The 576716-nt window shown below is 43.5% G+C and overlaps 5 protein-coding genes, 1 long non-coding RNA gene and 1 pseudogene across 17 annotated transcripts; 2 read left to right on the top strand and 5 right to left on the bottom strand.

Annotated features, from left to right (window-relative positions):
- Window positions 1–61734: 61734 nt before the first annotated feature.
- Oxsm (3-oxoacyl-ACP synthase, mitochondrial) lies at window positions 61735–64836 on the bottom strand. Of its 2 annotated transcripts, none has more exons than XM_048421457.3 (3): window positions 64523–64836; window positions 62971–63982; window positions 61735–62219 (listed from the first exon to the last, which is right to left on the bottom strand). In XM_048421457.3, the coding sequence occupies exons 2-3, from the start codon at window positions 63945–63947 to the stop codon at window positions 61817–61819; spliced, it is 1380 nt and encodes a 459-aa protein (XP_048277414.3). In that variant the 5' UTR covers window positions 63948–63982; window positions 64523–64836; the 3' UTR covers window positions 61735–61816. The 2 variants fall into 2 exon arrangements, with proteins under 2 accessions (XP_048277414.3, XP_048277413.3); XM_048421456.3 differs by having other exon boundaries at window positions 64497–64835.
- Window positions 64837–76127: 11291 nt separating this feature from the next.
- Window positions 76128–124183, top strand: Ngly1 (N-glycanase 1). Of its 5 annotated transcripts, none has more exons than XM_048421449.3 (12): window positions 76131–76312; window positions 81342–81456; window positions 89134–89244; window positions 97992–98157; window positions 101780–102002; window positions 105166–105287; window positions 106649–106794; window positions 108106–108216; window positions 110486–110650; window positions 115288–115473; window positions 122956–123133; window positions 123509–124183. In XM_048421449.3, exons 1-12 carry the CDS (start codon window positions 76182–76184, stop codon window positions 123682–123684), a joined length of 1830 nt encoding a protein of 609 aa, XP_048277406.2. In that variant the 5' UTR covers window positions 76131–76181; the 3' UTR covers window positions 123685–124183. The 5 variants fall into 5 exon arrangements, with proteins under 5 accessions (XP_085544028.1, XP_048277410.2, XP_048277406.2 ...); XM_048421447.3 differs by having other exon boundaries at window positions 89134–89370; XM_085687902.2 differs by lacking the exon at window positions 122956–123133 and having other exon boundaries at window positions 76128–76312; window positions 89134–89370.
- Window positions 124184–164859: 40676 nt separating this feature from the next.
- Top2b (DNA topoisomerase II beta) lies at window positions 164860–226449 on the top strand. Its single transcript, XM_048420959.3, has 36 exons — window positions 164860–165451; window positions 181175–181330; window positions 182692–182782; window positions 184225–184288; window positions 188224–188369; window positions 188892–188989; window positions 189610–189822; window positions 191508–191681; window positions 194060–194161; window positions 194244–194381; window positions 196116–196254; window positions 196874–197031; window positions 197168–197293; window positions 198281–198391; window positions 198479–198584; window positions 199479–199588; window positions 199913–200005; window positions 200094–200208; window positions 201797–201918; window positions 202119–202267; window positions 202782–203013; window positions 204816–204950; window positions 206053–206253; window positions 206874–207069; window positions 207209–207300; window positions 210174–210329; window positions 210505–210588; window positions 213591–213785; window positions 215582–215726; window positions 215950–216111; window positions 218125–218326; window positions 219197–219276; window positions 220934–221044; window positions 224164–224289; window positions 225027–225121; window positions 225961–226449. Exons 1-36 carry the CDS (start codon window positions 165404–165406, stop codon window positions 226126–226128), a joined length of 4839 nt encoding a protein of 1612 aa, XP_048276916.3. The 5' UTR covers window positions 164860–165403; the 3' UTR covers window positions 226129–226449.
- A 52-nt stretch (window positions 226450–226501) lies between these two features.
- Window positions 226502–564673, bottom strand: Rarb (retinoic acid receptor beta). Of its 7 annotated transcripts, none has more exons than XM_085687898.2 (8): window positions 564222–564673; window positions 341235–341383; window positions 300396–300537; window positions 237340–237500; window positions 231856–232032; window positions 230557–230761; window positions 229656–229814; window positions 226502–227901 (listed from the first exon to the last, which is right to left on the bottom strand). In XM_085687898.2, the coding sequence occupies exons 1-8, from the start codon at window positions 564397–564399 to the stop codon at window positions 227705–227707; spliced, it is 1368 nt and encodes a 455-aa protein (XP_085544024.1). In that variant the 5' UTR covers window positions 564400–564673; the 3' UTR covers window positions 226502–227704. The 7 variants fall into 7 exon arrangements, with proteins under 7 accessions (XP_085544024.1, XP_048276922.1, XP_048276920.1 ...); XM_048420965.3 differs by lacking the exon at window positions 564222–564673 and adding an exon at window positions 363673–364380 and having other exon boundaries at window positions 230557–230623; XM_048420963.3 differs by lacking the exon at window positions 564222–564673 and adding an exon at window positions 363673–364378.
- LOC125391586 (macrophage migration inhibitory factor) lies at window positions 237711–238696 on the bottom strand. Its single transcript, XM_048420969.3, has one exon. It carries the CDS (start codon window positions 238637–238639, stop codon window positions 238334–238336), a length of 306 nt encoding a protein of 101 aa, XP_048276926.1. The 5' UTR covers window positions 238640–238696; the 3' UTR covers window positions 237711–238333.
- LOC148122073 (small ribosomal subunit protein uS5 pseudogene) lies at window positions 371735–372647 on the bottom strand (annotated as a pseudogene).
- On the bottom strand, window positions 380641–381102 carry LOC146894892 (uncharacterized). The gene is made up of 2 exons (XR_015001311.2): window positions 380946–381102; window positions 380641–380844 (listed from the first exon to the last, which is right to left on the bottom strand). It is a non-coding gene; the product is annotated as an uncharacterized LOC146894892 (long non-coding RNA).
- Window positions 564674–576716: the final 12043 nt, after the last annotated feature.

Raw genomic sequence — 576716 nt, 5'->3', positions numbered from 1 at the left:
TGTTACCCCATTATTCTTATCTACGTTAGCCACATGGGCTCATTACCTTTCTCAGTGTGACAGCTTACATGTTGCCTCTTCCGTGGTCTGCACAGGAATGCTGAGGGAGCTCTGCTTCCAGAATACTCCCAGTCTCTTTGCTCCACCCCTACTTCCTGTCTGGCTTTCCCGCCTATACTGCCTGCCTGGCCAATCAGCGTTTTATTAAAATGATTGACAGAATACAGACAATTCTCCCGTATCATTTCCCTCTTTTTTTTTTTAAACAAAAGAAAATACCCATAGTCCATTTGTTGGGAATGTGGGCGTAGTATTTCAGGCTACTTCCTGCTGGTTGTGGGCGCTGATAATCTTATGGGGACCTAAAGAATATTTAGAATTATCATCAAGTCCTGACTGGAGTATCCTGTGAGTCTTGATCATCTCAGGCAGCAGTCTTGAATCTGTTCTGGATGTAGAACTCAGACATCTGGGCCATCTGTTCCTGTCGGAGATTTCTCAGGTGGCCTTCCTTGATCATATTGGATTTTTCTTAACTCAGAATGAATCCACAACCTCTCATTTTCTGTGGAAACAATAGCAAAATCTCTTCTCCAAAGTAACAAACCTTTTGACTTCATTTTTGAAGTCAAGGTATTTTCAAAATACCTATCTTGGGTTAGTTCAGCAGTATCTATAAACAACAGTCCTTTAGCAGCTGTTGCTCCTTCCTTAGCATTTAAACAATTTAAAGAGAGCATAATAGCATACAGTATCAAGATTCTCTGTGTATTTTCCATCTTTATGTAGCTTTATTTTAACCTCTATTTCTTTTATTTTTACTTTTACTTTTTGAGACTGGTTCTCTGTATATCTTTGTCCTGGAATAACTCTGTAGACCAGGCTGTCTTTGAACTCACAGAGATCCTCCTGTCTTTGCCTCCCCAGTGCTGGGATTAAAGGTGTATGCTACCACACCTTGAACTCACAGAGATCTGTCTCTGCCTCCCAGGCATTGGGATTAAAGGCGTGTACTACCACATCTTGAGGTCATAGAGGTCAATCTACCTCTACCCCTTGAAGTCATAGAGGTCAATATGCCTCTGCCTCCCAGGCATTGGGATTAAAGGTGTGTACCACCACACCCAACTACTCTCTTTCTTTCCTTTTAACTTTAAGAACTTTAACTTTTAGCCTGCATATACACATTGTAAACCATTTAGAGGTTTTCTTCATCTTTGAATCTCTCTTTACTGTTTATCTCTCTTTTTCTGACCACATGAGCCTTTAATTTACAAAGCAATATGGGAAGCCGTGGCTTTGACAGCTAGATCCAGCTCATTCCTTAGCTTTCCAGACTCATAGCTGAGATACCAGCCATAGCTGTGTTCATTGCCACAACTTGTCGTGTTTCAAGGTCCTTGCTAGCAAGCAAGCTGCATCATTCTGCTCACAGACCATACTCAGTCGGACTGCCTGCCTGCAAGAGTCAGAGTTTGTCCTGGCAGGACAGCCCAGAAAGCCGGCACTTCAAAACAGCACAGCTTTTTTCCTGCTACGACCGAAAAGCATGCGCTCAGCTCTCCACCAACAGCATCCAAGTGTTTCGTGGCAGGACCTCCCAATGAGCTGCAAGGTTTTGCAGCCAAGGCTGAGTCAAGAAGCCTCTCCTAGATGAGAGCACTTGCCCGCCTCTAGCAAGCAGAGCAGAACCGAAAAACTGCTGCCACCAAGAAAACATACCCCACTCTATTCTTTCCCAAACTCTCCCAGGCCTTCCGTGGACTCACCTATCCACGTCTGGGCGCCATATGTAACATGAGGGCCGGCTTGTTGGGGTTTCCGTCCCGCCCGGTACCCCAACAGCCAGCAAATCCCAAAGAGAAATTACACACAGGACTCCATAAGGTTATAAACTGATTGGCTCATTAGGTCAGGCTACTTATTAGCTCTTATAACTTATGTTACCCCATTATTCTTATCTACGTTAGCCACATGGGCTCATTACCTTTCTCAGTGTGACAGCTTACATGTTGCCTCTTCCGTGGTCTGCACAGGAATGCTGAGGGAGCTCTGCTTCCAGAATACTCCCAGTCTCTTTGCTCCACCCCTACTTCCTGTCTGGCTTTCCCGCCTATACTGCCTGCCTGGCCAATCAGCGTTTTATTAAAATGATTGACAGAATACAGACAATTCTCCCGTATCAAACCCACAAGTAATTAAGCATTTTTGTATTAATTTTCCCACCATAACATCTTCACCCCAAAGCTATGATTCTTTTATATTTGATTAACAAGGTTTTCAGCAAGCCAAGGCTATTCCAGCCAGTTCCTTTTGTGCTGGCAGGCAGCTGTTTGCAGTTACAATGTAGCCAATTTCTATTTTACTTCTATTCTAGAAAAGCTCTAAACAAGTGGCAGGCCGACCATCTATTTTCTTTTACACACAAAGGGTCATTTAATTTCCTCTCAGAGCTTTGTTTTTTTCAAGGTGCACACCGGGGCCAGTAATTAATTCCATAAGCTCCATGTCCAAGGAACTCAGACCTAACCCTGGGTGTAGGGACATAGCTGCTTTCTTAGATCATGAGCCTATTTTCCCACAGGCAGAATTCACGGGTCTGTAATGCATGAAACCTCCTTGGTCTTATTTTTCATCTTCTGCAAATCTCATATCTAACAAAGGGGAAGGAGACTTCTAGCCTATTTTTGCCTTTTTGTGTCTCTTATTGGAGCAATTGGCAGAATAACTTAAACCATTTCCCTAATCATCTTTACTGTCTTACCCTGTATCTTTTTTTCTTTTTTATTCTTTTTTAATGGATTTTATTGAGCTATACTTTTTTCTCTGCTGTCCTCCCCTTCAACCTTTCCCATGATCCTCATGCTCCCAATTTACTCAGATCTTGTCTTTTTCTACTTCCCATGTAGATTAGATCCATGTATGTCTCTATAGGGCCCTTATTGTTGTCTAGGTTCTCTGGGATTGTGAATTGTAAGCTGGTTTTCTTTGCTTTATTTCTAAAAACCACTTATGAGTGAGTATATATGATATTTGCCTTTCTGGATCTGTGTTACCTCGCTCAATATGATGCTTCAGATCCATTCATTCGCCTGCAAATTACAAAATGTCATTATTTTTCTCTTCTGTGTAGTACTTTATTATGTAAATGTATCACATTTTCTTTATCCATTCTTTGGTTGAGAGGCATTTAAATTGTTTCCAGGTTCTGGCTATTACAAATAATGCTGTTATGAACATAGTTGAGCACACATCCTTGCGGTATGGTTGAGCATCCTTTGGGTATATACCCAAAAGTGGTATTGCTGGGTCTTGAGAAAGGTTGTTTTCTAATTTTCTGAGAAATCACCATACTGACATCCAAAGGGGCTGTACCAGTTTGCACTCCCACTAGCAATGTAGGAGCTTTCTTTCCCTTTACCCTACAACCTCTCCAGCATAAGTTGTCATCAATGCTTTTTATCTTGGTCATTCTTGCTGGTGGAATCTCAAAGTTGTTTTGATTTGCATTTCTCTGATGACTAAGAATGTTGAACATTTCCTTCAGTGTCTTTCATCCAGTTCAAATTCTGTTGAGAGTTCTATGTTTAGGTCTCTACCCCATTTTTTATTGGATTATTTGTCCTTTTGATGACCAATTTCTTGAGTTCTTTGTATATTTTAGAGATCAGACCTCTGTTCCATGTGGAGTTGGTGAAGACCTTTTCCCATTCTGTAGGCTATCATTTTGTCTTGTTGACGATGTCCTTTGCTTTAAAGAAGCTTTTCAGTTTCAGGAGGTCGCATTTATTAATTGTTTCTCTCAGTGTCTGTGCTACTGGGCTTATATTTAGGAAGTGGTCTCCTGTGCTAATGCATTCAAGTGTACTTCCCACTTTCTCTTCTATGAGGTTCAGTGTGATTGGCTTTATGTTGAGGTCTCTCAACCATTTGGAGTTGAGTTTTGTGCATGGTGATAGATATGAATCTATTTTCATTCTTCTGTATGTTGATATTCAATTATGCCAGCACCATTTTCTGAATATGCTTTCTTTGTTCCATTTTATAGTTTTTATTTATTTGTCAAAAATCAGGTGTTTGTAGGTGTGTGGATTGATACCTGGATCTTCAATTTGTTTCCATTGGTCCTCTTGTTTGGTTTTATGTCAATACCAGGCTATTTTTAGTACTATAGTTCTGTAGTAGAGTTTGAAGTCAGGGACTGTGGTGCCTCCAGAAGTTCTTTAATTGTACAGGATAGTATGGGCTACCCTGGGTTTTTTGCTTTTCAACTTGTATTGAGTATCATTCTTTCAAGGTCTGTAAAGAATTTTGCTGGGATTTTGCTGGGCATTGCATTGAATATGTAGATTGCTTTTAGTAAGATTGTCATTTTTACTATGTTAATTCTATCTACTCAAGAATATAGGAGATCTTTCCACTTTTTGGTTTCTTCTTCAATTTCTTTCTTCAAAGATTTAAAGTTCTTGTCATACAGGTCTTCCACTTGTTTGGTTAGAGTTACTCCAAGATATTTTAAGCTATTTGTGGCTACTGTGAAGGATGATGTTTCTCTGATTTCTTTCTCAGCCCATTTATCATCTGTGTAAACAAGAGCTACTGATTATTTTTTTTTAGTTAATAGTGTACCTTGCCTCATTACTGAAAGTGTTTATGAGTTGTAGAAGTTCCTTGGTAGAATTTTTGGGGTCACTTATGTAAACTATCATATCATCAGCAAATAGTGAGAGTTTGACTTCTTTTTTTCCAATTTGTATCCCATTGATCTACTTTTGTTGTCTTATTGTTCTAGCTAGGACCTTAAAAACTATATTGAATAGATATGGATAGAGTGGACAACCTTGTCTTGCTCCTGATTTCAGTGGAATCGCTGTGAGTTTCTCTCCATTTAGTTTGATGTTGACTGTTGGCTTTTTGTATATTGCCTTAATTATGTTTAGGTATGTTCCTTATATCCCTGCTCTCTCCAAGACCTTCATCATAAAGGGATGTTGTATTTTGTCAAAAGCTTTTTAAGCATCTAATGAGATGATCAAGTGATTTTTATTTTTCAGTTTGTTTATGTGGTGGATTGCATTGACAGATTTTCGTATGTTGAACCATCCCTGCATCTCTGGGTCAAAGTCAAATTGATCATGGTGGATAATGTGTTCTTGGATTCAATTTTCCAGTATTTTATTGAGTATTTTTGCATCAATGTTCACGAGTAAGATTGGTCTGTAATTCTCTTTTGGAATAATGTCTTTATGTGGTTTGGGTTTCAGGGTGATTGTAGCCTCATAAAAAGAATTTGGCAATGTTCCTTTTGTTTCTATTGTGTGGAACAATTTGAGAATTGGTATTCATTCTTCTTTGAAAATCTTGTAGAATTCTGAGCTGAAACCATCTGGTCCTGGGCTTTTTTGGGTTAGGAGACTTTTGATGACTGCTTCTATTTCTTTAGCAGTTATATGTCTATTTAATTTACTTATCTGATCTTGATTTAACTTTGGTAAGTGATATTTATCCAGAAACTTGTCCATCTCCTTTAAGTTTAGTGGAGTACAGGTTTTCAAAATATAACCTGATAATTCTCTGTACTTCCTTTGTGTCTGTTGTTATGTCTCCCTTTTCATTTCTGATTTTGTTAATTTGGATATCCTCTCTCTGTCTTTTGGTTAATTTGGATAAAGGTTTGTCTATTATTTTGATTTTCTGGAAGAACCAACTCTTGGTCTCATTGATCTTTGTATTGTTTTCTTTATTTCTATTTCGCTGATTTCAGCTCTCAATTTGATTCCTTCCTGCCATCTAGTTCTCTTAGGTGAGTTTGCTTCTTTTTGTTCTAAAGTTTTCAAATCTTCCGTTAATTCATTAGTGTGGGATTTTTCCAACTTCGTTATATAGGCATTTAGTACTATGAACTTTCCTCTTAACACTGCTTTCATTGTGTCCCATAAATTTGGGTATGTTGTGTGGGGTTTTTTTATTGAATTTTACAAAGTCTTTAATTTCTCCTTTTATTTCTTTCTTGACCCATTGATGCTTCAGGTGAGCATTGTTTAATTTCCATGTATTTGTGGACTTTCTGGAATTAGTGTTGCTGTTGAATTCTAGTTTTAAGCCATGATGATCTGATAAAATACATGAGGTTACTCCAATTTTTTGTATCTATTGAGGTTTGTTTTGTTACTGAGTATGTGGTCAGTTTTTAAGTAGATTCCATGAGGTGCTAAGAAGAAGACATATTCTTTTCTGTTTGGATGGAATATTCTATAGATGTCTGTTAAGTCCACTTGAGTCATAACATGTTAGTTCCCTTATTTCTCTGTTAATTTTTGGTCTGACTGACCTGTCCAGTGGTGAGAGTGGAGTGTTGAAGACTCCCACTATTAGTGTGTGGGGTTTAATGTATGATTTAAGCTTTAGAAGTGTTTATTTTACAGATGAGGGTGCCCTTGTATTCAGGGCATAGATGCTCAGAATTGAGATTTCCTCTTGATGGATTTTTTCCTATGACTAACATGAAATGCCCTTCTTTGTCTCTTTTGATTGATTTTAGTTTGAAGTCTATTTTGTTAGATATTAGGATAGCTCCACCAGCTTATTGCTTAGGTCTATTTGATTGGAAAATTTTTTTCCAACCCTTTACTCTGAGGCGATGTCTGTCTTTGAGGTTGAGGTGTATTTCTTGTATGCAACAGAAGAATGGATTCTGTTTTTGTATCCAATCTGTTAGCCTGTGACTTTTTATAGGTGAGTTAAGTCCACTTACATTAAGAGATATTAATGACCAGGGATTGCTATCTCCTGTTAATTTAGTTATTGTTGCTGGTGATGTTATTTTGTATTTTTTTTCCTTTCTTTGGGATTTGCTGCCGTGAGATCATCAATTGTCTGCGTTTTTGTAGATATAGCCAACTTCCTTAGGTTGGAGTCTTCCTTCTAGTACTTTGTATAGGGCTGGGTTTGTGGCTAGGTATTGGTTAAATCTGGTTTTGTTATGAAATATCTTGTTCTGTCCTTCTATGGTGATTGAAAGTATTGCTGGGTATTGTAGTCTGAGCTGGCATCTGTTGTCTCTTAATGTCTTCATAACACTTGACCAAGACCTTCTGGCTTTCATTGTGTCCACTGAGAAGTCAGGTGTAATTCTGATAGATCTACCTTTATATGTTACTTGGCCTTTTCCTTTGCAGCTCTTAACATTCATTCTTTATTCTGTATGTTTAATGTTTTGATTATTATATGGCAAGGGTACTGTTTTAAATCCAGTCTATTTGGTGTTCTGTAACCTTCTTATATATTCATAGGCATATCTTTCTTTTGGTTCGGGAAGTTTTCTTCTATGATTTTGTTAAATATATTTTCTGTGCTTTTGAGATGAAGCACTTCTTCTCCTTCCTCTACGCCTATTATTCTTAGGTTTGGCCTTCTCGTTGTGTCTCATATTTCCTGGATATTTTGTATTAAGCCTTTGTTAGATTTAATGTTTTCTTTAACTGATGAGTCTATTTCTTCTATTGTATCTTCAGTGCTTGAGATTCTCTCTTCAATCTCTTGTATTCTGCTATTTATGCTTGCATTTGTGGTTCCTGATCGTTTTCTCATGATTTCTATTTTTATAATTCCCTAGGTTTGTGTTTTCTTTATTGTCTCTTTCAATTTACAAGTCTTGAATAGTTTCTTCTACATGTTTGATTTCTTTCTCATGGTTTTCTTTAAGGGATTTGTTGATGTCTTCCAAATTTTTGTTTGTCTTTTTCTTAGAGGGAATTTTTCATTTCCCCTTTAAGGGCCTCAAACCTTATCCTACAGTTATTTTTAGGTCATTTTCTTCTGCTTCACCTATATTTGGTTGTTCAAGTCCTGCTCTTGTCAAGTCACTAGTTTTCACTGGTGTCCTGTTGTTCTTTGTGGTGTTGCATGTGTTCTTACCTTGTCTACCCATCTTTTTCTCTAATTGGTATAGTTGGGGCTGTCTGTGACTCTGGTGATCAATCTTATAGGTGCCAGTGAATGCAAGGTTCAGATGGTTGTTCCTCATGGTGCCATCAGGGCCCTGGTTCCAGTCACCCTGTTGGTCAATACATGTTTCTGGAGGTCCCACAGTGTTCCCGGGGTTTGCTCTGCTCCTGTGGAGTTCACTGTCTCAGGCCTGCTCTGGCCTAGGTAGCTGGCTCAGATCTGTTTCCCTAAATGTCCCTGGTCTGGGTCCACTCCTGCAGAGGTCCCTGACTTGGGCTTGGTCCCAGAAAGAACTCTGGCCTCGGGTCTACTCCCTCAAGGTCCCAGACTCAGGTGCACCCAGACCCACAGAGGTCCTGGCTCAGGCCTACTCCCTCAGCAGTCCCAGACTCATACCCAGACCTGCAGAGATCTCTGGTTCCTGCCTACTCCCTTGGAGGTCCCAGACTCACCAACCACCTTATCTTTAAGGCTAACTCAGAAAGTCCAATTTAATCATAATCTAACTAGTTATCATTGGTCTTATAAAAATAACCTTTATGATTGGCTAGTAAATAACGCAGTGAGGAGTGGGATTTTTCCATGAAACAGTCGCAAACACACAGTGGGATCCATGACAGTGGGGTCACATCATGCTCTCACCATGTCAAGTACAACAGAAACACCGCAGCAGCTAGCAGGAGGAAGTACCGCAGAATCAGGGGTTACTCTGGGAACAATCCTCCCGGGGCTTTGCCTCTCCTGGATGGACCCATTACAGCTGTTATCTGGCAGACTGTATTCCATCAGCTCCTTCACTGGCTGCAGGCCCTCTGGCTTAGCCACCGGGACAACCTCCTCATGCAAGAAATCAAGGCAGGAGAATCATGACTCTAAGTCTAGTCTGGCCTACATAGCAAGACCATGCCTCGAAAAGAAGTCTATCTTGAATTTCAGGCACCTGTAAGGACTACTGCTTTAAATTGAAGTTGTATGGTTACACAAGGGAACCACTGTCTTAGTTAAAATTTCTACTAGGCTAAGCTCTCCCGCCTGCCACCCCAGCTTCCATCCAGGTACAAATTCCTATATTTCTCCCTTCCCCCTGGGGCCATAAAATTTCCCCAGCTCAGTTGCCTTGCGCGCTGGGCCTGGGCTGTAGGTGCTTCCCGGCAGGAGGCAGTTCCTGTGTCTTAAAAGTCTGCCTGAGGACAGGTGGGCTCGGTGTCAGCTCAGCGACATTCCGGATCAGCAAGAGGCCCTGACTTCTAGCAGAGGGCCATCGGAGGGAACCTTCATCTGGCGATGGATGGAGATAGAGACAGAGACCCACATTGGAACACTGGACTTAACTCCCTAGGTCCAAACGAGAAGCAGAAGGAAAGAGAACGTGAGCAAAGAAGGCAAGACCAAAGGAAACCTTCATCCTACGATGGATGGCGATACAGACGGAGACCCACATTGGAGTACCGGACTGAGCCCCCCAAGGTCCAAATGAGGAGCAGAAGGAGGAAGAACATGAAAAAGGAAATCAGGACCGTGAGGGGTGCGATCACCCATTGATACAAGGGGACTGATCTAATGAGAGTTCAGCAAGGCCAGTTGGACTGGGACTGAACGAGGACGTGATCCAACCAGATTCTCTGAATGTGGCCAGATTCTCTGAATGTGGCTGGCCTGGAGTCTTTCTGAAAAGCCATTGACAATGACATTGGAACTTGTTTCCTCTGCATATTCTGGATTTTTGGGATCCAGTCTGTTTGGATTCTCACCTTCCTGGACCTGGAGGGAGGGGGGAGGAACTTGAACTTCCCACAGGGCAGGAAACCCTGACTGCTCTTAGGGATGGAGAGGGAGGAGGAGAGGGAGTGAGGGGAGTGGGAGGGTGTTGGAGGTGGGGCGGAAATGGAAACTTTTATAATTTAATAAACTTTGAAAAAAAAATTCTACTATTGTGATAAAACATCTCAACCAAAAGCAACTTGGAGAGAAAAAGGGTTATTTATGATTAAAACTCTCCGGTCACAGTCCATTCTGAGGAAAGTTAGGGCAGGAGTCTTCAAGCTGAAGAGGGACGCTGAAACAGAAGCCATGGAGGAGTGCTGCCTACTGGCCTGTCCCTCACAGCATGCTCAGCCTGTTTTTTAAGAAAGACTTATTTATTTTATGACTATGAGTGCTCTATCTGCATGTACAACTTTATGCCAGAAGAGGGCATCAGAGACTTTGGGAGCCACCATGAGGTTGCTGGGACATGAACTCAGGACCTCAGGAAGAGCAGCCAGTACTTTTAACCACTACGTCATTTCTCCAGCCCCAAAATTGTATTGTTTCCTTCTTATCATTATTTTTTTATTTTATGTTCATTGGTGTTTTTGCCTGCATGTAGGTCCATGTGCGAGTGTCAGAGCCTTGGGTGTCTGTAACTGGATTTACAGACAGTTGTGAGCTGTCATGTGGTGCTGGGAAACGAACCCAGATTCTCTGGAAGAACATTCAGTGCTCTTAACCACTGAGCCGTCTCTCTAGGCCCCATCAGTGTTTTTGTTTTTACACAACCTGGGACCATCTACTCAGAAATGGTACTGCCCCGGGCCCTTCTACATCAATCATTAATTAAGACAATACCTCACAGACATGACTACAGGCCAAACTCAATTAAGATTCCCTCACCCCAGATATATCTAGGTTTGTGTCAAGTTGACCAGATTGAAAAAAATGCATTACAAAAAATTATTAACAATGCAAACAGAATAAGAATATTAATTGTGATATGCATATGAATTTTTATAAGAATTAGCAAATAATAACTTCGCACATCATGCTCCATTCCATTGAAGTTCTAATTGACTTTGGGGGAAGTCATTACTGGAAGAGCAGGCCTCCCCCTACCAGCTCAGGTGTGGCTGGCTGGAGTCTACCAGAGGAATCCCTGCACTCTGTGTCACCAGGCTTCACAAGACACTGCAATGGGAACACCAAGACCTGCGATTACTTCGCATGATCCCCTAGGGATGTAATAAATAGTTGATCACGTTCCTGTTTCACTCACTGGAACTTAATTCTGCACTAATGACCAGGAGTTATGCAGATTTCACAAATTAGTGTCACAGTCCCCACAGGTCCTCTCCCCTTACTTATGACATCAGTCAGACATCAGGGCTCACGAGGCACTGGCCCTTCTGAACTATCAGCGATAAACTGGGGGTTTTCTATGAATTCTTCAGGGTTGTTAATATTCTAGTTCAACTTCCAAAACTCAGAAAGCATTATACGTGCAATTACAGTTCTGCTACAAGAGACACGGGTCAGGGCCAGGCCCCTCTCCCTACCCCCCGCCCCCCAAAAAGGAAAGAGGCATAGGGCAAGGATTCTAAAGTCCTCAACTGCCAGGAAGCTCCAAATATCCAGAGCTGTAGTTGGATTTTAGTATGTAGGCAGGATTGAGTAAACCACTAACCATCTGATCAACTTGGTTTTGCCTTCTTGGGTATGTGCACCCAAAACGAATACAGGCCAGATCAGTTTTCCTAACCTCAGACTAGGATGTACTGAAATACATCTGAATGGACATGGCCCAATTTGATGTTCATTAAAGGAGAACCTTACTCCACTGTTTGGAGTTGAGGGTATGTGCAGCTCAATGCAGTGGGTGTCCCGTTGCTAACACGTGGCTGGGTACCTTGCTCAGGGTAGGGTGTGTATATGCAAGTAAGAGTCTCAAGCTGCCAAGAGCATTATTACTAAAAAGGGACGTGAGGCTAGCCTCGGGCAAGTGGAGTCCAAGGTGGCTGAGCTATTCCTTATCCTTGCTCTGACATCACAGAAGAAAGGACCAAAAGAGTGAAGCCCAGAGGACGGGAGGAATCCTGGGAGATGCTGTCTTCTGTATGTGACATGGCTGCTGCTCTCGTCAAATCTCAGCAACTGTGGTCACCAGCACAAGCCGGAGGCAGTCAACATTTCAGCAGGTGTGAAAGAAGCTTTTCCAAGGCCCCACCCCCTCTGAGGAGCTAGTGTAGCTAGCTGCTGGGTCGAGTAGAGTCATTCTTTGGAGGTGGTAGGTTTCACATGTTTCACTACTGGTACCCTAACTGGACTCTGAGATGTAAAGGCAGAAAACAGGACGTGAGGGTAGAAGGGGGGGGGGGTGTTGAGGGAGCCTAGGAGGGATTGGAGATAGATATGATTATAACACTATACATACAGGTATGAAGTACTTTAAGAATAAATAAAAAACATTTAAAAGATCTTCAGTTGGCAGCCTCTTGGCTCCATGGGCCAAGAGCTCTCAAGTGGGCAGAGCAGAAGGATTAGCAAAGATCACAGAGAAAATGTCATGAAACAGCAAAAGTGGAGGACACTGAGGACCTAGTATAGCCTCCAAAATTGCCCACACCCTGTCCCTGCTTCCTCCAGGTAGTTTCCAGACTCTCTCAGAACAGCACTGCAAGCTGCAGATCAAGCATGCAACATAGAAGTGGGTTGGGAGGGCAGCTATCATTCCAACCATAACGATGCCAAAACAAAAATATTGCCCTGTGTCTCCTGCAACCTGAAATTTCCAGGAGTGTAATTGGGCTCGAGTAGGAAAAAAATCCTAATCTAATATCAAAGAAGAAACATGAAATAAAAATTAATACGTCATCGTAAAGAAGAAATTAAAATCTGCACAGAGATTAAATAATACAAAATATATACTCGATTTGTGGTTGGCGAGATGACTCAGGGTCTAAGAGTACTTGGTGGCTACTACCCCAGAAGACTCAAGTCCAATTCCCAACACCCACATAGGTTCACAGTCATCTGTAACTCCAGATCCAGGGGACCTGACACCCTCTTCTGGCCTCTGTTCGTACTGCATGCATGTGGTGTGCAGACATGCATACAGGCAAAACACCTACACACAGAAAATAAATATAAATAAGATCTAAGACACAACTAAAAAAAAAGAGATTTGCTAAATAAATTTATGGGAAAATGATATGCAACTTATTTGTCCATCCAACCACAGTGTTTGTTCTTGCCTCCTCCTCCTCCTCCTCTTCCTCTCTCCCCTCTCTTTTTCTCCCTCCTCTCTCTCTATTTCTCTCTCACCCTTGTCTTGACCCTCTTTCCAGTAGTAACCAGGTTTATAGAGAGTGTTACATAATGTGCAAGGAAGGATATATAAACTATTACTTGATTTTTTTCTCTTTCTTACTTTTATGGTTCTGGAACCCAAGGCCTTGTACATGCTGAGAAACTGTTCCACCACCGAGCTACACTCCAGGTCAGTGTTACACAATTTCTACTACTTAATTAGTTTAAAAGTATAAAAAAAGTTCAAACATGTCTTCTCTTTGATAGAACATTCATACTTTTGGGCTATATAGTCTAAGACAAAGTCTGACCTAAGAACTATGAAAATTAACTTTATATGCCTATAAAAACAGAATACCTAATGAGCCATTCTTTCATTAAAAACTCTTTGCAGTCGTGAAAATGTTTGCTACAACAGAACCTGAATATTCTGAATAATTAAGCTAAATGAGCAAATTGTGTGTTGTTTGTCTTTACAAGTCTACACACATGTGCCACAAGTAAGCTTGTACACACCCACACTTAAAAGGCCTACGCTAGGGCAGAAGCCGTGGTCTTCTTGGAACCGTAGGAACCCTCTTTGTGCGTGTGCACTGTTCTCTGCTCTTCTGTTTGTATAACTTAAATCACACTAGCGTCTGAAAGCAGTTGCTTTTGAGTTAAAATGTGCACATCCAGGAAGGGGCCCTAACCCACCTTGTCTGTGCGCAGTTGTTCCGCTCCTACCAGCAGAGAGCATAAGAAGCACAGACCAGCCTGGAAGACTGGAGGCTAACGCTGCCATCCTCACGATTTTGCAGAATCATCCTAAGTAGTCTTCCCCAACAAAACACAAAATACGTCTCTAATCGAAATGATTAGCTTTACATGGCAAGCCTCTCACAATGCAATTAAGACAGCATTAAGGGCTTGCAAAGGCACCAGCAAAAACCATAACAACAGCATGAAATGCACAATAAAGAGATGGAACACAAGAAGCAAAGCCATCTCATTAAAAACCCGGGATTAAGGTTGGAACTGTCTAGGAGCTCATCAAAAGCTCTTCTTTCCCCCAGTAGTAATTTTAATTTGAGGATGCCAACATCAAGAAGGCTTGATTTTTCCCTCCTTCACCGAGCTGTTTTCACTTGGGCACCTCTGAGGCCAGGGAGAGTAATCTGCTAGGAAGGGTGCAAATGGCAAGAGGCAATGTATTTCTGCAACACTCACAAGAAATAAAGCTAAGTAGATAGTGTGCATATCATTTAAATATGCATTTCTTGTGAACATAGTAGAAGTAGAGGCAGGTTTAAGCAAAGCTGGCCCCTCTCTTCCCACTCAAGCCTGAGTCTCAAATATTTCTCCTACATCATGCCAAAGTAGAAAAAAAATCCTACCACTGAGCTATGCCCTTAAAGTGTGTACTTCACCAAGAGTCATTATTGAAAAGCAGTACTTGCTGGACCACACTCAGCTTCATCACTGATTGTCAGTCCGAAGGACGGACTTGGCATGCCAGAGCAGAGACCACACCAGGGACATTTGAAGAGGTCATATGGGAAGTAAAGACTCACAAGAGCAGCTGCTTTTTGCCAGTTCCGTATGTGTGCTCAGACAATGAATACAGTCATCAAGTTCAAAGTACTCTCCATGTTTCCAAATCAGGAAAGTGAACCCTTCATTTAACCTTGTTAAATTATAGTTGACAGTAGGTCACTGGTTGCCTCCACTGGGCTGCTTCCTCGATCAGTCACATGGTGGGGCTCTGTTTGGGATCTCTGGTGCTCTGATCCCAGGCTCAGAGTCTCAGCAACCAACAGCTTGTAATAGGATCCACAGATAAACCTTGCTTCTCTGACCCCATAGGTTATGATGCTCTTGATACTCAGCAGATACCTCATCCAGGCAAACACCGTCACCTGGGCAGAGCCTTTGTCACTGTGGGTGTGCTTCAAGGGCAGCTCAATATACCTCCACACTACCAGTTATCATGTCTGTTAGAGACTGTGGGCTTCGGCCTCCCAAATACCATATGTTGAGGCACCACTCCCACCCCCAGTGTAATAAAATAAAGCGTTGGGGGCTTAGAAGTGGGGGTGTAGATGAGGACTTGAGAGTGAAGCTCCATTGGAGATCCATGCCCTTTAGATGAGAGAGGGGTCTAGGGAAACAACTCTGTGGGCAGAACTTGCTTTGCCAGCGTGGTGACCTAAGAATGAATTTCCAGAACACACATATAAAAGACTAGGTCTATGGCTTGCATCTGGTCAAATCTGTAATTCTAGGAACAGCAAGATGGGAGAAAAACCTGCCCAAGTGCAAAATTCCAGGGTAAGTGAGGGGGCACACCAACACCTCTGGTGTTGTCCTCTGACATCTGCATACAGCACACATTCACACTCAAATGCGCGCACACACACACACACACACACACACACACACACACACACAGCATCTATGGACTTCCAGGTCTCCAGAATAGTAGACTAAATGGTAGACTAAATGGTCTACTAAATGGTAGACTAAATGGTAGATTTGCTACTTAAACCCCCCAGGCTGTGGCATTTTGTTAGAGTTGTCCGTGATCCCTCAGATTAAAAACTGATACAGAGAAGAATGGGGCTACTATAAAAAAAAAAAGTGTAGATACGGAAGCATTTTTGGAACATGGCGATAAGCATGGGCTCATGAAGCAAAGAGAAATTCCTGCAGAAATGCGAGTGGCAAGAACAGTCCTGATGAGGCCCAGGATGGAAAGCGGCAAGCTTGCAGCCATGGAGAAAGGATGATTCTTGTTGTAAATGGCAGGGAACTTGACCAAGCTGTGATCACACTGTGATAGGCAGAGCTGGCAAGTGAGGCACTGGGGTCTTTAGGTGTGGATATCTCTAAGCAAAGAGTTGAAGAACTGATTTGGCTCCTAGAAATTATTTAAAGAAAAAAAACCTCCAAGACAAGTCTTAAACAAAAAAGAATCATGTCTTTAAAAAAATTATTTAAAGCACTGCCAGACTGTCGTTATGGGACAAAGAGTAAGATGCTCAGAAGAGAACGGCCATCGATGAGGAGATTGATGTCGGTGTAGACCACAGGTGAACCCAACCAAGTGAAGCTGCAGGTGAAGTGGAATTACAAAAGTGGAAATACCACCAGGGTCACAAAAGCAACAGGACATGAGGAAGAAAGTTGTGAGCATGTGTATTCTGTAGACTTGTGAGGGCACACCAGTAAAGCTGTCAACAGGACAACAACACCCAAAGATCCAAATCTACTGGAACCTTCAACATGGACTTACTCTGCCATGTAGGCCACTCAGCTGGAGCAAGAGTGTTCAGCAGCTCAAGCTAGGACCCTTTACATTTGCAAAGCCTTCTGCTCCATTCTCTCATTTGTTCTTTTCCGTCTAATATCTTACCGTTTAACGTCTCTGTCACAGCAAAGAACTCTGCTACAGCAGGGACAGAGCGAGGCCAGCCAGGTCAGCAAGCCCTAACTGCCATCCAGCTGCCAGTGGCTGAGCTGCAGAAGTCACCTGAGATCTGTGCATCCTCCCAAGAGCAGTCTGCATCCGCTGGATGGGAGATTCAGAGCAGACGTAGAGACCTGGAGCCAGACAGACAGACAATATTTGCCAATAGGTGCTGCAAAGGATATGCGGGACCTAATCTATATGCCAATGTTTGTGTCGGGATCATTTCAGTAGTGGCGGTCAAGGTCAAGTGCAGATTCTTGGCCTCTTCCAAAGAATTGAAAATAAGAACTCATAGAGATTTTCAAAAGTAGCAAGGTAACTAGCTCAAAGCTATACACATCAGAGAGAGATGTGGTTTAAGACCCACAGCAAACCACTGCCAGGGAGTGAGGGTACTCAGAGACCTGCCAGTGAGCAAGCGAGTGAACAGTGAGCAAGTGAGTGCAGACACTCAAGGACGTGCTAGTGAGCAAGTGAATGAGGGAGGATACTCAAGCACCTGTCAGTCAGCGAGTGAGGACATTCAAGCACCTGTCAGTCAGCAAGCAAGGATACTCAAGCACCTGTCAGTCAGCAAGTACTCAAAGACCCAGTTATTGTTTGGTACTTCCTCTTAGAGCTTCAAGAGGAGAAGCTGGTTCTAAAGAGTATGGTTTGGGTGGTTTTGGGTTTTGATTGACAGACTAAGAACATAATCATTTTCTACTGTGTATGCATGTCCGTTCCAATAATTCATCTGATTTTAATGATATGCATCCCCAGGTATACATAGGCATCAAATAATAAACACAGGGCTCCCCCTAAATGTTATTTGAGAGCTCACAGAGTCTGAACCTACAGCCAAAAAGCCTGAATGGGACTGATGTAGGCCCTTTGCATATATGATACTGTTGTGTAGTTTGATCTTCTTGTGGGACTCCTAACAGTAGGATCAGGGACTGTCTCTGATTTTTTTTAAATTGATTTTATTGAACTATATTTTTTTCTCCACCCCCTCCTCCATTTCATCTCCACTTCTACCCTTTCCCATAATCCCCACACTCCCAGTTTACTCAGGAGATCTTGTTTTCTTCTACTTCCCATGTAGATTAGATCTATGTATGTCTCTCTTAGGGTCCTCTTTTTTGTCTAGGTTTTCTGAGGTTGTAAATTGTGGGTTGGTCTTTGATTTATGTCTAAAAGTCACTTACGAGTGGGTACATATATATTTGTCTTTCTGGGTCTGGTTTACCTCACTCAATATGATGTTTTCTAGATCCATCCATTTGCCTGTGAATTTCAAGACGTCATTATTTTCCACGGCTGTGTAGTACTCCATGGTGTACATGTACCACATTTTCCTTATCCATTCTTTGGTTGAGGGTATTTAGATTGTTTCCAGATTCTGATTATTACAAATAACGCTGTTATGAACATAGTTGAGCACACGTCCTTGTTATGGGTATATACCAAAAATGGTATTGCTGGGTCTTGAGGAAGGCTGCCTCCTAATTTTCTGAGAAATTACCGTACTGATATCCAAAGGGACTGTACCAGTTTGCACTCCCATCAGCAATGCAGGAGTGTTCCCTTTACCCCACAACCTCTCCAGCATAAGTTGTCATCAGTGTTTTTGATTTTGGCCATTCTTGCAGGTGTAAGGTAGAATCTCAAAGTTGTTTTGATTTGCATTTCTCTTTCCTTAAGTGTCTTTCATCCATTTTAGGTTCACTTGTTGAGAGTTCTCTGTTTAGGTGTCTACCCCATTTTTTATTGAAGTATTTATCCTTTAGATGACCAGTTTTTGAGTTCTTTGTATATCCTAAAGATCAACCCTCTGTACAGTGTGGGGTTGGTGACAATCTTTTCCCATTCTGTAGGCTGCCCTTTTGTCTTGTTGACCATGTCCTTTGCTTTACAGAAGCTTCTCAGTTTCAGAAGATTCCATTTATTAATTGTTGCTCTCAGTGTCTGTGCTACTTGGGTTATACTTAGGATGTGATCTCCTGTGCTGGTGTGTTCAAGTGTACTTCCCACTTTCTCTTCTATGAGGTTAGGGGATACATAAAAACTTCTGGATGCAGATGCTGAATCTGAAGTGTAGCAGTCATGAAAATGAAAACCAGGGATGCCAGAGCGGGGAGTTATCGTGAGATTTCACAAAGCTAGAACTGCTTCTGGGCTGCCTGGCATGGGCCTTCCTTGGGTTTCCTGTCACTTGCAAGGGAAGAGACTTGTAGCTTGTAAGACCCACCACTTGGCACACACTATGTCCATACAAGCACTATGCCTCACTAACCCCTTGTTGACTTACCAATTTGTAACATGAGGGCCTGTTTGTTGGGGTTTCTATCCTGCCCAGTTCTCACAGTCATTAGGTCCCAAAGAAAGTCACACAGAGGTCTCCATAAGTTATAAACTGATTGGCCCATTAGCTCAGGCTTCTTATTAACTCTTATAGCTTATATTAACCCATTATTCTTATCTATGTTAGTCACATGGCTCGGTACCTTTTTCAGCAGGGTAAGTCACATCTTGCTTCTTCTGTGGTCTAGGCAAGACTGCGGAGGAATGGGCTTCCTTCTTCCCAGAATTCTCCTGTTCTCTCTGATCTGCCTCTACTTCCTGTCTGGTTGTCCCACCTATACTTCCTGCCTGGCTATTGGTCAATCAGCATTTATTTAAAACATAATTCACAGATACAGAATTGTTCCACACCACCGATTTTGTGAAAAGCACTGTATATTATTATTTTAGCCCCTATTTTCCTTGATCAAATCCATAGTCAGCCCATGAAAAGGAATAAGGACCTACAAATGGCTTGGGTCTCTTGCTGCCCAGCTGCTGGTGCTGACTCAATGTCATCAGTTATTTTACTGTTGCTGTGATGAACACCATGACTAACAGCAACCAGAGAAGAAAGAGTTTCCTCTGGCTTCTGGTTTCAGAGGGAGAAGAGTCCGTGATGGTGGAGAGATATAGCAGCAAGTGGCAGGCATGATGACGGGAATGGAAAACTGAGAGCTTGCATCTTCAAACTGCAAGCAGGAAGTAGAGAGAGCAAACTGCAGGTAGGGCCAGGCAATACCCCCAGTGACAAAACCGCCTCAAGCAAGGTCACACCTCCTAACCATTCCCAGCACCACCAACTTGGTACCACGTGTTCAAATATGTAAGTTTATGGGGGAGTTTTCTATTCAAACCAGCGTGCCTGTGTTCTATTCTTTCTCCATATCAAAAGTGTGTCCATGTTCTTTCCTTTGAGGGTATCATCACATAAAGATGAAAAGAATCCAATAAAATGTTTTTGACACTTTTTTAATATCTCCTATTCAAAGAAGAAAAAGATACACTGTGAGGTATGTAAGGCTTTCATAAACATACAGTATCTTATTTGAAAGTTTGGGTCTAGAGGAGCCAAGAGGTAAATGGCAGGTCTATAATTATCCCTCTACAGTCAGTAAACTTCAAATTGCTGTCTGCTCCCAAAAGCAAAGAAATTTTTAAAGTATTTTGTTTTGAAATTTCAGGTATTACATATTCATTAATTTGCTGTGCCATGGAGTTCTAGACACAGAAGGTATCTTGTGGTAATGTTTATATAGTCGGTCTGGTTGGGATTAAAGAAGGCCAGTGCAACAAGTCGGCTCCCCAAGCTCAGCCAGGCTGGGAGGCTCCAGGAAGCTCTTCACAGACTGCATGATATTGACTCTACTTATCTCCTGATCAATACCTTCTTCTTAGTTATGTTTTCTATTAACTTATTGATTTGTATGCCTGTTAGACAAGGATTCAGGTCATAAAAGTTATAGAAGCACACAATCAGGCACGAGGGAAAACGAGGCATGGCTCTGTACCTCAGGAGGAGAAAGTAGACAGACAGACGTGCAGACATACCATGAAAAATTTCAAACCAAGAACAGCCACCAGGAAGATGACCCAGCCAGTAAAGGCACTTGTTACCAAGCCAGAACACTGAGTTGGATCCCCAGGACCAACGTGGTAGAAGGGGAGACCCAATTGTCGTGGGTTGTCCTCTGACTTCCAAATGTGCACTGTGGCACATACATGTGCACACACATGTGCGCACACACACAGATGCTTATATAAATAAAATTAAAAATACAAGCTGTCTAACAGAAGTAAACACGGGCTGCCTGAGGAATTCCAGAGGACAATTCAATTAAGCATAAAAAGGAGTCCAAGGGCCGTCTTTCTGAGAAAGCAGCTTTGGAACTATCTTCAACAGTCCACACACATCACCTGTTCACTGTAACTACAGATTAAAGCCTGGTCCATCGCCTGCCAGCTGGGCACCCGCAATAGCTTGTCAGTAGACATCCCTGCAGTGTGCCTTCCCATGGTGGCGACTGGACTAGGCTTCTGAAATTGGCATGATGAGGTCATCCCTCCAATGACTTGAAAGTCTTCTTCAACATGTCCATAAAACAACAAGATCAGGTAGGATAGCTGGGAGTGTGGCTCAACTCAGTACAAAGTGCTTTTCCAGCACACATCAGGTCCTGGTTTGATCCCAGCATCTCACACACACACACACACACACACACACACACACACACTTGTGATCTGGTAGCTGCCTATCTATTAAGACTTGTTTCTACTGCCTCCACCACCTCCAGCTTTATTCTCTCCATCCACACATTCTTCCTACACACCAAGCAATCTGCCTGAGGCCTTTGGACTCCCTACTCTGACTGCCTGGGGATATTCTAATGGCTAATTCATCTCCTGTGGTTCTCTACTCAGGAGTCCCCTCCTCTGAGTGGTGACAGAACCATCTAAAATAATTCTCCCATCCTTGTAAACTACCCCTTGCTTTCATTTCTCCTTCTTCTTCTCAGGCTCTAGTATGGAGAGCTTGGTATGTTGTTTATCCTTCCTCCGTCTTTCCTCTTTAAAGTAAATCCCATAAAGGCGACATGTTGTTCACTTCCCTGGTGTGCACAGAGCCTTCAGCAATCCCTGTGGTCCATGGACACTCAGTAAACAGATAAGCAAACCCATCTATGTTCTCAAAAAAGGGAAGGAAAGAACAGCATCCAGGCTGAAGGCCTTCACTCCCTTTCTGATTGTGATAAAAATCTATTATAGCTAAGGACACAGCAAAAGAAAGATCAGCTTTGACGCACATGCAGAGGGCAGGAGAATACTTGTCTGGAAGGCTTGGAAAATATTGTCAAAACTGAAGCCATTACACAAAAAGACTTTAAATTCTGCAAGAACTAAGCAAATTCACAGCCAGGGTCCATCTGAACACATACCTTACACCACCACCATTGTAGGGTCCTGCTCTAAAAAAAAGGCCAGACGGAAGAAAACCTGTCTGGTCAGGGATGGGGGTTTTTCTGATAATAAGGTACTTTGGAACTGTTGGGACCTGAAATATGTACCTGCAGTAGGAAGGGATGAAAAATTTTTCCTGTACAGAGGTAGGCAATAACTTAGTGAAAGTACACACATGCATATGTCTGTGTGTGCCTGTGTGTGTTTGTAATAAATTTACACATATATAATAAATTTCTAAATACATAAACACAATCTGCTAGGTCTATATAATGTATATATGTGTGTATATGTATGTATATGTATACAAATATACAAGTAACATGTGTGTGTGTGTTCAGGACTCACCATTTGGCATTGGGTAGTCAGTGTGCTCTTCCCTGGAGAAGACTGTCCCCCACTCTCAGCACCCATTGGTTTCCAGGCCTTATGAGGTCACCCATTTCCACATTAGCATGTTTAGTGGTGTCATCCTTGTTCATTTCTTGTTTGGGTGCCGTGGTATTTGTTATATTGAATATGCTCCTATTTCTGTTTACAATATTTATATACCTAGGCAAAGTTATTTTTGTCAGATTGTATGCATGCATGTTTATACCTCTGCTTAAGACATTTTGTATACTTATGCAATTTTAGGATATATTTATCATATTGCAATATGCATTCCTACCTCTGATCAAGATACTTATACACTGTTTACATTTTGAAGTCATCATCCTCATTTGCTCAGCAGACTTTTAAGGATTATCTAATATTCTAATATGAAGTTTTAGTCTTTATGTTATATAGGTACTAAAAATTATAGGTCAATACTCATCCATGTTTGTCATACTTATAGTTAGACTAATCAGGTTCTTTTAGATACATAGAGTTTGTATTCTGCAGAGATAGACAATCTTTAACCACTTCAAAGAATGATAGAACATGGCATTTAAATAACTTAGGTTTCTATTGACATGAGACACAATTGCTCCTGGAAGAACCAATCTGTTCCTGAGAAAATGTTGGGTACCAAAGATACTCCACTTGGAGCTTGTTTTCTTCTTGGCAAAACTGGCCTTTGGGCAAAGAACTGCCCATGCCTCCACCACTGACAAAATCATGGTGTCTAGACCGAACTAACAGAATACAAGAAAAAAGACTGCCAAACCTTGCCAAGACAGGATAAGACGGTTTTAAAACTTTTTCCTGCCTCTGAAAATGGTCTGTCAGTTACTACAGGCCTTAGCCAAAGTTGGCTGCTCCAACATTGCAAATTAGACTTTGGGTGATTTCCCAGGTAGCCAGTTGTCTCTGTCATTTATTGCACATTTTGGAAGTTGCTTGATTGCACTTCCTGTTTACTCAAGTAATATTATCTCCCTTCTCAGGTCTTTGATGGGGTTGAAGACTAGATAGTCGTAGTTACTTTCCTCTCATGACTTAGCCAAGTAATTATAATATAAGACTTAGACTGCTTAGGATAAAATAATTATTGAAATATTTAGCATATGTTTCTTGCTTAGTATTGTTTATGCTGGTTGTCATTCTAATTTTTATACTTGATATCTGTTCTTATTGAATATAGGTTTGTATTGGGTTTGGAACACTCTTATTTAGACAAAAGGGGAGGTGCTGTGGGAAATCCTTCAGCCAATAGCCTTTAAGATACTGGCACACTCTGGGCATGGCCACATGTACTTTAAAAACAAATGTGGAAACATGCACACTGTCTCAGCTGCTGGGTTTGGCTCCTGTTCCCCATTTGTGCAGAGGACTCTGAGTCTACCCCGAAGTAAAGAACCCTTTATTGTGCTCAATTCTGAACTAGTGTGGGACTACTTTATTGCATTCATCTACCTTTATGCAGTCATATTGGTGAGTCTTCATGGGTGTAGATTTGCTGACATCTCAAGAAGACACTATCTCACACAAAACCTCTGTTTGGCTTTCTACCCCTTCTTCCATAATAATCCCTGAGTCTTGGGTTCATGAGTTGGTGTGTGTGTGTGTGTGTGTGTGTGTGTGTGTATACACACACACACACATATACATTATATAGACAGAAACATATGTACATATGTAGACATATACATGTATAAAATCAGGCTCCACAACCTACATTTTGTTTTTCAGTTGTTGTTTTCTGCAATGGTTTCTGTCTGTTGCAGAGAGAAATTTCTTTGATGAGGGGTGAGAACTACACTTATCTGTGGTTATAAGGACAAACATATAGAATGCACTTAGGAATTATGTTGGTCTTATAAAGCAGTGCTTATAGATTCTCCTCTAAGATTCATGACTTCAACAACCCTGTGTGGTTGACTAGGTTCCCAGGACCAGGCAGGATTTCCCTCTTACTGAGAGGCCTTAAGTCAAGTTACAGAGCTGTGGCTACCACCACAGTGGGTGCCACTACTGCCCCCTTAGGGTTGTTCGCGGTGCTGGTCATCGTTGTGTTTCCTAGGTATCATAGCTGGTAGTATTATTGGTTGATTCTCCCCTTGGAATCTTGCATTTAGGCTCAATGAAAGCTTGTCCTAATAAGGGAGACTAGGTAAGAGTCCCTTGAAAGGCAGTTAACCTATAATCCTACTCTATATTCAAGGGGTGGAGGGCACACAGATTACATTGTGGTTTTTTATTATTAAAGTTTGTTTGTTTGAATTTGTTGCCTGCCTTTAAATGATAAAACATTTCACATCAGAAATCATAGTTTCTTTTATCACTTGCACATGTGAAAGAGCTCGAACCCATGGCCGTCATCTGGCTATGGTTCTCAGCTGAGGAGCGCTCTGCACGGTCAGGTGCTTACCGCGGTTCTTCATCATCTCAGGTGGTATCTTCCTTGGCTCTCTGATGCTGAAAAACAAGACTGAGATGTTTCTAAAGATAAGAGGTGCTGTGGTTTTTACTTGAAGCATACTCCAGGGACCAAATGTTAAAGGTGATGGTCCCCATTAGGCAGGTAAGAAGATAGCTAAAATATTGGATAGGAGATATAAGAAGAGAAAAGCATTCCTTTGTCCCGAAATCCAGTCAAAACAGACAATAAGAACTCCACTGTTATCGCCAGCTGCTTAAGCCTTCCTCTCTTCCAATACGTAAACTGGCATTTCCTAGAAATCCCACGAGAAATCCCACTCATAGGAACATACATATAGCCAACCACCTTGGGCAGCCCTAGTGGTTTCTTAGCTGACCAGATTTTAGCCCAGTCAAGGCCTCTCCAGAGCCAAGAAGCTTTAATAAATATCCAGCACCAAAGAAAAAAACTGGGGTAGAGGACAGATGGGTCACCCGAACCCCACTGAGCAATGAAGTTTCTGAAGTCTTATATTCAGCTGCCACCAGAATACATAAGATGTTTCTCTGGCTTTGAGAAGACCTCCTTCATCCTCTTGGCTATGTCTCACTTTCTTCTGAGTGTCTTTCTCTTAATCCTCATGGTTAAGACTATTTTAAAATTTCTTTAATAAAAATCTCCCACACAGATTCAGATACTGGCTAGTCCTAACTTTTTTCAGTGTCAAAGCCATGAATCCCCATTCAGACTTAGTAGCGGGCCCTAAATCTCTGGGGAAGATTCTGGCTTCTGAGCGTCACAGCTTGGAATTGTTTCTCTGCACCCTCACCCCTGACAACAAGCTCACAGTTGTGGGGGTCAGAAGCTGACAATCAGGTGGACTTAGGAGGTAGGCCTCCAAAGGTGGCCTAATTATGTGGGCGATATGATACATATTTATTAGCCTGGACATTCAGACTCAACGCAACTGTTGCAAGGAACCGCTTGTTCATCCTGGCCACCTAGAACCAAAATAATCACACAGAAACTGTATTAATTAAATCACCGCTTGGTCCATTAGCTCTAGCTTCTTATCAGCTAACTCTTACATCTTAATTTAACCCATTTCTATTAATCTGTATATCACTGTGAGGTTGTGGCCTACCAACAAAGTTTCAGCACATCTATCTCTGGTGGTGGATCCATGGTGTCTCTCTGACTCCACCCTTCCTTCTCCCAGCATTCAGTCCAGTCGTCCCCGCCTACCTAAGTTCTGCCCTATCAACAGGTCAAGGCAGTTTCTTTATTCATTAATGGTAATCACAGCACACAAAGGGGATTTCCACATCACACAACTGAACAGGAAGTCAGAGGGGGAAGTTGAAGATTCCATATGGAGGGAAGGGAGTCAATGGAACACTTCTTGAAGATTTTGCATGGCCAGAAAGGAAGCCAGGGCTGCTGTTTTATAACAATTCACTTTACCAGATGCTAAGAAGTGGGAGGATGTATGATGCCACTCTGGGATTTCATTATCTTCTGCTAGTTTCCAACCCCTGCTGCCATCCCCACACTGAGCAGCCCCTCGGTACACAGACCATACCCAAACAATAACAGATATTTTAGTTTTCCATTTATTTTACCTGTCCATATTTAAAATTTGATTCCTGGCTTTAAACTTAGTCATTTCCTCCAGAGACAGAGGAATGATCGAAAAAATTTAAAAAAAAAAATGTCCCAAGTAGTTATAAAGGATCACAAACTATTAGATTGACACATATCATTGCAGAGTGTAGAATACGAGCTTGGAAGTTGTAGCATGATGGGCCAGCTTGTTGGGGTATCTGTCTCACCCAGTACCCCACAGCCTGCAAGTCCCAAAGAAAATTACACAGAGTCTACATTAGGTTATAAACTGATTGGCCCAGGCTTCTTGTTAACTCTTGTAACTTATATTAACCCATTATTCTCATCTGTGTTAGCCATATGGCTTGGTACCTTTTTCAGCTGTCAGCTCACATGTTCCGTCTTCGGTGGCCTGGGCAGGAATGGTGGAGGGAGCTTCCTGCTTCCCAGAATACTCCCAGTCTCTTTGCTCCACCCCTCTTCCTGTTTGGCTTTCCCGCCTATACTGCCTGCCTGGCCAATCAGCGTTTTATTAAAATATGATTGACAGAATACAGACAATTCTCCCACATCAGGAAGTCACCTAATCTGCTTCATTGCTAGAGAAGCGAGGGGGGAAGTCCAGAGTTCTTGAAGCAGATCGGGGTAAGACTTCCTGATGCACAGATAGGATCTGTGTCCCCACCTGAATGCTGTGACCCCCCCATCTATGGCTCAGTCATCATCACAGTGTGGTGTTCAGTGCTGTGGCCTCTCAATGACTCCCACTCTTAATGTTTCCAAGGGACTTTAAGCCTAAATATTAGCAAAAATACCCATTTCTTCTCTTTAATGTTTTTATTGAGCTTTACATTGTTTTCCACTTCCCTCTCTTCCGCACCTCTCCCCTTCTATCCTTTTCAATGACATCCAAACCCCCAATTTACTCAGATCTTGTCTTTTTCACCTTCCTATGTAGATCCATGTATGTCTCTCTTAGGGTCTCTTTGCTGTCTAGGTTCTCTGGGGTTGAGGCCTGTAGGCTGGTTTTTCTTTGCTTTGTGTCTAAAAGTCTCTTATGAGTGAATACATATTATATTTGTCTTTATGAGTCTGGGTTACCTCACTCAATATTGTTTTTCTAGATCCATCCATTTGCTTGCAAATTTCAAGATGTCATTATTTTTTACTGCTGTGTAGTACTCAATTGTGTAAATGTACCACATTTTCTTTACCCATTCTTCAATTGAGGGGCATCTAGGTTGTTTCCAGGCTCTGGATATTACAAATAAAGCTGCTGTGAACATAGTTGAGCAAATATCCTTATGGTATGATTGAGCATCCTTTGGGTATATACCCAAAAGTGGTATTGCTGGGTCTTGAGGAAGGCTGTTTCCTAATTTTCTGAGAAATCGCCATACTGATTTCCAAAGCGGCTGTACATGTTTGCATTCCCCCAGCAATGGAGGAGTGTTCTCCTTACCCCACATCCTCTCCAGCATAAGCTGTCATCAGTGTTTTTGATCTTGGCCATTCTGAGAGGTGTAAGATGGAATCTCAGAGTTTTAATTTGTACTTCTCTAATGGCTAAGGATGTTGAGCATTTCCTTAAGTGTCTTTCAGCCCTTTGAGATTTCTCTGTTGAGAGTTGTCTGTTTAGGTCTGTACCCCATTTTTTATTGGATTGTTTGTGGTTTTTTTTTGATGACCAATTTTTTGAGTTCTTTGTGTATTTTGGAGATCAGACAGCCCTCTATCGAATGTGGGGTTGGTAAAGATCTTTCCCCAAACTATAGGCTACCAAAAACAAAACAAACAACAAACATTTCTAATAATTTAATAACAAATGAGAAAAAATATCTCTGGAATATATGAGGCAGGTATATATTTGTAGAATAGAGAACAGAGCACAGCAAATTCTCACCATGACGGACCAGATGGTAAATATTTCAAGCTCCATTGACCACGCAAACTTTATCCAAACCAAAGCCAGCAGTGAACAAAATTAAATAAAAGGGTATTACCATGTCCCAATAAAACTATATGAGTTGCATTGAAAGGTAGATTTCATATTATTTTAGTGCCATAAAATACTACTCTTTTCTCTCTCTCTCTCTCTCTCTCTCTCTCTCTCTCTCTCTCTCTCTCTCTCTCTGAACAACTTTTCAGTGTGGTTTTCAACATAAAAAGCATTCCTACTTTACTATCCTCACAAAGTGGGAATAGAGCAGGATTTGGCCATGGGCCATGCTTGTGGATCTCTGGTCCCACACTGTGAGGGAATAAGAGGGAAAGGCAGACCTGGTCCCCAGAGTGCTTAAGGAGAAATATACAACCCCCTGTGCCAACTACTCTAGCCCAACTTTCTAACTTCAGTGTTGACTTGTCTGGCAGAATTGTCATGGTTGTCCCCTTTCTCAGGGCCTTCCCTGTGATCCTGTGGCAAACAGGGGGCAAATGTCCATGATGCTTTCCTAATCCGTTCATTCTTTATGCAAGTTATAATCATATCAGCAGAAGAAATTTTTACTCCAAGTTTTTACTTCAATAAATACAATGAAGTAAAAAAAATTTTAAAAAATGTTTTATATACAGGCTATGGAGTTTTATAGGCCCTTAAAGAATGAAGTCATACCATTTGCAGGAAAATGGGCAGAATTGTGTTAAATGAAATGAGCTGGACTCAGAAGGACAAACATTACATGCAGGTACTGCACCTAGCTTTAGAAGGTTGTTTATGTACTATGATGGTAGAGGAAGACCTGTGTAGAGGAAGATGAGGAGAGCAGGAATAGATGATGGGGAAACAGAAACAAAGAGCAAGTGCAGTTCTATGCACAAATGTCAAATTCAGAACCACCGTGTGTATGCTAATTCAGGAAAATAGTATAAATAGAAAATATTTAACATTTTTATTACTCTTCGTCTTTTTCATCTACTTGCAAGCTTTTATGGAATTGGCTTTGTAATGTACATATTGTGTGTTTTATATTCAGTTTTTTCATGTAATAAATCTTGGTGTTCTATTACTAAATAGGGCTCGTGAGGAGTTGCTTTGCAGTGCTAAGATTTGAACCAAAGGTCTCATGTATGCTAGGTAAACACTCTTTTACTGAGCCAGGACCTATCCATGCTGATCTTGAACTCACTGTCCTCCTGCCTCAGCCTCCTGAGTGCAGGGATGCCAGATGCCTGCTACCACACCCAGCCTCATGGTGAAGAATTAAAATGCTTTTCTCATTCCCTAGGCATTCAGACACATTCTTATCACCTACTGCGGGGAAGGATGCTACAGTGCAGGCTTTATTCTCTTTTCTATTTCTAAAGATATTCCCAGATGTAAGGTTAGCGATAAAGGGACAGCAACACTAATTATCAATAAACTCGGGAAATTTCTTTCTAATTTACACCAAAGCCACCAGCCAAAGCAGAGTTCTCATTAGCACAGAGATGAGAGTGTAAGGCATAGAGCAGCCTGGGTCCATCACGGACACCAGGACTTCTTGGAGAAAGTAATTTCTCCTTTAGGCTTCAATATCCTCACCTGTCAGAAAGGGAAATGATACAGACATTCTATATGAGACATAAGAGAGATGAGCTATACCACAGTGTTCACAGGAAGTACCCTCCAGACACTAGAGAGGACACGGTGTTGGAACGATGAGGAGACTCCGTTGTGTGAGAGACTCGATGAGGAGACTCCGTTGTGTGAGAGACTCAGAGCGTCTCATCTTGCCTGATGTGTGATTGGCTGGAGAGCATTTCTGATACAGCTGCAGCCATTTATCTTTGAGGGTACATGAGGATATCCTGGGACTTTTAATATAGCAATATTCCCTCCTTGCTTACTCATTTCAAAATAATGTATTATTTAATTGATTTAGTGAGTGTGCATGCGTGGTGTGTGTGCATGCATGTGTATCCACATGAGCATGACATAGCATGAGTGTGAAGATCAGAGAACAGTTTTCAAGAGTCTATTTTCTGCTCCCACCATGCCAGTTCCAGTTCAGCCATGCCGGTTCCTGTTCCTCCATGCCCATTCCAGTTCTGCCATGCCATTTCCAGTTCCACCATGCCAGTTCCGGTTCAGCCACGCAGGTTCCTGTTCCTCCATGCCCATTCTTGTTCCACTATGCCCATTCCAGTTCTGCCATGCTGTTTCCGGTTCCACCATGCTGGTTCTGGTTCTGCCATGCTGGTCTTAGGGACCTTTACCCAGTATGACATCTGATGTCTGCTTGCTGTTTCACTCTTAAGGATATTCTGTTTGCATACTGAATTATGCTGAGCATCAGCCAGCTCTGTCCTCTAGACAAGAGGACCATATTGTATGGCTTTAATTTGCTCTGAAAGCCAAAGTTCAAGTTTTTTCTTTTTTATTTTGTTATTTAAGCAAGTCAGAGCTTGAGCACAAGTATGTGGTTTGTCTTAGTTAGGGTTTCTAATGCTGCAATGAAACATCAGATCAAAATGTTGGGGAGGAAAGGGTTTATTCGGCTTACACCTCCACATCATTGTTTATCATTGAAGGAAGTCAGGACCCAAACTCAAGAATGGCAGGAACCTGACGGTAGGCCCTGATGCAGAGACCATGGAAGAGAACTGCTTACTGACTTGCTCTCCATGGTTTTCTCAACCTGCTTTCTTAAAGAACCCAAGGACCACCAGCCCAGGGTTGGCATCATTCACAATAGACTGAGCCTTCATCCATCAATAGCTATTTAAGAAAATGACTTACAGTTGAATCTTACAGAAACATTTTCTCAAGTCAGGCTCCCTCTTCAGATAACTCTAGCTTGTATGTCAAGTTGACCTAAGACTAGCCAACAGGTTTCCAGCCCTCACACCGCTGAGTCAGCAAGTCTGCTACAGCAGTGATTCCTCCCACCAAGGTGTCTACATAGTCACTTAAAGCAGGGTGGGATGGTTCTGCATTTGCTTTCCTTTCTATCCATCCTCTTTTATCAACACCCTAAAACTCAAGGTTAACAGAATCAGGGCTTCTAACCTGAAAGGCTGGACACCAACAACTCCTGTATAGAATCATCGTTTCCTCTTTGTTTCTTCTTGTAGAAAAGGATTATCTTTAAGGAAAGTCAAGATATTTAGAACTAACAAGAGGCTTCTTAGAACTAGTGACATTCACAGTTCTAGACCTCCCCATAGCACATAAGTTTTTGCGCTCTGTGCTCCTGAGACCCATGAGTGCTAGTGGCATTGGCAGTTCCAGAGAGCAGTAGTTTTTGTATTAAGTTCATTTCCCAATTCTGCAATCATAGTCTCTAGTAAACACTAGAGAACATTTGTTGAACAAATGTCTGTACTTGAGTCTACAAGAGGTGCTAAAAATTACATGTCTGATACTCACTAACTCTTATGATTCCTATTTTGTTCCTCTCCATAACTGACAATTCCATTTGGGGAATAAAATGAGAGACTTTAGCCCTTGAGTAGCTGGCATTTCATTGACTCATGCTCCCAGTAGCTGTGCGAGCAAATACAGCACTGTAAAAGTAGCACAGTGCGCAAGCAGGGAACACTACCTCGCTCCTCGTGAACATCTCTTGGTGGAGAGCTGTACAACTTCCAAGAGCAACACAGGGAAATTTCCACATTTTTCAAGAATGTAATTGCCATTTTACATAGATTTTGCTAGTAATATTCTTAATAAGTAGGCAGGATTGCACCTTTTGAAGCATTCTGAGTCTGTGCCACACAGAGTTTAAGAATTCCAGTTTTATTTTTCCAAGTTTGAAAGAATAAGGACAAAATCAGGTCTACCTGATGACTTAAAAGCATAGTTAGAAATACAGATTTGTGTTGCCAATACAACAAAGAAACATTTACTCTTAAATATTTTAAAAAATAATCAGGATTCAGTGAGCACATTTCTACCAAAAGGGAGAACTCAAGGTTCTGAAAGTCCTATTAACCACCAAGGCTTTGGCTCCATCATGTGGTCATTTGGATTATTTTACTTTGTTTTTTCCTATGTTTCTTATGGTATCATTTAGAAATTTAAAAGTGCATGTACCTAAGATTTACAACATAATGTTTCTCATCTTTGCATATACTATGAAATGATTACTGCCATCAAGCTAACTAGCATATGCATCATCTCTCATAGTAACCCTTGAATGGGACAGTAAACCTTACGTTAACAGTCTTGAAGCTGGAGAGAAAGCTCATCAGTTAAGAGCACTTGCTCTTACAGAAGATCCAGTCTCAGTTCCTAACTCCCACACTGGGCATCTCACAACTGCCTATATAACTCCAGATCTGGGGGATCTAATACTCACTTCAGGATTTACATGTATATAAACTCACACAGACACACATATAATACGTCATAATAAAAAAGACTGACACTCTTAAGTACACTATACATTATTGTTACCTGCGGTCACCAAGCTGCACATGAAGGTTCCAGAGCACACTCATAACTAAAGCTTTGGTCCTTGATAAGATCTTCCCGCAGGTTCATATGTTTAAATACCTGATCCCACAGGCAAAGGTTGGGGAAGTTTAGTCATCTTTGGGCGATGAGGCATGGCTGAAGGAAGTGCTCTGCTGGGACATAGGCCTTTCAAGGGACCAGGATGCAGACTTGTAGTAAAGTGATTGCCTGGTGTACACAAAGCCCTGAGCTTGATCCGTACCATCATCATCCCAATAATTAATGAATAGAATTCCAATGTCATTTGTCACAAGACTTGGGAGGTATTTATTTATGTATGTGTTTGTTTGTTTGTGAGAGCCATAAAAGGCTCTGAATAGCCAAAGCAGTCTTGAACAAAATCAATAAAACTGGAAGCCTAGAATCTGACTTCAAGATACACTAGAAAGTTAGGGTGATCAAAAAAGCATGGTATTGGTATTAAAAATAGATATTCAGGGATCTGGCAAAACAGCTGTCAGTAAAAATGCTGCCAATCCTGAAGACCTGAGTTTGATCCTCAGGACCCGCACAATGGAAGAAGAGAACATTGTCTTCTGAGATCCACCACTGTGTACATGCACACACATGCACAGGAGTGTGTGTGTGCGCGCACACACACACGTAAATAAAGACAGATATACAGACAAACAGCACAGAACAAAGTGTCCAAAAATAACCCCAAACATATAGTCAACCAATTTTAAAACAAGGAGTCAAGAGCCCAGAAAGAAGAAAGGACTTGTCTTCAGCAATGGAACCAGAGGAAGACAGCAAAGAACATGAAATTAGACTTGTTTCTCATAAATCACAAATACTGACTCAAAACACATTATCTAAATTTAGAATCAAAACCTATAAAACTGTATTAGGAAAACACAGAGTCCATCAGGATGCTAACTTGGCTAAAGGTATTTTTTTAAAATAATGATGTTCTTTGACAATTTCATACATATATGTGTATGTGAATATATAATATTTATATATAATGCCTTCTGATTACGTTTCCTTTCTACTATGTCTTGTTTCCCTTCAATTTCTATCACCCACTCCACTAGTCACTTTCTCAAATTCATGACATTGAGTTTTACCAGGGCCATCTTGTGACCATTGGATTGGAACCTCTCTACAGGTGCCCAGTAGGGGCATCAGTGGGTCCACAGCTGGATGTAATGCTTCCCTCCTTACTGAATATATCCACTGTTCAGTAGTGATGTTACCACTGACTGCTCCAAACCACTCCTCCACCCAGGTTGATCAGCAGGCCCCTTCTTGTACAGATCCAATACAGGCACTTGCTGTGAATTTGTGATTGCAATGGCTGTATCTTGCTCAGAAGATGAGATTCTTCAGGTCTTCCTCCTATCTTCTGGCTCATACATTTGTTCTCTCCTTTCATCCCTGATGTTCTCTGAACTTTGGAGGGGATTACTACAGATGTCTTAATTAGGGATGGACACTCGGTCATCTCTTATTTTCAACACTTTGTACAACCATGAGTCTGTATTCACAACCCTTCATGGGGAGAAGCTTCCCTGGCTAAAGTTGGGAGTAGGACTTGCCTATAAATGTAAAATTTATGTATATACAAATATTTAGCAGGCAGTTTAACTCTAAGTAAATTCATCTAAGAAATAGCAATTAATTCCCCTAGGCCTCTGATTTCCTTAGTTATATGCTTTTGACCAGCACTAGATATGCATTCCCTTGTGGAATGTGTCTTCATTCCAGAGACCACAGTTATCACCTTAACCATAGTGCCACTATTGCATGAGAAGGCATACCTTGCCTGACCAGTTACAACTAGGTGAGATGATTGTTGTTTCTCTCTCCCAGCAGGCTGTATGGTACCTTCTAGCAAGAGTCCTCTTCCTAAAAGTTCCATAACCCTCCCATACAGTCCCACCAACTGGGCACTAAGTGTTAAAGGGCATAAGCCTATGGGGGATATTTCTCATTCAAGACACATTAAGAAATTACCATCGTCATATTGATAATTATGTTCTGGATAGCTTGTAGTTGCTTTGCTCCTTTCTCTTCCTTCTGCTTGACTGAGACAGGGTCCTACTCTGTAGTCCATCCAGGCTGGCCTGCTACTCACTGTTGTCCTCTGGCCTCCAACTCGTGGTAATGTTCCTGTGGAATATTCTTTGCACTCTGTGACTATATGCCACTGTGATTGGTTTAATAAAAAAACTAAACTGCCAGTAGCCAGGCAAGATTTTCAGGGCAGAGAGAATGATGGGAAAAAGAAGGGCAGAGCCAAGGGATATCCACTGGACAAGGCCTGGGCCAGTGACCTCCACAGGACCAGGACCAGGCCAGCGACCTCCACAAGACTGAGCCCAAGCCAAGGACATCCATGGGACCAGGCCCAAGCCAGCAGCAACCTCTGCTGGAGTAGGTTCAAACCAGAGACCTCCATGGAACTAGTCCCAAGTCAGTGACTTGTGTAGGACCACGATCAGGACCAGACCAGAAACCTCTGTGGGAACAGGCATGAGACAGGGACACCCGCAGAGGCAGGCCCACATCAGCAACCTCTGCCAAAGCAGGCTTGAGACAGCAACCTCTGTGGGACTGGGACCAAGCCAATTACCTCCACAGGCCCAGGCCCAGGCCAGCAACATTTGCAGGAGCAAGCCCAAGCCATGGATATCCATGGGAACATGCCCAAGCCAGTGACTTCCATGGGAGCAAGCCCAAGTCAACCACCTCTGCAGGAGCAGGCCTAAGCCAACCACTTCCACAGGAACAGGACCAAGCAAGTGACTTCATCCATGGGAGCAGGCCCAACAGACCTCTGGGATTGTACAGTGACCTCCAGGAATGCCAAGTTACCTCTGGTTTGACTGAAACTGTGGCCCCAACTCTACCACGAGGAATAACCATCTGAACCTTGGATTTACTGGCACCTGGAAGAGTGATCAACAGACAAGAACCCCAACTAAACCAATCAGAGGAAAAGATGAGTAGACAAGGTAAGAAGACACTCAACACCATAAAGAGCAACATGACACCAACAAAAACTAGTGACTCAAAAACAGCAAGATTTGAACACCCCAATACAGATGAAGCTGAAAAAAATGACCCAAAAAACAACTATAGGAGAATGTTTGAGGCTGTTAACGAGGAAATGAAAAGTTTTCTCAAAGAAATGGAGGAAAAGACAAAAAACTGGAAGAAATCAACAAATCCCTTAAACAAAACCAAAAAAAAAGCAACCAAAGAGGTGAAAGAAATGATTCAAGACTTGAAAACTGAAATAAAGACAATAAAGAAAATACAAACTGAGAGAATTCTGGAAATGTAAAACATGGGAAAATGATCAGGAACCACAAGTGCAAGCATAAACAGCAGAATACAAAAGATGGAAGACAGAATCTCAAGCATTGAAGAAGATACAATAGAGGAAATGGACTAATCAGTCAAAGAAAACATTAAATCTAACAAAAGCTTAGCCCAAAATATCCAGGAAATATGGGAAAATATGAAAAGAATAATAGGGATAGAAGAAGGAGAAGAAGGAAGAAGTTCAACTCAAAGGCACAGAAAACATATTCAACAAAATCATAGAAGAAAACTTTTCCTGATGTAGGAAGTCCGTCTGTATTTCTGTTGCTTTCATTGGTTAAATAAAGAGACTGCCTTGGCCTTTTAATAGGACAGAAAATTAGGTGGATAGAGTAGACAGAACAGAATACTGGGAAGAAGGCAATGAGACAGATGCCATGAAGCTCCAGCCTGAGATGGATGTGGGTTAGAATCTTCCTGGTAAGCCACGACATTGTGGTGATTTACAGATTATTAGAAATGGATTAATTAAGATGTGAGAGTTAGCCAAGAAGAGGCTAGATATAATGGGCCAGGCAGTAATTAAATGAATACAGTTTCCATGTAATTATTTCAGGTAAAGCTAGCCAGGAGCCGGGTGGTGGGACACAGTCCGCCACTCCTTTTACATTTTCCAACCTAAAGAAAGATATGCATATGAAGATGCAAGAAGCTTACAGAACACCAAGTAGACAGGACCAAAAACAAACAAAAAAAAAGTCCCCTCACCACATAATAATCAAAACACTAAACATACAGAATAAAAAAGAATATTAAGAGCTGCCAAGGAAAAAGGACTCATGCAAAATGAGGTAAGAAGCCATTAGCCATGTGACAGCAAGTAAATATATAGAAATGGGTTCATTTAAGTTGTAAGAGTTACTAAAAAATAAGTCTAAGCTATCAGTCAAGCATTTACAATAAATAATAAGTCTGTGTGTGGTTATTTGGGAACTGGCAGTTCCTACAAAAAAAAACTCCACCTACATTTTCCTATGTAAATTTTCCAAGTATTTCTATTACTAATACAAGTCACTGCACCTGGCTTTCTCTCATATTGCTCTTTATTAAGATTTGTTTTTATCCATACCTTTTTGTATTGCATAGATTTTTCTCTTAATAGTTATCAAGAGGTTTGTATAAAAATTTTATACTTATAATAGCCTGTTTTATGACAATTATAATTTCAATAGCATCCAAAATTTGTATCTTTTTTACTCACTCCATATACCACATTCGTAAAATCATTTTTAATATTATGTATATATTAGTAACTTCTTATGGTCATATTTAATCTTTTTAAGCTTAGCTATTAATACATTTAAGTAAAAACCTACTGGCAATATAGTGTAGAATTTTTCTGAAAGGGTAATACATGAAATCAGAGCTGGATGTGGGGGCACACCCCTTTAATCCTAGCACTTGGGAAGGAGAGGCAGGAGGGGCTCTATGAGTTCAGGGCCAGCTTGGTCTATGTAGTGATTTCCAGGACAGCCAGGGCTACATACAGAGATCCTGTCTCAAAATTACCAGAAAGAAGAAAAGAAGCCAGAGTTTACAGAGAAAGAGTTAGATTTGATCACTTACTTTTAATGAAAAATAAACAAACTTGTTTCCAGGGGATAACAAATTCCCCATGGAACTCTGTGGTATCAGAAGTCCAAAACCAAAACCATTTTCATGCCTTACAGACTATGATGAACCGAAGCCACTTTAAGAACATACTTAGACTATGTCTTCTAGGGATCTTTGCAGTGAGCCAGCTCATCTCACTGCAGAAGAAACAAGGTTTGCTGAGCTGTCTGGCGTGTGCGCTGGGAACAAAACTCAGGTCTTCTGTGAGATGAGCACACTCTCAACCACTGACCTGCGTCTCTCCCTCCCACCCGCTGCAGCTTCTCACGCTGCAGCCCTTTCTGGAGACGAAGCATTGGCAAGGGTGCTGGACCCCACCAGGCGCTTGCTGGCTGTTGCCTGGTGGGCAGCTGCAGCATCCAGGTTGAGGGGCCTCTCCTCAGAACCCTTATCTGCCTGCTCCACACCCTAAGTCCCCTCCAGCCACCCGCTTTCCTGCTTTAGTCCCTGACGACCGAACTCAGGGTTGTTTCATTCATAGTCGCTGCCCTTCTCCACAACCTGTTTTCCTCTTCTGCCATGAAAGGCTTCGGGGCAATTTATGATCACAAACACCAGAGGTGTCTTCTCGCAGTCTCCTGGGATGCTCATACCCATCATACCCTCCTGTTCAGTTTGGCTCTGTGGAATCAAAAGACGAAATATTGTGCGTGACATTTCTTTGTTTAAAAAAAATTATCTATTGAACCAGCTCTTGAGAATCCTCCACTGCTAAGCTTAGAAACATTTCACAGCATGAGATTAAAATCCTGCTGTTTCTGCCAATTTTGTGTCTTCGTGAGGGTTATTTGTCTAAGAAAGAAAGGCCTTGCTCTCTGTATCTACAGTGCTTGAAGAGCATTTCTCTAAAAGTTGAGAAAACAAAACAGGAACCGGATAGAAAGCCTCGGGAGTTGCAATAGTCTAGGCCCAGAATGAGCCTTGTCTTTGTCTGAAGCAGCACAGCCCACGGCCTGCTTCAAGAATTGACCAAAGGGAGGTTTGCTATCTAAAAACTGTGCTTCCATTTGGTGCTCTCAGTCCTGTGCTGGGCAGCCCTGGCAGCTGGAACCCCGCCCCCCTCTCCTGGCACACATCCAGGAGTGCTTGCCTACATCCCAGCTGGTGGCACACGAAACAGTTTGACTAGAAGAGACTGCCTTTGTCAAGCAGGTGCGATCCGGCGCCGGGCATTTTCCACGCGATGAACTCCCAGCTCCCGGCTTCACCCGTCTTGATTAACTGACGAGGCTAACCTTCATTGTTTCCGAGCAAAAGCTTTCTATTCAAAGCATGTCTTCCGGCAGAAGGAGCTGTCAGGCTCGGAGCAATCACGGTGACCAGAGATTTCTTTACTGTAAAGTGTGGCAGCTGCCGGGGTTGTATAGAAAGTACACCGTGACCCGGGGGCTAAGTGAATATCTTTAATAGCTGCTCTGCCACGATTGATGTAAAAAGAATAAATACACAATTGAGAAAATTATAGGTAGTCAGATTCAATTATTTAATTAGCCTAGCCAGTCTGGGTGCACTGATTATTTTGTCCTTAGCATGTCGGCTTTCAAGTCTCTTGAACGGTTATTGTTCACCTGCAAGAACGTGAATATAACTTGCCTTCTCTGAAGCTCATGATGGAAAAGCGTTGGGGGCTTCCGGGATTGAACCTGGCACCTCTCATATGCCAAGCATGTGCTTTGCTACTGAGCCATACACTCAGCCTTGCTGTCACTGCGACCCCATTAGGAGCTGGGCAGCAGAAGTTCGTGTGGGTCATCAGAGGGAGCCTGCATGAATGAACTCATGGAGTCCTGCGAGAAGGGAAAGTTGCTGCTAGGCAGCTTGGCACTTCCCCCACTCTCACCCATGTTCGCTCCTGGCACATGCCACCTGTCTGCTTCTCCATCATCACAAAGCAGCATGCAAGCCTGGCTACGTGGGTCCCTGGTCTTGGAAGAGCCAGCCTCCTGGACCATACCTAAAATAAACTTGTTCCGTTAAAATCAGTCTCAGATGTTTCCTTAAAACAACACAAAATCAACTAAGAGTATTTATCCTCCGACTGTGTCTGTACACAGGGTTTCTTTCCTGCTTGCTTGCTTTTTCTTTTTCTTTTCCCTCTTCCCTCCCTGCCTTCTTCCTTTCCTTCCTTCTTTCTTTCCTTCCTTTCATTTTTAAAGATAATGTCTTACGGTGTAGTGCCAGGTGGTTAAGAACTTGCTATGTAGACCAGTGCCTGCCTCTTCCTCCCAAATGCCAGACTAAAAGCGTATTCCCTGCCTGGCTACACACTGGTGTTCTAAGTTTAAGTCTATATTTATACGCTGTGTCCTCTTGCAGCCAATGATGTGACATACCCACACACACATATATCCACATATATGTACATGAATATATACATGCAAGCACACATGCACATACAAACACTCACATACATACATACAGGTTTGCTGGTGAGTGATTGCTAGCCACTGACCCTTCGGAGTGAGTCTGAATAGACTGCACATTGGGTTGTGCTGATTAAAACACCTGCCATCATCCTCATTTCCCTGATTCTCTCCTGCTGAGGTTTTAGGATGTGGGTATCCACTCCAGTTGTGGTTTCCTCTCAAGCGTGCTCATTTCCATGAAGGGGATTTGTGCCCAGGCTCAATTCCTTCGCAGCCATACTCTAAATCCTTCTAGCCTGTGCCCCGGATTCGCCTTTCTTTCTTAGTTGCACTTGTTTCTGGCTCCCTGCTACCCTCCCTTTCCTACACCATCAGCCTGTGTGTCCTCATTCACCTCCAGCATGCTCCCAAGGACCGCAACAGCGGCCAGCGGCTGCACTTCCTCTGGACACTCTTCACCGTCTGCGCTCTTCAGCTCTCTTCTCTGTTCCACCGGTGCTGGATGCCGCTTGCATTTTAAATCTTCTTCTATCCCAGAATCCTAAAATAAGTACATAGATAGATAGATAGATAGATAGATAGATAGATAGATAGATAGATAGATAGATAGATCTTATTACTCTTTGATAGAGTGTATTCCACTGCATTTTGTTTTGTTTTGTTTTTTTCTTTTGAGGCTTTCTGAAAGTAGAGCAGTTGTTTGATTTTTTTTATTTGTTTTACATTTTGTTTGGTTTGTTTTTTAGACAAGGTCTCACTCTGTAGCCCAAGCTGGTTTAGGATTCATAATCATTCTGTCTCAGTCTCTGGAGTTCTAGGATTATAGGTGTGTACCACCAAGCCCAGATCATTATATTTTTAATGACTTATTGATACTATTTATATATTATGGAAGGGGACCTTTTGCTACAACATATAAAGTAATTCCTTCTGTTCAACTATTTTTTCACAACGTAAGTTCTTCATTTTTCTCTTGTCAAAAATCTCTTCTAAGTTCAGAATTGTGCAAATATGCTGCTTCTGGGTTTCGTTTGTAACTGAGAAAGCCACTGACATCATCTATCTGCAGGTTCTTGGGGGTTAAACTTTGGCTCTCAGTGGAGACAACATGGAATCCAGGCTTGTGTATTTTCATTTGGAATGGTTTTGCCTTTTTTGTGGTCTTGTTGTTGTTTGTTGGTTTTATTTTTGTTTGGTTTGGTTTTGAGACCAACTCTCACTACGTAGTCCTGTCTGACCTGGAGCTTGCTTTGTGGAGCAGGCTGGTCTCACACTCACAGAAATCCAGCCGTTCTTGAGTGCTGAAATTAAAGTTGTGCACAACCATAACCAGCCACTTCGGTTTATCCTTTCCTAGCATTACATCACAGTCAACTTAACTAACACACGGGAAACCGCTCAACAACTGTGTGCGCGTTGCCAGAGGAATAGAAAATAAATGAGTGATTTCCAGAGGGTTTGCAGGACAGTGGCAAATAGTTCATGCATATGAAACTTCCCTGTAGGGTGATGTTAAAAATCTTCAGGAAATTTGAATAGAGCAAAGGCTACTGACTTTCGTGCTTTAAGTTATTAGTTAGGTTAGTGTCATGTGAAGTGTGAGTGTGTGTGTGTGTGTGTGAATGTGGTATATGTATAGGTGTGTTTGTGGTGCATGTGTGTATATGTGGTATATGTATGTGTGTATGTGGTATATGTATGTGTGTATGTAGTGTGTCTGTGGTATATGTATATGTGTGTATGTGGTATATTTATGTGTGTGTATATGGTGTGTGTGTGTATGGTATATATGTGTGTGTATGTGGTGTGTGTGTGTGTGTGTGTGTGTGTGCTGGTCAGGTGAAGGAATCACTACCTCTACCTACTGGTGGTAGTTGAGACACAATTTGGAGAGTACCCAGGAAGTCACAGCACCATAGAAACAACAGAAGGTGTCATAGTCAGGATTCCTGACCTTTTCTGCAGAGAAAGCCCCTTCCACCATGTTCCTGTGTGTGTCACTCTCTGACTGGACTCCAGCTAGAAGCGGACAGAGGGATTGCACTGACTGGGGAAAGTTGCAGGGGCTTCAGGACCTGGGACCTTTTCCCTCCCCAGAGCTCATTTGGAGATTCTGCCACATGGTGTCACTGCTTAGTTTACTTAGGCACAAATTAAGCAGTTTTTGAGCACCTACTATGTGCCTGTTACTATTACTAATACGGACATTTAGGACACTTTCAGGAACAAAACTGACCAAGGATGCCGCCCTTTTGGAGCTTGTCTCTGCAGAGGGTAACAAGTGAAAAAGGAACAAACACCAGAAGGAAGCAAACGTCATATTATGGTATAGGGTCAAATGTCCTTCCCACGTCTTCCTTGCTGAGAGAGAGAAAGTGAGGCTGGAAACCAGTTGGGTACTAGGTTATCAACATATGGCTGTGTGTCTGGCATAACAGACAGGAGAGATTTGGTGACTGGTTTTAATCAGGGGATTGCAGGTGGCTCGGTGGCAGGACACCTGCCTGGCATGTGAGAGTCCCTGAGTGCCGTCCCTATTTCAAGGAGGAGAGGAGCAAGGATGGATGACAGCTAGGATGGAGGAATAAGAAAGTCTGAAGTCATGAAGACTGGTAAGAAAGGTTGAGGGCACCTGCTGTATGACGGACACTGCAACATCTGCCGGGGATCAGAGAGGAGCTGAGCCAAGGATGGTGGCAGCTGAGCCCCTCAGTGAGACCCCTGGGGAAGCTGGACATGGTCAAAGGAATAGGATCATAGGACCCAGTGGCTACAGAAGCAGGAGACTAGGCCAAATGTCTGGAAGGGTCAAGAGAAGAAGAAAGCAATGGGTTTGAGAAGGGCAAGGAGGACAGAGTTGACAGTCTCCACCCTTTCCTTTGTGACTCTCTCAAGGGGACATGAGGATACAAAGCATGCGCACTAACCAATCAGTGAGGTCTGGGATTAGCTATAAATTTCAAGAAAAAAAAATGTATTGAATATGACATGACACTCAGGCCTGTTTAATTTACAGGAACTAATCACCTCGTTTTAAAACCTAAAATGACCTTGAAGTCTAAAGAGAACAAATTTCTATTGGTTTTACATAAACGTTATTATGGTCCCACGACTGTAGGCCTGAATAGTGAGGTCAAAGACTATGGAGAAACAGGGAATTGGCAAATAAGAGTTTTAGGAGGTACAGCATCATGACCCTAAACCTAGGGAGAATAATCTCATTGAAGTCAGAAACTGCCTCACCTAGTACTTGGAAGGATTGAAGAGGCTGCTGGAAACACAAGCAAACCAGCCATCCCTTGAACCAACTCACACGCAGAAAGATAAACATAATGAAAACAAATGGAAGGGTTTTTCCTCTGTTCTAAGTAACTGAGAGTTTCTATTTGATGTCTGTAAAGTGAAAAACTAATTACTCATCTTGCTTTTCATTACTGAAACAGTTTTCAGACATAAAATCAAAGCCGAGATAAATGCAAATGATCAAGTTGGGAACCAGATCCAGAAACTATCTAGTAAGTGGTGCTTGTTTATCTTCCCCTCTGACTGTCACCTAATTATAATGACACATTGTGTCACCTCGGTGCAGTCACATGTGTTCCCTTGAGAATCCACAGGAGAATTTAAACCCTCAAATGGATAGATCAGGGCTAGAAAAGGGGCTCAGTCAGCAGAGTACTTGCCTAAAATACCTAAAGTATAGGTTTTAAGCCGTAGCACTGCATAAACCAAGCATATGCTTATAATCCCAGCACCGGGGAGGTGGAGATAGGGAGGGGCAGAAGTTCAAGGTCATCCTCAGTGAGTAGTGAGTTCAAGACCAGCCTGAACTACATGACACCCTGTATAAAAAACTGAAGAAAGAAAAAGAAGACAAGTCAATACTTCACACTAATTTAAAAAGCAGTTAAGCTCTATTCCACCGTACACATTGTCCCCATAACTTTTGAGGAATAGTAACAGGCCGTACTAGTGTAGGAACATGACTGAGCATCCATACCTTGCCATGTCCCCTCCAATGTCTGTAGGTGGCACAGCAAAACCTGATCTGGTCCAATCAGCTCAGCTGAAGCAGTCCTGTCCCTGCTCCTTGGCGGGTCTGTGCTTCTCACGGCACCCGCAGCTTGCCCAAAGGAAAATTGCTCATCTGAACTCATCCTGACATCCACTGATTTCTGGCATCCCATTGGCCCGAGCAAGATAGCTGAGACAGTGTAGACATGGCAGCCAACCCACAGTGGGAGAGCATCCCCACAGCCTTTAGGGCAACCATTATATCCACATTGGAGAATCCACCCAAAGAAATATTTCAACAAGATATATATCATGCGTACCATATGAAAAACCTAGAACCTAGGGAAATTCATATACTTAGGAGACAGGGTCTCGTGTATCTCAGGCTAGCCTTAAGTTTGCTGTGTAGCTGAGGATGTCCTTGAATTTCTGTTCTTCCTGTCTCTGTGTTTCAAGTGCTGGAATTACAAGCTTTTATTGATGTGTCTGGTCTATGTCATGCTGGGGATTAAAACCAAGGCCTGCTAGGCAAATACTCTACCTGATCTACACCTCCAACATCCAAATCCGTCTTTCCTTTTCCTTTTTTCTCCCACAGGATCTCATTGTACAGCTTGGGCTAAACTGAAGCTCAGTATGTATTTTTGAGTTTCAAATATGTGTCCCTTGTCATCTGATTTTTTTAAAATGTGCATTATTATCAAAAAAAGGATCAGTTGTCAAGATCTGAGATTAAGTAAAGATATTTAATAAAGCAAAGAAAGACTGTGGTGTTTTGAATGAGACTGGCCCACATAGGCTCATCTGCGTGAATATGTGGTGCCCAGTTTGTGGAACTGTTTAGGAAGGATTGGGAGGTGTGGCCTTGTTGGAGGAGTTTTACCACTGCAGATAGATTTTGAGATTTGAAAAGCCCATGCCAAGCGCAAGCCCCGTATTCATTCTCACCCCCCTCTTTCTGTGTGTGTGTGTGTGTGTGTGTGTGTGTGTGTGTGTGCAACTGCCTGCAAATGAGGATTACAAAGCTCTCCACTACTCCAGTGTCATTGCCTGTCTGTTCCCCACCATGCTGATCATGGATAAACCTTCTAAAAATATTTTAAAATAATAATAATAATAACTTTAAAAGGGAGGAAAAAAGATCCTGAGGTTGAGCTGGGTCTAGTGGTACAATACTGTAATCCCAGCTACACGAGAAACTGAGGCAGGTGAGTGCACCTTTAAGACCTGCTGGGGGAAATTTATTAAGACCATGCCTCCACAGTACAAGGTAAAAGCAAAAGAAGGGCTTGGGCCAACTCAGTGACAGGGAAGCTGCCTAGCATGTCTGAATTCTCAACTTCAATCCCTAGTAAAAACATCAAGAAAGAATACTAGAAGTGTATTATTATATATAAAAGACAAAGTTAAAATTAATCTTAAACTTAATTTCTACTGAACTATTTAAAACAAAGGTTTAATGTTATATTCTGAACTTTTTCATGTACCTTTTTTTGATTTATTTTATTTGTTTCTGCTTATATGAATGTGTGTGTCTATGTACAAGTATGTGCTTGTATGAATGTGTGTGTGTCTATGTGTGGGTATGTGCATGTATGAATGTGTATGCCTATGTGCAGGTATGTGCATGTGTGATCATATTTATCCCTACCCATTCCATTCATTTTTTCTTCCCTTCTGTTACTCACATTCAATTCCCCAGGGAGATTTTCTTCCTCTTCTTCTTCTTCTTCTTCTTCTTCTTCTTCTTCTTCTTCTTCTTCTTCTTCTTCTTCTTCTTCTTCTTCTTCTTCTTCTTCTTCTCTCTCTCTCTCTCTCTCCTCTCTCTCTCTCTCCTCTCTCTCTCCTCTCTCTCTCTCTCTCTCTCTCTCTCTTTCTCAATCTCTCCTTCTCTGATTCACAAAAGAAAAAAGTCTGGTTTTCTGACTCATTTCCCTTCATATGAGGATCTAGGAATGACATGATCACATTCTTCTTTATGGCTGAACAAAACTCCTTATTTTCTTTTTTTAATTAAATTTTTTCATTATTTTACATACCAACCACGGTTTCCCCTCCTTCCCCTCTTCCCATTTCCTCTCCCTATCTCCCATCTACTGCACCCCTCCCCATCCACTCCTCCTCATTTAGAAAGGAGCAGGCCTCCCATGGGAGTCAACAAAGCTTGGCATATCAAGCTGAAGCAGCACCAAGCTCCTCCCCCTGCATCAAAGCTGGGCAAGGCATTCCAGCATGGAAAACAAGTTCCCAAAAGCCAGCCCATGTGCTGGGGACAGGTCCAGATCCCACTGCTAGGAGTCCTGCAAACAGACGAAGCTACACAACTGTTGCCCACATACAGAGGGCCTACATCGGTCCCATGCAGTCTCCCTAGTTGTTGGTCCAGAGTCCATGAGCTCCTAATAGCTTGTTCGGCTGTCTCTGTGGGTTCCCCCATCATGATCTTGACTCCCCCTACCCCCACCACTCATACAATCCTCCTCCCTCTCTTCAACTGGACTCCCAGAGTTTAGTCCAGTGCTTGGCTGTGGATTTCTGCATTTGCTTCCATCAGTTAGTGGATGCACGCTCTCTGATGACAATTAGGGTAGTCAGTAATCTGACTACAGGAGAAGGCCAGTTCAAGCACCCTTTGCACTATGCTAGGAGTCTTAACAGGGGTCATCCTTGGGGATTCCTAGGAGTTTCCTCGGTACCAGGCTTCTCCCTAACCCCCAAATGGTCTCCTCTATCAAGGTATCTCTTTCATTGCTCTCCCCAGTGTGCTGACCCCAACTCTTTATCCATTCATTTGCTTATGGACACCCAGGCTGCTCCCACAGTGTGGCCATTATGAATATGCAGAACAAACATGGGCGTCCAGGCATCCCTATAGCATGCTGAGTTAGCAACCTTCAGAAATAAACCAGCGTGACAGAGCTGAATTACCGGAAAGTTGTTTTTCAGTTTTTTGAGGGCTCTCATCTGCATGGCTGGACTAATTTGCCTTCCCACCAGGAGTAAGTGTTTGCTTCCTGCCCCATCCTCACTACTGTTTCTTATTTGCTTTCTTGATGATTGCCTTTCTGACTGCAATGAAAAGGAATCTCAGTGTTTAAATTTGCGTTTCTCTGATGACTAAGGATGCTGAACATGTTTTGATATGCTTATTATCCAGCTGTAGCTCATTAAAAAAACTTACCACATTTATTTATGAGGAGAGAAATACAGACTTGTGCTGTGGCACACGAGAAGGTCAGAGGACATCTTGTGGAAATTAATTCTCTCCTTCCAATAAGTGGATCCTGGGGTCAAACAGAGGTCATCTGGTTTAGCCACAAGCACCCTTCCTATGCCACTGAGCCATCTCATCCACACTCATATACTTTCTAAATTCAATGACTAGTCCTTTTTCCCAAAGCAGCCTTACACTGGGGAAATTTACAAGCCAGTGTCACTCGGGAAAGAATGCATTATTCTCCCTTTGCCCTATTGAAGAGCCTTTCTGGAAGTCTACCCCCTGGTCAGGCCCAAGTGACTAATTCACCTGTTCAGTGCTTCCATGGTAATGAGGTGACACCCAAGAACATCTGTGCCCTCTAAAAGAAACATGAAGCAAGGAAGAAGCCTGGGGAGCATTCCTTTATGCTGCGTGAATATAGGTCATTGTGGTTGGTTTAATAATAAAGAAGCTGACTGGATAATAGCCGAACAGGATAAGGTTAGGTGGGAGAACCAAACTGAGAATACTGGGAGAAAGAAGGGCAGAGTCTGGACTTGCCAGCACAGACAGAGGGAAGCAAGATGGGTGTGCTGTAGAGAAAAAGTACCAAGTCACGTGACAAAACATAGATTAAGAAATACAGGTTAATCCTATACAATAAAGAAACCGCTGGAGGCTTCACAATCCCTGACTTCAAATTCTATTACAGAGCTACAGTACTGAAAACAGTCTGATGTTGGCATAAAAACAGACAGGAGGTACAATGGAGCCAAATCGAAGATGCAGCTATTAATTCACACACCTGTGGACACCTGATTTTTGACAAAGGAGCAAAAAATATAAAATGGAAAAAAAAGCATCTTCAACAAATGGTGATGGCAAAACTGGATATCAACATGTAGAAGAATGAAAATAAATCCATTATCTATCACCTTGCACAAAACTCAAGTTCAAATGGATCAAAGACCTCAGCATAAAGCCAACCACACTGAACCTCATAGAAGAGAAAGTGGGAAGTACACTTGAACACATTGGCACAGGAGACCACTACCTAGATAAACCCACCAGTGTTGTAGGAAGCTGTTTGTTTGTTTCCCTGCCACCATGACCCTAAATAATCACACAAAAACTATATTATTTGCAATACCATTTGGCCAATGTCTTAAGCATATTGCTAACTAGCTCTTACATCTAGAATTAGTCTATTTCTAGTATTTTATATTTTACCAAAAGGCTCATAGCCTATCGGCAAGGTTCTGGCTGGTGGCTTGCATCTTCTCCTCTGGAGGCTCCAAGGCATCTCCCTGACTCCACCTCATTTCTCCCAGCATTCGGTTTAGTTTTCCCTGCCTAGTTCTGTTCTGTCCCTCTATAGGCTCAAAGCAGTTTCTTTATTGATTAACCAATAAAAGCAACACGTATACAGAACACAGTAACACAGACATTGAGAGAAACAATTAGTAAATGGGACCTCCTGAAACTGAAAAGCTTCTGTAAAGCAAAGGACACAGTCAACAATATAAATCGACAGCCTATAGAATGGGAAAAGATCTTCACTAACCCCACATCATACAGAGGTCTGATCTCCAAAATATACAAAGAACTCAAAAAATTGGTCATTAAAAGAACAAATAATACAATTTTAAAAATGGAGTACAAATCTAAACAGAGAACTCTCAACAGAGGAATCTAAAATGGATAATAGACACTTAAGAAAATGTTCAACATCCTTAGCCATCAGAGAAATGCAAATCAAAACAACTCTGAGATTCCATCTTATGCCTGTAAGAATAGCCAAGATCAAAAACACTGATGACAACTTATGCTAGAGAAGATGTGGAGTAAAAGGAACACTCCTGCATTGCTGGTGGGGATGCAAGCTGGTACAGCCCTTTTTAGATACTAGTATGGTGGTTTCTCGAACAAATTAAGAAACAACCTACCTCAAGACCCAGAAATACCCAAAAGATGCTCAATCATACTACAAGGACATGTGCTCAACTATGTTCACAGCAGCTATGTTTGCCATAGCCAGAACCTGGAAACAACCTAAATGTTCCTCAACTGAAGAATGGATAAGGCAAATGTGGTACATTTACACAATGGAGTACTACACAGTAGAAAAATATAACGACATCTTAAAATTTGCAAGCAAATGGATAGATCTAGAAAACATCATATTGAGTGAGGTAACCCACACCCAGAAAGACAATTATCAAATGTACTCACTCATAAGTGGTTTTTAGACATAAAGCAAAGAAAAACAGCTTACAAATCACAATCCCAGAGAACCTAGACAACAATGAGGACCCTAAGAGAGACATACATTGACCTAATCTACATGGGAGGTAGAAAAAGACAAGATCTCCTGAGTAAATTGGAAGCAAGGGGACCTTGGAAGAGAGTAGAAGTGGGGAGGGGAGAAAAATAGAGGGGAGAAAAGAAAAATGTACAGCTCAATAAAATCAATTTTAAAAAAGAGGTACAGGTTAATTGAAATATAAGAGTTAGCTAGTAATCAGTCGAGCATTTATAGTTAATATAAGCCTTAGTGCGTTTATTTGGGAGCTGTTGGCAGGACAGAAACTTCTGCCTACATAAGCCAACTGAGAGGGCTTTTCAAACAGATAGGTAAATTGATAAGCATGCACGGAAACAGAGTGAAGTATCCTCTTGTACCCTATTTTATACAGAGATTATTGATGGACTTAAACCAGCTTCATGATGGCGGTCATACAGACACCCAGAGGTGTGAAAACAAACCACTAGAATTTAGTTGTAAGCAGAAAAATACTGATATCAGAACATGAAACCACAGAAGTATTATAGTGGAATTGTGGAATTAAGGAAAGGGGCCCATTCCCCTGATACATAAGGTTATGTTTTTCCCAAACTCCCAAAGGTCTCACATTTAACTCTGCTGAACAAAATTTTGAAATGGGGATCACCACTCTTAGCTCTTTGTATTCCTATTTTATATTATATGTCAGTGCTGACAGAAGAAAGCAGAGAAGGAAATTAGAACCTTGATATTGGGCTTTTTACCTCTCTGCTAGATTTTGATCCCTTTATAACATATTTCCAGAAATACACAACAGTGCCAAATGTCTTTCTCTATCTCGAGGTGGTTTCCCCGTATATTAGCTGTCAGAGAGAAATTATTGTGCCTCCCACATGGAGACTAAAATTCCAAACAATGGTTACTGACAAATTTCTCTGTTGTTTCCTGATTCCACAAAGAAAATGGATTTTCCAGCCAGCTAAAATTAAATACAATTATTGCAGAAATCGAAATGTATCAGGCAGCTTTAACAGAAAGCACAGTGTGCGTTCTTGCCTTGTTATTGCACCAGTAATCATATTCTCCAAAATCAATTACAATAATATAACCTTCCTAAAAACTGACAGCCCACTGAATATGCACAGTGTAGGAACATCAGGGGACGCGGATGGAAATGTGTGTGCTGAATGCTGAGAGGAGACATCCAGGGATAGAATATTCAGGCTCTGGGAAGGTGATGCAGGCCCAGGCAGACAAAGAGAGAAGTCCCAGGCATTTAATTAGTATTTCTGACAAGTCCCACCCTGCCGCAGGAAGACTTCCAGGCTTGAAACAGGCAACATGTGTTGCATCTCATGCCTCTACAGGACCCTAATCAAGGTATCTGTCTGAGCTCACTCCCGTCATAGCCACCTTGTCGGTTCCCTAAAGATTGACTAGCCGGCAATGGGTTAGCAGGGACAAGACAAAGGCCTCAGCTCTGTCCCATATTGCCTTCTTACCTCTCAGAAGGCAGACATGGCTATTCCTACTGCAATATCAAAGAGGACAAATGCACACAAGGTCGCTTCATGTTGAAGATGGAAAATGATGTCCGCCACAGGCATTGCGTGCCACTAGCCAACTAGTCTAGTTGTCCTCGACTCGGGAGGCAGAAAAAAGGACTCGCTGCTTCATAAAAGATGTTTTATAGTTATATTTTGAAGCTCTTAAATACAGAGGCAGAAAACTAACGTATTATTACAGCAATAGATCTCACAACAAAGGAAAAGGCCTGGTTGCCATTAGGTGCCGTTGATCTACTCGGCACATATGTGGAGATCATGTTCTTTGTTCTTGTTGTTTAGCTTTTATTTTAGATACAGAATCTCCCAGTGTATCCCAACCCCCTAGTACACTCCTAGTTCAGTCTCCTCAGAGCCAGAGAGCACAGAACTTTACGACTACGTTAGGCTGGGGCCCGTGTTCTTACTGAGGTTTTGCCTACTATAGTCCTATTTTGCAAGCTGTCACATTCTTAATGGCAAATGCGGTAAAGGATGTGGAAGAGAATATGAGGAAGATGCTGTATATGTTTGCAGGACTTTATTGTCCCCCGGCCTTCATCCATCATATGTTCAGAGTCTTTGGTACAGCCTTAAAGGGTGGCCTCAAGTAGTCAAACGTCCCTGCCCCTTGACTCTCAATGGATCTTGCTTTGGTCATGGGTAACCCACCAGGAAAGGACTAAATTTGCGTGTTGAGTCTACATTTTTGCGTTGAAGTCACTGTGAGAAAAACAGACCTCTAAGAACTGTGTCAATTCTGTGTCCTCAGGCTGAAGCAGAAGCAGCCTGGTCAGCCAATGAACCTGTGAGTCAGAAACCGATGTCCCTGGTATGTAACCCAGGTTGTGTATTCATTGCCTAGGAATGTCGGCCTAAAGCAGAAGAGAGAATGAAAGGAACAAGAGCCCAGGAATCCAGCAATCAGGAACCAATCACTTCTTTCACTGGAATTCGTTTAACACATGAATTTTCTAGAAGGAGGCAGTCTTTTGCTCCTCTGAGCAGGCCGAGTTTGGGTCCCAGAATTTCTCTCCTCAGTCACGCTCTAACTGTGGGTGTTTCTTGTTTGATGGAGGATGCTGGTATGGTCACTCCCTGGAAGAGAGCTTCACACTCTACTCCTGTTAGTGTAACAGGATGCATTGGTGTTTGTTCAGAAAGAGTTTCATAGCCCCCATCAGTGAAATGAAGATTAATATGCTAGAAAAAAATCAGTGTTTCATTTTGTTTGTAGACTGCGATATTTTTATTCAAAGAGTAATGGAAAAACTAATTGAGAACATTTAAGAGCTACAAAGCAGTATCTAAACACTAAATAGTTACTGAGAGGAGACTGTGCAGCATCCCTGTTTTGTCATGCGAGGAACAGCTCATAATAACCCTCATTAAACATTCTAATTATCATTCTGATCCTTGGTTCCCTCAGTCACACAGTAAAGATGATTCTAAATGGAAACAATTTAGAAGAAAAAAAATCAGAAGGTATCATTTATCTGGGTAAATCAGATAAAATGTCTTGACAATTTGGACAAAAAAAAAAAAGACTGATTCTATATGAATACTTTTTCAATGACCCCCAAAAGTTTTCTGCTCCCTAAAACAGACACTGACTCCTGTATTTGCCCTGGAGACAGTCAGCATCCTCCTACACTAACCCTGCATTATATCTCTTAAGAGTCTATCTAGTCAACAGAAAAATAATTGAGACAAGCAATATGGGGTGAGCCTTGTTAAACAGCTCTGGTCAGGGTGAGGTCATTGTCTGAGCTCTAACTCTGCAAGGTGATCCAAAGAAGTCCTTAGCGATCACTCAGGGTGCTGCTTCTGCTTTGGGGTACAGCCTCACCCTCCTATGTCACTACCCCTCGTCTGGGGGTAATTTTCCTATGAGACTCCGATCCCCTTGAAGTTCAAGGTTCAGGACCATGACTGACACTGTGCCTCCAGCCTTGAAGCGGGACAGGATAGGCAAGGTAGACACTCCTTGAGTAGTTAGCATGCCTGACAGAGGTGTCAGACTTCTTCCAGACTTTAGTCACCTAGTGAGTCCAGGTGAGTCAAGGTTTTGTAGCAAAACCTGTGCTTGCATGCCGCTTTAAAAGTCTCTTTGTCTTGGTGTGGGGTGGGGGGTACTTCTGGGGCCTGTGTGCTCTGCACCATTGTGTATCCATCCCCCAAATGATAATCTAAGAACAACACTTTATCATTAAAACACTCTGATGTCTTCTCTGAATGCATTTCTAATCAAACTCCTCTCTCTTGCTTTTAACCAACAGACAATTTCTAAAGAAATCTCTGTAAGGAGAAAAACGGAAGATGCGGTGCAATACTGGCCTGGGGAAACCATCAGCATTCAAGTCTGTTCATCTCAAGTGCACCAGGCAAATGAAACAGGCACACACCTGAGTCGTGACTTCACCCATCATGTGTGCAAAGGGTTCCCCATACTGGAAGCCTAAGCAGAGTCTTTACATAGACATTTAAAAACAAAACATCAGCTAGAACGAACCCAGAGATCACCTCACCCTCACCGCTGACCTGCTAGTGGTGGTGGGGCTTTCTTGCCTTTTGTCCCTTCGGGAAGGATTCCCCAAGTTCCTGTGTTATTTTGTTCAATGCCTCACACTGATTATTTTGGGCCAATTTTTTTTGAAGACTAGACAGGCACTTTTTACTTTAGCAAACCATTCTCCTTGTAGGGCTTTATAACCCGAGCCATAATGAGTCCCAAAGACAACTGAATAATAATTAATAATAATAACAAAAAAAGTTATATAAATATACAAAAATAACATTAAAACATGTTATGAACTTAATAGCCAATTTCCCAGAGATGAAAATGTCTGTGAGGAGGATTACGTGTGCTGCATTGACAGGCACTTACCGGAGCCTCAAGACCGTTGTTGGGCATTATTATTATTTATTATTATTTTAAGTGTTTTGAGAGGATCTCACTCTGTATCCCAGGATAGCCTGGAACTCTATATGTAGCTCATGATAATTTCAAGTTCACACCATGCCTCCTTTCTCAGTCTCTGCATTACTGGAATTACAGGAAGGTGCCACTTTGCCCAGCTGGTTGGACAGGAACCATTCAACTCATTTCAGAGCTGAGAATAGGAACTTAGATCTGTTGGAGGAAGGCCCGCTTGTTGGTTCCTGGCCACCTGGCTCGCTTAGACCCGAAATAATCACACAGAAACTGTGTGATTATTAAATTAATTAAATTACTGCTTGGCCCATTAGCTCAAGCTTCTTATTGGCTAACTCCCATATTAATTTAATCCATCTCTAGTAATCTGTGTATTGCCATGTGGCAATGGCTTACCGGCAAAGTTTTGGCATGCCTGACTCTGGCGGCGGCTCTATAGCATCTCTCTGACTCTGTCCTTCTTCCTCCTAGCATTCAGCTTAGTTTTCCATGCCTACCTAAGTTCTACCCTGCTATAGGTCCAAAGCAGTTTCTTTATTCATTAAATAAAAGCAACACAAGGCCAAAGGACCTCACACACCATAGACCCAGATCGACTGAGTCCTAACTTTTCCCCTTTCTCCGGATGCCACTCTCAACAGCAAGACTACTTGTGGTCAGGTAGTCTCCACGTCTATCTTTAACAGAGGATGGCCGCACAGAACAAAGCATCGCAGAGTCAAAGGCAGCTCTCACGGCCTGTTCAGTCGACACTGCTCAGACAAAATGGCTTCAGCAATGTGCTGAGCTCAGTAATTAGAAATCTCCAACCCCTTCACTATCTGAATCCATTTCTAGCCAAACTTTCCTCTCATGCGGGGGACCTAAAGACATTTTTAAAAATCTTGAGAGAAAAGACTAGAATGGCCTGTACAAAGCGTGAGTAGTTCAACCCCACCTGTGTTCCCCAGGCAGCTATGCGGGGGTGGAAGCGAAGAGAGTAAGGGCTGAGGCAGCTCTACTGTGCTGCACCATTCCAACTCCTTTCTGTAAGGTTTGTTTTTTTCTGTATTCAAATATGCATACATTTAGGTATGAAAGCGTATATTTTTATCTGTAAATGGTAATGGGTCTTTCCTTTAAGGTTTTAGGGTGATCTTTAAAATTGTAAATGAAGACATAAGTAAAACCTGGAGAAATCAAAATACCTCTATCTACGGATCCCTTTAATGTGGAGGGGGGCGGGGCTGGGATTTGGCTAAGATGGCTGACAAATTCTAATTTCATCATTAGTATCTACAAAAACAAAATAGCCATATTGTGCCCTTACTAAGTGAACACAGAGACACTCAGTGAAGTTCTTCCATTTCTTCATACAACTCAGAGCAGGGTCCTGAAGAGCTCTCCTCCTCCCTGTAAGTCTAAGACCGCTCCTGGTGAGGAGGCTCAGTCTTGTTCTTCAGGAGGGTGATGTGTTCCTGACATCAAGAGTTTGCTCCTCGACTTCCATAAGGCCCCTTTGAGCTCCTGATCTGTCACTGATCTGTCATTGACCATCCAGATTCCTAAACTGGTCTCTGAAGTGCACATCTGTAAGCCTGGCTCTTGGAGGTTACGATCAGCCTGGACCATATAGCATGAACCCTGTCTCAAAATACAAAAATGTAAAGGGACTTCAGATTCTTTATCCATCAAATGGAGACAACATCGCAAAGGACATAACTACTTTGTGGTCTAAATGAAGCCCGCCAGCATTTGGGAGAACAGGCCCAAGAGGCACAGCTCCCCGTCACCCTCAGCAGCAAGCATATCTTCCCACCTCAATCCCGTAACCAAGATATGCCCCCAGAAACATCTTCACGGGCTGACCCAATTCAAAGATGGAAGAAAACAAAAATCAAAATCAAATAAACAACAACAACAAAAAAAACAAAAAAAAAAAAAAAAAACAGGAAATTTGGAGCAGAAAGTGAAAGCAATCAATTGTTGAATCCTGATTTAACGTTTGGAATAGTTCTCGCGGGAAGTCAGGTTGAAAGCAGAAGGCAGCGCTGCTGAAGTCACTCTGGGTGGGCTGGCAAGGCACCAGTGAGGGAAGATACTCAACAGGCAAAGCTGCACTGGGGATTACTTCGTGTAGCGTTACTTTTCGTGGTTCTAACAGAAACACCACGACCAGCAGCAACTTAAGTAGAGTTTATTTTAGCTTATTGTTCCAAAGAGGGGTCCATGGTGACAGGGGAACCATGACATCCAGTGGATGTTTGAGGTTTGAACCAGGAAGAGACAATCAGGGAAGAGGTTAGAGCGAAAGAGATAAAATTCCCGCGTAAGCAGCTGAACTGTCTATCGAGAGATAATATCCCAACTCTGCAGCTGGAATGCTTCCTCCTTGACCTTTGTTATCTCCCTGCATCAAAGGTCATCTAGGATGAAGAGATGAAGTAATGAGGCAGAGGAAGTTAAAAAAGTGTGGATCAGAAAAGGGGAGAGCCAGGGTACTATAAAAGACCAGCCCAGAGTTCACTTGATGCTCTACAGCTGAGAGGCTACCTTTCCTAGCATGGTACTTTTTTGCTTCAGTAAACACCCACTTTCATCTTTTCTGAATCTTTAGGGATGTCATTTCTGAGCATTCAGTTCTTTGTTGGACTCTGAGAAGAACAGGGACCCCTGGGCAGCTGACCTGTAGCCCTGATCCCTTCCTTCCACTTCAACGGAAACAGCTGGTGCAGAAAGCTGAGAGGTCACCGCTTCACCATTTGCAGAGAACAGATAGCAAAGCGGAAGAGGGACAAGGCTATAGACTCTCAAAGCCCACCTCCAGTGACCTGCCTCCTCCAGCAAGACTATCCCTCCTAATGGTTCCTAACCCAAACAGCATCACCAACTGGAGATCAGGTGTCCAAATGCATGGCCTGTGGAGTATATTTCTCTTTCAAACCATCACACTTTGGTAGCAAGAGTATCCCCCAAACTGAAAATGTATAAAGAAGTCCTAGCTTTTAGTTACGGGTCTAGGAAGTATGGACTGGAATGAGAGAGTATTTTGATTAGGGCCATATGAGTGGACCTTTTAAGAGAGAGGCCTTCTGAGTCACTTTACACTCACCAGAAGCACCTGCACAGTAGAGGCAATTACTGCCAATTCACATTAATCGACCTTACTCACTAGCTGTGCAGAACCTCACACAAAATACACCCAGCTAGCAAAAGTGGTGGAAGTGGACCCAACACTATCCAAGTGGCCTATTTGCATAGCTTGTGTTATGCCCTCATGTCTGAACTCCAGTGTCTTGTGACACATACTCAAGACAGAGACCCTCAGAACTGTCACACAGATCCCATACCTATGACCAATAATAAACACATAGAACTGAGTAGGCAGGATCTGAACCACATTAGAATTACAGGCAGGCCAGTCGCCTGGCATCTGTGTGGATGCTGGGAGTCTAAACTCTGGTCCTCCCACTTGTGCATGAAAAAGATAGAGGACAAACACCAATGAATGATTCACGTTACTTAGGAATGCAAAGCTGGTTACAGCACCAAGGCGGCCACCATGGCCCACCAAAAATGATGGCTGAGGGTGACTGATGTTACCATCTAGGGGTTTGGATTGGGTTTTCTCCCCCAGTTAAGAATTAAAAGGGGCATTGGCACAGGAGACCACTTCCTAAATATAACCCCAGCAGCACAGACACTGAGAGAAACAATTAATAAATGAGACCTCCTGAAACTGAAAAGCTTCTGTAAAGCAAAGGACACAGTCAACAAGACAAAAACAACAGCCTACAGAATGGGAAAAGATCTTCACTAACCCCACATCACACAGAGGTCTGATCTCCAAAATGTGCAAAAAACTCAAGAAATTGGACACCAAAAGAACACATAACTCAATTAAAAAAAAAAAAAGAAGAAGTACAGACCTAAACAGAGAACTCTCAACAGAGGAATCTAAAATGACTGAAAGACACTTAAGGAAATGTTCAACATCCTTAGTCATCAGAGAAATGCAAATCAAAACAACTCTGAGATTCCATCTTACATCTGTAAGAATGGCCAAGATCAAAAACCCTGATGACAATATATGCTGGAGAGGCTGTGGGGGAAAAGGAACACTTCTGCATGTAAAACTCTAGGATAACTCTGTAGCCATTTCTGACAACTCTTCTGAGCAGTAGTGTTCCTTCCTCCTCTGGGAACCAAGGACCTAACAACTACACATGCACGTACTGAAATGTTGGGAACTTTCCATCTCCCTGAATCCTTGTGAGTGTACTCCAAATAGAGCTTCGTTCCTGAAATTGGGACAAGATAACCCACAGATATCCACAGTTGTTTTGACTCTCAGATGTTTCCTCTTACCTCATCTGATCTGGTAACTGCTCTCCAGCCAATTATTGGTAATAGCCCTTTAAATAAGTCAATCATATAGTTAAAGAACAACCCCCAGACTCCCCACTTGTTTCTGTGGCTTTTTGCTTTAAAAGTAGCCTGTACCAGCCATTCAGGGTTTTTCTGGCTTCTCGAATGTAGAAAGACCCTGTCATGACAGAATTAATAAAATCCTCATGCTTTTACACCAACTGTGGTGTGAGAGATGGTCTCTTGGGGCAACTCCTCCTGGCAGTTGGACTTCAGGGTCTAACATGCATTGCTGGTGGGAATGCAAGGTGGTACAGTCCCTTTGGATGTCAGTGTGGCAATTTCTCAAAAAATTGGAAAACAACCTTCCTCAAGACCCAGTAATACCACTTTGGGGTATATATCCAAAGGATGCTCAATTGTGCCATAAGGACATGTACTCAACTATGTTCATAGCAGCTTTGTTTGTCATAGCCAGAACCTGGAAACAACCTAAATGCCCCTTGACCGAAGAATGGATAAGGAAAATGTGGCACATTTACACAATGGAGTACTACACAGCAGAAAAAAAAACAACATCTTGAATTTTGCAGGAAAATGGATGGAGCTAGAAAACATTATTTTGAGTGAGGTAACCCAGACACAGGAAGATAATTATCACATGTACTCACTCATAGGTGGTTTTTAAATATAAAGCAAAAAAAAAAGCCTACAAACCACAATCCCAGAGAACTTAGACAACAATGAGGACACTAAGAGACTTACATAGATCTAATCTACACGGGAGGTAGAAAAAGACAAGATCTACTGAGTAAATTGGTATCATGGGGACCTCGAAGGAGGGTGGAAAGGGGGAGGGGAGAGGCAGGGAGGGGAGCAGAGAAAAATGTAGAGCTCAATAAAAATCAATTAAAAAAATAGAGACCTCAAATTCTCTGACAAAAAAAAAAAAGTTGGATGTGGGGGCAGACACCTACAACCCCAGGAATGGGAAGGCAGAAACAAGTAGAAAAAAGGAAAGAAAAAAAAAAAGAATTAAAAGGGAATTTTTTGAGCATGACATACAGCAGAAGGGAAAATTCTCAAATGCAGCAGACAAAATCAGCTGAAGAAGAAAGGCTTTCATTAGGGGTGAGGAAATCCTTGCACACAACAGCAAGCACACAGAAAGGTCCCTTTGCAAAGCAAGGGGTGGATCTGGGAATCTGAAAACCCAGCCTCTCCTCAAGGGCTAGAGATTTTTATGGGACTTGAGATGACTTCCTTTTCTAACTTAGCATAGGTCAGCTTGAACAAAGAGGGTACTTTTCTGTCCTGGAGAGTGGACACGGCATAACAGAAGAACCCTGGGATGCCTTCTTCTAACAGGTCACAAAGCAGTTCTAGATGTGATGTAAATGCCCGTTTTGACTGAAACACTATTTACAGATATGCAAGCGCATTTATCAAAACTCCTCTCACTACACTGAGAACAGATTTGCCCGCCCCTTAGAACTGGTTTCACAAAGCACCGTTGATGTACTTTGGAACGCAAATGAGTCACCATATCCTGTTTACCTTCCCAACACCCTTCTGGCTCGATTCCCTTCAAGGACTCAAGCTTTCTTGGGGCCCACACCTCTCTCTACAGCCAGTGAGATTTCTGAAACCAATCGTGGTAACGAACCCCTATCGCATCGTTTCCTCTTATATTAAAGATACAGTCTGAGAAGCAAAATCACCGAGGTGGGGGCTTCCTCTATGGATCAGGCACTACCCAACTATGAGAAAGGCCTAAGCGGTTTCTGAACTGCAGCTTGTGACCAGCTGCCTGCTGGTGCAGGAAGTTTGCAACACAGCAGGTGCAGGGAACAGAAGACAACTGGAAAGTTCCAGAAGCCAACCAGAACCCACAGACACTGAGGAACTGAAACCATGACAAGTTCTTGTTTTTCCATTTTCATGGGAAGGGCCCGAGCTATGAAAGTGGGAGGAGAAAACCAACTCCACAAAGTTGTCCTCTGACCACCACTGTGGCACAGGTGCCCACAGACATGACCCCCTACCCCTACACAGATTTTGGAAACCAAGGACAAGGGGCTGGGGAGATGGCTCAACAGGGAAGAGACAGCTGCTCTTGTAGAGGATTTGGCTCTAGGCACCTGTGTGGTGACTCACAACCATCCTTAACAGAGGTGCCAGGGGATCTGATGCTTTGTTTTGGACTCCTGGTGCACCAGGCTCACACATGGTGCGCGTACATATATGCAGGGAAAACATTAATACACGTTATTTTAAAACTCTAAAAAACATTAAAACAAGGGCAAAGTTTTAAGTAACATGCAGGAGCCGGGCGGTGGTGGCGCAGGCCTTTAATCCCAGCACTCGGGAGGCAGAGGCAGGCGAATCCCTGTGAGTTCGAGGCCAGCCTGGTCTACAAGAGCTAGTTCCAGGACAGGTACCAAAAACTACAGAGAAACCCTGTCTCGAAAAATCAAAAAAACAAAACAAAACAAAAAAGAAAAAAAAAAAGAAATGTTAAGTAACATGCAGGAAAGGCACTCATTTCTGCAGAAGGGCAGAAAAACATTTATCCTCTTGACTCCCTCAGTGCGTGAGCCACTGCGAAGGCAGAGCCCGAGAAAAGGCAGTTTGTTTGGGGATGACTTGTGGGATAGGAATAAAAACCATAAAAACTGACTGGGCACAGAGTAGTGGTTAAAGGTGTCTGAGCTGGGGCATGAAGCTCCATGTTACTGCGAGCCTGAGAGTCTGCATGGAAGTGGAGTTCTCGCTCTCCAGTAGAAGGCAGCCTGCCAAACGCTTCCACTATCCGGGCTGGGTGTCATCTCTGGGGAACTTGCTCCTCTGGCTTGAGAGAACTCCCCAAGGCAGGAAGTAGAGGGCCCACTGGCTCTTAGAGCTGGAAGCTCGTAGAACCCTGCCACAGCACAAAGGGAGACTGAGGAAAGGGGGCCTCATTTACCGAGAGTTTCTTTTCAAAAGATCTTTGTCTATTCTTCACAGCACAAATACACCCAGAATAAAAAATGTCAAACCAGTTTCACTTCCTCCTTCTGAGAAATGAACACTTGAGAGTTTGGAGAAATTCCATTAACAACACCTAAATCGATGAAGAGTTCATCACTAATTGACAACTGTCCTCAGAGGATGCTGACTGATGACACACCATCCTACATGTATCATATCCTTCCTATATCCTATACAAAATGGTGTCCCTGGAGTTACAACATGCAGCAACACAGCCTTGCTTGGAGGAGTTGCTCTAAATAAATTCCCGAAAAGGACAGGAGTGGAGGAAATAGCACCAAAAGTTATTTGATTCAGAGCATTAGGAAAATACAAATCAACAGTTCACGTATACAGGCTATTTTGTCCCCCAGAAAACATAAGGCAATGTCTAGAGACAAATCTGGCTGTCACTAGTTGCCACAGAAATCTCACAGGAGATGTCAAGTTGCTGTAAAGAGCCACAAGGCACTGGGCAGCCCCTTCCCTAGCAAAAATTACACTATTACAAACACCAATTGTGTTAAAGACATTTGATCATTGATATTAAACATGTATGTGCATATCGTTTATACATTTATGACAATTAAAAGCCAATGTTCACATGCCCGCAATACAAAGTGTTGCGTTAGTACCACCAAACCCAAAGGAATTGGTGAGTCCAATACGCCGACCCTCGGTTTTCCATTCCTGCGCCTCCAGTGGAACGTAATTGAGATCAAATTCTGGCTCTGTACAATCCAGGTTTAAAGTCGGTGGTAGTTTTTGATGATAACAAGCCAGTGCGGTAAAAGCTGCCTCAGCCGCCCCTGCAGCCCCCAGCAGATGCCCGGTGGCTCCCTTTGTGGAGGATACAGCAAGGGCACCGGCGTGATCTCCAAAGAGCCTCTTGATGGCTCTGTTTTCAGCAGCATCACCCAGTGGTGTGGAGGTGGCGTGTGCGTTGACATAGGATATCTGTTCAGGCAACACACCTGCATCTTTTACAGCAGCAGCCATGCATCTAGGAAGAAAAGAAAATTATCAAATGAAGTTAATTTTAACAGGATATCGTTCACCTGAGGAGCTTGTGTGAAAGAAATAGAGGTTTCCATGTACACCGGGTAAGCTCCATCCTGAGTGTCATAGCAGAGACCCTATGATCCACGAAGCCAAAAATAGCTAGTATTTGCCTTTACAGGAAATCCCGTGAACTCCTGGCAGATTTAATTAGACAAAACATAGCATGGTCTAAGCTAAGAAAGTAACATATTATCTCAGACTGTTTTCAAAGTACAGTCTTTAGTCTAGAGCTGGCTAGAAATGTAGACTTCTGAGTGTCTACCTAGATCCACGGTCAGAATCCACAGGCAGCACACTAGCAAGACTTCAGGGCGATGCAGCGGAGAAATGCTGCTCTGTAAGGAACAGAACTCAGTCAGACACACCTAGCAGGCTTCGTCTGTATTCTCCAGGTCTGCTAAGGATTCAAGGGGAGACTGAGGAGGGAGCAGAACGATTGCCAAGCAGAAAGGGGGACACAGGGAGTCAGCAAAGACACAGCTCTACTGGATTTGACTAAAATTAATTCAATTTTTGTTTAAAGATGTTTGAATGTTTTCAAACATTTCAAGCAAAGAATTTTTTAAAAAAATACATTCAGTCTAAGATAGAAAATATACATATTATACACCACAACCAGGAAACTTTTTTTTTAATTTGAAGTTCTAGTAGTGTCTTATAGGAAAAAAAAATTCTGAACAGAACGTCTTTACCTGAAGGCACCTTCTCCTTCAGCATCAGGGGCTGTTATGTGACCAGCATCCCCTGACAGTCCATAGCCCAGAACTTCTGCATAGATCCGGGCACCTCTCTGAAGAGCATGCTCATGTTCTTCTAGCACCAGCACAGCAGCGCCCTCACCCATGACAAAACCATCTCTCTCTGGATGAAACGGTCGGCAGGCCAGCTTGGGATCCGGGTTTGTGCTCAGAGCCCGGGCTCTAGAAAACCCAGCAAGAGATAATGGACTAATGCAAGCATCTGTGCCCCCAGCCACCATCACATCTGCATCACCGTGGGCTATAAATCTGAAGGAGTCTCCCACTGCATGCGCTCCTGTTGTGCAGGCTGTGGACACTGCGTGATTGGGGCCTTTGAGTTTATAGCGAATGCTGACCTGTCCCGCAGCCATATTGATCAGAATCTTAGGGACAAAGAACGGGCTGACTTTATTATAACCTTTGATCTGAAACATCAAAGCCGTTTCGGAAACAACTTCAAGAGGAACCATGCCCATGCCAATGGCAACACCAGTAGCCACCTGATCTGCTTCTAACTTCGGATGCCAGCCGGAGTCTTTCAGGGCCAACTCTGCTGCCCCGATGGCCATGATGGTGGGAGATGACATGGACTTCGTGTCCGATTTGGACACAAAGTTCTGTTCATTGAACTGGCCTTCCTCAGTACCTCTTGGCACATAAGCAGCCACACTGCAAGGAATACTCTTGTACTCTTCACCAACTACAGAAACAATCCCACTTTCTCCTCGGAGAAGCCGATCCCAAACTAGCTGAGTGCCAACACCAAGTGGGGTCACCAGCCCGATGCCTGTGATGACAACTCGCCTACGCAACGTGGCTGCTGGCAGAGCTCCAGAAGACTGGCGTTTGCTTATTAACCAACAGCATGACGCTGGATGTGGAGGAGAGACTGCGGCTTTTAGAAATTTTTGTAAGCCGTTGGATAACATGGTTGAAATTCACAAGATCAGAAACACATTTATTCCTGGAACAGACCACAAGAGACAGAAAGGGCCATTTAAACAACGGAAGGGTCTAACGATTACCCTAGATGTGCTTGCCGTCATGTGCAAACGGTCGCAGAGAAATGCCACCGTCGTTTGGACACAAATTTCGTGTTTAAACTACGAGGGACCTCAAACAGCCAACTGATAGCCAGCTCACTAGTTCTCAGGAAAATTGGACAAGGAAAGCCTCGAGGCCAGCCCACTCTGATCCGATTGCTGCGGGCATCCGTCTTTGGGCTCACCGAGGATTACTGTACGGTGTGGGCTGAGTCTACGTGGCACTCCCACGGCTATCGCGGACCTATTCTAGGAGGCGCCCTCTACCTACTTCCGGAGGCCCCGCCACAGCCCGCGCAGCCGTGGCAGGCAGGCGGACCGGCAGTACAAGGGGTCAGGATTAGGAACTCTCAGGGCTCCACGAGCACGCCACGCCCCCACCCCCACCCTGAAGCCCGGGTGCACTCCACCGCCAGGGCCAACCGCGGCCGCTACCTGAAACAAGACCTGCCGGCGCCCACCTTATGCGCATGTGCACACTGGCCCACAGATGCATTTCCGCCCGGATACGGGCGCCTGGTGTCAGAGGTCGGACAAGCCCAGGACTTCCGCCGGGCTCCGGGGTTGTGAGCTCGCCTCTCAGCTGCCTCTAGTTGAGACACAGCGATGACACACAGATGTGTCGGTGTTGCCAGAAAAGGGATGGAGTCATTTCCTCGGGACACTCCGAGGAAGACAAAAACGCTGTAGCCTCAGTCAGGCCTCCCCGGTATCTGGGAGGAAAGCAGCGAATAGAACTCATGAAACCGAGGTCGTTTGAACAGATCATCCAAATGCCACGCAGCCACTGAAAACAATGCTGCGGGTGACTGTTTCGTAATGTGCAAAGACGCCGAGAGTATTTGTTAGCAGGCGTCAGTTGCAAAACAGAATATAGCGCTTTCAGATTTAAAGGTCTGCAAAGAAACTGGGCATGATGGTACACGTCTGCAATTTCAGCGCTTGAGAGATAGAGGATCAGGAACTTAATCCTCATCTGTGTACCCAGTTCAAAGCCAGCCTAGGCTACCTCCCTGACGACCCTGTCTTTAAAATCAAAACCTGAAGTCTATTTGTGATGGGCAGTGGTTGTAGTGTCCCGGCTCCATTTTTTTTCCTTGCCCTTATTTACATAGTAAACAAATAGTGTATAGTAAGTAAATAATGCTTCTGTAAAAATAAAACTTTTTATTGATGATTTATGGCGGGAAGTGACTGGAATATGCCCAATATCTGACGTGGAAACAAGAAAAATACGTTTATTTCTGAACTTATGAAAGTTTAACTTACTCCTTCAGAGCGGACTGTGAATCTGTAATGGGAAAGTACAACACGCAGCAACACAGCAAGGTGGTGTTTATTAACTAGTTGCTGAAATCTGTCCCAGGTGTGAGCTTTGGTTTTTCTTCTTCAGATGACGGACTGACCGTGCCATCTGCACCTGAATCTTTTACTCATGCTGGTGTCCTTGTGGGTGATACCTCTTGTGGCCATTGTGGTCACATATACTCAACCGTAGAAAAGAATTTGGGTCAAATTTATCTTTTTCCTCATTAGTCCTGGGTATGGTTTGTTTGAAAATCTGCTTTGTCTATAATAATGTTTAAGGAATCCAAGTTTGTTCTTAATCTCAGGAAACTCCACTTGCTTAGTAAGATCTCCCTGCAGTGAAAATAATGTTACTCCCTCCTGTCCCTTTGGCAATCTGTATGTAACGCTGTCCAATTGCAGGCAGCCTCGGGTCTCAGAAGGGCTGGGGTATGTAGACTGTGGAACTCCGGCTATGCAGCCGTGGAGAAGTTATGCCCTCTTCCATGCTGCAGTGGAACTTGCTGGTGGTGCAGATGTTTTGGGGCCTCCCACACTCCTGTAAGCAACTCCTCAGCCATGCTCTCTAAGTAGCCAAATTAACTTATAGGTACTCCAAGGTGGACTTTGAGGAGTCCTGCTTTGATTTATTGCTCCTGCCCTGTATTTGTTTACATCCTCCCAGGGAAAGATTCTCCAAGCAATGCATACACACATAAGTGATATAAGACTATGATCTCTACTTGTGTTTCTTTCTCTGATCATTTTATTTCATCTGGAAAGGGGTAAAGAGTTTATAAAATCTGAATAGCTGTATGTGAGTTAGTACTGTATTTCTTGTTAAAATATCATGGTATAGCAAACACCAATCTTCAAACTGGTATTCAAATTCGTATTCAAATTGCTTGTCGTAGCCTCCTTTAAAAGTTCTCTTGTTCAAAGCTTCATTTCCAAATACAGTTCCCAAGTAAATAAACTTTTTGTCCAACAAGTCGGTCTTCCCAATGCTTGTAATATTGGAACACAAAGAAGACAAGGTGGTTGGTGCTACCTCATAAACTCAGGAAATGCTTCCAACAAGTGGGCCTTGATTTCAAGCTATGAACTTAATGAATGCATGGCTAGTACCTGGGTGGAAATATGTATTCAGTAGGCACAAGACACCTGGTCCATATGGCCAGTGTCAAATTTGAGAAGTTAGGCTCACTAGAGCTATAGGACATGAATTCCATTTCCAGAACTAACTCTCTCTCTCCTCTCTCCTCTCTCTCTCTCTCTCTCTCTCTCTCTCTCTCTCTCTCTCTCTCTCTCTCTCTTTCTCTCTCTCTCTCTCTCTCGGCTTTGGTTTTGGGAGACGGGGTTTCACTGTGTAACCCTGGCTGTCCTGGAACCCTTCCTGTAGAGACCAAGCTAGTCTTGAACTCACAGAGGTCCGCCTGCCTCCCAAGTGTTAGGATTAAGGGGTATGCCACCAGGGCTCATAAAGGTTGGTCTTATGGTTTAGATAAAATGCTGTGGTTCCCCTGAGGGCCAGCAGCAGGCTACGAGGGGCAGCTGGGTCCTACCACCCGAGGCCTCTGTGGTTCCCAGGTGGGAGGGAGGCAGCGAGTGAGAGACCTCAGCAGATCAGTGGAGCAGCTAGTCCCAAGAGGAGTCATGGCAAGTGACCTGAGACAGATAGGCATGCCATGCAGAGGGTTTGGGTGTAGTTTATTATGTGGGTCATGGAAGGAAAGGAAAGGGGTAGAGAGGGGGAAAGTGGGGGAGCAGAGGAGGACACCACAGCCACCTCTTCTGAAGAGAGACCTCTTCCAAAGAGAGGTTAGGGTTAGGATTAACCTCTCTTAAAGGGACAACGTCTCTTAAAGGGACAGGACAGACTATTACATTCCCATCTCTTTTTTATAATCAAAAAAAAAGGCAGAAGGTTAGGCACAACAGGTTAAAGGAATTGGGACAGTGGATTCTCAAGCCTGCTTCCTGCTTATTCGTGGGTGTCGTCTTGGGGGGGCAGAACCTGAGAAAACTGGATGCTGGTCACATCCTAGGGTAGCTGGTCTCTTTGCTCCTGTCCAGTGCTTATGGTATGGGAATATAATGGTCTGTCCTGTTCCTTTATGAGACAAGCCCTGACCACTCCCCCCACCCTTCTGCCAAGGCAAGAGGATCTTCCTTCCCCTTCCAACCTACAGGCTCTCTCTCTGTCCAGTCTCTCTTCAAAAGAGGTAGTTGCATCCTCCATTCCTGCCCCCAACTCCCCACTCTCTGTTCTCTCTCTCTCTCTCTCTCTCTCTCTCTCTCTCTCTCTCTCTCTCTCTCTCCTTCTTCCCTTTCCTTCCATAACCCATTGAATAAACTATACCCAAACCCTCTCTCTGCATGGCGTGCCTATCTGTCTCAGATCAACCGCCGTGGCTCCTCGTGGAACCAGCTGACCCGCTGACCGGCCAAGGTCTCTCACTCGCTGCCTCCCACCCACCTGGGACCCACAGAGGCCTTGGTGGTGGGACCTGGCTGCCCTCATGGCCTGCTGCCACCCCTTGAAGAACTGTGCTGTTTTATCTAAACCATTACAGTTAGTCTCACAACCATTTCCATACACTTATAGAGGAAAGAGCCAACTACCAGAACTTTTCCTCTGATCTCCAAATGCCATGGCAAGGGCATGTGTATGTATGTACTTCACACACACACACACACACACACACACACAAATAATTTTAAAGCATTTTAAAATAAAAACTTGAGGAGCTGGAGAAATGATGCCGAGGCAAAGGGCTTATAGTTCAAGAGGGTTAATGTCTATAATTGTGGGGGCAGCAGGCAGCAGGCAGCAAGCATGGTGGCTGGAACAAGAAGCTGAGAGCTCACATCCTTCACCGTGAGCACGAAGCCAAGAAAGCACACTGAAAGTAGGACAAGGATATATATAACGCCAAAGCCCAACCCCGGTGAGTTCTTCTTCCAGGAAGCTGTATTTCCTAATGTTCCCACACTGCTACTGATGGGAACCCGGGAGTTCAAATACTGGAGCCTACGGGGAACATTTTTCATTCAGTCCACTATGTCTCGCTCCCTGGTCTTCATAGGCTCGTGGCCATGTGATGCAAAGTGCATTTAGTGCAACTTCAGAAGTCCATGGAGTCTCTCAGTCTCAACACTGTTTGAAAGCCTACAGTCTCTTCTAAGATGCAAAGCGTCTCAGAATGTAACTGTCTGTAACATCAAAAGGTAAATCACATATTTCCAACATATGACACAGAATTTAAATTACTGTCCCAAAAGGATGGGAGTGGAACATAGTAAGAAAATCCTGGACCAAAGCAAGAACAGAACAGCAGGACAAACACCAAATCCTGTAGCTCTGCATTTTCTATCAAGTGCTTAGATAGCTCCAACTTTCCAGCCTGTAGCACACACCTCTCTCCTGGGCTGGTCCCTGCTCCTTATATGCAGCTCTCCTTGGCAGATTTCTCACGGTGTTGACATCTCCAAAGTCTTGTGTCCACTGCAACCAAGCTTCCCTGTCACAGCTCCACACACGGGGGACTTCATGCAGGGACACTCTGGCACGTGCTGCCTGGTCTCAGAGGCGCTCTGAAGCCACAGAGGGAGGATGTATGACCCCCTCACTGTTGTCTCCTTCATATCTAAAGCCAGCACCATGGGACAACACAGCCACGTACTGCTACAAGCTTAGGGTGGGGCCCTTGGATCACATGAGCATCAGTGCTTTTTTATTCAGCTGCTTTCTAAGATCAGAAGATTGTTATGGTAAAAATAAAACAGTGCAGGTCCCCAAGTGGTTGCAGTGGGCAGTTGCACAAGACCTCTCTCTTCTCTTCTCTCTTCTCTTCTCTTCTCTTCTCTTCTCTTCTCTTCTCTTCTCTTCTCTTCTCTTCTCTTCTCTCTCTCTCTCTCTCTCTCTCTCTCTCTCTCTCTCTCTCTCTCTCCTCTTCCCCTTCTCGCTGTACCCCCTTTCCCTTTCCCTTCCATAACTCACTAAATAAAATAAATGCCTCTCTGCATGGCATGCCTAGTAGGTCTCTGTCTCTCACCCACCATGTGGCTCCCTGCCTGGGACCCGCTGACCCTCTTGGCCCTGTGGGCTATTCTGGGAACTGGGAACTGCAGCGTTTTACCACCAAGCTCCTCATGGCCTCTGTGGCCTCTGCTGCAGCCACTTGGGGAAAGGCACCGTTTTATTTTTACCATCACAAAGATGCCTTAGGTTGACTTTTACACATTGGAGGCTTGGCTAGGTGGTGGTCTTACACAGATCACCTTTTTCCTTTGTTCTAGGGCAGAACAAGCTTCTCCTCAAACATGCTAATCTTCCTCTCTCCAGCAAATGACTTGGTTGCAGCATTCCCCTTCCTAGAGCTCCATTCTCTGTATGTTTCATTTTGTTTTCTGGTCTAAATCTCCAAATTCTTTCCACAACACCCCATCTACCAATCGCAAACCAACATAGCCAAGTTCATCACAACAATAGCCTACTCTTAGTACCAATTTCTATTGTTTTTCTTAACAGTCTATAATAAGTTAGCAGCTTTCATAAGATTAGAACTTTACATTCTATAATTGTTTTGAATTGAAGCCAATAAAGAAACTGAATTAGTCATTCTGAGGATAAAAACAGAACAAGTTTGTATCCAGCTGTTAATGCTGTCTCCTGGAAAGGCAAAAAAAAAAAAAAAAAATGGTCACAGGGCGAAATGGGAATAGGAGGGAGCCTAGGAGCTACCATGGCCCTTGATAAGTTCTAAGGCACCACAGCCACAAGTTCCTTTTTGTCAGAGATAAGGAGGGCAACACACTTTTTAGGCAGTAAGAACTTTCTGTAAGCAACCTGAGGGAATGGGAGCTTTGTCTGAATACCTGGCCTGGTGAAAAGGACTTTGTAGTTTTATCTCTGTTAAGTATGAGCCTTAGAAAACAATTTTTTAGTTGAAGTTTCCCTTAGTATCAATAAAAAAAATATGACTCAGTATATTCAAATAAATTAAACCCAACAAAGTTAGCAAAGACAAGGAGGTTAAGCATGCAGTTTTTAAGCCTGAATAGACCTTGAACAAGGAAATGCATTTTTTAAAAACATTAGCTAATATTTTTAATGCTTTGACCTTTCAATATCATTTTTTACATTGTGATCCTCCCATTACAAAATTTTTCCCATTGTTATTTTACAATTGCAATTTTACCTATGTTATGAATCTTAGTTCAAACATCTGACATGCAGGTGGTCCCAGACTACCCCTGTACAACCCACAAAAGATTGAGATTCATAGGCTTGGGTGCTGTTCCAAGCCCTCTGTCAAACTGCCTAGGTCATTGTCTTCCATATTACAAGAAATGAACATTTCCATTTCTGGTTAGTTTTTGGTACTTACGGCTGTGACCCTAATTTTTATTTTTAACCTTTTAAGTTCAAATATTAACAATAAAACATTTTATAACCACAGCCTTATAAATTTAAGAATTTTTTAAATTTTTAAAAAATTAAAATCTCAGGGCTGGAGAGATGGCTCAGTGGTTAAGAGCACTGATTGTTCTTTCAGAGGTCCTGAGTTCAATTCCCAGCAACCACATGGTGGCTCACACCACCTGTAATAAGATCTGGTGCCAACTTCTGGCCTGCAGGAACACATGGAGGCAGAACATTGTATACATAATAAATAAATCTAAAAAAAATTAAAATCTCTTAAATGTCTTCCTGCAATATCAAAAATAAAGTTCCTCTTTGGCCCCACCCTCAACAGCACATACATAGCCTATTTTTTAGATCTCTGCCTGCTCCATTTCACTGTAGCTGGTGCTTTTGGTGACTATCACCTAGCACTGGTTCATTCTTGTAACTCCACAATCTTTGGCACTCTAGTCCTGCCATACATTTGTAAACCTCAGCTGTTTCCTATGATCCCTTTATGTCTGTATAACCATTATCACCTGGGTGACACTTAAGTTAACAAAGTCCAGCTGGCAGAGCAAGATACATTTTTGAGTATAAAAACATTGAGGTGCAGCTTTAATACTTTAAATCATATTTACATATATTTAATACATATTAAATCTTGTTTTCGGAATGGGACATGAGTCATCATGCAAAAATCTACCCTAGTCCAAACTATCTTAGAGATCTGTTGCTGCCTCCTATTTAGGCCCACTCCACGTGGTCACCTTTACTTAAGATGGTGTTGAAATCATCTGGCATCCATTTGTTTTCTAGCAAAATAGCAATCTAAAATCCAAAATGGAATTATGCCTTATGACTTCTTTAAAATTACCCATGCATAGATTTTAAGTTATCAGTTCCCAGTGTTACTAATTAACTTTTAACTAGTTTTATTTTAATTTTAACAGATTTTTGATCATTCTAACAAAATAAACCTAAAAATGTGAAGGTAAAGAATGTTCACATGAACCAAGTTCAAATTTTTTGATTGTTCTGCTTTGTTTTCTTCTCCTAGTCATTGTGTCAGGGGCTCAGACAGACAGGGTGACAGAGGAAACTGTTAAATAAGCATGGGTCTAGAGAAGGAAGGGTCATAATCCAACTCTAGAGCCAGCTTTTCAATAAAGAACGGACCAAAAAGGCATCTGAACTTTTGCTAACCCAAATCCAGGAACCAGAGCTTAGAGATAAATTCTGAAGTGAGGCCCATAATGTGGCCACAGCAGTGATGGGTGACAGAGACAGCAAAAACACCCAAACCATTTCTGTCTCAGCTCCATGCTTGCAAGAAAACTTATACAGACAAACTTTTCAACAAAACAAGCATATTCAGTATTTTCGGGTATGAGAAACCACAACTCACGTCCCCTTCTGACCTTCTATAACTTTTTTGTTTTGTTTTTCAAGATAGGGTTTTGTTGTAGCTTTGGAGCCTATCCTGGAACTCGCTCTGTAGACCAGGCTGGCCTCAAACTCACAGAGATCCGCCTGCCTCTGCCTCCTGAGTGCTAGGATTAAAGGCCTGTGTCACCACTACCCGGCCCTTCTGTAACTTTTTATATACCTTTAATCCATGTTTTCTCTCTTCATTCTTTCAGTCTCCTGCTTTCTCCCTCACTTTCCAGACAACATACCTAAGTCCTTCTTGCTTCTTAGACAATATAAAAAACTCTTACCAAAGTCTTTTTTATGTTTTCCCTCAGTGGTATATAATATATTGTATGGCTACAATATTTTAAACAACAGAAACATGCATATACTATAATAAAATAACTTTAAATTTACATCAAAATCCTGTACCAGCGTGAAACATCTGAGACTAACAGTAGATTTTTTTCATACCAATAGTAATTTGTTACCAGCCCCTCTAAATGATGACATATATTTATAACCCATCAGATCTTAATGACCAAAGCAGCTCTGGTGGAGGGAAGTCTGGTTATAGTGTCATAACACAGTCACTAAAGCTTAATACCTATAGTCAGTGACTGACTCATTACTCTTTGCTGCAGAGCCAAACCTTGGCCAGGTTTGGCCAGAAATCGAGACCCGCGGCCCTCAGGGCAGGCTGAGGAAACCCAACCATCGGCATGGGATGGGTGGGGCAGGGTGGCATGCAGCAGAGGAAAACTTGTAAAGGCGAAGGGGGTGCAGTCAGATTAGGCATAAGGAAAGGCTTAACCCGTGGGAGGGGTCATCGACTCGGTCGATGAGACCCTGGTAGGTCACAATGAAATGAATCTGGTCTGGGTTTCCTGTGCGAGGCCAGAAAACAATGTCCTCAACCTTAGGAAAAGTCAAATGCAGGTGTAAAGATCCCAGGGGCTGGCCCACGTTGAAAGAGGACCATTTGGAAGAACAGAAAATGACCCATGGTCTGTCCGTCAAGTCAGTCATCAACACAGATGCAAAGATAGAATACACAAGACCAACAAACAGAACAGTTAGACAGAGGGTCCAAAACAGACTCCCACTGGTACCAGACAGTTTGGTTTGTGGAGAGCCCAGAGATTTGGCCTCAACAAGATCAAAAACCATACTAATGGGACAGGAACCATTCAATAAGGCTACCTGATCACCAGAGACTTCAGATTCAGAGTTACAGACGGGCCCCACTGGATCCCTGATGGGATGGCCTCAGATGAAAGACCCCCATTCAGACGAGGAAAGGGGATATCTCTTGATTCCCCCAGGTTGGCCCTCTAGCACATCCACTGGGGCAAACTGACCTGTTCAGATTCAGATTCAGACAAAAAAAAAATGGAAGACAGATAGACAGGACTTAGAACACAGATAGACTTATTGCAGTCTATCAGAATAAACCTTCGGGGTTGGTGGTCCTGATGGGGATCTCTGGGGATCCCGGACGAGCCCCCAGTTGTTATGTCCAGTCTATGGAGACCCCAAAAGATCACCAGAGAGACCAATTCACTGAAATGCAAAAGCAAGGTCTATCATGTGTAAATTTTCAAGCCAGCAGGGACCTGTCAGCACAGCAGTGAGAAAAGGTACCCTGTCCTCCTAGAGGGCATTATTTAAAGGTAAAACCCAGAAAAGTTACATTAGCAGAGTGTAGGGTGATGGGTTCAATCCTGATTGGCTCGTGTCTAGGGACTTTTCACAAATTTTATTTTTGAACCTTGCTTGTTGCTTGTCAAGTTTTCTTATTGGCTGACCTTCTATGGACACCTGTGCTTTCCAGATGGCTACCCTGTTACTTTTGCCCCTAGCCATTTCTGAGGACTAGAATGTTTTACAGGAAATAATTTACACAAGACACAAGATGGAAGCAGAGGACAAAATGGAGGAACTTTGATTCTTCGCTACCTTCTTTTTAATAAATAAATAAATAAATAAAGTCAGAATAGTCACTATCAGTCCTTCAGTTGACCTTAGGACCTAAGCAATGGATAATCCAGAAGTCCCTAAATTCCATATCCTTCTGCCTGTACCTATTTCATAGTGGGGTAGGGGTGGAGACAGAGTTTCTCTGTGTATCCCTGGCTGTCCTGGAAATCGCTCTGCAGACCAAGGTGGTCTGGAACTCAGTGCTCCGCCTGCCTCTACCTCCTGAGTGCAGGGATTAATGGCATTTGCCACCACCACCTGGCCTGACTGTACCTTTAACACACTGGGATTCCAAGTATCAGTCAGCACCCTCAAGGGGAACATAAGACTCTTGCAGTTGGGCCACAAGTCTGATTATTGCTTTGTTGTGCGCCAGAAAAAAAATAATTCGTGGTTCCCCACTGAAAATTTTAAACAGTGAATATATTCTTTGTTGAAAATAATAGATATGTAATGTTCTTTGACTATACTCAGCCCATTATCTTCTCTCATATCCCCTTTAGCTCTCTCTCTGCCTCCTACTGCCCCCTTCTTTCATGTCTTTTGTCACTGGTGGTGGTGGTGGTGGTGGTGGTGTGTATGTGTTATGTATGTTGACAAGATCTGGTGTAGCCCAGGCTGGTGCCAAGTTTACTATGAAACCAAGGTTAACCATCAACTTTTGATTCTTCTGCCTCTACTTTCAGGTTCTGGGATTTGTCATCATGCCCAGCTGAACCCACATTCTTGAAGTTGGCACACAAACCTAATTGCTAAAACTTGAGGTATATTTGACAAATGAATATTCAGAAGTTCTAGAAGAATTCTTAGGAGAAATTGCCCAGAAATACTTTTTTATAAAACACTAAAAAGCAACAGATAATAGGTGTCAAGAAGTTAGGTGAGTAAATATCTTTAAAACACAAGGCTGAGAAATACTTGCTAGCCAAGCCTTGTGCTTCATGAATGTAACTCCAGCTATTCAAGGAGGGTAGAGTACAGAAAGTTCCAGGTCTTATTTGACTGTGAATTGACGTCAAGTCCACCCTTAGTGACATGTCAACCTTAAAAAGTAATAAAGTCAGGTAGTGGTGGCCCAAACCTTTAATCCCAGCACCTAAGAGGCAGAGTCAGGTAGATGTCTGAGATTGACAGAAGCCTGCAGAGTGAGTTCCAGAAAAAAAAAAAGAAAAAAAGAAATATATATATAGGTGCTGGGAATTGAAGCCCAGTCCTCTGGAAGAGCAGTCAGTGCATAAATCACAAAGCCATCTCTGCAGCCCCGGAAATCATTTTCTGAGATAAAGAATATTGGTATGTATTATATATATATATATATGGTATATATGTCTGTATTCGTCAAAAGATGCAGCGTGTGTATTAACTTTGTTCTCATTTTATTCTATTACTCTATATATGCGTTTTTATGTGGGTCACATGATAAACTGAATCCCCAACTCCTTAATAGGATACAATATGCTGTTTAAAAATGCTCCTTACAGCGGAATCATACCTTGTGAGTGAGGGCTTCAGATGATGTTCATCAATCTAATTCGGAAAAGAATACACAAATCGGAAACCAGGCAGAGTTCAGAGCCATGCTTTTGTTCTTGAAGCCATGCGCCTGTAAACACAGTTTAAGGAGGAACTTCCGCGAATTCAAGGGTTTGAGGCCACCCTAGGTCACAAGCCAAACCCACGCCCCCCAAAAAAAACCCAAAAACTTGTTCTTCCTTCTGAGTCTTTTCTTCCATAAACAGCATTCATCTGAAGTGAAGAGAAGGCTGTAAAAATATCTATGGGCCCCTTCCCCGCATGCCCACTAGTCGCAGCCTTCTTCTTCAGTGGTGGGCTCCCTTGTGCCAACGATCAGAACCGCCTCTCGGTACCTAGCCCCGCCCCTGGCCCCGCCCAGAATTCCCCTGTCCTCGGAGACGCCCCGCCCCGCCCCGCCCCGCCCCCTGGCCTCAGGCCTCTGCGGCGGCCTAGGCGCTCAGCGCTTGCTCAGTGCCGGCCGCGGCGCGCGAGGTGGCGTCGGCCGCGGCTCAGCCATGGCGTCTGCTGCACTGGGCAGCTCGTCGAGCCCGGCGTCCCCGGCCGTGGCCGAGCTCTGCCAGAACACCCCGGAGACCTTTCTGGAGGCCTCCAAGCTGCTGCTCACCTACGCCGACAACATCCTGAGGTGCAGCCGGGGCCCTCGAGCACGGAGGGCCGCAGGCGGGCGGGGCCGCCGGCACTCGGGCCTGAGGCGGGGCGGGCAGGGCGACGTGGGCTCGCCAAGGTTGTCACTGCAGGATCCCCAGCTCTGTGACCCAGCCCGAGTGCGGGCTAAACGTTCACGCCGCGTTTGGTGGTTGAAACCTTTGTAGTTTAAAGTTACGAACTTCCGATGGATTTCTGGGCTTTACTTCCACCCCATTCCGTAAGAGTTTTGAAGGCAACCACGCCGGAGAAGTCGCGTCCCGTTCAGAGGGCAGCACTCTCCGCGGCTGCTCCGCACGGGGTCGGCGCTAGAAGTTGGAGTCAGCCCCTGCTGCAGCTCTTTGGGGAAAGGCGTGCGGGAGCGGGGCGGTCGGTGGAGGTTAAGGAGGTTGAGGTGCTGACTGACGTCACGCCCCCGGGCGCCGGCTCTCCCAAGTTCACGGCCGCGAAGTCCCTAGGAATTCTCAGCTTCACGGCTGGACGTGTCCTGTGGCCCAGTTTCAGGGGATGAGTTGGAAAGGGTTGGTTTGAGACGGGGTGCTGTCCTATATAGCCCAGGCTGGCATGGGACTTGCTCTGTGACCCGGAACTCATGCCAGTCCCGGTCTCGACTTTCCAAGTGCTCAGATGACAGGTGTGAGCCGCCCTAGGTAACATTAGTGATTTGAAAGTCAATCGGAGAGAGAACGTCGGTGATTATATGCCATATGTCATGCAGCATTAAGCCTGCTCACAGCTATGTAACTGTGACCTGCATGACCATCACCACCCTCCTCTGTGACACCTCAGCTTAAACTCTTCCGCTGTGACACCTCAGTTTAAACTCTTCTACCCTGCCATCTCCCAACACCTCAGAGTACAAGATGCCCATGGACTGAAGGAATGCATAGGGTGACATGATTCTCGGGGACCTACGGCAGAGATCGCCTCCTGAATTCCTAAGTCCCCGACCCCACCCCTTGTACGGAAAAGAGAGGTGGATTAGCGAAGAAGGTTCTACTTTCAGTTCCCTTAATCCAAAGTTGCTGCCATCAGAGAGTGCTTGAAGGCCTGCGGTGTGTGGGGACAATGATTGTCATCTGAGCCGGCATCATGAATGTTTACTAAACTTCTAAAAAGAAACTGGGGTTCATTTTACAGCCTTCGCTGTGGCTTGTAGTTCTGATCTTGAGCTTTTATCTAAAAAGGAAATTAGGAGTTGCTAACTCAAATGCTTCAGACTGATGTGAGAAATTGCTCTCTTCGTTTGTTGTCAACAATAGTGACCTTGTGTTCTTAAAATTCAAAGTCTGGCTCGATTGGGCGTGGTATCCCTTTCTCCACCTCCAGTGGCTTCCTAGCTCTTCTGGGCCCTGGTCATACTTCTCTCATTTGACCAGAGAAAAATCAGGTTTCTGTTTCCATGGCTTTTTTTTTTAATCCACTAGCAGCAAGGTGAAAGCACTTTTGAAAGCATATTGTCCCACCACCTCTGACCTCAGAGTCTCATGATAGTTTATAGAATGGAATTGCAAATAAAAATTTCGTTAGCACATTTTTAAACTGATACTTGTTGCTGTAGTCTCCAGTGACATAATCCTTTTAAATTTCTGCTCGTGATGTGTACTATATCCCCAGCAGTCATACATCTAATTAAACTACAGAAAAAAACAGTGAGCTAATTTGTATGCAAAAGACTCCCCCCCCCTTTTCAGATAAGGTGAGCTTGCTATCTACTTTCCCAAAAGCAAAACAGAACAACTCTGTATCAGTTTCACTGATGTCACAGGTGGGCTGTTGGCTAATTTGATTCGTGTGCCCAGCTTTGGCCTGGAATTTGACATGTTATCTGAGAGTGATCTTAAGCTACTTACCCTCCTACCTACACCTCTAGATTACAGGCGTGAGCTGTCACACTTGGTGTGATGAGCTGCTAGAGACCGAAACCACAGCCTCCTGAGTGCTAGGCGAGCACACTACCATCTGAGTGTTTTCCCAGCCCTTCATTCATTCATTCTTTGAATTTGATAGTCCACTAATTTTGTTTACAAAACAGAGACAGTTATTATTGACTCTGCTGGAAGAACCAAGACTCAAAAGTAGTTTCTTTGTTCAAAGAATACTAATATATTTGGGAGAAAGACCGGTATGGAAAACAGCTTATAGCATAACATCAAAGACCAATTCCAAGATAGCGTTTATGTTTCTGTAGTTATACTTGGATGTTAGGAGATATTGGGGAGACCCAACATGAGATAGTAAAGAATGGAGGTTTGACCAGGTAGGACCAGTTGATGGAGTAGCAGAGAACATTTCTGTGAGGTGATGGGCAAAGGGAGCTCATGGTTTCTGGAGGAATAGCATTAGAAGAAACAGGTGTTAACTGTAGTTGTGAAGTCATTTTGTAATCATCGCCATAAATGCCGATGGAATGGAGACAGACATTGACAGCAGTTCCCAATTTTCAGTGACTGCGTAAGAAGCAATTGAAGACAGACTAATAAAGCTGACTTCTAATTTTTTAATGTATTTGCCATTGACACATAGAGAAATTGAATGTGAGTCTTGAGGGCTGGTGAGTTTGTTGGCAGCTTGTGTGGTGAAGTATGTTTAGACTTTATACCACAACAGTAAGTTTTAATTCTCGTCCACTTTTTAAAAGTGTAACCATAGGCAATTTATATATAATTTTTAAGTTTGAGTTTCCTTACTTATAAAGGGAAGAAAAAATTCTATTCTAGGATTATGTCATAGAATAGAAATAAAGGACTTGGCCCACAGATAGCTACTACTGAGGTTATTATAATTATTACTATTTCTGTTAATTGGTTTACTAGTTTGGTGGGCTTTTTGATTGGCTTTGTTCTTTGGAATTTCATGGAATTTCATACATGTTTGTAGTGCACCGTTTACTCTTCCTTCCCTTCCCTGTCACCACCACCTCTGTTGTACAAGTCCTTTCCCCACATTCATGGATTTTTGTTTGTTTTTTCTTGTGTCTCACTGGTGGGTTTTTGGTCGGTCGGTTGGTCGGTTGGTTTTTGAGAGTTGTTTTTGTTGTATTTTTGAGACAGTTTCATTGTGTGGCCAGAGGTAGCATGTTGAGATTACAGGCATACACCACTGTACTTTTGTAAGTGTGCAATGTTTGGTTGGATGGTAGAGGTGAGGCAGTGATAGTTCCTGTATCCTTTAAGGCCCAGACCCTGCTTCCAAAAAACCAGGGGGAAGGGGAGTATGTGACTTTTCTTACCTGATTCAAATACAAAAGCAAATGTTATTTTTCTGAAAATTAAATAGCTTGGTAGATAACCACGAGAGTAAAACAACTAGGAAGACAAAATGTTTTCAAAGTTTCTCTTGAGCAAGTACAAGGAATTCTGCTGCCTTCTCAAGATTCCATTCTTTTAAAGTCATCAGAAACCAGCCATTCAGAAAATGGTCCAAGAAAAGATACAAGATAATTGCTAGCAAGTGAAGTAAATATTACAACTTGTAAAAATATTTAATAGATAATAGAGGTGTTGAGGGGTGGGAACCATCAAAGTGTGACAACAAACGCAGAAAAATCTGCAGAGAAAATTAAGTTGTTGAAGAATCAAGCAAAAATTAAGGTCGGTGCCCACGGTGCAATTGATGTGGCAGGACCAACTCTTAGGCTTAGTCTATGCTTAAACTCATGCAGGTTTCCTTAGCATTTTTAATTTTTTAAAAGAAGCATGTGGGTTGCGCATGCATAACTTCTTTAAGCAACTTGGAGGCTGAGACAAGGAGAATTTTGAGTTTGAGGACTGCTGGGTGAAGCAAAGCAAAAAGAAAATAAAGAGTCTGGGAACTAGATATGACCATCATTGCTAGACTCTTTTTATAATGCAATAAAAACCATTAAGAAATACATGATGATCATATAGAGCTCTAGATGATATTGGGAAGGTTAAAATTGCTGTGTTTTAAAACTAGGATATACAATTGTGGCACTGACATGTCTGTCCCCTTGTGGCATATATCATGAAAAGTCACAGTTATCTGCAGTGAGCATTGATAAATGTTGGGGTCACTTTATAATTTAATTTTTGTTTGTTTAAATGATATGACATAGATCGCAAGGTTGCTGAGCATTCTGTGGTGCGTAAGGAATCTCCCCTCAGCTGTGGTCTGAATGTTGTGGTATCAAGATTGAGAAACCCTGGCCTAATACATAGAATAAATGCAGAGAAGATAAACTGCCCTTAGCTTTGATCAGTCTATGTGTGCTTCTGAAATCATACGTGAATTTTTTTTAAAACTTCCAGTTCTTTGTGAACCTACAACTTTTGTAGAATATAGTGGAAATCTCATGGTATTGTCAAACTCTTATAAATAAGTCCTTGACCACTCATCTTGCATGGACGAGAGTTTGTAGACCACATTAATGCATGATAGTTGAGCAGTACTGCTTCAGCTTTGTCCTTAAATATTCGTGTTTTCCTTTTATTACCTCACTTCCTACACTAAAAATATGTTTTGAACTGAGGTAGAAACATAGTAAAAACAGTCTTGCTTCAGGGAGAAAAGGAAGCTAAGTGACCATTAAGTTTCCTGCTGTAAGCAAAGCTTCTTTAGCCTGGTTTCAGTTCACAAAGGCTTCTTAATCACCATTTTTGTGCTGAGAACCATTCTAGTGATGGGATCCCTCAGAACAGGCAAAATTCTCTACTTTCTGCCTGGAACTACTGTTGATTATTTTCTTTTAGAAACTTAAAAGACTCAAAAGGTATTTAATTATAACAGCACAGAATTAAAATGTCACTCAGTTTCCTATGGCAGCATTAATACTGTCATCCATTAAGTTGGCCAATTGAAGTGGTACAGAGGTAAAAATCATAAAATTGAACTGCTTGTCTGGACTGCTCACTCTTTAAAGTTGGAACCTATACTGCCTTGTAGGAGTGCAGCTGATCCGAAACGTGGAACGAAACATATATAAACTCTTAAAAAGATAAGTTGCCACATATTATCTATTATATTCTCTTTATTTTATTTTTTATCAGAAACCCCAATGATGAAAAATACAGATCCATCCGTATTGGAAACACAGCTTTTTCTACTAGACTCTTGCCGGTCAGAGGAGCTGTTGAGTGTTTGTTTGAAATGGGCTTTGAAGAGGTAAGTGTTTAAGGCTTTCTTCCCCTTCTGCATGTGCAAAACAATCAGCAGTGCCGGTGAATAGTTGTTTGAATGAAGTATTACTTTTAATTAATTGATCATTTTGAAAATGTGTAGAATTTTTTTTAATCTGTTAGACATTTTAAAAATATAATGAAGTCAGGATATAAATGTAACAAGCTTCCTGAGTTAGGAAATCTTACAAGTCTCAATGATTTAGAATAAAGAGGGTTGAATAATGTGACCCCTTCTGTCTTGTCACAAGCACTGGCTCTGTGAGTGTGCAGTGGATCCTAGGGATCATTGTAGTCTCCAGTAGGAAGTAGTAAATGTGAAACAAATCCAGAAAAGACGAGTTTACTTGCCCCACAGAATGATTTTCTTCCTCTGACAGGAATCTCAAGCTCTTTTACCATTTTATTTCACAAGAAGAGTTTGGTGTTTCCATCCCCTCAAACCTTGTGGCAGAGATAACACAATACACATAGTTATCAGAATTGTGAATGTTAGCCAAGCATGCTGGCATATCCAGTAGTCTTATCTACTGAGGGGGAAACAGACTGGAAGATCATGAGCTCAGGGCAGCCTGGATTACATACTCAGACTCTGTCTCTAAAAGACAGACAGACAGAGGATTCGGAATCTTCTATGATCCCCTATGTGATATGTAGGATTTTTTAAAAATATTTATTTATTATGTATCCAATATTCTGTCTGTGTATATGCCTGCAGGCCAGAAGAGTGCACCAGACCTCATTACAGATGGTTGTGAGCCACCATGTGGTTGCTGGGAATTGAACTCAGGACCTTTGGAGGAACAGGCAATGCTCTTAACCACTGAGCCATCTCTCCAGCCCGATATGTAGGATTTTGGAAGTTGAGCAGGACTACAGGGCCAGTGGCAGTCTAAGGCAGCATCGTAGACATTGTTAACGAAGTGGGATGTAGTTTTCTTCCTGTCTGCCCTTCCTAACCGAGTTCTACAGTACACCGCGAGGATGCAGCTGTGATTATAGCCCCACCTCACCGAGAGCTTAAGTTCTAATATGTTAGAGAGCATGAAAGCGGATACAAGTGTGAAGGAGAAAAGACAGTGCTGTGCTCACAGCAGATAGAGTTGCAGTCACTGTGGCAGTCACTGACCAGGGAAGGCCTCTGAGGAGGCAAAGGTGAGAGACAAGAAACCACTCAGTGCCTGAAACTCAGTTCACACAGAGGATTGGCTTGCGCTAAGGGCTTCTAGCTATGGTAGCTGTGACACAGAAAATAGCTTTAGGGATCAACAGACCAGGCTTACACAGAGACCAGGGAAAGACTTGAGTGAGAGAGGAAGCTGCAAAGGTTAATCTTGATTATCGATTTGATTAGATTGATAAACACCTGGGGAGTTTAGTAAAACACATCTATCTCTTATCTATGGGAGTATTTCCAGAGACAATTCAGGACTTTTGTCACTAAATGAATGGTTGAATCCCTCCCTGGAGGGATTAATTAGAAGGGGTAGAACTATGGAGGTGGGGCCTCAGTGAAGGAAGTAGACCTCTAGGAACACAGCTGTGGAAGCTGTCTCTCCCCCTGGCCTCTTCCTATTGCTGCTTTGGTATACTCTTTCTTCCTAGAGAGGCCTCTCCCTCCACATGGTCCCACTGTCTTGATATTCTCTCTAGCCTTAGGCCCGGAAACATGTTGCCAAGTGACAGGACTGAACCCGCTGAACCTGAGCCAAAATAAGTCCGTACTCCTAAATTGTTTGTCAGATATTCTGTCACAGAGATGAGAAGTGGAACTAATATTGAGGCCATATTTTAAGAAGGGAAGAATATTTTCATATATGTTAGTTATTGCAAAGAGAATATTCTAGATAATCTGGAATGCAGGCAAGGGATGGTACAGGAAAAGTAGTTGAGCTTGTTAAACCAGTCTAAGAATGCCTGGCAGGAGTTCTGTGAATAGTGGAAGAGCCTTTATCTGCTCCATCTCTGGCGTTTCTAGCTCCTAGAGGATTGCTACTGCAGCGCAGATAGTAGGCTAGAAACATTTCTTGAGTTAAGCACTGGTGGTAGAGAGATGAGGGCTAGATGCATTCAGGAATTATGTGTGTATACCTGTGTAGAGGAACCAATAGGTCTTGATGAATTAGAAGTCTGTACAAGGGAAAAGGAAGAAATTGGGGATATCTCGGTTTAGATTTCAGACACTAAGTCGATAGGAGTACCACTAAATGAGATGGGAAAAACTTGGAAAATGACAGCTTTTAAGGAAGAAAGCACTGCTCAACTTTTGGACAGGTCTAACTACTTTGCTATTAAATACTGTCTAAGTAGAAATATTAGTAAGTTGAATAAGGTAAGTCCACAACTCAAAAGAGATCAGGCCAGGATTATAAAGCATGGTATCATCTGATTACAGATTTTAAAAAAAAGACATCTGAATGTAGAGAATTTCAAACTATAAAGGGAGAGAAATGAGATCATTGCTGATTTTGTACAAGGAAATGAAGACTTAAAATTAGGCAGGCAATTACAAAAGCTTAGTAATTGACATGTAGAAGCTGTATCGGTTTCTCATTGTTGAAGTGTCACAGGTTCAAGGGAATCATATTTATCTTTCACTTAGCAAATATTTGTGTGCTAGGTAGGGTAACCCTCTGACCAAGGACTGTATTAGTTTTGGCCCTAAATGTCCCACACCCAAAGAAATGCATCAATGTCAGGCATTCATCGTGGTTGGGTCTCTTCCATGCCAGATAACAAACTACTCTGAAACTTGGAATAGTATTTGATGTAAATGGAGTCACACTGTTCTATTAAAGTGAAATTATAGTTGCTTTCTGCCAGTCTTTAGACTTCACACTTCAGGACAGATCTGAAGTAACTGTTTCATCATTGTGACTGAGTTGTAAGATGGACTAATATAGCTGATCACATTAGGAGTTTTGATAGGCTTTCAAGTTGAAAGGTACATCTGATGTTTACCCTGAAATTTGCAAATGTATATTAAAATCCTGAAAATTATGAGTGAGGTTGAGGAAGACTGGGATCCAAACATCTTTTTGACCCTGCAGTTTAGTGTTCTTAGCTGGAAGTCAGATCTATCCTCCACCTGCATTCTTTTTCTCATCTTGGTAGGGATGAAGCATAGTTAATCTGACAGATTTGTTCGGTTTTCTGAAACACAGTTCTGGTCTTTAATTGTCCTAGGCTCGATTTGCTAAACAATCCTGCAGTGAGAATAGTCTTGGGAAAAATGTTTTGATAAGCACGTTTGTTCAATCTTAGAATTCTTCATTTCTTAAAATGTTCTTGAATCTGTTACATATAGCCTGTCATTTTGACCTTTTGTGAAAATATGCTATGGATTAAAGATTTTTTTAATAACATACTGGCCGGGGCTGGAGAGATGGCTCAGTGGTTAAGAGCATTGCCTGCTCTTCCAAAGGTCCTGAGTTCAATTCCCTGCAACCACATGGTGGCTCACAACCATCTGTAATGAGGTCTGGTGCCCTCTTCTGGACTGCAGACATACACACAGACAGAATATTGTATACATAATAAATAAATAAATATTTTAAAAAAATAACATACTGGCCATAGGTATCATTTTTAGGATTGGGTAGAACCACACTTCTGTCCTCTTGGGACTCTGAGGTGTGGACTGAGATGTAGATCAGCTACCTGGATGCTCCATGTAATATTCATTAAAAAATGCTGGTGTGCCCCCAGCAGACTTGCAGAGCAGCCGCTAGTCCGGCAGAGACAGCTGTGGGTCCCTGCAAGATCCCCAGAGGCCATGTGAACAGGCGGTGAGCTCACAGAGCAGCGGGAGTGAGTCCTGGGAGAGCAGCTGGCTGTGGGCAGGCAGGCACATAGGAGGCAGGCAGGAGACAGAGACAAATGCTGGCGTGCCCCCCCCCCAGCACCCTGCCTGAGATTCCCGGGGTTGTTCCCTGGGAGAGATGGCAGCCAGTCTCAGGAGGGACAGCAGGCAACGGGCTCTGGGAGCAGCCAGTGCAGCAAGCAGACACATGGCAGGTGAGCAGGAGACAGAGACATGAACATGTAGAATGAGATTGAAATATTTCTTCAGGGGGTTATGGAGGAAAAGGGTGGGGGGGGGCAGAAAGAGAAAGGGAGAAGGAGAAGGAGAGAGAAAGACAGAGAGAAAGGGAAAGGGAAAGACAGAAACGTGTGCACACGCCAAGAGAGAGAACAGAAAGAGGCCAAGATGGCGATGAGAGGTCAGAAGTCGCTGGGAGTGGGCGTGGCTTGTCCCTTAAAGGGACCAGAGATCAAAAGGAATAACATTATGCATAACAAAATATATACCAGTTCCCTGTTGGCCACAGAGTTCAGTTTTAGTTCCATTCCCCCAAAGACTACCTTCTGCATTTGCATTACTGCCTCACGAATACCAAGTCACCAGAAGGCTCCATTTGTGGGAACCAGATGGTACTTATAGATGTGAAGCATTTCCCCTTTTTTAAAACTTTCGTTATTTGAATTTTCTTGTTTGTTTTCTTTAACAACCTGTCCTGAAACTCAATGTGGCATCCAGAGTGGCCTCAAACTTGTGATTTTGCTGCTTTGGCTTCCCCAGCACTAGGATTACAGACAGATTTTTGTTTTTTATTGACATGTACTATTTTGTACATTTCTGTGAGATCCTGTGTGATATCTTGATATATGTATATACATGAGGTAAGGATCAAATCAAAGTAATTGGCATGTCCATCATGGTGAGTACATTCCAAATCCTGCTTGGAGATAGAACCGCACAGTTGTAACTACATGCACTCTGCTATACCCAAAACATACCAGAACGTTCTCCAGTTGTAGCACTGTGTCCATCTTCTCATACTTATCCCTCTCCCCGTCTCTAGTTTTCACTGTTCTTCACTGCCTTTCTAAAGTTGAGAAGGGTGAGCCATCTCTGTTGTAGATGTTCTGTTTGCTTGTCGCCTTCCAACTAATTGCAGAAGCTTGTAGGCTTTGGTTTCTGTCAGACTAGGATGGGATCAGTCCTACCTAACAAAGCAATTGAGGTCATTGCAGTTTGAATCCATGATTGAGCAATTATTGGGTAGCACAAGTTAGGTTATTCAACTTTTCTGAGCCTTTGTATTTTCATATAAAATGTATGTAAATGGTAAAATTACAGCCTTTCAGATGGTTCTGAAAATTATTGGAGAGAATGTACATGAAATTCTTGCACAGTACCTAGACGGCATTAACACCATGAATGGTAGAAATTAATTTTCACAGGTAATGTGTTTAATACATGAGCATCATGGACATTTGAAAACGGATTCTGTATAATGAAGTTTTCTGTTGTTATTAATTCCAGCAGCTTCCCATTACCAGGGAAGTAGTTGTTTTCAGTTATTTTAATGAATTATCTGCAGGTATCTTAAGGTTACTGTCGTTGTGACCAAACACTGTTACCAAAAGCAACTTGAAGAAAGGGTTTATTTTGCTGACACTTCCATATCACAATTCATGATTGTTGGGGCTAGAACTCAAACAGGACAGGAACCTAGAGGCAGGAGCTGATGCTAAGGCATGGAAAAGTAGAGTTTACTGGCTTACTCTTTCTTGTTTGCTAAACCAGCTTAGAATTCAAGACCACAAGCCCTGAGGCGTCCCCACCAACAATGAACTGGGTCCTCCCCCATCAATCACTAATTGATAGAGTGCTTTTCAGGCTTGCCTAAGGCAGTCTTATGGAGGTATTTTCTAAATTGGGGTTCCCCACATTCAGATGACTCTAGCTTTTGTCCAGTTGACATAAAACTATCCAGCATAAGGTATGGCTACTGTGTGTGATGACAATCTTTAATCACATTACAGTTGGTAGAATTACTGTTTGATTTTCACCGCCTACATACAGAAGCTCACAAAGGCCTCTAACTCTAGTCCTATGAGATCCAATGACATCTTCAGGTCTTTGTGTGTACATGCACATACCACATACACAGATACATATATGCTTAAAAATTAAGTACATCTTTAAAAAATAATCTATAATGCCAGGCATGATGGTATGTTCATTCAGTCAAGAGGCAGAGGCAGACAAATCTCCCTGAATTCGAGGCCCATCCAAGCTACATAATGAGTTCTAGAGTAGTCAGGACTACACAATGAGACCCTGAATTAAAAAAAAAAGAAAGGAATGAATGAATAAATAAATAAATCTATAGTTTTGTACCAAAGATGTCGCTTGAAGGTAGAGAACTTGCCTAGTGTGTGCAAGACCCCTAGCATTACAAAAAAATTACATCCACATTTTCACATTAACTGTCAGTATATACTTTCAACTGTTCTTGGAAAATAGTGGACCAAAACACACTTCTGATATAACTATTTTCTAAAGACTTGGGTTTAGAAATTGTCATGTAACTTTTATAAAAAAAAGTTTTAGTAATAATTGTACAGTTATTATTATTATTATTGTATTCAGTTTTCTAAATGAGGTCAAGGTAAATGACATATCTATCCCTCAGGTGATATTTCTTTGGGAACATTGAAAATGCTATTCACTGTTTTGAGATAACCTGTTCATTGTTGTCAACCATATTTATCTTATGATATGTTACATAGCTTCTCAGTTGTTTTGTGTGATACCTTCCTGATCTTTCTGTTGTGTTTAAAACAAATCAAAACAAACACATCTATCCTGGCGACTGAACCTTGTTCCTCATAAATGCTAGGCAACCAATGTATCTCACTAACCTGTATCTCCAGATTTTTTTTAACTATATTATGAGACCATCTCACTAGCTTGCCCAGGTCTTCATTGATCTTGGGATTCTGCTTCTCAGTGTCCTGAGTAGCTGGGATTACAGACCTCAGCCTCCTGACTCCTTTTGTATGACAGTTTTTCTACTGTCATTACTTTGTATAGAATTTAATAGAAACTTACAGTATTTCATTTTATTGCAGAGAAATTAGGGCTATGCATTTGCACTCTTACCATATTCTAAAGTGTTGTTTTTCTAAAGCTCTCCTAAGGCCAGGGTTGTAGTTCATTTGGTAGAGTACTGCTTGCTATGCAGGCATGAAGCCATAGGTTCAAGCCCCAGCACGGCATTGACCGGACTTGGAGGTACGCATCTGTAATCCCAGCACTTAGGAAATAGAAAGAGGAGGATCAGGAAGTTCAAGGTCATCCTTGACTAGAAAGTAAATTCAAGGCTGACCTGGAATATAGGAGACCTGCCACAAAAAATAAAGTAAAATAAATAAAGGTCCCTTGAACTACATTCAATAATGCTAAGCTTTATATACTAACAAGGAAACACATTTTCTTAATTTTATTTAAAAACTATTATCTTTGTTGAGATTTGATACATTTAAGGCTGCAGAGATGGTGCCATGGTTAAGAACATTGTATACTCTTCAAGAGGAACCGACACCACATGGCAGCTCAAAAACATCTATCACTCCAATTCCAGTGGGCCCAATACCCTCTTTGTGGTTTCCTGGGTACTAGGCACATGCAGAGTGCACAAGACACATATGTGCAGTCAAAATACCCATACATATAAAAATTTAAAGAATACTTTAAATATATATATATATATATATATAATACATTCAATAGTATTGGCTTTACTGTGTATAAGAATGACTGTCAGTTTAAAGCAGAAGTTAAGATTTTTCTCAATTCTGAAAATTCCAGGGAGAAACACATCTTATCTTTCCTAAAAAAGCCTCAGTGGAGCAGCTGCAGAAAATCCGTGACCTGATTGCCTTAGAGAGAAGCAGCAGATTGGATGGGCCAAATAAGAAGGTGGGATTGTCTCAGCAACCTGCTGCTGTCAAGTTTCCTTCACAACAGTCAGAGGAGGCCTCTGGATTAACACAGCACTCAGGAAACCAACCAGGGCAGCTGCCAAGCCTACCTCCTGCTCCAATGGTAGTATTGTGACACAGCATTCCTTTACTTCCTGTCAGTGTTGAAACAACAAAAAAGAATTATTTCTAAAGTTGTTTCTCAAATGTTCTTGGCTTTAGAGCTCTAATTTTCTCAAATTTGTTAAGCCTTTTGAAAATCGTCAAAGTTATAGCAGATGTGGGGAAAATGACTACCATGTATTTTCCTCCTTCCATCAATCCCTTGCTGTTGTAGCCCAGGCTGACCTTCAACCTATGGTTCTCCCACTTCAGCCTCTTGAGTGCTAGGACTGTAGCTGTGTATAACCATGCCCAGCTACATACTTTTGAAACAAGTTTTATTATTTACAAGTATATCTGCTTTCTTGGTACTTACAGCAGCTACACAAGTGAGCATGTCTTTAACCTCAAACAAATAAACTTGCTGACCCGGTGTGTATTATGGCCATTAGATTAGTTGATTGTCTCTATTGTGTTTACACTGGTAATGTAAATTTTACCTGCTGCCAGTCTCCATGGGGATTATTAATTCTCTTTGTCCAACCATTAACATCTTAAATGAAAAATGGGCTTCTTTAGGTTTAAATGATAATTTATAGCAAGTTTTTTTTCTGTCCCGCCAGCCAGCTTCTGAATAGTGGCATGGAGACTTATTATTAATTATGAAGCCTGGTCTTTAGCTTAGGTTTGTCTCCACTAGCTCTGACAAATTAAACCATTTATATTAATCTATGTTCTGTCATGTGGTGTTATCTCTCTTTCATCTTGCACTTTCTGTTTCTTCTCCATCTGGCTGGTGACTCCACCCTTCTTCTTCCCAGAGTCCTCTGTGTCCCCTGAAGTCCTGCCTAACCTCTTCCTAGCTATTGGCCATTCAGCTTTTATTACACTAATCACAGCAATACTTTTCACACAGTATACAAATATCCCACAACAATAATCTATTAACAAACTGATTGTATTAAAGTCAGTGAAATTTGATTATTAACATGAAGAATTGAAGTCAGTATTTTTTTATGTCTTAGCAGGCACTATTATCAAATTTAAATGACCCCATTTAATGGCTGTTGTGTTTCCTGAGGAGGCATAAAGAAATGAGTATGCACTTCAGAGAGGGCCTTAGCAGCAGATGAGTCCATCCCAGTCCAGCTTGGTGAACTAGTGAGTCTCTTGAGCTTATTTATAGGCTTATAAATGATGCCTAAAAAGCTGCATCATTAAAAAGTTGCACCTTAGCATGGATCATGGGTGAGCTCCTCCCAGAAGCTGCATGGGTGGAGTCTGCTCTTCAGTTGTTTTCACTAAATATACTCTGGTCATTCCTGGTGGCACATGCAGCTGGGTTGGGACATAAGAACGAGGGAGAAGCTAGAATCTCAGGTAAGGATCTGTGTTAGCAACTTCCCTATTGCTTTGATAAAACACCATGTCTAAGGCAACTTTATGAAAAGGGTGTTTATTTAGAGCTTATGGTTAAAGAGTGCTAGGGTCCATAGTGACAAGGGACAGCATTGCAGCAGGTGGAGACATGGAGGCTAGAGCAGCAGCTGATGGCACATCTTGACCTATAAACAGGAAGCAGAGAGAGCGTTATCTGGAAATAGTATGTAGCTTTTGATACCTCAGAGCTTGCCCCCAGTGACACACTTCCTCCAGCAAGGCCACACCCCCTAAGGCCTTAAACAGTGCCAACAACTGGGGACCAAATATTCAAATGTCCAAGACTTATAGGTGATGACATCTCATTGAGACTACCACAGGTTCCCTTCCCACACTTTCCTTCTATGAAGGACTAGCTCAGTCTCCTGAGTGCTGGTCATCCTAGCTGCTTTGACTTTGAGATGACAGTGGATGTCATACCTGGAGGACAGTATTCTTTAACAATAGGGAATACTTGGTTTGCAAAAATTTCTTTTGATGTGAAGGTTATTAGATATTCAAATTTTCACTGTCAGAATTTTTTGTGATATTTTTACAGTTATTTTATGAGTAACTAGTTTAAACTCATATCCACATATTATAATTTTAGTGGACTACCTTGTCATTATTCTCCATACAGTAGAAATTTACATAATTAATTCTTAAATCCACCCATTATCTTCTCATATTGGCTAATTCCAGACATTTTCAACTCTTCTCTTCTTGGTAGTCAGATGATTGAGAGTCTTTTCTGACACACCTGGAAGGCCCCACACTGCTCCTTTGAAAATAAAGAATGCAGGTGGTAGGTTCTGGCCAGCTAAGACACAGATGTGATCTGTCCTTACTTGTAACCCATGTTGAGTAGTTCCCTGACTTTTTTCATGAAAGCTTTAACTCCTCTATCCATACTCATTTATGTCTCCTTTGATTTACAAATCTGTAAGTCAAAGTAGTTGTTTCCCTTTTCATAGCTTCACACATTTAATTGGTTTATAGTAATAATCCCAGCCAGTGCTTATGATGGTTCTCAGAAATGTAATTGTCAGACCATCAGTTGTGATCATTTTGATATCAAGACTATTATTATATGGAGAAGAAAGGTAAACTGAGACTGTTAAAACTAAACATTATAAATCATATGTGTATAATATTTAAATTTTTCATGTTGAAAATTATGAACTCAATTTTTCATATTTAAAAATTATGTAATTTTAAAGCCTGGAAAACCGCACACGCCTATCTTAACCATAATTTTCTGTAAGTGGTAAGATTGTGGGTGATGAATTTTTTTACACCTCTTAGTAGTTCATGATCTTTCGGGGGACAATGTGTAGTTTATGCTTACTTTTTTGTTAGAAATGTTTATTGAATTCCAAAATGAATTAAAAGCATCACTTAAAATTTATTATTAAATAGAATGTTCATTCTTAAAAATAGGCTCCCATCTAGAAGTCACAAATATAAAGGATGGTATGAAAAGTGGAAAAGAGCTGGTGGACTTGGGGGTCTTTGATTCTTTGCTAGAGGAGTGAGCTTGCTTATCCAGCATCATGGATTTGACAGGATCGGGAGCTTTATACTTTCCTATAAAGAGTCTTAAATAGCTCATATCAGAAACTAAAATAATTGGAAGTATGAAAAGTGGAGAAAAGCCTTTTTAGTCTCAAACAGATTTCATATTTTAAACTTCCATTTGCACGCCAAATAACTTTTTCTGTCAGGCAATTAACTGCTGCCTGTGTAGCATTAGTATGTGGTTACCCAGCTGCCATAATTGCCCTGCAATCAACAGCCTTCTATTTTTATGGCTTAAGACCCCCTCCTTGGACCAATGAATATGTAACGAAATAAGGCCAAAAAAAACCCTTTATTGTTCAAGATTATTTGAATGCCACTAAAACTACAATGAATGAGGTAATTTCCATATAGAAAAGGAATAAATTGAAAATAAAAATACTCTAAATGAGTTCTTAACTCTCTCACTAAATTAAAACTGCATTCAAGAGAAAGACACAACTTTAAGTGCATCATTAATAAGAATTCTTTCTACTAAAAATGGATAGTTTTGTTTTTCCATCAGTTTTGATTTGTAACAATTTCTGTTTATGTCAGTAATATTGATGTTCTAACACCTCATGTCTTAGAGCTCACCTGTGTCTGCTTCCTTCTTGATCTCTTTTCTCAGGAAGGCATCCTGGTGTCCTGGTGTCCTGTATACCTTTCTCTAGGCCACTCTCTCCCATGTTACACTGGCCTCATAAACACATCTCTGAACAGAATCCCATCTTTAACAGACCATTATCAGAACTTTCCTCTAAACTGTTTTAAAACAAGTCAGCACACAATCTCCCTTGAGTCATGCATGGCCTGGATTTCTTGCTACTCCTTCCCCATCCTTACCACTGTCTCTCCATTTCTCGTGCACTTGTCTTACACATCTCCATCCTTTAATTATGTACCATCAGTAAGATACTGCAAGCACATAGTCTAAATATATCTTTGTTTTATTCATGAGTATTGTACGGTGTACATTATGTAACAATGCAAAGATAACTCATTTAATTCTAAACATGGTTAACAGTATATTGTTTATTTTCTAACTATGCACATAAATAAGTCTACATTTTACATGATACTAATAATTTTTAATTTGGGGCATAACCTTATTAGATATTTTGGTTTTTATTGTTACATTATAATGCAGCTTTTCCTAGTGAATATGTGAAGAAGTGAATGATTCCATGCTTTAAGTGTTCTGGCTTCTCATTTTTTCCTTGTCCACGTGGATTAGCTTTAATACCCATAGTTATTACAAATAATATTACAGATATTGTTAAGCCAGGGATGAACCTTAGTTAAAACCAGAGCTCAGAAGGCAGAGGCAATCAAATCTCTGAGTTTTAGGCCAGTCTAGTTTACAGATCAGGTTCTAGTACAGCCAGGGTTAAACAGAGAGATTCTGTCTTGAAAAGCAAAAACCTCCATACCTGTAAATGCCTTAGCTAGGAGCATTTAAAATTCTTATCACTGGAACACATCATATATACAGGAAGGAGCATACCACTCTTCTATGTTCTGCCATTTTTTCTTCACTAAGTAGTTTCTCCAGTTCATGAGGAATAATCTGTGATGTTAATTAAATTAATTAAAAGTGAGACCACTTTTAATCTAAACCCAAATCTCAACTAGTGATAGCTTAAACTATCATTAACCCGTAAAGTGGTAGTTCTAGCATTTTATTCCTCATTGACCATTTGGTACAATTTCATTGGTACCTACAGTTAGCCCACTTTGGGCACCACTGGACAGTTTGGTCACTTGTAACCTATTTCCTATCCCAGGCTGTTCTAACTCAGATCTACAGTCCCTGTTCTGCTACATTTATTCAGCTTTTGTTTGCTTGCTTTGTTTTAGCCCAGCTCCTGAGTATTCCAGGCTGGCCTTCGAACTGTGTAGCCAAGAGTAACATTGAACTCAGTGAGCTGCCTGTCTCCACCTCCCAAGGGTTAGTACTGTAGGTCTATGACACCACACCTGGCTGCAAGGGGCTTTTCTCAGCTCGTTTTGACTTGATCTCTCACTTCCTGGGTCATTTCTTACTGTAAGTGGTTTCGCTGCTTATCTAGCTACTCATTTAAAACCCACAGATCATTTCTGTTTTTCTCCTGCCTTCTGCTGTCCACAGTGGGTTGACTCTTTTCATATCAATTAGTTTAATCAAGTCAGTCCCCCACAGATGCATGAAAGACCACCACAGTGTAGACAGTCCCTTATTGAGATGCTTCCCAGGCAAGTCTAGGTTGTATCTAGTTGATAAAGTTAGCAATCACATCTTCCAACTGGAGTGACATTTTCCTTTCCCTTTGCCAGCTTAACTTCACATTTTCCCACAAATGTCATGTCTTTAGGACGGTCTCATTTTAGAGTCTTAGTTGTATAAGCCTCATTTCACACTCCATCATACCTTTTGGATAGGGTCTTATGTTTCCCATACTGCCCTGGAAGTCACTAGGTGGTCTTCAGCTCCTGATCCTCTTGAGTACTGAGATTACTGGCATGCCTCACCACACCCAGTTTGATATATGCTATACAAACACTGTATCAACTGAGCTATACCCCAGCCTCCTTTGGTACTTAAGAATAAATTGTTTAACTTACCATTATATTCCTAGTGTCCTAGTAAATAGACAGTCAGTAAACATCATTGGATTCCTGTGTGCCCATAAACTACTTGATCTTTGAGGACAGTGGCCTTGTTTGCTTTAATCTTAATTATTTTTCCAGTGTCTAATTCTTTCACAGGCAGATATTTGTTGATTCACTGGTTGATCTGTTAATACATGATTTTTTTCTTTTCTTCAGTATTTTTCCTTCCATTTATCTTCCTCTTCTTTCTCACCCCCCCCCTTTTGTGATACTGAGGATTGTACCTAGGCCTCATATGTGCTAGGCACTGGACTCTATATCCCCAGCTCTCTCTTTACCTGTTAAAAATGTTGAGACAGGGTCTCAATTAGTCATCCAGGCTGGCCTTAAACCTAATGGTTCTCTGACCTGAGCCTCCACAGTAGCTGGGTGTAGTTGGGCACCAATCTGTAAAAGGAATGGCAGGCCGCTTCCTGCCACCCGCCCAGCTAGCTTTACCCGAAATAATTACACGGAAACTGTATTCTTTTTAAACACTGCCTGGCCCATTACTTTCAGCCTCTTATTGGCTAATTCTCACATCTTGCTTTAACCCATATTTAGAAGTCTCTGTAGCACCACGAGGTGATGGCTTACCGGGAAAGATCCTAACGTGTGTCTGTCTTGGAGAGGAGAGTCATGGCGACTGCCTCACTGCCTTCTTCCTCCCAGCATTCTGTTCTGTTTACTCTGCCTACCTAATTTTTTTTCCTATCAAAGGGCCAAGGCAGTTTTGTTATTAACCAATGAAAGTAACACATAGACAGATGACCGTCCTCCATCAGCTGGGATGCAGGCCTCTGCCCTTGAGCTTGATTACAGTTTCTTGTGCACGTATCCTAGTGCTTAATACAGTGCCTGGCATACTATATTTGGTATGGTTTACCAATCTAGTCACGTTTACTATGATTGCTCTCGGAACTTTTGTTGGCGGTAATATCTTGTTATGAAACACCTGCCTCCTAATTAATGGTCTCTGTGTTGCGACATTTTATAAAGTATATTAATTTGACCCTTCTACATGATTTGGTTTGATTGGGTATAAATTCCATGTACCTACTCATTTTTTCATGAGAATTTTAAAACATGTGCTTCATGTGCTTTCAACAAAATATCTGCTACCACACCATACACATTTAATTTTCCTTACTGCTTAAAGGGCCATTAGGATTTTGTTCTTTTACCTACTAATATGCAGTGTTGCAGTCTCATTTAGTTTGTTTTTATTCATCCTCGATCATCAGATATGTGAAATTTGCTTCTTTTCTTTGAGATGTTTCTTTTTTTTTCCCCCATTGCTTGTATTCTTTTCTAAAATTTCTTTCAGATTTGGAAACTTCCTGGTTTGTATCTGGTCCTTTTATGCCTTACTCTTAGAAAATGTCTTAGTCTTCTTCTTCTTCTTTTTTTTTTTTAAAGACAGGGTTTCTTTGTGGCTTTGGAGCCTGTCCTGGAACTAGCTCTTGTAGACCAGGCTAGTCTCAAACTCACAGAGATCCACCTGCCTCTGCCTCCCAAGTGCTGGGATTAAAGGTGTGCGCCACCACCACCAGGCTCTTAGTCAGTCTTCTAATTGATACATTTATGTATTGTTTGATTATACCATTACCACCTTTCCTCAGTGTTTAAATTTTTATTCCAAAAATCTGTACTAGAGCCTTTTGAATACAGATGGCTCCCACTTTCCAGTGTTCAGCTTGAGTTTTCTCCTTTCCAGTGATATGAGAGACGTGCAGTACAAGTCTAGTGGAAACCACCCCGGAGTGTAAGTGAGCTCGGTGTTTTCCTGTGCTGGAGATACATAGCAGACACTCCCTAGTAACAATAGACAAGGATAGTAAGCTGCAACTCTACCAGCCTCAGCATCCTGAGGCCCACAGAGTACTGTGTCATCAAGCTTTGATCCATAGAGGGTCTAAATGCTTTTTCACTCAAGATATTGCTGACCTGTGATAGATTTTCCAGGCTCTCACCTCATTGGAGGAGTGTCTGTATGATATATGCTCTAGTCTTGGAAGACATGCTTCTTTTCAGACTCTGCTGTGTTTTCTATTGTTACTGTAGGATTTGCTTTCTGATACTAATTTTTGTTTTTGTTTTTTTATTTTTTTGAGACAGGGTCTCTCTGTAGCTTTGGGGCCTGTCCTGAAACTCACTTTGTAGACTAGGCTGGCCTCGAACTCACAGAGATCCTCCTGTCTCTACCTCCTGAGTGCTGAGATTAAAAGTGTGTACCACTACTGCCTGGACTGATACTAATTCTAACACACATTTCCCCTTTGTGGTTCATGCCAGTTTTATAGACCCTGCCACACCTGGCAGAGCCTAGGAACCTGCCAGCTGTCTTTGTTTCCAGCATCTGTAATGAGGGCAAGACATGCTACCATTGGGATATACTTAGACACCTGGTATGGACTTGATGACTAACCTTTCTGTTGGGACTCTAAGCATGCAATGTCACTACCAAGAGGCAGGCTTCTTTGGTGATGAGATGACAAGGAGGGAGAAATACTGTTCTTCCTGCAGACCCTGCCCATCTACATCCTTTCCTGCTGTGTAGTGTTTTGGCTCCTCACACAGTACAATTATTTTGGAAACTTTTTCACATTTTTCTGTCAACACTTAGGCAGCTGAGCATACTGTTTGGTGTTTTTCTCTTAGCCTATACATATACCTTTCCTCTTTGGGTATGTGCTGACATTCTTGATCTCACAAAATCATGCCTCCTTTGTAATGCTGTATGTTACACGAGTTCTCAGATGTGTTGCTCAGAGCCCTGTCTTGAATCATATGTTCATCAGAACATATGGATTACAAATTCAACAGCGAATTCATAGGACCCTGTGTGGACAGTGGAAAATAGACTGATACAAATGTAGCTGTCTCTTAATATTAATATTATAAAGGCATCCATCTAATTGGGGTTTTTGTTGTTGTTGTTGTTGACTCCATATCGTATCATAGAGCCACAGTGGCTTTTTTCTGTTACTTTTATAGCATTTCAGAAAAGCTAATTTTAGTGTTTTTTCTTCTTAGGTTGTTGGTGATTCAACCATCTTAAAAGTTCTGCAGTCCAACATTCAACATGTGCAGATCTATGAAAATCCTGTCCTTCAGGAAAAAGCATTGACGTGTATCCCAGTCAATGAACTAAAGAGAAAATCTCAAGAAAAGTTATTCAAAGCTCGAAAGCTAGATAAAGGTAGTGGCTTCCATAATGATTTATTGCTAATTGTGCATCATTATTGAATAATAGTACCTTTAGCTATGTATGCACACTAGGAATAGATAATGATACATATATAGATTTTTAAGAAGTATAACAATAATGGACATATCTTTGCTTTTTTAAAAAAATATATTGTGGTTACAGTAATGTAGAAAATAGCCCATCCTACCTTTTTAAGTATGCGGCTCTTGCTCTTTAGTACGTTAACCTTTACCACCACCCTTCTTTTTGTCATATAAAATGGGAAGTGTACCCATTAAATGGTTATACTCTGCACTTCCCTACTCCCAGCTGCCATAATCATTGTTCTGCTCTATGGTTCTGACTGCTCTGTTGAGTGTAAGTTGTGGTTGACTTACTTGGTTTAGTGTGATTTTCCCTAGGACTCGTTCGTGTTGAAAATACTGCAGAATTGTCTTCTGTTGTGAGATAGATGATGAGCCATTGTGTGAACATCTGTGTCTTGCCTGTGTAGTCATCTGTTAGTAGACACTTGCGTTGTTTCATGTTTAACTCTTGTGCCACTGTGAACATGCGTGAACAGATAGCTCTTTGAGACCTGTTTTTAATTATTTGGTGTTTTAACACAAAAGTGCTAATATTCTAATTCTAATTGTTTTGAGGATTTGCTAAACTTTTCCTCAGTGGCTGTACCATTTTCCTTCCCCTCAATAGAACACAGGATTTCAGTTTGTCTTCGCTAGCAACTACTCAACTAAATGTTTATATTTATATGTAATTATATAGGGGTAAATAGAGGTAAAGTAGCAGCTCATTTTAGTTTTGGTGTGCCTTTCCAATTTTTTCATGGGTATTTGTACATCTTCCTCGAACAAATGTTATTTAACATTTCTCTGAAAAATATTTTTTAACTTGAATATGCATTTTCATTTTAATATTGGTATATAAATGTTTGTGGGTAAGGTAGAACTTTATGAATTATATAGCAAGTCTTAAATAACACTTTTATGTTTTGTATTGTCTTTTTACTATGATGCAGGTTGAACCCAGTGTCTTAACATATGTTAGACAAGTAGTCCAACCTGGAACTACCCCACTGATTTAGTTTTTTAAAATAGGGTCTCAGTGTATAGCTCATACTGACACTGACTTCATGCTCTTACTGCCTCTGCCTCCCAAGTGCTGGAATTACTGGCATGTTCCACTATGTCTGGCGTCAGTGAGTCTAGCAGAATTGATCCCTAAAGGTAGACACAGGTTCATTTTTGTTATTATATATTACTTATTGATACAGAATAATTTTATAACAGTTGCTTTTGTATAAGCTCAGGTTGCTGCTTACACTGAGCAACCTCTCTACCTCAGTTTCTTTATTTGGAAATAAGAATACTTGAAAGAATAAAGGAGTGAGTACATTTAAACAGCCCAGAAAGTGGTTTTGACCTTTATAATCATTTGTTAACATTAATGGTGTCAGAATTTTAGTTGTTAATTTTTTGCAACTATAGGGTTTTTGCTTTTTTATGTAATTGATTTTTATCCAATTATCTTATTGCTCAGTACTATGTTTTTTAGGGCACTTTATTAGTTTGGGGGAAAGTGGTTACCCTGCTTTCTAATGAACATTTTTAGTACTCTCTCTGAAATACCACTCACCTGCATACACTTCAGGACCTTCTGCAGTGGTCTCATCTCTTCTGTGCAGAGTGAGAGTGCCATCATTCATTTCACTCTTCTACGTAATGTGATTATTCAGCATGTTGCTTTTTTGTTAGAAAAAGAATAGGAAAAATAATTTCTTCAACCTTAGTCTGCCCTTTCCTTGATGCTCTTCATTTCTTGATGTAAAACTAAGTTTCTGGCCTGTATCATTTTCTTTTTTTTCTATTCTGAAAGATGAGACACCTATTGAAGAGTTTTGAGTAACGTGATCTACACGCCCCTCTCCATAGCATCCCCCAGGACTGAGGGTAGAACCTAGGGCCTCCAGCAAGCTAGACAGGTTGACTACACTGCATCTTAGCTCAGGCTTTTTTCCAGGGAGAATGCCATTATAGGTAGAGACAAAGCTCAGGAAGATGCTGACAGTTCTTGTACTTCTCAGTTTATTTAGACTGGGACTGTGTCATGAATGTTCTACTGGAGAACTTCCACACTGTTCAGGAAAAGTTAGGATTTTCTCCCAGTCAGTCCTTGCCCCTCCATATGGTATGGCTCTTCAAAATTTGTTCTTCCAAATAGTTCTGTGAAAAAATAGTTTAAATTTGTGTGAGGGTTATGAATTTATCTCGCATATATTCAGTTTTTTTGATAGTTTTCATTTATATATCACTGGCATCTTGTTAGGTCTCTGCAAAATGCTGTAATACACATTCATTTCATCTCCACACTTTTCTGTGGGTGGACACTGGGAATGCTGTCTGATTTTCTTTGTGCTGAGTGCAGCTCACTGAAGTACTCATAAAACATGCCTCCTGGTCCTTGGACAAGCTCACCCTTGCCAGTGTCCACTCTGACCTTCACACGAGTGCACTGGGGCACACCACTCACACACTTCAGTAAATATAGTTTGTTTTGTTTTCTGAGGCAGGGTTTGTCTGTATAGCCCAGCTGTCCTGGAACTCACTGTGTTGACCAAACTGACCTTGAACTCAGATCTCTGTCTGCCTCTGCCTCCCAAGTCCTGGGTTTAAAAGTGTGTGCTACCACTGCCCAGCTGAATAAATGTAATTTTTAAAAATAGGTATGATAGGAGGTAGTACTTTATTGATAACTTGGGCAGGATATTTTGTGTCGTGCTCACTTGCTGGGGCTCTTTTGTATGTTGTAGATATGATTGTGTTTATGTGTTCTAGGATGTGTGTCCATGGGTAAATTCTGTTGCACAGTGAAACAGTGATTAAAAGCAATAAAAGTAGTTGCTGGAGAGACTCTCTGCTTTTTCAGAGGGCCTGAACTTGATTACTGGTACCCACAGGGTACCTTCTGTTAGTCCAGTCCCCTGGGATCTGATGCCTTTTCCAAGGGCACCAGGCATGCCTTGGTATACATACATATATGTAGGTAAAACACCCATACACATAAATAATTTATTAAAAAGTTGGTAGCATGATGTTTAAAGTATCTGGTATTTTGAATTCTACCTGTGACTTTGTTTTTACTGTTAAATGTTTACCTATGTATATTCCTAACTAATTTAATACAGCCAGTATTAATATTTTGTTTGATGGTGCTAGTGATAAAAACCTGGACCTCCACATATCAGTCAGGTGCTCCATCACAAAGCTTATCTCCAGCCCTAATGTAGCCATTTTTTTAAAATATTTTTCATTCTATTCCCTTGTGTTTTATGGATCGATTCCAAATTGACCCTAGTTCCTTGATACACCATAATGCTCTGCTCACCTGCATAGGTAGCACAGAGACAGCAGTGGTCACATCCTCTGTTCTTCCTGTCAAATCACGCAGGTTACTGTGTGTTAAACCTGTTCACAGCAGCTGACATTGTTTCTTGTGAAAGCTTTTATCATCTTACTCTATCATTTATTTCTGTTCCCAATTCAAGCATAAATATATAGTAGTTTTAATGTTCTCTCGGAGTTAAACATTAACTGATTCTCTCCTAACTTCCAAGGTACTAATGTAAGTGATGAAGACTTCCTTCTACTGGAGCTCCTACACTGGTTTAAAGAGGAGTTTTTCCGCTGGGTGAATAACATTGTGTGCAGCAAATGCGGTGGAGAGACTAGATCTAGAGATGAAGCATTGCTGCCCAATGATGATGAGCTGAAGTGGGGTGCAAACAACGTAGAGGATCATTACTGTGATGCATGCCAGTTGAGCAACCGGTTCCCAAGGTGGGTACCTGTGAAGTGATGTTAGAGGATCTCTCAGTGGGATGGTTGGCAGGAATTTATTATTAAATTAGCTTTTAATCTCCATTTTAACTGGACTTGATATTTCTTTAGGACAGAGGTCTACAGACTAGACTTGAAAGGAAAAGTATGGGCTCAGGACACCCAAGGCCAAGTTTTCAGCACAAAGGAGATTTATTTGCCCCAGAGGGACAGGGGACAGGGAATACGAGTCAAATACAGGAAATTGAGGACAAGGGGAAAGGGGAAGGGACACAGAGGGTAGGAAACAACAAAGGACTGCCTCTGGATAGAGAGGAGACATATGTGGCCCATAGGAAAATGGCAGTTTATAAAGGTGCCAGGGGAAACCCCATGTTACGATGAGATGTTTAATTTTAATAGGCATGTCAATTAGGTGAGCCAAAGCAGGCTTTTTTGATTGCTGAACCACGATAGTCGGCCTTAGGAGGAGCAGTGACCAGAAAAGGGAATCTTGGTGACTACTTTTAGAAATGTAATCTAATGGCTTTTAGCAAGGCAGAGGGAATTGGAAGTAGGGCAAAGCCTGCCAGAGCCACGTTTGAGTAGGCTAGTGTCCCTTGTAGTCAGGCAGACTAGACCCAACCATATCTACATTGTCTAGTTCTGTTAGAACACAGTCACACTGACTTACCTGATACTGTGGCAGTTCTCAAGCCACGATAGAGTTGTTGAGAACTGATGACCATAAGACCCTCCAGAATATTCCGTCTCCTTTTCTCTGTCCTCTCTGTCTGTCATGTATGTGTGTCTGTGTTTTTTGTAATCCAGACTGAACTAAAACTTCTGGTTTTCCTGCCTCTACCTGTTGAGTGGTGGAATTGCAGACATGTATCACTATACCCGGTTTATCAATGCTTTGTGTATGCTAGTCAGGCACTTTGCCAACTGAGCTGATCTCCAGCCCTTACTATCTCCTTTTAAATTTCTAAATGTATTTATAGCTTTTTAATTCTGAAAGTGTTATTGATAGTGGTATACAGTGACAATAATAATAATAGTGATACCATTGATGATTATGATAATACAGTGTTGTCTTTATTTAATCATCAGATATGGGGTAAAAGTAACTTATAAAGGCAGAAATTTGTTTTGATTAGGACTTTCCCTGTCCCAGTCTTTCATATTGACTCAATCTCTGCATTTTTGTTTTGTTTTGTTATGTTTTTCTTGTTTGGTTGATTGGTTTGGTTTTCTGAGACTGAGTCTTTCTGTGTAGCTCAAAAATGATCCTCTTACATGCCAAGAGAATACATGTGTGCACCACTAGGCCTGTTTTAAAATTGGGAAATTAAAATTTTCAATTCACTTTTTGACTTATAAGCCTTTTATTAGATTTTCTTTCTTGTGGGGAGGGTGGGCATTTGAGACAGGGTCTTTCTATATAGCTCTGGCTGTCCTGGAACTAGTTTTGTTGACAAGACTGGCCTTGAACTTGTGGAGATCTGCCTTCCAAGTGCTGGGATTAAAGGCGTGTGCTACCACCACCCTGCTTGTTAGATATTTTTAGTAGGCAATACTTAGGAAGTTTAGTTCTGTTGCCCACTAGAAAGCCTGTTCTTTTGGGACTATAGGACTCAGTTTTGTCCAATTTGGAACCCACCCCTACATTATACATAAAACAATATAATACCCAGTGGTTATCTAAAACCAGTTTGTTTGTTTTTTTTAATCTCTCTCTCTCTCTCTCTCTCTCTCTCTTTCTCTCTTTTTAACACAGCCCCTTTACATGAACATACATAGTTAAATCCCTCTCGGTTTTGTTGTTGTTGTTTTGTTTTTTGTTTTTTGTTTTTAGTATGGAGTGGTAATGGCTAGCATATTTATGTGAAGTTTATTTTCTAACTATTTTCCTGCTTTACTTGTAGATGTTATTTATGCAAGGTTGAATTAATAAATATGTTTTGGGGGTGTTGTGTTTTGTTTAGTTTATATTGTATCAGAACTAGAACTCAGGGCCTTGGTGTTGCTGGTGCAATGCTTTCCTATTGATCTAGCTCTTGATATAATCCATTTGACTTGGCCCAAGACCAGAATCCTTAAATTCTTCATTATACTTTAATGTAAACTTACATCTCTTTTCAGTTACGGAATCCTAAATCCATTTAACTTAGCTTAAGCAAAGCATGGGCTCAACTAGCTTGTCATTGCAGATCTAGTATTTCAGTCATGGCACCACTTCCTCTTCCTCCCAGGCCTGGGACTGACCTTTCTGCTCAGCCAGAGCACTGGGCACAGACCAGCAGAGCCTTTCTCAGTGCAGAGTGAGAAATCTCAGTGCCGTCCACTGTTTCAGTCTAGTTTTATACGTGAGTGCTGGATCCAAACTCCGGTCCTTATGCTTATGCAAGAAGTGTTCTTAGCCACTGAGCCATCTCTCCAAACCCTAATCCTCACAGTCCTACTTTTGGTTTTGGTTTTTAGAAACAGGGTCTCGTGAAGCACAGGCTGGCCTTGAACTCTGTATGCAGCCAAGAGTGACTCTGAATTTCTAATCCTCCTCCTTCTTCCTCCCAAAAGCTGGGATAGCAGTTTTACAATACCATGTCATCTATCAATTGAGCTAAATCCCTGGCCCTGCCCCAAGCTAAAATCTGTTGAGTAGCATTTAAAGCTAATTACATTTTAAATACAATAAGCTAACTTTCTTGAAAGAGAACTATAGAATATCTTCATCATATTTCTTAGAAAACCTGCCCATCTAAATCTTATTTTTCAAAATCATTGAGGTGAAAACTGCCCTCTCCACCCATCCACCTATGTCTTAGCTGTTACATGGCTTTGGCTTGTATTGCTTATTGATCCTGAGCATGGTGGTATGGATATTGCTAATTGGGGTGCTTACCTTCTTTGAAGAAGTAGCACCCATTTTTAATTAAGACTTAAACTGACTGCATATAGTGAAATTATTTGTGTTCATCCCTTGCTCAGAACTCTGCTCACTGAAAATAATTCCACTATTTAGCATGGTTCACAAAGACTAGCACAGTGCCTCATATAGGCTAGATGCTTTCATCAGTATTTTAAAACAAGAAACTAAGAGTCATATTTAGCGTACAGGTGATATAAATTCTTTTAGAGCAGGATTTTAAATTGTTGTCTTTGTTGTTGTTTTTTAAACCAGATATAACAACCCTGAGAAACTTTTGGAAACAAGATGTGGACGCTGTGGCGAGTGGGCCAATTGTTTTACGCTGTGTTGCCGTGCATTAGGGTTTGAAGCTCGCTATGTGTGGGATTACACAGGTACAGCATGTGGTAGGAGAGAGGAAGAGGCAAGATAGGAGAAGGGTCTATAGACTTGGAATTCAGATTAATGATCTACACCCCTCATTTCTTATATCAGCCTAAGTTTTCTATTCACCGTCTGTCCTATTTTGGGTGTCTATTGCTGTGAAGAGACACCATGACCACAGCAACTGTAATAAAGAAAGCATTTAACTGGGGCTGGTTTACAGTTTCAGAGGTTTGGTCCGTTATCCTCATAGGGAGAAGCATGGTGGCATGCAGGCACACATGGTGCTGAAGAAGGAGCTGAGAGTTCTACATCTTGACCCATAGGCAGCAAAAGGAGACTGTGAGCCACACTGGGTGTAGCTTGAGCATGTAAGACCTCAACCCCTCCTCCATCAAGGCCTCACCACCTAGTAGTAGTACTCCCTGTGGGCTAAGCATCAAACACATGAGTCTATGGGAGCCATTCCTATTCAAACCACCACATCTTCCTTAAAGTAAGAGCAATACCAACCTTAAAAGCATTCTCAAGGCTCCATAAGATGTTTGTAACACAGATACCCCTTTCCTGGGAGCTAGACTCTATCCCTCTAATCTTTTAGCATGACATTCATGGTAGCCCTGTTCTGCATGGATGGAATGTGTGTTATAATGTGCTGTAGAGCTCATTTTTAAAGAGGTTGCTGCAGGTGACATGGCCTATATTGCAGTCTACACAAACACTCCGAAGAAAGACTTGGTATTTGACTTGGTCTTCATTTAGAAGTGACTATTGTATCTGATTGCTTTCTCTGTTTCAGGGTTTTCCTTGTTTCCACTGTTGTTTTAGAATCCATGAAACTTTCAGCTAATAATAGTCTTCTCTCAGAATCAAATGTAGAACCTCAAGCAGAGTATGGTTGCACATTCCTGTAGTCCCACATTCAACAGAGGCTGTGGCAGGAAGACTGAAGCCAGCCTGGGTATCCACTTACCTATTGATGAGACGCTATTTCAAAATCAAATATAAACCATAAATAGCCGGCTCTCCTGTTAGGTCTCCTGGGTCCAGAGAGAGACTGTAGTGTCAGAAGTCTCATTTATCCCTCGCAGTCTGCTAGTTTTGAGGCTTTGCTCAGAGTGTTGCCTGCTTTAGAGCCACAGCACACATTACTTCTAGTTAAGACTTCAACTGAGAACATTTTAAAGAATTTCAGATAAAAATATCCTACAAATGTATGCATCACAAAATGTTCTCGCTAATTAAAGTTTAAATAATATAAATTAGCTTGTTATGTGATTCCTAGAGAATTACATACAGTTATCAGAAGCCATTCTTGTTTTATCAACTTAACTTCTATTTCTTTTTTCTTCCTCTTGCCCCACATGAATAGACCATGTTTGGACAGAAGTCTATTCTCCTGCTCAGCAACGGTGGCTGCACTGTGACGCGTGTGAAGACGTCTGTGACAAACCTCTCCTTTATGAAATAGGATGGGGCAAAAAGCTTTCCTATATCATAGCATTCTCTAAAGATGAGGTAGGACATAAGAGAAAGAATTCCAAAATATAAAGTTATTTTAAAGTGTGTTCGACATACAGGTCACATACATTTGCCGTGTGCTGTTGAATATGTGTCATTTGTATACACCATAAACTCATGGTAATCAGTGTCTTCCGCTGTGGGTGGTACTAAGGAATGTTTGTATCCTTGTACCTACAGATGGACATTGCATGGATTTTATTTATTTATTTGTTTATTTGTTTGTTTACTGCCTAGGAATGGAATGGCTGGATCATTTGTCAAATTATTTTGCAAAGGGGTGGCATTATTTTATTTTCTTATCAGCAGTACATGAGACCTCCCCGTTTCTCCACACCTTTGCCAAGGTCTAGTGTGGTTTCACTTTTAAATTTACCCTGTCAGTGAGAGCATAGTTGTCCTTTCCTGAGGGCACAGTATGTTGGAGCTTGTGCTAGCTGTTCATTTTTCAAACCTATGTCTCCTTTGCTGATTTTCCCATTATGTATTTTGTTCTCATATGAGTTTTAAAATTTATTTTTATGTTCTTATGTAAGTTGTTTTATTTTTTAGAACTATGTGTTACAAAGATTTGCCTGGTGTATTCTAAATGATTTGAAGAGAAAAGATCATAAGTCAAGTTTAGCATGTTTTCATACAGAGTTTGCTTTTCATGTTGTATCTAAGAAAGTTTTGCCTACCTCATGACAATAATTTTCTCCTGTTTTCTTTTTAGAGCTTTTATATTTTTAGTTTTACATCTTAATGTAAAACTCTGGTCCAGTTGGAGTTAATTCTATTGAGATTTATTTTGAGCATCTAGATAATGAATTGTTCTGGCTCAGAGTGCTAAAAGATTGGACAGTTTCCTTCAGTTGTCCTTGCCATGTAATAATAGAATCAGGAGGGTGAAGCTTGCTTTGTTTAATTCTGAAGTGGCATCAGCTTTAAACAGAACCCTAGCATTCTGAAAGCTTTATCCCAGTGTGTTTGGCTGAAAACGTTACAGCGTATTCTCTGCAATGCTTTTCATTTTCATTGTTTACCCTGTCAGTGAGACAGCTGAGGTTGACCTTGAACTTGTGTTCCTCCCTCAACCTCCTGAGTGCTGGATTATAGTTGTAACCCTCCATACTCATCTTTATTTATTTTTTTTATTTTTTATTTTTTATTTTTAATTGAGCAGTTCAGCCCTGGTTCTAAAATTCTAACAAAGAAGAGGTTTTCTTTGAGTTGCATGGAAGAATTTATTGCATTGTAGCTATTTTTTTAAAAAAATAAAGGATCGGTGTGATTTTGTTAAATACTCTGTTCTGTGATTGGTTCCAGGTAGTTGATGTCACCTGGCGATACTCTTGTAAACATAATGAGGTGATATCCAGGAGGACCAAGGTTAAAGAAGAGTTACTTCGAGAAACCATTAATAGGCTTAATAAGCAGGTACGTGGTGGCTGTCATTTTACAGAGGACATTTGAATCATCAGAAATAGCCAGTTTTAATTCTTTATTTATTTGTTGAGACAAGGTCTCATGTAACTTTGACCTCAAGTGCTAGGCTAATCTGAGCAACACCAGTGCCTAGTTTTTAGAATTTTCTTTTATTCTTTGACAATTTCATGCAGTATATTTTGATCATGTTCACCATTCCACCACTGTTCCCAGATCCATGCTACTTCCATACCTACCCACCCAACTTCTTATCCTCTTTTTTATTTTTTGTGTAATTTGTGCTGCCCAAATACTCTTGCATTTGAGGCCTGGCCTGCCTGGAGCTTGATCTGCCTGGAGTCACACCCTTAAGAAAACCAACTTTCCTTTCCCAGGAGCCCCTTAACAAGTGGTGGGCACACCCACCTCCCTGCCTCCTTCCTGGGGTTTTATCAGACATGAGTTTTCACAGCAAGTCTTGGGCATCTGGCCACAACTACTATGAGTTCTGTATATGCCCTGCTGTGTCTCTGCTGACAGTCACTCATCCACAGTTGATCCCCAAGGCTTGAGGGGAAGGGTGTGCTATAGATGTCCCTCCCACTGAGTGCTGAGAACTCTGCAGTCTCTGCATGTTTCTATATGCAGAGGATGGAACCCAAGGCAAACAGTTTACCACCTGAGCTGTCTCCAGCCCCCACTGAAATTCCTAGAGCACTGGCATCTTTAGTAAGACTACCTTAATAGACCAGTGTGTCTGTCTATTCATGGAAATTTGGAAAGTTCATTCAAGTATTATGGGTGTTTTATGTTAAATGTCACATTGCTTCTCAGAGTTCAATAACACAGAATTTCAGCATTTGTGTATTTGCATGAAAAGGATGTGGTTGTGGGCTATGAGATAGCTCAGTGCGTAAAGTGCTCTAGGTTGAGATCCCCAGAACCCATGTAAACTACAACATGGTAGCTTGTACCTGTAACCCCGGCATTTAGCAGTTACCCACAGGTAGGTCCCAGGGTAGCTAGTCTAGTTATGATGGTGAGATTCAGGTTTATTAGAGGTCCTGTCTCAAAAGTAAGATCGAAAAAGATAGAAGACGATACCTGATGTTAACCTCTGGCTTCTACACATGCACACATGATAGGCACACATATACACACGCATATACCACACACACTACACATATTTGCAGTATGTCATTGCTGGGTCTGTTGGTAAATGCTTGTAATCTAGCAACCCTAGCTGTTGGGAGGCTGAGGCAAGAGGATAGTAAATTCCAGGCTAACCTGAACTACATAGTGTGACCCTATCTGAAGAAACAAAAAAATTTTGTTTAGTTATTAAACTGTATCTTCAATATAATGGCGCTCTTGTATTTGTGTAGAAATTTATATATAAATGTACCCACGTGTTCATGTATGAAAATTTCTGAAGTAAAGTATGGAATGGTTATAGTGATTGCTGAGGAAGGGAAGATTGCAGAGTCATTTTATAACCCTTTGGTAGGTGTGTATGCAGCTTTGTCATACCTTAAAAACAACTGATTTTGCTTTGCCTGGCAAGGAAAATGAAGCCATACACTTTCATCTGACTCTTGATTGGCATGTGTGGCAAGGCCTCAGTCTGATTCAGACTCACCTTTCAGTCTCATGAGGAGTTTTTAGAGACCCTGACCTGGAAATCTAAGAACCTGACTTTTTGCATTAGGTTTGATTTCCCCACTTTGACTCTGCTAGGAATTCTGTCTTGCATCTCAGAGCCTCAGCCCACATTTTATGCCTGTTTCTCAGCCTCTTCCCATGCTGCTTAATAACGGGCTAGTTGCTGGGTGGGGAAAGGGGTACAGTATGGTCCTTCTCATTGTCGCCCTGAATCTTCTTGCATCCTGTCTCCTTGGTAGCTTTCTATTTTATACACCGAATCCATCTCCCCTCATCTCTGTGTGTGTGCATGTGGGTGACCAGGAGCTCATGTCTCAATAGCTTTCTTAGCAAGGCCATTGCAATAACACACGCTAGTTCATCAGAACCAGAACACAAAATGCTACCTTAACTACATTTTAAAGCCACAGTAATCCAGGTCATGAATTGTTGAAAATAGGTGTTAAATCATTTCACAAAATAAAATACATAAAATGAGGTTTTCATTATTTTTGAATTTTCTAAGTAGTTTATAAGCACAATTGATTGCATCTTTCAAGACCTCTGAAAATATCAGTGTTTTTATTTTGCTTAGAGGTAGACTTCTGTATTTCCCTAAACCCTGATTTACTAATTACAGAGGCAGCTATCATTGTCAGAAAACAGAAGAAAAGAACTTCTTCAGAGGATAATTGTGGAACTTGTTGAATTTATATCTCCCAAAACCCCCCAACCTGGAGAACTTGGTGGAAGGGTGTCTGGGTCATTGGCTTGGAGAGTGGCCCGAGGTGAAGCGGGTCTAGAGGTACGTGCTCCAGTCAGATAAGCCAACGCACCTTCTTGCTGTACTGCAGTCATGGCTTTCAGAAAACCGACTTGTCAAGAGAACAGAATAATTTTCTTTCTGGGAGGTTTTTTGAGGGGAAAATAGGAGTAGGTTTACAATATGAAACAAGATTTAAATCTCACTTTCTCGCCAGGCGGTGGTGGCGCTTGCCTTTAATCCCAGCACTCGGGAGGCAGAGGCAGGCGGATCTTTGTAAGATTGAGGCCAGCCTGGTCTACAAGAACTAGCTCCAGGACAGGCTCTAAAACTACAGAGAAACCCCAGTCTTGGGAAAACAATAAATAAATAAATAAATAAATAATTAAATCAATCAATCAATCTATCTCATTTTCTCTTCCATTTAAAAGTAAAACTAGACAATTACTATAGTCCATTGCTTTAGTGACTAAGGCTTTCAGCATCTTCCTTCTATATCCTGTAAGAATTTGTAAGTAGCTGTTCCTGTTAACACTGACCTGTGGCCCTGGACACTAGGCAGGCTGAAGCAGGAGAGCTGCAGTACAATGTGGCCATGCAGTGAGACTCAACAACATGAAAGGGGGAAAGAAGGGCTAGAGTGCAGCTCGGCAGTCGCGTATTTGCCAAGCATGTGCACGTGTGAGGCACTAGTTCAGCCCTCAGTTCTGCAGGGAGGGTTGTTATCATGTGCTTCCTCTCTGGAAATGGAAGGAATAACACAGGGACTGATTTGTGTACCTTAACTCTCGAGTTAGGACCGAGGTGAAAGTCTGTGCACCGTGGTCTGTAGCAACCACTGAAACAGTGTGCAGATCACGCCTTCCCTAGGGAGCTGCAAGTAGCACTGCTAGATCATCCAGCACATACGTGATCCAGGAAGCTGCAGAGTGAAAGCCCTGGACAGGAAAATGATCCCTCACATATTGTTACCAGACACCTTAGCAATCCCAAACAAATTAAAGCTTTATGTTTTCTTTATGTAAATACGCCATTGTTGTAACCCATTTTTCCTATGTCCTAAAAGAGTGAATTATCCCCAATAAATTTTGTGTTTGATTTTCAGTTTATCTCATCATCCACAGTAGGCTGTTAGTAATATTGGTTTAGCTGTAGAATCACAACAGCCAAGCTCAACAAATAGTTCCGATCTCTGCTGACACAGTACAAGTTAGGAGCCTGAATCTAGATGAAGCTATTAAAGAGAACGCATTTAACTCACAGCTGTGTTCAGCCAAAAGCGTGGACATTATTTAGGTCTTCATTTCCTTTTCATCTTTGGGGTGAGTGTGTTTCCTTACATGGGTGTACACTGATTAAACTTTAAAAATATGAACTGGGTCAGAACAAGATCATTTTCCCCTTTTGAAAACTTTGAGAATTTCTCAGTTGATGGAGACCATCTTAGTGTTGTAGATTTAAAAAGAAACCACTGGCTCCCATTTTACAAATGAGTGTTCTAAAAGTGAGCAGAAAGGGGTGTTATTCTAAAAGTGAGCAGAAAGGGGTGTTAATCCTCAAGATATTTGGAGCTTAATCTCACAGTCATTTGGAGCAAGAGGAAAATATTACTGTATTGTTTTCTGGAAGGAAAGTTTTATGTTAACAGAGTTTTATGCAGGCTAGGAGTGATGGAACATGCCTGTAGTTCCAGCCCTAGGGAGGCCGAGACAGGAGGATCACAAATTTGAGACCAGCCTGATCTCAATTTTTTTATGAAATATTAATCTTACTACATGTTGCTTTGCTTCTTTGCATACATGATACATTCAGTAATGTATGCATTCCTTTCACTTTGACATTACTTATCCTTTATAAGAGAAAGCTTTAGATTGTGTTAGCATTCTGAAATACCTTTGAGAAAGCAGAGAAGAGAATGTGGCTTTGTAGAATTGCTTGTCTCAGTCTCAAGGTGCTGAGTCCCCAATACCAAAAAAGAGGGAAGAGAGATAGAGGAAGGGAGAAATTAGGAAGAGAATTGAGAATGTTAAAATAGAACTTATTAAAATCAAATTCTAAAAAATAATTTTATTTACCTTTTGACAACACAATATGAAGGTTCTGCTAGAGAATTATATTCTCTTTCATATATTAACTGATAACAATTTCTGCTATTTTATTTGAGATTAAGGTCTTACAGTGTAGATCAGGTTGGCTCAAATTTGCTATTCTCCTGCCTCAGTTTTTCCAAGTACTATGATTATGTTTGAACCACTACACCCCACTTAGTGCTACTATTTTACATTAACAGTAATACACACACATTATTATAATAGATATTTTACAGTGTTTATTGTTTCTTTTACCTGTTTTTACTTTTTAATACCAAGAACCTAAAGTTTAACCCAAAATTATACTCAGTATCTGGTGTGGGAGAATTGTCTGTATTCTGTCAATCATATTTTAATAAAATGCTGATTGGCCAGCCAGGAAGTATAGGCGGGAAAGCCAGACAGGAAGTAGGGGTGGAGCAAAGAGACTGGGAGTATTCTGGAAGCAGAAACTCCCTCTGCCACTCCTTGCCCAGACCACCGAAGAGGCAGCATGTAACTTGCCCAGCTGAGAAAGGTACGGAGCCATGTGGCTAATGTAGATAAGGATAATGGGGTAACATAAGTTATAAGAGCTAATAAGTAACCTGACCTAATGGGCCAATCAGTTTATAACCTAATGTAGACTCCGTGTGATTTTCTTTGATATTTGCTGGCTGTGGGGTACCGGGTAGGACGGAAACCCAACAAGCCGGCCCTCATGGTACAAGTATCTGTAGGAGTAATGAATAATATATCAAGATACTGACACAGATTACTGGTTCTCTACAGTGGCTGCTTTTGCCTTCTGGTGGCCCTTGGCAATATCTGCAGGCAGTTAGGGTGCAACATTTTGGAGAAGGCATGCTCCCCAGGACAGTGCCCATTACAAAAATCACTGTACTGAGAGTACAGGACAAGCCACACATCAAGATACATACAGACACAGAAGAAACATATCTGCTCTTCCAGATGTTTGAAGTATCTACTGATTGGAAGTAGAAAAGACTATTTTATTTTTAAATCAAACCTTGGTTTCCTTTGAATGAGAACATCAAATTTGTCTGAAATTTTAAGCTAAAACAGACTTTTATAGTAATTTTTACATGAGAAAAACACCTCTTAGACAAATTCCTAACTTATTGTATCAATAAAGTACATTTTAGTGAAATGGCTTAAGCTTGAGGCCTAAAGGATGAGAAAGAGTCATAAATGTGGAGATTCTAGACAGGGTGGCATGGGTCAGGGTCCTAAGGCAAGAATCCACCATCCTTTCTGAAGAACTGAGAGGAGAGCAATGTGGTGAGATACAGGCAAAGGATAGAAAAACCCTGAGACCTCATTGACAGGCAGCGACTGGTCACCCACAGCCTGCAAGCCTTGGAGAAGAGTTTGAAGTACTATGTGAAAAGTTTCTGTATCCGATAAACCTCTCTGCAGACTTAGTAATCCGAACCAGACCAAATCATACAGAATTAGAAAAACCCAGGTTTAATGGATACCAACACTGAAACTTATGAATGACTTTCCAGGTCCCCAGAGAGGAGGAGTCTTGGGGTAGAACTTCCACTTAAACATTTCAGACTCTTTGGATATATGGATGCCAGGGACTGAGGTGAAGCTTCCATCCGAACAGTCCAGGCTCTTTGGATATATAGACACCAAGGGCTAAGGTGAAGCCTTCACCCAAATATTCCAGACTCTTTGGGTACATGGATGCCAGGGACTGGAGTGACGCTTCCACCCAAACACTGGAGTAAGTGAAGTGAAGTATCCCAGTTGGGCATAGGGCACAAGCCTGTCTTAGTATTTGAGATGAGTAGGCAAGAGTATGGTGAGTTCAAGACCAGCCTTGGGCACATAGTATAAGACCCGGTCTCAAAATAAAATTTTAAAAAGGAAGAGAAAGACTATTGGTTAAAGAGAAGGGGGGGGAGGAGAGAGATCAGAGAGAGAGATGCATCCTACTTCATGCTTTTAGGTCGTCTGTGTAGAGCACAGATAGATAGAAAAGGTGAGAGTGTAAAGATGGTGGGGAGATTTGGTATCAGAGTCACAGACAGAGGTGGAGGAGTGGAGATGAGAAAAATGCATGAGCTTAGATAGATGTATTAGCTTTCCATTGCTAGGGAGAACCATCGTGACCAAGGTAACGTACAAATGGCAGCAGACGGGGGTGTGGCACTCAAGCAACAGTTGAGAGCTCACATCTTGATCCACACGGAGGAAGCAGAAAGGTCACTAGGATGGCAGGAGGCTTTTGAAGACTCAAGCTGCCCCCTTGACACACCTCCTCTAATAATGCTAATCCCTCCCAAATAGTTTTACCACAGGAGACCAAGTATTCAAACCCGAGTCTATGGGAGCCATTCTCATTCAAGCCCACCACCATAGATGATGAAAATTAAATTCCAACTCATGCTTTTTTCTGCAATGTCTTGTGCTATATCAGTATTGTACTCATTATATGTAAACTGTAAAATCTTTTCTGAGTTTTCTCTGGTGTAACACACTTGTCCTTTTCAATTTGAGTGTGCCTTTTATATAGCATCTCTTCTTTTTGTTTTCATGTCTCCATAGTGTTGAATATTGCATTTCTATTTTTTCAAGAGAAAGGAAACCCTGTTCATCCCTTCTGAAAACGAGAAGATCTCTAAGCAGTTTCACCTCCGCTATGATATTGTAAAGGACCGGTACATCCGAGTTTCCAACAACAATGAATACATCTCCGGATGGGAAAATGGTGTGTGGAAAATGGAATCCATATTCAGAAAAGTTGAAACAGACTGGAACATGGTAATTTAATGCATGAAACTGTTTAAAATATGTGTTATTATTTAAACAGATATACATTGCCTTAATTTTCCAGTTATATATAATGTGAAAGCTGATATAATTGCTTTTGGTAATTCTTTAAGTGGGAAAATAAAATCCTGTTCCCAACATTTTATCAAAATGCATTAGGGATTCTTGCACTTTTATCAGGGATCCTTCTTCCTGAACCAAAAATGGGTTTGGGATTGTTACACTTGTAATTTCACAAATATTTTTACTTAGCTAAAGAAATGGCGTAAAACCAAACAATAAAGCTTAGAATTTCAAGGTGTGCATGACCATAATGATTATGTAGTTGGTAGAAGATGGACATCTTCTGGAAAATTGTCTTTATCCTAAATCTCCTAAGCAGAAAGCAGAATGGAATTGAAATTATCATTACTCAGGAACTAGTTTGTACTTGCTGAACTGAAGAAGGCTCATGTTTCTCCCTAGCCAGCAGTGTTGCTAGGGAAAATAATAGTAGAGAAAATGATGGTATGTGGCAGAAGGTGCGGTGTGCTGAGAAGCAGGGCAGCTCTGGCACACTTCTCTTTTGTCTTCCACACTTGTGTGTTCATCTGCAGTTGCTGAGTGCCTGTTATATAGACCAGGCCTGCTTTCAGCTAGATGAATGAGCATGAGTCCCTTCTCTTACCATCTAACAGGGAAAACATAAACAGCCATCTTAACTACCATGCAGCATGCTATAATAAGGATGTCAGTGCATCGCTATGGAAACGCTGAGGTAATTAGCTATGGCTGTGGGAGTTGGGCAGATCTCCACAGAGCAGGCAGTATTTGAGCTGGACACTGAAAGATGAGTAGGTGTTCACCAAAGAGCAGGCACATATAGCCTGTTTTGATACGTGAATCAAAAGATAACACTATAGTCAGAAAGGGTACATTGTATGTGCAGTTAAGAGATGTGAATGGAGTGCAAAGGTCATTAAACAAAAAGCAGACGTGTCTAGTTGAGACATGCTTTGATTAGTGTAGAGTAGAAAACACTTTATGTTGAGTGAATGTGTTTCTGGCTATAGAATTTAAATCCTATAAAAATGTGTTAAATCAATAAAAAGTACTAGAATTGTGGAGAGAAAGGAGGAAGCTAGAGAGGGAGAGAGACTCAGAATAGTAATTGTCATTAAACCCTGTCTTTCCCATTTCGAGCCATCAGCCATCTTTAGTTGTTTCCCAGCTCTGTTGAATGGTAAGCAGCTCCCAGCACTCCTTTATTCAGTGATGTCCCACACAGCGTGTAACCTGTTTCTTACCTCTTAAGGCCATGTGCTTGTGCGAGATTTTCTAGCCTCCAAATACGTTGTTCAATAATATCTAAATTGGAAGGAACATAGAAATCAATACAAGATGAGTGCACCCTTTGAGAAGTATGTGAGTCAGTCCTTCACCTTTAAAAACAAGGTTATGGCTGCCTAGTTCATCTCTATGTCTGCCATGGTCCTTTCAAGTACGTGCTGTTTTCTCTGCTAGAGAAATGTTTTCCAAATTTCAGTAGTACCTGAATTAAGTGTTCTTACAGAAGTCACTCTGGCTGTTTCTCCAGCCTCCTCTTGCTCGGTGCTCTGCTTTGCAACTACTCTGTTTTTCTGACTTCTCCTCAGAACCTCAGCCACCCTGCCCTTTCTCCTCCTCCTCAGAACATCAACTACTCTATCCTTCCGCCTTCTCCTCAGAACCTCAACTACCCTGCCCTTTGCTGTCTCCTCAGAGCCTCATTTCCTTTCTGACTGACTTATTGTCCTCAGAGCTTGCTTAATGTCCAGGCCCAGCTAACTGGGACTTTCACGGTTTGTAGATTCTTTTCACTATGTGCTGTGCATCTTGTCTTCACATTTATTCAGCAGCTGTGTGTAAGAATTGACTTGTCTCTCTTAGAGCAGTAGCATCTTCAAGGTCTCCATTTCCCATTTCTTGCCATACTCAAGTATCTGATGGCTAATACATAGTCAGTGTTTACTGCAGCCTGGTGAGTGTCAGAAAGAGTGATTGAATATGTGGGCTGAATCTGCAGCCTTGAGTGCACCTGTTATCCTTTCTCTTTATCCCTGTAGTGCTCGGTGTGCACATGCTCACAAACTTTCCATCGATTTACACCTCAAGCTCAACTTCTAAATGTTTTTCCTGTCACTATACTCACTTGTGTCCAGAATAATTTTTCGTTTAGTCACTTTACACACATACAGGTTGAAAAAAGTGGTTAGCATTCAGGGCAAAATGAACAAAGAAACAGGCCTCAAGGGGCCTGTGACTGTGCTGGCTAGTTTATGTCAACTTGACACAAGCTAACATCCTCCAGGAGGAAGAAACCTCAGTTAAGAAAATGCCTCCATAAGATCAGGCTGTACACAAGCCATAGGGCATTTCTTAATACATGATTGATGAGGGAGGGCACAACCCATTGTGGATGTGGCCATCCTTTGGCTGGTGGTCTTGGGTTCTATAAGAAAGCAGACTGAGCAAGCCATAGGGACCAAGCCAGCTAGCAGCTCCGCTCCATGTCCTCTGCATCCGCTCCTGCCTCCAGGTTCCTGCCCCTGGTGAGTGCCTGCCCTTGCTGCTTTTGATGATGAACTGTTCTATAGGCCTGTGAACAAAATAAAGCCTTTCCTCCCCGAGGTCTTTTGGTTGTGGTGTTTCATCACAGCAATAGTAACTTCTAAGACCATGACCTAGTGTAAAAAGGATATGTGGACTAGCAATTGATTGATAGCATAAGTACTAAAAGAATACAAATCTCAGCTGTTGAAAAAGAGAAGATTTTTTAAAAAGCCACTAACTTCCTGATTCAGAAATAAGATGTGGGTAGGCTTTTGTAAGAAAACAAATGGAGAGTTTCTCAGCTTCAGGACACGATATGAAGCAGAGTTTAGGATCATGGAAATAGTGACTAGGGACGTACAGAGGTGGAAACATGGTGTGCTCAGGGAACAGTGTATGGAGAGGAATATGCAGAGCAGTGGGGAATGAAATTGGAGGAGCAGAGCTCAAATTACCGTGCAGTTATTTAGTCAGGAAGTATGGGGTGCTCAGGCAGGTGATACCATGATTGTACTAGTACCCCAAAGAAGTAACTCCAGAAGCTAGGGGTGGGATGAGTCAGAAATAGCACAGAAGGATTTAAATACAGAGCAACTGAAAGTGGATTCATTTCAGCAGTAAAATAGAATAACCAAAATTAGGATTCATGAGCAATACCAGTGTGCCAGTAGTGAATTAAGGTCCCATGAAGTCCAACCACTCTGCAGGGCATCTGTGGGAAGAGTGCCCACAGGGTGCCTGTGGAATGAGTGGAGAGCTTAGAGTGAACCTCAGCGGTCCAAGCTGAAGTTCTTCAACCCTCACTAAAAGCCAGAAAGTCTCAGCAAATGTTCTCAGTTCTGAAATCTCACCCATTGGTGTAGTTGGTGTCATGTACTTCACCCACAGGCTGTACATGGCTTGGTGTACTGGTGTACTTTCAGATGCCGAAAAGGCTGGGATGGGTTGCTGGAGGAAAAGCTCCTTGGTTTCCAGTTTTACTGGAGATCCTGCTGAGGTCAGAGAGTAGCATGTACCCCTTCAGTACACCCAGAAAGTACATATTAACATGTCCACTGGAAATGAAGCCTGTACATATAGGCAGAAACTGGTGTGTGAGGTAGGATGTTGACGACAACCTACAGGGCCACTGCTCCTGTAGAGGATGCAGGTTCAATTCCTGTCACGTCAAGTGGCTCCCAACTGTCTATAACTCCAGCCCCAGGGGGTTGGAATCCCTCTTCTGATCTCCACTGTCACAGCACTTACCACACACACACACACACACACACACACACACACACACACTATTTGGGAGCTTAGAGAATATTTTTTTCTCCTAGATAAGTTAGAGTTACTTGTCCTGCTAGTGTTCATTATTCATAGACATGACCATAATCAAAGGTCTTTCTATAAATCCTATATATTTAGTTTGGTACTTCAGGTTACCAAACTAAATATTCTTACCACATCCAAAAGTATCATTTCATCATTTAATTGGGTAAAAATACCATGGACAGAATATAGTGTATGAAAAAGAAATAAGAATTAGTATAAATAGGGTTTAGTTCTTTTCCATACTATACTACTTTAGTGTAAACACCCTTTTGTTTGCTCACAGTGTGTTGGGATTTTTTTAAAGCATTGATGAATTATAAATATAAACCCTAATGATTTTTAAGTTTTTGTGTTCTTAGAAGCTGCTACCTTTAAGACTAAAAATTAAATTTATAACCAAGCAGTTCTTTCAGGCATATTCACAGCTTTTATAATTCCTAAGTTACAACCAGAGCTATAATTGTGACCCAGAGCCACACAATTCAATTGAGGTGGTTTTTAGTGAGCTAGTGATTTGAGATTAACTTGACTGTCGATGACTGTATATGAGGCCCATCCATTAGACGAAACATGGACTTAGAAGTGTTTACTGAGATAGAAATGTCCATTTTTGTCTTCACTGCTTTCTCCTAGACTTAGTTCTTTCTGGGCACCTTTCTTCTGGTAGCCCCTTTGTTTGGCTTCTCTTTCTTAAATAACAGTCTTTAGTAGCCAGTCCCTTACACGAGCATTCAGGCTGTGACTGATCCTTAGATGGAGACCCAGTAGTTTAAATGGGTGAGACCAGTGACTCCCAGGGAGCACAGCACCGCCCCAGGGTCCCAGGGTCCCAGGGTCCCAGGGTCCCAGGGTCCCAGGGTCCCAGGGTCCCAGGGTCCCAGGGTCCCAGGGTCCCAGGGTCCCAGCTTCTCCTTACAAATAGCTACAGGAAAAACATAGAGTGGGAAATTGTGAACACCAGAGGGTGCTATAGTGAGGTAGTCCTGAACTTACATGAATTTGACAGCTCCACACATCTGAGCTTATGAACAGCAAACAATGGTTGACTATACATATCCTGGGGCAGGGTTGAGGCAGGATCTTGCTGTCTGGCTGTGGCTGACCTGAAACTTGCTGTGGAGATTAGACTGACCTGAAATGCAGAGATCTGCCTGTCTGTGCTGCGCAGGTGCCTGTGGCAGTGAGCCCAGAAGGGGGAAATCAGATCTTCTGCAGATAGAGACACCAGAAGTCGTGAGCCACCTAATGTCAGCGCTAGAAATGGAATTCAGGTCCTCTCTAAGAACAAAACATTCTCTTAACAGCTAAGTCGTCTCTCCAACCCCCATGACCATCTTCTTAGAGAAAGATTGTTCAATAGATATATTATCTCTAATTTACTAATTCTGATAACATTTCACATTAATGAGTATTGTCCTCGCTAGGGTTTCTATTGGTATGATAAAACATTACCAAAAGCAGCTTGAGGAGGAAAGGGGGTTCCATCTGACACCTTTGTAGTCCTGAGGGGAGTCAGGCAGGAACTCAAGCAAAGGTCATGGGAGCAGCTGCGGGGGGGGGGGGCTGCCTGCGTCTTCCTCCTCATGACTAGTTCAGTTTGCTCTCTTATACAGTAAAGACCACCAGGCGTGGGCCCTCCCACATTATCTAATCAAGACCATACTCCATAGACTTGCCTTCATGCATATATATGTAACCAGTTTATTTTGTAGTGTTAACGAAATGTGCTCCCCTTTAAGCAAGTGAATTTATCTAGCATTCATATTTTTTCATTAGAATAAACTTAAATTGCTAAAAATAAAAAGTGAACTGCTTTTCTGATTTTCAGATGAGATGTGTTTCTCAATACTTGATTTTTCTAGTATTTATTTTTTTAAAAAAACTGGCACTGTATTTATATATGCTGTTTTCTATTCTACCATGTTCTAGTCACTAGTAGCCTGGAGTATCTGGCACTAAGATTCTAACTGAGTTTTGTATTCACCTTACTCAGGTGAATACAAAATACCTCATCTATAATGTACCCCAAGTACAGCTTCACTTTCCAGACACTTTGTTGCAGAATAAAGTTTTCATCACTAGCCATAGCTTCTGTATGTTTTCAGATTTGTGTTCTTGAATTTTTTCCTACAAACACAGTTTAGAAACACTATCTCACCATACTAGGCAGCATTAGCTTCTGGTAAGTTATTGTTTTCAATCCCTTCCACATTAATGTGAACCATACTTATACTGTTGAATATGAACTAAGAGCTATAGATCCACATGTTTTTCTTTATATTCTACTTTCTTCTGCCATTTGGAATAATCAGGAAGGGTAATTTTCTCAATTAAGATTCCCTCTTCCCAAATATATCTACCCACAAGTAGATATCAACCCACACAAGTATATTTAACCTGGAGAAAAATAGAGTAAGTAGAATAATAGTAGTTTATTTCACCCAATTACAGAGACTAGAATACAAAATAGTACTTACATATAGTAAGACGCTGCCACAGTAGGTGTGACTCATATGGTCCTGTCAGCCATTTGCCCCATATTTACAAAGCATCAGTTATGTGTTTCTAAATGAACCAGTCAAATTTGAATATCTGCCCATTTGTGTGTATTATATAATTACATATTAATACTTGATAATTACTTCATGTTTATTAGAAGTCTCTCCTCATGAGTCCAGAGCCTGTAACCCCAGAGCACTTTTGATGTGGTTATATCAGACAGAAGCCTAGGAAACTACTACACTGGAGTGAGGAAAGGCTGGCAAGTCCGGGCGTGATGAGATTGTGAAGGATTTGGATGCTGAAAGTTTAGATTTAAGGCAAGAGCCTGGGACCTGAGATACATGCTAGACTGGGCAGATGTCAAGGAGGAAGTGAGACTTGAGAGAGGCTAGGACAGAGCAGTGGAGGCACAGCCAGATGCAAGTGTTGTCCTGTCTGGCTAGTGCAGCACAGTGAGTGAGTACTGGGCCAATAGAGGGAGACTCTTAGGCTCATGCCCAGGGAGTGTGGGTCAGCCTACAGAGGCCGAGGTATAGATGTGAGTCTCGTGACACACACAGAGGGCTCCTGTGGCAAGATAGACTGGAAACAGCCAGTGACCTGGGCTCCTTACACCGTGACTCTTTAAGGTGGGAAGGAGCGCTGCTTGTGAGCGAACAGGGCAGACCTGTGTGTCACCTTGACAGCTCTTAGTGGTGGCTGAGCAGATGTCATGTCCATGGAGAGACTGTGGCCTCACTGTAGGAAAGTAGGCCTGAAAATCCTGACTGAGGAGTTGAGTCCGAACTCATCAGTCATTTGTAAGGAGAATTCATACTCATCATGGCTCCTCTTGATGCTTCCTTTAGAAAATGAACTTCTAGAGAGACTGTAGTTGAGGGGACACATGTACTGTGATAACTTTCTGCATACCAAAAGATGCCACAGGAAATATTGCTGATGGTGACGGAAAAGGCGGTGACAGTCTTTTTAGTCAGGAAAATTTCATTTTTAATGATTGTGTGTTCATGAAGTGATGAGACTTTAGTTTTCTACAGTGTTTGATTTCTTCTGAAAATCCCTCCCACTTGCCCTGACTTTTAGGTGTATTTGGCCCGAAAAGAAGGATCATCTTTTGCGTATATTTCCTGGAAGTTTGAGTGTGGGTCAGCTGGCCTGAAAATAGACAACGTTTCTGTCAGAACGAGTAGCCAGAGCTTTGAGAGTGGATCCGTGAGGTGGAAACTGCGGTCTGACGCAGCTCAAGTCAACCTGCTGGGAGGTGGGTGCAAGGGTGCTCAACACCTCTGGGCTGCGTGCATTTGGCTGAGATGTGCCAACAGTTGCTCACATTGCTATGGTAAAATATTTCATCTCATTTTGTGTTAGACAGATTGATGGGTGCGTGTGTGTGTGTGTGCTTGAGTGCATTTGTGTGTGTGTGTGTGTGTGTGTGTGTGTGTGTGTGTGTGTGGTGAAACAAATGCAGGAAGAAAAAATAATTTCTTTGTTCCAAAGGATAAATTTCTTCTGTAAAGAAAAATATCTGCTTTTAAAGGGTTAAACTGTGTCAGTCCTATAAGAAGTGTGCTTCAAACCTCTCAATGCTTTTCAGATTACCAAAACTCAAATGCAAATTCTTTTTTCCCTCCAACAGATAAAAATATTCGTTCCTATAATGACTTTTCTGGTGCCACAGAAGTCACATTGGAAGCAGAGTTAAGCAGAGGAGATGGAGAAGTTGCTTGGCAACATACCCAGCTGTTTAGGCAAAGCTTAAGTGACCATGGAGAAAATGGCCTGGAGATAATTATAGAATTCAGTGACCTCTGAAAACCTGAACTTCAGGGAAAAGCTGGCCACAGTCAGGGACTGGCCATGGCCTCCAGTTGGGTGTTAGCTCAATGCGCGTCTAGTTGGCAGTTCACTGCCCTGTCTAACAGGTTTCTTTTGCTGGCTATACATCCTGTAATCCTCATTAAAATGTATCTTCATAGTGTGGACCATAAGAAATCTTCAATTAAAAACTCACTTCTAGCTGTGACTAAACTTTGGTGTAAGATATTTGGCATAGAGTAACCATATGAAATTCTAATCTAACCATGGTTGGTAGACTTGTAAGAGAAAATAATGGGATTCGTGATTAAAGCTGCTCATGACTTGTAAAATCTGGGGCTGCTAGCCACTTAATGTTTTCTGATTAGATTTCCCCAAAACTCTTGATTTTGAATAAATATGAAAGTCAAGTATCTCTTAAGTTATATGCATGAAGGTTTTTATGATTGTAAATGTATGGACAGTTAAAAAATAAAGCAGATTATTTTGTCTTATACCTTTCAGTGCTTATCTTGACTAAAAACAGGCTTTTCTGGGTATGATGAACATTAAAAACTACCTCAGTATACACAGGTTCTGAAAACATTTAACACAACTTAAATTCAAAGACACATTGCAAATTCCATAATGTATGGGAACTTGGTAGGTTTGAGTTATAAGCTACCTCATTGAATAAAGTATTCTTGACTTTGAAACTGCATTCTTTGAGAAAGGTAAGTAATGTCAATGAGATCTGGCCACTAGACAGAAAGCAGATCACATGTGAGACATGCCTTGGTATACTATGGAGTAGCTCACCACAATTTAAGTTCTGTGAATCTGTTTCTAGTTATACGTTTTAATGCCAATTCAGTAAAAATATTAGAATCATGGAAAGAGTAGCAATTGTCATTAAACCTTATCTCTCCTATTTAAATCAGCATATTTAGCTATTTACCAACTCTTAAATTATAGGCCAATTTTTGAGAATTACTCCCTTGCTAAAAACTTACATTTCTCTTTTTCTCATAAATACGTTCTAGCATGACCCTATGTAAAACAATCAGATAAACTGAATAAAGGAAGATGAAGAAAGAATACAAGGCTACACTTGGCTACATGAGACTCTGTCTTTAAAATCATCTGCCTTGTTTAGTTTTTTTTAATAGCTTATGTATCCGAACTTGTTGATATGTCTTGAATATTAATCTTATGGAACTCTTAGACTTGGAATTATTCATAGCAGCCGAAATGGCTAGGCACCTGCAGCTGGAGAGACTGGACAGAAGCTGTGACTTGGTTAGAGCATGAGCTCCGCTGAGCCTCAGCCTTCAACGCTGAGATCCGGAAACCTCCAGGTCTGTAGCAGAGTGAGGAAGGAGCAAGGGCAGTTGGACATTTGGAGATTGATCTCAGGGCCATGCATATGCTAGGGAAGTGCTTTAACTCCGAGCTGCCCCCGAGGTTCCACACTGAAATGTCTCCCGTGAGAGTTTCAATGCAGAGAGACCAATATACACTAATATATATCTTAATTGTTGAGGGATGGTATGGAAATCTGAGAAAATTCTCAGTTTGTGAAGGTACAGCAGTAAGGGAGCTGGTGAGCTAGGCAAGCGGGCTGACAGTCCAACCTCGCTCATAATCCAGGCGCTCACAGAGGGCACACTTCACAGAGTAGTTATGCTCTTGCATAGTAACCCTCTCCTGTATAGCTGCAGAATGCATGAGAGGGGTCCAGGAATAACACCAGGCCAAGTCTCTGATCCTACTTCTGATAGTTTGACCTTTTGCTCTGGTGGTCATTGCTCATAAGACTGTAAATCCCACATCTCCCCCCAACCAGTTGCACTGACTGCTTTCTCTGCAGTGCAGTGTTATTAATTTTTTTTAAAAAAAAGATGTATTTATTATGTATACAGTATTCTCAGTATTCCGTCTGCATGTATGTATGCCTGCAGGCCAGAAGAGGGCACCAGATCTTATTACAGATGGTTGTGAGCCACTGTGCGGTTGCTGGGAATCAAACTCAGGACCTTTGGAAGAGCAGGCAGTGCTCTTAACCACTGAGCTATCTCTCCAGCCCCCTTTTGGTGTTTTGTTAAATATTGTGTCCTCAAAGCAAGTTAGATCAGTTTACAAGGACAGAAATGCCTCTAACTGAGAGACACCTAGAGAAATGTTTCACCTTGCCGTGGAATTTTGAGATCCACAAGATTAGAGATGGTTTAGCTTGGACTTGTCATTTTCTCACAACAAAAAACCACAAGACCAAAAAAGAAAAAGAAAAAAAACCTCAAGACCAAAGAAGTTAAATGACTTGTCCAAAGAGTTCAGTAAATGGCAATACAAACAAGATTCTGTCCCAATCCCTTATTCCCAGAATGTAAAGCTACAGACTCAAGAGTTTATGGGTGCCATTTTTTAAAAATATTTATTCATTTATTATGCATACAATATCTGCCTACATGTGTGCCTGCAGGCCAGAGAGGGCACCAGACCTCATTACAGATGGTTGTAAGCCACCATATGGTTGCTGATAATTGAACTCAAGACCTTTGGAAGAGCAGGCAATGCTCTTAACCACTGAGCCATCTCTCCAGCCCCCTATGGGTACCATTTTATGGATGTTTCTGGAATGCTTTAATAGCAGTAGTGACTGGGAAAGGTACAATTGTTCTTAGAACCTCTGACTTCTCTATAAGTTATTCTAAATTCTAAGGGTCTGTAATAATAGAAGTGTTGTGGTTTTCCTTAGGTTCTGAGGAAATCTCACAAGCTAATATATTCAGGTGTGCCTTTCTTAAATATTTTGGAGAAAAATGGAGACTAAGCAAATAAGACTATGCAAGTTCCAGCTGATTTATTACACATAGTTGTTTCCTCTAAATTTGCCAGAACTGCTTCATCAACGCTAGATAGCAGGGCTGTCCTATCCCAGTGTATAGACATCAACTGAAAGGCGAAGTGGAAGCTAACTGCAACAAGTGAGAGCTTACTATCTTTCTTCATTTGTTCTCCCCTCCCCAGCCTTCGTTGTTTTGAGACAGGTGCTCAGTTGAGACAGTTTGAGACTGCCCATGCCAGTCTCAAACTCAGTGCAATCCTCCTGCTTCAGACTCTCAAGTGCTAGGATTACAGAGACAAACCACCAAACCCAGCCTTTTGGTTGTCTAAAGACTTGTTTAGCCATCTGCAGTTTCTAACTAACAGGCAATTCACAAGTCAGCCAGAAGGAGTTCCAGAAAGCTAAATTGCTACTGTATGGCCTGGCAGCGCATGGCACAGAAACACACTGGATTGCTCTCACACCAGCTTACCAGTTTTAAAGTTATTTTAACTTAATTCAAACAAGGTAGTCCTAGATCTCAAAAGTGCTGTGTCTACCCCCAACTCTACCCCATTACTTGAAGTGACTGAGAAGATTCCTGATGTGTTATCCCAGGATTTGCTGCGGGCCTTCACCTGTGTACACACAGATCAGTTTTCATGTGTGTGGGGTTTTTCTCTCTCTAAATGGACGTGCACCCTCTTAGTGCTGTTTTAGAAATATGTCCATTTCCAGTCTCATTTGACAGCACAGTATTTTGTAATTTATACATGGCCCTTTATTTGCAGAGTTCCATTTTCCCTTTTTATTATTGCTAGCATTACTATGTAGAACATTCTCCATGTTTCACATAGAACGTGTGCAAAGATATATGCATTCAAAATGTTGGTGACTACACTCTTAGCAATGGTGTTAAAGTACAGCTCTGGCCTCCTTTTTTTGCAAAAGCTAAATTGCGGCAGTGGCAGCCAGCCAGTATAGCCTGCCTCCTCAATCCCGTGCTCTTGTTCCCCCTTCCGCACAAAATTAGAGCTGGCTCTCACATCCCATCAGCTGATGAAAGCAATCACGTGGTTTTCTGAGGCTTGTCATGAAAGGCCTTGACTCTCTTGGATTGCTGACTCTGGAGAAACCAGTCTCTGTGACACTGGAACAATCTAGCCAACTCAGGAAAAGGTGAAGCCTCACTCCAACAGCCAGGACGAACTAGCCATCAGAGTGGCTCGGAGACGGCAGCCTCCTGAGATCAAGCTGCCCAGATCGGAGCCGGCTCACTCAGGACCAGGACTGCTACATTCCTGGTGTGTGTCAGAGCCTCAAGCATCAATGAATGACCTTAAGGCACATGGAGTGATTATGTTTTGCAGAAATACATAGCGAAAATAGCAGTGCTATTTTTTACATTTCTGGAGGATGGAAAATACCTAGTTTTAATTTATATTTCTACGTTTAATTGTGAGGTTGGTTTTTCAGATTCCACTTTCCTTAGCTATTTTTGCTTACTGCTTAACTTCCTGTTTATGTTTCTTAATAAAATTGCATGCTAATATTAAGAATACAGTGAAGCCAGGCAGTGGTGGTTTGCATCTTTAATCCCAGCACTCAAGAGACAGAAGCAGACGGATCTCTGTGCATTTGAGGCCAACCCGATCTACAAAGAGAGATCCCAGGATGGGCTCCAAAGCTGCACAGAGAAACCTTGTCTCGAAAAAACAAACAAACAAAAAAACAACAACAATAAAAAGAGAATGTTGTGCTTTTAATAACATATGGACTCAGGTGCACACACTAACATCGTCACCTGTTCTGGTGTGTGAGTTCATTGTTCAGATATTTTGTGTTTAACATCGGGGTTCCTCACAGTTCCCTTCCTGCTTGTCCTCTTGTGGACAACCTGGTGATGGCGATGCCCACTGTGCCCTTGAAAACATTGGAGCTTTCTTGTGCTCTCTCTGCAGAGAGAGCAACCTCTGTTTCTGCATCCTGGTGCCTTGTTTGTCCCAATTCTCTTCCATGTTCGAGGCTTTTCTTTTACAGTTAGGGAGCAAGCTGATCCTATCAGCAGCCAGCCTGGGCTTCAGAACCCCTTTGCAGCTTTCCTTGGCACTGCTTCCCCAGGGGATGGTGGGCTGCAGCTGCTTTCCATGGGCAGAGACCACTTGGAAGACTTTACCTCACTCACCTGCATGAACGTTCCTTTGTCTCAAGGATTTTCTCTTTTCCCCTGGAGTTCTTTCTTACATAAAACATTTACATAATTCCAAAAAATGTCCAGATGAACGTCCAGAATTTGCCTTCTCACCATGGGTAACCATATGTATTCCTTTGAATGTCTTCCTTTTTTCTTTTTCTTCTCTCCTTTGAAAATGTAAGCAAAAACCACTTCTTGATTCGCTACAGCTATTATAAAATACTGTAAGGGTCTCACCTTGCCTTTCTGTTTTGCTTTGTCGGGGTTTAAGACAGGGTCTCAGTGATAGCCAAAGCTAGCCTTGAACTCTGGCCCCTTCTGCCTAAGCTCCCAAAGTTCCAGGAGTTTACTTTCTGTACATCTGCTCCACAACTCCCCCATTCATATTTCCCCCAACTTACTCCGTAAGAATTTCTTCCTGTTCCTACAGCGGGTCACAGCGGGGTTTTGTCTCCAGTCTTTTCAACAGAGACTTTAGCAGGAAATCTGGATTTGGGGTGGATATTGGGAAATGCGGTGGGGTGCCCACTGTGTCTGTACTCATACTTCCTGTGCAGGTGCAGCGGGCAAAGCCTCTCTAGAGTGGGGTGTTTGGAGACCCCAATCCCCATACAACACCCACGGCAGTGAAGTCTCCTGCCAATCACTGCTCACTGACATGTTTTAAGAACTCATGTTTTTAAATATTCTGATTCTGTGTAGATCAAGTGGAAAAATCGAAGCTAAATCAAAAATACATTTCACATTTTTAATCATTAATTCATTGATTTGTGTGTGTGTGTGTGTGTGTGTGTGTGTGTGTGTGTGTGTGTGTGTGTGTGTGTGTGTAGAGTCCTATATAAAAGTTACTTGCCTAGGAGTGCTCTGCCCTACAGGAATGTTCCCTGTATATGGATGTGTTTATATTTCAGACATTTAATATAACTGCCCTGTATTATGAGTTGCTTAAAGCAAGATAATTTGACATGCTGAGTAACCTGAGAAGAGGCAGAAAGCTGCATTACATGTGGTTAGGATCCGTGAATAGGTTGCTTTAGTTTCTGGTAATCATTATTCCTATCAAGCCCGGAATGTAGACTGTGTAGGAATAGCTATCTCTATAGCACACATCTTTCCTCTACTCCTCGCAATCACCGATGAAACAAATGTACTCTGTTCTTCTTGCCGTCTCCAAATTCATACTGGGAGTGGCTCTCAGCATGTTTTGTAAGGAATGTTCCCAGTGCATTTTGGGAAATGCTCTCTGTGGAATTGATCATCCAAATCATCATTAGAAGCTGGCCATGGTGACACATACTTGTAATTCCAGTACCCAGGAACTCAGGATTGTAACAGGACCAAGGCACCAGGCCAGTCTAGCTCCATAGAAAGACCCTATTTTTAAAAGGAACTCATTACTATCCTCAGATGTTAATCCTAGATACCCTTGCTATTATTTAGTAGCCTACTATTAAGAACACAAGAAAGTACAAATAATACAACTAAGGACAGCAAAGTATGAGACAATGTACTCTCCTCTCAAGAGTAGATAGACCTTGGGGCTGGAGAGACGACTCTGTGGTTAAAGAGTTCATCCTGCTCTTTTCCAGAACCTGGCTTTGGTTCCCGGCAACCATATTGACATGCTGAGCTCGCAACTGCCCATCCCTCCAGCTCCAAGGGACCTGACACCCTCTTCTATCCTCCATGAGTCTATGCACACAGAGCAATATTCACCCCTGCACACATAAATAAATAATAAATCATTAAGTAATATAAACCCTTTCTTTCATCTGCTTCATCATCTAATTAAAAACAGCAGTACCAAAGCCTCTTTAGACCCTCTTGTTCCCATCTTCTCTTCTACAGAGGTGCTTCTCAGTATCTCTTTGGTACCCAGGTAGCTTGGTTCTCCCTTCTCCAAAAGCACCTGCCTTCAGAAATTTAGTTTGTTTACTCTGCAGTCTCTTGCTGTGCACCGCAACTGCTAACACGCTACAGATGTGAACATCTGCAAGTCTGTGTAAATGGCAGGAAACATCACACGTGGTGCTCTGCAAGCTGCTGTCCCAGTCATTTAGTGAGTTCTTGACACAAAATTTGTCCCTCATCATCACACATCATCCTATCATGTAAGGGTACCCACCTTGTTTCTTTCTTGGCACCCTGATGTGTTCATCAGAAAACACCACACACTGGAAGCCATCCTCTCTGTAAGGTGTGTTCATAAAGAATGGTGTGCTGAAAGCTCTTGAAGATGACCAAGAGAGGGACAATGCGTGTGACTGCAGAGATCTTACGGTTTGGGAAATATTTGGGCTTCGGAAAAGTAAATGTTTGGAAAGGAAGGCATTTTTCTCATACTGAATGCTTGAGTGGAGAGACACTGTCATCTGAAATGTTGTAGTGTCACTTGCAGATGTAAAAGAGTCAAAAAGCAAAGAGAGGCTTTGATCCCCCTTAGTAAACACAGCCAGCAAAGAACTTATGCGTCTTGTAAACTCGAATTTGAAGCATTAAATGCTGAAGCGGAATGATGGCAGGGCTTTGGCACATGAATGGCGAGGTAGCTGAGCTCCAGAGCTTTATGGCTGAGGAAATGAAGCCACGCTTTCCCTTGGATCCAGACCCTCTCACAGCACCAGAGGCGTTAGCACTGACTGGAGCTGTGGCCCGTGGTTCCAGCATTTCCTTAATAAAATACTGTTTTCTGGATGTACCAAGCCGCAGAGGAGCTGCCCAAAGACACGGTGAGAGCCGTGTCTGCCCTTCTTTAGAGGCAGGGGTGTGGGCATCTTGCTCTGTAGCCTTGTCCACCTGGCACTCACAATTCTCCTGCCTCAGACTCCCAACCAGGCTTCTGCTCTCCAGATAAATTGGAGCAACTGAGCCCCCAGTTAGATGAGCCGCACCCTTTACCCTCTTTCCCTCCATGTTCCATAGAATCCTGTGGTGCTGTGCTCACAGGGTCATAAAAAGGAAGCATGATTCTTATAACTAGAAATATCTGATTTCTCAAACTCTTCAAATGATAAACCATGAGTTTTAAAAAGTTTATTATTTATGGAAGCTTAATTTTTGCTTTATGAGTGTAAGTTAATTTTTTCTCAGATTGAATGCAGAGTTGTGTTTAAGCCTTGTTTTTTGATAAAAGCATAATTTTTGTTCCACCCACTGCAGAATGAGTTGCATAAAGATTAAATTATACTTCTATTTATGAAATAATTCCTTCCGTGAACTGTTGGTGAATGTTTTACAATAAGAATTCATAAATAGAATCAGGAAGGAAAGAAATTACAAAATGTGCATTTGATATTTCTGCTACTTACATTTCTTTTTCCTGAAGCTTAGAGCCTGGGATCTTTCGGCATATCAGATCATAGGATGAGGACTGCATCCCACCATAGGGCCAGGACTGCTCTCATCATAGAATGAGGATTGCATCTCACCAGGAGGCACTGAAAGGGTAGACCTATGGGCCACACAGGTGATTTTATGTCAAAATTCTTAGCCTCGGGCTTCTTCCACCTTTCCTGAGACAGGATCTCACTGTGTGGCACTGCACACACCAGGCTATGTGACCTGCAAGCTTCCAGGATCTCTGTCTCCTCCACCCATCTTGCCACAGAAATACTGGTTTTGCACATGTGGTTGTGCACACAGTTTTAAGTGTGTTCTGGATATTCACACTCAGGTTCTCACACTTGCTTAGCATTTTCTAGCCTCTTGATCCTTTTTTTTTTCCTGGCGGACTCTCATTCTTTAGCCCAGGCTATCCTGGAGCTCTGCGTGTGCCCATCCTCCTGCCTGAGCCTTCAAGTGCTGGGATTCCAGATGTGAGCTACAATGCCCTGACTCTAGTGCGCTCCCCTTTTCAAGAAAGAAGCTAGGCCATAAAAAAGCTAGCCATTTCTAGACTCATAGCTAATATTTGGGATATTACAGTGGTTACAGTGATTACATTTCTTATTTTACCAATGTGTTTTGCCTGTAGAATTTCCCATGATGTTTTGGAGGTCTTTGCTTGTTTGTTGGTTCTTATGAAAAAGGAGTGATTTCAGCTTTCTCTAGTTCCTTCTCTAGGACCAAGCTTACAGAGAATATGGGGAAAGCAAGGGCTGCTCTTGAGTCAGGGCCCACTTCTCTTTTGTTTATTTGATTCGTGCATTCACTCTGAAGCTACTGTGCAGAAACACAGGTGGTTAACCCCCTAACTTGAAGCTATCATACCTGGCCAAGACACCATCCCATGTCAGCTAGCCACTTGGATAATGTGATTATGTGGCTAGTTTACTACGTTGTTTGTGCCAGATTTTCTGCTACAGAACAAATGGCAAGAGAAGAAAATACTTTTTGAGAAATTGAGACGACCTAGAACAGTCCCGAGACAATGTTGTTAACAGTCCAGTTTCCTGCACTAGCAATACCCGGAGATGTCACCATTATGTTTTACTGTCAGCAGGGTACTGAAAGCCTTCCTCTCTCCTGTCAGGCCTGGACACCTCCCACATGTCCTGTGTAGGACCCTACACTGTAAGAGCTGCTCCCTCTCAGAGCAGAGCTAAGATAGACGGGGTGGGAACTGTGTAAGCAGAAGGTCTGGGCTGCTTAACTGAGTCTTACAGTTTGAAGTGAAAGCTGCTGAGGCTTGTGATTCACGTGCAGGGGATGCAGGGATGCCCTCTACATTCTAATCTCAAATCCAGTGCAGGGGATACAGGGATGCCCTTTGCATTCTAACCTCAAATTCAGTGCAGGGGATGCAGGGATGCCCTTTGCATCTCATCTAAGCATGCAATGAATGGCATCTGGCTCTCCTCCTAGCACCGTTTGCTTATTCCATGGATGAATGAAATACCTTGAGAATTGGAAAGGCCTTCCATCGTCTGTGACAGACTTGTTCAGCATTGCAGGGTGGCTGTGAGTTTTCAGGGACGCGGAACTGTACGTCTGATGGCTAAGTGCAGTGGTGCCCCAGTGCTGCCAGCTGATGTATGAAAATGTAGCTATAGAGACTTCAGTCTGCAGAGCTCAGAGAGCCACCAGAGACTGTGGCAGATGGTGATTAACTCAACCCTTCCCTCCCTGTGCAAGGCATGGGTGGGCCCCTCTCTCTCACCCATGGAGGCAGCATGTACCTGTATCACCTGTACAGATATAGACAGCATTGCCTACATATTAACGACATGAATAGACATTAACGACCCCAGCTTTCTGTAATAGACAATATACCTTGCTATTCATAATTAGCAGGAGGTGTGTTAATTAAGAGATTGCCTGTTCCCAGAAAGCCTTAGCTAACGATTAGTAGGTACTGTGAGGGGGAAAATCACACAGCAGATGAGTGACCGTCAGGAAGGCATCCCACACCAACGCCAAGGCTAAGCTGCGATGCGTCCTCTTTCCGCCTTCTTTCTCTTCATTCACATTGGCCCTGAAACCTTCTCCATTCCTTCCTGTTCATTCTTAAAACATCACTGTCTTCACCCTTTCCTTTCTAATCCCACAGCACAGAATTTGGCTTCTGCAGCTGGTGTCTCACTTTCCAGAACATTCTCCATAGCACTGGAAAGTGCTTCATCTTTGAGAATCTGCTGAATCGTATCTAAGTCCTCAGCTCAAGCACATCCACTGCTCTTCACAGCTTACGTCCTGATTCTGTTCCTGGCACAGAGTTGTCGCCAACTGGTGAATGCTGGATGGACCAGCTCAGACAACTTTCCAATCCATTTCAGGTTGTACCGGTGATTCCTACCAGTGAACTTTTAGTCATAGAAACTGATGACCATTTAAAGTACCAGGGCCTGCATGGTATTGACAGTGAAATAGCTAAAGAGATTAACACTGAAGCTACACTTCTTCCTAGTGAAGAATTTGGAGTCACCACTTGGACCTCATTGAAGCCTTGGTCACCGTACCAGTATCGCTCAAGTGGAGGCGCGAATTTCAACAGTCCTCACTTGAACGACAACGTGTTCTACTTCCCTGTGCAAACTCAACCTGCCTTACTGATTTATGTTTTAGGTTCATCCAATGTGCCTGTCTTCTGTTGCACACATAAAGGATTATAATGTTGGGCTTGGGGTTAATGGATGGATGTTTGCAAGTCAGCTGAATATGTGAGTGTGTGGATTTCAGCCATCATAATAGTTACTGCTGGTGTGCCAAAAATACCCGACAACAGTCACTGAAGGAGGGGAAGGTTCCTTTGGGCAGACTGTCTGGGGACTCAGTTTATCATGACAGGGAAGATCTAGGGACAGGAGTATGAGGTGGCTGGTGACATTGTGTGCATAGTTTGAACGATGGGCATGAATGCCCATGCTCAGATGGCCTTTTGATATTTTCCTTTTTACTCAATGTGAATCATAACCTATAAACTAGCACCTCCCACATTCAGGTTCTCTTACAGACACGCCCAGAGGATAAATGACAATGAAATTAGCCATCCTATGGTGGCCTTACTGAGAATGGCTTCCATATGCTCAAATGTTTGAATATTTGGTCCTCAGTTGGTGAGACCGTTTGGAAAGGATTAGGGGCTGTGACTTTGTGGAAGGAGGTGTGTCATTGGAGGTGGGCTTTGGAACTTCAAAATCCTATTCAGTAAGCAAACACTCTCTGCCTGATTTTGTGGGTAGATATATGAGCTCTCAGCTACTCTCCAGTGCCATGGTTGCCTTCCAGCTGCCATGCTCCGCTCATGATGCTCATGGCCTCTGATCCTCTGAAACCATAAGCGTCAAATAAGCCTTTCCTCTGTAAGTGGCCTTAGTCATGGTGTCTTATCACAGCAATAGAAAAGTAACTAAAACACATCATAACCACTTATGCCTAAAAAGAAATCTAGATCCAGCATTGAAGTTTGCACTAGGGTTGGGGGCTGTCTTCCATGGGCCCTTTAGTGGTTTTCAAAGTTGAGACAATTTAGCCTTAAGCAAAGCATCAAAGAATCTTAGAATAATCATTTGACCCAGATAAAAATGGTACACATCACAAAAGCTTGCAAGTTGGGTAAAATCTGTGAACTGATTAAAACAGCCCCTGCGGATCCCATGTATGGAGTCCTCTCACAACCCTGGCTGATATCCCACTCTGCTAAGTGACAGGGTAGGGAACAGAACCCTAACTGTCAGCTGACAACGCAGCTCTGTTTTTCTGTCTTCCTGGATGACACTGACCAGTCACTGAAAACACGGGAAATGAAGTTGATTCGGTGTTTCCGGCTAGTATTAGATGGCTCTAGGAGATTGACTCTATATGCATATTCCTTTGATCCCTAGCTCAGAACTCTTGCAGCTTTTCTGATTTCACACGCTGTCTTTCCTAATTGTAGGGTGAGTGTCAAGCTGCCCATATGCCAAGTCCTGGGGAAGATGTGGGAAGTCAGCTTCTGCTTCAAAGTTATTTAAAACACTCTTAATTCTTTTGAGCTATAGCCGGCTATTTTGGCCTGCAAGCTCAGTGTAACATTTCTCTCCCCGTTCTAGAGTGGCGCGGCTACTGGATAAACTCCCCTTGTGCTGTTGGAACACTGGAGACTAATTATATGTGTAGATGGTTGCAAGCCAAAGTCGACTTGTTTCTCAAGAGTTTTGCCTCCAGCCAGCGTGATGATACTAGACAGTTCTCACTCTCAGGCACAAGACAATACCTGTGGTGGAGCCTGCCAAGGCCCCGCGGTAGCCACAGAACAAGTTTTTCACGCCCAGGTGCAATCAGCAGATCGGGTGAGGCAGGAGCTGATGCAGGGACTTTTGATGCCCGACAGTGGGAATTATCTTTAAAAGACATCTTAAATGCAGCTCGGTTTGGTTTCAAACTCCCTGAGTAGCCCAGACTGACCTCAGCCTTGCAAGTGCAGGGATCAGAGGTATATGTTATCATGCCTGGCTAATATTTAAAATATTTTAAGAATTATCTTTCCATGACAAGCACCGACCCGTCATGCAGTATTCTTTTCTGCTTTGTCTCAGTCTTATTAGCTGCTGCTATTTGGCTTCGAGAATGTCAGAAACTTGTGTGTCTATGTTCATCCGATTTGGTTTCTAAAGAACATCAAATGGGGTCATCTGAGGTAGAGGCAGCAGTGACTTCTGGAGGATTGACAGTCATTTTGGGGGTTCTTATTCTAAGCTAATTAGAACCTTGCACGGTGATTATGCGCCTATAATTCCAGCACTCAAAAGAGGCAGGAAGACTGCTACAAGTCTTGCCAAGGATTTAGATATTATATGCTGAGCCATCTCTCTTGCTCCATAGGCAGGCAGGCAATTGCATATACATAAACTTTTTAAAACATTTTAAAAACTTTTAAAAAAGGAAAACAATGAGTATTCTGACATTCACAAATACACACCCTAGTTTGTTGATGATTCTTGCTTCATAAGTCTGTTTATCTGCCTATCTGCGCGCGTGCGCTCGCGCACACACACACACACACATGCTAAGACAGTGTCTCAAAAAGGTTTGGGAGAAAATGGTTCAGTCATTGATTGTTCCTGTAGAGGCTCTGTTGTGTTCCCCATGCACACAGTGGGGCTCACAGACGTCCATAATTCCAGCTCTAAGAGCTCTCTGGCCTCCGCAGGCACTGCATGCATACATGTGGATCACTGGCATACAGGTAGGAAAAATGCATGTGTATATAAATTTTAAAAACTTTTTAAAAAGGAAAATGAGTAGCTCTGACATTCATACACACCCGAGTTTGTTGATGATTCTTACTTCATAATTCTGCTGTGGGGCCAGAGAGATGGCTCAGTGGTTAGAGCGCTCGCTGTTCTTTCAGAAGACCCAAGTTCCCAAGATGTTGGGGACTGCAGCCCCTCAGACCCTGAACTTTCTATGACCCCTTGCCTGCCGGGGTAAACAACTTGTTTTCCTATGCTTGCAGCTGCTCTGGGCACAAGACCCTTACGAGTTCCTGATGGCAGGGGAGTAGTTTCTGGTGGGCTTGTAGCTGAAAAATCCTGAGAGCTAAGGTATGGCCATTAGTCAAGGACAGCCCTATATAAGCTGCCCTGGGACACAATAAAATTGGCATTCTTGTTTCAAGGATGACCTCTCTCTTTCTCTCTCTTTCTCTCCCTCTCCCTCTCTCTCCTCTCCTTCCCCCTCCCTCCTTCTCCTCTCTCCCCCTTCTCTTTCCCCCTCTCTGTCCCCCCTCCTTCCTCCTCTCTTCTATCTCCAACCCCTTGCCCAACTCGCGAACTCTCCCATGGTGCAAGCGCCACACCAAGACCTTTGGTGATCACAACCACCTGTAAGCCCAGCTCCAGGAGATCCCAAGCCCTCTTCTGGCCTCCACAAGCACCCATACACACATGTGTAAAAAATTGATCTAAAAAAGTTCTCTTTTAAAATTATTTTTATTGTTATTTTATTTGATCGAGAGGGACACACTGGCCACAGTGGATGCACTGAGGTTAGAGAATAACAGTGTGGAACTGGTTCTCTTCATCCACCTTTCTGAGGTTCCAGGGATCAAAGTCAAGTAATCAGGCTTGTGTGGCAAACACCTTTGCCCATCCCGCTGGTCTTTAGGTCTATTTTATAGTCCGATCATTGACACAGTTAAAAGGGGAGGGCTGGAAAGTGCAGATTTGGTCAAAGACTGGTTCTGTTACATCCTCGTTGGGTTAATGTCTGTTTGTACAGACATAGAAAAGGAATAATGTAGTACCTATTGAGTTGTTAGGAAGATTAAATAGAAATATAAGATAAAAATCACAGGGCTTTGTTGTGCAAAAGCTTTCAGGCAGTCATGGGTAAAGCTGTAGTCATTAGCAGAATTTAAATTTAAAGCTAGAGAAAGGGTTACTGTGTTAGCAACTAAAATGAATTGCTGTGGAGTAGCATAGGAAAGTCGTCTTATTTAAAACAGAGAACAAACATTTTTAATGCTCAGTTCTTGGAAATCAGCCCAGTCGAGTTCCAAAATGTCAAATATCACACAATGAAATTAGCTTTGACTTTGGAAGAAAAGGTTTTCGCAAGCTGGAGAAGCGGTTGGCTTGGAGTTTTTCCGAGGCAGAGTCTGCGGCAGTTAATGTTAATTGTGTGCTTGATAAAATCTGTAGCCACCTGGGAGACACGTATGCGTGGGACTCTCTTGATTACTTTAATGTGGGAAACCCTGCATGGTGAGTGCCAGTGTCTGGTTATGCAGAGGAGGGGTTGTGCAGCAGCATTCCTTGCTCTCCACTTCCTGAGTGTGCACACCACGTGACTGGCTGTAGTCTGGACCTCCCAGTCACCAGGAGCTCTAGCCTTGAACTGTGAGCTAAGGTAAATGTTTCCTTTCTCCCTTGAGTTGCTTTTATCCTGGTAGTTTATCATGGCATCAGGAAGAGAAATTAAGACAGGGTCTCGCTCTGTAGCTCAGGCTGGCGTTGGCCTTGAATTCCCAGCAGTCCTCCTGCCTCAGCCCCTGAGAGTGCTAGGATTGTAGGCATGAGCCACGGTGTCAAGCTAGAGAAGTCTCTGGTCAGAAGAAAGACAGTGAAGAGAATGGTGCCATTGTCACACTGACGGTTTGACATCTGCCCATAATTTAGAACAAACAATACAGAGGCAACTCTAAATTCTTCAGAACCTTTTTATGGGCCTCATCTTGGGGCTCCTGCATACTAAACAGATGGAAAAGCCAAGGCACAAGCCGAACCACAGGCCTTGTGTTACATAAGCTCTCAGCAGGTTGGGAACTGAAATTAGTTCATTTAGTTTATGGAAGCATCTGCTGAGTCCATACCAATCCTAAAGTTTGAAGCTAAGCACCAGGCCACCACCCCCACCTTCCAACACCACACACAGAAAACGCCTCTGTGGAAGGATTTAAGATATCCTCTCTGCTGTGCCAATGGGGACCGGGCTCCTTGGCAACCCAGAGCTGAGTGTTGCCCTGCTATACCTGCCTGTGAACACATGTTCAGTTACTCTCTGCCATTCAGCAAGAGGCCTCTTGCATAGGGCTACGGGTTCTCTTCCTGCCCACCAGAACCTCCCAGAAGTTTCTAGATCCAGAAGGATTCTCTTTGATACCAAAGAAGGACCTCTGAGATTCCCCCAGAAATTTGGGTTTCCTCACACTGGAATCTCAGCTGAATGCTGACACCAATACTGTCACCCTGGTAGCCTCAGTATGACAGAAGCTAAAGTATCTTGCCAGGGTTCAGTGATAGTCTGTGGTCACTGATCTCTTGCATAATTATGGTCTTTAAGGTCCAGGAAACAAGCTTTGCAGCCTAGGTCTGAAAGGCTCAAGCTAGCATAGCTGAAGAAACGTGGAAACAAGGCATTGAGAGTGTGGTGATATCACGTGGAGGGCTGAAACATTGCGGGTCCGGGGGGAATCTTAACACTAGCCGTTTGCCATTCTCCCTTTCTGGTCTGATCGACCCTTGTGACTGTCCTATGGTGTTAGCTTAGGCCACTGATTTTCGCCCACCCAAAGCTTAGGATGTCGGCAGAGAACATCCGAAATAACCCGCTTTGCTGTGCTATTCTGACCCGATATTCCCATACATCTTCTTGGAAAGAGCCTGTAAAATAAAAGCTTATGAAACTGTTTCTCCATTGGAACATGTTTGGGGTGACCTGAAATCTGTGTTCCTGGGCCATGGTTACTCCTATCTGGCTCCAGATTGAACCCTCTCTCCTTCCCCTAGAGCTGCGCCTTTCTCTGACAGCGTGAACAGGGGCTTAGGGTTGGGATCAGGAAGCACAGCTTCATCCGCACTCGCTTTTCTTTTTTCTTTTTGTGCGGCATTCACCGTGTTGTGAAGAACAGAGCCTTAAGCTGGACATGGTGATGCGACACAAGAAATCCTCGCACTCCGGAGGCTGAGGCAGGAGAATTGGCACAAGTTCAAGACCAACCTGGACCCCAATACGAGATTTTATTCAATGGAGGAGGGGAAAAAAGGGGAGATGAAGAAAGGGGGGAAGAGGGAAGAGAGAGGAGGGAGAGAGAAAGAGGAGGAAAGAAAGAACAGAGCCCATGAATGCATAAAAATGAAGCTGAGGTTTTAAGAACTCAGCTCATAAGTGAGTCTTATTACTTTTCCTCAAACCATAATAAATTACCGGATTTCTCTCCCAATATCCAAACAGCTAATAGCTGTGTTGAACAGTGTTCTCTTCCCTCTAAAGAGAAATTCTAATTAACTGGAGCGTTTCATTCACCCTCAGCGATTTCCAGACGGGGCCGTGTTCCAGTGGGTCTTGGTTGTTCTGACGTCCTTTGTGAGCCTCATAAAAACTCGCTTGGATAGGAATCTTCCCTGAGCTCAGTTCTGCTCTGTTTTGCATTCCTGCTGGTCCCTAGGGAGTGCTCCAGCTTGGCTCTGGGTCTGGCGCGCAGCTGGAAAAAGAATGTGGCTTGTGGGAGGAGGGGCTTTGCCTGCTAGTTGAGGCTGTCCGAAGCCTGTGCCCCACACTAGGTAGGGTCTGTACAGGCTTAGGTTTAATGTCTTGATTGGTGGTTCTCAAGGGAGTCATCGAAGTTGGACTTGTGAGGGACCTTATTTTGTTTAGAGGGAGTTACAAAGACAACCCATTTCTTGGGATACCTTTCGTTTCTTTCCCCACCCCCACTCCCACCCCCGCTTGAGTTTCAGTTTAGTTGGAGAATGTATTTTTTCCATCATTGTTAGCACACCTACCCGGCAGCTTCCATTGTAGTGTCAGGCAGGGTTTCCCTAGGATGTGCCCTTTGAATGGGATTTCAGACAGCATGTGAGGGGCCACTGCTGGGGCTCTCAACTGTATCACATCTTCTTCCTTCTCTGCAGGTCTCTCAGTTCAGTCACGGCCCCACTTCTCAGCCTGGACTCGCAAATCTCCCAGGGTCCCTCCCTCCTGGAGGTCTGCTTTCCTGTGTGTTAGCTAGAAGCCCCGTGCTGGCATTGCAAGCAGCCCCCTCCCCACCTCCACAACAACCCTTGCCCTGAATTCCATATCCATCTCCTGCCTTTAAAAGTAGTCCCGCGATCAGATGCCCCAGGGTGGAATTTGTCTAGGTCTTTCTCAAGACCCTGTTTCCTCACACCCAAGGATCCTTGTGGTAGGAACTAAAAACTGGAGACCAGGCAGGGTTTTTTGTTTTTGTTTTTGCCTCTTCCTAGCATCCCGGTTTGCCAGAGCCAGAGCCACAAGGATTCCAGGCGGTGTCCCTGTGCCTTGTGCTTTGGTGGCCAGGAACTTCTTGCACTTCCCAGCTGGATGTACAAAGAAAGGTTTCAGGATAGAACACGTTCTTTGGTTATTAGGCAACATTAACATTCCAGCCCTGGGCCGTGGATAAACAGTTCTTTAGATAGATAATGCCTGGGTGTACTCTTTTCTTTATATGCACTGGGATGTTTTTGAAGTTTCAGGAATAACCAGTTTTCCTGGAGGATTCTCTGGCCTAAACTTCCCAAACTTTCCACCCCACCCCACACAGAGCAGGTGAACAATTTTTGCTATTAGTTAAGACATTAATTATCACGATGTATACCTTTGGAAAGGAAGTTGATTTCTTTTGCAATTGATATAAAAGAAATGTGTTCAAACAGGAACATGTTGTGTTGAAGTTGTGTTCGTATAGGAACACAACTGTTCACTTCTCAGGGTTAGGTGGTGAGGCAGCCAGCAGAAGGAGGGCCTTCGAGCTGGGGAACTAGCTCTGTCTGCTCTGGGACTCGCCCTTACACACATCACAGGGCTTTGGAGCACACAGGGCCCAGACCTGGTCAACTTGCAAGTCTTGCCATTCCCTGTATGAAATGACGGCTACGGTGTGGTTTTTGTCCTTGGGACTTCATCAGAAGCCATAGGCATGCCTGCTATAGCCCTGGAACTAGAAGACTCCCGGCTCACAAGCTAGTGCCAGTCTTACCTTAAGACCTTAGTGATTTGGATTCTAATCAAATTTTAAATATTGCATTATTTTCTGTAGTTGGAAATTTTATTTTATAATTATAGCACTATAGACAGTCAGTGATTGCTAACTAGGACTTCAAGAATAATGGTATTGGGCCAGCACAGTGATGTTGAGGAGTCCAGGATTACAAGATAGAAATAAAGTGTTCAGCAGGGCGGTGGTGGCACACACCTTTAAGCCCAGCACTCGGGAGGCAGAGGCAGCAGATCTCTGTGAGTTTGAGGCCAGCCTGGTATACAAAAGCGAGTTCTAGGACAGGTTCCATAAAGCTACAGAGAAATCTTGTCTTGAAAAACCAAAATAGATAGATAGATAGATAGATAGATAGATAGATAGATAGATAGATAGATAGATAGTCCAGTCCAGGAATATAGAAATAAAAAGCTGTAAGCCCAAACACATTTTGGGGGAAAAAATAAAACTGGCAGCCACTGTTAACTTTTTACAAACACTTTCTGCCTTAAGAGCAGACATCCTGGCAGCCTCTGTGTACAGAGATAAACTTTTAACTATTGTCTCCCACCTCCCAGCTTCCCAGCTAGGCAGGTACTGCAGACGAAGACTAGCTTCTAACTCTTGCCTCTGTGGGACCCTCTGCTGTATACCCTTCATTTTTAACTGTCCCACTATGTGACCTTGCATTCTTCCAGGGACAGTGACAGCCATAGGTTTTCGCGAACATCCTAAGCTAGCAATCTAACGTCCTATAACCAAAAGTTGTAAACCTTAAGATGTAATGTGACTTTAAGGCTGACCTCCAGGATGTAAAAGCTCTTTGACCCACTCCTGGTGCTTGATTTTCCTATAAGAGAAGGCCCAACTCCAGCCCCCACTGCCATAGCTACAGAAGTCTGATCTCTGTGGCTACAGCTATAGCTGAGAAACTTTGTGTGCCCCATGATGATTTTTTTTTCTTTTTCTGGAATAAAGCTTGCTTCTGGTTTAATAGACTTTGGTAGTCTGTCCCCCATCATTGCACAACCCTGGACCCCACAGTGCAAGGGAAAGTAGGACTCAAGTTCAAGGCCAGCCTGGGCCACAAAGTGAGAGCTTCTCACAAAATATAAAAATCCTAATAGAAAATTAATTTTGTCTTTAAGCCGTATTTAGAGACTAATTTTTTTAAAGATAACGAGAGTTGCCAGGGTCACAGACTTTCCAATCTTTGGCCTTTGGGTAAGTCGAGCTTACCCAGGAGCACCAGGTCAGAGCTTGCCCCTTGTTCAAAATTCAGGTGCTCCACGAGCTGTAAAAACAGTTCCTCAGAGAATCCTTGAGCCTTTGCACCTGGCATCTCCTGCCTCCTAGGCCTTGCCCTCTGTCATCTCTGGGCTGCCCCTCACATTTCTGGGGCCATCCCTGCAGTCCCCTGCGTTGGCCTTGCTTGATCGTCCCTCATCCTGGAACCCCTGCCCCCACCCTGCCTCTACACTGTGCCTCCTTCTCCTCCAGGTCTATACCCAAGTGGCAGCTATCAAAATGGGGACTTTTCTTACCCTGCCATAGAAGAGTATACCTCCCTGCTTTCTAGATCCCACTACTTTCTTACAACCACCTAACACAATTTCTTAGTTATTGTTTCCGCTCCCACCCCCCATCCCTAGGCAGTCAATTACTCCTGCATCTCCAGCCCTAGAACAAGCACCTGTCAGGTGCTTGCTGGTAAATGAAGAAATCCAGAAATCAGTCTGGGACACCTGGTAGTGAGAGGAGCTGCCTGCAAGGTCCTTGGTCATGTGGCTGTATCCAAGAAGCTGGGCAGGAGCTGGGAATCCGCTTGATCTGCAGCGGAACAGAGGAGGTCGGGGAGTGAGGGGTGACCCAGGAGGCCAAGGTAGCCTCAACACCCAGAAAGAGGAAGTGTCTTGTGATGGAAACATGGAAGGAAACATAGAAGGAAACATGGAATGGAAACAGCAAGAGTCTAGGAGAACATCCTGAGCTGAACTACAAAGAAGACTGGCAGAGAGAGGGGCAGCCAGTGTGACAGAACAGAGAACGAGAAACCTGGGAGGCTGACTAAAAGATGAGAGAGAGAGAGAGAGAGAGAGAGAGAGAGAGAGAGAGAGAGAGACCAGAAGTAGCTGAGGCCGCGGCAGAGGTATATTCAAATGAAAAGGAAAAAATGGCATTTCCTGACAGCTAAAGCTGAGGGGACCAAGATGGATGGACACGAACATCAGAGCAACCATCTTTGCTGTTGCTGAGAATCCGGGGCCAAGTGGGCATGGGTAAGAGAAAGTGTGGCGATACCCCTTGTGGCAAGTCTTTAATGCTTTTACATTAATTTGTTTTCTAGTACAAAGAGGCAGGGGCACTACCTGAGGAGAGGGAACATAGCAATGAACTCCCAAACAAGGGGCAGTAGGTGACAAGGGCATTCTAAGAAGCAAGTCATATGAAGTCACGTGATACCTAGGGGTCGGCTTCAGGCTGGTGCCAACAGGTGCCTCTTGGCTGCACCTGGAGACCCTGTTCCTTTGTGGTTGCTGTTAGTGTCAACTGGTTTCAACCTACAGGGGAATCACCTGCAAAACTGGTTAAGGGAGCTTCTGACTCCAGGCCTGAGCTGCCTGTCCTTGTTTCCTTGCAGGTCCTGGGCACACTGTGAAGCTGGGGAGTCTTTGCTGGTTTTTTGATTTTTTCCCAAAGGCCTGGGATGGAGTCAGATCTGGAATTTTGACAGTTGTTCAATTTAAATTTGAAGGGAAGGAGGGGAAAGGGCTCAAAGGAACAGCGGAGGCAAGGCTCTCAGTCTGAGCAGGATGGAGTTGAGGGCCTAGCTAGGTGGGTGGTCAGAGCGCCTGATGAGAACACACGGGAAAGGGGTGCATTCAAATTCCTCCCCCTTCTTTCTTCTTGACTTTAATAGCTCCTCTTTCTCTCATCTTTGCTTGAATGTGACTCTTCCACTGGCCAGAGAGTTTGTGTTGGGATTTGGACAGCCCTGAAGGCACGGCTGAGCGACATCGCCACGGGCATTATCCGGAAAGGCTGCCGCTGTAGCCCTCAGTGCAGCAAAGGAAGCCCATCATCTCTCGGATGTTTTCCTTTGGAACTGGGCGTCCCCCACTTTAGAAGCGGCCCGGTGTAGGAGGAACTCGGAGTACGCAGCATCTAATTACATCTGACCCTGCTCCTTGGTAGGTCGCTATTTACAATTTCCTAAAAGTGACTCGGGGTGACTGGATGACCAGCAGATGTGACCGGGTCTCTGTTCAGAGAGCAATGAGAGCAAAAATTCACCTTGTTTTCAATACCGGGGCCCCACAATAGGGCCCCATGCATAGGAGGTAAGAACTTTCCACTTCCGCACCCTCAAACCTTTGTTTTCAGAGTTTTAAAATTTAGGATCAATTGGAAATTTAATGTGAATTCTAGTTCTGCCTTGAGAACATATATATGTATGTATGTATACATATTTATTTACCTATTAAAACCTGGTATAGATGAGATGATTCAGCAGGTAAGGGCACTTGTTGCCAAGGCCAAGAACCTAAATTCAAGCCCCAGAAATCACATGATGGAAGGGGAGAATCAACTCCACAAAGTTGGCCTCTGATGACCACACATGCGTGGCACAAGTGCACACACAATAGATAAATGTTTTAAGGGGAAAAAAAGCCAAATAGGGAAGTAGAAAAAGACAAGCTCTCCTGAGTAGATTGGGAGCATGGGGTCCTTGGGAGAGGGTTGAAAAGGAGGGGAGAGGCAGGAAGGGGAGCAGAGAAAAATGGAGAGCTCAATAAAAATCAATTTAAAAAACCCAAATAATTGGGGTTGGGGATTTAGCTCAGTGGTAGAGCACTTGCCTAGCAAGCGCAAGGCCCTGGGTTCGGTCCTCAGCTTCAGAAAAAAACAAAACAAAACAAAAAAAACCCCCAAATAATTATATGTAGAAAAATGCTAAAATCGATAGTATTAGCAGTAACTACCAACCAACAATGAAACTGAACAGTATAGTTACCACTTAAAATAATTTTTTGAAAGTATTTTGAACATGAAAAGCATGCAGAATAGACAATATAATCAATCCAGAATAATTCCTTCATATTCACCAGACTTCAGCCTAGCGGGTGCTCAGTCAATGTTTGTTGAATGAATAAATGATTCTCATTTATTTTTAAATACATTTTAAAAATGTCCTTGGAGTCAAGGACAAAGCCTTAAATCTGACTTCTTTCCCAGGATGCCACTACAAATATGGTTACGTGACTTGAATCAGTGAATACTCATAGACTGGTTGATCTTTTTTGTCTCTCTTGGCCAAGTCTCTCCATCCTTCTCTTTAAGCTTAACCCCAGCCCTTGGCTCCATTTACTCTAGTTTCATATTTGTCCTAGTGGGGATTACCTTCGAGCATGATCTTGACACACTTCTGAGAAGCAAAAGTAATTTTGGATGTGGCCTTTCATCAGACCTCAACAAACTTTATTATATAGTTCCCAAGTTCAGTGTTTGAATTAAAGATAGGAAGAAGATTGCTTAAAGTTCAGATTTTCCAGTTAGAATGAGTCATATTTTATATTGTAAAATAGTCAAGCCTAGTTTCTCTTCCTTTTATTTAGATTTATTTTATTTTAAATACTGTGTACAGTGTCTCTTGTGTGGGTATATGCACGTGAATGCAGGTGCCCTTGGAGGCCAGAAGATGGCGACAGATTGCCTGGAACTGGAGTTGTAAGCCACTTAGTGTCGGTGCTGAGAGCTCAGATTCTCTGCTGTAACAGGGGGACCTGTTACCACGTCTCCAACCCTAGTAATATTCCTGGCCTCAATTTTAAGAGTCTCCTTCCTGTGGGTTCCAGAGTCATTTTCCCCCAAGGCATTGCATGCAGAAACCATGAACATCTTGCTTTATATTTCTTGCCCCAGTTTTCTATTTCACCTTGGGGGCTCCAGGGCTGCTTGCTTTGGAGTTGTCTGGGGGTACATCCTGTGTGTCTGTCTGTCCTCCGCAGCAGAGTGAAGAGGCAGCTTGGTGCCCACACCTGTTGAGGCTTTAGCTGCTTCCTAGACTAACATGACTGACTTGGGCCTCTCTTGTCTTAGCTCTTGTCTTCAGGACTGCTCTCTCGTGCTCTCTCTCTCTCTCTCTCTCTCTCTCTCTCTCTCTCTCTCCTTCCCTCCCTCCCTCCCTCCCTCCCCCCTCTCCTTCCTGAATCCCATCTTACTCTCTATTGTTGATGTTTATTAGGTGTTTGTTGATGTTGTTGTTTGCTTTATTTTTGAGACAGGATCTCCCTGTGTAGCTCTGGCTGTCCAGGAGGAATTCACTAGACCAGGCTAGCCTTGAACTCTCAGAGATCCGGCTGTGTCTGCTACCCACATGCTGGGACTAAAGGTATATGCCACCTTTAGTGCACCTGACTCTTCATTGCAGCACCTGTCTGCGTGAGCAGGTGTCCCATTGCTTCTGCTCTGTCTGCCAACTACTGATTAATCACTCCTACTCCTACGGGGTGTTCTCCACTGGGGTCTCAGGAGACACAATCCCCTAAGATTTTGGAAAGCAGTGCTTCATGTGAACCACATTGTAGGTCAGGACTGCCCACAGAAGCCTACGTCTGAGACTGTGGGTCATGAGCACATTACTTTTTGAGAACAGTTGGTACAACTTTATATTCCCAGGCAAGCTCCCTAGCTCTCCATGGGTTCCTCCGGAAGAAACATCCTGCTGGCTACAGGTGGGGACCTACACTGCTGAGTCGAAGGGGACTGACTGGATTGAGAGACGTTTCATCTGCCATACAATCCACACATTTAGAATTTATGGAGTGTAGCTGAGCAGCCTTTACCACACTGTGCTCAGAAGTTTCCACCAGGACAATGAGACCCTAATTTCCACACCAGTCTCCAATTTTCCTGTCGGAGTCCATTGGAGATGCTTCCTACAGATGCAGACACGTGGTCCTGTTTTCCTCACTTTTCTTCCTGTCGGAGTCCATTGGGACTGTTTCCTACAGGTGTAGACATGTGGTATGTGACTCGCTTCTTTCATTTTCAATGCTGTTCTTCGTCCTTTTATGTCCAGCTGTGGCCATGGTTCTTTATGCCTCAGTTAGTCAGTGATATTTTGCTGCAGATCCAGATTCACTGTATAGAATACGTTCCATTCCACCTTTGTCAGTTGTGCGTCTGAGTTGTTTCCATCTTGTGGAAACTGCTTTTTTTTTTTAGTTGTTTGAGCATATGTCTAGGAAGTGGTTTACAGAGTCAAATGGTAATCCTATGCTTGAATATTATTGAGCCCTTTCCTCAGGTTTCTATTAGCCATTTGCATAGCATCTATGCAGAGATGTTATTCAACTCCTTTACCCATTTTTATTTTTTAAGTTTTAAGTTGAGTTGTCTTTTTATTGTGAATGGTAAGATATGTATATACATACGTGTACATATATGTATATATACACATACATACATATACATAAACACACACACATACTTAAGATTTTTATTGTTTTGATGAAACACCATGACCAAAAAGCAAGTTGGGGAATGTAGTTGGAATTTCCTTTGGACTGCCAACCAGCTCACAAATAAGGATATAGAGACTTATTATTAATTGTGAATGCTCAGCCTTAGGGATTATACTTGTCCCACTAGCTCTTTTAAGTTAATTTAACATGTTTCTATTCATCTATAATTTGCCTCAGGGCTTTTTACCTTTCTTTCATTCTGTATGTCCTACTTTCCTGTTTCCTCTGTGTCTAGCTAGCTGGTCCCTGGCATCTCTCTGGCATCTCTTTTTCTTTCTCTCTTTTTTTTTCCCAGCCTAAATTCCTCCTACTACTTACTCTCCCCACCCAGACGTCCTGCCTCTACCTCCTCCTTCACTATTGACTGCTCAACTTTTTATTAGGCCAATCAGGTGCCTTAGGCAGGCAAGGTAAAATGGCAACACTTCTTTACACAGTTAAACAAAAATTATCATGGCCACTTCTATCTGTGGTTGATTTGAAAACAAAAGTGTGACTAACTTTAAGATTCCTTGAGCTAGGGTCATTTGAGATTTATATAAATTTTAGGATCAACTAATTTCTGCAAAGATGACAGCTGCCATCCCGCTGGCTTGGGTTGTGTCAATCAGTGTGGGGAGCAGGGTTCTCCTGTCAGTTTTATCTTCAGGTCCCCAAGCATGGGAGTCACTTCATTCATTTAAATCCTTTAAATGTCACTCAGCATCATGTTGCAGTTTCCACTGTGCAAGTTTTACATTTCTGTTGTTATGTTTATCCTCAGGTGTTTCATTCCTTTGCAGTGCTGCTGTAAGTGGAGCTGATCTCTTCTCTTCACCTTCTATCATTCAGAGTTTTTACTTCTCTGGTGAACAGAGAACTCCGCTGCTGCAGGGAGGTGTGGATGGCGGTTTGTGAGCCAGCATTTTGGGTTTTTTTGTTTGTTTGTTTGTCTGCTTGCTTTGATTTGGTTTGGTTTCCAAGATAGGTTTCCTCTGTGTAACAGCCCTAGCTGTCCTGGAACTTGCCCTGTGGACCAGGCTGGCCTCAAACTCACAGAGCTCCTTCTGCCCCTGCCTCCTGAGTGCTGGCGTTCAAGGTGTGTGCCACCTCTGCCTTGTGTGCCTGCATTTCTACCAATATATTTCTTGAGAGTCTATGTAGAGAAGAATGTTCTGTGGTTGAAGAATTTTAGAAAACGCTGTGCACTCTATTTATTATACCCATGAACAGACAGAAGAGCTTAGAAGGCAGGTAGGACTTTGGAGGCTGAAATCCTGGTAAAATCCAGGCCTCCAAGTGTTTCACAATGCTTAGTTCTGAATGCAGATGAGCATCAGATCCTTCTTAAGATATGACAAGATACACAGTTTATGAGGTCGAGGTCTCGTCACATTCTTCCTGGAGTAGATGTTTATGGCTGGTCATAACATCTGTCATTATATGTGCACTAAATACCACTAAAATTATTTTATGTAGCATTCAAATTGAACCAGTAAAACACTATGACGTCCGCCTCGCCAGCAAGGAAGATGCAACACCAGACTCTTCTCACTGCGGTTTTATTCAGGACCTTTGAACAACTTTCTCACCCTCTCGCACCTCTCGCACCTCTCGCCCAGGGCAGAGCCAGCCTACAGCTTAAATAACCTCTGGGTAGCCAACCCCAGCAAGCCACGTGGGTAATGCAGATAGGTCCAGCAACGTGGAAGCAAGCCAGATAGCGTTAGCCATATATGGAGTTGTTCACACCTGAGAGCACTCACCGTTGGGAAGGTGGAAGGTGGAAACCAGCGCCACCTTTAAGGCATGGCATCACGCAGCTCTCTACAAAACACTACTTTTTATAGAAGTTTTTCAATAAAAAGTCAAGTGTCTTAAATGGGAGTTTCCTAGCTAAATATTTTAACAATATTCTATAATAGTAGAAGTCAAATATTTAGAAGTAGAGAAAATGGGTTTGGGGGGATCCATTAGAAGACAAAGTGTACAGTAAAGTGCGGCGCGCATCCTGACCAGCAGGAATGAACGCCACTAAAAAACGAGAATTCCTTCCCTGGTCACGTCTTTATTTGGAGCATTCCCTTGAGGAAAATTGGGGGAAGGGAAGATAGAGCAGGGACGAGAGAAAGCTTAGAGAGAGCAAGTAGAGTCCCGAGGCAGCTGCTTTTAAACGGTGGAGAGGCTTGAATGCTGTCCTGATTGGTTAATGCCATTCTGCTGGACTGAGCATGTGCAAGCAAGGGTGCAGGCAAGGGTGCTCAGCCCCACGCAGCCAAGCCAGGTATACCTCCAAACTGCAGGACCACCTGTGCCTCCAGGTGGCTCCCAACAGTAAAGGAAGGAACATCACCAATGAAAGTAGCTACACCTCTATTAAAAACGGCTCTTACCTGAGCGAGAGGAGATGCATCCAATGGTCTTCACAGCATCCAATGGTCTTTATAGTATCCGGAGGTCCTCATAGCATCTGACGGTCCTCACAGCATCCAATGGTGCTTATAGCATCATCACTTTATAAACTATACAGTGTAGTATGTGCATAGCTCAGGTGTAAGTACAGGAACATGGCACCTACAGCTCCCTGTTTCATAGTGCTCCCTGTGTCCCTGAGAGCTGTGTTTGGACTCTGAGGTCAGCTCACAGTACAGAGTGGGCTGGAGAACACGGTCATGCCAGTCTGAGCTACCCCTCAAACTGGGTCCAACAACCAAACAAGTTTCTTTCCGCTGGTGCTCCATATCATGTCTGCTCCACAGGGCTCGTCCTGGCTCCCGTGGCTCCCGTCTCAAACACGGAACAGCTGGCAAAGCCACCTTTCTGGAAGTAGTATATTACACGAGAAAAAAAAAAAGCAAGCAAGGGAGGACTTGACTGCTGCTAGGAGTTGAGGATGGAAGAGATTGGCACAGCCAAAGCTGTGTTCTATAGGGTCACAGGAACTGGGGGGAGGGAAGCCTAGCGCCTGGACTGGAAAAGTAGAGTAGGGGACAGGGTAGGCCCGACATACTCTGTAACAGGTAGGGACTGAAGGCTGCAGAAAGAACCTGGCAGCCAGATCCACTTTGATATGTTAATGGACACATCAGCTAGCCACTTGTCCTGGGTTTGAGCCCTAACATTGATCCAACAGTACCTATAAGGCTATTTGCAGGTTTTCTGTGCTTCTAAGACATGCAACCGGCATCACTTGTAGCTGCAGAATGTTTGGGACTTTGTGGGGACCCAGGGAGAAGGTGTGGAACTCAGTTGCCGCTGGGTGACTTTCCCCAGAACTCTCACTATTTCATTTCCTGCACAGGATCCTGAAGTGCCACTTTTGAGGCAGGCACAGCACCAGTCTTGTTATTTTTTTCTTCTTGTCTATTTTGGTGTTTCCTTTGCTGGGGTGGTAGGAAGCTGGGGGAGGGGTAAGAGAAGAAAGTTTTTATAGGGACACTGTGGGGACACCTGGAGAACATCAGGACATTCTGGTCCAGCAGCAGGGCTGTTTGTCTGCGTCATTCACACTCCAGAAGTCTTTCTTTCTGATTGGAGATAACGTTCCAGTAACTATTTATGTGAAAATAGAATTTTAAACATTATATTAGGGGTTGTGGCATTGCTATTTTTATTCTTGACTCTCTCACAATTTGAGAGCATTAGCCAATGATTTGCGGACCTGTTTTAAACTCATGAAGATTTAATATATATATTCCAGCCCATGGTAGAACCAGGGAGCAGCAGAAAAGAAACCAAATCAACTTGATGCAAGTCTACAGTCTCAGCCTCTCTCTCTCTCTCTCTCTCTCTCTCTCTCTCTCTCTCTCTCTCTCTCTCTCTCTGTGTGTGTGTGTGTATGGGTGGGTGGGTGGGTGCTCCAGCTGATTCCCCCTGCACAGGAGTTGCTCAGCTCTGGCTCCCTTCAAGGGAGGGACATACTTCAAGTGATTCCCTACGAGTTTGACTTTTGTTCTATGACCTCTCATGAGGACACTCTAACAAGAGGGGCCAGTACCAAAATGACTTTTTAAGCAACCAAAGGCAATTTTGAAATGTCTAAAATCAAGCGAGGGGGGAACTAGTCATTCTCTTTCTCTCTCCCCCACCCTCACTCTTTTTCTTCCTTTCCTTTCTTCTCTCTCTTTCTTCTCCTCCCTGGATTGTTAAATTCTGGAGCCTACTGGTAAACAGTAGCTTCACTGCTCTCCTTCCTTCTGTTGAAAGAGCATGGTGGTGGCTCTGCCTTCAGAAGCTAGCAATGTGGATAAAATATGAAATGTTTGTTGTAAAATTATAGAAAAGATTCCCAGAATAAGTTATGAAAAGTCAAGTCACTCATTCCAGTCATATTTCTCAAATTGTCAATCTTACTTTTGAATAGTGGTGGAAGTCAAGACATCATTGAACTACTTGGCTGGAACAGAACATCAAAGTCAGGGCCTAATGTACCCAGAGGAAGGAACTAGAGACTTGGAGAAATTATACCTGTTACAAGGATTAATTCTCAAACTTGTTGGGGCTGAGAAATTAAAAATACCTGCGAAAATTAGCATTTAATGCTAATACTTGGGAAACAGGCAGAATTCTGTGAATCTGAGGCCAGTCTGGTCTACATAGTGCGTTCCAGACCAGCTGTGGCTACGTAGTTAAGTCCTTGTTTTTAAAAAAATGAGAAACACACACACACACACACACACACACACACACACAGGGAGGGAGGGAGGGAGAGAGAGAGAGAGAGAATACAGCATGAGTAAGTAAAATGGGAAGTGGCTGCATTGAGAATTGAGAGCCCTGTGCTAAGAATTCCCTAGTGAAAGTCATGTCTAGGGAACCCAGCGTCTGAGTTCTTGCCACTCCCTCTCGGAGGCCTTTGGAAGGCATGCCTCAGTTACTGCAGAGTCTGACTTCTTCCCCTTCCCCTTCCTGCTGGTCTCCTTGTTCCTCCCAAATTGTTTGACTCTCACTGGGTATAGGAGTATGTACATATACATAAAATTTAGACTTTACATATGGAGGGGAAACATGCACTATCTGTCTCTTCGCCCCGCCACAATTCTCTCTTGTTGTCTTGTTCCCCTTCCTTTTAGTCTTTCTCTTTCCCCATAATTCCTTCTAATCTCATGTCACATATGTAGAATTTCACAGCGCAGATTTCATGTGTGAGAACAAGCTGAAATGTTTGTCTTTCTGGGTCTAGTTTATTTCACTCAAAACATACCTCCAGTTTCATCCATTTTCCTGCAAATAACATGATTTTCCTTTTCCTTCTCCACATAGCCATCCTCCACATAGTCCTCCTCCTCCACGTAGTCCTCCTCCTCCACGTAATCCTCCTCCTCCACATGGTCCTCCTTCACATGTGATCCTCCTTCTTCACACATAGTCCTCCTCCTCCCCACATAGTCCTCCTCCACATGGTCCTCCTCCTTCCTGTAGTCCTCCTCCACGTAATCCTCCTCCACATAGTCCTCTTCCTCCATGTTGTCCTCCTCCTCCACACGTAGTCCTCCTTCATGTATTCCTACTCCTTCTTCCCCTCTTTTTTTTTTTTTTTGAGACAGGGTCAGCTTTTGAGTGTTGAAATTACAAGAAGCTTGGACTTCTGAGAAATGACAAAACCACACTGTAATGCCTTTTCACTCCACTCAGAACAAACACTATTTAGAAAAAACATGCTATAGATGATCTGGGCAACAGAGAAACCCTGATATAAATGAACACACACACACACTCTCTCTTTCTTGCTCTCGCTCTCTCTCCCCAGGTCTTTTTTTATGTTTAATTTTTGTTTTGTTTTGTGCTTTTTTAATAAATTCTAGACATTACTCTTTAATCAGATGATAAGGAACAACTACTTTTAAGTAGTTTTGTGAAAGACTCATTTACTGCTAACAAGAAGAGATAGTAATTGACCAGATGTCTCATTTTTCCTATAATAAAAGACACATGGTAGCCAGCCTGACTTACTTTCTAAGAATTGGTACCTGATCTTATTGGCAGGAGATGGTATATATTATGTATTAGTTAATATATATGCATGATATCTATTAGATAATATAGCATATATTAGTAAGAAATACCATGGGGAACTCTAAATGCAGCTGAGACATGGCAGTGCTTACAAATTCTTCAGTTGTTCCCCCACTTTTTCTTTTGTTCTTGTTTGATTTTGATAGACAGAAAAGAATCCTTAAGGTGGCCCAACCCTGCTTGATCTGGCTGAGATTCTTTTGCCATCGCAGTCCTGTTCCTCAGTTCTGCGTTCCCTCCGGCTCGGCCTCCTGTGTGCTGTCGGATAGTTTCGGGGTGCTAGTGCATTCCATCCTCAGAACTCAATGCCTTTCCCATTGCTGCCTCCTCCACTTTCCCCAGATGCAATTATATATTTTAGCAACTGGCTATTTCCTTTCTTCTCTTCCATGTGCTTCTGAAGAGGTGTGCTCTGTCTGTAGTTAATTCTTTGTAGCACCTGCTAACCCACCTGACACAGAAGGTGTTTAATAAATATTGGTAGAATGAGTTACATGTGACAACAGATGCCAAAGGATTTATGTATGTTAAATATCTGACAGGCAGCAAATAATAGAAGCAGCGCTGTAATTGTGCTTTGCTCCCTCTGATGTTTCGTCTGTTTATCTGGTCGAATGTCTACCCTGCCTTGGGCATTAAATACAGAGCATGAGGGGCCAGCAGTGAGCCCCTTCGTTCAGTAGAGCTGAGTATCCATTGATGATGCTAACATTATCTGTGGGTTGTTTCAAAATTCCTTAGAGTTTTCTGTTTGGCCCAAACCATTTATCATAAAGGCCCTTTTCTGATGTGACCCTTTTGAAAGCCTGAAATAGCTCTTGGTCTTCACTCTGTTAGAAGCAACTGATCACATTAGAGTGATTGTAGTGTTTGTTTACTTTTATTCTTAGCCAAAATATTGGTGTTCACTGTCCCATATGGTCTCCTTAAGGTGGTCGCTAGTGCCTCTTTGTATTAATTTGGAAAACAAATGAAAAAGAAATTAAAAAGAGACATGTCTGCTGAACCTACAGTGCAACTGGTCACCTGGCTGGAACACTGGGCAGGTCACCCTTCCAGCCTCAGTTTTCTTGTCTATAAAGTCCATTATTAGAATGACAAGGCCTTCATCAGATCCTTTTACAGGGTTGAAAATAGAGGTGACTCTCTCTGGTGATGGAAGGGAAGGCGCTTTGTCTTGTAAGGGGCAGCATGCCTGAAGACACTGTTTGCACAGGAGGAGCGTGCCTGTGGAAGCTGTTGCTATGATACTGACTCCTGGCAGGTAGAGAGCAAGAATGCTAATAGCATCTCGAAATGCACACACGTGTGTAATGAAGCATCCATCTCCAAGCCTAGCAGTCCTCCTGCCTGGGAGTCTGCTCCTGGACCGAGAAGCTGGCTCAGAGCCAAGTGGTTATCGTGCCCCATGGTCACTGCAGATAAGCCAAGGGCAGATGTGTTGGCTGGGCAAGACCTCAGAGGTTGTGGCTAAAACAAGTAAAGGAACTGTCTGAGTAGAACTTAAGATGCTGTTAATGACTGGTTCCGTGTGTGTGTGTGTGTGTGTACGTTTGCATGCACATGCTTCCATACACGTAATACCCTGGAAAGACTTAAGCCCTATGGCAGGAGAGCGGTGGGGAAATGCGTGCTGAAGGACCATTTGTAGGTCTTACCTGACACAATCCTCTTTTGTAAGGGTTTTATAATCAAAAGTCATGATGTAATTTTGAGAACTTTGAGAAACAAATTCCTAATCCAAGCTGGCCTTAGCGGCACATGTCTGAGATACTGAGACAGGAGGAGCATTGTCAGGTCCCTCTCAGTCTGTACTACATAGTGAGTTCCTGATCAGCTTGGACCTCGTAGAGAGATGATGTGACAGTAAGTACCGCTGCCACTGAACAATCCTCTAACAGATCACCTCAAACCCAGCCAGAGTCCTGTTCAAATTGCTCTCTGTAGGGATTAAAGTCAGTCAGCAGGAAAGGTGCCAACACCATGCCAAGAAATCATAACAGTTTTGACCATTGAAACTTCATGTATTTCTATATTTTTCCTTTTGAAATTTGAGATTTAGGAGGTGAAGGTATGCTGCTAAACATAGCAGATAATCAGCTTTATTATGGCTCTCCCGCGGAGGGATGTGGGAGCTTTCATGGGTCCTACAGTTGTAGGCTGTGCTTACTCAAGGCCTCTGCTCGTATCATTCTGTACTCATCAAAAGGAAAACAAGTGAACGAGAGCTTTCTGCCACCTCTGATTCTGCTCGACCCTTCTGATTGGAGCTTGGGAAGCTCCATTTTTCACACTCTCTTGGCAAGTGTTTTTGTTGTGATTTGTGTTGATTTCTTTTGAGATAGGGTCTCCTGTATCCTAACTTGTTAGGTAGCCACCAAGGATGACCTTGAAGTTCTAATCCTCCTGCCTTTACTTCCAGGGTGCTGGGATTGTAGGTGCAGGTCACCGTGACTGATTTCTGAGGCAACATTTTTAAAATAAACATTTTTCTTTTCTTTTTAAAGAATGTTATTTATTTTAGGTGAATGGATATTTTGTCTGCATGGATATCTGTGCACCACATAAGTGTCTGGTGCCCGGAGAGACCAGAAGAAGGCATTGGATCCCCTGCAACTAGATTTACAGTTGTGAGCTGCCATGTGGGATCTGGTAATCAAACCCAGGTCCTCTGGAGAAATAGCCAAGCCAGTTATCCAGTCCCTGAAGCATTTCTCTATTGCTAACTGGGAGGGGGGGTCTCAAGTCAGCACCAGCGTATTTAAAAAATGTAGCAGTTACATAAAGAAGTATAGAATGTAGGAATGTTCATCAGGACGATTTAGGGTACACACACTCATGTCATCTCCCAGTCTGGCAAATAGAAATGACCACATGTAGCATGATTAATAAAAACCCAGAGGCAGACATTGGAGTTCAACCTGAATACCAGAAAAGCAAAGCAGCCAGCCACTGGCTCTTACCTCTACCTCAGTCTGAAAATGGCAATCCTGCCTCCAGGAATCCTCAGAATGAGACCATCTTAGAGTTGTCTCCTCCTGTTTTATATTCCCCCCCCCCCAGTGCTGGGATTAAAGGCATTCACTGCCTGTTTTCTACAGCAAGCTAGTGTGGTCATTGGAATTAAAGGTGTGTGCCACCACTGCCTTATTGGTAAGGTTGACCAGTTCAACTGTTTAACTCTCTGATCTTCAGGCAAGCTTTATTTATTAAAATGTAAATGAAGTATCAGTACAGCCACAGTCAAGCCTACATCCACAGGTGCTCGTATCTGACTTCTATTAGTGTACATTAATTTTGCATTCTTTAAATTTTGTGTAAGTGGCATCTTACAGTGTGTGCCCCTTTCTGTTTGTCTTCTTTAGGATGCTGTTTGAGATTCACAGTGTGTTTGACCATCAGTCATTGCTAGCACTAAGCAGGACTCTACTGCATGCACAGACAAGTCTATTCTGTTAGCAGTGTCCACTGGGGTTGGCTTCTAGATTGGGGCCCCTGAGAATTCTGCAGCTTGTGCCATCTAGAGTGTGTCTTCTGGTACTTGTAAGGAGATATTTTTCTTCGTATACATATAAGAGTGGAGCTTCTGGTTTACAGGATGTGTGGATGTTCTAAACGTATAAACTAAGAATGTTCTGATAGCAGATAAAATACACAATAGCACTGGTTCCGCAAGTCTTTTCTCTAAGGCATATTTCAGGATGTTAGTAGATACTTCTGGAGAGAGCGTCACTGTGAAGTTTGTGCAGCTAGTACTGAACATTGTGTTCAAGAAGAACTTGTACCCTGCAGGATTCCTAAGAAACTTAAAACACAACCAGGCATTCTGGATCTTTATCCATGAGAACTATGGAGCAGTGTGCAGGTTTCTGCAACACAAATTTTAAAATGCACAGGGATACATCTTGGATATCTAGGGAACCAAAGCATCATTTGCAAAATGCTGGAAAGGAAGAAGCAAAAATGTACGATATAAAGTAGATTATAAGCCAGTCATCTCTGGGTGACTAAACACATTAAAAATATTTTATGCTGCTTTAAATAGCTTCTGTGCATTAGAAGCCATATGAAATGTGCATATATATGTATATATACATATATATGTATGTATGTATGTATGTATGTTGTCCCATCATTCGACTGCCATCCCCGACAGCATTTGAAAGCAGCGTCTGAAGAAACCTGTATCTTTAGAATAAGGACATATGGTTTGCATGGATGATCGCCTGTTACAGAACATTGGATCTTGATCCTCAGGCTCTCTTTCATGTTTTGGACTTCAGAAGGCAATTACTATATTTTATTATAATGCAAAACAAAGTAGATACATGTTGACTTCAAAGCTGATCAGTCAGTGATACAAACTGTACCTCCTTGTCACCAGAGTTTAACAATAATCAACACAGAGGCTTTGCAGAGGGCCAATGGTAAAGATTAAGGATGATCTCCTGGGGTTCCAAGTTCCCAGCATGCCGGCAAATTTTCTCTATTGCTAGGTATGCTGGCCAACCAGGCTTTATGGCAGACGGGTACGACTTGGCGTGGGAGAGACTCAGGTTTGAATTTTCATAGCCATTACTTAAACAGTTCTGGGACCTCCTACCGTTTATTTCTTGACTACAGTAACATTGATTATACCATCTGTATCTTTGGCTGACCCGTATGACAGAACCTGGCCCACCCTGCACCATCTGGGGGATAAGGAGCACCTCACAAAGTGAAGGGTGAGCACTATGTTGTTGCCATGCCAAGGTCTCCCCTTTCTGTGCTCTAGTCTCTCTCCTGGTGCTGGAATTTTCCTTTTTCTTTCATTGCTCACAAAATCCTATTTCTTATTCCCAAAGAGAAACCAATGCTGTCCCCAACCCCACCATGGCCAGCCTGTCTGGAACCTGCTGTGTTGACAAGGTTGGCCTCAAACTTACAGTGATCTTCTTCTCTGCCAACTGAGTGCTGGGATTGCAGGCGTGTACCACCATGCGTGTACCCATTTAATCAATTCTTGGTAGCATGTTAATCAACAGTTAAGGAATTGTTACCCTCTCTAGTATTCAACAAAGAATGCTCCCCACATACCAAAGATTTAAGATGCTGAAAAGCAAATGTCAAATGGTTAAGTGTGAGCACAGGCGTAGGCAAGAAGGAAACCAATGCTTCATTGTGCGGCTTGACCAGACACTGCACACTGACAACGTGCCAGACGCTTGTTTGGTTATGCAGCAACATAGAGTGGGGGATTTACTAGGCAGGCTGGCTTTGTTTTTCTGTTTTCCCCAAACACTTAAAACAGGAATGTGTTCCTTAGAGAACCACTCTTCTTTAGACTTCTGCATCATCTTGCTTTCTGACAAGCTTCTCAAAGCAAAGAGGAAAGCTGCTAGACAGGATAATACATATATGAAATATCAAGGCTAATCCAACAGTTTTGTAAAGAAGAGCTTGTTTTTGTTGTTGCTAATTGATGCCCTGGAAGCTGGTGTGCGTCAGCGCTTTGATAATCAATTACCACCTCTAACGACATTCAAGTTCTCTTCCCTGGTTTATCTAAGAAGTCCTCTGACTTAGAGGCTTTTCACCTGAATATTTTCTAGTATAGGCGTTTCTAACCCATCCTGAGCTGCTCCTCTCAGCTAAAACATCTTTACAGATTGCAGAACAAAAGCAACATGGCAGCTCCAGCTTTGGGATTTCTTAATCCAGAAATGGGACCAGACAAGCGGGAACGTCGCAGCTACCTTGTTTTCTTCAGAGTACCTGGGAGGGGCCGATGTTGTAGGACTTCAAATGTAGCGGACCAGCAGGCATGCCAGTGGTGGGCATCAGTCTGTGAAGGGCGGGCTGATGACGGTACCTCGGTGTTCTCAACGGGTCTTTTCAGGACAAAGTGGTTGTTCTGAGAAAGTCCAGTCTATTAGACTCCATTGCAAGGAACAGAACAGCTTTAAGTCAGACATAAGCTAATTGCATTTTTCTACATTATTTAATTCAGGAGAGCAGTTAAGAGCCCTTAATCATTATTGATTTATATCAAGGAAAATTAAATGAAGATGTTCCTTCTGTCTATACAAGTAATTAGAACCTTAGCAGGGGATCAGAACAGTTTACTGGACTCAAACCAATAAAGCCAAATTCCGTCAAAACAAAAATAAACATCCGGTGTTCATTACAGGTAAGAACCTAAAGACATTTAGACTTTTTGTTTGTTTTTCTTCTTTTACTTTCTAGTGGTGATGACACTCAGAAATGTGGTAATCACTGATGTCTTCAGTTGTCCACAACACACACACACACACACACACACACACACACACACACACACACTGAGAAGTTAAATAGTCTGACAATCAGAGTTAATCTACAATAGTTCTTATGGACAGACTACAAAAATAAAAGGCTATATTTAGAGACCCTTTCTTCCCTCTCAGGATTCCGTTTTAGGAAGTCCACCAAACTAGTTACATTTAAAGGTTGCATTGTAACCGAAGTAACTCTCTAATTAGTATACCACATGCCAGACATTGTAACTTTTCTTCTCCAGTAACTTTGTATATACTCAGTATCCAACGATTAACATAATGGCGACAGCATGGGGTTTGGGGAAGCTGTAGCCGCTCTAAACACTTGGTTACGGAAACATCAGGACTTGCATCTAATCTCAACACCGGAGCAATACATGGTTTCAGTAGAACTCTGTCCTATAGACCACTATAGTTTTCAAAAACTATTTTCTATATTTTATGGATTGATTAAATTAACAACTATGTATAAAGTTTAGTGATAGGTGTGGCTTTATGGGGTAGATCAGCAAATAAGCAAGTACAAAATTGCCTTTGGATCTAAAATCATTGGGTCAAAATTATAATGCCCAGTCAATATATATATATATATATATACATATATATATACACATATATATATATAAATAATAAAATGATATAAACTCAATGGGGGAGCTATTTTTATTGTTTAACTTTCAATGTCCCAAGTACTTAACAGAGCAGGCACTCAATAGGCTGGGCCTAGAAGTCTAGCACTCTGGAGATGGAGGCAGGAGGATCCTAAGTGTAACCGTCAGCTTACATAGCGAGACACTGTATCAAAACAAAAGCCACATAGCCCAAATAACACTTAAAGTTGCGCATGGTTTCTGAGAAAGGTCATTCAATAAAGGTCTTATTTGTACAGTTATGAACACAACTTTGACTTCTAAAGTTTATCACTATGGCACATGGATTGCTACTGAATTTAAGTTGTCTCTAAATGTAGTGTGTGTACATATGCAAGAACGACATAGTGAAACGAAAGGACAAATCAAGCCAGGTGTGGTAGCACAGGCCTGTAACACCACTTAATGTGGGACTCTGATGTAGGAGAATGGAAAGTTCAAGATCAGCTTGGGCCACTTAGGGAGACTGTCTCAAAGTAAAAAGTAAAAATAATGAAACAAAAGAAAAAAGACTAGGACTATAGGTCCGGGGTAAGTGCATTTAACTTAGCATGAACGAAGCACCATCATCATCATCATGATCATTAAACAGACTGTTACTGGATTAGAACCCTCCACACTCCTATTCATACATTACTTGATATTACTTGGTGTTAATTCTTCAAGGAAACTCTGTGGTCGAGTTGTGAGCAACCAATTTTATTATAAACGCAAGTCTGTTAGACACTTAGTCTTTTAGCTTTGGGGTTTAGCCATTTGTTCCAAATCTCTGCTTTAAAATGCTCATGTTCTCATTTAACAGTGTGTATTAACTAACAGTTCCTTTAGGTCAGTGTTTTCATTTTTTAAAAATTTTATGTATATGACTGTTTTATGTGCATGTATATCTGTGTACCACTTGGATGCCTGGTGCCCAAGAAGGCCAGAAGAGGTCATTGGCTCTTACAGATTGTCTTGAACTATCATGTGGGTACTGGGAACTGACTCAGGGTCCTTTGCAGGAGGAACAAATGCTCTTAACCTCTGAGCTATCTCTCCAGCCTCTACGTTAGTGTTTTTAAAGAATAAACTAACATTAGAGAATTTTATGTACTCATAGAAGGGTTTAGTAGTGCCTCAGGTCAGGGAAACTCGAAGATGGACATAAATTTTACTAATTAACTATTTGGATTTTGAGTTCAAAATCTGATGTGTAAGAGTTTCAAAAAAGAGACAGCAGCTGGATATTGTGATAATACATGTAATCCCAGCTTTTGAGAGGCTCAGACAAGGTCAACCTAAGCTACATAGAGACTTTCTTTCAAAATCAAAGAAAGAGACTATATATAGCTTGGCTTCTATATAAAGCATACATATATTTATTTTTAAATACTCAACCTTTAAAATCATTGCTGTCAAAGATCAGTTATTTGGGCTCTTAGGGATGTAAAGCCACAGTCCGTAAGAGTAAAAATCCACAGTAAGGAAGGCCCAAAGCTGGCCTTGGGAAAGTTCACTAACACAGTCAGGGCGCTTCATTGTCAGGTTGAGAGCCCAGCTCAGACTTTGGCCGGCAATTTATAAGCTGGACCGCCAAATTCAAGTTAAAGAAAGGCTTTAGTGTTCTGACCCGCACTCCCCAAATAAACCGAAATTCCAGTCTCAAGAGAGCTAATTAAGAACTACATTTAAATTATTCCCGTGTTTCAGAGTTCACCCCATTTGGTTTGAGAATGTGGCTGAGAGGTGCGACCCCAGCCATTTTTGTTCTCCCTCAAGGGAACCGCTCAGCTGCCAGAGAGACTCACAGAAACACCGGCACACAAAGCTGTAAATCTTCGGTGTCTCTTGTTAGTCATTCTTGGAAGACTGACCTCTGAGGCTGTCGTCACTTTAAACCCATTGCCACGCCTGGCACAGCACGGGAGGAGTACCCACGGACAACTTGTTGAATGCAATTCCATCTACAGGCTGGGTGAAGTCAAGCGCTCCTCCATCTGCCAAAGGCTTTGGTGCAGCTAATTCTGTTCTTAGAAAGCTTCCACACCAATCAATCTATTCCTCAGGGTGTATCTGAAAATACCTCTGAAGTTCTAAAAGATATATCGTGCCCTCTTAGGAGTGGTGATGGTGCAGTTCTTGACAGATGAAAGTGACAAAGACCTGTTTGCATTGTTCACAGGAAGGTCAGTAGTAGCCCGGAAAGGGAACCCTGACCTGCTCGCGTTCCTACCCTGGATCGGGCACCCTTATCTCTCAAGTTCTCTAAACGCTGACTCTGAGGACTGACCGTCGTGTTTCGGCACGGGCAGATGAAGGACAGGGGGGACTGCCTAGTGGGTGATGCTTTGCACAACAGCAATCTGGGACATGGGGGGCCTAGTCCGGCTGCAAGGAGCGTTGCCAGTCCCATCTGCATGCAGCTTGCAAGCTTACTGGGGCGGGGGGGTAGTGCAGTCCCTGGGGACGCCTAAGGCTTCCTGCCTCCCTACCCCCACCCTCGGCGGTTTCCCGGCAGGTCTGCAGGACACAGCCCGGAGGGTTCCCCAGCCCTCGGAGCAGGACTCCTGGCTCCGGTGGCCGCCCCGGAATGACCCTTGACAGCCGCCCGCTCTCTCTTCAGACGGAAACCCCATTCGCTCTTTTCTCTTTTTCACACACACTCTCACACGCAAACAAAAAAACCCAAGTCTGCCTCGCAGTTGCTACCCGCAATGACGTTTTCCCCTCGGGTCCCGCCCCTCTGGGGGCCTGGGAATTTTGGATTGGCTGACGGGCTGCGGTTCCAAGGCCGTGATTGGACAGTCTCCGGTTGACTGACAGCCGGGTGGCCGCCGCGCCCTCCCCCTCCCGGAGCGCGCCTGTGTGTGCGGTGTTATGCCGGACTAGAGGGAGGCGACTCCGGCGGCTCTGTTTATTGTCCCTCTCGGCCTGCGCTTCCGAGGACCGGGGTCGGGCGCCGTTTGGACGGCTTTCGAGGCGGTGGCGGCCTCCGAGGCGGTGGCGGCGGCGAGCGCAGCGAGGACTCCGCGGCCTCGGTTGGCGTGAGGAGAAGCAGCGCCTCCGTCGCGTCCGGGGGCTCCTCAGGCTCGCGCCTCCCAGGCGGCCCGCGCCAGCCGCTGCAGACCCTCGCCGCCGCCTCCTCGGTCGCCATCCCCTCCGCGTGGACCCCGGGAGGCCGCGCCGCGCAGCCCCGCCAGCCCCTCCTCGCCCTCGGCCGGCCGAGCTCTAGGCCCGGGCGCCGCGCTCGAGTTTGAGGGCGGCGGACGGCGCGGCCTCCTCAGCGGCTTCGGCCCGCCATGGGGCGCGGCTAGGAGCGCGGAGCGCGGCGCGCAGCGGTCGGTGCGAGCGGCGGGCCTGGGCGGCCCCGGAGCGCGAGCAGCAGCCCCTGGCGTGCGCGGGAGGCGCTGCCATGGCCAAGACCAGCCTCGCGGGTGCTGATGGGGCGCTGACCTGGGTGGTGAGTGCGGCGGGCGCGGGTCGGCGCATTGTTCGTGGGCCCCGGGAGCTGCGGGGCGGGGGTAGAGAGCGCGGCGGGCTCCCTGGCGGGCCCTGCCTGCCTTTTTCTCTCTGCTTCTGGTCTCCACCGGGGGAGGGGGGCAGGCTGCTGGAGAGGGCTCGCCTGAAACTTCAGGGTGCACACAGAGACGTGGGGGACCCCCCGATCGCGCGGGCCTCCATAAGCACAGCGCTAGAAAATAGTGCAGAACCCGGGCCCTGTGCAAGTGCCAAATGCTACGGCTTCCGGAGGCCTGTCCCGGAGGGACGTGAACTTGAATGGCCACCGCGGTGCGCACCTCCCCGAGGACAGCCTCATTCCACAGCCAGAGGGTATTTGGGATGACTTTGACAGCAGGTTAGAGACCGCAGCTGGTCCATCTGCCGGTGGGGATTACTAAAAGAAGAGCTTTACTTACGTCAGCTTTGCGAGTACAACGTGTGGGGGCCGAGGGATGTCCCCAAGAGGCGAAGGGGTGCTGGAGCCTGAACTTGGAGGATTGCGGGAGGAGCTCGGTTCCCGGTGGGAAGGGGGAGCAGCAAGTGCAGCAGAAACAGTTAGAGCAGGGTTCCCAGACAGATCGATAACTCCAGCCTTTCACTTACTCAGCACTGAGTTCAGACCAGGGTCACGTCCCAAACAAAACGCCGCGCTTAGCCCAATGGGGGGCGGGGGGAGTAGCCGGGACAGAAAATTGACAGATTTTAGAGACTTTAACACACTCCTTCCCGAAGATTCCAGTTCCCCGCCTTTTGAATACACCAAGGAACTTTCGTATTGGTTGACATTTTTGTTCCTTGTTTTCTTTGTTTGGCTGAGGTTTAGATGAGCCTTGAATAGCCGTCTTGCCTGTTATTGAGTGTTGCTTGTAAAAAGGGTGTTCTAATGGGCAGCCGGACAACAACTTAACTGTTTGCATTACTGTGGCCAAGGTTTTTTGCAGATTAATTTATCTGCAAATCTCTGGAAATATGTGCATTATTACTAGATAAGGAGGTATGAGAGTATGACTGGAGAAGGAAAGTTAATAACTTAGTGGGTATGTGTTCATGGGAAGAAAGAGTGAAGTGGCTCCACCTTGCCTCTGTTACTAAAACCAAACACATGAACACGGAGTGTGATCATGTGCTAATGTCCCCCGTAATTGTGGAAGCACTGAGATCTGAGTGGGCTTGTCTGTGATTTGGTTCCACAGTGACAAGTGTTTTTACTTTATTATTTTATGTGTAATGGTGTTTTGCCAGCTTGTATGTCTGTGCACTACTTGCATGCCTTTTGCTTAGAGAGGCCAGAAGAGGGCATCAATATTCAGGGACTGCAGCTACAGATGGTTGTAAGCCACCCTGGACCTCTGGAACCCAGGTCCTCTGGAAGAGCAGCCAGTGTTAAATTCTGTCACTTGGCAAACATTTTATGCCACAGTTGGGTTGTTTGTTTTTATTGCTTATGGTAGCAATATTTTAATTTGGCTATTATTAACTTTATAATAATGGTACACTTTTTCCTTAATGTTTAATGGAAAAACTTTGATTTTCAAAAGAAATAGAACAAACCTTGAGTAGTTTCATTCAAAATTAGAAAAATTTATTTGAAATTAAAATAGACTTATTGGTTTAATTTGCTATAAAATAGATTATGGGATTGCAGTAAAATAAAAATTTGGTCTTAATAAAGTATATTTTTTTGTTGGATTAGTTTGTTGAAAAGACAATCACATTAGAAGTCCTCTTTCAGGTTTGGTGCTTGCTTTATATTAATAATGTGAGCATCTTTATGTCTGTAATAAACCTTGTAGGCTGCTTTAATTTCTTGTGTGTGTATAAGAGAGAGGAGAGTATATATGCCCACCCACTTACCTAGAAGGGCTTTGAACTTGTGATCCTCTTTCCTGAGCTTCCTGCCTGCTGAGATCACACATGTGACTGTCCTTCAGGGCCTGGCTGGTTTTCTTCACTGGGGGAGGATGCAGTGAGTTGATAAGGGCTTTGATAGAGGTTCAGAGCACGTCTGCAATACATATTGTAGGTGAGACTTTTTCAGGGAACTTAATCTTTCTATCCCGTTTCCTTAATCAGTGCATTGAGAATTCAGAGTTTGAATATACCACAGTGATGAATTAATGTTTGTTACTGGCACAGTTTAAGAAAGTCACACTCTGGAATGATAGTTTACTGTTGACTTTACATGAGATGTTTTAGCTAGGTGAAAAATTAAATTTTCACTATGGTAGTTTGGAGGCTTATTGCAGTGGCATGTGTTCACCTCAGTGAAACTAGTCTTATGTTGCCACCTGTTTGTGGATAATACAAAAATGGAGTTAATCCAGCTATATTCTGCTGAGCAAGGAGTTGCTGTGTAGCCTTAGGTCATTGTGTATTGATGTGAACTGTCTTGTGATGAAATATTGCCTTTCAGAGCCAGAAACAACACAACAGAGTGGCTTTTAACACTCATTAATTTTTACTTATAATAGTTCATTTGATTTGATTTTGGTTTACAGTTAGCTGAAATTTTAATAATTTAAAAGAAATATATTATAACTGTTTGAAGTTAAAATTGACAGATAGTGAAGGTTTTATTTTATTTTTTAATCTAAAGCAATCAGTCAAGTTTCTTGAACTTTTAGCTTGCAAAACTTGATTAATAGAGCATGCTAGTCTTTCATTCTGATAATCTTTTTATCGGGTTATAGCAAATGCTTGTGAAAATACTAGAATATAAATTTATGACTACTATGTCTTTTCAATGAATACTCCAGCTTGATAGATTAAATAATATAATGAGGGAACATGGAAGGGCTTGGGGGAGGGGAAGAAAGGAGGAAAGAATGTAATTTTGTTTTAATTAAAAATAAAATAAAAATGTTATAATAGCTAAAATGACAAAATATATAAAAGTGTGGTAGACCGAATATTATAGTATTCTGTATATAATAGTATACTATGCATCTATCATCAGGCTTCAGTAAAATTCAACTCAGGGTCACCCACCTTTCTCGTCATTACTTTGAAATAACAAATCCTAGAATTATAATAATTTATCTATAAACTTTATGTTTATCTGTGAAAGTTGTTTGTTTTTTAAAAAATATATCTACAACATAGTTTCTTTAAAAATATATAAAATATATCTGTTCAATTGGAACCTCCGGCTCTCCCTTACATGATCCAAAAAGTCCCATTCTTATAAGACATTTTATTATAATGCCCTTGTTATTATATGATTTTGATAAAAAGGTAAATAAGAAATTAAAACTTAGGACCACAACTAAACGCCAGAGACTAAGGTGTTCCTATCCTATGATGCGGTGAAAGACGATGACTTAAGCACTATAATATATCACATACATTTTCACTGTAGCTGTTTTTAAAAATATGCTTTTTAAGATTATAATTACAACATTTCTTTTTTCCCTCTCCTCCTGCCAAGCTTTCACATGTACCTCCCCTTGCTCTATTTCAAATTCATAGCCTTTTTTTAAATTGTTACATATATGTGTGTATGTATGGATATGTGTGTATTCCTGACTATATAAATAGTCTGCTCAATCCATATAATGTTTCTTGTATGTACATGTTTTCAGGTCTGTTTGGTGTTGGATAACCAGCTAGTTGATGTGTTCTTCCCTTGGGAAGATTGTTTCTACCATTTCAGCATTCTTTCATTGTCTGTAGTTTTTTGTCTGGGGTTGAGGCCTCCAGAGTTTATCTCCTTTCATGTTAGTTAACATTCCTGTACATGTCAGCTTTGCTCAGGTCATGTCTAGGCAGCCTTGTTGGTGAGACTTCATGAAGATAGCTTCTGAGAGTCCCAGGAGACATGGTAGCACAGCAAGCTTCCTATTTCTCTGACTCTTAACAATCTCTCTGCTGTCCTACAGTAGTCCCTGAGCCTTAGGTGCAGGACTTGTATTGCTGATGAATCAGTTGGGATTGAGCTCCACAATTCTGCATTTTGATCAGTTGTAGTTTACTGTCTGTGGCTATTTCTGAAAAAATTATATTTATCAATTGACTGTGTATATTTGTGCATGGATACACATACCACAGCGCCTGTGTGGAAGTCAGAGGACAGCCTTTGGGAGTTGGTTCTTTTCTTCAACCATGTGAATCCTGGGATCAAACTTTTAACCACTGACCATCTTGCTGGTCCATATTATGGATTACTAATTAAAGAAACATCACTGTATTTAAGCAGTTTAAAATTTGCTAACTGGGTCATTAATGCAAGTCTATGTTCATTTTCTGTGTGTCCTATCCATTGAGGTTAGTTTTCTACCGTTCCCATATGTAGATGATCTCTTACTGTTTCCTTTACACATTGATGTTTCATCTCGTCGGAAATGTCTGTTTTCCTCTTCACTAGCAGTCTCAATCTTTTATTATTTATTTATTTTATTTTTTCAAGACAGGGTTGCTTTGGTAGCCTTGGCTATCTTAGAACTAGCTCTATAGACCTGACTGGCCTCGAACTCACAGAGATCTGCTTGCCTCTGCCTTCTAGTGCTGGGACGAAAGGTGCGCACCACTGCCATCCTCTGGCTGGCAGTCTAAATCTTAATTGCTCTTTAAGGCTAGTGTAGAGTCTCATCAAACTTATTTTTCAGTTCATGCTTTTAAAAATAGTTTTAATTTATAATTTTAAAAAATTGAACTTTTGTTATTTTTTCATAAAACATAAGTTTTTAGGGGATGTTCATGTATGATAGTTTTATCTTAACAATAACATACACTTCTGAATTCAGAGACCATGTGTTTTCCTTGTTTATATCCTTTGTCATGTTTAGCAAAGGTCTGCATACATATCTACCCTCAGTTATTATTGATGAAATGGCTATTCATAGGATACCTTCCTGAATCTATCATTCGTACATCACTTGTAGGTAGCAATGTTCCTCATCCAATTCCCCAGTAGCGGTAACTTCACAGTATTTAGAAGTCCTTCTTGTAATGTGAGGAGAAGTAAGATTGGTCTCCTGTGGTTTCAGGTCTGTTAAATACTTAGATGCTGAGAGTTGTATTCTACTAAATGTAATTTTTAAAAGCAAGCCTTTTGTGTATCTTTTTAAGACCTGACTACAAACTGGACCCCCATTTTAAAAAAAAAAGCTGTTATTCTTGTTTGTCAAGAAGGAAATGAGAATAGAGAATAAGTCAGAAGCTGATAGGCACATGGCAGAGGCAGTTGTGGGCTGGGAATCATAATGGCAGCATCTACTTGATGGAGCTTTTATGTAAGTATTGGAATGTCCCAGATACATCTCTAACCCTGTGATAAGTGTCTTCATGCCTTTTATCATAGTGAAAGCTTGGTTTGCCCTTTGGTTTGGGAGGGTGTTTCTGAAGGAAATGTGTAGATAGGAGTTTTCAGTGTGTGTTTGTTGAAGCTAATTTCCTGTTCTTCATGCCTTCAGCAACAGTGTTAAAACTGGTCAAGCTGCTGGGCACATCTCCTTCTAGAGATAGAGGTGGTGTTGATAACCACGGGAGAAAGCCTTATCTCTCCTGTAACTGCTCCCTGCTTGGCCAAGGGGATTTGTACTTACATCTTCTTGTGAGCATAGGACCATCCCATTAATTAACTGAGGGGCTATTTCTTTCTCCAAGCCTCTAGATTTTGATTTTTAGTGGCCTGACCAGTAATCTCTAGAGTTAAGTTTCTGCTAGTCTCCAGAAACTAAATGAGACTTTTCTTGGAGATTCCTATTAGAAAAGCTTGTAGATGTTTTGTGGGAACCTCCAGTGTTGAGGCTCATGAGCCAATGGATATTGCTCATACATTGCTGAAAACTGGAACATAAAAGACAAGTTGACTGAAATGTTACTTTCTGCTTTCTCCTTTGCCAAGACTGCCAGTGTTATTTGTATTTTTGTTTTTACTTACTTTTATCCAGATCGTAATGAGCCTCTAGTTTAATTTTATTTTCACATGCATGAATTAATAAGCTTTTAACACTTCTGAATTCATTGGAGAGAATTAGAAAATATATCAAAAGTAAAAATAAAATGACCCACATTTGTACTTTCTATAGATAAATTTTCTTGGCATTCTGTTGGGTATATATATGTCCATATTCTCTGCTATGCATGTGTATATTTATATAATTTTTCTGACAAAATAGACTCTTATTCTTTTGTAACTTTGCTCAACAAACATTATAGTTGTTTTTATGTGAATGTGTCTGTGCCTTTATGTACACATGTGGTTGCAGTGCTTTGGAGACTAAATGAGGTTGTCAGATCCCTGGCACTAGAGTTACAGATGGTTATGATATGGTGCTGAGAGCTGGACCTAGGTCCTGTGTAAGAACAGCAATTCTTCTTAACAAGTTCTGCCATCTAACCCTGGAACTTGCTTTGTATCCCAGGCTGGCCTTTAATTTGTGGCAATCCTCCTGCTTCTGGCTCCCAAGTGTTGTGAATTCAGGTATATACCACCATGCTCAACTTAATAGTGTAGTTAGATAATCCATTAAACAACTTAAAAATACTCAGTTATCTTAAATTTATGTGATGTCCATAGTGATAGAAGTTTTATTTTAAGATTTTGTTTTATTTCCATGTATATGACTGTGTTCTGAGTAACACAGTATCCGGCTGTCTGTAGCACAGTGAGTGGTTCTTAATCTTCCTAACATCGTTACCCTGTAATACACTTCCTCTCATTGTGGGAACCCCCAACCATAACATCATTTTCACTGTTACTTCATAACTTTAATTTTCCTACTATTATGAATTGTAAATATTTGATATGCAATGCCATTGAAAGGGTTGTTTGACCCCCAAGGGGGTCACGACCCACAAGTTGAGCCTGCTGTTGTAAAGGCTAGGCGATGATGTCAGATCCCTTGACGCTGGAGTTTCAGGTGGTTATGATGCACCTGACATGGAAGCTCAACTTGGGTCCCTTTAAAGAGTAGCACATATTCTTTTTGTTTCTTTCTCGTATTTATTATTTATTTATTTATTTATTCATTTAAAATAGATTCTTCTCTCATACAACACATCTTGACCACAGTTTTTCCTCCCTCTACTCCTCCCAGCTCTCTTCCTCCTCTCTTCTTCACCCCCCCTTCCGTTTCCTCTCCAGAAAAGAGCAGGCCTCCCAGAAATGGCAATCAAACAGGACAAAACGTGATACAATAAGATAAGGCAAAAATCCTCATATCGAGACTAGACAAGGCAACCCAATAGGAAAAAGTCCCAAAGTAAGCAAAAGAGTGAAAGATACCCCCACTTCCACTGTTAGGAGTCTCACAAAAATGTCAATCTAACAGCTCTAACATACATGCAGAGGGTTCTGGTGCAGACCCATGCAGGCCCTGTGCTTAGTGCTTCCGTCTCTGTGAGCCTGTATGAACCCTGCTTAGTTGATTTGGTGGGCCATGTTCTCTGTAGCACATTTTCTTGATTGCTTTGTTATCTCTCCCCCTTGTAGACATGCTTAGATTCTTTTTTTTTCTGTATGATCAAGCATGACTTAAGTTTTTCCCCCAAATTCAGTAGTTGATTGTAGACTATCTAATGGTTGGCATATAATTTTAGCTGTCCCTTAGAAAACCTTTCTGTGGCATAAGTTGTGATGTTTCTTATTTCAGTTTCAGTCACATCCATTTTGAAACAACTCAGTTTAGCTAAAGTGTATTTGTTCCTTTGTGCTGCTGTGTTGGGATGCCTGATGAAAACCTGAGACTGTGGGGGGCATTTCAGATTCAAACCATGACAAAACCCCTGGTTTTCTTAGATTCATGGCCATCTTACAAAGCAAAGTATACTCAATCCATCTTCTAACATTTCTCAAAAGCCTAGTGAGTCTCTACTTAGTCAATCTCTTTGACCCCTTATAAGATAAAAATGTTACCAACATCAATATACGATAGCAAACAGTTGATATTATTGTTCCAAAAATGAAGAACAAAAGAGTACTAAGAAAAGGCCATACCAGTCAGCACAGCTCCACAGGACAAATGCTGAGTCTTGGAACCCCACATATAGCAGCACAGGCCCATAGTTGTGTGATGTAAGCTCCGTGGACTTGAGAGGACCCACTTTTATGTCCTAGCCATTTGAAGCCCATATGGGTTACTTAGTACCTGTAGTTTTTCTTGGGGTCTCTATTTCAAGAGAAGCAATATTGTCACAGATAGTCTTCTATGGGTTATCTCCTGCAGAGAATCCAACCCTGTCAGACACTGCCTGGTCCCATAGGCTTTTCTCAAATTCTTGGTGGAAAATTGTGTGATTTTTGTAATTCCAGAATTCTGAATATCTGCAAAAACAGAATCATTCTGATAATGCTAAGCTCTTGTGGTCATTTTAGACATAAACTGTACCTTTTGGACCATAACTTCAGTGGCCTTTGAGTCCCTGGACAGCTGCACCTGAGAAACAATTCCTAGATGGCCCGATTGGCCAGAGCACACTTGATTTTATTTTATTTTTTTTTAAGGGAAGTCTTTTAAATGACTTTGTAGTTTTATATTTTGGAGTCTATGGTGGGTGAAGTTTTGCCAACAATTCTTTTTTATTTAAAAAAAAAGATTTATTTATTGTGTATACAACATTCAGCCTCCATGTATGCCACCTACTCTCATTACTGATGGTTGTGAGTCACCATGTGGTTGCTGGGAATTGAACTCAGGACCCCTGTAAGAGCAGTCAGTGATCTTAACTTCTGAGCCACCTCTCCAGGTCCCTTGCCAACAATTCTTAAATGCTTTAAAGTCCCTTTATTGTTGTCCTAGTGTGTAAACTGCTTAGCGTCATTGGAACAGTTCTGATCTCTTTGACTGTCATGGCCTCTCACTCTGCTAATGCTCTTTTTCTGGCCCAAACACTCTCCTCCCCTATGCTCTACTAGCCTGGCCAATAACAATGCGACATCCCAAGTTTTTCTGCATTCTTTAAATTTCCTCTGCTAAATTATTAGTATATTAAATTCATCCTCATTCAGATTTCCAGGGTACAGCAAAATATACAGAAATTCATTGCCAAATGTACAGAAATGGTTTCTAGCCGATTCCCAGTAGAGTCCTTGTTGGCACCTTGGTTTCAGGCTTCACTGTCTGTTATTCTGATCTTTTCCAGCTCCTACTGGAAGTGACCATTAACCTCTGCTGAGAGCATTTTGGGATTTTTCTGATCACATATCAAACCTCTTGCAATTTGCTCCCATAAACCAGTTCTGAAGGACTAAACCAACTTCAGGTTTAGGCACAGCAATGACTGCTTCTTTGTTACCAATTTTTGAAATTAGCTACTTTTACATAGCTATGACTTAAATACCTGGCAAACAACTTCAAAGAGGAGACTTATTTTGGTTTATGGTTTCAAGGAATTTCAGTCTCTTGTAGCAGGGAAGATTATAGCGTGTGTGGCAGAGTCATTCACATAAGGGCTGAGGATAGTACCAAGAGCAAGTGTAACCTTCAATGGCCTACTTTACTGACCTGTTTATGCAGGCTAGTACCCACCTCCTCGAGGTTCTGACCCTCCCAAAATAATACCACCAGCTTAGGAACAGTTATTGAAAATGAGCCCGTGCGGGACATTGCACATTTAAATCACAAAAAGCATTTGTTAATTTTGTTGCTCTTAAAAAGCAAAACAACAAAACTCTTGCTTTCATTGACTTTAAGAACTTAAAAAAAATCTTTCCTCTGAGACAGCAAATGACATGATTTCTTGTACATATGTTACACTGGGCAACAACTGAGAACAGAGCTAGTCTAGGCTGTCCCAGGTACAGGGCAGAGAACCAACAGCGGGACTGTTTTGGTTGTAAACAAGGCAGGTCTCTCAGAAGTGGTCTTGGTGACCAGATGGCAGTGAAGCACCAGATACAGTGAGACACATTATCACTAACAGCTGCCTATGCCAGCACCTCTGCCGCTGGCATTCTTTATTTCTTCTCCTGTAGCCAGCGTGCTACACAGCTAGATAACCTGAGCCTTTGGCTGATCTTTCTTCTCTGGAGCTTTAGGTGGTGCGTTCACTGTATATAATGTATAGTTGATGATTTTTTTTTTTTTAGCAAGCATTCACTTTTTCCACTAATAAGGCTGAGGGACTCAAATATTATTATTTCCTGTCGAGTTTAGATTTAGTTCATTGCATAGTTTCTTAATGTACACAATATAAATATATTATTTATATTGATTTAGCATCTTCGTTTTTAAAAATTTAAATGTGCTATTATTACTTTATCTTGAGCCTATAAGTTTTGATGCTTTTTTGCTTTTATTTATTCTCATATATTTTCTAAATTATCTTGTGATTTCTTTTTTGACTTTTTAATAGTTTAATGAGTACATTGTTTAATTTCTACTGTTTGGGAACTTTCTGTTTCCCTTCTATTTATTTCTAGTTTCATTCTATTATAGACAGAGAGGATGTACATCTTCAATCTTTTTCAGTTTGTTGAGACTTATTTTATGAGTTAACAACTGGTTTGTGTCAAAGAATGCTTTCTGTACACTTGAAAAAATGTGTCTTCTGTATATGTCTGCTAGGTTTGTCTTGTGCTTCAAGTTCTTTGTTTTCACATTGACCTTTGGTCTGGTTGTCCTGTCCACAGTTGAATATGGAGGGGAGGAGTTCCTTATCACGATATTGCTGCCTATCTCTCCCTTTAGCTCTCTTGATGTTTGCTTTATACATTTGTTTACTCCAGTGTTAGGAATATGTCCATTTATAGCAATGATATCTTCCTGGTGAAGTATCTTTTGTCTTTTGTCACAGTTTTGTTCACACTTAGTCTGTTTGGTATAATGTATCTATGATACCCTGCTTTCTTTGGACATATCCCCACCGTCTCTCCTGGAGCCCATGTGTTCTAAAGTGTATTTCTGCGAGCACTACGTAGTTGGATTTAAAAAACAACAAATCCATATATGCTCATATATGCTCATATATTGGCTCATATATGCTTTAACAATCATTAAGCTCATTAATACTTAAGGAAGTTATTGATACAAAAGGATTTACTGTTGGAATTTTAATTTTTATTTATATCTTGTAGTTCTTTTGTTTATCTTTTCTTCCTTGCTGTCATCTTTTGTGAAGTTATGCTTTCTCTTCTCATCTTCTGTTTTCTCAATATTTTCTTTATTGTTATTGCTGTAATTACATAAAATAGCTTAAAGGGGTAACATTCAATTTTAAATTGATTTTAGCTTGACAAGTTTCATATAAAAGCTAAATGCGTACTCCTGCTACCCAGTTTATTAAACCACAAGGTTTTATTAAGTTATCAGCAATTAATCAAAAGACATAGACTAGAGCAAAATTGGGATGATAAGTGCTTAGAGATAAAACCAGGCAAGACACTGTAGCACAAGTTATGATTTTTTAGTGCTGCATACTATTAACATAAATTTACAACTACTTTTATACTTTTGTTTTTAAACATTTATACCATATTTTAAAGTAATTATGATCTTACATTAATGTTGAAAGTTCTATATTTGTCTCTGTATTTGCTGTTACTAGGAAGGGTCATATTTTCATATGACCTTTGCTTCATTTTGATGGGTTTTCATCAATGACTTTGCTCAGCTTTTATTTATTTTCTTCTTTATAACCTAAAGATTAGAAAAAGTTATTTTAAAAAAAAAATGAATGTAGGGCAGTTTTGCCAGATATTTTTGGTTAGGTTTTTATGTATCACCTCACTTTTTTTGTTCTAGTATGTATCTCTTGATAACCCAATGAAACACTCTAGTATATGAATAATTTGTTTTCTTGTATTGCTGTCAAGATTCTCTCCTTTGTGACTTTTTCTCCTATGATTTTGGGAATTGAACTCATGGCCTCCTGGATGGGCCTGTAGCCCTGTCCATGACTTTGAAAGCTTGGTTATAGTCTTCGGAGAGGTTCCTTTAGGCTGTACTTGTTTGAATTTTGTGAGCTTCCTAATTTTGTCCATTTTCTATTCTCACGTTTGGAAAGTTCTTCCCATTTTATCTTCTTCTTCTCTCCTTCCTCCTCCCCTTCCTTCTCCTCCCTTCTTCTTTTCCTAATCTTCTCCTTCTTTCTTCACATCCTCCTCCTTTCTTTTTGACTTTTTTTTTGAGACCAGGTTCCTCTGTGTAGTTGAGTGTAGTTCCTTGGCTGTTCTTGAATTCTTTCTGTAGACCAAACTGGCCTAGAACTCACAGAGATCCGTCTGCCTCTGCTTCCCATCTACCGGGATTAAAGTCATTTACCACCACTGCCTGACTTATTTTTATCTTTTTACTTGAGATGTTTTGTAGCATATATTCTGTTTGATTGATGGTAGCCCACAAGTAATTCAAGGTCTTTTAATTCTTCTTTATTTTTTCCCCCCTTTGGGTTTCTTTGCCTTTGAAATTTCTGTCTTTATATTTTCTGTTTTTTTTTTTTTCTCTTGATATTGACCAGGTCTGTTGCTGAGTATTTGTGTATTTTTAGTTACTGTATCCTTTAGTTTCAGAAATAATGTTTGAGTCTTTTCATTGACTGTTTATCTCATTTTTGCTTATTATTTTATTGATTTTTTTGTTTAGTTGTGCATCTGTACAGGTTCCTTGAGCATCATCTTATTTCCATTCCTCCCTTTCCTTTATCCTTTCTTTACCATTCTTTCTCTCCCTCCTCTCCTCCCCTCTCTTCTCCTCTCCTCCCCTCCCCTCCCTTTCCCTTCCTGAGACAGAATCTCCAGCCTAGTCTGACCTTTATTTGTAGCAGTCCTCCTGCCTTAACTTATCAAGTGCTAGGATTACAGATGGAAGCACTCCATTTTCTAAGGGGCAAGCTTTGGAGATTTAATTTGTCCCTTGATTATCTTTTCTTTGTCTTTCCTTTTCTCAGGGGCTTTAGCATATCAAAGCTCAGCTTCCTCTTCTTCAGGTTGTATTCTGGATAGTTTCTCTAGCTAGTTAGTTCATCTAGAGAATCAGGGAACTTTGCAAACCTTTCCCAGGGATATGACCTCTGGCCTTGTTCACTGATGAAGTATGTGTGTATCTATATTTAGGGCAGTCTGTGGTTACCTCCTCTGCCCTCCTGGGTCATCCCGTACACATTGTAGTAAGCTATGGTACTAGAGCTCCACCTAATGTATATTCTTAGAACTACGGACTCTGGGTGCTGAACCAAATTATTTTGATTTCCTTTGTTCTCAGTGGCTCCCGATTTAGCAACTGTTCTTGCCAATGCTTGTTTAGATTCAAGCAAGATAGCAAATGGTCCCTCTGGTAGCATTTCTACTTTCCCTTTGGAGGTCCACTTAGGGAAAGAACTTGTATTTCCTCTCTGTTCTGCCTTGCTGAGGAAGGGTCGTGGCCTTGGATGAGGTTTTGGGTTCTCCTGAGGGAGTTTCTTAACCAGTTTCTGGATTTCTTACAAGGATGAATGGTTCATATATTGCAGTTAAATCTCTGTTTCTGTGGGGAAAGGAGGTTTGGAGTTTCCTAATTTTCAATCTTGTTGACATTATGCTATGTGTTCTGGTTTTTAAAGTGTTGTCTTTGCAAGAATGACAGTTCTTTGAACTTGAAAAAGATATGGTAGATTCAGATCACATCTTTTTCTCTTCTAGCCATTTTGGAGAAATGCCAATTATTTGTTAGAAAGGTGCAGGAATGTGGTTCAGTTGTTGAAAATGGCATAAGGCAGGTCTTTATTCACATCTCCAGATTCAGTTCAGTTCAGTAAAAACTCTTAAGGTGAATTTTGAAATCTAAATTTAGTAGACACTAACTTCCGATTGAGTTAATCCTGAAAATATTTTCTTTACAATGATGTTTGTTTTAGAGAAGTAAACTTGATGGGAAAGATTTGTGTGCTTGTTGTAAGTCTGTAATCTTTATGTCAGTAACCACATACTTTGACTATTCCTTCTAAGTTATTGGTAGAAAAATCACCTTCCTTTCATTGGATAGGTCTGCCATTTTAAAGTACATAGACAATGATTTTATTATGATCATTGTTCTAACTATTCTGAGAACCTGTGTTAGTTATTACTTCTCCCATTGCGGTGATAAAATACCTGATAAAGCAACGTGAAGAAGAAAGGGTTTATTTTGGTGTACAGTTGAAGGGTTTAGTTGATTAAACCAATTTGTTTTATGCTGTAAAAAAAATGGATGAGAATGTTTGCAGGGAGAAGTTAGTTGAAATTAGGACAGAATGGGGTTACTTTGGACAGTTCAGAGGGGAAGACATGGCATGAGGGTGGCTCTAACTGTGGTACAGGGAACACCAGGGAGCTGCGTCCACATCCGGCAGGCATAGAGATGAGTGCTGGTGTTCTCCTTGCTTCCTCCTTTTATTCTTTGTATTTTATGCATACTGCTGACTTCCAGGGTAGTCTTTTTCCATCTTTGTTAAACTGTTTTTTAAAACAGTTTCATAAATACACCCACAAGTTTTGTCTTCTAGGTTATTCCACATCCTATCAAATTGACAAGATTAACCAACACAGTTCTCATTTTAAAAATAGGTTACTTCTATAAACATCACAATAGCAGAGAACATTATTACAAAATTAGGAACTAGTATTTTAAAAATATAGTTTATCTTTCTGATTAGCTATTTCATCATAAAACTCTGGGCAGAAATAGAATATGAAAACCGTATGGAATAACTACTTTTATTTGTACAAAGCTATTTTTAACTGAGCACTATTAATGGATAAACATATAAATGAAAGAAAATATGACTAGTAAAAATCAGTAAAATTAGTTGTACTTGAAACATTATTAAGTGCCTTTAATATTATATAAAATGTAAGGCCTTGTAGTTGCAGTTGATATTTGAACTTCCTTGTTTTTTCTGTTTGATATATGTATATAAGTCTTATATATATATAAGTCTTATTTTTGTTTAGGTTACTCAAAAGGCATGCATTTTGATTTTTAAGCATATATGATGTCATTTTAAAGAAGTAATTTAAAACATGGTATTATATTTATGTTAAGAACTGAAAATAACCATATTAATCCCTTTATTATTGAGATGCCATGTTAGTCAGCATTACAGAATTTAGAAGGAAATGTTCTCTTACTGTGAGGAAGACAGGGGAGTCTTTCGGCGTGGAAGTTTGATTTATTTCTCCGCTGTTGTAGAAATGGTTACCATTACCATTACCTAGCTTTAGATCCTTGGACCTGGCAGAGGAATGAATCAGTAGGCACCTCATTATTGGGTCACTGTGAGCTGAAACTGTCATGATCTACTAAGATGAGCAACTTGAGAACTTTATAAAAACCATGCTAGTCTTGGCTGTATTGTACTTTTTTTTTTTTTTTTTTGAGACAGAGTTTCTCTGTGTAACAGCCCTGACTGTCTTGGAACTCATGTTGTAGATTAGGCTAGCCTTGCACTCACAGAGATCCACCTGCCTCCTGTATTTATTAACTACATAGGCTGTTTTGGGTGATCCTCAGAGCCACTCAGATTTTATTATGGTACTGTAACCTGTCTGCAACCCGAATCCTTTGGGAAGTCTTGAGGAACACAAAACATTAACTTGATATCTTAGAGACATGGGGCCCTGTCTTACTGATTATTGTAAGGCAGTCTGTACGGTAACAGGGATATTTAGGACATGAATTTCAGTAACTGAACGATGGATGTCATGCTCCCATACACGTTTTAGTTTGCCCTTTGGTAGGGTATGTAGATTTGATATTTTCATTAATTTTAGACTCTTTTTGATCAGAACAATGCTGCAAAAAAGGAAGAGTTGGAAACAGCAAACAAAAATGATTCTTCAAAGAAGTTGTCTGTTGAGAGAGTGTACCAGAAGAAGACCCAACTTGAACATATTCTCCTCCGTCCTGATACATACATTGGATCCGTAGAACCATTGACTCAGGTAATCTCTTTCTAAAATTGATTGCGATTAGAGAATATGTATATCTTCTTTTCAATGTTTCAATAAAATTGTGGTTATGTAGTTTTCAAACCTGTGATTTTATGTCTCTTTGATCATGATTAAGAAGGGAGAGAGGAGCTAAGAATGTAACTCACAATGCACAGGGCCCTGGGCCTGAAACTCATACCAGAAAATAAACAAAACAAAATAAAATGAACTCTGAGAGATACCTAGGAGAAGTGGAAATCTGTTCATTACTTTATGGAGAGAAGTACATCAGGATACAGAAGTGTAAAATAAAATGGTTCCATAAGAATATTTTTTGTTTTGTTTTTTGAGACAGGGTTTCTCAGTGTTACCGCCCTCACTGTCCTGCAACTAGCTCTGTAGACCAGACTGGCCCATACTCACAGATCCCCCTGCCTCTGCCTCCCCAGTGATGGGATTAAAGGCATGTAATAGCATGCCCAGCTGCCATAAGAATTTTTTGAAAGTTCAATACAGTGTGTATCGTGGTTTATTTTAATAGTGGTACCTTCTAGAATTGACTTATTTATGTTTACCGTAGGCTTGGTTTACATATATTATTCTGTTTGATTCTAACAATTTTGGGAAGCCCAAAGTCAGACTTCATTATTATACTCTGTGTTACTTAGTCTACAGAATAAACATAAATCATGAAACAAAAATATAAAGTAAATAGATGTTTTTCATACTTTTGAACTTATGTAAGTACTGTCTCTAGTGGTTCTGTGTTCTGGACAGAAGAGAGAAATCTCTAGGCCTTAGGAATTTGATTTGGGGGTCACCATTTGCTGTAGAATGGTTAGAATTAGGACTTCTAACCTATGCTTTCTGAAACTGTCAGAGAAACTGAAATCAGAGGTGTTTTGTTTGGCATTGGGGACTGAATCCAGGGCCTTATCCATGGCTAAATAAAAACTATTACTGAGGTATTATAAAGTTAAAGCTGACTTTATATGTGAATGAAATACAAACAATACAAAATGAAAAAGTTTTCAGTTTTAGTTAAGTTCATTGTGACTACTAATCTTGACTTTAGCTGGAGTTATACATGCTCCACTTTGAATGTCTGTTTTAAACAGAGAACATGACAATATGGATTTTTGTTCTCTTCTTTTGTTGAGATGGTTTCACTTTGCAGTTCCGGCTAGCATTTAACTCACATATAGCCCAGATTGGCCTTGAATTGTGACAATTCTCTTTACTCAGCTTCATATTAGTGCTGAGATTACAGACCTGAACCACTATACCTTGTTGACAATATGGATTTACCGTATGTAAATTGGAGTTAGGGATTTATGGAGTAAAACATATTTTGAATTGTTTTCTTAACACAGTTGATGTGGGTATATGATGAAGATGTAGGAATGAACTGCAGAGAGGTGACCTTTGTTCCAGGCTTATACAAGATCTTTGATGAAATTTTGGGTGAGTACTTCCTTAGGATGTAATGCATGTTTTCTATAGTGACAGTGTATTGGCTCTATACATCTCAAGCAAATTTTGCAACATAATTTTAAAAAGTATTTTGCTGTTTTTTTGTATTTAATATATGTATGTTCTTTAGAAAATTGATGCTCCACTGTAATAGTTTTGTATTTTTTTGCTGGAAGCTTTCTGCTGCTGTTTGTTCTTGTGTGAACTAGAGTGTTGCATTTGTAGTCCTGCAGAGAACTGTACTCTCGTGTATGCCCTCATCTGGGGCTTATTATCATTACGGTTACTTAGGGAACTTGTTACATATGAGGACCACAGGGCTTATCTTGGCAGATTGTGTGAACTGGGGTTTGGACTTGTAAATTCAGTTTTTCCTCACCTACTGATCAGGTATTTCTGTTGGGCAGCTTAGTTTAGTAGCCTCCGTTCCCTTCCAAATCCTTGAATTAATACAATTAAAATGAAGTAGCTATGCCTTAGTGACTTGGGCCGTATTTATACTTTGTAAAAGTGTTTAGCTTTGGACTTTATAGAAATTCTCTGTTCAGCTCATTAATATAGCTTGAAGTTTCTTAGACTGTGGTTACGTGGATCTCTGAACTTCTTCCTTGGGGAAAGTAATGGGGCAGACCTGGTCATGCTTTGCATTCATACACTGGCCTCTAGCTGGATGCTGCTATTTTAGCTTTATTGCATGATCTTTTAATGTGGAAACTGAATGTGCTCATTTCTTTCTTTCTTTCTTTTTTAAAGATTTATTTATTATGTATACAGTGTTCTGCCTGCATATATGCCTGCAGGCCAGAAGAGAGCACCAGATCTCATTAGAGATAGTTGTGAGCCACCATGTGGCTGCCAGGAATTGAACTCAGGACCTTAGGGAGAGCAGGCAGTGCTTTTTTAACCACTGAGCTATCTCTCCAGCCCCATAATTTCTTAAGATACTAATTTTACAAAGGAAAAAAATATAATTAGTTTAAGATTTAGAATTTTGAATCATAAGGTCATTAAAAAAACTAGATAGCCAGTTTAATCTGCATATAAATTAAGTAGTTTATTGAAGGAGATTAAGATAAAGTAACTATCTTTTGTCACCAAGATGTAAAGTAAACGATATGTTTTACTTTTAAATTTGGATTAGGGCTTATATTTAGATGTTGTTCCTTTTTAATATTTGTAATCAATAAACATCCCCCTTGCCTTATATGTGTGTGTGTGTGCATGCATGTGTTTCCTGTAACATAACAGTATTTGAAATTACTAAGTTAAACTTAGTTTTATTTAGAAAACAATATTTTTGTAGTTGAAGTTAATAATTTTCAACCGTCACTACTTACAAATGCTATTATTAAATTGGGATGCACATATAGTTGTATTTATAAGTTTATCTTACCTGTATGCCTTACTACTCATTGTGATGTTTAATCTTGTAGTCAATGCTGCCGACAATAAGCAGAGGGACAAGAACATGACCTGTATCAAGGTTTCTATTGATCCGTAAGTATGTTCCAAATTTGATTTCTTTTGTGCTAAGTTGTTTTATTCAGGTAATCCCCAATTTACCATCAACTGTGTATTATGCACAGCTCTAAGGCTGTATTTCCCTGTTCTTTTGGACTTTATTATTTTGTTTCTTTTCTGTCCTTCATGCTCATTCACTCAGAAAGTATTTCCTTGACCAATTTTCTTTCATGCATTGATTCCGTCTTGTTAGAGTGGTATCCATCTTTTCTTCTTACTTTCTTTCCTCAGGACGCCAGGCTGAGATTGTTAGTGATATTCTGCGGAAATCATGAGATAAATTTATTTTTCATGACTAGAATTCTGCTCTTTCCATTATATATGACTTAGTTAATAAATGGAGTACTGTTGGGTGTTAGAGAATGCCTACCAGTGTTTGGCTAGTTAGGTTTCACTGTGGTGACCGTGTTTGTGAAGATGTGTGTGGAAGGAGTGGGGTGAGAACATGAAATAGTTTTCATAGAAACTTTTGTTTTGTATTGTCTTTTATCGGCATGCTTTTGTGAAAGCTTTATGCCTTTTAAAGTCAGTAGTAATTTAGCCATTTAAGTTTTCTTTATAGTCTTATTGTCAGTAATTTAATTTCTGAGGGCATGGGTAAGATTAATGTAAAACTATATAACATATAGTTTAGTATAACTATAAAACAAGAAATTAGTATTTCATTGCACCATGAAATTAATTGCAAAATATAAAAACTATTTCCCTATATTTATGCTATTAAAGTTTGTGGGTTTTATTTTATCATATTTTTTTGTTTGGATCATTTTTACTAATATATTCTTGAGATTGTGTATAGTTAGATATACAGGTACTTGTAAGTTAAGAATTACACAGATGTTCTTCAAGGAAATTTTAGCTAACATGATTCCTTTTCTCCTTTGTTTAGGAAATTGTCAGTTAATTATAATGAATAAGCAATATATTTTTCCTGAAGAGAGCTAGTAGGGAGTGATGCATATTGAATGTTTAATTATATGTAAACTTATGCAAAATTCAGAACTAAATGATTCAGGTATAAAACTAAGGAAAAGGGGCTTTTTAAAAACATATTTTGTTTATTTGTTTTGGTCTTTTGAGTTAGGTTCTGTCTGTAGGATAGTCCAGACTGGCCTCAAATTTATGATCTTTTTACCTTAGAATTGTGCTAATGTCCTCAGTTCTTATATGGTTTTTTTTAATTAATTAATTTATTTATTAAAAATTTCCACCTCTTCCCCGCCTCCCTTTTCCCTCCTCCTCCCCACCTCCCCCTTTCTCTCTAGTCTTAAGAGCAGTCAGGGTTCCCTGCCCCATGGGAAGTCCAAGGTCCTCCCCCCTCCATACAGGTATATAAAGGTGAGCATCCAAACAAACCAGGCTCCCACAAAAGTCAGTTCATGCAGAATAAAAACCCAGTGCCATTGTCCTTGGCTTCTCAGTCAGCCTTCATTGCCAGCCACATTCAGAGTGTCCATTTTGATCACATGCTCCATCACTCCCAGTCCAGCTGGCCTTGGTGAGTTCCCATTAGATCAGTCCCACCGTCTCAGTGGGTGGACGAACCCCTCGTGATCCTGACTTCCTTGCTCACGTTCTCCCTCCTTCTGCTCCTCATTTGGACCTAGGGAGCTAAGTCCAGTGTTCCAATGTGGGTCTCTGTCTCTATCTCCATCCATCGCCAGATGAAGGTTCTATGGTGATACTTATGTGGATTTTTGATGGACATAGTTGCTATCATGTAGTTATTTTATATTAATTCTAGTTATTTAAAGTCAGCAGTGTTGTACTTAAAAAATGCCTTTAGTAATCTCAACAAAGTGAGAAAAGAAGGGAGCTGTACAATAAAAAACTCTGTAGACTAGTTAAGGGTGTGTGCAGGTTATTTACCAACTTACTATGTTTTCTGCAGAGAAATTGTCTTTTATAACAATTTTTACTAATTTTTATAAGATTATTTTATGTATATGAATACATCTTTATGCCAAAAGAGGGCATCAGATTCCACTACAGATGGTTGTGAGCCACCATGTAGTTGCTGGGTATTGAACTCAGGACCTCTGGCAGAGCAGCCAGTGCTCTTAACCACTGAACCATCTTTCCAATCTTGTTTTTTATTAATTTTTTAGTTAGGCACAAACTATTGGATTTTACTGTGACATTTTTAATACATGTATATCATTATAACTTGCTTATATTTACCTTCTCTCCTCTACTGTTCTGATTCTCTCTCTCTCTGTGTGGCATGTGTGTATGTGTGCTTAAATTTAGACTTTGCGCATGACCGAAGACATACATTTTATCTTCCTCCCATTATTTGATGCCTAAAATGTCTTTCTTTTTAACTCACTTATAATCCACAAATATTCTTGTGTAGACATGAGTGAGACATTTGCATAAATTTATTTGAATTTTTAGTGATAAATGTCAGATTTTATTTATAATCACCTTATTCTAATTACCTCTTGTAGAAAATTCTTAACTACTTCAAATAAAAAGGGTTAAGGGCATACTTTTCACTTTTTGATTTTTATTTTGTTTATAAATCGTTGATATAAGTTACACAGTCATTTCTCATTTAGCCTTTTCTCTAAATTCTGGATTTAGCATATATTTAAAGTTTGTAACAAGCATTTGTTACAAGTTGCAAAGTCTTATATATTTGTTTTGTATTTTAACCATAACATTTTGACTTTTATGAATTTCCTATTATTAGGTTATTTTTTAGACTACACATACCGTATAAAACTAATGCTTTTATTAAAGTGAATGTTTTTTCGGAGTTACAATTTTGTTTAAGTTTCTAATTTAAGAAGTCATAAAGCAGAATTTGAGAGAGGGAAATGTGCTGTTTATTAAGTGATCACATTTTCTCTCATTGCCTATCTTTGAGATTCTTTCTATTGTACTTAACATTTTTATATGGCACTTTTATTTTTGAACTTTCCTTTGTGCATATGTACCTGTGAATGTCCTGTAGGAAGGAGAAACTGTCCCACTTAGCTTTTGTTCTGGTTCCCCAAAATATTCTGTGGTGGAAAGAATAAAATGTCAGTTGTAAATAGCATAGAAATGAATGAGCAGTAAGACATGCCCATGCCAATAGTGTGGCAGCTATTCTAGAAGTTAGAGAATTCAGTACAACCTACAGGAGAATTTAAAGCTTATTATATATTAGATGGCTAGTATTAAAATAATTCATTTGCTGGCATCTGTCTGATTAAAAACCAAACAAACAGGATTAGTACTGTAGCTCAGTATAAGCTTAAAATGTGTGGGTTCTGCGGGTTTGTACTCTAGCACCAGAACAAAAATGTGGGGAGCACATTGGCCAGAGTTCTGATTCTTCTTTCAAGCTGGTGATTCTTTATGTATTTGGAGCTGAAAGCCTAAAATGCTTTCAAGTAATAGAGCATATGTGCTAAAATATACCTTTTTGTGAATTCAACTGTTTTCAGTAGAGATACTATCAGTGAAAGTACCATTTTGTAATCATATTACTGAATATAGGAAGTACCAAACTTAAAGTTTTTGAAATTATGATGATTGATGACAAATAATCATATTGATTATAAACGATATATGCTTAGCAGGCAAGAACAATTGAAAGTTTTTTTTTTTAAAGATCTGTAATTTTCCATTTTTGCCTGTTTACACCACACTTTTTACATTGCCTCCTTTTACTCTTTTCTTGGAGATGGAGAAAGGTTTCTTCTAGGAAAGTTTTTGGTATTATCTTGCAGATCTCACTGAGCCTAACATTGGTTGTGTCTCTAGTACTGAAGTACATGTCCTCATCAATATAATACCAGTGTTTTCTAGTTGATAGTGACTTACATCTTGGTTGTAAACAACTTTATTTTGTAGTTCAATGATTTTTGTGAAAATTAACATTTGATTTTAAGTTCTAAATTTTGCTTATGTATTTACAGTGAATCTAATATTATAAGCATTTGGAATAATGGGAAAGGCATTCCAGTAGTAGAACACAAAGTAGAGAAAGTTTATGTTCCTGCTTTGATCTTTGGACAGCTTTTAACATCGAGTAATTATGATGATGATGAGAAAAAAGTTACAGGTAAAGTCTAAATGAAACTTTAATGATAAGTATCTTTTTCTTAACATACAGTTTCCAAATTCCCATTTCTTAAAGCATCTCATATAAGGAAACCTGTGAAAAAGACTCAGGAATAAGGTACTTTGGAAATACATTGTTGCCTCAGTAGGGTGATAGCTTCTTTTAAGCCCAAGGCTCCAAGAAGTTGATATAAATGAAGTGACTTTGTTAGAAGTTCTGATTTCATACTCACCTAGACTTACTGTGTCAGAAGATACTTAACTTATTTTTCTTAAATTATAAGAGTAGCAAATCATAAGTCTTTAATGATACTATGTTGTATGCTGTATAGTACCTATCGTATTACTAAATCCTAATATTTCTTTAGTATAAAAACCCTAAACATAGGACTTCCAGTCATAGTTAGAAAGTGACACAACAAGTAGCAGTGTTTTCTGGTAGGCTTGCCCTGTGATAGGTCAGTCAATAAACTTCCTTTAACATAACGTGAACTAAAGTTTTCATATCTAACTTGTTTTACAGGGGGCCGTAATGGTTATGGTGCAAAACTTTGTAATATTTTTAGTACAAAGTTTACAGTAGAAACGGCTTGCAAAGAATACAAACATAGTTTTAAGCAGGTATGATAGTAATATGTCCATTTTCTCATTTCTTTAAAAATGTTTTATTGTTTTGCTTAGATAATAAAAGTTTAAATATTTTTAAAAATTAAATTAAAAAAACAAAAATTGGTTTGGTTTTTAAAAGTATTAAGTCAATCACCAAAGAGATACCAGAATTCCTAGATTTTATATAGCTTCTCTATCATTCTCTTAAGGCAGGGTGCTTTATTTAACAGATGCAACCACTTAAAGAATGCTTGAGAAATTCCTTGTTGAGTTATGTTTCCTATGTAAGAAATGTTGGTAGGTCTTTGGAAAAGTATTTCGAATTTTACATAAACTAAAATAATTTTATTAGATAAACATGTCTGTTTGCTTTTATAAAAGTCCATGGGGGCACATTGAATGTAGAAGATGCTTCGGTGCCTTTGTATAAAAGCTGTGCAGTTTATTTTCATTACCAACCTGGTATAAATATAACATTTACAATTCTTGACTTTAGTACTAATCTGTTTCAAGGTATTTTGTTGTTGTGAGGGTGGAAAATATAAATGTTGTAGTAAATGAGTGTTTTGTGAGCTGAGTCTGTGTTATAAAGGTTGGACACGTTAAAGAAATACTTATATGTTCTCTTAAAGACATGGATGAATAATATGATGAAGACTTCTGAAGCCAAAATTAAACATTTTGATGGTGAAGATTATACATGTATAACATTCCAACCAGATCTATCCAAGTTTAAGATGGAAAAGCTTGACAAAGACATTGTGGCCCTCATGACTAGAAGAGCATATGATTTGGCTGGTTCATGTAAAGGGGTCAAGGTCATGTTCAATGGAAAGAAGTTGCCTGTAAGTGTCATTTGTAATGAAACTTAAGTGTTATTTTGTAGACTTGTAGATAGTTGTATCTTGTTTTCCAAATCTTGTCTGATTGTTGATTTATGTAATCTATTAGCAGTCATCTTGCTAGATAATTTCTATTTCTTGCATGTGTTCTTTCCTTCTGTCCGTCCTATGATCATTTTAAAAAGTCTGTTTTAATAGATTTAATGATAATGTATAATTTAATACCTTTAAATTTTTTTTTTTTAGTAATTTCCATAGGGTTTGTGGTCACATGTTATTTAATAGTTCACATATAGCTAAAGACTTTATAAGTCTTTAACCTCAGGTCATCTCTTCCACTCCTTGTGTCCTTGAAACTAGACTGAATTTGGAGGTCAGCGGATAATCTCAGCTTTTGACTTCACCTTCCAACATGTTTGAGACAAAGCCTCGTTGTTGTTCTCACCACTGCCCTGTGCTGCAAATGCCAGGCTTGTTGGCTGTCATTTTCTGGGGTTCTCGTGCCTGTGCCCCATTTCTCTGTAGGAGTACTGGATTGCAAATATGCCTTGCTGTGCTTGGCTTGGTGTTGGTTCTGGGGATCTGACTCAGGTACTTTACTCACTGAGCTGTCTCTCAAGCCTAAGACATTTCACTTTACTTACACAGCCTGTAAGCACCGTGTGGAGAGGAAAGGAGGCAGAAGAAATAGATTTGTGTGGCTCTCAGTTCTGACACACACACAGACACAGACTCACACGTGCTTGTGCATATGTTTTTGTTGTTGTTGCTTGTTTTGGTGATCTAGTTATGCTGAGTTGCCCAGGCTTACCTGTGACTCCTGGGTTCAAGCAGTCTTCTTGCTTCATCCTCCAGAGTACTTCCAATTGCACACATGTGCCATTTTGCTCAGTTTAAACTTCTTGATTTAATCTTACACCTCTGCACAAGGATTTTCTTTAACCTTTCTTCTAGAACAGTTGACAATGAATTCCCTGCTATTATATGAGAAAATTCTGATTTTTCCCTTCTCTTTCAAATGATATTTTTTCAAAAGAATTATGGGTTGATAGTGGATTTTGTTCGGCATATAAAGATGCCACTCAATTTTTGCTTGACATGGGTTATGATTACAAGACTGTTGTGATGTATTTGTGTTCTTCTCTTGGTAAGGTTAACATACTTCTTTTTCTTCTGTCTGTTGTGAGGATTTTATATATCTAATATGTATGTGTGTGTGAGAATCTGAGTGTGTGTGGGGGTGGTTTAGTATGTGATTTTATTTATCCTGTGAGACATTCTTTGAGCACCTTGACTTTGTTGTTTTTGTTGTTATTGGTGTTACAAATTTTGAAAACTTCTAGGCATGACTGCTTAAACTTTCTGAGCCATTCTTTCTCTTTCCTCTGGTGTACTGGCTATGCTGGCTTTATCACACTTAAAGCTTGGGCTAATTTGTTTTTTTAGTTTGTTTAGTTTCTGTTGCCTTGCCTTTGACTTTATTAGCTTTCCCCCTACCAATGATCTCTGTCAGTGACATTTCTTATGTCTGTGAATGCTCTACAAACGGGTCGAGAAGGAAGTGTATGATGACTTGTATCTTGGGTAAAAACTGCTATAAATGAGAATAGAAGTAAGAGAAGTAACTAATGGCATGTATTTATACTGTTGACCTGTGAGTGACTACTCATTGTTTTATAAATTAATAGGTAAATGGATTTCGCAGCTACGTAGACCTTTATGTGAAAGACAAATTGGATGAAACTGGGGTAGCCCTCAAAGTTATCCATGAACTTGCAAATGAAAGATGGGATGTTTGCCTCACCTTGAGTGAGAAAGGGTTCCAGCAGATCAGCTTTGTGAATAGTATTGCAACTACAAAAGTAAGTGCCAGGTTCTTGGTTTCCAAGTCATCGGTGAAACAATACACTAAATAATAAAAGAAAAGAAAATGTCTGGCTTTGTTATGTTAAATTTGATTCATGAAAATTAAAGTTATTTTTATCAAATTTTTGCAAATTATTTAAATATACATTGAGAAGTTAATATGCTTAGTGCTTATTATTGAACATATTTTCTGAAATTTAAATTGATAAGATTTGTTATTTTGTATTCTGAATTGAGAGTATGATAGAAAATAATAGGAGATGAGCTTCTTGGGAGGTCAGCTTGTAGAAAATGTTATTTGCTAGTCTTAGGAACTTGAACCTTCTTCTATAGGCTTTGGATTTCAAAATCAAATAAAATTCTTCTTACCTAAAAGCATTTATTGTCTGTGGATGTAGCATAGTGGTAGAGTGCTTACCTAGCTTGTTAGAGGCTCTGACTTTAATCCACAGCTCTTCAAAGAAAAAAAAAATGAATGAATGGCTAAGCTAAAGGGGTTACCACTGAGTAAAACACTCAGTCATGCAAGCAAATACTGCAGGCTAGTTTAAAGCACTGATTTATGACTCTTGTTTAGGTTTTATCTTTTAATGTTTTAATAGTTTCTTAAATAATTTAATATCACTTGTTTTAGTCAACACAGATTTAACCCAGTAATGATTTTATTCTGTTAGACAATGATTTTAAACTTTATTTAAAAGTCCCCCCTAACCATCACATAGACTACAACTCTGTGGAGCACTAATGCCACTAGGGGCCTCTGTTTTTCCTAACTTTCTTTTCTACAAGTTATGGCATGTGACTTTGTTTCCTATCCTCAAATATCTCTATACCTCATTTCCAAGTTCTAGGGGAGAAGGAATAGTGTTAAGCCAATTACCATCTTTTGGTCAGGATATAATAGCTCTCCTAGAAGGACCACCCAGCTGGTAATTGCCGACATCTCATTGATTGGAACTGAGTCACATGATTTCTGTGTCTTTTTAAAAACTGGGGTGAAATAGAATAAATAGAATACTCTTGCATACAACAAAAAACAGCCAAAAAGAAAACCTTAAGCAGTATCTTCAGAGATATCCCAGGTTAAATATATTGTAGTATTAGGGGACAGGATGGTATTCCTGAAAATTAGGAAGCTACATGGAGTTCTCTTTGCCTGTACCTTATCCTATATATGTTATCAGATCCCCCGGGAGCTGGAGCTTTGTGAGCTACTGAGATGGATGCTAGGATACACACTCAGTGAGTCAGCTCTCCAGCATCGTGGTGGTGGAGTTTTGTTTTTCAAGATTTTCGAAATGTTACTTAATATGGATGAGTCTTGTATTTGCACGTATGTATGTACACCACCTGTGTGCCTGCTACCCACAGAGGGTGTTAGAGCCCCTGAAACTGGAGTTACAGGCCACCATGTGCATGAGTTCTATCTCTGTTGTTGCTCAATATTTTTTTAAATCAAAAACATATTTTTCTTTATATAATATATTCTGATTGCAGTTCCCCTCCGTACTTCCCAACTCCTCCCAGATTCTCCTATCTCCCCTCCCATCCTAATGTACGTTCTTTTCTTTCTTATTAAAAAACAGACTTCTAAATAATAATAATAATAAAATAGAAATAAGCAAACTGGAGTAGGACAAAACAAACAGAAGGAGCCAAAGAAATAGCAAAAGAAACATAGATGCTGAGACACACTCATTTGCACACATAGAAATCTCATAAAAACACGAAACTGGAGACCATAATATATATGCAAAAGGTCTATAAGATAAAAATAAGAAAGAACCTTCAAAATGTCATTGAGTTTGTTTTGTGTTGATCATCTATTGTTAGACATAGAGCCTACCTTAAGAGTGGTTTATATACATAGTGAGACTCTTTTGGGAAAAACTGTAATAAATAATAATACTTTTTGTTAATAGTAGACAATAAAATATGTTCCTGAGTTTTATGAACCATCTTATTCAATTCTCAAACTCTGAGTGGAACACAGGATTACCTGATTTTACAGATGGATAGATAGCTCAGGGGAATTTGAAAGTCTGAGGCAGCCTTTGAGGGACTGAGCCATTCATTAATCAATATGTGGTCTCTCTGCCAACTCTGAGTGATGCTAATTACATTGTTGTAAATTCACTTGCTTCTCAGATAATCAGAGAACTGATTTTGAGTATTAGAAAATGCTCTAGATCTGGTGTTAGAGGAAAAGATTACAGAAGATAGTTTATTGACATTGTGACCTAAAATATCCTTTTAAATCCTCACTATCATTTTCAGACTAATAGTCCTCAAGAAAACAGTTATACTGAGACTACTAAGTTGTTGGATCCTTTAGCTATAGAAGATTTTGTATTCTGTGCTTTTCCCTCTGCAGGGTGGACGGCATGTGGACTATGTAGTAGATCAAGTTGTTGGTAAACTGATTGAAGTAGTTAAGAAAAAGAACAAAGCTGGTGTATCAGTAAAGCCATTTCAAGTAAGTGATGCTTTATGTGTTCCATTGAGTTACCACATCATACTTGTTTTGATATTGAACATTTTTGTTGTGTTTTTCACAGGTTAAAAACCACATATGGGTTTTTATTAATTGTCTTATTGAAAATCCAACCTTTGATTCTCAAACTAAGGAAAACATGACTCTGCAGCCCAAAAGTTTTGGGTCCAAATGCCAACTGTCAGAAAAGTTTTTTAAAGCAGTAAGTATTATTTTTCCAGAGTTATTGAGAACAGAACAGATAGGGTTTTTTTTTTTGATTTGTTTTATTTGTAACCAAAGTCTCTTTTATCATAGTAACTGTAGGTTAAGCATGCTTAAACTATGTGTTGATATACTTCATTCTGCTAATTTTAATAGTGTAGATCACATTATTTCATTAAACTATTAATTGTTTTGTTGAGCACAAAAGTGGGGAATTACATTGCTAAGTGTGTTAGCTTTATGTTGGCCATTACAAAGGTCCAGTTTCCTATTGACAACTATGCAGAGCCTCATAGTCTCCTGTTTTCATCTTCTACTCTTTTGTTCAGATTTTTCTACCGATACACACACATACAGACACACACACACACACACACACACACACACACACGTATGCATGCCCTATATATCTATATAACATAAATACATATATCATATTTGTTATAGAGCTATACATATATCATGTATGTAGATGATATCCTATATAAAATGTAGTATTTTCTACATTATTACAAATTGCGTTTGAATTTGTACATATTATTTTACCTTTTTAAAATTTTTTTAAAATGTACAAGTAAATAATAAATCTTGGATTTGTAGCTGGATTTTGTAGCCACTTTTGGTTCCTTGCAATCTGTTGTACACTACTCAGGATCTCATTTGACTCACTTTTTAGTAGTACCACCGGTTCAACATTTACTAAGTATCTGGGAAGTGCCTTTGGCAGTGGGACTATAATCATGCAATCAACTAGCTAAAGTCATCCTCATTGTAACCCCCTCCCCGTGTGCACCTTTGGAACTGTACAGTGTGGTGGGGAATAGAAAGAACAGTTACCATGGAGAATTGTGTTTCTTAAATCCCAATATTAGGTTTTCAAAGGTAGGATCTAAGAAATATAAAGCACATTTTCTATTTAGAGTCTAGCTTTGAAGCCTTTAAAGCACTCAATGAATTTCAAGCTCAGTTACACTGTAACTTTATGTTGTCATAACAGTTGCTCTTATGGAGGATTTGGTTGCAGATATTGTATTATTTGAGTAGTCTAGATTCGGCACAGGTTGCTACTTTCTTTTGATTAAACTGGCTAGAAAACTATTTTATATGCCTGAAACTATATCACTAAGGGCAATTAAGAGAAAAAAGCTTTTAAGACTTGGAACTGAAGATGTTTAGCTCTTAAAAGAAACAGGTTATCATTATACACCAATTCATTGCAAATAGTATACAGTGTGATAGGTGAAGTCGTTAGCAGAATGAGGCCTGTGCATGAGTTTCTGAGTTGTCCTCATGTCATTTCCATATCAGTATTTTTTTCCCATAGCATTTTAGGGTTTAATTGGCAGATATTGGAGATGTCAGTGTCTAAATTTGGCAATTAGTAAATTAATGGGTGGCTAAGCTTTTGTGATGTTAACTTGAAGTAAGAGCCTTACTACAAGAGCCTTCCATATTCTTCATGAAGTTTGTTGGACAGGATATGTCTCATGTTGGTCTTTCAGTACAGTAGGTCATTGTTGTGGCCTGAGTTAGTTTTAGTAACTAGCTATAATACCATTTTACTGTCTTTGCATAACATTTACTAGAATGTATTATCATCCTCATCATTATAATTTTGTCTTCAAACTTCCCAGATTCTAGCTGTCATAGGCAGTCCTATAAATTTTAGATGAACTTATGAATTTTCAGTTTATTTTGTATACCATTGACCTTTGATTTATTTATTTTTAAGGCCTCTAATTGTGGCATTGTAGAAAGCATATTGAACTGGGTGAAATTTAAGGCTCAGACTCAGCTGAATAAGAAGTGTTCATCAGTAAAATACAGTAAAATCAAAGGCATTCCCAAACTGGATGATGCCAATGATGCTGGTAAGAGTCAAGCCAATTTTTAAAGATTTTAAGTTTAACCTTTAATTTATTCAGTTATTTTCTGTTTAGAGTGTAATTGAAATTCCTTCATATGGGGCTTGGGAAATGAACCAGTGGGTAAGAGTGCTAGCAGTGCAAGCATAAGAACCTATGTTTGAATCCCCAACACCCATGTACAAATCTGGGCATAGTTGTGTGTGTCTTTACTCCAGCACTATAGGACATTGGTATGGATGCAATTAATCCTGAGAGCTTGCTGGCCAGTCAGCCTAGCTGAAATAGTGAGCTTCCGGTTCAGTGAAAGACTCTGTCTCAAGGTTAATAACAAGGTGAAGAGCAATAGAGGACAACAGCTATCTTCCTGCTCCAGCCTCACACGAGTACACATGACCACACAGACAGAGAGAAGAAAGGAAGGAAGGGATTGCTTCATGTACTGTATATTACAATTTTAGGAGCTCATTACAATGCATTTACAGTTTAATCTTCATTAAGCGTAATATAAAGTGACTGTTAGTCTTCCATTATTATTGTTGTGATAATTTTTTTCTGGCTACATTTTTTTATCATCAGTGAAATAAGGAACTTAAAATATATATTATTTAAAAATATTTCCCAGGTGGCAAACATTCCCTGGAGTGTACATTGATATTAACAGAGGGGGACTCTGCCAAATCGCTGGCTGTATCTGGATTAGGTGTGATCGGGAGGGACAGATATGGAGTCTTCCCACTCAGGGGTAAAATTCTCAATGTGCGAGAAGCCTCTCATAAGCAGGTTTGTATGCATCTCACAGGTATTTGTGACATTTAAACATATTTCTAAAACTGAATTTTCAAATGCAGATTCAGACTCACTTTTTAAGTACTATAGCAATTCAAAAATGTTTTCAATGTTTTCCCTTTTTTTATAGATTATGGAAAATGCAGAAATAAACAATATTATTAAAATAGTTGGCTTACAATATAAGAAAAGTTATGATGATGCAGAATCTCTGAAAACCTTACGTTATGGAAAGATTATGATTATGACTGATCAGGTTAGTCTAAAAATTATTGCATGTTTACAGTTCATATCTCGAGATTGTTTTATGTATGTATTTATGCATAAATACATGCATAAATTTTTACAGTTCATATCTCGTGATTGGTTTATGTATGTATTTATGCATGTATGCATGCATGCATGCTGGACCTGGGGCAAATGTTTTACCACTGAGCTATATCCTTAACCCTTAGATTGTCTCGGGAAATGGCAGAGGTGAAAGTGATTGTGTGCTTCTAGAGGATATATTATTATATCAAAACATGCACATGAAGCTCATTTTTTATTATTTAATTTGGGGGTAGGTAGTAACCTTATTGGTTATTTAAAAATGTTCTCAAAAGCAGCAGGTATCAAAAGAACAGGACTCAGTGTTACGTCACAGTGACTGAGCCCATGTGGAAATAGGAATGATGTGGCATTTGTAAGTGAGGAACAGCGGTTTAGGTGATGCTCACTATGGCAGATAAGTGGGGATGCATAAAACCCAGGAGAACTTTAAAATAGCAGCCATCAAGAAAGGACTACAATATTGAATAAGAAGTGCTTCCTATGTAACATCATTGTCTCTTAAAATGTAAAAACATTTGTGGAGAATTCACAGAAAAAGCTGCTATATAATTTTAAGCAGATTTTTTTCCAGCTCTATTGTCATGAGAAGATAACTGTAATGTAAATACCCAATGGGCTTTCTCTTCTGTTGCCCGTTGAAGTGGGGTTATAACCATGTTTGAATCTTTCCACCTTTAAACATTCTATAATCTGGTACACATAAAATGTAAGGACAGTTATTCAGTATATTGTTAGCTATACTTGTATTTTTAAGTGATAGTTCCTTTATAGTCATCTAATCTGTCTATTTTATAAGATGCTTATCTATAATTTGAGTGGAATTTTGTCTTGGCTTCACTCACATATTTTAAATTTTATTTAAAAGTACTTAATATTTTATAAAGTTGTGGGACTTTTTACTTTTCTTTAGGATCAAGATGGTTCTCACATCAAAGGCCTTCTAATCAATTTTATTCATCACAATTGGCCATCACTTTTGAAGCATGGTTTTCTTGAAGAATTCATTACTCCCATTGTAAAGGTATTGTTTGCATTATTTTAATTTTGCACTTTTTTTAAGTGTTAGCAGAAGAACTAATTTCTATTTCTTTTCTTTTTAAAAATTAAGGCAAGCAAAAATAAGCAGGAACTTTCCTTTTATAGTATTCCTGAATTTGATGAATGGAAAAAACATATAGAAAACCAGAAAGCCTGGAAAATAAAATACTACAAAGGTTTGTATTTTAATTTTTAAGTTTTGTGAAATAACTGCTTATATAATCTATTTTTATGAGAGGATTAAAAATGTCTCAAAAGTTTTTGTCTTTTAGATTTTAAAACAGCAGTTTGCTTACTAAAATTTTTTCATAGAAAAATTCTATAAGAAAAATTGAATTAATAATAATAATAATAAATAATAATAAAGTTATAGAATTTCCCCTTAGGAAATGCGTGCATGCTCATACACACACACATACACACACACACACACACAAATTGTGTTAGAACTGCTTATGCATTTTAACAATAGCCGTTTTCATGACCATTTAGCCTTTTTAGTACCCCAGGTTAGTTTGAAATTACTTCTAGACACTGCAGCATTTCAACTGTCACTATTTTAATATGTATCTAAACAAGTATTCATACTCTCCTTTAATATATTTAAAAATCAGAACAACATCTTCATGATTATATTAATATATTGTATATTTAAAATTCTAAGTCAAGATCCAAAAAGTTAATATATGGTTTATGGGTCTCTTAAATCTCTGAATTTAATCTTTTCATATTTCACGACTGTTTCCCTTTTCATATTTTATTGTTTTAATTCATTAAGGAATTTTGCCCATCATGCTCCTTTAGTTTCATTTAATACATAGCAAGTTCCTTCCTGCTTACTTTCTATTTCCTGATTTTTAATCAGAATGGGATCGTATTTGAGTTAGAGTTGCTTGACAGAAAAAATTATTAATTTGTAACTTTATTTAAGTCAGAAGGACTGTATTTGATTTGTCTGTCTTAAGTTTGATTAATTAGTACCAATTTAATGACTTTCTCTATAAGCTTTCATTTGATGGTTTTAAATAGTCATTTCTACTTGTGACCCTGTTTTATATGAAATCATACAGGATTGGGTACCAGTACAGCTAAAGAAGCAAAGGAATATTTTGCTGATATGGAAAGGCATCGTATTTTGTTTAGATATGCTGGCCCTGAAGATGATGCTGCCATTACCTTGGTAAGTATGCTGTTCATAAAGGAAAATTTTCTTTAGCCATTCCTTGCTTGCTGTACATTTCCTCCCAGAGCTAGCTTTGTGTGGTAAGTCTTGCTTGAAAGTATAGTACCTAAAGTTGTAAAATTTATTTATTTATTTCTTCTTGGTTTTATTTATTTCTTCTTGGTTTTGTTATTTCTTTAATAAAAAGACACAGCTCAAATAAAATTTTGATTAAAAATTAGGAAAAACACTTTAGTTTCCCAGAATTATTTACCATTTACAAATCAAGATTTGTAATGAAACTGACTTTAATATGTGACATTATTTCTTGGACTTCTTTAGGCATTCAGTAAGAAGAAGATTGATGACAGGAAAGAGTGGTTAACAAACTTCATGGAGGATAGGAGACAGCGTAGGTTACATGGCCTACCAGAGGTTAGTCATGAAGGGGATCTGGAGGAGGGATGAGACCAAAATTCATGCAGTAAGAGTGACAATAATTGCTCTGTGACTTTTCTCCTAGCAATTTTTATATGGTACAGCAACAAAGCACTTGACGTACAATGATTTCATCAACAAGGAATTGATTCTCTTCTCAAACTCAGACAATGAGAGGTCTATACCATCTCTTGTGGATGGTAAGTAATCTGAAAAAGTCTTTCTCATCCTTGCATGCTCTGTATGGTTAAATTCATGTACATTAGGCCACTGTTATGCTCCACTTTAAATTCTTATTTAAAATACCAAAGTCTATGGTTCACTTAAAATTCTTATTTGAAATCTTACAAAACATGAAGATTTGATTCAAAAGAGCTTAAAAATTTTGCAGTAGATAAGTTGTGGAAGGCCTATGTCTTTACTCTTCCTTTGAGATTTTCAGAGAAATTAAGGCCAGTCTTTAAAGCTCCTTATGCTTTTGTGGAGTAATTTCTAAAATTGAAATTTCCAAAATTAAGAAAAGTAGAATTTTGTCTAAAAATTTATCAGAGAATAAACTTTTTAAATATCTTTTTATATCTTTATATCTTATTAATAAAATCTAAATATTTAATTTCACTTAAAAAATTTAGAAACTTTCTGGCCAGACAGTGGTGGTGCATACCTTTAATCCCAGCACTCAGGAAGCAAAGACAGGTGAATCTCTGAGTTTGAGGTCAGCCTGATCTATAGAGCAAGTTCTAGGACAGGCTTCAAAGCCTGTCTCGGGGGGGAAAAAACTTGGAAACTTTCTAGTAACTGATTTTCCTACTTGAAAAGCCTACCCAGGCCCAATTATATGGCATAGCAAATTTGTTCATCTTTGTGTTGCTTGGTTTTTCATTTAATAGTTTTGCCCATCAATCATGTCTAGCCTGAGATTGTCTCCTTTCTATGAATATTCATTCCGTCTAAATTAGTATTAGATGCCTGAACTTCTTTGTCACTTCTTATGTTCCTCTTATTATCTGTGTTAATTTTATTTCCTCAGTTAATCATGAAATTTTCAAAGAAATAGCCATATTTTTTCATCTTATTTCTTCCATGCTCTGGCCTCATAATGGTAGATGCAGTAGTCAGCATATATGGATAGGGTTATTGCTATGTTTATTGGTCTCAAGCAAGGAGGAGAAGGAGACCCTTAATCTCACATAATCTTATGGCTATGGTTACTAGAAAGGTTATTATTTTAATTACTTTCTGAACACTGAGACTAGTTTAGTAATTTGCTCATTCACATGATATGACTATCCAGATTACCAAGATTCTAAAGACTTATGTTCTTAATTACTTCAGTAAACATTTGTAAGAGTTTTTCTGATGGTAGATGTGCTAATAGATATCATCAGTTTGTTTACTTGCTAATACTTAGGTAGCAGCTGGCACTGGGTCACATGAAATAGAGACTCATGCGGAAGAAGTATGATATTTCTGAAAAATTATTTAAGTCCAGAACTTGGTTCTCTTCTGGAATTGTAAATCTCTTTCTTTTTTCTCCCAAACCTATAATGTTGACACTAAAATAGTTGATATTATGAGGTATCTTATTTGTAACATATAAAAATGACAGAAAAGAATGGTTAACAAACTTTATGAAAGGTCAGAGACAATGTAGGTTTCATGTCCTACCAGAGGTTACTCATGAAGGTGATCTGGGGAAAGATTTTGAGATTGAGATTCATGCAGTGACAATATTTTAAAAATATTTAAAAAGTATTTTTAAAGGATGGTTGCTCTTTTTAAAAATAGGCTTCAAACCAGGCCAACGAAAAGTTTTGTTTACCTGTTTCAAGAGGAATGATAAACGTGAAGTAAAAGTTGCCCAGCTGGCTGGATCTGTCGCTGAAATGTCTGCTTATCATCATGGAGAAGTAAGCATTGAGAGTGGAGTCAACTGAGAACAGTGATTATTGGCATACTAAATGATAATTATTCATAAAAGAGTATGTTTTTTTAATGAGGTCTTTGAAAATATAATAAAATTGAAAGTTTAGATTTTAATACAAATTAAGGCATAGTTCCAAAGAACTTAGGCTATTAATCATAAATTCTGTCTTTTTCCATTCTGTAGCAAGCATTGATGATGACTATTGTGAATTTGGCTCAGAATTTTGTGGGCAGTAACAACATTAACTTGCTTCAGCCCATTGGTCAGTTTGGAACTCGACTTCATGGTGGCAAAGATGCTGCAAGCCCTCGTTATATTTTCACAATGTTAAGGTAAATAGTTTGCTAACTTACTGACATAATGTTTAATTTGAAATTTGTTGTATCAAGTAAAACTTCAGTAGAATTAAAGCAGTGGGGAGAAGATTATTTACTTACTTTTCTCAGGACGAGTACTTTAAATTATTTGGTACAAGTCTTTTGACCTTAATTTTTATGCATTCTTGGTAAAAATCAGTCCTAAAAATATATATACTTTTTTTCCTGCACTTAATTTTATTCTTTACACCAAAAATTGGTTAAATATTTTTTCATAATAATTGGAACTTCTTACAAAGTTATTTACCAATATTAAAGAATTTAAGAAAGTAAGTAAGTAAAAAACGACTCTTTTATACTGAATTATGTTTGGGAAAAATATGCCTTTTGTACTAATGTTAGGTGAATTTTATTATAACGTAGTAAAAAACTATTAAAAATGTATTCTTTTCAGAGGGTTTTCTTAAAATGTCAAATTCTTATGAAGTTTCATTTCTTGGAGCAATATTGTCCTATTTCCTTTTGTTAGCTCTCTGGCAAGACTGCTTTTTCCGGCCGTGGATGATAACTTACTTAAGTTCCTTTATGATGATAATCAGCGTGTGGAGCCCGAGTGGTACATCCCCATAATCCCTATGGTTTTGATTAATGGTGCTGAGGGCATTGGGACTGGATGGGCTTGTAAACTGCCCAACTATGATGCTAGAGAAATTGTGAACAACGTCAGACGGATGCTAGAAGGTTTGGACCCTCATCCCATGGTAAGTTTTTATGGCCTGTGTTGTTTACTTAAATAATAATGGATAAAGGAAAACTTTTAGAAAATAATGGAATCTTTTCATTTTAGAGCCATTGTAGACAGGATCCTGTTAGGATATAAATTTATATTTTCTTACATGAAAAATAAGTGAATGAGCGTGAAGATAAGTTTTATGGAGAGAAACTATTTATTTGAAAATTTAAAATACCTTGTACTTCAGGCTTCAAAATCTCTAAACTGTTCAGAGAATGGTTTCTTGTTATGCTTGTATGTAGCTTTGTTTTTGTCCTTAAAGTATTAAGCCATGAACATTGTCCTTATAATGACATATACATCATACACACACAGGTATATTGCAGAAGAGGGCACTGAGTTCTTTCCTCTGTCACTCTTACTGCTTTGAGACCAGGTGTCTCACTGAACTGGAAGTTGGTCATTTTAGCTAGGCTGGCTAACCAGTGAGCTCCTGGTATTTACCTGTTTCTGTGCTGGGGTTACTGGTATATGCAGCCATGCCTTGCTTTTTGTGTGGATACTGGGGATGTGAACTTAGGTTCTATATGCATCTACAGCGAATATTCTTACTTACTATGATCCCAAGCTCCAAATTACTTTCTATGATAGTATTTTATTTAAACTGTTGTAGATGGATTCAAGGATGATGAACTAGTGTATTCTATCAGTACATGCCTTCTCTGCCTATATCATGGCTCTGAGCTAAGAGGTGAGTTTAAGAGTTAGGGTCTTTGTTTTCTAAAGTTAATGACTTGTCAGGAAAAGATATTAGGGCTTGAAATTTATAGTAATCAAAGATATTCAATATGCACAAAATATCTCCTGCTGTATGTTAGACTTTTTAGTGACAGTATCAGGTATGGATGACCTCTTCTAATGGTGATTTGGTTGAGGGTGAGTAAATTATATTGGTGAATTAAATGGGGAGCTGAGTGTGTGTCAGAGCTAGTAGATAGTTCCTTTTCTGTTGTTGCCACAATGAAATACCTAAGACAGGCTACTTTTTTTTTTTTGAGGGAAAGGGGCTTATTTTACTTTATAATTCTGGAGTTTCAGGGCCTAGAGGCTTCATCTAGTGATGACTTTCATGTTGGCAGAGCCCTCTAGCAATACAAAGCCTTATATGATGAGAAATGTGTGTGTGTGTGTGTGTGTGTGTGTGTGTACACATACAACTGTCTTTCTGACCTCTCTGCTTGAATAGTTATTCAGATTCAGTAGTACTAGGATTCATTCATGGGATTCCACCTTAATGACCTTGCCTAATCCTAACCATTTCTTCAAAGCCTTACGTTTAAAAACCACAATTAGATTTCTTACAATGATAATTATATTTTCACATGAAACCTTGGGAGAATAGATAGAATAAATTTTCAAAATCTTCAAGCAGAGCATAGGAGAAAAGTAGTTCTGCAGAGAAAAATCATTAGATAAAAAGTATAAAGTTCAGTTGGATCCAAACTACAAGCCATTCAATGTGAAGCAAAGGGCATTTAATTGAAAGGATATTAAGCTAATGATAGAAGGAATTCGGGCAAAAGACTGAAAAAGAGCACTGCTCTAGGAAGATTGTGAATGCTGGGAAGATGAGGTGGTGTTCAGACTGTGTTAGCAGAAGCTACGAGTTCCGTATCAAGGAACTTAGTGAGCACCAAGTGAGGATGGGAAGCTTAGTTTCAGTCACGGTGCCCTGCCATGTAAGTAGACCATGTGCTAAGGCTTCTTACAGGTGGTGCTGGCACTCAAGAACAAAAGTCAAACTTTTAAATTATTTCTGTCTCCCTGCAGCTTCCAAACTATAAAAACTTTAAAGGCACCATCCAGGAACTTGGTCAGAACCAGTATGCTGTAAGTGGTGAGATATTTGTGGTGGATAGAAACACAGTAGAGATTACAGAACTTCCTGTTAGAACTTGGACCCAGGTCAGTATAACCATGTGAGAAGGGCATTGCTTTATTCTTTGTGACACAAATAACCCACCTCATTGTTTGTTCTGTGTCTGCTTAGTATTTGATTTGGCACTTAATTTTTACCTTTGTGTTTGAATTTTGTGTTTTGAATTTTCAAGTTTTTAAGTATATATAAAAAAATAGTATGTCTTACATTAGGTCAGCAGTTCTCAATCTGTGGGTCGTGTGACTCCTTTTGATGGTCAAACTACCCTTTCACTGAGGTTGCTTAAGACCATTGGAAAACACAGATATTTATGTTACAATTCATAACTGTAGGAAGATTACAGTTATAAAGTAGCAGCAAAGTAATTTTATGGTTGGGGAAGCCATCACAATGTGAGGAACTATATTAAAGGGTTGCAGCATTAGGGAGGTTGAGAACCACTGACTTTGGTGGTGCTTGCTTTCTTTCATTCATTTTTTAAAAAGAGATTGTGTGTTTGTGTTTATTTTAAAACAAAAAAACATGGAATGAGAAGTATTGTGGGCCTGTATAAATATGCTCAGTAAATTCAGATCAGTATCAGTTGCTTTAAATCTAAGTGGGTTGTATGCCACTCTGCTAGGCCTAGCAACTGTCACCCACTTATACCCATAGACTTTATGGGGTCTTTGGGGTTTACATGGACCAGAACCAGAACCAAGGCATGTGCTATCACTCCTTTTTTTTTATTCAATATCTTAATTTTTAAAAATTATGTGTGTGTATATTTGTGCATTATGCACATGGGTACTCATGAAAACCAGAGGAGACCATTGGATCTCTTGAAGCTAGATTATAGGTGGTTGTGAGCTGCTTAACGTGGGTGCTAAGTACCAAAGTCAGGTCTTTTCAAAGAATGTTATATGATAAGCCATCTTGACAGCCCTTCAGATAGATTTTGAGTTTATCTTCTCTCCTCAGCTCCATGCAATCCTCACATGTCACCTTTGCAGTGATGAGCAGAAACAGCAAGGACATCAGTATCCTCTTTGCCTCCATTGGAATTGAGGATTTTTAAAAGATTACATGGTTAATGAGAACATGATAGTGTGTTGTAAAAATATTATTGTCTTTTAAAATGTTTTGTAGGTGTACAAGGAGCAGGTCCTGGAACCTATGCTTAATGGAACAGATAAAACACCAGCTCTAATTTCTGATTACAAAGAATATCATACTGATACAACTGTGAAATTTGTGGTAAAAATGACGGAAGAGAAACTTGCACAAGCAGAAGCTGCTGGACTCCATAAAGTTTTTAAACTTCAGACTACTCTGACTTGTAATTCCATGGTACTATATTAGTTAATTTTTCTTTTTTTTTTGAGGTTGGATATTTATTTAGTAGTTATGGAAGGGAAGGGAGAAGGGGAGAAGAACAGAGAGGCAGAGAGAGAGAGAGAGAGAGAGAGAGAGAGAGAGAGAGAGAGAGAGAGAGAGACCGAAGCTGCCTCTCTGAGAGGGAGCTGGAAAAGAGAGCTAGTTAATCTTTCTTAAATGGCCACACCTTGGATTCTCATAATAAGAGTGATAGCTATAAGCTTGGATGCTTAAGAATGCAGGGCTTAATTTTGTTCCTCTGCATGCTGGGTACAAAGCTTAGGTCTTCCTCAAGTGCTTTTACCCACTGAACCATCACTCCAGCCCACTCCGAAACCTTTTAATAAATAGTTTATCTATCAAAATTATTATGATTTTAAACTCTGCCATAGTTTTGATAATTGTTTTTATTAAATTCTTGCCATTAAAGGAATATTTCATAGAAATGTTCTTAATCTTGGTTTGTTTTAATGGGATTCACAGGTGGTTTATATTCATATTAGACTTATTTTAAGTAATATAAATATTATATAAATTAAAATACCAGTACAAATTTATTGAATTTAAAGGAAAAAACTTTGTATTTTGCATAGGTACTCTTTGATCATATGGGATGTCTGAAGAAGTATGAAACTGTGCAAGACATTCTGAAGGAATTCTTTGATTTACGATTAAGTTATTATGGTTTACGGAAGGAATGGCTTGTAGGAATGTTGGGAGCAGAATCTACAAAGCTTAATAATCAAGCCCGTTTCATTTTAGAGAAGATACAAGGGAAAATTACTATTGGTAAGGCATAGCCTTTAAAGATTTAAACATTAGTTAAAATGGAAAAAAAGTCTTTGTTAAGACATTTTTATCAGTAGAATATAAGCAAATACAAATTGATCTCTTTTCTTGATCCTAATTTTATTTTTCCCTCACATAGAGAATAGGTCAAAGAAAGATTTGATTCAAATGTTAGTCCAGAGAGGTTATGAATCTGACCCAGTGAGAGCGTGGAAAGAAGCACAAGAAAAGGTAATCACTTGCAGAAAAAGATGCTCAGAGAAGCTCTGAAAAGCAACTTCCAAAACAAACAAAATCCCCAACCCCAAAAGTTTGAATTTAGAAGTGATAAAGGTGCTGAGTTGGCTGTTTGGGGAACAGAAAGCTTCTGCTTACCCGCAGAGCAGACAGTCTAGGGCTTCACAGTGATCCCCACTACAAAACAGTGTCTCCACCAGGGCTGTAGAGCTGACTCCATGGTTGAGAAAGTAGCACAGTCTCCTTGATCTTTTCTTTAAGTCTGACATTAAGAGGTTAATTTGTCGTGGTGGTTTCCATGAGGTACATGTGAACTATTTGAGAGCCAGACTGGTAGCCCTCAAAATCATTCTTTTGTCCAGTCTGTGATGATGCTGTGGCATCTGATCACCACTTCCTAGTCTAGTTGTGGTTGGGGCTGGGAAAATGAGAGACAAATGTTCTTTGACACCATTGACACCGAACATGTGCTCTGCCTGTGTTTAGATTTTTGGTCTGAAATTTAAACTGTATTTAAGTTGTCTATTTCAGATAATAAAGTAACATTAATTCAATGAAATATTGAAACCTTAAGAGCCCCTCAAGAATTAGGGTCTTAATATTGTGATAATAAAAAGGCAATTTTAAAAGGCAGAACAACATTGTGATTAAAAACAGAAATGTAGAAAAGTTAAAAACAATGTGATGATTAATATTTTTAGATACTAAAATAGATTTGAATATATAAGATGGAGATGTTAGCATTGTTTAAAATAAACTGTGTGATATATTGTGAACTGGTATGTTAATTTTTCTTGCACTGTAGAGTTCTCAATCATAATTTTTTTTGTATTTTTCATCAAACTATATTGAAATACTATTTTTGTGTACATTAAGCTCTTTTCAATTTTGAAGTAAATATGTTAAAGTGAGTAAATTAGAACAAATTATGTGGTATCAAGATAATAGACTTATATACCATTTGAATAAAGGTAGGACAGGACAAGAGGGCAGTTAGAGATATGATGAAAGAAGCATTTTCTTTCATCTTGTTATGATTTATTGTACTGCTGAACTCCAGTTATGCTTTATATCCAGTTTGAACTTCTGTGTCTGTGTGGTTTAAACTCTATTTTTGAAAGTCACCCAATAAGCTAGTGAATTCAGTGCTCACTCAGTTCTTAAGTATAAGGATGGCTTGGTTTTGGGAAGCCCTTCTGGTGGAAGCAGAATTCATGGGTAACAGCCAGCTTGCGTTATCACTATGAACACTTTTGCACCATTGTTGCTAAGTGTACACTTAAGGGGAGTAAAGAGTTCAGGTACCAAAAGGAGAGGCTCTAGAGTGTTGGGGAAGAAAGAGAATCATAAAACAGCTATAGATTATTTCTTAAACAGTGAATTTTATCATTAAACATGGAAAAGTTCACTTTTTATCTATTTCTAGAAGTGCCCTTCTTGTTAATAGTGAAATAACACATCCTTAGCACATTAATAGTGCTTCTGGTTTCATGAAACCACACCAAATGGACTTCTGAAATAGGAGGGTCTTTTTTTTTCTTTTCTTTTCTTTCTTGTTTTTTTTATTTTCTATGAGACGGGGTTTCTCTGTAGCTTTGGAACCTGTCCTGGAACTCACTCTGTAGACCAGGCTGGCCTCAAACTCACAGAGATCCGCCTGCCCTGCTGAGATTAAAGGCATGCACCACCACTGCTTGGCTGAAGTAGGAGTTTTAAGTAGAGTTGTTTTGTGCTCTTATCCTGCCTCAGTGGGCTGCTGCTAGCCCAGCAGCTCCATAGCTCCTGCTGGTCTCCCAGCAGCTCCATAGTTCCACGGAAGCAGTTTCTGGAAGATTTGTTTTTTCTTCCCCCGAGACAGGGTTTCTCTGTGTAGCTTTGGAACCTGTCCTGGAACTTGCCTTGAGGAACTTTTTAAAACTGTAGAACAGTCTACAATTCATTATCTAGGACTTACTGATCATCTATCAATCTCTAATTGAGTTTGTAGTTTTATTTGTGTCATGAAACATCTTGATTTGCATTTTTAATTTTTATCATTAATTTCCTAAGTGCATTCAGACTTAACTTTGTAGGGATACATTATTTTATTTCAACATTTTTAAATTGTAGAGCTAATTTGTTTTTAAACATTTAGCTTGTTAGAATATTCTTGTCATTTTTAATTACTTGAGTTTCTTAAACAACTTTAATTCAATTTTATTTAATGTCTTTGTTTTTAAGGCTTTGAAGGCTTAAAAATTGCTTTTTATTAAATTCATTGTAATTTGAAACATAGTATTAGCATAAGAGGCTTCTTTAAATTTCAGTTAATATGAGTAAAATTTCTCCACCATAAATCATCAACTTAGTCTTCAATTAACTTATTTTCTGAGTTTTCATTTGAATAGTCCCTATGGCAATAGGGCATCTTTATTATAATTCATCCTTAGTGAGTAAATGTAGCCTATTATATTCACTTTTTACAACTATTAAAACATTTTTATAAGTGATTTATTAGCAATTTCATGTTCATTTACTGACCAGTATAAAAGTCTGACAAAACATTTTACTTAATAATTTTAAGATACAGTGTCTTTTCATTTTGGGACTTAGGAAAGCAATTAACTTCTCATCAAATTTCTGAGTAAATAGGGATAAAATATACTATTCCTTCTGAAGATTTTATTGTATATTTTAAGAAAATCTTAAACTTTTTTTAAACATAGGAAATAGGGTTTATAGGCAGCCTTGATGGTAATCTTAAATAACTCCTACCACCCTGAAGGTGTAACACTAACAGTGTACCATTTAAGCCCAATATTCAATGAAATTAAATGCTGACTTGATATTATAATAGACTTTAACATAAAGTTTGTTATTTTTTACAGGCAGCTGAAGAGGAAGACACTCAAAACCAACATGATGACAGTTCCTCTGACTCAGGAACTCCTTCAGGCCCTGACTTTAATTATATTTTAAATATGTCTCTGTGGTCTCTTACTAAAGAGAAAGTTGAAGAACTCATTAAGCAGAGAGATACAAAAGTATGAACTTTTGTGGGTTAAATAATTTGGAACTATTTCAGTATTATCAATATCTTTGATTTTATTTTTCCAAAACTAAGTATTTTGATTTATCCTTTACAAAATTAAAAACTATTAAATGTTAAACTGTACCACTTTCTTTTTTTCCTTTCTTTCTTCCTTTATTTAATTGCAGGGGCGAGAAGTTAATGATCTCAAAAGGAAATCTCCTTCAGACCTTTGGAAAGAAGATTTAGCAGCATTTGTTGAAGAACTGGATGTATGTTGAATCTCAATTAAGTATATATTCCTGGCTGGGAATAGGGCGTGCATTGACCTAGCTCAATGGGAGTGCATTGGTCTAGAATGTGCAAGGTTTAAGTCCAATCCCCAGTCCTGCTAAATGAATAAATAATTTTTAAAATTAATAAAATACATTTGGGAAAATAATGTTTATGAGATAACAATGAAAATTCTTTTTAATTTTAATTATCTCAGAATTTTTCTTTATACTAGTGTATTTATATTTAAGATCAAGCTAGCTTTACTTCTATGAAGTTATGAGGAAAAGTTGTTTCTAGCATGGGTGAATGTGAGTGCAAAGGAGTTCAGTTTAGAATCAATTAAATTCTATTGCTTTCTGTTGATTTAATTCTCTTACCTGATTTCTGACTGTGCTAATTGATTTGATTTGGCATTTTCCTGAAAAGAGGTAAGGCCAATATATAGTTATGATTGAATATGGGTATTTCAACTTCCTTTAGTTTATAAGAAATTTCAGTGTTTTTATGTTAGTGGAGTTCTAATTTAAAAAGTGAAAGAGAAAAGTTTTAAAATGTAAACCTTTCTAAAATTGTTCCTTAAAGTGCTAGAATTAAATTAATAACAGCAAAGTGAACATCTGATTTTGGTTAGCAAAGGTAAAAATCCTGATGGACTTTTTGAAGCTCTTTGGTGCTGTTGTTCCAGGTTCCTTCTGTGATCTTTTAAGTACCATAGTATGCATTGATTTAATTCATTAATTAAATTTTTTTGTTTGTTTTTTGAAGACAGGGTTTCTCAGTAGCTGTGGAACCTGTCCTGGAACTCACTTTGTAGAACAAACTGGCCTCGAACTCACAAAAATCTGCTTGCCTCTGCCTCCCGAGTGCTGGGATTAACTGTCCGGGTAGATTTTTCTTTTTTAAATAGAGGCATATTTTCTTTCTGTACTTTGTATGTTTAAAAAAAGCAATAACAAACAAACTAATGTTGTGTTGAGCTCTGCTCAGTGCCATGGCACTTGGGCTAGCATGAGTGAGACCCTAGCTAGGTTCCATCACATCACCATCACCGCACATACAAAAAATTACCTTCCATAGAAATGAACAAACATACATTGAAAAGAAAACTATTGTGTCTGATTACTATCATTGCAATTCTGATACTGCTTTCAGTTTGATTGCTGACTGAAAGAGGGAAAGACATCTATTTGGTGCTTACTTTATAGTGTTGATTCTCGAACTAAAATTTACCATTCAAAGCAGTTTCAGACCCCCAAGTGCTGCTGTTTTGTTTTTTATTATTTGATAATTAACAATATTTAAATAAATTAAATTCTAGATATGGGAACTTGGAGAGATGGCTCAGCAATTACGAAAGAGTACTTGCTGCACTTGCAGAGGATCTCACTTCAGTTCTTTTGACTCATGTTAGACAGTTCTCAGATACCCCGCTGGACACTGCAGGCTTCTATACACAGTGTGGTTCACACTCACACAGACACATACATATAAGTAAGAATAGATCTTGAAATTGTAGAAAAAGTTTTATTTTTCTTTTTAAATTTATTTATTTTATTTTATGTGTCTTCGTGTTTTGTCTCCATGTGTGTATATGTACCATATACATGCCTGGTTCCCATGGAATTCAGAAAAGGGTATCAGATCCCCAGGAACTGGAGTTATGAATGGTTATGAGGCACCTTATGGATGATAGGAATTGAACGTGGGTTCTCTGCAAGAACTACACATGTTCTCAACCATTGAGCATCTCTCAGCCCCAAGATACAGGGTTTTTTTTTTTTTTTTTGAGAACTAAGAATATTTAGACTTAAATTTCATGACTGCATTCTTTAAAGTCTGTGATACCATCAATTGAACGTACCCTTGTGTGCTGACACTGCATTTACATGTAATTCTCAAATGAAAGAAGTCATCCTTATAAGGATTCAAGGCCTTAAGAAGTGGAAGGGCTTGCTTAGAGAGGAGTCCTATAGGTGTGTTTAAAAACAGTTATTCATCTCAGCCAAGCCTTTTTCATCGTCTCTAAAATAGATGTGATGGGAGTTTATAAAGCCTGCCACATCGTAGTTGCCCTGCCAATTATCTGTTGCATATTAAGAATATACAACTAGTAAGTAGAAGTCTCAACATTGGATTCTAATATGTTTGATTTCAAAACCTATCATATCTATAAACTTTTATTTAAAGAAATCTATATAAATGTCATTCAAGAGATGTCACTCTCCTTTGCATCTTTCCAAACCTGTTAATTATTAGAAAGAATAGTTTTATAGAATTTAGAGTCTGTCACATTAATTGTGGTTATATATTCATTTATTTTGATAACAAATCTCGTAAGTTCAATTTTATGGTTTTTTTTCTTACTTTCCTATTTAATTAGATCATTATTATGATTAAAGCAATTGAAAAGAATAGCTTCATACTATAAATTTGTTTTTTAGATTAATTTATTTTTACTTTACTGTGGATCTGAGTGTTTCTTCCTGCATGTATGCCTGTGTACCATGTGTGTGTTTGGTGTCTGAAGAGGTCATTAAAGGGGATGGAATCCCCTCAAACTGGAGGTAAAGGTGGGTGTGAGCCACTGTGTGAGTGCTGAGAACTGAACCAGGTCCTCTACAAGAGCAATAAATGCTCTTAATAGCTGAGCCATATCTCCAGCCCAGCTTCATACTCTTTAACAGAACTGCCTGTGTTTGCTATTTCTGATGGTGCCAGGTCAGCAGTGCTCTTGGGTTATAAAGGATCATTTAGGTCACTAGTTACTGTTACCATATTGTATTAAGTAAGAGTAAGAACCTATATATCTGAATTGGGATTGAAACTCAGGTCTTCTGACTTAAAAGTTTTTCTTCTTTTCCCATTATTTCATTTCAGATTAGATTAGCTAAAAAGAAAGCTTTCTTTCTTAATGGTGAATAATTTATTTCAGCTTCTTATGCAATAGTGGTTGTTTTTTGTGAAGAGCTGTTTATGTATCCTCCCTTCCCTATTTCAGAAAGTGGAAGCACAAGAGCGAGAAGATATTCTGGCAGGAATGTCTGGAAAAGCAATAAAAGGTAAAGTTGGCAAACCTAAGGTAAAGAAACTTCAGCTGGAGGAGACGATGCCCTCACCTTATGGGAGAAGAATTGTTCCTGAAATTACTGCTATGAAGGCAGATGCCAGCAGAAAATTGCTGAAGAAGAAGAAGGTATCATATATTCCTGTGTCAGCTCATTGGAGACTCTAAGCTTAATCATGCTTTATGATTTGTAATGTATTTTGATGTGATAGGAAATATTCTTTCTATGAGAGAAGTTGAGTTGTGGAAGAAGAGTCTATTGGTCAACGTTCATACATATATGTAGAGCCTCTTATTTCATTCCGTTTTGTTCCCACTCACTCATTCCCTCTGTTTGGCTTCAAACTTATGGGCTTTATATATCTTCTGCCTCAATTTCCTAAGTAGATTGGGACTTCAGGGACCTGGCCTAAATTTAGTTTTTAGAATGAGAAAGAAACACTCTATTGAATATCTTACTAAATTAAAGTCTTAACAAAAATCACACAAAAACTATCAACTTTATAAGTTTCAGTTCTAGATCATGACTAATTAAGGGAGTATTAAGCAGAAAATAAGGTTTGTTTTTCAAAATAACTTATCACCTCCTATAATCTTGTTTTTTGTTAAACACTTTTTAGCAAACCTTGCATTGTTGTCAATGACAGTTACTATCAAGAACTTAATAAATAAATAAATAAATAAATATAAAATTTACCCTCCCTTAAGCAGGATTGGCCAGAAGTAGCCAGGTGTAAAGACTGGAATGAATGTTTAGAGCCAAGAAAACAGGATGTATGATGGTTTTATAGAGGCCAAAGATCTAGACCAGGTCTTTTTATGGCCTAAGGAATACATGTGCAGATACATCCAGTACATGACTGAGAATTCAGCATCTTTGTCATTAGGGAAATGAGCCTAAGTTGGAGTTTTAGGTCAGAGAATTTTTAAATTTTTTTACTTTTATGTGCACAGCTAAGATTTGAAGCAATTTAAAACATAGGAGCTTTTTAGCTCTAGAGCAGGCTGAGGACTGAGGAGGTGTACATAGCCTTCCTCTAGCCTGTGTCTTCACCGCACTTGACTTTCACCTTAACTCAGTGACTTCTGTCCTTTTCTGTTGGTGTCTGTTGGGTTCATTTCTTATCATTGTCACGTCAGTAACCTCATCCCTGTCTACCCTAAACATTGTCCACTTAAAGCAATAACTCTTAATCTCTCTGTCTTGGCTGTAATGTCCCAGGATTCTGTGCTCATGTAGTCATCAGAGTGAGCAACGCCCCTGAACTTAGCATGGCTGAAATAAGCTCATTACCTCCAAAGTCCTGCTTTGTTTCTCATCTTTTTCTACTTTTCTACTTACTTGGGAAACTTAGTGATTCTTCTAGAAGTCAGTCAGAAAGACTCCTCTGGGATGCTTCCTCTGGTCCCTGTTAAGCAGAGTTGTTTACATTCCCTTGAGCCATTGCTGTCATTCACTCTATTTTGACTTGTGTTGCACTAGCATTGTACATGCCTTCCAATTCCTCTGTCCTTACCAATAATTTTGGATTAGAGGCAGCCTTATAGTGCCTTACAAAATATGTCTGGTGCTTATTTTCTTTCAGTAATTTGAAAATATTTTTCTAGTCTGTAGGAACCTCAAGTATAGGCACTGATTCTATGGTAACGTTTGGAGTACTTAACTATTGGTTTCATAGTGCCTTTGACAACCAAGAGCCTACCTTTGTGCTTATGATTTTCCTAAGTGGCTATTGTCTCACTGAGTATATCAGAATGTTAGGGTTATAAGCAGTGTCATTTGAAATAGATAAGTGGAATAAAGGAAAACATGTCACAAGTGAAACATGTTAAAAACTTACCTAGTATGAAGTTGTTTAAGTGAAACTTTAAAGTAGGCATTGCTAGTTTACTCATGATTGGATCTTGCTTGTTTGAACACATAGGGTGATCCTGATACCACAACAGTGAAAACAGAATTTGATGAAGAATTTAGTGGAACACCAGTAGAAGGTACAGGAGAAGAGACACTGACCCCATCAGCTCCTGTAAATAAAGGTCCCAAACCCAAAAGGGAGAAAAAGGAACCTGGTAAGGCATTGGAATGCTTTTGTGAATGTTTTGTGTAAGAAATAAAAGGACTATGGGGTTTTCCTGTAGTTTGTTGATTTTGATTAACTGATTGATTTTTAATAGTTCAAGTAATACATTTTGTTTTCATATACATCTATTTTATAATGAGCCTTTTATAGAAAAGCTTTGCTAGAACTTTGAGTAAGTGTTTATATGCATATTACCATTGTCTTGCTTTTAGGTACCAGGGTTAGAAAAACACCCACATCATCTGGTAAACCGAATGCAAAGAAAGTGAAGAAGCGAAACCCTTGGTCAGATGATGAGTCCAAGTCAGAGAGTGACTTGGAAGAAACAGAACCTGTGGTTATTCCAAGAGATTCTTTGCTTAGGAGAGCAGCTGGTATTGTGATACATTTTATATTTATTTTATTGTATATTATCATTGATCTGTAAATTGGGTTCAATAGTATTAATCAGTGTCACTAAAGTATTAAATCACTCTGAAGAAAGACAAAGTGAATTATGGTTTTTTAAAAGTTCTATTTTACATATATAAATGTTTTATTTACATGTATGTCTGCAGTGCATGTGTATCTGGTGCCTGCTAAGATCAGAAGAGTGCTAGATCCTCCGGAACTGGAGTTATGGATGGTTGTGAGCTTTCGTGTGAGTGCTGGGAACCAAACCTGGGTCTTCTTCAAGAACATCCAGTGTTCTTAATCACTGAGAAATCTCTCCAGTTCCAAAGCATGTTCTCTTATTGAATTTATTATTAAAGCTTAGTTAAGGTTCCTTCCCTCTATGACTTTAGGATATTTGTTTAAAAAAGCAAGCAAGCAAACAAACAAGAAACAAACCCCCCCAACTCAAACCCCAAAATTGAAGTATTGGCAGCTGTGATGGCTCTGTTGGAAGTACTCTGTATTTATATTCTACTATTTATATCTAAGAGTTCTCTTCTCTGTAACTGATTCTTGTACTCAGTTCTTTTAAATATAATGCTAAGATTGACTACAGCAGCTTGTCTTGCTGATGTATTACGGTTAAGCATATGATTTGATCTTCCCTGAATATTCATTCAGATTGGAAGTACTCAGATAATTAAAGCCTGATTAGTTTGTTATACTAATTTCCTTACATTTTCTTAAGTTTTAGTTCATTGAAATGAGTGTTACAACTTTATGGTTGTTTAACTCTGGCGTATATGTTTTTTATGCATGCCAGACCTTAAATTCTCTGATTCTCTCGTCAAGTGGATAAGTTACCTTTCTTAATGGGTATAGGTATAAGTAAATGATAGGGTGAATAACAAACATGACTGGATTAAGTTACATGAAAATTAATACTTCAAAATTGTGTTTAGGTTTTTCCATATATGGAAAGTGAAATATGAAACTGAGTGTACAAATAGTTTAAAAATTCTCCTCTGTAATGCATTCTAGAAATTAAAATAAAACTTATTGGCATTATGCCAGTATGCCCTTCTCTATAGTTGTTTCCTATCTTATCCATGTGAAAATTTACCTTTTTTTCTTTATCTTTTTTCTTCTTTTTTTATTGGTGGAGGGAATAACAGCATCTTGTGTAGCTAAGAGTAGCCTTAGAATTGCTATGTAGCTGAGGATGACCTTGATCTTCTCATCCTCCCAACTCTTCCTACCCAGTGCTAGAATTATAAACATGTACCTGCATGTCCAGTGTATGCATTACTGGGACTTGAATCCAGACCTTTTTATATACTAGGCAACACCTGCCAAGTGAGCTGGTCCTTAGGGTTGCTATTTTACAACAACCTAGAGGAAAATAAGCATTTTTACTTAGACAAACTAAAAGAAACAAACTAAAGATAAACATTTTTACTTAGACAAACTAAAAAAAAAACTAAAAATAAACATTTTTACTTAGACAAACTAAAAGAAAGCTTAGCATTTTTAAAAAGAATGTAAATTTTGTCATTTTTAATTAAAGAAATGGGAAATTTTATACTAATAATCCTTTATACAGGGGACATATGACACAATGCCAGTTTTTCTGGGGTTTTGAATAATATTTAAGTATAATGAGCAACATCCTAAACAAGTAGTCTCATCAGTTTATGTTGTTCTAACAAATACAGAGTATTGTCCCAGCCTCCTGGAAAGTATAAGGTAGATACCATTCTTTGAGGACAAAGTATAGACTTTTGTTCTCTAAATGTTCATCTTTTTCTTACATACTTTAAAGATATTTTAAGTGGTAAATCTAGGATTTTGAGTTTCACATTCTCTAGTTGCTCTTGAGTGAGTCCCTCTCTATGCCACCCAGGTGGTACTAAAGCCCTGAACACAAGTGACTGGTCCACAGCTCCTAATTATGTGGAGCTATGATGTGTGCCACTGTGTCCTGTTAACATTGCTTTCTCCTTTCCTCCTAGCTGAAAGACCTAAGTACACCTTTGATTTCTCGGAAGAAGAAGATGACGATGCTGATGATGACGATGACAATAATGACATAGAAGAACTGAAAGTTAAAGCATCTCCCGTAACTAATGATGGGGAAGACGAATTTGTTCCTTCAGATGGCTTAGATAAAGATGAGTATGCTTTTTCTCCGGGCAAATCAAAAGCTACTCCAGAGTAAGTAATGCAGCAGTGGTTATCCAGTAAGCTCTTGCCATGGGTGCCAAGAAGTAATCAATTCCAGCTAAAAGTTAATTAGTTAATACTGCAGCTTTTCCCTAGCTATTGCTGTAAGCTAATGGAAAGATTGGCAAGCTTTTTTTTGTGTGTGTGAAGGGCTTTAGAATAAATGTTTTATATGCCCCTGTCATATGACTTTGTAACAGCTGTTCATTGCTGCCCTTGTAGTAAGAAAGTAGCCTCAGACAACATGTAAATAAATGACTATAGTTTGTTACAGTAAATTGTTGTTTACAAAAGTATCCTCATGGAGCTCCTGGTTTGCAAAATGTTTCTAGATCTTTGGAATTAGGAAACTTGTTTTTCCAGTAGATTTGTCCTTGATCAGTTTTACTGTTTTGATGAGTGCCAGCATTAACATGGAGAAGTAAGATTTATGGGCTAGGTTTTTTGGTGGGTTTTTTTGTTGCTTTTTTTTTTTAAGACATTATAACTCAATATAACCAGTCTTGACTAGTTTCTAAAGTAGCTACCTACCTGTGGTCTGCTGTCAGGAATGGTATGACTACCTGCTATGATGGGGAGTCCACCTTTCTCTTTGAACCTTTGCTAATAATGTAGAACTAAGTTGGTGTCACTTTGAATAACTTTAAACTGTTGCCTAGTTTTCATTCTTATATCTTTATCTGTATGCATATATCTGTATTCATATATTTACTTACATAAATTTGTGAGGAAAGGGGCAGGGTGCAGGTGTTGACCTGTCTTTAATACAGAAAGAACTAGTTTTGTTGGTTATAATCATGCAGTGTATATTATGTAGGATACTTTAATTACATACTCTTTGTGATATTTTCTTTCTAATAGAAAATCGTCACATGACAAAAAAAGTCAGGATTTTGGGAATCTCTTTTCATTTCCTTCATATTCTCAGAAGTCAGAAGATGGTATGTTCTTTTAGTCTTTTCATTAGTTAATTATTATATGATTGTTGTACTTGGTAGAGAAAAAAAAAAACTAGAAAAACCATTAGGCCAGGATTTAATTGCAGAGTTTTTCATGAGTGAAAGACTTTACTTTTTGCCCAATACAATAAAACTTAACTCACTGACTGGTTAGAACCAGCATTATGGAGGCGTAGGCAGACATGCTAGGCAGGTTGTAGCCTGCTGGCTATCATGTCTATATATAAGATTTAATAATGAAAAAATATAAAAAAAAGTTTGGAAGATTGAAATTTGATGTATATGGTGATGTGAATCTATTTACAGCTATAAAGGTACTGGATAGGTACAGATTTGTCTTATCAAATTCTTATAGCAGAAAGAATAAAGTTTTCATAGGAGAAAATACAACCAGGATATATCTTTTTCATGCATATATATGTGTGTGTGTGTATACACACACACACACACACACACACACACACACACACATATAGTGTGTAGTATTGTTAAGGTCACTTAATTGATTTACTGTCTTTATTATGTGTGTATGGTGTGTGTGAAGGTGTGCATATGTGTTTATGAGGAGGCCCAAGATTGGTGGCAGGTGTCATCTTCAGTGTTTTCCACTTTATATATTGAGGCAAGTCTCTTCTTGAGCTTGAAATTTGCCATTTCAGCTAGCATTGCTGGTCAGTTTTTGGTGAAGGAGGAATTTCCTTTCTCTGCCTGTTGTGGTCTGGGGTCTCAGGCAGGACATATGCCCCCTTTGCTTTCCTGTGGGTTTTGCTTGCAGAGCAAAGACATTAATGGTTGAGCCACTTCTCAAGCTCCTGTTTTGGAGTTTTAAATATATTTCTACAGACACACCTAGACTTGGTACATTTTCTTTAAGTATAGGTAAACATTCATTATTGACACAGCTTATCAAAACAGTCATGTGAAAATATTACGTCCAACAGGCCATTGAAAGATTTCTTGATATGGTTTGAGGGAGGGAATAGTTAATTGCTAAATTAAACTAATTTGTGGACAAAAGTAAGCTGAAGCTGGGCATGGTGGCACATGCCTATAATCCTAGCATTTGGGAAGCTGAGGCAGGAGGATTTTGAGTTTAAAGCCAATATGGGCTTCATTGCAAGACCCTTTCTCCTCCCTCAAAAATGTAAACCGAAGGTAAGCTTGCCTTTAAAATTAGTCTTTAGCAATTTGTTGATAAAAATATGAGTGCTTATTACTCTTTTAGATGTGGGCATTAGTACTAATTTCTAGAAGGATTAACAGTATTTGTATAGACACTGAAATTATCACAGTGGAACCTATTCTTCTGAAAACAAATCACTAGTATATACTTGCTTAAATATTTAACTTTTGATATTATTAATCTTCACTGCCATGTGCATTTGTATATTGTATTTTCTAATATATGTATATATACACATATACACACGCACTGTATATTTGTATATTGTCTCACAACAGACTTAGCATTTTTGAGATATAACATTGGTATATTTTCCATTGTCAGCTGTTTGTATATTGTAGATTATATGATCACAATATAGAAGCAAGATTAGTTTATTAGCTAAGGAAGTCAAAGACTCAGTTTACTCAGAGGTCTTTACAGAGTCTCTTAATAAAACAGCTTTGACATTTTTAGATTCAGCTAAATTTGACAGCAATGAAGAAGATACCACTTCTGTTTTTGCACCCTCATTTGGTCTGAAGCAAACAGATAAAGTTCCAAGTAAAACAGTTGCCGCTAAAAAGGGTACGTATTTTATACCTGCTTGTGTTATTATAGAAGTTATGTAGAGGTGATTGGTGTGGAAGGGAATTTAATATCATTTGAAACTCTTTGAGTGACTACTTCACTATGAAACTTACAGTAGTAAGAGAATGCCTTTTACTTTCTAATAATGTAAAGGGATTGCTAAAATATCTATTAGACCATTTTTTAAAAATATAGCCATCCTCCCACACGTTCTTTACCCATATTCTGTGTATGAGATAAAACATGCTAAGATTACAGTTTAGCTGGGCAGTGGTGTTGCATTCCTTCAATCTCAGCATTTGGGAGGCAGAAGCAGATAAACTGAAAAAAAAGGGAAGTGGGAGGGATGATTTGTCATTATAAAATAATCCCATGATATTTAAATTGATACTTTGGGCACTCTCTAGGTCCTACCCCTTAGTAAAGAGCTCTTGGCAGTAGATAACCTCATGGGAAGGGGAAGCATTCTCTGAGGGTATTCTGGCTAGTAGGATGGGCACTCATTGTACTTAGTGGGTTATAGAAAAATGGAATTGGAAGAGGGGCATGGTGACGTGAATATGAGAGAAGGTGGAGAAGACTCATAGGGTGGATAATATGTTTCATTGTATGAACATGTGAAATTCTCCAGAATAGGTAATTATAACAAAAGATAGTTTTCCTATAACGCTCTTCATTAGATTGGATAGAGAATACATATTTTTATCTTGATTCTATAATCTGTTGGTTCTGCTTCCTTCCACTCCTTATATGATACAGTTTTCTGAATTATAGCTTTTTTTCTTGCTACCATAGCCTTAGATTGTTCGTGAAATACTGAGTTGATTCATTAATGTTATATAATATGTAAATCATGTATCTTGGTCTCTTTATTAGTGCTTTGCATTGAAAATAATATCTACTTTAAAAATACACATCTAGTTGAGAGATATTAAACCAATGGACTGTTCCCTAAAAGAAAAGAAGATATAATATATGCCATAGAGACACATGTGTTCTGAGTGTAGCACAACAGCAGTAAGTCCGTGTTCTATCAGAATGCATGAGAACTGTGGAAAGACTGCTCAGAGAGGGGTGTCTAGCCAGCATTCTAGGTGGCTGCCCATAATGGGCTCCTCTTGCTTTTCAGCATGCGCTGGCCTGCAGCTGTATTTCCTTATCTGATGACTTTGACTTTGCAGTTGTGCTGGATCATTATCTCCCCCACCTCCCCTAGTTCCCTTCCACCAGTGATTGAGGAAAACTGGTGTAGAAGTAGCTCAGTGTCCTTGCCCACAGATTCCGCGTCTAGGGTTGTTGTATTGGCTATCCAAAGTTCCCCAAGAAGATTAATTAACCTCCAAGGGTAATTACTGGCTTGATAACTTACCCATGACTAGCTGTTCTTCGTTGTCTTAAATTTATACTCTATCATCACCTCCTGAGTAAATATTTACACTTGAACCTATACCCTGGGGTCAGTCAGGTTCTGCTTCTAGAGAACTCAAATTGAGACAGACTCTATAATTTCATTTCAAAACATCATTTTTGGGGCTGGAGAAATGGCTGCAGCGAGGGTGGGGGAAACAGGGTAAAGAGAACCCCAGTTTAGTTCTCAGCATCCAGATTTTAATCCACTTTTAATTCTAGTTCCTTGGGTCTGATGCCCTCTTCTGGTCATGTGGGCCCTGCATGTACATGGAAAACAGGCATGTGTGCTTATACATGTAAATTTTTTAAGCAATCAAAACATTTTTAAATCTTTTAAAACATCTTTTTTCTTTTAATTTTCATGTGAGCATTTTCTAAAACACTGTAGGACCTGTATCCTTTCTTGAAATCTGTCACCCTGCTTTCTTCATTAAGCTAATGAGTCAGTTTAACTAAAAGACCAGACTATCTTCTGCCTAACCTATTTACTTGTTTCTTTCCTAGCTGAACAGTCTTGAGTTAGTTGAGCTAGAAAATTGCTTCAAAAACCTCAGCAAGATTTCCTTTCTCTACCTCCTTCCTGAAATACAACTTACAGACAGAATCTCAAGGGAAGAACATACCATGTCCCACCCTCCATAGACCTATCTATGTTAACCATGAGTTACATGTATTACTATTCACATTATAATCTGCAGTTCCAATATTTTGCAGCCAAAGGCATCCTATAATATTTCAATATCTGACCTAACTTGGAAGAGGGTATAAAAGTGCCATTTAACTTCTGCAAGCTTGAGAACACTAGAGAAAGCCATGGTTCCTATTGCCTTGTGATGAATCTGTATTCCTGCTAGCAGCTGCCTTTGGGTTCCTGAGGTAGATTTAGTTATGAGGGTACAGAGGGAATAAAAGCCATAGCCTTTGGCCACCACTACCATGTATAGCCCTCCTGCTATTAGCCAGTGAGGGTCATTATGCTGGATCTCTCAGCTTGAGACTCAATTCTGTTTGTTCATCAAGTCAGCAACACTTTTCAGTTTTTAAAAGGACAGTCTGCAGTTCATTTCAGACTATCTGATACCTTTGTTTTCCAGGCTCATTTTTAATTACACAAGTTAGAAGTGATTATTAGTGTTTACCTGGAACTGCAGATGAAAAGTAAATACAAGGCTCGTTTTTAAAACAGTATGACAAAGTGAGGTCTTGCATCTACTGATTTAGGATTTTCATGTTTCTTTTCACATAAAAATGCCAAATCTGGATTTCAACTGCTAGAGGGAAATGAGTTGCTTTGTGTTTGTTCTATTTGAGGACCCCATAAAAATGCTTTTCCCCACTAAATCATTTTTATAAACTAGAACTTAGTGTGCGGTTATAATTAGTGTGTCAAAGATACTTTTTTGTCATGAATATATATTTAAAAGATACTGTTTAATTTCTTTTAATGCCCTGTGCTTAAAATATCTCAATTGAATTACCTAAAAATCAAACTATGCCTAATTGAGTAGTACTTGTTTTGTCATTCATGGGGTATGTTTGTTTGCCTTTATACTGGCACCCAGCAGGGAGAAACCATTTTTTTTTTTTTTTGGCTACTCAGTTTCTTGGCAGCAATTAAAAAAAATCCACTGTTACAGAACTCACTTCAGCTTGGTTTGTTGATAAGTATATAACATTAACCAACTGAAAAGATATTTGCTTAATAGGTAAACCACCTTCAGATACAGCCCCTAAGGCCAAGAGAGCACCTAAACAGAAGAAAGTCATAGAAACTGTAAACTCTGACTCTGATTCTGAATTCGGCATTCCAAAGAAGACTACAACACCAAAAGGTGAGGACCATCTTTGTATAACCTTTAAACATGTGCTGTAAGGAAAGGATTTAGTTTTTTCAGCTCTATCGAGTTTAGTGACGGGAATCACATCAATAAGTTGTATTGTGCAACAGTGCTGCATTAGAGTAAAGAACATAGAGCAGTTTAGAACATTACTCCTCAGTTGAAACTTTGGCAAGATTAAGTAAATATACTGAAAATAAGTTTAAAAGGTGCTACAAGGAACTTTCTTGAGTTTCTCCCATCTCTCTCTCTCACGCTTCCTTTGTTTGGTATATTTGAGACCAGGTCTTATTATATAGGCCAGAGAAATAGAATAGGAGGAAAGTGAAGAAAACTATCATAGAGCCTGTGGAGGTCAATATATGTGGTTTGAAACCTTGGTAAGTTTATTGGCTGTGACAGGTAACTTAAACACTCTTGTAAGAAGTTTCATTCCTAGGCTCAAGAGTCATATTAGCAAAATGATAGTCTTTTTTTTTTTTTAAATCAGGGCTTAGTATTGAAACTTATTTCTAGGATTTTTCACTTGTTTTAAATATATTTTTAAAATACTCTTTAGTCATATGTACTCCAGAATTAAAATGGTGCTGTCAAACTATACGTATGTCACTTATAGCAAGAGGGTAGGATTGCAGGCCCCACTGTTGGGTATAAAAATAATTGTAAGACTTGGGCATCTATCTTACGTTGTGTTGACCTTTCGGAGGAAAACTCTTTTCGTGTATTTTAAGGTAAAGGCCGAGGGGCAAAGAAAAGGAAAGCATCAGGCTCAGAAAATGAAGGTGATTATAACCCTGGGAGAAAACCATCTAAACCAGCCAGCAAGGTAAGCATGTCAGCATGGCTCCAAGTCTGCCTGTATGTCGTCACTCCCTGTTGGAATTCCTGGGGAGCTCTACATTCACCTCTTATCAATGGGAGAGCACTATGCGTCAACTTACCTTAGAATCTCCTATTTTATCTATTAAACTATTAAAGTCATGTGCTACTTGAATATTAGAATAATCTTATAAACTTGGACTGATTTGGTTTTTAAAAATTGAGTTTGACTGTGCCTAATGTTCCTAATTAATCTGACCCTTTAGAAACTCTTTCTCTTTTGAGTGAATAAGTTGCCTTAGGTGCATCCCCCTCACCATTTATTTCTCTTCCTATTAAAACTTAAAAATATACATATGGATGTTATAGCTTTATAAATTTTTTTCCCATCAATTCCCTTCTCTATCTTTTGCCTATTCTATGACTTTTTAATATTTTACCAACACTTGTAATAGTGTGTGCTACATACTGTGCATAGCCTTGTTCTACTTGCTGAATTCTGAATATGTTCTTAAAAATTGGGCAACTTGAATAATTTTTGAGGTAGACATTGTGTATACTTGTTGAGTAAGAAATAGTTTCAGAATAGTAATCTTGCATTGATGAGTCTATAACTTGGTATACACAAGAGCCCAAAGTAGCTAATTACTTACTATATCTAATCGGGTTTCTTTAATCCATAATTCATTTTAGGCTTAAGTTAGCATGTCAATTTGAATTTTAAAAATATGATTATTGGCAATATACCATAAATGTAAGTATAAGGAATAATAGTTCTTAACAGTAGACTTTCCTTAACTTTGAGGTTTTTAAACTTTTGGTTTTTTTTTTGGGGGGGGGGTCTAGAAACCGAAGAAAACATCTTTTGATCAGGATTCAGATGTAGACATCTTCCCCTCGGACTTCACTTCTGAACCACCTGCTCTGCCACGGACTGGTCGGGCTAGGAAAGAAGTAAAATATTTTGCAGAGTCTGATGAAGAAGAAGATGTTGATTTTGCAATGTTTAGTTAAGTGCCCAAAGAGCACGAACATTTTTCAAAAAGATTTTGTGTTGTCCTTTGTCTTTTCTGTCTCAGAATTTTGTACATCTGACTTATTTTAATGTGATGATGTAATTGATGGTTTTTTATTATTGTGGTAGGCCTTTTAACATTTTGTTCTTACACATACAGTTTTATGCTCTTTTTTACTCATTGAAATGTCATGTGTTGTCTGATTGACTTGTAGAATTGTTATAGATTCCCGTGCATTAGCACAGATTTTAATTGTCATGATTGCAGACTACAGACCTGCTTTTTGAAATGAAATTTAAACATTAAAAATGGAACTGTGTTCTCAGACTCTTTTCTGAACGTGTAACTACAGTAAAAGTTCTCACACACACTTAAAATAAATATATTTATTCTTTGCCAGGAGACTCCATGGAAAAAGGTAAACAGTATATGAACATAGAAAGCACTGTTAAACCATCTCAATGTACAAACAGAGCCAGTAAAGGTACATCACAGACTTCTGCTAATATATCAAAAACAAAAAATTCCACTAGTGCTTACATGAGAACTCAGAACCTGACACTTGTCTGTCAGCCACTCTCCCACAGCCGTCCCTCTGCGTCGTAGTGATTGAACAAGGCCAGAGGAGGCCACGTGCCCATACCTTCAAGCATCAAGACTGGGGGAAATCCCAGGATCAGGCAGTCAGGAAGGACACTGGGCTACTAGAGTCCAGGCAGACTAGCCTGCTGATCATCCTGTGATATCTCTCCAATGGCTTGTGAACAGGTAAACAAACTTACTAACACTGGACAGTGTTTTTTGCCTTGGAGGCTATCATGACTGTAAAAATGCATCTTTTTTTTCATTCGGTAGTTGTGTCATTAAGAATAAACCACTTTTAATTTAAAGTGACATTAACAGTTGAACAAATGACATTGGATTAACTGAACTGGCAGTTACACTGATACAGAATTCTCTTCTGCTAGTGCAGTGAAGTGGTATACTCTGTCTGGGCAACATAAAGAAAGGATGCAGCTTGAGAGCATCAAAAAGCAAGGAGAAGCTTCCACATTACTTAAACCAGAGTGTCTTTAGTCCTGTCCTGTACTGTACAAAGGTCCTGGTTCCTTACCGTGAGGCCTTGTCATTCATGAAAGCAAGACGTACAGTAGTCTGCTCCATAACCTTGGTGTCTTGGTTATTGAGTATGCAAGACAAAAGAAAGCACCAACATACAGGATAGAAAGAACAGAGCCATACTTCTGTATGTACAAAGTCTTCAGCAACTTAACCAGGGCTAAATCATCTCAACTGGGTCTTTGCCATGCATCTTGACTGTTCAGAGAGGAAAATAGAAGCTCTTAACTAGTTTCTGGTGGCATGAAATGGCTGAATTTCAGAATTGGAAAAGTTTGTATTTCTAGGCAAGTTACACAGTAAGGAATATATATTGATACATATGAAAACTTCTTGGTCCTTTTTGAATTTAACATATTTCAGTCCAAAAACTAAGCAGCAGTAAAAATGTTTTCCTTGCATTTTCACTTGGGAACTGAAGGTCCTGGGGAATGTCTGCAGTAGCTGGGAGTGTCTCACTGCAGCAGCGGTGACTGACTGACTCCACTGTTGTCCACTGAGCTGGGTGAGACACTGGGACTGTGCTCTGCTGTGTTCCCACTTGAACTTGGGGTCAAGGGTTCATGTCCCTCAGAATTCTCCAGCATTTCCTGAATGAGAGGTGGCATTGATCCAGGAATTTCCATTTTCAAGGTAATTACACGTTCTGCACCTTTTTGGAGGGATAATAGAAAACTTGTTAGATACGAACACGCCAGGATACAAAGGGACCAACATTCATTCTCAGGTATGTGAAGGAGTGTGAAAGACAGGTATCAAGTGACCTGTGGCTTTGTTGAAAAGAACCCATTTATTAGAAGTAAAAACATATGGGTGTTTACAGCTAGAATGTCGGCCACCATAATGTCAGTGTCAGGTGTGCTTTGAGATCCCAAGCAGATTGGTTCTCAGGCGGAGTCTGAGTGCCGCTCCCTCTGAATACAGAATATGTACTAATGGGGCACCCCAGAGACTGGCAGAGCCTTGCCACATTTTCACTTGAAGGAAAAGCAGTGGAAATATATAATGAACAAATTTCATAGTGCTTCAATCAGATTCAGCAAATAGAGTTTACAAAGAAGTTCCTGATGAAAGATCAAAAAAATATGGGTGAAGGGATGGGCAGTTTCCACAATGGAAGGATGGACTTGAGCCCCAACCTGTGGCACTTTTCTGCAACCCAGTCCAGCGCTGGATGGTTCTATGCCATCACAAATCCCACAGCCACTACGTGCATCTGGTTAGATGGAAATACATAAATAACAGGAAAACAGATTCAAAACTAAGTGGCTAGGTTTTGCTGGACTCTGCTAATATGGGACTTGGGACATTTTTATACATGACTGTTAGTTCACAGGTCACTGGTATACTTATTTGTGGAGAGTAATATTAGCAGTCCTATTTAGTTTTTTTAAAATATATAAATTAAATTATATCCACTTAAGCATTAATCTCTTTGCTTCTCTTAATCCCATGCTGGGATGAACTTAGAATATCTCACCAAAAAAACCCCAAGAACTGAGATTTCCTGTCAAACAAGTTCACTGTACATTTAAGCACCTTCTGAAATGTAGTGTTTGCGTCTTGGTTTGCTGAGATCCTCAGGCGTGGAGGCTGCTCATGGGAAGGGCAGGACAGGGACCAGCGCAGTTGCTGAGTCATCTTTACCTAGAAAGGCCCTGTGCACTCAACCATGAGATGGCTCTAGGCATTTCTGTAATTGCCTGAGTTGTCACACAGAGTGAGAGTCATGAGGTGAGAATTCCTTCACTCAGAATTGCAGGCCTTAACTTGCCTATACCAGAGATGCGGCCACAGTGATCCCACACCTTACTCATTGTTTCCTAGGGGTTAGGATGCAACGGGAAAATGGGCCAAGTTTGTAGAAACCTGAGATACCTGGGAGCTAGAATGAATTATAGACTCAGAGTATTAAATACACTCTGACGGAAAGAGGTGGTGGGGAAGTGGCTTAGAGGGCTGAGAGCTTGCTGTGTGCGCTGGTGGCCCAGAACGCACATAGAGAGAAGGGATTCCACATAATGTCCTTTAACCTCCAAGGGCATAGCCTGTGAGCCCCAACAGTAATTATTTTAAAAAAAACACATACACTATCTGGAAGAGTTAGTTAGTGCTTCTAACTAGCCATCCCATTTGGAAATTGAGTGATGTTTTAGTATCAGTGGGTAGAGGTATCTTCTTTTTGTGTTTATTGTCTCACGCCAGAGACCATGTCAAAATGCCTTCCTAAGGAAACCCGAGGCACTCTTAACTGTGTACACCTATGTGTGTTCTGACAATGCTTAATTCCGTTTGATTTCTGTGAGACATACCTTCCAACTTACGAGACTGCTAAGATTAAAACATTGGTTTTAAAAAACAAAAGCTGGCAGATCTCTGCCCCCCTCTCCATCCTTGAGGACATACCTTTAGCGCTGATGCTGCGGAGATCTGTGATTTTCATTAAGATCTTTGGGAACATGTGGGGCTTGCTGGGCCGACGTTTCCTAATGTAAATCTTCAGTGCTTCCAGCAGCGGTTCCTGGAGCTTGTCTACCTTTGTGGGTTCCTCAAGGTCCTGGCGGTCTGGATAGCAGGAGAAAGGATTCAGTGTTTAGTGTCCCGAGGCTGACGGACTGCCGGTCATCCCCTTGCTTGTTTCCCATTCCTCCTGCACAGCGGCTTTATTCAGTGACCCAGCACTAACCTGAATAAATGCAATGGCTTTAAGCAGTGAGACGTAAAGATAGTTGTCACTTAGTACATTTGATGCCCACTTGCTCAGGTCCAGAGGCAAGAATTACCTTTCATGACCAGATGGTGTCAGTATTGAACTGAACAAAAACACCTTGGGCATGCTGGCTGTGAACGCCAGGTAGATAGATAAGCCAGCCCCTTAATTACAGCCATTACTTTTGAACTAATGTCGGCTTCTGGCTAGCCAACAGGGGTCACTGTAGAGAAAGGGCCATACTCCAGTCCGCCAGGCACACACCGACATGCTGGGGGATCCCAGGCAGTGATTTGAATCATTCATTAATATATTAAGAAATAGCATTTGGGTCCTCACTAAAATGTCCTTAGGCATATAGCAGTATGATCCTGCCTTTACAAATGTATCTGTTTCCCACAAGAGAAAAGGGGCAGACAATCTGCATTTTGGCATTTCTTTCAGAGCAGAAGGAGCTCAATACCACTACTTAATTTACAGCGGGAGAAAGTCCAACTGTCCCTGGCATGAGGGTTGTATCCACTGCCTTTCTCCATGCATGCTGCCCTGTGACTTGTTCCATACGGGCTTTCATGAAGATCCCCCTGGAGTCAGTACCTCCACAGATTAAGCAGATGGCACTGAGCAGGCCTGTTTCTGTGTCGTCCATTTCCAAAGGCAGGAGCTGGTTGGCAAAGGTGAACACAAGGTCAGTCAGAGGACCGAAGCCAGCATTGTGCATCTGGGTTCGATTCAGAGTAAGGCCATCAGAGAAGGTCATGGTGTCTTGCTCTGGGGTATACCTGGTGCAAATTCTGAGAATCTGGAAGGAAGAAAAGACGTATGTCTACCTGCTGGGTCCCCTTTGCCCACCTGTCCTGACCGCACCCACCAGAGCTGCGGGAGATGCAGGAACACCCTAGGAGCCCGGGCCTTGCATGGGCAGCACGCCCCCAACTGTCGACTGTTAGTGTCTTCTTTTGTTAAACATTGGCATATGTCTAAGAACAGAGCTAGTTTATTCATGGAATAATAAGTGGGACATGCATTTTAAGAAATTACTGAAATAAATCATATTTGATTGAAATATCTATTTCCTGAGGACTTATCTCTCAGGCACCAAGCCAGGTACTAGAGAGAAAGAGGAACAAAATTCTGTTTTCAACATTTAGTCAACCAAAAGTAAGGAAGGTGATCCTCACCAACCTGAGAGCCGATCTGCATGTCTACTCTATGGGACTTAAAATCGCCATGGGAACACACACACTTCAGGGCATGCCTGCTGTGGTATTTTAGAGGGCCTGTGACCTAAGAACACAGCAGCACTGGCTGGCTGATCTTGGGCTCCAGGCCTCCAGACCTGTGAGAACAGGGGGTTTGCAGCTGCCTGGTCTCTGGTTTAGTGGCTGCAGTAAAGACAAAGGTTTCCCTGGACCTCAGGCTGTAGCCTCGCAAAGTTATGCTGTAGGCCAGGCCAGGTCTGCTGTGCAGCTTAGTCAGGTAATCCCAACAGTCTCCATCAGCTGCGGGACTCTGCTTCCCCATGGGCCTCCAGGGCAGGGTGAGGAGGTCTCATGAACAGAGGGAGGGAGGTACTCTTTGTAATGACTGGGCCTGGTCTGGAAAGGGGTAGGCAGAAGCCAGGGGCAAACCATCACTGCAGGCCAGTAAGGAGCCACCCCCATGATCACATGGTGTGGTGGGGTTTAGGGATTGTCACAATGGAGAGAAGTCCTATCAGATCCCTGGGGCATCTGAATTTTTGTCAATCCAGGGACATTCCAACACATGGGAAGAGCTCTCCAGATCCAGGAAGTGAGACTGGGAAGTAGTCTCCTCAGAAACTTCTGGAAGCCTCCAACTCCCTCCTTCTTTTCCTGCCCTCTTCCCCTTGCTCCTACTCAGAAAGGATCCTACCAAGATGTCCAAGCAGGCAGCCTTGAGCAGGGTGATCTGGTCGGCGATGGTCAGGCCGGTGAAGCCCGGCAGACGCTTGGCGAACTCCACAATCTTAATAATGCACTTGGTGGCCAGCTCACTGAATTTGTCCCAGAGGCCCAAGTCCAGTCGGACCCGGTGGTCAGCACTGGAATTCTAAGAGGGAGGGAGAAGAGAGGAGGGAGGAGGAGAATGAATGACGACATGCTACCAGGAGGTAGGCGAGGAGTGGGATGCTTTGCGCGAAAGGCTCACACTTGCTTTCTCCGAGCATCCTCTGATGTTCAGAGACTTTCACACCAGTCACGAGACATCCAGGGAGCAAACGAGGGCAAGCTTCTCTGCACAGCCACCCATTCCTGGTAAAGGACAGACAGACCTCTTGCTGTCTATCCCAGGAGCTGATTGGCGCCTCTCACATTGATCGTCACTGCTTACTACAGCCGTGTGCGGGTCATGTGGAAAAGCACACCACCAGGCTTCAGTCTGCCTGAAGTCAAACTTGAGTCAGATGAGGCCTCTGGATCAACTCATAGGAGAGGTAGGAAGATGGTAAACACCACACGGGCACCATGAGTTCCAGATACCGTGCGAAGCCAGGGAGCCACCTAAGACATTGCACAGGAGCAGCTATGGAGAGGGAACCAACATTGACTACTGTCCCAGTGCACAGTAATGGCTATGTAGTGAGTGGGAGGGGCCATCGATAGAAGGGGGCAGATAACCATCTGTAGCAGCCATGAGCATTTACTAAATGGAGGAAGGTGGATGCGCAAGGTGGATGTGATCCCAGTGGCATCACAGAAAAGGCGGTGCTGGACTGATGGAGATGGGGCGGTGTCTTCTGGGGCCTGTGGGTGGCGTGGGGTGTCACGGATGCAGGAGGGATTTTTCCACAGTGTTGGCAATAGCCTGCAGCACATCAGTACATGCCTTTTGAAAAGACAAGACATCATATCCTGTAAGTTATACCCCAGAAGCTTAACTCAGATAAGAAGAGACTTTTATCGGCGGAGGTGTGAACCCTCTCTAAATTCCACTTTAAGCAAATAAGGAGAGTCTACTGGTACAAGAAGGCATAGAGTCTGAGCAGTTCAGGTGTCCAAGAGGCCCACCTTATGGTGACATTGTAGTCATACTAGTCATACTGACGTGACGTGTAGTCATTTCTAGTCACACGGAAGCACTGAAGGGCAGGATGGTGGCAGTCAGCAGGTACACCAGGAAAACCGGAATACTAACTACTGTGGCAGGGGTGTGAGGGACCAGAAGGTGGCCTGCAGTGGTCAGAGGCACCTTTGCAGGGACACACGGTGGAAGAGAAGGTGGTTGGCAGTGACCGTCAGGCTTCACTGTGCCATGCAGCATCCATGTTGCATTGAAATGTCTCGTGGGAAAAACAAGGGTGAAAGACACCACGGATCAGTGAATGAGGCCACAACTCAGAGGTAGGGCCTGATGAGGTTCCCAGAGCTACAGTCTTAGGGATAGCATACGTGAGTCAAATGTCCCAGATGCCTAGATGTTGCCCCACTCCTACCCAGGCCGCATCCCTCTGACCACCTCCTTCACACACATGATCTCTCACACACAATTTCCTCCCTTGTCTCTGGCATCATTTCCCTCATGTCCCTGAGGCTCAAAGCCCGGACCTCTGGTGATGAGAGGGTATCTGGCCCCTGCTCACTCTCTCCCCCATCTCTCTCAGTTCGAGTCTTCCAGGTCTCTTTGCTTTATCTGAAGGTCAGGCAAGGACCAGCCTCAAGCCTTTGTACTGGCAGTTTCTCCTCTTAAGATAGTTGCCTCTCATTCCTGTATCATGCACTCCCTCGAGCCCTTGACCAACTTAACATTCTTTTTCTGTAAAGACTGCTCACCTGCCAGCTTTCTCTCCTTCATATCCTATGCAGATTCTAGAGCTCACCTCTAAGTCTGTGGGTCACACCTTCCTTGGCTCGTTTGCTCGGTTTGCCGCTGTCTACAATGCAGGTGACTCAGCGAGCACTTAGGAGAGCCCAGGAAAGTTGAGTGACAGTCTTAAAAGCCTTTGCTTGCCTGAGATGTCACAGAACAACTGTCACACTGTAGAAGAGACACCAAGAGGCCATTTCTCCTGAAAGAAACCTAGACATCTTCCAAAATACACCGAACCATGCAAGGAGAGATTAGATTCCCTAGGCCTGGTGTGTGGCTCTCTTGACAAAAGTCCCCATCTCTGCAAATGCAATTCTGTATTGCAAACCAGTAGCCTCAGTGCCCTGTTTCAGTCAGGTCAGCCCACAGAAGTTAATGAAGCTGGCTTTGCTTCCAACATCAGTGGAATCCAGAGGGAGAGTTTGAAGACGGGAGTCCGGAGAAGGCATCAGAATGGTGGTGGCCAGCATGGCTTCCATAGTGTCCCCGCAGAAACAAGCATGCATCTTCCAGATTAAGTTTACGTCTTCCTCAAGGATCTTTGTGGAACACATTACACTTAGGAGTGTGTGTGGGCAAGATCGAGACATGTGGCCATTTGGGCTGTAATTAAATTTAATAGGCAGTTTATCCAGTTCACAGAAAGATGCCACGGAAGACAGGGGCAGAGGCGAGCGTGGTGGGAAATCACTTCACAATGGAGTATCCATCTGGAAAAAATGGCATTGCTGGATGCAGCCAGTGTGAAGGAAATCTTCATCAGCTTTGGCTGAGCTGCTCCATCGTGCGAGGGGGGAGGGGGAGGGTGCCTACGGCTCCTTCTATTAAAACAGCGAGCAACCCAGTAACAGCCTGTCAATCCAGCTCACGATTATGCAAACTGAAGGCAAAAGGCAGTTAATAAAACACAAAATAACCCTGTGTTTTAGTATCCCGGCTGCTGGATTCATAGGCGTGAGGCTTGAAACGGCTCCGACATTATCTTCCAGCTGCAGTAGGTGGGGAGCTGGGGTTGGTGATGAAAGCAGCCACAGAGAGGGGTGGGGGAAAGATGCTCAGAAGCAGGTGGGAATGAAGAGGAAGAAGAGGTGATGGGGGAGGGGAAGGACACTGGGTCTGAGCCAGGCCTCACTGTGGGTAGGATGTGTTGCCTGCTTGGGAAGTCCCCTGGACTTCTGAGGAAGAACTAAAGTTTCCCAGAATGCTGTGTCCTGCAGACCCCTAGGGCCTTCTTGGGAAAAGCCCAGCACTGTCAATCCATTTTAAATCTTCTGCCATGGCACAGCCCCTTCTGTTGTTGAGGACTGCCTGTTGTTTCTCTAGCTGGCATCTTTTTCAGGAAAAAAAAAAAAAAAAAAAAACAACTCACCAGTAGAGGCAAGATCTACCATGCCTAAAAACCCACTGCTGACTGGCAGCTTCTGGGCAGGTCAGTGGTTTATTTGAGAATTTTTAAGCTAATGAGTGTAGAAAAAAAAATCTCTTCTTTTTTTTCTTTCTTCATGGAGCTGTGGACGGAATCCAGGGCCATGTGCATGCCAGGCTAGGACTCTCCCCATCAAACCACATCCCCAACCCTGGTTCTCGAAGTCAAGGTCTCACAGTGCAGCCCAGTCTGGCGATCATCCCTGCTCTGTCTCCTGGGGGCTAGCATTTGGGGTGTAGGCTACAGAAACATCTCAGAAGAATTGAGTTAAAGTTCTCTGGGAATGTTTAGAGCCTCTCCCGAGAAGCCATGCTCCTGAGATCTGGAGTTGTTTGTCTCCCCCAAGAGGCCGGTTCTCCAGGTCCTATGTGTGAGATTGCTCCGTCTTCTGTGTTCTATTGATGTGTTCCATGATGGAGACATCATGTACATACATGCTCCTAATGTAACCATTCCTTATCTGGACTGCTCCAGGCATGGGGCCATTCTGTCTTCTCTACTCTGCATTCCATCCACAACACTCCATGAGGTAGGTGCAATTATGCCTCTATTCGGCTGATGAGGAGGCTACAGTCCGGAGAATGGCAGTGGCCTGTATAGGATCCCCGGGCAAGCAGAGAGGATGGCGCTCACCTAGGCAGGCCGGCTGTGACAGCCATGCTTTTCTTGGTGGGTGCTTCATCTCTTTTATTTCCTGATGAGAACTTCATGTCACTCAACTTTGCATTTCGTTTGCAATTTCCTTCCTGGTTGGATGCTCTCGTGAGACAGCTACAAGGTCCCAGCACCACCATGCTGAGGATGCCATTAGTGAGACCAGCATCTTTCTGGTCAATAAACACCACCCTAGACACTGTGGCTCCCATGTCCTTTGGCACATAACAGCTAGGCATGTATGCCAGTGGAGACGGTGCTCGTGAGAAGCTGGACAGAGGAAGCCATGATTTCTAAATCAAAAAAAGGTAGAGACAGCCACCAAAGGCAGGAGCTGTAGGGGGGCACACCCTGGGACTGTCAGAGGCCATGGCCCTGCTCAGACCTGGGGTGTGGATTCCCACTCCCCCAGTACGGGAGGAAAATGTTGCCTCATGTTACCTAGCTACTTCACTGAGATAGCTCCCCGAGACCAATACCAGGTAAGAACTGAATACATCCAGTTGGAACACGTAAGGTAGGGTGGGAACATGGCAGGCATCATGGGAACATGGCAGGCAGGCAGGTGTGTATAGTACAGGGAACTGAGCTTTGAGGTAACGGAGGGGGTCAGAACTCTGGTCTCATGACTCCCCGAAGTGTCTTACCCCAACCTGGTACATCTGTCCTAGGAGTCAGCCTCCCTCAGTTCTAGGTTCTTCTTGCCTAGCCAACCACACATGAGACTTCCCTTACGGAAAAAGCAAAAGCAAACTGGGCCTGCAGGTGCTGGGGATTAATCACTCACATTTACTGCTGCCGTACTTCTTCCCAGAGCCTGTTGGTGAGTTCTATCTGTGGCAGAATCATTCCAGACACCTGGATCCTCCAACCCAAGTTTCCCACCAATTCTTACCCCTCTCTCCGCCCCTTTCTTGATTTGTAACCTCAGTAAAAGCCATTTCTTACCAAAGAGTAGAACACATGGGACCGCCTATACATGGGGCCCAGATCACCCTGTCCTGTACCCTTCCGGGCTTTCTTGTGATGATGCACACCCCTCCTAGAAGCCAGACCATGACCCAGAGAGTTGATGGCCCCATAATCCTGCCTGGAATCTATAGCTGGATTGATATCGAGAAGATGGACCCCAGATCCTCTCCAGGTAAGCTGTCTGCCACAACCTAAATGCTAAATTTCTAACTTGAGCAGACTGAAGTCCCCAGGAAGAGACACAAGCACAACTAATTTGCGCTGCATGCAGTCCATCACCTCACACAGTAGATGTTCGTGGTGAAAAACTGCCTTCGCCCCTGTCCTGATGCTACAGGTGGGAGACAGAGCCACCAGGTGTCCTGCCTGCCTGGCAGGCAGGCCCAGGGCTAGACGGGCCGAGCATCCTTGCCAAGCACAGGAAACTACATGGCAACTATCTGGGTGCCCAAGGGCCTGTGCCCACGCCCCTGGCATCCTGGGCAGGTGGCTCTTACCGTGGTGTATTTACCCAGCTGGCAGAGTGAGGGGAAGGTTTCTTGGTGGGCTTTACGGATCTTCTCTGTGAGGTCGTCCAGCTCCGCCGTCATCTCATAGCTCTCCGTGCATTCCTGCTTTGAAGGCTCCTTCTTTTTCTTGTTCCTGTCATTCCTGACGGCTGGAAAAGGGAGATGAGAGGTCAGGGAGGGCCAGGTCACACACCTGAGCGAGAAGCCCCCCCCCCACGCTTGGAATAGGAGCAGCAAGAGAGGAGGGGGTTGCTCTCTGCCGGGAACCCGGCCGTCTCTGTCAGAACTACGCCTGCCTCTCTCGGTGCCTAGTGTGCACGCCAGTCTGTGTAAGCCTGACCTGTAAGAAGTTCCAATGCAGGCTACATGTCATGAGTGGGAAGAGTCCTAGGGTGTCCTGAGTGGCTGAACTGCAAGGATCCTGTCCTGCCAGGTGGTGATTTGTTTGTTTGCGTCAACTTGTCACAAGCTAGAGTTATCTGGGAAGAAGAAACTCAACCGAGAAAATGCCTCTGTCAGATTGCCAGTAAGCAAGCTTATAGGGCGTATCTTGAGTGACTGGTGTGGGAGAATTGTCTGTATTCTGTCAATCATGATTTAAATAAACGCTGATTGGCCAGGCAAGAAGTATAGGTGGGTCAACCAGACAGGAAGTAGAGGAACAGGAAATGCTAGGAAGGAGGAAGCCCATTCCTCCATTACTGCCCAGACCACAGAGAAGCAAAATGTAACCTACCCTGCTGGAAAAGGTACTGAGCCACATGGCTAACATAGATGAGAATAATGGGTTAATATAAGCTACAAGAGTTAACAAGAAGCCTGAGCTAATGGGCCAATCAGTTGGGTTTTTTTTGTCTCTAAACCATTTATTTCTCCTGAACGGATGGTGGATGGTAGGCATTGCTATGTGTGGACGAAAACAGAACGCTGTGTACAGCAAGGCTCCAAGAACAGCGGTACAGGTAAGTTATTAGGCCAGCACTCAGGCGAAGGTGGAACCGTTCCAGTCCACGTTGGCTGCGCTCATGTCGTAATAGTTGATGTAGAACCGGTCAGGGCTGATGTGCAGGCGATTGGCCAGCAGGATCTTGCCGATGCTGTGCAGACTGCATAGGGTGCAGGACTCCCTAGAGCCACTAAAAGTAATTAACTGGTCCAGGACCATGTGCACTGTGATGTACTGTGCCAGCTTGCCGGTGGCCTGCACCAGCTGCTGGGTGAGCTCGGAGAGAAGCCCCTCTGGCATGGAGGGGCAGGGAACGTTAGTGTTCACGGTGAGCACTGGCATTGTGGCGGAGGGATTGCACGTGGGGACTAGAGGACAGTGAAAGGCGGGATGTGATGAGCCAATCAGTTTTATAACTTATGGAGATCTCTGTGTGATTTTTTTCTTTGGGGATTGCCCGCTGTGGGGTATTGGGCGGGACAGAAACCTCAACAAGCAGGCTCCTCATGTTACAAGTGACTGACGTGGTGGGGCCCTGTTCACCCCTGGCGAGCAATCCTGGGTGTTATAAGAAAGCAGGTTGAGCAAGCCGTGCACAGCAAGCCAGTAAGCAGCATCCCTTCGTGATCTCTGCTTCAGTTCCTGCTTCCAGGTTCCTGTCCTGATTAATTTCCTGCCATGACTCCCCTCATTGATGGAATATTTCCTTGACAATGAAGCAACCCACCCCACAACTTGCTTTTGGTCAGAGTATTTATTGCATCAAAGGAACCCTGGCTGACAGGTTGTTACCTGGGAGACAGGTCCCTCAGCGAAGTTGCTTCATAGTGAGGTATGGCCTGTCTGAGCCATCTCATTTCTTTACTTTTTGGTTTTTTCAGATCAACTAACTGGTAACTAAAATATTCCTCTTGAGGGGGATAAGGCTGTGGTCTGTGTCCCTTTCTGCATTAGGCTTAGACTTCCTATGTGAACCAAGCAATATCCCATATTTATAATGTTATTTAAAACAGTACAAAATCCCCAAACAAGACAACTGTATTCATGCTAGCATTCATTCAGAGACCCAGTTCCAGGTCACTTGTGGCTGGCTAGACCTCAGCAGAGAGGTGCCACCTAGCCCTACACATCCCAGCCCAGCAGGACATGGCATACAGCAGGGTTCATGGTTCAGAGCTATGGGCCAGCCTTCTCTCTCCCAGAGCCGGCTCTCCCCATGGCTGTAAGTGAGCGTACTGCCAAACTCTAGCTCCTGGAAGGAACCCAAAACCCAGGGAGGCAGACAAATGGTATCAGATCACATGACCCCTCCAGGGAGTCCACGTTTTCTGGGGTGTCAGAACCCAGGCTGCCTAGATGTATATGATGCCAGCGTGACCTGGGCATGTGTGATGTGAGATGACCCAGGGTATAATCTGATCGGCCTAAGAGGATCGGCCTGGCTGCCTCCCTAAGGACACATAGGTCACCAGGACACGCAGTGTCCATACCAGGAGAGTCCTCAGGCCCTGTGTGGACAGCAGATGGGGAGGAGGGTGCATGACGGGGGAGACAGGATGGGGAGGGGGAAGGAGTGGAAGGAAGTGAGAGCCGTCAATGGCACAGAGGAGAAGTCATTGAAGGTGTAATCAGCTCACAGGGCCAGGAGGGAGCACTTCTGGGAAGAGGAGCACCGTGGGTGTCTCGATACCTGAACCTGGAGGTCTGACCACAGAATTCACCTAATTCCTTTTCAAGGTGGCGGAGCTGCCAAGTTCTCTCTTTACCGGATCCATTTACTATCAGGGAAGTGGATACCCAGGAGAACACAGGCTGGTGCCTTCCTTCTCAGTGCTGGACGATGGAGAAGCAGAGGCCCAAGCAGGGCTTTGGGGTATTCCCTTGCAGCTCTGTGACTAGACAGACCTTCTTTGGAGATGTGGGGATGGAGTGAAAGGCCTCATGTTGTAAAGTGTGTGTGTGTGTGTGTGTGTGTGTGTGTGTGTGTGTGTGTGTGTGCACAACACAGCAGAAGCAGCACACAATGAGGTGGGCAGCCCAGAATGGCAGGATGGTGGTCCCTAGGCTCTTTCAAGGAATGCTATTCTGCCAGGGTGAAGATACTGTATCCTGAAGGCATGCATGTAGATGTGTCAGGCTCTTGTATGAGACATTAGCCCTCTCCTCTGACATGCCTCTGCTTTAACCAACACAAGGGTCAAACCTAAGCAACAGTGTCTTTCCCAAACCGCTCTGAGAGAACTTTGATAATCCCTTCAGGTACCATATGGCCCCAGCAGCTCTTTGCCTGCCGCACACCTCAGAGAACTAACTTTACAGCTATATGCATGACAAATGCAGCCACGAATCTCACTATTCCTACTGCCAACCCTAACAGCCTCAGGGCAGAACGCTCCACTTGCCCATCTGTGGACAGCAATAAGCCAAATGGCTCATCAAACTGCAGAATTTTGCTTGGTTATTGAAGGAAATGAAATATTGACGGAGTTCACACTGTGGATGAACTCTGAGAACTGTGCTGAGAGGAGAAGCCAGCTGCTAAAGGCCTTGTGTCTTAGGGTTTCTATTGCTGTGAAGAGACACCATGACCATGGCAGCTTACCGTTCCAGAGGTTTAGCCCGTTATAATCATGGTAGGGAGCATGGCAGCTAGGAGTGTGGCGGCGTGCAGGCAGACATAATGCTAGAGAATTCAACGTCTTGATCAACAGACAACAGGAAGTGTCCTCAGGTACTTAGCAGCATCTTGAGCACATATAAGGCCTCCACAGGGACACACACTTCCTCCAACAAGGTCACATCTCCTAATAATGCCCCTTTGGGGGGGTCTTTTTCTTTGAAACCGCCACATTCCACCCTCTATCCCCCAAAGGCTTCTAGTCACAATGTAAAATCACCTTCAGTCCAACTTCAAAAGTTCCTATCGTCTATAACAGTCCTAGAGTTGTTTAGAAGTCTACAGTTCAAAGTCTTTTCTGAAATTCATGCAATCTCTTAGCTGTAATTACTTGTAAAATCAAAATCAAAAAGCAGATTTATATATCCAACATATATTTGTTGATCCAACAAAAAGCAGATCATATATTTCCAACATATAATGGCACAGGACATACATTATCGTTCCAAAACATAGGGAAGGGAGCATACAGGAAATACTGGACAAAAGCAAGACTGAAAACCAGCGAGGCAAACTCCAAACTCTGCATCTCCATGTCTGACATCAAACTTCAGACCTCCAACTCCTTCCAGCTTTGTTGGCTGTAACACACTCTTTCTTTTGGGCTGGTTCTACTCCCTGTTAGCAGTTTTCTGTGGCAGGCACCCCGGGTCTCTGGCATCTCTAGCATCTTGTAGGCTCTAACTTCACAGATTCATGCAATGTCCTCTCTAGGCCTCCACTTGGGGACACCCCTGACACATGCCTGGCCTCAGCTGCTTTCTTTAGGCATGGGGGCAAATTGCATAGCCCCTTTCTTTTTGTCCTTAACTCCAGAACCATGTGCTTAAAGCTGCCAGGTTCTGCTTCTTACTGGGGCTGGAACACGGCCCCCCGTCATTCTCTTACATCTTCACCAAGTTTTTGTTTTTGATGGTTTCCTTCACTGCCTAAGCTTGGCTGTCCTGAAACTGTATCTGTAGATCAGGCTGGCCTTGAAAAGATCTTTCATTTCTTTTTCTGATGCCCAGCTTCTCTACCTGAGCTTGGTTCTTCTGGAGCTTCCTCTGTAGACCAGACTGGTCTCAAACTCAAGAGATCTGCCAGCGTCCGCCTCAGGAGTGCTGGGATTAAAGGTGTGCACCATCTCACCCAGCTCTTTCATTTCTTTTCACACCTTGGACATTTAGCTGGGTGAGATCTTGCCCTGAGGTCATCAATCCCTTTATTCCATTTCTAAACCTGTTTATCTCCTTGAAGGCAGGATTTATCTCCATCCAGTTCCTAGTGCTTCTTTTCCCCTCAAATATTTTCCCTTGCTCAGCTTGCTCCTTTTCATTATAAATCTTCCTTAGAGTTAAGGCTAGTAACCACACAATAGTCTACACTAGCCTGTTTTGAGAGTTCCTCTGCCAAGGGAATGAATCCAAAACTCTTCACTTTAGCCCCCGGCAGACTTTTCAGACAAGGGGAAAAACCAGTCACATTCTTCACCAAAATGTCACAAGAATGATTTCTAGGTAACATACTAAAATTCTTCTCCTTAGAAACCTCTTGGTGCAGGCGCCCACAGCTCAGATCACACTCAGCACCTCTGTCTTCCATGTTCCAAGTAGGATGGCCCCATAAGAAGGGCTTAAAGTATTAAATTGCTTTTCTAATCCACAGTCCCAAGGTTCATATTCCTTCAAACAACACATGGTCAGGTCTATCACAACCATATCCCAGTCCCTGGTACCAAGTTCTGTCTTAGCTAGGGTTTCTATTGCTGTGAAGAGACACCATGACCATGGCAACTCTTGTAAAGGAAAACATTTACTTATGCTGGCAGCTTCCAGTTCCAGAGGTCCTGCCCATATCATCAGGGCAGGGAGCACGGCAGCTGGGAATACGGCGGTGGTGGTGGTGGCAGGGGCGACGTGCAGGTGTGCAGGCAGACATGGTGCTAGAGGATTCTACATCTTGATCCAAAGGCAACAGGAAGTGGTCTGAGACACTCGGTGGTATCTTGAGCATATAGGAGACCTCAAAGCCTGCCTTCACGATGACATACTTCCTCCAACAAGACCACACCCATCCCAACAAAGACACACCTCCTAATATTGTCACTCCCTTTGGGGGCCGTTTTCTTTCAAACCACCACACCATGTACCGCACTTTCCCATTCGTATGCAATATCCATAGACAGACAGCAATGGTTGGGAAGGCTTGGGTTGAGGGGAGGGAGATTGGGGGAGGAATTGTGATTGTAGGGTTTCTCTTTGAAGATGGGAAGGTATTTGGACTTCATAGAGGTGCAGAGCTGATAATTCTATGAACATGGCATACTGAAGGATACACTACATGACTGACCCTATGCTTTGTGGCTTTTGGAGAGAGTTCCTCTGAACAGATAGTTACTCAACAACCCTGACCAGAACCAGAAGCCAATTGTCACCTTTCACCCTCAAACACACAGCAGGGCACTTCCAGTGAGGGGCAGTCAGTATCTTAAACTCATAAAATCCCACAGGAACTGGGCCAGCAGCTCCTCATCTTTCCCTTTCTAGGGATCGAGAACCCCCTTCTTGAAAACAGCAGAGCTAGATTTCCACGGAATACACAGAAAAGAAGCAAAGGGGGAGACTGCAAGGGAACCAAGCAGGCCCCAGGGCCTTCTCTGGAGTAGTTGTTCCCAGAAAGCAATGTGCTGTTTCCCCAAGGTCTCTGCCTCTGAATGGAGCTCTTCTGGACACTAGAGAGATGAAACCTCCCAGAAGCAGCGGCCCTGTTATCATATCTACTGCAACCTGAACCCTGGACTGCTAAGTGTAACCTGACAGCATCCTCCTTGTATCACGGCAACCTGGGAGGATGCGGAAGATATGGATCCTGTGGCCGCCTTGCATCTTGCTGGGTGACCTGGTTGGGTCTGAACTCCACACGGACCATGGGTCTTCAGTGCTGTGTGATGACTGTCACACAAAGTGATTATGAAGTTCTGGGAAGAACTGAGAACTCTGGGTGCCAAACGCTGTGCGAGGGTCCTCACTGTGGCTGCAGGTGGTGATGTGGGTATATGAGGTCCTCACTGAGGGGCAGTGAGGGCTATGGGCAGAGAGTCCATGATCCCTTTCTCTGGGAGCCTGAGGTGCGGAACTATGGTTTGCGACAGCCTCAAACTTCCCTCTCCCACAAAGTACCTGGCTGTTGCACACAGCTGCCCCTTCACAATGGCCATGGGGGCTGACAAGCCACCTCCCACTAGTCTACTCCTGAGAAGACAGTGCATGGGGATATAGGGGCATCCATGGTCAGCTTGTATCAGAGCCTGCTCTCTGCCCCATTGCTCTGGGGACTATAGGAAACACCAGGCTTTATTTTACTTCCTCTGTATTCCTGAAGCTTAATACAGCCCAACTCACAGTGAATGGCAAGAAGGATGGGTGACTAAATATGGGGTTCCATCCCTTGGGGGGGCATGGATGTGGACAGAGTTCATCTGAGCTGTTGCCTCCTAAAATTAACAGCCTTGCCGTCACCTAGTGGTCTGCAGAGGAATCATTGAGTGCTCCTGCCCCGCCAGTGGCCAGGAGGGTGATTTATGCACCTGTGATAGGACCTGGCCCGATGTTTGCAAAGCGCTTCTTAGAGTAAAGGTGCTTCATAAACACCAGGCATTCTCCCGCCGAGGGGCCAAGTGCTACAAATCAGATTTGGTGGCACGAAAGTAACATATTTACGATCCACTATCATATTGCAAATGAAATGGATGTAATGAAAGTGTCACTTCTACAAATCCCTCTGATGTACAGACCCGACCTATGAATATGAAAACAGACACCCGAGCACTTTTATCTGAATGTCTAATCATGGAAATAAATGAAGCCGTGTTCGTTTTAATGTGTGCACTTGTGCATGTATCTGGAATATTGATTTTCATACACACGATAAAAATTTAATGCAGGAAACGCGAGAGAGCTGCAGGCCCCACATGGACCCAGGAAGAGGAAAATGGGGCTTTCCTGAAACCTGCTTGTCACCAACAAGAGAAAAGGCCACCAATGGTGTATTTTGTTTGCAAAGACTTTTTCCATATTCAGTTTAGCAAATGAAGCTATGCTTGAAATTACAGTCTGAAATTCGCACATTCCGACCCCTCTGCTCCTTGCTAACTGCCTGAATAACGGGTCACAGCTGGTCTGAAGCCGTCCAGTAACTACTGTACTGAGATGCTCAAGAGGAGAACACAGAAGTATGGTCTAATTCGAATCTAAAGACTGTTTTCTGGATTGCTTGCGTAAATGAACTCCAAGGACTTGAAGGCAGGGATGTGCATCACTAACTGCTGAGACTACTTCTCCCAGAACTTAAGGATTGAGTGGTTGGTGCTCAGGCACCTAAGGAGGACGATCCCGGTGTGAAGGTGGGCTGAGCTGTGCCAGAGTGCTTCCTCCACTGCACAGTGTCCTGGAAGGCGGAGGCTGCCTGTCCTCTAATAAAGCATGTACCACACATAACACTGGTAGAAACTCAGACATACAGAGAAAGGTGAATGCTGGCCAGTCAGAGGCTGGGCTTTCTTTCCCTGTGGTTTGCAGGTGCCATTGAACCAGCCCGAGACCAGAGCACCTTAAGTGTCTGTATAGTGAAGCATTTTCATTCCTTGGGATCTTGATTTCAGCGACTCCACCTATCCCCAAGCACGCCACATAGTTGCACTTGTGTAAGGACTTGCACAGGTGACTCCACATCCCCGCAACTGCCAACTGTGTGTCCACTATGCCAGGGAGCAGGCAGGGGGCACTGTCAGAATTCTGTAGATAGTTAGTCAAATACAGAGGAATCAACCCGGATGTAGCGTTGCAAAAGTTTAGAAGGTCTTTATGGCCCAGACCAACTTCCTAAAGCTACTCCGAGCAACAGAGGCTCTCTCTGTATACTACCATGTCCAGAGGCCAAATGCTTCTCAAATTACTTTATACTAAGGATACCATGGAGACAATTCTAAGCACACCCTTCTCCGCGTGACTTCTAGCAATGGAGCCCCTAACTTGGCACGTGGACCTTGTTCCACTCCCCTCCTTCCTCCATCTCGGCAGGTGTGGTCACCCCTGTTGGGGTTGGGTGTGTTCTTCCAGTGGCCATGTTTGCAGGGCAGTGGTTTAGGATAGTGAGTCTCTCTTTCAGCGACATATGAACTCCAGGAATCATCTTCAGTTTGACCCTACAAACAAGGGCAAAGAGGACAGGCTCGGTGACAAGTGCCTGTCTTCTCAAGTCACTGCAGAAGCTTCAGCAGGAGAATCAAAGGTTTAAGGCCGGCCGGGACAAGACAGTGAGACCCTGTCTCAGAGAAAGAGTAAAGATGAGAAAAGAGCCCGGTGCTACAGGGTCATGGGAAGGGCTTCCTCTTGCATCTGATGCAATGTGTGCATTCATTCCCGGGACTGCAAAGCAAACAAGCACAAAGCAACCAACTGACTATCCTGTTCGTCCCGGCCTGGACTCAGAGGGCAAAGAGAACATTCTAGTGTGCCCTGCTGTGTAAGAGCAGGCACGGGGCATGTGAAACTGAGGGATTACAGGATTTTCACCTTTCCTTGCTGGCTGGGGGTTCTTTGCTCTTTTCCTCTGGCAGCAAGGGGCTAACTTCAGGGAGAGTTTTGCATCTCTGACCTTGTGCTCGGAAGAGCTGTCCTTTGTAGATGGAGGCTGGGGCCATGGCTTTAACAGGACAGTGGAAATGGAGGAAGAGACTGGGCCTGGCTTAGCCTTCTGACTCTGAACAAAGCGCCACCCACTGCTCGCCTTGTTTCTAAATTATTGATTTACTTACTTACTTATTTTTGACCAGGGTCTCCCTGGGTAGCTCTGGCTGTCCTGGAACTTGCTATGTAGATCAGGCTGGGCACAAGCTCACAGAGATCCACCTGCCTCTGCCTTCTAAGTGCTGGGATTGAAGGAGTGCAACACCACACACAGTCTTTTACCTTGCGCCAATGTGGGGAGCAGAGTTTAGGGGCCACTTCACAGTGTACATTGGCAGCATGAGTTGAGCTCCACAGCTGTTGCTGCCCTGCCTGTCCTTGCACATATGAAACACTCACTGGTAGGTCTTTAGACAGTTTTGGGGAAAAGAAAAAAGGTGATCATCCTAACGTCAGGAAGGAATGAACACACTTAAAATAGTCCACCGTGTAAGCTGTCTAGAAGGCCCACGTGACCTGCATCCGTAAGTCATCTAAGGGATGGAAAAGGGGCCCTTTGTTTTCCAGATGTTTGCTAACATTTGGAATATTAATGTCTCATCTAGCACATGACTGTGAGAATCTCTTGCACACTTTCAAATAAATCAGAGCCATGAGAAGAATAATCTATGTGTGGGTGCTCATACTATGTGCTTCATTTAGATGACGAAAGACATCTACATGCCTTCTGTGGACACACACATACACTGCACACATACACACACACACCCCACACACCCCACACATACACACTACACATACCACACACACATGCACACACATATACACTATGCCCTACACCCTCTCCTTACATACCCACACACCACACTACACATACCACACACATACATATCACACACACACACACATTACATTCCCATATACCCCCGTCCACAAACACTAAAATAAAAACTAAAACCAGAAAAAAAGCTATATAGAAAGCTGGTGCTTCCTAAGATTATTCTAAAAATTAAGGAGAAAATATTTTAAAAAATCAACTCATGGAACAAATGAGGCAGCATTTGGAAACATGGTTTCCTTCAGTAAGGCTGTAGAGGCAGTCAGTAAACCACCTACCTGCATTTATGGAAGAAAAGGTCATCTAAATCTACCACAGAGCTGTACGAGATCTTTTGTAGAGGCCATGGGAGCCCGTTCTGGGAGAGCTTGCTTATGGAGGAGTCAGGAGCAACCTGGACAGACGTCATGCCATGGACAGGGGCTGGTCATCAGGCTTGATGTAGGCCTATAGCTCAGGGCTCCCTGCAGGCTGGGGAGTCTTGCCAAGGAGACTTTGAGTTTTAAATTCACTGGCAGTCACAGTAGCGGACGAATCCATCTGTTCCTGGAGAAGAGATGGCTGGGGACAGGAAGCTCCAGAGCAGATATGAGGAAGTTCTAAATCAAGAAGAGATTGTGTGGTGGAGCCAGAGTAAAGGATGCTGGGCAGGGCCTGTGACAACTCTCACCTTGGGAAGAGATGAGCCAGACAAGATTAAATGTATGGGATTCCAGGTGCCCATGTAGTCCTGTGAAGTGTGCAATTGAATAGTTTGACCTCAGCCCAGAAAGTGACTGGTCATGGCCGGAGCCTGGGGAACAGGCACATCTATGGGAATAGTAGAGCAGAGAGTGCTAGCCGATCCTAATTTAGACCCCCGTGTTTCCTTTCTCCCAGTCCTTCTAGGAATGAATGTGAATGAGACTCTGATATTGGAACTATGTTTTAGTTATTTCTGTATGTCAGGTGCTGATGCAGACTGTGGGGATATGGCAGGGAACTAGAGTGAAAGTGTGTGTGCATGTGAGTGTTGTGTATATGTATACATGTATGAGTGTGTATGTGTGTGAGTGTATGTGTGAGCGTGTGTATGTGAGTGTTGTGTGTATGTATATATATGTGCATGTGTAAGTGTGAGTGTGTGTATGTGTATATGTGTGCATGTGTAAGTGTGAGTGTGTATGAGTGTATGAGAAAGTGTTGTGTGAGTGTGTACGTGTGTGTGAGTGTGTATATGTGTGCATGTGTAAATGTGAGTGTATGTGGGTATAAGTGTGTGTGAGTATGTGTATGAGTATGTGTATGTGTATGTGAGGTATGTGTGTGTGAGAGAGAGTGCGTGTGTGTGTGTGTGTGTATGTGTGTGTGTGTGTTCAGCAAGGACGATGGAAGGAGGGCTACCTATAAGAATCACTACCAGAATCCTTGACCATTCCTTGCCCTTACTTTTAAAAAGCAAAGATTGGAAACATTTTAACCTCCTGGTAGACACTCACACATAAGGTCTCCTTCTGCAGACAGGTAGACTTGCTTCTTAAACCCCTGGTCTGGTGTGTGACCTAGACTTCTGGCCGTAGTCACAGAGTTACGTGCAGCTTGTCCCAAGAGCAGTAACATCTGCCTCATTGCTAACCTCATCCCTTCAGGGTTGAGGAATGCCCCACACCCTGCTAAATGCTTCTATTACATTCTGTTAATTAATTTTCCAACAGCTCCATGTAGGGGGTGGTACTCAAAAGTTGCACATGTAGAAGCTGAGTCTGAGCCTCTCAGAGGCCCCACAATCCTTGGCCTACAGAAGCAAGACTTGAACACGGATGCTTCTGTTTCCACAGCCACGTACTGTTCCTAAAATGACTGCCAGAACTTTTTCCTTTTCGAAAGGTTGATTCTATCACACAAATGTAGCAAGGAATTTCTCTTCTCGGCTTGGCTGCCTTTGGATGCTATGGAGTAGCCACTCCCTGGCCTAGGAAAAAACATGTCAGAAGATCACACAGCAGAAATAAGCCCATGCCATGTGACTCTCGGCACACACATTGTTGCTCAGCACTGTCACCAGTTTGCCTTCTAGGGTGAGCAAAGCAGTTCCTTGCTAGGAAGAGACCAGCTCCGGTTGTCCATCTATTAAAGGGCTGAATCCTGCTGAGACCACACAAGTCCTCTATCTGTCCCACTGATCCTGAGCCTCAGGGGACAGTCACTGCAGAGGAAGCATGCCATCTTAGCCATTCTCGCCCTTGCTTGGAGTCACATACTTGAATGCCTGTCATTAACAGAGATCTAAGTTTCTCCTCCCGGGAACGCTTATGCCAAGAGGCCAAAGCAAAACAGAAAAGTATCCCGAGAAACAATACCCCAGACATCCCAGCGCCAGCTTCACAGTTCTTTCCTTTGCCCTTCCTGTCACAACTAAACCCACATCCACAGGCAGCAGGGGAATGTGACTTCCCCTTTTCATCAGACTGAGATCTGCTGAGGCCCCAGACAGAGACCCCCCCGTCCTCCCCCCCCCCCCCCGGAGTCTGCAAAGGGAAGTGTAGAGCAAAGCTAACAGGCAGTGACAAAGGACTTTCTGTGACTGCCACTCACAACGTGGGGTCCTCAGCATGAGTGCCAAGTCAGGACCAGACCTTTAGGGTGGAACAAAAACAGAGCACGTCCAGGACATGGCTGCTGTGCACACACAGGGTCATCTGCACCCCACACTCACCGTGACAAACTGACCATGAGTAGCATTGTCTGGGGATCCACAGCGATCCAGGCTGGGGGCCAACTGCCAAAAACGAGGAGCTCAGCCTACCTAGACTCTTTGTTTGTTTTTCGAGACAGGGTTTCTCTGTAGCTTTAGAGCCTACCCTGGAACTTGCTCTGTAGACAAGGCTGGGCTCAAACTCACAGAGCTCTGCCTGCCTCTGCCTCCTGTGTGCTGGGATTAAAGGCTGTCCAGCCTGCCTAGACTCTTGTTGGTGGATGGCTACGGGGAACAAGCTGAGCCACTCTACTATCTGGTCATGGCAAATCTTGGAGAGAACCCCAGAACAGGAGAAGGAGTGAGCAACAGATAGGGGGATGCGTTAGGAAGTGAGGGCAAGGGAAAAGTTCTTCCACCACACGCTGCAGAGACACTGGCACAATAATGTTCATTGCTGCACCATTCGCAATAGCCACAAAACGCAACCAGCCAAGGCAGCCATCGGGCAATGAACGGATAAAGAATAGGTTGCACACATACACAGTGGAATTCTATTTAACCGTAAAGAAAAATGAAATCACAGCCTTTTCAGGAAAATGGATGGGACTGAAGACTTTTATGCCTAGTAAAATAAACCAGACTCAGGAAGACAAATACCATGTTCTCTCTCATATGCAAGTGCCAGATTTAAAACTCCCCCCCCCACCGCAGTGTGTGTGCGTGTCTGTGTGCATGCATGCATGTGTGTGTGTGTGTGTGTGTGTGTGTGTAAGTGAGTGCAGAAGTGCCTATGTAGAGGAGAAGTACCTTCAAGCATAGCGTAGAGAGGGCAGAGCCAGGCAGAGCAGGCTTTGCTATTGTCAATCTTCATGATACCAGCTACAAACAACCCCAAGAAGAAAAGAAGTTGGAGCAGCGTATCGGTACTGAGCATGCGCAGACTATTTTTCTTGTCGTTTTTTTCTTACATAACATGACCTGGCATTGTATAGCATTCATATTGTGGCATACATTCTAAATAATCTAGAAATGATTTAAAGTAGGTGGTTCAGGTGTGTGTATTAATAGATCTCATAGCTATGGCACCTTTGCTACATAAGGACTGGGACACCATCAGATCTTAGACTCTGCAGTGTGTCCTGGAAACATCCCAAGGATGACTGAGGAATGACTGTAGCATGGTACCGGGCAGCTGCAAATATTGTTTATGGTGGGGAAAATAATTCTCTGCAAATTAAACATAGAGGCCAGGAAAGTTGTCTGTCAGTTAAGTGACACTGCTCATTCACATAGTTTTTCCTTCAGTATTCTGGGGACCCAGTGACAGGCAGGGTTAGTTCTGCATGATTACCCTGAGGTATTAGTGACGAAGGCACTCTGTTCCCTAGAGAGTCACATCTGGACTTGAAGAGAAAACAAACTTTCTCATAAGATTTCAGACACGGAAGACATACTTTAGGTTTGCTGGGTCGTCATGGTCCCTGTTACAGCTCAACTGAGCCTGCACCACAGAAGGCAAGAGTGTGCGAGCTGCTAGGCTGTGTTCTAGGAAAACTTTCGGAAGATAAACCTTCGACCAAATCTGACCCTGGACACTCTGATGTGCGCACTGTTAAGCTGAAAACTTCCCTTGATTGTTAAGAAGCGGTATACACAACAAATCCAAGTTGAGGAACAGGGCGTTTAACAGGAAAGGAAACAACCCTCACCACGACACCCATCCGTTTGTTTTCCACTTTACATTAGCTGTCAGGCAATGTAGATGCTGTTTTGCTGTCCTGTGATGAGCACCAACCCCTTCCCAATTTCTTTGTCTGAACTAACAATCTGCATCATCTCTAGCTGCATGGCTGAGGGAAGATGCAAACATCCCCGACCTAACCACAAGATATGGCTACATCCTAAAAACATGCACACGGGAGCAGAATGTGGGATATAGACTTTTGCCCAATCAGCAAGAGGAAGGAGGGACTGACCAGAGACATTGCCACCAAAGAAGGGACATTTGAGCCAAATTGCAATCAATAAAGTGTAGAGCATTCTAGGTTGAGGGGAAAGCGTGAATAGAATTTGGTAACATGGAAAGGGGAAGGGGCCAAGTAGTGGCTTGGAGGCGTCTGGGAGAAGCGGGCAATGTTTCAGCTCTTGGGGTATCAGAATTGCCTTCAAACATGTCAGGTGTAGTGGGGACCAATGGCAACACGCATATACTCTCAAATAATGTTTGGTGATTACCCAGGTAGAAAGTGCTTAGCTTGTGGGAGTTTTGGCATGGAAGTCATGTGGAATAGAGCCTGTTCAATGTGCCAGTGTCAGGGATAGTGTGATTCAGGATCACTAGTGGCATCCTCCTGAAACATTTCCTTCCTAGGCATTCAGAGATCCTCTAGGGTTGTGACTCTGGCTTCCTTGGGACTGACTTAGAAAGAGACCTTCATAAGTACACATAATAACTCGTATAGGGAGGAAGGAGAAGGATGCAGAGACCCTGTCTGCTTTATGACAACGCTACCCTGTCCTTCAGAGAGTGATGCTAATAGGGCACCTTTGCTCCAGAAGTCAAAGCCACCTTTGCAGGCACAAGCTTTGATCCACAGATCTGGCTGACCTTGAACTCTGAGGCTGACCTTGAACTCACAAGCCTCTGACCTTAGAATCTGTAGTACCACCCAGCCCATGTTGTTGTTTGTTAAAATAGTATTTTTCTTTCAAAAGAAAGTCTCTCTTCCCCGGAGTCCATTGGTTCTTATACTGGGTAGAGAATCCAGGAAACCAGTCATTGAACACTTAGGATGGTAACTGTCCTAGCCTAATACTGGTCACAGCTTGTATATCCAGTTCTGGAAGGCTGACCTCGCAAATGCTTCCAAACCAGTGACCCCACATGTCGACATGCGAATGTCCACTCTAGTGTGACACTCTCCTCAGGGGACCAGTCTCACCAGTGTGACATCTTCCCCAGAGTGCCATCCTCTCCAGTGTGAACAGCCTCCCCAGCACGGCATAGGCAGAGGTGGCTGTGATGGAAAATGAATGACTTCAGGGTGCAGCCCTTGTGAATGGGTTCAGCAGCAGTCCACAGAGCGTTCACTATCTTGTCTGCAATGTGAGGTTATGGCAAGAAAATTATCTATCTGTAAGATGTAAGAATTAATGTATAAAAAGCCTGTATTAATAGGCCAACCAGTTTTTAATTAATGTAGGCCTCTGTGTGTTTCTCTGGGACTGAAAGGCTGTGGGACCAGGCAGGAAAGAAATCTCAGTCAACATTAAAATGTGGCACTTGGGACTAAAGGGCCCTCTTCAGGCTCTCGGGTCAGCTCCAAATGCAGAGGACTGTGGTCCTTCAAGGCCTTACTTGCCAAACACCTTAAGATGGACACATGTGCTGGGTGGGGGTGGCACATGACTTTAGTCCCAGCACTTGAGAGGCAGAGGCAGGAGAATCTCTGTGAGTTAGAGACCAGCTTGGTCTACAGAGTGAGTTCCAGGACAGGCTCCAAGCTATACAGAGAAACCCTGTCTTGAAAAATCTGGAGAGAGAGAGAGAGAGAGAGAGAGAGAGAGAGAGAGAGAGAGAGAGACATGTTATCATTCTACGTGGTGTAAGCATGCTGACGCTGACCAGCCCCCAGCCCTGACTTCCCCAGCCTCGAGCCCACTGCTGCATTTGCTGGTCTGCATCAGGATTCGGAACACATCTATGTGCTTCTGTTTACACCTTCTGGGAACTCCACTGCTCATGGGGTTCTCACAGGGCTAGGTCCCCATCAGCTGTCCAGTGCACCTGCTGTATAGTCAGTCCCCTTCCTGTGGGCTATAAATACCATCAGGCCAGGGACCACGCCACCTTACCTAAATTCCCTTCACCAACAGCAGAAGATAAAAGGAGGCTTTCCTTTAGGGCTGTTGGTAACTGCCAAGATTCAATACCGTTTTATACCTAGTAGGCAATCACACTGAATTTATAGAACTACCCTAGATCTGGACTCAGGGGGAGTAGGCACCAAGTCACAAATAAAAAAGGACACGTGGCTTCCTAAAGTGACGCAGATCTCTTGAGAAATACACAGTCAACATAATCCAACATGTTAGGTTCTAAATACAGAGGCTGCCCTCCCCATGAGAGGATTGTGGCTTATCCTCAAACGCCCACAACATCAGCAGCTGCTATGAGGGGTATCGGGAAAATATTCAGAGCTAAAATGTAGTATTCCTCCAGACAGAGTGTATCCACAAAGGAAGTAATGACCACAGATCAGTCAGCTCCCATGTCTGTCACTTTGTCCATATGTCCCTATAATGTGTAGTGCAAGGATCTTGAGTCTTGTTTCCTCTCCTGAATGTTTGTGTAGAGTTAAGCTTTCTGGAAAAGTCTTTCAATCAACAGCAAGGAGAAAGAAACCCTACCCAGTGCCAGCAAAGACTTGGGAGGCACGCCACATTTAGAGGAATGTGTTTTCTAAGACTTGCTTGACGTGGTCTTAGAACTGAAGGAATCAGAATGCTGGCCCTCCTGTATGATTCATTATGTAATTGGTGTGCTTTGTTAGAAATATGATCTATTATAACCTTGAATGGAGTACATTAAATGACGTTGAAAATTAGATTATTCTGATTATTAGGGAAGTGAGAAGTGCGCTAAACATTTGTAAGGCTGGTAATCAATCAGGGTATCCATTTGAGTGCAATAAAAATAAATCCGGAGCGAGTGTGTTTGAATCTAATTTTTTAGGCATGACATTTTCTTCAGAGTTTCTCTCTAAAATGTCACCATCCTCTAGACCAGTGATTGATCCCGTCTCGAGGGAGAAGCACTCACTCCGATTACTTCGCCCACTGCACACAAGCCCAGGCCCACTTCCCAGCAGCCACATGAATCATGGTAATGACAACAGGCTTTATGGGAGCATAGAGTTACATCACTTCAGTCAGAAGGCCACCCTTCTTCCTTGGCCAGACGAGAATGGAGAGAGCATGCCCTGCCAACTAGAGTGTGGCCCTGCGCCTTTGCTAAACAGAAATGGCAATTTTCACATTCTGTTTTGACTTTACTGAGAAGAAAGGATGGATTTACGGGCCTTGTCCACAGTCATTGTACTAGTATATTTGCAGGGAAAATAAGTGACTCAATGACTGCCTTAATTTACCCTCTGATCTCCTTTCTCTAGAACAGTGCCCGGCACCCTGGTAGTACGGGAGGAGCTGTGTGTGACACGGGAAGGCAGGATGCGCTTGGGCTCAGGGTCACGGGGGTTGGAGACGTTGGAAACATTGAAGAGGTTAAAGCATCCAGTCTGGTCAGCAAAGCCCTAGGGGAGGTCAGCTTCCTTCTCTACCTGCTATGCAGAGAAATGCCAGTTTGGAGCACGGGGGTATGAATGGAGGTGAAACCCTTCTGGACATTGCAGTGTAAGACAGGCCTGAGGAGAGCTGTCTACTCCTCGGCAATCCCCACTCTTCTTTCGAGGAAGGAACAAAGGCAGAGCAAGTGGGAAGCACAGACAACAGAGCGCACTGCCTGAACTTTGGTTTGGTTTGAGGCGCCGGAATGGCGTGAGGGTCTGGTACAGCTAGACAAATACTACAACTGAGCCACATCCCAATCCCTTCCTTTCCTTCCTTCCTTCTTTGTCACTGTCCCGTCCCCTCTTCCCTTCTTTTCCTTTTCTTCCAGTTCTAGGACTTGAATCCATGGCCTTGTCCACGCAAGGCAAATGCTCTGCCACCACACCTCCCCCCACCCCTTCCTACTTCCTTTTCAACTCCCTCTTCCCTTTCCTCTCCCCCCCACCTTTCAGGCACCAAGGATTAAGCCCAGGGCTAAGAGTACTTTGGATAAACACTCTGGCATTTAGCCCCCCCCAGCAATTCAAGGGAATTGAATGCGGCTGTGACAGCCAATGATTCTGTCACCGGCTGCTGTGTGAAAAGCCCATCAAAGATTAAGGACAAAAACACACCCATTGCCCTGTGAGGGAAAGTAAAGATAGTTGGAGGAGTTCAGGAAAGTTAAGTGACCTCTTGGGGACACCGTGGGCTATGGGGTTTGGGACTTACTGGGTAGACCCCGGGGGTGGGGGGTGGGGGGGAGGTGGACACTATGGAAAACAGGCTGGTCAATAGCTTCCCTTCCCCCTGCCTTCATTCCTGATAATCATTCAGGAAATTCACCAGCAGCTCTTCCACCAACTAAACCCTGGTGTGGTATGACAGGCGACACCCAGCATGTGATGAACAACCCTAGGTAATCTTCCAGAGAGTATGACTTTTTTCTTTTCAGGTTTTGTTTCTTTTTAGATTTTGAAAATGTTTACCTAGCCATGAGATTCTGGAGGCAAAGACTCAGATCTAAAAGGGACGTTTTCTACGTACTTAGAGCAGGAAAGTAATTTTGCGTCAGCTCCAGGGAAATGTGGTTTTCTTTCAAAAGAAAAGTAGCATTTAACACACAAAATACATGGGCCAGGTGAGTTGCTCCAGGCCTGTAGTCCTAGCCCTCCTCAGGAAGGAGGGTCATTAGTTCAAGGTCAGTCTTGGCTACTTAGCTGAACTGTGCCCTCCCCAAACAAATGAAACAAACCCCCAATAAATCAATAAATAAAATAGCAACATAAGCTCTGAAGACTGGAAAAGGACCGAAAATCTCAGAGAAAGAAGTATAAATCATGACCCAGTCATGTTCATGTTTGATTTAGTTTATTCTTGATCTCTGGATGCATTCCTTTCTTTCAATATAGATCATACAGTATCTCAGATTTCTGATCTTGCTCTCCTCAAATGCAGCAATATGAATATCTCCCGACGTCATTACACAGCCCTTGATAAAGTCCTTGCAGTTGATACCCAGCAAGGGTATACCCACTCTTTTCACTGGGTGTGACCTGACTTACACACACATTCTTCCCTATCAGCTCTTTCCGGTTCCATCTGTTCTGTGCTTGTACAAACAGTGCTGCAGTGGACAACTTCAGACATCATACTGGGCATGTTTTTTGATTCTTTCTTTCTCTTTCTTTCTTTCCCTCCTCCCTCAATCTCTTCCTCCTTTGTTTTCTCTCCCTTCCTCTTCCCTTCCCCTCTCCCTTCTGGTCTCTTCTTTTTCAAGCAGTTCTTACTACACCTTAGGCGATTCCTATGCAGCCTAGTCTGGCCTTGAACTCGACAATCCTCCTGCAGCGGCCTCCTGGGTGTTGGTATTACAGGTGTGAACACCACGTCTGGCTTGGCTGCTTTCCATGAAGTGCTTCAAGGGAAGGGGTTGGAGAAGCTTCTGAAAGGCATGGGCACCACAGTTCCCAGTGTCCAACAGCCTGTGTGCTGCCAGCTTGCTCACCTTCCTTTGCAGGTGGTGGTATTCGTTCTCTGCAAGGGAGCATGTCTTTGGAGGGCAGCAGACAGCTCTGCTCCAGCCATACCGGTCCCCTTCTAACCACACTGACAGGGCATTGGTAATGAGCCCCTACGGTCATGACATAATTCCCACAAACGCTGCTGCTGCCCTGTCCTACTGCTGGCTAAAAGTTTCCTCATTGAGTACTACGCAGCAGAAAAAATAATGACATCTCGAATTTTGCCGGCAAATGGATGGGAGATAGACAACATCATTTTGAGTGAGGTAACTCAGACCCAGAAAAACAATTATCACATGTACTCACTCATAAGTGGAAAGGCTGAAGTCACCCTTGAGGTCTCCTGTGCTTCTCTCTACGTGCCTGCCCTTGTCAACACTGACATTCCAGATACAACAAAAGGCCACACAGCTATTCGGGATCTGGGCCACCACGGGTGTAGCCGTGTTGGGGACCAAGGGACGTGACACACTGGGCCATGCCAAATCTGTGGCCTGTACTGTTACCTATGGCCATGGGGTTCACTGGGCCTGAGTTGCTGGTGAGGGACATGTCTGGGTCAATGACCCTACTGCTGCCAGATCTGCATTGATGTCTGTGGCTCCTGCTACCAACAAAGGCAGGGCAGATGCCTGGGGTCTCGATCACCACCTAAGGCCATGTTGTATTCTGGGGACCACACTGCTGCTGGGCCCATGCCCATCTGAGAGGCCTGCCCTGCCACCTGGTGACATCTGAACCCAAGCTGCTGCTGTTCGATCAATGTCTGGGTTCATGGTCCTGCTGCATTTGGGGTCTGTGTTGATGTCCTTTGCCTGTGTTGCCACAGAGGCCCATAAGAATCATGTGTTAGAGCAAGTGTTGAGGTCCCTCAGCTTTCACTGTTCCTGGAAGATCTGGCTCCCCTCACTGGAGAGCTGACCCTGCCCCTTACTGACCCTGGTAGACTCCAATGACCCTGCCCCTCACCATGGGCATGGGAGAGTTGGCACTGCCCCTCACCTGAAGGGGTTGGTTGCAGCAGCCTGGTTAACTACTCAGCTAGCACCAGAACACACATCCCATCTGTGGCCTGCTGGAGCATATGAAGGAACTGGTCCTGTAGAACCACAGTTGCTGGATCTCCACAACTGGGGCAATAGCAGGACATCAAAGAGGAGATTAGGTGAGGGTTCAGTACTGATGGTATACCAGAAGTCAGAGACCTTGAACCTGACCGGCAACACTTTACACAATGAACATTTGCAAGTCAAGCTGTTTGGATGAAAGGATATATATATATATATATATACTGCATGATACACAGCAGCTCCCAGAGCCACTAAGAAGAATAAAGAGAGGCAATGAAGAGGCAGGGAAGATGGAGGGATGACGTCTTTTCCTTTTTTTTTTTATTTTTTATCTTATTTTTATTATTTCTTTTTTAAGTTTTCTTTGGGTGAGGGACACTACAGGAGTGAAGGGTGGATACAGAGGGACTGGGAAATGAGTGGAACTGGGATGCAAGATGTGAAATTCCCAAAGAATCAATAAAAATAATTTATGTTAAAAAAAAAGCTCCCATGGTTCCCAGTGGGGTCACCACAAGAGGTAGTCACGACACTGGGTAAGTTTGCAGGCACGCGTTTGTCAACAGCACTAGAACACGGAGACAGAGAAGAGAGGCTGCCTGTTTCACAGGGGCTTGCTTACAGATCTGTGCTACATTGAAGTTTGTACTGTGGCTAAATTCCAGTGGTCTCAAGCCATTCTTCCATTAACCAGGATCAACCAAATGGAACATCTGCTACATTGATCACAGTGGGAGGCTGTGTTCAGTGTCTGCCTCTCCTCCGACATCATGCCTCACTAAGATCACGTGTGCTGGTACCCAGGCTTAGCAGCAGAACCACTGGGTTTCCTCTGCCCCTTCTTCACACTCTACTCTCTTGGCCTGGGGATCTCGTCCATTCTTGCCCTCTGAGAATCACTTTGCACCAGTGATCTAGTTCCCGCTGTTCCTTGCTGGATCAGACAAATCCCCACCTCAGGAGCTCTGCATTGCTAGCTCTCCTGCCCGAGATATTAGCACCCTTTTGTTTCCTCACCTCGAGGTCTGTGCTCAAATGCTCCTTCCCAGAGGGCTTCCCTACAAAGTAATAGTCATCTCCTGCTGTGGGGGGTCCTTCTGTCTATATGTTGCCTTTATTGGTCAAAGAAATGGCTTGTCCTATAGCATGGGAGAAGGAAGGTGGGGTCAGGGAGAAGCCATGGAGCCACAGGGGATAGACACTGTGAACTTTAGCTGGTAAGCCACAGTCATGTGGTGATACACAGATTAATAGAAATGGGTTAAATTAATATGTAAGAGTTAGCTGATAAGAAGCTAAAGCTAAGGGGCCAAGCTGTGTTTTAATTAATATGTTTCTGTGTGGTTATTTTGGTTTTGGGCTGCCGGGATGAACAAGCGGCCCCTCCTATAACAATCTCCTTCCAGCACCAGTTCGGAAAGCACCTGGTTAATGTCACTGACACCTTACCCATATAGTCTCATCCGCTGTCCAGGTGGGTGCTCCATCCCCACATACTTGGTCTCTCCCATTTAATCTCTGCTTCCCTCCATCGCCCTGTCTCCATCGCTGCCTGCACACCGTCCTGATGTAGGAGGGTCATCTGTCTATTTGTTACTTTCATTGGTCAAATAAAGAAACTGCCTTGGCCTTTTGATAGGCCAGCCCTTTAAGTGGGTGGAGTAGACAGAACAGAATTCTGGGAGAAAGAAAGCAGAGTCAGAGAGCTGCCCGCCATGAAGCTGCCAGGTCAGACATGCTGAATCTTTCCCAGTAAGCCACGACCTCGTGGTGAGATACAGATTATTAGAAATGGGTTGAATCAATATGTGAGAGTTAGCCAACAAGAGACTAGAACTAATGGGTCTGGCAGTGTTTAAATGAATACAGTTTCCGTGTAATTATTTTAGGAGTAAGCTAGGCAGGGAGCCGGGATCCTGGCAGGAACGTAGCCTGCTGCTCCTTTTGCAACACCGTCCCTGTATATTCTGTCTCGCTCTACACAGGCACACCTTCCCCACGTAGTCTTTGCCTCTGCCCACGCAGGTGTGCCTTCCCCACAGACCCTCTATCTTCCTCCATTCCTGCACACCTTCCCCAAATACTCTCTGTCTCCAACCGCACAGGTATACGTTCCCCATACACTCTCTGTCTCCATCCACATAGGTGCCATTTCCACACTGTCAGTCAGGGTTTCTGATCCATTTTGCTCTCTTCTGTATTCCAAGGATCTAGAACACTGCCCAACATACACATGGGCATGTAACATGTTTCTGGAGTGAATGAATGAATGAACGAACTCAAACAAGTCCAGTTAGCTGATTGGGTGACAGCTGTTCTTTGCTTTCCCCTTGAGGATAAGCAGAAGAAGGCAGCACAGAAAAGCCCTGTTTGAGTTCATGGTGCCAGCCTGAGCTCTGCTCACACTGAGCTGAGCACAGCTTGGCAGTTTCAAGGCACCCCCTGCACTGGCTTCTGTTGCTTCTCAAGCTGGTAGTTGGTGCCTCACAGCTAGAGACGGGGTCTGATCATTCGCGATGACCCACCAATAAATGCAATGTACATCTCGGGCCTTTATGAAAATCCCGACAGTGCTCTCTCTTCAAATAGAGAGAGGAGGCTCTGAACAGGCAGCAAAGACCAGAAGTTCAACCCTGCCCACAGCATATTCACTACTGAGCCATTTTTTAAAATGGCAAAATGCAACCTTCAAGAACAGCTCCCTTTCCTATTAATGGCAACTCTCTTCCTCCTGAGCTGGACCCGGACTCAGAATACTGCTCAAACAGGGGGTGAGGCGGACACCAGCAGCTGCCACCACTTCCATCGCCAGGAAGCAACCAAGCAAAACCTTTGCCATCCTGGCCTCCCCAGAGTTGGTTAGGTACACACAGCTGTCCTTCCCCCCCAGCCCTACCCCTTTCTCCTCAGATGGTAATTTAGTGATAGATGCAGGCAAAGACATCAATGGCCCTACCCATGCAGTACAAGGTACCAGCCTTACCTACCTAGTTCACAACGTGGGCCAAGGTTAATGAGGTGTTATGCTTGTCACTGTGAGGGCCAGCCATGATAATCTAAGTCTGGGCAGGTCACCCAAAGGAAGTTCTTTACTTCCAACTGTTATCACCTGGGATTCTGGCCATTGATGAATTTAAATGGAGGCTGGAGTCTCAATGGTTTACCCTGAGACAATGCCGGCCTGCAGGAGGAACCACAAGCTGAGATCACCCAACTCCCACCCAAAACCAGACCATTCAAAGGAAATTCCTGGCATTCCAAGCACTATAGACAGAAACACCTGCCAGCTCACAGTCACCAGGAAACCCCTAGACAAATGTCAGCCAATCAGAAGTCTTAAAACCTCAGAAACCCCTCACCCCACCTTTACTGCTATAAAACCCTATTCTAATTGAGCTCGGGGCTCTTCAGTTATTCCAATACGTTGGGCGTGCAGAGAGACTGAGTTTGCAAACTTGATTAAAATAAAGGCTCTTTGCTTTTACATATGGGATTCAGCTTCCTTGTTGGCCTTGCGCGGATTTGAGCATGACATTCACAAGGAGGTATTGCAAAGGGAGTTGTCCCAGAATGAAGGAAAAGAATTCCTCCCACACACAGCCTCTATTTCAAATAATGAACGAGAATCCAATCCCCCCATCTAGCCAGCAGCCGTCAGAGTGATGTCTGAAGTGAGATGGGCACTAAGTCATTTTGATAGAAAATTCTTCATTTAATTAGGCACTGTATTTACCCCAAGCCCCCAGGCAGCCATGCAGGAGAAGTCTAAAGTATCAATTCCTGATTCCAACCCTCTAAGGTACTTTGACAAGCAGTCACGGCCGTGAGTTTGAGATGGAGCCCCGGAGTCTGGATCCACGCAGGGCATGGTTGGCTCATTAACTAAACCCGAGCCAGGGGAACTCTTTGGAACTTGTCCTCTTCAGAGACTCCAGTAGGGTCCTGCATTGTTTTAAAGGCCACACCCTCCTTCTAATCACGTTTGAAGCACCCTGACACTCACCTGCGGTATGTGACTCTGCCTGAACTCGCCCCCACCTCTGCCCATTGTCTTGTCTTTTGTCTCCCTTTCCGTGTTTGTCCCGTTCTTTATCTTCTGTTAACACACCCCAAACCCAGAGTTTGGTCCCTTTGGTTCACATCTGTCCCGTAGTATCTAGGCCCTGCTGGCAGTTGGGGACTGAGTGCGTGAGTGGCTCCAGAGGCCCGGAGGGGCATTCTGGCTGCGTGCTTCCTTTCACACCCCGTACAGAAAAATCCTATGAATCAGTCTGAGCCCAGCTCGGGCTGCATAGCAAGACAGTGTCTCAAAACTGAACAAAACAAAGTCCTGTTGGGACGTTTTAGAAGTAGATGGGTCGCATTGACAGCCGAAAGAGTTTATCCCGGAGCCGTAGACCTTTGGCTTAGAATGAACTACGTCTGGAATTTTGGGGAATTTGGGGTCTTCCTCTGTTTCGGTGCCCTTCCCCAGCTTCAGTGAAAGGCACTTCTCGGGTTTAAGATGAACATTGACTGAAAAGGGTGGCCATCAACTGAGATTAAAGCTGGGACTTTTTTTTTTTTTTGAAACCATGCTAACAGGGAACTGTAGGGAAAGCTAGAGACACTTGATTTGGTAAAGGAACGCTATTGCAGGGAGGGAGGGCACAGTGCGTGTGCCCAAGTTCTGGAGCTTACTCTTATAGCTTAAAAAGGTGGATCTAGAACAGTGGTGGATAGCCATCCCTGCTAAACTCAGCCAACACTGGCGACCATAGCACAGCTCTTGCCCAGGCAGCCAGCTGCCTGCTGGGAGGATCTATTCCAGGGTGCCACCTGGACCCCCAAGGCCTCTGTCAAACCTTACACTTCAGGGCAGTTAGAATCTTTAACTGTTTTTGCCCAGGCTCTTGGTATCTAACTGTCTTCATACATTGGGGGAACTCAGAGTCATTGAAGGCGACTTGGTCATTGTGCATTCCGAGTTTGTTGTGGTTGACTACAGGTGACAACAGGCCAGACACAGCACTGTAGTGAAGGGACAAGGGAGGAGGTGTGGCAGAACCGAACAGAACACAGAGCCAGGAAGCAGAGGAAAGCAATTGCTCTCCTGGCTCCTTCCTCCTTTACTCTCTTTGCCCCCCCCCCCCCCCCCGCAACCTATGTGGTGGTGCCACACACATTCAGGGTACGTCTTGTTTAATCCTCACTGGAAACACCCACATAGACTCCCTTGCAAGTGCGGTTTATCAATTCTGTCAATCAAGTTGACAAGATTAACCACGACAACTGTATTCAGAGGTATCTGCTTCCCAAAGGCTTGGGTCAGCTCAGTGTGCCTGCACTCCCAGCGCTTGGAAGGTTCTGGCAGGAATGTGAAGGTTTAAGGACAGCCTGGGTTATGTTAGCAAGACCTTGTCTCAAGAAAACAAAACCCAATGCTGGCAGCTTAGGCTAGAATTTCACAGGGGAGCAGAGCAGCGTCTTGGGAAAGGGAAACACCCATCACATGCCCTCAGCTAATTGAAACTCCCCGAGGCCAATGAATGAGGCTGGGTACTCAGTCTTTATCTCTCCTGGGTGGCATGAAACGAGGCAACGGTTGCTGTGGCTTTCCTCCAGCTCGGAGGATGAAGGCCCAGGGGTTTCTATCCAGTTCTCATTGGTTGTAGACAAATTCTGTTGTAAATACAGTAGAGGCAGATTGCGACAAATGAAATGCTTCCTGACTGTCGGAACAAAATAAAGAGCCGAGTTCTCTGAAGCGCCTGCTGTTGGCAGCTGTCTCCGGCTCCTCTTCTGCGTACAGCACTATTTCTGCATCATCGACCAGCGCTGCTCCCGAGAAGCTTGGTCATAAAGTTAAGCCATTTAAAAAGTCACAGCCGCACAACCAAAAGCTGCCGACGAGATGGTTTGGAATTCAAGGTGATGCCTAGCAGCCCAGAGTCCCCCACCCTCCGTTGATAATGCAGTGAATTCAATGGCTATTCACTGGGTCAAACTACAGAATAATGGTGATTCCACAACTCTGAGATGGGTCTTGTCTTCTGTGCTAAGAGGTGTGTTAAAACATCAGTGATAATTTTACCTGAGATCCTTGCACAATCAACACCAATGATTTGACTCTATACTTGGTCAGTTCACCAGGAAGATATAGACTCTTGGTTCTGGGAAATCTTGGGTATGGAGAGAATTTTCACAACTCATTTTATTTCCTTTTATATTTATTCACTTTTTCTTTTCATTGTTGATTTTAAACAGAGGTGATTTCTAGAGGACCTGTGAAAACTTCCCGAGACCACGCCAAGGACACAGGGGCTTTGTGTCTATAAAACCAAGGCAGCCGCTTGTGCTGTTAACTCAATAGAATAACACTTTCTAGTTGGGTAAACTGACCTAGATTTCCTGACATTCACACAGCATCTAGAGAGGGGGCGTGAGAGGGTATGGGAGGGGCGGAGGGGTGTGAGGCCCCTCTGTCAGACAGTGGGCTCTCTCTTTTGTTAGAGTCCATGGCGTACACCCCTCAGCTTTGTGAACAGAGACCTAGGCTTTTACAGAGAGGACTGGTAGACAAATGGCAGTGTGATCCAGAGTTCGGCCCAGAAAAGGGGCTGCCTCCATCTAAAGGAGTCACAGAAATGCTCACTTGCCAGTATTCCTCCTCCACGCTCCTGGTCAAGAGTTGGGTGAGGTAGCACCCGAGAGGCCAACAGGAACCTCTTCATCAGAGGGAAGATTGGTTCGTGTGGTGAGAATTACACTGTCTGGGCTGGTACTACCCACAGAAAGCCGAGGAGTCTGCACACAGTGTCGGGAATGTATACTCTGCTCAGCAAATGCAGCACACGGGCACGCGTGCACACACACACAAACACACACCCATGTGGCTCACTCAGGGCCTGTTCAAACACACAACCCATATTGAGCTGCACGGTAATGCAACCCCAGGGGGAAACTATATACACTTGAAATAATTTACAAGAACATAAGCTCACATTGCTCAATTAGCTTGGCATGAGTTTGAAGCATTAAATGCCCCTCCAGATGCATTGAACTCTGCCTCTTCTGATCAAACTCCCTTCCTTCCCTTCTGTCCCCCACTTCCCTTCCATTCTTTTCCCTTCACTTCTTTCCCTTCCACCCCACCCTGCTGCCTTTTTCAAGTTCCTCTGTCCTCATGGGCTCAGGGTCATCTCCTGACCCAGCTCCAATCCGGCATCTCTGACTTCCATGGTGACAGCCCCCTGTGGTATCCCGCCCGAACCCAAGTCGGCTTTCTGTGCTGTTTGCACTCTAGGGAATGCCTCTGACTCATTTTCCTCTGGATTCTGGGAATTCCATCTCTTACTCAATTTCTCTGAATCGAGTCTTCGTCCTGATTAGCACAATGTGAGTTTTTCTTTCTTTCTCAGCTCAAAATTTCATTGGGAAACCCCCCAACTTCCTCACTCAATGTTTCCTAAAATTCTTGCTCCACATGGGCTGCTGCATTCCATGGCGAGGAGCCCATTCACCTTCCAGCCCCACCTTGAGACCCCCCTGCCCCCTTCAGCATCTCTGAGCCATCATTTCTTTCAGAAACTTCCAGCGCATTTGATTGTTACAGCAGCATCTATCTGCATCCTAGATTTTCAACTAAATTGTAACCTTTGTAGCGGTAATGGGCTACAAAGTTTATCCCAAAGTCTGGAGATTAACAAATTTGGTTTCTTGTTTGTTGAAGCCACCCGTCACCTAGCTTTGCACTTGGAGTTCCGGGTGGTGGCATGTCTGTGAACTCTGACTGTGTGCAGGAGGTGGGGATGCGGGGCACTCTAAGTTCCCTGCAGGCCTTGGGGAAATTGGATTTGCTCAGTATTCTCAACATTTCCACTTTAAGATGCTCTGTGCAGTGGGAGGTGAGCCTGGCAGGGGTTGTCAGCGCTGGGCTAGAACACTGCATGCATACTGTGGCCCGAGGCCTGGCTTAGTGTTTAAACAGCCGTCTTTGTAACCACATAACTACTCTCTTGGCTTCTGGTCTTGTTCTTCTGAATCTTAAAATTCAGATGCCTCTATCTGTGCTGTTTTGCTTAGTGTTATTCACATAGATTTATAAAAAGTGATGGGATTTATTGCGACAGTATTGTATGGCTACACAATATATACAAATGTCCTTGTGATCACATTAACCCCCTTCTCCCACACTTGGTACCTTTGCTCATGCTGTACCCCCTTAATCCTCCCTTGCTCTCCTGTCTTGCCAGTCCTTGCCCTCCAAATAGTGCTCCTTTTACTTACACATATTTTTTTTTTAAAAAAATTTAGGTTCCCTATATAAGAGGAAATGCAGGGTATTTGTCTTTCCGAGTCTCACTTATTTCTCTTTACACGACACTCTCCAGTTTCTTTCATTTTCCGAAAATGACATCTTTGTTCTTTACGGCTGGATCAAACTATTGTGCACATGCACACACACACACACACACACACACACACACACACACGCACATACACACACACTCGCACACACAGACATGCACATACACACTCACACACACACATACACACACTCTTTATCCACTTGCCTGCTTACTGACACCTTCACTATCATGAACAGCGCTGCAGTAAAGACTGCAGATTTCATTGGGGTTCTCTAACTCCCCCCTCCCTCCACTTGTCTGTCGACTGGCGTCTTCACTATTGCAAACAGTGCTGCAGTAAAGACTGCAGATTTCATTGGGGGTTCTACTGAAGACATTTTAAGCAGTGGAGCAACAGATAGAAGCCAAAGTGTTGCAGAGTGACAGGTGAGGATGGATGGCGACACTGCTGTCACCTTTCCTCTTGCCATCCCCTTCATCTTGGCAAAACCCAGACAGCTCGCTCGGGATCCTGCTGTCTTCTAGGAGCTGATACGTTTTTCCTTCATGCCAACCGAATGAAGAAGGGATTTGCATTTCCTCCACTAGAGAGAAGAGGACACAGGATGCCATGGTATGCAGACCCATCGACTGGGGTCTCACTGCCATTGTTCAGATAGCAGTGTTAGAAGCCATGTTCCCCATCTCCAGATGAAGCTATCCAGCTGGACACCACCCTGGTCAAGTGACCCAACTCGACCAAGAGATTCTACTTTGGAATTCTTCCACATTCGTTGATGAAACAGAAGACCAGAGAAATAGGTACTAGAATGACTGTCCCAGAGCCCTGAGAAATTAAGTAACCAAGAGTCATTGAGCCCTGCGAACAGCAGTGGGCTGTAAACCAGCCCGTCCTTAGGGAGAAATGAACCCAGACTGCTCTCCTCTGTCTCTCCCTATCGTAACACGATCAGTCCAATCTGATGGATTCGGTTTCTCCCCAAGTCACACACATATCCTTATCATTCTTATTTGCTCTCCGGGCAAGCACACAGCATGCAACCTCAGCTTCTGGGTGACACCTTTGCATCCTCCAGCAGGAAGAGCCTCTCTGGGATGCTTGGCAGCCAATGCAGGAATGCAGGCACCTGTTGCAGTATTCAGCCTGGTAGCATGGTCCAATTCTAGTCTGCCCCTTTCCCCAGAGAAGATCAGCTGTCGGGTGCTCTTCCCAAACCTAACGCCTAGAACTTGGCGTAAGACAAAATCTTGGAATGTGGTTACAAGTGTTCTTGCAAAGTTGAATTGACATTATCACCCCTGTAGAGAATTGGGCTTGTATGGGAACAGGTGTGTTTAGTGAGCACTGTGGGAGGACAGGAAAGGTCCCAGGTACGGATGCAGCGCCACCAGACACACTATGCAAGAAGGAAAGGCAGGAGAATGAGAAGAGTCCACAGAACCTGGGAACCAGAGACCTTTCTCTGCCTCTGCTTACTCTTCATTAACAAACAAACAAAACAAAACAAAACACTGGGGCTGGGGCTGGGGCTGGGGCTGGGGCTGGAAACACTACTCAGTGGCAGAGCCCTGGCCTCGCACACCGAGGTCCTGACTTCCCTTCCCAGGCTCACAAGGAGGTAAAAAAGCCGAGGAACTCTGAATACCACTTAGATTCAAGTAAAGTGCATGAAAAGTCATGGAAACTAGAACTAGAAGCTCATTTTCTTTTATGGAAATCGAGCACTGTGTGTGCTGGGAACATGGAGCCTAAGAGTTGTGTTTAGACTCCAGCCCATCTCTCTCTGCTATGAGGACACACTGCCCTTACGCTTATTTCACAAATGTTTTTGACTATTTGCTCAAGGTCTTTGGTACCAAGTAGTAAAGGTTTGGATTCTAGGATATCTTTATATCCCCACTCTAGTTATGAAAACACAAACTGAACTCAACGACTTATAGAAAAGCAAAAGTAGCTACGTAAAGCATGAATCTGGAGCTCTTTCAGTACCAAAAGGAAACTGTTTCTTAAACTGGGGTCTGTGGAGCATACAAGCAGGACCTTGGCTTCACTTCCACGGAGGATCTCCGAAAGACCTCAGGTGAGACTCCAAAATTGCAGCGGGCCGGCAGCAGCAGCACAAGCAAGAGCACCAAGGTTTAATTGAAAATTAATTCCAAAGGGCTAAGACGTGAGGAAGAAGGCATTTGATTTCACCCAGGAGCTCCCATTTCTTAAATCATGTCCTTGATTATCTAACTTAATCACTGGCTGTACAAACTGTCCCTGCTCTTAAGTAGAACGTGGGTCTCTGCATTCATCTGTCACCTAAAAGACCCCTGTGGGTTAGTTTTTGCTCCTTCCAATACATCCTTTCATGGGGTCTTCAATGACACACAAACCCAGACCCACTCTTTGCGGAGCATCTTCTTTATCTGTCTGAAAACAAAGTGCATTTCCTGCGTTCCATCAAACAGACCTGAACATCCCACACCCCATGTGCCGCTGCCACCAATGCAAGCCTGAAAGCCGAGATGCAAGGTAATGAACTACGCTGTCTTCTTATGAACTAAACAAGTCATGAGGTTCCCAGATGTCGATCCTGGTTCCCTGACTTAACACTTAAGACATATTTCAGTACTGCCATAATCTTTCTGTACTCCAGCGTTTCCTGGAAGTGAGGAATTCATTTTATTTGTAGGACCTCATATTTTTTTTCTAGGGGTAGTAAGACATAATTACATGTCTGGAACTTGATATGTCTTACTGGGTTGTTGTATAAAGTATACAGTGCTTATCAAAGAAAAGAATATGGGCCTCTTGTAAGATCCTGTTGTACCGATCTTTTCCATATTTATAGAATAGAATTCGCATTCGTCTGTGCTGCCACAGTCTTTACAATGAACACACTAGATTTAAAGGTGGAGGCAGCCCCTGGAGTATTTTTAGCATGTCACTGAGATGACCCAGCTGGGAAAGGGGCTTGCTAACAACCCTGATGGCCTGAGTTTGATCCCCGGGACCTGTAATGTGGAATGACTCCCCCCCACACACACACACAAACAAATGTAATAAAACGAAATATCTTTTAAGTTTTTAATATTGTTGGGTTTACTAGGTGTGTAAATGAAAAACAGTATGTAGTTTTCCATGAATTTGGTCTTGCCTGCCACCTGGTGTCCATGCACTGAAATTGCAAGCATAGGCCCGCAAGTAGATTTAGGTGTGTCGGGTTGTGGTGAGACCTTAAAATCAACTTTAAGTATCTACTCTTTCTTCTGGAAAACACCCAATTTCATTCCCTCAGAGGAATTTCATCTGTATGTGGGTTACTGCTCCAGCCATTTTGACCACACTCAACAACTGGAGGGCTGGATCTTCAGCTCTTCCCAGATGTGAGCAGAGACCATGTGCTAATGCAGTAAGCTGAGCGGGCATGGTCACATAAATATGGCCACCATATCACATTTTGGGCAAAGAGCTACAAAAATGGCAGAAATACCCGCCCCCAAGGAAAGTGTAGCAGGCCTCTTAAGCACACTGCTTCCCTTTGCTTTGGGAATACTGGCCCCGGAATAAGAGATACTTCTAGAACAAAAAATACTGTTTGTTTTTATGTAGCCCCACCCATCTCCCTCCCACCTGCTGTTTATAACATCATTTATACATAACATATACCATAATAACACCATTCTGGCTACATTTAAGCAGGAAGAAAATGTGGCCACAGGATTTAAAAAGCATGTGTTTATGACCCGCCATGTTTAAGCATTGCTGAATAAATGCATATTGAAAACATATTTCAAGTGAGAAACTGTAATAAGGGGTTTAGGGATATTCAATATTACTCTACTAATTCATAGCATACCATAATTATGGAATGGATAGACCCTCTTGATATAAATTATAATCCACGGCTCGGTAAGAGGGCTGTGCAGCCCCTTCCCGCTGCACAGCCGTCACGCCACGCTCCTCAGGCAAACTGACACAGACAGTCACAGATCATGTCAACGGCTGTGCCACGTCATCATTTCACCCTGAAACATGCCATTAACATTAAATTGTTCAAAGTCTCCTCTCCCCGCTGCGCCTCCTGTACCCTGTGTTGAGAGGAGAAGTTCCAAGATCACAAACAAGGGCGCTTTTTAGTTTTCTAATGGAAAGGTGAATTTTTTTTTCCTCCAATGAAACCAAATCCAGGCTCTATTCTGGAAAACCCTGAAGGGAATAAAAAATGAACACTTTCAGTCCCTTCCTGAACTGAAGGGCAAAACCTGGCACCCAACATTAGCAATGTCCAGGACAAGAAAGGAAGCTCGAAGAAAGCCTCCCCCGCAGAGGTATTCTGTCTCACTTTTAATCAAACGAAACACATTGCCACGTAAAACAGAAAAGGGGAGCACACATGGTTGGCACAGGGTGGGGGACTTTTCTGCTGGGAGCCAAAAGTCTCTGCAGAATTCATCCTACAGGAAGTATGGGGAATTTTCTGAACTCTGGTTCAAGGATCCCATTCAGATTTCAAGCTCTACCACGGTCATGAGGGATGTGGCATTTATCTGTCCTTGTCTTGCTCTCTCTTTTCTCACCCTTGGTGCATTTCCACCACACTCCCTCTTTGCACAAGACCTGGAGCCCTGTTGCTCTGCAGATCTTGGGAATTAAGTTCTCCTTAAGAACAGCAACCAACCTGTTTGTGCGACAGGGAGATATGGTCACCATGCCCGGCCTGAAAAGACACTCCTTGTTGGTAGCCTTCCCTGCCCTGTCTCCTTCTCTGACATTAGTATTTTTTCCAGGGTTTTTATGAAACAGAATCTAAAATCCTTGTATACCATGTCCTTGCCTTCTGTCTCCTTCTGGAGTTAAGACCTTGGTCCAATATAATCCTGAAGCAGGAGGTGCCCTCTGCTACACGCTCTCAGCATCTTCAACCCAAATGGATGCTGCCGTTAGTCCTTTATCATACCTGATATGGGGAGTAATGGCCTCTCCTCCAGGATGTTACATTCTAATCCCCGGAATGTGTGAACAATATGTCACTTGCGTGAAGAGAATGAAAGCCACAGGCGGGGGTGAGGCTGCTCTTGAACTGCTCCTAAGATAAGGTTTTCCTGGCCCATCCAGATGGGCTCAGTGTAATCATGCATCCTTTGAATAGGGAAGAGGGAGTCATCAGTGTTTGACTTGGAGTGATGGGGCAACCATGCTGGCTTTGCTCATGGACAAGGGCTACAAGTCAGAGAACCTGGAAACCTCTGGAGGTGGAACAGAGAAGGGAACGGATTCTGCCCTAGGAATCCAGAAGGAGCGTGGTCCTGCCAGCTGCTACTTCAGACCCAAGATCTGAACAGTAATAAGTTTGCATTGGTTCACATCATTAAATTGTGGTAAGGCATTGCCGTAGCAATGGGACTCTCATAAAGTCACACAAACTGCAGAAGTGGCAAGTTTGAACTAATTCTCACCAGGTACATGCTTCACCTCCCACACACTTCTGTCCGTCATCTCCCTCCAGCAGCATCACCAGGATGCTTATATATCTCAACAAATTCACACAAGCCTTTGCTGGATCCTGACTGCATGCCAGACTATTCTAGAAAATATGAGGTTGGTGGCACTGTTGGGACTTCTCAGACCAGCAGGACATAGAAAAGCACACGCAGTCCTGTCAGGCCACATCTGGAGCAGGAAAGGGAGAGTATCATTGATGTTGGCCAAGGTGAGACAGGGAAGCAAGCTAGGACAGGAAGAGGGCTGACAGTCAAGGTGGCAGTTTTATCCTAGCCCAAGGCAAACTGTGGACCACAGAGGGCTCTATATACCACTCCCAAGTCGATGTAAAATAACATAAATTATACACTCCTCCAGCCTTTGCTCTATGAGCTCTAATGAGACCACAAACACCGCCACAGTCAGGTGCCCCCACATACTCTGGAGAGATAACACATCCTTGATGCCCCATCCTTACGTTACCCCTGCATTGTCTCCTCTGCTTTAAGAGTGGCCCTATCTAAATGTGCTGGCCATTTCTCTGGTACCCCTTTTAGTATTACCACATTTCTATCCACAGAGAAAGGCTGGTTTAGGTTTTGAAATCCACGTGAGTGAAAATGTACCCATTCTTTGTGAGCTCCGAACCTACTCCCACAGAAACACCTCGGTGCTCTAAGAAGTCTGGCAGCTAGTGGTTACCCTAGGCTGGGGCGTGGCCTCTTATACTACATATGCCAATGTAGAGCATATGTCTTTCATATTCTTTTCCGGCCTCTCTGTTCCGTTTGCGTGATTCGTTTTCTGATCTCCGTTCAAACAGAGATTTATGATTTGTGAGTCTACCCCTAAATAAATAACCATCTATTTCTCAATTCTGAGCTAGTGCGGGATTTTTTAAAGCGTCCATCCACACCTAGGAAACACACATACACCCTTCCCCCTCAGTCACTAGGCATCCTTCAACCTGTCCAATGAGAGTGGTAGATTATCGGCCACACTTTGCACTGATTGAACCTCTGATCAGCTGCCAACAATATGATTCCTGCACATTACGCTGTCCTGAGCTGGTAAGTTTTCTTCGGAGAGCTCCTCACAAAGGGGATCTGAGATGTCAAGCAAGGTCTGACTTGAAGATTGGATCAGACTTGCCAGAGTTCTCTCAGCACGGTGGCCTGTTTCTGAGGAACCGTGACTTTAAAACTGGGGCCAGGCCCCCTCTGCAATGGACACACAGGCTGGCCTGTATAGAGCGCCACTGGCAACACATAAACTCCCAGCAGTGAGATTCTCCCCTTCAGATCCTCCATTTCCAACCGCCCACATGGCAAGAGTGTGAGTGTCTCGGAAAGGAACTGGACTATGACCAGACCCTTTCTGGAGAGTGAAGGAGCTGGCTGTGAGACTCAGCCTGATTGGAGCTTATCTGGCAGATGCAGGGCTACCCATGAATCATTGGGTAGGAAGGGCTTGCTACTGTGTTAGTTACTTTTTGCACTGCTGTGACCAATTGTCTGGGAAGAAAGGACAAAAGGTTCATTTTGGCTTACAATGTGTGTGTGTGTGTGTGTGTGTGTGTGTGTGTGTGTGTGTGTGTGTGGGCGCGCGCTCTCGCGCTCACGCACATGCATGTGTGAAAACAGTTTACCATGGTGGGAAAGGTCTAGTGCCAGAACTGTGAGGTGGCTGGTCACACTGCGTCCATTGTCAAGAGCCCAGAAGAAATTGGAATTGGGGCTGGTCTATAACATGTTAAGGCCCCCCTAGTGCCTTTCTCCCCCTAAGTCCCTCCTTCAGAGGAAGCCAAACCTGGAAGGGGACCTTTAGGAGGAAGCGACACCTCAGCTCTATCAGCAGGGCATGGCTGGTGCTGGAAGGCCCTGCCTGCTCTGATCCTCTGCTCTGTTCCCTCATCTCCATCACACCCCCTCTCCACACCCATGCCTAGCCTTTCTGGCAGGATCCAGGAGGAGAAGAAGTAGGGGCTCAAGCCAACTGTGGCCTCCAGTCGCTCCCCTCTTGTTTCAGTCTCCCACAGCCCAACCCTGTTGGCCTCTGGGAGTCTGGACACAACAGCCTTTGGGAGTGTAACTGATAGTTTCAAAATGACTTTTCCAATTTTTCATGCACTTGGCATCGGGCAGGCCGTTCTCCATGATCTCTGCACTCGGCTTTAAACGTCTTTCATGATACCCACAGCCTTGCTCTCCTTTCTCCTTGTGCCAGCTCCCCAGACACCACCAATTAGTCAGACATCGGTGTTTGGCAAGCATGTCCCCAGGCTTCTGGCACAGTCAGCAGAGCACCTTGTCAAGGCCTTTTGCCTGGCTTTGTGCAGGCCTACCGCTGAATAAAAACAAGTACTCCTTCTCTTTCAGCAAAAGAGGCCGAGGGAGGGAAACATCTAGGAATTGGAGGGAAGCCTTTCTCCTGAGGGTCTGTTTCTCTCAAGGTCTGTGGGAGAAAAGATAATGGCCTTTCGTTCATTTTCACCCTTCCACATTGGGCTTTGCCAGAGGAATACCTGGGACATCCAATTACCAAAATGAATACAAAAACTTCTGTGTGTCTTAATTCACAGGCCACCTTGGTTGTTCTCTGTGCCTGCAAGGCCCTAGACTAAATCCTTCAGGGACAACATAATCCCCTTGGCATACTACCAAAGTCAACTTGGCCTTGGTTTGTTCTCGAACATGCTTTGTGCACTCTTTGAAGATGAATCTGCATTCCCAGCTTTGGGGATCTCTGTTCCAAAGAAGACAGTGCCCTGTCCCCTCTGCCCTGGGGCTTCTCAAGACATTCCTCTGAGGATGAAGCATCTCTGCAGAATTGCACTGGATTTTACCTCTGCAAGAAATGAAGCTAGACCCACGTAGAGTGGTCACTTTAAATGCCACATAAGCCAAGTGTGGTAGCATACATCAGTGATCACAATACTCAGGAGACTGTTACAGGGCAATAATGAGTCTAAGGCCATCCTGGGCTACAAAGTGAGACCTTATCCCAAAGGATAAACCAAAACACAAGAGCATGACCTCACAGGAAAATGAATTTTGCAAGTTGGTAAGTCGGTGCAAACCCCAGAAGGCTTCCAAAGCTCTCTGATGTTAATGAGGGAATTATTTAATCACTGACCAGCTGTAGTCTCCACTCCACTTTAGCTTCCTCATCTCTCCAAGAGGCTGGCAGAACTCACTTCACAGGACAAGACGGGCATGAACCAAAGCAAATGCTTGATCCTGCTCCAGCCTCTGCAAAAGTTGTTTCCACTTCTTCCTGTGAACCTGGGACAATGAACACATGAACATGGCACCGAGGGACCAGGAGGGCCCGGGATCTTGACATCAGATACCGAGACACCCCAAAATGGTGGAGACGCCACCCAGTGCCGGTCCACTCGCTCACCCACCCGCCCGTCCATACAGTCCCCAGCAATGTACCTTTCTTGTCTTCATTAAAGTTTAGGCTAATTTATTTATGCTGCTGCTATTTTTGGCCTATGCCGGGGTTAGGTCATGTTTTCTAACTGCGAGGGTGATTGTTTCTTTCAGAATTCATTGCGATCAGTGGCACATGCTACGCTGAGCATACAAATCAGACTCCTATAAGTGGGCTGCACCATCCCCAGCCTCTGGCTCCTCTTACCCCCTTAGAGATCACAATAGCTCTGGAGTTGTGCTCCATCCGGGCTCTCAGAAGAGTCCAGACTCACCCCATCCCCGGCCCCTCCTTCCACTTGCTTCCTCCCTCCTTTCTACATCAGTCAATCCCAAGTCCTTTCCCTACATATTCTCTGCCATAACCCATTTAAGGACTATTTTTTTTATGCATAGGAATCTTTTGCTGGTGTGTATATTTGTGCACTCTCTGCATACAGCACCCAAGGAGCTCAGAAGAGGGTGTCAGATCCCCGGAACTGGAGTTAGAGATAGTTGTGAGCCTCCACGTGGGTGATGGGAATAACCTGACTTCTAACTGCAGGCGAGTCTGTTGTTTTCTAGTTTAACCCACTTCCCTTCAGAATGAACATGCCAAGCACATGGGGCCGGAGTGTGCTTGATTCGGCGGCCACTGGAGCCTAGCACAGAGCACTGAGCTTGCTTGGCACGTACACTTCCTCTGCCTTGACCGCTGCCTCTAATCCAGCGGTTCTCAATCTTCCCAGCACCGCGACCCTCAGGTTGTGGTGACCCCAACAATTATTTTTGCTTCTACATCACAACTGTAATTTTGCTAGTGTTATGAATTAGGCAACTCTTGTAAAAGAGCCCTTTGACCCCAAAGGGATAGGAACCCACAGACTGAGAAAAATTGTTCTAACATTTTCTGGTTCACCCTTTTCCCAAGGCCTCTGTCCACATCCACCTGTGTTCACATACTTTTGAATGGTCATCCCTTCGGTCTTACTGTTCGACTTTCTGTTTTCCTTGTGTCCTCCATGGCAGCCCTATTGTAGAGGGCAATTCTCAGCAGCAATGCACCAGACTGCCGAACGAAGGTGCCTAACGCTCACATCCACCCACACTCTCCACTGCCGCAAGTTCCATGGTCAAAAGCTCTCCCTTCTGTGCCCACTCTGCAGAAACAGCATCTGGGATGGAGCAGGCACAATAGATACTGGTTGCTGGTAAGAACTCAGCAGATGAATGAATGTAGAAGGCTGGGTACTGAGGGCTTGGGGAAGACAAGGTACATTTTCTCTGTACCCTATAATGGGAGAGGACCAAGGAAGTTTTCTCATGCTACTGAGGACAGCAGATGTAAATCTGGTAATATCTTGGTGCTGCCTACTTTTATGCCAACTTGACACAAGCTGGAGTATGAGAGGAGGGAGCCTCCATGGAGAAAATGCTTCCCTAAGACCAGCTGTAGGCAGGCCTATAGGACATGTCTTAATCAGTGATTGACAGGAGAGGGCCCAGCCTATTCTGGGTGATGCTATTAATGGGCTGCTGGTCCTGGGTTCTGTAAGGAAGTAGGCTGAGCAAGTCTTGGGGAGCAAGCCAGTAAGTAGCTCTTTGACATGGCTTCTCCAGGTTGCTGCCCTGCGTGAGTTCCTGCCCTTGCTGCTTTTGGAGATGAGCTGTTACAAAAATCTGTGAGTGAAATAAATCCCTTACTCCCCGAGTTGCTTTAGTTGACTTACTCCCCATGGTGTTTCATCAGAGCAATAGTAACCCTAATGAAGATAGTCTTCTTACATACATTCTCTCCTCTCCAGCCTTCCCCTTCTGCCTGTTACCTAAGAGCAGTGCCATACCTTCTCATCGTTTGGCTTGGCTTACCTAGGAATTACCCTCTGCAGTAGAAAGTTCTCAGTGTGTCCTGTTTCTTTTGTACCCACCTAGCACTGCACATGCATAAACATTTTTGTAGAGCTTCCTCAGAGCATGCCCTGATGCCATGAAATAAACTAAAAGTGAAAACATTTCCCATAAAGCACAATTCAGATTTTATCCCCCAGAGTCATTAAAGAAACCCTATTTAAGAAGCACACAGGGACCAGGTGGTGGTGGCACATGCCTTTAATCCCAGCACTAGGGAGGCAGAGGCAGGCAGATCTCTGTGAGTTCAAGGCCAGCCTGATCTACAAGAGCTAGTGCCAGGATAGGCTTCAAAGCTACAGAGAAACCCTGGCTTGAAAAACAAAACAAAACCAAGAAGAAGAAGAAGAAGAAGAAGAAGAAGAAGAAGAAGAAGAAGAAGAAGAAGAAGAAGAAGAAGAAGAAGAAGAAGAAGAAGAAGAAGAAGCAGCAGCACATAGGAGAGGAGTGGGGAGGGGGGCGGGAGAGTTGACTTTCTGTGTAGGCATTGGTAGTCTGTGGGGCAAGCCACTGAGCCTTTCAAGTGAGAAGGGTAACCCCAGAACTTCATCTCCTTTTCTAGCCAGTCAGAGATGGGGCTTCTCAAGGCTCACTATAATTCCTCGTGGAGAAAGATCCTGGTTAGGGCTGGTGAGAAGGTTCGATAGATGCAAACAGTCCTGCCAAGCCTGATGGCTATCTTCAGTCAGACTCACATGGTGGAAGGAAAGCCCCCAGGATGTCCTCTAACCACTACATGGACACCATGACATGTGTGACCTCCATCTGGGCACCAAGACATGTGTAACCTCCACAAGGGCACTATGACATGTATGACCTCCACACAGGAGCCATGATCTTTGTGATCTCCATATGGGCACTATGACATGCATGACCCCCACACAGGAACCATGACATCTGTGACCTCCATAAAGGCACCATGACATGTTTGACCACCATATGGGCACCGGGACGTGTGTGACCTCTACAAGGGCACAATGACGTCTGTGACCTCCATATGGGCACCATGACAGGTATGACCTCTACACAGGAGCCATGACATGCGTGACCTCCATATGGGCACTACGACATGCATTCTCACCCCCACATATGTACACACATAAATAAATGTGACTTAAATTCTTGTTTTAGAAAAAGAAAAGGTCCTGAACAAGTTACCCTTCAGAGTATTCTTTCTTGGCCAACACACTGGCCTTCACTTTGAGAGTGCCTGCTTATTCAGCCTGATTTTTTTTAGGTGGTTAAAAATGAAGATTTGGGCTAGGCACCGTGTTAGCAGAAGTAGGTCATTGTGATTCAGCTGCCCTTGATCTCGCCAAGCCTATGAGAACTGTCAGGGGATGGCCCACATCCAACTCTCTGGAATATCAGGGACATATCCCATCAACCACACACTGCCAGGAGAGAGGGCTGGTCATTGAATTCTGTTAGCAAAATGCACCTTAAATATGCTGGGAATTCCCTTCAAGGTCAAACAATGCTCCTCCTAGTTACAGGAAGCAACAAACTCTCCACTGAGGACAGAGCAATGAAATACCACAGACAGAGTACTCACCAGCCCTGGGCATCGCCCGTTGGTCATGATGCCGCAATGCTAGATGGGCAACTTCCAAATTGCACTTTATATAGGAAAGGGAATAAGGAAGTTTTGCCCTCCTGTTGCTAAGAATGAGGGGACTAATAGGTCCTACGCAGGGGAATGGCCACCAAGGTCAGTGCTTTGTGCTCATGCCCTCTCTGGATTCGGAGCAGGACCAGACTCTTCACTTTTAAAGACAAGTAAATGGCAAGGCATTTTATCATCCTGCCAGAAAGTTCCTGAAGCCTCTGGAAGAACTCATATGACACCCATAGGGTACTTGTGGCTCTCCTGGAGGTTTCTGGTTTTTGTGGTTGAGCTGGTGGAAATGCACCCCAAAGAGCAGGGTTCTGGCAATGACAAGGTGCCCCTCAAAATTAGTATGAATAAAGCTGTATTTATAGTATAACCATGGGTAAGACACTGACACTGGCCAAATGGCCTTAGAGCCTGTATTCCAGACCTATTAGGTAGGACTTTCAGCCTTTCCTACCAGGACTGCATTGACAAAAGGCAGCTGCTTCTGCCAAAAAGCGATCCCACTGTGCTAAGATTCACCCCACACCACCATGAAACTCGGGGTGGTTTGAAAAATGAAAATCTGTAGGATTTTATTCACCTGGACTCCAAATAGAAGCAGAGCTAGAAAGGCAATCATTGAATAGATAGATTCCCCTTCCTTGGCTAGCCCGGCAGAGCTTACAGGGAGCCAGGGACACATTCTCAACTAGGTCCATGCAGACCCTGATCCCACCATAGGTTGAATATGGGACTTTTGAAGTCACTTGTGACAGCATGTCCATGTGTAAAACAGGAGCCCTGCTGACAACAAGAGCTTTGTAGACACTGCTCTTTACACTGGATTCTGATCAGCTAGTCAGGGGCCCCTTGCCCACTGCCTTGGATCAGCCAGATATTACAGCAAGATCAACACTCCAATAGGCCTCAAGGTGTGCACAGGTGTGGTAGTGAGGAGCTCGGGAGAAGAGGTTCCCTAAGATCCGAAGAGGAACAGTGTATATATGAATAAGAGTTCACTGTAATTCTATCTGAGAAGCAAATGTAATTTCCCGTGAAGAGGTTTTACTGACTCCAATAAAAGAATGCTATTTTCTTATCTGAGACTGCAATGTCTGCAAGGAATCTTCCAGGCACTGTGTCAGCAACCTTGGTGCTCACATGCACAGTACTGACAAGGTGTTGTGGTGCGCCAATGGTCACCGCAGCTGATGGCTAATCTTCCCTACTAATGTCATTGAACTTAGAATCATTGTAGAACATACCTCTGGACCTGTCTTTAAGGTTGTTTCCAGAAAGGTTGAACTGAGCAGGGGTATTTACCCAAGAAGAGGGTGGGGCCCTCCTACTTGCTGGGGTCCAATATTGAACACAATGGAGAAAATGAGTTGAGGGCCAGCATTCATCTCCCTGTGCTTCCCGACAGGTTGCCTCAAGCTCCTACCAGCCTGCCTTCCCTCAACGATGGATTATCCCTTCGAACTGTGAACCGAAAGGAACCCTACTGCCTATAATTTGCTTCTTGGTAGTATTGGCTCACAGTGATGAGCAAAGTAACTAACATATGCCCTTGGGGACAGGCATAGCATGGCCTTGAGGGCCGCATTCTGAACTTGCAGCAGAATGCTTGCTAACACACTAGACATATGTGGGCATGCCCATGCCTAGTGCACAGACCTAGTCAATAATGAACCACTGCTCTGCAGGCCCAAAGCTCAGTAGAATTGTATTTCTTATTTCACTCATACATCCTAGGAGCTGTCAGAGTAGCAGGAATAGCTCAGAGGTAGCTGTTTCCAACAGCAGAGCTCAAACATTGGCTTGCTCTGGACTCAGGAACCTGGGGAGCAAGTGTGGACAGGAGTTGATGTTTGGTGCGTCTTCTAGGGTAACATAATCTATGTAGGAGAGAACTCTAAGAAAGCTGGTTGGCCTTTAGATGAGTTTGACAGCAAAAAGGGCCGGGAAAGTTCTACTGGAACAAGAATAAGCACCGAGCTTACCCTATGCCACTATTCTAGGCAAGGCACTCCATAGCTCAGGTGAGGAGTTCCAGTCTTCAGAGACCCTGGTCTCAAGACCCATCAATACCACTTCTGGGTATATATCTAAAGAAAGCTCAATTGTACCTCAAGGACATGTGTTCAACTGTGTTTATGGCAGCATTATTTGTAATAGCCAGAATCTGGAAACAACCAAGATGCCCCTCGACTGAATAATGGATGTGGGAGCCCACATGTGACTCAGTTTCCATCTGGAGTCATGTCTGACTTAAAGAAGTCATTTGAGATCAAGCTTGCCTGCTCTACTTTTTCCTATAACCTTGAGGGCTACGAGAGACTTCTGATTTAGCCCGTGAGAAAAGAACAGTCTATCTAGTAGACAGTATACTGCTGACGACAAACCTCAGGAACATCAAGATAGAAAGTAGGGGTGTTTATGAGCAGCAAGCACATGCTGGAGAGGAGGTTACTCTCTCAAGAACAGGGATGGTCTTGTGGTTAGACACTGACTGACCATCTGTGCTGTGCTTTGTTCTGCTGTTGTATATAAGCAAGTTCTGAAATAAAGTCTGGGCTGTTTGGCTGCTTTGGCATGACCAGACAGACCTTCTATCCTGTCTTCTGTTTCTTTCATCTGGCTTTGGCCTTGAGGATCCCCTACCCAGGAACCCTCGCTGATTTTGCAGGACCAAGCTCCTACAAATGGATAAAGAAAATGCGGTACATTTACACAATGGAGTACTACCTAGCTGTAAAAAATAACGGCATCTTGAAATCTGCAGGCCAATGGCTGGATCTAGAAAATATCATATTGAGTGAGGTAACCCAGACCCAGAAAGACAAATATAATATGAAATCACTCATAAGTGGCTTTTAGATATAAAGCAAAGAAAACCACTTTACAAATCACAACCACAGAGAACCTAGACAACAAAGAGGACCCTATGAGAGACATACATGGATCTAATCTACATGGGAAGTAGAAAAAGACAAGAGCTCCTGAGTAAATTGGGAGCATGAGGGGTCATAGGAGAGGGCAGAAGGGGAGAGGGGAGGAAAGAAAAATGTATAGTTCAATAAAGCAATAAAAGAGAAGGAAAAAAGAGAGCCACACCCTGTCTTCTCAGCCACACAGACACGGGAAGAAGGTCCCTTTGCAGTCTCCACACCAGCAGAATTCAGCCGTGTCTTCTGCTTCGAAGGCATTTTAAAGTTAAAGCGTGTTTGCAGTGTCTTGAAGGGTCTGATGCTCCGTTCCCACAAATGCCTCGGAAGAGGAAGGGTGAGTATCTGTGCAGTGAGGGTGACGGTAGGGAAGGCAACGGCAATTTTAAAGTGCTCTTCTTTAAAGTGGGCCCAGGAACCGTGCAGTTTGGCTTAAGTCGCCTTGTTCCAAATGGCTTCAGGTAGTTTGTTAGAGGCAATGGTGTAGGGTAGTTGGTGGAGTTTGTCATAGGATGGAGATGCATGCTAAAGTCTGCATGTAATACGCTGTAATAAGTAGCCATCAGAGTGAGACAAGCCAGAGCCATCCTGCACTACCTGCTCTAACTCCGTCAGGGCCTCCACCAACAAGAGTCCTCTCTCCTCTTCTAGAACTGCTTTTAGAGCCAACCTCCCTTCTCATTTCCTCTTTTCCTCCTACCTACCCCTTCCCACCCAACACCGTGAGTGTGCTAGACAGCCAATCTTTCCCTAGGGTCAATTTCTAAGACTCCAGGTGATTGCCAAGACTAGAGATTGCTCTCCCCAAACTGAGAGCAAGGCCCCATTGCTGAAGAGACCACCCCTGCACAACCCCTGGAACATGGAGAGCGCAAGCTAGTGCCTGTGTGGACCCTTCACCTGTTGTGTGATGTTTTATTCTTTTGGCTTTTTTTTGTCTTTTGGGGGGACACACTCAGCTCCCCCACTAAAAAAAAAATCACACACAAAGGTTTATTCTTAGTTCACAATGCCCGGACTGAGCTTGGTTTGTTTCTTGTCAACTTTTTTCTTAACTTAAATTATCCTGACTATTTTTTGTCTCTGGGCTTTTACCTTTCTTACTTCTGTATATCTTATTGTCCTTCTTATTCCATGGCTGGGTGACTGGGTGGCTGGACCCTAATGTCCTCCTGTCCTTGTTCTCTTGCTCCTTGTCCTTGCTCCCCAGATTTTTCCTTCCATTTTTCCTCTCTCCCTACTAGCCCACATGTCATTGTTCCTGCCTCGCTATGGGTCGTTCATCTCTTTACTAGGACCACTATGTGTTATAGACAGGCACAGTAACACAGCTTCACAGAATTAAACAAATGCAGCATAAACAAAAATCACACGTCTGAAAATAATATTCCCCAGCATTCAACCCCTATGATTTAGCATCTTTGGTACAGGAGGAGATTCTGCACACTACACAGGGAGAAAAGACATATAAACACTAATTCAGCCACAAACCCTTTGATATACAACACTGTCCTGACTGCAAGATAAGCTAGGACAATGGTGGCACAATATCTAACTGGACTTAAGGCACATTCCATGAGATGGAACTCATACCTAACACTGCTTGGGTGACCAAGAACCCAAGACTAGATAGCCCAGAGACCTAGGGGAAAATCAAATAATACTGGTCTAAACATGTAGGATACAATGATTTCTAAAGATATTCTGCGATACTCATTGCCATCATCAGAGAAGCTTCCTCCTGCAGCAGATGGGAACAAATACAGAGACCCACAGTCACACAGTGTGCAGAGAATGAGGGGCCTTGGGATACTCAGCCCTAAGTGGGAAGTCTCCACCAACCTCTCCCCTCAGGGCTCAGGAAACTCTATGGAAGAGAAAGGAGTGAAAGAGCCAGAGGGGATGGAGGACTCCAGAAGGAGATGGAGGACTCCAGGGGGGGATTGAGGACACCAGGAGGGGATGGAGGACAGCAGAAAGGGATGGAGGACACCAGGAGGGGATGGAGGACACCAGGAGGGGATGGAGGACACCAGGAGAGGGTGGAGGACACCAGAGGGATCCAGCTCCCTCTTCTGACCTCCATTAGTACCATTAGCACTTAATGCACATAGAGAGCAAATCACAGTCCATACCTGGTGTTTCTGAAGCATTCGAAACTCCAGTGGAAAGGGCCTTAAATCATAGAAAAAGACAAAAGACAGGGAGACAAAAACACCTTCTGAGCCAGGTGTGGGGCACCAACCTATACTCCCTGCACTTGGGGAGGCTGAAGCAGGAGGATTGAAAGTTCAAGGCCAACCTTAACAGTGAGTTCAGCCCTAGTCTATGCTACCTAGGAAGACTGGGTCTCAGAAGAACAGGGGGCAGGGGTGGAGCCCTTGCTTTGCATAGTCGAGGCTCTGGGTTCCATCTTAACACCATAAGCAGCACCAGGAGAAGCTGTTTAAAGGAAGAAGACACTCAGTGGATGACAGCATGCTCTTCAGACACAGCTAATACCTTGTTGGGTAGGAAGGAATGGCTCACTCGGTTCTACCCGCTCCTTCCATGTAACCTCTTCTCTGTAGCAGAGGTGTGGCCCCAGAACACCTAGCTGAGGTCTACAGTGTCTAGTTCCCCACAAGGCTCCTAGGTGTCTCTTTGAAAGGAACATCCTCTTTCTCGGGGTTCTCATCCTCTTTCTTGGGGTTCTCTTTCTCATTCTCAATTCCATCACAGGGATCAGTTTTGCTTTTTAATCTCCATACAAATGCAACCCAGAGTCCCAGCGATATTTACCACTCCCCCTTTTTTTGGTTTTCCAAAAGAAGGTTTCTCTGTAGCTTTGGAGCCTGTCCTGGAACTAGCTCTTGTAGACCAGGCTGGTCTTAACTCATAGAGATCCACTTGCCTGTGCCTCCCGAGTGCTGGGATTAAAGGCGTGTGCCACCACCACCTGGCATATTTACCCTTTTTCTGAACTAGTACATTCAATTTGATGTCTATTTTATCCACGAAGTTGATTCTTTCCCACTGCTGTGCACATTGCAATATTTGACAGGTCACAGTTTACAACCACATCTACAGCTGAGGGATGTGTGTGTCCCTGAAGGTCTGGCTGGCATGGAAAACTTGCTGCAAGTGTGTGTGTGTGTGTGTGTGTGTGTGTGTGTGTGTGTGTGTGTGTGTGTTGGTATTCCTATCCACTAATTTCTATGTACCTAGGAGTAGTGTTCCTGGTTACAAGATCTTATTTAACTTTAGAGAACAAAGCTAAATGATTCTCCAATCTTTTGTTTGATTTATATTTCCCCCAGTTAAGAATGGAGAGTTCTGACGTCACCTCTCACCAGCTCTTGTCTTGTAGGTCTCTCTAGGGTTGTTCCAATTGATGACATAATGCTATCATAAGAACACATGGCCACCTGGAAAACACTATTTATGAATGCCTTCTGAAGACCTGGCCATCGTTATCATCCTGAGGACTATAGAGAAGGCCGTTTCCAAGTGTCTGCTGGTCCAGGAGGCCAGCGGGAGCCCGGATGGTGCTCTCCCTGAGCTAAGCACTAGCAGCATGAGTTACTGGAGTCAGGAGTTCATATTAGGCAGTTCAAAGTCCACAGGATCCACAGCCAAGTTTCCACTCAGCTGAAACTTGCTCCCACGCAAGGAAACAAAGTAGGATCCTTTCCACATGACATCTTACACTTGATTCTCTCCTTGGCATCATTAAACCTGCAGTCAGCTGGTGACAGAAATCACTTTGGTCTTTTCTGAGGAAGCACCTCCACTTTGAAGAGGCAATGAAGCTTCTCAGCGCTGTTTTAATATTTAAGCAATGTTGTAGAATGAAAACACGATTAAAAGCCAGACAGCATCATGGGACAACTCTCTTTCCCACAAATAGAAATGGACAATGGGTGTATATTCTTATACCAGTAACATTTCTGTCCTTCAATCATCTTGAAAAATAAAACTATTTTGTTTTAAAACCACGAAGATAGTATACACCGGTAAAAATACATTATAGGATATTTGGGGTATGCTGGACTCTCTTAAGAACAATCGCTGTGCTGACGTCCCCTAGTTCCAAAATTAATCCTGCTTGCCTCTGCTCCCCCAGTTCTTCAGGCAATTGCTCAAGTCTGCACTCTGCCCGGAAAGGCAGAGCCTGGGAGAGACAAGCTGAGATAACCATTATATTACAGTGGCAGAGGTGGGAGGGCCAGGGCTAAGTGTGGTACTGCTTCAAGGAGCCAGCCACACTCTAGACTGTGCTCTGTGCTTGGATTTATTGGGCAATTTAAGTAGCCACCCTCCAGAGAATTGCTGTCACCGTCACCGTCACTGAAGAAGGTACTTAGAGTGTTTCCGTCACCACCCAGAACCCAGGGGCCACGGGAGAACTCCCAACTCCCGGCTGCTACTTTCATGGAAGCATTTGTTTCCAAACACAGGCCGTCTGCCAGCTATTTTAAAGGCACACACATTTATTTATCCAGCCAGCTCCCTGTGCTGGGGGTTGTCTTTGGGCACCGGGTTTTTTTTTTTTTTCAACGTCTATTTAGAGCAGAATGAAAAATAGCTCAGGATGAAAACAGAGCATCTCCAGCCAAGAATGGGAGCTGCTCCTTCCTTTTACAGGGTGAATATTTTGTCTCTATTTCCCTCTCTTACTCCAAAGCTCCCTGCCACCTTTCTTTGGTGTGTCCAAGTTTAACTGGTATTATTTTCTTAGTAGAAGTATAGAGAATAATAGTGTGCTCAAATCACAGATTTGGTCATGCGCGTGGGCACATGCATTCATGTGTGAGAGACATACAGTTTTAAAAGAAAGTACATGTTTCCTATGGGAATCTATTAGCTTCATCTGTTCTACCTCCCCATGAAATGAGCACTGAGACATCGTTTCATAAGGTAGATTCCAGAGGAAACAGGGAAGACACTATTGGACTCAGTGTATAAGTGAAGCCCGAAGTTTTGTTCAACTTACATTATACTTGAAACCTGTGTGATTTAAATCTCCAACTCTTGAGAAGTTAACTGAGAAGCTCTTGATTCATCCCCCCTAATTTGGAAGCACTTTTTCTCATCAGCTCATTCCATTTTGTAGTGCGTATAAGGCCCTGGGCTGAGACTCTCTTCCCACTCTCCAGGCTTAGAGCTGGTTTGGGTAGCAGCTGTGGGGATGGCTTACTCTTTCACAGCACACACACATGCACATGCATGCACACACACACATGCACACACGCGTCTCCAGGACTGAAGAACAAGTTTGACTCTGAATGTCATTTCAACAGAGATGTCACTAATATCACGTCATGGAGAGGAGGGAGTAACCCCCACGGTTCCCTTGCTGGTTTGCATAGGATCTGCCGGTGTGGTCACTTCTTCCCATAGGGTGGAGGAGGTGCAGAGAGAAAGGGCAGGTAAGGGCATTGCAGGAAGGAAGCCCAGCACACAGATCTGGAGGTTATATCAAATGTGGGGAACATTGAGTTGTGGGTGCATGGCATGTGGCAACAGGGTGACAATATGACAAGACTGGTTTCTTCTGGACATGCCTCGAGGGCTGAGCTGGGTTCTTCTCATGCAGAGAGGCTTGCGATGGGTCTGTGAGCCATGACGAGTGATGAGTCCTCACATGGTTTCAGCTGGTGTGGGGTGGCAACTCTGCCATGGGTTGGGATACCAACTACTTTACCTTGTGGGTGTAAAGCTGAACCCTGGGGCAAATTTTAAATTCGAGAGCAGCTCTTGTTTTGAGTACTTGGCCTAGGGGTAGCCAGAGCATTTGCTGTTCTGTGCATGGGCTTACTCACACCACTGCTGATGGAGCCCGGCACACCTAGCCCTGTGGTGGGGACAGCCAAAGGTTGAGCCGACTTTTAGCCAAGCTCTGTGCCCAGCCTGATAATGCTGTACTAACCCTCACAACAACCATGAGAACTCTTCTTATCCTCATGCTAAGAACCCAAGGCCCAGGGCCTAAGACGTTAAGGAATTTGCCAAGGTTATACAGAGCCTGAATCCAGGCTTCCCTGTCCCTGCTGTATGACACAGCACTGCCTGGTTGTTCCTCAGGAATCAGACTCACTCTGCATCTGAATGTCCCTCCCAGGTCTCACAGTCCACCATCAGCTCACCAGAGGCTCAAAGTCCCTCCACACATGCGCCCACTCATGGGCCTTGCTTATGTTAGCACGCGACCAGATCTAACAATAAGACCGGGGCCAGGCAGATGGCTCAGAGGCTAGTGGACTTGCCGTGTAAGTTTAAGGAACTGAACTTGGTCCCCAGCGCTCACCCACAAGGTGACAGTGCCACGTGAAGGCAATGCCAATGCTGGGGTGGTGGTGACAGGCATAGCCCTGGAGCTCACCCAGTTCGCCAAATTACATCTCCCAGTTCAGTGATGGGTCTAATCTCAAAAAGAGAAGGAGAGCGACTGAGGAGGACCTCCACATCAACCTCTGGTCTCCATGTTCTTGACACCTGTATGTGCACGTGTGTCTGGACACACGTGTACATACGTACATGAATAAATACAAATGCATACGTGTATACCATGCAAGACCACCTGCTCATTCTCAAGCAGTGGATTGCTCTGGAGATGAAGAGGGCCCTGCGAGACAGAGGTGGTCCTCTGGCGAAATGATCAGCGACTGCCGAGCTCCAGCCTCCAGCCCTGTCTGTTCAGTGTATAAACCAGGACTTCCCAAATATTAATCCCTGCAGTGCCATCTTCACAGTATTTCACAGAGCCACACTTCTTAGGATCTTGCTTTCAATTAACTTGATTTGTTGCTTAAATAAAATGCAGAGGAAGTACATGCATCGCCACTACAAAGAGGAAAGTAATATTTGCCGTAAATAGAAAAAAAAACAACCCAGGTTCTTCAGATCAATAGCTTACTTTTGTAAATAAAGTTTTATTGGAAGAAAGCCACACTCACATCTCAAGGGACTTCAAGGGTTCTGCCAAGCCTAAAATATTTACTCTCTGGCACTTAAGAAAGTCTGCAGCCCTCTGAAGTAGATCCAACTAGTCTCTGCTGGGTTTTGCTGCCCTTCTGCATATGTTGGTGAGCTCAGGAGAAAGTAGAGACATGTTAATTAAGGCCGTCCTGGCATTCTTGAAACTGAAAACTTACATGAGTACCGCACAGGGAATAACTCACTACAGGACATGATACTCTTCCTGACAAGTTCACTGTCCCTAAGTTACTGTCACATTGTGTGCACAGACTGTGATTTGGGGAACCAAATTCCACAAGTAGATGGGATACAAGAGAAGAACATGCCAGACATTTCATCATCGCAAAAGCGAAGTGTGGCTAAAAGAATCCTGGGTATTAGAAACCACCAGCGTGACTTCAGGAAGTGTGACTGTGGACTTGCTGTCACCCTGATTGGGTGTGGGATCCAATGATGGCGTCTACCCTCTTAGACCGAAAGCCAAAATAATCCCTTCCTCCACTGAGTTGCTTTCTGACCAGTATTTGGCTATAGGAATGAGAGAAGTTATACTGGCAGGCCTCTGAACCCCAGAGCACAGAGTCCCTCTTCCTGTCCTTTGTCCTTCCCTGGATGACCCACAGTCCCTGGAGGCTGGGCTTCAGATGAGATACTGAGCACCAGGCTGCATGAATGTCCTCGCCTGCTGCTTTCTCACGCAGCTGACTGCACAGCAGCCCTGGGGAGGAGAACCAAGTGCGGACAGGATGTGGTTGGGAGATAATGGTAGACCACAAGTTCCGCCGAGGGAGAGGAAGGTGCCAGTTGAGCTAAAGAGGACAGTGGCGGATAGGCTGGTGTTTCCGCCTCCACTGTCAGAGCTGGGTTTCGCCCTACCTGGGAGACTCTATGTTACCCCTACATCCTCACTGGCCCAGGAAGGGAGCCCAGGAACTGGGTTCGAGGACACTCAGACATTGTCCCATTATTTGGTTATACATTCAGGCAACTCCAGGCAAATGAGCCATCTGCCTCAGTGTGCAGGAGCCAGGGAAGGCAGGCAGTTCCTTTAGAAATGAGGCTCACAAGCTTCGCTAGCGATGCTGTAGCATAACATTTGGGGCTGCCCACCTACCCAGTGTCATTACAAAGAACCGTGAAGAGAGACTCCTAGTTCCCTCTTGGGACACCTTATCCAGGCTCTGGTTATAGCCACAGCCAGCTATAGTTACAGCCAGCCAGCACCACAAAGCTGTTGCCCTCCCGACAAATGGCGAGCAAACTGCTATGTTTAGCACCTACTGTATGCGGAGCACAGCATCAATTGCGTAATCCCCCCACCTGCGGTCTACATGACCCTGCAAGGTGGCAGGAGAATCCTCAGGTCAGGGCAGCTTGCTCCACTACTGGTTAGGGCAGGGAGACAGTTAGTGGCCTACTCGGAACAACTCAAAGCCCTTTGTGCTATTTCCTGCTCTGGCCGGCTGTGTAATAGGAATGCCCCGTTCTTCTAAGGTGCGGCTGAACCAAGTGTCCCCTCTCAGGAGAGAAGGCAGTGGTGAGGAGTGTAGGTAGAGCCCAAGGACCATTGCTTCTTCCTTCTCTCTGAGGTCACTGGGCTCAAGTCCTAGTATGTAGTCATAAGACCAGTGCCCAGCTAGAAGGTGCTTTTGCAGTTCCTGGACAGTCAAAGGTAGGCATTCATTTTCCTGCTTGTCACTTACTTATGGGGTGTGAGTCGGGATCAACAGGCCACGGAGCAAAAGGCAAGGATTAGTAAGGGCTCATCTCTGCAGAGTCAAAAATCTGCAGTTTCAAGATGGGTGGCAACGCAGGACGAACGAGGAAATTGACTAAAATTAGAAAGACATTACCCGCCCTGATGATGGTTTTTACGGAAGTTCCTGAGCACACAGGGAAATGTACCATGGGAATTTCCTTGTTATCAGGCCTGTGCGAGCCTGCAGGGGAGCCAGTGGGCACGTGAGGAAAGTCTGTAGGCCGCTGAAGGTGACGGTGCTTGGGGGCGAGGGTTTGTTTTTAGTGTGAATTAGCACAAGGTCAGGATGTGGGTATTTGGAGGGGCTTGTCTGAGGTTAGCCTGCCCCAGGGATGGCCATATTGCACATGGGCCTTGGAATTCACAGACTTTGTAAGGGGGCGTTTTTAAGTTCAACATGCCTCCAATGAGAAGGCATCAATGCGTGTTTGGGGACTCCTAAATTTGAGGATTATTCAGCTCTTTGTATAAATTTCCTCACGAAACTGCCACAGAATGAAAAGAAGAAAGTGTCAGAGAATTCCCTGTGACACAGACACTAGTCAGCTTTTATTTATTTTTCCTTTTTGAACGAAATCAAAGGTGCTTAGCTCCCTACTCAAGAGCGTAGGCCACCTAGACACAGCCTCAGGAAGTCATCCAAAAAGGTAGCCTTCGTCAGTCTGCAGCCTGTAGTTTTAAGTAAGAAAAGCAGAAACATAAGGAGCTGGGGACCATCTGTGGGTCTGCGTGGTGGACAAGAGGCCTTGCGGGACGTGCGGGACGTGTGGGACGGTCTCTGATTGAAAAGACCAGTGGCCGTGGAGACCGGAGCATCTCGGCCCACTACTGACCTCAGCATGAATGTCTTAACTCTGAATGAGTCTTCCTCTGTCTTCCTCACAATCTCCTGAGGCTGATGCTTAGGGTTCTCCTCTCATGCCAGCAAGCAGTTTGGTTGTGGAGGTTTGGTGCGCGCGGTCCCTGAAACCCACATTTTCCAACCTGAAGTGCCCCAGCTGGGAAGGGCAAGTTCTACAAGGGGCCTCCTCAGCTCAACATTTTTCTCTGTTTAATGAGACATTGGAGGAAAGAGCAGGAAAGAGGCAGGTGTAGGAACTGCCTGCTGCTGGGGATTAAAAGGATCCATTCTAACGTCATGCTGAGCTGTGTGTGAGGACTCCGGCTCCACTCTGGGCCCTAACAGGTACTCGACTTGCTGACTGATCAGATCCCCAGCCGGAGTTCTTTTGTGTCGGACAACTTCACAACCAGTACAGCCAGAGAGGAGCTAAAGGTTATTTTTAAAACCTGGCCGAAGTGCTGAGAAAAAGTGACTCATCAGAGCACAGCCCAAAATACACAGCTACCACCCACTCCAGGGTTCAGCAAACACTGAATGAAGCAGAGGGATGGAAGGAATGCAGAGATGGAGGATCAGGGTGGGAGCGGGAAGTGGGGGGTCTATGCTGTGAAAACTAGCATCTTTTAGACTTGACATGGCTGTTACACCCAAGAACTCACAGTGCCCCAGCAGCACCGATTACCTCTGTAATCAGTGTAAAAAGCTCTGTACAAGCCTGGGCCATCAACACGCCATCATTCGTTGGGGGGGGGGCAGGGGGGAGCTCAGAAGGTGGCCACCCTTCCCTAAGGAGCTACAGGCCCTTACTGGTGGCTGGGAGAGGGGTAGGCATATTCTTCAGAGGCTGGCCTATGGTAAACCGCCCTCGTTCAAGTAAATACACCCTCCCCCAGGCTCTTGCAAGCAACCCTAATTAAAGGCAGGGATGCAGTGGCCACACAGACATCCACAAAGGCACCAAAGCAGGAGAGGAACTTTCTGGGAAAGAAGTTAAGTGGGTAGCAGGGTTCAGAGATGGAGACAGGGAACAATTAGATTCTGGATGCGTACGAACTTCACTTGGTTGTAGTTGTCCAGAGTTTATAAACAAAGTGGGAGCCTTGCACAGAAATACAGTAAGTATGTGGGTTGTGGAGGTGTGTGCAAAGCACTATGGGAAGGTATGGGATAAGCTCAGGGTATCTTCCAAGGGGAAGGACAGAACCACAGGTGAAAGGTCAATGGGAGGAGGAATTGGGCAACACAGGCTCAGGTATGTAGTGCAGCGTAGGTCGGCATGGGTGGAGTCTGTGTCTGTGGGAAGTACAAGCTGATGTGACAGAGTGGCTGTATGTGGCACAGGAGAGCACTGGGCCAGCCCCTTAGAGTAGCTGGCTTATCATAGCATGGGTGCCGGTGGGTGATGACCAAAATCTCTTACTCACGCTTCCCTCAGCTACACGGTGCCATCTTGAGAGCTTCTGAGATATCATGGCCTACATACCCAAAAACATCTTCTAAAATTTTACATTCTTAAAAAGTCCAGACTGTAAAAAATACCTTTGCTCGGCTGTGGCAGCCAGCCTCCAGTAGCGTGACAAAATGACAAACACAAAGTGAAAGGGACGGGGCACTTGCTACATGTTCTGCCTTTAGGACACATGGAGTTGTTCCTTCGGTCATGTACATGCAAATCTACAAGAAGGGTGATATTGCAGATATCAAGGGAATGGGCACTGTTCAAAAAGGAATGCCCCCAAAGTGTTACCACGGCAAACCCGGAAGAGTCCACAGTGTCACCCAGCATACCGTGGGCATCACTGTAAACAAGTAAGCTAAGGGCCAAACTCTCGCCAAGAGAATTAAGGAATGGATTGAGCACATCAGTCATTCTAAGAGCCCAGGACGCTTCCTGAAGCAGGTGAAGAAACTGATCAGAAGAAAAAAGAAGCCAAAGAGAGGTTGCTTTGGTTCAGCTGAAGCGCCAGTCTGCTCCACCCAGAAAAGTACTCTTTGTGAGGCCTGACAGGGAGGAGCCTGAGCGCTGGACCCTGTTCTATATGGATTCCAGGCCTAATGTACAAAAAGGAGTAAAGGACCTACCTGGACTATGAAGTGTTTTCCTTAAAAATAAATACATATATGAAAATAAAAGCTCCGACTTAGAGTTCTGAGCGATCCCCTTGGACTTATGTGAGCAGCCTACTGGTCAAGCTTGTTCTGTAGTTGTGGCAAGGACAGTGTCTTGCTGAGTCTGTCACCATGGTGGCTAAATAACTGCTTCTCCAGAGCTGAAGTTTCTCTGACTTCTCTTTCCAGCCACCCTTCACTCACTCTTTGTCTTTCTGACAGTGTGCCAGGCTAGTCCAGAAATCACTATATATTAATAACTAAGTAGCCCAGGCTGGCAAGTTCTACAGTGGTGTTAAGGACGGGAAAAGACCCTGGTGTGTATGCTTTCTCTATATTTCTCGTTTTAATTTAAGGCAGGGCCTCGGAGTCCCTCTGAGCCCACCATGAGCTCTTGCTTCGGCGTGGTGTCTCTTTGCTTCAGTGGCTTCTTCTCTGAGGCCTCATGACTGTTTGTAGCACTGTCAGAATGAGTGACTGCTGAAACGATAGCACTCTCAAACACCGGGCTCCAGCCGATGGCCGCAGAGAGCTCCAGCCGATGGCTGCAGAGAGCTCCAGCCGATAGCCGCAGAGAGCTCCAGCCGATGGCTGCAGAGAGGCCTCCCTCAGCCTGCAAAGTCCATGGAAAATACAAGACCCTCCAGCATTTACCACAAGAAGGTTGTAGACCCATCCCCGGTGCTTCAGTGGACGGTGGAGGAGTACGTTTTACTAGCAAATCCCTTTACACATTTAAAATCAAATTTGATCTATCAGAATTAAATTTTCACATGGTATTCTAGGGAATACATCTCTAATATAGAACAAGCAGTGTGCTGGTTGTTTTACTAACCACTGGCAATAAAACAGAGGAGAAAAAGTAATTCAGAGTTTTAAAAGCTGCCTTTTATGGCCAGCAGTATATATTTCAGTTTGAATACAGACTTTATAATCAAGCGACTTCTGCTACGGCCAGCGAGAGGGCTCGGGGGTAAAGGTGCTAGCTGCTGAACTTGACAACTTGAGGTTGATCTCTGGTACCTAAATGGCAAAGGAGAGGGCTGACTCCTACTAACTGTCCTCTGACCTCTGGTGTGCATGTGCACATGTACGAGCACACACATACACACACACACACACACACACACACACACACATACACAGATATATAACTAAAATGTAAAATGTCTTTCTATATCCCCGCACTGTTCCTCATCAGTTGTGCTACCCTGAGCACAACAATGAACTCCTCTGAGTCTCAGCTGCCACAAAGAATGAAAAAGGAGGGGAGGGTTCTAAACAATGCATCTTCTAGGCCTATGGCAAGAAGCAGTAGGGTAGAAAGAGTAATTCACAGTATCCGAAATACACAGCAGCCTCGGTGCCCATCAACAGGTGAGCAGATAGCTGGATAGAAAGGTGAGTTTATGCAAAAAATAGAGCTTTGTTCAGTCATAAGGAATGAAATCATGTCACCTGTAGGAAATGGATGAAATTGGACATCATCATGTTAGTCAGAATAAACCAGACTCAGAAAATACAACCACAATCATGCTTTCTCTTTATATCTGTCTATCTATCATCTATCTATCTATCTATCTATCTATCTATCTATCTATCTATCTATCTATCTATCTATCATCTATCTATCTATCTATCTATCTATCTATCTATCTATCTATCATCTATCTATCATCTATGTATCTATCATCCATCTATCATCTATCTATCTATCTATCATCTATGTATCTATCATCTATCTATCTATCTATCTATCTATCTATCATATATGTACCTATCATCTATCTATCTATCTATCTATCTATCTATCTATCTATCTATCATTTATGTATCTATCTACTTACCTATCTATCTATGGCATAAAGGTAAAATGGATGTTACTTAAATTTATTTTTTTTACATTTAAAATCATATGTGTATTTCTGAGAATAGGTTTGCCCTCATGAGTACAGGTGCCTGTGGAGGCCAAAAGAAGACACTGGAACACCTGCGGCTAGAGTTTCAACTGTTTGTGAGCCACCCTGATAGAGGTGTTGGGTACTGAACTTGCGTCCTTCATTAGAATAGTTTTATTGCTGTCAACCACTGAGCCACCACTCCAGCCTAAAGGGAGACTGTGGGAAGAGAAAGCGAACCAACAAGTAGGAGGGAGACTAGGGACAAGAGAATGCAGTGTGAGTGAATGTGTGTGTGTGTGTGTGTGTGTGTGTGTGTGTGTGTGTGTGTGACTATAAGCAAAGTATAGGATGCATTCAGAAAAAAAAGGAGGGGGAGAAATAAAATTAGAAAAACTGAAGGATGGCCTGGGATCAGCACTATGGAATTTGTGTCTATAGGAGACTTGAAGTCATGCCAGTTCTGGGGATGAATCCAGCGTCTCAGGCATACAAGACAAGGGCTTTTCCATTGAGCTATATTGCTCATTCCTATCTTTTTGATTACACGCTAAGGGATAGCTTCTTCGTGCTTTTGGACCAGTTATTTGGGTAGAGTAAACCTCAGCCTTGGGTTTGAGGGGCAGCATAGGACACAAAACAGCAGACAGCCATGTGTTCACAAAGGAGTATATGATTCAAATCAGACTAACAGGACCCCGCATAGCTTGTGGTGAAATGATCATGATCAAAGTCTTTCTCTCTGTCTCTGTCTCTATCTCCTTCCCTCTCTCCCTCCTCCTCTCCTCCCTCCTCCAGGAAGGCAAGCCTGGAGCTGCTGGTGACTATCTCTGTCAGTCGCAGGGAACAGTTTTCCACCCAGGAAGGTGACAGCAGCACACTGCTAGAGGATGAAGAAAAAGGAGCCCAAGCCCTGTGAGCTGGTGACTCTTGTGGGCTCTCAGTGATGTGGCTGACGGTCAGTTAAGTCTCCTTTGTCACCTTCATCCAAGCGACATTCAGGCTTAGGCTTCTCCCTGTTCCCCGCTATTCTATCTCTACACACCAAATCCAAGATCTCTTAGCTCATTTACAGCTCTTGCAACAGTTGGGGTACCTGGCTTTTTGTTCCACACCCTTGGGGGACACTGGCTGTATCCCAGGCACTTCCTCTACTCTAACAAATCTACGTGCTTCAGGGCTGGAACCGGAGTAACAAAGTTGCTAAGAAATGGGGTTAGGAAAAGGGGCAGGCTGGACCTGGCGTTCTCTTTCCACAGGAAGGGATTGCTGGCATGACCTGCGGGTCCTTCTGGGTGTTGGTGGCTTAGGTGTCAAGCAAATGAAACCAATCCCCGTGATCCTTTTTCAGTTCTAACATTCCAGAAGCTTCTGTTACTCCCGGGATCCTCTTCATTATGTATGGTGTGGGATAACTGATTACCGCTCTCATGTTTGTCTGCTTCCTTCTGCTTCTGTTCCAGCTTTAAAAATACTCTATCAGACTCTCAATTTCTGTATTCCAAGTACTTACTTCCTCTCCAATTTCCTTCTAGGAAAAACATATTTATTTTTGTGTGGTTGGACATAATGATCCCATTTTCTTCCCGTGTCTGTATTTTTAAATCTAATTAAGATGACAAGTTCCTTGAGAGTTGAAGCTGGGGTTTTCCTGTGGGTGTAAACATTATTATTTTTTTAATTGCCAACGAAGCTGCCGGCTTTGACAGGGAAGGCGGATACAGGTTTTAAGGAATCCAAGCGGGAAACAGGTCTTCAGACCACACAAAATAAATACGAAACCACTGATTTTCCCCAAGTTCACACCTGACTTTCTGAGTTAACGTTCTCCCACAGACACGCATGTGACCTCCATGGCGACAAGACCAAAACTGAGTCACCAGGTGACCTGCCAAGTGTCACCCAGGTTAAAAAAAAAAATCAGAACATCAGGTGACACCCCTGGTGTCACCTCTGTAAATAACATGGCCGTTCAGGTCATCGGGCTTTTCCCAGCAGGGGTGAAGAGGTGAAAGACCAGCCCTAAGATAAATGAACATCGCATCACGGCTCCACGTTTCTTGCTCTCTAGTAAACCCTAGCGCAGGAGTTTGGACAGATCAAGGGGCTGGATAATGAGTAGCCACCTGATCTGTGCTCTGCAGACAGAGCTGCCCAGAGGGGATGGCCCGCATCCAACCCTTCTCTCGGGCTGCCTATCCGTGCTTGTTCCTGGGGACTCTCTGTATGAAGAGGCCTTTAGCTCCAAGGGCCATAATGGGTAACTCTTGGGAAACATAATTAGATCCTGTGGAGGCGGAGGTCATAGAGTCGGCAGGCCCTGCAGTTCAGGGCTGCTGTCAAGAGCTTGCTTTCTGTTGCCCACTTTTCCACTAGAAGGCCCATTGTCCTGCAGATGGCTTCTCATCGCGCCAACAAGCTTTCTGGTATGCATGCATTGCATAGGACGGCACATCTGTCCCGAGAGTTTTGAATTGTCCCTCTTGAGACTGGCCTAGGTACATGCAGTAGACTGAGCACTGTGGCTGGGATGGGCAGCCAGCTGGCATAAGATTAACTGTGCCAATCCCAATCCTTGAGTAGAAACCCAAGCAATGAGGAAGGGGAAGGCATAGGATCAGTATTAAGAAGTGTGTGCATGTCTCCTGAGCCATTGCAGTTCCTGGCATTGGTAGCAGAGGAAGCCAAACATTCTTGGAACAGCACTGCTAGCCACTGGGGCTCTCTTTCCTCAGCCCAGGCTTCTCCTTCGGGCTGTATTTCCCAGATCTAACCTTTAACAAAAGCTTTGAGTTCACAACCCAACTCTTCTAATGCACAGTAAAATCATGGATGGGTACCTGGCTTCTTATTCCACGCTCTTGGAGGACAAAGGCATCTCCTGGGTCCCTGGCTAGCACCTTGCCTAGTGACTCCTCTACAGTGAGCCTCCAACAAGGCCTGAGGTGATGGAATGAATGGAAAAGTGGCAATGTCATCCAAGTCACCTGAGACATGTTAGGCCTGCTTCCCCAGCCATTCACCTGGGACAACCCCTGTGGTTTTTATTTTTTATTTTTTTTATTTTTTACAGCTTTCTACCCAAGTCATTTACCTGGGACACATCTTTATGATGTTTTAGGCCTGCTGGCTGAGCCACTCACCACCCTATTCTTTTCTGTGTAAAAGCAACAAGAAAAAAATATAAATAATGAAAAACTCTGTATGTATGACATCCGTTTATATCAATGCAAAGCCAGTCAATTCTCTGTTATCAGATGTCTACGGCCCAATAAGCAGTTTTTTGTTTATTTAAATATTTTCGTTCTCCCTCCTTCTGTTCCTCTTTTGGACCTTGGGAGCTCAGTCCAGTGCTCCAATGTGGGTCTCTGTCACTATCTCCATACATCGCCAGATGAAAGTTCTATGGTGACATGCAAGACATTCATCAGTGTGGCTATAGGATAGGGTCAGTTCAGGTGCCCTCTCCTCAGCTGCCCAAGGAACAAGCTGGGGACATCTCCTTGGACACCTGGGAACCCCTCTAGAGTCAAGTCTCTTGCCAACCCTAAAATAGCTTCCTTAATTAAGATATATACTTCCCTGCTCCCATATCCACCCTTCCTTCATCCCAACCGTCCCATTCCCTCAAGCTCTAACAAGGAAGTCAGGGGTGCGTCCACCCACTGAGACACTGGGACTGATCTAATGGGAGCTCACCAAAGCCAGCTGAACTGGAACTGATGGAGCACGTGATCAAACCGAACTCTCTGAACATGGGTGAAAAGGAGGGCTGACTGAGAAGTCAAGGACAATGGCACTGGGTTTTGATTCTACTGCATGTACTGGCTTTTTGGGAGCCTAGTCTGTTTGGAAGCTCACCTTCCTAGGCCTGGATGGAGGGGGGAGGACCTTGGACTTCCCACAGGGCAGGGAAACCTGACTGCTCTTTGGACTGGAGAGGGAAGGGGAAGGGGGTTGGGGGGAGGGGGAGGGAAATGGGAGGAGGTGGAAATTTTTAATAAAAAATTTGCTGAAAAAAAATATTTTTGTTCTTGTTAGGAAGGAATGGCTTAGAAGAGAAGAGCTAATCTGACTTGACAAAAATGTCAGTGTCCCCAGTGCCCAAACATTCCTTCTAGAACAAACATATACCGTGTCTCCCATCTACACACCGACAATTCGTACAGCCACGAGTATTCTGGCTTCTCATCTCGTTCATCCCCATGCTACAAAGGCCCTTATTGCCACTGTCAGGATGAAGGCAGAGCAGGCGTGCTTGGCCATACTGACTGTTACCTCTGGAGCCCTACCCAGTCAGGAAGCCTTCTGGGATCTGCAGCCACAACACCTAAGACCTGGTTTCCATCAGCAGCTTGATCAGGAGATCTTCCCGGCTCTCATATTTTCATGCTGTCTCTGTTTATACCTGGCCATGTCAGCATGCCATTAGTGCCCCATCTGAGTGTCACGTGTTAACACTGTTCATGATTTGATCTTAGAAGCTGAGCAAACATATTTATAGATAAGGTAAGGAGGGGGGAAAAACCCTCCTGTTTGAGATTCCACTTACACTCTTTGGACATTCCCACTTCAAAGCACTTCTGCAGGCGGCAGTACTGGCATCGATTCCTGGTGACTTTGTTAATGACACAGCTCTTATCTCGGTGGCAAGTGTAGATCATGTTCTTCTGAATACTCCGGCGGAAAAAGCCCTGCAAGCAAGAAGATGAGCAGATAAACAAACACGAGAGACCAAAACCCACCTCGGGAGGCATCTTGGGCTCTGCCTACTGATAAAAGGACCACTGCAAAAACCCCAAACCCCAGATCCAGAGAAACGGCTCAGGGGCTAAGAGTGGTTTTTGCTCTTATAGGGGACAGAGGCTCTGTGCCCAGCACTCACAGGATCCTGACACCCTTTGGCCTCTTTCTTTGGTAAACCCCAAAGGCCCTTTTAGTCAAAACTAGAGACGACTGTTAATGTCTTACTAAAACAAATACCAAGCTGATTTGGTCGGAAAACCCCAAGACAAAGCGAGAGCCCACACTGGCTCAGCTAGTCTACCTAGCTCTTCGGCTGGCCAAAACAACTTCAGGGAACCCACTACCAAGGAAGCCAGTGCGTGAGGCATCACATTTGCCAAACACACCGTGGACATCATGCAAGGATTAGGAATTAGAAGACCCAAGAAGTCTTCTACAGCGTGTTTTCGCAATTTCACGCCATATCCTAGCCATCAAGATAATGGCTTAAACCACAAAGTGAATGTTTAATACCCCAAGCTGAAACAAGCTAGAAAGACGGGCTTCTGCTTATGAATGGCACACCACAATGGCCCTGTCCAGCCCAGCAGACACCTTCTCTAGAGAGGTTATGGAAAGTGGGCAAGCTTTCACAAGTCTAGTTTAAGCATGGAGAACTTCTGCCCAAGGAAAACCAATCCTTAGGGATATTGTTTTATTGCCTTGTGGGGGACATCATGAACCCTGCATCTAATTTGGCAATCATTTCTTTCTTGCCTGCGTCATGTATGTGTCTGCCACCATTGCCTGACTACTTACTCACCCCCCACCTATCTCCATTGACCCAAGGAATCCCTCGAACCGACTTAGCCATCTACTCTCTCAATAATAAATTACATAGAATTTGTATTTGATTTTATTTACATGTGTTTGCTGACTGACTTACCATTATTTTTTAACTTCCGGAGAATACTTTGAGAAACACAGCAGTGTATTCCTGAGTTGTGCGAAACACTCAGAAAACGAAGCCGACTCTAGGTTTGAAGGCAGGGTTCTCCTGCCTCTGCCCCCACCCTCAGTTACGATGACCGCTCTGTGGGCACGGTTAATGGGGTGCTGCCTGTTCTAATCGACGTGAGGAAGTAGCAGGCGATAAACACTGGCCTGCCATCTTTGCTCTCTTCTAATTGCCTTATGGAGAACTGTTGCTCTCATATTAAAAGTGTGGCTCTACTCTGCCAGTTGCTGTGGGATTTACCACCGCTTGGCAGCCATTCTCCTGAACGTAGCAAATCTGTTGAGTGGAGCACAAGTCTCCCCGTGTGAGTCCAACCTTGTCTGCAGTCAATTACCACTGCGGGAGCCTGACTAACAACTTCCAATGTTCAACTCGTGAGCCAACAGCACTCACAGAGTGCGCGCTGTTCAGGATTCTCACACGTGGGCCCTAGGATTCTAGAGTCTACACAAACCCATTGTTACTGGCATGGTTTAACTGTAAATGCCTGGAAATCTGGTTTAAGATTGGCATGATGTAGTCCAGACACATACATTTCCCAAGAAAACGTGGTTTATTTATTTGTTTGTTTGTTTTTACCTCTGATGCTACAAATATGCTCAGAATCTAAAACAACAGGTTACAAGGGTCCTGGAACCGGAGAAGTGTGTGCTCTGTGTCAGAACGCCGTGCCGCACCGTTTGTTCCCAGAGGTCCCAGAAGCTCAACACTAAAAAGAAAATCTTTCATTGTTCCTTGGCCAGGAAGAACATGATGGAAGGAGAGTGTGTAGAGGGGCAAAAGAAGTAGGGAGATATGGTGCCCTTTTCATTTATGTAAGACCAAATATTCTGCTCAACCAATTTTTGGTGGCCGTGGAGCACGGCACTGGGATATTCAAGAGAAATGAGAAGGAGAGTTCCAGAACTTTATGTATCACGAATTCCCTATCAGTGTGGCTCACAAACACTGATAGAAACTGAATAGGACTTCTCCGTTTTCCAGATCGGGCTCAGCTGGGTGTCAGCGGGTCTCAGTTTCAGGAAATCATCCCCAGCGTGGCAGAGCCCTTGCTGGCTATGACACACGCTGGGAGGTATTTTGATCAGTGTGCTGGGTAAACAGGGACTGCCTGTGATTCACGTGGAGTTTTGTATCACCCACAGCTTCAGCTTCCCTCATGGCCGCCCTCAGTTGTGGCATAAGCCTCAGCCCTGCTAGAGACCTCAGCTTCCAGGACCCTTCCCACTTTAACTTTACTTCAGATGGAGTTGTTTTATCTCCAGCTTGCTTGAAAAGTCAGCAGCATAAACATAGACGATTCAGCAGCCAATTTTCAGATGGAATCTCACGCCCCATGGATAGTAAGTCTACCAAAGGTGTGGAGCCCTGGGCCACCCCATTTCCTGATGAGATGGGATGTGAATGAATAGCAGGGCCCATCAGTATCTACTTAAGGTTTTTTTTTTCATTTTGAGGAATTCTGAGGAAACACATGTTTCTCATGTGTTTCACAGGTCGAGATTGAGTGTGATTTGAAAACTACATATATGTCTAATTTGAAATGAAAGGCTTCACATGATTGGAGTTGGATTTAAAAGGATGGGATTTAGAAGTCCACATATAGTGGTTCTTGAAGCAAGTCAAGGGAAGACACTTAGGAAGAAAAGACCACAAGGCTGAAGTTGGGACGATGAAGGAGCTGGTTGGATCTGGAGAAAGAATGCAGAGATTAGATATAGCAGCGAGAATGCCCTGCCCTGGGCACTCTCAAGCCCCTGCCAGGCGTCTTCTCACCGTCCCTGTGACCTAAGCAGGCCACAGCTTTGTACAGATGGGCTCTCAGCTCCTCAGTCAGGACCTGCAGGATGTGCTGACCAGGACTTTTCCAGCTGCCCCATCCTGGTTACAAACACATCGCTGTATTGGAGTGAAGACCAGGGGTGGTCAAGGAAGGGGCAGTGTCACAAGACTAGGGAAAGAGACAGCTTCCACCTGAATGGGCAGGAGTGGTAGTTTTTTATACTAGCCAGAAGCTTAATGACACCCAAGGCTCATGGGCATTTGTTAGCCATGCTGGAGAGTGCTCACAACCTGCTCAGATGATTTCTATCTCACCTGTAGCCTATGAAAGAACGTGGCTCTGGCTCATTTCTAGTATCTGCAGTGCGCACACAAAAGATACTCAAATATCCTTCTCTACCCACATACCTTCAATGGACTTGAACTCACTCATCCATAAAGCACGTGGGAAGAAGTACCAGGCCCCTCTGTTCATATTTTGTCATGTGAAGTTGGGCCACCTTCTCTCCTTCCAAGCCACGGCTCTAGAGCCCCCCCCCCCCCATCCATGGGCCGCATCTTTCCTCTTAGCTTTCAGATGCTGTCCTGAGTTCGCTATCTCCCACAGAGGCTGATTTAAGATTTAGATACTAGCCTACAGTTTGTGAAGTAGGCTTTAGTTCAGAGTGTGTGTATCTGAATTCTGACTCTATCACTTAACTACTGCTGTGACCTTTGCTAAGACCTCAGTTAAGTCTGCATTGGCTACAAGCCAGCAAGGCTTAGGAAGTTCCCACCCACTCGGACCATTATTGTTAAGTATCGACCACAGCACATCTCCCATATAACAAGAGCTTGGTGAGTGATCAATGCTATTAGAAGACCTTGTTTCTTTATGGGAGAATTCATATACGCATTTTGTAATTAAATAAGGTTTCTCTAACTGGAAAGACCAGCATCACCAATCTCTGCATTCCTGTGGGGGAGGCCCTCCCAGTCACACGAGCTGTTTCTGTGTTCACTCACCTACTCACTGACCCAGGAACTTGGCAGCAATCAGCTGTCTTGAATGGTTCTTTCTCAGTCTGTGTTGTGGGTTGAACATATAATGTTGCCCCATGGACTTGGTCCCCATCTGGTGGTGCTGTTTGAACGGGTTCTGGAACCTTTACTGAGTGGAACCTTGGTGGAAGACGTTTGTCACTGCGGTAGGCTTTGGGGTCTCACAGCCTAGCCCCACCTGACCTTCTTCGGATGCTTTTTTGAGCCTAGATACAGTGTGACCAGTCTCCTGCTTCTGTTGCCATGACTTCCCAGCCTGTAATCATGGCTTCCCCATCACGATGGACTATAGCCCTCTGGAGCTCTAAGCCATCGCAAACCCTTTGTTGTTGTCTGGGTACTTTGTCCCAGCAACAGACAAGCAACTAACACAATCTATAAGAAACTACGGCAAGTTGACAGCTGTTAAAGATGCTACAGGGAGATGTGGTAAGAACATGACACTTGGCCTCAGCTAAAAGACTGAGCAGCAGTGTGGTAAGAACTTTAGGGGAAGCAGGCCGTGAGAAAGATGGGCATGGTGTTCAGCACAAGGTAGGTCATAATAAAATTCTGATTGGGTAAACGAAAACAATGCGAACGAGAATGAGTTGGAGGGGACACACCACTCAGTCTGGACTCTAGAGAAGGGGTATGTTGTGAATAGCAGATGCTTTCTCAGAGGATTCTCTGGGCCACCAGGCACAGGGCAGGGGCACAGTGTGAATGGCAGGAGCACATAAGAGACAACAGGAAAAGGTGGGTGTTCAGACTTGAGTAGGATTTGAAGGCATGCCAAGCATGGACTAGGGTGACTCTGGATTCTTCTAGGCCTAGTCCAGGGTCAGAATTATGGCTGCCTAAAGCTGCCCAGGAAATAGGAAGCTGTTGACTTCACCATACAGCTACTTTTTTTTCATTTTGTTTTCATTAAGTAGCTGTTGGGATCTGGGCACCAATATACATGTATAAGACCTGAGCTGGTCATTGCCAGCCAAGAAAAGACCGTGGCCAGGAAATCTTTCCTCTGAGGTAGTGGCCACCGCTGACCTGAGTTTAATCATCACATATGGTTGCTTGTGAGGTGTCACACTGCCCAGTTCAGAGAGGGAGGTGTATCTAGCCTTTAGCTGACAAATCAGGCTGAGATATGTGGTATATTATAATGGTTTAAGAAAGGCACTGAGCATGGTATAGATTACAATGATTTAAGAAACACATCAAGCATAGTATATATTATAATGGTTTAAGAAACGCATCGAGCACAACCTTTATTTTTCAGAAAGGCAATCTGGCACCATTTTTAAGTCACAGAAAGCAGAATGGGTCAGGAGAATGTCACCCCCAAAAGCAGTGCGGGACACTTGGCAGTTAGTTTTAACTGTTAACTTGATCCACCCTGGAATCTCTGGGAACAGGTCTCAGCGAGGGAGTGGCTAAACCAGACATATCTCCGTGCGGGGGTGTCTTGATTGTTAGTGGATGTGATACCATTCCCTATCCGAGGGGTTCTAAACTAAGCATGGAGAATGAATGGTGCGCTAAGCGTACATGCAATCATTTCTTCGTTCTTGACTGTGGGTGGGATGTGACCAGCTGTTTTACACGCCTGCTCTCTTGACTTCCCCGAAGTGATGAACTGTAACCTGGCACTGTCAGCTGAAATAAACCCTTTGTCCCCTACGTTCCTTTTTATCACAGCAGCAGGAATGAAGCAGAGCAAACCCGTATGTGTGAGCCGAGTTGTGGTCCAACTAATTTCTATACCATGTGGGGTCCAAAGGGGACGGAAAGATCCTGGAAACTTAGGTATTTTGTTCCATTGCTAAAAGGAAAAGATTCCAAGTCCGTCTCAATCCAAGAGTAGTCGCGTGACTGCCCAGGTCACAGGCGGCTGAGGGCAGCAGGCAACGGTTCCTACTCCCAGACCTGCCACCAGCAGGAAGAGACTGTGGGATAATCTCCTGGCCACTCTGGGAAGCGAGGTCTCAAGACCAGGAAACATGTTGCCTTGAACAAACAGAAAACACGCACAGTGGGTGGAAGCTTCCTCGTGACAGCATCTAGAGGCTATTAATAGCAGGCGTGGGGCAGGCAGGCAACTGAAGATCTATCCATCCAGCCGAAAAGACAATGGGCAAGAGGGAGGGGAAGAGCAGAAAAATGGAGCGTTTCTTTCTGAGCGGGTGGGCAGGGACTTAAGGCATAGAAGACTCCAAGCCAGCCAGCCAGTGTTGGTACTGCCTGTGGCTGGAAGGTGGAACAACACAGGATCTGCTCAGCTGCCCCAGAGGGAGGTACTCAGGAAGGTTTGTTTGTTTTTAAATAAGCAAATAACTCCCTACCAGGACTTGGTCCCAAGCTGGGAATTTAGTAAACATGAATGAACAGCAAATATAAGGTAGGTGGAAGGTCTTGGTGGGCAGCAGATGTGGTTTCTAGAAACAGAGCTGGGATGCACTCATGGAAGGCTCACACACCCTCACCAACACCTGAGTATGTCAGTTCTGCTTGCCCCCTTCCAGCACTCTTTACCAGGCAATTCTATGAAACACTTAACACAGGAAAATCAGCATTTTGAGAGGCATCCAAAGCAGTCGTTTAAGGAAGGCTGCGCCGGCCAACTCAGGCAGAACACTTTTTATATGTAGACTAATTTTTCTACAAGACCAGACGACAGCATTTCCTTGGACCCTGTCAGGTGAGGGCCCCTGAGAGATCAACTTCCACTGGGCCCAGGGCCCATCACTCTCAGGCCCTTTAAACCCCCAGTTAATTAAAACCCACTCTGATTGGCTATGAGAAGGTGGCCTTTGCTCTTGGCTAAGAGCCTGAACTTGCAACAGTGGTGATCAAGGCTCACAATTCCAGAGTCTTAGCATCCTAAAAAGGGCACAGAGCTAATGCTTAGGCACACAGTGAGATTTACTATAGAGCAACAGGCTGGTGGGTAATTCATTCAAAACCAAAACCAAAACCTAAGGTCAGGAAAGAGGATCCAATTGGGTCAAATATTTTTAATTAGGTGAAAAAATGTGTTTCCCCCAAATATGACATTGGGTAAAACAATGGTTATAGATGACGAAGCTTCGTGAAAGTTTAATTATAATCCTGACCTAGTGGACAGGTAGCAATCCCTTAGGTTTGTGACTAACGAAGAGCTCTAGCCTGTTATTTGAAACAGCCATTCTTGAACAGTGGGGAGAGCTGTAAACCTCTGGTCTCACAGGGTCTGCCGAGGCTCAGGCTGCAGAATGTGTTCAGAGAGACAAACATTTCCAGGGTGTCCTGGGCTTTCTTCCTCTCAAGCTCAGGGCTCCTCTGCTTGACCTTACAGCGGTTAAAAGACTATGGACCAGACAGAATTAAGTAGTCTCCGCAGTCACACTGGCTCCCCTGGATTCCCTTGAGATACCTCTGAGAAATTACACTACCTCAGCAGGAGCCAGAAAGGCAAAGCTGGCAGAGGTTGTTTGGTAAAGTTTTACTATGGGCTTTATTTCCTGCCTAGGAGACTCCGGGAGGCCAGGGCCGGGGAAGGAGCAGGCACACTCAAGTTTTCCATAGTTGAATAAAATTCTCTTCCCGAGACTGAAGAAATGAAGCGAAACTCCAGGAGGGCCCAGACACTGACTTGTGACCTCTGGATGTCCCTGACTATACTTGGGAGCCACCCAGGTTTAGAACAGTTTCAAAAGAGAGTCAAGGACGCAGGCAGGGTAGGGCAGCAAATGGATTATCCCAAGAACTCTAGCGCAACAGGGTACATGTTCTAAAGATGACAGCTGGGAACCCATCCATTGCCTCTGGAGAGTTTAAAGATGAAGATAACCCACAACATCGGGTGAAACACCTTCTAAAATGGAAGAATTCACTGGAGTCCCAGAGCGTTCTTTACTTCTGGACTTGAGGTTTTACTTTAAACCAACCAAAGACATCTGCTTTCTAGATTACATGGGCCGGTTCTTTAATGCTCGTCCACAGTGCATCCCATGGTTACCAATTTATTATCAGAGTTACATTAAATAGAACAGGGCAAGAAACCAATGAATTTGAAGCTTTTAAATTCTCAGTTATTTTACTGGGGAAGAAAAAAGATGCATAGCTAAAATCAGGAGTGAGTGCCCCCCACCCCGCCCCCAGTATCGGTCATAAAGCTCATTTGCACCTAAATTAAAGATTCCAGTCTGGACTGTGAAGGAGTGGGCAAAAATGTTAGGGGGAAGGAAACAGAGTCAAAATGCACTCTAATACACTTCAGAACTCTTCGCCGAAGAGCATGAATTTTAAAATCCCGGAGTCTGGTATGTAGTGTTCCACCATCAGCACGGGCAGGGCTCAGCTCTATTCTAACACTTTCAATGATGCTGAACATTGCCATGGCAACCCCACACAGCACATAATTCAAAGCCCTTTCACATACACCAATAATTATGATGGACTTACAATGTTTTAGGACATTAAAGACCTAAATTAGTAGAGAAAAAAAAATGACTGTCCACAATTTGATAGGCTTTTCCCCCTCCCGTCTCAAGTGGATTGGGTTTTCAAGGCCAGTTTGGAGTCTTTCTGGTATAATTTTTCTCCCTGCCTTTTTGCATGAGTCCATCCTAAAGGGAAAAAGGCAGATGCACCATGAGGGCCAGAAAAGGGAGGCAATTTAGGCATTGATGTTTATGCCTTCAAAAGCTCAGCAATTAGAAGCCAACAGGAAGAGATCACTCTGCTTTGCCATCAGCAAACACTACTCTGGTGAGGCAGAATCTCACACGATTATCTAGAAAACACTGCCAGAGATCCAGCTTTCAAAATGGAATCTACCCTTGTATGGAAAAGCCATGTTGATGCCGTGTGACAGTCGGACATAAGAAGGCATCAATCTCATGTCATAGCCCCAAACACAGAGGTGGTCAGTGAGAGGGTACAGCATTGCCTGTCCTTCGAAGCCACTAGCGGCTTGGACCAGTGACACTTGCGTAGACTGGGCACGCCTGGGGTGTTCTCTCTACACTGCTTCTTTGTGTTCTGTGGAAGTCCACAGTGCAAATTGCACGTGTTTGTGTTCCAGCAGAGAGGAGGGGCAGGCTCAGCAAGCCATCATCTTGCTCCCAGCCATCGACACAGCCTATTGGGGCATTCACAACAGGACACTGGCTTGTGTGTAACTTTCCCTAAGAGAGTTCCTTTTGAAGGCAGAGTATCAGCCACTCTAACACTAGCATAGGAAAGGCGAGACCAGCACAGAACATGGACCCAAGGAATGATCAACCACCAACATCCTTTTCTTCTTTTTGTAAACTAATTTATTAGGCTAGCACAGAAATCTGCATCTCATTATAGCAGCTTCATAGAGATGTGTCATTATACCTGGTTCTCAATTGGTCCCCTCTCCCACTTCCTTGCCCCAGAACATTCTCAGTGTAAAGAAACAGAAGTGATATTTCCAGCAGCAAAGCTCCGATATCATAAATTCAAACAGAAATGCTAATTTAGCGATTTATCCCAACTCTCCTTCTCTCTCATCAAATTAGCAAAGAGATGGGCTGGAATTCCACCCACAGGCTCCCCTTTCTTGATCTTTAACATTAAAGCAGCTACACTATGTCAGCGCGAGGCCAGGATTGGAGATCAAATAGGTCCCCGATGCAAAGGGAAAGTTCTCTCAGACACCGTGAACTTGCTGCAATTAGCGCCTTAGAGTCTCCACCCAAGCCCCGGCTCTGGTAGTTACTGTCGTTTCCAAGACCTTCACTTTTATATTCACGGATCTTCCTCTAGTAAGAGAAAATTTAGTAGAATACACAGAATTAATTTTTAAGTGTGCTTTTTTTCTCTTCCCATTCTATCTGATTCTTGCTGATACAGAGCCGCTGCCTCTCACCACAGCAGAGGCCAGAAGCGAAACAGCCCTGGTTGTGAAAGAGGTACCAGCCAGTGAGTAGGGCTGCTGTCCCGCTTGCAATTAAGGGCCACCTAATGGATGTAAGGGGAGCAGTTTTATTTTCCCTGACAGAGTCCTTATTTTTAAACTCTCAGCTTCATTTTCAAAAATCGCTGTCTTTAGACAGAAGGTACAATCTATCTTTTATGAAAAGCTGCACATTTCTCCACCTCCAGCATCCAAACCACTTTCTCCACAGTCCGGCTGCGCAAAGCTTTTGGGTGACTTATTAAGGAATGGTAGTCCCTGGTGTTAAAGTCTGCTCTAAGGATGCCATGACTCTGCTCCCGGGTAGGAAGGTTCATCGGGGGTTTTGGGTGCTTCACCCTACTTTTGCTCTCTAGAGTTAATCGCCCCAGGGAAGCATCTTCAAACTTCTGATGGTCTCCACACGGGCAAAGGAGGTAACGTGGAAGAGCATGCTTCTTTTGAACCCCGGGTCCAAACACACTAGGGTGTCTGCACCATATGCCTATTGTGAAGTCTGGGGATTATTTTCTTTAGATCAAACAAGACCAGACATTTCTTTGGCCATGGTTGGCCTTCTTCCTTGGAACACACACATTCTCAGCAAGGATGTTTCTATCCAGTTTTCTCCAATGAGTAATTAGGAGCCGTTCACAGGCAGGTGTAGCGAGGCTTCTTCATAAATCACAAATGAACTGCATGAACCAGCAAAGGGCTGAGCAGACGTCTGAACGCAGCTTCGCCAGGCAACACCGTTTCCAGACTTGGGGGACTTGGAGACGGGCAATTCTCCTGATGCCAGTGGGAGTTTTTGAAACTAGATAGATCTCTGTAGCCTGGACAAGAGCTTCCTCAAGGGAGGAAAGCAGGCATCTCTGTGTTAGTATTCAGGCATCTGAACTGGCTACGTTCTCAGCTGCAGCCACTAAGAGCACCCTCTGTATGCATTCGCTATGTTCCCCTTTAAAAGGTATGCCTTGCCCACCTTTCGTCTACCCCCATTTCTCTCTCGCTCTCTCCCTCTCCCTGCCTTCTTTTCTTCTGCTACTCTTATCCCCAGGGACCGGTCTCTACCCTCTTTCCTGCCCCTTCTCTCTCCTCTTCCAATAAATCTCCCACATGAGTCCTATTGTATGGCTTGACTTCTCTTCGTGGTGTTTTTTAAACTACAACATTCTGAGTTATCCTAAATCTGCACTGGGAGCTTGTCCATCTCACCCCCAATACCTGTTTGTTTTCAGTATCCCCTGAGGCTAATGTGGTAAAGACCAGAGATGGCTTCTGGAGGCGTAAGAGGATTGCATAAGACACCTTGGCCAGAATCCCATGTCCCCTGACAATGTCAGGTAGTCCCACAAAAGGCAGGCTTCCTCCTTCCCAGGAAAAAGGCACCCACAGGCAGGAATCCTTCCAAAGGAGCTTTGAGCTCATTTGTAATTTTAAATTTCCAAATGGCTTTCATGAGCTTGCTTACTCAAAGAATTTCCTTTAATTTTTAATTTTTATTGGCACAGTGCTCCAAAAAACGCTCCGATGTGAGTTCTCTCTGCCCATCTTGTTATCTTAATGGGGGAAGGGAAGCGCGTCCTGCTGGCCCTTCCACCTCAGGTGTTCTCATTTACAGACTGGAAAAAAGTGTGGATGTAAATTATTTACAGCCTATTGTATCTTCGTGTATCTTGTATGCGTTCACAACTGGCAAGGAAGGCAGACTGTTTTTCACTTTTAATTGTGTTGGTATCTTGTTTGGCTTTTTTTTTTAAAGTGGACATGGAGGAGGCCGAGGCAGGAAGAGCTGGGGTAAGCCATTTAGGGAACATGACTGCCATGAACCATTAGGAGGAAGCCCAGATCTGCTGTTTATGCATGTTTCTGTCACTGCATCTTTATGGGTGAGAGCAGGGCTGCCTGCCTCCTTGTAGGAGCAGATACAAGCCTGGTATGATGGCTTCCAGCGGCCATCTGTGACTCTGGAGTCTGGGGCAGGAGTGCTATGAGTTCCGGGCCCAGCTCGATCAGTGGTTTCCATCTTATCTAGGCACCAGTGAGGCACTGTGTGAGAATGAGAAGGGCCTCACCCAGACACCTCCCCCCCCAAAAAAACCACTCAGTCATGTCATAGAGCAATAATCAGAGGTGAGTCATAGGTGGAGGTGGCTGACCAAGTAGAAAGAAAAGACTTAGAGCTCACACACACACACACACATTTATAATACAGTCACACACATATAATATAGCGTGCACACACATATACACACACACACATTTATAATACAGTCACACACATATAATATAGCGTGCACACACATATATACACACACACATTTATAATACAGTCACACACATATAATATAGCGTGCACACACATACACACACATTTATAATACAGTCACACACATATAATATAGCGTGCACACACACACACACATTTATAATACAGTCACACACTTATAATATAGCGTGCACACACATACACACACATTTATAATACAGTCACACACTTATAATATAGCGTGCACACACATACACACACATTTATAATACAGTCACACACATATAATATAGCGTGCACACACATACACACACATTTATAATACAGTCACACACTTATAATATAGCGTGCACACACACACACACAATATGATTCCTATCCTATATCAGGAACCTGATGGAATAGGACCAATCATAGAACACAAGATTTACAGCCGAAAACTCAGGCTTTAGTCTAGTGCCTTCTCCTCTGTAGATGTCAAAGACTCAAAAGCCCAAGTGCACTGGCTATGTCTCTGGGTGGCCCTGAAGAACTTCACTGTTCCTGAAGCTAGAGTCAGTCAGTCTTCAGAACTTAGGAACCCAGGAGTTTGCACAGGTGAGTCTATCGGGGGGCGGGGGGGCAGCATAGATGGATGATGCCCGGTCAGTGGTCTGCATGCCCTTCATTATATAGAATGTTTGCCCCAGATCAAATCCAGAACCACACTTGGCTTCCAGTGGGTATTTGTGCATGGAGTTGGGTGCAGAAGTCCACCCACCATGTGCCCTCCAGCAGCTGAGTAGTAAAAACCCCCAATGGGGTCCTCAGAGTTGGGGGCAGCATCACCCTCTTCCCTCAGACCCTGTACAAAGTGCTCAGTACTCTCCTAATTCCATTCTGAACCCCTCAAACTCCTATAGACCCCACGTTTGAGACCTCCACACGTCAGAACGAGAACCTAATTTCTGTACATTCCGTGGGGTTGGCCAGTCAGGTAGGCAGAGAACAGTAGAGAGCATCGGATGCCCCAAATACCACAAACTTTTTGTACTGAGTTAAAACCCAGCCGACCGACATTCATAAAAGGACACAAAAATAAACTACATCTCCTGTGATATTTATGAGGCTCACTTCCACCCTGTCAAATGCGATTTGTGGCAGGCCACTTCAGAGAAAGCCGGCTCTAGCCAGTGTATCCTTTTTCCCTCGTAAGCCCCCCTCCAAACTAGTCTGATCTTCAGGCTGAACTCGAAACTCTCCAGCCATTTCCTTCTGCCCAGGACAGCCTCACATCACCCAAGCCACCATGTGTGAGAAGCCATAGCCTGAAGGGGACCCGGGCAACCAAGAGGGCATTGCCTTCCTTCCAGACTGCTTTCTTCAATAAAAGGGAAAAACAAATGGAATTGAAAAGTATACAATTAAAAAGATTACATTTCACTTCCTTGTGTTGATGTCTGTGAGATGATTTTTCGGGGAGGGGGCCTGGCAGGGACTCCAGATGGGATACATAATGAATATAATTTAATATGTAGGACCTGGAGTTCACAGAAATGCATTTTTTTCCCAGTCAGAAGGTAGCGGCCATCTCACATTGTTCAATGTAGAACACAGTACCTGCGGCCACATCTCTTTCCTCATTGTGCTTTGGATTTTAATCCTAATGTCAGTGTGGTCAGACCTCGAGCCATCAAACCAGAAGCAGTCAGTCTGTGACGCGCCGGCACACGGCATGCTCCCCAAAAGGCCGGAGCCTGCTAACTGTCACCTCGCTTTTCCTCTTGGGTCTCAGGATTTATATGCCAATTAAGGCCATAACAGGTGCCCCAGGTTGACTTCTTAGGAGCAAGAATTAATTAAGCACAGTATTTCTTAGTAAGGAGTGACAATTCCCCAAATGAGTTACCCAAAGTGGCCGAGCTGCTGACATGGCTGTTACATCCGGGACTCCTAATCGTGAACGCAAGCAGAACATTCCAAGGACATGGTTAGTTTATGCTTTTAATTTGACAATAAAAGAAAATAAGTTTTCCTTTTTTTTTATTTTGGGGGCAAAGAGGATGTTTTGAGTGTATATAGTGTGGGGGGAGGCACAGAGTTCCACATTAGTAATATCATATGGCTTCTTTCAGTTATTAACAAAACAAAAGAAAGAAGCTGGGACTCACATTTACCATCTGCCCAGCTTTCAAAAGCAAGGAGTTTGCTAGGAAAGTAGGTCTCACCCCAAATGCTTATGGTCCTATAAGTTATAGAATTGAGGTGAAAACCAAGACGGGCTGATCTCCATTTGTTCATTACCCCATGATGGGTAGTCGAATCCAGGTGGTGACAGATTTCTTTCTTTTCCTTTTTTAAAATTATAATCTCCTTCTTAAATATTCACTCTGCAATGAGAGAGTAGCCATGTACAGGACACGTGGATGGACAGGTGTATTGGGTGCCAGGAATACCTTATTAAAAAGTGTGTGTATGGTGTGTGTGGGGGAGTGTATTTGTATCGGCATTGTGTGTGTATGTGTCTATGTCATGTGTGTGGTGTGTTTGTGTCTATATCATGTGTGTGTCTGTGTCACATGCGTGTGTCTGTCATGTGTATGTGTGTCTATGTCATGTGTGTGTGGTGTGTTACTAACTCTTAATCACTAAGTCATCTCTCCAGCCTGGGAAACCCTTGTTGATTCTCAACTGTGAATTGAAAATTCCTTTTTCATGCATAATATACCTTAATAATTTTTTAAGCATTGGAAGCATCAAAAAAGTAACCTTAGCCCTTGACTGTGTAAGATGTGGTGGAGGCAAATCCATCCTGTGTCTATCTGTCTGACAACCTAGTGTATGGAAGAGTATTGAGTCACCAGTGAAGACAGGAAAGGCCTGCCCCTTAAGCACACCAACACACAGACACACAGGCCATACACCCTTACTGTCTCCAGTCCACTCTGAATCTCTTGGTGGCATACAGGGAAGCCTAACCCTGGTTTGTATGCTCAGGGTTCTCAGTCAGGAGTGAAGAAAATCCTCAGTCTGGGCCACTGTTGTTATTGTGGGGAAAGAGACCTCGCCCTTCCCTGCCCCTCTCATCCAGAAAACTTCTCCTCCAAACTAGGAACCTCATGCTTTTTTCTTGAAGGAGTGAACATAGCTAGCTTCGTTCTGCAAATCCCTGCAGCCTACTTGCCAATTAATGTATTTAACTCTAAGGAGCGGGTGCTTTTTAATTTAGCTCATCCATCACTAACAGAACATTTTGGTAGAAAATATTAGGATTTCCAAATAATTTTATAGCTCTGTAAATTGCCAACATACCGTCTGCAATTGAATTAACATTTATAACCAAACCGAAATAATAAATAAAGCAAATTACGCTGCAAATATTCGCGAGTGCCCAATATGCACTTGAGAATGATAATTAGCATTTTATAATCACGCTTCATTTTCTTTATCCAACTCCCTGTCACATTAATGATAAAATATTTTAAACTGTGCTCTATCAGAGAGCGGCACGGTCTCTAGATTAGCCATTAACTAATGCAGAGAGGGAGGAAGGCCGCTGCTCACTTCACGGGCAGAGTTTGCCTCCTTGTCTTGGCCTTGCTTATCTCTAGGTTTCGGGTCCTTGTTTGCTTTGCTCCCTGGAGGTCCAGAAAGGTGATGCCTGATTTAGGTCTTCTCAATCTGCGGCTCTGCTCTGTGCCCTCTTGCAAGCAGGACCCTTACATAACGCATTCTGCTAAGACGAGACATTCCACTCTAAAGCGAAGCTTATTTGGCCTCTGAAGCTTCTAAAAGGAGGTTTGTTAAGACTCAGGAAGTAAACCACTGAAACTTCTCAGGAAGTTGCCGAGGGCAGATTCATAAAGCCCCTCCCTCCCTAAGGTGGTATTGTAAGGACAGGAGAGACACTGACCAGTCAGGCTATTGGTAACTCCCATTACCCTGCGTGCAAGTCATGCAGCATGCTTCAGCTCTCCAGGGTTTATGAGCTGTCACCCATGCCAGGCTGGCTTTCAGTGACATAACTGCCTTTGAGTCATTTATGCTCATGTAAGTAACCCCAATAAACTAACTGGTTCCCTGGTCTGGAGTTGAGTGGTATTGATAATGTGGTCTGTTATCAGTTCCCTACACAGCAAGGAGACAACTGCTCATGTCTCCCGCCCCACCCCCCGAAATGCCATACAGCAAATATGAAAAGAAATATCGTTTGAAGAGGTACCATACTTGTGCTGGCTAGTTTTTCTGTCAACTTGACCCAACCTATAGTCATCTGGGAGGAGGGAACTCCAGTTGAGAAAATGTCTTCATAAGATCAGGTTGTGAGCGAGCCGGTAGGGCATTCTATTCATCAGTCATTGATGGAGAAGAGCCCAGCCCACTGAGGGTGGGTCCATCCCTAGGCTGGTGGTCCTGGGCTCCACAAGCAGGCCGAGATAACCATAAAGTGCAATCCAGTACGCATCACCCCTCCATGGCCTCTGCACCAGCTCTGCCTCCTCCAGTTCCTTCCCTGACTTTCTTCAGTGATGGACTATGGTGTGAAAAATATATGCCAAGTAAACCTTCTCCTCCCTCCAGTTGTGTAGGTTGTGGTCATCACAGCAACAGCAACCACCATTAGGATGATATTCTTCTTCTGCGGAGAACTGATTGGGGTGGAGAAGGCAACTAGTTGATGTCACTCACAAGAAGACAGGCCCATCCCCACATGATTCCCGGAAGCTTGTTCTTACCAGGCCCTATGCCTTTGGTGAAAGCGTGTATTAGTCTTCTTCTACCTCTCAAATCAAGAGGAATTCAGGTGCATAAATGAATGGGGCTTGCACAGGTGTGCGTGTGCGCACGCACACACACACAGACACACACACACACACACACCTCACCAAGTTTTTCCACCGGTGAACAAATTTCCCATTATTCTCCTCCAAAAGCAGTTTCTTAAGAACAAAAAACCAACCAAACAAACAAAAAACCTATCCACCTGCACTTGGGAGGCCAGAGTATGAGGATACTGGTTCTAGGCTAGACTAGCCTGGGCTGTGTGACAAGACCTTGCCTCAAAAAGAAAAGAAATAATAAACAAAAATCCCCAAGATGGAGCCCAAAATGCTCTGCCTCTTTCATGCACACCAGGCATCTCTCAGGGCTCCTCTGTTTTCTCACACGGGAGACACTGGCCACGTGTGGCTGTGCAGTGTATGGCAGGTGGCATCCAACCTGAGCTACGCTGCGAAGGTGGAAGGCAGGCTCCTGCTTGAGAAATAAACATGAAAAAGTTGAATGAGAAAATAGCTTGAGAGTTGAATGTTTACACACACAGCAGCTCCTGCCATTCTGTTGTGAAGACTATGTCCTTCTGGTAACCAAAAGGATTAAGAGGCCAAACCAAGGAAAACTGTGGGGATGTTGAGGAAGAAGACCTGCGGGGTTTCAGAGGGTAGACTTCCGGTCTCATCCTCTGTCCAGCCGCTTGTCAATGTGTAGATTCGATGAGCGGCCACAGGAAGCCAAACTGTGGAGAGAACTCCATGGGCTGCTGTGTGCTTGGCCTTACAGTCTCTCCAGCTCCCAGAGGGAAGGGGAAGTTTTGGAGGTGCTTAGTGGAGACAATCCAGTAGCTATGGGCTTGGATCTTGTGTCTAGACAACCTGGGTTCAAGTCCTACCTCTGCAGGTTGTTGCATCATCTCTGAGAAGCCACATAATCTCTATGCCTTGTTTAAATTTTATTTTCTGATAATATAAAATTTAAAAGAATTATCAAATCAGTACTGTTTTCTCTCTCTCTTCATACTTTTAAAGGTTAAATGGGATGACACATATAAAGAACCTCAAACAGAATCTAATACATAATTAAAAAAAAAACCAACAACAACCAAGCCTACTAGTTTGACTAAAAATCATTGGACAGAAGCCTCTACAAGGCAAAGGGATCAGCAAAAGAGGCAAATAACATGGATTGAGGACTCGGTCAGACCAGGACTGCAAGCAAGCTGGATGCAGATGCAGGGAAGAGAAAAATGTCCGGAAGATACGGTAGTAGGAGAAAGCACTGTTTTTCTAGAGCCTTCCACACACACAGTCCCTGCACCTCACCTAAGGCTGCTTACACCTGACAGAGGGAGTGGGCTGTCCAGACTGGTGTTGCAAGGTTCCCTCTCCAGCAGAGAATGCATGCCCTGTTACACTCCAGTGTCTTGCTAATCTTCAGTCCTGCCAGTGATTCTCACGGCGCTATTGTTTGCAGAAAACAAAGTCCAGATGGAGTCCTCTGACTCACATCCACTCACCTTCCCAGCATCTGGACAGAGGCCACAAAGCGCTGATTGCTGAGTGCAGAAACAGACTGAACTTTGGGCTCATATAGAGTTGGGACACACAGTTTTTGGACGAGCTTCCAAACCTGGAGCCAGCCCCATAAAAGAAGAAGACTCTGACAACAAAGGAGATTGACTCAATGGTCTTTCAAAGCATTTCCTCGTCTGCTTACTGTATAAGCCCTGTGTTTGGAGTATTGAAATGTTTGGAGAACCGGACAACACCTTGGCAAAGTCATAAGTAACGAGAGAATCTGTCAGGGCTGGCCCCTCGTTTCCATGAGGTAGCAGCTCTCTAGTGGTGGTCCCTGGGTCCGTGGAGGAGGCTCAACAGTAGAGCATTTTCCCAGCATGCTCAAGGCTCTGGGTTCCATCTCTAGCAACGCAGTGCACAAGGCCTGCCCAGAACCCATGAAGCCTCCTACCATGCAGGGCGCTTTTCAGAAAGACATATCTTCTGACGCCTTGGATCTATGAAACCTAATATAGCATTTAACAAACCATCTAGGTGATCCTGACCCCAAACAGAAGCTCCTACCCAGTTCACCTAGAAGCTGAGAAACAACTCTGAAGACAGCTTCAGTACTGACCCTCCTCACCACACACCCATGAACCAAATCAACCTGTGCCCAACTCACACACTGCCTCAGTCTCCCCGCAAGAAAGTCAGATCTTCAACTCCAGGAGGAAAAGGCGGAAAGAATTCCGCAATGTGCCAGTCTGTGAGGAAAGTGATTGAGCAGCCTTGATTTGGAAGTCAGTGCGTGGATGGGAACAGCTGTGGGTCTCCTGCCACACTGTCAAACAGGACCCCGATGCATCCTGCCACACTCTGAGGACTTAAGGCATCTGAGAGTGAGGAGGGAGAGGACAGACCTTCCACGCCATTTACACCCACCCTGGCCTGGGTCATAGGATGAGAATTATGCTCATAGGAGAAAAGGAAGTGAAAAGCAGGAAGTTTGCTCACTTGGCTTGGGGACTGCTCTCTGCCTCCAACTTATTGCAGGTAAGTCATACTACTGCAGAGCTACTGTGGAAATTCCTTCCCCGGGGGATAAACAAACAACAGCCACCCTCTCCTCATAAGGTTTCTATGATAAACCAAAGTGTGATCCTCCCAGGGTTCACCTCAGGGAACCAGTGGGCTTACTTTACAGAGCATGGGCGAGGGGTTACATAACAGCAGTTGGGGTGAACCAAAGAAGCCTGCACTGGGAACTCTTCACCCAGCATGGATCATGGCTTCTCCCTGCATAGATGGAACCTTTTCAATTAACTCTATTGCTTTCAGAGACCAAGTAAGCCCCATCCCCATCCCTGGCTTTGTGTTATTATTGTGCAATTGCCTAGAAATGGCTGGGAGGAGTGGCTGGAATCTCAAGTGAGGGTTCTTCATTTTCCAAGGGAATGTCAACAGAATCCAAAGGTTCCTTGGTGATGGATTCTTGCAGCACATCTGAGCTGATAAAGATGGCTGAGGCTCTGCTAAGAGGACTACAGTCAAAAACACCGACACCCGGGAAGAACCAGGTAGGTACTCTAATGACTGAAAATGCCCATTGTGTATACATTATTCATTTTCAAAATAGTCCCCAGGCTCAGATGTCATTGGCCTCATCCTACAAAAGATGAAGGGTCTTGGGCACTTTGCCAAGGAGGAAGTGAGATGGCCAGAATTTGAACTTGGCCAACCGGATTTCAAGCCTCAGGAAGTTTCCTAACCCAATATGAAAGGGACATACATCACTGGTGGGTAAAGCAAGATACCCATACCCAGAACATTGTGTCTCATAGAACGGAGCCTGTTGTGACGTACAGCAGCGGATGTCTGAAGCCGTCGTGACTTGTGGGTAATGTATACCAGGAGGCTCACTTAAGTTCTTTTCCAGTTAGCTCGTCACTCCGGTTTTGGCAATGGATGCATGTGTGTCGTGGGATTCTCCTCTGTATGCTATGAATATGATTTATTACCATTGGCTAATGAAAAAGTTGTTTAGGCCTATGGCAGAGCAGAACAGAGCCAGGCAGGAAAACTAAACAGGGAGTAAGAAGGCAGATGCCAAGAGATGCCATGTAGCTGTTGAAGAAGAAAGACGCTAAAACCTTACCAGTAGGCCACAGCTTCGTGGTGATGTACAAATTAACAGAAATGGGTCAAATTAAGATGTAAGAGTTAGCTAGGAATATTCCTAAGCTCTTGGCCAAACAGTGTTGTGATTAATATAGTTTCTGTGTGATTGAGAAAGCAGAGTCTCTGACTCCCCATGTGAACCTGGAGACACAGGAGGAAGTCAGACCAGTTCACGTCACTCTCATGGGGGCTGTGATTTAAGAGCACCCCAGAGAAGGGGTCAAGATAGAGCAGTACTGGAGTGACCTGTGAAGATCATGCTCAGTGCTCAGCTGGCCTCCTGATGTCATAGAGGCTGTCAGGTGGAAGCTGCATGCAACCAGGTAGGACATGTGAAGGATTCCAGCTCCAAGGCTCTGCTGGAGCACGTGACAGATGAGAGCCACCAAAACTCTTTCTATCATTCTGTGCATCTCCTGAAAAAATTAAATAAATGAAATCCAATACTTTAAAAAGTTCAGCACCATGCAAATATAAGGACTTGAACAAAATTCAGCATGTTACAACACATGCCTGGGTTTGAGTTAAACATTTAAGTAGGACCAAATTACTTCATGCCATTCTGGGCATTCTAATCTAATTAGAAATGCAGAAAAGAGAAAGACAGTGTGTGTCCAGAGACAGCATGGGTCCCACAACCCCATAAGCAGGAAAGTTCAGATTTCAGGGCAGCCACAGAATTGCCTCTTGTTCTATAACCTGGCATGCCAGAGCAGAGCCAGTGAGCATGCCCGACTAGCTGGTCTCTGTGAGGCTGCGCAAGAACGTGGTGTGTCTCTCACTGCCCTTCCCTGGACATGATGCACTTCAGAACAAAAACCCACAGCCGGGTTCAAAGAGGAAAAAACAAAAGAAGATAGACAGCATTTTAAAAATAGCCCCACCTTAGGAATGTGCACAGAATTTATGCAGGGTTTGTGTGCCCTTCCTGTGTGTAATTAAAAGTCCACAGACAAATTCCAATCTGAAGCCAAAGAGAATCCGGGCTGAAGACACGGAGCTCATGCCGTGTCAAGCACAGCAGGGAGTGAGCAGCATTCTGCTTGAAGAAAATGATGGAAACAGAGGGACCAGAGGGGGCTGGGTTCATTGGAACAAAATGTACTTGACTGCCAAAAATCAACAAAACAATTAAGGGGCCATGGAAGTGGGAGCATGCGATATTTCCCCCCAACTTTCCTCTGCTGCTGCCGACATCCTGCACACCCTCTGTACACTTCCATCTCCTTGTTTATTTGTTTTGTTGTTGTTGTTTCGAGACAGAGTTTCTCTGTAGCTTCGGTGCCTGTCCTGGAACTAGCTCTTGTAGACCAGGCTGGTCTCGAACTCACAGAGATCCACCTGCCTCTGCTTCTCGAGTGCTGGGATTAAAGACGTGCGCCACCACTGCCAGGCCCATCTCCTTTTACCTGCAAGCTCTGCCTGACCCACTCCTAGGGGCAAATGCCCATCTGCCACTTAACTCAGTGAGAATTCAGGTGGGGTGGGTGCTTTGGACCCAGAGCGGAGGCCGCGCAGGTCATGCCCATTTGCAGGTGCATTCCGCTCCTTTCCAATAGAGGATTCTATGTGGAAGCCCCAGGGCAACAGACTTCAAACTACAAGGGGCCTACTACTGAGTAGTCCTTAACTAAATGGGACCCTGCTCCCCATCCCCACATCTTCAGAGCCATACCTACTTTCTTTAGAATTCAATCCTCTTTCTTCTCCTGCCTGAGAACCAGCCAGCCCGAAAGTGAGCATACGGGATGGACTATTCATCCGCCATGTGGCATAGACTCTCCCCTTCCTCTAAACCTGTAAGGAAAGATCAGGTCCCTGAGCTCTGTTTCTTCAGAGCTGTTTATCTTCAGAGCTGATAACTCTTGCTATCAGGAAAGAAGAGTTACCAAGTTAAGAATCTTCCTCACTGTCCTCCTGAGGCCCTTCAGGTAAGCGGTAGAAATCCCGTGCCTCAAGTCTGCATCAATTCCCACCTACATTTCCTGGGTTCAATCCACACTACTGTAAAACCAAACAAAACTGATAAATGTAAGTGTCCCCCATGCCATCCCAGTCAGAGGAGCCTCTGAGCCGCACCTCTTGGAGTCTGGGTGGGTTAGTGAGAGCTTTAGCCAACTGCAGTGGACGGAAGGAACACGATGGGATTTCCAAGGCGACAAAAGAGGACACGTGGCTTCCGCTGAAGTGGTCCTCTGCACCCCAGATCCTGAACCCCTAGGCTACTGTGTAATGTAGATGCCATTTTGTAAACAAGTCCATGCCACACCCACAAAGGGGCTTGTTGGCCATTCTGGTCATAGCTGAGCTCACTGGCCATTCTGATCATAGTGCTGTGGAGAACCTCTTCCACGGAAAACGTCTCTACTAGCCCCTCGATGAAAACATCTTCTCGGGATCCAATTAGAAGGATGACAAGTTCAGACGCAGCAGCTCAAGAGACCACGAGGCAGAAAGAGCCTTCTAAATTAGGAGTCCAGAGTCTACGGGGAAGGATTGTTATGCCCTTCAGGATGGGCAGTTGGCCACACAGACCTGGGAACTGAGACACTCTGAAGGACGCAGCAGTCATTTAACCATATACAATTTTACCTCGTGCCCTTATTTTAAATTTCTGGAAAACACTCTGAAAAAGAATCTGCTTTATTCTCCTGACAGAAGAGCAATGAAAAGCGCTCTCTGCCTTGTAAACCATCTGCCCACCCCAGTCATCTCGCTGGCGTACGCGAGGAATGGGGAAAGACATTCAAGGTCAGTTCAACCTGGCTGTGAGAAGTGATCTCAATCATCAATTAGCTCAATTATTGCAAAATTAATATTGCCCCCTTTGAAAAACACCAATAAGCTATCTCAGCAAGTGGCAAACTGAACCAAAGTGCTGGTCTGAGGCCACCATCCCCAATCCCAGAGCCACGTGGCTGTCAGGTGTGTTCCTGAAACATCTGAGTATTCAGAGAATTCTCCCCAAGACAAACACAGAATGGCAAAGGACACCCACGGAAATTGTCATTCTCTTTTCTTTTCTACTGGGACGGGCTTGGCGCACATTGTTTTAACTGTCCCCTTTATCTGCCCCCTTTATCTGCCCCTTCCTTGGCCTTTGTCCTGCATAACTTGGACCATGCACACATATGCTGCAATCCTAATGGTTTTCCTCTGCCTCTTTTGCGTATTATCTATTATGGATTCATCCAACAAACATCTGCTGCCATAGCCCGCCAAGCTTTGCTGCAGGGACTTAGAGGACAGAGGAGACAAATGAGACGAAAAACGCTCTGGTGCTCATAGTATCGATATGCTGGAGAAAGATGGCGGTGAAGGAAGCAACAGAAATACTTAATAGCAAGTGCTACACCAGAAGTTCCATGTTAGAACCCCAGCCACATCAGGAAGAGGCCAGTAGAGCACACCCATGCCATGATGCCATGAAGACTCCCCAGGCCAGTCACACGGATGAGCAGAGCAGCCCCTGGGACTGGGTTCTCACGTAAAGACTGAGATGGCTTCTCGTTGGATTCTTGAGGCGTTCCCTAGTGAGGCAGAAGAAATTACTGAACAACAGAGATATGTTACGCTCATCATTTTGGGTCCAGCACACTGGTTTTTCCTCAATTTGTCTCACGGGCTATGCCTCAGGATTTGTGAAGACGTTTATAGAGAAGAATGGTATGAAAGACGGCACAGCTCAGCGAAAGTGTCTCAAAGCGGCTTTTGTTTGTTCGTCATTGTTTTTAATATACTTTTATTTAATGAGTATGGGTGTTCTGCCTGCATATATATCTGTGCACTGCTTGCCTGACTAGTGCCAGAAGAGCCCAGAAAGGGCAGCGGAACCCCTGGTATTGAGGTTATAGACGGTTGCGAACCACCATGTGGGGGCTGGGGATTGAGTTCAGATACTCTGGAAACAGCTAGTGCTCTTCACCGCCATCTGAGCCGTATTTCCAGCCCCTCAGAGGTTTTATGTAGCAATGACGGCGATTGCACAGAAGGACCAGCCCCAGTGACTCTCTGGATATATATAGTGGCAGGCTCTCCTTCTGAAGGCACAGTAAGTTCACCTTTCGCTTCTCCATCTGAGCGGTATGGGGCCTCGGGAATGGCTCCAGCCGATGAGCTATATTAACAGCGTCAAGGCATGGGGAGGGGAGTAGAGCCAAACAGCAAACATCTCCTTCAGTGCCTGGGACGGTGACTCTACAATGCCAGGACTGGTCCTTGCGGACAGGTGATGTGGAGAAGGGCTGTGCCCATCCAAGACACAAGGCACAGCTGTCACTGTGATTTTGTGTTGCCATATTTCTGCAGCTTAAGCTTCAGCTCAACACAAAAGGAGAGTAAGAAGCGTGACTGTACTGGAAGTAAGCTGTGGCTAAGACACTAGCCCAACACTGGCTTCACTTTCACCTGGAGCCTGCACACCAGGGCAAGTAAGCAATCAGAGGCTCAATTCCAGTCATAGAACGCCAAGCTTAACCAATCACAAGCCCCTCTCGGCAGTAGGGTGTGCCATGACCACAACATTTAACCAATCACGGACATACTTCCCACGAGAGGAGAGCCTGCAGCACTGCCTAGGATGTTGTGGGAAAGGGCTGGCCTCGATCTTACTGGCTTTAGATCTTATTGGCTCACCTGCACCAGGCAGAAGGCCTTCAGAAGAGGAGAGGGCTGTCTCTGCTAGGGCTTGAGTCAAAGACAGCCACACATATGTGACTGCTCCCCAGATAGCTTGAAAACTTGAATGAGAGGAAGCAACAATTACAAAGATAAATAGTTCCAAAAAATCCAGCTAAATCATTTTTTAAATCTTTTTTATTGAAAGCTTCTCATATGTTCTTAGTAGAAGTTCCGCTTTATTATTTAGTAAGTAAGTTACCAAAATGTTAAATAACACCAGGGTACTTAAACATAACTGATTCTGAGAGGTTTTCATGGTTGGTTCTTTATCTGTGACATGTTCTTAGCAGGGAATGGGGGTATTTGGAGGTCTCTAACGTTGCCCCCATACTCAGCCTCCTCTTTCCAATACTAAGTAGTGGAGAATCAGGAGGCTCTATCTGTGATCCAGAGCCACAGCAGATAGACACAGGGAAGGAAGAACTTCGCTTGACTAAAAAGGACTTCTCATGCTTGTTAATCACCAGATTCCTGGTTATCCATTCTGAGGACTGTCTAATGGCAAACATCTTGTGTGTGGCTATAAGGAAAGAAATTGGTTTATATTTTAAGCCAATTATATTCTGTGATGAAAGAGAGACTTGCGCTGGCTGTGTTACAGCATTGATTATTCTTGTGCAGAATCTGTGTGGCCCGATAAACCGGCTAACAGAGTTGGGACCAGTTGAAGGAACATCTCAGTGTCGGGACATGCCTGTGGAATGTGTAAATGTCACAGGCATGCTGCTGTGCTGAAACTAGCTCTTTGTGTTTCTGAGACATTGCAGAAGGCAGAGCAATAGTTTTCAAAGCATGAAATGCAACCCATACTCCCCAGGTCCCTAGACATAGATGGCCCCTGCAGACATCACACACACATGGCCCCTGCAGACATCACACACACACACACACACACACACACACAGAGAGAGAGAGAGAGAGAGAGAGAGAGAGAGAGAGAGAGAGAGAGAGAGAGCGTACTTCCCTGGGGATAGCAAAGGAGTCTACCGGCTTTGGACAACAACGACAGTTTCCATGATCTGGGGACTTTCCAGGCCCGTGTGAACTGGACAGCAGAGTTGTGAACTTAGGAAGCTGTGTTTTTAGGTCTAAATACATGGAGGAGAATCAACATCATCTGGTCATTGCTCAACTATGAAAATCCCTTCTAGACCCTGTCTCCTCCCAATTGCGGACCCCCAGGAGGGCTCTCCAGTATGCCTGACTCCAAGAAGTGCATTTTACACCCTCCAGTCTTCTTTTCTCCAATAGAGGAACAGAGCCGAGAAGAGTGGCGGAAGATTTTGTTTCTCTTTACTAGAATATCTATTCTGCACCCACCAGTTTGTGTCTTCAGTAAAGCGCTGCAGGAAACCCTGAGCCAGGAGATAGACTGCTACCCTGAGAGCCTTAGAAGACAAGCTGAAAAGTAGACTCAACTCTTTGTTTTCTTGCATTTTGACACCAGTCATAGGCAGCAGACAGTCTGGAAGGTGGCCACCTTGCCTCCCTTGGCAGGGGTGATGACAAGCTTCACACAAACACCTTTACCTTGTACACGGATGCAGCCCTGCTTTGGAAATAAAACAAAACCAATCCAAACAAAAATGCCCCAGGCGACAGTGCTGGCCACGGAATTGGTGCCAGTAGTCTGGGCAGGATGCTGCTAGCAGAGGAACGGAATCTTTCCAACGTGAACGAGGCTCTAATAAGGGCAGGCTTGCCAGTCTTCTTTGCTTTAAACAATACTAGCATTGTGCTCCCAGGCGGAGCACACATCATTAAGCCCCTCTCCAGGCCTGATCCGAGGGCGAGTTCTAGAGCCCACAGAACAAACGCTTCCCCATTCCAGAGCTGCTAATCCATGTAGCAGGTCCCGTCTTCTTTCTGGGGCAGGAAAATATGGAACAGATGCCACAGCTGCCAAATGACATAGCTCACAAGAAGCACAGGACATACTCCAGCCCCAAAGTAGTGTTTTTGACAGGAGGTACTCAATGACAGAAAACATCTAGAAGGGCGTTTGAGTTCCTTTATGCGATTATTATACTGAGTTAGCCCAGCTCTTATCTTTAATCAAGGACACAGGCTTTGGCCATGAAAACAGAAAGTAAGTGTACCGTCTGGTATCCTGTTACCAACACTAAAGGAAGCCTTGGCTTCTGTACCCTAACGATAGCCATCTGAAAATCTCTAGTTTGCCCTCTGAGGGCCCTGGGGTCACGCCCTCTAGGTGTGATTTTCACCTCCTAGACTGAGATTAAAGTCTAACGCGAAGGTTCAGCTCTACCGAGTAAGCTTTTCCCTGCCTGTCAGAAGAGAAAAGCGTTACACTGGGCATGTTCAGAGGCGCCACATGGAGAACATGAATGAGTTTCAGGGAAAAGGTTAAGGTTTCCACAGGACACATTTCAGAAGACCTCCAGCAAAGTCAAAATGGCACACGGCAGAACGCGGTCTAAACCGCTCTCAGTGTTCTCATCTATAACTTAGAGGACGAAAGCCCTCATTCTGCTACCTCTTCAGTTTTATAAAAAGTGAGAAAATCAAAACAAAAGACCCATGCTAGAAACCATAGCTCTTAGGATAGCCATCCATTTCTTCCCATAGGAAGAAGCCAGGGCCTGGATGCATGAGTAAACTACCCCTCCCATATTCTCTTGTAGTTCCTTTGGTCATGTGATCAGTTCTAGCTAATGATGTGTGGTATTTCTAGTCCAGTGGTGGTTAACAAGCAAAATTCCAGCCTTGGCTCTTTCCACCATCCCGGTGGTTGGAATCGGTGATGCTGATAGACCAGCTCAGGTCAAGCTCAACACCGAGCCTGAATTTCTAGTCAGTGTGTGAAGGAGAGTTTTCCAACCAGGGACACATACATACTTCAGACTGTTACAAGGCATAGGGAAATTCTTTGGAGTACATTTATTGTTGTTGTTGTTAACTAAGCCACGTGAATTTCATTTTACTCAGGAGTTTGCTGAGACATAGAGGCTAGGAAAACACAATGTGGGCTTATTGTTTCTGTTGTGTGTGGTGGAACAGGGGCAACCCTGAATAGGGAAAGAGGGATTTTCAGCCTCTTCCCCATAAAGAGGGGGGGACACTAAAGAAACAGGAAGATCTTTCAGAAGCTGGGCCTCTTATACTTGTTCATCTGGGTTCTCAAGGGATGTGGAAAGAGAATGGTCAAAAAATGACCAGAACGAAAAGAACCAGAGGACTCAGCTTCCAAAAGAGGCCAGAGAATCACCTACAAGGCTAAGAACCTTACTTACTAAGAAAATACTTTCTATTCTGATTTACCACTCTTTGAACGGAAGCTCAAAAGTATTTTATCATTTCTGAGAAATTTGTAACTCTGAAAAAGGTTTTGTTTTTATTTATGTGTAGGTGTGTGTGCGCGCGCTTGCGCAAAGAGACCAGAAGAAGGTGTCCGATGTCAGATCCCTTAGAGCTAGAATTACAGACAGTTGTGAGCCACTTGATGTGAGTATTAGGAATCCAACCCTGGCCTTCTGCCAAAGCAGCAAGCACACCTAACGGCCGAGCCATCTCTCCAACTCCCAAATACTATCTCCAGGGTTTCTTGAGCGAGCTCATTTGATCTACCTGAAACACAGAGCCATGGCGCCTTCTACATGATTTGCTGGAGAAATTCTGAGAAAGCAACTCATTTTGTTGGCAGCCGACTCTGCTTTCAATCAGAAAATCAAGTAGTGATCTTTGATAATTAAAAAAAAATGGATCCAGGTCTTCCTGCACCAGGTTTTGAGATGTCACTGGGAGGTTCAGAGTAACAGGACAATTTCACACACTGGGGATCCTTCTTCTCCTGGGTGACAAAGGCAGGTATATTTTTTTTTGTCAGTCATCTAAGATCTATCTTTAGTTTGTTTACCATAACTGCAATGCTAGTGACCTGGCTATCTTCAAAAAACGCGCGGAGGAAACATAAATTCTGCTCTCCAACTTTGAACTATTCAAAAGCTGCATACCCCCTTAAGACCACCAAAGGTATCTATTTTCACCAGCGCGGGAAAGAAAGGCAGAGTTGCCGCTTGAATTAGAACTCACCCCCCAGTTTCTGTTTACTACAATGTCAGAAAAAAAGGGGAGGGGTGAAGCAAAGACAGGTTTTTCTGCCTTTCAGAAGTAACCCAAGATAATTACTCAGATTAGAAAGAGATTTGAGCAGCCACAGAAGGGAAGATCGGCCACCTTGCTGTCACTGCTGCTGGAGAACAGAACCTGGCTGTCACTCCCAGTGTCCAACATCCCTGGTTTTGTCTTTAGAATCTCAGTGCTACGATTTCTCTTCCCACACCGAGAGCCCAGAGTGCCTGTAAGGGTGTCTATAAGTACACCATTCCAGTTTCCAGTTCTGAAGGGTTGGGTTTTAAAGACAGCATCAGAGAAGATAGCTTTTATGGTGATGGTTTAGGTCTCTGACATGGAAGGAAGGACTTCCTAAGAAAATTAGCTGGACTTTGGCCACTAAAGACCCTCAGGATGTGTATAAACTTGTATAAAAGTTTGCCTGAATGTGTCTAGCACCCTATATAATTAGGTTCAATTTATCACCTAACTAGATAAACTTATAAAGGTAGGCTTCCAGGCCTAACGTAGCACAAAGACCCAGTCCTGGGTTTTTAGCCACCTTTAGTAATATTCTATTATTCTTGGGGGTTCATGCTGAGGCAAACCCACACACAGTTACTGAGGTAACTCTCAGTGTGATGAACTCTAAAAATATCCTCCAAACAATTTAGTGCTTATCAGTGCCAATTGAGAGCACAGTTCTAAAAGACCATGTCTGCACAGTGCCACAAAGCACACTTAAATCCTTAACAGAAGCTCCCAGTGATGAGCATGCATTCCTCTCCTGAGTGAGAAACTCCTGGGACTCAGTGTTCTGCCAGGAACAGTCAGGCTCCCCTCTGATGAGGCAATACAGATGAGAAATGCAGTGACGGAATATCGATCGATCGATAGATAGATAAATAGATGATAAAGGAATGCAAATGTAAAAAGGACAGAATCGGCTTGAAGGGATTCTTCTTCTTCTTTTCTTCTTCTTCTTCTTCTTCTTCTTCTTCTTCTTCTTCTTCTTCTTCTTCTTCTTCTTCTTCTTCTTCTTCTTCTTCCTCTTCTTCTTCCTCTTCTTCTCCTTCTCCTTCTCCTCCTTCTCCTCCTCCTTCTTCTTCTCTTTCTCCTCCTCCTCCTTCTTCTTCTTTCTTCCTTCCCCTTCTTTTTCTTCTTCTTTTAATTTTTGTTTTGAGACAGGGTCTTACTCTGTGTCCTTGGCTGACCTGGAACATTGTGTGATCCAGGCTAGCCTCAGATTTGTGCTGATCCTCCTGCCTCAGCTTTCTGACTACTAAGATTCTAGGTGTGCCACTCTGCCTGAATATTTAATTTTTTCTAAATCTTGTCAGCATGTAAAGGAATGTTTGTTTTTTACCTAGTTGCCCAGAGAGAGGGAGTCTAGAGCATGGTGTACTTCTGCAGCCCACTTCCTTGGGCGATGCAGCTAAGTCAGTGGTGGGGTGTGACAACAGATACAGGATTTCTTCCTAGCCCTGACAAAGACCAGCTGTACACCCTTGGCCAAGATCCTTAACCTCTCAGCATTCTTGTCTGTGAAGTGTTCAAAGCTGCTGTGGAGCTAAATGGGCTCCTGGAACAAAGGCCTAAATGATGCACAGTTTTCTGCTACCTGCACGACTTTATCCTTGTGCAAACAGGACTGGTCACTATGCGTCACTCCTACCTGCTATAGGCCCTAAAATGAAAAGAGTGGTTAAGTGTGAATAGTGAGTTTCGTCACTGGGAGAGACATGCCTGCCCAGGATGCTAGAGAAGACAGGAAGCAGAAGGGAGAAACATGCCAACATAGTTATTTTTCCCTTGTGCAAGGTAATTCTGCCAGCTCTTCACTCACTGGAGTAAGGCTTAGTTAAGCAATTGGTTGGTTCGAAAGCACACTGGTAAGCAGTCTCATGATAGGTTAAAAAGTCAGGGAAGCAGTTCAGCGGTAGAGAACTTCCCTAGCACTGCATAAGTAAAATGTGGAATATTCCTTTCCACTGTGTGAATATGTTTCACTGTGATTGATTTAATAAAGAAGCTGCCTGTCCTTCAGGATAGGCAGGATAAAGTTAGGCAGGAGAGCCTAACTAAGAGGATGCTGGGAAGAAGGGTGGAGTCAGGGAGAAACCATGAGACATGGACCAGAGCAAGCTGGACGGACGGGAAGTACATTCATGAGATAAACAAGCCTCGGGGCAGCACATGGATTAATAGAAATGGGTTAACTGAAATTATATGAGTCAACTAAAAACAAGCCCAAGCTATCAATCAAGCATTTATAATTAATATTAAGTCTCTATGTGGTTCTTTGGGGAGCGGCTGATGGGACGGAGCTGATGGGTGGTCTAGAAAGAAACCTCTGCCTACAGTAAAATAAATGAAGAAAAGCATTTGCCTATCTGTGGTGACTTTATCTTTAGTTAGCGCTCGCCCACCGCTGTGAGCAACGGAGCTGAGCCTAATGGGTAGGGCAACATGGCAACGGGAAAAGGACATGAATTCCAGCAGGATCTGGGTCACGTGAGAAAGCCCACGTTAGAATGACTGGCCTTAGCCTGGCCATCAGAGTAAGACTCTCCCAGAACTGCACCGGTGATAACTGTCCAGTCAGGCACAAAGCATTGGGGCTGGGCAGCAGGAAACGTGGATACAGCAGCGACCCAATAGCAAGCCGTGGGTTCCCATGACGACGAGAACGTAGGTACTGTGAGGCTAGCGACTAGAACTCTGCACAGGAAGACGTCAACCGTTCATGTTGCAGGGCAGTTCGGCCTGCTCTCTTTGGAGCTTTGGAGATCTAGGCTCTGAGAAGGGACGTGCCACCAGGCGCTGTGGCAGGGATCAAGGAAGAACAGCGCAGGACATCTGGGCCGCTGTTTGATCTTTATATGTGAAGCAGTTGGTGCAGCGCCATCCCTGTTCTATGACACGTTTTACCGTGGCTGGCTGGAGGAGTGGGATTGAGTCATCCTGACAGAGGACCTTACATCTCCAAAACCAAAAATACCTACCATAGGGCTCTCCATAGGAGCAGCTTACCACGCGGGGTCTTCAGCAACCCAGGTGGATTTGGATTGGGTGGTTGTCTGAGTCTTGAAGGAAATAGGCCGTGTTTATTTTTGTACAAAGGAACGAGGAAATGCTGTAAGAGCATTATCAGTGGAGGGCTAACACTGGAGCTGAAGTCACCTCCCTGTGTGTCGTAGCTCTGCTCAAGTTAATGAGAAGATGAGTAGGAACTAAATGTGCTAGGTCCTAGAACACGCTGAGTACATTTGAAGTATGTATGATGTGTCATTGGTGTCGGGGACTATTCCATAATACATGGTGTGTACCTAGGGATTAAGTGCACAATGGTGTTTAGTATATAACAGATATTACTCAATCTGCTACCTACATGGGATTAAGTGTGTACGGTAGAAGGTATCAGGTACTGTTCCACCTTCTGAGTCCACAGGAATTAAGTGTGTATGGTCCTTAGAAGATTCTGTGTGGTACCCCACATGCTCTGTGCATGGGAAATGATTTCATGTTCCCAGTAACACTGTGGTAAAGATTACATGTCTCTATATGATGGAAAATTTTCATTGTTAGTTGTGTTTGGATTAAGAAACACTAGCCGAGCAGTGGGGGCGCATGCCTTTAATCCCAGCACTCAGGGAGGTAGAAGCAGGTGGATCTCTGTGAGTTCAAGGCCAGCCTGGTCTATAAAGGAAGTTCCAGGACAGCCAGAGATACACAGATAAACCCTGTCTTGACAAACCAAAAACAAGCACCCGGGGCATTGATAAGCACACCTTTTGGGTACATTCCTAATGCTGACTCCAGAGAGGGTTAGCCAAGGGGGAGCCCTTGGAAAGTGTGGCTCCATGGGTTGCGGATCCAGACTCAGTCCTAAAGAGGAAGATAGAAGCTAGCTGAGGGCCAGCATACCCCTTTCTCTGCTTCCTGATCAACTGAGATGGGAACAGACAGAGATGTACTGTGCCATCAAATGGTAGGCAGAGAAACCTCTCTGCTGCTAAAGTCCCTTTTTGGTCAGGTTTTCAATCACAGTGACTAGAAAAGCAATTACCCCATTCCATTTTTTTCCCAGTGTGGAAACGGCGGGCCATGTCATGCACATGTTGGTTTGTGGCCATCAAGCCGGAAGTAGCCTAGTGGGATTTGGTTCCTGGAATTTGCCCTGTAGATTATATTCTCAGACAGTTAATCATAGCAGGATAGAAGAATAATGTTGGGGAATATTATTTTCAGGGATGTGAATTTTGTTTACGGTGCCTTTGTTTAACTCTACGAAGCTGTGTTACTGTGCCTGTCTAAAACACCTGATGAACGACCAATAGCAAGGCAGGAGCAATGACATGTGGGGCTGGTAGGGAGAGAGGATAAACAGAAGGAAAAATCTGGGGAGCATGGACAAAGAGTAAGAGAACAAGGACAGGAGGACATCAGTCACCCAGTCACCCAGCCAATCATGGAATAAGAAGGACAATAAGATATACAGAAGTAAGAAAGGTAAAAGCCCAGAGGCAAAAAATAGTCAGGATAATTTAGGTTAAGAAAAGCTGGTAAGAAACAAACCAAGCTAAGTCCGGGCATTGTGAACTAAGACTAAGCCTCCATGTGTGATTTACTTGGGAGCTGGGTGGTGGGCCCCCTATAAAGCCAAAAGAGCAAAACGAACACACAATAGTATAATACATGACTCAGGCCAAATTTTACATAAATCATATATATCTAATATATATATATGAGATGTGACTAATTACTAGGTACTACTAAGTGCCTGTAGCTGGTCTCAAACTCAGGACCCTCCTGCTTCAGCTTCCCATGTGCTGAGTGAGTCCTGGAAGTCCTCAGTACCTCTGGGTTATCATTTCGTTTATAATATTCTTTTATGATTTTATATTGCCAAACCTTTGCCTCACCACACTTTCACATCTTGTTCTCTCTGTGCCCTGGAAAACATGTCACTCTACTGGAAGTCCCCTAAAGGGACATCCCAAGGGTGTGTCCAGTGGCTTTGTTGCCATGGTGATGTTGTGTCAACATGGCAGTCACTGCCTGTCCCAGAGGTGAAACACACCCATTCATTAAGTTCTGATCATCATCATGTCTGCTGTGGTGACGGCCACTGCCACCTGGTCCCTTGGAAGATGGAGGGTTTTAGTTGCTTTCTGTTTTTTAACCAATAATGGTAAGATCATTGTGGTCAAGACATGGCAGAAGCCACTCCTGGCATTACTTTATTTATTTTGAAGCAGGGTCTCAAATATCTCCATGTAGCCCGGGATGACTTTTGTTCTCCCGCTTCCACCTCCTGAGTGAACAGGCAGATTCCACGGAGCCAAGTTTAAACGGTGCTAGAGATGGACTCTAAGGCTTCACACCTGTTAAGATTGAACTGTGCTAGCTGAGCTGCATCCTGACCCTCTGTTAGTTCTTGAGAGAATGTTCTCGATTTTATTTAGAAATCCTACTTCCAAGGAGAGACTATCCATTTGGAATAGTGACCCTTCTTCACCAGGGAAGAACTAGACCAACCAGGGGTCAATAGTGCCTTTGCTGGTAGTCAAAGTGATATATATATATCTTCCTGTAAACCTCTAATTGAACAGAGGGACTTCAAAGGAGACGCTGTACTGAGTCCATCACCTTAGTGTCAATAGGGAGAGGGCCTAACATGACCAACTTGTCGACTTAATAGCATAAGCTGATATTATCTACCTGTATCCAAAGCCTTAGGAGTGAAAGGAAGGGTGGAGGGGCATTTTGTCAGCTGATAGAGTGCTTGCCTATTATGCACAAAGCCTTAGGTTCAATCCCCAGTAACCCCACCACCACCCACACACACCCATGCTCACACACCCTTCTAAGTGTATAAAGCCAATGACATACTGTCTTTTGTTACTAAGTTATCCACGGGTATACCAAAGACTATTATTTATAGAAGTATTACTTATAGAAGATGCAAATCAGAAGTGCCTTCTTAGATAATAGGGGTTAATTAGATAATTTATACTATAACCAGCAGAAATTGTGTTAATTGTATCAGCCAAGAAGCTATGTAATTGAGTAAATTTTGACTACAAAAAAATTAAATATGAAGTCATTTTAAATTGGTTATACAATGTAACAGCTTATTTCTGTAAAATCAAAATCTATAAATTCACATAAACACTGACTTTTAACAGATTTCTCCCTGGAGAAGAACCATGCTGCTTTCTAGTTTTCAGACACCGACTATATTGGTGTGTTAAATAACCAGTAAGAGTGTATTTTTGTACTTAAACATTTTGTTATTTTTTTTTCAGGGTACATTAATGTTTTACCTTCTCATTGTTTTCGTTTCTCTCAATTTCTGCACTATTTTCTCAGCCAGCTCAAATGCAGAGAAAGTTTTCCCCTACCACCAGGGAAAGTCAGTGTCCAGTCACCCCAGCACCCAGTGTTCCAATTTCACTCATGCCGGGAACTCCATGACCTGGTCTAGATCATGGTTCTAGTGAAAGGCTTTCCCATCCTGAGACTCGGGTTCCCTTAACCGAGTTTATCAGCTGTTTGCGCTGGCAAGGATTTATTTTTGTTGGGATTTTTCCTAAAGAGAGTCAGAATTCCATAGTAGAACAGGAGGTCAGAGAATTAACTGAGCAGGGGCTGATGAGAACAGTTTGTGCCTCAAATTGCTTACCCTACAAGTCGGGTATCTGCCTGAGGGAGGAAGGACAAGCCTGGTGCTGTCCTTCCTGGCCTTAGTGCAAGCAGGAAGCTGCCACGCCTTCTTTAGATTTCGGGGTTTGAGATAACTGAAAATTGTTTAGAAAGGAAGAGGCATGCTTTTTGATGATGGGGTAGCTAATGTCTGTAATCCTGGCACTCAGGAGATTGAGGCAGCTGGATGACTGTGAGTTCCAGGCTATCCTGGGCTACATAGTGACCCCCTGTGATGTGGGATTCCCCTCTGTATGCTATGAATATCATTGGTTAATAAAGAAACTACTTTGGGTCTATAGCAGACCTATAGGGGAACAGAGCTATGTGGGGAAAACTAAACTGAATGCTGGGAGAAAGGAGGCAGAGTCAGAGAGAAGCCATATAGCCCTGCTGAAGACAGACACCAGAACCTTGCTGGTAGGCCATGAACCTCATGGTAAAATATAAAATAATGGAGATAGGTTAATTCTAGATGTAAGAGCTAGCTAGCAATATACTTAAGCAAAGGCCAAGCAGTGTTTTTAATAATATCGTTTTTTTTTTTTTTATCATTTCAGGGTTAAGTGGCTGGAAGTGAACAAGCGACTCCTTGCAACAAACTGATACATCAACATAGTGTACTAAAATCCACATAAAACCTGAACAAGCTTAAAAAGGAATTTTAAACACAAAAATACAGAGTGCAACACAGCTTCTTGCTATTTGCTGGTGACATGCCACGGCTTCTTTAAAAGAGGTTTTCCTGATTCAGCGGTAGCAGAAAACAAAGCCGCGGTTTTGAAATGCCGGCTTTCTGGGCTGTGCTGCTGGCACAAACTCTGACTCTTTCTGGAAATCTGGCTAGGGAGCACTTGAATGGGATTTGTGGGCCCTGGTGCTTGTATGTCCACTTGGGAAAGTAGCTGAGACCATGCCCGCAGCTCAGTGCCCACCACTTAGGCAGGCTGCGGGATCAGGACTGCTAGGGGTGCACGGCTCCTACCTAGTGGTCCCAGAGCTGGCAGTAATGGTACCTCCACCATTTTGAAAGTGGGGAGAAGTGGAGCCAGCATCCAGAGCTGCTGTAACCAAGCTGCTTATCATTTTAAAAGTTTGTCAAGACAGTAAAGAATTGCAGATACACAATAGGAGAGATTCAGACATAAAAGGCCTCTAAATGGGTCACAGTGTTGGATAAAGGTATGTAGGCTTGGGAGAGAAAAGAAAAGGAGTACAAGGAGTTATAAAAAGAAGTAAATATTTTTTAAAAAGTAAAACAAAGTCTTTAAAGAGACAGAGTACAGACAGTCATAGATTAATGGAGTGAAGAGAATAAAATAAATATTAAACTTATAGAAAAAGCAATAGAGTAAAAACAAGCCACATAAAGATGGAAAATTCACAGAGAATCTAGATTATGTATATGATTGTGTTATCTTTGAATTTTTTTTTTTTACTACAGAGAGACATTTGATTCTAGGGACTGCTAAGCTAAGCCAACATATATATTTCAAATGTATCTTGAATTCAAAATTTGAGTCTAAGGATATGTTCCTTTGGAAAAGACGTTTTTCTTGTTTCTACAGAGGATGAGAACCTGTAGATTGCTTCCAGATTAATATGGTTTAATGGACCAAGATCCCCTGAAAGGTTGCCTTGAATACCCTTCAAAAAATTACTTCACCCAATAAACAGCAAGAAACAGATTGGAGAATAACTATCCCCATATTCCCAAATATTGTTTATAAATGTTCTTTTACATTTAAAGGGGGATATGATATAGAGATTTGCATTGGTATGGATCTTGGTTTATTGATACAAACTTAAGGTCAATTTTGCTATATGCATATTTCTGCTCTTGATTAAGGTATTGTGCTTATGCAGCTCATTTAAAAAATGTAATGTATAATTAAGAAATACAGGTTAATAGATAATTATGTATAATGGTCAAGCTTGTAGTCATGTTAATTAGATTTTCTACATGTACGGAGATGTATTTCAGATAGATAGACATTCTTCAAACCTTTCAAAGACCACATAATATGGTATTTAAAATGTTTTAAGAAGTTAAGACTTTTCATGACAGAGACACATCTGCTCCTGGCAGCAACAATTACTTCAAGAGAAAGATGGGCATCGAAGAGGCTCCTTATGGAGTTGGTTAGCCATTTGGGCAAGAAACTGCTCTTGCCTGGACTGCTTGATGAACTAGACATGCAGGACCCACAGAAAAATGACTGCTGAACTTGCCTATAGATGAGATGATCCTTTGGGGTTCCTGCTTCATGAAAGATGCAAAAGAAAGTGACTGACATACTGCCAATATAAGCAGAACTTTCTTTGAAATTTCCTGTTTTATGGAAAAATCTGCTGGAAACTATGGGCCTTAGGCTGAAGATTGGATGCCCCAATGGTACAGAAGAACTTTGGGTGACTGTCCAGGCAGTGAGATGTCTCTGTCAATTCTAAAATTTTGGAAGTTGCTTACAATAAACTTATTGTTTATTTAGGTAACATTATATCCTTCTGGAGTCTTTGATGGAGATGAAGAATAGATAGTTGAGATGAAGAATAGATAGTTATTATAATTTTTCTTAGTTACTATAAAAGATAAAGTAGATATAAATATTGTAAATGTAATTCATGCTTGATACCTTTTTATGTGTAATTTTACTATGTTAAAGTTAAAAACTTCCTTTTATATTTAAACAGAAAAGGGGAGGTGATGAGGGATTCCCCTCTGTATGCTGTGAATATTATCGGTTAATAAAGGAACTGTTTTAGGCCTATAGCAGAGCTATAGGGGAACAGAGCTAGGTGGGGAATACTAAACTGAATGCTGGGAGAAAGAAGGCAGAGTCAGAGAGAAGTCATGTAGCCCTGTTGGAGACAGACACCAGAATCTTGCTGGTAGGCCACGAGTCTCGTGGTAAAGTATAAAATAGTGTAGATGGGTTAATTCTAGATGTAAGAACTAGCTAGCAATATGCTTAAGCAATTGGCCAAGCAGTGCTTTAAATAATATAGTTTCTGTGTGATTATTTCGGGGTTAAGTGGCCGGGAACGAACAAGCAGCTCCTTGCGACAACCCTGTCTAATAACTACGTAGTAAATAAACCAAAAGTATCTCTTCACTTACCTTTCAAATGAACATCACAAACTGAGCTGTTTTCTTATTATGCAACAAGTGAACAGACTGCCCCAGCTTTCCACAGAAGCCCTCAAATGTTAGGGGTGTTTACATGGATTCAGCTACGGGTGAGCACTAGGAAGCAGGTGTGTGAGTATAAGTGTTTTAGCCAGTGCCAGCTGCCACCTTGGCAATGACAGAAGGGAAGAGAGTCACTTGAAAGCACCTCTCACATTCCCAGGGAGAGCAGGACTCTTAATGTGCATTTTCCAAAACTGGTCTTACATGGTAAAATATCATGTTTCTTAAAATGATTGGTAAAAGGAGGAAACACTTGTCCTCGCTTTGCAGGACTGAGTGATATTTACATGTTTGTTCATTCTATGTCATTAAGCACCCATTCTGGGAGGACTGAGGAGGAGAGCATGGCCCGTACTGCTCATACGGAAAGCAAACAGACTACAAGCCAGGGGCTTCCACCCCATAGCCACTTCTCGAGACGGCTTCTCAGAGCTGCTCCCATAAAGGGTGTTCTGACCTGTCGACGCTAGACTGAGTCCTGACTGATTTGGCTCTTCGGCATGTTGCTTTGGACACCTTGTGTGCTTCTTTCACAGAACTGGGAGCCATGGAAAAGGAAGGGCTGTGCCATGAAGACATCAAGCCATCACTGACGCACTACCCAACAGTGTCTGATCACGAAGTGCAGAAACTGCTCATGTTGGATAAGCTCATGCCACAGAGCCTGTAAAGTTATCCTAGCGCCTTAACAATCTAGGCGAATCGTGCAGTCTTGATATAGAACACCACACCTGAACAGCCAGATAGAACTAGACAGCAGAGCTCCTAGGGAAGGGCTGGCTCAAGACAACACAGTTCTGTGGATACGTCGTGTCTGCCTCTGAGTCTCTTTTGGTTTCTTCCTTAAGATCAGAAGGACCTTTTTTTTTCTCAGCTATGCCTCTTGGGCTTGCTAATCGTTATCTAGCCTGATTCAAAGCAGCCATCTCCTGTCTGACACATGTTCAGCCTCCAGGGTTCTGTGGGCAGGAGCTTTAATCCAGCTTTGCTGAATTTACGGTGCACCGACAGTAGCGAGTCTGTACAAGCTGAGAATCAAAGCGTAATTCAAAGGCCACGGGGCTGAGGGAGGCAGCCAGGAGATAAATCCCAATTTCAACCTTGGCTCTCCTGCAAGTTGTTTCGGTGGACTGTCAGTCATATATTTAAAAATAAAATAGAAGTACAAAGACACCAGATGGCATGTCCCAAGAGAAACAGAGACATGCTGCTTAGGACTTCTTCAAAAGGTTCTTAGCAAGAAAGAACTTGGCAGAGCCGAGGCAGGGGGCACTGGTGGCACATTTTAAAGGCCCAGGACTGTTTGGGCTCAGTCACTCATTTACAGACATTTCTGAACTTTAAACTAAAGAAATGAAAGCAGGTGACAGAAACCATGAGATGCAGCCGAGCTACAGCCCCGGCTGGAGGTGATGCTCAGCTGTCAAGCTAACTTGTTTCTGGAATGGGGGGTCACATCATGAGAGCTAGGTGAAAATGAGGAACTGAGGCACTGGGGTACTCACCTTGTACCCCTCAAGGCATCGACGCCATACTGGTGCCAGGGGAAAAGGAGGAGCTGAGGCACTGGGGTACTCACCTTGCAGCCCTCACAGGCACTGACGCCATAGTGGTACCCCGATGACTTGTCCTGGCAGACGAAGCAGGGCTTGTAGACCCGAGGAGGAGGAAGTGGAGATGGTGGGCTCGGGACGAGCTCCTCAGAGCTGGTACTCTGTGTCTCAATTGCTGAGGTAGAGAAGGGAGGGAGGGGGAAAAAAGAGAAAACACATTTCAGTTCCTTTTGGCTTTCCCCAATCACTTCCAACATCTCGGCTCCAAGCTTACGCCATAACCCTAGCAGGATTAAGCCCACAGAAGCCGTTGTCCTAGTTACGGCCCCCGAGGGCTGATGCTGAAGGACCCCTGCAAAAGCAACCTCACATGTGTCTAATTTGAAGTTCACAGGCACCATGAGGGCGAGGGATCCCAAGTGACCCAGGAGAAACAGAAATTCAACACAGGTCCTTCAGGCAGAGAGCCTTGTCCAAGACCAGCAGGGAGAGGGTGGAACCAAAGTCCAAAGTCAGCCCTTTGGACAAGCCCTGGAGCTCTCTCCTGTTTCCCCTGGCTTTCTTTTATCTAGTCGTGGGTGTATTGTCTGATGCTATTGCTCAGGCAATCAAAAATGATTTGTTTGTTTGTTTGTTCATTACAACAAAATAAAGAGTGTTGAAGTCAAAGCCCAGAGCTCCGGGTATATGTGGCCGGGCTTTTGCCGTGGAGCCATAATGGGTAAAAATCATGGCTTTGGGAAGCCCTGCACTGCTTTGAGCTGGCCCTGACCCTGCAGCACCAACAACCCTGAGTTTAGAAAGTGCAGCTGCCAACTTGGAACAAGCAAAAGGTACATTTCGATAAAGCTGTAGGTTGGTGTTTGTGCTGGAGATGGAGGAAGTCACACTTAACTAACTTCTAACTTGTGTACTTCTGTATTCTGGACATGGATGTATGTATTTATTTATTTTAGGAATAGGCCAGACCAACCTCAACCTCCCAGTTCTTCTGCCTCTGTTTCCCTGATGTTATGGCAAAGACGTATGCCACCATGCCTAGCTTTTTATTCCAGACTAGAAACCTCACAATCCCTATTTTCATTATCCAACAGCTCAAACTCCACTGAGACGGGAATTTGTGAAGCTTGGGCCAGAATGTTCTCCCACCAAAGTCAGAGCAGGAACTGGCCCTTTGCTTCCTGCAGGCACACAGAGCCCATAAATATGAAGAGGACAATTGAAAGGAGTCAAATGGTCTTCCAGAAGCTTCCAGCCTCCAAATCACTTTACAAGGCACAGAGTATTTCCAAAGATTATCAAGATTCTAGTTGTTACACCGTTCGTAATCACGCTAGTGAGGCACTTTGCTGGCTAGTTTCTTCTGTAACCATACTCACAGCACCCAAGTTCCTTCACTGGCTGCGCCTGCTGCTAACTCCACGCTGTCTCAGTTGGAAATTCCCACACTGGGCCCAATGTTCTCAGCTACAGCAGCATCTTCCCCAGCTCCCTGAGTCTGCACTCTCCATCCTTGCATCGGTGCAGGCAAGATAATTATTCAAAGGTTAAAATTAACCTGTCACCTGCCTACGGGGGCCTCCGACAGTCACGACTGAGGTCAGAGTCCTTACCATGCTCTTAAGGGGGCTTTTCAAGACCTGTCCTCCCTCAGTGACGCTCATCTTGCATGACACCCTCATTGGTTGAGTTCTAAAAAATTGCTTTCAGTTCGTCTTTTAAACAAGGCAAACCCAAAGAGCAATGCGAGACACTGGCTCTGTAGCTGGGCCTATAGCTCCAGCCACGCAGGGAAGGCAGAGGCCCGATGGCAGGAGCTCTAGGCTAGGTTTGGAGCATAGCCAGACCCTGTCCCAGACAGGTGAGCAAATACCCGTACTGACCATTTTCCCTGCCTACAAACCCCAAGACCATCCAGGCTTGACTAGTATTTATCTCTTAGATCTCAGAGGAAGTGCTACTCTCTCAGAGTTGGCTTCTCTGAAGAGTCCTTGCTGTGGAAGGGAGGGCCGCTCAGCGGTAGACCTTGCTTGGCACGTGTGACACCCCGGGATCAATCCCCAGCACAAATCCAAACGACAGAAAGAAAACAAAATGGCCCCTCCTTATCCCTGGTCATGGTGTCATGTTATTTTCTCTTATTTTCTATAAATTTTTAACTGTTTTCAAAATTTAGAATGTACAACTTCATATTTTATAATCCCCCTCACACACACCACCACACACACAGTCTTTGTGAGGTCAGAGATCCCTTCAGCAGAGTTCAGAGATGTGAGCCAAGACTCGGGTTCTTCCTACAGAGCAGATGATCAATGAACACTGGTTGAACTAATTCATGAACTTTCCCCCTTTTTTTCTCTTTTCAAACAGTAAGTGCTCTTTGAAGCAGTAAAATGATAAAATCTGAAATCAAAAAGCACTCTTACGCTCATTTCTTCCTTAAAAAACTAATTAGCCCTTTGGAACGGAATCAACTAGAATTATAGTATTTTCATAATTCACGAGACTCTTGGAATGAAATCATTAGGGCCCTAGCAGATAAATCCACTCTGGTCTTTACAGGTTAGGTCCGAGGACAGTGACAAAGACATCAGTCTTGTTCTTCTCTGGCACACGGCAGCCCTGGCTCAGGAAAAGGCAGTGAATGGTGCCAGGGGCTCAGCAGACAGGGAGGGGCTGGCTTGAGGAGTCTCTAAGACTTACCACACTCAAGCCCTAAAGGGAAGGCACCCTCACACTTCTGAAGGCTGGTAAAAAATCATGGCATCTACAAGAAAACAGTACTTATTGGAATGAATACATCTATCTTGGCAAAGTTGTAACAAAGTTCAGGCGTGAGTGCGCACATGGATCTCTCACAGTCTCTTCATTTAGACACCCTCTTGTGTTTCTGGGACATCCTGGCCAGACTGCTTTTCATGCCCACAGATGCCTTTGCTTGCTTACTGAAGTAGAATTCTACTGAGACCAGAGCACGGTTTGCTTTATGGCGTCATGACTGGAGCTCCTTCTTAGTACTTTTCCTGCACTGGCCATCTTCACGCCGATCTCAGTGTGTTTCCATCTGTTTCTTTGGGATCAATGCTCAGAATTGTCATCATGAAACTGAGTAGAGATTGTGTCTCAACGTGATTTTGTTAGGGTTTAATTCAGGCTGGTAAACTGACTTCTGGGAAGTCTGTCCTCTGATACCCATCTTCAGGTTGGGCTGGTGGGCATCTTTCTGGTTTCCCCACAAGAACCAATAGCTCTCCAGTGCCACGGTTAGCTCACATTCTCCTCCTCACGTGAGCGAGGCATGAACTTCTGTGGAGCACCTGCTCTGGCAGCTCTACGATTGGAGTAAATAGAGTCCTGTCAGGGCCGGACTCAGCTGTCACAGCCATGCCCTGAGTTTCGAAAGTGGGTGGCAATTTCCATAAATATGTCACTCCAAATACCTGCACTGAAGGAACGCAGCGTCTTATCTTCCCAGGGAGGAAGCAAAATGGGGAATGAGCTATCGCAAGAAGCATGAGACATAGTAAAGCCCACGGCCAGGCCTGTAGATGTCCAAAATCCCCAAACATTTTAAAGAGGGAGGGCATTTGCCTAGCATACATGAGACCATGGGTTGAATCCCCAGTACTGGGAAAAAAAACAACTGTATTTTTTTTCTGTAGTGTGTGGTCTTATATTTCCTCTATGTTACCTACAGTGCATAAAGTGCCACAAAACCAAAGGGAATAAAATGAAAATTTCATATTTCAGTAGCAACAGAGTTGGCGGAAGGCAAACATTCCAAGGCATGTTCTAGAATGGAAACCAGGATGTGGCACCAAGATAAAAGCCTCGGGGGCTTTGTTCATTGGAATCACTTGGTCTTTAGCAATGTAGCATAAACACACTCTGGCGCAGTTTATTAGAGTTCCTCTTCCTGCCTCCCTCCCTCTCACAAAGAGGTGGGAATGGGGCGGGGTGGAGAAGGAGGTAGCTCTCCTTCCAGGGACAGTTTTTGGTATTTAAGGTGGATCCCCTTTCACTGGACACCTTTGGTATTTAAGGTGGTTACAGATGGCTTAGCCATTGATCTGCTCACGGTCACCCTGCTTAAATCAATAATCTATTAGTCCCTTTAAATTAGAGTTGGATTCATCAAATGCCCTTGAGAGGCCTCAAACATTTTCTTCCTTATTCCAGGCAAGTACAATCAGTCCACGGAATGATAAAAATTTTTGCTGGAAACCTCTGCCGGCTCAGCAGACAATGCGTTCTGTATTAGCTCATTCAGCAATCTCAAATGGCCCCCCAAAGCTGCTTTTGGCTCTTCCCAGGGTGAAAGAGGCTCCTGCTGTGTTGTTCAGTAAAGCAATGGTCCTGCAGCAGTCCTGGTGGACTGCACGCCAGGGAGTCCGTCTTTAAGAAGTAATTCTGACCTCGCGCTGGACTCCTGCTTTTATCCATTGCCTGCTTGTTTCCTTACCAAATGTCGAACTCTGTGTCATTAGGTCACTGTCTCCCCAACCCACAAACAGGCTGTTGGCTTCTTTGCTAGGGTATGGGCAGAGGAGAGGAGCCAGGTTGTGTAGTTGAAGGATGCCTGGGCTCACCGTCAGGCAGGAGAGAGGCTAACAGACTTGCTTGGGAAAACATGTATCTTGGAGACTGGGGTCTTTGAGAACTAAGATGGAACCAAACTTGTTCCAAGAGTCTTTGAAACACTGTTACAACGCACACTGGCTGGTCTTTGAAAACAGAGATTTGTTGGCCTTGCCCTTCTTTCTTTTCTCCCTGCTTTCCTTTCTTCCTTCCATCCTGTTTTTTTTTCTTGTTTGTTTTGAGACATTCTCCTATGTAGCTCAGGCTAGCCTCAAATTCACTAATTCACTATTTTGCTAAGGCTGGCTTTGAACTCTTGACCCTGCTGTCCCAGTCTCATTCCTCCCTACTAGTGTTCCTCAAAGCACGCCCCACACCAGGAGCACCTCACAGCTAAGAGAGCGGGTGCTGCCTTCAACGTGTGACTTTTCAGCGGGTCTGTGGTGAAGGGCCTCTTCCCAACTCCACACTGTTCATGAACTGATCACAACCAAAACCAGAAGGAATTGTTACAAAATAGAGACAGAGGAAAGCAAAGATCCCTCCAAAGCAGCAGCTAAAAACGGACAAACACAGTCAAAGGTTCGAACCCTGGCTGTCAGTTTCTGCCCCCTCCCACTGGGACTGGCAACAGACTCCTGGGGTCCAGGGACCCAAAGCAGCACAGGGCTCCTACCTGCACACCTAGGTTGTCTGGTAACGTCTATGCACCTTGGGTCAGCAGAAAGTAGGACCAGTACCACTCGTGAGGCAACATTCTTAATCACTGTCATAGCCCTAGGAGTTGGCTTGGTCCACAAAGAAAGCAAAAAAGAAAAATCTTAAAGCAAAACAGAAGAATCTAAACATAGCTGCCTGTTAAGTGGGTGTTGCTCTTGGTAACTGGACTCACCTGGAAAAACACAGTTTAAATGTCCTGCTGTCAGCAAAGCACCTGAGTGTCCCTTAAACACACAGAACGTCCCCAACAATAGCTGCCTCACAATTCCTTTCGTGCTTGGCATGTTTCTAAAGGTTAGATTAAGGAGCAGATAGCGCACTTACGAGCCCTGTAGATTCTTTGGTCTTTGTGAGAGCTAATTTACAGCCCGCTAGCCCCTGTTGACAGATTACAGGATTCTATGTTCGGCTTGATTAGAGGCAGGCGGGCATCAGGCGGCATGAAAGGCTTGCCTCTTTACTAGAACCTTCTGATTAAGACAGTATTTTAATGCAGCCTCTGGGCAGCTGATACTTACGTGGAAAAGGAGCTGTAAAGCAAAAGGCATTTCCTGCACAGCCCCTGGAGAATTTGGAGCCTAGCTCTGGGGTCGGCGGGTAGGACTCACTGCAGTTAATTAAGGGCGAATGGCGACGTTGTATTTGGTCAAAACATCCAGTTAGGTTTGATTTTTGTTGGCACCAGAGAGCCGAACTGAAAGCACCTCCCCTCCCCCTCCCTACTTTTCTGGGGATTCGCGGTAGGATCGCAAAGCCCACAGCTCGGCTCACATACATAGGGGAGAAAGTCAAAGGAAACGCCAAAGTTCAACTAAAGTACAAGTAATTAGAACCAGATCTGGCTGTTGCATGTGCGCATGCGCGAGCGAGCCTGCAGAGCCTTTTTATTAACACGTCGTTTGCAGGCTTGGGGACGCACTGGGGTGGGGGGTGGGGGGTGGGGGTGAGGGGTGGGCGGGAGACTTTGCACCAACCAGGCCTCGGGAGGAGGCTCCCTGGCCTCGCAAAGGGAGGCTAGCAAGTGTGTGGTTCGTTAGAAGCGCCGGCCTCCGGTGGTGGAGCCTACGCTTCACCGGACAGGGAGGAGGGGCAAAGAAGGGAAACCCCACCCCAGCCTTGGCGTCCTGACTCAGTAACCTGCAGGTGACCCTGGCGCTGTGTGTGCTTGCCCAGATCAGCACTGATCCTAGAGAAGCAGAAAGCATGTGAGACTCCCTCCTTCTCTGACCACACATGGAACAGGTTCTGGACATGGGCAGGGACTGTGAAGGCTCGGTGGCCAAGACACAAAGTCAGAAGACTCTCTGAGTCGCTGAAGAAATCTTTGCGTTTCAAAGTACAGCCCCTGACCCTTATTCAGGTTATCGTTAGGACATTCCTGTGTGCATTAATATTTAGATACTTTTACGTGAAAATATGCGTCCACCATCCTCACCTTTTCCTGCTTCCATTTGCCGGGTCTGGTTGGCTTGGGAGCTCCATCAGCTTCCCTGTGCACCTTGAGGTAAATGTTTCACGAGTTAAGAAGTAGGCTCTGTGGAATTAGCTTGCCATAAACCAGAAACTTTCTTCTCTCTCATGCATTTGGTTGTGGCTTCCAGCCAGCGCTGGGCTCAAAGTTATCAGGAAGGAACCCGCAGGAACAGTGTCTATTGTGTGCTGAGCACTTACTATGTTCCTGATCCTGCTAACCCATCACTCCTCCCCAAAACCACAGAGGAGGGTGGAGTGGGGCTCTATGCTCTGATGGGACAGAATCACTGTCCTGAAAACTCACTTTTCGCTGCCTTTTCCACCTCCCTGGCTTGTTTTTTGGCCTGGGATTTCACTGGGCTCTGTCTGCTGAGAGTCACTGACATGAGAACGGTGGAGCTGTGAAACCCCCTCTCTTTAATCCACATGCATGATTTCTCAACACTGAGACATAACCCAAACTTTGGGGCTCAAAGAGAGAGTGAAACTCTGGGACCTGTTATTCAACCTCCGACTCCACCTGTCTGAGCTCACCACCACCACCAGGAGACAACACTCCTGGGAATGGCGTTTACCAGTTAGTGATGTCATATATTCACAAGGGACCATGGCATGTCTCGTTTGGCTGCCCTTCTCTCCTACTGTCCCCCTCCACAGTAATTTCCTAACAGAGCTGAGAGAGTCTTTGGGGCGATGTAAGTGAGCAAGCCAGGTCCTCTGATTTCTCACTGTGTGTCCCTTTCTTTCTATGCCTTGTTCACCTGTCCAAAGTCCTGTGATGCTGCTTTCCCCGGGGATTCTCTCTGGAAGTTCTCTAGTCCAGGATGCCTAGCACCCTCGGAGTCCATATCTATAATCCCAGCACTTGGGATGAGGTTCTGAGGCAGGAGGATTGTGTTAGTATAAGGGCAAAAAGTGGTACCCAACCTATAAAAGTAAATAAAAGATACACAAATAAATAACGAAGTATTTGGGTGGACAAGGCAGCAGGGGCAGGCATGACTAGCCAGTGTGATGCAGATGCAGCTGAGTTCTCACCAAGCAAGTTATTAGGAGAGGCTGTCACACAGACAGACACCTGGAAAGCAGCAGCCAGCCTGCCAGAACCAGGAAGCGGAGGATGTGATGGGCCACGGCCACACACACAGGAGCATCACTGAGCCACACAGCAGCTTTGCTGCCTGGCTTTCCCGAGATGTGGGTGGAGCCCATAACAACCAAGAGAGCGAGCTGGCTCTAACCTGCCTTCAGCTGATGGGATCTGCCCTGGGGACAGTCATCCTCTGCATTGTCAGATGATTGGCAGGATGTTGTCACTGCACTGACCTATATGCCTTCTGGTGACAAGGGTGATGGAGAACTGATCAGGTCAGGTCACAGGAAGGGCTGTAAGCAAGGAAGTCACAGCTTAGAGCCTCCATACTATGACCTAGGTCTCACAGACAGAAACTGGCTTTAGGTAGGACCTGCCTTCTCGTATCCCCCATGAAAGCCATGTAATGGTAAGGCGCATCCCCACTGCTCTTTATTGTAGGCTCTGCTCAGTTTTATAGGGTTTTGTTGGTTTGTTTGAGACAGGGTCTCACTGGCTACTCCAGGCTGACCTGGAACTCAAGGTGATTCTTTCCCCTCTGCCTCCCAAACACAGTGACTACAGGGAGGACCCACCAGGTCCAGCTTGATTTCTAAGTCTGGAAGCAAAGTTGTCCATACCGAATAGCACACAGTAAACATTTCAGGCCCTATGGGCTTCACAGCTTCGGTCCAAGCAGCTGGACTCTGCTGCCGAGGGAGTGTGCAGCCATCCGCAAAATGTGATGGATAGGTGTGGCCTGGCCACAGCCCAGATTAAGCTAATCTGCTGACCTGCACTTAAAGATAAACTAAATTAAGACTCCTCCCCCCCTAACAGCACCCTCCTGAGTTAGGATAAAATTCATGAATTCCCTCACTTCTAAGAGAGAGAGAGAGAGAGAGAGAGAGAAAGAGAGAGAGAAAGAGGGAGGGAGGGAGGGAGGGAGGGAGAGAGAGAGAGAGAGAGAGAGAGAGAGAGAGAGAGAGAGACAGCCATACGTCACAAAGAACGGGCCATGTTTAGAAGACATTGTCATCACAATGTGTTGTAAGGGGCTGGCATTTCTGCAAAGCTCACCTCGTGGATACATTTTTATTAGTCACAGAGGTCAACATGCTTGCCATAAATACATTTTCGAATTCCTTCCTGCGTCTTCTGTCTAGTGGGATTATTTTTCATGTCTGCTTCCTGGCCTACAGCCAGGCAGAATGTGGGCGTTTTAATACCTTTAATCCATTATATGGACTTTTTAAAGGTCCATACGACAAAATAAAATGCACTTTCACGGTCAAATATGCAATAAACCTGATACGTCCCTTAATATTTCATATCCCATCTTCCACCCTGGCTGTGGCTGTTTCCAGGTCCCAGTGTACAGAACGATCGGATACGGGCAAAACTTATTGCTAATTTCTCATTTGATTGCTCAGAGAACCCTTGACAATTCATAAACAATGCGTTTCACTGTGCACTTTGGAGAGATCATTGCTCCCCCAAATTCTGAAGATTTAAAATCACCGTCCACTTACATCTCTACTGCTTCTGCCCAGTATGTGACAAGGTGACAAACTAGTCATGCCGATCCTTTGTTGTCTAGCTCTGCTCCTGAGACCGGGCCTCACTGTGTAGCTTTGAACTCACAACAGTCTCCCATCTCTGCCTCCTGAGCACGGGACTGTCGTGGCAGGTCACCGCACTAGGCATCATGAAGTTGGTTTTTTATCAGGTCATATTTATCAGTGGTAGGGCTTTTCACCCAGGGGTATGTGGCCCCAAGCCTTGGAATACAATCTCTTCATTGGGCTGCCTTCCTATTTCCCAAATTGCATATAAAACTTGCCCGCCCATCTAGTGAGCTTGTGGGCAAATGCTACCTGCCTGTCACCTGTACATTCTCCCCAGGGAATAAGATGTCTGCTTATGGGATGGCTGTGTTTTATTTTCTCCTGCGGGGGAGCGAATTCTTCTCCCCACTCTGGACTCCACAATGTACAACCATCGCAGAGGGCCTGAGTTAACGGGTCGTTAGGCTCACTTGATACCCACTAGAGGAGGGCTCAGATCACTGGCCTGTTTACCTTTTGTGAAACATCTGTTTCCTATGAGCCAGTTAAAAGTGCAAACATCTGTAAATAATAAGCCTGTGTGTGCACATAATTTAATGAATTAGGACATAGAGGGAGCTGAACAGTAGGGCACAGCAATTAGAGCAACTGCCCATTTTGTTAAAAATATGGTTTTTTTCTTTCACATGGGAGCACTTGCTCTGTGGGTTCTGAGGTTCCCAGCCCTTCCTGCCTGCCCTCCCCATTCAGTAAATGGGAGCGTCTTGAATCTGGTTGGCATAGTATCTTATAGATTGCCCCCACACAGGTGAGAGGGCCCCAGATCCACACGGCACCTCAGTCACTGTGAGTCAACTCTGCTTCCCTCTTGCCCACAAATGCTCTCCGGGAAGATGTGGGGAGCAGGAGCGCCTTCCTCCTCGGTCCCTTGCCTTCTCGATGTGCCAGCTCACAGTGAGCCTTGTAAACACTGTAATAATGGGGGCAGTCTCATTTCAGTAAGGACAGCCACAGCTTGAAGGCACTGAGGCAGGAAGTAAACTTGGTCAAGTGTCTCCGAATTTGAGCTTTAGCTTTATTTCTGTTTTCTTTCTTCACACCTTCCAGGGATGGGTGAAAGGGGAGGAAGAGGAGAGTGGTACTGTCTTCACGATCAGGAAAGGCCATCAGGAAAAAAAAAATCTACACTGCCGCTGCCACCAACTGGGAATGCCCAAAGCCACAAGAAGTCAGCTCCTGTCTTCAGTTTCCTCGATTACACTCAAAAGTCTTGCGGCAGCAGACAGGAACTACCCCAACTTTGGCAACTGCCTTGATATCACTTCCTATGGTTTGAGTAGCCACCAACTATCTAAACAACCAAAGACAGAGACCACCTGAGGGGTTCTGAAATCCAAGTTCATTTCCAGTGAACTATACCCAGCATATTTCTGAGCATCCGTTGTGTGCCAGGTCCTGGGTTACAGACAATGCGCATACAATGTATTAGGGAGAAACTTCTATAGAAAAGAGCGCTTGGAACTTTCCAGAAACAACTACAGGCTTCCACAGAGTACAGCCCATTCTCTGCCTTGGAGGTTTACTGAGAGGTCCAACCTGAATGGAAAGTGGTTGGAAGATGCTGAAATACTGTGTCTTCTGCAAACTCAGGATTGGGATGGATGCATGGTTTGCTCGCATGATACGCCCGCTAGAGTAATCTGGAGTCCAACCCACTAGGTCCTCTACAAAAACGGAAGTCTTTCCAGGCCTGGAGAATCGTTACTCTCAGAGGGAAAAGCAATTCAACATTTGACTGAGCTCCCAGCCCTGCAACAATGTTTACATTCTCCTGTGGTCTGTTTGCCATCTACTTAAAGAGGTAATTAGAGCTTGCTAATAGCACAAGAAGAGTAGCCAGGCTGAAGGAAAAAGGGAGGCAAACAGAAGCACAATCAGAGCTGAAGCAGGCAGAGCTCTGCTGGGTCACTGGGCCACATAGTTACTGGGAGTTAAACTAATTCTGATAAAATGAAATTCAAAGTTTCCTTCCTCGGATGTGTTAGCTATAATGGCACAAGCTCAGGAGCCACAGGTAATTCAAGAGGACAATGTGTGTGATAACGTATTGCTTCTGTCATATGGAAGGTTCCACTGAAAGGCATTGGTAAGGAATACACAAAAGAATGTGGTCCTCAACATCTCCACGGCTGCACAGCACAGTTAACTAATTGCTCATAGTGGACCAAGAACTATACCAGCATTGATAACAACAGAGATATAACATACATTGCGTGATCTCAGAGATCTTCTGGTGCAGAACCACACGTGCACATGCATGCACACATACACACACACTCAAGCACACACTTGCACACACAAGCACACACACATGCTCAGGGGCATGTACTTGTACGTACAAATGGCAGAGATAGCGGTAACATCTGGTTGTTCACTGAAAATACTTTCAACTTTTCTGTCCTTAAGTTTATTTTTCCACAATAAAACATTGGGGAGCATGGCTTACTTAATGAGTACTGTACGGTGTGCCTGTTAGTTTTTTGTCAACTTAATACAAACTAGAGTCTCCCCTGGGGAAGAAACCTCAATTAAGGAATCGCCCCTATCATATTGGCCTATAGAGCATTTTCTTAATTAATGGTTGATGTGGGAGGGCTGGGCCACCACACATCCAACCAGGATGCATGTCGTATACCCTTTTCCTTACGTCTTTGATTAAGACTTTGACCTTATGTTTGTAAGGGGAGCATCACAGGTCAAGTTCACAGACGGAAAAAATGACAAAATGTGGAGTTCGAGCCCCCGGAACACAGGTAGTGGATGGGGGAGTGCATTCCTGAGGCAGCTGGGTCACGTGAACTTGACCTGTGATGCTCACCTTGAACAGAAGTCACTGAAGGAGAATAGTATCTACACAGCCAATAATAATCATTATGATTATTCTACGTTCGAAAAAAATGATGGTTAATTAAGAATGGGTTCCTCTGTATACACAGATAACTCAAGCGGTAGCAGATGTCAAAAGTGTCATTCAGTTTTGTCGCCTCAAGAAGATTTTTCCCCTTCTTCTCTCCTCTTTCACCTGCTCCACTCCTTTTTCTTTTTTTCCCCTCCTCTCCTCTCCCCTCCTGTCCTGTTTCCTCCTCTTCTCTCTTCCCCTCTCCCCTTTCCTGCCCTTCTTTAATCCTGGTACTGGAAGCTGCTATTGAAAACGCTACCTTGCACGAACTATGAAAAGCTGCATTCCCCAGTGCTTGTCTCTCCAAGAACCCCAGCATGTGCTGAGCAATCTGCCGCAGCCCCAGGAGCACAGCCCACAACAAACAGGATGCAAGAACAAAGGCGAGAGAGAGTGTAAAGGTTCCTCACAGTTCCGGTAGTTTCCTTCGCTGTCTAGAAGGCCATCGCTTAGGCTGGAGAAAATAATGTCATCATAGGAAGTCATGTGAGCCACAGTTCTGTGGCTTTCTAGTCTTCCCATCCTCCCCCTAACACTCCTGGGGGGCCTTTCTTGGCATTATTAGGGCATAAAACATTTTGGGGGAAGTGCCCACTCAGTAGATAGAGATGACAATCTAATGGCGGAGCTCAAAGACTTGCAAAGTGAAAACCGGGGGGGGGGGGGGGGGAGAAAAGATCGGCTTGGTGGGGTTGTCACCTGGGCTCACAGTTGACTGTGTGACCTCAGGCATGTCACTTGCCTGCCCTGAACCTTAACTTCCTCATCTATAAACTGTGGATAACAATATCCTTCTTATAGTCTGTAGAGGATTAGCTAACTATGTAGTCAGTAATGTAGAATTCTGCTAAATATAAAAGGAGCCAAAAGACAAACTTATAAGTCGTGGATCGTTCTTCAGTGTGGGCTTGATCGGAAGACATTACTGTCTTCGTACTATGTAGCACACACCATGATGTTGTGCAGAATAAAGTTCACCGGACACTCTGACTCTGGGCAAGCCCTATCACCAAGGAGCCCCCAGAACACAGTGTAGGACCGAGTCTTTAAGAGCCGCTTTAGCTGGCCCTCCTTGGAAGGCTGGCTCTTGAGTTATGAGAGCCCTCCCCTTCATACCTGTCTTCCGGTCCTCCAGGCAATGGCCGCAGCTGAGTTCTCCATCAGTAGTCAGTGCGCATACAGCCCTTGGAGGGAGCTCTCCTGACACTGGAGGCCACTGCCCCAGCTGATGTCACATTCAGTTTAGTGGGGGATCTGACCAGCCAAGCTCATCCACAGGATGGTCAGACAGCCAAGAACAGTAAGTTTTGGGGAGGTGACTTACACGGCCATAAGCCCTGGGAGCAACCATAAAGAATGAGGCCTTCCCAAGAGTCTAAGTGAATCCAGCGCCACCCCCAGGGAACACAATTACTCCCTAGGCGCTGCAGAAACACCCACAAAGAAACTCTCCAGAAGTGAGCCCGGAAGACATGCATTTAATTCATCATTCAAGGTAGGCCTAGTGGCTTCTTTTTGTATCTCATTTAAGTCTAACCATGGGTCTCTACTGTGTTAAAAATGGACATGCCATCTGATCACAGTTATTCCTCAGCTGTGGGTCTCAGGGATTCCCTGTTGTTTGCCCCATCAATCTTGGGTTCAAAGTCCCAGGGACATGCTTGTGTGATGAATTGTGTGTCACATGACACACCCTAGTTTCTCTCAGGGAGTGGACACCGTGGCTGAAGATTCTTGATCTCCTCAAAGATCCTATCAAGGCCCTGCCCCATGACAGACACTCAAGAACCTTTGCTGGACAGAACTCGGCAGCATCTAACACAGCAGCAAGTGATGAAGATGCAGGGGCCACAGTGGCATCTCTAGGCTAAGAGGACCGCAATAGCTTTGCGAGCGATAAGACTTCCTTGTCACTATCAGTAACGTGGACAAATCTGGAGGTTTGGTAAACGGTTGCCCCAGAATCAGGACCAGAGAGCTGTTCAAACTGTGCCGAGCAGGAAGGATCGCCATTAAGGTGAGGAGCTAGAGACAGCAGGGAAGTGATAAAGCAGAAAGGACCACAGATGTGGTGGCCATTATGCGCCAGTGTGCACAGGCGACAGACCAAAGGCAGAGAGGAAAACCCAGCTGGTGACAACTGTGTATTCCCAAGAACAGAATCTTAATTTACATGCTCTCCAGTCCTTCCACAAATCCTGCGTGGCAGACATTATTACCCCCATTTCATAGCTGTAGAAATCGACCCTGTGTCAAGCCAAGCCGTTCCTGATATCTTCGACCATCAGGCAAGGGTGGAGAGATGTGAGGACGGGTGACAGGAATTGAAGCGCAGGGAGGTATAGCTCTCATAGCCTCTGCGGAGGGGAGGGGAATCCTTAGCCTCTCACTGCAGAGGGCCTTCCAGGCACAGGTGGCAGGCTCCCTCCCCGGATGCTCAGCGCAGTCCTGGAGCAGTGGAGAGAGATCCTGCTCCTCTGTCTCCTCCAACTTGCCAACCCAAACTTCTTCCCACCTCCAGTTCCTATTGTTTCCTCTGATAAGCAGGGCCCCAGTGGACAATTAAAGCTTTCAATAAATAATCTCTAAGCACATTCATTTGATTGACTGTTATTTGATACAGCCGTTAGTTTCAATGGGGCAGTTAATATTGACCACATAAACTACTCCAGACAAACATGAAACCGCTCCAGAACTCCACGCATTATTACCCTTTATCTGCCAGTCATCTGGGGTACTTGTAATGGTCATGGAATTTAAAGATCAATAATAACAATTAGTGTTCTGTACACCCAAACAGATGAATCATGTGAAATGGGTTTTCATATAAAAATCAACGGAGGAACAAGCCCGGAACATGGAGAAGGCTTTTTGAATTTCCAGCGCACACTTGGCAAGGTACCTGCATTCAAGTCTTCAGGACAGGTAGCTAGATTCCAAAGGGGGCCCGCGATGCGCACGCACACAAGAGACCAGAGACACGCGCACTCCGAAAAGGTGAGGCACAGAGATGAACACGATCAAAGGCGTGCTAACCAATAGCAAAATTAATGGAACTGGCAATTTGCTCCCTAGGAGATGTGTGGCTAGCCACCTTCTGTAGCTTTCAGTTCGTAGGCATTCGTGGCAATTATTTCGCTGTGGAAATAGCAAGGGCGGTCCTTCAGCCTCACACGCCACCACTACGATAATTAAAATGCAAAGCAACAGGGCAATGTCTCATCACTAAACTGTAGCCAGCATACTGCGTGAAGCCATCCATTCCAAAGACTTATTTTTCATCAATTATTTGTTATTTATCTGATGTAAATATAAGACGGACTAATTAAAATGTATGCCTTTTTTCTACAGCTTCTCGCCATTAAAGGCAATGAAAGCAATCTGAGGACCATAATGAAATAATTATGTGTGCCTTTACGAATTCGCTTCTACGACACATGGTGGTACTGAGCTAAACGAAAACATCGGGAACTAGATTTCACAGCCTCCACTTCCATTTTCGCTAATTATACCCACAAGCTTTCCAGTAGGCCAGACCCTAAAAATACGTTTGAAGCTGAGAGGGCCTAGCCACCACCAGCCTCTTCGTAATTACGGACTTTGAAGACATAACAAAGGCCGTAGCTGTGGCAACCTTTAATATTTTTTGAGAAGAGGGAGTTATTATATTGCTTTTTCATTTGTTCTGGAAATTGGAAGAAAATTGGGGTAAGTGAGATCCAAATCTCTCTTTCCCCAGTAAACTGATGTACTTGGTCAGTGTTACCTGCTGCATTTTGAATTTGGTAACATTGTAATTTGTGGGAAAACAGTAGTTAATACAGACCAACAAACACTGTGTGTGTGTGTGTGTGTGTGTGTGTGTGTGTGTGTGTTTGTTGTCAGCTAGGTGAGTAGGTAGCTTAGGCCAATCCCCCACCTGCTTTGGTCCTGAACTTTCTATTGATTCTCTTGTTTTCACCTCCCAAGCAGGTCCCCACTCCCCAAAGTGCGGATCAAGTTAGGGAAAACCTTATTAAACTTTACTAAGGTGCAACTTTTAAAGACAAGTGTGCGTTTAGAAAATACGATGGAGCCTTTCGTTTGAACTTTCTCTACATCTCAAGACAGATACCCGCAAACCGAATAACTTGAGTTTACCGGAAAAGGAAGGTGGAAAGCGGAGAAATGGCAGTGACTTCCGGTCGGGCAGCAAACTTCAAACTAAAAAAACGAAACTGAAGTTCCAGGGATTGGCCCTAACAGTGTGAATTTCTTCCCCATTTTGGTTGTGGAGCTGGCAGGGTTTGTGGGCGGTTGGTATCTACTGATTGCTGGGATAGGAATCCCATTTCTGCGAGCTGGGGAAGGGGCAACCACTACGGGACTGAAAATAAAGTCTCTCAGAAGACTCCTATTACGGTTACCCCGCTACCATCAAGTTATTCTCGGTTCTCTTGTGGAGTGACATGACCGTCCACCGTGACCCAAAAATATGAGAGTTTTCTCCCCTCTCAGGGTGGGTTCTCTCCTTTGGTGGCCCTAAAGGCTTGGACTCTGGGAGGAAGGGCTCAACAGGCGGCGGGATAGCTGGTCTGACGTCACCTCCTGTTATCTTGGCCTTTTTGTGCGCAAGCCCAAATCTTACCCAGCATGCCCTCCTACAGAGCCGCACCTAGCAAGGACAGAGAGTAGAGTAAGCGAATCCACAGCCCCATGCCTGTCGGAGCTTCAAGACCAGCAGAAAGCTCCTGCTCCTCCTAATTATAGCTTGCAACCTTTTTGTTGAAAGAGGCTTGGGAAGGATGGGATTCATATCTCACACTATTTTCTTCCTTTAGTTTTTAATTGAGATAGGGTCTCACCATATGACTCTTGCTAGACTGCAGCTCGCTGTATAAACCAGGCTGGCCTCGAACTCGGAGAGATCTGCCTGCTTGTTATCTCCCAAGTGTTAGGATTAAAGGCGTGGACCTGCATTGCCCAGCCTGTCTTAATGATGAAGCAGGAAGCCAGGCGTGAAAAGAGGATTCAGGGTAGCAGACTGACTGATGAGATGGTGTCACAAGATCTCCACCTGGGGTGGGGGTGGGTAGCTTATCGCACTTCCCATTTTACTTAGGTACTTAGACCAAGCCCCTTTCTGACAGGATCCTGATCAATCTGAAACCTGAGGTGACCATCCACCCTCTTCCAACACTCCAAACCTCAACTTTGTAAAAAGCCGGTAAACCAAATCCTTGTAATCATGGTTTGTAACCATTCAGCGGAATTCCACGCCCCTCCCCCACCCGGCCCCAGGAAGCAGAGCCTATCCTTCTGGCAGAGCTAACCTTCTATTTACAGATCTACAATTGGCTACAAAAGGAATCTGTGCTCGGAAGAATGACCCAGAAACACAATGCGATCCCCGGTTATAATGGGAAAATTAAGTTGTGTGCCCTTCAGTTATAGTGACCATGGATGGAATCGGAAGGCTTTCCTGTGGCACCCCTGGGGCCAGGGGGCACCTTAGAAGATGTCGGATCGGTGAAATATCTGGCATGTTTCAGTGACTGACGTGGGAACTGCGGCAGAACATTTGAAATGGAGGTTTTCTAGAAACTCCGGAATAGATAATTGCTGTAAGTGCCCTGTAATTTGGCAGGCAAGATTCGACATCAATATCTTGGGAAAGATTTCCGGCCAACGTTTTTTCTGATTAACCTTCATCAAAAACTCCCATATCTGAAATAATCTATTTAATTGATAGTTAACTGAATTTATATTAGAACATTTAAAGTATAAAAATGCCATTTAAGGATGAATTTATTGGCACTTACATGTAGCTCCAACTCTGCAGAAGCTTCTCTTCTCTTCTAAAGCGGTGGTTCTCAACCTCCCTAACACTGCGACCCTTTAATACAGTTCCTCATGCTATGGTGACCCCCAACCATAAAATTATTTCCATTGCGACTTTATAACTATAATTCTGCTACTGTTGTGACTCATGATGTAAATATCCCTGGCTTTAGACAGTCTTTGGCGACCCCTGTGAAAGAGGGCCTTGACTCACACAGGGGTCGAGACCCACAGATTGAGAACCACTGTTCTAAATGACCACTGCTTATATTGTTAGACCTGGGCCACTTGAAAAAGAGTTTCATGCTTAGAGTGTTTGAGTTTTCTATTTCCGTCTTTCTCCCTGACACCAACTTCCTAGCTAAAAGCTCCCCAGCCTTTTTTCTTCAAAAAACTTTTTTAAATTTAAAGAATGATAAATCCCCTATGAGCGGAATTGATAACCTCCATCATTAATCATGTGTTTCTTTGTGGGGCAGACCTTGCTGAATGTGTAAAAGGGAAAACTAAGATTTTCTTTCTCTCTCAGCCATTTCCCTGTTTAACATTTGGATGGTTTAAAAAAAAAAAGAAATATGTATCCGAAATCCAAAGAGTATTGTTATATTCTTGTGACTTATTAGAAAAGAAAACCAAAATGGAAACAGAAAACCAGGATGGTATTTGCTGGTTCTGGGTGATCCAGAATGAGAAGGAAGCCTCACTCAGGTCAGCTGAGCGGCCAGGAACTGACGCTGTGCTCACTTAGGTATGAAGAAAAAGAGATCAGACCCAGTGCTAGAGTTTTCTAGTCCTACTGGTCACCAAATTCAAACCAGAGCTGCTAATCGGTCCAAAGGAACAGTGTGGTTAAGTAGATCCAGGGGTGCCTGCCCCCCACCCCGCCCCGGACTTGCTTTTGAAAATTCACTTTTCTGGTAATAAAAATTTAATTACTGTTCTTTTGTTTTCCCGCCCCTAATTTACAAACCTACCCGTTTATCTGAAAATTGACGAAATCCTATTATCCCTCCTTTTTTTCCCCCCAGACCGGGAAGAAAACTTTGTGCATGTCTTTTGTTTTCAGAATGACCCTGTGGTGCACCCTCTCTGAGATTTAAGCCCAGTTCTCTCTCTTTCTTCTCTTTTGGGTGGTGTTACTTACCGAGTCATGTGGCTGAGCAGAAAATTATGTCCTAGCTTAGAAAAACAATCGGGCCTTTTCACTGCGATATTTATTCAGAACGCCACTCGGTTCATATGGCGGCTGTCACTCTCGGTGGAGTCTGTCTTTCAGAAGGTAACTTTGATTTTGCCACTCTGACCTCGAGTTATAGTTCACTATAGATCCTGCTTAAGGCTTCAAATTCGAGTCTCAGGGCTCTACGAGCGGGGCTTTTCTTTCTCCTTAATCACACATGGCTACTATTCGCTTTAAGAATAATTTCTTCTGAATGGGCAGAACCCTGTTCCAAAAGAGCACTTTTTCCCTCCCCTCCTTTGGTGTGTTGAAAGGGGAGAGCAGAGGGAAATGGGCCAGGGTGCTGTCACACTTGTGATTTCACCCAAAGCAACTGTATTTAGTCTGAAAAATATTAAGATTTATCCTGTGCCAGCAGAGCAATTAACGCAGAAAACATCTGGAGTTACCTAAAACCAAGAGAATCCAGGAGGTATCTGAATAGACACTGAGTGACCCGGATGGATGCCGTCCAGGTTTGCCTTCTTTCTGTTATTTACACCACATTCCCTTAGTAGCCCCTAATCCTGCTTTCCAGTGTTTATACCAAACAGTCCACAGGCCCTGCTGCAAACCAACAGCTGGCTGGCATATCAATTTTCTGTCTTTAAAATTAAAAGGAAAATAAAGGGAGTATTCTAGCACTTTCCAAAGTGAGGCTCTGGGGGATTCTGATGGGTTTTGAACACAGACACTTAAAAACCTAAGTAGGCTTACAAGGTTGGAGGTAGCTCTGTGGGGATTTTAGTACCAGGGTTCCCTCTTGGCCCCACTGTTTCCTCCTTGTTTAGAGCAAAGTTGATTTGTACCTTTTCCAAACAGCCATTAGGTAAAATGGAAAGCTAAGTCCGTGGGATTAACGTATGCAAACGTGGCTCTCATAGGGCTTTCAATTCCAAAGCCCCAACGCTGCACCGCACAGATACTTACTAGAACTTTGTTTTTAAAAGGGATGTTTTATTTTTATTTATTCCCAAAAGAAGTAATTTCTGGACCAACGGAAAGGACTGGTACTCGGTGGCTTGCGAACAGAGCCAGTCTGCAGGGAAGGGGCAATATTGACTCTTGACTAGTTCGGCTCCAAGTTGGAGGAGCCGGGGGGTTGAAACCCTAGCTGAAAGCCAACCACAATGAGCACTGATTGCCCTGCTTACCAAAATAAGACATTGGAATTCCTGAAACCCTTTTGTCAAATGCCTTTATTTACTTTGTCTAATGCAGGTTTCTTTGATTAGCTAAGCCTGGCTGTTATCAACACTTTTTGCTTATCAGCTTGCCCTGGGCGAGTGACACCTTCAGCACCAGCTCTCCCCAGATAAAGTAAATCCCTTGTTTAACTTGTTCAAGAACAAACAAAGCTTTGCCCTCCACTCTTGCAACCCAATAGGCAGGTTGGGAAGGCTAATTGCAATCGGGGAGAATTTCTTCAAGTAATTCTGCTCCACGGAATCTCTTTCCTGGGCAGTTCCTCCCTTCTGTTAAAAAATAAGTTTCAGGACAATCCTCTCTAACAAGTCAAAGTTTCCCAATGCCCAGCTCCCCCAATCAGAATGTCCACGTTATTTTAATTTCTATTGATAGGAGGGCTCCGAGGACCTGCTAGTGGATTGGAAAATATTTTTCAACACTAAGTTTCTTTGCCTTCTCCCAGAAGAAAACAGGCAACCATGAGGAAAGGGTATAGCCAGTAAGTCACTTCCTGGAGCTGTATTCTTTCTGCCTGCAAGTGGTTCTGCAAATGTTTAGTTGGACAGCCAGGCTGTTGGCATTAAAAGATTATTGATTTTCCAGCTACAAACCTGTTGATTTTCTGGCTCGAGAAGCAACTCTTTCTTTCTTTCTTTCTTTCTTTCTTTCTTTCTTTCTTTCTTTCTTTCTTTTTCTCTTTCTGAAGAAGTTTCAGAGAGGTCAGGTGACATGTGGCCACTGCCCCCTTACTCTACTTGCCTTTTTGCCTCTCTTTAGACAAGCCACCGTGTTGTTAGGAAAACTCAATTTCTTCTAGTTAAACTTTGACCTCTCTGAAAACAAAGATTTAAAATGTCATTTTCAGGCTAATGCTCCAATGAATTGTCAAATCAAGCACTAAAAACATTTTGATAGATAGATGAGCCATTTATCTAAATCACTGTCAGGGTGGGGAGGCATCCTGCAGGCTCCCACCGTAGTGGGCCCTGGGTAGGATTTCCCAGGACTCCCGGTCATTTCTCAGGCCTGAAGCTGAGCTACTGTTGACCGATGGAGCCAAGGCACCACATCAGCATCAGATAACCAAATAGTCAATATTGTTTTTTAAAATGAGGCTACCTCATTTAGATTTTTTCCTCTTTAACTGAAGTCCAGACTCCTGACTGAATGGTAAGATACAGAAAGCATGAAAGGCCAGCCCAAGGAGTGTTGGTGGCCACGAGTTCCCTAGCAAAACAGCAACTTCTTAGACCAACAAAGTGACTCGGAAAGGTGGCAGTGGGGTCAATGCTAAGACATATTGCCTTTGCTCAGCGAAGGGAATGAGGGGGGCAGCATCCTGTGCCATCCTGCCCTGTGCATTATGAACTCTGGGAGCAACCGCCTTCGCAAGGTTGCGTTCCTTGAAGGGACGATGTCATATTTTAATTACTTATGTACCGCTGAAATACCCAAGTGTTACTGGGCTTGTGGCTAATTCCAGCCAAGTTAAAGCTCCCTCTGCACCCATTTAACACAAATTGCATGGTGTGTCAGGTTGCACTACTTGAAGAATGTTTCAAAGTCTTGTGGTCACCTTCTATTCCCCCCCCCCTTCTCTCCGAACATATTTTAGAAACTATTTTCAAGAGAGAATGGGGCGGAAAAGGAGAGCAGGGCACAGGAGGCGCTTCTAGGGAAGAAAACCTCCGAGAGGGAATTTCAACAGAGATGGAATCCGTCTGCATGCCAGCCGATCACACCCTTCAGCCTTAAATCATTAAACCCTTTGTCTTGCCACCATTGCACTTTATTCCAGTGTCTTTATTGCATGCAAGAGAGACATTTTTTTTTCTTGGTAGAAGAAAGAAAAAAATAATAAACCTACATTGAGCAGTGTGCCGGTGCTGCCATTCGGCCTGGGTGAATCCACTGAGGCAGGCTTTGAGAGCCTTTTCCTGCAGCATGCAGGAGGACGGGCTCGCGGTGTAGAAATCCAGGATCTGCCCGGGACTCACTGACAGAACATCCATACAGTCAAACATGATCTCTCCGCACCGTGCTCTGCAAAAGTGCTTATCCTCTAGGTGTGGAGGCGAGCGGCACAGAAAAGTCCACGAACTCCATCAAACTCTGCCCCTTTTTTGGCACGTAGGCTGTTGGTCTTTTTCCCAGCCCCGAATCATGAATTATGACAGACAAGCCAGCTAAAAGCCTGTAATTGATCCAAATGATCATTTACCATTTTCCAGGCTCGCTCGGCCGATCCAGCCGGGGCGGGGGTTCCCGCACCGATCCCAAGTTCTCCCTTCCAGGCGACGCCCGCGCAGACCTCCGGGAGCGCGCGGGTCCTACCCCGCCGGTGCCCAGACGCGTCCTGCCCGGGTGGCTCGCGTCCTCGGCATCCCAGTCCTGCGGCCGCGGCGCAGGGGAACTCTGGTCCCCCCCTTTGGCAAAGAATAGACCCTCCTGCCTCCGAGCAGCTCACTTCCTACCACTTCTGTCACACGGAATGAAAGATTGAATTGCCTAATATATGCGAGTGAACTTTCGGTGAACCCTTCCCGGGCTGCTAACCTTCAAATGACCCAACCAGTCTGACATCACCAACTCCCAGGATTCTCACAGCGCTTAAAAACTCCCAGCAGCCCTGCAAGAGCCGGCAGCCAGCGAGGCCGCGGCCAGCCGTGCGGTGCTCCCCACGGCTCAGCGTGCAAACAATGCCAGGAGCGCAGGGAGGAGCGGGAGCGCGGCTACGGTTTGCTCCTTTTCATCTGCCCGGCCCTGGCGGGGAGACCCTCACCCCAGCCCACCTCTGAAATCCCTCCCTGCTCCGCCGTGCCTGGCAAAGCCTGTAAAAGCACTCGGCAAGCCTCGATCTGCAGATCAGGGGCCCCGCCACCCCTCTCAGAAGGAAGCCTCGTGGTCCGGGAAACTTTCCATTCCGTGTAGTCTTTTTCTTCTTTTCTTTTTTTTCTTCTTCTTTATTTGTTTGTTTGTTTGTTTATATTTTAACCCCCACCTCTCCCAGTCTTGCAGGCTATAGCTAAAGGGATTGCTCTGTCTCGGGTGGGTGGGTGGGTCCGGGGGGGGGCGGGAGGGAGAACACCTTCCGGGATCTACTTCAGTTTTAAAATACTCTGCAGGCTGAAACACCTGGAGCAGTTACAGATTAGTTACTTCAACAGCCTTCCTCCCCTCTCCTTTCTCTTCTGTTTTGCTTTCTTCTTCCTCGCTGTTCACCTCCTGCAAATCCCTCTCTCAGAAACTCAGAGAGAAAAGTGAGAGTTGAGAGACCGTGTGTGTGTGTGTGTGTGTGTGTGTGTGTGTGTGTGTGTGTGTGTGTGTGTGAATGAGTTTTAGATTCGGGTTTACTGGTTGGAGAAAACGCAGTAGCTCTGTCACTGGCCATCTGTGTCCAGGCAAACACTGATTTTCTCCAGGACTCGGTTTTCTCCTCTGTAGAATGGACCTGTGTAATACCATCCGCAGTATGAAAGCACTACCTTTAATTTCTCAGGAAATACACAAAAGGAATATCAACTGTGTCTCAGTCTTCTGTTTCTAGCTGTAGGACTTTTACCAGGGACACCCAGACCTGACCGGCCACTGGGTTCCGAGGCGGACATACCTTTGCTGCCCCTGAGCCCATCTTGCTGTTCCCATAGTTCATGCACGGGGAGTGTGCTGGTGGCCTCTCCATTAAGCACATGCTCCCACACAATTAAATGCATATTTTGAAAACCGGGTAAGTATGAGTTTTTTATATAGAGATATATTTATGAAAGCTAGTCTCTGCTTGGACCACCCCTGCCCAATCTCGCCTGTTTTTTTTTTTTTTTAAACGATTTTCAGATAAAAGGATTTCTTCTTTCTCTCTTAACCTGCTTACACTGACTCAGCCGGGAAGAAGGAACAGCTTTTCAGCTGTCTGACAGCCCAGAGGCAACTGGAATAGACGCAGCCAGGCAGCCAGGGCTTTCAAAGGGAAGGCGCCTGCAGCCAGCTTCCAGTTTCGCCTGCTGGATGCAAGGCCTCCAGCGGATTCCTCCTTCCTCCTCTGGCTCCCGAGTAATTCTCCCACAGAAGGCTAGCAAGGAGTTGGACAGGGAAACTCGGGCTCCATTCCTCCTTTCTGGACAGTGCCAGGAAGGATGTACTCAGGGAGTCTGTCGGGGCACCCACCTTTGCTGAAGCGCTACTCGGACTAGTCCTGATACAGCCTGGGAGTGTGCACCCCACTCCCTCATGGAGGCAGAGTCCCCACAAGAAGGTACGCTACACCTGTAGCTCAGGAGGCTCAACTTCTGCCATTGCAAAGTTCGGAGGGCTGGAAGATCTCACTGAAAGTGTAGGCTATTTCTCTCTCCTTTAGGTAGCCATGTATTTTTGCAACGGGGTTTTATTATTAGAAACTCTTCATCTACAAAGAAAACACACATCCTAAGAGGGGGAACACATAGGAATTTACAAAACCAACACTTAACACCATTGAACACGAAACACAGGGTTATGTGTGCGATTCTGCTTGGTCTGAGAAACTCATTGCCCTGAATGCTTCCTTAAGATCACCAGTTCCCTGGAAACAGAGTCACTCACCCTGGACTGGAGGTGGAGGAAAAGGTGTGGGCAGGAGGAGAGAAGGCAGCCGAACTGCAGTAAAATATAAGTTAGAGGTGAGAAAGTTTGGCATTATGGGAGATGCATGTGTCAGGTGCCCTCTTACAGGAGGCTGCTGTGCTTCCCAAAGTGCAGGGAGCCACCGGTCACAGCAAGAGAGGATGAGGCACTGGGGAATGAGTCCCCAATTGTGTTCATTGACAGCCTTATCTAGGAAGGGAGGCACCATTCCCAAACGTCTTCTGCCAAAGTACAAGCACAATGCCCTCCCCGCCCTTCCCGCGAGCGTACGTGCTTCCATGCGTGCTCATGTGTGTCTGTTGCTAAAGCTCCTTCCCTTTGGGAGACCTAAGCAATGTTTAAACTTTCCCCAACAACTAAGGTTCCAAGGACAAACAGGCACAATTCTGATAAAGTTCACCCTGGGGAACTTTGAACTTCCTGGGCTTCCTTACAGAGCAAAGGTGAGCTGACCGGGTGCTCCTCCCCCAACATGCCTGTCCTGGAAAACCTCTGCTCAGCAGAGGTGAGGGCTTCCTCATAGCCTCAGAGATGGTGTCCGCATTTTCGGTGTGCCTTAGCCCTTCCCCAGGCCTAGTGCGATTAAGACAGAGTTGCGCACAACAGGAGGTAGGGAGGGTGGTCCTCAACCCCCCAGCCCAGCACTCCATGGGGGGTATTGACAGTCAACAAGCCCAGCTAGGATTATCCTTTTGCTGAAGGGCAGAACTGAACCCCCTCCCCCCCAAGATGGCAGCTGCTTGGAGAGGAAAGTCACTCACCGTCTTTGGGGGTGTGGTGTGTGCCTACGACTGGGGAATTTATTTCTTTGCACAAGGATAATTTAAATTTACAATCACCTTGAGATTCTTTTAATTGTAGGGAAATGAACTTGATCAGTATTTAAATCTTTGTGGATGGGATATTATGGGTTCCTTATAATGCAATGGGACTCACTAGTCAATTAATCATTTCTCATCATGGATTAATTACACTGGTAGTGTGGATTGAGGCAATTAGCACGTGCTAATTCATGAAGCTGACTCACAACTTGGCCACACTTCTTATCACTTCTTTGTCAGTAAATCTCATTCTTACACCGTTTGGCTTCCAAAGGACCAAGGAAAGCACCAAGAGTAAGTAATGATTCTTTAAATATATATTCATGACGATCACGATTAACGAATGGGGTAGAAGGTAAAAATCAAGCCAATTTCTCCACAATGAAGTGTAAAGGATTGCCACTCACTTTAAATCTGACTTAAATAGTCAGAAGGAATCTTCTCAAATATCCCCTTGTGGGCACCTGTTTTAGCTTGGGCCACCTTTCCTGTTTTCCTTGTGTTTGATCAATGGTTTAATAAAAGTTTTTCCAATGAACAACCAGACAACACACAAAAACCAAAAAAAAAAAAAAAAGCAGAAGTTTGAGAGCAAGCTTCACTTTGAGAATCCCTGTGTGTTTGTCCATGTGACAGCGCACATTTGAAAGCCATAATCATAAAACAGGAATTTATAGCCAGGGTTCAGGGTCTACATCTGTTTCTCTGGTTTGGAAGCAGCAATTACCCACTGGACAATCCTGAGCGAAACGCCATGAATCACCCTCGGCAAACATGTCGGAGCCAGAGAGTTTCCTGAAGAAAGGACCTGTGTCTGAATGCACACAGCCAGGCTTGCTCTCCGTTCACTCCAGTCCCCTGTGAAGGCTGAGCTCCTCGAGGGAGGTGCAAAGGCAGCCCTGTGGGCCACAGCATGCAAACATCCACCGACCCTAGAGCAGAATGCATTATTTGAAAAAGACACTTCTAGCTTTTCTGTGATTTTTGTTTTTATTTAATTCCCTTTCCTGTTAGGGGGTTGGGTACATGGCACTGTTGGCGAAATACTTGCCCTGGATTTGATCCTCAGTACCGCATAATAGGTAATTACGCACCCCTGGAATCTCAGCTCTTCAGGAAATCAGGAGTTCAAGCCCATCCTCGGCTTCAAACTGACTCGGTGGTCAGCTTGGGATACATGAGACTCTCTCCCCCAAACAAAGCCAGACATTGCTTTCCTATTAGCCCTCCAACCTCTCTTTGGCAATTGCTGTTTCAATGTAGTTCTGAGGGGTGAGAATACACTGGAACTAGGTTATAGCTTAGTGGTATAGGCGTGGCTCATATCCTTGGACTCAACACACAATCCTGAGGAAGAAGAAAAGGCGAATATTGAGGATATCTGTGCCTCTTTGAAGAAGCTGAGGCAGGGGTGTGGCTAGCAGGGTGTTAACCCCAAGGTCTTTCCAGGGCTTGTCCTACCAGCCTTGCTAGTTTCCAGGGGCTGGGCTTTGCCTGGCAGCTTGCTGAAGCCTGTCTGTCTGGCCTGCCACTCTCTGAACACCTGCTGAGGCATTACAGTTATAAAGAATGTGTTTGCAGGCCTGTTAAATGGAAACTTAGTTACAGAACCCGGTGGTCTAGGATTGGCCCATGGCTTATCTGTGCCCTGGATTCTCAGTATTTCAAGATTTTACCGAACTCTACTCCACCTTACCTTGTCTCCATTGTCATAAAGTAGAGAAATTCACACAAGGATCTTCTATGCGTGTGCTTTGTTTTTTCTTTGGCAGGGCTGGGATGACCCCAAGGCCTGGCATGCCCGAGTCATATCCTAAACCCACACCTCATGCGTGCTAGGCAAGCACTCGACCTCTGACAGGCATCCCAGCCCCATCCTGCGGTTTTGCTCACACCCTCCTTTCCCTTCCTCTTTGAAAGCACTTTCCAGTTTCAACGTGTTCGCCCCATGCATCATGTGGCATTGATTTTGTCCTTCATCCAGTGTGTTTTACAATGCTTCACCAGGGATCAGCTTTCTGTCTTGTCTCACCGTGTCTCCCTTCTCCTTTTCTCTCAGTTTCCTCTGTGAGGAATGCCCGCTGCTTCTGCACCTTTAAAACCTATCCCACAGCTGAGCATACTGGCATTGCCTGTAACCCACGCACCCTGAAAGCTGAGGCAGGAACATTGGGAAGTTGAGGTTCCACTGGGCTACGATACAAGACCTTGTCTTAAAAGCCAACCCATCAAACAAAAAAGCCAAATGATAACAAACATGCCAGAGGCTCGGTTCTCTCCTGTCCACCAGCCCTGCTTTCTATCCCATATCCCACGTTTTCACTAATACCCCATAGGATGGCAGGATTAGTGAACAGAGAATAGTGCAGTTCGTACAAGCATAGCCACCCGTGGTCTTACCTGTGTATAGCTTGCTTACACTTTCTCCGTCTTACTCGGCTTGATTTTATTTGGGGGAGGCATGTGTGTCTCATCTCAGTGTTTTCCAATGAACTAAAGTGAGACAAGCCATCTATACAGGCTATTCAGGTGAATGATCAGAACCATGGCCGGACTCTTTTCAAGGTCTTTTGGGGATGAAGTGTGACATTTCAGGATCAAGGTGTAGTAAAGACTACCTTTCAACTGCTGCCTCCCCTCCTTGCTCAGTAGGCGTCTTCAGAGGTAATATGCATGACCCAAGCAGCCCTTGGTCCTTAAACTGTGCTATTTAATTCAAGTGAAACAATTAAACACTCAGTTCCTCCATCACATAGAGGCCTGCCATGTGCTCAAAAGTTTCAGCTAGTGGCTGCCATGTTAACAGAATGGTGCAGACAGAAGACATCATGGTTCCAAGTTCTGCCAGCATCAGGATAATGGTTAGAGAGGCAGGCACTTAGTTTAGCCTGGGTGAAACTTAGCTTTGCCACTTGCTTGCTGTCTAACCCCAAGCCAGCCAAGTCACCTTAACTCCCTCTCCTATCCAATGCAGACTAAAGGAACGCACCTCAGAGGGTGGCAGCGCATAAACCAATGATATCACATAACTTAGAACATTGTCTGAGATACAGTGCAACTTCGAAAATGCCTGTGTGGGTTCTGCCAGGAGAAAGTAGGGCCAGGACCCACTGCCTGCCCCTACCCAGAGTGTGTGACGTAGAATTTTGTCAGAGTAGATGTTTCCACCGGGTGCTTAGGCCTGTGAGAGCAGAGAGCATTTCCAGGAGTTTCTGTAGATGCCTGCTTAATTTAGTATATTCTGTTCTGAGGCAGTATTTCTGAAGGGAGTCTCTAACTTATAGAGTCTCACCTTAACCCGGCTCAGTTTTACTATGGCACAAGCCAGAAGCATCCAGTGGAAGCTATACTAGTAATTTTGAATTTTGATCTTTTCCTGGACACCAATGTGCAGTAAGATACTTTCCTGAGACAGGTCTTTTCTATGTAGCCCAAGCTGGCCTGAGCTAATAATCCTTCTGCCTCTACCTTCCTAGTGCTGGATAACAGGCAGATGCCCTGTGTTGGCTTGGCGATACACTCTCTACCTACGCAGGGCAGCAGGCATGCCACAGCTCCCCATTCGCTACAGACCCCGAGGGAAACAAATGCCTCCCTCCTTGCGCTTCCTTGCTAAGCTGTGAGGATGGGGAGGTGAGCTGTGTGAAGTGTGTTCTTGATACACAGTGTTTTCAGCTTACGACAGGTTCATCAGGAGAGAGCCTCGCTGAAATCAAGGAAGACCTGCATTATATGATCCCTTCTGATAGCACAGATCTACGTCAGGACGACAATGAGATGTTTTAGAGTCCCCTAGACTTCTGCGAGAGGCAGGAAACAGGTCCACAGCTTGCTGTTTTCTGCAGAAAGTACGTCTAGTCTCGGGAACGTAATACCAGTTACAGCTAACTAAGTGGCAATGATAATACACAGGCTAGAAGATTAACATCATTTTCCCATCTCATTTCTCTATCCACTCATCAATTATCCATACTGTCCACTTACTCATTGATCTGACCACCTCATTCATCTTTTCTTTTCGTTCATTTACTTGATTGTGATGATTGTTCTTGGTTGTCAACTTGGCGACATCTGGAATTAACTAAAACACATGTGACTGGGTTCACTTGTGAGGGAATTTCTTTCTTTCTTTCTTTCTTTCTTTCTTTCTTTCTTTCTTTCTTTCCTTCCTTCCTTCCTTCCTTCCTTCCTTCCTTCCTTCCCTTCTTCTTCTTCTTCTTCTTCTTCTTCTTCTTCTTCTTCTTCTTCTTCTTCTTCTTCTTCTTCTTCTTCTTCTTCTTCTTCTTCTTCTTCTTCTTTCTGAGACAGGGTTTCTCTGTATATAGCTTTGGTGCCTGTCCTGGAACTATTTCTTGTTGATCAGGCTGGCCTCGAACTCATAGAGATCTGCCTGCCTCTGCCTACCAAGTGTTGGGATTAAAGGTGTGTGCCACCACTGCCCAGAAGGGATTTTTTTCTTTTTTCTTTTTTTTTTTTTTAACAGACTTGATTCACTTTTATTTTTCTTGTATAAAAACCCTTATGTGGTGGCCACAGCTGGAGCCTGGGTCCTCTGAACAGAGACTCTGGTGTGGGTTTTCACTAGGTGGTCAGTGAATTCCTGATAAGGAGACTTGGTGAACACAGTCTCTTTCCAGAGGTCGGGGGTCAGGTAGCTGTAGGTCTTAGAGATGGCATCAAAGGTGGCCTTGGCAAAGTTGCCCAGGGTGGCAGTGCAGCCCCTGGCTGATGTGTAGCAGTCATCAATGCCAGCCATCATCAGTAGCTTCTTGGGCACAGGAGCGGAGACTATGCCAGTGCCTCTGGGGGCAGGAATGAGACGCACCAGCACAGAACCACAACGGCCTGTCACTTTGCAAGGCACAGTGTGGGGCTTGCCAATCTTGTTCCCCCAGTAGCCTCTCCGCACAGGGACAATGGAAAGCTTGGCCAAGATGATGGCCCCTCGGATGGCAGTGGCTACCTCCTTGGAGCATTTAACACCGAGACCTACGTGACCATTGTAGTCCCCAATAGCGACGAAAGCCTTGAACCTGGTCCGCTGGCCTGCCCTAGTCTGCTTCTGCACGGGCATGATCTTCAGAACCTCATCCTTTAGGGATGCTCCCAGGAAAAAGTCAATGATCTCGGACTCCTTAATGGGCAGGGAGAACAGGTAGATCTCCTCCAGGGACTTGATTTTCATGTCCTTAACCAGGCGGCCCAGCTTGGTGACGGGAATCCACTCCTTGTCTTCAGCTTTACCTCCGCGAGCCCCGCGGCCTCGGCCACGGCCACGGCCTCGACCACGGCCGCGGCCCCTCAGACTGCTACCGAATCCTCCACGGAAGCCGCCACAGCCTCCTAATCCTGGGCCCCCGGGGCCCCCGGGCCCTCCTACTGCACCGGCGTCATCCGCCATTGGTGTCTTCCAGAAGAAGAAGAAGCAGGGATTTTTTTCTTAATAAGATAATTTGAAATGGGAAGAGCCACTTTTAATACAGATCTTTTTAGGTGGGAAGATATACTTTTAATCTTACCCACATCTGATCTGCTCAAGCCCATATAAGGGACGTGGAAGGCAGAGGCTTGTTCCCTTTGTCTGCTTGCTCTCACTCCCACTAACAAGTGTGTATCTCTTCAGGGACTTTAGCACCTACTTCTTTGGATTCCAGCATGCACTGAAGACCAGCTGAGACATCCAGCCTTATGGACTGAACAACTGCTGAATTCTGGGAGCTTCTGTTGATTGTTGGGTTCGTCGGACCACAGCCTTTAAACCATCACACACACACACACACACACACACACACACACACACACACGGTTTGTTCCTCTAGACAACACTGACTAATCCACCTGATATAAACCCACCACCTTGTAATCCATTTACCCACCCAGCCATCCACCATCTACCTATCCATCCATCTATGCATCAGCCCATCATTTCCCCGTAATCTAACCACCAGGGATGAGCAAAGCGGCTTTTAAGACTGGCAGCAAGATATCTCAGATCACACTCTTTCCCTTCTCCAGCATCTTTAAAAAGAACTTTCTGAAAAGACACGGAGGCAAAAGCAAGACTAAAGGCATTGGACCCGGGGATTTAGTTAAATAAAATTGGTTAGCCAGGCCATGGTGGAAAGAGACTGTAAGCTCCAGTAGAGAGCTTCAGGGTCAATGCTAATGAAGTCAGTTCTGTTGACAACTCAGGAGGTTCTGAGCAGAGGGAAGCCCAAGACACAAAGGATTTCCCTTGATCTCTGCTGGGGACAGGGGTGTAAAAAGTGCAAACCCTTCAGACAAGGGTACAGAGGAAATGAAGTTTCAATTCTCTCTAGTGTCTGACACAGAAAGGGCAAACAAAAAAATCTCAAGGTGATAGAGTGGAGTGGGAACCTACAGTATACCATGAAGTCAGGTAGAAATCCCTGAGGAAGTTCTGTTGGAGAAATGAGGATACATGGAGTCACGTTGCACACATACATGGAATATTAACACAGATCACATCCTTCTGAAGAAAAGTGTTTTCTCTCTTCCTCTTGCTCTCTTTGTCCAGACTATAGGGTAGAAAGCAGCCTTCCTTACCTACCCCAGGCTAGAGCTTGGAAAACTCTAGGGAGAACAGGGCTAGGCTTCTAAAGTTAGCTTGGAGCCTGTGGGGGCTTGAATAAGAATGGCCCCATAGGTTTATATATTTGAATGCAGAGTTATCAGGGCCCTGTTGGAGAAAATGTCTCATTAAGGGTGGAGGTTTCAAAAGCCCAAGCCAGACCCAGTGCCTCTCTCCTTGCTGCCTTTGGAACTGGATACAGCACCCTTGGCTACTATTCCAGCACTGTGCTTGTGTGTGCCGCCATGTTCCTCACCAGGATGATAATGCACTAAATCTCTGAAAAAGAAAGCAAGCCCAATTAAATGCTTTCTTTTATAAGAAAGCTATCGTCACGGCATCCCAGCACTGGCTAAGTTTGGGGCCTTTCCCAGTGTGTGTGTGTGTGTGTGTGTGTGTGTGTACCACATCCACGCAGGGGCCTGCAGAGGTCAGAAGAGGATATCGGATCTCTTGGACTTGGACTTACAGGTGGTTATGACCTGCTGTGTAGGTGTCAGGAATTGAACCCTGGTCCTCTGCAAGATCAATAACTGTTCTTAATGGTGGAGCCATCTCTTCAGTCCCCGTTCTTGTTTTGTACTAGGGGAACTCCAATAATGATTGGCAAAGTTACCTCAGAAGGTAAAAACTCTGACCTGTAGAGGCAAATAAACATGTCGGATCAAGAAAAAGAAAAAGCAGGAATGCTATGAGCCACTCATTTCTGTTCAAGCAGAAATGAACCGAAGGCAAGCAGTCCAGACCGCTAGCTCTGAAGTTCATACCCGGAGCTGCCTAATGAAATTTCCAGGGTCAGAAAGTTTGGATGTTTTGGATGAATGGCATTTTGGTCACAGGCATTTACCCTGCACAGAGCATTGGCCCTTTCATCTGGTGACTGTCACTTGGTAACCTTCATGAGGACACAGTGGGTTAGGTGGATAGAGCCGAGATTCATTTAGGTCCTTCAAGTCCAGTGCTTGATCAAGTTTGACTTTGGGCTTCCATTTTCTCTCTCAGAATTCAGTTACAGAAACAAATCCCCTGAGGGAAACAGCTTCCACTAAGAGTATTGATAGTTTGGGGCACAGGTCCTAGTGCAGTATCTTAGCATTCAAAAGGCCAGAGGAAGCAAGACGCTCCATTTCACCTCCTGTTCACTTTGCTCCCAGAAGCAAGGCCTTATAACCCTTGTTTGATAGACACCTTCTCTATACCTGGAGGGAGCAACTTCTATGCCTTCAGGGAGAACTGAAGATACAGGGATAAAGAGAAGGATCTGAATGAACAGGCTCCACAGAGTTCCTCTAGACCATCTCCAGCGGAGCAGACTCTATGGGACATGCTTCACACTCAGCCTGCTCTCCTCTGCCAGCGGGAAGACACAAAGCCTCGGCTGCCTCTTTGCGACTTCACCTTTGCAGAAGCTTGTACCACACACAGCTGACAATGAGAACAGGTTTTTGCTGGGAACTGAGGCTTCATCATCCTCAACCATGCAAGACCCTGCCTGGATCCCACAGAAGGGAACAGTGGCGACTCAACAGTGTGAGACTCTGCATTTATCCTAGAGATGGAAACAGTGGCCAGGAGAGGGCAAAGCCTCAGGCGGCGAGAACTTGAGTCCTAGGCCATCCCTGTGAAGTAGAGCTGTCCTTAAAGTCTGGGTCACTTACTTCCAGATTCAGATGATGATCTGAGGAAGCAGGGAAAGAGCCATCATATTTTGGGGTCCTTCTAAAAATCTTCTTAGTCTATATTCTCAACAGAACTCCTTGCATTTGCTTCAAATTTTTCAAAGAAAAAAGATGTCTTTGGTATTTCGCACGGTGTTGCCCAAACTCTGTGAACTTCTCCTGGTGTAGAACACCTTGTCACCTGCCTTGTGCTACATTCTTGGCTCCCATCCTGTAGAGACTGCCCAGAGAAAAGCGAACAAAGTTTCCTTCTGCTTTTCTGTGTGTTCCAAGCTAAATATAGCAAAGCCCTGGAGAAAACTTCCCTTTGTGTGTCAAACGTTCTTCACACTTTTTAGGCCTGGTTCTAGGCTTGGTCAAGTTTCAGCCTTCTGGGCTGCAGTTGGGGCATACAGAATCCCATCAATCACCAAATGTATGAAATGTTTTGTGATCAGTCTACAAAGAGAAGGATGTGTTAGCTCAACAAAGCGGCATCAGGACACTGCCCTAGTGTGCTTTCTGTTGCTGTGGAAAACAGTATGTAACCCAAAGGCAACCTGAGGGAGAAATCATACTTCATTTCAGCTTACAGGTTAGAGACCATCATGGAGGAACGTCAAGGCAGGAGCGTGAGGCAGAGACAGAAGCATGGAGCTTAGGACAGGAGCGTGAAGCATAGTGGGCAGCTGCTTACCAGCTTCTGCCCAGGTTCAAGGTCAGCTACCTTCCTTATACAGCCCAGGCCCACCTGCGTAAGGATGGTGCCACCCACAGTGGACTGGGTCCCCTCCATAAATTAGAAACTAGGAAGTAAGTCCATGCAGACTTGCTAGTGTCTCTGCTAGAGTTTGAGTCTGGAGCGTTCCCCCAAGTCTGGAGCGTTCCCCCAAGAAGCAGGATTTGTAAGTCTCTAGCTTGAGCTGCTCTTTTAAAGGTTGTAGAGCCTGGGGGAGGAGGTTTCTGGCTGGGGGAAGTGAGCCTCTAGGATTGGAACACTGACCATGACACCACCCCTGCTTCCGACTTGCTCTCCTCTGCTGACCGCTTCAAGCCACCTGAACAGCCTCCATCTCAAGTTCCCACCGTCGCAAACAGGACCGCTCCTATGCCTTCCCCACTATGACGGAGGAGAATGGTAGGTCCAAATGTCCCCTCCCCTTATGTTGTTAGTCAGGCGTCTGGTCACAACAGCACAGTGGCCTTCTGGAGGGTCCGTGGTGGGCCTCCTGACAACAGTTTTCCTGGAGCTCAGGAAAGGAACCTTCATTTGCTTATAGATTTTCTACGGCTGCTGTCGTACGGCAGAATCGAGCAATCGCAGCAGGGACAATGGGTCACAGAGGTATAAAGATGCAAAATCTGTGCCTTTATACGGAAGACAAAATGTTGACTCTATGCTTTGACTACCATCTGCGGTCTGTATCCTAGCCAGGCTTTCTCAGTTGCAGGGACTCCCAAACTGTCTGTGGCTATTTTTCAAGCATCCCAAACACATTTCTCCACTGCCCCTTTCTTTTTGCTCTGCAATGCTCTTTGCTTAGATGTGAACGCAGTTACTCTATTACTTATAAGAACCTCTTTTTTTAAGTAACCTACAGACAATGATTCTGATTAAAACAAGAGCCAAACTCTTACTCATTGGCACGCCTTGGCTGGGCATACTGTAGTTTTCAGTATTCTCTAGCGTATCTTTGCTGTTTCTTACTGTGTGTCTCTGAGAGTAGAAAGAAGTCCCCTTGAGTACAGAAACTCAGCCCAGGTGACTGCTCTGATCAGTACCTAGATCCCCAGTGTCTCTCTCTGAGTGACAGAAAGAAAGAGTGACTGGAAAGGGATCTGTCTTACCCTGGGTTACTATTGCTGTGAAGAGACACCAAGACCACAGCAATCCTTGCAAAGAAAACATTGAATTGAGGTGCTGGCTTACAGTTTTAGAGGTTCAGGCCACCATCATCAGGGCAGAGAGCATGGCAGTGTGGAGGCATGTAACATGAGGGCCGGCTTGTTGGGGTATCTGTTCCCACCCGGTACCCCACAACCGGCAAGTCCCAGAGAAAATCAATCACACAGAGATCTCCATAAGTTATAAAGATGATTGGCCCATTAGTTCAGCTATTATGACTTATATTGACCCATTATTCTGATCTATTTTAGTCATATGGCTTGGTACCTTGTTCAGTTGTCAGCTCACATGTTGCTTCTTCGGTGATCTGGGCAGGAGTGGCAGAGGGAGCTTCCTGCTTCCAAGAATATTCCTGTTCTCATCATCCCGCCTTTACTTCCTGTCTGGTTGGCCCACCTATACTTCCTGCCTGGCCAGTCAGCAGTTTATTAAAAAACATGATTGACAGATTACAGATAATTCTCCTGCACCAGAGGCAGACCTGGGGCTGGACCTGAGAGGGTTATATCTTGCATGCAACAGAAGTCAACTGGGCAGTATCCTGAGCTCAAAGCCCGCCCCCTACAGTGACACATTTCCTCCAACAAGGTCACACCCACTCTAACAAAGCCACACCTAACAGTGCCACTTCCTGTGAGATCATGGGGGTCCAATTACATTCAAACCACCAAAGGGTCTCCACTGGTTAGGAGAGCTATGTATAATTTGGTAGAAAATAAAAATGGTTAAAAATCTTGGCTTACTGCTTCAAAGCGATCATAACGAGCCCATTACAAGTAAAATGAAATTAGACACAGCTATTAGATGACGTCAGTAATTAGTGACATGTGTGGCACAAGCCTGTGTTTCTAAGGCATCGATGGGAAGGTTCAAATAATGTTTACTGAGCAACAACAACTTTTGCAAAAAAAATAAAGCAACAGAAACAATTAGCTTATAGCCCGAGACTACACAAATTTCAATAAAATGGGTCATGTCTGGAACTTTTAGAATAAAGCACAGAAAAGATACCTTATATATAACACGTAAGATAAAATAAAAAAATGAAACTTAAAATTCCTGAATAGCTCCACATCTTCTCACTCCTAACTGGCAAAGAGTTTGAAATGGGAGTGTCACCCAAGGCAACAAACTCATGAAAAGATGTCATATCTAACTAAAGTTAATGAGGGCTAGAAACATGGTTTCACAGGTACAACGCTTGCCTTACCAACACGGGACCCAAGTTCCAACCTTACATGCCATGTAAAAAGCTAAGTGAGGCTGTGTGAGTTTGCAATCCTAGTGCCAGAGAGGGAGAGAATCACCGGGGCTTCCTGGCCAGCAGGTCTGTGAGCCCTAGGCCCAAGAAAGATGCTGTCCCAAAACACACAGGCAGACCCTGAGGAAAAGCATCCGAGGTTGCCCTCTGCTCCCTCTGGTATGTACACACACACTCACACACACACACACACACACACACATGGGTGCATGCGAAACACGCACTACTGTCACAGAGCACTAGGAAAGAAGGAGCCTAAGCTGTGTGTTGGGGACTGTGGACCCCCAGACCCTGAATTTCCTGTGATCCCCCCTGCCTGCCGGAGTAAACAGCTTGCTTTCCTATGCTTGCAGCTGCTCTGAGCAAACAACTTGTTTTGCAGCTGCTCTGAGCACGAGACCCTCAGGAGTTCCTGATGGCAGGGGAGTGGTTTCTAGTGGGCTTGTAGCTGAGAGTTAGGGTGTGGCCATTTAGTCAAGGAGACCCTTTGTAAGCTGCCTGGGAACACAATAAATTTAGAGAGCCTTCTTGGCTGTGTGTGTGTTTCAATCTCCAGGCCCTTGCCCTATTCACTAACTGCATCGTGGCGCAGAGCGTCGAGCAGGCTTTGTGCTACAACTGTGCACGAATAAGTGTCAGAAGCAAAGCTGGGCGAAAGAAGCTAGAAATACAGAAAAGGGTACAGCTCTATTCATGCAAAGTCAAGAAAAAATGTTTAGTCAATCTCTGTGATTAGAACTCAGGATGCTGGTGGGGAGCAGGTCAAAACGAGAGAGGAGCGGGCCCTGACAAGCTCAACTTCTTGACCAGTTGAATGTTTGTGTTCACTTGTTATAACAGTCCTAAGTCTGTGCGTGGATAAGTGTACTTTCTCTCATAAACGTCATTTCAACAAGAGAGCTAAGTCAATAGACAAAGAGTGGGTGAGGCGGGTGACTCACAGATTGCTAAAAACCCCCAGCTGGTCCTCTAGCTAAAACATCTGCAAACAGCTACTCTGAGTAGAAGCAGAAACATCGAGGGCAGTAACTAGCATCGACTGGTAATGCTGAAACACAGGGACATTTGACGGACCTCACGCTGGCACCATGTCACTAGGTTCCCTTGGGTAGTAACAAGAGATAATGCAAAAAACCCGAAGTCTAGTATATCACAATACTGCTTTTATTGACATTTTGAGTTAATATCCGAGTAAGAAAATGCAGAGAAAGACACGAATGAGGAGCAGGGAACAAAGAAGAATTAAATGTGCTTTTTTCTCTAGGTAATTGTCCACTATCAATTCCCCACCAAGAGGCACCTTGACCCCTGGGCATTATTAGAAGCTAATAAAGTCCATTAGACAATACAACACCGGTACTGGGGAGTGTTCCCTATCTGTGATTCCTTAAACATGGTTCCTCCTGTTATTCCCAGGTGACAGATAATTTTCAATGTCAGCTGCTGCCCCCCTCTTCAGAATCCCCTGCTTCTAGACACACAAATACACTGTCCTGCCACCCTCCCCCGGAGACTCCTGTCACCTCTCACAGTTGCTGCTGTATCTTTAACACTTTTGGAGAGTCTGGGCAGCTCCCCAGACACCTTATCTGTGGCTGTCCATTCAGTCAGTGAGTTCTCCTTCTCAGTATCACTTCAACAGACAAAACAACACAGAGATATCTTCCAAGGAAAGGCCTTGATTCAAAGTATTGGCTCTTAACTAAGCAGTGTGAATTCTGGGGTCTTTAGAGTCTTTGGAAGAATTTTTTTCTTTTTCTCCCTCCCTCCTTTCCTCCCTCCCTCCCTCCTTTCTTTCTTTCTTTCTTTGTAGCGACATCTCTGGCACTGCACAGGAACAGTATGTAATAAGGAACAGTCCACACCCCACCAACAGTAGAAAATCCTAGCCTCAAACCTCACTCCTTCTTGCACACACGTGTAAACTGTTTTTTGATGTGTCAACAGGCACTGTATCATATTTCAAGACTCAGAGGCTGTGTATCAAAGAAAGCGTGTATTTTGTCTTGGATTGAATTTTGCTGAGTATCAAGAGCATCTCGCAGGAAGTCATGCCATTCTCCTAACCCTCAGTGCCAGCCTGCTGGTGGCTGTGGCTGTCACACTGGTCCTCCATGAAATCATGACATCTGGCTTTGTCTTCCTCATCCTCCAGTGTGGGCAGGACACAGCTTTGACATACTAAAATACAAACGACTCTATCATAACTGGCCTTCCTCTGTGTCTCCCTCCAAGCCATCTCTTTGCTAGTCCCATCTCAGGCTTTGCTCAGGTAGACTCACCATAAGCTCCGCCCCAGGGTCTGGGACTTCCTGTAAGCTCCCCTGCAGCTGGCTCTGGGATGTGCTGGGGGTCGGTACTAAACAAGGGACTGAGATCACTGACTTGGAGACAGCTCCAGTCCCTAGGAAAAATTTTCAGATGCCTCAGTAAGGTCTTGACTCCTTTGCCAAATGCAGACCTGACCTTTGCCTGCTCTGCAGCAAATATTTACCTATGACCTTCTGAAGGGGTGGCGGGAGGTAAAAGCTCGGTCCTGTGCTGCTCCCAGATACCCATGGTGTCAATATTCCGGCTGAGCCAACAACGTGACATCACTGGCTCTTGAACCGAGAGGGGATATCAAAAATTAACTGGAACAAATTTACATAGGTGAGGTTTCCAGATTTCTCCTTACACAGTCCATTTTTTTTTTTTTTGGCTAGGTGACTATGAAAGGTTTCATAGGACCATAAACAAAAGAAGCAAAAGCAAACAAATCTCAAACTCATATGATAAAGAAATTGACACCACTAGGTTCAGATAAAAAGAGAATAATGACAAGAAGTAAATCAAATAATGCCTGTTGATATGGGGTGGATTGTCTTGTTGTAGGAGCCCGACTAGGTTAGACCCAAAATAAGAACACAGAAACTGTATTAATTAAATCGCTGTTTGGCCCATTAGCTCTAGTTTCTTATCAGCTAACTCTTACATATTAATTTAGCCCATCTCCATTAATCTGTGTATCGCCACATGGCAGTGGCTTAACAGCAAAGTTTCAGCATGCCTGACTCTGGCGGCGCTCCATGGCTTCTCTCTCTGACTCTGCCTTCCTCCTCCCATGCTATAAGCCAAGCCAGTTCTTTATTCATTAATCAATAAAAGCAACACATCAAACAGAAGGACCTCCCATACCATTGTCTACCATTTTCACATAGGCCAACACGACATGGCAATGCGCTCCTAGTATTCCTCTGGTATCCCACCACCGGCTTGAAAGAAAGCACCACAGACAGATGTGTGACACTATGTGACACTTAGGAAGGCTGTCCCCTGCCATCTGATTCCCAGAGTGGAAACAAGCTAGAAGAAAGAAAGGTACACCACTGTGACTGACACTATCAGTCATTTTCAGGTCTAGAGCCCATATGGTGCGTGTTGGCCATAATACAGAATCTCATCAAAAGAGAGCAGCAAGGGGCTGAAGAGATGGTCCAGGGGCTAAGCACACACATACTGCTCTTCCAGAGGGGACCCAGGTTCGGATCTCAGAAGCCACAGCGTAGCTCACGATCATCTGTAACTCCATTTCCAGGAGATCGGAGATCCCATTGTGGCTTCTGTGGTACACAGACATACACATAGGTAAAAGACCATACACATAAATTAAAAATAAATAAACCTTTAAAAATAAAGAGAGGTGATGGTAAATAAATCATTGATAACCTACACTCAGAGAACAGGTGAAAGCAAATATGGACCAGAGTAAGCGCTCGTCAATCGAAGATAAAAAGGAGACTAAGATCTATACGATGGGAGATGGGAAACTGTCTGAAGCTCTATTTGCCTAGGACCAAAAGTGGCTTATGCCCAATGTTTCTGAATCAAACTGTACAAAGGAGATCAAGATACCTTCCATGCTTGTGACTGGATGGACAGAACTTCAGTGGATGAGGGAGAGTGGCTCAGTCTTTTGTTCATGGACTAAAATCTCTCCACTGAGCTGTTAGAGAGGGTGCCGGCACAAAGCCCTCGGCGCTAAAGAAAACAAAATTCTACACAGGTTACAGCCTCCGTGGCTCTCTATTGCCTTTGAGGCTTTGTACACTTGAAACACAGCTCCAAAAGAGAGGTGTTGTCACCTAATGTGGTTGGGGATGGGGTTGTGGTATTTCGTATTCTCCACGAATCCTAAATCCTCAGCTGCCCAGGGAAGACCCTCCCACCCAGCAGAGTTAATACTCGTTTTGACTACAGGTCTGAGCGTGTGATGAATGTGTTCAGATACACGCCACGTTTGCCATGGCCAGCAGCCAGGAAAATGTGCAGCCCCAGCAGAAGATGCATATGGGGTGGGAGCTGAGCATGGCCGTTGGGCGCAGCCTCCCTGACAGATGCTCAGCGACAGAGCAAAGCCGGTTAGGCGGTCTCCTGGGAGAATGGGGAGACCTAGGTGAAATCATTTTTTTGTACTGTCAGTGGAAGGTATTTCTGAGTTACGCATTTTTCTGTGGCCCTGAGTAATGACTTCATAGCAATAGGCATAGGCCGCTGTGACCACGGGGTCCCAGGTCACCAGATGGAATCAGGGAGAACCTGCTTCGCTGATGCTTTTCTACCTGAGCACTTAGCAGCATCAGAGGTTGTCATGTCTTAAATGCTACGGTGGCATTTCTTCTGCTGTAGCTTGATTTACCATCTATGTGGAGCCTGGCAGGTCCTCCTGCAGCAAGTCTTTGGTGGTACCCAAGACACCAACAAGCCTTCCTGTGGTCACTGTCTGTACTGTATCCTGGCTGTTCACAGCTTTTGGTTATGCTCATTGAGAAACCATGGGAGAAACAACCAGTCCCATGTAGCCAGCAAAAGGTGACATGTATTGTGTCTAGGGTTGAGTCCCCAGAAAGAGATACATGCGGTTTAGAATAAGGGTTGCATGGAGATCCCTGAAAGCTATGGCAGGGAAATAAAGAGAGGCATGATGGGGATGGGGGCCAATACAGGACATGCTATGGAAGTGTTACTACTGTGGACTGTTGTAGTCACTCCTGGGGGGGATTATGGGAGACAGTGCAGAATGCTCTCAAAAGTTACCCTGCTCAAGAAGCAAGATGGCGTGGGGATTTATCTCCCAGCTTCCTGTCTGTCATTGCAGGGGCTGCTGCATTGTTTGATGCTTCCAGCCTCCCTCTGGCATGAGAAGGGAGGTGGAAGGATAGGGTTCAGACACTGTCTACATCAGTGCATGTATGTATGCATGTATGTGCACATGTGTGTATACATGTAACAATATAAAAGAGATACTTCAGTGAGTGTGTGTGTGTGTGTGTATGTGTGTGTGTATGTACATAACAATATAGAAGAAATAGATGTAAGGCTGGAACTAAGACACACCACCAAAAGGAAGCAGCCAGAGCTGAAGTGTGAGGCAGTGTCCACAAAGGTGAAAGAGAGCAAAGAAACTCTCCAACGTAAAGGTGGAGGTGATAATGATGACTGTGCCTTTAACTGAGAACCCATATTCCACAGACTCTCGTTGCTTTTTATATACTGCGAAATACCTCCCGCACAGTGGTCACGGCCATTGTTAATGTTCTCATGGCATAGACAAGAAAACCAAGTTGCAGTTTGCATGGCTGATGCCCCAGTGAGGAGTGGCCCCACGGAATTTACATCCATGCCTGTCTGACTATAACTTTTGTGTTCTTTTGATCCACATATTAGTCGACCCATCTGCCATCCAAAGCAAGGCCTGGGGCAGGAGCCAGGAAGCCAAGGTCTGTTGACGGTCACCTCAAACACGGGACCATAGGCAGGGAAGAACCACACTGGGGGTACTATGACCCAAAGCACACAGCTGGTTTGGTGAAATGGCCTGGGAGCTGCGCTATGGAAAGTCAACCATTTACAAACAATCCTATGAACTAGAAACACAGAGCACAGCTGTGAGGAGGGTACTCGCCTCAGACATGGTTAGGAACAGAAAGCAGAAGCCGCTGAGGATGACGGTCAAGATGTCTTCGTCTAGTCCTGAACTTTGGTTCCGCTATGCTCAGTCCGGGCACTTAATGAGGAGGCACAGCAGTGCTGGCTGTGGTTCCTACCCTGCTGCTCACTTTCCTGTCTCTGACTCCAAGGCTTAGCCCTGGCTTTGGTAACGAGATCTTTGAATGGGAGAATGAGTTAAAGGGGGAGACTTTAACTTTAAGAAGAGGAAGATGTGGGATGGGTGCTGAACTGAATCATGTCTGGAAGTTCAGTCACAGGAGGTCAGACAGGTCTGATGGCAGGTAGCTTTAAGGCCAGGCAGAGAGGCCTCAGAAGAAACAAACCCTAGATCTCGGATTTCTAGCCTCTAAACAGAGCCAGTATATTTCTGTGGATTAAGTCACGGTCTGTGATATTTGTTATGCAGCTACCCTGACTGATGAGCTTCCAGATGAGGTCTGACTACTGCTTCAGAGTGAGTGTCCACCTCACCCAGAAGAGGACTTCTCTTCTGACTGGCCATGACCCTCCCTGCGGGTGGGGGTGGCTCACCCGAAAGGGTGGAGGTGGCTTACTAGGAAGGCTCATAGCCACCCCCTACCAGCAATACCAGACATCCTCAGTTGTGGTCATGGCTCGCGCCATCCTCCGAGACTAGTTTTGCTTCTCAGCTTCTAGCCCTTCTGAAGCTGCCCCCAGCCACATCTGCCAGGATGCTGCCCAGTGAACCAGCAGGAATAATGGTTCTGAATTCTCTGAACTTCTTGGTTAGCAGCATAGTTGATAGTAACTTTCTATGACGACAGAAACATATCTACAGCATCAGTTACACGTGACAGATGTGTCCCTGAGATATATACAGTGTTGGGAAGGAGCAGAACAAAAAAATTTCAGGAGCCGCACCCGGCTGGTGGGTGACCTGTTTGGCAGGCATCACAGTCTAGAGTGTGTATTGTGACAGTTCTGGCACACTCTGGGGGATGGGACCCTCTTTGGAATCCAGTTCTTGAGTCACAGGATAGGGACTCTTTGAAATGAGAGCCCAATACATCACCACCCTGATCAACTAGGCTGATGAGGCTGCAATTTTGTCTTGAACGCCTGGTAGGGTAGATTTCTTTCTAGTCTTGTACCTTCAAAACCAAAGTTTTCAATGCCTTTTGTAGGTTTCGCTGGGTGTAGGTTGTAGGTCTGGCCAAGAGAAGAGAGAGACAGCTAATAAAATTTACAGGCCTGATCTCAGAGAAATGTGACCTAGTCAACATTGTAGATTTAAAAGAAATGTTATTTACCCTCCAGTTGGCCTTCAGGGATCAAGGGCTGTGTTTCTGGTATCCTCCACATCCCCAAATTATCAGAGAATCATTTTTCCTTTCCACAGATAGAAAAAATGTAGAGTAAGTGCTGGCTGGGCATGGAACCATCTGGATTCCTGAAAAGAACACAGTAAGCAAATGTGTTCCCTGAGAAGCCAGCAGCAGCCAGAGCGGTTGTGAAAAGGGACCTGGAGCTCCACGCTGGAAGTACAAACTGAAGATGTTCCCGTTGCCATGGGACTGGGATGTGCTTTCCTCTGCTGGCAACATTTGAAAAATCAAAGCAGTTATTCTTGGGTCTGCCTGTCACCCTGTTCCCAGGAACTTGGGCATGATAGGTGCTCAGAAAACTTCCGCACCTACTCAAGGCTCCTCTTCATTTCCCAGGGAAGAAAAAATGGGAATGAGCATGCAGGATTTCAAATTCTACCCTGATCCAATTTTCCCTCCCTAGAATGACCATGTTCCCTAAAAAAAAACACAGACCGCTGGGTCAGCCATGATGTCCCTTGTCTAATGTGCACAGAATCTTGCGAGTCAGGGTGACTGCAAGGACTGAAGGGAGATGAGCTTTCTTCTCTGTGGCTGTTGCCAGCTTTGCTGGAATGTAAACAGCCCAGTAGCACCCCCAAAGTGTGGAAAGAAAGCTCCAGGACATCTCATCGGGAGAGGGGGCCTTGGAAAGTGTGAGCTAACAGAAACCACTGGAAGCAGGGGCTGCAATCCGAGAGGCCAATGACGTGTTGACAAACACCACACCTCCCTCTTTCTTCAAATCCAGATCAAGCTGTTGAAGCAATAGCCATTTGCAGCAATATCCCTGTCCAGGACTGGGCCCCTCCCACCTCTCAGCGGCCCTGGAAAGGCCCAGGTGGAGCCTATCCAGGAAAAAAAAAATCCTGAAACACACAGGAAAAGTTGTGGGAAGCTTCTTCCAAGCACAGGCTCCTGGAAAACACAGGCTCATCCTTCTCTTTCCCTACCCCACCCTCTCCTTCCTTTCTCCAAACAATGCACAGTTTGTAAAAGCTGTCATCCTTTTGTTTTAGTAGAGACTGAGGCTGATTTCGCAGAAACAGAAATGGAAACACCGGGGCTGCTCCCAGCATTCAAAGCTGGTTGCCAGATTTCCCAGGCAGCCATCGGGACTTATAAGAAAGCTGAAAAAGTCATTAGGATGGTCACATGGTGTGGGACATAGTCCCCTCTCATTTCAGAACAAATTAAAAACATTAAATCACAGGACTGCAATTTTCATTTTGGTTCTGGTTCTGAAGTTAAGCCGGGGTCACGGCCCTGGCCCCATCTGCCGGGATTACCCTGGTTTAGACGGGAAGGTGAGGCAAAGTTCAGGCTTCTCTGTCCACCCTCACTCACAGAGGCAAGGGGGCTGCTGTTCCAGAGCAGAACCGACCGTCAGTGCTGGAGGAAGTGGCCTAGCAGCACCCGCCTAGAGTTCAAGTCTATGCTCCGACGTGTGCAGGTCATCAACCTTGGCCTTTCCTCTTTGTGGGAATCCAAATAGGAACACTGTTTTTGTCCATGCACTTCTTTTCTCTTTTTCTATTCTCTACCTTCTTGTCTCTCTGTGCTTTGGCCTGAATCTGTTCAGCTGTCTTGTCTTAGAGTTCATTGATTCCCTCTTTAGCAGGGTCTTATCCGCTACCAAACCTACCTCTGGGATCTGTGCTTTAGGTAATATATTTTAGCTCTAAAATTTTGGCTGCTATTTTTAGAAACAGAGTTCCATTTTCCAGTGAAATTCTTCATCTAACAATTTATGTCTTGAATACATTAATCATTATTTTATTTAAGTATAGATTCTGGATTACTTGTGGGTATGTTCTAGTACCCCTCTCCTTCTCTCACCCTCCCCTTCTCTCACCCATCCCCTTTCTCATTCATCCTCCTTCTTCTTTCCTCTCTCCATCCTTTCAAAACTTTAAGCAATTTTCCCAGACGTCATCCATGACTTTCTTCACACCAATGAAGTTCATACTGTCTGCATGACTGGCTACCCCTAGCTGCAAGGGAGTCTGGGAGACAGACCATCTTAAAAGAGTACATTTCTATATTGAAAAAAAACAAAAATATTTTTATTAAGGATTAAGTGGAGAATACTCAAGGTATCTTCTGTAGTTTCTAAAGCTTTAACTGAAGTTAGAGGGAAATATTTTTTCTGAGGGCCAGCCAAGTCCATCAGGCTAGCCAGGTATATTTATTGGTAAACCATCACAGAGATACTTGGTTAGATGAAAATTCAGCCCTTCTGGGGCAGATCTGTGCATACGTCCACACATAATGCCCTCAAGTTACAAAGCTAAAAGGATATGGTGTAAAGAATCATCCATTTGGAAGTAGATCAGGGTTAGTTTTGCTGAAGGGTGGTAGGTATTTTACGGTGGTAAGACAAGAAGAAATGCATGAGTCCTGGCCATGCCACATAAGTGTGGTGGACAATGCAAAGACATGTGAAAATATGCCCAAATATAGCACTTGTGTAACTCTTTTATTTGCTATGCCATGTTTAAAAACTGGAATTGCCCAGGTATAGTGGAGCAGGTTTGTACTCTAGTACCTAGGAGGCTGAATCTGAGGACGGTGAGCCTGAGATAAGCCTGGGCTGTCTAGGGAATTCAAGGCTGGCCTGGGGGCATAGCAAGACTCACTAAGGTTAAAAATATAATAATAATAATAATAATAATAATAATAATAATAATAATAATAATAATAAATAGTAATACTATTAATTGGCAAGCCTGGGAAGATAGCTCAGTGGCTAAAAGGACTTGTGGTTTTTGTAGTGGACCTGGCTTCAATTTCCAGTATTCATGTCGGGTGGCTCATAACCACCTGTAACTCAAATACCACCTGAGGAGTCCAACCCCTCTCCTGGCTTCTCTAGGTACCCACATATATATGTGTATATACACACACAGACACACACACAGACATATATGCATACATGCACACACAGAGGGATGCATAAAAGTATAAAATCTTGAAAGAAAGAAACAAATGTAAATTGCTAACTGAGAAGTATAAAAACAGAAGTACAAATACTTAACAGCCCTCCCGTTATTTGAACTTTTATACAGATACAAGTTTATAGCATCTTATTGAAATTGAATGTATAAAACTATAGCTAGTGGTATATGAATATACACACTCATATATGCACATGTGCACATGTATGTGTATGGTTGTTGACTTAGATTTTTAGTGTCTCTGTCATGGAATTTGCTGGAATTCACGATGCTGTACTGTGGGACTTGGGCTTGTGGAGCCCGCCTGTGATCTACTTCCCATATGGGGGGGAGAGGGCTTAGAAATATCAGAGTGTCTCCACATTAAAACCATCACCTCTCCCCCTGGAAATATGGCAGTGGTGTTATATCTTCCAAGATATATGCCAACAATATTTCAAAATATGATGAACAGTGCCAATAGCTTGTAAAGTTGGGCACATCTTTCCTTGTTCTGCCTTAGTGATGCCGTCTGTCTTAGTGAAGGCTGGACCTATGAAATAGCCTTTTAAAAGCCTGATCGTGGCTTTTCTTTCCCCCTGGTGCAGCAGTGTAACTTTTACCAATAATAATGGGAGTTACTTGGTACACTCGAGTGATTGTGTGGCTCGCGTAGTTGATGGTGATGGACCAGTTCATAAACTGTGACCTGGAGTTCAGGAGCCTGTACTAGTGACGGAGACTGGTGCGTGTGTGTGTGTGTATGTGTGTGTGTGTGTGTGTGTGTGTGTGTGTGTGGCGGGGAGGGGGGTCCTATGTGAGAACATTGCACGCCACGTCTCTCCACGAGTCCTCAAACATGGCGTTCTTCTGCCTTGTTATTTTGATATGAACAGTGCACGGACACACAAATTCAAGCAAATTTCCCCTAAGAATCTACAACTTCCACATCCAGAGATTTAGTGTTCTTCCAGTCTAATTTTAGTTAAAGAACTAAATATTTCAACACTTTGCAGTTTTATAAAAGCCCAACATTTAAAATATATATTTTAGAGGGAAATTTTACATGTAAGAGAGTCTACTAAGTTTCACAAATAGCACAATTTTTGTGTGTATGTATATCTGTGTTTGCATGTATATGTATTTGTTTGCATGTGTGTGAGTGTGTCTGTTTGTGTGTGAATATGTTTGTGTCCGTGTATGTAGTGTGTAGGCCAAAAATTGATGTCGGGTGTCTTTCTTGATTTTTTTCCACTTTACTTTTTTAAGATAAGGTCTCCTACTGATCCTGGAACTCACGAACTCAGTCAGGCTGCAAGGCCATTAAGCCCCCGGGGCTCCCGCCTCTACTTCCTCAGTGCTGGGGTTTCAGACACATGCTTTTGTGCCTGGCTTTGACATGAAGGTCCAATCTCTGGTTCTCATGCCTGGGGGAGGCTTTTTTCTGATGGAGCATATCCCCTGTGAGAGGCCTCTTTAACGGGGTGCTGATCCCATTAGTGAGGGCCTCACCCTCGTGACTGAACCATCTCCCAAGGGCCCCATTTTCTAACATCATCCCATTGAGGATTTAGTTACACCTTGCAAATCTGAGGGACAGACAGTAAGTCCAAAGAACTGGACACACCCAGACCCGATCTGACTCATCCTGACTGCCTGTGATTTACCCTTTGAGTCCAAAACAACCTAGACTTCTAATGGTTCCTGGGTACCCATCTTGTACTATCTGTGCTGTGACTCCTTGGTACCTGTTTTGTACTTTCTGCCATTGCTACCCTGCTGGCATCACTGTTCTTCCTTGTTTGGCTTGCCTTTGCCCCAGACTCAAATGGTGTGTGAGAATGGTCTGTATTCTGTCAATTATATTTTAAATAAATGCTGATTGGCCAGTAGCCAGGCAGGAAGTGTAGGCAGGACAACCTGACAGGAAGTAGAGGTGGGTCAATGAGAACAGGAGAATTCTGGGAAGGAAGAAGCTCATTCCTCTGCAGTTGTGACCCTGCCACAAAGAAGCAAGATGTGACTGCCTTGCTGAAAAATGTACTGAGTCATGTTGCTAACACAGATAAGAATAATGGGCTAATATAAGTTGTAAGAGTTAATAAGAAGCCTGAGCTAGTGGGCCAATCAGTTTAAAAGAAATGTAGACCTCTGTGTGATTTCTTTGGGATATAACGATTGTGGGAACCAGGCAGGACAGAAACTCAGTCAACACTCAGATATTCTGTTCTTTATCTTTGAGCCTTTCCCAGTTCTGCAAGCCTCTTTTCCGTCAGGACTGATGTATTCCCAGGATAACTAGTGTTGTTATTCTATGAACACCACTGCCTTTGTTAGACTCAGTTCTTGGGCAGCCCCCATGCTGTTTGCTTAATTATGAATCCCCAGCAGCTAAATTGTTCATGGAGGCAGAGGGGTTCTCAGTCAACAGCGTCAATGCATAGAGGCAGAACAAGTGCCTAGTCAGCATTCTGAGATGACTGGGCAAAGCCCACTGGGGCTGCTCAGAACTGCAAAAGCTCCAGCTGTCTAAGTGCTGAGATGTGTGTTGGGTAGAGGGGAGCAGGTATGGCTGTTTCAGCCCTAGACCCACTCCACAGAGGAGCTTCAGGTCCTAGCCTCCATCCTGGTAAGGAAAGAGGCCTTGGGAGATGTTTAATGACTCTCTCTGAAGCAAGAGGCTTTTGTCTGATTCCTGTCTCTCAAATGGATGTGCTGGGAAACCCAAGTCAAAGCGGACCTTGTTGGGTAAAAGCCACAATAGTACTCAAGATGAGATAAACTGGGATATTACCAGGAAAGAGGCTTAACGAAACCCCCAAATGTTATAGCACCTACGATTGGCAATCAGGGCTGCTAGAGACCTGATAGGCCACCCAGTGGCTTGGGTACCTGGATTCCATCAAGACAGAGCCGTGTCCCCTTCTGGAGGGTCTGAACCTGGAAATGTGTGTACATGAGGCAGGCTGAACTCTGAGTAACACAGGTCACTCAGGATATTATCCTAGGACATTACTTCACCTTCTTGAAACAGTTTTCTGTCCCTTAGACACTGTAGAAGGGTCATACACCTCTACTCAATGAAAGACATCTGTGGCATTTTCTGCCTCTAAGTTAAAAAAAAATGCTCCCTTCAACTTCAAACAAAACTTGGTTATAGTCTAAAAAATTTCTAGATTAAAAAAAAATAGTCTAAATTCACCGACAAAATGAATAGAAACACCAACCACCTTTCCCGCACATTTGGGAACACCCGGAAGTCCCTGCAGTCTGACTCTAGACTCTCATTTGCTTTCCCTCATGCAGAGAAATTCCTTTCTCATGAGATATTCCCCGAATTGCCAGAGCTAGTGGGAAGTCCTACACTGCATACTATTTAATTTTAAGGTTTTTCTGTCTAATTGATTACCAACTACAAATTTCATTTTGCCAAAGAAAAATCAATTTGTTTGTTTCATGTTGAAAGTAGTTTTTCAAATAAATTCTGAAGGTATACTTATCAAGCCCTCTTATCTCTCATTAAACTAATGTTTTCAAGTGTAATTAAGAAGAGACTGGAGAGCCAAGTATATTGTAATTCTGTGACATTAAAGAAGACGTATCAAAATGATTTTACAATCATATCATTACATCAAGCTCTACTGTGACTGCAGTAGCATTATAACCATAATTAATTAGCTGTGGTACAAATTACTAATAAATCTTTAGAAATTAAATGCCTAATTTTTCAAAACCATATGTCTTCATAAATTGATTATTTAGAATTTAGAGGCTTTTTAATTAGGGAGAATTTATGCAATGCCCTATGTAATAATTAGGAATCAGCTTTTCTGTAATATTATTGAACATCAGCAAAAAAAAATGAAATCTTCGGAATTTAGTCTGTGTTAATTATAGTATTTCACTGTCAAAAACAACATATATGTAAAGCTTAAGAGGCTAATGTGGCCTTTTTATTTCTCTATTTTCCAGTCTTATCTCTTCCCTGCTGGAACTGTCAATGCAATGGAACCCAAAACTAAATGGGCAAGGGATGACATCCCCAGGGACGGAGTCCTTGAGAGTTTTCCACTGGAGATTTGCACTGCTGTGCATTCAACACTCTTTTCCCATTCTTAAAGGCAATGCAGAGCAGGGAGTGGAGTTCCTGAGAATTGCCTTCATTTTCAGCGATTATTTTGACATAAAAACACCAAAGCTCCTTTGTCAGAAAGGAAGGGACATCATCTGGGGTTGAACGAAGACATTGAGGGACTAAGATTTCATCCTGCGTGTGACCAAAAGACCCAAAGATGGGGAGAAGCTGGAAGATGAGCCCCTGGGAACCTGCCGTGCCTGTGGAGGGCAGCCTCCAAAGCTAAGGTTCTTCTGTAGCAGAATGGGTCGTGGAAGCCAACTGAGATATTCCTTGTTCCTGCCTACTCTGGGGAAAAAATGAAAATGCTTTAAATGAGAGAGGAAGGAACACTTTTAGAACCATCCCGGGAGGTTGCAACCAGCCTGGAAGCTGACCAAGCCATCTCGCTCCAGCTCCCCTGCTTTGTGGCCGATGGGCAGGCAGACTCTGTGGCCCCAGGGGATCTCAAAATGAGGCCAACTTTTCAAACTATCCAAGAAGAAGAGTTCCTCCTTGCTAGCCCTGTGAGTCTCCCTGTTTCCTCCTGTTAGGTCTTCTTAGAGTGTCAGCTGGCCCCTTATCTAAAGGGCTTCCAGTTTCTCTGTCACACCCCTGAGCACGTGATGTCCAGGGCCACTTGTTAGCTGGAAGGAGCAGGGAAGATCAACCACAGTACCCAGTTCCCTGCTGCAGAGAGCAGAATTGACAGGAATTCACATCTGGAGGAAGAATTGTGAATAAATACGGTGAGAGCTCAGGACGGATATCCGCAGCACCAGTCCACGACAGCCATTTTCCTATCGACCAGCTCAGCACTGGTGAGCAGCGAGGCGTCAGTAGCCCAAGGGTATGACATCCCATGCGAGAGTTTTGAAGTCTCCTGGAGGCAGAACTGCAGAAAAGAACCCAAAGCACGGCTGCTGACAGACCTCAGAAGAGAGCACAGACTTTTCCAAAGGAGCCTTGGAAAATGGTGTCAATTTTTGAATTCTAAATTCAGTAGGCAAATTTGCAGGCTGACTCAGGAAGGTTCTTGCCGGAAGCCAAGGGCTATGCCCGAGTCCAGAATGTCTTTGCTGTATGCAGGGAAAGGGCTTGCTCTTTCCCTCAAAGGTTCTGCCTCTGCCTCGCAGCCAGGAAAGAAGCCCTCTGAGGGCTACCGAGTGCTCCTTAAAACTGCCTAGTGCTCCCGACTGCCCTCAGGATGGTCCCTCCTCTATGGTGATCTAAGACACTGGCCTCTCTCACTGCCTGGTTGACCTTTCTGGTCTCTCACTGGTGAGCAGCCATTCCCCACCCCCTCCTCCTTGCGTTCTTCTGGCCACACCTTTGTTTCTAGCTTCCTTACACACACACACACACACACACACACACACTCACCTGCCCAACGTGATTTCCCTAGCAGGATTTATCAACAGGCTGCAAACGCAGGAAAAGTACAGACCTAGCTGAATACACAACTGACTCTTCATTTCTTTAAATTTTATGGATGAACAGATTTCACCCAGAAAGGCACAAGAAGGCTAGGCCATTCTCTTTTCTGGAGCACAGACAGGCTCCTGAAGAAGCTACAAGTCAATAGCGCCAAATATATCTCCGTCAGCCCACCTCCTGCCACTGCGGGCTCCTGGCAAAGAAAAGAATGTGCTGGAGCAACGAGGCTTGTCAGTTCTGTGCTGGAGGAAAGGCTGCTAGTCCTCGTGTGGGTGGCACTACAGAGCTGGCCTTCTGTGGCTCTGAAGAGGGAGGCAGCTAAGGGGCAGCCTAACACACCCTACCAAACAACAGAGGACCGCCGCCGTTCACGCTTGCTGTTTTCAGAGACGGAAGCAGAGAATCCAGTTTATACATTGTTAACACAAGGCCCACGCGACACAGAGGACATTTCTGTTGTCTGTAGATCGACTCCTATTGCACCCTGCAGGTTAACACGAAGAGCAGGAAATAAAATTTGCTCACTCACTTGCAAGTGCCGCTGGTGCTCTCTCTCTCTCTCTCTCTCTCTCTCTCTCTCTCTCTCTCTCCCTCCCCCCTTCTCCCTCTCCCTTCTTCCCTCTCTCTGTATATACACATATACGGACACACACACATATATGTATATACTCTCTCTATATATACATATACATACATATGTGTATATATTCTCTCTGTATTCATATCTACATATATCTACACACACATTAAACCAAGTGACTGGTGTGTATGACATATGTGTATATATACATATATGAGGGAGGGAGAAAGGGAGAGTACATACCAGATTGTACGTAACTGGACCGGACTGTCTTTTCAGGTAATAACCAGGCGACTCAGTGCACCTGCCATGCGGTCATCAGAGGCAAAATCCTGGCACTTTTGGAGTCTTTAGATGTTGTTTGTGTCTTAAGTTTCCTTAAAAGCCCCTGGACTAGAGGATTCGTGCCCAGTCAGGATGGCACTGTTGGGGACTTTATGGAACTTTAAGAGGTGGAGCCTATTAAGGGCTTGGGGCTGGGAGTACAGCCTTGAAGTGGATTATGGGGTGTTAGCCCCCTGCACGTTTTTGCTTCCCAGTCATGAGAAAGGAAAAAAATAGCCCAGGGAGCAAACAAGAAGGGAGAAGACAAAGGAGAAGGAACCTAAATAATGAACATGCATGCACGAGAGAGAGCGAGCAATCTCTGGTACATGCAGGAATGCAAAACCTAGAATAAGACCAGCGAAGAGGAGGTGACCCAGGACATAAGAGGGGCCTCTCCTAGGGAAAGGAGACAAAAGATGCTAGTAATTGAATTTGGGGCACATTTTTTACTGCTACATGTGAGCTACATCAACATTGCTCTTTGTTTTCAGGAAGCGCTGCAGTCTTCTAAGATCCAGGAAATGCCATTTGGTTCTGTCCCAGCGCTGGCCACTCAATTCCTGCTTGCTTGTTTATTTTTTCTTGAGCAAAAGAAGTTTCCCTAAAGGTTGGCAGGTGGGATAAATCATGCAGAGGAAAGACAGGGAAATAACTCAGGAGGAAGGAAGGATTCATGGTGGCACCAGCCGGGTCAGGGAAATGGCCATAGAGCTGCATTCCTGAGAGGGCCCGCCTGCAAGGAACTCCACTGGGTTGAGACGGCTGGCTTTGCCCTGGGACTGAGTAAGGGGTCATCCTGGAGGCCAGGCACAGGGCCTGGGACTTGGAGTGTTCTGTTTTAGATTAAGTGCTGGGTTCACCACAGGGGTACAGTGTTGGGAGGAGCAGGGACATGTCCGCTTTTCTGAGACCTTGCTAGAAGCTGTCTGTACCATTGAATGGTGCGTGTGTGCAGACTGTGGGAAGGGACACCCACGTCCCCTCAGTGACCTCACAGGAGCTGTTAGAGACTTCCTTTGCATTTCTCTTGTTACAGGATAAGAAATGCAAGGGCTTAATAATGATACGCTTTCAAAATTTGTTTTTGTACCCAAGAGTAGGCAGGTCTTTGTTTTTGAGAAAGGGTCTCGTTATTGAACCTGAGTGGCCTCAAAAGACTTAGCATCCTAACAGCTGAACTCATAGGCACTCATCTCTTTTAAATACCTTTCAGGTAGTTCTCATCTGGTTCATTGATAATTGAAAAAGTGCCTCTCCCTGCCTCCTTGGAGAAGCTGTTCTTTAGTCCTAGAGGTTAGCTACGCGTGACGCCGTGTCACAATAGTCTATGGAGTCTAAGACACTCATGGATGTAACTTAGAAGCAGTGGCATCATGTGGTCACATGTACCTTCCAGTTTTCAGAAAGCTGAGACAAGAGGATGTCGGGTTTTTTGTTTGTTTGTTTGTTTGTTTGTTTGTTTGTTTTTTGAGCCCACCCTGGGCCACACAGCAAGTTTCAGGTCATCCTGAATTCCTATGAAATCTTGTCTCCAGAAAGAATGAATAAATGAAAGAAAGAAGGGAAGAAAGAGAGAGAGAGAGAGAGAGAGAGAGAGAGAGAGAGAGAGAGAGAGAAAGAAACAGTCTTTACGTGCCACTAAGGAAAAACAGCTGCATTGCTAAACTAGACAGGCCATTAGCAAGGAGATTAACGTTGATTCAGGGAACGTTATACCATTAACAGCATTATCTTGAACTGTGAAACATGTCACCTCTTCTGTCCAGGCATCCATGCCTGGGGAGGAGCGACTATGCTCCCTCCAACACAAACTGCCTTTCATACTGTCTGTGCTTGCCTGCTAATACTCGAGCAAATGGAGCCGGAGAGACTGCTGGGCGGGTCAGCTGCTCGGACAGCAGACGCTACTCATTTTGCGCTTAACGTTCCCCAGGAAATTCAGGAACTAGGCAGGTATGGAATTGCATTCCTACTCTGTAACATGTACCCCAAAGCTAAGTGACATGTTCTGAAGGCCCCTTAGTCACATCAGCAGGTCCGTGCCTTTAGAAGGTGAAGCTAGGTCTCCGTTGGGCTGCTTTGAATATTCCCATGCTCAGGAAACATTAGGGAGGAGAAAGGCACAGGCTCCCACTTCCCACTCCAGCTCCCGAGGAAGCCGGGCACCTGACTGGAAAATAATGAATGTGTCCTTGCCCCATCTGCTCTGGCATGGGGTCCCCTATTTTATCTCTGTGGCTGCTACCTGTCACCGGGTGGTGCTTGGCGCCGACAGTGGGGCGTTTGAACACACCAAGACTATCTAAACAGACCATTAAGGGGTAGTAAAGCAACACCAGTGAATGACGGGCCTATAAATCTCCAACAGCTTACGCCTCCTGCACAGAGCTGGCCGCTGCGATGTCACTGTGTTTACATAAAATCAATTTTTACAAGCGATCTTAAATAATTAGGGAGGTCACCGTCATCCACAGATAGTCTACATTCAGTGGAGTGACTTCAGCATCAGTCTCCCTGATTTCTTTTGCTGATCTTCCATGTGGGTTTTTTTTTTCCTCTCAAGCTGCTCCCTTCTCTGATAGCTCCTTCACAAACGTCTGAATCCTTGCTTTACGAGGAGGAGCGACACCTCCTTATCAGTATTTTACAGACGAGAGACCTTGACATTCCCTACGAGCCCAGTCTTCGTGAAGCTTTTTTTCTCTGTGTCTTTCCCTTGAGTTCTCTCGTGGTCAGCCCTTGAAACATTTGGAGGTAGATAAACTGGGGGAGGCAGGCACAAACAGATGCTACAAACCAAAGTTGGAGACGGAAAGCGAAAATCCTGCTGCGTCTGTGACAGCAGAGACTACTTGATGTAAGTTCCTCTCTCAAGCCTTGAACTTTCTTAGTGCGGGTTGCCTGTTACAAAGCTTAAATAAAACAGAATTCCTCTCCATGCCACACACCCAGGAATGAGTGACCCACGGCACTCGATGAAGGTAACGATTTCATTGATAAAATTCTCCTCTAGAGAATCCTGTGTTGTGATTCGCAAGTCAGTGTGCCACCCACTTGACCTGCCCCACCAGGGAGAAGGGAGCCACTCCCCTGGTGGCTGTGGTGTGATAAATCCCTACTTGCCACAGGACGCTGAGGACTCCATTTGTTCCCTAAAGTACGCCCATAACCCGCCCGCCTGCCCGCCGTCTGCATGCCTTCGAGACAAAGCCTGGCTACTACAGAGTGATGACTATGCAGCTTCCCATAGAGCCCGTTTTCATCGTTGTCGCAAAGGTCTAGAGCTGCGCAGCTCTGTTTTCTGCGGATGGGAACACGCCACACTGGTCGTTGATGGGATCAGAGCTTGGGTTCTTTGAAAATCTATGCTGCCACGCTCCAGCACCCATGCATTTGTGCTCAACAAATTTTTTGAATTAAAAAACAAACAAAAAACGTAACCTGGAAAAAGTTTGTGAGCAGCAATGTGAGAGAAAAATCTAATATTCCTAGATGTGAGATGTATTTGGGTGCTGCTTGGCTACTGAGGAGCCGCATGACGAGGGCTGTACAATGAATCCCATGGCCTCAACTGCCCTGTTGAAAACGAGTCTTCTGGCTTAAGTTTAGGTTCTAAACCTTTTATTTTTTGCATGTGTGTATGCATGTTGCATGTGTGTGAACACAGTGTATTTGAGGGTGCACATGCATGCATACATGTATGTACATGTGGAGGTCTGAGGTTGATGCTGGATGCTCTCCTCCGCAGCTCTCCACTGTGTGCATGCATTTACACAGTCTCTCATTGAACTTGGAGCTGGCCATTTTGACTAGTCTGTTGAGCCATCTTGTTCCAGAGAGTCCTAGCCTCCATTACGTGCTTGTTGAGATGACAGGCAGGCCACCATACTCACAGGCCTCTGTGTAGGTCTCTGGGATCAGAACAAAAGTCCTTTTTCTTGCAGGACAAGCTGAGCCATTTCCTCAGCTGGGGTTCTAAATCATTACCGTGCTTTTTCTCATGGATGGCTCTAATTCTCTTGGATGTTCTTATCTGGGAAACATGGGCATATGTCTAAATGTCTCCTTTATTCCACAACCCTTACTGGACATTTCTGTAAACCTTCCCAAAGATTTCTATCATTAATCACCCCTATTAATAAAAGGAATCACTATAAAGATAAGTTAACAAACTCTGGTTGGTTGTTTTGATCCTGCTAGAGTGACCTATTTCTCATTACTGTACTTCAAATAATTCATATGAAGAATATCTGACCAGCATCTGACACGCCTGGAAGGTGCAACTGTTCCTGTCTGTGAGGGCCATCTTGTGTGACCCTCTCAGGCTTCTGTCTGCATTTCTCTCTGTCCCCGCGACAGTCAGTCTGGGCACTGTCTTGTCGTGTTCCCTTTTCAGGGCGGTTGGTCTCTAGTCAAACAGGCAAAGCATGGAAGGATTAGGCAGAGTCTAGGAGCGCCTGCTGCTTCACCACTGGTAATAATGTGGAGCAGGTCTGAGCAGAGTCTGCCACTCACGCCGTGCGCTATTTGTCTAAACATCTGCAGCTCATATTACTCCTCTGCGAGCCAGTGGGAGAAAAAGAAAGACTGAGCGTTAGCAATCACTTCTTCGGTATTTATCAGCACACACACACACACACACACACACACACACACACACTTAAATGCACAACACTAACACACACTCACATACATACATACACGTATAACCACACACACACACAAGCACACATCCACACATCATACAGATATACTTCATTTTCTTAGCAGAAAGAAAATGACAATTACAAGGTATTTCCAGCCAGCCACTGTTACCGTGTCCAAGCCTACCTGACACCCAGAGCCTTTCCAAGATGCTGTAAGCAAACATGGACTTGCTGAACCCCTGAGTCTTGTCACCTTTCTTTCTTTCTTTCTTTCTTTTTTTTTTTTTAAAAAGCAGCCTAGTCCATGGTGTGTGTGGGGGGGGGGGAGGAGGAGAAGGGAACTGTGTGTATAAGAATGTACATGTATTGTGTATGTGTTTAAGTGTGCACGTGTGTTGTATGAATGTGTATATTTGTGGGAGAAAAGTGCAAGTGTACATTAAGTCAGGTGGTTTTCTGGCCCACACAGTAGTCACAGAGATGAGGAAATTTATGGGGAGGTGTCCTTTACACATCTGTCTGTAAATGTCTATTCTACAACAAATTAAGGGTTGGGAACAGAAAGTTGACTGTTGGCTTCTGTGGCCTGGAGGAGATTACAAAGCCACATCAAGTAGGGATCTTCCTGGGTCCTAAAGTATAGTAACTGCAGAAAGTCTCCTATTACTGTCTATACTACCATTAATATTAGATATTATTTGAGGCAAACTGTATAGTGGCCATTGATTAGACAAACCGCACAAACACCGTTGGGGTCCCCACTAGGTATCAGGCATTAAGAATTTCCCTGGGAAGTTGATAATGAGCTCTGAGGAGGAAGCTAAATAACAGGATACCCAAGATGGCGAGGGCAAAGTTCCAAGTCATGTAGCCAGTTCTCCACTAGCAATCCATAGCTCCACTTGGGGGTTTGCCTAACAGACAAAATGCGATATTATACCTGCGGTGAAGTAATCTTCTCTGAGCTAAGGTTTACAGAGCACTCCCTGTGGGCCAGGCGTGGTTTTAAGAGCTCTGCACAGATTAGCTCATTTATTCCTCATTAATCCCGAAGAGGTATATGTAACGTTATCCTCATTTCATAGCTGAGGAAATTAAACCATTGGGAGACTCACAAGCTAGCCAGGCTTACTGAGCTCAAAAAGGGCAGGTGAAGGCGGGGACCTTGGGAGTCTGGCTTCAGAGGCCCAGCTTTTAATTGTTCCCTCTCAGAAAAATGTCTGGGTTGATCGTAGCCAGCTACAACTCATTCTCTTCATGGTCCGCACCTCTCAGGAAATAGCTGCATGTGTTCATAAGGAGGACTCAGAAGAAAGTGAGGCATGGACTCTCTTAATACACGGCCATCTCTTAGTGAGGAGAGACATGAACTCCAGGACTAGGAAGGGTTCAAGCTAGCCTCAAGTCAATTACTTATTTCATATGCATTATGTATGTCATATACTGTCTTAGATAGGATTTCCATTGCTGTGAAGAGACACCATGACCATGGCAACTCTTATAAAGGAAAGCATTTATTTGTGGTGGTTTACAGTTCAGAGGTTCAGTCCATTATCATCGTGGTGGGATATGGCAACATGCAGGCAGGTATGCTGCAGTAGGAGGAGTGGAGAGTTCCACCTCTTGATCTGAAGGTAGTAGGAAGTAGACTGTGACACTGGGGGTAGCTTGAGCATAGGAGACCTAAAATCCTACCCCCTATAGTGACACACTTTATCCAACAAGGTCACACCTACTTCAACAAGGCAACACCTCCTAATGGTGCCACTCATTTGGAGGTCATTTTCTTTCAATCCATCACATATGTTTTAGCCATGTTTAGTTCATTCATCCCTCAAAATGGTGCTTCGCTCAACAATCTGTTCCAGGAGCAAGGACTCCTTACTTGATCATGTATATCACCATGCTCCTGCTGTGTTTCGTAGTAAGACAGTGTGGTAGTTTGAATAAGAATGGCCCTCATTGGCTCATGTATTTGAAATCTTAGTCACCAGGAAATGGTACTGTTGGATAGGGTTTCTTTAACCAGCAATAGACCAATGACTAAGACAGATGAACTTGGGTTTTAAGGCAATCACTCTAAGTACGAGAATTCTACATAGATAAGAACCCATGGCTACGACGACACCTAAAGAATCCATTATTTCAAGACAAATGGACCAAAGGAAGCATTTTGTCTGCAATAACAGGGTGGTGGAGATGAAACAGCATCGGCTACCTTGTACACGTAGGGTGCACTGCTTCTTGCCTCCTTTGAGGGTGTAGCTTTTCCTAGGTGGGAACGCCCATGGAGGCCAAGTCCTCAGATTGTATTCCTTACCCAGCAGCTCTTCTTTAATGCAGTTTTTGTGGCCAACACAGTGCCGTGATGCATGTTCCCTGTTTTCTAGCAATCTAGTTTATTTCTCTCTGCTGGGTTTTCGGCAAAGACCATTCTCAGCCTGACAGCTAATCAGAGCATCCCGCCCTCTATAAAGACTGTGGGCTTCAGGGAAAATGTCAGGTAAGAAACAAAAGATGCATAAAATAACCTCAGAACTCTCTGTGTGTTTCAGGCTATGGTTCTGGAGTTCTTTGGAGGCAAAGTTGAGATTAGATTTGGTATGGCCACTGTTCTTCTGAGGACTTGGATAGAACCCTGTGCAGAATCCATCCCAGCAGGGGTTCTGTTAGGCTTGGGCATCTGCTCTTTCCCTTCCAGGTCTATTTGGTCTTCTTTATCCATCTTAGAAGCTAACATTTAACCTTAGATCCTATGAAGGGGAGGCTGAGAGATCTTTATTCTTTCAGTCCTTTCCCAGGCTTGGACAGCAGCTGGACAGTGTTGATTTACCAAAGGCCTGTAATGTCTGTTGGAGTTGCTGTTCCAGAAACACTCCAGCATACACTAGCCTTCTTTTAGCTTTGGAGTCTGAGCATATCAGTGAAGGTTTGCCATTACCGGTATCAGAGTAGCTCTGCATCTCTTGATCTCTCACAACTCTATACATATTTTAGGCTCCCTTCAGCCTGCCCATTTTTCCCTGCTGGGAATTTACATAGTACAACATTAGGTCTCAGGACTCACTGTTCTCTATGCTCCGATCATTTCCTCTGGTCTGTGTGCAGGGGTTTCCTCTCTAGAAGATGACCGCCACGGCACATCTTGATTGACAACTTGATGGGTTTTAGAACTACCATAGAAACAAAACCCTGGGCTTATGGGTAAGGGGTTATCGAGATTAGGCTAATTAAGATGGGAAAACCCATGATAAATGCTGGAGGTTCTATTCTGTAGGCTGGGTCCCCAGACGGAAGAAAGGGGAGAAAGAGAGCTGAACACAAGCATCGCTTGTTCTCTGCTTCTTTTGAAGTATTATTTATTTATTATATTTGTGTGTATGTGCACACCTGTATGCAAATGCTTCAAGGTACATGCTTGTCACAGGTTACGCGTGGAGGTCAAAGGACAACCTTGTTGAGCTTGTTCCCTCCTTTTATCTTTTTAGGAGTTACAGAGTAGAACTCACGATGTCAGGCTTATGAGGCAATCCCCTGTACGTGCTAAGCCATCAAGCTGATCCCCGCTCTCTGATCCTCTAGACGGAGTGTGACCAGCTGCCTTGTGCCTTTTCCCACCAAGACTTCCCAACGATGCTAGAAGTCCAGTCAAACTGTTAGCCGGTTTAAATTCTCCCTTCCTCAAAGTGCTTTCTGCCAGATGTTTGATCACAGTAATGAGGAGACTTGTCAATACCTTGACCAACTCCCTGATTTCTGCATCCAGCTGTGACCCACCCCCAGCTCTTGTATACTCTTCCTCTTCCTCCTGACTCTTTCTTTTGGAAATAAGTAGGATACCAGTTTAATCATGTCTTTGGTTTGTGGTGACTTGAAGAATCAAAATAGAATAGACCTAAAATTCTCCTGAGATATTATGTGACCCTTCCTTTGCTTTTTCTGTTTGGAAATTTATTATACAGCAGCTCACATGTGCACACTTTACTAAGGCATTGCTTTGTCTTCTCCTCTGGAAGTTTCTTTGATATATTCTTTTTCCTGCCTCATCGCCAAGAACTGGATGTCAAGTCAGGACAAAAACTCCTTTCTCTCTCTGGAAACAGTAGATGTTGCTGGTTCGTGTCTGACCAACCACTGGCTCACACGGTTGGAAGAGACCAGGTGAGGTACTCAGTCAATTCTCAGACACAGAGGATTGAAATGCTTTTATTTCAGTCACCAAGGGAGAAGAACACCCTAGTGGAGATGCCAAATTATGAAATACTTCTCTAAGTGCTGTAGAGCCTTGGGCATCTGATTTGCACACTGAGTTTTAGAGTTAAAAATAATTAGCTGAGCCGGGCAGTGGTGGCACACACCTTTAATCCCAGCACTCAGAAGGCAGAGGCAGGCAGATCTCTGTGAGTTTGAGGCCAGCCTGGTCTACAAGAGCTAGTTCATGGACAGGCTCCAAAGTCACGGAGAAACCCTGTCTTGAAAAAAATCAAAAAAAGAAAAAAAAATCATCTGAGCAGAAAGAACCCAGGATCTCTCAGAAAGAACATATTATTTATAATTCATCACCCTCCTTTTTCTTTTTCCTTAGCAAACCTTGGCCTCAAACTTGCGCAATCTTCCTGCTTCAGCTTCCTGCATATGGGATAATTTCTTTGTTTTCTAGCCCAATAAAGTCATTTCAGAAGTGCACAGATCTGCTCTGATCTACACAATGCCCCTCATTCTCTAGTCCTCACTCTTTCTCGACTTGCCATTCAATCATCCATTTAGTCACACTCATATTAATAGTGTCTGTCTCTCTCTCATTCTGTCTGTCTCTGAAATCTCACCTGGACAAACAACTTTAAATGCTACTTATGCAACAAACACTCCCAGACTTTTATCCCCAGTCGTGGCTGCTCTAAGTCTAGACTTTACTCTGTGGCAGAGAATCTTCCGTGGCATTCTGACTGATTTTCAAACACACACCGCCAAGGCCGATCATGTGACTTTTCTTTTTACTCTGCGACCTGCACCTAGCCTGGCTTCTCTGGAAGTTTTCTCCACTGTTCATCAAGTTTCTTGGGTGACAGGGCTTCTTAGACTCCCATCTCTTCTGAGCCATCACTCGGTCCCATGAGTCCAATCCCAACCCACGTTCCACATCTACCCAGTTCAGCTACTCTGGGACAGAAAGCTGCCATCTTCTCTGACCTGGCATGTACTGCAGCTTCCTAATTTACGTTTCCCCTTCCATTCTGACCTGCGTGATAAACACTACTGGCAGAACCACAGAATGAGTACTGAAATCCATGCTTTACATTTCCGCTGATTTTGTACCCAAGGCATCAGTAGGTGATCTTTAGAGGTATTTCTGTTTGACACAATTGTAGAGAATTGAGGACATGGCATCCTCTTTCTCAGGTTGGGGTAGCTTTAAGACACTGTAATGGAAACACAGACCCACCCTCCCAAGAACTGCTAGTAGCCTTCAGTTTGGGCTTCCCAACGTCCAGAAACAGGGAAACAAGTTGTTTTTCATAAAGGATGTAGCTTGTGGCATTCTGTGTCAGTTTCACAAATGAAGGAAGACAGATGCTATCCTTAGAGGCCCTGTAAGGAGTTACCAACCTGTTGGATTTGGAATTGTCCTACCCCTGAACTATGAGAGAATACAATTCTATTGTTTCAGAACACTGAGTCTGGGGTAACTTGTATGACAGCTGCAGAAAGCTAATTTAAGCTCACAGGCTCATGCCCCCATTGGCCACTGTCTCCTTTCTCCCAGGCTGTTGCTCCCATTGACCACTGTCTCCTTTCTCCCAGGCTGGTGCTCCCTTTGACCACTGTCTCCTTTCTTACAGGCTGGTTCTCCCATTGGCCACTGTCTCTTTTTTCACTCTGCTATTCGTCTACAACAGCTTTCTTGGGCCATACTCTGCCCAGGTTGGCCACCACCAAGCCTCCCTAGATCAAGATCAAATGGCATTGCTTATGCTTCACACGGACTATCTCGACATTTTAGCAGGTCTTTGCTGGCCTTAGCCTCTGTTCCTTGTTAACCTACTTACATCAGGGATCTCCTCCTCCCATTTCTTGGGTACACATTTTCTCTGAGATTGAAACATTTCATCTTTCAGGGGAAGCTCATTAAGACAGGAAGTAAACAACTCAAAATAGTTAAAAGGAAGTCCCTGAAACTGACCAGATTCACCAGGCTCCTTCTTCCTCAACTATGTAAAAGTAAAAAAATACTACTGCTTAGAGTCCCTCTCAAGCCAACTGAGCTGCTTGTAAGAGCCCCTGACTGAGAAGCATAGAAAAATCAGACAGCAGCCAAGTGGTCTGGAGGAAGCAAATGTGAGACAAGCTGCCTACGAAAGGATCAGACAGACTCAGACAGTGTGCAGAGGACACTCTTCTGCCCAGTGAGTTGCCTGCAGGCTGTGCAGTGTGTTTTGGGTTTCAGCTTTGTGAACCGTCACCCATGGCGGGGTGGGTTTGGTGGTGCAACTGTCTTTGAGTCATCTCTGCTCCTGTAAGGAACACCTTACCCATAGTCCTCTGGTTCATGAAGTGGGACTTTGGCGGTGTCATCAGTTTCCTTTCTGAGGAGAGCAGATGTCTGTTCGTGTCTCCCAGGAACGCAACATCATTTCCATACCCAACTGAGCTTTCTGTTTTCTGAGTCTGCCTTAAGGTATCTGCCAGGGCCATAGTGCTGCTCCCTTCCCTACCATGGGTGCTTGTTATAACTGTTTTTTCCAGATAACTTTTGTTATGCTCCTATAGTTTGATGATTTCTAGTAATTATAAAGTATTTCACAAATACAATAGTCTTATTTGAAAAGAAGATTATAGATAATAACCTTCTAGATCTCTTAAAGTGACCTTTTAACAGTCCATCCTGTTCCTCGTTCCGGAGGGACTTGTGTTTTTCAAGACAATTTATCTATAAAAGTAAATCTTAGAAAACATACAGTCTTTCATGTGCACTTAAATATATATGTACATGTCTATGTATATAAGTACATAAAACACATATGCATACACTATATGCATAGATAACTTGCTTTTTATTTAACTATAACTAATGCATACAATTACAGCTTATAAAGGAGGGTCAGAGGTTATTTTTTGGTTCATAATGAGTGGCTTTGCTGTCTTGCACCTGTGGTAGAGATAACGTATCTCAGCAGTCTTGTGTGACAAAATCGTTGCTTCATGGGCAAGACACACACGAGGAAGAAAGTCATCCTCTTACTACCTGCCATCCCCTTACTAGATCTTACTAGATCCCAGCTCTTAGCGGTGTCAGGGCTCCACCCAGCCTTCAACACAAGAGCCTTTGGAGGACATTATCCATACAGAATACGGTATGGTGAGTGTTCTCCTCGTCCTGGGGCTCTTTACCTGGTTCTGTCTCTCAGAGCTGGGAATGTAGGCTGTTAAAGGAGTTGGATGTGAGCATCCTGCATCAGCTTGCTTACAGCAATGGGAACTATTGTTACCGTTGATGCAAAGTCACTGAAATGGATACACATTCCCAATGGTGGAATGGGAGCGGGCAAACGGGCTTCTGGTCTTTAATACGATGTATATGGGATGTAAGAACCACGACTGTCTGCATGTCGGTTGCCACTACTTTGGTCTCACAGCCTGGTATCTAACCTGTAGGGGAGGATTGTTCCTGACAGGACAGGAAGTTCTCTCTCCTAACAGTGCAATCCTTCCAGAAGTGCAACAGGGGCTGCGGAGTGGCCCCACATCACATCTAGTCCTGGGAAGTACGTGGCAGATGTCATTTAAGACACAAGGAGCACTCTTAGTTGTCCAGTCCCCATTGGGTAGGGACAAGGAACCCCTCTCTTCAAAGGGAGATCATCTTTAGCGATGGCCCTCTGTTAGAAGGGCTGTTCATTTTCTGGGGCAGCACTTCCGGGGTGACCTCATCTTTTGAAGGGCGCTCATCACCTACATCCTGTTATGACCTTCTGCCTGTCGCTATAACCATAAAGATTCTGTACAGAAGATGCAGCTATGGCTAAGTCTGGGCTAATTATATGTTTCTTACTTGCATTCATCTCTTCACCTCAGAAGATAAAATGAATGAATGCCCCCAAATGCAAGCACAGTACGTAGGAAATGCTGTCACTCACGTCTGTAGGGAGAAGCTGTTGTCTTCACCCAACGGTAAGTTTCTCCGCACTAGCAGAGACCCAGCAGAGACAGCTAGAAGGATAACTCAATCTGGACTACTGCTTCCGAGAGAGAATGTTTGGGAAGGGGCATTTAAGCCATACATAAGTTGCGCCCTGCAAATTATTTCTTTCATTGTTAGTTGCCCAACTTAAAGCTCCCCACCCCACTTTCTTTTCCCTTTTTTTTTATTGATTTTTATTGAACTCTACATTTTTTTCTGCTCCTCTCCTTGCTTCTTCCCTCCCCTTCAAATCTCTCCCAAGGTCCTCATGCTCCCAATTTACTCAGGAGATCTTGTCTTTTTCTACTTCCTAAGTAGATTAGATCCATGTATGTCTCTCTTAGGGTCCTCATTGTTGTCTAGGCTCTCTGCCCACCCCATTTTCAAAGTTCTAGTTCCGTCTGTTTTCTGGGAATTGTGGTGCTATCTTTAGAGACCCCAAAGCCCTTCTAAACAGAGGTGGCCTCTATTAACCTGATCATTGTTTCCAAGCAATTAACACCTAATTGCAATTTCCGCGTAGCTACTGTTTGATCTATTTTCCCCACTTTCCATTTTTCTAAGAAAATAGTAATACCACGAGCCAGAAGGTGAAAAGTCACTTTGTAGAGGGGGACCATGGTGCTGGGCGATAATCAGCAGTAGGCTCAAATCTTGTTTCTTCTATTTATTAGCCTTGCAAATGTGTCATGGTGCTTAATGGCTTTGAGCTACGCTTTTCATTTGTAAAGCAGAAATAACAACATCCATATTACAAGGCTGCAGCCAGTACTACAGGAAATGGATGTGGAGTCTTAGCGGGGTCCTCCATACATCAACTAAATGTGAGTCTAGTTGCTCCTCACACCTGTGGGGAGGAAGGCTGTGGTAAATAATCCGTCCCGTGTGCTCCGCAAAGGTGTTTATGTATCATTCTTCAGGCTGCCCAGAGTCGCAGGAGGACCACACCAGCAAGGTGGCCTCTTCAGTGTGCCATCCCCTTTCTATCCTAAAAGCTGGCTTGGTGGCTTTCCCTAGGACTTGTGTGGCTCTTGTAGAAATGATGTTCCAAGTGGGGTGTATGGGGAGGCCGTCACTGGAGGAACTTAGCCACTGTCCTGATCTCCAGGCAGGCTGAATTAGTAACAAGAGCAGTAACCAGACTGTTCTTTGATTTTGATTTCTAGAACAAGGTGGGAGGCCCTCTCTTCTCCTATGAATAGAAGCACAGCTATGATTGTGGATAGCAGACACAATGACATGCCGTTTCTTAGATTAAGTCATGAAGAGCTATGTTACATCCCCCTTGTTCTTTGGGACAAGTGTTCTGAAGCTACCATATAAGGGGCTACTTGAGATAGCTCAGTGTCTTGTTGCCAAGACAGGGTTCCAGCTTGGTGACCAATGTTAGAAGGAGCAAACTGGCTCCCAACAGTTGTCTTCTGGCCTACACACATGTACATGCACGCACACATACACACACACACACACACACACATACGCACACACACACACACACATGCACACACGAACGCGTGCACACACACACACGCACATGCACGCACACACACACTCCCTTACACATACATCCAAATGAAATAAACAAATAAAGATGAAATTAAAAATAAGAATTCTGACTGCTCAGGTATCCATGCCCCTGCAGAAGTGCACAGTGCCTGGAGGGTGAGGTTCTGTCCCCTGTGCCATCTCTGTGTCAAGAATCCTCCACATGGTTCTGGTCTCCAGCTGTCAAGCCCAGGGTGGCCCTTGGTCATTGTCAGCCATGGTTGTGACATGACATTGTTGAAGAGAGGTAAGCTGTCCCCCTGTGCTGTGTCCAAAGTCCTATCTTTCCGTCCCTACCTGTTGGCTTCAGAGTGGGTCATTGTCCGGCAAGCACAGCTAAAGATACAGCTTACACTTAGTGTGAAGGGCTGGAGTTATGGAAGTTTGTTCACCTTTTATGGCGCCTGGGATATTCTGGGCAGGAAGCAAGAAGCTACTGTGGTTTCACTTCGTATTCTACAACAAATAGAGGAAGTTTTAGGGCCTCTGAGTGATGGAAGCTGTCTTTAGACAGCCATCTGGTCACTGCCAAAATAAGGCGAGGGATGGGCAATATCACACTTGAAATTTAAAGCGCACTGAATCAAAACGGGAGCGAGAATTCCAACACCGGCAGAATAGCGGAGCTGAGATATATTCTAAGAAGTAGAATTTGAGGAGTTTGGAAAGTTTGAAGTTTTAACAGGATCATGGAGGCATTTTAATTGTCACAGTGATGAGATATTTATATCTCTTACAAAAGAGGCACTTCATAGAGGATTGCATTAGTTTCACGTATTAAAAAACAAATGAAGACAGGTGAACTGTGCAGTCTCACATTGACTTAGAGGGGAACACAGATCGCTCGCTAACCCAGCCCAGCCCCTTCCAGCTCTGTCAATTCCCACGGAGAGCGGAAGCTAAAGCTGCCCACATCCCTGCCTCTGACTCTAGTTGCCCTAGAGACATAGGACATAGGTTCTTGTTCTTGGAGTCAGGGATGAGTTTTAGGGTGTAGGCGTACATCCAGAAGGTGGGAGCAAATTGGGGACATGTGCATCAGACTTACTTGGTGGTTGTGAGCTTAGATTGTTAAAAACTATTTACTACCCTTTTCTGTTGAGATGGCCTCGGTTTCCCCATCTGTCCACTTAGTCACATATTGGAAAATGTGTCTGAGTGGCCAGTAGATATTGGGCACCAGCTCTTAGGATATAGCAGTACGTAATACAAGCAGAACATTTCCTGTTTTGATTTCATATTCTAACAGAATAGTTTTGATATAAATCTGAATAAAAACCATCAACACACAAAGACAGTAAATTATGTACTGTGCTAAAAGACAATGAATAATATAAAGCAAATCCATAGGAAGACAATATTCCTATGGGAGAACTGCAATTATAGCTTGAGATTATAATTACATCATTTCCCCTTTTCCCTTCCTCCCTCCAACCCTTCCCATATTCCCCTCTTTGCTGTCTTTCAAATTTGTAAACTGTTATTTTATTAATTATTCTTTTGTGCATATATGTATATATACACATATATTCCTAAATACAGCCTGTTCAATCCAGTTAGTGTTACTTGTATGTATGTTTTCAGGGCTGACTGTTTGGTACTGGATAACCAGTTGATGAGCTCGTCCTTGGGGAAGACAGTTTCTCCCACTTTCTGCATTTCTTAGTGGCCTGTGGTCCTTTGTGTAGGGTTGAAGCCTATGCTTTCCCCTCCATCCACTTTATCATGTCTGTTGTTCTTGCTCAGCCCATGTTTTGGCTGTCATGTGTGGACATAGCTTCTGACGTTGCTATGAGACACAGTCCCACTGCAAACTCCCTGATCCCCCAGTTCTTACACCCTTTCTACTCCCTCCTTCACACGAACCACGGTTTTAAACAGAATGTGCAGTTCTTAGACTGTGATGGTTAGTTCTTTCTGTTAATCCTTGATTGGATTTAGAAGAGCTATCAAAACAGCCTTGTGTGTGTAGGTATGTATTAAACGTGTTACCAAAGAGCAGGGAAATGTTACCCTAAATGCATATGGCACCATTGCATGGGCTGGGGTCCAAGACTGCCCAAAAAAGAGAAAACAAGCTGAGAATCAGAATTTATTCTTCTCTGCTTCCTGGCTGAAGGCACAACATGAGCACCTGCCTTGAGTTTCTGCAGAGGTCCCTTCCCTGACGTGACAGGGGTCCCCTCAGATTCGAGGCCCAAGTAGAGCCTTCCTTTCTGAAGTTGCTTTGCTGGCATTTTATCACAGCAGCAAGAAAACTAACTACTCAAGGAGCTAAGTAAAGTCAGTATTTGAGCAAAAAGTTAAAGGAAGTTGGGGAGTGGTCTTCATGATATCTGAGTGAAAAGCAGCGTAAGGACTCTCAGGTGAGGGTCTGCCTGGCTTGTAAGAGGAGTAGGAGGAAGGCAGCCATATTGTGGGACACCTGCACACCCAGTCCTTGAGAAGTTGAGACATGAGTTTTCAGAGGTTATTATGAACCATGTAGAGAGACATTATCCTAAAAAAGGAAAAGATGAGGAAGGGGAGTAGGAAGAAAAGAAGGATCAGATAGACAAGTGTAAAATAATCTCATAAAGGATGGACGTGCAGGGACAGAAGACAATACACACACTATATACGTGAAAGCAAAAAGCACAAAAGGAGCTCCCATCTGCCAAATAAAACAGACCTTACCAACCAAAAAGAACGGCCATTGGGCTTGGTGGCTGGGGTAGTTTGAATGTAATTGGCACGTTTAATCTCATAGGCAGTGGTACTATTGGGGATGTGGCTTTGTTGGAGTGGGTATGGCCTTGATGGAGGGAGTGTGTCACTGTGGGGGCGGGCTTTGAGTCTTCCTATGCTCAGGATACCGCCCAGTGCCTCAGTCGACTTCCTATTGCCTGCAAGATGCAAAATTCTCATCTACTTCTCTGGCACTATGTCTGCTTGCATGCTGTCATGCTCTTCACCATGGCGATAATGGATCGAATCTCTAAACTGTAATTGAGCCACCTCAATTAAATGTTTTCATCTATAAGAGTTGCTGTGGTCATGATGCACGCTCACAGCAATAGAGACCCTAACTAAGACAGTGACACACACCTGTAATCACAGAGCTGGGAAGAGCAAGACAGGAGGACCAGTGGTTCAATGTCAGCCTTGTTTATATGAGACCCTGTCTCGAAACAAACAATGAAACCAAACAGCAACAACAAAAGACAGAAAGATTAATACTACTACTAATGAGATTAGCTCAACAGGAAGAATGATAATTTAGACTACATATACTTCTAGTGTTGGAGCAGCAAGCTATATAAATGTATACTGTTTGGTCTAGCAGGTAGACTTGAATATGATAATAGTTAGGAACTTAAATGACCCACTTATGCCAATAGGTCAAGAGATAGTCACAAAAAATTCTTTCCAACATTTGTATGTAGAATGCATAGTCTTATTGTTAAGATGTAGAACATTGTATTGAACAGACTGGACGGCACTTTATAAAGCAAATTTAAAACTGAAATCATAACATGTAACTTCTAAAAATACAACCTAGAGCTACTAAAGACCAATAAGAGGAACCTTGGAAGTTATACAACTATCTGGAGATTAAATAATTCTTTTTGATGAGCAAGCAGTCAATAAGGAAATCAAAAGAAATGTAAAAATCTTAAAAAACAGAAATAAAAACACAACATATCAAAACTTCTGGGATTTTGCAAAAGCAATCCTAAGAGGAATCCTTATGGTGATAAAGGTAATTATTAAAAAAATCGAAAAGGTAGAAGCAAAGGTAGCAGGGTCATGGGTTCAAGATCAACTCAGGCATTCTATACAGACGCTGTATCACAAAGACAGAGAAAGAAAAAGAGGAAAGGAAAGAGCGTAGGAATGGAAAGACAGGAAAAACCATTGAAAGTGAAATGAAATCCTGCTTTTTTTCTGACCAGTGTGGATTAAAGTTTACCATCCACATCAGACAGAGAGTATAAAGCTCAACACACTGCTGAGTTAAAACTGGGTGAAAGGGCATTCATGAACGAAATTACAAACTCCTAGAATTGAATGAAAATGGACTAACAACATGTCAATTCATGGAAAGCAGACATAAATGAAAAGTTTGATATTTTACTATGTGTCTATGTCAAAATTTCTGAGAAACATGGAATTAATAAGTTGCCAATGTGGTTGAAAGCATTAAAAGATCAACGATGATCAACACCCCCAAAAAAGTAGGTGGGAAAAGATTATCAAAACCATGTTGAAATTAATAAAAGCAAACAAATAAACAAATGAAAACACCCCCGAACCAGTGAAACAAAGTGTTTGGTTGTACTTCAAAAAGATGGACAAGACTGAGAAATCGTTATCCACTAGCCAAAAGGAAAAGAGAGACACTATTCAAATAAATACAATTAGAAATGAAAGGGAACTAGATAGAGTGTCTCAGGTCTTGAAAGGTAAATGGATCTCTGAATGCAAAGACTACACAGGGAAATCTTGTCTCAAAAATCAAACAAAACAAAACAAAAAAACAAAAAGGAAGAAATGAAAAGGGAGACACTACAACAGACGCTGAAGAAATTCAGTCATAAGAACACACTTCAAGAACTTATATACTACCAAATTAGAAAAAATACATCTAAATATCTCTCTGTCTCTGTGTGCATATAACTACAATTAAACAAGATGAAATAGTTAATTTACATAGCTCCATAGCACCTAGTAAGGTAAAAGCAGTAATTAAATATCTCCCAACTAAAGTCATAACCATGTGCATTTAGTTCAAAGTTCTCCCAGAGTTCCCAAGGACTAAAATCAGTATTCCTAAAACGATTTAAAAAAACGTAAAAGAAGGAACATTTCTGAATTCCTTTTATGAAATCCAAAGTACCCTGATACCAAAACCAGTATAAGGTCTGGGACAAAAAAAGAAAGAAAGAAAAGAAAAAGAAAGAAAATCTCTGATGAACATATATGCTCTCAATAAACCATAAAGCATTTTCAAAGCCAGTTCAATATATATATAAAATATTATATATATTATAATATATAAATCATGCTTGTTTATATATATGAATATATGTATGTTTATACATGTGTTTATATATGTATATGTATACATATATATAAACAAGCATAATTGACCACATAAACAGACTAAAGGAGAGAAACTGCATGATCATCTCTTCTGAGAAGACCTTTGGCAAATAGCCAATATCTAGTCATGAGAAAAATTCTGGAGGAAAAAGAGAAAAGAAATTCAAGGATATATCTCAACATAAGCAATCAGTGTACAGAAATCCCACATCCAGCATCATTCTAACAGGAGAAAAACTCCAAGCATTTCCACTAGCATCCGGACAAAACAAGTGTCCACTCCCCCACATATGTCCAACAGAGTATTTTAAGTCTTATCTAGAACAGTAAGACAGGTGATGGAGAGAAAGTGTAGACACATAACAAAGCAAGAAATTAAAGCATTTTTATTTGCAGAGGATGTGATTCTGTATGTAAAAAAGATTCAAAATTCCACCAGAAAAATCCTACAACTGATAAACACATTAAACAAACTAGCGGAACATAAAATTAACAGATAACATCACTAGTCTTCCCATATACAAATGATAAACACATTAAGAAATCTGGGACACAATACCATTAGCAAAGCCTCAGATACAGAATAAATCTAACCAAAGAAGTGAAAGACTTGTGAAGTGAAAACTTTGAGACAGCGGAAAAAAAGAAAGTGAAGATACCAAAAGGTGGGAAGGTGCCCTACACTCTGGCACGAGCAGATTAACAATGCAGCAATGACCATTCTACCAAACATAATCTATGGATTCAACTCGATTATTCACAGAAATTGGAAAAACAGTCTTAAATTTCAAATGAATGCTAACGTTTAATAATAAACCCGTGGGATTGGAGAGCAAGGATAGACCGAATTCAAAGTTACTAGAGGGGAAACAAGAGAAAAATATCAAAGCTGGAATAATAGAAATAAAATAAAAAATAAAATCCCCCAAACAATGAAGTTTTGAAGGATAAATATAATTGCCAAACTTTTAACTAACAAGATGACATAAAAAGTAATTAATAAAATCAGATGAAATAAGAGTTATTGCAATTGCTGCCAGAGACTTATAGAGAAGATATATACAAGATCATATACAAAATATAAACAGGATTTTGGGGATGATTATCAATAGCTGTGCATCAAAAAGTGGAGACCCTGGAGTAAATGGTTCTTTTTTTTTTTTTTTTCTATTTTTGGTCTTTCGAGACAAGGTTTCTCTGTATATCTCTGGCTGTCCTGGAACTCACTCTGTGGCACAGGCTGGCCTTGAATTCATAGAGATCCGCCTGCCTCTGCCTCCCTGAGTGCTGGGATTAAAGGCCTGTGTCACCACCACCCAGCTGTAACTGGGCTATTTTCTATACACACACAACTACCACACTGAAACAGAGTGGAGACAGAAAACTCAAACAGATTGAGCTAGTAATGAGACTGAATTGGAAACAGAGTCCACAAGAGAGGGCAGAAACCGGGTGGCATCCCTATCAAATCTTACCACTTTAAGGAAAAGTCTTCTCCAATGTGAAGTATTGAACAAGGTGGAGTTCTTCTGAATTCATTCTCCCAGGCTAGAATTATCTGCATGCATGCATGCATGTATGTGTGTACACACACTCACACAACATCTATAGACCAACATCCCTGAATGATATGAGTGTAAATGTTCTCAGCACAGTACTAGAAGATTGTCTTCAATAACACATGAAAAGATTACACACCATGATTAAGAGCCATTTACTTAGTATGCCACGATAGACATGCCAACACATGTAATGTATCACATTAACAGTTGAGATAAACAATGAAGTCATCTTAGCAGATACAGAAAAAGAATCAAGTTCAATGTCCTATAGAAGTAGACAACCTTGAAAGGTGGTGTAGAAGGAGAAGCCGAACACAATGCATATAACAGACAGACAGCCTCCATCATGCTGAACAGGGGAAAGAGTCAGTCATTTCCTATATAATTATGAAAAAAACAACATCCACTCTTAGCATATTCATCCAGCTGATTAACCGAAGCCTTCAACAGCTCAGAAAGAAAGAAGTTACAGGAATCAGAAAGGAAAAGTTCTATTTGTACCCGCATGTAGACAGATGCCTAAAATTTCCCCTAGAAACTACTGGGACTATGAAGTGAATTATGTAAGGTTGTAGAGTATACAAAAAAACCTGTGTTTTTTGACATATGAATAATAAAACATCCATGAGACAAATCAAGAAAGCAATGACATTTATAATAGTTTTAGAAGTAAAACTCTAGAAATAAATTTAACTAGGGAATTAAATTATTTCTATAATAGAAACTGTAATATACCATTAAAAGAAATAAAAGAGCATACAATTTAGTCAGTGAGAAAAATTGGCATTTTAAAATGCCTGTATCAATTAACGTAATGTATAGAGTCAACATACTTTGTAAAAAAAAAAAACAACAGTGGCATTCCTCACAGAAATAGAAGACAGTTACTTAAAATATATATGAAACTACAAAGGCCCAGAATTATCAGAGCAACCCCCAGAGCAAAAGTAAAAGAGCTGGAGACATTACGATTCCTGATTTCAAAACATACTGCAAAGTCACAATAACCAAAACAGCATGGTCTGGGAACAAAAACAGAACACAGTGGAGAACTCAGAGAAAAATCTACATAATTATGGTCAACTGATTTTTTGACAAAGGCAGCAAGATCACATTGGAGACAAAACAGCTTCATTAATAAATGATTTTGGGAAAAGTGCAGAAGAAAAAAATAAACTAGGCCTCTATCACTCCATATGTAAAGGTGAGTCAAAGATCTAAATTCAAGGCTTGCAGCTCTGACATAGGATAAGGCCTTCTATCTGTCTGTCTGTCTGTCTATCTATCTATCTATCTATCTATCTATCTATCTATCTATCTATCTATCATCTATCTCTCTCTATCCATATATGTTGCATGCAGAGACCATATATATGTGCACATACATATGTATTATATATATTTTAGGACATTGGTATATATATATATGTGTGTGTGTGTGTGTGTGTGTGTGTGTGTGTGATATAATTTCTTTTCTTTTCTTTTTTTTTGATATTGGAACTAGCTCTTGTAGACCAGGCTGGCCTCAAACTCACAGAGATCCACCTGCCTCTGCCTTCCGAGTTCTGGGATTAAAGGCATGTACCACCACTACCTGGCTATCATTTCCTTGAAAATTAGTTTTTGTTCTTTTCTTTTCCTAATCAAAGTTCTCTAGATTTATGGATTTCAGTTTTTTCAAAGAAATGAAGAAACTGGACTAGAAGATATTTTAATTTTCCATTAATGCTTCCTTTTGACAACTCCAGAATGTATCTGTCAATCATGGAGGATGCTGGGGAGGGTCCTTCTTTCTGACCCATGCTAAATGTGACCAGAAATGATGTCAACACCAGATCTGGTCAGCAGTCTAGAACTCCTTTGCATTAACTTGAAACTAGGAAGGTTTTCTGTTTTTTGTTTTCCTTTTTTTTTTTTTTAACAAAAAGAGATTTCTAAGGATAACGTTGAACATCTTCTAGTTCACTGTTAAAAGGTTTTTCTGAGTGCCTTTGTATCTTTTATTCTGTAATTTTGACAGTTATATGTATTATAGATGCATGCCCACAGAATTAGAATACGATCCAAATATCTAAAGTGTGACTCATAGATTAAAACCATTTTAGTTGCTTAAGAAGTCTTGAGAAGCACTGTGTTATCTTCCAGTCTGACAAGAGCAGGTCATGTTCCATCACGGATATCACGAGGGCTTACAAGTGGCTCTCCTCAAATCTGCTTGGGACATACCATCTGACAGGTGGAGGATGGGTGGCCAGAAGAGGAAGTCAAACACAGGTGGGGAGAGACAATCAAGCTTCTGAGGAAATCCCATGAAAACCCTAAGGGGCTTCTGTTCAAGTGTCTCTCTGTGACAAAATGGTTAAGACACAGGGAACTGTATCAGGTTACTTCATAGAACAGAGAAGGGTAGCCAAGGGAAACCTGTTATCAAAAGGGGTGGGGAGAAAAAGCTTGGCGGGGTTGGGGAGGATCCACTCAATCTTTAAATAACAACCCAAACAGAACAAAGGAAAAACCATCACCCTCATGGCAGCTGGCCCAGCATTAGGAGGCTGACTTCTCCTGTATGATCATACAACAAGTCTACTGATTCTTCCAACACTCATTCCCTCTACAGCCAGGCCTATCGAAAGAACATACATGTTCTTGTCACATGTTAGTGAGTCTTGTATGTGCTACCCAAATGGCAGCTGATTTAAGTTTGTGTACACAACCGGAGCACAACATCTCGGTTCTATAGAGACAAAAAGACCTTTCCCAACACCCCATAACTCAACAGACGCAGGGTCAAGAAAGTGCACAAGTTCACAGCTGCTACCCTAGAAGTGGAGGAAGAGGGAGCTGCCCAGAATGTTGACTTCCCCATCATCAAAGAGAGGGGCGGGGTCATCCTACAGCAGTAAGCATGGGCTCCATGTGCAATTCCTTTTGCTGGTTGTTTAATGGTTTTATGGTGTAGCCCAGACTGGTGGCGAGGAACTGCTGGTCCTCTTGCCTCTGCTTCCCCAGTGCTGGGATTACAGGCCTGTACCACCACAAACCCTCAGCCATTTTTCTCTATCTCTTCGCGTGTATATGTATGTAGGATGGACGATTGCTTGAGTGTATCTTTGGCCGTGCATGCATGTGTGTGCGCACACACATTTGAAAGCCAGATGTTGATGCTGGATATCCTTCTCAGTCGCTCTATGTTTAATGAGACAGGGTCTCTCACTGAACCTGCAGCTTGTTGATTTAGTTAATCTAGCTAGCCAGCTTGTCAGGAACCCGTTTCTGCCTCTCAAGTGTTGGGATTATAGGCAGGTCCCCACGCCTGCCTGGCTTCTATGTGGGAGCTGGGGATCTGAACCCTCGTCCTCATGCTTCTGAAGTAAATGCTTTTATGCGCTGATCTGGCCTCACTTAGGCTGTTTCCTAAGTATGGTCTTCTCCATGTTCTCCAAGCTTGTCTAACTCTGTCACCTGTACTAAGACTCAGTAAAGGCTCAATGGAATTGTTGAGTTATTTGAGTCATACTTACCAATGGTGAAGTCTAGTTTGGTTTCCTCTGAGATTCAGAAAGGCAGGTAGGGAGCCAATCAGGGCCCTTCTACGACACAGGAGGGTGAAGAGCTGCTATGTATGGCATGGGATACCTGCCATAACTTGGAACATCTTCTTTCCCCTTTGTCTAACATAGCATCTAAAAAATCAGTGGGTCCAAGAGGATATTAACAAAGTTTGGAAGTGAGTAGACAGACTGCCAAGGGAGAGGGCAGAACAGAAAGCTTTGCTGCCAGTCTCTCAGAGCATGACCCAGCTTAGCATCCATAAAGACCATAGTCTCCTCCAGGATCTCCCCAGTTACTCTCTTCAGAAGCACGCAAAAGTTAATGAGGGTTTTTTCTGATTACTGGGTGCAAAAGCATGAGAAAGTTGCACGTGCGCCACACGGCACACCTGAGTGCTGGGAAATTTATGACTAGTCTGCTTTCCAGTCAGGCTTTAGTTGCTGTTGCTTGGACGGTTCTAAGAAGAGGGAAATATATTTGTTCCAGAAATTGCGTTCTTCCTATGAACTATAACACTTGAACCAAATATTGCTAACTCTTGCGGGGATCAGGAGGAAGTACACAGATTTCTCTATGAATCTGATGAAAGTTCTGACCCCTCAGCACAGGGAACGTAATGTTGCAATGCATCAGGTTCCATTTTCCTGGAGTTCATCGAACTCTCAACTCCTCATGTTTAGGACAGAATGACCCAAAGCCACGGCTCACTGCTACAACACCCAAGGTCTCAGAGTTTTTCTCCTACAATTCTCTGCCCCTCCCGCAATTATCTGGCCAAAGAAGAATGTTTCAAGGAAGGAAAAGTGGAAAGATCAAGTTCCTCTTCAATAGCAGGAGTTACTAGAGATGCAGCACGTGGCATGAGCTTTGGCTGTGGTGATCTGGTGTTCTTGAAATTATTTCTGAATCTCCCCCAGCTGGTAGATGAACAACCCTAACCAAAGTCTCCCTTCCTCCCAGGAATTTCAAACTTCCAGGTAGACTTCAGAAATCAAGAGAACCAGTTTCTAGGGAAAATAGGGATCATAAAGGGAAGGCCAAGAATGGACTTTTATAGGCATCCTCATTTGATTTTACTCACTTCAGGAAGGAAATTGAGGGGGGCTTCACCGTCAAGTCCCATTACACGTCAGTCATTCATGATTTATCTGCTGATTGATCTTCACAAGTTTTCACTGAGACTCCTGCTACGTGGCAAACTTCTTGTCATAGTGACCTGCTGTGAATCCAGTGGTTACGCCAGCAAAGCACTGTGTGGTTTACCAGTCATGTTTCCTGCCTGCTCATGTCAGCCTTATTGCCCATCAACAAACTGAGGTGAATGAGATGGCCAAACCAAAGGACATGGCCTCATTATCAAAGGTCTATGATTTAAACTGAAGGCCACTGTGTGTAGACACTGTCTCGAAAAGGCAGTTGGGGGGACATCTCGTTTTATTTCTATATTATACTTAATATATAATAGCGGGGTAATTAGGATCATTCCAATTATATAGATTGGGAAAGAATCCCTAGAGATGTGAAGTGGGTGCCCCAGGCTTATGTGATGTGGGTACCTATGACGCATGGCTAGAAGCCAATCTCGCTAGCACCCAGTGTGACATTCCTTCCATGATACAGAGTTTCCCGGGGAAGTGAAAAGCAATGCCTGAGGTTATGTGATCCCTCACTGGAGGCAGAAAATTACGGATGGGGTTTAGGAAGTTGAATCTGAACTGTTCGCGGGTGCCGGAGATGGCCGTCTGCTCACGGTCCATGGGCCAGGCTTGAGAAGAGTGAGGAGCACATTTATTTGTTGCAGAACGGAAAGTTGAAGGCAAGACAGGAAAAGACCAACAAAGCCTTAAATTCCTTACAAACAGGAGCAGGTTCAATCTGCACAAGCCAGAGAAGCAGTGCTGAAGACAGGCTCGCTAGGTAAAGGGAGGCAAGACGAAAAGTAACACGTGGTAGAATATAGAAATAAGGGACTCTTCCACGTCATTTCTCAGCCTCATTTGAAAAAAAAAAACACCATAAGCCTTTAAGGTTGGCAGGATGACCACCACACACCGAGGAGTAGATGATCTCCACAAATTTTGTGTGGAGCTATGCCGACTGATAAGAAACAGGCTGGACATGCATGGTCCACACATGACAGTCATTGCTCATGTATCACCGAAGCAGATGCAGGTGCATGAAGTCATTAGACAATCTGGATTGTTTTTCCTCAGTTGATAACTGGCCAAAAGAGCAAACCAGCAAGAGAACGGTCACAGACAAGATACCTCCACTGCAAGAACATGTTTTCAAGGGATAAATGTAGAGGAGAAACAAATAATAAAATATAAATCAAGAGTGATGAGAGAGAAAGAGAGACGAGGGGAGGGGCTGAGACTTGCTTGCAAGAAGACTTATTCCTTAAAATGGAGGCATTTGATAAAACTAACTCATGTTTCCCCCACCACTACATTTGGAAACAAGAACACAGAGCCTAACTCATCAAATAAAACTGCTAGAAGCTCCACAGAAGCCTGTGATTGGTGCTCACGGACACCTCAAAACAACGACACTATGGGAACCGGCAAAGGGTATGCACCATGCACATGAAGAGGCATGCAGCCCTGCTCTGTGGAAGAGGAGCCAGCCCTGCAAGGCCCTGAAGCGTGGCAGCTGACCTTGGAGTTGTCTGCCTTATGAATATTCTCTAGTGTGGTGTTTTTCTTCTCATCCATCCAATATAGAGCCACCCAGGTACTAGGCACTGTTCTTAGTACTATACATCTAAGGAGAAAAAAAAGGCAGGGTATCTTCTACATGCTCTCTATTAACCAGTGATATGGCTCCTTTACAGGATACCTGTCAGAATCAGGGCAGGGATTAAGATTGCTCCTAAAGCAGGGAGTTAAATAGAGTTGTTTTCTCAATACAAAGCTCTCCTCATTCCTCAACAACTCTTTCTCCACCAATGTCAAAACTTTCTCCTTAAGCCTGTCCTGAGGCTTAAAGCCTGACCCATTTTCTTCTCAACCCAGAGTGACTGGGGCATGTGATACAGAGAACAGTGAACCAGTAGAAACAAAATATCCAACATTCCATGACTAGGTTAACCATGGGTTCAGTGTACCCCCAGAGATTCATGACTTCTGGTGCCCAGGGCCCTGAGCAGACCCCCCTGTTGAGTATAGATGGTCCCTTAACTCACATAAAGAGTATGATGGAACGGAAGCCACACTAAGACCTTAGAGGACCTCTGCACTTTCTGTTTTTGCAAGCTGGGTATAGCCAGGAATCTTGTAGGCTCAGGTTCATGGCATTCTTAGAAGCCCAGCATCCACAAGTGGAGAGACAAGAAAGAGAAAGACCAAGGGCCCAGCCAACGACTCCAGTGCAGACAGGTCAGGAATGAATGGAGTCGGTTCAGAACTAGATTTTCCTTTTGGAGCTGAGCCACCCTCACGGATCTCACACATAGAAAAGCCCTCCCGTGAACCAAGCAAATTACAACATGAACAAATATATAAAATGCTGGCAGTTCAAGCCCTTGTGTTTGAATGTGCTTTTGTTACTTGGCATTAATTAACAAAAACAATGACTTTCAATTGCAGATACAGAATCACGTAACTTTTTCTTTTAAAGCCTTGGTCTCGATTATTTTTTTTTGTAGAATTTTTGAAGCTTTTGATTTTTGAAATATCTCCTATGAGGACATTAATTACTGGATTCCAGACAGGCGGGAAAATATGCTCTAACTTAGGGCCTCAAAGAGTCTGCAGACCCATCCATCACACATGGGCCAAGTTAATCATGTCCCGAGCATAGCTCTGTAGGAAGGAGGCTGAACTGAACCTGACCTCAGCATTTTCCAACTCAGCGACAGTGCCCCACCCTGCGTTCCTGACGACACTATCAACTCATGCCAGGGTCATCTGCTGGCGGTCCTCGGAAAGTGCTGGCTAGGAGGCCTCGCTCGGCCAGGAGGGACAGCTCTGCCTCGCTTCACGCAAAGGGAAGGAAAAGGAAGACAATCAATCCCCCCTGGGAACATGCTGAGGACATGAATTTACCAGGTAGTGCAGACTGCCAGCCGAAGCCACTGAGAGCCTGCTCCATCCTTCCTCTGTCCTCTTGGCCTTTTCCGCTTCCACTTCTGGAAGGGAAGGGCAGTAGATGGGGGGCGGGGTGCAGGACATGGAAAGGCACCGTGATGGGCTATTCAGAAAATGTCAGTTCTTGGTGACAGCAATCTCGAGGTCTGCGTAACGTAAACCAAAGATCTAGAAGAAAATGTAATCTAAGAAGTTTACAGGATGCGATCTTCAGCAGGGTTCCTTCACATGCTGGCCCCCCCTGGGGACAGCAGCCTGAGTGTCCCCCTAGAAATCTGCTGTGAATGCAAGTTCTTGAGGCCCGTCTGAGACTGACCACGCTGGAAACCCTGGGAAGGGAAGGAAACGAGGAGCCCCACTTTCACCAGCCCTCCAGGTGGCCTCGAAGCACGCTTAAATTGAGGAACCACAAACATGAATAAACTCAAGAGGAAAGGAGCGAAGCGTTCTGAGTCCTGCCAGATATTATAAGGAAAAGCATTAATCTTTGCCAACAGTCAAGTGGACTGGTTTTTATTCACGAGCAGCGGCAATGACTTTCCTGTTCTCCTTTGGTTTCTAAATTGTAGCATAAGCTGTCTCCAGTTCGGAGAGGCCAAAGGTTTCAAGAGGACCTTGTTTCTCCTGCTTTTTGATGGCAGCAGGGCTCATTCTTTCTCCTGTATTAATCTTATATACATTACTGTCGAGCTTGAAGTTTAGCTGATTCAAAGACCCATGTGACTCAGGGGACCCCTGAAAGAAGCCACAGAGTGAAACAAAGAATGAAGCGAGCAGCCATTGCTCTTTTATAGCCTCCTTTCCAATACTCTGTTCTCACCATAATTCTCTTGTTCACACACTACAGTTCTTACAGACGATAAGATTTTATGGAACATGTTCATTTTTGTTTAGCAGCGAGAAGGCCAAACCATTTATGGTTTTATTCATTTCTACTTACCTTATAATTTAAATGTCTATTTTTATTGATAAGACAAAGAAGCCTTAGGCTGGTAGACACACTCAAGTGCATACTGCCCATGTCTTGGGAACACAGTCGCATGTACCTTTTATTAACAGGATATGCTTAGCGAAACTCTTCAAACGCATTTCTTGCCACATTTCTGGGTAGGCACAAGTTCTAAAGACTGGTACATTAAGCCATCGGACATGTAGGATATGTATTAGAACTTTCAGAAACAGGCTAAAGGTACATGAAAATATATCATACACACACACACATACACACATACACAAAATAGATGATATCAAATATAGTTTACACACAAGAGTGCCATGGAATCAGAGGAAACTGATACCTTAGAAATGCGCTCAGTGATTTAGGATTTAAATATTGTCATTTATTGCCAGTGACTTAACTTAGCTTTTAGCGCACTTGATGGCTCTCATTTCTACTGTGAGGAAACCAAGTCTGGGAGATGTCACAAGGGTGGCATTTAAAAGCCTTAGGATGAGATTTGAACTTTAGAAGCTCAGTCGGGTCACAGCCCGCTGGTGTCAGGTGTCTGATTGGTCTTAGCCCCTGAGGCCTGGGAGATTCGGAGGGGCATATAGAATGCCTGCAAGGAATTAGAAGAAGCTGGGCACTTGTCGCCCAGAGAGCTTACTGTGACTTGGGGACAGTGGCTAAGGCTGGAGAGGCTTGGGCTTGTCTGACTCTTCCCTGGATTTCTCAGTGATGGAAGAGTTTACTCTACAGTCTCAGCCTCGGTTTTCCCGTGGGTCTCACGGACCTCCAGTGAGCATGTGTGAAGAAGGAGTTAACTCTTCTTGTTGTATGGATTCTTTTCTTCATAAAAAGCACATGGCTCACAGAGCCCAAGCTCTCTGCCTTTCACTGCCTTTATAAAATGCCTGAACCTGAAGTTCTGTCACGGCTGGGCCTTTCCATTGCCCTTTGCCTACTAACTTGGATGTCTTTGCTACTCTTGGACAAGTTAAGTGGAAACATAGCAGAGTTCACAAGAGAACAATAATAAATTAGAAAAACTAGGAATGCCAGAGGGTCAGGGCCACTGTCTTTGTTACACAATATTGATAAGTTTTCAATGGTGTCACCAGGTGTCTTTCAGGTGTGTGGCACTGAGCTACCTTCGGACAGGACATGGATGATTGAGGACTACCCTCTCCTTTTCAGGCTAAATGCTGTTGGCCTAATGTGTTGTGGAAGGCAGGAAGATACATCAACTCTTCACCTGTCTTCGGGCTTACGCTCCTTACTCTTTTCAGAACCTCTTGCCCATGCTTCAGACTGTGTTCCCCACAGGAAATCCCATCAGACTGAACTGCTATCACTCCATCTGTGGCCATAGCTAATCGTTCAAGCACGAGCTACATCTCAGCAGCCAAGCCTTCCTGGGGGAAATTCCAGAGCACCTCCTGGTACCGATTTCACCACCTGGTTATCCAACGTGCGCTCTCTACCCCCTCATCAACCTGTTCTTTCCTCAGCCATGACAGTGCTAAACGTCCCCCTCCCCTTACAGTCACGCTCCCATTGCTGTCCCCTCAGAGCGCTGCTAGAGTTGGGAACTGGCCTGTTTGAAGGGCTCTCTGACAAACGCAAAGATAGCTCCGCAAGGGTAGGAGTGAGCCTCAAGTTTGCTCTCCACAGGCTCCCTTCGGATGCACAGCTCAGATTGGAAAATTTATTGTTGAATGAGAGAAGAATGATGCTCTTGAACCTTGGCCCCAGGGCCAGGAACCTTCACCACGCCAGCACGCTTCATGTTGCAGCTTTATCCAAACAGCTGGGTCCAAACATCCTGTGTGGATGAATGCAGCTATCAGTCCCCTCCAAGCTTCCTGATGAACTGGGGAGCGGCACGCAGGGTGCACCCTGCAGGGGTGAACCTGTGAGTGGTGTCCCACATCAGCCACAGAAGGAAGTTTCCAAGGACAGCATTGTTGGGGATTAGCTCATCAGAGACATACAGGAAACGGAATAGAAATAAAAAGCAACGAATTCAATAAAAATGCTAATGCACTTAGCCATCAATATTTAATCATCTGACTATCTAATTAATTAATAAATTAGTTCTGTTTGGACGGTAGCTCCTTCCTGAAGGCATCTGGGACTAATGGCCGCAAAGAAACAATTACAACAACCCTCAAGACTGTTAAACCTATTTCAGGAGAAATGCTGGCTTTCTCTACTTCTGGTCTCAGGAAAACCCAGGCAAGCCTGTTAAAGATGGCGGCCTTAGGATGCTCCACCATGATCCCGAGAAGAAATCTCCGAAAGGAATGTAGAGGAGAGAGGAAAAACAAACAGACATGAGTGAGACGGTGTCTGAAAAAGGACTAGGTAGAGGGCCCGCCGGAGAGGTCTCGGCCCCTGGGCCTGGTCTACCCAGCTTCCCCGTAGCTGAGCTGAACAATTGGTCAGCTCAGGCAACCAGTCAGAATCTTCATCCCAGTTACTCCAGCTACAGGCTTGCAGAGCTGTGTGCTGGCTGCACAGTGGCTTAAAGCAGCACGTGTTTGGGGGGGTTCTTATTCAGCAAAAGCTGGATACCTTTCCCTCTACAAACTCACCTTCGGAGAAAGAAAGACAGATATACTCAGACTTCATTTTTAGAGAATGCAAAAAGTCTTGCCAGTGCTCCCTGAGTCCATTTAAATTTAGTTCTTTGGTGAATTCTTTACAATGTAATACTATCTGCTGATGTTACAATTGCAGGGCCATAGTCATAGGGGAAAAAAAATATAAGGTACTATAATTGATATTTATCTGGCTCAACTGATGATGCTTCTTGATTAAAAACAAACAAACAAAAAAAACCAAGAAAAACTCAACCAAAGAAAAAAACAAAACAAACCCAAGCCCACCAAACAAGCCCCCACCCTCATTTCCCAGAGGTTAAATTTGACTCCTACATCTCTGAGTAAATAACTTTGGTAAGTTCTGTTGACTTAAGAACTGGTGTTCATGGTATTGAATTAGGGCTGAGAACACGTTGTTTTCTCTTGTCAGTTAACCAAGAAAACCAGCACCCACAGGCACTTTCTATGGGGCAGTAAATCAAACAATTCGAGCTTCAACACGACTGGGCTCCCGTCATAATGCAGCCCCTGGAAACCAAACACACAAGTGTAAAGGAGAAAAAGAAAGAAAATACCTAAACAGAAATGTATGCTTACGCTTCCACACAAACATGCCAGCCGCTTCTCAGAGGGCGTGTGTGATATGGCATTTGAAGCCTAAGCCCTAACAGCTTTCTACTCTCTCTGGTTCCCACACGCATAGAAAAGGCTTAAATGAACAAGGAAAACATGCCGGGATTAGGATTTGATTTCCCAAAGCTTTCTTAGTCATATAGAGTGACTTAGAGTTACGTGAGCTTCAAAGAAACACCAAAACAAACAAACAAACAACAAACAAAGCCCTGATTTTTATCGCTTAGCAGTAAAACTTTATGGATCAAAACTGTGTCTGCCACGTATCCACACAGTAAGAGCTTGCCAGCCTGTGTTCTAGGCTTCCAATCTCAGCAGTTTTCACACTGTCAAAACGGAACAGCCTCTGTTTGTTTATATGAATTCAAAATTCCATCAGCTGATACCCAACTGAGAAAGCACCCAAACCCAATGCTAGCTACAGTTCCGAAAGACAGCCTTGGCTCCGGGTGGCTCACTGGGTGTGCCAGACGCACTCTGATGTGACAGCAGTTTAATAGCATGCCATTTTATTTGAGTAATCAATTCAAAATCTCACAGACAAAACCATCACTTAGCAATTAGTGATTTTTGGAGTATTTATCTGGAATATTTATTATATAATATATATTTTGAATCACATTCATACTATCTAATATATAATAATTGTGTTATGGTTTTTATATATAATGATTATATATGATAAAATATATAAAATATATATATGTGTGTGTACATATACATATATTATATAAAGTACCAAATCTTTTCATTTATCAACTCTGACTGGTGATAAATAGTCACCAGTTCTATTCTGGAAATAGTTTAAAAATCCTCCATTAACCTAATTTTTAACTAATTTCCAGCAGAATTGTGAGAAACTAAAAATAAATGGTTTGATCAGTCCTGTGTCCCTTAGGCCTAAAAGGTGAGTCAACGTGGTTAGGGGAAGACTCTGGAACAAACTGACAGCTTCTGAATCGTATTGCCAAGGTCGGCCAGCAGCCTTTCTTCGGTGCACATGCTTAGCCATATGCTTAGAGACGGCCATGACAGAATTGCCGCCCCTAATTTCCTGCCATGCTTCTGTCTCTGTCATGCCCGAACACTCCATTTGCTGGATCTCGATTGCTTTTCCTTCGAGTTGTTGACTTGCACTCGCGTTATTACATTCCAAGTGCAAGGGCTCAACCTTTGCCACAGGTGAGCAATGCCTTTCAATCATCAGTCTGTGGTTCTTCTTGCCCAGGGCCTTTCCTTGCCTCAGTGGCTACATGGTGATTTAAAGGGAAGTAAGTGGTGCTCTTCCTGGAAAGATGCAATGCACACATGTATCAGACACAGGCCCAGGACCCTGGAGCCCACAGCCGCACTAGAAGAATAAGAATTCCCCTTCAGTTTTTCTTGAGAGAAAACATTTTGCGAGGATGTCCACATTCTTTGCTGTAGGAAAGGCAGGCGTAGCTGCTCTTGGAGGTCAAAGCACAGAGACAGGGATGGAAAAGAAGCATGTCTTCTCCTGGCTCTTATTGTCTTGACCTTTTCACAGCAATGCATTGCAAAGGCCACAAGAAGAAAATAACGGAAGTTCCTGTGGGGAAAACATTGGTCAAGAAGATTGAGCAGGAAAGGTGTTCCACAGGACCAGAGAAACTCAGATTCACGAACATGGTACCCTTCGACCCATGTAGAGGAGAGAGAAACAACTGGTAGAAGCCATGTAACACATGTCCACAGAGAAGTGCACATCAGCCGCTATGACTGCCTTGACATGTAGGACCTTTAAAAGTCATATCTGGAACACTCGTTTTTTCCTCAAACACATTGCTATCCCAAAGAAAAACACAAGCCTGCAAACCATAAGTGAGAACGAGCCAGGAACACACTCTATCGTGAGGGCTGACTGTTTTTTTTCTCTTAAATTGTGAGTACTGGCATCTCTCTGTGTTGTTCTTCCCCCGATGAGCACTGAATGCTACAGTTCAACTCCCAAGACCCCAGTCTCTACTTCTGTAGGTTCTTTTGTTTCCTCTGTATTTCTGAGGCCAGTCAGGCCAGGTTACGCTCGCTGGGCTAGCTCCTTTGTTTCTGTCCTTGCTGGTCAGCTGGGTTGTGGAGAAAGGCTGGCTGCTAAGGGAGAAGAGTGCACCGTTGGGCATGCCTGCTCCCAGCTGCAGGTGAAGAAAACCTGACGACCCAGGCTTAAGCAGAGGTAACTTTTCTTCTCGCTTGTCCCACGTAGGCAGTTAGCTACCAGCTTGTTTCTAGACAGGAGAAAGATGTCTCTCCATTTCCTCAGAGAGCAAATGTTGTCTCTACCCCGTCTCAGATGATGGTTTTATTCCGGGAACTAGAATAGTGACAAACAGCTGTGGGAAGACTGTCGCGGGGTCTTGTTTACTTTCCTGTTGCTGGGAAACAATATCGTGACAAAATTAACCTAAGCGAGAGAGGGCCTTTGGGCTCACAGTTCTGGAAGGACAGAGTCCATCGTTGAGGCAGGGCAGCAGCCAGGGTGGGTTTGGTCATGGGATCAGGATGTGGTCCCATCACATCTGCATTCTGGAAGCAGAATGAACAAGAAATAGGAGTGGACTCTAAAGCCCCAAAGCCATTTTCTCCAGTGAGAGTCCACCTTCTAAAGGTCCCCCAACTTTCCCAAACGACACTGCCAGCTGGGGACCATGTGTTCAAGCACGTGAGCTATACGTAACATTTCATCTTCAAGTCACGACAGACAGGAAGCCTGACTTGGTGTCGCAGTCGCTGATCCAATGTTCACCACAGGCTACGTCTTAGATCACAGATGCGTGTCATGGCTGGGACCGGTCCGCAGGTGGTAGAGCCTGCCGGACCGTATTTCAGCACTTGTGACATGCCAGAGGACATGCCAGAAGAGGAGCTAGCCAAGGATAATTCCAAGAGGAAATGATTAACAACAACGGTTCTGGACTTGCACACACAGCACGCACACGAAGCACAATGGCCAAGTTTCCTCGGTGATTAAGAGCACAAAAGCAGAAATATTACAGTCAGACTATGAACTGAAAGTACAGAGAGAGAGCAGGTTGCGTATCAGCTCCGCTGCCCTTTCGTAACCCCATATTCTTGAACTGAAATAGCCGAGAAACCCAAGACCACCCAGCAGGCATCACAGATTCCGGCAACTGGAACTCTGTAGCGGCTGAGCATCTCTAAGTGTGGATGTGGATGTTTTGATTAATCCATTCAATACATGTTTATGGAGGGTCCATTGTGTGCCAGGATCACAGCATTGCAGGGTGGGGTGCTGAGTGTTGCACACATACTTTCTTCTAAGGGATTTGGTGTCTGTGGCGAGCAGGGTAGATTTTCTTGTAGTCATGACACACTCTGTGGTGACTCACACACAAATTGAGAACCAGAATCATCTTGAGGTTGCAGAAAAAGTTTCCCCTCAGCTCACTGAAACCACAGTTGTACTTTTGACATTCTGGGGTAGAAGCTTCATTGCTGTGTGCATGTGTGTGTGTGCGCATGTGTGTGCACAAATGTGAGTGTGCTTTTGTGCATGTGTGTTTATGTGTGTGTGTCCATGTGCTTGAAAGCATGTGTGTGTGCGTATGTCTGTGTGCACACTCGCATGTATGTTGTGATTGTGCACGTGTATGTGATTGTGCATGTGCATACGTGTGTGTTACTTCTGTCATCCCTATGACAGGCTATATGGCAGAAACATTCTAAGGAAAGGGTTTGTTTGGGCTCACAACTCTAAGGGACATCATGAAGGGAACGCATGGAGGTGTAGGTGAACCTATGGTGGTAAGAGAAGGTATAAAGGATTAAGTGGTGATGTCCGGGGGTATATGGGAACGATTATGGGTTTAACTGACTCTTGCCCATGATGGTAGAAGCTTGCTGTGTGGCTTGATCTTATCTTGGTAGATCAGCAAGCAAAGAGCTCAGGCTGGAGGTGTGGAGACCCATATACCATTAAGTTTTGTACGGGATGAAGATGACCTTGGTGACCTCTCAGGACCTCAGGACCTGCCTGCAGACCTCACAGACATCCTCAACACATACTTCTAGGACTGTCTCCCAAACTGGCATTCAGGACCTGCCTCATGCCTTCACTCCTGGGATGGCCCAGTGCACATTCGACTAAGGAAAGGTCTGTGCCCTGATGAATGCCCTCTCTACTCTTCCTCCATGTGGAGGCAACACTGATCATCCGGATTTTCTTCTGTTGGCTGCAAACAGATTGCAAGTCAATGCGAGACCTGCTGGCTCACACTCCAGCACTTGTGACAAGGCAGAGAAGCATCAGCCGGAAGGCGACAGATGATGACCCTGAGACAGAAAGGCAATGAATCCGTCCCTTTCAGATGTCCAGTGATGACATCCACAGCCCGATTCTTCACAACCATTTGCTGGGTTTTTATTTGCTCTAAGTGCTGCCTCTAAGTTCCTTTAAGAAAAGGCCTCCCCAGAATCCTAGCCAGACTCCAGCCCGTGTCTGTCTCTTCCATCTTCCCCAGATAGGGCTTCGTTCTAAAATTTCTTGCTTGCCCCTTCAACAAATGGCGCTGGGGAAACTGGACACCCACATACAGAAGATTGAATCTAAATCCACCTCTCTTAGCCTGGACAAAAGTCAATTGAAAAGGAATAAAAGACTTTAACGTGAAATGTAAAATGTAATACGTCTAGAGGAAACGTGAGAGAAAGACTTCGAGATACAGCCACAGGGAAGCAGATTGCTTCTCTTCTGCTTTGCAGAAATTTATGTGAAACCCACAGAAGCTTTTTCTTTATTCTAAAAAAAGTCCTTTGACACGTGTGTTTGTGTTTGCATATGTGTGGGCAGAAGCATGTGGGTGGAGGGCCAAGGCTGGTGGTAGCTGGTACTTTCCTTACTGGCTCACTCACTGAGGCAAGCTCTGTCCGCTGAAGCCAGAACTTGTTGATATGGTTACTCTGGCTACTCAGTTTGCTTCAGGGTAAGCAGCTGGGCTTACAGGAGGGTCAGCAAGCCTACCTCACCCTTAAGTGGGTTCTGGGATCCGAATGCTAGTTCACACACTTGACACGGCACATGCGTTCATTAGCCGAGGTATCTTCTCAAGTCCCCCTCCTCCTCTCGCCCCTCCTTCTTTTCCTTCCCCCCTTAATATATTTTTTTTTATGTGGTGGGCACACACAAGGCATGGGGTATGTGTCAGGACAACCTGCAGGTAATAGCTATCTCCTTTGGCCACCTGGGCTCCAGTGAGGAAACTCAGGTCTCCAGGCTTGTGTGGTCAAGGGCCTTTACCCACTGAGCTGTCCTGCCCCCCCACCCCCAAGCAATGCTTTGTTTTGCTTAGACTCACACATTGATTCCAATGTCCAGGCTTCCTGAGAAATGAAAGCAGACGCAGGACTCCCGACAGGAGGGCTGCTGTTTTTCCCGCTACATGACCTGGACCTGGCAGGGCAGCTTATCACCTATGAAGTGAAGAGCCAACTTGAAAATGTACCAGAAGCAGGTCTCAGTGGGAGTGTGCTTTAATCCAGGACTCACTCAGTAATCTAGGAAACCCCTTCTATCCCACCAAGGCAAAGGCAGCTCTCAGGGGTGCTCCCTGAAGGGATGAAAATCACTGAACCCCAGTGAGAAGAAAAGTAGAGAAACAAAGCCACTTCCTCTCCTTCCCAAGTACTTCAGGATGCCCTGGCACTGACCTAGGTCCTGGCAGAGGTACCACGACCCACTCTTCTTGAGATGAAGAACATCAGCAGTTGGCTGCAGGTTAATGCCAACGACATGTGCCCCAGGTTCAGTCTCACTCCCTATGCTCCATCCAGGAGTTCACAGGCTGAAGTTCCTTTTCCTAAGCCCATGGTGAGACCCGTGAGTCTGACTCTGACTCTTTGGCATGCCTCAGGCATGTGGCTGTCTTCACAGTGCGGCTCTTCTTAATTTATTTCTCAGAAATTTCTCAGAAACTGCATTAGATCAAACAACATTGGTCGCACAATTCCATGGGAACTTCCAAGGACTAACTTCCAGAGAACACACAGAGTGCCAAGTGCTGCTGGATGTGGGATTACTCAGTGCGATGCTGGTCCCCCGGGGATGTGATTCAGTGGACTAACGTGTTCCAACCATGACTGCAGCACAGGCCCTAGAGACCAAGGTCCCTGTGCACTGTGTGTAGACCTGTGGCAGGAGAAGTCTCTTTCTCTGGAAGGACTGTCAGATGAACTGAGAGGATCTCGAATGACTGGGTGTGAGGTTTGCTTTAGTGATCAAGGCAGCAGAAAATGTTTCTGGGAACCCATTTATTTCGGGTGTTTTAGAAGACTTTAATTGCTTCAGACAACATGGCTTCCATCTCTGTTAACTTAATCTCAGATTTGTGAGGCCATAATGGATAAGTCTTTTAAACAAGCAAATCATTGCTGTAACAGTCTCAGGCTGGAGGGATTCAAATATCTCTCTCAACATGGCGGTGGTCCTGCTGTTCAGAATGGCTCAGCAACTCTCAGATGCTGTTCCCAAGGGCTCCCTGCTGCACCAGACAAAACTTTCATGGGATAGTAGGAGAGGTTTAGTACTGGGTGTGTACGTGTGTGCGTTTGTGTGCACGTGTATCTGTGCATGTGTGTACCTGTGTGTATATGTGTGTACATGTGTGTATATGTGCTCATCTGTGCATGTGTATATTGAATGTGTGTGCATGTGTATATGTGCAGGTGTGTACCTGTGTGTATATATGTGTGCATGTGTGTATATGCGCATATCTGTGCATGTGTGTGTATTTGTATCTATGTGTATACATGTTTTCTTGTACATGCAGAGGTTAAAAGTTGATGTTAGTGTCTTTCTCAATCACTTTCCACTTCAGGTTTTTTGACAAGGTCTCTTGCTGAACTTGGAACTCAATGCAATCGGTCTGACCGGCTGGCCAGCAAGCCCCAGGGCTCATCCCATTTTAGTCACCAATGTTGGGCTTGCAAACAGTACAGCCACGCCTGGCTTTTTGTTTGGGTGCTAAACTCCTGTCCTCATGTTTTCCTGGCCAGTGCTTTCCTAGCTGAGTCATGTCTCTAGCTCCCTGTTCAAGGTTATCTTATGAAACTCTCAGTGACCCCGGTGGGTAGTGTCCACTCACCAGGTAGCTCATGAGTATCATATTTAGGGACATACATAGTTCAGTTGGTGCACACCTTTGAGGGTCAGTCTTACTTTCCTTGATGAAGTTGAATAAATGAATGAATGGTTTAGACTCTGAAAAAAATATGCTTGCCAGAAACCCAATATAAGTTGGGTTTTTTTCCTTTGTTTTTGTTTGTTTGAGACTTGCTTTCTCTGTACTTTTGGAGCCTGTCCAGGCTGGCCTTGAACTCACAGAGATCCATCTGCTTCTGCCTCCTGAGCGCTGGGATTAAAGGCATGTGCCACCACAGTCCAGTCCTCATAAGTTTTTATGGGGGAGTCTGGTTTACTATCCCTTTTGACTGGTAGCTATGCTTTGGCCATTTGCTAAAGCAACTAGAGAGTGTAAAAGATTCTGGCTAAAACCTTTTACAACTGGCAATCAATAATACGCTCCTCCAGTCATCTTCCAAAGAGTAGGCAGAGCTCTGTCTCCCCTTTCCTCTGTGTGTATGTGTGTATGTGTGTGTGTGTGTGTTTCTGTTCCCATTTAGTTTAGATACAAGCCCTAGATAAAGTCACACAGCCCAGCCATGAGGTCCAAACCCTAACAAGAGCCTGGGATATCCTGACCAGATTGTCCCCTTGGCTGAGACAGCCCCACATGCTATCTCCAGGCTCCCTCCAGCAAAAGAGGGTGGAACTCAGGAGGTATTTGCATTTGGAAATTATGGGCTGTGGTCCCTAAGTGACTGCCATCCTAGAGACTTTTGTGTTTCTCTGCCTTATTTGATACCCTCCCGTGTGTGTGTTGTGTGTGTGTGTGTGTGTGTGTATGTGCACGCACACCTACTCCATTGCTCAAGGATGACAATTAAGGTAGACAATAAATACCTGTCCTATAATGGAAGGTAATAGTAAGCACTGGACAGCAAAGAAGCAGGGGTGGGATTGGAGGCAGGTGGAATGCCAGGGTGTGGTGATGACATTCAACTGAAGTTCTCTTAAAGAGGTACTATCAGAACCAAGAGCGGAGATGTAACTGAAAGATATGCAGTGATTGGTGAGAATCTTCTAGCAGAGGACAGTGGGAGTAAAAGCCTCAGGTCAGTGAGAGATTTAGTATTCCAGGCATGCCACACAATTCAGGGCTTCTACTTGACCAAACAAGGGTGCTTGGAGGTGGGATGTGCCACACACGACTCTGGCCTTGGGAGACTGGGGTGGGGTGGGGTGGGGAGTCTTCTGTTAGAGTAAGGGAACTTTCTACAAACTTTTTAAAGAACAAAATGTTTTCTTATCGAGACAGTGGTAGTGATTAAGATTCTGAATTTGAAACTGTATTTTTGAGAAGATGCTTTTGGGTTATCAGATGCCTAGTGTTTCAAAGCTCTTACTGCTAACCCTGACCAACTTGAGTTCCATGCCTGTGACCTACACGATGGAAAAAAAGAACCAACACCTACAAGTTGTCCTCTGACTTCTGCACATGAGCTACACACACACACACACACACACACACACACACACACACACACACTGGCAATAATTGTTTTTAGAACAGAGAAAAGAGAATTATTTCAATGTAGTAGCTACATGGTATGATTTACCATACTACAAATCTGTCCTAACTCTTGCTGGGGATTGAGCCCAGGTCTGTGAGCATGCTTAACAGACCCTCTATCACAATGCATGCTCCCTGAGAAACTATTCGGTAGTTAAGACAGCTGACCCCTACCCCCAGATGTGAACGAAAGATGCATGCATTGATCCCTGACTCTTCTTATGTAATCCATAGCTGCAAAGCCCCAGAGCTTCAGTGTCAGCCTGTTCTGACAGACTGGGATGCCCTGGGACTCAACTTTGGTGGGACCGAGTTTCTGTGAGTGTGGGGGTTGATGGCCATCCCTTGTGCACTGATTCACAGAGAATATCTACATGTATGATATTCCACCCACTCCCTGTGCTCTGGAGTCTCCACAGACCCTGGTCAGAGAAGTGCAGCTGAGACACATGACAAGGGCCTGGGCACCCCAGTGAGTAGGTCACGTCTTATCCCGATCACACTGTGCAATTGGCCATCCCAGTCCGTTCTTCCCTGTATTGCCCACTAGACGACTCTGTGTCATGAACACCAAACTCAAGAACAACTTCACAAGGCCCTAAGTCAGGAAGGAGGCAACTACACTTGTCCAAATGGTTCCTGTCTTTGGGAGGTGCCTGTTCCAGGTGATGAGAGAAAAGAACACTACGTTTTGTCCTCCGGTGTGGGGGTATTTACAAAAGCTTAAAATCAGAAAGTCATCGTAAGAGCTTCTGCGGCAGGGTCTGCGGTGTTCCACGGGACCCCTCCCTCCCCCCACTGCTGCGGGCCCTTTGTCTCCCGGGTCCTGGGAAGACCAGCTAGCCCTGTTGCACTGCTGAGGAGCTCTTTCCAGAGAGATCCTTCATCTGGCAATAGATGGAGATAGAGACGGGGACCCACGTTGGAACACTGGACTTAACTCCCCAGGTCCAACCGAGAAGCAGAAGGAAGAAGAACGTGAGCAAAGAAGGCAAGATCAGAGGGAACCCTCATCCGACGATGGATGGCGATGCAGACGGAGACCCACATTGGAGCACCGGACTGAGCCCCCCAAGGTCCAAAGGAGGAGCAGAAGGAGGAAGAACATGAAAAAGGAAATCAGAACCGCAAGGGGAGCGATCACCCACTGATACAAGGCGACTGATCTAATGAGAGTTCACCAAGGCCATTTGACTGGGACTGAAGGAGCGCTTGATCCAACCAGATTCTCTGGAGGAGGCTGGATTCTCTGAATGTGGCTGGCCCGAAGTCTTTCTAAAAAGCCATTGACAATGACTCTGGGACTTGTTTCCTCTGCATATTCTGGATTTTTGGGGATCCAGTCTGATTGGATACTCACCTTCCTGGTCCTGTAGGGAGCGGGGAGGAACTTGAACTACCCACAGGGCAGGAAACCCTGACTGCTCTTAGGGATGGAGAGGGAAGAGGAGAGGGAGTGGGGGGAGTGGGAGGGTGTTGGGAGGAGGGGCGAAAATGGAAACTTTTATATTTTAATAAACTTAAAAAAAAAAAGAAAGTCATCGTAAGGTAGCGTGTCACGTAATCTCATGTTGGCTCCAGAAAACTAAACGAATAAATACACTCCCTCGCCTAAGTGTCCTGAAGTCTAAACGTACCTAATGTGGTAATTAAGCCTACGCACATCATTTATCTTTCATCTGAGACAGGGTCTCTGTATGTCCAGGCCGGCAGTCCAAGTGCCGGGAACACAGGCGTGAGGCACCGTGTTCAGCTTATTTGTCCATTTTATAGTTGTTCTTATAACAAAGTAACAACACTCCATATCCTGAAGGAAAGAAGGAGGAAAAGATGGAGGGATGCTGGGTGGAAGAGATGCGAAAAGAGAAAAGAGGGTAAGTGGGAAGTCTCTGGACCCCAGTTGCTGCTTTTAATGTCTGAGTTTTTTCTTTCCAGTTATCTTTTTAAAAATCTTACACAGATAAATCATATATAATATACAATTTATTTCCTCTTTCCTCTTAAAACCACATGTTCGCTCTTTTAAACATGTTTTTAAACCAAACTGTGCTCTAAACAATACTTGGACGCCTAATATGTGACTTCATGTTCTCCAGAAACCTCTGTATTTATAACCGTTTGTTTTTCCTGCTGTTTCTTGTCATGTTTAAGGGTCCAGTCTGGCAGAAAGTGAAGCCTGGGACTTTGGCTGCTGGGCTGGTTATCTGAGCCGTGGCAGGGCCCACAGGAAGTGAACCCACAGTGGCCTTTCAGTTGACAGCCAGGATGAGGGGTGGATACCAGAGCAGTTTCCCCCAGGGCAGAAGCCTTAGGAGGTGGCCACCTAGCAGGGGTGACAACCAGAAGGGCCAGGAAAAAGTGGGGAGGTGATAGCCTGAGCTCACAGGCACAGGTCAGGAAGCAGAGGCAGGAAGCACCAACTGCCAGACTGGGAGCCCGAAGCCCATCACAGAAGAGGCAGGCCTCTCCTGTAGAGCCAGCAGCCTGCGCTGACTGCCATCTCCATCCTGCCGTGCTAGGACAGTCTACAGGCTCCGCTCCATGCTGCCCGTGAATCTCTTGCCCTTCGCAGGCATTTCCTGCTGCACGCCTTTCTAGATAAGACAGAATGCGGGCTACTGGCTGCTTTTTGTACACGCCAGGCAGTGGAGCAGTCACCCAGCACTGCCAGGTTCTCACGCTGTCCCACTGACCCCTCAGCCAGTTTGTCACATCCTGTCCCTCCACGTGGATGAGAGACTGCAGTGGCAGCAGCCAGAACATGCAAGCCACAGGTCACACGTATTTCTGTTTTACACCCAGTCACCCTTCTCTATACTTCTAAGCGACCTATAGAGGGCAGGACTATGTCCCTGCTTCACCTCTCAAAGTGCTCCCCGATATGAGGAGTTTGAAACCAACCTGCTTAAGTTGCATCAAGACTAATATTGAATATTACTTTTCTTTACTTAATTTCATTGTCACTCCATACATACTTGAAAACAGTGACAGAAGAAATAGAAGAACTAAATACCCCTCATCCCAACACTCCAGAACTTTTCCTTTCTGCAGGATGTTATAACACCTTTTATTTTTAAAACCTTCTAAATCAAATTTGATTTTGAAAGATGTATCCCGGTCTTTTGGGTGCATACATGTCTGTGTACCATGTGTGTGCCAAATGCCTACAGAAGCCAGAAGAGGGCATTCAATGCCTTGGAACTGGAGCTGCAAAGGCTGTGAGCCACTGTGTGGGTGCTGGAAACCGAACCCTGGTTCTCTGCAAGAGCACCAAGCGCCCTGGACTGAGGAATGCTGGCCTTCGATAGGCAAGTCCAGCTTCTCTGCAACTGTCTGTGAACTGGCTGCATTTCAGCGACAGTTCTGTCTTTCTTCAGCGTGGACTTGTTTGCCTTGGAGACACAGTTGTGAGCAGTCTTCCATCATTTCCTGAGCATTCACGCTCCTCATTTCCTGGGTCAGATACTTAACTTCACAGGCTCTTTCTGTTTCAGGGTTCAAAGAATAAATAAAGAACACCGAGGTTTGGGAGGTGGTTCGGCGGCTACCATGCTTGCTTTGTGAGCATTCCCCGAGTTCTAATTCCCAGAACTCACAGAGAAGTTGAGCAAGGTGACACGGCTCTACAACCCCAGGTTTAAGGGACAGAGTTCTGTGGGTCTGAGGGCTTGCTGACCAGACAGTCAATCACAAACAGCCAGTTTTACCCTGGGTGTGTAGTTCCAGAAACAGTGAAAGATCCTGTGTCAAAAAATAAAAAATAAGGTGAAGAAGTGATTGAGGCTTCTATCTTCCACATGCACCTGCAAGGGCAAGCACACCCACATACTTGTGCACACATACATACAACACACCCACGCGCGCGCGCGCGCACACACACACACACACACACTGGAGAGAAACAGAGTGGGCCATTGCTTATCTGAAGTTCATGCTCACACCGAATGAAAAGCTTAGGCAGACAGTAGAATTCAAGGTTGAAAATATTTTTCTCCCAGAATTATAAAAATGTTGCTTGTATGTTTCTTCTTTTTATAATGTAGGTGTTAAAAGTTCTGATGTCTTTCTTATTCTAATTATGTCGAGTGTCACTTTCTCCTTTCTGGGCGTTCTTGGAAACATCTCTCACTCTCTTGGAATACCTTATCATCATCATGGTTTCTGATATTGACCTTTTGGTTTTTATTGTTTTTTCAATTAGTGCATTTCCAGTTGCTTCCCTAACTACGCCCCTTTCCAGTCTTCACACCCTACATTCTCAGACACTTCCAGCTGCTTCTTTTCCTTTAGATAACGTTCTCCTGTTGGTTTCCTCTCTTCCTTCTTTCTAGCCTTCCAAACAGTTAAGCACCTCCCCCATTTTGCAAACAGCCCCTCCATCTCTTTATTCTTCACTTGCTAGGATTTTCCTGACATCATTATTCTTCTGCCTACATGTTATGCCTTTTCATTTCTGCAGCAGGATGCTGACTGGGACTTTCAGCTGTCTGAGCATTTCAGGAGAGACCCTCAGCTGGCCACAGGAGGCACAGATAGGAGCTCTAGAAGATGCTCAGGGATGCGGCTCTTCCATCACAGGTCACACTTGTGGGAAAAAGTTGAAGTGTGAGGCTGAGATCCCAAGCTCAGGGAATTGTTTTATTTTTAATGCCATCGTCTGTCAACGATATTATTTTGAATACTTTTTTCCTGCCCTTGAAAGGAACTTGAGCCATATCCAAGTATTAAAAATAGCCTCCCTTCTACAATTGTCTCCGCAGACAATTGAGGACATCCACCCTTCCAGGGGTTGCTTTCGGGATGAGTCCATTCCGGCAGTTTCCATAGTTATCACCTGTGCCGGAAGAAGCACATCCAGTTTGACCTGCACTGAGGTGTCGCGGGGTCCCCTCAGGACTCCTTTCTGTCCAGTGGCTGTGGCAGCTTCAGAGATGCACCAATTCAGTGACTGGAAGTTTGGGTTTTGGACCATGTTCTCAACAAGTACACACTCCGCATCCCCATCACAACGGTGCTTTTCTTTCGTGTTTCTTTCCTGCATCTTGCTTGGTACTAACACATGGCATCATCCAGCTTCCCCGAGACTAGACACTAATGATTTCTACCTGTTTCCTTTGCTACCTGTTTCCTTGGTCTGTTCTCTTCCTCCCATCTGCTAGTTTATCAAGGTTTTCTTCACAGGCTTGGTGACCTTTGACTATTCACAAGCACTGGCGTGGAAGATGTTGGCATGCAAGCGTGCGTGGGGAGGTGAATGTGTTGTGAGGCTAATCACGTTTAATAAAAGATCTCCTGGGTGTAAAATAATAAACCTAGGTAATCTCCAGGTCTTGTCACAGTGACGTTCTCTTCTGTTTTAAGGTCATGATGGTTTCTTCTTTTCTTTTCTTTTCTCTCCCTCCCTCCCTCTTTCTTTCTTTCTTTCTTTCTTTCTTTCTTTCTTTCTTTCTTTTTTTTTTGTCTTTCTGCCAGGTCTTCCCTGTGGGTGTAGAGACCGTCATATGAGCCCTACAGTTCCTTATCCCCTGGGACTGCAGGGATTTCTTGAAGGGCTGTCAAGCTGAGTTTTCCCAGTTATGGATAAACACTGCACATCTAAGTGGCTAGCACCTGTCATGCCTATGGGTGCGTTCTCCCCATTTTGTACATCCATAGCTTCGTCTGTCAGAACATTTTAGATAAGGCAAAGAAAACAAACCAAGAGCCTGCCTTTGGTTTGAACAGATCAGCAGATCCAAAGTCCCTTTTAGAGCGTTCTCTTCCGAGTGTGGATGGTAGGGCCTGGATCCCCTGTGGGTTAAAAGCGGCGTATTCTCAGACATCTATGTTATGGGAAGTTACTCTGGTTAGTTTCGGGATGGGGTTTTGTTATGGAGTCCAGGCTCACCTTGACCTCTCAGGCTGAAATGATACATATTCCCGTCTCAGTTCCCCAATGTTCTAGGACCGCAAGCCACTGTGCCCAGCAGACTTCCTAGAAATGGCCACCACATCTCCTCCCTTCATAGTGTCCTTTCTCATGGCGAGTAAGCCTTGCTTTCTGCACAAGCGCTCCTAGCCTTAGTCTGGGCTGGCTGATCCCTGCGATCTCGGGAAGGACTGATGGGACATGTGACGTGACGCTGCCATGCGCTGTGGCCTACTGAGATGATGTGGCTTCTGTTCTGACCCTGAGATTCAGGGCACTTTGCTGGAGAAGGCTAATGGGGGAACCTTGCACACACACGTACACACAAACACGGACATAGCCCCATTGATAGGTGGACCCATATCCTACAGGTACGTGACTTGTTCTTGGATCCTCTGCTGGCAGCACTGGGCTGGCTGACTTCCTCTTACCCCAGAAACAGGCCAAGTCGCCAACCTGCAGAATTAGGAGCTACAGAGGCTCTTGTCAGAATCAATTAAATCTGTGGTGGTTTGTTGTGCAACAAGAGGGGCCTGCCATGAGCTCACTTCAGAAGACACACTTAGAGTCAGAGTCACGACTCACGCGGTGCCCTGGAATCTGCACTTCACCTTTTAGGAAGTAGACCCCATGGTTTGAGTCTAAAAGATTTATTTTTATTATTTCCATGTGTGTGTGTGTGTGTGTGCATGCGTGTGTGTGTGCATGTGTGGTTATGTGCATGTGAATTCAGTTACCTGTGGAGGTCAGAGGCCCAGTACCTCCTGGAGCTGGGGTTGCAGGCAGTTATGAACTGCTCTACACATGTGCTAGGACGTGGGCCTTCCTCGAGAGCAGTGCAGGCTCTTCGGCACTGAACCATCATCTCTCTAGCCACTGAGTCTCAAAGAAGACTTTGTCTCCGAAGAGACTGAGAACCATTTACTTCTAGGTTAAAGTTAGACATAATGCCAATAGAGATTAGTTTGGGTTTATAATATTTTCACATGATTGCTCTACTGTGAAAGCCCAATTATAAATTATATTGAGGAAAAAGATATCCTGAGTTTATGCTAAAAGTGTAACATTCTCGGAGCAGGTATTAGGAACCTTGTTGGAGAAATTGATGCAGCCTCTGTGTGCATGTACACATGTCTCTCTCTGTGTACACATGTGCATCTCTGTGTGCATGCATATGTGTGTGTACATGCATGTACATGTGTGTACATTTACCCATATGTCAGTGGTGTCTTTAAGTCAGGTAGAAATTCAGAACCTGTGGCCTGAAAGACAGTTCCATTGATACAGTACTTGCCATGTAAGTATGAGAGCCTGAGTTTGCATCTCGAGCCCATGTAAAGAGCTGGGTGTAAGCATGTATGTGCTTGTCATCTCGAGGCTCCCTGGCATTCATTGGCTAGCCAACCCAATCAAATCAGCAAGCTCTAGAAATCTGTGAGAGACTCTATCCCCACCCAAAAGGAACATATTTAACAAGAAACTAAGGTACACAGCCCCTGAGTAATGACACCCGAGGTCTTTTTATATGCATGTGCACACACACATGCTTATGCATGTGAAAATGCATCAAGTATACACACATACACATGCACACACAGGAGAAAGGAAAGCTTTATCTTGGACATATGTATTGCAAATATCTAACACCACTCACATGCACGCGTGCATATACACACACATGCATGTGCACACACACACATACACACAAGCACAAGAGGAAGGAAAGCTAATATAGAACATATGTGTTTCGAATGTCTAATACTACTTTGCTGTTGGTCCTTTGACCTCTGAAGTGAATTTCATTTTGTTTTGTGGTCAAATATATCAATATCTTCTTTGATAGCTTCATCTCTTCATGTCACTTTCAGAGTTCCTTTGCTCCGTATAAAACATTAATGTGTTTCTCTGAGAACGTCACAGTGTCAACTCTCGCTATAATCACTCATGGTCTATATGGAGTTTGTTCTGCTGACAGGAAGCTTGTGTTGGTTCTTGCCCAACCCCCATTTATAAAATTCAGCACCCTTACACATACCCTTTGTCTCCAGTCTACTCGAGGGGAGGGCTTGGAATCACCCTTGTCTCTGCCGCGCATGGCCTCTGCTGCCCATCTGCTTAGCTCCGCTGTGCTGGCAGCTCGCTGCTCTGTGGTCTCTCATGCTGGCCTCTGCTGTATGGCAGGAGGCCTCTCTTAGCTCTCTGTTACCTACATTTTCCCCTTCAGTCATCACTTTTTAACGTTTCCAGGTAAACTTAAGAATGTTGTATCAAGTTGCCAGTCATCTCCAGCGGTAGCCTCCACGCCTTGCTAACACCTCTCTTTGCTTTGGAGGATATAACTCGGGAGATGCAGAGAGACACTGGCATCTTAAAGACCTGAACTCGCCTGCACAAGAGCCAGGTATCATTGCATTTATTCAGGAGTTATGCTGACTGACAGATGTTTCTCGCTTGCTCCCTGCTGAGTTTACCTCTAGATAGTCTTAAATGTTGTTGGCCAGTAAAAGACCCTATAATACGTTCTGTCATCCATAGCTTGTGGGAACAGCACTGCTGTGGGCACACAGTGTTCCTCACACTGCCAGGCCACTTTGGTCTCATTTCCAACATCTAGACTTATCACACACAACTTCTTTCCTTTTTTTTTTATACTTTATTGTTTTTAATTGCGCTATACATTTTCTCCCACTCTTCTTCTTTCCTTCCCTCTCCTCTTCCTCCCTCCCCCATACTCCCAATTTACTGAGAAGATCTTGCCTTTTACTCCTACCTAGGCAGATTCATGTATGTCTCTCTAAGAGTTTGTTGTTGTTGTTGTTGTTGTTGTCTAGGTTCTCTGGAATTGTGGACTGTAATCTGGTTTTTCTTTGCTTTATATCTATAAGTCGCTTATGAGTGAGTACACGTGATATTTGTCTTTCTGGGTCTGGGTTACCTCACTCAGCGTGTTTTTTTCTAGTTCTGCCCATTTGCCTGCATATTTTAAGCTGTCATTGTTTCTTACCTCTGAGTAGAGCTCCATTGTGTAAATGTGTCACATTTTCCTTATCTGTTTCTCAGTTGCGGGGCATCTAGGCTGTTTTCAGGTTCTGGCTATTACAAATAATGCTGCTATGAACATGGTTGAGCACATGTCCTTGTGGTATGACTGAGCATCCTTTGGGTATATGCCTAAGAGTGGTATTGAGGTAGATTGATTCCTAATTTTCTGAGAAATCACTGTACTGATTTCCAAAGCAGCTGTACAAGTTTGAACTCCCACCAGCAATGGGGCAGTGCTCTTCTAACTGTTTGTTCTGAGCATCTTACTGTAATTGTCCTTGACAGCCTGAGTGTTTCTAAGCTCGGCCCAGGCTTGTAATGCCTTGTGCTGCAAAGTCTGCCTGCTCCACTTGGCTGACTCTGGCACAGGCTGAAACACTTGGGAATTCCTTGCTCCCAAAGAGAATCCTCAGGTTCCTTTGATGGAGTTAAGGTAAGGAGTTCATCATCTGAAGGCAGATATAAAGAACAAAAATCCTTCACATTTAAATATCCATGCTGGGTTGGGACCACAGATGTTCTCAGGTTCAGCTTTGTTCAGTGAATCAAAGTGTTTGGAAGGTATCGCTTGATGAGCACCAGGGATTTGCCTGGACAGCCCTGCGTGTCTCAAGACCAAAGGAAGACAGACCCCTAGGTGAGCACACTGGGCAAGACGCCGAAAGGGTTGGGAATCTTACGTGTCAGGAAGAAGGCTGCTTTAGTACCGTTTTTTGAAGAGACACATTAACATCCCCAACTCTACCTGTGAACTCTCATGTAGATGGGAATCTAGAGTCGAAGTGTTGGAGAATAACTTAAAACAAGAGGCCATGGGGGAAGCCTGGGAAGAGACAAGGGGAAGAGGACAATGGGCCCTCAGGTGCCTTTCTATGGCTGTGGTTATCTAGATCAGTTTGAATGATGATCAGATAGACCCTGCTGAGGTTGACAGGAGGACATTAGTGGAGGGAAAGCAGCATTCTGTGGGAGGTGATAAAATCTCCAGAGCCACTTCAACGACTACAGAATTTCGAGGCAGGGGAATGAAGGGTCAAAAGAAAAAGGAAAATGTCCTCCAGGTTCTTTGTGAACATGCCTTGGAATTCCAGGATTACATGGAAGTTGTTACAGAGAAAAGTCCTAAGATTTGGCCACTGGAGGCTCTGAGATGGTGGCAGGGACCTTTTATCATCAGATACCGCAACACAAGTAACTCCTCTCTTCTGTTGACTAGTGGATGGAGTGATCCAAAAGCAACCCATCGGGCGGCGAAGAATGGTCCACTTACACCTGCAGTTGCTCATTTCCGAGCATCCGTGTGTCTCAGAAATAGACCTGTTTATCAGCTTCCACAACAACAGTTAAGTGCTTGTCACCAATATTTGCACATTTCTTTCTACAATGAATAGTTTCACACCGTATCATAACCTTATCAGTATGATGATTGAAGTAGCCCCAATTCTAGCCTAGGTAAAGTAGCATACACTGCAGAGTACCCAACACAGTCTTCTGGAAAGATCGCTCCATTCTGGAATGTAAACCTCATTGACTGCATAGACAGCTGTCATGTTACCATGGTAACCACCAGGTTTCCATGATCTATCACTTTACAGGCAGTGTCTGCTACCCTGGAGAAAGACGTCAGACTGCCATGTGTGCCTGGCACCACATTGAACTATGTTCAAGTCTCTACCTTGACAGAGTCCCTTGGGTGCCGGCAGTAGGTGGCTTGCTTCTCTGTTTGCCTTGTTTCCATGGCTTGTGTGGATTGAGAGATGGAAGGAAGAAATGCCCCAGAGCATGGTGAGGGGAGGTGTGGCTGATGGGGTTGGTGACAGGGTTACTGTAATGCATAGGTAGTTTCAAGACGTTCCAGCCCCGTCCCTCTTCCCAGCACAACCACAGCACAGGAAGATAGGTACTACTGGGATAATTCCCTAAGGATTGCTTTGCCTGTCACTGAGCTTTGCCCCAGGTAGCCTATGAGAACTATAAGCACAATGGCCTGATCTCAAGGATGGGGGTCAAAGAGCATTCCTGTGAATCCTCTTCTTAATATTCTCCCAGTTTCTGGAGCACAGAACTCCGCCATTCATCCCCATCTGTCAGTTACCAAATAAGAATTGTCTTTAGCCTCCTGGATCTGAGAAGTCCAATAAAGTGCTCCAATATATCACTAGATAATTGAAAACCATCTTTAATATGGCAGTTATTAAGAACGAACAGCCAAGTCTGTCTTCACTCCATTTTACAGTTTGGCTATCATCCTAAAAAGACAGTCAGAAAAAGAGAAAACCTCACCCCTCACAAATCGTGGGCAGAAGGAGTGTTGAATGTTGGAGAATGGACATGTGGACCAAAGATATAAAGAAAGGACCATGTGGGAAAACAACCCCTTTGTGACATTCTTCATTTTAGGATGCAGCATTAGAGTTTCAAGGTGACCGTTTCCAAGTGTAGGGGCCATTTACTGTTGTACTAGATACAGCGTCATTGATGTGTGCTTGGGTGGAAATCAACATTTCATGAAGACCCCAGAATTCTGCCTTTTCTCCCAAAGAATCCCCTCCTCAATAAGGATGGAGGTAGGTCCCTGTCATTGTTCTAGGTAATGGATTACCTGCACATCCATTTCCAAGTGTAATGACACTCTTGCTTATTAAAGACCTCTCAGCTGAAGGGGCAGAATATTATGAACTGGCCGAGCCATTCATTTTCTTGAATATGTTATTCAGTATTTTATGCTAAACCAGCAATACACCATCCATTTTAGTACAATGATCCTTATGTTCAATAAAATTGAAGTGTCGCATCATAAATCATTAGAGTCATTTATTTTACATTAGACACATTAGCCACTATATTCCATAATCTATTACAATAAGGTGGATTTAAATGTACCCCAAGGAACTGCAGTAATAACTCCAGAACCAAATATAGCAATTTATGGATAAAATATGCTTAACCTAAAACTGCACCAGCTTTTGTGATGGCTGTGAACTCTGAATGGAATTTAGTGCTGATGGGGACTGAACTCAGCCACACATAAAGAGAGAGAAAGAGTGGGAAATGACAGGCCTGCCTCTAATTTTCTGTTCATTAGTTTTAGGAACGTACAAGATTAATAATTACACAAGTCATCAGCGAGACACAAACTTTGAGGAGCACCTCTCGCTCGGCGAAAACGTCTCTTTGGTATTTCACATGCAGGATCAGCAATGAACCTGCCTCTGTGCTGCAGGATCAGCAATGAACCCGCCTCTGTGCTATTACTCCACACCAACACTGACCCACAGAACCACCTCGCTCAGAACTCACTGGTTCTGACTCAGTCAGAAGGCTGCTGGGGTCTACCACAGGAGGCCTTTATAGCCGGCAATATTCTTCTCATTTGCGTGTGTTCAAGACAGGGTATTGCTGCACAGCCCCATTTGGTTGCTTTGTAACCATGTTTGGTTTGGAGTCCATGATCCTCCTGCTTCAGTGTTGATATTATGTGGCATAGACAAGAGAACTTGAAACTCATCTTTAAGTTTGTAGGGCGCTTTCCTTCACCAGCAAATGAGATGACATTTACAGATTCATAGACGTTAATGAAATAGTTTCTCCTATCATCTTCTGGATATGATTTTCTTCACAGTCCCTTCCCGTTTTATATACATCTCTTTTTTGAAATGCTTCTCTGTAAATAAGAAAGCCATATTCTATTATTCGGTTTCTTCCCTGGCTTGGCATGCCTCTCCTTAACCATGGAGAGCTTTCTTACTTGTAATTATAGATATGTGGCACCTCCATGCTGCTGACACTTCCAGATGCCTCTGTTGGCAATCTTAGGCCTTTGAGATTTAATCACGAAACGAGACTTGCCTTATTATACTCCTAATAGAAAGCCTTTGCTGTTCACAGTTATTAAAAAGCATGTTCATTGTTGTGTTCCATTTCAGACATCATGGCCCCAAATTGGCACAGTTGGTTCTTATTTAGGAAATTTGAGAACAAGTTAAATTATCACTTTCAAAGACATCCATCCATCCATCCATCCATCCATCCATCCATCCATCCACACACCCTGCTCATCGACTTGCCCAGGTTTTTCAGGCTGTTCTTCTCTCTCTTAGCTCATCTAACTATTCAGTAGTCAAGTCTTAGACCATTGAATTCACTACTAAATGCCTTCCCCATGCCAGACACACAGTAGCCACTAGGGTACCACAAGGAACAAGATGGGGACTTACTTTGTAGCAAGGTATTTCAATAACTGCATTATTGCATCCTATGCAAAACATTGCACTTTACAACATTTGTAATTGTCAAGTGCCAAACACTTGCAGTGACTGTCAAACCCTAGCACTAATTCAGGCACCCTCTGGATTCTGGGGGAAAGAGAAAACCAGGTAACCTGTGAGTTTTGCTTTTCCTGGCCTCAATTCTTTATTGATACAATGAGAGGACAAATAGGAAATTTCTAGGTTTCTGCATCAGATGCTTAAAGGGGGAGGAAAATATGTTCATTGTCTCTTTAGTTAAAAAAAAAGGCATCATCCTTGCCACACTTGCTAAGGCCCGCACCAGCCCCTGCTTTGTCTTTCTAGAGTGTGTCATGAGCCCAGGAATCCCACTCTCCCATTGTTCTGTAGTTGAGTCTGAGTCCTCAGCAAACCACCATCAGCTGAATATGCTGTTGCTCTGACAGCGGCCATCTGTGTCACCCTTCAGAACCAGCACCCACCACTCTCCCCATCTCCTCGGGGTGTCAGGTTATCTGAAACAAAGATTGTCTCCCCCAGGCACGCTTCTCCAAATGAAATAACGCTTTGTTTTCTGTTCCTCACTCAGATCCAATTGGATTACTTAGCTTAAAGCATCTAAGGGCCCCACTTGGTGCCATTTTTTATACACTAGCCCTAGTAGGTCTGGATGCTGTTCAGCCACAATTGAGGCTTCCCTGTAATACTACCTGCCATTGTTTGCTTGGTCTGTCAATTATGGAGAGAAATGATACCCCTTATCTCTAGGTAGGTAGAACAAAGTTTAGATAAACACACACTAAAGATAGAAAAACAAAGGTTCCAGAGTAACCCCGGGGCTCAATCATGCTTGGTACACAAGGCTGACTGACAACAATAGATGTGTGTGTGTGTGTGTGTGTGTGTGTGTGTGTGTGTGTGTGTGCATGTACACACACACACACACACAGCATATCTTGAGACCAAGTTTGGACACATGGTAAGAACCTCTAAGTAAATCTTGAGGCCCAATCTTAGGAAAACAACTTTGTTTTAGTTGATGCAGCTGAATGAGCTGAACACAGCAGCAGGACCCAGTGTTGCAGGCTGTGTCTGCAATGGGCGGGTGGTGATGAAGATAGCCCCCCCCCAGTAGCTCACAGTGCGACTGAGCCACGAAGGAAGAGGTGATCTTAGCCAAAATGCCAGGTGACTCCCCCTTCTTGTCTGTATATCTTTTTAATCAAATCAGGCTGGAAGAAATAGCTTTATAAGAAGGGCTCATGTTTCAGGACCCCTTGCTGTGTGGAGCCTTCCCAAGGCCTGGAGAGGAGCTAGACAATTTGTGTACATGGTCACCTGAATCCAATTGAGAAAGGACGGAGTTTTAACTCAAGTGGCTGTGGCTATCTTATTGGCATGCTGACATCCCTGGCAGCCTATGTCCTCCTGGGTTATCTGGGGCAGGTGGGGCTGAGCAGGGGAGGGTCCCCGTTGTTCTTCACTGGCAGGTTGTAGATATGGTCTGTAGTTATTTGTGTGTGGTCTGAAGCCACTTTGTCCAACCAGCACAGGAGTAAAGGCTGCCCTGGGGTTTGGGGACACCACATCCTAATGTTCTGTCAGACATTCAGATGCTAAACAGGTTTCCTTTTAAAGCAGAGGATAGCAGGTCACAAGTGGCCACTGTGTTCCTGTCCCTGCACTGACTTTTGATGTCATGGTGCTGGGGTACTAAACCATCAGCCCAGCAGCCCGCCACTGCCTTGAAGCCTATGGATGGTTTCCATTGCCACCCAAGCTGACAACTTATATAGAAATTGGAAGTGCTTCCCAATCACGCTGGTAAAACAGAAGCAAATTATAATCAGTGCATCTAGGGAAGACTGAAGCATGTTCTTTCTTTTTCCATAGAAAACTTATAATTAATAAAAGTTACATTTATTAACTAAATAAGGAGAAAAAGACAAAGCACAAAGAAACTTCCTAAGGCAAAGTTCAAAGAGCTAGAGAGTTATAGCCAACCAACAAATAGGACCATATTTAGCTTTTGATTTTTTTTTTAAAAAAAAATCTATTTTAGTTTTTCCATTCTAAATAGTTTTCAGAATTTATAAATTACTTTGTTTCTTTTTTTTCTCCTGAAAAATACAAGCTCCTCTTGCTCTTCTCTCTTATTTCCCTTTGCATTTATAACTGTGTGTTGTTTTTGGTACAGGTCCCTGAATTCCAGGCCCTACTAATCTAGCAAGCCAGGAGAAACTGAGGAAGGTGTAGACCAGGGAGTCAGTGGACGGAAACAAGGCCCAGAGCAGAAGCAGGACCTTAGTGATGCTGGCTACAGAGGCAGGCTTGGAAACTGCACAGCCAGAGACATTTGTAGACTAGACAAGTAGACACGGGGGAGGAGAGGAAAGAGAGCACAGTGGGGCAGGGGGAATCCTGGATATCTCCCACCCGGGCTCACCTCAAAGTTCATGCCTTCCCACTGAGACCATGTGATAAGCCTTGGGAATGGTAGCAGGATACATAAGCCAGGGCTTTGCCTGGCTCCTACGACATGGTCTTATTATGTATGACTACATCATATGCTTGCCTTTATGTCTGAGAGTGTACATTTGATGGAAGGGTCCAGGGACATTTGCTGAGGCAGGGTGGGGAAAACAAGTGAACCCCGTGCCCCTGCGATGGGAAGCTCCAAGGCCGCAGTGGGGCTGAAAGGAAAGCAGCCTCAGATATCCACACGGTGCTGCTGCCATCAACCCTGCTTTGCAGTCAGGAAGGGAGCTTGGGGGTGAAAGCGAAGCGCCTGAGACACGTCTCTTGAAATGCTATGGAACCCGCTATTTTGTAGTCTGCTTTACAAAGTGTAAAAGTCCCTGCAGAATGCACAGCTGGAGGCTGGTGGGGGGAGGGGAGCGCAGCCACCTGGGTCACTGTGATAACAAAGACCAGTGGACTGGTAGTCTCCATGACCGTGGGCAAAAGACAGGGATGGGACTACTGGCCCATTGGGCCGGGTAAACTGATTGTCAAAAAGAGGCTAGGCATATCGTTTTGATGGCTCACGTCCTGATTTTAAACGCAGTAAACCAATGAGGAATTTTTGTAAGTGCTGTCCGGGCTACGGCTTGCAGAATATCTGCCTCCTGACTGTGACCTCCACAGGTTTCCTCCCTAAGTTCTGCCCCAGAGTGAGTTCTTGGCCACTGCCTTATGTGGCCACACCCCTTGTGCAAGTGCATTGTCCTTTATAAACCTGCGGCCCCACCCCAGGCGTTCCCTGTCCTCTATACTTGGATAGAACAGAAAGAAAAATCTGGGCTTTTTGTCTCGACAAGCTGGTTGTGTAATCTCAAGTAATCTGTCTAGCTTCTCGAAGTCTTAGGTTCTCACCTGTGAGATGAAAGCAAAGGAAAACAATCTCTCCTGCCTGCCTCGTTGGAACTGTGGGAATCAAGCAGATAGTGCACCTGTTCTATCACCGCGTGTCAATGAAAAAAATAAAAAATACATTCAGAATTAGCGATCTGTGTCTTGAAAGGCATTATCAAAAAGTCAGTATGGTGTTTGTAAAGATTACCTTAATTTTTAGAAAGGCAGTCAGCTAAGATGTTTCCTTTCCACTTCTAGAAATGAATAATTTTTCTTCCATCTCTGGTTCTACCTGTTCTCCTTGGTGCAAAATGGCTGCTTTGTGTAACGTGCACTTTTAATCACTAATTTGGCACAATCTAGAATAATCTGGAAAGGGAGTCTCCATAAAGGATTGTCTAGATTTGATTGGCCCGTGAGATGTCTGTGGGGGATTAATTTCTTTAGTTTAATTGAGTTTGGAAGACATGCCCACCATTCCCTAGGCAGAGAATTCTCAACTGTGCACAGGGACTCATAATTGGACAATGTGTAGAAAATGAGAGATTTTTGAAACACTCAGTTCTTCATTAAAGAATGTCTTCATTAAATCCTTTCCCTCAAGGCTCGGGGATCGATGCAGAAGAGGAGGCAGAAAGATTTTCAGAGCCAGAATGACTCCATGGAACCAATGTCCTGTAGACGCAGCAGGGCTGATGCACACATGAACTCACAGACTGTGTCAACATACTCAGCACCGTCACAAGTTCAAGCACTGAAAGGGGAAGTAGATAGACATGGGGTCCCACCCCTAACCAAGAAGCTACTTGCAATTGACACCCATTGGCCTAAGGCGCCAGTCCACAACACACAGCACTACATTGTGGGTCAGTTTGAGGAGCAGAAAAGTTCAGTGGGGATAACTGGAATCCAGGAAGGCCATGATCTAAGGGATTATAGGTACTAGGCGGGGGGAGACATAAGGAAAGATCTACCAGAACAGGGAGCATAATCTGTTAAGGATACGAGGATAGCATACAAGGATAGTAATACAAGGAGAACAGGGATAATGCAAGGAGAACAAGAACAACTGGCGGAAGTGAGGCTCTGATTCTGGCGAGTCTTCTGGGCAATTTTTAAAATCTTCTCATGTGAAATTTTGACAGTGGCATGCCAGCCAGCTGTGCCACCTGAGTGTGCTGTCAAGGACCTGCAGAGTGAGCCTCAGTCACATAGGCTGGGCTACACTACAATGACAAACAGCTCCAAATCTTCATCCCCTGCAAATGAAGGGCTATTCCTTACTCATGCATCATTGCCGGGTGGACTTAGGGGGGACCTGATCTTTATCATCTGAGACTTTGGTCAGTAAGATGGCAGCCATCATAAGCGCTAACCGCTCATCCCACCCCCAAGAAGGGGACTTCTGGAGACTAAAACCCAAATGTTCGGCCTGGAGATGACACCAATGATCTCTTCAGGGTTCACCACACACCTGAATCTGACCCTATCCCACTGGTCAGGTGAGGGCACCACAGTCATCCAGCTCCAAAGAACAGACTGTGTGGAAAAGTGGAGCCTGCAACTTGCAGGGGGAGCCTACTCTCAAATTCATTGCTTCTGCTTAAAGCAGACAGTGTCAGTGTCTAGAAGAAGCCCCTTCACATTGACCGTGGAGGGAAGCCACGTTCAGAAACTCGCCTCCTTCCTTCTCAGATGAGAATAATCATATGTTAGAGAGCCAGACTCCATGAAAACAGGGACCCAGTCCAAGTAGTGAAAAGACAAATTTTAAATGGCATTATTAAGAGACACAGGGGGATATCTTTCCATACAGCAGCTAAGGGCTTTGGTGATTTCATGAAAACTCAATGGCAGTGATACGAGGATGACCAAAGAGTGAATTAGCTTTTAGTGTGTATTGACAGAAATCTAATTTGTTGAAGGTTGGAGGTGATCAGTATCACACCTTGGTAGGCTGGCTCATGGCTTGGCACCTGAATGCCAACAGATGTATTCAGACAGAGGCTGGATACTAAGTGATCCCACACTCTTCATTAAAGAGAGCCAAGGAAACACCAGGAACACTAGATTTGAGAGAAGACATTCAGAGCGAAGACAAAACCACTTTCTAGTACCCAGAAGAGGGGCCATTACGGTGGTGAAGAGCACCCCACAGAGTTGCGTGCCTGCCCAACATGGGGTGAGGGAAAGAGCCTGTGAAAGTCTGACGGCTCCTTAGTCCCAGGATGAACCCCAATAAACTATCAAGATGCACAAAGAACACCACAAAAGCAAAACGGTCAGTCAGCTGAGCATTCAGCTGGGGATTTTTAATATTTCACAGTGCTAAGAACTTCATGATTTTGACTTCTACAGCATTTACCCTACTCCTGTTCTTCTGGTTTGAAGTACAGCAGCAGCCACCCATGGACACCAGAACACCGGGGAACATTCTAGAGAAACATAACACCACAGGCCAAGGATCGGTCAATCTGCTTTTGCCCATATGGTCACCATGGCAACGTCCAGTCTTGCTGGCAGCAGGCAGAAACAGTCATCAGTAACAAGCCAAATGATGGACAGATTGTGTGCTAACAAAACTCTCTTTACAAAAGTAGATATTCGGTAGCATTGGTTCGAGGGGTGAGGTTTGCCCCCTCCCCCATCTCCCCTGCTGTGGACATGGAGGCGAAATAAAGCTGGTGGAGCTACTGTCCAGGAAGTCTGAGAATCTTCCTCGTTCTAACGGCCGAAGCACAGCAACAGAGATGGAATGGTGTAGGTCCTGGTTGAGTCTTCAGAAAGATAAGGAAAGCAAATAGTCTCTGGCTTAGCAAGAAATAGGACCATCTTGAAGGAAGCTTGTGAGGATGGCTTGCAAGTATGGATGTCTGATGTGTGGGTTTGGGGCCTTAAAAGGACTTACAAGTGTGTGTGTGTGTGTGTGTGTGTGTGTGTGTGTGTGTGTGTGTGTAATAATAGTAGTAGTAGTAGTAGTAGCTCTATGTCCAGGCTTATGGGGTCTAGACAAGCACAGAACACACATCCAGGCCTGCCTCCGTCCTCAAGGGGGTAGTTCAGTCAAGCCGTGATCAAAGAGACAAATGCCTTTTGACTTGAAATAAGAAAAATGTTCATCTCACCCCACTATAAGCATGTTTAGTTCATCACCAGGCATTATTAAAATGATATGCAAATTGTGGAAAAGGCAGACATCTTTCCAACTATGTTTTCATTAAAGATTCAGCTTTTCTCCCCCCAGAATAATAGCAAATGACATGCGAACTTCTTATGAACTATAGGTCGTGAAAGGATTTGGTATTGGCATTTTAATCTAAAAAGTCGCGCGCCAGAAAAATCAATATGTTTCAGTTGCAGCCCTCGGATGCAATTTTCCTCGTGTAGCGGGGTCCTTTTCTTTCCTTCTTTCTTTTTCAGTTAAGTCTTTTTTTTTTAAGAATGAATAATTCCTGGTTTTTCTATGAAACAAGCTGCTGTATTATAAGGTAATGACATCAATAACGCATTACATGTAAACAGAAAATGAACAAAACATCATTCAAGGCCCTTTTGAAACTGGAGTCCCTTTCATCAGCCCTATTACAGGCTCCATTCACATTATCGGATTGCACCACCCTGCATAACCGAGGTGCTGACAAGTCCTGATTACCAAATAACTCCTGGATTCCTTTCAGGCAGGTTCACCAAGAGGACAGGAATAGCAGGCCTTCCTGGGGGGTTGCTGGCTTGCCACAGGGGCCCCATCAATGAAACTCAATGTCGCCACTCCCCTGCCCCAAACCCAGGACACTGGGCTTCCTGGCATATAATTGGGCGTTTTCCTCCCACATCTCTGCTTGCTTTAGATAACAGTGGTTTACAATGTAGAAGGGAGGAGGCCAGGCTGAGGTTCCCCACTTCTCCTTCCAATACACAGAGGGCTCAGATTAGGCCACCTGTGTGGCAGATTGCATGTCTGTCTTGTGTCTTTCAGGGTGAGACAAGAAAGACCCAGCTATCTAGTACGTACTGGCTGACACTGACTTGTGCACATCTGGAGTGTTGGGATTGCAGGGGTGCAGAACAGCACTCTGCTTCCTGAGTGCTAGGATTGCAGGGGTGCAGCCCAGCACTCTGCTTTCTGAGTGTTGGTATTACAAGGGTGCAGCAAAGCCCTCTGCTTCCTGAGTGCTGAGATTGCAGGGGTGCAGTACAGCACTCAGGAGCGCTGGGATTGAAGGGGTGCATTGTGCCACTCTGCCGGACTGAATCAAGAGAAAAGCCTGGGCACTTAGGACAGAAAGAGGACCAGATGACAAGAACAAGTCAAATGTTTCAATGTGCGCAACAACTAACCTTTCCCTTGCCCTCCTCAATCCTTGGCCCTGATGTTTTTCATCCTACTGGTGACATGTGCTTTCAGATGGCTTGGAGCAGAAGTCCAGGCTTTCTTACCACTTAAGGACCCCTCCCCAACACATACACACACACACACACACACACACACACACACACACACACACACGGTGGGGAGTTTGAAGATTCTTCCCTTAGAGTAAAAACCAGAAAAACTACTTGCCTGGCCAGCCTGTCTGAGGTCTGTGGGCATGGCTGGCCTTCTAGAGGTGGCCAGTCTCTGGTTGGAAACCCAGCTCTTCTTCTCAAGTTGCCTAGAACTGTGGCCTGTAGTGGTGAACCCAGAGCGAGAGCCAAGTCAAGCCCAAACAAGCATTTTAAGGAGAAAGCTGTGGTTTGCCTTCTGGGTGGTATATCTCCATATGTTTGATGTAACCTTCAGCCTGGGAGAGATCAGGCTTTGAAAACAAGGTTCTGCGCTTCTAACTTGGCTGGGGAGCATCACTTTAAAGGAATGAAGGCTTAATGCAAGCTCTATCTCTTGCCCTCTTGTTTCCTTAAACCCTCCCCCACTTATCTGACTTCACACTGAGATACATTAGAAAACATAAAATAGCACTGTGTTGTATTAATCCTTACTGCATTATTTTAAATTAAAATGAGTTGTGTGGTACAGGTCACAGCACACTCTAGCACACCCTATTGCCAGCAGCACAGTGGGCAGTGAGCAAGAGTTGGGACCAGCTTTCCCATGACTGACTGGGCATATTACAATGTTTCATAACTTCTCCTGGTCTCAGTTTCCGAACTGTGAACTACCTACAGGGTTTAGCATTTAAGAAAACATGAAAACATTTAAACAGTGTTTCTATAAATGGTAAAATCCATTGGGAAGTAGGATTATTTTTTTTTTATGGCCAAATCTGGTGAGATTTGGATTTCTTCCTAAAAGTAAGAAGAGCCACTGAAGGGCTCTGACAAAGGAATACCATGATTGACTGTCCCTTTTAAAGAGATCCTTCTATGTGCTGCCCAGGACCAGTCCCTAAGGACAAGAGTGGATGCAGGAAATGAATTAAGCAGCTATTTGGATAGTTCTTGTGGGATCACATGACACTTCAGAGATGGAAAGCTATGACTTAATTCTGGAGAACTTCAAAGGCACAGCCCATGGGATGTGCAGATATGAGAGATGAGTCAGAGATCCTTCCAAGTGTGGGCTAGCTGGCGAGAAAGCTGTAGAGTGGAGACAGAGACAGTGAAACCCAAACCTCGAACTCCTCAGGCAGCCTGAGTTCAAAGCCAGGCACAGCAGCTATGGGGGGATTGGAGATTATGGACAAGCAAAGAGGATTTATGGGGACATTTTGAGAAAGGTAGAAAGCTCAGCAAAATGAGGCAGGCTTCCTAGAAAGCCTGAAGATGGGGCAGGGGAGCCAGGCATGGCCAGGATTTGGGGATTCAAAATACCTGCCAGGTAGTTCGACTTAGAGCGGATTGGGAGCCTGACACTTGGCTTCTCGGTTGAGTTACCTTACCCGTGTTTCATGAGAGACCACTTCACCCTCCGAGACCCAGGAACCATGGGCACTTGCTTCTAACATATGAAAAGCTTTCAGATGTAAATTCAATGCTGAGTCACTGAAAATTTACTACTGTGACTTGCCCTTGGATGGTAGACTCCCATCTTCTGTGCATTTAAAGAACATAAATTCAACACGTGTGATTATTTAGATCTCATCAGAAAACTACGCTTTGCATACGTATCATTGACTCCATGCTGGGTATTCCTAGGTGGAATGGTCTCATATTAGCTGCTCAGGGCACGATGCAGGTCCACTGTGCTCTTCCTCATGGGCAATCTAAAGAATGTTCAAGAGGAAAGTTATTTTGGTCTCATTTTTTTTTTTTTTTTGCCTTCAATATCGGATCGTAAATGTTGGATACAAATGCCTGCAGACCCTATTCAGTGAATTTGGTGGGGACTCGGGTGATGGGCTTGGTAAGTTTTCATGGGTGATTCTACTGTGTGCAATGTTAGAGAACTTCCAGACCTCCTAGTCTGGGTCTCTGCTTATCTGCTTTTCCTTTTAAGGCCAGCAGAGAAGCTGTGCATGTGCTCAGATTACAGAAGTCAAGATGAACCAGGCAGAAGCTAACAGGGTTCCTATATGCCTGGGCCTTTAACACAACTCTGTGTTCTTGTAACAAGTAACCCCGAGACTTCCTGTTCTGCACATTATCTCTGAAACCCAGGGGCTGTTTGCAGCCACACTTGATCACTAAACCTCCATTCTGTAGCTTGCAATTGAGAAACACACCAAAAGGCGGGGTGTAATCATACAAACGTTTAATCCTTGTATCGGGGAGGCAGAGGCAGGCTGATGTCTGGTGAGTTAGGGGCTCATCAGGTCTCCATAGTGAGATCTAGGCAAGAACTATAGATGAGACTCTGTCTCAAAGGAATAAATACATCAATCAATGAATTAGCAAAAACAAGCCAAGCTGTTCGTAAAATGCTGGCATTTGGGAAGCTGAGGCAGGAGGATTGATTGCTACAGGCTTTCAGGCAATGTGGGCTATGATTGAGTTCCAGGCTGACTGATGTTTAGAGTAACACTATGTGTTGTAAGGCTGACTCAGGCTCCAGGGATCGCAAAGGCAGTTCTGTCCAGTTCTGTCAAGAATCACAGAGCATTCTTACCATAGCTGTGTTCCACCAAGAAGGAAGCCTCAGCATCTCTCATCCCCCATTTCCTTCAGAGGGAGAAAGGACAACCTGGCAGGAAGGGGCTGATGCTCCCCTCCCATCACTGACCAGGAGAAGTAGGAAGGCATTAAGGCCAGGGAGGACTGGAGTCATTCTGGGATAGGATTTTGTTTACTCTTTGGGCTAGCTCATAAAGACAACACAGAGCCCAGGTTTGCTGCTGTTATCAACTACTATCTCGCACCAACTTGACAGACAGGTCAAGGGAGGTACAGGGTGGAGGGGAGGGGAAGGGAGGAGGAGCAGGTGGTGGGGTAGCTTACATCCGGTGTTGAATCTCCCAACCTGAAGAAGTGCAATAGACTTCTGTTCTTTATAAATCACACACTGGAAAGAACTAAGCCAATGAGGATGTAGACAGTACTGATGTCCTCACAGAACCACATGGTTCATCCTTTATCAAGCCTTTATAGCAGTCAATAGGAACGGTGCTACTGTTTTACCTTCATCACAGTGCCTGCACTTCAAACTAGTAGGGGCCCCACTGCACAGGCCAGAGCCTCGTGTGAGGGGGCAATTCTGTTCCCCCCAGACAGTGGCTCTGTCCTTCTTCTAAAGGTAACTAAATCACTATCATTCTAACAAAACTATTTTCAAAAGTTAAGGTGAAGACCTGCACACTCAGAGAGTTAGAGTAGCAACTGACTTTCTCTCTTTGCTGACATCCCTGGAAGCCTGCTATGTTTGGTACCCAACATGGGGCACACATTTCTTCAAAGGAATGGAGAAAGCCATGGAAAAACACCTGAAATGGCTTCCTAGTAATCAAGTGTCTGCAATGTATAGAGATAGAGCTCTGCCATGCAGCAAGCACTTGAGCAGCTGGCACGTTAAATAGAAATTGCAAGTTACTTAAAAAAAAAAAGACAGCTCCTAGCCAGTCTCATGGGGTGGAAAGCTTGGCTCTCATGGACCTGAAATAGGCAAATTCAACCTGGTGGTGAGTTTAAGGTTTGGCTCATAAAGTCAGAGAATTCTACAGGTACATGGTAAAGCAGGTCCAGATTAAAGAAGCAACCGTTACAGCATGTTTTAAAATATGCATAGTCACTTAAGAAAGAAAATAAAAATGGATATAGTCATAAAAAATAGTTTAAAAAATATGAAGTAGCCAGGAAGTAGTGACACGTGCCTTTAATCCCAACACTTGGGAGGCAGAGGCAGGTGGATTGCAGTTGCTTCAAGGCCAGCTTGGTCTACAAAGTAAGTTCCACATCAGCCAAGACTGTTACATGGAGAAACCCTGTCTTGAAAAAAAAAAGATTATAAAGAAAGCCTTTAAAGAGAGAGTAAAGTAATATAAGGGGAAATGACACATAATGATGAGATACACAAAGAGCCCAGATCTTGTGTGGTGTTGGGCTGACTTTGAATTTTTTGAATGCTGACGAGCAAAGGACAGTTGCTGAGTGACATTGAATTGTAAAAGGGACTGCTAAATCAAACCAGTCTAGATACTTTAGGGATGTCTTACTGTTAAAATGGAATTCAGAAGACCTTTTGCATTGGAGAAAAGGTTATGTTTTTGCTTCTAAAGGAAATGAAAGATTGTGGGATTCTTTAAGGTTAATAGAGATCAGATTTAATGAGGGAGACCTCCTGAGAATCTTGATTACAGACATAAAGGAATAAACCTGAAAAACTACAAGATAGATGACCTATATACTGAATCCTCTGCATGGGAACAATTCTGAGACTGAACAACAATTATTACAGCAAGTTTTCCCAGGACTGAACCATTTTCTCAATTTTTTAAGGATCCTCTGGGGATGCTGTTGCCCCCAGACAACAGGAAGCAGTCTAGAGAACATAATACCCGTATTACCAAGAGGTGGGGTGGGTTGTTTTTGGTCATTCTGTGGTTTATGAATGTTTTCATTGTTTAAAGGGGATATAAGAATATAGGATAAAAAGGCAATTATTAACTTCAAATATTTCCCATTGTTATGGATTTTGATATATTGATACAAATTTAAAATTATTTTTGTTATACTCTATGTATGTTTCTACTTTTGTCTGGGGTATTGTGCTTACTTAGCTCATTTAAAAATGTAATGTATAATGAAAAATGGAGGGTAGCAATTGGTCATTTATAATCAAATTTGCAGTCATATTAGATATGTTTTCAAGGTTAAATAGGTATATTTTAGATGGGTGATCTTTAAGCACTTCAGAGACTATAGAATATGGCATTTAAGATATTTAATACCCTAAGAGATTTCATGACAGTGAAATATGACTACTCTTGGAAGCACCAATCTACTTCATTAAAGGATAATGGGCATCAAAGAATCTCCATATGAAGTTTTCTTGAATTGTGCCAAAGCTAGCCATGGCTGCTGACAAGTATACTGTCCAAACTGGATATGCACAACACAAAGGAAAACAACAGCCACACTTTGTCAAGACAAGGTAGGACAGTCCTTTAAAATTCTTGCTTCATAGAAAAGTCTGCTAAATATTCTAGGCCAGTAGGCCAAAAATGGATACCCAATGTTACAGTGGAATCTTGGGGTGGGGGCTGTCCAGGCAGCCAGATGTCTTTGTCATTTCTATAGTTTTGGAAGTGCTCATACTGCACTTCCTGTTTGCTCAGACAGTATTATGTCCTTCTGAGGTCTTTGATGGAGTTGAAGACTGAATATTTATACTTGCAGTTTTCCTTAGTTACAATAAAAGGTAAATTTTGGATTCAACAAGCTAGGATAAATAATGGAGCATTTTCCCTGAATTTGTCAAATATAAATGGATTGGATATTTCAAATGTAATTCTTATTTGATAATTCTTCTTCCTGTATATACAGTTTTACTATATTAAAGTTAAAACATTTCCTTTCATGTAGACAAAAAAAGGGGATATGTTGTGGAATAGAATAATTGTTTAACTATGTAAAGGTGTGTCGCATTTGTTGATACTGCATTTGTTTAAGTATATAAAGATATGTTGTTGTTTTACCTTGCTTGACTAAGGCATATTATTGGTCTAATAAAAAACTGAATGGCCAATAGTTAGGCAGAGGAGGGATAGATGGAGCTAGTGGACAGAAAGAAAAAGGGAGACAGAGAGGGTCAGTCAGACAGACATGGAGGAAGCAGGAAAGCAGGATGGACAGTATGTAGATGAGGTAAACTAGCCTCAGGGCAGCACATGGATGAATACAAATAGATTAAAGAAAAAAAAAACTAGCTATATGCAAGCCTAAACTAAGGCTGAGCATTTATAGTTAATAATAAGTCTCTGTGTCATTATTTGGGGACTGGCAGTCCAAGAAAGCTTGTTGCACTGTGCCTGCTGCCACTCCCAATAACTGTTCTTCCCACAGGGTGCTGCGGGGCTCTGAACACTTTGGGGCTTTTTCTCCTTGGTGCTCTAAGTGACTCAACAGCAGACTTAGACAGTCCCATTGTTTTTTTCTAACATCTGAATTAATGATTCTCAGATCAGATGGTATCTGTTCATATTGCTCAGCCTTGAACATTCTCCTTCCTTCAGAGAAATGTAGCCAGGGGATCTATCACTCTCATATTTGTGCATCGAGTTGGGTGTTGGTATTCGTGCTGAATCCTCTGTAATGCCAGGACATGCTGTAGAAAACAGTGTCATCCTTTGCAGTATGAGTGTTTATCAGGAGCAGTGTAGAAACAGTAATGAAAACAGATTAAACTTAGAACCAGGGTCTTGAGTTGTTTTCCACGACACCGTCTACTCCTCTGTCGTAATTTATTAAGGCATAGACTATGGAAGAATGAAGATAACCTTAAGTGAACAGTGTCTGGTGTTGAAGTAGACTCTAATGAGCGAAAATCAGTTTGACACCCTGTAAATGCTACGCACAGCTGTCATTACACTTCGCGGCAATTAGATATAAAACACAAATGGTACAGGTAGATCATGGCCTCATACAGCTAGTTTACTCTTCTCCAGTCAAAAATGGAAAAAGGAATGGCTAGTGAGCTGGGGAGATGGTGACTAACACCGAGCACTGCTCCTGCAGAGGACCTGAGCTCTGATCTCGGCACCCGAGGCAGCCAGTTTACAATTACCTGCCATTCCAGTTCTGCGGGATCTGACGCCCTCTGCTGACCTCTGGAGGCAACACCGTCAAGTGTGCGTGCACACGTATGTGCAGACACACACAAAAGCACACATATATACACACATGCACAGGCACACACACAGACATGCATTAAAAATAAATCTTAATGTAATAAAAAGGAATGGCCATCTTCTGATCTTTAACTTTCTACAGCAGAATCTTTTAATGTTTTGTGTGTGCCCTAGACCTGGTAGGCCGTGAACTTTTTCTCAAATAATGTATCTGACCTAAACTTTAAGACTATAAAGTAGAGCAATTTTTATTAAAAAACAAACTACTTTTAAAATTGTGATACACTAACTGATAATCGTATTGCCACACTTATCATTATGAATCACGGTTTAATTCCACAACAACAAGGGTTGCAAGCCATGTTCTGAGACAGCAAATAAGCACGGCAAGAGAAGACCAACCCCAGGGTCTGCTAGATTCACAGTGGCTGTGCATTCCTAAGCCCAGCTTTCATCTGGGAACAAATGAAAGTGGAAAGTCGCTGCCCCCATACCAAAGCTGGGTGTTGTGGCATGCGCCTGTGATTCTAGGAGGCAGGGGGCGTCCTGGGTTCAAGGTCAGGCTGGACTACAGAGTAAGTGTTAGGGCACCCTGGTCTTTAGAACAAGGGCTGTCATTAAATGCTGAAAAGTTTTCTGAACATAAGTTAAGGAGTTTGATGAGGAAGATCAAAGGCAGACAACCCATTCCCAATCACGCTTAGTCCATGTTAGCTGTCAATCACCGAGAACAAGTGCTCTACTGACAAAAGTGGTTCTTGTAGTCCCTGCACTAGGGCCAACCCTCTGGCTTTATTAGAAAGGCATTACTGTCACCTGCCAGGTCTGTTCCAATAATTGCCTGTGTTGACAGCTCCATTGTGAATGTGGGACACACTGAGCACATTGTGAATGATGCCGTTGGTGTGGAACACTGTAGCCACCACTGTCGTGAGCTGTTTATGTTGTCTCCTTCTCTCCAGTATTCAGAGCCAAAACTGTCCCTCAGCTGACCTTTATCTGAACAGATCCCCAGGGGGTTCTGGGGAACCTGAAGACAGCAGAGGAAAGGAGCTCCTCAGCTCCACATCAGGCTGCACCCACCCAGCAAGCAGCTGCTGGCTGGCGAGCACTGTGGATTGCTTCTTTGCCCAGGCTGAGAAGTTTGGCTTATTCACAGTCTGAAAGCTCTGCAGTAGTCTCCTGAAGCAGAAACACTAAAGAGGATGCTGGTGGAGCCCATACTGTGGCTGGGACCATTGCATGGGTGTCAAATACCAATCCTATTCATGGCGGTGCAAGTCACTGTTCCCAGGTTTGAGTCTCAACCAGGGACACACAAGTACTGTTGAATTAAAGGAATGTGGAACCAGCACACCCCGACTCCTCATCACTGGCTTGGAGCACAGGGTAGATGAATAGACTTGGTAGCAACTCTTAATAGAATTATATGAGTGTTTACACAGCCCAAGTAGTCCCCATGTAAGCTGTCCAAATAAATACCATTTCCCACCCCCGAGCCCCCAGCTTTGAAGAAAGAACATGCATTCAGCTGTTCTTTGTACTATATTATAAAAGAAAAGCCCTATTCTGCTGAATATCTGAATCACTCCCTGGCAGTTTCTCAAAGTAAACAGAGTAAAAATTAAATATTAATGTTTCTCATATGTCTGCACACATCACCCAAGGCAGCTCTTCCTGGCCCTGCCAGGCATTAAAATAAGTCGGCCACTCCATCATTAAAAAAAAAAAATCCCCATTAAAAAATAGAAATGTCAAAATCACATCAAAAGTTCTGGAGAACTTTTTTGATGCAGATAAACATTCTCTGAGTGATTTGTCTTGTCTAATTAGTCCCCTGTGTGTGTGACAACATTGGGGTAGAGAGACTCTTTCATGGAGGGCTGAAAAAGGATGAAAAAAAAGGCTTTGCAGTTAGATATCTTCACTGAAAAAAAAATCCCCACGAAGATCTGCTTTTTCCTGTACAAGATTAACCACTCCTTATGAATTGGGTTTTTGATAAAGGCTGTTTCAGATTACAAGAAAACAAACAAACCACACGTCTTCTGAGTTCATATTGTGTTACATCTCTAAGGAGAACGCAGGAATGCCTTTGACCAGTTTAAATCCAAACTGAAATGAAAGGAAGCTCTAAGCTGGGAAAGCGAAGGGGCTTCGGAGGCCTCTGGGCCTTCGCGTTTGCTTCTGGGAGTGGGAGAGAGTGTAGGGTTGCCTGAAGTGCATCCAAGTGCCTTCCTCCTGCCCGTATCAGCTTTCAGCTCCGGGTCTGGCTGTTTTGTTAGTCAGAAATCCAGGCTGAGACTCGCTTATTTTCTCCTTGACCACTTGAGAATAGGGAGAAAGTAAACAGAGATGTGTATGAGATATGGCCACATTATTACATTCTGCAAATCATGAATTCATAAAAAATCTGCATACATAAAAGCCATAACAGTCCACAGTGACCTGATAGAGTTTTTAAGGCCATTTAACTCTGTCCCTTCCCCGTGAGCACTGGCTGAAGAACATGGGCTTCATAGGGAACCTTTAAGTAGGAACCATCTTGGACACAGGCTTTAAGTGCCACTCACGTCATGGGCATGGAGGCACAGCTCCCTGTCTTGTACGGCAACACTCTTGCTTCCACTGCAGACATCCTGCCAAGGAGATGTCTGGCTCACTTAAATGTAGCATGGATTCCAATAAAAACAAACATGATGCAAACTTGTAAAATGGCCGTGGGCAGAAGTTCCCAGGTCAGGCTAGAGGTCATCATCCACTAGAAACCACTGACTTAAACAGTGTTGCCGTTCGGGTATTGTAATGGTTGACTGTCGTTGTCATGTATGCGTGTAGAATCAGGCAAGGAGAGTGTCTCAGTTCTGTCTTTGGGATTGTCTCCATTGGGTTGGCCTGTGGGGAACTGTCTTAATTAAGCTAACTGATATGATAAGATGTGGCGGTGCCACCCACCACCCACTGTGGGTGTCACCATGACCTAGGCAGAGGTCCTGAATGGTAAGAGTGGAGAAATCACACTGAACACAAGCGAGGGTTCATGCACACCATCATTTCGCTCGTTCTGACCATGGGTATGATGTCTTGTGACATCAACAAATCATGCTTTGACCTTCTGCAATCATGAACTGTGACCTAGAATTGGCTGTTAAGTAAACGCTTTCTCTTGTGAGCTTTTTTTTTTCGTCAAAGTATTTTATCAATGAAACGAAACCAGGATATATATATATGTATATATATACATATATACACATATACATATATACATATATGCATACACACACACACACACACATATATATATATATATATGAATGAAACCTCCCCACCCCCACCACCAATTCATGTTAAAAATACTTGTTCCTAATTGATGGAACTATTTTGGGGGGGTTCCGAAAACTAAGGAGATGGAGCATAGCTAGAAGAAATAGGTCACTGGTCTTGGGGACTCTTCTAATGTGCTTCCTGCTGTTGCGATAAACACTGAGCAAAAGTGAGCTGGGTAGAAAAGGGTCTATTGGGCTCTCACTGTGGGTCACAGCCCATCACTGAGGGGAGTCCGGCAGGAACCGAGAAGAGCATGACTCACTGGTTCCAACACACGTCCTCTCCAACACCCTTGCTATTCAGAGAGACTCTGCAGGGCAGTGGCAGCGCATTAGGTTTCTAGTTAAAACACACCTGGAGTTGGCCATGTTTGTTCCCTCCTCCACCAAACATCGATCCAGATAATCCTGACGGACATTGCCACCAGCAAATCTGACCGAGGCAAGGCTTCACCTGAGAGATTCCTTCTTCCTCAGATTGCTCTAAGTTGTGTCAAGTTGATAATAAAAGTTGTTCATGGAAGTAATCAGGGTCGCATCCCCCCTCACTATGCTTCCTGTTCAACACTGGGCAAACGCTGCCCCTCCCCCCACCTTCTGCTGTTCCACACAGTTCCTCTCGTATGATGCTTAGTTTCACAATGGGTTCAGAAACATGACGGCCAACTAGCCACAGAAGCCCAAACAAATCCTTCAAGTTTTTCTGTAAGGTGTGTATTCATAGTGATAAAACAAAGCAAAACAACCAAACACAGCAAACCAAACTAGTGATAAAACAAAGCAAAACAACCAAACACAGCAACCAAACGCGCGCACGCGCGCACACACACACACACACACACACACACACACACACACACAGAACTAAACAGTAGGTACAGGGTGTTGTCTTCCCAGGCAGAACACACACGCCCCAGTGCCCTTCTGGCATCCACACCAGCCACCTCTGTCAGATGTTACCTCTGCACGATCATAATTGTTTATTCTTAACTTTACCCCCTCCCTTTGGTTTTCAATTTCCATGTAAAATATTGGTTAGTTCTGCTTTGTGCAGAGGATTCACGTGGAGATTCTTTACAGGCACCAGGGTGAATTTTCTTTGGCTCCCATTCTCAGCTCACCTTCATTCTCAGTTTTTTAGAAGCTAAAGCCACGAGTGGCCTTGCTGGATAAACAAACCCTACAGAACAAACTGTAGCCCGAGAATGTTGAGTGGTCCCAAAGAGGGTGATATGGAGCCATAGAAGCTGACTGGTGATGTTGGTAAGGGTAATGGGAAAACAGTTTTGCAGCAGGAGTTCTCAGCCTGAATTGTCTCTACCTCCCTGGTTGTGATGGGCTGGAGATGTCCGAGATGCCAGCCCACAAAAGCTCCAGGCAAACGGAACCAGCAACTCTCACAGATGCAGCTACTCTCTTCCTATGAGTTTTCCTGATAGAGTGACTCCAGCTTTGGAGAATTCTTCTCTCTTTGTTTGGGGTTCTACATAAGGTTACTTGAATCTTCAAACTGCCATGTCATGTGTCGGATAAAAGGCGTTCTTCCCATAGTCAACCATATTGCCAGAGCCACACATCAGATATATAGCCCAACTATTGAGAACATTACCCGGAGCCCAATGCCCCCTGAATCATTTACAACTCTAAGTCCTCTGTAGGACTTTGCAAAGTAGCTTCCCTGTAACCGCATTCACACTCAGGAGCACAGCACCAGAGGCAAGTTGCTGCCCGTGCTGGCAGGCAGCTGCACTGACTCTCTTCAGCGCTTTCACCCACATTTTAGCAATGATTTGTAATGACTGCCACTCAGTGACGTTACCAACAGCTTTGACTGAGAATAACTGAGGGAGTCAATCTTCTGTTTTTATCAATGGTGGGGGGCGGTACTGGGGGCAATCCTTCTTACTGGGTTTCTATCACTATCATCACCATCATAACCATTATCCTCACCATCATCACTACCACCACCATCATCATCATTATCACCATCATCACCACCATTACCATCTTTATCACCATCATCACCATCCTCATCACCACTACCATCATCACCATCCTCATCACCATCACCACCACCATCATTATCACCACCATCACCACCACCATCCTCATCACCATCATCACAATCACCATCCTCATCACCATCACCATCATCACCATCACCATCCTCATCACCATCATCATCATCACCATCACCATCCTCATCACCATCACCATCATCACCATCACCATCCTCATCACCATCACCACCATCACTATCACCACCATCACTATCACCACCATCATCACCATCACCATCCTCATCACCATCATTACCATTACCACCATCATCATCAACAACATCACCACCATCATTATAAACAACATCACCACCATCATCACTGTGGCTCCTGTGGCGACCTCTGACACACTGTCCTTTGTTTCTGCTGCACTTGGAGAACCCAGAGGTATTTCTGGTGGGTGCTACCAAGAGCTAAGTGGCCAACCTTGGAGAGGTCAAGGTCATTCTTCCTCCAAGGACAGCAGTGAAAAGGGCACTCTCAGGAATACTATCTTAAAAGCATCTCAGATTCTCTAGTGTTTCCTTGCCAGGAAGACAGGTGTCCACATCAAAAGGAAGGCAGCTCCTGAAGGGGCTGGCTTCTGAAGACCTGGGTTTCTGAGGAGTTAAGAAGGTAAAGGGGCAGGCATTAATCCAAATCTCCCCCCAGCTTCCATCTGAGAATCGAGGCTCCACGGAGCAACATATGCTCACTCTTGCTTCAAAAGAACTTTTTCATCTCACAATCTCCTTAAAAAAAAAAACCCGAACTACAAAGCTTTTGTTTCTATAGCTTTCCTTCCTTTTCTTTTCTCCATAAAAGAAGACAGGCCACAGCTCGGGTTCCATCCTCGAGAGAAGCTTGCCCTTCACTTAGTGACACACTCCTGTCCCCTTGAAAGAAGTGCTGAGTGTGCCCCATTTTGCTTTGTGCTAGAAGGCTTGTGGGGGCTGTCACTCATGGTGCGGTGTTTCATGAATGCATTTCCAAATCTCGTCTTGATGGGACAAGTGCAAACTCACCATTAGCTGACCCTCACCTCCCAGCATTACAGTAAAGAACACCCTGGGATTCTTGTTTTTTAGTCAGATTCTCCCACTCAGGACAAGAGAGCTGACTCCTGTATCAGCCAACTCAAAGCAGAGCATCCTCCAACCAGAGTGGGGGTCTGGGCCAAACAATTCATCTCTCAAGGTTTGGTGAAAGAAAGGGAGGGACCCTCGCTCATCTTCCCATGTACTAGAAACAATGTCAGATCAAACAGGTAAAATTTTAGAGAGCAGAGGAACAGCAAAACCCCACGAGAGGGGGAAAGTTAAAGTGTCTGGTTAAAGATTAATATTCGAAGTTGGGGACAAAGGGATGCTCTTTCGTGGTTCTGTGCTTGCGCCTCTGAATGTAAACATTGTTCTGAGCACCGTCTTTTCTCTGCCGGATCTTTAAAGGGTAATAAATTAGCCCGCGGATGGCCATACAAGATGCTACTAGATGTGAATGAGAATGTGTCTGAAGAAAAGGCTGACTTTCAATCACACTCTATAGAAAGAATGGTGGGCTTTTCTAAAGAAGCATGTTGTGCCTATTAACCAACTTACAAAAGGGGCCATTTCCTTGATTTATGTTCTGTTGCTATAGCGATCCCACAGCCCAGACTGGCAGGTGAAGCCCCCTTTAACAACCGCAGAGGCTTCTGTATCTACCCTCTAGTCCAAACTGCATGCAGCATGAGCTGGAAGACAGTGCAAACAAGCTATGTGTGCTAAGCAAACAAACATCTGGTTCCAGCATTTCCACACATCTCTGCAGCTAAGAAGATATTCAAGAGTGGGTCAAGCATTTTGACACTCTTCAAAATACAAATGCAGAGCTCTGATTTCAGCCATAGGTGTTGGGCTGCTGCTGGAGCAGACTGTGGCTCACAACACTTTACAGAGTATACAGTGGTGTATTTGATGTTGTACCCACCTTCAGGGACAAGCTCTGAGCAGAGCACAGCTCTGCGTGCATCCATGTCTACTTGGGACACTTTATTGGGCAGATAGATAAAGGTCGTTACATGCTCATGCTGGAGGGATCAGAGAGACAATTTTGCTCATATTTCAATTCCATATTTCTCAGGAGGGGACCCAGTGATTCAGAGGGGACATTTGCCTAAGTGCGATGTAGATGACTCACAGTAGAGCCAAGACCGTCTTTTTCCCGGTGACATACTAGCCAGTATTCCAAAGCTGGGGAAGAGAAACTCGGATGTCAGGTGGGGAGCAGGTTGGCAGGCCAGTGATGGTATATAATTTCACATATAATATGAAAAGCTAACATGACCACTGGGTCACGAGGTAGGGGTGGGCAACAGAAAGGGAGTGTGAATGAGGAAACAGAGAACTCAGCAGATAGATAACTGAGCGTAAAGAGAAACAAGCCCTAGAAAGAGGGAAGGCTAGCGAGAGGGCACGTGACACCACAAGGTCATCTCTGAGCAGGGTCTGACTCCTCTCGATGCTGAGGGCGTGTGACTTGTACCTGTGTTACAGTGTGCTAGAGAGCTATGGCTGTACTACGGTCTGGGAACTCCTCAGTGAAAGGCTCAAAGTGTGCCACCAAGGTGTTGGTGAGACTGTTTCTTCTAAGCCCCTCAGGGTTAGAGTTCAGCTTTGGAGTGTCTTTACATCGTCTCTCTCTGGTGTGGGCCTGTGCTCATTCCTTTTCTTACACAGTCACCAGACTGGATTGGAACCTACCATAGATTCCTTCAACCCGATTTCTTTAATCTCCTGTCTTCAAAGCAGTCACTTTCTTATGTAAAAAGGAAGCCCAGACCTGACTTGCCAAGCAGGGTTCCCACTGAATAGCCCCACATTCTGTCAGCCTGAAAAATGGGGGAGCATTCTCTAGAAGGGTCAGCTATATGCGAGACCAAGACGAGGTGGGGGGCTTTCTGTAGGTCACAGTGTACCTGCATACCTTCTCCTGACTTCCAGGGAGGCCAAGGCTTCCCCTTAGCTAAGAACTGCAGTAACATCCTTTTGGTTATAGGAATTCCTGATATTCTTTTCCTCACTGAGCCTTGGAGTCTTTTGGCAAAGAACTATTTCTCAGTGGCCTAAAAAAGGAATCTTTTGGTTTATTTTCAAAATCTTATTTATGGCTCAGGCCATGCCTTGGGCGGTGCTTCCAAGAAGCGGGAGGGAAGGCCCCCCGAGAGGAAGAAAGTTCTCAGCTCCTTTCCACTCCTTCATCATGCTATAAACATTTGTTAATAGAGCAATTATCTTTCGAGTTGTAAAGCTAAATAAGTATGTGGAAGAAAGGGGTGAAGGAAAAGTGCAATTCCTCAAGCTTAATGAAGTCCGGGGAAATTAATTTGAGTAGATGCGAGATAGGAGGGCAGAACCCTCTTTGGCTGAAGTCTAATATATGAGAGGCACACACCAGGCAGCTGACCCCAAACTCCCTACAGCCGGGGTTTGTCAAACAACATTAACTAATCCACGATAAAACCATCAGCGGACAAAATTAGCCTGGGGCTACAGAGTGAGTTCGAGGCCAGCCCAGGCAATTTAGACTCTTCTCAAAATAAAATGTCAAAAGAGGGCGAGGGACATAACTGGGGGCTTGCCTCCTTCCATACAAGTTGTGTTGTGACTGCAAGGGGCAGGCAAAGCAGGTGCGCTGAACCTGTCTACCAGAAAGCTGGCGTCAATGCAGCCGGCTTCCCCGAGCAGTTGACAAAGGTCTGCTACTATTTTAAATTTGTTATATGCACTCATTTTTTTTTCTCCGAGTGAGAGGCCTTCACTGAAAAAGCATAGTCAGGTACACTAAGATAGCTAACTCAGACGGCCCACTGATGGGGGAGTGGAGCTGATGGAATAGTTGAACACTGACTTTCAATCTAGATTTAGCACATCCAAAGGGTTCCTCTGCTGATTCATGCAGCCATACACACTATGACATTGTAGTGTACTGCTCCAATGGCGGAACAACAGTGGACTTCTGCCACTGACTCTTCAAACACAGGCAAAGGACCAGGGGAGGGGAGCATCCGCGAGTTCTTGCCCTCTGCCTACTGGAAATGGATGGGAAACTTCAGACAAAAAGGAGGGAAGGGAGAGAGGGGCAAAGTTGGGGTAAAAACCATGACTCAAATTTTTGCATGAAGCCTTACAGCCGAGTTCTCAGTATTACGGGCTACAAGAGATAAAGGAGAGCAGAGGGCCGAAGCAGACGATGGATTCCCCTTGAAGATGACTTTGATCCATCATCCTTTCTATCACAGGGAGCTCTGCTGAGGGTCAAGAGACATCTCTAGTGGAGAAAGCCAATCTATGCCCAGGGCATCGTGGACCAAATGGATGAGACTCACATGACTAGCCTGACTCCCACCCCAGACTCAAGGGTACGGGGCCAGTGTGGCTGGGTTTTAACTTTGATTGGCAACCAAAACACAGGAAAATTTTTTCCAAAACCTTGAGCATAAGAACACAGTGCTTTAATCATTATCACTCCTGCCTTAGCTTTAAGTGTTCTGCAGTTCCCATCCTGGCCTAGAGTGGTAAGGGAGGGAGCAGGAAGTTCTGTCTTCTGGTCTGTGCACCCACATGAACTCAGTCCCAAAGCTTCTCGCCATAATTTCTTCTGCTGTTATGCTGATAGATTGTTTGTTTTTGCTTCTTACACACACACACACACACACACACACACACACACACACACACACACACCTCCTGTCTTGCATTTTTCTTTCCAAAGCGTACTGCATTTGCTACAGTACGAGCAAAATTTACTACTCAATGTTCTTTGTCTTGTTGATGCTCTGTTGTACTTGTGGCTTGAGTTTCTGGGATGATTTTGTGCTAGATTTGATTTATGCTTTCAATATTGAACTTGCTACTTTTACATTTATGGATATACTAGACAATTCACTCCTCTTAAATACGGATCTTACTTAAAGAGTCTACCAGGTTTGTGGGAAAGGTGGGAAATTTCTTGTCCTCACCCCCACTTTCCAGCATGTGCCAAGTTCATTTTGTGATCCTGTGGTCCCGGTTTGAGCATTTAAGATCTGCTTTGTCAAGCTAAGGTGGGTATGGCTCATAAGTGGAAGACAAAAGAAACCGAAGGGATTGCTTCAGCAAGATGCAATCATTTCCTAAGCTTGTTCCTCCCAGGGTATGTCTTTCTAAAAGATTGAAGAGAGGAAACCATGCAACATGTAAGACAGCGTATTCAAGTAGGACGCTTTCCAATCTGCAAAGGCTTTTATGCATTTTGTCATCAGACAAAGAGGATTCTTTGAATTCTTTGAAAGGCGCACGGAATAAGTTGGAATTTGCCAGTGACTCTGGAAGCTCAGAAGGCTGCTTAACCTGAAGACAGAGAGATGAAGGATGTCCTTACCACGTGGGCCAGGTTCAAAGGATGGGCACAGTTATGAGGTGTGCCATTCCTGAGGCACTCCCTCATAAGGACATCAGCTCTGGCTTAAGGGACCAAATTGCTTATTTCAAAAGGTTAGGTTTTTTTTTCTCTCATAAATGGAAACCCAGGAAGAGAGGTGGCTTGGCATATGGGAGGCACAAAGCTATGTGGGGCTAGAACTATGGATGCAGACAAGAGGGTAAATGTGCTTCTTCTGGAGGGAGGGATGCACGTGACTACTTGGAGACAGCACCATGGGTTACCCTTCGTTAAGGTGACAGACTTTCCAAACGTGCACTCGCCCCTAGAAAGGAGATCTGCATGTCTGAAGGATTTGAACTAGTGTACAAGGTCACAAAAACCGATGACAGCTCCAAGTCACAGAGCAAGAAGCAAACTGCCTCTCTAGTCGCATCGAGTTACAGCTGGGAGGAAGCCCTCTCTCTGCAATGCATCAGAGCCCTTCTCTGATTGTTCCTCAACGGAGTGAGAGCATCGTGAGTCATGGGTGCATTCTTGCAAAACGAATGCATTGAAGTCGAAATGCAAGCTTAAGAAAAGTAGTGAAGTACAGGGACACTCACTACTGTGCAGCTGATCTCTGCGCTTGAATCTACTCCTGTGAAATCGCAGGTACCAACCTGGGAGTTTCCGATCTTTGTAACTCATAGGTGCCATCACACCATTCAAACTGGTGTCTTAGGCACAGACAAGTAGTAAATCATTTTGGGGAGGAGTGGAGGCGACCATCATAAAGATATCCAGGAAGCTCTGCATGGTGGCATTTGGTGGCAGGACTTTGGAACTGAGGCCACAGGGAGCAGTTGAGAGTTCTGTAAAGGGTATTTGTGTGTTGGTGGTCTGTGGGTGGTCACACTGATAAAGTGATGAAGGAAAAAGTCAATTTCATGTCAACTGTTTAAATTGGAGCTTAGCTCCTGTAATCTGACTTCTTCCTCTGGCCCTGTCACTCATGTTGGCCTAATTAACACCTCTCTAGCCCTGAAGGCCTCATCTGTGAGGGAAGGGATGGTCATCCTGACTCCTATCCTTTATCTAGCACGTCACCTGACAGACCCTCTTAAAATGCTCCCCTCTTTTCAGCTCTTAATCATGTAGTGTGAGCCCTCCCACACTAGAGCAGCCAAAATCCCCCTCCACCTGATCCTCTATACTGTAGTCCACGTGGGTCATTCTCAACTGCTCCCCTTGAGGGACATCTACTGTGACAATCCTACCACCTCTCACATTCTATCTTTACTTCCTTTACAACCCACGTTTCTTGTCAATGCAAGTAAGCCATGGCTCTTCTATGCAGGTCTTGGAGTTAGACCAGGCTTCTCTTTTTCCCCACTTCACTTTGCCAACCCAGCCTTGTCATTTTGCACCATTTCCCCAGCAGAGATTTCCAGAGCCTATCCCCAGCACAGGTCAAGCTCTCCTATCAAACCATCACTCTCCTTCAGAAAGTCTACCTCACATTGACTGCTCACCTTGGGCTGTGAACACTGAGGTGATGGCATTGTCAATCATCCACCAGGGCTCCTAGGATGGAGTGCTAAACCAGGGGGATGATGTGGATGAAGTTAGGATGAATGAACTCTGGGTACCCGTCCCACACAGATGCTTTAGGGATGGACCACTAGTGTATATAGCTACTATTCAAATATGAGCCCAAAAATGGCCTGTCATCTCGAACGTTCCTGAGTGTGCACACAAGTGCCTTCCTTGTACAGGAGTGTCTACCAAGCCTCCTGAGGACCTCCTTTTCTTTTTGTCCTGTGGGGATTTACAAGCGACTTGGAACTCACGTTTTCGAGAGCTGCTTAGCTAGTTAGCCATTAATATTGCAACAGAAAATCACTCCAAGTGAAGTGGCATAAGCCACCATCTATTCTTCTACCACCATCTCTTAGGCCAGGGATCCAGATTTGGCTTAGCTGGTCCTCGGTGATCAAGGTACTGAGCTGAGGTGTTCATCCAAAGGCTTATTGAGAAGGTCTACTCTAAAGGTCCTGTGTTTGGAACCCTGGGATCCTCATGTTAGACTGGGGTTTAGTTCCTCAGTGGGTGTGGGTCACAGTCACTCTCAACTGTTTCCTAGGCTTCCCCACTATGGAGAATGGAAATAACAGTGATGAGAAGGGCCACAAGGAGGGAGATTCGAGTTACATTCTGTTGGGATCTTATCTTGGGTGTGGCATTTGTCAACTTCTGTCATAACTATCTGTTTGCTGAAAGAAACTCCTTGGGTTGGGAGAAAGTGACACAATCTGATGAGTACCAGGAAGTAAAAGTCACCAGGAACCACCCCCACTTTTCATGCCTCTTGGCACATTGGGTACCATGTGCCATTTACAAACCAGTCCTAGACACATCCTCACAAACTCTGATGATGGGAGAACCCAGCCACACACCAGCTGACCTACTAAACCACACCTTAAATTCCTGTTTCTTCATAATGTGTCTCAGCAAGAGAGTAGGTTTGATTCAGTCAGGTTACATGGATTCTATTACCACTAAATATACTTTCCCAGACTCCAGTGAGCACCTCTAAGGTGTCAGTCAAGTCATGCTGATGGAAGCAATTGTGTGACCTTCTGCCAGGCTGACAGGGGATCTGTGTTGATGTGAGGAAAAACCAAAGAATTTCCATTTGGGGTTAGGCCCAAAATATCAAAGGAAGTCATTTCACGTTCTTTCACCTTTGTAGCTCGGGGATGATGGCCCGTGCTGAGTTGTTACGCTCAGTGCCCTGATGGTTTCCTTAAGTCCAATGATGCTTGCTTATCTGGGACTCCTGAGAGCTGACGTCAAGGTCATTGCTTTGACACTCACAGAATCAAAGCCCTGAAGACTTTAGCCCGTGTATTATTATTATTTCGTAGTGTTTGCAGTATAGACATGTCTAAGGAGTGACAGAGTGAAGCAGTCAGGAAGCATGGCTAGGTGACTTACACAGAAAGCCTGAAGTGGCATCAGCAACTATCTGAGTGGCAGGTTGGTCCTTTGAGAATGAAGTGACACTAACCTTCTTATCAAGTCCAACCTTCTGGTGTAGATGGGCTTTCCCAACCTCCACTTCAGCCTCACACATTGAGAGAAGTTGAAAATAAACATTGCTTCTGCCATATTGGCTCTCCTGATTGGGAAAGTCTTCCTAGGCTCTCCAAAGCTGTGGAAGAAGTTTCCACAGGTGTGTGTAGCATCACTGTCAAGGGTCTCTGTGAGGATGCCAGCAAGTATTTCCCAATGATGGAGGTGTCATCGAACCCCAAGTCCAGAGGCATGCTGGTTTCCTCTCACCCACATTTTTTTCAGCATTAGCTTGACAAAGAGAATATTTGCCAAGAGCCATCTATGCTCCAGGCCTTTGGAATTCATGAGGAATCAAAGTCAGATCCAGAACCGGAACTCTTGTGTTACTGGATAAGGGGATAAGGAAGACCCATACTGAGCAAATATTTTGCATTTCAAAACTAAAGTACTACAAGAAATGAAAAAACAAAAAAAATATTACAGGGGGGTAGTGAAAGGGCTAGAAGTGACTGAGGATGCTGAGCAAGGGCACAGCCTAGAGCTTACAGCACTTGAAAGGCCCTAGATTTGATCTTTAGTACCACAGCCAACCAATCAGACAAGACTGGACATGAGGGTCACAATTCTAAGAAGGAAGTGGATGGAAAGGTCTGCAGAGGTGGTTGGTCACCCGGAGTCTAAGGGAAGGACATTGTAATACTGCAGACAGAGGAGTTGTCTCAGGAAAGAGTTCCCTGGTGGCGAGAAAGAAACTCAGCAAGGAGAAAAGTAAAGCCGGTCCCTAGGGTTATGGAAGACCAGACCTGGTGCCAAAGTCCCTGCATTGAGTCTCCTTTTAGTTTAAATAACTAGAGGGATCTCTCTTCACGTCTTAAACTGGGTCCCATGCAAAATTGTTACCCCCAAATCTTATAGAACTGTCTCAAAATTCTCCTTTGTGTTTATACCTAGCCGAAAGAGAGAGAGAGAGAGAGAGAGAGAGAGAGAGAGAGAGAGAGAGAGAGAGAGAGAGATCCTCTTTCCATTTGGTCTTCAAAGCACTCAGGGCCTTTCGGAACAGGTGATTAACACACAATTATCCACAGCAATTGAGCACAGCCATTTCTAGACCACTGCCTCTTACAAACAGGAGATAGCTCTGTGGGAGGATGTAGCCTTCCAACATGGTTAAAAGTGTGGGGGATAAAGATCCTCCTTGTTGAAGTAATACATTTAGTATTCTAATGAAGTAATTATAAAAGTAAGTAATTATTGAAACAAGTGCATCAGCCCCCAGCCATTAAAATCCCCCTAAACAGATCTGGCATGAAGGCTTGGCTATTAGAAACCTTGGCAACCACCCAATGTCTACAATAGCTTCTAATTAATTGATCTCACCTCTAATCTGCTATTGTTAGCTCAGCACTGATCATTTGTTTGGCCCGTGGATCCTATTGCCCCTTCCTTTTGATTGTATTTGTTACTGTACCTTCTCTATCTCTTTCAATTAAGCACAGGTTAAGTGGTTCACCCGCAAGAGAATAGGAGATAATGGCACCAATCAGAGTAATCTCTTTAATTTGCTAAATGGATTACAGGGAAACCCCAGCCAAAGTGAAGTCATAGCTAGTGGCCTTCACTTGAACTATACACAAGAACTATCTAATTGTTAACCCACCGTAAGCCAAACTTCACTGTGGAAAGAGTGTCCACAAGGTGAGACAGGGATCCACAGGATTCCCCACAGGAGGTGGCTCTCTGTCACTAACTGTCCCCACTGGCTCCATTCCCAGATTTCTCACTTGCCTGAACTTTTCAGTATAGCAGATACCTTCACAAACCAGCCCAGTGGCCGCCAGCAAACTAGAGTCAGGAGGGTAGATTTATAGTCTCTTTAAGGACAAGCTTGAGCTAGAATTCATTTTTCTCATTTGTACTATAAATGCAAACACAGTTTCATGGGCACAATGGGCTGACTTTTGCTGACTCTGAGGAAAATGTATATTTAAGAGTAAACAAGTTTGTCTCTAGCTGGTAAATGATCTTTCCCTTTGTGACCTTGCTACTCGCTACCCTTTCCTCACCCCCCCCACACTCTCTTACACACACACACTCACACATCCATACTCCCTCATACACCGACACTCATGCACACTCACTCAAAGATACACTCTCACACACACCTACTCACACTCATGCATTCTCTCTCTTACACACACTTACATGCACACCAATCACACTGGCACTCATGTACACTCACTCAAAGATACACTCTCACACACACCTACTCACGCTCATGCATTCTCTCCCTTATACACACACACTTACATGCACACCAATCACACACTGACAGTCACTCACATACACACTCACACTTACACATACCTACTTATTCTCTCTCTCTCTCTCTCTCTCTCTCTCTCTCTCTCTCTTTCTCTCTCTCTCTCTCTCTCACACACACACACACACAGATGAGTCTCAGGTGGGGTAGAAGGCAGGAACTTCCCAACCACCAGCATCATGACTCTGCGTATATCCTTTGATGATCAGACAAGCATGCAAAAAATGTAACACGGACTACGTCCCAGGAGAATAAGATCAAGGAATAACTGCCATGAAGGAAATGGAAATTTTTAAAAATGTAAAAGCAAAGCACAATAAGTTGCAAAGTTGATGTACCTGACCCTACCTGAATAACTCTCATTACCCGAGTCTCTGGGGCCTTTGAGTCTCCCTGATTTTAGGGTACCTACTATTCTCAGTATCTACCCAATGAAGACGACCCGGCTCTTCACATTGAGGGTTCACGACAGGAAGGAAATGCAAACTCTGGCGGCCTAGCCTTTGAGAAAATAGCAGAAGCATGGAGTTTCCCCCAGGCTTTTCCCCCTTCCCTGAAGCAGGCCACAGCCATTCATTAAGTTTCCTGACTATACGGAGGAAAGACGCAGGGACTCTGAGAATCTGAACAAGCAGGTCTCGTTCAGCTGCCCTGGGCGACCACCATTAGGTCATACCCCGTCCTATTTCACAACTATCCACTTCTTCCTCAAGCTTAGCAGGAATGCATGCTCTCTGCTTCCTCCCGCTCTTCATATAATGAGGAGATCTGTGTCCATAAATCTCACTCTGAACGATCTGTGTTTATCTTACTGACATTTTCTGTTGCAGAGGCCTTAACCTCCTCATCCTCCTCATTCATATCAGAGTGACCTAACTCACCTGCTCTTGACTTGCTTTTGTGTAAGCCGGTGTCTCCTTTAGCACTTCTCTCAGTAAAGAGACTCCTTCCTAGACACAACATCTGAGTTCTACAACTCGGCAAAGGTCATATTAAGTACCCTGAGCTCCCACTATGCTCACGATCCGGGACTGTACAAAAGAGAAATTGCTCATAGGGAGAGATAGCAAAGGGGAGGTGGAGGGGACACACACCTCGCTGTTATTGGTCCCGAGAAGGAAGTTGAATTAGTAGGATCCACATTTCGATGTTGGTTTCCTGACTTGGTCCTTTCATTTTCTTAAGTGAAATCAAAGCGAGCCCTCCATTCTCAATCTTCTTTGGGGGGAGCTGTGAGGATGCTACCATGGACAGAGTCTTGAGGTAACAGAGCCCTGCATCTACTCAACGCTGCTGTACACACTGTGTGAGTAAGAGACATGATGGGTCTAAGTGCATCTCTCCCATGGCAGTTCCAGATTTTAAGAGTTCAGTTGCTGTGCTATGAAGATTGGAGGAACCAAGAGCAAGCACCAAACAAGAATAATCGTGGGGAAAAGATCCTCGCTCTGCAATACTTCAGTCTCTCCCCTAACCTATCGGTCTCCTGGGCTCCTGGGTCTGCCCAAGTCAGGTTCTGACTGGACAGCCAGCCTTCTTCCTTCATTTCCATCGGCTCACACGGCCACCCACTCACAACACTGAACAAGGTGGAAGGAGAGAGCCAGTTCCTGCAAGCTGTCCTCTGACCTCTAGACACTCACCATAGCATGCATGTACTTCTGGCAATAAATGAGATGAGAACATTAATAAAGATGATAAAAATAAAAAAGACACAGGACAGCCATTGTATACTTCGCTATGTAGTTAAAACAATGATTCAACCACCAACAGCCATTGTCTTTTATGCCTCTCAAACAGGCTAATCTAGAAAAGGCCATGGTACAATGAACAATTTTGGAACTGGGAAGTCAAGGTGAGGGGTTGTATCCGGTGAGGGTCTCCTCTCTGCACCATACTTTGTAACAGAATGGAAGCTGGAGAGCACACATGTGTGCATGATGGAGAAGATGGGCCCAAGCTGGCTTTTACTCAGGGCTCTGGTGATAATGGTATCGATCCATCGCGAGACTTTGCCCTCATCATCCTTTTGGTCATAGGTTCTACCTTCCAACCCTGCTGCAATTGGGGATTTGTGTTTCCAGAAGGTGAATGTGAAGGAGCCACTAGTAATGGCAGTCTAAATAAAAATACTAGGGATACGATGGCAGGGAGGAGGCTGTCTTTGACATGGTGCAAACTCGGTGTTTATGGGCCTTGCCCTTCTCACTCTTGGTCACCAAAGGTCTTCTGAGGTCCCTGCAATTTATAGTCTGTTCTTTGGGAGTCACAACTCTCTGAGATTTGAATAAAAGCCTGTTGGAGAGTTCCATCTCCATTTTGATCCACAGAGGATTTTGTGTGCATTTTACACAACTTCTATAGTTGAGTCGCTTGCATTTTAATCTTTAAGCTGATACATTACAAAAGAGATTGTATACGTCAATGGCCACCATTACAATGCTTTAATACATGAATCTTGCGCAATACTCAAATAAGAGCAAACCTATTTGTCTCTTCAAATACTTTTCATTCCTTTCCGGTGAAAACATCCCAGTGTCTTTCTCCTAGCCATTGAAGACAGTCTGTAGGTTGCCTTTCGCTTAGTTACTGGCCTGTGCAGTTACATACCCAGAATTGTTTTCTTATCTCTCTGTTCCCATTGATTTAACTGTCCTCAGCTCTCCCTTCCCCACAGTCTCTTAGTTAACCAGTAGCTCCGTTTCGTTCTCAACATCTACGAAACAAGCTCTCTTGTCTCACAGATGCGGTGAGGTCACGTGATACTTGTCTTTCCGTGCCTGGCTTATGTCACTTGGCACAATGATAATCTCTAGATCCATCTGTGTTCTTGCAAACAACAAGACTTCATTCTTTGCTTCGGTGGAAGATTCCCCATCACGCTCAAGGGCCGCACTTTCTTAAGCATCCACCAGTAGATGGTCGCTTCGACTGTTTCTACGCCTTGCTTGCTGTGGGGAGTGGGGCACTGAACCTAGAGAAGCAGATGCCTCTCCACTCGCGGACCCTGTTTCCTTTGGATATCCCTTACTAGAGAGACTGACGGATACTGTGCTGGTGTAGTCTTAGTATTTGCTGAAAAACTTTTACACTGATTTCCTCTGTTGTTCTAATTTATGATCACACCCACAGCATCCAAGCGTTCCCTTTCTTCCACACCTCCTTGCCCCCTGCAGCGGTTTCCTTTTTTCTCTGTTTTCTTTTTTCTTTTTTATAATGGCTGTTCTCACTGAAGGAAGGAGAATCTCATTGCTTTGATGCTAAGAGATTTGAACATTCCAGTAAGATCACTGGCTGTTTGACTTCTGTGGAATTGTCTGTCGAGCTCTCCTGACTATGAGTTATTTGGCTTTGATTTCATTCTAGGCATTAACCTCTTCTCAGAAGCAAAGCATCTTATTAATGACTCACTGGTGGACTCAGAGTGAATCAAATGGTTTTGCAGGACCAAGAGGGTCTGAGGTCCCATTTCCAAAGTGACTGCTTGGAGACTGCCACCGCCTACCCTCCCCACTGGCCTCAGGGAGGTACTTGCCACCTACCTGCAGTTTTTCGGCTGCGCTCATGCCTAGAAGTTTGAAGCCCTGTGTACTCTGTGCAAGTGAGTTCCCCAGCTCACCCAGCCTCTGTCCTGAAGTGTGTGTCTGGCTGGTTATCATCATTACTCACACTAAGTGTGAACAGAGGCACACTTTGCTTGCTTCCCACTGCCTTCAGTTAACAGAATATTAATTCCTGTGTGTGTGTGTGTGTGCATTCACATTCCTACTCTCGTTACCTCTATGACTTTTTTTTCCAGGTCTTACTTGTCTGGAAAAGACACCCAGGGTTTAATGTGGGACTGATGTTTCCAGTTTATGAAGTGTCTGCCACGCCAGCTACAGCCAAACTATGCTGTATTTACTGTTGGGTGTTGTAGGTGAGTGGAGATGGAACTTCCTTTCCAGCGAGAGTCCCCTGTGATGGTCTACTCCAGTTTGGTCTCTTGCATTTCTGTCCTACAAACCCAAGCTATTGTTTGTAGGGTTTTATGCTGTGACTTAGACATTAAGGCTTTTATACCAGTCAGCTCCTAACACCAGGATGGGAAACATCATATCCTAAGCTATAGCTCACAGAGAGGGAAACTGAGTCTTTGACGGGATATATGATCTATGAATGCATAATTTCATATACAATTTAACATGCCCATTTAACTTTGCCATCCTTTCCAGAAAAATTAAATCGGACCAACATTTATTATGGGTCTGTGATACGTAGGTCACCAAGACAGGTATGGCAGATTCAGTCACAAACAAGATGGGCCTTGTCACTGCCCACATAGGGCATCTAGGACATAGAAGGCATATTGAGCATCCAATGAGTAAAGAAGTCAAATGAAGGGATTCTTCCATGGTGACAGAATATAGGGTTAGAGTCTAGAAGCTTTGGGTAGTAAGTATTAAAAACAGGGTGTTAAAAGTCAGGCTTGAGAAATCTCAGGGTGGAGGGTGGAGAGCTTGTGAACACAGAGTGGTGTTTACTGGGACTGAGAAGATGCACAGTGCACCGACACACACACACACACACACACACACACACACACACACACACACACACCACACTGCCAAGAGAACTCTGAGAAATTGTTTTAAAAAATCCCACTGTGTCGAGCTTCATACAAAGGCTGACCAGCTTGGAGTCCTTCTGTGTATAAGGGGCAGATGACTGGCTCCTCCATTTCTCTTCTCCGCTCTTCAGTTGATTCTCAGGGGACTTCTCCACTCCGCTGTTGGGCTCAGGCAGGGGACGTGATTGGTTAACAGTACATTAACACACAGAAATAGTGAGGGGGTTATTCAGGGCAAAGCCAAGGTCATCCACAAACCTGGGCTAGACCCAGCTGTTCCCATGTGCTCTGCTCAACAGGTCCTGTTGCTGAAAGTCACAGGATGTAGGAGCTTCTTGCCCACAGTAATATTAGAGCTGATGCACACAGACTGTCCCTCAGATATCCCACCTTCTCAGCATCCCTGCATAGGACAGACCTTTCTGATTCTCTCCTAAACAAGCAGCTCCCTCATGTTGGGTCCTGCTTGTTTCATTGTTTCTTACAGTGCAGATAACTTCCATCCACACATCTGTATTCTGCTTCTGCTCTACTCAGAATTCCCCAGCTAACACACATTTGCTGCGTCAGACAACATTTCAGTCTAGAAGGGGCCTAAGTCCTGGTTCAGGGAGATCGCCATACACAGATGCCCTAACTGTTAAAATCTGGGTGCAAGGGAGGTTCAGATCTACCTGGTCTAAAGCAAACTCTGACATCTGAGCTTACGAGACAGATCTGCAGGTAGTTCTAATGTTGACAGCTTCTGAGTAGTGGTGTTGCGAGCCAAGGTTAGTGACAGCTTCCTTTATGCAGCGGGCTTGTGGTCTGTGTCTCATATAAAGAGTGGTGTCAGCCTGGGGTGGAACGTGCTAGAAATGCATCCCATCTCGTGTCTGAAGTCATCGGCCTCCCCTGACGTGCCGCTCCTGACATACTTCTGTCCAGATGGAGACACAACATAAAATGTACATTGATTCTTCAAGATTTCATAAAAAAAACTATAGTGGATTTTCCATTGGTGATGATGATGTTGGAAAAGCTGAATTGGCCACTCCATATCTCTGCAGAACCAATCAGATACAGGTAGAAAATATTTGGGGAACCACACATGTGGAACCAAACGTGTTCTTCCTTTCTCTGTGACCCCTAAACTATACAGTACAGCAACTCTCGACAGCACATAGGTTGAAGTGGGGTAAGCAACCTGCTGGAGAGGGGCAGTGTGTGGGAACCAGCACAGGTTTATGGGACAACTGAGCTGTGTAATATAGGAGACTGGACCATCCACAGGTCTGGGTATCTTTGGAGACCCTTAGCACCCACCTTGTGTGGAAAGTGAAGTATATCTACCTACCACTGTGATTGTGGCGTCTGTTTAGAGATTTTCCCTCTATCACGGAGATGTAAAATTTCACATTTCATCTGTCTGGATAGGTCTCTGGGTGTATATTTGTTGAACATCTGTGTCCCTAGATAAACTACTCTAAGAGTATGTTTATTGGGGATTGATGTCCCCAAATATATGTCTCTCGGCATATGTTTATTGAGTATCAATGTCCCCGAATATATGTCTCTGGGTATATGTTTATTGAGCATTCCTGGCTTGGAGAATTTCCAAGACTAAAGATACTGTGCAAGTCAGGCCCGAGGTGAGCAGCATCTCAGGGTCTCCATGCAGTTCAGTTGGCTGTACTATGGTGGAAGGCCAATGGGATATACAGAGGAACTACTGAGGCCTTGGCACCACGCTCAGAGGCCTCCCTGGGGCCCCAAAAAGGGTCTAAGAAGCAAGAGTCTTAGTTGCTTGATGGTGGGTTAAAAGCAGAGCCTGGCAGACATGGAGGATGTGAAATATTTGTAACGCTGGAATCAAGCACTGGCTGGCGAGCGCTTTCCTATTCTACGGCACTTACAGGGTGATTCATGGGCCATTTGAAGCCATAAGCAGTTTCGGTGATGAAACCCACAAACCAAGCGATAGCACATTTCTTATCTTCGCCAGCGAGCACACTTGTCCCTCTGCCTGCTGCTACAAACACTGTCACCTTGAAGGGCACTCGCCCATCACTGTCTCCAATGGACTAAGGAAGTGGACTTCCCTTGTAACAATGCCGTGAAGCATGGGCCCATTAGGGGAAGTAGGAGGCGGGCTCTGAGTGCGAGAGACAAGCGGGAGAGAGTCAAGTCATTATCAGCTTAGTACGATGAATGTCACTGTCACCACAGTGCCCATTAGGAGACCTCACAGATCCCTTTTAGAAACCACTGAAGTGAGTACGCAAAGGGGAAAAAAACTGGGAAAGTTTGAATGAAGAAAAAGCAAAGGCTTACTACGGACAGTAGCTGAGACCAGGTGGAACCTTCTTAGAGGCATCTCCGACATAGAGGGGATTCTACAGTCGGAGTAGAGTTCCATCAATGTTCTTAAATAAGCTGGAGTCTTCGTATGGGATTGCCAACGAGCATGCCTCGAAACAAGCCTGGTTCTTGTTAGGGCTGGTTCAAGACTTTTTGAGGAATACCAAGTGTAAAGGAACAAGCTGTGATGCCGAGACAGAAAAGATTTTCTCCCACAATTTGGGAAGGAAGAATTCTATTTTTCTCAGATCACACAGAACCCGGTATTTCAAACTGGAATAATTTGAGGGCCATAGATCACCAGCACTCTCATTAATAAGCAGCTCAGGCGAGGGAGTGGCTTGTTCACAGACACCCCACTAGTCAGGAAGGTGACTGAACCAAGCCAGCCCAGTGCTATCTGCCTTCCTCCTCAGTACTCAGTTCCCCCTGGCTACCTGTGGCTGATCCAGGAGCTCAGACACCGGGGAGAGAAATGCAAGGCCAAGAACAGGCCCCAGAGTATTGGTTTCCAGCCTCACTGTAGTCCAGGTTAAAGCGGGAGGGCTTCGAAAGACCTTGGCTGCAAACAAAGCCATGAATTCAGGGTCTCTGGGGATCTGTAGAATTAGATGCTCTCTAGATGTTTCAAGTATGTTAGTATGGTTTGAAACGGTACCCACAGGCTCATGTTTTGAATGTTGGGATCCTGGATGGTTGCACTAATTTGAGGCGGGGGATGTGGAATGTTTTAGGAAATGGGGGTGGTGGGCTCTCTGGTGGAAGGAGTCCACTAGGTCCAGGCTTTGGAAAAATTTCCACAGCCCTCACTATGCTACCTCCTTCCTGATTTGCTGCTGGATGAAGACGGAGCGGCTTCTCCATGCCGTTCCCTGTGATGAGGAAAGCGTCTGAAACTGCTGACCAAAATAGATCTTACCGCTCTGCAGTTGCTTCTGCCTGGTGTCTGTCTCAGCGGCAGACAGTAAACATAGATGTAGCTGAGAATCATTGCCTGAGGGAGAAGAACTCAGATGACCTAGGGAAAGGTCCTCCTGCTAGAGGCATCACCTGCCTGAGGAGATGTCCATGTGCAGGACAGCAGCCCAGAGGCTGCTGCTGTGGATAACACAGAACTCAAATCCAAATCCAGACCTCAGCGAGGTGCCAGTCTCCTTATTGGTGCCTCCGGGAGACTGGACCATCCTAGCCCCGCTCAAAAGGAGGCAGTGTTGTGGTTATAAACCGGGTTCTCTCACATCTCTGCCACATGGCCACTGCGACACAGAGCCCAAGATGGATGTCTTTAGCAAGTTCAGCTTGGAGAATCCCGTCTACTGAGGGAAGTTTTTACTCGTGCACCTTTTAGTATGGTTTCTACAAGCCATGCCTGGCTGCTGAGCACTCCAATGTTTGGAAGACCAACCAACCAACAAACAAACCGAATCTTACATCTGATCTCATTTTAATCATGGCCACATGTGGCTAGTTGCTACTACATTGGATAATGCAAGAAAGAGCTCACCAAATAGGGATATAGGTACATAGATTTTGGCAATGAGAACTATTAAAATTTTGCTTGTTATTCACGTCTTTAGTATTTTTAGAAAGATAGGAAAACACACACACACACACACACACACACACACACACACCACCACCACCACCACCAACCAATCAACCAGTAGAAAGCGACATTAATGAAGCCACACAGAGGTAACACCAATTTTCTAAGTACTTCTGTGTGTTTGGCTATGCCCCATAAATGAGATTAAGGAAGTAAAGAAGAGAATGATTTCTGTGGAGATCTAGAGGCCCACTGAGAACAGAGTCCCAGGACAGCACAGATTTCCTCGTTCCCCCATCGCAGATGCTGCAGGAGTGGTCGCAGCCTCTCACAGCCACTTTTCCACAGAAACTTCCAGAAGAAAGCTAGCTGGACGCCAACCTCAACTTTTTCTCTTAGAATGACAAACAACACACATTTCCCGATCACAGAGGATCTTGGCCAAGAAACCTGCTGAACCTCTCTGCTCACTTCCTCCACTGGAAGGAACAGTTCCTCTGTGGTGGGCCCAGCGTTTGAGATGAGGTTCTTGGAACGTTGGTGAGCTGACTCTACGGGACATTCATTCCCATAGTCAGTTATTGTTGGTTAGCACTTTATTTTCCATATTGAAACAAAAGCCATCCTTAGCTCAGGGAAATGCAAATATGTTGCCAATTCTATCCTGTTATTTTATCTCATTCTTAAACAGTCCACAGTGTGTTTGATCCACACTAATAGAAATAGAGAAAACAACAATTGAAGTCACATTCCATCCTTGGTGAAAGCACTTTGTGACCCCACCTCATCCTTGTTTTAAAAGCCGAGCTGATAGGTAGCCCCATGCTCTTTGCCAACACTACTGCCATCATGTGTAGTTCACGGAAAGGTGTGAAGATGTCCAGGCTGAAATAGTGCTGGCCAAGGTGGAGTGTGGAAGGCAGAGGCACAGGCAGGCGCCCAAGGGCTGGGGTTAAAGACCCACTGCCAGATGAACCTCTGGCAATCCACGTTGCTTCAGCTCTCAGCTTCCTGAGAGGAGAGCAAAGACCATGGCTTCGCAAGGACAGCACAGAGGGAAGAAGTGCGCTGTGTGTGAGCTGAAAACATCTCCCAGGTGTTAGTCTGAGCCTGGGCTGACATGGCCACTTTCTTCCCAATGATTTCTGTGCAGGACCCTTCTTTCTTAGCTCTGTAGTGAATCTGAACTAATCTGTATACATTCCTTTTACCTCAAACATGACAAGATTCTGAAAATGTGTATCTTATTAGGATTGTGTAGAATATACATTTTGTAAGATTTATCTTTTTAGCCACGTTTAGATACGCAAGTAGAGGCATTAAGTATATCCACTCCGTCGGACGACTGTCAGAGCAATTCATCTCAAAAGCTTTTTCACCTGCATCCCTTGACCACACTTTCCCTCTCCTCCTCAAGAATCCTGTGACCGCCAATCACCTCTCTGGGAGCCTGCCCCTCCAGGTGAGCCGCATTACCTGTCTTTTGTGTCGGACCTCATTCCCTTAACATCTTCAAGATTTAGCCACACTGCAGCGTGTGTAAGAATTTCATTTCTTCTCAAGACTTAGTATAATATATAGCAGCCTATCATCTATGTACAGCCCAGTTTGTTTATCCATTTGTCTCTTGATCAATATTTGAATTGCTTGGTCTCAGATCGCAGAAGAAGATGTACCCCAGAGGGGGGAGCTTGGCTTCGGCAGAGTTTTGTGGTTATTTTTCTACTTTCTTGTGGACTACGAAGGAGAAGGGTTACAAACAAGCACGGCCACGTGGGTAAGCCTGCTTATTCAAGAACAGACAGAAGTGCCTGTCTCCTCAAGGTGCGTTCTATGCAGTGATCTTGTCTCTCTACACCAACCTGTCCTTTCACGGCAGAGTTGCCCACATCTCAAAACTTCCACAAGAATTTCCAAAGTCACTCCCATAGAGAAAGGGACTGGAAATCCCGTTTTGATTTGCTAAGAGATTATGAAAGGGGGTTCATGGAATACGAACTCACGTGTTTGAAAACTTTGGGTAGATTAGAATTCTATTAAAAATTATCACTAAATATATGTTCCAAGGAATCTGGTTAAAGAGTGAAGGAAGACATGTCCGTGCATGTGTGCAAGCAAAACTGTTCTCAAAGCATCTGACATAGACCTAGGACTCAGGATTATGAAAATATCTTTATGTGTATATATTGCCAGTTTTAAATGTTGTGTTTTTTTTTTTTATTTTTTGGTTTTTCAAGACAGGGTTTCTCTGCATAGCTTTGGAGCCTGTCCTGGAACTAGCTCTTGTAGTTCCATGAACTCACAGAGATCTGCCTGCCTTTGCTTCGCCAGTGCGGGGATTAAAGGCGTGCGCCACCACCGCCCAGCTCAATATTATGTTTTCATAGTCATCTCTGGATTTTACAGCCTGTAAATACTGGAAAAGATGAGCTTTTAATTCTATGCCATTATTATACATAATGTTATGGCTTTTATTATATATTTAGCCAATTACAGGAATAACTATTTAGCTTGTAGCTCACACAGAATTAACTCTTACGCAGGAAGCTCCTGAGTTTGGACAAACTGAATGACTCCATTGGAGGGGAAAAAAAACCCTCAATATTAACAAATTTCTTTCCAAAGGGAGCCTGTCGCATCTGCTACAGAAGAAAAATAATCTCCCACAAGTTGAAGCATGAAGGGTCTAGACTGAGATCCCAACGTTCAATATCACTGTTAAAATCAACATTGTATAAAAGGAAGAGGCTGCTGAGCCAGAGTTGATGGATTTGGAGACAGAGCTGAAGGACAGGCGGAAGGATGGAGGAGTTGGGTTGACATGTAGGAAGACCAAGGGACAGAGTACGCAGTGTGTAAGGCTAGGGAATGATGGTGCAGTGAGGATGTCAGAGCTGGCTCTGAGGCCACTCCCACTGGTGACCGCTGTTCTCTGGGAGGGTCACCGATGAACACACTGTTGATCTTCCTGAGTTAGGTCACATCTCCATGGTGTCCTAATAGCTCCAATAGCCTTTTGCACAGGAAGTCTGGGTAAACACAGGTGCTCCATGGGATATCAAAGTCCAATTGGCCATTCACCTTCAGGACTTTCTCAACAGAGACTCGGGGTGACTGCTGTGAGTACCTGAGGGTTCCATGAGGCCAGAGGCAGGATGTCCCTGTTTATTCCTAAGAATCCTCAGAAAAGTGAGGATTGCAGAGCCTTCCAGAAGGGGGAAACACCTTTGTGGTTTAGCATGCCCAAGTCAGCAAGGGCACACCACTCCGAGAACCTTCTGAGAGCAGGAACTTCCTCTTCCTCCCCTCACATGCGAGAGTTAAGATCTCAATATGTTAGTGGATGGCACAGTTCAAGCCATACCCACAGCTGCTTAATTCAAAGATGTAACAACAAAGCCAGAGGGACAGACTGAAGGATGTCTACACAACTGCTCCTAACTTTCTGGACAGATGATAAGTAAACCCCAAAACCATGGCATCAAAAATTAAAATAAAAGACTTACAACCTACGCTAGAATTTATGGCACACACTCACATGCCTCCAACAAATAATTAGGTAACAGAATGTCACCAAGATTAAAGGAGAAGGTATAACAATGCCTACATCAAAATTTCAAAATATAATGAAATAAATATTTTTAATTTAAATTTAGAAGGTATAGAACTTCTACTACTCTTTAGGAAGGCTGGTATCCTCCCGAGTTGTCACTGTCCTAATACCCAAAGCCGTGAGTACTTAGCCACACAGTCGCAGGTGTAATTAAGGTGGCTAACTAGATCTACTGTGGATTTTGTAGCTTGGTCCATTGTTACTACAGGGCCCTGACAAGTGGAAGCAGGACAGGAACTTACTGCAGAAATGGTAGCAAGAGAGGCTGAGCCCAGCCCTCTAGAAAAGGCCTTTCTGTGTACTCCAGACTGGCTTGGCCTGGAATTCCCTATGAATTCAAATAGACTCAGAACCCACAGTCCTCCTGTCTCATCCTCCCCAGTGCTGAGATTATAAATGTGTGCCACCATACCAGGAAACTGCTGGCTTTAATAGAAGGCATGCAGACATAAGCCAAGAACCTTGGACAACCTCCTCAAACTATATAAAACAGAGAAGCAGTTTTTTCTGGAGATTAGGGTGGGACCTTGCTCTGATGAGATTTTGACTTAACCTAGTAATACTCAATTTAAGACTACCAACCTCTACAGCTGTAAGGTAAAGCACGTGTTCGTGAGCTGAGGCAACAGGTCCATTGGGAAAGTGCTTGCCAGGCAAGCCTGAAGGCTCCATTCAGATTCACAGAATCCACACAAGCCTGAAGGACCCGTTCAGATTCACAGAATCCACACAAGCCTGAAGACCCAGTTCAGATTCACAGAATCCACTCAAGCCTGAAGACCCAGTTCAGATTCACAGAATCCACTCAAGCCTGAAGACCCCGTTCACATTCACAGAATCTATACATAGGCAGACATAGAAGCACAGATTTGTAACCTGTCCCCAGAAGATCATGGCTATTTAGCCTGGTCTGGTATAGTGGAGAAAAAACAATCTTGTCTCCAACAAGAAAGAAGGGAAGGACAGACAGCTGAGTTGTCCTCTGATCTCTAGTCACGAGTAATGGGAAGTGGGTGTCCACATTCCCACATACAAACATACACACAGTCATACATGCGCAAATATAAAAAAAATCTATATTTTAAGTCAGCAAGCTTGTGGGTGTTTTTTTTTTTTATAGGAACAAGGGGAAACAGGAAGTGTTGGAATTCTGGAATTTGATAAATGTTTTGGAGGGCAATTAGGCAAACACTCATCGCTTCATTAAGTGTGGATATCTCCATATTTACAGAGAAGATTTGTACTTTTATATATCCATTCCATGAAAATAGTTAGGTGACTTCTTTTGCCCCTTCTCCAAGGAGAAGAAAATCAAATACAACCAGAGGGGACCCTGGAGTCTTTATGCAACCTTATACAAATACTAACACATCTCTCAACTCGCTTAAGCTGCTCGTCTCAAACGCCCAAAGCAGTGGCTTAGGAGGTTAAGAGTTAGAAGTTAACCTTGAATACTTTCTTAGGCTGTACCATTCGAAGTCAAAGTGTTGGCAAGTTTGGTGGGAGCCTGCTTGCAGGTGCAAGAGGTATCTTGTCACCATATGACGGGAGGGCTTCTGTGTGGACACTAACTCTGCCTCTACACTTGAGGACACTGCCAGCGGAGCCTGGAGTCAGGGGGAAAAGAGCAATTCCCAAGAAGGATGCTCTTGGTGACGCGGTTTGGGGAAGAATGCATACAGACACACGCCTAAAGAAGTCTGGAAGGACAGAGCCTTGTGTCAATAGTGTTCTTGTGGACGGGGCATAGGCTGACAGTAGCCTATGTCTCTCGGGACAGTGTTTCTACAGAGTTCCAAATAAGTATATTTGCTTCCGATTTTTAGAAAGCTAAAGACATCTGCGTTGGATCAAACTGAAAGAACATAAAGTAAAATAAGGTTAAATGTGGCTTCAAAGCAATTTTAAGTTAATCACAGAAAAGCAATCCAGTTAACTCCTTCAGGATATGTGAAGTTGCCAACAATAGAAAATGGGGAGAGCTCCCTCTCAGCGCTAGACTCTTCTCAATACATCCGACCACAGACCTCCCGACTTGAGGAGATGGAGTGGGTCTTACCCTCAAAGTCTGTTAGTGGACACCCTTCCCTTCTGACCTCCAACTGTTCATAAAAGTTTCCTATCCTTCAGGCCCTTCTCTCACTTCCTTAGGTTAAAGTTTAGCATGGGCTCTGGAAAACCACCACCGCCTTCGTAAACAAAGTTGTCTGGGGATAAACAGCGCTGCCCTCTGAACACTCAGGCCTTGGACTAGCCACAGACACATATTCGTCCTCTGCCACACCACTAACTGGGCGGCTGGTAGAAGGGGGAGTTGCTGAAAAACTTATGAATTCTGTTGCCGTCGCAGAGAACAGCCTAATATTCCTTGCCCTTGCTGGCTTCTATTACATTCTAGGGCCCTAAGAGAAATGGGCTTGTCAGTACAAAATGCCTTAAAGGGCTCTCCTCCTTCAGAACTGTGGAGACATAGAGTTGTTGGCTGAGAGGAGACGATCTCCGTGCCCCCAGAGACGGCATCAAAGGCAGAAACCGCAAGCGACCGCAGATTTAATGCTCTTCCTCCTGCCATCTCTCCTCCCTGGCACAATGGCCTTCCCCTGAGACTGACTCTCATCAAACTGACAAGAGCGATCATGGGATGATTCACCATTAGACCCAAGGATTTTCCCAAAGACCAAGGAGGCTTTGAAAGATAATACACGGGCTCATTTCTATGCCTGAAGCCCACAGCCTATGCGTCTTAGAAGTTAGCTCTTTGAAAAATCTCAGATGGAGCTGGCTAATTCACTGAGTTCTCATCTTAAACCCATGTAGCTAAAGGCTATTGGGTTTCATGAGAAACAAATAAAATTTGAAATTAGCTGCAATGACCCCCCTCCCATTTGTGTGGCTGGCAGAGGGACTATTTGTGTTGACAGCGTGTCTATGTCCATGGTTAACTCAGAGTTCCCGAAGACAAAGCTGTCTGATGCTGGGCAAGCTTTTCAGTCTTAGGTACCTCAGTTTTTTCCATATTCATGAAGTGTCCAGCAGTAATTATACTTGCCTCAGAAATTTTTTGTAAAGCTAGATAAATCCCCATATGGAAAGGACCATGAACGATGCCTGACATGAGACAGCAACTGTGTCTGCAGCCATGAAGAAAGCAATGATGTCCTTTGTACACACAATGGCTGGAAATGCTCATAAGGTGCAATCAGCAAAAGGAAGAATTACAGAAAGGTATCTAATTCATCCCTCCTCTGGGCTGATTCTTGTCAAGATGCTAGGGTATCATCAGCTATGTGGATAACCAGGGTTATTTCGAATACTTACTTAGGGACAATTTTTACCATCTTAAATCCAGGAGTCAAGGAAGATGAGATCTTCAGGAAGTCAAAGAAGAGGCAGGGCAACTGATCAACACACAGATGCTTGGGGCCATCTATCCTACATGGAATGAGAGCAGTAGACACAGGGTTTTACATGAATGTGGAGGGTGACATTTGTTGTAAATAGACTAAGAGTCCAGAAATTAAGAAAATTTTCTACTGCATATCAGAGAGGAGTTCAAGTTGTGGCCTCAAAACAGAAAGGTCACCCTGGACTCTGGATGTCCCCTTAAATATGAAGAGAGAGAGAACATAGGATTAAGTCACAGTGATGAGATGTGATTGAGTTGATTGCCAGTTCTTGATCTGAAAGGGGACAGAAAGGGACAGCCGTGTTAGCTTTTGGAGATAGATAATTGAAATAAACAAATCACTTTTCAGACACGAAATTTGCAGAAAACCAGAACTCAACTTGCACATGGAAAGGAGGGAGTGTGATGGGGGAGAAGCAGAGGATACTGAAGGTGAGTGACAGCCATGTACCTGAGGTTATCAGCACTAAGGCCTGCGCCCAGGCAAAACACAGTTGGATGAAGAAGCGTCCTGTTCACTGGTCTAGCGACCAGAGGCTGAGGCATGGAGAGGTGGAAGATGAAAGTAAGTGACCAAATCCTGCTACAATCTAAAGTCTTCTTTAGTCTAGAAAACAAGAAGTCTCTTTGAAGACTTGAATCCTGAAGGATGCAGACTGTTTGGGTCTTAGAAATCTTTACTGAAGAGGAATGAAGGGGGTGTGTACTTGACAAGAGGGGAAGACAATTCTCTGCTACCTGACCTAGGTCATCAGTGAGTTGAAGATTTTCTCTAACAAAACATGGAAGAGGAGAGCAATTGGCTCAGGAGAGGACCATGTTCTTTATCCCTGGGAGATCTTCCTCTATGCATTTGGATTCTCTGGGAACCTGGCTAAGAAGATGAGCAAATTGGAGTGAGAAGGTTCTGCCAGCAGATAGGAGATACTTTCTGAGTTAGACTGAACATGATGGCCTCACTGGGCAGTGTGCAGGACATGTGGATAAAGTCAGGAGTGGAGGGTGTAGGAGCATATGAAGTATCTTGGAGAAAAGATGAATATGATGAAGATGGACAAAAAATGAGTGGGGACTTTTCATAATGTGTGGTACACCAGGAGCCATGGAGACAGAATTTCAAGAAGGGAATGTAGTAGGGGTGAGCTGGCTGCTTTTGGTCCCAGCTGCCCCACTATCTTACACTGAAATAATCACACAGAAACTGTATTCATTTAAACACTGCCTGGCCCATTAGTTCTAGCCTCTTATTGGCTAACTCTCACATTTTGATTCAACCCATTTCTAATAATCTGTATGTCACCACAAGGTTGTGGCTTATCAGGAAAGATTCAGTATATCTGAACTGGCATCTCCATAGCAGCTATCTCTCTGCCCTTCTTCCCAGCATTCAGTTCTGTCTACTCCACCTACCTAAGTGCTGCCCTATCAAAAGGCCAAGGCAGTTTCTTTATTCAACCAATGAAAGCAACACATAGATAGAAGAACCTCCTACATGATTGATAGAATACAGACAATTCTCCCATACCAAGGGAAGAGTGTACAGGATCAACTATGCAAGTTCCACAAATTCTACAGTTAGAAGGTATTGACTAGGGCCAAGATAATTACTATATAATTAAACATAAATAGTGATTGCAGCAAGTGTTTCTGAATACTCATTATGCAAAACACACAATGATTTGTTAAATATGTGTAATCGATATCCTCCTTCCAAGTACACACTTTATGGTTTTATTATTTCAGTTCTCATAAAGGTATATAACATATAGGATGACTATCAACCCCATTTTACAGATGTTAGAAGAGATACAGAGAACTGGAAGAACTTGCCCTACTGCACAAGGCTCCTCTTCCCTCTGTAGGAAGCTTAAATCTACAACTGGGCTGGGAGTGGGTTACCGTTTTGCAAAACTTGGTAAACAAAAGATTAAAAACAGTAGAAATAAGACAATATTATAACTTGCTCTAGTATATGATTTAAAACTTTTGAAAACAGCTTGGTTAGTTCTAGTTTGTTTTCTACCCTGGATGTGGCCCTTGGGTTCCTGAAGTAGAAGTCTAGTAGGCATCCATTTCTCCTGGATTGGGAAAGACTCTATTTGGCTCTTTGAGGTTTAACTTTTTAGTAACATGGCATGTAAAGGAATCTCGATCAGTTGATCTGCTTCACTTGTTTCTATAGTTGGTTAACACAATCCAGATAGTTCTCTTAGACTTTCTTTATTGGCTTGAGACGGAATGCAGTGATTCTGACAGTATGCGCCTGGGTGTCCTGCTCTGTCTTCTGTGAGCACAGTGGGCACTGCCTTCCATGTGGGAGAAGAAGAGCTCAGTAGGGTCTCCTGTTCCAGAGGCTGACCATAGAGTGTCAGCGACTGATCTCCGAGCAGTCAGTACAAACAACAAACAAAGCTGGACTGAGCTGGGCCGTGTGCCCAAGAAAACCAGCCACACATGAACTCACACTATGGGGGAAGGAGAGAGGGGGGAAAGTGCTCAAAAAAAAAAAAAAACAGAAAAGGAGAAGGCGGGGAAAAGTCTGGCTCCATGCGGATGATACCACCCTTGAGTATCTGAGACACAAAAGCCTCCCGGTGTGGCCCAGAAATGGGGTTCCACTCTCTGGACTTAGGGAGAAGGCAGTGACAGAGGGAGCCCTGCTTCCACAAACAGAGGCGATGGCTCTGGTTCATGCACATGGCAAAGCGGGTTGCTTCTCTGCAGAAATTGCCTTACCAGCTTTATTTGGACACATGTAACCCAGTCCAGAGCGGGTAACTACCACGGCCAGCAAGCCTCAAACCTGACTGGTTTCACAGTGGGAGCCTAGGTTTGGGCAAATGCAGTGAGCCATGAGTAGACCAGTGCTTGGGCAATGCTGGCCTTGTGCTCAGCACTAGTTCTTTTGTATACTGCTTATTTTAAAAACTCTTGTATTTAATGTTTATGTATGCACATAATGTGTTTTGATCAAGTCAAAGTCCTGCCCCCTCCCCTCCAATTCCTTTCATATCCTTCTCTACTGCTTTTTCTGTTATTTCCCTACCATTTCTCTCGACTTTATGTTCTTGTTCTCTCTCTCTCTCTCTCTCTCTCTCTCTCTCTCTCTCTCTCTCTCTCTCTCTCTCTTTCTTTCCCTCCCCTCCCCCTCTGCCGTACCTACTGCATTCATTTAGTTCTCTCTCCCAGTGTGGAATCTTCTACGTTCATCCCTTGCACAGGCCTGCCAGTCGTTCCTTAACCTGCAGCTACTCATTCTGTCTGAGTGTGGAAGTTCTGCTAACAGTCAGGCGAGGCGGGAATGAGGATGCCTTGGCTTTCTAACTGGAGAGACTGGAGTGGATACGGTTGCTAAGCTGGAGGAGAAGGCTACAGGGATGCAGGCACTGAGCAACCCCATCAGCTTCGAGAGCAGACATTTGATCAGCGCTGCCATGGAGACAGCCAGACGCTAGAGTGGGAGCAGCAGTATTGTCACGGACTAGGGTGCAGAAAGCAGTTTGTAGGGTTGGGAAGGCACAGTGGTCTGAGATTAGCAGAGAATGTGGTGGCCTGGTCTGAGAGGGCTGTAAAATAGAGGCAAGCAGAGCCTGAGAAGTGGACTTAGGCCAACTACAGCATATGAGAGAAGAAGATAGGTCCTCTGTTTAAATGTTCCATCAGCTCAGACCCTCTGGGACAGTTCTCCTTCCTAGACAGAGAGAGGTTATCCATGTCTTTCTGAGACCAGTACCTTTCAGAAGCTTCAGAACCCTGTTTGAGTTCCGTGGCCTCTTCCTGAGAGTTTCTCTGTGAGAGAGTTTGCCACTCCTTCTCCATGTTCATTCACCTTTTTGAGCTGGATACACTCTGGGGGGGTCAATGCTTTCCCTAAATATAGTACCCAGAATGCAGCGCATGACTCCAGCATCATTCTCTAGCATAATCTTTCATCTGTAGTCAAGCATCCTGTTCAGTCACCAAGCAGACATGCCATAGCCCTGTGTCACACTGAACTTGCAGTTCAGATCAGTCACCTTCCATTGAAACTGCTGCTGACACCACTCCCCAGTCCACTGCGGGGCAGCTATTGTTTTTAATACAAGCTCACAGTTTTATATTAACCAGTTTACATTTCCCTTGGTAAAATTTGATCCATTTTTTTTTCAGGCTGTCAGGAACTTTTAGAATCATCTGCTCGTTTTATGATGTGTTGGGCAAGCATGTGAAGCCTTGGCCAAAGCCCTCTTCCAAGCCCTTCATGATTTTTTATGAGAAAAGGCTAAGACAACTCTACAGACTACCACTGGAGACCACTCAAAACAAGGCCACTTGGGCCAGCCTTCCTCTTCTCTTATTTTCTTCTCTTGGATACTCTTATTTTCCAACATTGACATCTGCTTTTGTGTAGAGATTCACCAGAATACACAGTTTGGAGCTAAATCTGCTTAAGTCTCCTATGTGTGCCCTGTGCTGTTCATTGTATAATAAAACCTTTATTTATGGTCCACCTCTAATTCTCTGATTGACTGTAATTTTCTGGCTATCGTTTCTACCTATATTATTTCAAATACTGAAGACCCAGAAACCATAGTTCTGTGCTGACTATGAGCCCCTTCTAGCACAGTGTACTCTTTCTTTCATAAGAACTTGTAAACAACAAGGACATCCTTAAAGGGTTCTCCCTTTTTGGTCAACTTCTTGGTACATTAAATTCTACTTCATGACTATACAAATCCACTTTGTAGCTTTTCCAGTATCCCAAGGCGTTATTGCCACAAGGTGGAAGAGCAAAGTTGAAAGGGACGTCTGGACAGAGGGAGCAACAGGAGACAGAGGTGGAAGTGACCTGTGGATGCCTGTGTGTCTGTCCTTAAGTCATCTCTCCCACTTGGCCTGGATTGCTCTTTTTAAAATTTATTATTTATTTATATCTCTGTGTGTACATGTATGCCACATATATATGAATGCCTGCGGAAGCCAGAAGGGTATGTCAGATCCTTGGAACTGGAGCAACAGCTGGCTGTGAGCCACCTGGTCTGATTGCTGGGAACTGAACTCAGATCCCCTGCAAGCAGCAAGTGTTCTTAACCCCCGAACCATCTTTCTAGTCCCTGGATATTTCTTGAAGACAGAAAGGAATGCCTCATTTCCAGCATTGGCTATTTTGTTTCTATCCCCCTGGAATGGCGGGCACACAACTCATAACTATTTTGGAACAGTAAGAACACAGCCTGATGTTCAAAGCGACACACACTGGAAGAAATGAAGACGGTAATAGAGTTTTTCCGCAAGTGACACCATTTCCACCTAAGCTTCCTGAGAAACATGAAGTCATTTCCATTATCTAGCCAGAATTGGCTGCAAATAAATCAATTTTACAATAAAGTTCATTCACCATTAAGAAGCCTAACTGAAGATTGATTTAGTTAAACATATGTGAAATAAACATTACAGATTTATTTTTATGACAGAGGTAAATTAATAAATGTATTCACAAACATTTTAGTTGGTGATACCAAAGCTATTAAAGTAAGCGCTTCTCATTCTGTTTTCTTTTCAAAAGTTTTATATCCAGGAAGAACAGATTCTGGTCTTGTTTCTTGGCATTTCAACTGTAAGTAAATATTACTGTGTTGCAGAAACCATTTTAATTTGATGTAAAGTCTGAAGCCAGAATCAAGGCTTCCTGGGCCTTTTCACATGCATTACAAGCTACTTTGAGAGCCTTCATGAAAAGCCCTAAATCTTGCTCATCCGATAAGGTGTGGGCTTTTATTTCCTACTCACAAGCTGTGTAAGAATTAAAGATTCTGGTTGCCAAGGGTGAAACGCTGCTTCAAACTCCAAGTTCAATTGCTTTGTGAATTGGTAATTGTGCCCTTTCTGAGGGAAGGCAGAGGAGGAGATATGCAAAAATGGCAAGAAGAAGACAATCTCCAAGCCCTGTGAAGAATTCTTAATGTGTGAGGTGTGTCCTCCTCACAGGGCAGCCTCTGGTCCCTACTGCTTGGGGTCATATACTAGTATCCTCTATATTCCCCAGACTGAGTACCCAGGCTATAGGGTGGTCTCTGATCTCCAGTGATTCCTTATTGCTCAGATGCTGTGGGTCTAAGCACCCACTCTGTATTCTCAAGGCCAACTGAGCACCCCTGGCTTACACTTTAGAGGAGATTTGTGTTTATCTCTACCACCGCCTGCATACGGGTGCTGGGAATTTTGTCCGAGAAAATTTTGTCTTGTTTTCCTTTCTGAGGACAGAAATAAGTGGGAATTCCTCAAATGGTGAATTACACTATACTACAGTCAGCAGACTTGGTCTCTTGGTCAATTTCACTAGATTAGACAGAGTAATACCAGGAGACTAGTGTTTTCTGAGAGCATGCTATGGGACAGGCATTACTGAGAGGCCCTTAAAAGTCTATGTCAATTGATTTCAGACATGACGGACACAGCATCCTTCAATCAAAGATAAGAATACCACGCGGCGGCAGCATGTAAGCAACCAAAGACTAGGTTCGAACCCTTGATCCTGGTGCTCCTGAAGGCCACAAGAGGGATTCAGACTCCCTGGGACTGGAGTGACTGATGGTTTTGAGTCACCGTGCTGGTGGCCTCCACAGCGGTGATGGCCGTGCAAACTATGAAGACTAGCAAAGGGAAGATGCAGCATTTCCTCTAGGTCCCGATGGTGAACAGAAGATCCAGGAGAAAACCCAGTGCACAGTGTGCACCGATACAGGAGTCTGGCAGTATGGGTGTTAGGAAGCATAGAACGAACATTAGGAATGAGGCGGAAGGGATCATGGAACCTCCCCCACTTTGCTGTTGCTTGCCCTCTGTGTTCTGGAGTACTAGTAAGTACGGAGAGAGCTCCGCTTGTCTTCGGCACGTTGCAGCAGGGAGATGCATTAGGACAGAGAGGGAGAGAGTGTGTATTGCTCACCCATTCACAAAGATTGCTTAGCTGGGTTTAGTGCATGTAGCGGAGGAACTGAGAAAAGACAGAATGAAAGTTTAGTAGGCAAGAGAAAAGATCCGGAAGAAACATGTAAATTGGATCTGAGTGGTGTAAGCTAACCTTTTATCAATTAGACTAGATAAGGCTGTTTTCTTGGAAAAGAGGGATGGGATCTCTACTCTCCCCTCTGCTTTCCTGTTTCCTATTCTCCCCCATGCCCCTTCCTCTCTCTCTCCTACCCAAGAGAATTACCAGGTGTAACTAGCAAATTCAGCAGGGCTGCCAAATAAGACGATTAATACATGCAAATCAGCATATGACTACAATGTGACAAAGAAAATTCTTGAATGAATTAAAATATTAAAAAAAACCCAGATTAGAAAAGAACACATCGTTCACTATGGAATAAACTTAGCAAAATAAACATAAGACTTACACATGATACCCCCAAACAATGTTGTAAGATGGTGTTTAAAACATCTCAACATGAATTGAACAATATCTCCACAGTTCAAGACTGGAATATTAACACTGTGATGATAATAACTCTCAAATGACAGATTTAGTACAACTCTTTTCAAAATCCTGATGCTTTTTTGTTGCAGAAATTATCAAGATAATCCTAAAATTCATATAGAACTGTAAAGACCACAAAGAGCTAAAGAAACAGTCTTGGATAAGAAACAATGGAGAATATACACTCTTTAACTTAAAATGAATTATAAAGTTATAGTAATCGACACAATATGGTCCTGAGATAAGAGAGAGAGATAGCTAAAAGAAATATAGAGGAATAAGTCCTTACTTTATGGTCAACTGATTCTGACAAAAGACAGGAGGTAATGTAAAATGCCTTACCATGTTTTCAACACAAAGAGGCAAGTGAATATTCACACATAAGAGAAAAATTATGACCCCATTTCACATCATTTGCAAAATTTAATTCAAGATAATCAGAGTCCAAAAAGAAAGCGAAACTAGAAAAAATGTTAGGAGAAGATAAAGGTAAATTATTTATTTGCGACTATAGATTAGACAATGAATTCATTTAAGCTATAGTGCTGAAAAATAATGAAAGCAAACTGGATGCTTTTCATCAAACTGTAATATTTTGTGTTTGAAATAACATCATCAAGAAAGTAAAACTAGTTCTGTTCCCCTCCCTCTGAGACTGTCCAGATCTTAGCCCAGATGGCCAACAGGGGTACTCTAGCTACCACACCAAGAATCACAGACAGATAGGATACCAACACTCTTCTGCTCTGCCTCCTTCTATCTATTTGTGTCACTCAAGTCACACAGGTGCTTGTCAGGGACATCTAACTCCTTAGGCTTGTCTATCACCCTCTAATACTCATCAGATTCTGGGCTGATCCCTACCAGGAACCCCCCAGCCATCACAAGAGAGCCAGAGATCTACCAGCTGCCTTAATGGGATCCTTAAGTTGCTCTATCTGAGAGTCAAGACTCAGTCCACATGGGAAATTTGACCAGGGCTCATTGGTCAAACTGCTGATGACACCAAACTGTAGGAGAGAACAGAAGACATGGCTAGAGCGTGGATAAAGACTGTGTCCCCAAATATCAGACAAACAGAAAATTGAGATCAGCTCCACCATGAACATTGCAAACACATTGCTTAAATGAGAAAGGTGACTCAAACAAGAAAGGAAGAAAAACACAACCTAGAAACTAAATCCAAATGGATAAATTTTAATATAGAAATAAAACCAACACCACAAGCCAAAATAACACATCACTTCTCCCTAAAAAGCAAACCCCATAGCAATGACCCCTAATGAAATAGCATAGAGGAACATTCAAGATAATGATTATAATCACAGTCAAATAACTCAATCAAAAAGTCACTGTTTTAAATTTTTAAAGAAAACCCCAATGGAAACAATTTTGGAAATGAAAACTCGATGAATTAACTAAAAATCTCAGGGAAAGCCTTACCAACAAAGTAGCTCATGTCTACTTTGAGTAGACAGAGTCAGGGATGACCACATAGAGGAATTTGGTCACTTAGTAAAGGTCAACAAGAAATTTTTAAAATAATTGAATGGAACAGAGGAGAGTTGTAGCCATTAAAAAAACCCAACTTCACAGAGAAAGAGGAAAGGAAAAAGAAAACATATCCAGTAAAGTTAAAAAAATATATAAATCCCAAACCTGGAGAAAGTGATGCCTGCCCAGTGACAAAAAGACCAGAAAATAGATTCTCCAGGACATATTTTAGTTAAAGCTTTAAAAGCACAGAACAAAGAAAGGATTTCGAGAGCTGCAATGAAGAAAGGTCAAGTCACTTACAAAGGCAGACCGCTTAGATCAACATCTGGTTACTCAACAGAAACCTTTTAAGCCACAAGGTCCTTGAAAGAAAACCTTCAAGTCAGGTAAAGTCTGCGTCTGTCAACCCAAATGACTATGTCCATCAAAACTACCTGTTAATATAAAAGGGGGAACAAAAACTCTCCATGAGAAAGACAGGCCAAAGTGGTTGAAAATTGCCAAGTCAGCTCTACAGAGAATACTCAAAAAAATAATTCAATCTGAAAAAAAGGGACAAAAACATTCCAGAGGTTACAGGTAACAAATAAAAAAATGACAGGTTATGTAGTAAAATGATAAAAATAAATAACAGCTTCAATAACATTAATGGTCTGAATTTCTCAATACAAAGACACTGACTAGCAGATTGGAATAGAAAACACGAACCATCTTTTCTCTATCTCAAAGAAACACACCTCACCATTAAAGATAGACACCATCTTAGGGTAAAAGGAAGGTAAAGGACATTCCAAATAAATGAAGTTAAAAAAGAATCAGGCGTAACTCTCCTAATACCTGAGAAAATAGATTTCAACCCAAAACTAGACCGATGAGATAAGGGAAGAATACTTCATACTAACTAAAGAAAAAATCCAGCTGCAGAATACTACAAGCTAAACAGATAAACACAAAATGCAGGGACACATAATTTTATAAAACAAATACTATTAGATGTAGAAACACAGTATTGGTTGTAACCCAAGGATACAAATTGATTTAAATACTCCATTCTCACCAATAGACAAGTTTCTTGGAAATAGAGAAACCCAGATTAAATGATATATTAAATAAAATGGACTTAACAGAGATCTATCTACTCTCCACCTACACATTAAATAATAAACATTTTCTCATCAGCTCAGAGAACTTTCTCCATGCTTGATCATATACTAGGACACAAAATAAGTCTCAACAAACATAGGAAAATTGAAATCACTTTCTGTATTCTATCTGTCCATAATAGAACAAAGATGGATATCAACAGCATAGACACTACAGAAAGAATATAAAGTCATAGAAACTCCAAATTCACGGAATGATAATTGACTCAAGGATAAAAATAAAGCCACACTATACCCAAATCTGAGGGATACAATGAAGACAGTCTTAAGAGGAAAAGCTATTGCACTGTCCCTATGTCAAAACAATCTAGAGATTTCAAACTAGAGAATAAATAACACCAAAAATCGTAAATAGGAAGACATAGTCAAATAAGGGCAAAATCAATGAAACTGAAATGAAAATAAATACAAAGAATCAATGAAACAAAGAATTGGTTCTTTGAAAAGATACACAATTATGACAAATCCTTAGTCGAACTACCGAAAAGACACACAGAGAAGATCCAAATTCTAAAAACTGGAGAACAAATGGCAGACAGTATAACAGACACTTGGCAACTCAGAGAATCATAAGATCATATTTTAAAAAAATCTAAATTCTTTCGAACTGGGAAAACATAAAATGATGAATTTCAAGATAAATATGGCCTATCAAAGCTAAACTAAGATGAAACAAACCATTTCATATGACATTCAATGATATAAAAGCAGTAACTACAATCTCTGAACTAAAAAGAGCCCAGAGACAGATGGATTCAGTACAGAATTCTATTAGACTATCAAAGAAGAACAAACACCAATAATCCTCAAAGAAAATTGAAGAACATTTCCAAATTCTTTTTATGAAGCCAGTATAACTTTCATATAAAATGCAGGAAAAGATCTAGACAAAAAAAAAGAAAAGTTTTAGGTCAGTATCTTTGATGAACATGAATGAACATATTCTCAATGAAATACTTGCAAATCAAACATGTAAGTAAGAGTATCCAACATGATCAAGTTGGCTTTATCCCAGAGATTTAGAGATGACTCAATATCTATATATAAAAGAAATTTAACCCAGGATATAATTACATACTTCAGGACATTACAGAAACCACATAATCATAATCATGCCACTAGTTGTAGAAAAGTCCTGTGAGAAAATTCAACATTAAACTTTTGAGTTCACTTCCAAATCATGAACACGATGGAAGACTTAGAGAGTCTGGGAGTACAGGGGCCTTGTCTCAACACAATAAAGCCAACATCTTGCTAAACAGAGAAAAACTAAAAACATTTCTGCTAAAATGAGGACTGAGATAAAGATGCTCCCTTTCTCCTGCCTATTCAATACAGTCTTAGAAATATTAAACTATGAGTCAAGTGAAGAAAAAAATGGGTATGGACAGGAAAAAAAAAAGAATTCAAAGTATTTATTTGAAGATGATGTAATTCTACCTATCAAGGACCCTAAAAACTCTACCAGAAATTGTCTACAGGTAATAAAATCATTAATCAAAACAGCAGAATATCAAGCTAACATACATAAATCAGTAACCTTTCTATATACAAATGACAAGTGTACTGAGAAAGGAACCTGGGAAACACATTCACAAAAGCCTCAAAAATACTGGAAAAAAGTAATCAAGGAAGTGACATACATGTACAATTAAAACCTTAAGACTGAAAAATAAAGATTGAAAGACCTCCCATGCTCATTTGCTAGCAGGATTAACACTATGGAAATCGCCACCACACCAAAAGAAACTACAAATTCAATGCTATTTCAATCAAAATTCCAAAGCAGTTCTTCACATAAATTGAAGAAAATGAACTTAAAATTCATTTGGAAACAAAAAAGACCCAGAATAGTCAAAACAACCCTGAATAATAAAAGAATTAGTGGTATTACTATCACAGATTTAAAGTTATACTACAAAGCAACAGTAACTAAAATAGCATATTGCCGACTGTATGAAAACAGACTCCTTGATCAATGAAAAAGAATTGAGGATTTATACAAAAACCTATACTCTTGTTGATACCTGTTTTTTCTTTTCATAAAAAGGTCAAAAATACACATTGGCTAAAGACTGCATTTTCAACCAAAGGATCCTGGTCAGACTGGTTAGCTACATGTAAAGGAGTGAGACTAGATCCATATCTCTCACTCTGCACAAAACAGGGATGGATCAGATGGGTCATCAAAAGGATACAAATGGAACAGGGAGTTCAACATCAGACCTGAAACCCTGAATTTGATAGAGGAGAAAGTAAGAAATATATTTACACGCACTGGCACAGGAAAAGACTTTCTAAACAGAGCTCTAATAACTCAGACATTAAGAAAAAATTTCAATAAAAAGATCTCATTAAAAAAGCTTCTGTACAGCAAAGGACACCAATATTTGATTGAAGAGGCAGCCTACAGATTGGGGAAAATCTTTACCAGCTACACATCTGGCAAAGTGTTAGTGTCTAGAATGTACAAAGAAATAAACAAAAAACCTAAGTATCAAGAAAACAAATAACTCAATTAAAGGAGTATAGAACTAAATAGAGAGTTCTCAAAAGAAGAAATAGAAGTGGCTGAAAATAATTTTTTAAAAATACTCAACATTATTAGCTATCTATCAGGGACATGAATTAAAACTCTTTTGTGATCTCATCTTGCCCTAGTTAGCAGGGCTAAGAACTGAAAACAAATAGAAATAAGGCTGACATAGATGTGCAGAAAGAGGCATAATTCACTACACCCGAAGGTGCGAACTGGTATCACTCCTATGGAGGTGTTTGTGGAGGTTCTTGAAAAAGCTAGTAATAGATCTCCCACATGACCCAAGCATATATGTAACTATACCCCAACCCCATATCCTGCTGCAGAGATACTTGCTCATTTATGCTCATTGGCACTCTATGTATGATGGCTAGAAATGGAAGCAGCCTAGATGTCCACAAACTGATGAATGAGTAATTCAAGTGTGGTGCATCTACACAACTCACTGTCATCCACTTTCTAAGAAAAATAAAAACATGGAATTTGAAAATAAATGAATGGAGCTGGAAACCATCATTCTGAATAACCCAGATACAGAAAGATCAACAAAACATTTCATTTTCATTTGTGTGTGTTTGCATCTTCAAATATGCATATTCCATTTGGAAAACCCATAGGTAATAGGAAATTAGTAAGGGAACATAGGCGAACTCCAAGAGAGGGGAAATAGAAAATAGTGATACATATGATTAATGGGGAATAATGGTATAGGATGAATGATGTGAGGGAAGGGATAATAGAGCAAGGTAAAGGAAGGAATACATGGAGGGATAACTAACACTAAAGACATTTCAAAAAGATTATATGGAAATCTACTACTGTAGAAGCTTCCTAATATACATATACATATATATATGTATACATATACATATATATATATATAATAGTTTAAATAGTATTACTACATATTGGGATATAAATAGTTCTACTACATACCAGAGGCTAACAAATAAAATAGAATACCTTACCTCTTTCAGATTGTTGACCAGTGAGGTTTCATATAGCACTAATGATTATAGATTATTGCCAGTGTTCTTGGTTACACTCCAGACCTGACATTGAGACTCTATTGATGAAGACACCACATATATGAGTCATAGAACATGGAGAAACCAAGCTTCTGAACTGCAAGTTTTATTCCTAACTTGCAATATTCATAGTGCTGGAAGATACTGTGCCTTAGGGTTCTGTGAAAAGATATCATGACCATTGCTACTCTTAAAGGAACACATCTCACCGGGGCTGGCTTATAGTTTCAGAGGTTTAGTCCATTATCATCATGGCAGGACAAGAGAGCAAGCAGGAAGGCATGGTGCTGGAGAAAAAGCTGAAAGTTCTATATCTTGATTTGCAGTCAGTGAAAAGAGACTGTGTTCCATACTAGGCATAGCTTGAGCATGTAAGACCTCAAAGCCCTCCTCCACAGTGACAACATTTCCTTCAACAAGGCAAAACTTTCTCAACAAGATTACAACTAGCAATACTGCAACTCCCTGCAGGTCAAACATTCAAACACATGAGTCTATGTGGGCCATACCTATTCAAATGATCACATTCCACCCCCGACCCCTAAACACTTGTAACCATAACAATACAAAATGCATTTAGTCTAACTTCAAAAGTCCTCATAGTCTATAACAGTCTAAACAGTGTTTAAAAGTCCAAAGTTCAAAAACTCTTCTGAGGTTCATGCAATCTCTTAACTGTAATCCCACATAAAGTCAAAATAAAAAGATCACATACTTCCAACATATAATGGCACAAGATATACACTACCAATCCAAAACTTAGGGAGAAAATACTGGACCAAAGCAAGACCAAAAACCAACTGGGAAAACTCCAAACTCTGCATCTACATGTCTGGTGTCAAAATACTCTTCAGATCTCCAAATCCTTTCATCTTTGTTCATTTCAACATAACTTCTTTGTCCTGTGCTGATTCCATTCCCTGTTTGCAGCTTTCCTCGGCAGGTTTTACACACTCTGGAATCTCCAGCATCTTGGGGTCTCCAAAGCAATCAAGTCTTCACTTTCAGTTTCATGGCCTCTCTAGACTTCCTTCTGGCACACACCTGGTCTCAGTGGCTTTCCTCAGTCACACAGAGAGATTTCATAACTCCTTTCTTCTACCCTTGACTCCAGAATCACATGACTGGAACTGCCAAGTTCTGCTGCTTGCCAGGGCTGGAATATGGCCCTATTGTTCAATTACATCTTCACCAGCTTTCTGTTTTCAATAGTTTCCTTTATAGCCCAAGCTTGGCTGTCCTGAAACTGGATCTGTAGACCATGATATCTTTAAACTCAGAGATCTGCTTGCCTTTGTATTCTTAGTGCTGGGATTCAAGGTATGTACTACTATGTCTGAACTTAAGAGGTTTTCATTTTCTTTCCACAAATTGGAAGCTTATCTGGGTGGGGCTATTCCATGAGGGCACTGTTCCCTTTACTCAATTTAACGTCCAGCTTTTCTTTAGTCTTTTTATCTCTTTAAACACAGAATTATGTTCCATTACACTTCCTGGTGCCTCTTTTCTCTTCAAATTGCACATTTCATTACTTGCCTTGCTCAATTTGCTCCCTTTCATTAGAGATCTTTATAAGCATGACCACTAGTAACAACAAGACAGAGTCTATACTAGGCTGTTTTGAGATTTTCTTTGCCAATGCAATTAATTCAAACTCTTCATGTTGGCCTCAGGCAGACTTTTCAGACAAAGGCAAAAAGCAGCCACATTCTTCACCAAACTATAACAAGAATGATCTTTAGGCAACTTACAAAAATTCTTATCCTCTGACATCTCCTGAACCAGGCCACCACAGTTCAAATAACCCTCAGCACCTCTGTCTTTCATACTCCTACTAGTATGGTCCATTATGAAACACTTAAAGCATTTACACTTTCCTAACCCAAACTCCCAAAGTCCAAATTCCTCCTAACAACAGCATGGTCAGGCCTAGCACAGAAATACCCTAGTCCCTAGTGCCAACTTATTTTTTAGTTAGGATTTCTACTGCTGTAAAGAGATACCATGACCCTAGAAACCTTATAAAGGCGAACATTTCATTGGTGTTGACTGATAGTTTCAGAGATTTAGTCTATAATCATCATGGCAGGACATGACAGTGTGCAGGCAGACATGGTGCTGGAGAAGGAGCTGAGAGTTCTACATCTTGATCTGTAGTCAACAGAAGAAGACTGTGTTCCACACTTGGTATAGCTTTAGCATATAAGACCTCAAAGCCCACCCCCACAGTGACACACTTCCTCCAACAAGGCCATACCTTTCCAACAAGGCTCTACTTCCTAATAGTGCCATTTTATACACATTCAAACACATGAACCTAAGGAGGTTATAACTATTCAAACTACCACATACTATACATGCTACCAGAAGGAAAACAAAATCATCAATCTTGTCAAGCTGTGAACTCTGTGAAATACAATAATGACATACCCACTGGTGAATAGTGGCAGGGATATCACTGGGGTATCCAAACATTTCCTGATTAGATTTAAGGCCCACTGTACAATTTGAAACACACACCTGGCATCCTTCCTGTGGCTAAGAAACTATAGCTAGACAGGCTACATGCCCTAGGGGACAGTCTATTATTACTCAGCTAAGTTAGCACATCAGTCAGTCAGTCCTCGTCAAAGAAACATCCTTTTGTAGTAGATGCTAAGTAATAGAGAAAGTCAAAACTTGAAGTGTAGAGAATAAGAGATTGGGAAATCTTTAGCCCTAAGTGGAACATCTGTATGACACACACACCCTTCCAAAATCTCAGGGACTGTTGGATAAGAGGGAACGGAAAGGTTCTAAGAGTTAGAGGCTATGGGTGGTTATAAGAAAATGTTGTTTTCTGGATAGAGCAGGGCATTTTCACACAGGAATTTACTGTAGTCGAATGCACAGGACCTCTGCAGGTTCAATGCAGACCAAATTCCAGTATGAAGAGGGGTGGTGGGCACAAAGTCTCCCCACCACAGCTAAGGAGCTACTGGTGTCTTATAGCTGCTGGAAGGGGGGGATCCAGTTTGCTTCAAGGGTTAATGACATTCCAGCAAAGGCCACCTACCCATGGGTCTGTGGGCAGAACAAATCAGACACAAAAATATACAAATAATCAGACACAAAATTGGGTGGATATGGGAAGTGGGGATAGATGTGGGAGGAAAGAGGATAAATATAATTAAAAGACCTCTTCCAAATCCCAAATTTGCAAACCACATGAATTTTACCTTCCCATCCAGGGTTTCACATCCTGGATTTAGTCAGCTTCATACTATATAATATATAGTTGTTCCACAGCCTGTGTTGTTATATGACACTCTATGTTGTTGCTCTACATCATATGTACAATATCCTTCATAGGTTTGTTATGACCTATGAAGTTGTATGATATCCTATGCCTCTGTACGGCAGCCTATGCAGTTGTACTATAGCCTGCTTAGTTGTACTGCATCTCATGAAATTGTATTATGGCCTATGCAGCCGTTTCATATTCTATACAGTTGTATAGAGAGTTGTACTGGGTCCTATGCAGTTGCATTATCTGCTATATTGTTGTGTAACTATCTTATGCTGTTATATAATATCCTGCGAGGCTGTATGAAAGCCTATGAGGTTGAATCATATTCTGTGTAGTTTTATTATATACATTGAGATTGTGTTACAGCCCATGCAGTTGTACTATATATTCTATGAAGTTGTATAAAACCCCATGCAGTCTTACTATCCCCTATGCAATTGTCTCAAGTCTGTGAAGTGGTATTATAGCCTTGAAACGGCACTATATACCATACAGTTAGATCGGCAATGATTGCATTAGTACCGAACACCAACGTTCTTCTGGTGGTCATTACTGCATAATAAGAAAGTGTACTATTTACACAGCATTTGCACTGTGTTAGACCTTGTAAATAATGGAGAGATGAATTCAATTATGCAGGAGGATTTGTACAGTTTATGTGCAAACAACATCATGTCACACACAGAATCTGCCATCTGTGGACTGTGATATCTGCAGGCTGTCAATCCCATCAGCAAGTTCTGCCACATGCCCAGGGATGACTCTGTCTGGTAAGAGAATTTCATTCATAATAGACAAAGAACTCTCATAATTCAACAAGAGAATGAATAGGCCAGTATCAAAAACTGTATCAAATAGTTGAAAGGACATTTCTCCCAAGCAGATACACAAATGACCAATAAGAACATAAGGAAAGGACCATGATCACTAGTCATTGTGGAAATGCAGATGAAAACCATTAAGATGCCACTAGGAGAGACATTGTCATAGACATGGACAGTAACGAGATGTCACCTCTATTGTAACATTTATTGTTCTGAAGTATAAATAAACAAGGTATCGTTAGCTTTGAAATTAAAGCTCAAATACCACTGAGTAAGATTGGGTAGGGTACTCACCTCTACACCATCTGTATTGTTATATTTCTTCTCTTAACATTCAACATCTATTAACTATGCCTCGAGCAGGACTAATGTTGGATAAGTTCAGAAACACATGAACAAAATGCTTGCAAAGTTCCACAGGAACAGAGCTAATTGAAAACCCCTCGGGATGGAGAGATGGCTCAGTGATTAAGAACACTGGCTGCTCTTACAGAGGACCTGGATTCAATTGGAAGCACCTACATGGCAGCTCACAACTGTCTGATGCTCATGTCCCAGGGTATCTGCTGTCCTCCTCTGGCTTCTGTGTCAGAGGTGCACATACGTACTTGCTGACAAAGGCACAAATATACATATACACAGATAAACCTTAATAAAGCCTGCTAATGTCCATTCAAGTAGTAATGTGTATGTTTTCTTTAGTTCTATAGAGTGTGAACTAGTCTTCCAAGGTTTAAAAAGTGTTTGGTTTCTATGAATCCAGAGCTGATTTTAATGAAAAAAAAAATAGATGCTTGCATTTCTAATATTTAGTGACACTGGAGTAGTGTTTGGCATTGCTTTACAGATAAAGGAACTATGTGAGGAACTATTAAATATTTCTTTTTACATCTAGTGTATAAAAAACCCTGAACAACCACCAAAGAAGGGTTTTCAAACAAAGCCTGCTGTCCTATGCATGTGTGAGTTTGTGTGTGTGCATGCATGAGTTTTTGTGTTGCTCTGTCCATGCATCCTTGTGTCCCATCACCCAGAGGCTGTGATAAGTAACAGAAACATGGCTGAACACACAAGTGTTAGCCTTGCTCATTGCAGCTGGGCAGAGTTTAGTCTGTGATTTGAGCACCAAATGCAGGGACACAATGACAGAAGGGGGCAGCTACTGAAATTCCACCACAATGAAGAAGAAATGCTTTCCTTTGTACAGAACTCTGGGGAGATCTCTGCTTTCCTTTCACAAGGAAAAGTATGAGTTCTTATTGTAGTTATGTGTTCCACCTCATCTGAGGATCCCTCATTACCTACCTGCTGCCACTGTGGTGACTGTTCTTGGTTGTCAATTTGGCTTCATCTGAAATGAACTACAATCCAGAAATGGAGGGCATAGTCATGAGAAATTTTCTATTTGGTCTGAAGTAAGTGAATTCACTTCTAGTCAGGATTTTAGAGGTAGGAAGACATATACTTTTGATTTGTATCTTAAGGCAGGATGCAGGCCTTTCATTTGGGTCTTGAAGTGGGAAGACACACCTTTAATATGGATCATCCCTTCTCCTAGAAGTCTATCTAAGGTCTCAGTACAAGGAAGCTTTTGATCTCTGCCTGCTTGCACCCACCTTGTCAACACATCCATTCCTTCACTGGTGTTGGCACCGACTTCTTCAGGGGCCCTGAATGTAATGAAGACCAGTTGAGACACCTTGCCTTGTGGGACTGAGAAACTACTGGATTCTTGTACTTTCCATTCACAGCTATCTACGGTTGGATTAGCAGGACTATAGCCTGTAAGTCATTTTAATAAATGCCCTTTTTATATATTATAAAGAGAGATTCATTCCATGAATTCTGTGACTCTGGAGAACCCTAACTGGTACAACCATAGTAATTTGAACTTCAAGAAGATTATTTTTCTCAGGAAAGTTTTTCTGACATTATGATGCTGTGTTGACTAAAGTGGAGTAAGCCCATTAGAGATTCTGCACAAGTTACAACCAAATAATTTAGCAATAATAGAAGGACCTGCTTTTCTGAGAGGTGGTGGTGGGGTGTTTCTGCTGGAATCTCACATACCTAGGCTCAGCTGCCAACAGAATGGCCATGTCACTCTATTACAGGGTCTGTTCTTAGATAAGGATTTAGTAAAGAACAAGAACAATGAGGCAGAAAAAAAGTAGAAGGAGAAAGAGAAAGAGGATGGGGAAGAAGCCTAGAAGCAAAGATTTGCCTTTAAAAGTATACTACAAAGCTACAGTAAACCAAACAGCATGACACTGGGATAAAAGCTATTGGAAGAGAATAGGGGGTACAGAAATTAAGTACACACACACGCATGTGCGAGCGCATGCGCGCGCACACACACACACACACTCAAAGCCAATTGATTTTATTTTTTAAGCAAAATCTTTATACTCAGAGAAAACAAGCTCTTCAACTTAATATTCTTACGAAGAAGAGAGATACTAGGCCCATACCTCTCATCATTTATAAAGAAAAACAGAATGGATCAGCTGTCTAAGTGCAATTATGAAATTAACACAAGAAAATATATGGAAGACACTTTAAGACATTGGTCTATAAAAAGTATTTTTTTTTCATTTAGTTTTTGGGAAAATCCCCTCAAATGCAAAAGCAAAAATCAACACAGTGGAGGACATCACCTTTGAGCCAGGGAGACAATGACCAGAGAGCTGGGGATGGAGAACGGTCTTAGATTCTTCATCTGGTAATGCAGTGGTATCCAGAAAACGAAGGAAACAAGAAATTTAATAATAACCTGCTTGAATATGTATGAAAGCAATAGCTGAATATCATTATGAGTATTCTTTAAACCTTCAAATAGAACAGCAAACTAAATGGAGAAAAATTGAATAATAATACTATCACAGTAAGATAGGGGTTATCCAAGGGGACACACCGCAAAAAAAATTTGGGCAAATGAGATCAATACATATTCCTGGAAGGAATATGGCTAGGGGTGGAGAAATGGATCAGCAGTTTAGAGCAGCGGCTGCTCTTCCAGAGGACCCAGGTTCAGTCCGCAACTCCAATCTCACGGTTCTCTCGAGGGCACCAGGCGTGCATGTGATTCCTAGACATAATATGTTCAGACAAAATACTCATGTACAACAAATAAATAAATAGACAGATTTAAATGGCAAAAAATAGAAAATATCCAGTCTACCACCAATTAGAGAAATGAAAATCAAAACACAGTGAGGTGTAATCTCCCCAGTAAGATTGGTTGACTTAAGGAAGATAAAGCTAATAAAATTGGCCAAGAAGGAAAGACACTGCTGCGGAAAACATAAATGAGTAGAGCCACTGAGGGAGGAAGAGGGAGATGCTTTCTGGCACCCCAAACTAGAACTAGTTTATCATACAGCAGTGCTACAACTGGGCATCTGACAGGCAAGAAAGTCACTGCATCAAAGTGGTACCTGGTTGGTGTAGCTTCATTCACAGTAGTTGTGAGATGGAATCAACCTGAGGACCTGTTAATAGATGGGCAAATAAAGAAAATAAGAAATCTTCCCAACTGAATATTATTCAGCCCGGAAAGAATGGAGTCTTGCCACTAGCCAGTCATAGAAAGATAACTGCTGGATTTTCTTACTCATTTGTGAAAAGTAAATACTCAGAGTACAGACAGGATCTTTAGAGACCAGGAGAGAAAAGCAGGGGTGTGGGAGAAGGGCTGGAGTGAGGCTATGTGGGGACGGCTAGTCAGAAATGTGTGTGCCCCTCTGTGCACTTGCTGCTTCAAAAATACTGAATACGCATAGACTGATCGATAATTACTGACCACCAAGGAATAAAAGTCTGTGCATGCTCATTTTCCTTGGGCAGCGTGTTCCAAGGTTGAGTACAACTTACGTGGGTGAACAGGATGCTGTATCTCTTCTTTCTTGTCTGTCTGTATCTCTGAAATTTGGGGATTTGTGACAGAACAGCAACATGCCCTGTTTTAATTTAGAATTCTATAAAATATGAAAAGGCAGCTCGAGGACTAAATCAAGTGGAGTCTATGAGGTGGCCGTATAGGAAAAGATGAGATGTATTGGTCTATGGGGGAAATGATAATTTTCTGTCTGTGATAACTCTATTATCACCCTTCTCCAAACGATTATTAGCTATGAAAGCTGCTTGCACTGGAATGACTTGTCTCTGTCTGGGAACAATGAAAGGCCTACTGAGGACAGACAGGGCTCTAACAGCAGGTGTTCCTCTGTTCAAACGTTAGCTAAGCACACTTCACTATTTATTTTTTCTTCTCTGGCTTCACTGATACCATCATTTGTAACATATTTTTGGGATCCTTCCACACTCCAGAAAGAGGTTTCATTACACAGGTCTTTGATGCTCTCAAAAGCCACCTTCCCCTTCACTGTCAAGCATGCTACAGAAAGATGAGCTTCAGGGGGACCTGTGCACCCAGCTCATCCATTACAGCTGCTGTCACAACTGTTTTCCTTTACCCGCTGTGCTGAAGTCATTATGAAGGGAAACCGAGGTAGGACGGGCTACACGCTGCTCTCCTCTTGACCCGCCAGGGAATTAATCTTGGATGCTCAATTTAATGCCTTCTAACCATTGCAGCTTGGCGGGGTCATTGCATCTTTCAAAAAAAAAAGAGAAGAAGAAGAAGAGGAGGAGGAGGAGGAGGAGGAGAAAGGAAAGGAAAGGAAAGGAAAGGAAAGGAAAGGAAAGGAAAGGAAAGGAAAGGAAAGGAAAAGTGGGAAGGTGGGGAGGAATCTGAGAGAAATTGGGCAGGGGGAAAGAATGTGATAAAAATACATTGTGTGCACAAAGAATAAAAAGAGTCATTATTTTAAGAAAAGAAAGGAGAAAGAGAAAAAACAATGAGGGTATTTGTTGAAAACACAGAATTTTATTACTCTGAAATAAGCAGCATTTAATGTTTTCTCACCATTGTGCCTGGGAAGAAGTGGGAGTTGTTGGACCAGAATGGTTAGTTCTCTATCAATGTGAACCATCAGGGGATAGCATCCGTGTGAAGATGATGACTGGCTTGTGGAAAATCTGAGTGTGTTACCACCAACTTGAGAAAATCACGAAAGGCCTTGGATATATAAAATCCAATTTAGGCATTTCTGTAGACTTTCCAGATGTCTGGTGAAATTCACACAATAAGAGATGATAAATATAAATAAAATACATATGCCTCTTTCCTGGCATTGAGAGAAATGAATGAAAGAAACAAAATGGGTAGAAAACCTTGTCTAGAATCAAACGAGGGGATGATGAGTAATTCAAACCACAACATGAAAAGATGACGGCCACACGACACTGGCATCTGCTCTACACCAAGGTCAAAGCACAGGCTGGCACGTCCTTCCAGACTCCACTGGGCCGGGCAGGCATTGAGGGAGGGGACTTAGCAAGTTTCGAAAGACTAAGAGCATTGTCCACCTATCAGAGAGCGAGGGTGTCTGTGGATAGGACACGCATAACAAAAGCAGCCTTTCAGCTTTTAGCTGTAGCTCCTAGTGACCCGGAGGTGACTGTGGACGGTGTTAGTGGACAGAAAAGGAATGAGATGGGAGAGAGGAGACACAGCCTGAAGCTTGTGATGAGTCTATCAGTCAAACTAGCCACGGCCCCAGGGATTTGTTTCTGCAGAGGAGGAGTTTTTGTAGAGCAGAAGGCACGTGCCTGCTCGGAGTGTAGCGCTCACACTAGGGAACAGGTGTGAAGGCACACTCTCGCCTCTTGGGGCACAGGTCAAACCAGCACCTGAGCATGGTTCCAGCGGCACTGCCCCGGGTCCCACCCAAAATGTCAGGAGGAAACCTCAAGAGAATCTGCACATATCAGGACTACAGACAATTCTCCATCCTCTCAAGCATGGAGGGGAGAAGGGCTCTGGTGGCGGGAGAGAGCATCAAAGCCTCTACAGAAGCGGAAAGGGAGGTGGCTACAGAGTGCAAGGCACTCTAGCCATGCTCAGAAACGACGTGAGGGAAAGTCACAAAGCTGCCGTCAGCAGAAGATGCTAGAGAAAGCTGGAAGTCACAGCGATACTGCCCTGAGAAAGGCATCGAGAAGGAGGACGAACTTGAGAAAACAACCAGCACTAGCGAAAATGACAGCAAAGCCCAGGGGACCCTGCCACCAGCAAACTGGACCCAGACCCAAAACAGCGCTTAAAGGTGTGCCAGAACAAAGTTCCACAAATTGAGAAAACTCTGCATTTGCAGGTCCACACAGCAAAGTAATTTTTCGTAAGAAAGAAAAACATTACAGAATACTCTAGAAACACAATCTCCAGTGAGTTTTCTAGACTTCGGGAATGGAGGACGAATCTAAGAAGACAAGAAGCAGCAAATCACTTACAAGATGTGCAGATCAGACCAGCCTGGTCTGCCCAGGTCAACACTCAGTCCCACCTCTATGAGCAGTTTAAAGGAAAGACAAAATGTGTGCATACAGCTTGGAGTCCTGTTGTTTTTTAGAGGGGAAAAAGCAGTATAAAAATGTGAATTCTTGGAAAACTCTTTAATTCCAGGTCATGAGGGGGCAAATAAAGAAGACCCCACTCAGGGAGCAGAACTCACAAAATCTGAGCACGATTTGAGTGGCAAGTTGCACCTGAGCCTTGCAGGAACTTAACCGTCAAACAGTGGGCATTCCAACAGCAGGAAAGCACTCTGAGAGTTCCTGATACTGGTGTGGTTGTGATGGGAGAGGTAGGTAGCTGCTGTCCTCACTGTCCCTAGCGGGTTGTCAGTGAATTTCAATATAGATAGTGTCTGCCTTAGGAGAAAAAAACGCAGCTGGGGAAGTCTGCACGCAGAAGACACGAACTTTAGCAGGGGAGGGTAGAAAAAGAGCCCTCTTCACAATTATAAACAGTATAAAACTTGGGCTTTGTTTGAATAATTACCACCAAATAGCTTCCTCTCCAAGACATTCAGCAGACGATTTATCTACTATGTAACACATCCCGAAAACACCATCTTTATTTAACTCAAAACAAAATATCAGTCTTAATTTGTTTCTCTCCAATTTCTTCAAAGTTTTAATATCGTATCAACGGAACTGGCAGCCTCACTGGGAGTCCACAAGCCCACCAGAGGCAGTGGCCTTAGTGTGTGGATTTCTTAAATAACATCTCTATAGAGTGTCCATCCTTCAGTGATTCGCACATAAGTCTAAAATGTAACTCAGTACATTGGAGCTACCTACAAACCCAGCACATAGGTGCCTGAGGCAGAAGGATTGCAAGTTAGGACTCTGGCAACAATGTAACCAACGCAAAGCAAAGCAAAGAAAACTTAAAAAGCAAAACAAACCGGGAGTAGTGACACAGGCCTTTAATCCCATCTCTGGAGAAGCAGACGCAGGAAGATCTCTCTGAGTTAAACGCCATCCTGGTTTCCATAGGAAATTCCAGGCCATGCAGGATGGCATGGTGAGCTCCCATCTCGAAACAAAGCAAACAAAAGCAAAACAAAGAAAGAAAACAAATAATAAACAAACAGGCTCACCAATGAAAATCTCAGAGTCCCACTGAGTCACGAGCCTGGCTGCAGAGCTGAGGCTACTAGAGGTGTTGCCAGGGGTGGCTGCGGACGCCCCAGTTCCCACAAGCAGCCCACTTACTCAGTCTTGGCCAGGTTCAAGTGTGTCTCCTTGTGCTCTGTGCGCAGAGGAGCCTGACAGGGAGGAGCATGGGGTGTTGGAGACTCTGCCAGGAGAGTGAAGACAGACAAGATTTTGACTTTACCCAGCTAGTTCTCAGAAAACAGCTCAGCTGCTGGACACAAACTGTCCAGAAAATCAGCCCGCACTCGGCCGCAGGTGCTGCGGGCCATGGATATGGTGTCGACAAACAAAGACGTCAGGCTTGACAGATCTGCTGGTTTCACGAGGGACAACAAGCATACAAACGTGGAGGGGGCACACCACAGACACTCAGGTCAGCCACTGCGAAGCTGCTGGGAAGACCTCTCTCAGGAGACGCTACTCCCGGAACTTCGTTCCCCTAAGAGAAATATCACAAGGGCGCTGTTTAGGGGTAAAGCTAACTTACGCTGAAGTCAGAGCGAGTTCTCTGCTGTTTTAAAGGAATCATGACCCAGCTCCACGGTTTGTTTAATAAGGGCTCTGGTAGAACCTGCTAAAGTAAACTCTACTGTGTCACAGGACAGCCTCATTTTCCAGAGTAAGCATGGAGTCTAATCAAAGAAACCTGTAAGTCAACAGATTATCCAAGCTAACAGGGAGAAAGGCAATATTCGGAAAGTCTGGGGGTAAATCACAATGTAGAAACTCATCCTTTCCTTTGCCTTCTTGGGAAAACTGTGTTCTCCCAAGAACTCAGTAGTTTAGCCAAAGAGAGAAATGTTGGTCAATTCTTAGTTTCTATAAATATTTAAACTCCTGCTGACTTGGACACAGTTTTTAATATATATATATATATATATATATATATATATATATATATATATATATATATATATGTGTGTGTGTGTGTGTGTGTGTGTGTGTGTGTGTGTGTGTGTGTGTATAATGTTATGTAGGAACATGTCTATGTGAATGTATACCACACATGTGCAGGTGCCCACAGAGGTCAAGGGAGGGTTTCAGGAGCTGGGGTTACAAAAGCAGATGTAAGGCATCTACCACTGGTGCTGGGAACCGATCTCAAGTCCTCCACGGGAGCAGTATATGATCTCACTAGCCTGGGAAGGTTTTGGTACCACCTGTGATAATCAGTCTTCATTGTCCACTTGGTGAGACCAGAAACCACCTAGGAGATACACTGTTGTGGATATCTGTGACGGGTTTAACCAAAGAGAGAAGATTCCATCCCATGGAGCTGGGGTCTCAGTCTGGATGGGAAAGGGAAAGGGCGAAGCCAACCAAGCACCGATGTCCATTTCTACTGCCCATACAATGAGACCATGGCCTGCTGGATTGCAGAGCAAGCTGGTCCTCATGATAGGCAGCATCTCTGAATAAGCCATGAGCAAAAACACACCGTCCTTTCCATAGTGGCTTTTTGGAATGTTTTGTCATAGCAAACCAAAATGGATGTAGTACACTATTTTCAACATATACTGATCTTCTGATTTCTGTGGCTATAAATATCTACATAGAAAATGATAAACCAACTTTGCGATGCAAATATGTTGCCTGAGTACTGGGTGAGGTCCCAGAAATGACTTAAACACTGCTCTCTTTGAAAAGTCTAATCAATCATAATGTGCACGTAAAACAAATCAAAAGAACCTATTGATCAGACATGCGCATACTGACATTGATCCTTCAATCACAAGTACATAAATGAGCATACATCTGATCATGAATGTGAGTATGCATGTTAGCATGCATCTGAGGATCACGCAAATAACATTGACATGTTGCATGCTAAGCTCTTGATTTCTTTCAACACCATGTCACAGAATCCTGCTCATTCAAGTTTTAATGAATTTTTCCTTAGATCATACTATTCTATTCTACCAATCTTCTATTTTATAAGAACTTATTTTTTTATTATGGTATTGTGTGTCAAGATTTCAGACAGTATAGGGTGTTTTGATGATGCTGGGTTCCTCTATTTGGTGTTCAAAGTAATTTCAACGAATGATTATAACCCAGACTGCCAATCATTATTTATTTATCTATTTAACTCATGGCCTTACTGCCATAGTTTCACAAATTTAGGGATTGATGACATGCATCATCACGCCTGATCTTTAAAACATTTATATCCATGTAGAGTAGAGTCCAGGAGGCCCCTGCACACCCCTCTTCTCATACAGTTTCTCCCTCCTAGAAGGGAGCCAGGAGGCTTCTGCTCACTACGCTCCTCACAGTTTCTGGGCAACCAAGGAGTCTCTTCAGTCTTCTCTGCTCGCATATGCCCAGTCCACAAGGGGCCTCTTGTACCTACAGGCCTGGCAGGCCCTTCATGGGGAAGCTAGGCACTAGTAGCTGGGTGATGACTGGCTTAAGGGAACCAGAGTTTCAGACAGTGACAACAGATGGCCCACTGCTGGTCACCTTGATAGGTGAATACAGTCAACATCAATCAGTGACTAATTGTTCACTATATTGGAAGAGTAGAAAAACCATAGACCTGCATTGGAAGACATTTTAGCTACAGAATCCAGACTTTGGTGAATGTCCAGTTGCATAGATAAAGTAGTTAACAACAGCAAAATCAATGTATTGAGATTTTAGGTGGAACTTCCTTTCTCCTTGAAAGCTAACCTTTAAAATCCTCCTTGGCTTTGTAGAGAACATTCCATCTAGGCCAGCTACAGGATGTGAGGAACTGACAGATCTCATCATTTCCTCACGTGTCCAGAAGCACCGAGCCCATTTGTCCCCGACACACAACTTGGCATTTTTCATTCTCCGTGTATCCGTTTTTCAGTTCTTGGTCTGGAGACTCATTCAACCTTCATAGCTGTTTTTATTTTGGGGGGGGGGACTTTGTTTTTCTTGACGCACTCTAAAATGTCATGATGAGAAACCCCCTTCTCAATCCCCCCCAAAGTTAGATCTGAAGAGACCCTCAAGGAGGGCTCACTTGCTGTCAGTATGCACATCTGCAACTTGCTTGCTTGTTGGGATTTGTGGACGCGTAACGATTACCTTCAAGGACAGACAAATTTGCAGGCACACGCTACGTGACCTGGGGTTTCTCATTCTCAGCAGCTTTCCTTCATCCTCCGTTAAAATGAGGACATTAGACTAAACTTCTTCGTAGAGTGTTGACACTATGAGTTCTGTTTCCAAGTGCGCATTCCTTGGCTACACTCGGATGTGTTTAAAGAAGAGCTGAAGAGCATGTATAATTCAGAAATTACTAAATATTTGGAAAGTCTCTTAGTGCAGATGAAAGGACAGTACATCATAAATGTGCAGACTTGATTATCCCAAACCTCCAGCTATCGGATAAAATACACTGTATTGAAGGCGTTAAAGATACACCCCTCGCCGAGCTAAAAATAAATGTGGAAGAGTCTGAAATACACACAGAATTCCAAGCCTATCCCTAGGGTCTCTTTTATCACTCTACTTAGGTGACAGGTGTAACTTGGTGATTCATTCTTTCTTGATTTTTTTAGATTGTTTTATTTGTGTATGTTTGTGTGTTGGTGGTGTTTCTATGACATGTGGGAATGGCACACAGTACACGTGTATGTGTGTGTGTGGTCTCTCCAAGAGGCATGTGAATGCGCACGTGGTACACAGTAGTCTGTGAGTATGTGTGTGTGTGGGTGTTTCTATGATGTGTGGGAATGGGTCCATGACACACACTTGGAGAAGGTCAGAGACAAGTTCCTTAGAGTTGATACTATCTCTTCACGGTGAGTGTAGGGAGGAAACTCAGATCATTAGGCTTGTGGGGTGAACACAGCGTGCCATCTCTCCAGCCTGCCATTCTGTCACTGCTTTTTCTGTGAAGGCCCTGCTTCCCCTGCCTGTGAGGACCCTGTGCAGGAAATAAACACCTGCCGATGTGTCCGTTCATCTCTTAGTTAAGCACCTAAAACATGCACCAGCGGAAGGGCATTGCAGCTCTCACGGCAACCAGAGCCATGGAAGCTCAGTTCTGCTTGATGCTGGTTGTTACCAAGCGTTAAACACGCTGATGGGAACAGAAGTCATTTCTGTTGATCCAAGCAGGTGCACAAACTGCCACCTCTGAAGACCCTTCTCATTGAGGTTGTGTGGGGGTTCCTTCCAGCCTCTATACTTCATTTCCTTTGACTTTGTCCTCATAAGATGAAGTCCTGATGAAATCCCACTCCACGATGGTGCCTTCCACTGAAATGTTACAACATAATGGACCAGGTGACACGAAAGGGTTTGGAACCTGAAGAGGGCTGGCCACAAAAGGGAGGATGGCTGGTCAGTGGTGGTGACTGGTCATGACACCTACTGCCATTACTACTGCCAACCAGGTCTATCACTATCAATCTCTTTACATTCCCTATGCAAGAATATAAATGAACTATTTTCTAATCTAATATTAATAAGACAATTTCTAAATGAATCAGGATATATCCTTTCAATGTATCATCTTTTTTTGGGTTTTGCTTTCAGAGAGCGCAGAGATAAATACAATATTCAACTGCACCAATTACATCAACCTTGACTTCTGGTATTGCTCACCCCATCTCATTTTCATTGCAAAGGTTTCTCCATATAAAAGTCTTTAACAAATCTTTCCTTATTCACAATGACAACAGCTGTGGTGTGTGCGTGGGACATAAAGAAACCCATAGGTATTCTGACAATGACAGTCATAAGATGAACTTCAAATTATTTTTATCTTACATGTATGACTGTTTCGTCTGCATTTATGTGTCCACCCTGTGTGTGCCCACGGAGCCAGAAGAGTGTATCTGGTGCTCTGGCGATGGAAGGAGAGAGGTTATGAGCTACCATGCCCGTGCTCAGAACTGCCCTGAATCCCCTGCAAGGGCCGCCAGGGTTCTTAATTACTCTGCCACCTTTCCAGCTCACCTTTCAAAAGCCCATTATCTCAGGAACAAAGCATTGACTTAGTTGCTTGTGGGTAAAAGTGGGGTATCCTTGGACAAGGAGGAGTCAGAGGTCTTCAGGGAAGTCAGTGAGTATCAAGATCATCACTAGCTTGAGTGGCTTTAAAATAGTTCAGCATCACCTCCTAAGGAGGAAGGCAGCGATTCAGATTTGCAGGGTCCTCAGGACTGGGCTGCAGGCCCCTCACCACTGCCCAGGGATCTCTCATCAACAGTTACCATGTTAGTAGAATGAAGCCTGCTGATGCTTTTCATTAGGAAAGCAGGCCACACTGGCAATGCATCGCCTAGAAACGGCCCCAGAGAGCATTCACTGCCACTAGGTTCCTGCGAAAGGCAGACTGTCTTCAGTAGAACTCAGGCGCACGCTAGTCCCGCCCACTCACAGGACGCGTTGCCCTGCACGCGTTAGCAGTCATTTCAAGAAGTTCTTCAGCTCCACGATCCAGGCCCTGATCAAAACTGATTTATTGTTCTGATTCATTTGCATGCAAACAGCGTGCAGATGAAAAGGGAGACAACCTGGAGCCACTAGGGTTCCACCATGGCAAATCAAGGGCATGTCCACCCACCGTGTGGGTGCTGCCAGCACATTGTCCTGGGCCATGCATCTGGCTCTGGGGCGATGGGACGAGAGGAGGAAGGTAATGTGTCACTTTAAGTGTGGGACTATTATACAAGTCACATTTGCAATGACAAGCTGCTTTCACATGGGCTAAGCTTAGCAGTAAACCCACCCAAATCTCTTTCCTGTGCAGAATTTTGAAGAATCTGGTATCTGTGTAAGAAAGCAAGAAGAGCAGGGTAGCTTGGAAGGAGACAAGAATTGTTTACTATAATTGCAATAATAATCATTATTTATTAGCTGCCTACTTTGTGGTAGGAAGGGAACTAGCCCAGATATGCTGGTTTTGTGGTAAGCAAATGTTATGTCATGATTAAGGAAGCACATCTCGGAGCTCTTCACTGCAAGCAAACACAGCACAGGACCAAAGCGTCTCTCAGACTAGGAAAGCAATGTCTTCCGCCTCTGCAGTTAAGAAACTTGGGAAGTTTCAGTTCGGTGCTGGGAGCCCCTCCTGATTTCTCTGGCTTTGTATTCCTGGCAGTTGAGCACACACACTGACTGTTTCTTTTCTATCTCCTTTCTGCATCAAAAGCGATTTTGCTATTTCTGCTTAAGTTAAAACATAGAGTAGCTCCACAGAGCTATTCAGTGTTTGCTGGGTAGGGGCTAACATCATGGTGGCTTTCTGTAAGCTTTGATGGCTTTGCAAATGTTATTTGTCCTTCCCACTTGACCCCTGTCCTGACCCAATTAGATGAGTGACTGTCTCTAACCAGGACACAGCCTGCCCATCCCCAGGGGAAGCTAGTGGCCCTTTTAGCTCTGGAATGTGGGACTTATCACCCTTAGGCTAGAGAGTTCTTCCTCTTTCATAGCGCTCTCTCGAAAACAATAGCAAACACCCCCAAACCTACACTACTACTCAATGGCCTCCAGGAACTTGATAGCATTTAAAGTTGCAGCAGCTAAGACAGAGTCTCTCACAGGGCCGCCATGAGTGAGCTGCTGTCTGCTCAGCTAGTCTGAGGTCAGTGAGGAGGAGGCTGCAGCTGCCTACCACAGGCCAAGGCTTCCGGAAACTCCCCCAACAGCGTGTCACTCACAGTGCAGAGGATACCCAGGCAGCCTTTAAGACAGTCTGCACCCTACCCAGCAGCTGTCTTCAGGAAATGCTAGATTCAAGCCTACCCACTCTTCTGGCTGTTTTACTCTGAGCATGCATATGACAGGACCTACTTTCAGTGTTGGCAAAGAACTCTGTGAGCCAGGCCATCCCTGAAGTGCAGTGGGCTAGGCAGGAGCTGAGCTAGGAAGCCGCCAGGGAGACAGGTTTCTGACACTTCCAACAGACTCCCGGAGGTCTTCCTCCAATACGCTTGTTCAGTTAATAGCATTTCTGAAAATGAGTAACTCAATGTTCCGATAAAATGTGTATGCGGAGTGGGAAGGGGGCATCAAGACCTTGGGCACATGTGGCTAAATGCAACAAGGGCCAGACAGTCTTGCCAGTCAGTCCAACCCTTGCTTTGGCACCAAGAGATGCCTAAGTCTCTGGACTTTATACATCCAGCAGTGCATCAATGAGAGCCCAGAATGACTTAGGTTCAAGAACAAAACGCTGTTAAATAGTTCTTTCCCGGCTCTCTCGCCTCCTCTCTCTTCTGTGCTTTCTGATTCTTTAGTTTTACACAAACGCATGCCCTTTAGTTTTCATCACTGTGACCAAACACACAAAAAAAGCAACACAGAGGAAGGAACTCACACTTAGCCTCCAGCCTTGGAGGCTTCAGTCCGTGATGACAGGGCTCTGTTGTTCCTGCCATGGTGACACAGACCATAATGGCAGGGAGCTTGCGGTACAAAGCAGCTCAGTTGATGGCAGCCAGGAAGCAATGAAATTGAGGAGGGAAAAGCACACTGCCCACACTGCCTACTTCTTTCAACTTGGTCCCATCTTCTAGCTTCTTCTGTCTCCTAATAGTGACCTCTCATTCATTCGACCCAAGGAGTGGTCCGTGGAGTAGGTCTTTAGCCACACAGCCTCACTGTTCCAGAGACACTCACCTGATTACCATTTCGGGGAGGGGCAAGCCTTCACATACAGAACTTTAGGTAAGACATTTCCTATTTAACACATCGTAATAGAGTAAGGGGGTGAGATGATCCAGTAGTGGGCATAGGACCTATCTCTGGTAGACAGGGGTCTGCAGCCAGCTCACCCATAAGGGTAAGCTTGGGAAGGGACCAACTATACTCTGCTCTAAGAGAAGAAGAGGCCTGGCTATGGTCACACAAAGACCCCGAAGCAGGAGCAAAAGGTGCCGAGGGTTAGTCATGGTTCTGGATGCTGTAAGATGCTGTCACCTCTGTGAACTCCAGGTTTTGATTTTACAGAGCATGAATGGAGTGTTTTCTTATCCTCCCAGGATGAAGACATGGCTGTGCATTCGTATCTTGGCATCGACAGTCCAGCCCTACAGCACCAAGCTCATTATACTAACTGCCATCATCTCCTGGGAAAGGCCAGCTAATGAACGGCAGGGCCACCGTCATGGTGGGAATATGGGAAACAGTGCCCAGAGACCTGTGTGCTAAACCTTTGGCCTCAGGGTGTCAGTACTAAGAGGTGCTGAGGAGCTTTAATAGGTGGGCCTCAGGTTATGGCGCTGTGACCTCAAACATAGAGGGGAACCCCAGCCTGTCCTTCTCCTATTGCTTTTGTTCCCTGTCCCTCCCAATTTGTGACAGAAGCTAGCACCATAACGTCACTGAAGGCTTAAGGCACTAGGGTTATTTGATTCTGGTCTCTAGCTCCCCCAAACTAAACTAAACCCTTTTGCTCCATATGACTGTGGTAGTGCTTTCTGGTAACCCCCATATCAGTAGGAAGATCAAGCATGAGGATTATGAGTTCAAGGCCTGCCTGGGCTATATGGTCAGGTCTTATCTAAAACCACGCAGGGCTGATCAGGTAACAGCACTTGGCATTAATCCTGAAAACTTGAGTCCCATCACTAGGATCCACATGGTGGAGGAAGAGAATCGAGTTCTGAAAGCTGTCCTCTGGCTTTGGACACACCTGTGCTATGGCACCCACAGACTGTGCTCCCCACACCCACACAATAAAGAAATAAATCTAGTAATTTAAAGGGAGGAAGGAAGAAAGAAAGGAAGGGAGGGCAGAAGGAAGGAAGGGCAGAAGGAAGAGTGGAAAGAAGGGAGGGAGTGAGGAAGGAAAGAAGGAAGGAAGGAAAGAAAGTAGAAAAGAGCCATTTTCTCTTTACCAATAATTTCTTGGAGCATTTTGCTATAGTAACTTTAAGGAAGCTAATATAATCCCTATGGAAGGAAGTCCCAAATCCTCCCATGTTTATGGGCAGGTGAAAATCTTGCAGCTTGGGAAGCCGACTGGAATCCACCTAGGCACAATCCACTTTCAGCTGCAGCTTCGCCAGAAAGACAGATAGTTTTGGTTATCGAAACACAACTGTGTTTTAGTAAGGCATATTCTCAAGGGTGAAACGGAGCAACTTAGACAAGGAAAGACTCATGCGGCGGATGGGTGTCATACTGGGTTTGGTGCAAGGCTGATGCTCTGTTACAGAGTGCTGAGTGGGTACCAGGAAAGCCACATCTACCCCTGGAGTCCTTCAAACCAAATACACCTAGCAAGGTCTGTGGCTGGGGACACCCTCTACAAATGCTGGGGTAACAGGCTGTGTTTTCACATCGGCTCCTGGGAAACGTCAGTCACGTTCAGAGAGCAAAGGAAGCAACCATAGCCACAACAAGGCTTCATTGAATGATAGTAACTAAAACTTCTGTGGATGAAAGCAGGTGAGAAAGAGAAGAGAAAGTGGAAAGTGAGAGCTCTGGGAACGGATGGGCTGTGTCTCTGGGCTTATTAACCATGTGCCTTGGCTGGGCTTCCATCAGAGAGCCAGTGCCCAACCAACGGCGCCATCACCCCCATGGCTAGGCACCGAGCTTGTGGCTGTCAGGGCTGAATAGCACCTCAGGGCCTCACTCGCAGAGCTAGGGTGGGAGGAGCTGGGCAGTGTTGGCTGCTGTGTGTGCATTCTCAGCTCGCAACTCACATGGAGCTAAGGCTAAGTCATTACTCTTACTTTCGCAGTGAGAGAAAGGGAGCCTCGGCGAGCTCGGGAGGCGAGACAGAAGGTCACACAGCCCATAGCTAACAGGGAACACCTCAGCCCACTTTTTCTGTCAGTGACTGAAGCCAGAACTCTCTTCACTCTGCCACCTGTCTCCCTTAGCCACGAGGTTTCAATGACCAGAAAAATGGGGTAGACATGCTAGGCTCCTTTTGTCCTCTGCATCATCCTGAACAGTAGCTAAACAAACACCATGGCAGCCACTTGCATCCATGGCGCCATTCTCCTTGGAGGTGAGACATCGCAGAAGTCATGACAGACAGGGGCAAAAGAAACTTCTGCTGAGTTACTTGTGACAGAAAAATGAAAGAAACCCCTTGCTGATAGGCGGAGGCCCGGGAGTGTATTCCAAATCTCTACAAGGTGAAACAGTCAACCGTTTACCCCGCTTTTCTCCCTAAACCATGACTTCTAGGTGAGGTGAATTCCCACGTGTAGAAATACTTCAAGAAATGAACAAAGAAGGAACGGTGAAATCAGAACAGCACCGCTCACCCTAACAGACAGAGGAGGTGAACAGCAAGCACCGGGGACTGCTGCCGGGACAAACAGGGAGCCAGCCAGGAAGCAGGCACTGCCCTCTGCAGCCCATGCAACCTGAATGAGAGTAAATGACTTACTCCAAATACCAAGTGACGGGAAAGACAGCGGCCAGAGAAGGGTGGGCACTGCATGGTGGGAACATGTCAGGCACCAGTTCAACTGTGAAATACTACAGACAGGACCTGGCTTCTTGCACAGATGAAGTGCAGGAGATAAAAAAGGATGGGTGAGTGACAGATTAAAGAGAGGTGAACGAGGTTAGTAAAAACAGGAATGCTATGTGTAGCAGCAATACATACATATGGATATGTGTGAACAGCTATTGCAAATACATTGGGATTTAAAGGGCATAGAAACATAAAAAACTGTTTACCGTGAATGTCAAGATAGTGGTTCCTTGTGTGTGGGAGGTCAGGTTTCATGGACAGTGGGGCTCCTTGGCATCTGGAGAGCCTAACTGCTGTCATGTGTGGTGGGTATGACATTTCACATGTAGGCCAATGAGAACATATATGTAGCTGACCCCTTTTCCTGCTCACAGAGTGTCTCTAAGTTCAGGGCCCTGAATGAGTTAGGCCTGTTTCCTGGTGTGTAGTGCACTTTACGGGAGAATTCCTTTCAAAGCCTAGCTTATTTAAGATGAATGCCCTATGCTCCTGTCATAATAAAGGACCAATTGCATCTCGCCTAAACAAGAGCTGGAGACTGATGTCAAAACATATCTGCTTTCCCCCTCTTTGTTTCGTTTTCCTTGATTCGGGGTTTTACTGTGTATCCAGGCTACAGCTAACAATCTTCCTTTGCAGTGGCAAGTGGTGGAATGTGAGGTTTGCAGTGCCATGCCTGATGAGGGTACCACTTTCTCCATCACAAGCACTTCCCTAGGAGAGCATCCAGAGTACAGTCCTCCTGCTTCCTCTCAAGCACAAGGCATTTCCACCTTGGAAAGTGCAAACAACAGCCTCTCTCCTTTGCAAGGCTCTTCCTTGCAAAGTCCTTTGGACATCAACATGTACTGTCTCTGATGGACCCACAGGGCTCTCTAGAACTTTCTCCTGAAGTCTGATCTTCCATAGTGTTCCCACCCCACAGCGCTCCTGCCTTGGTGATACCTCTGTGAGTAACAACAGACCACTGTGTGCTGGGTCACTGTACACACATGAGCTCTCTCCCACTCTGGTCCCATGGATAGATATAGATGCTAGACAGCATGCCCAGAGACATTGAATTCACTCTTGCCCCTCGGCTGGGCTGCAGAATCATCTGGGAGAGTTTCAAGCATATTGACATCTAGGCTTCAGTCCAAACTAATGGAAACAAATGGACTCCTGAAACCTGGCCCCAGGAATTCTGGGTGGAGATCCCGGCTGGTGTGAAGCAGAGATGGCTAGCTAGCTGCTGTCTTTATTGATCTGAACACAGTCTGTGGTCCCATTTAAGAGGTGTGTGTGTGTGTGTGTGTGTGTGTGTGTGTGTGTGTGTGTGCGTGTTTACACGTATTTCTACCATTCTCTCCCTATCTATTACTCCTGCCGAGTGTGGTTCCAGACGCCACCCAAGAGTCTGTGGGTTTCTACCCTGCCCGAGGAGTGATGGGTGAAGGAGCCTGAGCCACCACATGGGAAGGGCTAGGTCAGAAACCTGGCGTTGTTACCTATGTGAGGTGTAGTCTGCTTTGTATGTGGAATGGAGGGCACCACATGATGCTGTGGTGAACCACCACGTCTACAGAGATACTTGGGAACTCTAGAATCCTGCAACTCCTTTGGAGCTCCATAACTCAGACCATCTCTGCCCTAGCTCTGTCCTGGGTATACCATCTTTTAGATACTTTTTCATGACTTTTCCCAAATGGATTCTTTCAGCATGGAAACTGATTTTGTAGTCACATGAATTGAATAAACAGAACATGGAAGACTTATGCACACAGACTCGCATTCCAAGTATTTATAATCAGAGTCACACCCACTTATATACTAATGTGAATGAGATAAAGAAGTTATAATTGGTGGCTACTCCCGGTATGGTTGCCCTGTGTACACATGCAGGGACACTGACTGTAAGAATGCACTGCTTACATCGGCAGAGTAGTCACTGGTGGGAGGGACCTCCACATGTCGCATCTGCCTCATGTATTGGTGTCATGCCAGTCATTACCGCTAGGACAGCTCTTCTTGACTGTCACTAAGAACTGCCAGCCCAAATGCAGGAGAGCTAGAAGGAGGGCTGACTGAAGTGGGGTACAGCCCAGATCTCCAGGAGCAGACTAAACGGAACTCAGCTTGCCTAGAACTCCAGTCCCCCACCCGGCCTAACCCCTAGTCGTCATGACCCTCATCCTGACTGGAATTAAATCGATATTTTCGGCTTTGCAGCCCTTCTTGAAAGTGTTCTGTATCTGCTGAGTTGGTTCTTCTGCCTTCTTAACTACACAGTTCTTACTGGAGCGTCTATACTGTGATCAGTGAACATGAAACACAAAACCTTCCACAAACACATTGATTTAATTCAGAAGTGGGAATGGACCATACTGGGCAATGAAGAGTCTCTGAAAATGACCTTTCTAAGCGAGGGGAGCTTCTGCTGCTGAGGGTCCAGACTCTCATAAGATTATCACACAAGGAAAAAGTCCTCCTCCTCCTCCCTGTCACTATAAATAGAATGACTAAGGATTAAAATTCTTGGTGAACCAAGGTTATCATATTTACTATTGATCATAGTGTGGTGATACCCTGTAGGACCTGGCTATAATGTTGTTCTGGCTCCCATGGCTATTCTCTTGGTAGGTAGGCTTCCCTTGGCAGGCATGCTTTCAGGTTGGTTCTTTTAGAACTGATGTTGTCTCAAGAAATGGCTGGAAATTTCTAAAGCTGACATATACCATGTGATTTTCAATTTCATTGTTGGGCATGCACATGGGTATTTGGAGGCATGGTTTCTCATGATGATCTTTCAGTAACAGTCCTACACTAAAAACTAGTTCCCCAGTGCCTCTTAAGAGTCAAATGGATAAAGATTTGAAAAATGTATTCATACATGGGATGCCTCAGGACAAGAACAAAGAGCAAACTAGAGATCCTGCGACAGTATGGATGAACCCCACAAAGGTTGATGGGCTAAGGAAGTCACACTCTAAAGGATCAGAATGAAGACTCCCATGAATAGTGAAGGGAGGTCAGGGACAGTTCATTCATGAACTGGTCAGTGACCTGGGGACTGGGTCTACAGATAAGTCCATTCGACTGGCTCTTCTCATGATAGTGATATATAATATATATCACACACATTATCTATTATACTCTCTCTATATGAAGCTTCAGTTACATTAAAAGCTGCAGTGAGCAAATTAAACAACAGGGTGGTATTTAAATGAAGACCCTATGAACTCTGAGGCCCATAGACAGGTTCATGTGTGAGTCAAGGGCAGTGTTGGGCACCTGGAAACTCAGCTTCTTTTTAAGGTTTAGCTCAGTTTTTCCAAGGAAGTAACTTAGCATATTTAGCTTCTCACCCTACTTAGCTTTACTCTGGGTTTTTCTAGTCAGAAGTGCTTTGATTTTTCAGTTCAAGCAGAAATGGAGTGCCAGCTAGCAGTCTTGAGATGTTAATGCATTGTCTTTCATGTTCACAACCAAATGTGGGAAATTAAGCAATTGGCACACTCATGGCTGGAGCACCAGCATCAGGTATAATCTGCCAGGTGATGTATAGACTCAGGGACACAGTGGTCCAGACAGCATCCAGTCTCCGTTTAAGAGGCTGTGTTTTCTCCTCTGTAATGTAGCATACTGCAAGAGCTGTAAACATTCAGGAACAGATTTTGTTCAATCTATTTCTACACTAAGCTTGTTTGCTTTCCTAAGTTTTCTACTATCTTTACAGTTTCCTTCTAGAATTGTGAACACGGGAGTGAGCTTTTGGTATTTTTTCAACCCTAAGTGGTCACTGGGTACGCTCAACCATTATTGGTTGACACAGTCATTTCAACACCAAAATGGCAATATTCACTGCCCAAATAAACAAAATTGAGATCTGAGGCAACCAATTAAAATTAACGTAGCCCACTCTGTTTCCTTCAGATAGCCCTCGTGGTCTTGGGAATCAGGAAGACTTTAAGTGGGCAAAGAAAGTTTTGTAGAGAGACTGGAAAAGTTATGGAAAGGGAAGAAAAAGAAAGTACTCTCGGTAGCCATTTAAACTGCGACCCCACAGGTCAAGTCTATCCCAGTGCCTACTCCCATTTCCTTTTATTTTTATTGTTAATGAAGGTGGTAGGGGCATGGATGTCACGAGATTTATCTGGAGGTCAGAGGACAACTTTTAGAATTGTTCTCTCCTTCCACATTTAAGTGGATTCTAAGTACCAAACACATGGCCAGGCTTGCCCTGGGCCATCTTGGTGTTAGGGCACCTACTCTGATAAGAGAAAAAAACTTTACTGGACACAGCTACACTTAGGCCATCTGTGCACATGCCCTCTGGGGCCACCTCTCCCCTGCCACAGTAAAGACGGAGAGAGAGAAGCCATGAGACCCAGCTGGAACCTCAAACTATCACGATCTTACTCTTCATGGCCAACATTTAGACCTCTGTTTGAAATGAAAACACTTTGATTTCAATTTTCATTTTTTATTCTGAGGAGCCCATGAACATTCTCGTGGTGTGAGGAAGTTAACATACTTTTACTGTATTACTGATCATTATTATAAATCTACCACCAGACCAGGATGCTTTCACAACACTGCAGAGTACACTGGGAAGGTATACAATGAAACACAATCTTGCTTTGCCATGGCTTTGTAAAAGATTCACAGCAAATGGGGAAGCCTCTAATGCTCTCCCCCATGCTAGGCATTCATAGCTTTGAGAATCCTATTCTGCCCTGTGCTCATGTCCCCATGGCTCTGAAATCCAGTCAAGTGTCGTATTGTGCATTTTGGTGGCAGGACCACAATCTCAGGATCAATCAAAATCAATAAATGGATGAAGGAGCACATGCCTCATGCTTTGAAGCTCTTTACCAAGCTAATCTTTATAGTGACATGAAACAGGCATTGTCTCTATTGTAGCAAGATAGGGAAATGAGGCACAGAATGGCTCTTTACCTAAAGTCACATAGTTAGCCACAACCTGTATTAGGACAATTCTTATTTATCATTAAAAGTCATGCTCCAGCAAAACAAACAAACAAACAAACAAACAAAAACCAAAAAAACCCCAAACAAACAAAACAAAACAAAACAAACAGCAAGTGATTTTGTTGTTTATTGGTTCCAGGGTCAGATGAAACTGTTAGCAACTCTGACCCCAAAGGGGAAATAACTTCAGACCAGGTAGAGGCACATAGGCATGGGTGCATTCCAGTGCAATCTCACACCCTGAGCAGGCAGTGTGTCAGATTCTGTAGTATAATGACCCAGGTCAGGATGGTGCCAGGGCCATCAGATGTTATTATTCTGTGTGCCTGACACAGAACTGGTGTACCTGGGAGAGGAAGCGTTGGTCTGGGGACTCTTATCTTTAGAGGAAGGAAACATGGCTCAGTCATGAGCAGCAAGCTGTTCTCAGACTTCTTTCCCATCCTTGTTAGCTAATATCAAATTCTGTTACTTTTGACTCCACCTGAAAATTCGAGAAATTACCCACCCTGACCTAACATCCTATCTGCACAACATAGGACCAGCTTAGGAGGTAAAAGAGGACCAACTGGTAAGATGTAGGCTATGGTCGTAGACCATGAGGGAGAGGACCAAACTGTCTGGTAGAACAGAGTGCTGTGTTGCCCTCTCCAGCTAATTTTGAATAAAATGCTTTGGAAATCTGAGACGTCAACGCGATGTGGGGGAGCGCTAGAGTTGGGGATGGAGGAGAGAAATAAAATCCCAGGTTCACCCTTCCCAGATGTGCATGGCATTCACAGAAGCCAGGCAGAGCCGCACATTAATAAGGGCTGAGATGCATCTGTTCTGTAGTTCTGTAAGTCTAGACCTCAGCCTTCACAACTCCATGTCGGTCCTCTGCGGTCACACAGGGGATGTGTGGACATGCTGTGTGGTCCTGTACTAACACAACACGGAAGGTCAGATGGTATAGCTTCTAAATACAGAAAATAAATACGGAGTTAGAGCCGGGGCCGACTGAGATGCCGGAGGCAACAGTCCATCAGAATCATGAGCATGAAGACAGCCATCAGCATGTCCCTTTCAACACCCTGAGAAGGAATGTGTCCTGATACTGGGGTCATTCAAAGTTTTAAGATATGAAGATAAAACTCATCTCCTCTGATAGAAACAAGATCCTTGGGGTGTAGTGTAAACAACATGCTACCCCTGGAAGTCTACACTGGGTTCCGTGTTCCTCCATCAACTCAATGCAAGCTTAGAACCTTAGTGCTACATCAGGAGATGGAGACATAGCCCCTCCCCCAATTCTCAGTCGTTTGGAGTTTGCAATGCAGTGGTAAAAAGGAAGTAAGCAATGGCCAAGTCCCCTGAAACTCCTCATAGTGCAGAAGCACAAGCAAACGATGAAGAGGAAGCTTTCTGCCGCTTTGCCTGCTAACACGCCTCATCAAGGAGGACAGCTGCTTTGCTGCATGCTGCATCGTTGCTTTCGGCATCTCTGCTTGGTGGGCAGCTTGCTGCCTTTTTCAGTTTCTGCGAGAACACAGAAAGGAACAGGAAAAACAAGCCTACATCCTGGCTGCATATGCGTCGTGTGCATGGGTAGTGATTTATCTGTCCTTTGACCTGAACTGCGAAGACATCCTGAAAGAGCCAGGAGAAATAAACGTGAACAATAGACCAACTGTAGAAATGAAAGGCCCACCTGAAGACCCTTAGAAATGCCAACCTAATAAATAAAGAAGGCTAGCCATTTAAATTGCAGACAGGCTTTAGGCTGGGCAAAGAGACCCTGGGGAGGGTCCGCTCAAGTGGAAATTGAGCCACATGCTCCACACCCCGTGTACACCTGGGTGATGATGCAGGAGACTGGAGAGCACTTACGACCTCTATAGCAGCTCCAGGGTAGCTAGCTCTCTGCTGTCTATCTTTGCAGATGTTCCCACGGTGTCTGTCGTCGATCTAATGCCATTGCTTCTCTGGTTGCCAAAGGACCGGCCACTATGAGCTTCCGGCCAGCCTATCTCTTCTTGGGACTCATCCAGGCAGGGTCTCTGCCTTTTCCCATAGTATCAGGCACTAGACATCTATATGGCAGCTGTGCAATGCTCCCATTAATGGTGTCTCCCTCCTGGCATACTTTCCCTCTTCCCAGCTGTAGCTTCCTCCATATCCTAACATCCACCCCTCCCCTTTAGACTCTCAGCGTGTGCTCTAAGAACCCCAAACTCAGGAACTATCTGTTGCACCCTGGATACTTTTATTTCCTTCCTGATCTGAGATATCCCCCTGCCTTCCTTCCTTGCCTGATAGAATGCTACCAAGGGTTTAAAATGCCTCATTTAGAAAGCAGGAAATGCACTGAGATGCTGTGCCAGCCACGGATGCAGGCGATTTTCAAAATGGTTCTCTCGGCAGTTCACTTGACAATCTAATTGTATAAGGAATACTGACCATAGTGAAGAATTCTTAGTTGACTTGGGACTCAAAGAAACTAGACCTACAAAACTGTCCCACCAGCCCCATTTGCCAGTTGCAAATAGTTACTAAGTAACTAAGTACTGATTTGAAAGGTTCAGAATCCTAAATCTCAGCAAATAGTTACTAAGTAACTAAGTACTAATTTGAAATGGTCAGAACCCTGAAGCTCAGCAGCTTTCACAGACTTCAATTCACACACTGAGCTCTGAGTTCCCTATAGAAAATCTTTACAATTTGATAGCCCATCAGTACCAATATTTTATTGAAACACTATGGGTTTTTCTTCTAATCTGTGATTAGATCCATGAAATTTCTACATATAACTTAATTTAGACTTAATACTTTTTTCCCCTGGGAATGAAGCTATAATTTCCCAACATGTCAGCAGTAATATATAATCCATTGGACTGAATGGAGTTAAAATTTCAATGCACCCTTATTTAATAAAAAGCATTTTAAACTCACTGGTCTTCATAAGATGGTAAGAAAACTCTTTAAAATCCAATAAAGATGGGAGTGTTGTAATAGGAATAAAATTTGAATGGCTTTCTGGAATAAATTCAGAATTTGAATATAATATTGAGGCTTACCAGGCCAAATCTATAGGTTCCTTCTAAGCGTTAAATCATATTAAGAAATATTGCATGGCCGTACTGTGGCCACAGTGCGGTGCCTCCAGCTCCAAGATGACTTTGACTTTACTGGGTCTTTTGTGGTTCCAATACAAGCTTGGTTGTATTTTTATCTCTGTGAAGGATGTTAATGATATTCTGATAGGGACGGAACTGACAATTTTTGTGAGTGGTGTGGACTCTTAATCCATGACGAAGGACATCTTTCCATTCGTTTGTGTCTAATTTATCTGTTAACACACTATGCCTTTCACTTCAAACTCTGCCGCCTCATTTCCAGCTCTGTATTTACTCCCAGTAATCACTCTGAGCAGGATCTCACCGAGCACAAAGTAGATGGACATGGATTGAACAGAGTCCAGAGCTAAGACCAAACACTACCAGCAGCGGACCTTGGCAGAGAAGCCAGGATACACTGGGAAGGACAGGCCATGTTCACATGCAGAAAAGTTAAAGGAGCCTTTACCTCTGCTACCATACAAAAGCCAGCTTAGTGGAGTAAAGACTTCGTGTAAGACATGAGAGTCTGGGACTCCTAGAGAAGAACATGAGGGAATACTTCAGGACACAACCTGATTGACAATCTTAACATACATAAACACACTGCACACACACACACACACACACACACACACACATGCATGCACACACAAACACATATACACACACAAATACACACACACACACACACACACACACACACTGAAACAAAGGCAAAAATGAGACAAAATCTAGACTTTCTAGAAGATGAAGGGAATAGAGAGCAAACACAATGTAGTCTGTGGGAGGTAAGTAATGCAAAATGTTATTTATTCCCGAAGTACATTCCGCAAGTAAAGATCTACTGTATCATTAACTTGCTTCTAATGAAAGGTGTCATATAATGTCCATTAAGATGTTCTTGTGATGCTTATTTGCTACTACCCAATTGTGCCAACCAAAGATTCTAACAGGTATGCAGCAGGTCAGATAAAAGAGTATAAGAAATCTGAACTGTTGTATAGAAAGATCATTCCAAATAAAGAAAATTAAAACTGAGCAAGAGAAACATGACTCTCAAAAGGAGGATGTACGTATGACCAACTGATGCATGCAAAGGAGCTCAGCATCATTAAGCATGGGGAAAGTGTCAAGCAAACTACAGAGAGATGCCACACAGTCACAACAGTTGCCACCAAAAGAAAAAAAAAATCGAAGATAGCAAGTTCTGATGAGCTGTGGAGAGCAGGGACTCTTAGACACAGCTGGTGGGCATGCACATTAAATCAGTCACTGTTGAACACTAGGAACTCCTCAGGAAACTAAAACAGAGCCATGCTGTGAGCTGGTAACACCACCACTGAATGTCTGCCCAAGGCAATGAGGTCAGCCACCCTAAAGACATCCATGTGACACCACTGTCACCTCATGACACCTCATGCACACTTCATGCACACCAGGAATCTTGGCAGCACAGGGAGAGGCTAAGGCAGGAGTATCTCTCTCAAAGTCAGCCTGGGCTACATAATGAAACCCTGTCTAAAACTAACAGACCAAGCATACATCCAATCATATAAACAAACAAACAAAAAGTTGGGCAAAGGTGGTGGCGCATGCCTTTAATCCCAGCACTCAATAGGCAGAGGCAGGTGAATCTCTGAATTTGAGGCCAGCCTGGTCTACAGAGCCCGCTCCAGGACAGCTAGAGTTCACAGAGAAACATTGTCCCAAAAAAGCAACAAATAAAACAAACAAGCAAACAACCCCAAGCCAAAACAAACAAAACCAAGAAGAAATAAAAAGGAGAAGAATGGCCATCAGAAGTTGGGGTGCTTACCAGAAGATAGAGAAGGATGGGACTGCTGTACACCCAAATAAAACCTAGACAGACCAACAGGAAAAACAACCTGCTGCAGTCTGGCCAGGTAGCTACAGATGTGGACGCGATGAACTGTCAAGGGGTGTAGAGCAAGGACTGAGCTCTCAACACCACACACAAAAAAGCTCTGACGCATTGGCTTCTGACTACTGGGATCTACAGCCAATTTTCTTAAGGATCTCTTTTCTTATTTAGTCCAAGAATATCTATAACCAACACTTTAGAAATTAGTGTGAGAAACCAAGTGTAAAAGACCCTTTAAGCATAATTTCTGAGATAATGCAGAATTAGCAGGCACCAAACAGAAAAGCTTAGGGTGACAGGGAAAGATGTTTTATCTCAAGGCTACCAAAATGGTGGTATCAATTTTCCTGATGCAGTTTCAGTGGTGTCATGAAGACAGTTGTATCAGGGAACAGCCTGTGGTACTTGGTCACTGGCCTATGCTCCAAACACACTTTTTGAGATATATTTAAGACTTCTTGCTAAAACTTCTGTTTCTCTCGAAATAAAATATTCATGGGAAGTAGAAGAAAGCAAGCTATATAACCACCTATTCTTCAGTATGAGTTATTGCATTGTTTAGCAAGTATTCTTTGTTGAGAACTTCTAGAAGAAGGAAGTATGAACAAGATCTCAAAGGACCCAGAGAGCAGTTACCACCAGAACTTCACACTCGAGTCCACAGCTATATCGAAAAACAAATAGCTAAATTCATAAAATTTGTGGTTTGTTACTGAGTTAGGGATGTTCTAAACATCCAGATTGCGGACCAGAAAACTTTGGTTTCGGCCTTTGGGGACCATGCCAGAGGAGCAGCAGGTGGCAATTGAAGTTTGAGATGTCAGCCCACCCCGAAGCAAATCCCTAATGGGTGACAAAGGCAATCCCCCTCCCCCCCAGGCAACGGTAGGTTTCTAACTTTTGTTAACCAGATGGAACTGGAGACTTACCTAGCCAGGAAGCAGGGACCTGTGCTCCAAGATCTGCATCTGGTCATGGATGCCCTGTTCCTTCTTCCCATCTTAGACACCTGGCATGTCACCTGGTGATCCTCCAACACCTGCATTTTGTGTGCCATTTGAATGTACACGGTGACACCCTCCTGCATCTCCCAGACTGCCTTCAGAGTGAACACCGTTTCAGGGCTAGGGCCACCCCACCTCTGCCCCAGCAGCAGGAACTAGTTTTCTGCTGCACAGGGCATCCGGCCTAGCAGGCTACCCGGTGGCTGCCAGTGAATGCCCTTTCTTCTCAGTTCTTCTCCCTTCCCCACTAGTGATCTTCCTGCACTCCGCTTTCAACCATTTGATAGGTTCAGTATACAAATGAAATCCCAGCAACTGTGTTCGAGTAGACCTGTGATGTCAGCCTCTAGAGAGAGATGCAGGAGGTACGCAAACCTGAGGACAGATTTGGATATACATTGAGACACTGCTTCAAAAAATTAAAGGGTCAGCGGGGCAGTGGTGGCACATGCCTTTAATCCTAGCACTTGTGAGGCAGAGACAGGCGGATCTCTGCTAGTTTGAGGCCAACCTTGGTCTACAAGAACTAGTTCCAGGACAGGTCCCAAAGCTACAGAGAAACCCTGTCTTGAAAAACCAAAACTAACTAAATAAATAAAAATAAAAAAATAAATAAAGGGCTAGGGAGAGGGCCATCTTTAATTCAGTATCCAGTACCTACACAGGAGACCACAAGGCTGAGGGTGGTAGGAGACCAGGATGCCTGGAGCTCCCCTGTCCTCCAGATTAACTAAACTGGTTCAGATTCAGGCATGTTTTTACAAATGTCACCTGTCAATGAAGAACTCAAGGAGGGACAGGGTTGGAGGAGGCGGAGGGCTGAGAAGTGACGGAGACCTCTTTGGTATTTAGCTTCCCATGCCTTCACTCCCAGGACCAGATCTCCTTTTTGTTTCAGAATCCCTTTGAGTTGGGTGGTGGTGGCACACACCTTTAATCCCAGCACTCGCGAGGCAGAGGCAGGCGAATCTCTGTGAGTTCGAGGCCAGCCTGGACGATAAGAGCTAGTTCCAGGACAGGCTCCAAAGCTACAGAGAAACCCTGACTTGGGGGAAAAATTGTGAAAGACTTTCTGCATTGCAGCGTGTACGGCACTGACATCCTCTAGGCCAGCTAGCTTCTGGGAAGGAAGGTTCTGGATTGAGAAAATTAGGTCTGGATAGAGCTGGTCTGTGGAGCCCATGGTGAAATTCTGGGACTCATATCGGCCACTTAGGGCCTCGTGGGTAGAAAGCAAAGCTGCAAGATTGGTTAATGGGTGAAACGTAGGTTCATGGCTTACATGTCGTTTCCAATCGCAGGAGACCACACCAACTTCCAAGCTTCCTCTGAAGTGCAACAGAGTGTGCAACCTGGGGTCTCGGAAGCGTGCCTGAAACCAAGGGGTTCTCAGCAGGATTTGTACTCTGTTCTGGACACCAGGCAGGTCACCTGCTCAACAGACACAGGGAGGATCAGATCGAAAGCCACCACATTCTTCAGGAGGATGTGGAGCAGCACCCCCCGAGGTGGTGCAGACGTTCAACACCCTTGTTTGTACGTATTGATCCTCAGCATCATCACTGCATTACCATAGCAACATGGATGCCACACACTTCCAAATGCTCACAAGGGCAGTTCCCCTGGTGGGGATCACTACTCTAGGAGAAAGACCAGAAAAGGGACAATCACCTATGACATAACCACACAGCATGGAACACTCTGTAGAAAGTTTTGGTCCTTGCTACATGTACATGATGTTGCTACTGATGCCTGGCAATTTTATTATTTATGCCTATTTTATTTTCAGTCATTTTTCTCCTTTGTAGCATGGGGGATATTTGTCTTGTTTTCAGATATTTGAAGGTCAGATCACCCTGACCTAACTCAAAACAGAAACGATACCCATGAGCCTCCCCCAGTTAACCATTTCATCCATTGGAAATACCTTAAAAAAAACAAGACAAAACCAGGCTATTGGTTTTCAGTGTGATCCACACACAGCTTAAGGAGAGCGCCCTGATGGGTAGATGCTCACACAGTGGTTGTGGAGAGTCCATTAACAGGAGAGAAAAGATGTCCTCTGGAAGGAGTTTAGTGGTTCCGAGAACACAAATAAAATGAGCCTGGGGAAGCAGGAAACTAGCCGAAGACAGCTAGGCTGGCAGGATGAGGGGAAGATTTAGGTTCCCAGTAAGACCTTACAGCAGGGAAAGCATCAGAGACTCAAGGCAGAAGATGAAAAATCAAAACAGCGTGGTCAATACAGATACAGCACAGAACAGGAAAGTCTCCTGGAGTGATGAAGGAAGGGAAGATACTAAGGGATGGAGGAAGCCCCGTCCCCACCTCCATCCAAGGGCAATGCAGACAAAAAGGCTTTTTCTTGTGAACGTAACACTCTGAAATGATATCTTCATATGGACAGAGAGCAGGACACAAGCAAAGAACAAGATGGAGCTGCAGTTTCTGGAGTTTGCGTTAGACGAATTTCCAACTAAAAATTCCATTCTGCCACATTAATCTCGGAGTGGGTGGAATTTTTCCATCTGATGTTCACTATCCATCCAATACTGACTGTGAAAAAGCCGTCTCAGCTGTGGCCCACATCAGATGGTCTTTACTGTGGGCCCAGACCCCCAAAGCATAGTTAACCCCTACGAAATGATTCACAGTGGTTTAAATACGATTCACAGAGGTTCTCCAATCAGTTCACTCCAGAAGGGCAGCAGGAAGGTGGAAGAGCCATTAGTTCATGAGAGGCCCCAAGAGGTGACAGTACTCTCCTGTTTGACATATATGTTACTTAACCCTGATAGCCCATTTAGCCGTGCGTACACACCCAAAAACGCTTTCTTCTTCCTGCTCTGGTATTTACAAAGACTTTAGGTGGATACCACCTTCCTATCCTGTAAGCCCCAGACACACAGTCTCATGGAAGTGCTGGATTGTGAGCGTTGTGAGCATACAAGCACACGGTCCTTGTTAAACATTTGTCATCATACTGTTTGAGTGAGTCTTTCAATAGTTACAGTGAGTCTGGACTCTTAGCAACTCTCACTTTCATTGCAGATGCTCTGGGACAGTGGCCACCTCCCCTATCTGCTGTGCATGGGGAGTAAGCTCTAGGTGAGAAGTCTCATGACTCCATATGTAATTGGAGGTGGCTCAGGGAAAATTTCCCCCAAAGCTTGCTTTTCTATAAACCAACACATGCCTTGTCATAGAGATCATGGGTATCTATGCTACATGGAGGGGCTATACCTTAGGAGCATAATACTCTTGGGCTATATGTGTTCAAGGCTCTTGCATGCTCAAGATAAATGGAGTTAGACTTGCCCACATGGGTCGGGCTAGCGCATCCTGCAGAAAGGTTCAGAAGGGGTGTGTTCACTCATTCCCATGCACACTGAGGAGCCACATGCATTGTGTCCTGGACTATTTCTTTCACTCATGAACATCAAAGAGAACATCTTCCAGAAACAGAGAGAGCGTGTCCTCGGCCCCAGCGAAAACAGCAGAAGCTGATGATGATGATATACAATGCAAAACAGAGATTGTTGAGATGTAAACTCCTCAGGATGAGGTCAAGAAGGGAAGGGATTCTGAGGGGAGTCCTTGCTCACAGTTAAAGAGAACTTCTGCGTGCCAATGGAGTGGGGAGACAGAGACACAATGAAAACCGTGTCTGTTTGGGCTCTTTGAGCCCCCAATCCTGCCCATTCGTTAGCCTACAAAAAGCCCCTTCAACACAGGAGAATGACACAAAACCCCACCAGGTCTGTCACTGCCTCAGAAACTCCCAGTAAAGGCTGTTTATAGATTTCTTCGACAATAAAAAGAAGAAACTGTGTGGAGTTCCCAACACAAGTCCCTGGAGGCTAGGCTGTTAGTTGAGAAACTCACTTTTTTTAACTGAACAAGCTTGTTGTTGCTGCTATTTTTTTTTTGAGTCAGGATCGGAAACTCCCTCTGTAGCCGAGGATCATCTTGAATTTCTATTCTTCCCTTCTTCCGCCTCCTGAGAACTGGAGTTACAGGTGTATGCTGGTTTATGCTGGGCTGGGGATCAAAGCCAGGACCTCCAGCATGTTAAGCAAGAACTCCAAAAACTGAGCTACAGCCCCAGCCCTAAATAATTTTATAAAAGGTCTTACGTTTTAATTGTGTGTGCGCTGTGTGTGTGTGTGTGTGTGTGTGTGTATGTGTGAGTTATGAGTGTGTACAACAGTGAGCAGAATTAGTGAGTAGAGACCAGGGCTGGAGCTATAACGGCAGGTGTTTATGAGTCTCCTGATGTGGATACTGAAATTGGGTCCCTGTAAGAGCAGTATATGTTCTTAATTACTGGGCCATCTCTCCCCTCCTGAGATGATGGTTTTAGGTGGCACATCTGACAATATCACAGATTCCAGATCTCATGGGACTCATCAGGAGTGGCTACTCTGAAGAACCGTTGTTGATACAAGCTCATTCTGGGCATCAGCTATAGGAATGGTCAAAAACAGCAAAGAAAGCATACCCTGGGGAGGTGCTTTTAAAGGGTTTGCTGTCTGTCATCTGAAACTGGGTAACTTCCATCATTCACAGATGGGAAGCGATCTCAAGAAATGGCCCATTTTCCGGCTAAAGACCAGCATTTCTCCGGTGAGTAGTTGAAGATTCCTGTGTGAAAATTGATACCTCTGGCACCAGACAGAGAGGGCCAGTGAGCAGTCTTCTCTGTGAAGCAAAGTAAAGGAAAGAGTCCCGATAATGCCCTTCCCTCAGATCTTATCCAGTCCCTTGAATTAGGCTTAGAGTATCTGGGAACCGAAATACTGAGAGGCAGCTCAGGGCTCTGGTCTCAAGTGGTACAAGTTGCTCTTGGACTGCTCTGAGGGAGAGTACCTTGTAGGGGCCACAGAGGTCCTTGTGCTCAAAGATAAGCACTAGGGCACCCAGGAATGTTAAACCCACAGTGTTATCCTTTGGAAGAAAGGGATGCATAACCTGTTATCCACCCAGAAGGCTGGGAGTGGATGTGGTTAACAGTCTGGTCACCTTTTGTGCTAACTGTGAGGCTGAGACCACAGCAGATGCTCCTACAAATCCTTATCATGAGTCTATCAATATATAAAACCTATCTTTAAGAAAGTTATCACATGTAGTCAATCTACAGAACCCGTTTTGAAACCCATTATGAGAAATGTCACATATGCTTTACAGAGGGCTTTGATGTAGTCATGCCTTAAGCGTTATTGGGACACAGGATTGAGTTAATTATCACCAAGGAAGTTTTTGCCAAATTGTGCTATGTTTGAATAAGCAAACCACTCATGGTCAGACTCCTGGAGTTTGAACCAACACTGGCTATTGAGTTATGTTGAACCAGATGACTTTTTTGTCTCCCTTGGGTCATTTTTCTGCTGGTTGTGGCAATGCCAGCAACTGCTGTGGTATATCAGCACTCTCCTGTCCCCTGGCAGGGATTAGGCAACATATAGACACCCAACTTTCCCAGGAAAGTTCTGTTGAATGTTGTGTGAGTTGTGTGCCAGGGGAAGACCATGAGAAAGAAGGAAGTTTGAAGGGATAGTATCCAATTCACAAAAGTGTTAGCATCTGGGTTTCTCTCCATGGATGCAGTCACCTCTCCATGATGGAGGGTCTGCATTTTGCACACCATCAATTTCACAGCCATGTCTCCCTCAACTTTTTCCCATGCCCCACCTGGGTCCTGCTCCCAGGAGTGGGTTTTGCCTTTACTTCTCAGGAATAGGCTCTCAAGTCCAGAATTTCTGGGCTCTCCTAAAACTTTGGCTAAAGAAAGTGGTTTTAGGGAGATTTACCAAGGTCTGTGAGGACCAGTTGTTTGTCTTGACACAATGACATTTAGTTTTTAGATTGGTCTCAGAGCTCTGGAGAACTGTCTACCTGGAGGCACCGTGTGGTGCCTCGGGATTCTGTTTTCACTGAGCCGTGAAGGGCACGCTTGGTTATCTAAAGCTCTGATGCCCAGAGTGTCCCTTATGTCCTGAAGACAGAGCAAGGCTGGGGGCTGTGCTGTGCTGCAGGACTCCTGGCAGCAGCTCATGAACCTCTGCTTTGGAGGGACCCTCTTCTCCAGATAAAACTTTCAGTACAGGGCATCAGAAAAAGAGTCTAGTGCAGAGGTCTCAAATGGTTTCCCCTACTACTCTTATCGCTTAACGTGGATTTACCTACAATTCAAAGAGCTGTGCATGTAACGATAATGTAAATGCTCATAAAATCTTTTCTCAGAAATTAACGATATCTTATAAACTAATTTCAAGGCATCTATCATGTATGTGCCATGGTTAACATGAGTGAGCGCATGTGTGTAGCTTCCCATAGATGTGATAGCTAAGACTGTTCAGATAGTGCTGGTAACACTCAAACAGCAAACGTCAAAGGCACAGGCGAGTGTGAGCACCAGGCTGGGGCAATTTCCAGAGAAACTGACAGAATAACTTTCTCTTCAAAAACGTCTTCTTCGAAGGTCTCCCTCAGTTTAAAAGTAATTTTCAAAAGTCTTTAGGAAACGTTGGTTCCTGGAGAATCGAGTTTGTTGTGAATCCCAAAACCCTAAGCTAACCAGAATTCTGACTGAGGTAGGAGATTCATTTCAGCAAACACAACTGAATTAGTTCAGTGGAATTTAATTTTGATTAATCCCCCAAGTTATTATCCAATCTAAAGCAGACAGGATATCCTCTCTGTGACAAGCATTAAATAGTAAATGTACAGTTCAGAATAAGATGGTCATGGTCCCTCAGGGATGACCACATAAACATCAGAGCCGAGCATGGTGGCTTGTTTCTACATATCACACATGCGCAGGAGCAGGAAGACTGCAGGTTGGAAGCCATTGGGCTACAGATGAGGCTCTGTATCAAGAGAAAAAGGCAAAGAAAGGACCATGGATCATCTTTAATTGAGAACTAGAAGTCTGTATGGTGTCTTCCACGGGTTAGATGTGACTCAGTGGGAAAGAGCTTGCCTAGAAGGCTTGACACCCTGAGCTCAATCCTCACTACTTCAAAATATAATAAAGCAAATAATAAATAAGCAGCTACAACAAAAAGCTAACAAAAACAATTAAAAAATCCAAATTTCCCAAAGAACATTCCCAAACTTTGTTTAAAACCCACACAGATATCCCTGAACATATACAACATACACATTTAAAATTAAATTGTTAGATAGAAGGGCTATGAAGGTGGGTTTAGAGGGAAGGGGGAAATGATATAATTAAGTTATAATCTAAAAAAGTAAATGGATTCATTACAATGGAATTATTGAAGTCTTAATACCTGATTATTAATATTTAATTTACCTACGGAGACTTCTTTTCCATTTTCATGTCAATAGGCTCACCTATCCACCAATGCTTCAAAGCAAGGGTTTTCATGCCGTCGGAAGTCAACCTGTATTAGGAATCATGTCTCCAATTTCCTTTTCCAACGACGAACATGCCTGTGATACTGTCCACATTCTCGCGGACACACCCCACATCCAAACTAGATGCGAGCCCAGATCAAACAGGGGAGGCTCTTGATGCTCACTGCAAAACCACTTCATAGAAAAGAATCATTCGAGTTTTATCTTCCCTGCAGGCTGTAATGGATGCTCCACAGCTCAGGTGATCTTCTGACCTTTCAAACTTTTGCCTCTTCATAAACAAGAAATTTTAAAATACCAGAGTTAATGTATTTTCTAAATGCTGTATTTGAATCATCACTATTAAGATGGAAACTTGAAGACATTTTTAATGAGCTATTTCTCTTTGCCACCCTCCCCCTCTTCTCTTTCTTAGGGCTCGATCTCATTTGTGTAAGTACACCAAACACTAGATGATGAACAGACTCATTCAAGACTTTACCACTTCTGTACAGTCGCCCCTGCACTCCAGCCCCATCCCAGCCCGTTGTCCGGCCTGTTGTTCCATTGAGAGAGAGGCAACTTAAAAGAATAAGTACTCTATCTTCTCCCACCATGTGGGGCCTGGTTATCAAACCAGGGTCATCAGGCTTAGTGGTGAGTGCCTTTCTACCCCGGGCCTTCTCACCAACACTAAATCTCAACTCTAACCTATAATCCCATTTTCGCTAATAAATAATTCAGTTTACCTTCTAGGCCACTATTTTGCCCTCAACTCCTTGTTGGTGTTTGAATCATTTCAGGTTTATACATTGAGTGGCACCTACTGCAAACACGTTCAACCACAAAGCCGGATGCCCACGTCAATGGTGTTTCTAGGATGCCACCAACAACCTAGGCTCCTTGGTCACACAGAATAAAGCCTAGAAGGTAAAGTACTGCAAGTCATACAGACATAGACTCTCCCCACAGTGTAGGTACAGGCCTGCTGTCCTTCCAACGCTTGATACTGGCAACTTCAGTGGCAGGAAAACTGCACTGAGGGTCACCTTCATGGACATGTCTTTGATTACTAAGGTGTAGCTAATGTAGGGCAACAGCCTTCTCTTATGACATGAAGAACACAATCCACGCTTCATGGGAGCTGCAGTCTCTATATGTGATTACATACCCTGGGTTTTGTGAGTTGTGTTTTCAATTGGACTGCTGTGATTTGTAGTATCAAACAAAACCTAGTCTTTTTCTTGTGTGTGTGTGTGTGTATTTCAAATATGCATTTTTGCATATAAAATACATTGAATGCATTCACACTTAATTTAGACAGCTAGACTTAGTTAAACTAACACAATCAATGATGGTCTATGTACATTTGGGTTTGAAATTTTGTTTTACTCTCAGATTTCCTGGGAAGAAGCAATCAGAACAGAATCTGGCTGTGAGAATTACATCAAGTTTCAGAGTTTTCCATCAGGACATACAGAAATTAATGTCCTCTCAAATATCATGACAAAAACAGATATGTTGAGTGGCCATGGTCTTTTCACTATATGGCTACCATCAAAGGGCCACTTGCTGGTATGAAATGTCAAGGTTAGCTTTCTCCCCTTAGGTGTCCTTTTTTGCATTGGCTCACTTCCTAGTCATTAAGCAGTTAACATTAGAGAAGCTTGGTAGTAATAGAAGCAAAGTCATAATGGCTGAGAAACATCCATCATTACAGATATTACCAAAGTCATTCAGACAGTAACAGAGATAACTGAGCTGCAAGCCTTGCTGTTCCTAAGTGGGAAAAGCATGGGCTTTGACTCAGTTCCCTTGCTCTGAACGTAGACCCCTTATAATGTCCATGCCTTTCTTGGATGCAGACCTTTCATGATAAATAGAACACTACAAAGCATGTTACACTTACTTATGTAAATAGGTCTTCTCTAGTAGCCAAGTATAAGGCCGCACTCTGGATAATTTTGTAATGTAGAAGTTTGCATTTTTAGGCATTGTGTCCCATGTAGATTTAAAGGCTTATAGAAGCACATGTATGCATCTAGAAGCCTTCCCTTTGGAAAGTAAGCTCTGGGTGACTGTCCTAACAGGAAACAGCGTGGTTGGAAGAGGCACACTGTGAAATAGAGCACAGAGAAGAATGTGGATGGTTGTTTCATGGGTTTCTTTGGTTGAGACATTGTCATAAATAGTTTATGGTATCAGTTGATGAAGATCTTAGCTTGTCTTTCAGGACTCCAGCTTCACACTAGGTTTACAGGGAAGGTGAAACATGGAGGGTGAGGAGATAGAATTCAAGTTCATGAACTGCTCCCAGAGACACCCATCCTCTTCCTGCTCCTCTTCAAGCTTCTGAAATTCTGCTTCCCCATTATCTACATGCATACGTTATTGGTTTGACACAATGGCCCTTTCCAAATGAACACTGGATTAGACTGTAAGGTCTTCAATGCTACAAAGTCTGGGATTCACAGCTGCCAATGTGGCCACTGGGTAGATAGCCACTCTCCTTGTCTTTCAAACAAACTTACATTTTTCATTTTCGACCAAGAATTTACGTGTTTCCTGAGCATTTGACAAAAGAATTTCAGCACTAAATTAACATGTGGTCAGTTTTGCTGTATACTATACTGTCTTTTTAATTATTTCAGGGGCACTGAAGCAAATAACCACCCATGCAGATTTTAATAATACTAAACTTGATTTATATTTTTATTAAAAAGGCACACTAGATAGGGTGAGGTTAAACAGGGAGAGGCTTGGCGAGGCTCTCAGTTCAGGGAATTAATCCAGGACTTCATACCTGCAATTACTGAACTATATTCCCAGCTCCTAGGCCCAGAATTTTCAGTAAAGACATGAAACTACTAGGTAGAGAAAGCATGGGAGAGAAAGAATAAAAGAAGAGGAGGAGAACAGAAGTGGAATATGTTTTCCAAATGTGGAGAAGTAGCAGGTGAAGATGTACCAGGCAGGATGCACAAGTATATAGAATCCATTACACAACAAAAATGTACCTTAAAATGAAGAATATGGATAAGGCAAAGAGCTAGGGAAAAAAAGCATCGTTAAGATTTGTCTACTTAAGGGATAAGAGGTACTGAGAATTCCAGACATGAGGATGTTAGAAAAACTCAAGCCAACAGTTAGATTACAAATCCTGGTCCCCGGCTGTCAGGGATGCCCGAATGAATGCTATTCAAAAAACAACTGAATATTATAGTGGTAAGATCAGTGCTCCGGCAATCCCTGCAACTCAAACCTGAACATGAACTTGGAACGCACAAGATACTGTTGAGGACTCTCTGTCCAGTACAGAATTCATGGGAACCTGTTAGCAGTTCGAGGAGATGGCTTTAAAAGCAAGAGTAACACAAATATCCTAAAGACCATGGTGGGGCCCAGAAGAGTGACGGAAGTTTGCTATCCAAAGATAAGACAGAAAGAATGTGAGTGTGGTCAAGAGAAAGTCTCACTTAAGCCGAGGATAAGACATGTGACCACAGCCTTGAACCTGCTGAGTTAGGAGACATCAGTTCTACAGCAAAGTGGAAAAGACCACATTTCCCCCAACATTGCTCACCAGTTCAAGAGGACACATGAGCTACTACTGCACTGATGAAACTGTGGGAAGCAAAATAGATACATCTCAAGGAGGAAATGATAAAAAAAAATACCAGTAGCTTTTTCTTCCTTAGTGGTAGAAGTTACCTTTCTCAGACTCACTCTGAAAGCAGCCATCTCAAAATACAAAGAGCACCTGTTTGCCTTGCCTCTCAAAGGCTTCTGGAAGTGGCTGGAGGGCTTCAGTGTTCTTTGACTGTTGCTCTGGTCTGCACATGGTCTTCTCAGTGTCACTAGATCTAGGTCAAACTTGTCCTGCACCCAACCCAACATCCTTTCCAGCACCCATTCCAGTAAGCGTGTCCCACTTTGATCATCTGCTTAGTTCTATTTCCAAATACAGCATGTTCCAAGGGATTGGAGGTTAGGACAGCCACATCTTTCTGAGAAACACAATTCAATCCATCATTATCTTAGCATTCTTTGGAGGTTTGTCCCTGGAGGAAGAATCAACCATGACAAACAGGTGAGAACCAGCTACTCTGATAGACCTAGAAAACACTAACAGAGACAAGTGTCTGATGTAAATTCCTATAACATATGTGCTAAACAAGCTTGCAGGGAGCGGCTCCCCCTACACAGTGGTCACTGGCTCCACGTCAAAACTTGGATGAATGGCTGAACGATTCCTTTGTAACCAGCACAGTGTCTAAAATAATAATGCAAAATACTTTCTCTTTAGGTCTGTGCTCTTTCCCTTATAGATCCCACTGCTCACTGCTGGCTCGCTGGAGCCACTGACTGTGATACTGGGAACTTTTTCACGTCCATTCCACTTAAAATCCCCCTTCCTCTTCCTGGCAAAGCTATAACATCTGCTTCCCTGGTACTTTGATACTGTTTGTTATTTTTTCAGTGATTCGGTCATGTATTCATCATTTCTTCCATTATTCCTCAAGATTTTCTCTTAGGGTTTCTTTTTCTAGCATAGTATATGCTACAGTTTCAAAATAAAAGTTACAGGTAATGTAGGCTATACTACTGTTCCAAAATAAAAACACCATTGGCCACCTACAAGTATGATTTCAAAGGAATTACTGTAATGCCCCTGACCTCAACCAAAGTGAGTAAAAGAAGAGCAGCTATAGCCTTGGTTAGCTCAGTGTGTCAAGGCTCAGCATCCTAGTTAGGGGCACCATGACCATGATAAAACATCAGGACCAAAAGCAAGTTGGGGAAGGAAGGGTTTATTTGGCTTACACTTCCACATGTTAGTTCATCATAGAAGAAAGTCAGGACAGGAGATCAAGTTGGGCAGGAACTCAGAGGAAGGAACTGATGGTGAAGGCACAGAGGGATGCTGCTTATTGACTTGCTCAACTTGTCTTGCTCAGAAACTAGGACCACTGGTCCAGGGATGGTACCAGTCACAGGGGCTGGGAATAACCACTTCAACCAGAAATTAAGAAAATTTCCAATAGGCTTTCCTCCAGTCCATCTTATAGAGACATTTTCTCAGCCGAAGCTCCCTTTAATGCCTTTAACTCTAGTTTATGTCAACTTGACATAAAATTAGCCAGTACACCTAGGCACTATGGAGCTTTGGTTGTAGAGTGAGACCCTATCTAGAATAACAATACGCATAGAAGTAAATAGGCTTGTATTATAGGCATGTATTGTCAAACATGGAGCTGCGAAGACAAGCCTGGCCTTGAGGAGAGCAAGAGTGTGAGCTGCAGACAATCCCAGCACTGATGTCTGGGCGACCTCAGGAAGCTTGGCTGCCTGGGTCTGCTCCTTTCTACCTTCCCTTTCCTGTGGATGGACAGCAGTGTTACAGGTTGTGTACTAAATACGTAAGAAGAAGTTAGTACGCATTATCCTGTCCAAGTGGCAGTAAAAGGACAGCAAGAGAGCCCGTGGCACTGTCCTGATGGGTCTGGTGTCTTCAAGTCTTGGGAGGCCACCACCGGAGCACAAATACAGTCGAAATTAGGCTCATTCCCTCTCCCTCGACCCTTGTTGATCTAAATTTTACCCTCTCTTTTCGTTTTATTTTTTACTTTTGTTTCTTTAATTGACACGTACTATTTGTACTTTTTCTGAGGTACATCATGATGTTTTCATTTGTGTGGAGATCAATCCAGGGAGGGAAATCAGCCCAGTACATCTACATCACATTAGATGTTTTGTTGTTGCTATTTAATGGAAAATACATTCCAAATCCTCTCCCTACCTAGTCTGAGTTATAGCATGTATTACTGATAGTTCTCGTCATCCTGCTGTGCCACAGGAGACAACAAATTATGAAGAATCATCCCAATGTTTGATAGAATGAATGCAGAGAAAGAGGCAAAGAGAGCCCCTGGTAACCTCACCTCTGGAGCAGAGTGTTAAGTAAAGCTTCTATGAGCTGTCTAAGGCATCTGAGATCTGGGACCTGTTCTCATCCTCCTCAACCACTGAGTGCCCCCTAAACCTGCTCCACCTAAAACCCCCCATTGCCAAAGATTGATGAACTGACTGAGGCAGAATTTTTGTATACAAGGGAAGTCTTACTCAGCCACTCTGGAGCTCTGGGGAATCTATCTTTTGCAAGTCCTGTTTCCTTTAGTCAAGGTGTTCTTTTAAAATGTCCCTTTAATATAACTAAAAATGTAAACAGAATGCCTTTAGCAAAATAATTCTAAAATGAACTCCCACACATCTCCCTCTCAACCTCATCCTTATTGTTTATTTGTGTATGTTCTTCCCAACACATGTTTCCCTAGGAAAAGCCACTATTTGGGACATCTCAGATCTAACCTTGTTTATATCATTACTGTTCCCTTGGAGAGTCTGACTCACCCAAGCAGGGTGCTGGAAATTCCATCCCCCCATCTCTCTGTCCAAACCCCACCCACTCAGAGAGTCTCTCAACAAAGGAAAGGCACCAAAAAAAAAAAAACCCAACAAACCAAAACCCAGTTTATACATCTTGGCAACAACTGTAGCTTCCCCCCGCCCCATGTTATCATTTGTCTGAGTCCCCACCTAAGTGTTCAGATTTTTGATGGAGGAGGGCTATCTGTCTATTGTGTTATTTTCATTGGTCAATAAAGAGACTGCCTTGGCCCCTTGATAGGACAGAAAATTAGGTAGGCAGAATAAACAGAACAGAATGCTGGGAAGAGGGCAATGAGGCAGAAGCCATGGAGCCAGTCACCAGGTCAGACATGCTGAATCTTTTCTGGTAAGCCACCACCTCGTGATGCTACACAGATTATTAGAAATGGGTTAATATCAAGATATGAGAGTTAGTCAGTAACTAACTCTCTAGAGATAATGGGCCAGGCAGTGCTTAAATGAATACAATTTGTGTGTTGTTATTTCTGGGACTAAGCTAGCCGTGCGGGAGCCGGGTGAGGCAAAAAGCAGGCCTGCCCGCAGTCCCTCACTACAGATTTTGACCACACTTGGGCACTGGTGCAGGAGAATTATCTGTATTCTGTCAATCATATTTTAATAAAACGCTGATTGGCCAGGCAGGCAGTATAGGCGGGAAAGCCAGACAGAAAGTAGGGGTGGAGCAAAGAGACTGGGAGTATTCTGGAAGCAGAAACTCTCTCAGCACTCCTGCACAGATCACTGAAGAGGCAGCATGTAACTTGCCCAGCTGAGAAAGGTACGGAGCCATTATGGCTAACATAGATGAGAATAATGGGTTAATATAAGTTATAAGAGTTAACAAGAAGCCTGACCTAATGAGCCAATCAGTTTATAACCTTATGGAGTCCTGTGTGTAATTTCTCTTTGGGATTTGCCGGCTGTTGGGGTACCGGGCGGGATGGAAATCCCAACAAGCCGACCCTCATGTTACATATGGCGCCAACGTGGATAACTGAATCCACAGAAAGCTTGAGAAAGCTTGGGAACGAATAGAGTAAAGCATGTTTTGTTGGTAGCAGCAATTTCTCAGGACTGCTCTGTTTGCTAGAGCAAGCAAGCACTCTCATCTAAGGGAGGCTTCCTGACTCAGCTTTAGCTGCAAAACTACAGTGTGTATATGCAGGCTAAAAGTTAAAGTTCTTAAAGTTAAAAGGAAAGAAAGAGAGTAGTTGGGTGTGGTGGTACACACCTTTAATCCCAATCCTGGGAGGCAGAGGCATATTGACCTCTGTGACTTCAAGGGGTAGAGGTAGATTGACCTCTGTGACCTCAAGGTGTGGTAGTACACGCCTTTAATCCCAATGCCTGGGAGGCAGACACAGATCTCTGTGAGTTCAAGGTGTGGTAGCATACACCTTTAATCCCAGCACTGGGGAGGCAGAGACAGGAGGATCTCTGAGTTCAAAGACAGCCTGGTCTACAGTGTTATTCCAGGACAAAGATATACAAAGATCCTGTCTCAAAAAGTAAAAGTAAAAATAAAAGAAATAGAGGTTAAAATAAAGCCACATAAAGATGAAAAATGCACAGAGAATCTTCATACTGTATGCTTTTATGCTCTCTTTAAATTGTTTGATTGCTGAGGAAGGAGCAACAACTGCTAAAAGACTTTTGCTTATAAATGCTGCTGAACTAACCCAAGATAGGAATTTTGAAAATACCTTGGCTTCAAAACTGAAGTCAAAAGGTATGTTACTTTGGAGAAGAGATTTTGCTTTTGTTTCCACAGAAAACGAGAGACTCTGGATTTATTCAGAGTTAAGAATAATCACCTTTGACCAAGGGAGGCCACCTAAAAAATCTCCGATAGGAACAGATGGCCCAGATGACAGAGGTCTACATCCAGAACTGATCCAAGACTGCTGCCTGAGATGATCGAGACTCACAGGATACTCCAGTCATGACTTGATTATAACTCTAAATTTTCTTTAGGTCCCCTTAAGACTATCACCACCCCCAACCAGCAGGAAGTAGCCTGAAATACTACGCCCACATTCCCAACAAATGGATTATGGGTATTTTCCTTTGTTTAAAAAAAAAAGAGGGAAATGGTACAGGAGAATTATCTGTATTCTGTCAATCATATTTTAATAAAACGCTGATTGGCCAGGCAGGCAGTATAGGCGGGAAAGCCAGACAGAAAGTAGGGGTGGAGCAAAGAGACTGGGAGTATTCTGGAAGCAGAAACTCTCTCAGCACTCCTGCACAGATCACTGAAGAGGCAGCATGTAACTTGCCCAGCTGAGAAAGGTACGGAGCCATTATGGCTAACATAGATGAGAATAATGGGTTAATATAAGTTATAAGAGTTAACAAGAAGCCTGACCTAATGAGCCAATCAGTTTATAACCTTATGGAGTCCTGTGTGTAATTTCTCTTTGGGATTTGCCGGCTGTTGGGGTACCGGGCGGGACGGAAATCCCAACAAGCCGACCCTCATGTTACAGGGCACAAACTCAGCTTGCAGTGGGCACATCATCACCCCTTGCCTATAAGCTATATGATGTCCCTGCCTTAGCTCAGGTGCACAGCTTCTCTGGTGTTGACCTCTGGGACAGGTCAATCTGCCTGGGAGTTGCTTGGCTCCATAGACTTGTTGCTATACTTTTTAAATTCAGTTTGATCTGGTTTACTGTGTCAGTGGAGAAATTTATTATGGGGTGGGGCAGAAAAAACCTATTAACCACCCTGAGGATGACTACTTATGACCCTTCTTCCACAGCTGGGCTTTTCTCTGGCAATATCGTTAATTTTATTGAAGTGGACCACATAGCAACCACTGCTGGTTGACAAAGGTCCAGAATTTCTGCTTTGCAGATCCGAATTCTCTGCAGCTTTTTATTTTCATTTTAAAATAATTCTTACTGTGCGTTGTGGGAGTCTCCTTATGCTTTTTCCTCCGGGAAACTTTGTGCAGGCTTTCAAAGATGAAAATCTTTACCATGGTAGCCTCTTTAAACAAAGTAATTCTTTGGAGAAAAAAAATCCCGCCACCGTGGAACCATATAGGGTGATAACTCTGCCTACTCCCACACAAGTTAACACAAAGCTGCAAGAAAATTTAAATCAATCACAGATGCTTGACAAATAAGGTATATTTGATAATCAAGATTTACAAAAACCCTACGGTCTACTCAGATACACAGTAATATTTGTCGAGTCTTATCTTTGCTCACTTTTAAACTATAGATATTTAGATCAACCAAACCATTAAAAACTATAATATTCTATAATGAAATGTCTATTTCCCCAAGAAAGCCCTTCTCCCAAGGTCAGACATTTAGACAGCCCTATTTTCTCAGGGGCTTGTAGAGAGTTCCTGCTTATTAAAAAGGGAGACATTCTTAATTCAAGCAAGAGAAACTTTGACCCTTCCCTTAACATGTGACTGGTGCTTACTAAGTTGTCAAGGTCAATGCTACTTTCCTCCATTTCTGATCTCAAGCCACACCCTAACCTACAGGCTTCCTTTCTCCCATTTACTACTATGTGCAACTATAGAATATACAAGATACATTCTTTTTTCAATAGACACACTGGTAGCCATCCCAATTCACCATTCAGCCATCCCGATTCACCCTCAGATCATGCTCCCCCGCCACTGCTGACTCCACACATCCTCTTTGGGGCCTGAACCCCAACAAAGCAGATGAAATAGAAAAATAATCTTTTGGTTTCTAACTCATGTGCATGTCTTCTTGATACATTTGGGATAAGGTTCAAGCAATAACAGGAGCCCAGCTTTTACAACAATGTTAAAGACCACATGTCAATCCTACCCAGGGTCCGGGAAATGGTACAGATCCCAAATGGCCTTTTTTATGGGAAACAGAGACACTGAAGTATTGAACACCTGTCTACTTGTGAGGAGCTAACTCTTACAGAATGCACACCTGGCTCTGGTCCACAGAAGGTGGACAGAAAGTTCCCTCAAGTCAAAAAGTGCAACCTTTTCTCTCAAACACTGAGGAAAGGCTTTTGACTGCCCCAGTTAGGAAATGGACAAGATGAAATGGGCAAAATGGTTACCACTGGTGTGCAAGCTCGGCACAAGTTTCTTTTACCTTGTTCTGTTAGATTTAATACCGTGAAAGCCACAGGCATGTAGGTCACGCTGTTCTGTTGGACAGCCACGAAAATGTAGCGGTGTGTCACTGCCCAGACACCTGACTTGATTCCTGTTGTGTGTGTCTGGTGTGTCAACTCAGGGGAAATGTGACTCAGCAGAAAGAAAATAAGACTGGGACAAAGGGCACCTGACTACTGGAATTAGCAAGTGACGGTTAGCCTGTCTGTGTGCATGTGCTTCAGACGGGGTCGGAAGCTGTGGAACACGTGCCAGCAGACACGGGTAAAAACTTGCAGTCCGACTCAACTGTACACTGTTTTCAGACAAGCTAGGTCGCAAGGGTCCTCTTGGTCTAAGGCTCCATTTACGTCCTGTCAAGGCTAATTTTAAGAAGCACTTGTCTTCGTGGAGCGCTAAAGGGCAGCTCTTTCCAATCAAGAAATAGGGTGGAGGCACGCTCATTAGAAGGCCCTAAACAGACCATTTTGAGAGATACTCAGCCAAAACGCTTAGTGACATTTTCCAGCCTGAGCAGCATGTAAAAGAGCACACGGGCCCAATAAAACACATCAAGCAACCATGATGGAGCAGAAAGCAAGACAGACGGCTGTCCATCTTCCACAGCAAGCCTGGAATCCAGCTTGTGAGTATGGATTGACAGCCCACATCCCTCCTCCCACTGTGGTGCTCTCACCAGGGGTTTCTTCCAGCTCTTCTCTTGGGTGAGAACTGATAGTCAATTCCCTAGTCATCTGTGGAACTAAAGACGAATCCCTAGTATCTGTTATCTCCAAGGACCCCATGACATAGCACAGAAAGAGATGCCTGTGTGTTGCAGAGGACCATCCAAAGGTTAAGCTGGCCTCAGTGCCTGACAGGCTAAGAAAGGTATGCGCTTTGTTGCCCCAAGATCTGCATTTGGAATTCGAACTCCAACTAGCTGTTAAACCCTGCGCTCTCCCTAAACTTCCTGGCGTTTGTCTGTGAAAGAGGACTTCTATCGGTGGTCTGACAGCCATGCCAGGATGCTATGAAAAGCACTGTGACTGACATAGACTGAGCCATGAGGTTCATGCTCCCTGTGTTCTAAACTTTCAATGGCTTCTTGCTCTAAGAATTATGCCAGAATGCAATGCAAGAGCACATACGCACATTATGCCAAGAGCATTGCTACAATTAGGACCTTCCTATGTACATCAAGCTGGACTCGAGTTCTCAATCCTCCGGCTTCAGACTCCCATGCACTGTGATCAGGAGCCCCAAGAGCACACATGGCTGCTACAACAAGGACAGCACAGCACAGACAGAAGCTCAGCACAGCTCACGCTCTGGCGTAGCAGGCTGGAGGCACATGCGAGAGCGCGATGAGGAAGCAGGACCCTGGGAGCTGCTGCAGAAATTGGTCTTATCTGCTTTAGAGATGGAAGGTTTTGGGGGCTCCATGATCCCCCGCTGCTTACAAGAACCTCATTTCTGGGGCAGGGAAATGTACTCTTCTCCACCGAACAGCAGACGCAGATGTAAACAGAATATCAGGAACACACCAGCTAGTTCCGTCAGCCACTGCCAGCATCCATTTAGTAGCCACCTGCTACTCACTCCCTCCTGCTCTATGTTCACTGTGCAGCCACCTAAGTGTGTGTATTGCTACATATCGAGACTCCATGACACTTGGATATCTCCTTAATTAATTTTAGCACATAAATTTTTTTTGCTTTAGCCAGACGAAAGTCAGTGGGTACCTCCTAAAACCTGACTCTTCTTTTAAGTTCTAAGGCACGGAATTTTATACTTCCCCCTCCTTATTCCTCTCTTCCTCCTCCTCACCCTCTCTGTGAGACAGAATCTGTCCCAAACTGGTTTGGGGCTATCTAGTTATACCAGGCTACTAGCCTCAAATTCACAGATATCTGAATATCTCTGTCTCCCAAGTGCTATACTGAGGATTCCCACCCTATTTTCTTAATTTCTCAGTCAATCAATGAAATATACTTCCAATGTGAGAGCATAAATCTGCTAGGATGTGCTGAGTATCAGGCTGAGATAGTTGCTAGGTTTTGCAAACCCTTTGATGGTCCTGGGCTGAGGCCAGCAACCTAAAACACAGAGGGGATGGATTACAACTGGATTATTCCAAGACGGAAAACACATCAGAATTTAGCAGGCATAATCATTCTGTAGTGGTGATCAGTCCCCCTGCCACCGAATCCCAACTGCCCGTCTGTCTGAATTTCAGCCCCTGCTACGTTTGAAGGTTGCGTCTCTACTGCTGAAGGACCCTTTAGGTAGAACAAGCTCCCACGACCTGTGTGTGTGTCAAGGAGGTAGGAGAGAAAGTTGAACACCACGAATAAAATACAAAACCAAGTTAAGGCAGTACTTCAAATGATAAACATTTTAGAGTCCAACCAGTCTTTGAAAGGGTTTGCTCAGGAGCAGGGTACAAGGAAAGCAGAGCACCAAGCGAGAGGACTCCGCTGCGCTCCAGCTGATTCTTAGACAGGAAAGATGGGCGCAGAAGTCACACTGTTAATGTCTGCCATGTCGCAGGAGCCACACACATCTTGTGTCCAGATATCAAACTACACAAACTTCCCCAAAGCCGGACAAGCTTATTGGTATGAGGGTTCCGTCTTCAGACAGAACTCTTTAAAAACCATATAATATGAATATTATCTATAAGCCTGAAGAATTCTCTGTATCTTCTCCCTTTCTTATAGCACCTTTTATGTGTCAATTAAGAAAATGATCTTGGGTTAAAAACAACTCAGCACAGAGCCCCATGTCATAAGGGGCACAGCAAACCAAGTGACAGGAGTTGACAGCATGGGGCTGTGACCCGAGGACTACAGGTAGTCACACAATAGTCAGCAACAATAGTCACAATCAGTAACACAATACCCAACAGAAAAATCACACGAGCTAGACTCCAGCCGTAGGAGAGCCAGTGGCCTTTATGGTTTCATCTCTCACTTCAAAGAGTGAGAAGTATTATTTCTAGCGGTCGGTTCTTCAGGACCCGCAGCCGCATCGGCAGACCAGCTGTGTGCACATCATAAAACAGAGCAAGTGGCTTAGCTGCCTTAGCATGCACCGGATCCTACAGTTTGTTTTTTAGGCCAAAACACATTTCATCGTCACTGCACACATTTCTTCCCATAGCATTTCAGGTAGAATTCTCGACCGAGAGAAGCCAATGCAATGGAACAGAGCCCGTCCACCATCCTGTTTTGATGTAGCCAGGGCAAAGGCCCCCGAGTACTTACTGGCTGGTGACGGAGTGCTGCATCCACTAGGAGGTGGGTGGCCATGGAGACCATGCAGGGGAGGCAGGGAGAGCCCTCCGATGACAGGTGGGAACAGTAACGGGTAGGGTGCCGCCGGGTAGTGAGTCATGTGTCCACGCACTGCCGGGACTGGGCATGCGTGGCTGCTGGTGCTCATGCTTCAAGCCTCACTGAAGGACGGGTGCTCCAGGGCGGGCACACATCACTACAGGTCCCAAAGCACACAGAAAGAGGCAGATGCGGGCAAAGCGAGGCTGAACCAGGTCCTGGCTAAAGCAAGGGGGTTCACCTGCTGGTCTGGCTTCCTCGCAGCAGGCTCTCTCTGCCTCCCATTTTGCTTTGTGGATGACGGGAAGGAGGCTGATGCTGGCCAGCTGTTCACCTTAGGGTTCAGAGGTGCCAGGTTCCTTCAGAGTCCAGGGCTGTTAATCCTGTAAGAAAACAAGCAAATAAACAAACCGATGCTTCACAAATCTGAGGGATTCCTCACTTTATCAAGTTATTGTGCAAAAATTTATTAATAATTCAGATCTTCAAATTCCTTCTTGGTCCCATACGTTTGCTATTCTGTGGTTTTGACTTTTCTCAAGCTCAAGCATTATAGTATAGGCTAAAACATCTACATGTAATTTTATCATAACCGATCCTCCTCTGTTAAATTACAAACTCCATTCTGAACTGTTTCCTATAATACAACTCTCCTTGCCTCGTGTTTCTCCACGGCCACCTAGAAGCATTTATTTTCCTGTCTCTATGTTCACAGTGTTTGTCTTCTTTGCATCTGTGTTTCAAACCCTTAGCAGTGTACCTAAGCATGAACAAGTACCCGGTAAACATTTGCCGAATGAAGAAAATCTTGTTATTTAGGGAAATTGCCAGTTTGATGTAGTCTGGTCTATGTGCCATGAAGCTTTAAATCCTGTGTAGGAAGAATTTTGGATTTCACTTTGGATAGCACACCAACAAGAAAATACAGGAGAAAGCTCTGATTTAATATGAAGAAAGCTAAGGAACCCAGTGGGACAGTTTAGGTCAGTTTCTTGTTATCCATATGCCTACAAGAACAATAAATATTTAAATAGTAAATAATACAAAGGATGTTTGAAGAAGCCACTGAAGTCCTATTAATCCATGTTTATCTAAATTACATATGCAGTAAGGCCGCCTGGGGGTGACAATGCTCCCCCAAGAGCCATAGACTATCCAACAAAAACTCCAGCAACAGACAAGAGAAACCTTCTTTTGAGTTGTTGGTTAGGAAAGTTCAAGAGACAGACAGACAGACAGACAGACAGGAAGGAAGGAAAGAAGGAAGGAAGGATGGAAGGAAGGAAGGAAGGAAGGAAGAAAGAAAGAAAGAAAGAAAGAAAGAAAGAAAGAAAGAAAAAAGAGGAAATTGCTGCTGCCTTTGGTTGTCTCCCAGAATTTTAAGGTAAGTTCCCACTTCTAAAGACTTCACACATTTCAGTCACAAGATTTGGAGGCATGAAGCTGGAATTATCTGGCAAGCCTCGTGCCAAAGGAATAGTTAATATGCCAACAGTGATTAGGGAACTCTCCCAAGGCCCCATCCCTTGATGAAGAGCTACAATGATTAAGGATTGCTCAGAGTGAGAATCAGTCTTCCCCAGGGATGTGACAACTAATTGGTTATCCAATACCAAGTGGACAGTCAGCCTTAGAAACATATGCATACAATCAACACTGAATGGACTCAATTGGCTGGTATTTATAAATTCTTATGTATGTATATAGAAAAAAATGTACCAAGTAATCATTTTAAAATGTATGTCTATGGTATCTTCTAAGTTCTATATGTTGTATTCATCTGTTAAACATGGGTTATTTAATATAAGTGATCAATCCATTAACTCATTTCTCCATCTCTATTCATCCATCCCCACATTTTCCCAACTATCGTCTATTCTTCTCTCAGTCAATCTATCCGCTCGTTTATCCATCTGTCACTTCATCCTTCCTCACTTCACTTCTGCTTCCTTCCCTCCCTCCATCAATATGAATGATAGCCCACTGCCTGTCTGCCCACTCACTCATCCATCAGGCTAAACCGACTTTTATGTGTCAGGTATGAGTGTAGACACTGGAGATGGGTAATATTGTCGCTGTACTCACGGATGATCTACAACCCTGACCGAAGTTGTGTGCTTAACGAGTGTGTACCTGCTCAGCCGTTACAAAGCTTTTCTCCAGGTTCTCTATCTAGGATTCCTTGAAGGTGAGGCTGGGAGAAGCCTCACCTCACTTCTCGGTACTGACTGTGTACGTCCCATGATTACCTTTGCCATGGTAACCACATCCTGTAGGAGCTCCCAAACTTTGGAGCCCACTGGTTGACCAGCTCTGAACTCAGACCCTGGGAGCTTTTCAGTTGCACAGAGAATGATTCTAGAGCTGTATGCTCAGGTTTAATCATGCCTATGGACTTTGGGGAAATGATTCCACTTCTTAATATACTGGGCTTTTAAAACATGTAAAATATGGGTAACTATAGAATTTACTTCAGAAGATCACGGAGAAGATAAAACAGGATCCCGCTGCAGAAGAACAATGCCTGGTCAATAGCAAACACTCAGAGAAGGTTCACTTTAAACACACATGTTGTCTCATTAAATAATGTTCTTGTGAGGACCGGTTTCTGAGGTTTTACACTTGGGATGAAGGAGGATACATCATAGCAGTCTTGGGGAGAAGACTATTATGATGAAGATTTGGGTCACATAAATGAAGGAGAGAAAGATGGGCTATGGGTAAAGGGAAAGCAGTTACTCCTGTGCTTTCCTGAGCACTCAGGGTCCCTGTGATGTAACGTGGCCTCTGTGTCATTATCACAGGCCAGACCTCTGAGGCATAAGCTCAAAGCTTTGAGCCTCTGAGACGTCTCACAGGACTCCAGGGACAGGTCCCACTGTCTGGTCACATTCCTGAGTCTACATGGCTTTAAACATCGTCCTCTACGTCACACATCTGTGGCAGAATCAGAACTTAAAAGCAGTTTGAAGAGTGCCAGCTCCTCGGTTCCCTCTGCCCTGGGCAGAGAGTTTGCACACCTAGTAGACTGCATGTCACACCAACTGCCACCCACGGAGGGAAGAATCCAAGTATGGGCGTCACCGTCCTCACTCAGATACCACCCACCTGAGCCTCCCTCTGATCCTTGGCCCTTTGGGACGAAAATGAATGCTGTCCACGGGGAAAATCCAGGTGCCTTGGGTCTTAGCATTCCCTGCACTCTGGAAAGGGGGAGGTGTTTCCATCCGGTTTATGAACTTTAACCCAAAGTGATGCCTCTCCCAAACACCACTCTATCTCTTGAAGCCTCAAGCTGCATGAGAAGATGGAGAGCAGGCAGGCGGCGCATTACGTCAGCGGAGGGAAACGCTTCAGGCGTTCTCATACGCATACTCCGCTCCACATACATACTTTTATTCTGTAGCTTATAACAAATTAATTAGAAAATAAAACAATGCCATTTAGTCTTTGCTGCATTTCCAGTCAATCTGACTTTGAAATCCCCCCACAAAGCTCCGCGTTGTCACAATGGTCTTTTCTCCCTCCATCTGACAAACTAGCTCATTAACCACAAGAGCTGACAGTTTAGCAAACTCACCCCCGCAGGGCACAATTCTCTGATTTTTAAAGCTGTCTTTTTTTTCTTTTTTTAAATATATATCCCAACCAGGAACCACAACAATCTCCCCCTTTCTCTCGTTTTCAGATCCTAAGGATCGTCTGCCAGAGTAACACGCTTGAAATCTTTAAAAATTAGCAAATGACTAGAGATAACAGTGTCCACAGCAGAATGACTTATGCCCAGAGTAGGAAGAGGAAGCAAGGCTGGCTGGAAAAGTCTTGCTCGTTGGTGAACTGTGTGGGAAGTGCCAGCCTGTCCACATGTGCGCCTGATTAAGTGATTCCTGGAAGCAAATGTCTTTTGTTTCAGGCTTGCGGAGACAAAGATGGTCACTGGTATTAGCACGCCCTTTCCCTTCATGCCTGACTTCAGCCTGGGCTCATTTGGGCTCCTTCCTTCCCCACCTGAGGCAAAGCGCAGCTGAACAGGATGGGGGTTGGGAGGGGGAGACTGAGATGGGCCGAGAGGTCTCAGGTCCACCACCCGTGAGCTTCTGTGCTTATCAATTTCGTGATCCACGAAAGAGCCAGGAGAAAAGATGTGAGGTAAGGTGGGGGTGGGGCGCTAAATGCAAATCCAAACTCCAGTAGCCAGAAAGCAAGGATTTTGCTAAAACATAGTGACTGAACAACATTTTGAAAATATTTTTTAAAACTAAGAAGATAGTAGTCTACCTTCCCCAAATCAGCTGGGAGGGAGAAACCGGTTTACCTAGTTTGTGTGACATGCGCATGCGCTGCGGCAGGCTTTGCCATCTTAACGTTCGTGCTGTGTCTGTGACCTCTCTTCTTATTAATTTTCCTGGCCACTTTATTGTCAGCCAGACACAAGCTGAAATTTTCTAAGAAGTCAGAATTACAACTGAGAAAAAGCTTCCATAAGACTAGCTTAGAAGTAACCCCGTAGGGCTTTTTTTCAATGATCGATGTGGGATGGCCTGGCCCATTGTGGGTGGTGCCATGACTGAGAAGGTGGTCATGGGGAAAAAGCAGGCTGAGCAAACCAGTAAGCAGCGTCCCTGAGCGGCCCCTGCTTCAGCTCCTGCCTTGGCTTCCCTGGATGATCAACTATGATGAAGTCACGTTAGCTGAGATGAACCCTTTCCTTCCTAAGTTTCTCATGGTCACGGTGTTTATGACAGCAACAGAAGCCGCGCTAAGACGTTAATGAACGCAGTATGTTTCCTCCAGTCTTATTAATACTTTTGTTACACTGAAAATCATTTTAGATGACAGTGGTCATCTCTTGTTTTCTTTCTCTTACCACCCCTTGTTCTGTGTTCATTTTCACTTAAAGTTGCATGTGCACTTCCAACTTCAGACTTCTCACCATGTAAACTACATTTTATTATACAATATTTACAAATGATGTTTCAAAATCAGATAGCTATTTTAGACAAATGGTTCTCGGAGTGTGTCCCTGAGCTGGCAGTGTTTGAGCTGGCAGTGTTTACAGTCTCCTGCTCGTTTCTTAAAACTGGTCTCATCAGATGGAGCTAGAAAAAAAATCATCCCGAGTGAGGTAACACAGACTCCAAAAGACAAATATGGTATGTATTCACTTATAATATGTGGATGCTAGCTGCTAAGTCTTCGATAAACAGGTTACAATCCGTATAACCACAGAGGCTGAATGTGGAGTATGGGACTAGCGGGTAGCGTTGAACTTGCCTAGGAAGGGGAAATAGGACAGACAGTTACAGATGGGTTGGAGGGGGTACTGGAACAGGAGGGTCAAATGGGTAGGGGAGAGACAAAGAAGGGGATGAGGGGGGAAGTACAGGGAGAGACAGCTAAAACTAGGGTCATTTGATCACAGTAGAACTTTCCTAAACTATATGAATATATAAAGGTAATCTAAGCAGAATCATCAAGTAACTGGGGAGATAGAGTCCAGATTGGATTTATCACCAAATTGTTGGGGGAAGGGTTGCTTGTTCATTCCGGCTGCCTAGCCACGAAATAACCACTCAGAAAACCATATTCTTTGCAATACTGTTTGGCCAATAGCTTAAGTGTATTTCTGGCTAAACTCATATCCTAAACTAACCCATCTCTGTTATTCTGTATATCACCACTGGGTGTGGCTTACCAGCTAAAGTTCCCAGCATCTGTCTCAGGGATGGATCCATGGCTTCTCTCTGGCTCCACCCTTCTTTGTCCCAGCATTCAGCCTAGCTTTCCCTGCCTACCTAAGTTTTGCCTTGCTATAGGTCCAAAGCAGTTTCTTTATTCATTAATGGTAATCACAGCACACAGCATACCAAATGAAGCCTCAAGTTCCAGGAATGGGTTATATCCAATCAAATCGATGGACAAAGGGTCCTCATTAGAACCCCTAAACAATCCAGGCAATTGCCAAGGCTATTGTTTGCTCTCCACAAACTCTTGGCAAGGTCATATTGTCATAGATACCATATACACAACACATGGAGACGTTGAGCTCGTGCCTACCTAGAGCCTTCACCACTGCTGACTAGTGTTCACGTCACTGGAAGGCCCACTGCATGCTACCAAAGGAGAAAGGTAAACACCAGCCCACCTACAAACTCTCTGATCTACAATGGTGCTGTGCCTGTGCGATGCACTAGTGCAATGGTAGCTAGCACAAGCCTCACTCCATGAGATGGAATCCATCCCCGACAGCACTCAGATGGTCAAAAACTTTAGACAGGTCAGGAACCTAAGGATAAGCAAATACTACCCTTCTACTAAAGGAACTTAGCAATAAAATGACTTCCCGAAACTTTCTGGCATATCCATAGATCAGTGTCTCATTCAGCCATCATCAGAGAAACTTTCCCTGTCGTAGATGGGAGTGAATACAGAGACTCACAGCTGGAGAGCAAGAGACCTTGGAACACTCAATCCTAAATGGGATGCCTCCATCAAGTTCCCACTTCCGGCTCAAGGAACCTGGAAGAAGAGGAGTCAGAAAGAGGAGCCAGTAGGATTGGAGGACAACAAGAAACAAGGCCCTTTCAATGGAGCAGGATACAAAAACTCACAGATACTGTGGCAATAAGTGCATAGTCTGCACAAGTCTGGCCCTGACTAAGTTCTAGCTTAGAGGAAAGTGGACACAAGCCCCCATCCCTAACCCATAGCTAGCCACAACTGATAGCTTTTCATAAATGAAAAATTAGCTTTTCTTCAGTGGAGTCTCACTGAGGAAAGAAACCACCCTTAAGGACAGACTCCATGCCCAGCAGACGGCTAATACAAAACCACTCACAGGCAGTTGTGGCTGTACTTTATCTCACAATGCTTCGTAGGGCTTTTTCTTTTTTCTTTACAGGTTCTCTGTGTATATATGATGACTTTTTATTTTGCGTCTCTGTGGGATTTCTCTGTGTGTGAAATCCTGTCTATTTTGGTTTCTTGAGCTTTTTCTTTGGCCCCTTTTCTTCTGTTTGCTCTTCTTCTTCTTCTTCTTCTTCTTCTTCTTCTTCTTCTTCTTCTTCTTCTTCTTCTTGTTTTTCATCTTTATCTCATTTTATTTTATTGTAATTATTATTATATGCCTATTCATAGCCTAATGACAAGGTGAAAAGTGGATGAATCTGGGTGCATGGAGAAGTGGGGAGGATCTGAAAGGAATTGGGAGGATAAATCATAACCTGATTATATATTACCAAAATAATCTATTTTCAATTTTAAAAATAAAAATCAAAAACCTGACAATGTCTCAGCCCCAACGGAGGCCTAGCAAATCAGAATCTCTAGGTCAACCCATGGGTCCCAATTTTTACAAGGCTGTCAGAGGTACCAATGCGCCCAAAGAGAGGATGACAACCTTATGGAATGGGCCAGGGAAGGACTTCTATAGATGTTTACCTCTGCTGTGGATGGAGCAGCCACACACAAGCCATCAGCAACTAAGCATCACTGTGTTCCATACAGCCTTGCCCATCACAGCAGCAGGCCAGCTAGCTGACTGTGGCCCAGGATGGAGCTTGGCTGACTCTTGCCTCACCCTGATGGAGCTGCTGTGAACTGGTCTGCATCCTTAATGCCTTCCTTGGAAACCACAAACTGAAACCATTCTCATTGGGCGCTTTGTTATTAATTGTGTCTATATTTATAGAAAATCAACTTAAAGTCTTATAGATTTTTCTTATCTATAGGTTCCCACTGTTTGTGTGGTGCAGCTCTCTCGTACGTATAAACCCTCTCTCTTCTTACCTCCAAATTAAAAATTAATGTTGTAGCTTTAAAAGTGAGAATCCTTTATGTCAGGCTTATGTTGCCATGACAGGATAGTCTTCCATAGCTCTGCCTCATGGTGTGCTACCCTCATAGTTCCTTTCTTGAAAAGTTTTACAGGTTTTTTCTTGTTTTGTTTTTTAGGAGTTAGATTGATTCTGTAGCTTGTTTATACTTTTTTCTTTCTATATATGAATAGATGTTTTTTTCTAACTTTGTGACAGACAGTTTTGAAGACATCATAGGACAACAGAGGTACACTGGTAAAGACATTCCTCTTGCCCAGAGCTGATGGGCTGTTTCTTGTCTTCTGTGGATTTCTGGCTATGGCATTTTTCTTTCACTGATGACTCCAGGTCTCATACCTTCCTCTTTATTCTGTCTCCTCAATGTTTGGATAGGTTTTTTCTTCCTTTTAGAAAATAATTTTACTATTTTGTTAATGGAAAATGGTATATTCTAAGTGATTATTTTTTTAATTTGTAAATCCGGAAACATTCTGTATCGTGTCTTACATTGAATAGTTTGGCTAGATGTAGAATTGTAAATAAGTAGCAATTTTCTTCATGAGAATTTCATATGGACCATTTTCCTAAGCTTCTTATATTAATCTCAAAGTCCAATATAATTCTGAATTTTAATCCATCATTTATAAAATAATTTCATTCTTAAAGTTTTAATGTCCATCTCTTTACCCCTGATAGCTACAAAATGTGCAAACCACACTATGTATTTGATATTGGTGTCTAATCTACTGACAAATACTCTTCTCCTAAGGAAAATTTTGTTTTATGATTTATTGGGTGATATTATACTTAACTCCTTTTTTTTCTATTTAGATATTTTATTTACATTGCTGCACTTCTGAATTGGTTCTCAAAGTTTTATATCTTTATATATATATTTTTTCCATTCCTGTTTGAAAGTTTTTTTGCCACCCTTAACTTTCACTTTATTGAACTTTGCATATTTATGTTTACATATATTTAACACTTAAGAATTTGCTTTTTTCTTTTTTTCATTGCCACAATCTATAATTTCTTTTTTGATATCTTTTAGGATATTAAGAGTAATTCTCTTGTCCGACAAGATGGTACAAGTTCATACTATTGTTCATCTATTACTTTGGGATTGAGATAGGAGGAACAGAGAATTTAAGTCCAGTCTGGGGTACATATTAAGATCCTGTTTTTTGGTTGGTCTTTTTTGTTGCTGCTGTTGTTGTTGTTTTAAGATAAAACAAAACCTAAAATAAATAGTTCTGTTTGATGTATTGTTCTGCTTACTAAACTGACCCTATTCACCTATATTTCTTTTCTGCTGTTTTGCTTCTTTTCTTATTTATTTCTTAGAAAAAATTTTAGTGTATTACCTGCTGAATTCTTTGGCTTGCCTACTCATATTCAAAAAAGAAATCTGACGACAAGCCACCCTTCTCTGAGTGAGCTTTGCCAATGCGCTTTGTGCTTAAAGTCACCAAACTGGGATATTGCCATGTGGAACTTCCCTCATGTCAAATTCCTCGATAAACGCATTAGAAAACTTTCCCATATCTCCCCAGGGTGAGGAAAAAGGCAACTGAAAGTCTTCTAGCAGTTGGATGAATAGCTGAGGCTGGGTTGTTGGCGTGAAAATATCCTAAGTATAAACCCGTCAATTCTTGTGTCCCTTACACAGCTCTCCATACTGAAGGATTCTTCAAAGAGCAGACCTATTTTCCTTGTCACATTTGACTCATACTAACCATGGGATATAATGGGGACAATAAGGTTATAATGAGAAAAAGAGTAAATTTTGCTTCTTATTTGGAATATCAACCAGTTCTCCTCCTAGGTCATACTTCTGCTTTCCAAATTCTGCTCTCTGGACAGCCCAATAAGCTCAGGGTTCCTGCTTCTCCTGTTTACCTTCTTGAGACACTGAGCAGTTGACCTTTTGATTCACTGTGCACCTACCTTCAAAAGAGTTGTGACGTCCCACAAGGATGACCCCAGCTGAGACTCCTAGCAATAGTGGAGAGGGGGCCCGAACTGCCCTTTCCCTGTCATCAGATTGGTGACTGCCCTAATTGTCATCATAACGCCTTCACTCCATAACTGATGGAAGCAGATGCAGAGACCCACAGCCAAGCACTGGGTTGAGTTCCAGGAGTCCAGCTGAAGAGTGGAAGGAGGGATTATATGGTCAGTCCAAAGAGACAGCTGACCCAAGCTTCTGGGAGCTTAGGGACTCTAGACTGACAGCTAGAGAGTCTGCATGGGACCAGTCTAGGCCCTCTGAATGTAGGTGACAGTTGTGTATCTTGGTCTGTTTGTGAGGCCCCTAGCAGTGGGACCAGGACCTGTCCCTGGAGCATGAGCTGGTTTTTTGAAACCTATTCCCTCTGGTGGGATGCCTTGCTCAGGGGGGAGGAGCTTGATCCTGCCTCACTTTGATATGCCATGCTTTGTAGACTCCCATGGGAGGCTTTCCCCTTTCTGAGGAGTGGATGGGTGGAGCTGGTGAATGGGAGGAGAGGAGGGAGGTGAAACGGTGGCTGGTATGTATGTAAAGTAAATTTTAAAAGTTTAGTAATAAAAAAATAGTTGTTGCCTTCTCTTGCCTGTGATAAACATCATCTTGTTCTTGTTCTTTCATGAGTTTTTTATTCTTATTCCTCTTATTGACTGGTTAACCAGTGCTTGGAAAAATATATCACTATATTTCTCTGGAATTTCATTAAATTAAAATCAAGATAAGTTGTCTTTAACGAAGTTTGGAAAGATGAGTCCTAGGTTAGATTTTATATCTTTTTACCTCCAGATTCTCTAGAGGTATAATAATAGAATGGAATAGAATGGAATAGAATGGAATAGAATAGAATAGAATAGAATAGAATAGAATAGAATAGAATAGAATAGAATAGAATAGAAAATAAGAATAAGAATAAGGACTGAGGTTGTCAGCTAAAATAAGGTTTGGTCAACAGATGTCAGAATTGTTAATCCTATGTGGCAAAGGAAATTATTGGTTTTAACTGGAATTGACCAAAGAAGAGAGTTGACCTGCTATAATAGTTCTGCAATAGGCTATGTTAAATGCCTTCTACAAATAGATGATAGGTAGACAGACATATAGATAGATAATAGATGATAGGTAGATAGATAGACAGATATACACCTATATATATATATATATATATATATATATATATAAATAAACAGGCAGACAGATATATCACAGGTGATAAACAATAGATGATTAGGTGATAGATATATGATCTATAGATGACAGAAGACAAATGGATAGTAGATAATGAGGAATGATTGATAGATGAAAGATAAAAGAAAGACAGATAAGAGAGTAGATAATAGATGTGGCTTGTCTGAGTCAGGCACTTGAACGGACCCTGAAACACATCCCTTGCCGTGTGTTTACTTGAGGAGAACATCCTGGAGAGGGAACTCTGAGCAGAGCCTGCATGGAGACACGGATCCCTCCTCCGCCTGGTGAGAACTGTTTACACTGTTCTGCCATCAAATGTAACCCAAACAGCAAAACAGGCCAGGTTTTTAGAGAAAACACTCTTCACTCCCCTTGATGGCAATTTAGGGACTCCATGGTTGGTGTGGCTAACAACAACAATAAATAAACAGGAACTGGAAAGGATAAAATCTCAAATGTCTTGTAATAGAAAACAGACATTTTCCTGCCTTTCTAGTACTGATTTAGATCCCGGAGTAGAATGCCCACAGACGGGCATGACTGGCAGAACACTTATTTCCCAAGGCGCCATAGCTTAAACCTCTCTGTTCACATAATGCACTGATTCTCGGTAATGCCATTTAGTGCTTCTCCAGTGCTTCAAGAAAATACCCAGTTTTTTAAGCAAAAATGCTCAGCTGAGCACAAATCCTCTCAATTACTTTTACTGCTTTTCCCAACAGAAAAGGCAAGTGGCTGTATCCCGTTCTGTCTGCCTGGTGATCTTGCCTTGTATTTAGGGCATTCATTGCAAATATTGTGAATAAAATTATGTTTACCTCAAACTAAACAGTGCCACAATGGGAGAATCCAATGTGGCCAAAAAGTTGTATATCTTATCCCTTTGCAATTCAATTTAAAAACAAAGGAAATAGAGAGATGTTTAGGAAAGAGACGCAGTCAAGGGTATCCTTAGACCGCCAAGTGAGCAGAGAAAGAAACCCGAATGGCTTCCTCTGCCGCAGGAGAAGTCGTGATATATTAAAGACCCTTTTCCATGCATATTCAGAATGTGCTTTATATTCCTTTTTAGGTCATTTTTGCAAGATCCAATCTGTTAACCACAAAGTGAAAACAGGATTTCCAGAAAAGAAGACAGAATTATACATGTTAGAATTCATGAAAGTTGAAGCTTTTAGTTCCATAAATTAGGGGATCAGCAACGTAAACATGGGTTTTTGGGGCCTCAGGACTTAGTCCACTGCTGCCGCACATGCAAGCTCACAAGCGCTGAGACTCAGGGTTCTCCTGTGATGATTTCTCACAGATGGAGAATGCAAACAGCAACAGGGAACTGCTTTCAAGATGGTTTCCGTACAACCCCAGCAGAATGACTACACAGAGACAAGGTCTGGTTCTCAAGATGAAGCAGGT

Source organism: Myodes glareolus, chromosome 5 (genome assembly GCF_982192425.1).
Source record: "Myodes glareolus chromosome 5, mMyoGla1.1, whole genome shotgun sequence".
NCBI lineage: Eukaryota > Metazoa > Chordata > Mammalia > Rodentia > Cricetidae > Myodes > Myodes glareolus.
Note: the sequence above shows the minus strand (reverse complement) of the source record. Positions and strands in the feature narration are given on the sequence as shown.

Coding starts and splice junctions, on each gene's coding strand:
- Oxsm (XM_048421457.3), bottom strand. CDS start 63,947: ATGTTATCCAACGGCTTACAAAAATTTCTAAAAGCCGCAGTCTCTCCT. Junction 62,220..62,970: donor GAAGGAGAAGGTGCCTTCAG/GTAAAGACGTTC, acceptor TTTTCTTCCTAG/ATGCATGGCTGCTGCTGTAA.
- Ngly1 (XM_048421447.3), top strand. CDS start 76,182: ATGGCGTCTGCTGCACTGGGCAGCTCGTCGAGCCCGGCGTCCCCGGCC. Junction 81,457..89,133: donor TTGAAATGGGCTTTGAAGAG/GTAAGTGTTTAA, acceptor TGAAAATTCCAG/GGAGAAACACATCTTATCTT. Junction 123,134..123,508: donor TCAAGTCAACCTGCTGGGAG/GTGGGTGCAAGG, acceptor TCCCTCCAACAG/ATAAAAATATTCGTTCCTAT.
- Top2b (XM_048420959.3), top strand. CDS start 165,404: ATGGCCAAGACCAGCCTCGCGGGTGCTGATGGGGCGCTGACCTGGGTG. Junction 181,331..182,691: donor CCGTAGAACCATTGACTCAG/GTAATCTCTTTC, acceptor TTCTTAACACAG/TTGATGTGGGTATATGATGA. Junction 197,032..197,167: donor GAGAAGCCTCTCATAAGCAG/GTTTGTATGCAT, acceptor CTTTTTTTATAG/ATTATGGAAAATGCAGAAAT.
- LOC125391586 (XM_048420969.3), bottom strand. CDS start 238,639: ATGCCAGTGCTCACCGTGAACACTAACGTTCCCTGCCCCTCCATGCCA.
- Rarb (XM_048420960.3), bottom strand. CDS start 347,283: ATGTATGTGAGCCGAGCTGTGGGCTTTGCGATCCTACCGCGAATCCCC. Junction 300,538..341,234: donor GTGCCTGTGAGGGCTGCAAG/GTGAGTACCCCA, acceptor TCTTGCTTGCAG/GGCTTTTTCCGCCGGAGTAT. Junction 230,762..231,855: donor CTGCCTGCTTGGACATCTTG/GTAGGATCCTTT, acceptor TCTTCCTTCCAG/ATTCTCAGAATTTGCACCAG.